The 568,046-nt window shown below is 46.7% G+C and overlaps 17 protein-coding genes, 1 long non-coding RNA gene, 1 other non-coding gene and 1 pseudogene across 32 annotated transcripts; 10 read left to right on the forward strand and 10 right to left on the reverse strand.

Moving 5' to 3' along the window:
* The first annotated feature begins 35,239 nt into the window (after window positions 1-35,239).
* On the forward strand, window positions 35,240-38,435 carry LOC128402649 (uncharacterized). Its single transcript, XR_008327758.1, has 4 exons — window positions 35,240-35,710; window positions 35,799-36,110; window positions 36,431-36,535; window positions 37,215-38,435. It is a non-coding gene; the product is annotated as an uncharacterized LOC128402649 (long non-coding RNA).
* A 2,485-nt stretch (window positions 38,436-40,920) lies between these two features.
* MDH2 (malate dehydrogenase 2) lies at window positions 40,921-56,808 on the reverse strand. Its single transcript, XM_053366946.1, has 9 exons — window positions 56,632-56,808; window positions 51,507-51,675; window positions 48,897-48,980; window positions 46,960-47,069; window positions 46,670-46,795; window positions 44,351-44,428; window positions 43,239-43,338; window positions 41,837-41,988; window positions 40,921-41,239 (listed from the first exon to the last, which is right to left on the reverse strand). The coding sequence occupies exons 1-9, from the start codon at window positions 56,695-56,697 to the stop codon at window positions 41,108-41,110; spliced, it is 1,017 nt and encodes a 338-aa protein (XP_053222921.1). The 5' UTR covers window positions 56,698-56,808; the 3' UTR covers window positions 40,921-41,107.
* Window positions 56,809-57,866: 1,058 nt separating this feature from the next.
* On the forward strand, window positions 57,867-69,810 carry STYXL1 (serine/threonine/tyrosine interacting like 1). Of its 2 annotated transcripts, XM_053366947.1 has the most exons (10): window positions 57,870-58,219; window positions 59,323-59,619; window positions 60,600-60,661; window positions 62,252-62,396; window positions 62,562-62,618; window positions 64,077-64,222; window positions 65,724-65,869; window positions 67,386-67,483; window positions 69,035-69,144; window positions 69,562-69,810. In XM_053366947.1, the coding sequence occupies exons 2-10, from the start codon at window positions 59,517-59,519 to the stop codon at window positions 69,691-69,693; spliced, it is 999 nt and encodes a 332-aa protein (XP_053222922.1). In that variant the 5' UTR covers window positions 57,870-58,219; window positions 59,323-59,516; the 3' UTR covers window positions 69,694-69,810. The 2 variants fall into 2 exon arrangements, with proteins under 2 accessions (XP_053222923.1, XP_053222922.1); XM_053366948.1 differs by lacking the exon at window positions 67,386-67,483 and having other exon boundaries at window positions 57,867-58,219.
* A 1,696-nt stretch (window positions 69,811-71,506) lies between these two features.
* Window positions 71,507-95,903, forward strand: TMEM120A (transmembrane protein 120A). 2 transcript variants are annotated; one of them, XM_053366944.1, is made up of 12 exons: window positions 71,507-71,613; window positions 75,749-75,867; window positions 77,364-77,492; window positions 78,540-78,599; window positions 79,862-79,957; window positions 80,597-80,686; window positions 81,693-81,758; window positions 83,650-83,711; window positions 84,621-84,713; window positions 85,234-85,298; window positions 94,540-94,608; window positions 95,740-95,903. In XM_053366944.1, exons 1-12 carry the CDS (start codon window positions 71,539-71,541, stop codon window positions 95,842-95,844), a joined length of 1,029 nt encoding a protein of 342 aa, XP_053222919.1. In that variant the 5' UTR covers window positions 71,507-71,538; the 3' UTR covers window positions 95,845-95,903. The 2 variants fall into 2 exon arrangements, with proteins under 2 accessions (XP_053222919.1, XP_053222920.1); XM_053366945.1 differs by lacking the exon at window positions 78,540-78,599.
* Window positions 95,904-98,835: 2,932 nt separating this feature from the next.
* Window positions 98,836-147,848, reverse strand: LOC128402651 (NADPH--cytochrome P450 reductase). The gene is given in 17 exon segments (XM_053366937.1): window positions 98,836-100,397; window positions 102,044-102,129; window positions 103,363-103,508; window positions 104,258-104,525; window positions 105,660-105,809; window positions 107,337-107,518; window positions 110,725-110,843; window positions 112,213-112,329; window positions 113,393-113,491; window positions 114,833-114,922; window positions 116,169-116,293; window positions 118,060-118,209; window positions 118,576-118,704; window positions 119,626-119,674; window positions 129,349-129,543; window positions 147,635-147,746; window positions 147,749-147,848. Coding segments are annotated over 17 exon segments (2,247 nt in total). The 5' UTR covers window positions 147,834-147,848; the 3' UTR covers window positions 98,836-100,252.
* A 9,125-nt stretch (window positions 147,849-156,973) lies between these two features.
* LOC128403128 (serine proteinase stubble-like) lies at window positions 156,974-195,343 on the forward strand (annotated as a pseudogene).
* A 1,697-nt stretch (window positions 195,344-197,040) lies between these two features.
* Window positions 197,041-200,237, reverse strand: RHBDD2 (rhomboid domain containing 2). Its single transcript, XM_053366942.1, has 4 exons — window positions 199,929-200,237; window positions 198,745-199,146; window positions 198,078-198,228; window positions 197,041-197,675 (listed from the first exon to the last, which is right to left on the reverse strand). Exons 1-4 carry the CDS (start codon window positions 200,065-200,067, stop codon window positions 197,336-197,338), a joined length of 1,032 nt encoding a protein of 343 aa, XP_053222917.1. The 5' UTR covers window positions 200,068-200,237; the 3' UTR covers window positions 197,041-197,335.
* Window positions 200,238-203,012: 2,775 nt separating this feature from the next.
* On the reverse strand, window positions 203,013-207,832 carry LOC128402659 (ribonuclease pancreatic-like). Its single transcript, XM_053366949.1, has 2 exons — window positions 206,829-207,832; window positions 203,013-203,674 (listed from the first exon to the last, which is right to left on the reverse strand). Exon 2 carries the CDS (start codon window positions 203,657-203,659, stop codon window positions 203,048-203,050), a length of 612 nt encoding a protein of 203 aa, XP_053222924.1. The 5' UTR covers window positions 203,660-203,674; window positions 206,829-207,832; the 3' UTR covers window positions 203,013-203,047.
* A 1,151-nt stretch (window positions 207,833-208,983) lies between these two features.
* Window positions 208,984-228,527, forward strand: LOC128402652 (TATA-binding protein-associated factor 2N-like). Of its 3 annotated transcripts, XM_053366938.1 has the most exons (16): window positions 208,986-209,160; window positions 211,844-211,883; window positions 214,042-214,093; window positions 215,574-215,664; window positions 215,751-215,862; window positions 216,652-217,010; window positions 217,246-217,357; window positions 222,586-222,620; window positions 223,282-223,314; window positions 224,282-224,391; window positions 225,386-225,515; window positions 226,081-226,179; window positions 226,392-226,479; window positions 226,973-227,061; window positions 227,184-227,268; window positions 228,075-228,527. In XM_053366938.1, the coding sequence occupies exons 1-16, from the start codon at window positions 209,151-209,153 to the stop codon at window positions 228,112-228,114; spliced, it is 1,485 nt and encodes a 494-aa protein (XP_053222913.1). In that variant the 5' UTR covers window positions 208,986-209,150; the 3' UTR covers window positions 228,115-228,527. The 3 variants fall into 3 exon arrangements, with proteins under 3 accessions (XP_053222914.1, XP_053222915.1, XP_053222913.1); XM_053366939.1 differs by lacking the exon at window positions 215,574-215,664 and having other exon boundaries at window positions 208,984-209,160; window positions 213,995-214,093; window positions 215,710-215,862; XM_053366940.1 differs by lacking the exon at window positions 215,574-215,664 and having other exon boundaries at window positions 208,985-209,160; window positions 215,710-215,862.
* A 2,434-nt stretch (window positions 228,528-230,961) lies between these two features.
* Window positions 230,962-231,058, forward strand: LOC128403270 (Z30 small nucleolar RNA). The gene has a single exon (XR_008327916.1). It is a non-coding gene; the product is annotated as a Z30 small nucleolar RNA (small nucleolar RNA).
* A 3,273-nt stretch (window positions 231,059-234,331) lies between these two features.
* Window positions 234,332-237,974, reverse strand: PEX12 (peroxisomal biogenesis factor 12). Its single transcript, XM_053366941.1, has 4 exons — window positions 237,878-237,974; window positions 237,181-237,346; window positions 235,935-236,497; window positions 234,332-234,789 (listed from the first exon to the last, which is right to left on the reverse strand). Exons 2-4 carry the CDS (start codon window positions 237,304-237,306, stop codon window positions 234,390-234,392), a joined length of 1,089 nt encoding a protein of 362 aa, XP_053222916.1. The 5' UTR covers window positions 237,307-237,346; window positions 237,878-237,974; the 3' UTR covers window positions 234,332-234,389.
* Window positions 236,103-293,329, forward strand: AP2B1 (adaptor related protein complex 2 subunit beta 1). Of its 2 annotated transcripts, none has more exons than XM_053366936.1 (22): window positions 236,103-236,125; window positions 242,652-242,709; window positions 243,695-243,800; window positions 245,301-245,436; window positions 246,759-247,004; window positions 253,257-253,447; window positions 254,526-254,747; window positions 256,604-256,724; window positions 257,791-257,886; window positions 258,129-258,244; window positions 259,020-259,185; window positions 261,150-261,248; window positions 263,208-263,467; window positions 264,512-264,704; window positions 272,151-272,192; window positions 273,226-273,372; window positions 274,472-274,617; window positions 276,073-276,202; window positions 282,879-282,963; window positions 284,642-284,728; window positions 291,939-292,093; window positions 292,908-293,329. In XM_053366936.1, exons 2-22 carry the CDS (start codon window positions 242,673-242,675, stop codon window positions 292,980-292,982), a joined length of 2,856 nt encoding a protein of 951 aa, XP_053222911.1. In that variant the 5' UTR covers window positions 236,103-236,125; window positions 242,652-242,672; the 3' UTR covers window positions 292,983-293,329. The 2 variants fall into 2 exon arrangements, with proteins under 2 accessions (XP_053222911.1, XP_053222910.1); XM_053366935.1 differs by lacking the exon at window positions 236,103-236,125 and adding an exon at window positions 238,293-238,658.
* Window positions 293,330-301,375: 8,046 nt separating this feature from the next.
* On the forward strand, window positions 301,376-325,931 carry RASL10B (RAS like family 10 member B). Its single transcript, XM_053367468.1, has 4 exons — window positions 301,376-301,866; window positions 312,180-312,554; window positions 322,918-323,042; window positions 324,902-325,931. Exons 2-4 carry the CDS (start codon window positions 312,339-312,341, stop codon window positions 325,170-325,172), a joined length of 612 nt encoding a protein of 203 aa, XP_053223443.1. The 5' UTR covers window positions 301,376-301,866; window positions 312,180-312,338; the 3' UTR covers window positions 325,173-325,931.
* Window positions 325,932-336,573: 10,642 nt separating this feature from the next.
* GAS2L2 (growth arrest specific 2 like 2) lies at window positions 336,574-347,787 on the reverse strand. The gene is made up of 6 exons (XM_053367469.1): window positions 346,490-347,787; window positions 345,463-345,701; window positions 344,476-344,583; window positions 342,301-342,397; window positions 339,229-339,538; window positions 336,574-338,549 (listed from the first exon to the last, which is right to left on the reverse strand). Exons 1-6 carry the CDS (start codon window positions 346,845-346,847, stop codon window positions 336,710-336,712), a joined length of 2,952 nt encoding a protein of 983 aa, XP_053223444.1. The 5' UTR covers window positions 346,848-347,787; the 3' UTR covers window positions 336,574-336,709.
* Window positions 347,788-360,461: 12,674 nt separating this feature from the next.
* MMP28 (matrix metallopeptidase 28) lies at window positions 360,462-384,803 on the reverse strand. 4 transcript variants are annotated; one of them, XM_053367455.1, is made up of 8 exons: window positions 384,519-384,802; window positions 376,874-376,950; window positions 374,447-374,634; window positions 369,881-370,102; window positions 368,005-368,250; window positions 366,348-366,497; window positions 364,403-364,570; window positions 360,462-361,046 (listed from the first exon to the last, which is right to left on the reverse strand). In XM_053367455.1, exons 1-8 carry the CDS (start codon window positions 384,624-384,626, stop codon window positions 360,649-360,651), a joined length of 1,557 nt encoding a protein of 518 aa, XP_053223430.1. In that variant the 5' UTR covers window positions 384,627-384,802; the 3' UTR covers window positions 360,462-360,648. The 4 variants fall into 4 exon arrangements, with proteins under 4 accessions (XP_053223430.1, XP_053223431.1, XP_053223433.1 ...); XM_053367456.1 differs by lacking the exon at window positions 384,519-384,802 and adding an exon at window positions 377,827-378,017; XM_053367458.1 differs by lacking the exon at window positions 384,519-384,802 and adding an exon at window positions 376,599-376,746 and having other exon boundaries at window positions 376,874-376,949.
* Window positions 384,804-398,406: 13,603 nt separating this feature from the next.
* Window positions 398,407-413,265, reverse strand: LOC128402969 (uridine phosphorylase 1-like). Of its 3 annotated transcripts, none has more exons than XM_053367464.1 (8): window positions 412,791-413,265; window positions 411,524-411,589; window positions 411,224-411,341; window positions 410,699-410,857; window positions 409,508-409,622; window positions 408,431-408,640; window positions 399,791-399,937; window positions 398,407-398,602 (listed from the first exon to the last, which is right to left on the reverse strand). In XM_053367464.1, the coding sequence occupies exons 2-8, from the start codon at window positions 411,571-411,573 to the stop codon at window positions 398,463-398,465; spliced, it is 939 nt and encodes a 312-aa protein (XP_053223439.1). In that variant the 5' UTR covers window positions 411,574-411,589; window positions 412,791-413,265; the 3' UTR covers window positions 398,407-398,462. The 3 variants fall into 3 exon arrangements, with proteins under 3 accessions (XP_053223439.1, XP_053223442.1, XP_053223441.1); XM_053367467.1 differs by having other exon boundaries at window positions 411,224-411,376; window positions 412,791-412,808; XM_053367466.1 differs by lacking the exon at window positions 412,791-413,265 and having other exon boundaries at window positions 411,224-411,376; window positions 411,524-411,627.
* An 870-nt stretch (window positions 413,266-414,135) lies between these two features.
* Window positions 414,136-432,135, reverse strand: UNC45B (unc-45 myosin chaperone B). Its single transcript, XM_053367454.1, has 20 exons — window positions 431,983-432,135; window positions 430,847-431,008; window positions 430,331-430,367; window positions 429,877-430,052; window positions 428,152-428,241; window positions 426,926-427,093; window positions 425,329-425,497; window positions 424,818-424,988; window positions 423,692-423,863; window positions 422,448-422,748; window positions 421,365-421,459; window positions 420,258-420,399; window positions 419,752-419,892; window positions 418,695-418,822; window positions 418,211-418,277; window positions 417,887-418,000; window positions 417,417-417,532; window positions 416,416-416,533; window positions 416,100-416,255; window positions 414,136-414,877 (listed from the first exon to the last, which is right to left on the reverse strand). Exons 2-20 carry the CDS (start codon window positions 431,006-431,008, stop codon window positions 414,611-414,613), a joined length of 2,790 nt encoding a protein of 929 aa, XP_053223429.1. The 5' UTR covers window positions 431,983-432,135; the 3' UTR covers window positions 414,136-414,610.
* A 2,518-nt stretch (window positions 432,136-434,653) lies between these two features.
* On the forward strand, window positions 434,654-445,003 carry RAD51D (RAD51 paralog D). 2 transcript variants are annotated; one of them, XM_053367462.1, is made up of 11 exons: window positions 434,654-434,763; window positions 436,265-436,358; window positions 437,539-437,600; window positions 438,860-438,978; window positions 440,050-440,131; window positions 440,535-440,669; window positions 441,543-441,638; window positions 442,695-442,785; window positions 443,279-443,349; window positions 443,964-444,131; window positions 444,643-445,003. In XM_053367462.1, exons 1-11 carry the CDS (start codon window positions 434,755-434,757, stop codon window positions 444,703-444,705), a joined length of 990 nt encoding a protein of 329 aa, XP_053223437.1. In that variant the 5' UTR covers window positions 434,654-434,754; the 3' UTR covers window positions 444,706-445,003. The 2 variants fall into 2 exon arrangements, with proteins under 2 accessions (XP_053223437.1, XP_053223438.1); XM_053367463.1 differs by lacking the exon at window positions 440,535-440,669.
* A 1,632-nt stretch (window positions 445,004-446,635) lies between these two features.
* RFFL (ring finger and FYVE like domain containing E3 ubiquitin protein ligase) lies at window positions 446,636-487,123 on the forward strand. 3 transcript variants are annotated; one of them, XM_053367459.1, is made up of 7 exons: window positions 446,636-446,751; window positions 474,228-474,428; window positions 478,469-478,858; window positions 481,538-481,621; window positions 483,282-483,489; window positions 484,982-485,005; window positions 486,539-487,123. In XM_053367459.1, the coding sequence occupies exons 2-7, from the start codon at window positions 474,243-474,245 to the stop codon at window positions 486,727-486,729; spliced, it is 1,083 nt and encodes a 360-aa protein (XP_053223434.1). In that variant the 5' UTR covers window positions 446,636-446,751; window positions 474,228-474,242; the 3' UTR covers window positions 486,730-487,123. The 3 variants fall into 3 exon arrangements, with proteins under 3 accessions (XP_053223434.1, XP_053223435.1, XP_053223436.1); XM_053367460.1 differs by having other exon boundaries at window positions 446,694-446,781; XM_053367461.1 differs by lacking the exon at window positions 446,636-446,751 and adding an exon at window positions 448,892-448,965.
* Window positions 487,124-491,249: 4,126 nt separating this feature from the next.
* On the reverse strand, window positions 491,250-518,358 carry LIG3 (DNA ligase 3). The gene is made up of 20 exons (XM_053367453.1): window positions 518,236-518,358; window positions 511,010-511,589; window positions 509,421-509,564; window positions 507,746-507,943; window positions 506,894-507,045; window positions 505,697-505,863; window positions 504,522-504,599; window positions 502,282-502,450; window positions 500,958-501,113; window positions 499,964-500,095; window positions 498,799-498,878; window positions 498,229-498,316; window positions 497,771-497,848; window positions 496,961-497,084; window positions 496,639-496,781; window positions 495,700-495,774; window positions 494,208-494,354; window positions 493,234-493,408; window positions 491,964-492,058; window positions 491,250-491,653 (listed from the first exon to the last, which is right to left on the reverse strand). The coding sequence occupies exons 2-20, from the start codon at window positions 511,560-511,562 to the stop codon at window positions 491,420-491,422; spliced, it is 2,988 nt and encodes a 995-aa protein (XP_053223428.1). The 5' UTR covers window positions 511,563-511,589; window positions 518,236-518,358; the 3' UTR covers window positions 491,250-491,419.
* Between the last annotated feature and the right edge of the window lie 49,688 nt (window positions 518,359-568,046).

Here is a 568,046-nt window from a genome sequence, read left to right on the forward strand (position 1 = left end):
CATTTATTTGTTGCACTTCTAAATCAAGGTCTCCCAAACTTAGGTCGCCAGCTGTTTTGGGACTACAATTCCCATCATCCCTGACCACTGGTCCTGTTAGCTAGGGATGGTGGGAGTTGTAGTCCAAAAACAGCTGGCGACCCAAGTTTGGGAAACCCTGTTCTAAACTGTCTTTTAGTACACACTGGGGCACCAAGTCTGGTTTTACTGCTGGAAGCAATGCAGTAAGGGCTGTCCTGCCCTGCTGCCATCCACTCCTTGCCCCTGCCAAAGCACCCTTTACCTAGGTTATGTGGCAGCAGGGCAAAGTGTGATGGTGGCAGTAGCAGGTTCTGCCAACATCTCACCCGAAACTGGCAATGATGCCTGTGGCGTTTCTCCACCAACAGTGGAGGTGGCAGTGTAGATGCCACCTCAGGGGTTTCTGCCACCTGAGACAGTTGCTTCACCCCGGCTCATGGGTGGGCCAGTCCTGAGTGCACAACTCCCAGGATCCCTTGTTGCTTGTTAATACAGTAAAGCCCATTTGATATTGTTAGAGCTTAGTAACAAAGAAGCAGGTCTCTGGTCCAAGGAGCTTAAGTTTTTAAACTAGAGTACAGTGATACCTCGGGTTAAGAACTTAATTTGTTCCGGAGGTCCGTTCTTAACCTGAAACTGTTCTTAACCTGAGGTACCACTTTAACTAATGGGGCCTCCCGCTGCCGCTGCACGATTTCTGTTCTCATCCTGAAGTAAAGTTCTTAACCCGAGGTACTGTTTCTGGGCTAGCGGAGTCTGTAACCTGAAATGTCTGTAACCTGAAGCGTATGTAACCTGAGGTACCACAGTAGTTGCCAACCATTGTTCTAGATCAGGCTTCCCTGCACCAGCTATGGCTGATAGGTCTTGTAGTCCACAACATCTGGACTGAGGCAGATGGGAGCTGTGGTTGAAAACATCTGGGTTTGGGGCTGGTGGACATTACAGTCCAAAATATCTGGGCTGAGGCAGGTGGCAGTTGTGGTCAGAAACATTTGGCCAGGATCTGTTGCAAGTTGTGGTGTGAATCATCTTTGCTGGGGGCTGATGGGGGCTATAATCTAAAACTTTTGGTTTGGGGCTGAAAGGAACTGTGGTCCTAAACATATGGCCAGGTTGAGAAAGGCTGTTCTAGAGTTCTCCACTCCTCCACAGCAGAGATGTTTTTGGTGGGTTGTGTGTGTGTGAAACCTTGTCTCGTTTTTATCAATTTATTTTCCCAGGCGCTTCTTTAATTTGAAGCAACTTCTGGGATCTGTTGTGCAGCTCTCCTCACATTAGCAGAACGCTGAAACTGTAGCAGAGCAAAGCTTGGCGTGTTGCTGCTGCTGCTGTGCGGTGCGGTAAATCACAGCCAGAGAAATTAAAATCCCTAAATAAACCGGTAAATGGCAATCATAAAACCTGCAAACACCCTGCATAAATCAGGAAGGGAAGCCTTTCTTTATATATATAGTAGAGTCGAGGAGGGGGTTGGGTGAGAGCAAATGCTTGAGGATACTTTGGGTAGAAGAGAGAAGACTGAAACGGGGAAGGAAGGTGACTGTGGGGTGGGTGGATCCCTGTGGGGCAGGGGAGAAAGAAAGTTGTGGGTCGGAGCACAAAAGGAAGGTTGCAGGCCATGATCAGGTACACAGCTGGAATCAGGAAGGCTGCAGCATTCCTTAAGGGAGCTCCATGGTGGAGCATCTATTTTGCATGCAGAAGGTAAGAACATAAGAAGAATCTGATGGATCAGGCCAATGGCACATCTGGTCCAGCATCTTCTTCTCACAGTGGCCAGCCAGAGGCCTCCTTTTGGGAAGCCCACAGGCAGGACCTGAGCACAAGAGCCCTCTCTCCTCCTGTGGTTTCAGCAGCTGGTATCCTGAAGCATTTGCTGCCTCCAAGTGTGGAGACAGAGCAGAGCTATCATGGCCAGTAGCCATTGATAGCCCTCTCCTCCTCCATGAATTTGTCCAGGCCTCTTTTAAAGCCTTCTAGGTTGGTGGCCATCACTGCCTCCTGTGGGGGGGAGTTCCACAGTTTAACTGTGCACTGAGTGAAGAAGAACTCTTTTACCTGTTCTGAATGTTCCAACATTCGGCTTCATTGGATGTCCGCATGTTCTAGTGTTGCGAGAAAAGAAGAAATACTTTCCTCCACCCACTTTCCCCATGCCATGCATAATTTTATGACCTTCTAATGTCACCTCTTGCTCACTGTCTCTCTCTTGGTATGCCCTGCAGAGGACCTTAAGGTACACAAATGACAACATTTTGGAGGTCTCAAGTCGCAAGGTGGTTAGATTGGTCTCAACTAGGGCCTGGGCCTTTTCAGTACTGGCCCCAACTTGGCGGAACGCTCTGTCACAAGAGACTAGGGACCTGCAGGACTTGACATCTTTCCGCAGGGCCTGCAAGACAGAGCTATTCCACCTGGCCTTTGGTTTGGACTCAGTCTGACCCTTATGTTTCCCTCCCCTTGTGGTTTTGATCTATGGGCTACTATTAAAATGAGGCTGCATTTTAAATTATATTTAACCTGTATTTTAAATTGTTGTTTTTTCCTATTATGTTTTTACTGTAATTTTACTGGTGTTAGCCGCCCTGAGCCTGGCTCTGGCAAGGGAGGGCAGGGTATAAATTATTATTATTATTATTATTATTATTATTATTATTATTAAACCAGTGTTTTTCAAGCAGTGTGCCATGGCACCCTGGGGTGCCTTGAATGATAACCAGGGGTGCTGTAGGTAACACTGGCCTCTGCCCCTCTTTCCTTCCCTGCCTCCTCTGATGCCCTCTCGCATCTCTGCCTCCCAAAGGCTTGCACGGCTGTTTGTTGCAGCAGCCCTGGCTACAAGCTCCCCAGGTGAATGGTGCCTCTGGGGTTGGCAAGGGGGTGCTTCCCAGGCCCCTGTGGGGCAGTGTGAGGAGGAGGCACCTGTCTTTGGGACAGAGGGGGCAACTCAAAGACCAGGAGTAGCAGCTGCAGCTGCCTGGAGGACTCCCAAGGAGAGGGGAGAGGAGGCTGAGGGAGAACTCCCCAAGGGAGGGTGTTCAAAAAGGGGCGAGGGGCTGCCAGCTCTGCAGGCAAGGGGTGACAAAACTGGGTTTCTGAACCCCACGGGGTGCTGCAGAAAGAATGCAGTTGGTCAAGGGAGCTGGTTGAAAACCTCTGCTCTAAACTAAAAAAAAATCCCAAATGCTGCAGCCTTCTTCACAGGGGAGTTGCTCCACCCCCTTGATCATTTTGGTCTCCCTTTGGACACAGGTGCAATCCCTGGCAAGCTCCAGGTGTGGCTGAGAGAGACGCCTGTTGCCGATACTCAACTGGATGGACAAATGGCCAGTATAAGGCAGTTTCCTATGCTCCTCCTTAAGGCAGCCCTTTATTCAGAATAATGGCCAGAATCTTGCTTTGGCAGCAGATCCCAGATTCAATCCCAAATAGCATCTCCAGGCAGGGCTGGGAGAAGCTGCTTGCCTGAAACCTCTAAGATCTGCTGCCAGTCAGCACTGGACAAGGAAAACAAAGGTGTCTCAAAGGTGCCTTACTGCAGATAGACCCAATGTGTTTCAGGACAGTTACCTTTCTTGGGAGCTCAGTTCCTTACTGCTTTGAGAACTTGATCAAGGTTTTTAGCTGGGGCAATCAGAATAAGGTCCACTATTTGACTGCTGATTCAGGACCCTAAACTGTGTTTTATATAACCGGCTTTTTAATTTGTTCTGTGTATATCGCAACGTCTTTTGTTGCTATGGCCGACAGCTGATGCAAATAAAGTTCCATTCATTCATTCATTCATTCATTCATTCATTCATTCATTTGAGAACTTGATCAAGAAACCTCTCTTAAAGAAACTTGCATTGCAAAAGACCTTTTTAAAAAAAACTGTGGACTTTGCAGAAAACTACAGCTAGCAGCTGGATGCTTGCAGGACTTAGGAAGTGAAGTAGTGACAGGCTGTAGCTCAGTGGTAGAGCACATGGTCATAGCCGGGGAGGGCAGGAGGGCAGCTGCCCCCCTAGATCCACAAAAATTATTGAAAAGCATTGAAAATGCTCAATTAACTGAGATTCTCTTCTCCCAGCAGTTGCCTTCCCCTCTGGTATTTTTGTCTGTGATTTCCCCACAGAAAGCTCAACCATTTTGGTGGGCGATCCCCTAAAAAAAACCTCATGCAGTCCAAGGTTGGAGGATCTATGATCCTCCAGATATTTATGGACTCCAACCCATTGACAACTGGCGATGCTGGCCGAGTTGATATCTTCTGGCTTCTTAAATAACAATTTTGATGTTGTTGTTTAGTTGTTTAGTCGTGTCCGATCTTCGTGGCCCCATGGACCAGAGCACGCCAGGCCCTCCTGTCTTCCACTGCCTCCCGCAGTTTGGTCAAACTCATGCTGGTAGCTTCGAGAACATTGTCTAACCATCTCGTCCTCTGTTGTCCCCTTCTCCTTGTGCCCTCCATCTTTCCCAACATCAGGGTCTTTTCCAGGGAGTCTTCTCTTCTAATGAGGTGGCCAAAGTATTGGAGCCTCAGCTTCAGGATCTGTCCTTCCAGTGAGCACTCAGGGCTGATTTCCTTAAGAATTGATAGGTTTGATCTTCTTGCAGTCCATGGGACTCTCAAGAGTCTCCTCCAGCACCATAATTCAAAAGCATCAATTCTTCGGCGATCGGCCTTCTTTATGGTCCAGCTCTCACTTCCATACATCACTACTGGGAAAACCATAGCTTTCACTATACGAACGCTTGTTGGCAAGGTGATGTCTCTGCTTTTTAAGATGCTGTCTAGGTTTGTAAATAACAATAGGCATTGCATATCTGGCTTTCAAGCACGAGGACTAGGAACTTGACATTTTCTTTTTAAAAGCAAGGATGAGGAAGCTGTGGCCTTTCAGGTATAGTTGGATTCCGACTCTCATCCCCCCTGATGATTGGCCATGTTTGCTGAGGCTGATGGGAGTTGGAATCCTCTGGCTTCTGAAATAAAAATAGCCATTGTGTACCTACTTTCAAGCTTAAGGACTAGAAACCTGACCATTTTCTTTTTAAAAGCAGGGGTGGGGAAGTTGTGGTCTTCCCGATACTTGCTGGACATCAACTCCCATCATCCCTGACCATTGAACATTATGGCAGAGGCTCATGGGAGTTGGAGTCCAACACCATTTTAAAGGCCATGGGTCTCCACTGTGTCACAGCAGTCATTCAAATCTGCCATCGGCGGTAGAGCTGGAACAATCTGGCCCTCAAATATTTGTGCTAAGATGATGCTAGTTTTGCAAAAAATCTCTCCACCCCACCTTCCACAACACACACACACACACACACACTGCTACACATGTCAGCTCTAACGATGCATTTCTGAGATTTCCCCCTGGAGCTGCCAGGAGAGATGTCTGCCCATGACACTAACAGAAACCAAAAATAAGCATCTGTGTGCCCAAAAGGTATCTGTGTTCTTCCTGGATAGGAGTGGGGATGATGTGTGTTGAAAGAAAAGGAAGAGATATACACACAGGGAGGTAGGAAATTGTGTGTGTGCTGTGTGGCACCTTGAAGACAAATACATTTATTGTGGCATACGAGGACTTGGAAGTTTCCTGTTGCTAACCACCAAAGAAATGTACAGTGGTACCTTGGGTTACATACGCTTCAGGTTACAAACTCCGCTAACCCAGAAATAGTGCTTCAGGTTAAGAACTTTGCTTCAGGATAAGAACAGAAATCGGGCTCCAGCAACGTGGCAGCAGCAGGAGGCCCCATTAGCTAAAGTGGTGCTTCAGGTTAAGAACAGTTTCAGGTTAAGAACGGACCTCCGGAATGAAATAAGTACTTAACCTGAGGTACCACTGTATTTTTATAGGATGATTCAGAAAGATTCAGCCCAAGACAAGAGACAGACAGAGAAGTTGGAGAGGGGAGTGAAACTGGCAAGGAGAGGGAAAGTATTCATTGCATTTATGGTTTTTCCACCATGCTGTTTTAAGCTCACAACAACCCTGTGAGGTAGGTTGGGCCGAGAGGCAGCGACTGGCTTCAGGTCACTCAGTGAGCTTTCTGGCTGTGTGGGGATTTGAACCCTTAGTCCAAAACTCTACCAGCTGCACCACACTGTCTTTTTTTGACAAGGGGCCTATGCTGTTCTACTACGGTGGGGGGGGGTAACCAATGCTGTGCCTTCCAGATGTTGTCAGGCTCCAAGTCCTACTGGCCCTGGCAGCTGGGAACCAGGCAAAGCTGGAGACTTCAGGCAAGACCTGGAGGTCTGGCAATCCTTGTGCTGTCGCAGCAGCCGTGCAAGATAACAGTGTGAGGCCCACCTAGCCAATTTCAGCTGCCCTTTCTTTCCCCTGACAATGAAAAATTCATGAGCCTCCTCTGAGCTTTAGCTTCTCTCTCTCTTTCTCTCTCTCTCCCCCCTCTTTTTTTAATGGCTTGCATATTTGAGAGCTTGCATGCAATTTGAAAGGGAATGATGCAAGCACTTCAAATTTGGAAATGTCTGTACGGTGGTACCTCTGGTTAAGTACTTAATTCGGTCCGGAGGTCTGTTCTTAATCTGAAACTGTTCTTAACCTGAAGCACCACTTTAACTAATGGGGCCTCCTGCTGCCGCCGCGCCGCCAGAGCACGATTTCTGTTCTCATCCTGAAGCAAAGTTCTTAACCTGAAGCACTATTTCTGGGTTAGCAGAGTCTGTAACCTGAAGCATATGTAACCTGAAGCGTATGTAACCTGAGGTACCACTGTATTGTGGGAGGGTCATTGGTTTGGTTTTACTCCCCAGGAAATTCAGCCACTAAATTTATGCACAAAAACATTCACGGGACAGGTGAATGTCTTCACAGGGCAGGTGAATGTCACTGGCCACTGGCTTCTTCCTCTCTTTTAAGTGGTTGCAAGGTCCGAGGTCATAATGCTTCCTTTAGTTACAGTCTTAGATGCACAGCTTTAAGCCAGGACATGGCCAAAGAGGGGGGGAACTCCTGATATGGATTTACGCCTTACTCCTCACACCGGTGCATGTTTGGTTCTATTTTTGAACCCACAGTGTCAGCGTCTTTGGAAGGAAAGGCGGGATGGGAATGTAATCAATCTGATCAATCATTCAATCAATATTTAGAGAGGAGGAATCCACAGAGTAAGCGTCTGTTCTTCTTTACCACTGGAAATTTAAAAACAAAAAAATAAAGATTGAGGTGTGGTTTTAGCACCAGTCAATATTAAATTTATAAATCTGCCCATCAATAAATATTCCCTGGGTGATTTACATGAAAAACTAAAATTGCAAAGTATCATTGTTAAAATAAACATCAACAACATAGTTTTTGGTTTTTTAAAAGTTTTTTTTAAGCACAGACTGCATAAACAGCCTGGAACTGAAATATAATTAGGAAACCCGGGTGAATTAAAAGGTCCTTGCCTGGTGATGAAAATACCATAGTCCTTAGTCTCAATGTTGCCCTTGTATAACTGAGGAGGCGAAGGACGAAACTAGAATTAGTTGCCTCTAGCTCCCCCTACTGTTGGTCTCCCTTCCTTCTACCCTACCAAACCCAATGGGCACCAGCCGCCTTGGAGCCCACGTGGTTCCAAATTCTACTCCAATGATTCCGAACTGATGTGAGACAATTTGGTGGAGTGGTTAGACTTTTGGACTAGGACCTGGGAGACCCGTGTTTAAATCCTCACTGGCTGACCCTGGGGGCTGTCACTGCCTCTCAGCATGCGGTCATTGGACTAGGGGGACTAGATTAGTTGCCTAAATGTTTCCCTGTCATCTCCTTCCCAAAGCCTGGGAAGCTTCTGCCCTGCTTAGGAAGGGAGGTGCAATGCTCTGACGGTTCCCAGAGCCCTCCTACCATCTTCCCAAAGCCCACCTAGCTTTAGGATGGAGACCGCAGGGTCCAGCATCCTCTCAGAGGCCTGCTGTGTCCTTCCCAAAGCCCGGGAAGCTTCTGCTCGGCTTAGGGAGGAAGGCATGATGCTCACGGGCGCAACATCACACACACAACCCAATCGCGCTTACAAGCTGGTGCCTCTAGCCCTAACTGTTCCCCTATGAAAAGTTTCAGAGCACACCACTGCAGCCTAACCTGCCCCACAGGGCTGTTGAGGGGATTAAATGAGGAGTGGGAAACCCATATACGCCACTTTGAGCTTCTTGGAGAAAAAGGCGGGATATAAATGCAATAAATCAAATCAACCACAGCAAAAGCATAGCTTGGAGGCCCTGCATTTTTCCTGAATGATGGTTACCCACCTCCACCATATTAAATCTCGCAAGCGATGGGGAAGGTGGCATTTAGTAAACAGGACTTTGTCCCGTATGATTCACACGGGTTTTGGATCCTTGCCTCTCCTCTCCTTGCCAGCTCCTTCTGCGCTAAAACTTCCATCACCACCTTGGCGTCCGTTTCCAAGCGCCTGGATGGTGTTGTTTTGGAGGGCTACCCGTAAACACATTGTGTGGCGAAAACAAGGAGCTGGATCCAAATGCTAACAGCCAGTAATTAATTTTCCTTTCCTTTCCTGGAGAGAGGGAAGCCAAGAGCTGTGGCGTCTTGCCCACCTCTCTGCAATTCACATCCAGGTGGGGCGTCACTCAAACGGGGAACCAGCAAACAAAGTTACCCAGAAAGGGGCAATGACCTGTGTGATAGAGAAGGTGGATCATGCAGAAGCTCAATCTTTTCGTGTGGCAGCACCAACACTTTAGGGACGCAGGTGGCGCTGTGGGTTAAACCACAGAGCCTAGGACTTGCCGATCAGAAGGTCGGCGGTTCGAATCCCCGCGACGGGGTGAGCTCCCGTTGCTCGGTCCCTGCTCCTGCCAACCTAGCAGTTCAAAAGCACGTCAAAGTGCAAGTAGATAAATAGGTACCACTTTGGCGGGAAGGTAAACGGCGTTTCCGTGCGCTGCTCTGGTTCGCCAGAAGCGGCTCAGTCATGCTGGCCACATGACCCAGAAGCTGTACGCCGGCTCCCTCAGCCAGTAAAGCAAGATGAGCGCCGCAACCCCAGAGTCAGCCACAACTGGACCTAATGGTCAGGGGTCCCTTTACCTTTACCTTTTACTGACACTTTGGAACTCCCTGCCTATTGATATCACACAGGATCCTTCACTGTCCTTTTGTCAGTGCCTGCTGAGAACATTTCTGTTTAGGCAAGCCTGTCCAAATGGTTGGTGCGAGTTTTAATTTGTTTTTAGTCTGTTGTTATTTTAAATCTTTCATAAGCCTTAAATGATTGTTGTTAATTTTTCTTTGTGGGTGTTTTATTGTGTTAGCTTTTCCACAAACCACTTTGAGGGTCTTTCCCCCCAAACAACTGGTGTATAAATTTTATGAAATATATATATGACACAAGTCTTCCTGCGTCAGCTGTGGAATCACAGAGTGGGATCTCAGATATCATCTAGTTTAACTCCCTGCTAAATAAAGGATCTGCAGTGCAGGATGCAACCACACCAAAATATTTAAGCCCATGAGCTGATTGGCAAACTGGATAAACTGTTGTGGGCCACCAACACAGACATTTATCCCACTCCATGCCCCCTGCCAGCAATTCAGCAGCAACAAAAAATGTTCTTGCTTTTTCAATGTTTAACTTTTTTAAAAAAACATCTTCCTGGAGATATGCAGGAGGGGAGGCAAGAGGCTTCCCTTCAGGAAGATACATTCCCCAAAATGAACAATTAAGCTTGAAAAAGGCCTTCTACAGTATTTGTCCTATTAAAGGGCTTTCCCCCCAGCCTAAATGTGGCAAGGGGGTTATGTTTATAGAGGGAACAACAGAGGCAGGTGGGAAAGGGTCATTGTTCTGCTCCCCAGCTGCAACCTCCTGTTGTGCTCGCCCCCCAACTGGAGACTTAGGGGAGCAAGAATCCCCACCCCACCCCACACATCGCCAGCCCTTAGAATCCAGGGAGAGCCTCTCCAAGCAGTGCTGGATTATACCCCAAGAGAAAGGCTAAAAAGAGAGAGGGTTTTATGACAGGAAGGAAGGAAGGAAGGAAGGAAGGAAGGAAGGAAGGAAAAGAAAGGAAAGGATTTGATATTTCAAAAAGAACATTGGTGGAGTGGTGGAATCAGGACTTTCTTAGACTTCCTTGCCCTCCACACTCATCCCCCTGTTTCTGGTCTCTTTTCGTTACTCATCCCCACCTGAATTGGCACGGTGTGACTGTCCTATTAATGCAAATCAAAATAATGCAATGGAATCAGATCCTGCATGTGTGGCAATAAATCCATGTTTCATTATTCTGAATTATGAGTTCTGGATTTGATTTCTATATATTATATTATATTATATTATATTATATTATATTATATTATATTATAAGAAGAAGAAGAGTTTGGATTTGATATCCCGCTTTATCACTACCCGAAGGAGTCTCAAAGCGGCTAACATTCTCCTTTCCCTTCCTCCCGCACAACAAAGTCTGTGAGGTGAGTGAGGCTAAGAGACTTCAGAGAAGTGTGACTGGCCCACGGTCACCCAGCAGCTGCAGGTGGAGGAGCGGGGAAGCGAACCCGGTTCACCAGATTACAAGTCTACCACTCTCAACCACTACACCACACTATTTTAATACATAAAACGAGTGTGTACTTTGTTATTTTCCAGTTGTTTTTATTCAGAATTACATGTGGAGGCCTTAGGGCCTCTAAAGACCTTAATCTGTCTCTGTCTCCAGGGGCCCTCAAAGTGGGTTCCTTGAGTCCAGGTACCAGTGGATGAGCCCCAAGTATAATCACAAGAACATAAAAAGGGCCTGCTGGATCAGGCCAGCAGCCCCTGTAGTCCAGCATCCTCTTCTCACAGTGGCCAACCAGATGCCCATTATGGGAAAACCTGCAAACAGGATTCGAACCCAAGACCGTGGTATTCAGAAACATTGCTACCTCCAACGGAGGAGGCAGAGCATAACTGTTATGGCTAGTAGCTTCTCCTCCATGAATTTGTTTATTCCTCTTTTGAAGTCAATGTCTGGAGAGCACCATGTTATACTGGGTGGGGTTGATGGGAGTTGTAGTACAGCAATGTCCGGAGGGCACCAGGTTGAGCTGACTTGGGGTTGGGGAGGGCGCCAAGTTGGCAAAGCCCACCCCAGCAAAACTCGGCAGCACCCGGCTAGCAGCATTGCCATTCCAGAAGTGTCGAGTGAACTAGTTAGGACTGTTAGAAATTGATGGAGCCATCCGTTATGTTCCCGGCGGCATCTATCTCCAAGACGCCAGCCCATTAAAATGTTCGGCTCTCCGCGGCAATCAGGAGCCAGAACAGAAGGTCAACTCTGCTTGAAAACAACCTCTGGTGCACGCTTTTTAATCTTGCAGATCGGAGGAGGAGAGGGAGGGGGAGAGGGGGTGAATCAAGTGCTTTTAAATGAGACCGCTCCTCCCTGTGGGGGTGCTGCCAGAGTGAGGAAGGAGGGTGCTGAATGATAGCTAGAGTCGGCCCAGGTTGAAGCCGGCCCAACCTGCCTCCGAGAGCAAAGGCCAAGGGCTGTAGGGCTTTGGAGATTAAATACGATGTACCCCAAGTTCCTCTGTTTATCGGGGGCGATCCTTATAATGTCTGGTCCTTGTCCCGGATAAATCAACAAACAGGGTCTTGTAGTGCCTTAAAGATGAACACATCTACAGTGGTACCTCGGGTTATATACGCTTCAGGTTACATACGCTTCAGGTTACAGACTCTGCTAACCCAGAAATAGTACCTCAGGTTAAGAACTTTGCTTCAGGATGAGAACAGAAATCGTGCTCCGGCAGCACGGCAGCAGCGGGAGGCCCCATTAGCTAAAGTGGTACCTCAGGTTAAGAACAGTTTCAGGTTAAGAACGGACCTCCGGAACGAATTAAGTACTTAACCTGAGGTACCACTGTATTATGATGCTAGATAACTACAGTGGTACCTCTGGTTGCGAACGGGATCCGATACGGAGGCCCGTTCGCAACCCGAAAAGAGCGCAACCTGAAGCGCCGTATCTGCGCAGGTGCGCGGGGCGATTTGGTGCTTGTGCGTTATTTAGCGCTTCTGCACATGCGCGAGCAGCGAAACCCGGAAGTAACCCTTTCTGGTACTTCCAGGTCTCCACGGGATGCAACCTGAAAAGACGTAACCTGAAGCATCCGTAACATGAGGTATAACTGTACATTTATCTAGTTGAGGGTAGAACTCGGTGACATGCGACGAAGCTGAATGTTGGAAGATTCAGGGTAGATGAAAGAAAGTTTCACATGGTTAAACTATGGAACTCCCTCCCGCAGGAAGCAGCGATGGCCACCAAACTGGCTTTATAAAAGGACTGGACAAATACATGGAGGGAAGGCTATCAATGGTTGCTGTTCCACCTTCATGGTCAGAGGCAGTAATGCTTCTGAATACCAATTGCTGGAAACCACAGGAGCGAAGAGGGCTGCTCTTGTGCCCGGATCCTGCTTGTGGGTTTTCCATCATGGACATCTGGTTGGTCACTGTGGGAACAGGATGCTGGACCAGTTTGGCCACTGGCCTGATCCATCAGGCTGCTCTGGTCTCCCAGGTCCTAGTCCAACACTCTAACCACTATACCACACTACCTTTTGTTTTAGTAGTGGACGCTTGGGTTGCGAATGTGATCCATGCGGGAAGCATGTTCGCAACCCGCAGCGTCCGCAACCTGCAGCATCCGCAACCTGCAGCACTGTGTCTGCGCATGCGCAGGTCACGATTCGGCGCTTCTGCGCAAAGTGTGATTTAGCGCTTTTGCACATGCGCAAGCGGCAAAACCTGGAAGTAAACCGTTCCAGTACTTCCGGGTTTGGCGCTGTGCACAACCCGAAATCGCACAACCCGAAGCATCTGTAACCCGAGGTATGACTGTATTTGCACGGTTGCTGTCCTGGGCTCATTTGGAAGGGCAGGATATAAACTGGAAAAAAATTCAATCATTAATAAACATAAAAGCCAGGGGAAAGGCACAGTGTGGCAGAGGAGGGGTAGGAAGAGGGGTGTGATAGGGGCAGATAGGGAGTGGGGGCAGGGAGCACATTTGGCCCCTCCAGGCCTGAGGTTCCTCACTACAGGCTACACTAATCTGGCAAAGTCTGCCCATTCAGGGCTTGCTTATATATTTGCACATTGTTGTCGTCGTCGTTTCGTTATATCCTTATGTCCCACCTTCCTTCCAAGGAACTCAAAGTGGGGCACTAGTTTTCCCCACCTTCATCTTCACAACAACTCTGCAAAGTAGGTTTAGGCTGAGGGACCATGACTACCCCAGTGAGCTGTATGCTCGAGAGGGGATTTGAACCTGGGTAGCTCAGTTGGTTAGAGTGTGGTGCTGATAATGCCAAGGTTGCAGGTTCAATCCCCATATGGGACATCTGCATATTCCTGCATTGCAGGGGGTTGGACTAGATGATCATTGGGGATCTTTCCAACTCTACAATTCTATGATACTATGAACCCTGGTCTCATGTCCTAGTCCAGCATTCTGACCCCTATGCCACGCTGGCTTTCAACAGATCTCACAAAATCACCAGCTGAGCCTTGTCAAAATTGTGGCTTAACATACAGAATAAGAGAACAAGATGAACATATGTTTAAAGAAGATCAGAAAATGTTTATTGAATATGTGGGAAATAATTACGGTACGTACAGCTGAAAACACAGGCAGCATTAAGATCAATTCAACAGCGTAAATAAGTTTTGATGGATGTAATAATGGAAAACTGATTGGTATAGTTTTTGTAAAATATGCAGGGATATAAGATATGTAAAATGAACCATGGAAAGAGAAGGGAGTATGTAAAAAAATATATTGAGTATGTAAAATATCTTGAGTATGTAAAATTATCTTGAGTATGTAAAACAGAAAATTTAATAAAAATCATATTTAAAAACAAACAAGGTGCGGCTTCAGCAGGGGAGGGGTAGCTTTTTCAGCCAGAGGGCCGAATTCCTTCCTGAGTAACCTTCTCGGGGCCACATCATCCCAGTGGTGGGTGTGGCAAAATGGGGTGTGGCCAGACACACCTCACTCTCCATCTTCCATTCAGGTATTGTCACAGTTCAAGGACATGTTCCTGGTTAAATCACGAGTGAGAGGCATGGCCCAGGAGCTATGCCAGGGGCCTGATAGAGCAGCCTAAGGGGCCACATCTAGCCCCTAGGCCTGAGGTGCCCCCCCCCGACCTGGAGCCAGAGATTGACCCTAGAACTTCCTACCATCCAGAGGCCCCGAACAGAATATTTCTCCCAGATTATTTGCAAGAGACCAAAGAGGGAAATGGTTGAGGAGAGATAAGGAGACCCGGCTGTCTGCAGAATGAGTGAGAAAGAGATCGGATGGGAAGGAAGGAGACTGAGGCAGCGGGAAATGAAAACGCAGCCAGCTATCTTTGCAGCAGACGCGTCTCTGTCCTCTCGTGTTCCCGGAGGAGGCTGGTTTTGTAAAGCCGAGAGGAATCCCATTTCCATCGCGCGTCTCATCGCAGAGCAAAGGAGACAATCGCCTCTCTGCCTCTCGGTTTGCTGGTGCCTCACAAAAAGCCTCTTCAGCAGAAGCTGGTAAAGTGAGGATTCCCCAGCGACAGGGAGGAGCAGCGGCATGACCTTGAAATGCCATTTTAAGTCGAATTTTATTTTTCTAATAAGAGGAGTGTGAAAATGCGTAAGGAGATAGAAAGGGGAGTCCTTCTGCAGCAGACAAAGGCTACATTTGCACAGCATGTGAACCCTTAAAAGTTGGCTTTATTAAAACCTGACTGAGCATAAGCTCAGCCTTCCTACTGCACACTTTCCACAGGATGTTTCGCCTGAACAAACCATTGTTACTGAGGCAACAATAAACCGTGGTTTAAATAAATGGAGCAAGATGGAGAATACATCTATTTGGACAAAAGAAATCACATGGGGAAGAGGAAACCAAACAGTGGAAATAAAGAAAACAAAACCATCATGGGCGGCCTTTGGAAAACTCAGCTTTACAATGAAAAATGAAAATATTTCTTTAGACTTGAAAGCTAAAGTATTCAGTATATGCATATTACCTTTAGTGGAGAACTGGAGACACACCAACAGCTTAAGAATAACACAACATGCCATGGAACATGTGATGTTAGGAATAGCGTTAAAAGATAGAAAAACTAAAAATTGGATACGACAAAGATCAAAAGTCAGGGATGTAGTGGAAAAGGCTGAGAAGTTTGAGTAGCCATATGAGATGTCTAATTTGACCGCAATGAAGCACACCTTAGGTACATCCATTTGGATTAGTGAGATGCAGTCCTACATGATGGGGCTGCCTTTGAAAAATGGTCAGAAACTTCGACTGGCTCAGAGAGCAGCAGCCAGATTGGATAGATGGATGGATGGATATAGGTAAATACTTATCCAAAGTTATGCAAAAGTTCATACAAAGTATACAAAGTATATTTTTTATCATACACCCAAAAAAAGAAATGTTTCTAAAATCTTACCTAAAAAGGAATGGAAGAGAAGAGAAGGAAAAGGGAAAAAGAGGAAAGGAAGGAAAGAAATGAAAAGAGAGAGGAGGGGAAGAAAAGAAAAAAATACTTCTGTTTCTCTTTCCTGCAGCTAAATGTAGCATTCACTCATTAAAATCCAGCTATTCAATAAGCCAATATTTTTTTCCAATCTCCAAATCCTGATATTACAAGTTCATATTCTCTTTCAAGTCCGTAAGAAGATGCCAATCCTTGATAAATGTCAGTAATGATTTTTCTCTAATTAAGCATGTTAACTTGGCCATCTTAGCTGAGTCTGATAATTTTATCAACCATTCCTTCTTGGCAGGTAGGACTGTATCTTTCCATCTTTGTGCATATCTCACCACTGTAATCATATAGGAATAATATTCCATAGTCCTTTTCCAGTTGTGCATCCATTAACCCTAAAAGAAAGAGTTTGGGCTTCAGTTGAATAACTGCAGCCGGATTATTGACCAGGGCCGGTTATAAGGAGCAGACAACAGCTCCTCTGGCTACTGGTCTGTTTCCAGGCACAATTCCAAGTGCTGGTTATGACTGATAAAGCCCTACATGGTTTAGGTCCAAGCTAACTGAAGATATTGTTGTGAATTGGGGGCGGGCAGCCTCCCCATAATCCTTCCATTCAGTGAAGGGTCAGAGTTTGAGCAAACACATGGATTCCTGGACTTAACAAAGGCTGGGAATAGCACCAGCTAATTCCCTCAGGAGGCCAGCCTGGGGATGGTGGGTCCTTGAAGAAACAATGGAGCCGATGGCCATCCCATTGGTCCCTCAGTGGAAGTCATCAACCAGGCACAAGAGGGAGGTTGCCAGGGTAATGGGGGACAGTGTGATGTCACTGCAGGAAAAGAGGGTGTCCTTTTCCACAGAGGGTTTTTTTGGCAAGGCATTCTGGGAACAAGGAGGAGGAAGTTGGCACAAATCCATGCAGCGCTGGCTGGAGGAGGCTCACTGAAGGTTTCAGGTGTAAATATGCGGGAGTACTAGGAAATAATTCATAATGAACTGGGAACAAATGTTTAAAAGCACCCCCCCCTCAAAAAAAAAAAAAACAACCAACAACACCAGAGTCCTTTTTGTTGGGGATAATTCAGACGAAAATTCCCAAGTGTCAAAAAAGGTTATTTATGTATGCCACTACTGTGGCCCGTGTTTCGTTAGCCCAAAAATGGAAGACGAGCGAGGTCCCAACCAAAGAAGAATGGCAACTTGAACTGATGGAATATGTCAAAACAAAAAAAATTTTTCCTTCCAGTAGCACCTTAAAGACCAACTAAGTTAGTTCTTGGTATGAGCTTTCGTGTGCATGCACACTTCTTCAGATACACTGAAACAGAAGTTGCCAGATCCTTCTATATAGTGAGAAGGTGGGGAGGGGTATTACTCAGAAGGGTAGTGGGAATGGGTGATTGGCAGATAGCTGTGATGAGCCTGTTGACGACTCTTAACGACTGCAATAGGTCTTACAGGAAAAAGCAAGGGGTGAGAAGGTTCCTGTAAGACCTATTGCAGTCGTTAAGAGTCGTCAACAGGCTCATCACAGCTATCTGCCAATCACCCATTCCCACCACCCTTCTGAGTAATACCCCTCCCCACCTTCTCACTATATAGAAGGATCTGGCAACTTCTGTTTCAGTGTATCTGAAGAAGTGTGCATGCACACGAAAGCTCATACCAAGAACTAACTTAGTTGGTCTTTAAGGTGCTACTGGAAGGGAAAAAAAAATTTGTTTTGACTATGGCAGACCAACACAGCTACCTATCTGTGATGGAATATGCACAGCTTGCGGACCTAACGTATAGAATAAGAGAACAAGAAGAACAAACGTTTAAAGAAGATTGGAACATGTTTATTGAATATATGGGGGTGGGGTTGTGTATATTTGAAAACATTGACAGCATTAAGATAAATTCAGTGTAAATAAGTTCTGGTGGATGTAATAGTGGAATACTGAATGGTTTAGTTTATGTAAAATATGCAGGGATTTGTGTTATGCAAAACAAACCATGGAAAGAGAAGAAGGGAAATCATTGATATTTTAAGGTTGTTTAAATGAATACTCTAAATTGTAAAATGGAAAATTTAATGGGGGGGGGGAACGGAGCTGGGACAGAGCAACAGGAGCTCACCCCTCGCTGACCTTCTGATCGGCATGCTCAAGAGGCTCAGGGGTTTAGACCACAGCTCCACCCGTGTCCCATGCAGATAGAAAGACAGACAGAGATAGTTTTAATTCTATCAATGTTTTATTGTTTTTTTAATTATAATTCTCTTTCCCCCCCCCCCCCAATGTTTTAGCTGTTCTAATGTTTATCTGTAAGCTGCTTTGAGTCTCTGTCAGGGGAAAAGACAGAGTATAAATATAGAAGAGGAGGAGGAGGAGAAAGAGAAAAAAAAAGAACAAGAAGAGACAACTCAGGCCAATGGAATAAAGCAGTGTTAGTATGGAGACCCTACAATTTTGAAAGACCAAGAGGATGACCAGGGTTGGCCCAGGATGTTTTGCCACTTGAGCCAAAACAGAAGAAGAGGAGGAGGAGGAGGAGGGCAACAAGCTCAGAAGACAGTGAGCAGTACACTCCTCGGGGCAAGGATCTGTCGCTCTTCCCAGCTGTCCCTCAGCCTGCCGCCTGAGGCAACAGCCTCACCTCATGGGTAGGCCCAGCCCTGGAGAGCACCACCCATATATTGCATGGACATGCTAAGCAGAGAACAATGGAGAGAACTTGAAGAGATGTATATCCAAAGATGGATGCAAGTCAGATGCTGCAAAAGAAGGAGATACAGATTACCAAATCCATGGGCAGCAGAGCAGGGGGAGCTGTTGCTAACTCAAAATCTGCTGCCGCCTGGCACATGGATTGGATTGATATTGGCACAATTTGTGTATATATAATCGCCTAAAAATCACATTGTCTCAGAATGTGAGACCCAAGTTTATTCATATTGACTCCAGGTGTGTCCAGTTCTGGCTGTGCTTGCCCAATTTGTTTTGTGAGGCTGTTCCGTTTTCCTTTGAGACCCCCGCTCTTCCTCTGCCGTCTCCCCATCTCCCGCCATTCCAGGCTCTTTCATCCTGTTCGGCGCTGATGGATCACCGAGTTGCCTTCATCTCCGCAGCCCTTTGGAGTCCCAAGGAGACCCGCCAACACAGCGATGGTCCCTCTGCGCTTGTGACACATCAAAGGAACTCCAGTTCAAAGGCTGCTGCACAAACACAGATCCGTTTTTCCCCCCTTTAACAAAATCACTTACCGTTCGCTTAAATGATTTCGGGGAAAGGGGAGAGTGTTCAATTGCCTTTTAAACCATCTGCTGTGCAGCAGCGACCAAAGGAGGAACTGGAAAAGGAAGTGGGGGTGAATTCTATTTCATTTTTTTCCACGCAGGCATTAATTAGGAAATGAAGGTACAAGAAGCTAATAGCCTTTTAAATGGAGAAAGAAATTCTCCTGGGGCTACCGTTTGTTCATTAGTTCATTACATTTCATTTCCTTTCATTTCTATGCTGCCTTTCCTTCAAGGAACTTGGTGTGGTGCACCCCATTTTATCCTCAAAACAACCCTGTGAGGTTGGTTAGCTGGGGGTGGTCCCACAATCTTTCTTTTTCCTTAACTGCCGCTTGGAAGCAGCCACTCCAGCAAGCTGCCTCAGTGGAAGAGATTGGAACACCAGTTCATTCAGTCTCCTCCATTGGGCTCTTCCTGTCCCTGAACTGGTGCCCCAACAGCTGGTCATTATGAGGACTGCTATTTAAGAACTGCTGCCTGAGTTTGCTTTTCTTTTCCTCTGCCCTCCCCATCCCTTTTTCCTTTTATGCTGTGCCTTTTAGACTGGTTGCAAAGTACCTGCTTTATCTTCTTCCTCCGTTTGAGCCTGCCAGTCCAAGCCCAATTGTAACGGTGTTGTGGGGCTCACTGCATGTCCAGGATCTAACACTACCAGAGCTACAATTTGCAGAATGGCTTGCCAATCAGAAGGTCGGCGGTTCAAATCCCCGTGACGGAGTGAGCTCCCGTTGCTCGGTCCCTGCTCCTGCCCACCTAGCAGTTCAAAAGCACGTCAAAGTGCAAGTAGATAAATAGGTACTGCTCCGGCAGGAAGGTAAACGCCGTTTCCGTGCGCTGCTCTGCTTCTCCAGAAGCAGCTTAGTCTTGCTGGGCACATGACCTGGAAAAACTGTCTGCGGACAAATGCCGGCTCCTTCAGCCTATAGAGCAAGATGAGCACGCAACCCCAGAGTTGTCCACGACTGAACCTAATGGCCAGGGGTACCTTTACCTTTACCGAGTGGGAAAGTGGTCACCTGACAATTCTCAGCACCCTTAAGAAACTACACTTCCCAGGATGCTTTGGGGGGAAGCAATGGTTGTTTAAAGTGGTATGGTACTTTTTTTAAAATGCATAGTGCGGATGGGGCCTTAATCATTCTCAGAGCAGATCTACTGAAATTAATGGATGCAAGTAACAGGTACATTAATTTCTATCAGTCTGAAACTTAGTTTGACACAATCCTAGGCTTCTAAGTGGCCAACAAAGTATAAAAACCAGTTATGCATGCATTGAAATATAAGCATCCATAATTAAAATCTAAAATAAAGCAATCCTATTAAAGCAACAACAGAATGGCTGGAGGACTGGAGCAACTCTCTTATGAGGAAAGGTTGCAGCATTTGGGACCTTTTTCATTTAGAGAAAAGGTGACTAAGAGGTGGCTTGATAGAAGTTTATAAAATTACTCATGGCATAGGGAAAGCTTATAGAGAAACAGTTTTCTCCCTATCTTATAACACTAGAATTCATGGGCATCCAATGAAACTGAGTGTTGGGAGATTCAGGACAGAACGTCCTTCTTCATGCAGTGCATAACTAAACCGTGGAACTCCCTGCCACTGGAGGTGATGATGGCCAACTTGGATGGCTTTAAAAAGAGGATGTGATAAATTCATGTAGAGCAAGGCTATCAAGGGCTACTAGCCATGATGGCTCTGCTCTGCCTCCATGGTCAGAGACAATAATGCTTCTGAATACCAGTTGCCAGAAACCTCAGGAGGGGAGAGAGCTCTTGTGCTCTGGTCCTGCTTGTGGTTTCCCACTGGGGCATTTGCTTTGGCCCCTGTGAGAACAGGATGCTGGACTCCATAGGCCAGTGGCCTGATCCAGCTGGCTCTTCTTATGCTCTTGTGTTCAACACAGCAATTAAAACCGGAGATTCGGGTCAGGTCGAGAGACTACACAGGGAACATTGTTTACATCTATGGTGCCCTCCGCAGACCAACAACAGCCACTTCTCTTAATTTTCAGGAAACAGAAAAGATCGACCAATTAGTGAGGGGACGAAAACAGCTTCCAGATCTGTGCTAGGCTTCTCTTCCATTCCTCCAGTTGACTGAATCGCTATATCATTCCCCTGACAGGTGAGCTGACCGTTCTTGGTCAGTGATTAAGACATCCGTCATCTGGCCCCGAAGGAGCTGTCAGTTCTCTGCCGTCTCTGAATATCTGCAAATCGGATGCCACGGGACACGTAGAAACGCCTTGCAGATATTTCCTGTAAATGGAGGTGGTAGCTTCAGGAAGAACCTCAGGAGCAGGAGCCATTCAGCCCCAAGGGCTGGATCCTGCCACGCAGAGGGGCTTACGTTTACCAGGGGCTGAGTCTTTAGCACAGCAGGCCTGTGGGATACCTTGACAATAGGAATTTGGAAGGGCCACCCCCACTTGTTTTAAGACATCTTCTGAAACTTGTATTGTTCAGACAGAGGTTTTTCGAACCTGAGAGCCTTTGTCCACCAGCATACCCACTGGGCGGCTTCCAACAGATATAAAAACATAATTGAACATTAAACATTAAAAAATATTCCCTATACAGGGCTGTCTTCTGATGTCTCATAAAGGTTGCATAGTTACTTATCTCCTTGGCTCAGGGATCACAAAACTCCATACCCTCCAACATTTTTCTGATGAAAATAGGGGCATCCTAAGGAAAAGTGAAGGGATGCGGGTGGCGCTGTGCGTTAAACCACAGAGCCTAGGACTTGCCGATCAGAAGGTCAGTGGTTCGTATCCCCACGATGGGGTGAGCTCCCGTTGCTCGGTCCCTGCTCCTGCCAACCTAGCAGTTCGAAAGCACACCAGAAACGGTGCTCTGGTTCGCCAGAAGCGGCTTAGTCATGCTGGCCACATGACTTTGTACGCCGGCTCCAACAAAGCGAGATGAGCGCCGCAATCCCAGAGTCAGCCATGACTGGACCTAATGGTCAGGGGTCCCTTTACCTTTAAGGAAACATGGGACATTCCAGGATCAGACCAGATACTGGGACTGTCCCTGGAAAATAGGGACACTTGGAGGGTCTGTACCAGTTTCTACTGATGTTTTTCCTTGTTTTTATTCCAGTGCTTTTGGGCTGTACATCACCTGGGGATATTTCATATGACCGCGTGTTAAATCACTAAAAAAATCTGTTTTCTTCTATGTCTCAGCCCGTCAAGGCATTTGAAGAAACTTCTCTTATCCAGGCTCCTTTCCTCCTAGGACTTGTTTTCCATCTTTCCTGCCCTCCCCTCAACCTGTCCAAATGTGTCTACATCCTTATTTAAATGTGACGCTCAGAATTGGACTCAGTCCTCCTGGTGGCTAGTGAAGAATAAAGAGGAGCAATGATATCCCAGGACTTGGAAACTATGGTTCTGTTAATGAGATTGTGTAAGCCTTTTTTGCTGCCTCATCACAATAATGGCTCGTGCTCAGATCGTAATTGATTGGGATCCCAAGTTCTTCCTCAAATGGCTCTTTCTACAAACACAAACAGGTGCATGTAGAGAGAGAGAGAAGCTAAGGGGGGCACATTTTAGGATATGGAGGGGATCCCTGGCCCCCACCCCACCCATCATCACCTCCTCAGTTTGGCCGTTGTCTAGAACCAGCTGCTGACAAGGACTAACAATCCCTCCTCAGCACTCTTTTGGTATTCAGGAAGCATTTATCTTATCTATTTCCAGCATTTCTAATAAATATTCAGGGCGACTTCCAAAAATGAAAGGAATAGAGTATCACTGCAATACAGCTTCTGGAGAAAAGATTAAGGGGAGTCCTGATAGCCATTCTCAAATATCCATCATGCATAACCGTCTGCTCCAGAGGGCAGCAGTGGAGGCAGCAGGTGGATATGGCAAGGAAGCCATTTTGAGAAGCTTCCGGAAGGTAAGAGCTGTTGGGAAGTGGGGTTTCTCCAGCAAAGGAGAGCCGACCATCTCCTGAGGCAGTCTGTTCCACTGTCAAACACCTCTTACCTTTATGAAGCTGTTCCTAATGTGGAGGCCAGATGGCTCCTGGTCACTGCTTTCAGAGAAATTCACACTATAATGCTGGCCAATTTTCAGGAGGGTTAAAAACTGCAAATTGCCACTGTGTAGGTGGTGGTGGTGGTTTGTTAGGCCAGAGCTCCACTCCAGAACATCAGATGTTCAGAGGATAAGTCTTGTTGGCCTCCGTTGCTTTTCTCTCTACATGTATTTGCTTGCCTTTGCAGAAACGAACTCTTGAAGTAGAACTTGGGACCCCAAAATTACAATCAATTTCCATGTTCTGTTCAGACTTTTTATTCTGCCTGCATCTCTCTCTCTGCTTCCCTTCCGCCTTTGTGTCTGCTCCACTGCTGCTTCCCTCACAGGTTGAGGCAGCTGAGACACTCCATAATCCCCATTTCTTTTTATATAAAAAAAATAGGGCACACCTATGTAAAAAAGGTAAAAGGCAAAAGACCCCTGGATGGTTAAGTTCAGTCAAAGGTGACTATGAGGTTGTGGTGCTCATCTCACTTTCACGCCGAGGGAGCCAGCATTTGTCCACAGACAGCTTTCCAGAACACCATGGTGGAAACCAGAGCACATGGAAACATTGTTTACCTTCCCGCCGCAGTGGTACCTATTTATCTACTTGCACTGGTGTGTTTTCGAACTGCTAGGTTGACAGGAGCTGGGAAAGAGCAATGGGAGCTCACCCCATTGCAGGGATTCAAACCACCGACCTTCTGATTGGCAAGCCCAAGAGGCTCAGTGGTTTAAACCACAGTGCTACCCGCATCCCCCCTCCAAAAAAATAGGGCACACCTATGTATCACTCCCCAGATACACACCAGCACACATGACCCACACCAACATTCCCTAATGATAGGGTAAGCTCAAGCCTTCAAACAGAAAAATTCTACAGGAGTCTTGGAGAGCTCTGTAAATGAGATAGTAATACAGATTCCTCTTTCACGGAGGAGAAAACTTTGCAAAGTTATGAGACAGGTTCGGCATCACACACACACACACACACACGGCTTGTGCCTAATCACTCGCCACAGCACTCCCTTCCTCCTCGCAAGGAATCCATCCATCTTGTAATTGAATTGTGTGACATCACTAGCCCAGGAGCCCGGCAGGTCAAATTGAGATAAATTGCTCCAATCCAAGTCCCGGTGGGGACGTGCCGGAGGGAATGAAAGATTCTTTTGCTGGGGGGAAACGCGGCACTGCTGTTTAGATGAGGATGAGGATGATAAATAATAATATACCTAAGATCAGTAGGTGTTGGAGAGAGAGGCAAGGAATAATCTGGGTCGCGCCAGGCACGCAGGAGAAGAAATAAAGAAATAATAAAAAATTAATAATAATAATAGCAAAAGAAATAAGCAACATCGTTAATAATAATAGAAGGAAATGAGGATAAACTGAAAGTGACTATATGGCTATAGATTTAGGAAGGCAGTAAATGATTGCACAGGAAAAAGCCATTCAATAGATGGTTAACTCATTTGACCATGAAGAAGGTTCAGAATCCCCGGAGTGAAATATGGTCAAGGTTCCACTGGCCGATGATGGCAGGGGGTGTGGGGGCACCAGTGAGGTCATCCACACAGAGACAGAGAGAATGCTTGGCACCAACAGACCTGGCCTGCGAGAGCCCAATTCCCCTGGCACATCCCAGGAACAAGTTTTCTGTCAGTTTTGGTTTCTCTCAGGTCACAGTCACAACATTTATTTATTTATTTATTTAATAATATTTTGATTAATTTTCACAAAAACATTAACATTACTTTTAAGGGAAAAAAGCCAAAAAAAGAAAACATTTAAAACAACTATATACACACACACACACACACACACACACACACACACACACAATCCATATTGAATCCACAGTATGGGATTACTTGAATCACCTGACTTCCCTCCACCTCCTCCCTTGGTTCCTTTATAATATTCTCATTCATGCATGTCAATAAAATCGTTATCTCTGATTTACTCCCGATTTTTGTACATGGTGTCTATAATATTACAAGTGGGTTTTTTTTAAAAAAAATCCTGCTAATGTATTAATTTGTGTACATTGCTTTTGTAAAAGCACAACGTACATTTAAAATGCCATGTTAACAATTTGAACAGTCGTGGCTTCCTGCAAAGGGCTGTGGGAACTGTAGTCTTTTAAGGATGCTGAGAGTCGCCAGGAGGATCCTATTCCCCTCACAGAATTACACTTTTCAGAGCGTTTAGCAACCAATCCTCCTTCAGAGGGGGGTCAGTTTATATGGCTGCCATGGTCCTTATGTATCTGTGTCTTTTGATGAACTGAGTGGAAGACTATGAGTCGTGGGGGTGGCGAGAGAAAGAGAGTGTGTGAATTCAACAGTGCTTAGCTTCATTTTGGTTGTTGGTTTGTTAATGTTGTTCATACTGTTTTGTGGGTTATGAGTGCTGTAACGCTTTGTGAATTTTATAATATGACTTTCCTTGTGGTTTTGCTGTTTTTGAGCACATTTTTAAGTTGTTTTGTTAATAGTGGTTTATAGAAGGTGGTTGTTTTAACTGATGGTTTGTAATTGTTTAACTGTGTATTTGTTCATTATTTTATACGGTTTGTGTTGTAATCGTGATGTCCTTGTTATTTATTGGGTGCACACGGCTTTGCGACTCATGCGGGTAAAACATGGCATAGAAATATAATAAATGAAATGAATGAAAATAAGAACACCAGAAAAGCCTGCCTGCTGGATCAGACCACTGGGGGCCCATCCAGTCCATTCTCACAACAGCCAACCAGATCTTCATGGGAATCCCCTAAGCAAAATCTGAGCGAAAGATCACTCTCTCCGTTAGTAACTCATGTTGAGACGCAGACTCGCCATGTGGATGTTTAATTGTGATTGATTCTGCCTATTTTACAACGAATTCAAAACGTTTGCGCTACCCAAAGCGAGGTGTGTAGCTGGATTTGTCACATTACGCTTTGAAGTGAATTGATATTGGATCATCTTCCATAATGATGAGGCGTTTGTATTCTTTCCCTCCAGTGCTGTGTGGGTCGATTTAGGGGCATTTATCTGGCACGGCGGCTTACAAATGAAACTAACCAACGAATTCTAACGGGATAAACTAATCTTAAACATAGCTGTAAAATGATAGTAATGAAAAATAAAATCCTGTTCTCTTGAAAGAACGCAATTTATAATTCCAGATGTAAAGCGTTTCAACCAATGTAAAACTACACAATTTGAATCCTGTTTAGTAGCTTCTTGCAGCTAAAGTCTTTTAAGAGCTCCCTTCTGGGGCAACAGCTGTTGAGCTTTTTTTAGGATTTGACCCCAAAAAATAAACTGCCCGGTCCGGGAATCAGCATGTTTTTACATGAGTAGAATGTGCCCTTTTATTTAAAATGCATCTCTGGGTTATTTGTGGGGCACAGGAATTCATTCATTCCCCCCCCAAAAAAAATATAGTCCGGCCCCCCACAAGGTCTGAGGGACAGTGGACGGGCCCCTGCTGAAAAACTTTGCTGACCCCTGGTTTAGACATACTGCCCCATGCTCCACTGGCTCCCTGTGGAGCTTCCCTTTTGCAAATGAATCTTATTAGTTTTCCAATATTCCCCCAATAATAGCCAAATTATAACAATATCAATTAATTCCTATGGAGCTTCTCCCCAGATGCCTTTGGAGGAGTCTCGCAACCTTATGTGGAGGCTCTTCCAGCACAAATGAGGCTCTTCTCTGTTGGCCCTTATGTACAACCTCTGTGGCAAAACTCTTTTTCATTGCAAGGGGTTGGACTAGATGACCCTTTGAGTCCCTTCCAACTCTACAATTCTATGGATTGCATGTAAAAAATGAGGACCCTGTCCTTTTACAACACTTGGCAACCATTTCTATGTTGGTATTTTTAGGTTAATGTTTGCTATTGGTTTAAAAGAATAAAAGAAGAATTCCCTGGACGCCTATATCCAGATATGAGGCAAATACTTTTTTGGCAAGAGAGCCCCAGCAGAGATTTAAAATGACAAAACATGCAGCAAAGTAAAGCATGGAAATAAAGGCTGTTAGACCTGTAAAATATCCCTAAGTTTCTTTCCAAAGTTAAAATTGGTTTACTTACTAACTCTTCAAAGGTCAGATTCATATGCTTTTTCCTACAGCAGCAAGAAAACACAGGCAGTACAACTTAGCTGATGTTGCGTGGCCCCAGCCCCCTCAATCACGGGGGCAAGGCTGTGTACTTGCGAAGATTTATCTCAATACTACCATATTAAACAGTTTAAAGATGAAAATGAATAAAAACCAGGTTGCCAAAAATAGAAGTTTCCCTGATTCAATTCCCAGCACCTCCAGGTAGGCGAGGGAATGTCCCCTGGCTGAAACTCTGGAGAGTCATTGTTGCCAAGGGAGTGTAGACAATACTGGGCCAAATGGACCATCACCCTGAATTCCCAGGGTAGGTTACAGAAATTGAAATGTGATATTAAAAACAGTTTGAAGCAACTTAGCAGAAATAAGGTGGGTTCTAAAAATATATGCTTTCAGGTATTTGGGACCTAAGTCATTTAGGGTTTCATACAATAATACGAACACCTTGAAATGGAGCTGAAAATGAACTGGCACCCTATGAAGCTCATTTAGAAAAGGGGTTATTCGAGATCTAAATGGAACCCCAGCCAGTAATCTGGCTGCTGCATCTTGGACCAATTGAAGTTTCCCAGTTATTTTGAAGATAAATGATGTATAATTTCCCCGGTTTGCATCATGTATACAGGTCACCAGTTCCTGTTTCTCTGGGTGCAGGTTTATTTATTTATTTTTTGTTTCATTTTTCACATCTAATCTATTTTTAGCATGTATATTGTGTGTATGGAGGATAGTTCATTTCTATTCTTTATGTAGGGCTTTCCAATCTCTACAGTGCTCCTCCATCAAGGACGTAGCTTCCCAGCATACCCGCTGAGATTTGCGTGCTTTGGCTTTGCTGGTGAAGGCTATTTTCCCTTTGTTTGCCCTTATGAAAGGAACAGAGTCCTCCTCTAGGGCTGAGGGCGCTGGTGGGAACTTTGAGCCAACACGTCTTGGTACATGTGACACAGCTTGTGAAACAAGGCAACACTCTTGAATAAAGCTGAATGGCCAAGTATTGTGAGTGGGAAAGAATAAATGAAATGTTGGCCTTGAAAGAGGGGTGTTTGTGTGGGTGTGTTTGAATATGAGTTTAAAACCGATTGATTGTGTGACTGCAGTACATTATTGCTTCAGTTTATGGATCAATGGTCTCAATAGATAGATAGGTTGTTTTTAAAAGTCTGGAACGGATTAATCCATTTTGCATTACTTTCTATGGGAAAACGTGTCTTGGTTTTGTAACGCTTTGGTTTTGGAACAGACTTCCGGAACAGATTAAGTTTGAGACCTAATAATAATAATAATAATAATAATAATAATAATTTATTATTTATACCCCACCCATCTGGCTGGGTTTCCCCAGCTGCTCTGGGCGGCTTCCAACAAAGTATTAAAATACAGCGGTCTGTTAAACATTAAAAGCTTCCCTAAACATGGCTGCCTATAGATGTCTTCTAAAAGTCTGGTAGTTGTTCTTCTCTTTGACATCTGGTGGGTGATACCACTGTTCTGTCTTCTTCTTCTTCCTCCTCCCTGGAAGGGTCAGGATAGGGAGACGGACTCCACCATTTCTCCTCTGCCCAGTCCCTGGCACTATGCTCTGGTTGTACATGTGTGTAAATAAAAATATCTTAAAGGCACCACCGTCTCCATTGACCTTCATGCCAAAGAAACCAAAGTGCAGGCAACCTTGGAGTCTTTTGCCACTCAGAGGTTGGAGGTGCACATAACAGTCTATAATCCACCACCCAGAATTCAGCCCCAACCACCTCAGGCTCCTCTTGGCTTCAGCCAGGAACGCTGCAACTTTCTGAGATTCCGAGCAAGGCGATGGAGACGTATTGCTTGTGGCCTGGCGACATGCTGCTGGCATGATTCCCACAGACTCTGGCATTGGTTGTAGCAGAAATTAGCTATTAATCTCCACAACCGCTTTACCTTGCGACCTTCATTCTGAGAAGGGAAATCTAGCAATAAAGAAATAAAGCGAGTGAGTTCTGTGGTGAAACACTGGGCGAGGAGCCAGGGCATTTAGAGGAAATGAGGCGATGGGCCAAAGCATCGACTAGACCCTCGGTTCTGATTTTGGATCGCTCCCTGAGCGATGACAGACTCTAGGAGTTCCAGTGTTTAGCCAGGGTTTGGTTTCCTTGCAAAACTGATGCAGGAATGTGGAGAACTGAACTTAAGGGGGGGGGGGATGAGAAACTGGAGAGAGAGAAAATGAAATTAACAGATTTCTCTACTGTAGCATGAAGAGAAGTGGCACATTATTCTGATCAAAAATCAGTCAGAGTGGCTTCAGACCAGAAGTCTGGAGGATGGAATTCCTAGTGAATGGCCCTGTTTCCCGTAGTGCCCTTTCAGCCACCATTTTTCCTGGACCTAGCAAGTGTCAGGACTTGGAATCATAGAATTATAGAGTTGGACTTATTTAGGAGTTGAAAATGGACTGCCCATTTGACTCCCCTATTGTTAAGTTGTGGGTGAGCGTATCAGACGACACAGCGATTCTTCAAACAGCTCTTGTTTATTCACAGGTCAGAAAAGAACTGAACTGAAGGGTTCAGCCAGCCTGCTTATATAGAGCTCCACTAGAATGCAACAGTAACCATTTTCTGTAACTATCCAATCACTGAACGTCACTTTCAATCCCTTATTTGCATATGTGGACCTGAGTGAAGACTACCTACAGTAACCCCCTGCTGGCCCAGGGTGAGAACTTCAGTACATAACACCTATGGTCAACTCCCCTATGAAGAAAGGTTGTAGGTTTTTGGACCATTTCATTTAGAGAAAAGGTAAGAGGCGACAAGACAAAGGATTATAAAATTAGGCATGGCATGGAGAAAGTGGATAGAGAATTTTTTCCACTCCCTCTCTTCTAACTAGAACTCACGGATATCCCAGGAAGCTGAATGTTGGAAGACTCGTGACATATAAGAGAAAGTCCTTCTTCACGCAGCACAGAGTTAAATGCTAGAATTCCCTCCCAAAGGAGACAGGGATAGGCACCAACTTGGATGGCTTTAAAATAGGTTTAGGAAATTAATGGAGGAGAAAGCTCTCAATGGCCACTAACCACAATGGCTATGCTCTTCCTCCATGGCGATGGTGATGCTTCTGAATTCCATTTGCTGGAAACACAGGAGGAGAGAGGGCTCTTGTGCTTGGGTCTTGCTTGAAGGTTTCCCACAGGCATCTGGTTGGCCAATGTGAGAATAGGATGCTGAATTAGATGGACACTGGCCTGATCCAGGAGGTGGTTCTTCTGTTCTTACACCCACTGCTTGTCTTGTCTTCAGGGTAAATGACTTAAGAGGAATATTCATAGGAAACTGCCCTTGTTGGACATTGACCCATCTATCTCAGCATCATCTACACTGACCAGCAGCAGCTCTCCAGGGTTTCAGAGATGTCATCCAGTATTATCTATGAGGATGAGGATGTTGATGCACGCAAAGCAGATTGTCTAATCCTGTGCTATGGACACCCCTAGACTTGGGAATCTTCTACTGCATTTAAAGGGACTTTGAGATTGTCTCCTTTTGGAAATGTGGTTGATCTGATATAACAACATGAACAGAAGTTTCAGCAAACCTGCAGACGGAACAGCAGGTGCTTTAAAGTTCTGAAGAAACATCAGGAGGGGCAAGATTGGCCCAGGGTCAATGTGGGTGGGTTGCCGCGGTAACAATGACTTGCCCTCCTTTGTGAAATCTCTTGCTTCTCACTTAAAAGTCACCAGCTATAGGTGTCCATTGTGGGTTAGTGAGGAGAGATCAGGAGAGATAGAGGTGTGGATGCGGTTGGCAGAAGGAGATTTAGGAGAGGCTGTGGATTTGGATTTTCTCATTTTGACTTTTATTTGATTTATTTGATTTTTTAAATCTGATTTTAATTGTTTTAATTTTTAGTTTAATTTTAATTGTTTCTATTTTTTATTTTAATATTTTTAAACTTTTGTTCTTTATTTTAATACTTTATTTTAATTTTATACACACACACTCTTTTGTTCTTTATTTTAATTTTTTAATTTTTATTTTAATATTTTGTATTTTCCATTTTTATTTTAGTGCACACCTGTGTATATTATATTCATTTTGTATATAGAGGGATAGGTAGAGTTAGTTGGGTAGTGTAGACAGGAGGGAGGGACTTTTTCTGGACACCATGTTCAGACTGTAAGTAGGATTTCTTCCCCTTCTCTTTGTCTCCTGGGGTGGGGCCCTGGGGTCCCCTCCACAGCCTCAGCCCCCTGAAATCGTCTTGGCCAGTAGCTCCCGTCCCGAAGAGCTCAGCTCCTCCACACTCTTTCCCATTTCCTCTCTTCTCCCATCTCATCAATTACATTCATTATTTACATTCATAGGCCAGCTATCCTCCAAGGAGCTCAAGATGGCATACATGGTTCTCCCCACCACCAGTTTTTACCCTCACATGAATCCTGCGAAGTAGGCTAGGCTGAGGGAAAGAAGACTGGCGAAGGTCAATCAGTGAGCTTCATGGGGATTTGAACCCTGGCCTTCCAGGTCCTCCTAGTCCAGCACTCTAACCGCTACATGTCTCCCCGCCTCCATCTTCCATCTCTCCAACGATCAAGCCTAATAGGCATTCTCCCCCCTTTCTGTGGGTCCCTCTGTCTCTAAGCAAGACTCTACCACCTTCTTCTCTCAGCTGCCCAACACTCTTCTGCTCATCTTCTTGAACCCATCTAGCGGACTCCTCCCTCTCTGGGCAGGGCTGTCCTCAAAAAACTAGGCAGAGGCACCCTTTAAATGCTGGCAATGCTTCTCTCTTTTTTTTAAAGATGTTTATTAAAATTTTCAAAGTTAATACAATAAAGATATAAAAAATCAAAAAGAAAAAGGGAAAAAATACGAAAAAACAGAACAAAAAAAGATACATAAAAATTAAAAACACATTAAGTTCACAATAATTTACTTTCATTGACATATTTTCCCGACCTCCTCATACCTCCCCTTTTTGTATTCCAATTCAAATTATTGAATATTTCTGTAGATAATCCTTAAATTTCTTCCAATCTTCTTCTGCCGACTCTTCTCCCTGGTCACAGATTCTGCCAGTCATTTCTGCCAATCCCATGTAATCGATCATCTTCAACTGCCGTTCTTCCAGAGTGGGCAAATCCTGTGTCTTCCAGTACTTTGCAATAAGTATTCTTGCTGCTGTTGTGGCATACATAAAAAAAGTTCTATCCTTCTTTGGCACCTGTTGGCCGACTATGCCTAGAAGAAAGGCCTCTGGTTTCTTCAGGAAGGTATATTTAAATACCTTTTTTAGTTCATTATAAATCATTTCCCAGAAAGCCTTAATCCTTGGGCACGTCCACCAAAGGTGAAAGAATGTACCTTCACTTTCCTTACATTTCCAGCATTTATTATCGGGCAAGTGATAAATTTTTGCCAGCTTGACTGGGGTCATGTACCACCTGTATATCATTTTCCTTTGGGGTGGAGTGTTGCAATCCCTCACGGGATATAGCATAGCAGGAAAAGGAGAACAAAGGCCTGTTTAGTCTAGTGGCCAACCAGATGTCTCCAGGAAGCCCACAAGGAATAGCCCAATCCTGTTGGTTGTCCTCTAAAAGGTGGCTTCAGTGGTACCTCCTCCAGACCTGGAAGTTCTACATACTGTAGCTATTTCAGATCATAACCGTAAATACTCTCCTCTTCCTCCATGAATAGGTGTGACCCCCTCTTTCCAACCTTGCAAGCCAGTTGTCCTTTGCACATCTTTCGGCTGCCAATTTCACAAACCAATTAAGTGTTATGTGAAGAAGTGCCCATCAATGTTAATGAATGACCCAAAGCTCTGCTATTCGATGGGGCAAAAACCTCCCCCGTCTCCCTATTTGTTTTATTTGTTTGTTTTGTAAAATTTATATACCACTTTATTGTATATATATGAAAAACAAAAACCTCTGAGCAGTTTACAAGAAGGTAAAACAATGTAGGTGTTATATGTCAACAAGACCTTCCTCCTGTCAGCAATCACATTGCAGCATCCTGCACTAACTGCAGCTTTCATTCAATGGCAGAAAGATGGAAGGAATTGGTAGAGATGTGCAGGCAGTTCTCTTTTTAAATAATAATAATAATAATAATTTTTATTGATTTTTGCACAAATTTTCCAATGTAACAACTCCAAAACCACATAACAAATCTTTGGCTATCACAGGCTAAGACTTCCTTCAACCCCTTCTAATGGTTTTCTAAATTTCTTTCTAATTTTGCATTTTATTACCATGCTTATTGCTGTAAATCCAATCTTACATCAGTTAATCTTAGTCCTTTTCACACTAATTTATATAGTCCTCCTTATAAAACTTCCTGTAATCCTACAAGCGGTGTTAGGTAATTACAGTTATCTTTCAAATACAACTGCCAACCTAGCAGTTCGAAAGCACGTCAAAGTGCAAGTAGATAAATAGGTACCGCTCCAGCGGGAAGGTAAACGGCGTTTCCGTGCACTGCTCTGGTTCGCCAGAAGCGGCTTAGTCATGCTGGCCACATGACCCAGAAGCTGTACGCCGGCTCCCTCGGCCAATAAAGCGAGAGGAGCGCCATAACCACAGAGTCGGCCACGAATGGACCTAATGGCCAGGGGTCCCTTTACCTTTTACTTCAAATGCAACATAAATTTCTTCCAGTCCTTTAGGAAAGTCTGGTCATGCTGGTTTCGAATTTTTCCTGTTAGTCGTGCCAGCAATTCTCTGTTAGGCTAAACGTATTTCTGTCCTGCATCATCTCTTCTAGGCTCAGGCAACTGAGAAATTTTATGAACATCAAGAGGAGCAACAAAGTGGCACCACTCCAGCGCCAGGTGAGCAAGTGCCCTGCCATGCACCGCCGCCATTTTTGGGAAGGGAAGGGCAGGAATACGCTAGGGAGGCAGCTCAGGGTATAGGATTTGTGGGGGAGGGGAAGCTAGTAAAAAAATAAGAGCTAGACTGCTGGATCCGACCCAAGGCTTATCTGGTCCAGCATCTGGAAACCCACTCCAGTGGCCAGCCAGCTTTGTGGGGTCTGATGAAGATGCTATTGACTGAGAAAGGAAAAAATGCATTTCCAGTGGAAGCAGGAGGCAGAGGCAGCTGATTGGACAGGGCTGGGTGACAGTTGTCAGTTGGAGGGCCACATTCGCTTGTGAGCCACATTCTGGGGGCTGCAGGCCAAGACTAGCCCCCAAGGCCTGGGGTTTGCCAGCCCTGTAGTAGGAGTGTAGAAGCAGGGAAATCAAGAAGATTCTTGGAATAATCTTGGAAGCTGCTGAAGGACAAACTAACTTGTCCCCATGTCCTTCTCTTGTTGCAGTTGTGCCAAAGCTCTTCCAAGGCTTTTCCAGAGCCTGAGATTAGTACTGGGGGAAACAAAAGAGTAGGGACTGGATCCCTCAGACCCTCTGCCCACTGACTGTGGTCTTTGCCCCCAATTCTGCAGTCTCTGAAGTGGAAAAGCCCTCACCTATGAACTAAGAGCCTGACTTTTGCCATTTTAGCCACTGGACCTTGAAAAGCTGTTTCTTTTAATGGATAAGGGTTGTGGTGGTAGTGTAGCCTTTTTAGGCCTTTTTCACGGGTAGGAAGAGCATTGCGCCCGGGGAAGGGAAGAAGGAGTCAACAGAGACACCAAAGGGTTAAACCAGAGAAAGAGCTGTTTATTCTACCTTCCGGGCTGGTAGAAGGATCATTCACAGCAAGCACAAACCGAAAACATTTTACAAGCAGGTTTTATCCATTTTTTTCAAATCCCCCTTCTCTCCCAATCTCCTGAATTTGCATAGAATTGTTTCTCTCTCTTGTTCTACTGGCGCAGTTCCTGGATAAAGTTGCAACAAGCTATGTGCGGCCGGCAAGGTCAAAGGCCTGGGAAGCACATTGTTCTTCTCAACTACCTTTGTTACAGCAGAGCAAAATGCTTAGCTAATGCTTTTAACTACTGAGAAAGTAATTTTGAAACATCTTGAGGCTTGAGGCCTGGTTTGAGGCTTGAGGCCTGGTTGGGGGGGTGACTACACAGGCTTAGGTGGGGTCACCCATCCTCACCTCCTTCAGTAGCGCAGAGCTCTGGGATAAGCTTGGTGTGGGGAACAGCGGTCGCCAATGATAAGAAGCTGAGGGAACTGGCTGCCAGCAGCATATCTTCGCTGCTGGCTTATGCCAAAAGGTTCCCTGACCTCAAAGTAAGCAGCTCACTTTTGTTTACTCATTTCTTTGAATACTTCTACCCCCGCCCTCCAAGAGGCTCCCAAAGCAACTAATGCAAATAATGTGTGCCCCTGGAGTGTCAGGATGATGCCAGAGGCATGTCCGGCCCTCTTCCCTGGTGCTGCCCTTCCACCTCTGCCCAGGAGGCTGCAGGGCCCATGGAGGTCCTCTGGGGCAAGGGATTGGGCCCAAGCCTGAGGGAGACCAGTCTTTCCTGGCTTGGGCCTGCTTGTGGGCCCTCTTGCACCTTTTAATGGTGGGTTTTGTAGTGTCACAAAAGGCGTCTCATCCAGCTTTCTCTTTCCTCTGCAGAAGACAATAGCCCGACACAGGTCCCGTGTTCAGCCAGCACCTGAGGAAGGTAAACGAATCTCCACACCTTGAGTATGCAGAGTGTGTCCACGGAGCTGACATTTCACTTATTAGCTTCATTGTTTGTGCCGAAAAAGACATCCCAGGCCTTCTTGCTGTGTTTGCTGTGCCTTGCAGGCCTTTTCCACTTGGCCTGAAAAGGCAGGGCCCTGACTGACGCCAGCTGAGGTGACTGAACCCTTGGGTTTGGGTATTGTTTAGTGGGTTTTGTTGAGAGGGCTGCTAATTCAAATCTCTCTTTTTCATTCTCTTCCAGATGACATAATTATTGAAGATCTGTAGGGTTTCCGGTTCTGGTCTCTGCCATGGTAACGTCTCCCCATTCTGGGACCAGACTCAGACAGAGGGGAGGGGGGTTACCTGAGGCTGTAAAACCCTCCGAAAACCCCTAAAGCCAGTTGGGGGACAAGGGCACCTGTGGATGTCTTTGTGCCTGTTCCTGCTGCTGAAGAAGCAAGGGGGTTAAGATGCTGTGTCTCAAGCCCTCCGCCGCTGAGGCAGTCTCCAAGTCCGCCATTGCAAGAGGCAGAGCTCCTTCACAATTTGGAATATTGGATCAAAATTAAAGGTGCCTCCAGAGATGTGGACAGTGAGCTGTAATCTGAATGAGACTATCGAGATTGAGGGATGAAATGTGAGGGTCCTGCCTTGATTAAAACTGGAGAGAAGAGAGGAGAACTTTTTATTATTAATTTTATTATTATTATTTAAAGTCAGTGAGGCCCTGTATGATGGCAGTCTGGTGCTGCTACTGAATGTTTAAGTGTCCTGATGGCCTCAGGGGTTGTTAAGGACTTCAAGAAACTCCATTGGGGCAGGCAGGGGGGCAGTGCTTGGCATCTTTGGCTCAAACTGGCCCCCTGACTGAGGTGCTCTTTCCTCCCGCAGGACCTCAGACGTTACGCAGCCGCCAATGGTAAGAAGCTGAGGGAACTGGCGGCCAGCAGCGTATCTTCGCTGCTGGCCTATGCCAAAAGGTTCCCCAACCTCAAAGTAAGTAGCTCACTTTTGTTTACTTGTTTCTTTGAATACTTCCACTGGCGCTCTGCTCCAATGTCCTAACCCCCTCAGGTAGAAAGGAATGCAAAGAGATAACGCGCAGCGGTGTGTTGCTTAGAAAGAGTCCTTTGTTTTGAGACTAATGAATGGGTAATGAAGGAAATACCATACATGGTATAATTAGTATTATGTTGTAACTTCAGTTTGGAGGAACTTTATGCATATGTATTGCTTTAACAGATAACAGCTACGTATATTAAGGAGGCCCCACCCTTTTGGGGCTTGCTCAGCTTTTGGAGAGTAACCCACTGAGCCTTTATCACTAGCAATAAACACCCTTTGCTTTCTCACTGCTGCGTGGAGATTTCCTTTAGCCTCAAACGTTGATTTTTGCAACACCACCTCCACCCTCCAGGAGGCTCCCAAAGCAACTGATGCAAATAATGTGGCGTGTGTCCCTGGGGTGTCAGGATGATGCCAGAGGCATGTAGTGCTGCCCTTCCACCTCTGCCCAGGAGGCTGCAGGGCCTCTGGGGCAAGGGATTGGGCCCAAGCCTGAGGGAGGCCAGTCTTTCCTGGCTTGGGCCTGCTTGTGGGCCCTCTTGCACCTGTTAATGGTGGGTTTTGTAGTGTCACAAAAGACATCTGATCCAGCTTTCTCTTTCCTCTGCAGAAGGCAATAGTCCAATGACAGCTGTCATGTATGTGGCCAGCACCCGAAGAAGGTAACCGAGTCTCCACACCTTGGGGATGCAGAGTGTGTCCACGGAGCTGACTTTTCACTTATTAGCTTTATTGTTCGACATCCCAGGCCTTCTTGCAGTGTTTTCTGTGCCTTGCAGGCCTTTTCCACTTGGCCTGAGAAGGCAGGGCCCTGACTGACTCCAGCTACAAAAATGGGGTCTCTCCCATTCTGGGACCAGACTCAGACGGAGGGGAGGGGGTTAACTGAGGCTGTAAAACCCTCCGAAAACCCATGAATGCAGTTGGGTGACAAGGGCACCTGTGAATGTCTTTGTGCCTGTTCCTGCTGCTGAAGAAGCAAGGAGGTTAAGATGCTGTGTCTCAAGCCCTTCGCCGCTGAGGCAGTCTCCAAGTCCGCCATTGCAAGACACAGAGCTCCTTCACAATTAGGAATATTGGATCAAAATTAAAGGTGCCTCCAGAGATGTGGACAGGGAGGTGTAATCTGAATGAGACTATCGAGATTGAGGGATGAAATTTGAGGGTCCTACCTTGATTAAAAATGGAGAATTATTAATTTTATTATTATTATTTAAAGTCTGCAAGGGCTTAACACCTACCCCATCTGGATTAAAGAAATGGAAGTATCACAAGTGAGGTCTGTTAAAGGACAGCTGGAAGTTTGTGAAATGCTTGAAATTCCTTTTCTAAAATGGATTGCAGACTAAGAGAGGACCGGACATAAATTTCCATCTTAGTGAACTGTGCTGATATCAGACTATAGACATTACAATAGACTATAAGTGATGAGAGGGGAACCGTTATCTGGAAAATAAAGAAAATTGTACAGGAAGATTTTTGGATAAATGGATCTGGTATGCTAGCAGGTTTTAAGGTTAACTGTCAGGAAAACAAAGCGAGAGCCAAAGACTGATGGAGAAAACTGGATTTAAAAGTAAAAAAAAAAAGTATTTAAGTTTTATTGTATGAACTGTATGTTATTTCAAAATCATTTTGTTAAGACATGGATGGAAATCCAAAAGGATATGTTATGATGGGAAAACTAAAACTGTCCTTGCTGGGTAGAATTTCTATGATAAAGATTATACTTTCTCCCTCCCGGTTATTAAGGAAATTCAGGCAACTGTTCCCAGAGTGGTTTAATTATCAATCCCTCCTCCCAGGGAATTGTAGCTCTGTGTGGAGAGTATAAGGTAAAGGTAAAGGTACCCCTGCCCGTACGGGCCAGTCTTGCCAGACTCTAGGGTTGTGCGCCCATCTCACTCTATAGGCCGGAGGGCCAGCGCTGTCCGCAGACACTTCCGGGTCACGTGGCCAGCGTGACAAGCTGCATCTGGCGAGCCAGCGCAGCACACGGAACGCTGTTTACCTTCCCGCTAGTAAGCGGTCCCTATTTATCTACTTGCACCTGGGGGTGCTTTCGAACTGCTAGGTTGGCAGGCGCTAGGACCGAGCAGCGGGAGCGCACCCCGCCACGGGGATTCGAACCGCCGACCTTTCGATCGGCAAGTCCTAGGCGCTGAGGCTTTAACCCACAGCGCCACCCGCGTGGAGAGTATAGGGTTCTCCTAACAACTCTTGGCACCCTTAACAAACTACAGGTCCCAGAATTATTTGCGTGGAGCGGTGACTGTTGAAAGTGGTATCCTGGAGCTTTAAATGCAGGGTGTGAATGAGGCCTCAGAATCTGTACACTCTAGTAACTGCCAAACCGATTTCAGTGTTTTAGAAAGCCCCTGTTCCCCTTTATCTCCGCCTTTTCTTCTTGGTGCTTCCCAAATAGACGTTATTAAGCAGATACAAGTCTCATGCTTCTCCAGTCTGTTACAGGTTTATGATTTTGTCTCAGCCTCCTCTGGGGGACTGCTTCTTGCCAGCCAAAGGGACTCTGATTGATGGCAGTCGAGAATATTTTATGCTTGGTGAATGGCAGGGAAGGCTGCTGTAGAGTTGGGCATCTTCCCACCTGCCCTGCCCTGCATCACTGACACCAACCAGGAAGAAATGGAGAAAAAGCGAGATTGTCCTTCCTCGGTGACTTCTCTCCTGCTGAGTTAGGCACGAGGGCATGGCAAACATCTGAGAGGCTGGCACACAGAAAACGGAGGCTTCTGAGGCTGGTGTCAGGGTTGGGCATCTGCTGAAGTGTGGGTCTCCGTAGGCCGACTCCTGCAGCATCTACTTCTCATCCTTGTTGTTCCTGCCTGTCTACTGTGTCCAGGAACACATTAAGAGCCTGCCTGCTGAATCAGACCAATCCCCCATCTCTGGTCCAGCATCCTGCTCTCTCTGTGTTAACTGATATGTCTACCCTGGTAAGGAGACTGAGAGGAGGTATGAGAGCCATCTTCAAATATCGTAAGGGCCATCACATGGAAGATATAGCAAGCTTGTTTTCTCCTGCTCCGGAGGGTAGGACCTGAACCAATGGCTTCAAGCTACAGAGAGATTCCAACCATCAGGAAGAGCTTTCTGACAGCAGAACAGACTCTCCTTCCTTGGAGGTTTTTAAGCAGAGGTTGGATGGCCATCTCACATGTATGATCTAGTTGAGATTCCTGCACTGGAGGTTGGACTAGATGACCCTCAGGGTCTCCTTCCAACTCTACAATTCTATAAACCTCAGAATGTATTATAAATTGGTATCGCAGTGGCTTTATGAAGTGACGAAGGTCTTAGTATCTCACTGCCGAATTTCAACCACCATATAAAACAAGCAGGGAAAGAATCTGCATTCCAGGGACAGCATGACACCTACAGGCAGAACCAACAGATTCAGGGTGCTGGAGGAAGTATTTGCAGACTAGTCCCCTCCAAGCTGCTGGTGGTCACAACTTTACAGACCCTGCCCCCTCCAGTAAAACTCCTTGAATATACATGAGCCCAGAAGGGAAAGTGTTTTGCTATCTTGTCAGACATGTTCCATGTGTTAAGTATTCAAACATCCAGCCTTTCTACCTTTACCCTGTACAACAAACTGCCAGACCCTCCAAGTGTCCCTATTTTCCAGGGATGTCCATAATTTTGAGAAGACATCCCAGTTTCTGATTTGTTCCCGGAATGTCCCACTTTTCCTTAGAATGTCCCTATTTTCATTGGAGAAATGTTGGAGGCTATGGAGTTTTCTGACCCTCGAGCCGTCTGAAGACAATTCTGTTTAAGGAAGTTTTTTTAATGTTTAATGTTTTATTATTGTTTTTATACATGTTGGAATCTGCCCAGAGTGGCTGGGGCAACCTAGTAAGGTATGTGAGGTATAAATAGTAAGATTATCGTTATTGAATGTGACGTCTCTATTTTCATTAGAGAAATGTTGGTGGAGGCTATGTACTGCTCTATCAGGCACGGGGAACCTGATTCCCATCAAGAGGAGTATGGGCAGAAACATCAGATGGGCCATATGTCTCCACCACAGGGCTGAAAGCATAACAATCTGCTTACACAAAAACAAACCCACCAACCACCTCAACATCTGCCCAAAGAGGTATGTGGGGATAACCCTACTACGACCCCAAAACTTCCTTGTGGAAAAGCTCTCGAGTCTCAAAGCACTGATCTTGGAGTGCCTCTTTTAGGGAACAGGCCCAGATAGACACAAACACATGCATGTGAACACATGCACACACACACACTCAGATCACCACACACTGGTTACACCCAGGGAACACATTGGGGAAAAATAAACAGGTTGTTTTTTAATTGTGGAACGGAATTCCAATCAACAGATTTATAGGGCAGGGCTAACATCAAGGCCTGGAAGCAGAACTCAATGCTTTGCTCCGGGTGCCTTTAAAGTGACATGATGCACCTTAAAATAAATTAAGGGGGCTGCAGTTCTCTTCTTTTGTCATCAACAGATCTTCACTTCATGCTCTTGGCAAATTCTTCCCCTTTCTTGATGGAAGCTTTCAGCTCCGAAACCGCCTCTGCCACCATCTTCTCTTCAAAAGGAGAAATCTTGCCAATGCCTAGGTTCTTCTCAATGCCGTTTTTCTAAAAGGGAAGGAAGGGGGAAGTGAGGGGTGGGGAGATTAGCACAATGAAGCAGACGCTAGAGAAACAAATGTTGCTTTAGCTGGAAAAGTCTCTGTTACAAAGGCCACATTCACACCACGTTTAAAACACTATGATGACAACTCCCATCAGCCCTAGCAAGAAAAACACATGGAGGTTGGAGAAGGCTTCCCTAAACTACGTAGGGCCGGGTAATGCTGAAGAACTCCTTTGCAAAATCTGCCTGGCATAAAACCCTTGCCATGAACTCTGCTCTCTCTGTCCAAGCAAGGTCACCCAGCCTGGCCCCAGAGGGATTTCAATGCCTGTTCACAACCCACTGCTTCCTTCTGGCATTGTCAAAGTTATTTCCCTCCTCTACCCTTTTTCCTTCCACTCCCCCTTCCTCCAGTTTGGGTATCTTGTCTTTTTAGGTTTATGAGCCTGAGACGAAGGCTTCTCCAATGCAATGCCAGTGACAGGCATATGCCTGAAAAAAATGGGTGAAAAAGATGAGGCAGAATTCGAGAATCAAGTGGTTGGAAGGTGGTCTACACATATATGCAAATAGACACAAGTGTCACCACAGCTCCGTACCCCAAACAGCAGTGGCGTGGAGAAATATGGGCACTCGGTTTCCTCTGACCGGACGAAAGAGCACTCGATGACCCCCTCCTTCCCATTCATCGCATCCAGGACGGAGAAAACAAACCGGGCACCAGCATAAGCCATAGAGAGCGTGGCTGATCCTGTTGGGGGAAATGGGAAAAGATTCAACAGCGTGGAGGAACACAGACAAGGGGTCTACCTACCTAACGTGCCAGCACAATTCTGAAGCCATCATCCGGAGTGATGTGGGAAATGTTCCAGTGGTGAATCCTGCCCCCCACAGGCCAACTGTTTCCCCAAAAGGAATACAGCAAAAGCTTCCCAGCACACAGCATGCCTCAAAAGATGTATGCTGGTGCAGCCTACTAGCTAACAACATGAGCTAATAATCAAGGGGTCCTGCATTTGAATCTCACTTTTGCTATGGACCAGCTATTCTCTCTCAGCCTCAGCTGCCCATCTGTAACAGCTGACATGGTGCCCTCTAGATATCATTTTTTTACTCCTAATGCCTACCAGCCCCAACCACTGACCGCATTGGGTGGGGTTGATGGGAGTTGAGAGTCTAACAACATCTGGACGGCACCACATTGGGTACCCCGGTCTGCAATACAAGGACAGTAATACTCCCTCACGTAACAGGGTTGCTTTAAGAGAAAGCAGAAAAACATCTGTGGCCCTTGTCTAGATGTGGCTGGACTCCCAACTCCCAGCAGTATGGTCAATAGCCACGGATTATTTTTTTGGGGGGGGGTGTTACAGTCTGATAACACCTGGAGGACCACAGGTTACCCACCCCCGCTTTAAAGATTGCAAAATAATGAATTCATCTGCAGCAATGGGAGATGAACTCATCAGCTGAACAACATAGGTAAAGGTAAAGGTACCCCTGCCCGTACGGGCCAGTCTTGACAGACTCTGGGGTTGTGCGCCCATCTCACTTAAGAGGCCAGGGGCCAGCGCTGTCCGCAGACACTTCCGGGTCACTGCACCACTTTGTCTCTCAGGAAGAATATGAAGGCGGCTGGTGGGGCGGACCAGCCTAAACTCTATCCACTGGTCAGAGAAAGAAACTGTAGGGACCTTGCTCCCACTGGCCCCGCCACAAAGAACACTCCCAGCTGCCAGCTATTCTGGGAATGCAGAGCTGAAGGGAAGCTCAACACTCTCGCCTCAGCTGGAGCATTTTCACCTGCTTCCTTTGTGGTTGCTGGGCTGGGAGAGAGGTCAGTCCAACTGGACAAGAAGCGCCGGCAAAACACCTGGTGAGGAAGGGGCACAAGGGGGAAGTCTGCAGCAGATAACTCACTAAGCTCCGCTGGTAACACTGCCCCACTTAAGGATACTACATGGGAATCCAGAGGTGGAACGTTCCCATGAGTCAACCTACCTGCACCTGCTTTTGCCTTGACAACCTCAGTCCCAGCCTCCTGAATCCTTCCAGTAAGGGCTGTCAACTGGTCCTGAGGGAAATCTACTTTGGGCGTACACTGTAAGAGGGGGAGGAATAGATTTATGATTCAGCCATGTATGAGTCATATATTAAGTTTTGTTTATTTTATTAAAATTATTTTAACGAGTGTTACATGTACCCTGCTGAAGCACTTATAAGATTAAGGGTTGTATCCAACATGTGTCACATTCAGAGGAGACCCACTGAAATTAAATAACATAACTCAGGTTTGCCGGTATCAATGGGTTGACTCCCAAGTTGGCTGGATACAACAACATGGGTGGGGAATTTTTAGCCTGCAGGTTGAATGAGGCTTGACAGAGATTCCTATCTGGCCCACAAGGGTGTTTCCTCCAAATCACACTCACTTGTCCCCATGGGGAAATCAGTAGCACACCCAACCCTTGCAGGAAGTAGAGCCTGAAGGAAGTGCCTATCAGCTGACAGCCACTGACTTCAAGCTTCTGGCATCAACTGCGTCACTGAACTCCCCACACAGAATTTTGTCATCAGTCGATCAGGAGAATTTTAAAGTGCAAGAACAAAAGAGCCTGCTGGAGCACACCAAAGGTCCAGCTAGTCTAGCACCCTGTTCTCAGTGTGGCCAAACAGCTGGGAAACCAGCAAGCAGGATCCAAGCGCAAGAGCACTCTCCCCTTCCTGTGGTTTCCAGAAACTGCTATTCAGAAGCATGGCGGCCTCCAACTGTGGAGGCAAAGCATAGTCATCAAGGCTAGTAGCCATCAATAGCCCTCTCCTCCATGAATTTATCCAATTCTCTTTTAAAGCCATCCAAGTAGCCATCACTGCCTCCTGTGCAAGCCCCCTCTGAACTCACTATCGCATGCTCTAAGATGAGACTGTAGGGCTTTCAGTCTCTCTTTCCAATTAGTCACATAAGCCTTTCTCTTCCCATTCATAGCCAAACTCTCCTGGAAGGCTCTGCAAATATACTTCCGATAACAGACACTTTCCTCACATATACACACACAGGCAACTTTTCCAGAGCTATCATGAAACTCTGGAACAGTTAGGACTCTAACACAGACCTGAGAAATCAGAGGGATGATAGTCTTTCCTGCATGGCCGCCGATCACAGGAACGTTTACACGAGCTGGATCCAAGCCCTGTGGAAGAAAGGCAGGTTTCAGCAAGAATCTGTAGTCAACATCTGCAGCAAGCTGGATGGGCTCATTGAGAAGAAGGAATTGGCACACTGTCTCTGCTACAATTAGCAGCAATCATATGAACTTAAAAGGCCAGCAGACCCAACCATATTGCAAGTACACCAGCCCTTTAAACTTGTGCCTACCGATGGGCTGGTAGCCAGACAGGCTGGTATCAGTTTAAGGACTGATAAAGGCCACGATAACACCATACATTTAAAGCACTATGACCACCATGGCTTCCCTCAAAGATTTCTGGGAGCTGTAGGGCTTTTTTGAGGTTGACGAGAATTGTTATGGAAACTCCTATTCCCCTCACAGAGCTAAACTTCCCAGTGGTTTAAAAGCCCGTCCTCTTCCAATGGAACTCTGGGAATTGTAGTCTGAGAAGAGAAATAGGGAGCCTCCTAACAACAGTCAGCACCATTAAAAAACTACATCTGTCAGGATTCCTTGGGGGAGGTCATGCTGGCTTAAAGTGGTATCACGGTGCTTTACATATATGGTGTGAACACAACCAAAGATTGGTACATCTACTTCCAATCTGGAAATGATCTGATGCATGTTGTTGTTGTTATTATTAAAGTGTAAAACTGAACTGTTGAATTGAAAGGAAGGTTCTGGGCACCAATCCCCAAAATAAATGTATTATGTACTTTTGCATGATGGAACTTACTTTTCTTTTAAAAAAAATTTTTTTTAAAGATATGTGCATGCTCTTTGCACCTGCAGATGGATTGCGATGATACCGAACCAATATTCCCAAGATCCCAACTTTCATTTTATGATTGGGGGGTTGGGGTGGGGTGGAGGAGTTAAATTAGTGGGAAATGTCCAGTTAAGACTTGGGGCCTTCCAGGGTGTGATAAGAAGTGAGACTCTAGCACCTCTGCCATTCTGTCTCTCCTAATTCCCATGCCTATCTTCCCTTTCCAAAAAGAAGTGGTAAAAGGTAAAAACCTTTGTAAGGTATAGAGATATTCAATTTAATTTGCAAAATGCAAATGAACTGCAGGTGGGGGCAGAACGGAAACATCAAGGTAACCCAACACTGCAACCTTGAGAAAAAGCAGGTATTTAAAGTGCCCTGGCTGCAAAAGAGCAATGAGCACAGATTTGAGAGGCCTGATTTCTGGAAATACAGCTGAGCACTTGAACCCACAATCTGTGCAACTGAACTGCGCTCAGAGGTTCTTCGGCCACCGCTTCTTCCCAACCCCAAGAGCGGGCTAATAATATGCGGAAGATAGATCTGGAAATGTTTTGGCCTGCAGCCGAAGTGCAAAGGAGTAGATTAAAACCACATCATGGGATTTCTATTTATTATCCCTGCAACCTTATGCCAAGGTGAAGGGAGGACATGCTGTTCTGTTTCAGTGGACAGCAGCTGGCCAGAGATCAGTTTTTCTTTGGCCAAGTACAATAGGCCTTCCATGTCTTTCACAAAGTGTGCCTAGCTGGCAAAGAGATCACAGGGTGTTGAAACGTCAAGCTGCCTTCTGCTTTGTGACTGGACAGGCAGAGAACAGGACCCACAGAGTCTACGGAGGTTAGGGCGTTGATCATCCTGGCAGACCTTGAGGCAGCAACCAGGCTGTTGAACACCAAGCCACCCAAGTAACAGCTAATGTGTCACCCACGGCAGGGTGTCTGCCACCCAGTCAACAGACTGCTGCGTATGGCAGCTTGTAATTTTTATAGGTTTGATTCAGCCCTCTGTAGTTGCAGAGGAAAGATTAAAGGGCACAAGGAATCCAGCTGTTGTTCAACAATATCCAGAGGGCACCACATTGGCTGCCCCTGCTTAGGTGCAATATGATTTGCCCTCTCGACTGGCTACTTCCTCCTGCAGCTGCTACTTTCTGAACCAGGATTCTGTTCACAGTCCCTTGTTTAGATTATCAACATGCTGGAAGACAAGTCCCAAATCTGCACTCAGTTTGTAGCATTAAACACTGGCTTAAGAAAATTAAAATCCAGGTACCTTTTCTACAGTAGAGCCATTTCTGGCCGGGGTGGAGGCAGCTCAAGGACTTGGGCTTATGAAAGGACAGAGCCAAAAATTCATTTTCTAACTGGGCCTGTACCACAGACAGGAATCTGGGGAAGTCCCATCACCACAAATCCTTATGCTACAGTGAGACCTAAGGACATTAATGGAGTCCTGAATGCCAAATGTGAGCCCAGACTGCAACAACATACCTTCAGTTCAGCCACAAAAGTGTTTGCTCGGACAATGTCCAGTGTTGTGACGCCGAAAATTTTGTTGGGGTTGTATACCCCATGCTTCTTAAAGACCTCAGAAGTAATTGGGATGGTAGAATTGACCTGAAAGCAAAAAGAAAAATTCTTTGCCCCTTCAAATGCACAAAAGCTCCCTCTATATCAGGGGAGAAGGGAGAAAAAGGCACACACCTGTTTCCCAATCCGGCTACTGTCAGACACACTACACTCCTTTACTCACAGGCAAAGGGAGGCTGGAATTTGCTTACCGGATTTGCGATCACACAGATCATGGCTTCAGGGCAGTGCTGGGCACAAGCAGCTGCCAGGTTAGCAACAATGGTGGCATTCGTGTTGAAAAGGTCATCGCGGGTCATGCCTACAGAGCACAGTGGAGAAACTTATTAGCTGCATTCCAGTATCTATCTAACCCCCACTCAGATGAAGAGAAATCACATCATAGGTACACTCATAGGTAAGTCCCCAGCTGGGCACTACACACCAGAGGCAGAGGACCTGGGGGTCTTTGGGATGAATGCGGCCCTCCATATCTCTCTGGGCCTCAGGGCACTCCCTAGGCCATGCCTCTCTGCCCCTGCTACACACCCACCATGAGTGCCTTTGAACTGTGCTAATGCCTCTTACTTGCCTAGAAGGGCAATGGAGAGATGTGGAGACTTTTGCTTGGCTGGAATGTAGTCTACCACACCAAAGCAAGAGTTGTATATCCATTGCCCTGCCCATCACTGACTGGCAGAAGGCTGCCCATGAGGGAATGCAGTCCCTGGGCTGAAAAAGAGGCTCCACCTGTGCTGTCGACATACATGCCCCAGGAAAAGGCAGGTGCCTCCCTTGTCTGCAACCCCACTGCACTTCAACCATCTCTGGTTGCCAGCATGGAACAGAGTAGGCTGAAGCACCCCCTCTGGCAGCAGCAGGCAGCGAAAATTTCGGCTCTTCCTGATCCCCTCCAGAGTGGAGGGAGGAATAACGCCCCTGGTGGCAACCTCACACTGAGTGCTCCAAGTACCTCTGAGGCCCAGTGTAATTGTGCAAGCTGAGTTGAATTTCAGGATTCAGCTGCATTGCACTGAACCACTTTGAATGCCAAACAAAGAATGCCTCCCCCAAAGCTGACAAAAGAGCAGGGTCTCTCCCCAAGGCCTCACGCTGATTTCGCCCTCTGGTTTAAGAAGAGGGCAGGAGCTCTTGACAAATTTAAATTAAAAGGCATGGTTGCCAGAAGTTGGCAAGTGTGTCTGTGGATGCCTGCAGCACTGGGTAGCCCATGAGCCAAGTTCTCAAGTGTCAGATGGAGACAGTGGCAGGAGGCACAACCAGTGGGTATTTCAAGAAAAAACGGACTTTGCACTGCCTAAAAGGGCTCCAGCCTACCTCTCTCCTCCCCCCAAACATTCTTGGACTGTGGGGATTAGAAGCACTGAAGGTCTGCAGGAAGGAATTCAAGTCAGCAAATGTTGGACAAGGCAGCAAATTATGGGGACATAGGAAACTGCCTTACACAGAGAGCTGAACCAAAGGTCAGTCTAGCTCAGTGTTATCTACACCTTGACTAGTGGTTTCTAGAGTTTCAGGCATCGATCTCTCCTAGTCCTAGATATGCCAAGGATTGAACAATGGCCCTTCTGCAGTCAAAGTAGGTGCTCTACCACTGAGCTATGGGCCTTCCTATGGCAAGAAGCCTGGAGAATAGAGAGGGAGTAAAATATTACAAGTTATTTTAAGTTTGCTGAGCTTTCTCCTCAGGCCATTCTGCTGCCAACTGCCCTGTGGGAAGACTCCCAGTTACGGTCTATGCATGCTGACATTGTTTACTGTGGTTTCTAAAAATGCAGTTTAATGTTTCCCGTAAGCTGCCTCAGAAAGCAGGATATAAATAATAGTACACAATAAATAAAAATAAAATACAAGGTGTCAAGCGCTTTATTCCAGCTTCACTGAAGAGCCACCAAGAGAAGACTTATGCACAGCCCTTTGAGTCTAATAGAAGCTCAAGCATGAACTGTTTTGATCATTGGCCTACAAGGGGAGGCAGAGGTACGAGTTGTCCCGGAATACTATACCTATTTCTCAGGCACAAAGTTGAGTGCCTCAACAGGGGCACCGGGAGATGCCAGGTGCGCTCACCCAACAATCCCACATGACTTGGCATTCCTTTAGAATTTCCGTAGATTAAAAGACTTACCCGGCTTTCTAGGAACACCAGCTGGAATAACAACAACTTCGCAGCCCTTCAGAGACTCTGGCAACTGCTCAGGTCCTAGGTAACCTGAAGTGGAAAAAAAAAGATAGAGCTGCATTTACACTTTTCTATTGGCAGATCATTCATCCAGATGAACTCAACATGCTGAATTATGTGTGTGTGCAGGAACTGAAGGCACATTTAGACCACGACATGAGCGGTGCTTAGGAATTTGCTGTTGGTGAACCTAATTTTTTCTATTGTATATTTTAAAAGTAGCATCCTGAAGCACTATTCCATTGCATCAAGATGCAGCACCTTGCAGCTTCCAGTTAATACTTACCACATTTCTATACCACCCTTCATCTAAACAGATTTTGCCAATATAGACAATACATTAACTAAAACCCAACACATCATTTATAATTAAAACTTAAGACAACGCACACTAACATCAGGAATCAACATTGAAATATTCACCCTGAAGATTACACAAATTAAAATATCTGGATAAATAAAAATGTCTTAACCTTCATCTTAAGACACGGGCAGGCCAAGATGCCTCTTCAGGTAAGTGGGTTCCAAACCGTTTATGGCTTTATTAACAGCACTATGCACTGATCCTCAATGGGGCACAAATATAGGCAGATTAAGAGCTTCATGGAGCAGGAGCAGCAGATAGCATGTCAAGCAAACTAGCTAGCCAAGCTCACTTACTCAAATTGGGAAGGCATATTCAAACGGGGGTGGGGGGGGGAATCTACACACAGAGCTCTGAGCTGAGCAAGCTCAAGCACCAACCAATAGAAGCGTCTCAATAAGCTTTATATTATTTTTAATTAAACCTGCAGTTGAGTGTGACTGAAGCTTTGTCCTTCTCAACACAGAGATAGGGTTACTGTGGAGGACAAACAAAGGGCCACCCTTTGCTGCTTGCTCAATTCACAGTGTGGGATACTGCAAATGGGAATGTGTTTCTCTCTAGGCAACTTTCCAACAGCGAAAGAGGAACTCATGAAGAGATTCATAGCCACTGCAGCCGCACACACACAAACTTGCATTTCTTACAATGTCCTCCAGTAATAAGAGGGCAGAGGTAGATCAGGAGAGATAGATAAGTAGAGATTCTCTGTCACTGTAGTTCCACCTCCCACCAACGATCACGGTGGGAAATGGAAGGATGAGGCCAAAGCTTCAACTCTGCTAACAGCCACAACACAAAAAAGGAACCACCCTGCTCTCCCTTGTTCTACACTCCAGAGCATTCATGGGTTTGCACTTTAGCACACAGATATGCCTTTGCAATAAACACAAATCACACTGATGCCACATCACCAGCCTGAATACCCTTTGTCCAACCGCAATTATGACAAGCATCTCCACCTTTTCCAAAGCAGAGAAGAACAGGAACTTTTCCAAGACCTCACACACACTTTTCCACTGGGCAAGTACATTTATAGGAAGCCTGTAGTGGTAGGTAGCCCAAGACTTTTCTAGTTTTTTCAGCACAGCAACCAGCCCATTCTGCAAACAATTTGACTCTGTGTGCAAAGCTCTGAAAAACCTTGTGGGGATAGATTAGATCTACCACATTTGTCTGCCTTTGGATGACACAATAAGCAGCAAGATGACACAACCCAAAACAGAAGCAAATGCTTCTTAATCCCTTTCTACAGCCACACCAGAGAAGTGCCCAAGCCAATGGCTCACTGCAGCTCATTCTTGCAATGCTAAACTATGGTTTAGTGTAGGGGTGGGGAACATTTCTCAGTCTAAAGTCCATATTTGGTCCCACCTGGCTGTGCTCACCTGGGTACTGGGTGCAGCACCAGGGCAGACTTGAGGGTTGGAGAAGGGGAGTTTCTGTATATAGAAATTCTCTCCCCCTCCAGGCTCTCTGTCCAGTTTTGCTGGGTGGTGAGAATCTAAAGTGTGTATTCCTTGCATTGGGCAATACGCTGATGACACACAGCTCTACGTCTCCTTTATATCAGCAGGTGTGGCGGTGGATGTGCTAGACTGTTGTCTTGCTTCAGTAATGGACTGGATGAAAGCCAACAAACTGAAGCTCAATCCAGATAAGACTGAGGCACAGTTAGTGGGCGGTTCCCTAGACCGGATGGATGGGAGGTTGGCTATGAATCAGAGGTGGGAACCCAGGATCCTCTAGTTGCTGCTGTACTACAAAGTCCCATCAATTTCTGACCACTAGCCATAGTGGCTATGGCACTGGGAGTTCAAGTTAATCCACATCTGGTGGGCCACAGGTTCCCTGCTCCTGTTATGAATATTACAATCATTTAGAGAAAGCAATGGACTGGATAACCTGAAGCTGATTCCAGATAAGAATGAAACACGGTTAGTGGGTGGTTCCCTGGAACGGATGTACCCGCATAGGGGTACTTCTGAATCCATCAATGTTGCTTGAGGCTCAGGTGGCACGAAGCGCCTTGTCAGCTTCGGCTAGTGGCCCAGCTCACTCTAGTTCTGGGGAACACATATCCATTATGGGTTCTTACAACCAACTACATCTATAAATGTCGTGGATTAGGAGCACACAAATTATATATGAACACAAAGCACTAGGCCAGAAGTTTAACCGGCAACTCATACCTTTCACTTCAGCTCTCGTTTCGATGTGGCTGAGGTCAGCTGCTACACCAGGAGTGTGAGCAATATCATAGAGGTTGAGACGACTGATTAAGGGGCTGTTCTTCAGTAGGAGAGAGAGAGGTTGGCCAATCCCACCAGAAGCACCAAGCACGGCCACCTTAGCATTGTTCTAAGAGCAAGCAAAGAGAAGAAAATGATTTAAAATGGAATATTCTTAGGCACTAACCAGAAGTGGTCAAGTGATGCTCTTGTGCAGAGCTTCCCAAAGCTTTACATGGTCACATCACATCCTTCATCATAACATGAAGAACATCTGAAGTTTGCATGACAGCCTGGATGCCCTGCGCTGGCTGTAGTGCAAACCTTCTGGAGGGTACCAGCTTGGCAAACGCTGCCATATAGCATAAGTCCAAATCTTGCTTCATCACCCAACAGTTCCTGTCTCACTTCTGGAAACACAAAACAGTACCCCGGTTGCCCCAAACACCAGAGGTCTAAGTATTTTCCCCATCCAAGGAAGAGTTTTTGAACATGCACCAGAGATCAGTATACAAATTACTTTATATGTTTATGGCAATAGCCAAAGAAATTGGTATTCTCTGGTTAGAATTTGTAACCTTCCTGGAACTAAAGATCTCAAATTTGAAAGAGCACCCTATATCCTATACAGGAGTTTCTGTAAAAAAAATTCTGCAGCTTACTAAATCACACTAAATCAAATCCTTCCTTAAGCCCCACTTTTTCAGGACAGACTCTGGCTTGGCTGGAAAGTGAGCACCAAACCCTTCTCCTTCATTTCTTTAAGAATTCCCCACTATATATTAGCAGTAATTGATTAGGGACCATAGGAGACTTGTAAATAGCTTTGCTGATAGCCAAGAGAGACTTCTGTCCTTTGGCCAAGGAGAAGTTAAGCCACTGCCAAGTTCTCCAATTACTTCCATGGCAGACTGATGCCGCTGACAGTGCAGTTTTGAAAGAAGGGAACTGCCAAGACTACTGAACCAAGCAAAGGTGATCCCAATGCCTGCATTACAGGTGGCTAATAGCCCAAGGAGGAAGAAAAGGAAAAACATTGATAATATTGGATGAACTGCTCCCCCTGCCTTTGGAGGCACTCTGACTTTGACCTCAGGGCTTTGAGACTCAAAATGGAGGATTTTTCAAGGTCAACAGGGACAAGAGGATTCACAGGCCAGATTAAAAAACTGGATAACTTTCTCAGGGCTTGTATTAACAATTGACAAGAAACAGAATAAAGCTGCCTGCCAAGTCACACATTTTATTCCTTAGGTGGAATGGTCTGGTGAACAGAAAGCCCTGTCTCATCAAGCCAGCTCACTGCACCCACAAAAGCTCTTGTCACAATAAGCTAGTTAGAGCAAGGATGGGCAACCTGCACCCCTGGCGTCTGTGTGTGTATGTGTGCGCAGGCAAGGAAGGAAAAATGAAGGGGAGAGAAAGCAGAGAGCAATAGAAAGAAGGGTTGGCACACAGTCCTTCCCCAATAGGTTGTCCCGTGGGAATGTAGCCTCTCCCCTGCCCAAAGTAAATGCTTAAAGAGACACAGTCATTGCTTTTCACCTCCAAAGATCTGCACATACTTTAACCCCCCCATTCTCCACTATTACTTCTAGAGTCCAGAAGACAGGAGGGGGGAATTTCAGTTTGAGCAAGGCAACCAGACACATAAAGCTGATGTGTATTTTAATCCATAATTTTAGCTTAGAATACAATTTTAAACTGTTGATATTATTCATTTTGCTTTTTATAAACTTGTATTTTAAATATTTTGGTTGACAATTTTAATGTGCATTTTATATTGTTTGCAAACCACCGAGAGATTTAATTTTCAGTTAAGCAGTATACAATTTTTGTTAAATAATTCAAAAAAGTGGCTCCAGGTTTTTAGAATATTTGGGTTTGCCCAGAAATGAAGCTTAGGCCCTCACTGGCGCAGATCAGACTGACTGGATGGACGACGAGTTTAGACTAGCATTTCAAATAGAGGACACTTAAGATACTAATATTTTACAGTGTCCCATTTACTGTTAAAATACGCTGAGGAAGCCTCCCCCTCTAATGAGCTTGAGCCCCATGCCACATTCTCAGCCAAACCAGGATAGCTTCCTGCTTATGTATCTTGATAAATGCAGCTGTGCAAAACTATTAGAATCATATAATTGTAGAGTTGGAAGGGACCCTGAGGATCTTCTAATCCAGCAATGCGGGAATCTCAACTAAAGCATCCATGACAGATGGTCAACCAACCTCTGCTTAAAAAACCTTCAATGAAGGAGAGCCACCGTCTTCATAGGAAGTCCATTCTCTTGTCAAACAGCTTTGAGTTCAAAGAGTTGCTAGACTTTTCCACAGCTCTAGCCACTGACCCATCCACAGGGGTAAAATATAGCCAGCTGCAACACAGCTCTTTGCTACATAGAACTGCCTTCATCCACAGCAGTTCCACCAGGCTACATCTGTGGGAAGCAAGGCAGCAATCCCACCACCACGACATGTGCCTGGAACCAGCTGCAATCTGGCTCCTGCCTCTCCTAGACCTGTATCATGCCATGTCTGGGGCTGACGGGGAGTTTTAGTCCAAAACACCTGGACAGAAGTAGGTTGGAGAAAGAAGACTCCCCTAAAGACACAAGCAGGGCAGCACAACAATAACGTTCCACCAATTGGCCAAAACATTCAAGGAAGCACTCCTGTGCAGTTTTTTTAGTACCGGTTCCACTGAAAATTCTGGACATCTCTAGTATTTGTGCTTCTTTGTTTTTTACTGGTTTATTGCGCTGATTTTATCCTATTAACTGTCTTGCTATTTTATAATGAAAGTCTGGCTACAAATCTTTGAATAAATAGAATTAAGCAGAGCAAATAGGGGAAAGTTGACAAAAAGCTACAGGCACGAGCAAAAGCCCTGCAAGTTGAAGGCCAGCAGTGAACTGAAGAGTAACAGATTGTATCTCCCACCTCCCTCCCTCTGCAAAGCACAGGAATTTAATGTAATCAGAGGCCACTGATATTGCAAAGCTTTCTGCAGCGAACACAGATGATTCAGAAGGGAGTGTTCTTGCCCCAGTGGGAAGTAGCGTCAATTGTGCAAGAACAGGAGAGCCCCAACCCTGAAAAGAAATGAGCAGAAATGTTACCGTTAATAGGTGGGAGTTGCAAAAGGCCCTGACTAGGAAGGGTAAAAGGTCTGTAAAGTAGCCAGGATGAAGGATGTCGCAAGACATTTGTACAAATTAAATGCGAGGCTTGAACTTGTTAATGAAGTGCTTTCCTGGCAAACAACCAAGAAGCAGAGCACTAATGAGGAACAAAGCCTAAAAAAAGTAATAGGATGAGAGTCCTTGTGTTATTCTGAGAGGCGCATCAAGCTAAAAGGAACTGGTCAGACAATGCCATGAAACTTTATTTATTGACCACAAGGTCATTTGCCATCAGGAACCTGCGCCTCCATCAACACACACCTCCAAGTCTTGCTGCTTCCATCCTGTACCCCCAAGAATGTGAGACTCATTTCCTCAGCAAACCTTCCAACCATGCTAGCCTGACTTGTGCTCCTCCATCACTAGTTTGAGTCTTCCCATGCCATTCTGGCACTGCCAATACAAGTTCCTCCACATCTCTTTTTCAATCTAGCCTCTGCTCAGTCATCTGCAAAAGGGTCATGCCATTCCTACCATCTGAATGGGATTTAAAATACAGTATTAGCCCAAATCTTTATCTGAACTGGCTTTTCACACCTTCCTGGGCTAATAGGCAGCTAGTCACACTAAGCAATTTACTGAAGATCCTTCCAGTGGACTTTTAACAAGCAGTTCTTTTCCCCCACTCCAAAAGCACATTCCTCAATTCCCCATAGAATTTACTCACAAAGACTTCTAGAGCCTTAGTCAAGAGACTGGACAGATCAGTTAAAAAACATTTTGGTCAACAAACAATGTTTGTCAGAGACCATAGATTCCTTCTGGAAGTAAAATTTATTTATTGCATTTATATCCCACCTTTTTTCTCCTAGGAGCTTGAGGTGTCATATATTGTTCTCCCTTTCTCAATTTAATTCCCACAAGAAGTCTGTAAGGTAGGTTAAGCCGAGAGGCAGTGACTGGCCCAAGGTCATGGCTGTGGAGATTTTAACCCCGGTCTCTCCCAGGTCCTGGTCTGACACTCTAACCACTACACCACACCGGCTCTTGGTGTGAATAAATAAAATAAATTATTTTAAAATGAATAAAGAAGACTACCACATTTATCAAGGAGATGACCAAAATAAGAAAAAATGTTTTAATTATAATGGTCTCATCCAGGACACACAGCTGTTTTTTATGCAACTTTTCTCCTTGCGGAGAGACACAATCAAGTAATAGCAAAGACTGCAAAATTCCCAGCAGCTGCTATTTAAAATAAGGAGCACCCATGGTGCTCTCTGAATCTTACCTTTGTATAATTCTTAATCTGAAAGCGTTACCTGCTCAGTTGTGTTTGTATATGCCAAATGCATTTTGCATATAAGCTGCAATGACTGTGAGATGCAGCAAATAAATGCCTATTAAGGCAAAATGCATCAGCTGCATATGCAGATGAATGGATTACACCTCCACTCAACATTAGGAAGTTTCTCTCTCATCTGCAAGTGTATGTGACTGAATGAATGAACCAACCCAGAGGGGAAAGATGAAGTCAGCTATAACCTCCAACGCTGAGCCAGTGTGGTGTTAAAGACCTGGGGGAGTCCAGTCCCTGCAGGAAGCTCTCTGGGTGACCTTGAAGGCCAGTCACTGCCTCCAAGCCTAACCTACCTCACAAGGTTGTTGTGAGGATGAAATGGAGAGGGAGGAGAACCATGTGCACCACCTCGAGCTCCTTGGCTTAAAATGCAGCAGAGTGATAATAAAAATAATCAAGTGGTAACAGCCGACCAGCCCTTGTAACCACGCGGGGTGCAGCGCCACCGAAACCTGGCTGCCTTGCACAGCGCCGAGCACAGAACACACGCATGCGCACTATCTCATTCAAGCAGGCCCAAGCCACGGCTACTCTCTGCCGCCGCTGCCTCGCCCCGTCAGGTAACCCTCGCGGGCCCCCGTCGCCTCCCCGCTTCAACTACCTGGGAGGAGGTGGCGAACCCTCTGCGGAGCGCGGCGGAGGCGGGCCGGGTAAGGCGGGAGAACATGGTCGTCGGCTGCGAACGGCGTGGGAAGAGTCGGCGGCTTCTTTCTCCTTCGGGAACGACCTCCAGGCAGCGAGGGCACCGCGAGACTTCGCCGTCGTTGTCTCGCGAGAGCTCGGTCTCTTGCCTCTTTGGCCTTTACGTTTCCACGCTCGCCGCGCCCACCCCGTTTAAGCCCCTCTCGCGTTTTCTCGCGATGCTTAACACACTGCCTCGCAAGCTATGTACCTATCTGGGAATTTGATTCATTTTTATATATTTTTTTAAAAAAACTATTTTTACACATTTTATATATGTGTTAATATAGTAATCAAAAATACATTTTGGCGTTGGTGGAAGAATCTTACACACATCCACACACACCTACCTACAGTGAGTTGCAAACTCAGAGTAAATACATTTAAATTAATGGATGCAATTCTAACCCCATTTTCATGGAAGTTACGCCCCACTGAATTCAGTGGGACTCATTTCTGCATATACATTGATTGGGAATGCGCTGTAAATTCATGTCCCTTAATTTGGATTGGTTTAAGTCTGACTCTGGCGAGCACTGGATACACAAAGGCTTTATTTCAAAGACCTGTAACTTCCAAATTTTCATTTATCCTTTTAAAAGAGCGATTGGCCGACTTTTTAAACGTTAATGCTGATTTAAACCCTGGGTGTCATTTACACAAAGACAGAAAACTTCGTGTTAATAATAACCTGTAAACACTAAAAATTATTTAAATTATTCCGTGAAGTTGCACAGTAGCAGAAAGGGGGGGGGGAAATAACCCTAATAAAGTACAATTGAAGTTTGAGACCTTATATTATTTTTTCTGTGCAGATACAGCGAAGGGGCATAAAGCCAATATACAGAATACATATCAGTTCTTGAGAATGTCAGTTTATTTTTCCTTGGCCTTTAAACTATCCTGAGAGTAGAGCAATGGTGAAGGGGATGAATGGAGATGAAGCTAATTTTTTTTTTTTAAAAAAAACCCTAATCCTTTTGACATTTTAAACCGATAAAATTTACTTTTGATGTCCTACGAATACAACAGAGCAAGGAATATGGGGGTTTTTTTGCAACTCTCGCGAGAATCTGTTGCGTCTAGGACCCTGTGTCCTATCGGCAGACGTTGCGCCGAAGTATCGCGATAATCAGCGAGCGTGAGAAGACGGCAATGGCGTCAGGCCTAGGGTACCGTGAAGCCTCGCTCCACAGCAACAGCAAGAGCGAGACGATGGGCCTAACGAGAGTGAGGGAAGGACGTGGGGCGGTGAGCCGAGCCGATAACGAAGAGATAGAGCCTGGTGTCCCGCTCGCACGTCGATGGGTTCCTATAGCGCCCGCTGTGAGACGCACTATCTGTCCAGTCACTACGAAAGGTGGGCGTGGCCTCCGTGACTATGACGTCGCAGCCGCCGGCATTGTGGAATACAAGGTACCATAGTTACCGTGGCAACAGTTGACAAACGCACCATGGCAACGGGAGCCACAGAGGTGTCATAGCAACGGGAACCTGAGGCCACGCAGGTTGGTGGGCTTCCATCATACATCATCATGCTGTGATGATGATAATAATCCAGTCATCAGCAATAACAATTATTAGTATCATTATTTGTTTTCATGAATTGGATTGATTGATATTTGAGGGACATTTCCTTGTTTCACTTTTTAAATAATTGCAGCAGTTTGTGATGCAAGATGGAGTATATGTTTCTTACGCAAAGCGACTAAATGGTCACAATCTGCCTGTTGTGGTCTGGTCTCGCCTTATTTTTCAGAAGCATACAGTTAAAATCTTGCTGTTGCAGTGATAACCCATCTTTCCTTAAAGGGTGATTTGCAGGCTTCATCCCATTGCACCCTTGCGTCACTCCTGCAGTGGAGAGGTCCAATGGGCATGATTATTTTATTTTTTTCATTGCATTTGTATCGCAGCTTTTTCTCCCCAAACTGCTCAAGTTGGCATACATAGTTTCTTCCCCCCATTTTATCTTCACAACAATGATGTGAGCTGGGTTAGGCTGTGTGAGGCAGTGACTGGCCCAAAGTCATGGCTGATTGAGGATTTGAACCCTGTTACTGCAAGTCCTAGCCTGACACTGTAACCGCTACACTACACTGACTCAATTGATTTCAGTGAGTATATTCTTAACTAGATACAACCATGAACCTCCAGAGACAGAGAGCGAGTCACCCTCTCCTGCAGTTTCCAACAACTGGTATTCAGAAGCGTTACCACCTCTGACTGTGGAGGCAGAACATAGGCATTGTGGCTAGTAGCCATTGATAGTCTACTCCATGAATTGGTTCAATCCTTTTTTAAAGCCATCCAAGTTGGGGGCCATCACTGCTTCCTGTGGAAATGAGTGCCAAAGTTTAACTAGGAACTGCATATCTCTATATGCATCTGTATTACCGGTATTCATTTTATATCGTTGTTGGCATCCCTCTGTCTTCAGTGACAACGGAGGATAAGATGACTAGATGAACTAGACTAGATGAGCCATTTTCATGATCCAGCATGATCCAGCAGGCTCTTCTTATGTTTTTAATCCATTAAAGGTGGTGTGATTTCTATACCTAGATGGAACCCCTGGTTAACAGTCCACATTTTCCCTTTGCTTTTTCAGTCAAACAGTATCCAGACACCCAGATTCCTGCACAGAACAAACTACCTGGATTTCCAGACTGCAAGCTGAGATATGAAGAGGCCTTTTTCTGTTTGTGGATGAACTACCTGAATGTGAAGTAGCCTACTTACAGGAGTTCAGTTTTTTGAAAATACAGTTGTGTCCTCAGTGTTGAATCATTCTTGTCTAGCACCATGGCTGGGGTGGCATTGTGTGAACCAACAGAACTGTATAATATGTTGAACCAGTCCACAAAAATCTCTAGACTAGCAGAACCAAACTATCTCTGTTTAATGGGTAAGTTATGTTCTTTCGTACTGACTGACTACGTCTTCTATTTCTGTTCATTGAACATTTATGTGACTTCTATTATTTGTGACTCTGATATATTTTCTGTCTATGTATTTTGTATAAATACTTGTTAGCACATTATTAGCTGTGTGTTGCTTGTGGTTGTTCAGAGTTTACCTCTCCCATTGGCATCAGTTGGACTTCCTGTCACATCATCATTAACGACCCTGTAGCTTGAAAATGACATTGTACATACACTTAATCCTTATAGCAAGGTAACATTAATAACAAGCCCATTGACCTGCACCTGTTTCCTCAGCTGCAAACTGAGTATTTTTCTCCACCCTACAGAAGCATGTCAAGGGTTTCTTGACTTCCTCCTGTTTCCAAATGGTGGGAAATGAAATTGCTTAAAAAATTGAAGGCTGCCCTGAGGCCCAGGAATGCATTCTCACTGTCCGGTGCATGCCTCCTTGATTTTCACTTTTGTGACTCTGCTCCTACTTCCATCAGGCCTCTGCTAGCATTGGGTGTAAGAATATAAGGAGGGCTTCACTGGATTAGATGCAAGTTCCATCTAGTCTGCAGTGACCAAAAAGATTGACCTGCCATAGAATGTGAAGGTGCTACATAGCCATCAAAACCACCAGCCTTGTAAAGGCTTGAACCCCATATTCTATGGGGCTTTGTCATTCTGCTGCCTGTGCATCAGGTGTCCCTTCCAATTGCAGACCTGCAGCAGGATTACTTGCCCCAGCTAAGGCCAGAGTAGTGACTCAGGCAGAAACACAGGGCAAGGGGGAATTCTTACCCTTTCACAGAAGTAAATCACATTGTTTTAAAGATAAACAGTTCCTGTAGAGTAGAAATGAAGAGAATGCAGAAGTGTTTGAAAAAAATAGCAAAGGCGGAATCAAATTTCTCATTGTTTTCAGTTCAGTCATTTGCTTTCCTTGTGTCTTTCTTTTCTGTTGCATTGTTTTCAGATGCTCGTACGAGGAGGGAGTACAATGAAAGCCACTTGATGACAGCGATACGAGTCAGAAAGGCGAGTGACATTTTGGGGTGTCTTGGTTGTTTGTTGCAGCCACCTCCTGTTGTTGGACAGACCCTAGGTGAAGCATTAGATTCTCCCCTGCCGGAGCCCTTTCACTGTGGGGCAAAGGTTGGCGGAAGCAATTAAACCATTAAAATAAAATAAAGCCATGTTATATATGTTGGTGCAATAGATCATTGGATTCTGAGATCCAAATTTCTTTTTGGTGAGAGAACCCCTGCAGAGATTTAACATCACAAAATATGTAGTAAAGTATGGAAATGCAGACTGTAAAACCTTTAAAATATGCTATTTCAAGTGAGTTCCAAAATGTCCCCTGAAAATATTTTTTTCCAAAGGTTCCCTCTTCCCCCAGCATGAGAAAAGACCCCAAATGGTTTATGTTCATGTGCTTCAGAGAAGTTGCACAGGCAGTAAAACTTAGGTTAGTTACAAAGTTGTCAAAGTTCCTAGATTATTAGTATACAAACTCAAGAATGACTGGTGAGAGCCATGCGCTTGAGCTGGAGCAGCCAGCTCAAACCTCTTCACACACTGAGCTTCCCAGATGGACTAGAGGCGAACAAAGACTTGACTACCTAATTTCTCCCAAGGTGAAGGGAATGGACATAGCTAAGTCTGGTAGAACATCTTGCTGCATGGTATTATTCCTGTCATGCATTAATTGGACTTAAGAATGTTGGTTATAAGAGGCTGGTTATTTCACAATACAAGTAGTAGATTAAAAATCCAACTAAAGCTTTAATTATGAGTAAATATGCATTCGATTGTGCTGTTTCACTGTACCATGAGGCTTGCCTGGTGCTCACATCAATATCTGTTCAGGGCCAGGTTAAGACATGCCTCAGAGTTAAGAGAAATAACCTTTTTCAGGCCAATAGCCACATTGCTTTCTGAGCAAACTCCCAGAGGCCACATGCCAGCAGGAAACGGAACCAGAGAGGAAAGTGGATGGAGATGTAAATTTTACCTTTATGCAATCAGTTTGACTCTTGTGTGCTGCCCCTCCATTCTCCAACCAGGCAAGCAAGAAGCATTGTCAGATTCCAGCCAGGCAAAAACACTCAAGGAGAGTACAAAGTAGGGCTGGTGTGGAGCATGGCCTGGAGAAAAGTGAGGAGGAGTTTTAGCCTGCGGAGAGTCCCAAGGGCCAATTAGAAAGGTCTAATTCTGAGGTTCCCTCCCCTCACATACCTCTTTTACCAGGCTTTTGAGACAATTGGGCGTAATGCATTATTTGTTTAAGGCAGGGGACGGATATTTGTTTTAGCGTTAAACTTGCTGGCTGTTTTCTTTAATTATTTATGTAAAGTTGGTCGCTGAGAGACTTTTGGAGCAGGCGACATATTGAACAAAGAATGCTAATGGTAAAAAAACAACAGAAAGGTAATTGAAAGGGTCTCTGTGCCTACACTTCCGTTGATGCGAAAGGTACAAGATTTGACCTGGGCCTAAGAGGTAACAGGGCTCCAAGCACACACGTCTTTCAGAATGCAGGTATCTTTCATGCAACACAGTAAGAAGTATATTCCTTTTCACAAAGTCATTAATCCAGCCTCCCACCCTTCTTTCTTTCTAAAGAATGCATTGGGCAAATTCATCGTTCCTCCGTCCGTCAATCTGGAGTGCGTTCGATACTGCGTGGTATACGATGGCAAATCTACCTCGGTGGATGCTGCTTACGACATAGATTATGATTTGTATGAAGTGGATAAAGAACTAACCCGTAAGTCTTCCTCTTTCTGCTGCAGATTGCGCAGCCTCACTGTTTTGATCTCATATTCCTAGCTCACGCAAGAGCGAAGCTTAAAAAGGGCTGGGACACATCTTGAAGTAAAAGCTCTTAATAATCTGTTACAAAATTTCTCCTTTTTTTTTCTTCTCCACCCAGCATATGACATGGGAGAGGACATCAACAAATTAAGAACCAAGCCATCTTCTGAGGAGAGTAAGTTCTATCTGTAATCACGATGGTGGCAGTCTAGAGGTTGTTAGGACAAGCCAGGGAGCTACAAGCAAAACAGGCAGACACTGTGTCGAGCCAAAGGGTCTGGTTTTGAAGTGTCCTCCTCACTGCACTTGGTGTGAACAAAACACATTATTGAGATCTGAGGGCAAAAGAAAGTGGCTCTTCAGGTTTTGATCAAAAAGCCCCCTGTGGATGTCAGCATGGATGGGCGGCTAGTTAGTTGGCAGAGCACCTGATTTGGATCCAGAAGGTCCCAGGTTTGGTTCCAGGCATATCCAGGGTGGGGCTGGGGAAAGACTCCTGCCTGAACTCCTGGCGAGCCACTGCTGGTCATGGTAGACCAGGGTTTCCCAAACCTGGGTCTTCAGCTGCTTTTGGACTACAGTGGTACCTTGGTTCTCAAACACCTTGGTACTCAAATGCCTTGGTTCCCAAACACCGAAAACCCGGAAGTAAGTGTTCTGGTTTTCAAACATTTTTCGGAAGCCAAACGTCCGATGCGGCTGTCGGCTATTGTTTCTAGGGAGCCTGCACCAATCAGAAGCTGTGTCAAACAGACTTCTGGAATGGATTAAGTTTGGCACTTTTGTTTTTGCTGTTTATTTTGTGTTTTTCCTTTTGAGGCTTTTTTGGTTAATCTGTTTTTGTCACTGTGTGGAACCTAGTTCAGCAACTGATGGATGGATGGATGGATGGATGGATGGATTGATTGTGTGACTGTGGAAATAGATAAAAGCCCCCCATCCAAACAATGACTATAATCAGTGCAGGTAAGAAATTATTATTATTTTTTAAATCATCTACAAGACTGTCTTATTTATTTTATAGTGTAGGACATTGATTATTGCTTTCATTTTATGGATCAATGGTCTCGTTAGATAGTAAAATTCATGTTAAATTGCTGTTTTTGGGGTTGTTTTTAAAAGTCTGGAATGGATTAATTCATTTTTCATTATTTTCTATGGGAAAGAACGCCTTGGCTTTGGAACAGACTTCTGGAATGGATTAAGTTTGAGAACCAAGGTACCACTCTACAGTTCCCATCATGACTGACAGTTGGTCCTGCTAGCTAGGGATGATGGGAGTTGTAGTGCAACCACAGCTGGAGACCCAAGTTTGGGAAACCGTGGTGTAGACAGTACTCAGCTAGGTTGACACAGCTTCCTATGTCTCTATGTGATATCACCAGACACACTACAACACTCCAGGGGAGGGAGTATATGGGAAGAGGCATGCCTTCAGAGGCAGGTGGTCTTGAATGGTGGGAGGAAAAGGTAACAGAGATTGGCATCAGACTGTTTTGAACGGTGGGCTAAAAATGTAATGGGAGAAATGCAATCGATAGCAAATCCAATGGTTCCGCTGGTGACAAGGCCAGAAGCGGGTGCCTCTGGAGTGATTTTCTTTTTAAACACATGCCTCTCACAATTTATCTAGATGCCCCAGTGGGATCCGCAGCTCGCTGTGCCAGGATTATGCAGCGGTTCACCAGTTACCCAGTCCTGGTCCTGAGGGGCGGGTACGAATTGTTCACAGCGACTTACCATTACCTGCGGACCCAGAAGATATTCTGGATGCCTCAGGTGAGAGGGAGACTTCAGAGAGCAGGCTTTCAACCTCTTAATGAGGTTGTTGCCATCTCCTCTTCAGGTTGGGCTGCTGCTCTCAGCGTGCATATTTTTGGCAGGGTATGGGGTGTTGGCGTATGTTGTGTGCACCCCCCTTTTGCTTGGACCTTCAGACCAGGGTGGGGGGCCGCATTCCTTAAAGCGCAACCTTCCCTGGGCCATGTGGCAGTAGGCAGGTCCAGAGGCAAGTGTGGGCAGACCAGTGAATGTATAGTTTACCTTTGTGCAGTAGGCTGGTTTCTACATAAGCTCACTCCCCCTCTACCCTCCAGTCATTTGAGGTGTTATCAGAGCTCAGGGATTCCTTCCAGCTGGGCCAAAACACCCAGGTGTGAAGCACCACCAATGAGGATGGCCTGGGGAGAGTTCCAAGTGCCAGATAGAGTAGCTGTCGGGAGCCTGTGAAACACCAGTGTCAGTGAAGTTAACTCTTTATTCAAAGAAACCCAAACAGCACAGGCCTAGTGATCCTAGCAACTCATCCCAGTAGGTCTTGCCCTAATGAGGCGGTTGCAAGGACTAAAGGACCCCTGCTTTCCACTGCTCTCTTAAGATTACTCCTCCAGGTGCATCCCAAGCAACCCTCATGAGGCTCCTTCATCATGTCTCTCTTTGCTTCACCCTCTTCATTCCTCTCTGTGTTATGGGAGACCAGGGGAGAGAGGAGCTTTTTGCAGGAGGAGGGGGGGGGGACGACTCTCTGGATTCTTCAGCAGCCTGCTTCATCTCTGTCTCCTGGCTCCCCCTTCGTCTCCTGCCTCTGATTCTGGAGTGCTCTCTTCCCCAGCCCTTTCCTGCTCACTAAACTCTGTTGTCTGCCTTATAGTCACTTCTTGCTGATCTAGAGTTGCCATATTTTGAAAAGTGAAAATCCGGACAAAAAAGTTGCTGAGCTCTTGCCGACATGGGTTGCCAAACGTCTGGATTTTCCCGGACATGTTGGCAATTTCCACCCGGACACTGTTTCTGGCTTCAGTGTTCCGGCTGTGTCCGGGAAAATCAGGACGTATGGCAACCCTATGCTGATCCCTTAGCCAGGTGCCTGAAGAGGAAACCAGGCTGGCAGTCCCTTGAACTTCTTTGCCTCCAGAGAAGCTCAGGAGACCCATCCTCCCCTGGTCCACTCGTTATTTCTGCATGTTCTAGGCCACTCTCCACAACTCACCTAGGCCTTATTCACAACATTTGGCTTCCCCCAAAGAATCCTGGGAGCTGTAGTATGTTGAGGGTGCTGAGAGTTGTTCGGAGGCCCCTGTTCTCCTCACAGAGCTAAAATTCTCAGAGGGAAGCTTGTTAAACCACTCTAAGAATACTTTCGGGATCAACCCTATTATTGTGGATATAATATGTTTTAACTGTTTTTAAATCTGAACATGCCATGGTCCCGCTGGTGATGGGCAAGTCATAAATATGAAGATGCTGCTGATGATGATTATGATCTTTCCTTCCCTTAAAGGAGCTAGAGGCCTTTAAGCCCTACCCAGTGGAGATCCTGCCTGCTCGCTTGTACATGGGAACTTATGCCCAGGCCTGTGACAGCCAAATACAGAAGGATCTGAAAATCAAAGCCCATCTCAATGTCTGCGAAGAAGCTGGCACATTGTAAGTTCCAGTGACAACCGGCTGAGCACTAGTTGGCTGTCCGTTCTTTTCCAGGCTTGCAAGGAAGGCCACAAAAGTTACGAGCCCATAAATAATATTTAGGCCAGAGTTGTGTTTAAAGGTTAAGGCAGTGTTTCCCACACTTTTTTGGGTCTCCACCCCCTTGGTCTCCAAAACTCATCCCCACTGCTCACTACCCTTAAAAAAGCATTGCAGCGGTTTGCACAACCCACGAAGGAATATTATAAGACAATACAATTCAAAACAGTAATAATTAATTACATATTTATTCAAAATCCAATTAATTTTTGCTTAATTCAACAAAATGGATGAACTTGCCTATGGAGAGTACTAATTAATTAGTGAACCTATTAGGTATGTACCTTAATGTTATACTTTTGGCAGTGCTTTTTTCTTTAAAATGTTTAGGGGTACTCTCATTTACCTACTCATATTTAAATACTACCCCTCAATGAGGCCAAACTTAGATTCACAAAATGTTTAGGGGTATGCATACCCCTTTGTCCCCCCAGAAAAAAAGCACTGCATTTTGTAACTGAGAATCCAATAGCATGTACTACTGAAAAAGGGCAAACTTGATCCAGTGGTGCCAGCTTTTCAAAGCCTGATAGTCATTCGTACCTCCAGCGCCCTCCTGCTGCCCCCTTGCCTAATGACGATGATGATGATTTATTATATCTATGCTGCCCATCTGATTGGGTTGCCCCAGCCGCTCTGGGCAGCTTCCAACAAATTATAAAACCACAGTAAAACATCAAACATTAAAAACTTCCCTATGCAGGATTGCCTTCAGATGTCTTCTGAAAGTCAAATTGTTGTTTAGCTGTTTGACGTCGGCTGGGAGGGCATTCCACAGGGTGGGTACGACTACCCAGAAGGCCCTTTGCCTGCTTCCCTGTAACCTCACTTTGCGCAAAGAGGGAACTGCCAGAAGGCCCTTGGAGGAGGACCTCAGTGTCTGGGCTGAATGAAGCTGGTGGAGACACTGCCTCTTAGTGCCCCCTCCCAGAATCTCACTGTCCCTTGGGATACCACCCGTTTTGGGAGCCGCTGGGTTAGAGTGCTGAGCTGGGATCAAAGGGATCCCAGTTCAAAGCCCCATTCATCCATGAACCTCTTGGGGCTTGTCATTAACAACACTGTCTTTGGTGTCTGATTGTGGGCCCTTGTTCCCCCTTTATTTGTTGCCTTTTTATCCCCTCCCCTTCCCCCAGGGAGCTAACCTTCACAGAGTTTGCTCCACCCCACGAGGTAGGGTATGGTGAGAGAGAATGACTGGCTCAATGCCACCCTTTGGGCTTCAAGGTGGGCTGGGGACTTGAACTAAACACTGGAATCTGTGACATTCCAGATGGTGCTGGACTTCCAGCTCTCATCATTTCTGGCCATTGGGCAAATAGGTTGGTGACTATACCTGCGTCATTTGCCATTTTTTGCTGGGCTGGTAGAGTTTTTTGCAGGTGCCCCAGCAGGTCTTCTCTTTGCTGTTCCTCAGTTTCCTTGAAGACAGTGACAGACTGCTTCATATCCCCATTCCGGATTCTCCAGATGCAGAGATCTTTTCCTACTTTCCCAAGATTTGCCACTTCATTGGTGAGTAGACCAAGGTGGCTTCTCCTCTTACCCCATGCCCTAAACATTGGGAAATGCCAAGGAGGGGCACCAAGCTCTTCAACTGGTAGGACGGGGTGGGGAGCCATTTCATGACTATTATACCCTTTCAGGCCAACTTTAACAGGAGGGTTGGGACAACTCACCTATCAGATGCCCAAATGATAGCTGGATTATCCCACCCGCTTTGTCAAAATCCCTTGTGTAGCGTGTCCAAGAACCCAGAACCCAGCTCATAGTTGGACACTCGGAAAGCACAAGCTAAAGGAGCTTTGCCAGCCCTATGCTTTCTGCAGAATCACCTGTCTGCCTGAGTTCCCCATGGGGAGCTTGGTCATGCAGTTCATCCAGCTGTGTCTCTATATCCAACCCTGTATCTCATGCGTATATGATATCAGGCTGGAGGGCAGGTGGGTGTGGGGGTTTTTTGGGGGGGAGGGGGGGAACAGCCTTCCAGGCCAAATTAAGACCCATGCCAAGCTAAATCTGGCCTGCAGGCCAGAACTTCCCAAGCCCTGTAGAGAAATCTTATACACTTGACTTCCTGGTTGTGGAAATATTAATAATATTTATTAAATTTATTAGTTGCTTGTCACCCAAATGCTCTCCAAGAGACTTATATTAAATATATATCCCTTATACCATAGAAAAGTCAGTGGTGGGGGGGAATTAAGATTCCATATTGGGGAAACAAAAAACAACAACCCCACCAGCTCCTTCCCCCTATAACAGTAACAAAAACATTAGCAGTACACCAACAATAAACCAAACAATACCCGCACCTACCAGCAGATAAACATAAAAATTCAACACGCCAATACTCCTCTCCCCAGTCCAAAAATATACCCATTAACCCAGAATTTTCTTTTTTAATCTCCCCAGCTCACCATGAAGTCCAGTGTCAAAGTCAGTGAGGGTTTATGTGGCTCAGAGAGTTATACATCAGCTACTGCCGGTCTGGTGCCGACCAGATGCAGTGTGTGCTACATTTCCCAACAGCCTGAGACCAAATTCCAGCTATGCAAAAGCCTGAGATTTTTGTACATACAAACACACACACACACACACACACACACACACACACACACACACACACTTTTTCATCAGCACAAGCACGGGGGATTATCACAGTTCAAGGACGCACTGCAGCCAGGCAGGTGCACTTGAGGAAGTGGGGGGACGGGACCACGGTCATTTAGCAATCCAATGGTGCGCTTGCTCCTTTGAAGCTGACTTGACAGCAGACTGGCACTGAAAATTCCTTCCACCCTGATGATGAGGCAATGTCTTCCACCACAACTTTGAGCAGTGGGCCATCTTAGGGGCTGCTGCCTCCCAGAATCTCCTAAGGTGGATGCTTCATTCTGCCTAATGGTAGGGCTGACCACATTTAGCCAGCAAGCCTTACCCAAACCCTACAGCCTCTCCTGGTCACTTTCACCAACTCGACGTCCACAATGAAAGCTGAAAAGAGTCTTTTGCTTAGAATGTTCAGTTACCACACTGGCATTAATTTTTGTTCCTCTTCTCTAGACAGTCACATCCACAAGGAAAGAGTCCTGGTTTTCTCCACCATGGGCATAAGCAGGTGCAGCACAGCCGTCATGGCCTACCTCATGCATTCCTGCAGGCTTTACTTAAAGGTAAGTGGAGGCAGGAGGGGGGCAGGAAGGATTGCTTCCTTACAATCCATATATCCTGCCTTTTACCCCTCCTTGGGGTGTTCATTTGTGGCTGCCCAAATCCAGAAGCACGACAGAAAATGACATTGCCCTCGTTGTTTGTAAAGCTCCATGTACTTAGCAAAGGCAGATATAAATAATCACAACAGTAGTGCCTGTTTTGCACAAAGAATGTCACCAGATAAGGCTGGGCAGAAAGACCAAGTTCTTTGGTAAGGATGTCTTTTCCATCACCAGACTGGAGCTGGAGATTAGTTACCTGGCCAAGATGCTAGGAGGTGGGGTGGAGTGTCCAGATCCCTCCTCTCCCTGTTGTTAGAAGACAGATTCCTCCCCACTCCCCCTGCTACTTCTGCTGTTTGCTTGCTTTTTTTGTAGAAGTCTTGGAGCTACGTTCAGAAATGCAAAATCAACATGCGGCCCAATCGGGGGTTTGTGCGACAGCTGTCAGAATGGGAGACACGCATCTACCTGAGTGACATCACCGATATCTCCGAACCCAATTACTGACCAAGAGCGAGTGACAGAGAAAGTCCCTGAATCACTGCTGGCTTCCTGCAGTGGCATTTCGATGGCTTTCGAGTGGTGGTGATTGAGATAGAACTCTATATTTTTGGAGGTTGATTTTTTTAAAATAATAAATAATAATATTTATTTTCCATTATCATTATCTCTATCCTGCCAAGTTTATGACATATCTCACAGGTTCTCTTTACTCCTGTGTACAGAGCTGAGTGGTGTTAGGAGCTTTTGTGTCCTTTATTCAGAAATAAATACATTCCGCCTCTGTGTATCTGGAACTTGTCTATCAAGATCATCGAGAATTTGCACCGGGGAGCTTTCTGGCCTGTCTTTATTTGTTTATGAACTTGAACGATTTCTGTCCCGCCTCTCAGCAAAAGCTTTTCAAAAGGCACCAAACAATAAAAGAGAAAAATGCAAGTATTAGCATGGAAAACAACAATAATGGGATATTAAAAACTGCAGAAAATTAAAAGGTCGTAAAAACACAGACAGGAATGATAAGAAATCACTGCCCTGTGGAAACCTGGGAAGAATTAGGCCAGCAGGCAAGTAAAGTAGACGATAGCAGAGTATCTCTACAGAGAGCACCCCACAGCCAGGATTCTGCCACCATCACTGAAGATTTCCTGTCTCCAGCCATGGTACAAGGGAAATCACGACCCCATTCTTGACGGCAATATCACACCAAATAATCCAACACATTTCAAAAGGGCATCGGATGTCAGTCAGCCCACCTGAGAGGTGCCAGAACTGAGTTCTGGCTGAAAATCAGTTAAAACAATTTATATTCAGAAGAAAAGCTTGTATCCAGAGAGAGAGAGAGTTCTGTTGTCAAGGGCCAGGATAATAATTAGGTGTGTCAGCATATGATGGAAGTTATACAGTCGTGCCCTAGTTCCTGAACGCCTTGGTACTCCTATGTTTCAGCTCCAGAACGATCGAAACCCGGGAATGAGTGTTCCGGTTTATCAACATTTTTTGGAAGCCGAATGTCCAATGTGGCTTCCGCTATTGTTTCTGGCGCGCCTGCACCAATCGGAAGCCGTGCCTTGGTTTTCAAACATTTCAGAAGTCAAACGGACTTCCAGAACGCATTCTGTTTGGGAACCAAGGTACCACTGTATACTCATGCTAGAGCAGGAATGGAGAGCCTTTGGCCCTCCAGATATTGCTGAGCTACAACTATTGGGCAACTCATTTTGTGGGTGGGTGGATGGAGAAATGGGAGACAGGTTATTCTATGTAACAAACCTTTTCCAACCTAGCAACTTCCAGATGTTTTGAGCTGAGACTCCCATCATCCTTCCCCAAGAAGGAGTTCCACAATTTAACAATGCAGCTGTGTTAAGAAGGACTTTCTTTCATCTCTCCCGAATCTTCCAACAGAAGCCCTGAAATGGCTATTCATGCTTGCATACGCTTCCCAGGGGAAGGCTGTACAACAATTTTATTTTCCTATAAATATGCATACATCTGCATCATGTATGCCTGAATTAATACAATATGATGCCTGGCAAAGTCTCTCCTAGATCAAGCTTCTAGGACAAAAGGAAGCGCCAGAATCCCATAAGCCCCAGAATCCCATAAGCCCCGCCCTCTCCCTCGCCCCGCCCACAGCCCCTCACCTCTCCGTGCCCCCGCGACGACGGTTGCCCCTCGATACGTCCCGCCCCCTACTGCCTAGAGGCGACGTCGATTGGCTGCGCCTACGCAGGGCGAGATATGGGGCTCCGCCGCGGATTGGCTGGAGCTGCTTTCCGGAAATGCCACTCTCTCTTCCTCCCCTTCTTATTCCTCGGCCCCCGCTGAGGGGCTTCTTTCGCCGCTGCCATGAACCGACGGGCCTCGGTCAGCGACTGCCTGCGGGACTGGGAGGAGCTGCAGGACGGCTTCCAGCGCGTGCAGGTGCCGCCCCCCCACCTTCCAGGGGAGGGGAGGGCAGGAGAGGGGTGGTGAGGTGGCGGGAAGTGACATAATGGGGAGGGGCGTGACGTCACTCGTACTGTGGCTGAGGTGGCGGGACCTGAGCCCGGGGACCTGACCCCCGGGTGGGGGTGGGGGTTCTAGCTCGGCATAAAAAAGATAGAGGTATTCTGGGCATGTGCAGAGTACCTCTTTGTGTGGAGAGAAGGTACCCTTGGGCATGTGCAGAGTGCCTCCCCCCTTTCTCTCTGTGTAGCAAGAGTGCCTATGGGGATGTGCTGAGTGCCTCTGGGCATGTGCAGAATGCCTCCCGTGTTTTATGTATATCCGTGGGGCGAGAGCTCTTTGGGCATATGCATAGTCACTGAGTTGACAGAGAGTGCCTCTGGGCATGTCCAGAATGCCTCCCCCTGTGTGTTTATAGCAAAATGTCTCTGAGGGGGTGCTGAGTGACTGTGTGTGATGAGTGCTTCTGGGCATGTACAGAGTGCCTGTCCGGCTTGTCTGAAGCAGCTTTGAGGATATTTGGACTCCTTTGTCTCACTTGGGACTTTAAAAATAAGCATAGGTTTGCATCCTGCTTTTCCTCCAATGAGCTCAGGGTGGCATGTCTTTTGCCCACCCCAGTTTTATCTTCACATCTACCCTGAGGTAGAGTGTGCAGAAGAAGTGTGTTTGATTGGTCCAGGAAAACCAAGTCAGCTTCATGGTCAAGCGGGTCTCCTGAGTCCTTGTCTCAACCTTCTTAACTACTATGCCCATGTGTGCACGTGAATGTGAAGAAAGTGCCCTTCCTTCTTTCTTTCTTTCTTTCCTCCCTCTGTTGAGTGTGAAAAGTAAGCAGCATTTATGAGCATGTGTGGAGCGCTTTCCTATCCCATCCATAACTTTGAAGAGGAGCACATCCTTGGGCACGTGCAGAGTGCTTTCTAATTCTGCTCCCTCTGTGAGATGGAGTGCTTCTGAGCATGTGCACGGTGCATTCCCTGGCAACATGGTTGAAGCTACCAAGGAGCACATACAGAGTATCCTTCCCCAGTATTAAATAAAAACAGTTGAACAATAGGGCTTTTAATCAGTGGCTACTAGTCCTGATGTTGAAATCATATTTCTAGTATCAGAAGCAGCATGACTCTGAACACAAAATTGCTGGGGGGGGGGAAGAGTTCTTGTAAGCTTTTCAGAGGCCTAAGAACCTAAGAAGAGCCTTGTGGCCGGATCAGGCCAATGGCCCACCTAATCCAGCATCCTGGCCAAGCAGTTTTCCCATTGAAAAGCCTGCAAGCAGGAGCACAACAGCCCTCTTCTCACTTGTGATTGCCAGCAACCAGCATTTAGAGGCAAGCTGCCTCAGATGGTGGAGGTAAACCATGGTTGTTGTTGTGGCTAGAAGTCTCAGATAGCCTTTTCCTTCATGAAAATAGAGAGCCACTGTCAAAAACAAGATGATGGTCTTAATAGGCAGACTGTGCTAGACATATTATCCTAATTATTTAGTTCCGTCCCTCTTGGGACCCTTGAAGTAGCCATGCCCTCTTGTAGCTCAGTTGTTTATAATCCGTGCGCACAATCCTGCCTTACAGTGTCCTGCTCAAATGTTTTATACAGCCAAAAAAAATTGTCCTGCAGCAAGAATGGGGACAGAATTTGTAAACGATGCTGTAGTGTATTGCAGCATGATAGCATCTTCTGTGGTTTTTTGGAGATGTACATAAGTTTGCGAAAGAGTGGATCATGCCATTTCTAAGGTAGGGCAATTCAGAACATAAGGGGATAATGGATCTTCTAGATTCCTTCTCTAGAAAGCCAGCAAGAAGGATGTGAGCACAACTGGCATTCGGATACATTACTGCCCCCAGCCATGGCGACAGAGCATAGCCATTGATAACCTTCTCCAATAATTTGTCCTATCCTTTTTAAGAGCCATCTAAGTTGGTGGCCATCCCTGCCTCCTGTGGGAGTGAGTTCCATAGTTGAACCATGTACTGCGTGAAGGAGGACTTTTTTTTTACCTGTCCTGAATCTTCCAATATTCAGCTTCATAGGATGTCCACGAGTTCTAGTGTTAGGACAGGGAGAACAACTTTCCTCTGTCCACTTGCTCCATGTAATGCATAATCATATAAACTTCATGTAGTGTTTAAAGAAACCCTCATTTAAAAACCCTTCAACTTAAAAAAAAAAAATTAGTTCATCCAGCTGGGGCTGATGGGAGTTGTAGTCTGGGTAATACTAGGTCAGGGGAGGCTGCTTTCACGGATCAAAATATTTCCAGATTGCTAACTGGTTGATCGGCTAAACATCACAGCCATAATTGATGTTGTTTTGTTTGCATATGTGATCTCATGGCAGCACTGCCAGGTTATTTATACGCTGTGGACATCTGGCTGGTGGCCATCTTTGTGTGCCCTGTGAGTTAATGACTGAGGAGGGTGGCATTAAAGTCATTTTATGTGCTCACCACAGAGATGCAAGTGATCTCTGGGTCACCCTGGAATCTGGAATAATTAGGAGAAACCTTTTTAATGATCACACTGAAACTTAAATAATGGCAGAGTTCATTGCTCTGTCTCTCTGATGTACATTTGCCTCAGATGAAAGTTTATTCTTCTCTCTTGCAAAATGCAACAAATTAAGCAATGCCTCCCCTTTTCCTTGAACCAAGAGGCTCAGTTGCGACAACTCCCTTTCCCCCTTCCTATGCGTGCAAGAGGAGGCGATTAGAAACTTTTGTTTCATTCTCAAGTAGATGCTTTGCTGCCTTTGGCAACTTTCAGACAGAAAGGGTAGATAGAAAGAAATGTGTTACGTACAACCAACTTTGGATGGGAAAGCAGCAAGCCTGCGTATATAGATTATAAGTGGGTAATACAAGCAAACACCTTTGCAAACACTGCCAAAAATTTCCTGGGAGTAAGCCCACTGCAAATGAGCCCCCCGTCCTTCTTTTTGTCTGTTTAAGGCAGCCTTTGCCAACCAGGCGCCCCCTTCCCCAACCTTTTGGATTCCAACTGTGCCGTTGTTGGGGCTGGGAGCAGCGGTGCCCAAATCCTGACCTAGGATGTCAGCTTTCCAAGCTGGGCTTGGGGATGCCCTTTGAGGGAGGCTGGAACTGGGACAAGAGCTTCAGCTGGAGGTGCTGCTAGGACAGGTGGCTGATCTCCAGGTATTTATACCAGGGCGACTCAGAAGCTTTGTGCTGCTTCCTGATCACAGGGGCCAACACTGTGCAGCCCCTGCTGTGTCCGAGACCCTCACATGGGCCCACACTGTGCTCAATCCCACCATTGGGCTGAGAGAGTCTCCAATGTCAAAGTGTGTGTTCATGTGTTGGCCTGAGTGGTTAACTGGTAATAATAGTAATAATAATAATAATACCCTGCCCATCTGGGCGGGTCCCAGCAGAACAGAAAAAACATGATAAAACACCAAACATTAAAAACTTCCCTAAACAGGTTGTCTCCTAAGTCCTGACTCATTCAAGAGAAGAGAGAGAGCCTGTGTAGTGTAGCGGTTAGAGTTTCGGCACCAGGGTTCAAGTCCCCACTCAGCCACGAAGCTCAATGGGTGACCTTGGGGGGGCCAGTCTCTGCCTCTCAGCCCTAAGTGACCTCACAGGGTTGTTGTGGGGATTAAGTGAGGAGCAGAGAACCATGAACACCACCTCGAGTGCCTGTAATTAAGAAAAGAAAGGTCAAAAATTATATAGAAATTAGGGGAAGGATTTGCTGAATTGAACTAATTAGAGATTGGAATACAGAAAGGGGAGGTATGAGGAGGTCGGGAAAGTAAGTTTTATGAATATAGGGGATTGAAATTATACTTGCTGTTGTATGTGTTTTGTATGTATTTTTGTTGTTTCTGTTTGTTCTTTTGTTTTTTCTATTTTATATAAATCTTTAAAACTTTAATAAATATCTTATAAAAAAAAAAGAGAGAACACCACCTTGAGTGCCTTGGAGGAAAAGGTGGGATGTAAACGCAATAAATGATAAAATACATTGGAATGAGGGTGATGTAATAATGAAACATGTTCTTACCTCCCTTCCCCTTAAAGAGGTTTTAGGCTGCAGCCTCAGTTGACACCCTTCCCCCCCCCTCTCTCCTTCCTGGCTAGGAGACTCACAGGCTGTACAAGCAGAAGCTGGAGGAGCTGACCAAACTCCAAGATGGGATTTCCAGCTCCATCAGCCGGCAGAAGAAGCAGCTGAAGGAGCTCTCTCTGGCCCTCAAAAAGTATGTGGAGGGCAACTGCGGCGGCAGCGCCTGCTTCCCTGGGGGAGGTTGCCGTGGGTCAATTTGTGGCTTGGCTACCGGAGCCATCAGGACCGCTTAAGCGTTGCTGAGTCAAGCCTCGCTTGAGCAATGTGGGTTTAGCAACTGGGTGGGCAGGGACTGTCATCTAGTCCTGCAGCTCGCAACCTTTTGGGTATGTCGACTCACAAGTCCAAATTTATTTGGTATGGTGACCTGTCAGTTATTTATTGCCACGAGTGTCAACAAAGCAAGATTATAGGCCAACGAAACCAAAAGGTGTAGGAGGAGGTATTCATCATACCAGTTAAGGATTGCAAGCAACAATTATATTCTTTTTATAAATGACCATTGCTAACAACCCCACAGTGCAAAAGCAGGGTACAGTATTCTGTCACAGCATATACAAAGCAAGAAAACAATAATAAGAGGAAGAAGTGGTAACATAACAGCAAGAATCAAGGTATCAATTTTTCCTGAACTGGCATGGAGGGTGAATGTTGGGCATCTAAGCCTGAAGCGTAAGAAATAAATTATCACATTCTGAGTTCTCCGTCCCTCTAGCCACATGCGATTTATGTGTTATTTCTTCCACAACAGCCAAAGTCCATAAGTTCTTACACTGCAAAGAAAAATGCCTATTTTTCAAGGTTTTCTCTTTCTGGGCTACCAAAATTGTAGTTAACTGCCCTTCTAGCTCATCATGAGACGGACACGGGGACTTAAATCCACCACAATCACTGAAAATCTTAGCCATCTATTATCCAGTATTTAAGATTTCAACACCACAAGGTCTGGAAGCTTTCATTAACAGAAGAGCAAATTAATCAACTAGGTTAACCTTTCCAAGCAGTTAAGCCATGTGTCATTTACAATATATACAGTTTTAATGCAAGTACAAAGATCTGGAGATCTTAGGAGAGGCCTTCATCCCATGTGTGAGAGAAAGGAAAGTGCTTTTTATACAGTGGTGATTGATGAGACACATGGAGAAATATTCCTTTGAAAAAGCACATGTTTTCAGAACTATTGTGTATTTTTGTATGCAAAAATTTTCCAGGCTTCATGAACGTAGATCAGGGGTGCCCAAACTTTTTTCAGAGAGGGCCAGATTTGATGAAGTGAACATGCATGAGGGCCAACCAAAGTAGATGGATCTCTTTCTTGGTCCACAGCCAAATCCTAAATTAACTATTACAATAAACTATTGTATATTCTGACATTAGAGGGACTGGTAGATGGGGTATTTCATCTCCTTTTCTGCCTGACCCTCTTTAAGTAATAGGATAGCAGCTCCACTTGGCTTCCAGCTACACTGCAAGAACCTTCAAGATGTGGCTGTCCACTCTCCTCAGTGAGGTCCTTGGCACAAGGCGTTTGATGGATGATTATTTTGCTGTTTGTTTGTGGTGTGTTTCTGCTGTTGTTTCATTGGGCTTTGGATGGTTGCATGACTTCTCTTGTGCTGTTTTGCCCAGGTGCAAGTGCTCTCTTGCCGACAACAATGAAGAGGAACCGAAGGAGTCCTTCCAGGAGCTCCAGAGCATGATCAAAGAGCGGCAGGATGTCTTCTTTGAAATGGAGGCCTACTTGCCCAAGAAGAATGGGTAAGGGCCCACACCCTCTATTTATAAGAGCATCAGAACTCTGCTGTTCGACCAATGAACGCTTCCAGAGCAGTTGCATACAATCAAGCTGTAGCACACAAGGAAAAAGGCACAGAGAGGGAAGAGGGGGAAGCAAGACTCAGCTGCCGGTTCTTTCCAAGTTAAATAGTACTTACAATGAACGGAGTTTAGCTCTGGAAGTCCAGCAGCTGGGAGGTTAATGGGACTCTGATGGCTCCCACCCAACACCCTTTTTCTCAAAAGTGGTCCACCAGATGTCTCAGGGAATTCACTTGAAAGTAGCAGCCCTCCCTGGTTGGTTGGCTGGTTCTGAGTTTTTTATATTCTAAGGGAGACTTCCTTTAGAAAGAGAGGCTCCATTTTAGCCATTTGCAGCTGACTGCTGTCAAGAGAACAGGAAGATGTTTCTCCTACTGTGGTCCTACATCAGGGGGTGGGGAACCCTCCAGGTGCTGTTGGACTACAGTTCCCATCAGCCCCAGTGAGTGGTTGGGGACAACGGGGGTCCCAAATCTGGAGGGCCTCCAAATCCCTCAGTCCTGTCCTAATTACCCAGTGTTTGTAATGAGCGCGCACACCCCTTTACAATTCTGCTTTTGACTGTTTTCATAGCTTAACATTTCATACCCTAAACGCAAGCAGGCCTGAGACTTCATGCAGGAGAAGGCTATCAATGGCTCTGCTCTGCCTTCACAGTCAGAGGCGGTAATGCTTCTGAAGACCAGCTGCTGGAAACCACAGGAGGGAGGAGAGTTCTCTTGCGCTTGTATCCTGCTTGCGGGTTTCCTGCAGGCATTTGGTTGGCCACTGTGAGAACAAAATGCTGGGCTAGATGGACCACTGGTCTGATCCAGCGTTGCTCTTCTTAAGCTCTTAGGACTTGCATCTTTCATGTCTCTTTTGCAACACAGCAGGCTGCCCTTCAGTCTGAGATGTTGAGTGCACTTGGCGGGTGGGAGCAGTTTGGCTTGGGGGCGTGTGTTGCAGAGGTGTATTTAATCATCTCCTCTTTCTCTTGTGATCCAGGTTGTACCTGAGTCTCGTGCTGGGGAACGTGAATGTCACTCTGCTCAGCAAGCAGGCAAAGTAAATGCTGATCTCCTAACGCTTTGCTTCATTGCTTGCCTTGTGGTTTGCACTCATATGGGCTATGAACTTGTTTTTTGGGCGGGTTTGTTTGTTTTGTTGAAGGCTGAGGTTCTTGGAATGCCTGGTGCCATGCTCATTACCCAGTGCTGCTTCCTTTCTTCCACCTGACAGTTGGATGGAATTGCAGAATGCTTGCAATCGGGGCTACAGGAAATGTTTGTAGCTGGAGGAGAATTTGGAGACTGGAGTGGGCGGGGGCAGAGAGATGGGACGGTCAGCTAGAATTCTGCACCAGCAGAAGCTGAATTCTGTGGTTTGCATTAATTATGCAAATAAGCAAATGCTTACATGATTTCTCATTTTGCATGCTTCTGTCATATGCTACTATTTTGCATAACTTCTGGTTTTGCTACTTATAAGAGGGCACACACGTTGAAACCCACCATCACTGAAAATCTTAGCCATCCATTATTCAAGATTTAAGATTTCAACAGGCCTTGCTCACCTGCGTTCCAGTGTGTTTTGCCACCGTGAGGACTAAAAGCTTCATTAATATAATAGTTACAATGCTTAGCTGATTAATCAATCAGCATAACTGGGTGATTAAATCAAGAGCACCTTTCCACAGAGTTAGAGAAGGGAAAGTGAGATGGTGATTGATGGAGAAATGTCCTTTTGAAAAAGCACATGTTTTCAGAACTATTGTGTATTGTATGCATAATTTTTCCAGGCTTCATGAACGTAGATGAATCTCATTATTTGTCCACAGCCAAATCCTGAATTCAGTTGCTTGCAAACTCTTGCAACTGATAGAGTTCACTGAGTTCTGAAGCCTGGCAATTTTCCAGCTTCTTCTTCAGATGATCTCTTTCGCTCGAATCCGCAGTGGCAACAGATAGCCTTCAACAATTCTTGCAGTTCCTGAAATCTCCTACCACAACCCAGACAGTCTGCTGTAACCTGAACCCTTTTATACACAAAGTTGTTTGCCAGATCTGCCCAGTAACACAGATAAGTCACAGGATGCCTGCAGGTGCATTGTGGGGACTGAAGCATCTCTACTGACTCATGTAGAATTAACCCAGTAGCTGCATTCCTCAGCGTACCTGGAGAAGGGCATCTTCCATGATCTTAATGCCTAGGCAGGTTCGTTTGGGGGTTGGCCAAGCCTGTGTCCCAAGCCACAAAGAAAAGCTTAGGCTGAGCCCTGGAAGCTGGGTGCTGGGCAAAGTCCATTCACTTCTCCCTCCCTGTTCTAGGTTCAGGTACAAGGATGAGTATGAGAAGTTCAAGTTGTACCTCACCATCATCCTGCTCATAATCTCCTTCACCTGCCGGTTCCTGCTTAACTCCAGGTGAGTCTGTGGCAGCCTTAGATTGGGACCGCACTGCTAAAAGTGAGCCATCATTCCTATCCCTGCTCGCTTGAATGACATCCCTCTGAAGCAGTGGTTTTTCTTTCTTCCTTAGAGCATTTGCACCTTGCTCTTTGGCCCCAAAGGCTTCCGGAGAGCCTTATATACAATCAGTTATAAACAGGAAAGTCCCTGCTTGCAGGCTTACAATCTAGAAACACCACCACCACACAAGGAAAAACAGGGGGGGGGCAGAAATCAAGCTGAGGAACCCATTCTTAGAGAGTTGTTCTCATAAAGACCAGTTCAGGATTGGGAAGTGCCTGATGGAGCTGGTCTTTTGGCAAAGCCGATGGAACGAATCCTGCTACTGCCCATCTCTCCCACTGATGCAGCCTGATGGGCCCCCAGGCACCAGTTGAGGGGAGAAGAGGCCTGATAGGGGTAGCCTGTCACAGCAGAGCCGACGGAGGGAGCTGCCCATCTCTCCACTGAGGACTGTCTGATGGACTGGCTGTAACAACCCGAGGTGGTTAAAGGTTGCAGGGTGCCTTGCAGACAAAAGAAGGAAGACCAGTATGAACCCCTTCTCTTCCACCATGCACAGTAACCCTTTCCCTCTCTCACCGCTTGCCGCAGGGTGACGGATGCAGTCTTCAATTTCCTCTTGGTCTGGTACTACTGCACCCTCACCATCCGTGAGAGTATCCTGATCAACAACGGGTCCAAGTAAGTTGTCCAGACCCACCGAAAGCTCTGGAGGCAGAGCTGATAAGATGATGAGCCAGGGCAGTGTCCTCTGACCAGCTGAGCTTTCCAAGACTTTCTCCAAGTCTTGCTTCTTGAGATCAACCTTAACCAGCAGTGCCAGGAGCGAAAATAAGGACTCTTGTGCTTACAGAGACGGTGGTAGGATAAGAAGCTGCCAGTGGTCCATCTGGCGCAGCTGTGCCTGCTGTGATTGACAGCAGAAGCCATTCCTAGACCTTCCGTCTGACCCCTAACTAGAAGGGCTATAAGATGGAGCCTGGGATCTTTTCCATGGCCTTTCCTCGTACAGCTGTATATTTTGGATAGTTGCTTCTTCGCTATGCATTTGGGCACCTCTTAAGAGATCTTAAGCCCATTCACCATGATAGTTCCTGAGATCAAGGAGAAGATATCCTTCCATGATTGGATGCCATTTTGAATCAAGATAGCAAACTGAAGCTTTCAAAACTGCACTGAGTTTAACCACTGGTTTCAAAACGGCACTGATTTTTTATTTATTTTTGTCACTTAGCATGCACAAACAATGCCTGGCTGTTAGCATTAACATAAATGTTAACAGCCTGGTTGTTTGCCTATCTCCCCTAGGACCCTTTGTGACTCACACTGATAGGCATGTTTGGGCAGGCTGACATTTCAAAGACAGCACCTGCACGTTTTGCCCCTTAACTTTTCCTACAAGGCCTGGAGATTTCCTTTTTTTAAAAAAAAAGAAAGAAAGAAAATGAAAGCTGAGAGTCTGGGGCACGGGCACCTGCTTGGTCACCTCTGAGCCAAGGTGTTGCAGGTTGCCACTGGCTGTTGCATCTGGCGGCTTGATAGCCCTCCTTGGAGCCACGTTGCAGCTGCTGTTCCCTCGTCATCTTGAGGAACTCCCAAGCAAGTGTGCTGAACTGCAGGGCTTAAAGTTAACACTCTCTAACAAAAGTCTTTCCCCTCCCCCCCCGCACCCCTTGTGTTTCCCCAGAATTAAAGGCTGGTGGGTTTTCCATCACTACATCTCTACCTTCCTCTCTGGCGTCATGCTGACTTGGTGAGTCCTCAGCTCAGCATCCTCTCTGTTGCCATTATATGATGTCCTGGTGGCCATCAGTGGTCCCCTGTGGCTCAGAGGCCCAGCTCACATTCACCTGGATTTCTGCATTCAGTATTGGGGGCCTAACTCTGCAGAACTCCCTCTTGGCTGAGATCAAGCTGGCTGGCCCCCTTCATTTTATTTGTTGCGCTAATATCCCACCTGTTCCTCCAAAGAGCTCAGGTTGGCATGCATCTTTCGCCCCACCTCAGTTAATCCTCACAACAGCCCTGTGAAGTGGGTTAGGCTGAGAGGTGGAGACTGGCCCAAGGTCACAACTAGTGAGCTTTGCGGCTAAGCAGGGATTTGAACCCTGGTCCAACACTCTAACCACCACAACCCACAGGTTCTCAAGGTGGGTTTTTTCCAATAGTCATTTTAAATAAACATTTTCTGATTTTTGTAGTTAGCTGACTTCATCTTCTGCAAGGTTTCCTGTAACCTCGTGGGATGCTGCTTAGAAACCATGGCATTAAGTAGCGTATAAATTCTCCCAATAAATAACTAATAGCATAGGAAGCCGACTTTTACAGAGTTGGACCCTTGGAGAGTTCGATGATTGAACCTGGGACCTTTTTGTATGCAAAGCACAAGATCTATGACTCAGCTACAAACTTTCCCCTGTGCCGAGAAAATGTAGGTTTGTGCTGGATATTTCAAGACTGTGTGTCTCTGTGAATGTATGGTTACACTGTATGGCTCAGTGCGCTCCCCTAGTTAAAGCCATCACTGGTGGTGGAAATGATCGTATCCTGCTTCAGTGAGTTCCCTCGGTTAAACATATGTATGTAGGAAGTTTGCCTAGCCCAGCACTGTTGGAGGAAGCTCTCTTGAACCTTCTTTGAAGCTTTCATCTGCTGTGCCTGTTCTTCATTTTCCTGTTGACTTGTTTTGCTGCAAGCATTGCCATTAAATGGCGTCAGGGAGCAATTTTGGCCCAGCAGGCCAGAACTTTATCTGAATCACACCACACCAGCCAATTTTTACAAGAGGGTAGGACCGCCCCACCTGCCAGTTGTCTGATGTTAGGACATCAGATGATTGACAGGTGTGTGGTGCCGCCTACCTGTCAAAGTTGCCTGCGGACAGGTGGGGAGATAGCAACCAGGTAGGATTGAACTCTCCATGCATCAGCTCCTGCACTTTGGAACTCTCTGCCTGTTGACACCAGTCAGGCACCTTCCCTGTGCTCTTTTCGGTGCCTGCTAAAAACATTTATGTTCTGGCAAGCCTGTCCAGATATGTAGAATCTTTACATGTGTTTTAATCTGGGGTTTTTTTAGCTCATCACTGATTTTAATTCTTATCTGAATGTTTTGCATAGCTGTTTATTTATTGATTGTTTTTATTCCTTTTTTTTGAAAGTCACTCTGTGGTTTTCTTTAACAATCATAGACTCAGAGAACTGCAGAGCTGGAAGCAACGCACAGGGTAATTTCGTCCAACCCCCTTCAATGGCGTTGAAGCCTTAGATGGAATTTTCCACCCACTTTGGGCCGCATTCCCAAGCAACCCAACTCCGAGAAGACTCTCTACCGGCCTCACAGCGTTCCTTCCAACTCTACGGTTCTATGAGTCTACGATTGTTAGAGAAACCCACAAAGTGATTTTCAAAAAAGGATAAAAACAAACGAACAAAAAACCCATCAAAGTGTTATATAAATTGTATGAAATGAATACCTGCTCCACAATGGGAGCAGGTTGTCACAGTTTGGGGGCCCAATTTGGCGCATTGGATGGAGGGTCCCCACCCTGTGCTAGGAGAATGGGTTATACATTTCTAAATGAGCATACTTTTCCTTTTCTCATTTTCTCTCCCCCCCCCCCCACTTTCCTGGTGTCCTTGCAGGCCAGACGGTCTCATGTACCAGAAGTTCAGAAATCAGTTTCTCACCTTCTCCATGTATCAAAGTAAGTGAAGCTGCCCACAAGGAGGCAGGAAGATCAGCTGAGCACCCTTGAGCCTCAGAACCATGTGGGTGGGGCAGTGTGCTCAATTAGCCAAGCACCTTTTCAGAAGTGGGCTACGTGAACTAATTTCAGTAGTGCTAATTTCAGTAGTTCCATTCTTGAGTAGGATACAGGCCTCCAGTTCCATAACATGAGCTTGTGAGCAGAATTGTCCAGGTGAGACTAGCAAAGCTTTCAGATTTCCTTGTTGAGAAAGAAAGGGGTTTGTTGGATGGAACGGGAAGGCAGGTGTGAAGGAAGCCTTTTATAGCCCTGGTGGGCCAAACTCCATTCTAGGCAGTCTTCTGTCAACGTTTCCCTTTTTTTAAGGGAAATTCCCTTATTCCGAATAGGATTCCTTGCAAGAAAAGGGAAGAGTTGACAGCTATGCTTCTGAGGGCCACCTGACATCTGTGGGCAGGGTCAGAGGAACTGAGCGGAGCAGATGATGTAAATTTTACCTTCCTACATTTGACTGGTTTCTACACACACCTTTCTACCTGTAAGATAGGTTAGGCTGAGAGGCTGAGACCAGCCCAAGGTCGCACCCAGTGAGCTTCACAGCTGATTGGGGATTTGAACCCTGGTCTTTCCTAGGTCCTAGTTCAACACTAACCACTACACCACACTGCCTCTTTACGAGTCAAACTTTTGTCCCATTTCTTAGCAAGCAAAAAAGTCTATTTAAAAAAAACCTCATATTCTCAGGAGCCTCTTGAAAAATAGGGAGTTGGAAGGGACCCACTGGATTATTATTTTTTTAACCTCTGATGCTCTGAAAGCCTTTGCAACGTCTGAGAAGCCAGGTTTTGGAATTGGCCTTCCAAGCCGCCCGCGACAGTGACCTTTCTCCCCACCTCCTTCTGACAGGCTTTGTCCAGTTCCTCCAGTATTATTACCAGAGCGGTTGCCTGTACCGGCTGAGAGCCCTGGGTGAGCGGCACACCATGGACCTCACAGTGGGTAAGTGGCATCTCTTGCTTTGGCCTCCTCTTCTCTTGCTGAGAAGGCAAGCCTCTCCAGGCTTAGGAGAAGCCCAGGCTTAGGAGAGGCAAGCTTGTGACCCTTCAAGCTGTTGGGCTCTGCATTCCCCATCACCACTGCTGGCTGGGGCTGATGGGACCTGCAGTCCAGCTGTGAGATCGTTGCCACTGCTTAAGACTCCTGCCGCAAGGTGTAGTGCAAGAAATGCAAGTACCTTATTTTTTGCTATATAAGACTCACTTTTTCCCTCTTAAAAAGTAAGGGGAAGTGTGTGTACATCTTATGGAGCAAATGCAGGCTGCGCAGCTATCGCTGAAGCCAGAACAGCAAGAGGGATTCCTGCTTTCGCTGTGCAGCAATCCCTCTTGCTGTTCTGGCTGTTTTCCTCCTCCAAAAACTAGGTGTGTCTTATGGTCTGGTGTGTCTTATAGAGCGAAAAATATAGTTGTTTCACTTCTCTGCAACATAACTTTTTTTTCTCTCCTCCCGCCACCCTCAGAGGGCTTCCAGTCCTGGATGTGGAGAGGCCTCACCTTCCTGCTCCCATTCCTTTTCTTTGGCCAGGTAAGTGTGCCATGGCATTTTGGGGGAGGGCATCTAGGAATGGTGGGGTGTCAGGGACTGGACTGAGGGAGATGAGACTGAGGAGGAATGGTGGAGAACGCCCCCCTCCTCCTCATGAACTTCCCAGAGAAGAGGAAGGCAGTACAGTGGTACCTCAGAAGTCGAACGGAATCCGTTCTGGAAGTCTGTTCAACTTCCAAAACGTTCGGAAACCAAAGTGCAGCTTCTGTTTTTTTTTTTTTTAAATGAATATTTATTGAATTTTCCAGTTTTATATAAACACAAAAAGAAAAAGGAAGAGAAAAATATTAAAAACAATTCGGTTTCCATAACAGTTTTTCATTCACATGTTTCTTTGACTTCCTCATACCTCCCCTTCTTGTTCTCTAATTCGATTTATTAATTCAGCAAATCCTAATCTCTTAACATTCCTTTTAAAATAAAACCTTATTTTCCATTCAACTTTTTTAAATTTAATAACATAAACAATTATAATCCCCATTATCTTTATCATAACAGCTAGAGACCACCAAAGTTCAAACCAACATCTTTTCAAAGTTCATTAATTTTATAATATTTCTGTAGATAATCCTTGAATTTCTTCCAATCTTCTTCTGCTGCCTTTTCTCCCTGGTCGCGGATCCTGCCGGTCATTTCTGCCAGTCCCATACAGTCAATCAACTTCATCTGCCATTCTTCCAGAGTGGGTAGATCTTGAGTCTTCCAGTGCTTTGCTATAAGTATTCTTGCTGCTGTTGTAGCATACATAAAAAAAGTTCTGTCCTTCTTTGGCACCAAATGGCCGACTATGCCCAAGAGAAAAGCCTCTGATTTTTTCAGGAAGGTATACTTAAGTACCTTTTTCATTTCATTATAAATCATTTCCCAGAAGGCCTTAATCTTTGGGCACGTCCACCAAAGGTGAAAGAATGTACCTTCAACATCCTTACATTTCCAGCATTTATTATCGGGCAAGTGATATATTTTTGCGAGCTTGACTGGGGTTATGTACCACCTGTATATCATTTTCATAATATTCTCTCTTAAGGCATTACATGCCGTAAATTTCATACCTGTGGTCCATAACTGTTCCCAGTCAGCAAACATGATGTTATGTCCAAGATCTTGTGCCCATTTAATCATAGCTGACTTAACCGTTTCATCCTGTGTATTCCATTTCAGCAGCAAGTTATACATTTTTGACATGATTTTAGTTTTAGGTTCTAGCACTTCTGTTTCTAATTTAGATTTTTCCACCTGGAAGCCAATTTTCCTGTCCAAATTGTATGCCTCCCTTATCTGAAAATAATGTAACCAGTCTCGGACTTTATTTTTTAATTTCTCAAAACTCTGCAGTTTCAGTCTATCTCCTTCTTGCTCCAAAATTTCCCAATATTTTGGCCAACTGGCCTCCATATTGAGTTTTTTCTGAGCTTTCGCTTCCATTGGTGACAACCACCTTGGGGTTTTATTTTCAAGTAAATCCTTGTATCTGATCCAGACATTAAACAAAGATCTCCTGACAATATGATTTTTAAATGCTTTGTGAGCTTTAACCTTGTCATACCACAAATATGCATGCCATCCAAAAACATTGTTAAAACCTTCTAAATCCAAAATGTCCGTGTTTTCAAGAAGCAGCCAATCTTTCAGCCAGCAGAATGCTGCTGACTCATAGTACAGTCTGAAGTCTGGCAGGGCAAAGCCACCCCTTTCTTTTGCATCAGTTAAAATCTTATATTTTATCCTGGGCTTCTTGCCCTGCCAGATAAATTTAGAGATATCTTTCTGCCACTTCTTAAAACAGTCCATCTTGTCCACAATTTGTAGTGTTTGGAACAGAAACAACATTTTAGGCAATACATTCATCTTAATAGCTGCTATTCGACCCATCAAGGAAAGCTTCAGATTTGACCATATTTCGAGATCTTTTTTCACTTCTGACCAGCATTTCTCATAATTATTTTTAAATAAATTCCCATTTTTAGATGTCATATTAATCCCCAGATATTTCACCTTCCTCACCACAGACAGACCTGTTTCATTCTGGAATTTCTCTTTTTCAAACAATGTCATATTTTTCTCTAAAACCTTGGTTTTGGTCTTATTCAATTTAAATCCTGCCACCTGACCAAATTCTTGGATTAATTCTAAAACTCTTTTTGTACTAGATTCTGGCTCCTGTAATGTCAAAACTAGATCATCTGCAAATGCTCTCAATTTATATTGTTTGGCTCCGACCTGTATACCTTTAACCAACCGTTCCCTTCTAATCATGTTCAGCAAGACCTCCAGGACCGATATAAAAAGTAAAGGGGAAATTGGGCATCCTTGTCGTGTCCCTTTTTCAATCTTAAATTGTTCCGTAACCACATTATTTACAATTAATTTAGCCTTTTGTTCGGAATATATTGCACCTATACCATTTTCAAACCCTTGGCCTACCCCCATACCCTGTAGGTTCTTTTTCATAAAACTCCAAGAAATGTTATCAAAGGCTTTCTCCGCATCCACAAATATCAGAACAGCTTTAGTATTTATATCCACATCTAGCTTTTCCAAGATGTCAATTACGTTCCTCAAATTGTCAGATATATGTCTTCCCGGCAGAAAGCCCGCCTGGTCCTTATGTATCTCTTCAATCAATACTCTTTTCAATCTCTTAGCCAAAATGTCAGCAAAAATTTTGTAATCCACATTTAATAAGGATATGGGACGGTAGTTTTTAAGTTGGGTCTTTTCAGTCTCTGTTTTCGGTATAAGTGTAATATAAGCCTCTTTCCACGATTCTGGTGCCTTTTTCCCTTCCAAAATCTCGTTACAGACTTCCTTCAGAGGTTGTACTATCCAATCCTTCAAGGATCTATAATATCTGGAAGTCAGTCCATCCGGTCCCGGAGATTTGCCCAATTGCATATTTAAGATGGCACCTTCTATCTCCTGATCTGTTATTTTACAGTTCAACAATGCTTTACTTTCCTGTGAGATTTTTTGTAATCCATTTGTTTTCAAAAATCCATCAATGTCCCTTTCATTCTGTGGCCCTTGTGCGTATAATTGCTTAAAATACTTCTGAAAACAATTTCTTATCTCATTTGGGTTATTTATGTCTTTTCCCTCTACTTCCAGATTTGTGATTGTATTTAGTTTTTGTCTTTTTTTCAGTTGCCATGCCAGTAATTTCCCACATTTATCCGCCGATTCAAATGTCTTCTGTCTCATTTGTTTAATTTTCCATTCTATTTCCTGGTTCATCAGTTCCATATATTGTGTTTGGTAGATCTTTATTTCTCTCAAAATCTCTTGTGACTTCGGCTTGGCTCTCAGTTTTTTCTCACCTTCTTTAATTTTCTCCAAAATTTTATCTTTTTTCTCATTTTGCCTTCTCTTTTTTAATGCATTCTGTTGTATCAAAAACCCTCTCATCACGGCTTTACTTGCATCCCAGATTACTCTTTTCTCCACATTTGTTGGCAAGTTTAATTCAAAATAGTCTTTTAAAGTCTTTTGGGCCTTGTTGTATACTTCTTCATCTCTAAATAGGGTGTCATTCATCCTCCATCTAAAGGTACCGGTTGTTGTTGACTTCATCTCCATCTTTACAGCGTTATGGTCGGAGCATGTTTTAGGGCAGATTTCCACTTTTTTTATCTTTGGAGCCATTCCTCTAGTAATCCAAATTTGGTCAATTCTGGTCCATGTCATCTTGGCTTCAGAGAAGAATGTTCCTTCTCTCTCCAAGGGGTTCTTAGTTCTCCAAATATCAATCAAGTCCATGTTATCAGTCATTTCAAAAAAAGTTTTTGGTAGTCTACCATCTTTGGTAACTACCTGTTTTTGGGCCTTGTCCATATTAGTTGATACCACTCCATTCATGTCCCCCATCAAGATTATGTTGTAGTCCATAAAGTCCATCAAAGTCTCATGCAGCTTCTTGAAAAATTCCGACTTCCCCTCATTTGGTGCATACACACCTACTATCAAAAATTTTTCCCCTTGAAACTGAATTTCAATAGCCAAATATCTTCCTTGTTCATCTTTGAGGATGAATTTCGGTGAAAATTTCTCCTTAGCGTAAATCACCACTCCTCTTTTTTTGACTTTGTCAGACGAAATAAATTCTTGCCCTAATCTTTTATTTACCAATATTTTCCTGTGTAGCCTCATAACATGAGTCTCTTGTAAGCACAAAGTGCAGCTTCTGATTGGCTGCAGGAAGCTCCTGCTTTTGCCTTTTTTAAAAAAAACTCTGTACAGAGGAACCTGCCATTTACAGAGTCTTTTTTTTAAAAAAAAATATTTTTATTCAAGAATTTTTCCATATAAATATAACATACATAAACATACAAAGACAAAAACAAAACAAAAAACATGTACCATTTCATATCCTGATTTCTTATACCTTCCTTCCCCGACTTCCTCATGCCTCCCTTTTCTGTATTCCAAATTCTTATCAATTACTCAGCAAATCTTCCCTTATTTTAATTTAAGTTTAAGCTAATCTTCCTTATTCTCCTTGTCTTGACCATTACTAATAGTAACCGTTTACTTTCCAATCCATCATCATTCTAACTTTCATTAACTTTGTGATATTTCTTTAAATAGTCCTTAAATTTTTTCCATTCTTCTTGCGCTGTTTCTCTTCCCAGGTTTCGGATTCTGCTCGTCATTTCTGCCAAGCCCATGTAGTCAATCACCTTCATCTGCCATTCTTCCAGTGTGGGTAGATCTTGCGTCTTCCAGTACTTCGCAATGAGTATTCTAGCTGCTGTTGTAGCATACATGAAAAAAGTTATGTCTGTCTTTAACACCCCTTGGCCGACAATACCCAAGAGAAAGGCCTCTGGTTTCTTGGTGAAAGTATATTTAAATACCTTTTTGAGTTCATTATAGATCATTTCCCAGAATGCCTTAATCTTCGGGCACGTCCACCAAAGGTGGAAAAATGTACCTTCCTTTTCTTTACATTTCCAACATTTATTGTCGGGCAAATGGTAAATCTTTGCAAGCTTGACCGGGGTTATGTACCACCTATAGATCATTTTCATAATATTTTCTCTTAGGGCATTACATGCCGTAAATTTCATCCCGGTGGTCCACAACTTTTCCCAATCAGCAAACAAAATATTATGACCAATGTCCTGAGCCCATTTAATCATAGCTGATTTAACCGTTTCATCTTGTGTATTCCATTTCAGCAGCAAATTATACATTTTTGACAAATTCTTAGTACTGGATTCTAACAATTCAGTCTCCAATTTGGATTTTTCCACCTGGAAGCCAACTTTACTGTCCAGTTTAAACACTTCATTTATTTGGTGATAATGCAACCAATCTCTCACCTTCCCTTTTAGTTTCTCAAAACTCTGCAATCTCAGTTTGTCCCCTTCCTTTTCCAAAATTTCCCAGTATCTTGGCCACTTAGACTCCATATTTAACTTTTTAACTGCCTTAGCTTCCATTGGCGACAACCACATTGGAGTTTTGTTTTCCAGCAAATCTTTATATCTAACCCAAACATTTAATAATGCTTTTCTGACAATATGGTTTTTAAAACTTTTATGTGCTTTAACCTTGTCATACCACAGATATGCATGCCACCCAAAAATATTGTTAAAACCTTCCAAGTCCAAAATGTCTGTGTTTTCAAGAAGCAGCCATTCTTTCAGCCAGCAGAAAGCTGCCGCTTCATAGTACAGTTTGAAGTCAGGCAGGGCAAACCCCCCTCTTTCCTTTGAATCCGTTAATATCTTAAATTTAATTCTGGGCTTTTTGCCCTGCCAGACAAATTTAGATATGTCTTTTTGCCACCTCTTGAAACAGTCCATTTTGTCCATTATTTGCAGTGCTTGAAACAAAAACAGCATTCTTGGCAATACATTCATCTTTATAACTGCAATTCGACCTAACAAGGAAAGCTTTAAATTTGACCAAATCTCCAAGTCTTTTTTCACTTCTGTCCAAGTTTTTTCATAATTATCTTTAAATAAATTCACATTCTTAGCTGTCATGTTTATACCCAAATATTTCACTTTTTTAACCACAGTCAACCCTGTCTCATTCTGAAACCTTTCTTTTTCAACCTGTGTTAGATTTTTCTCCAATACCTTTGTTTTTAACTTATTCAATTTAAATCCTGCCAATTGACCAAACTCTTGGATTATTTCCAAAACTCTTTTCGTACTAGCTTCTGGCTCTTGCAATGTAAGTACTAGGTCATCTGCAAATGCTCTCAGTTTATATTGTTTAACTCCGACCTGAATCCCTTTAACCAACTGGTCCCTCCTAATCATATTAAGCAAAACCTCCAGGACCGATATAAAAAGTAATGGGGAGATAGGGCACCCCTGTCGTGTCCCTTTTTCAATCTTAAACTCTTCTGTAACCACATTATTTACAATTAATTTTGCTTTCTGTTCGGAATAAATTGCACCTATACCATTCTCAAACCCTTGGCCTACCCCCATCCCCCGGAGGTTCTTCAACATAAAGCTCCAAGAAATGTTGTCAAAGGCTTTCTCGGCATCCACAAATATCAAAACAGCCTTAGTGTTTATGTTCACTTCCAACTTTTCCAAAATGTCAATTATGTTCCTTACATTATCCGACAAATGCCTTTTCGGGAGAAAGCCTGCTTGGTCCCCATGAATCTCCTCCATCAAAACTCTTTTCAGTCTCTTTGCTAAAATGTCAGCAAAGATTTTGTAATCCACATTCAATAACGAGATGGGTCGGTAGTTTTTAAGTTGGGTCTTTTCAGTCTCTGTCTTTGGTATAAGTGTAATATAGGCCTCTCTCCACGTATCGGGTGCCCTTTTCCCCTCCATAATCTCGTTACAGACTTCCTTCAAAGGTTGTATCAACCCTTCCTTCAGTACTTTATAATATTTGGAAGTCAGTCCATCCGGTCCTGGGGATTTGCCCAACGCCATACCTTGAATGGCATCTTCTATTTCTTGTGCTGATATCTCCTGGTTCAAAATGGTCTTACTTTCCTGCGAGACCTTTTTCAGCCCATTTTCCTCGAGGAATTGTTGTATGTCCATTTCCTTCTGCGGCCCTTGTGTGTAAAGTTGTCTAAAGTAGTTCTGAAAACAGTTCCTAATTTCAGCTGGGTTGCTTATATTCTTTCCTTCCACTTCTATATTTGTTACCGTGTTCAGTTTTTGTCTCTTCTTTATTTGCCAAGCCAATAACTTGCCACATTTGTCAGCAGATTCAAAGGTCTTTTGTCTCATTTGCTTAATTTTCCACTCTAATTCTTGATTCGTCAGTTCCATATATTGTGTTTGATAAAATTTGATTTCTCTTAAAATCTCTTGTGATTTTGGCTTCAATCTTAATTTCTTTTCCCCTTCTTTTATCTTTTCCAGAATTTTTTCCTTCCTCTCATTTTGTTTTCTTTTCTTTAATGTGTTTTGTTGTATCAAAAACCCTCTCATCACGGCTTTGCTTGCGTCCCATACTATTCTTTTTTCTACTTTAGTCCTTAAATTGATTTCAAAATAATCTTTCAGAGTCTTTTGGGCCTTCTTGCAAATCTCCTCATCTCTAAGTAAAGTGTCATTCATTCTCCATCTAAAGGAGCCAGTTGTTGTTTGTCTCATCACCATCTTTACTGCATTGTGGTCGGAGAAAGTTTTTGGGCAGATTTCCACTCTCTTTATGTTCTGCGCCATACTGCTAGTCACCCAGATTTGGTCGATCCTTGTCCATGTCATTTTGGCTTCAGAGAAGAAGGTTCCCTCTCTTTCTAGTGGGTGTTTTGTTCTCCAAATATCTATCAAGTCCATATTGTCAGTCATTTCGAAAAAGGTCTTTGGTAGTCTTCCATCTTTTGTTACTACCTGTCTTTGTGCTTTGTCCATATTTGTTGAAACTACTCCATTCATGTCTCCCATCATAATTAGATTATAATCCATATAGTCCATCAAAGTCTCATGCAACTTCTTGAAAAATTCAGCTTTCCCTTCATTTGGCGCATAGACTCCCACTATCAGATACTTTTCTCCTTGAGATTGGATTTCAATTGCCAAATATCTTCCTTGGTCGTCTTTAAAGATTTGTTTCGGTTGCAGCTTTTCCTTTGCATAAATCACTACTCCTCTCTTTTTTACTGCCATTTACAGAGTCAGACCATTGGTTCAGCCAGCCCAGGATTGTCAACACTGGCTAGCAGTCGGTCTCCAGGGTTTGGGGCAGGAGTTTCCCCCCAGTTCTACATGGAGATTGAAGTAGGAGCTCTGACACTGAACTACAGCCCTCCCTCACTGGTTAGGAAAAACAATGATCCTGCCTTTTTGGGCCACTAGGTGGAACAAAAAGGACATATAAATAGTAATCTGAAGGGTAGATTTGGGATTCATTCAGTCACTGTCCTCCAGTCATACACACACCAGTTTGCACTGGGCTTTATAGAGAAAGAGAAGGTTTGCGGGGAAAAGGTCTGAGGAAAGCACCCAGCTAGCAGCCGGCAAGGAGTGTGTTTCTCTAATCAGAAGCTGTGACTGTGGTTTCCGGTCTTGGGAGTAGGGGCCCCTGAACACTGAGATGCTCCTATGCTGCCTTTGCAGGGCAGTGGGTGGGTAGGCGAAGAAGATGGGCTTTGTTCTTATTTATTAAATTTATATGCCACCCTTCGTCAGAAGCCCACAAATAATGCCGCAAATAACATAATGTCATATTGATTCAACATAAAATAAAATAAAAACAGTTATTATAAGGAGTGCATAGTATGATGCAGATACTCCTAACAGCATAAAAAGGAGAGAAAACCAGCAACACAGGATCTCAACTGCAAAGGCAGCACACAAATACAGAAGCTTCTCTGAAAGAAAGCTACCCATATCTCCCCTTTTCCTTTCCCTGTCTCTCACCCTGGGAGATCTTCAATCCCCTGCCTCTCACTCAGCGTCCTTCCACCAACCACCTGTCACTTCCATGTGGCATGGAAACTGGGGGGGGGGGGGAATTATTTATTTATTTGCTATGTTACACCTCCCCCCCCGTGAGCTTAAGGTGGTGGTGCACGTGGGTCTCCTCCCTCTCCATTTCATCCTAACCTGTGAGGTAGGTTAGGCTGAGAGAGGCAGCGACTGGCCCAAAGCCACCCAGTTGGGATTTGAACCCTGGTCTCCCCATCCCTAAAGTCCAGCACTCTTAACCACTGGTCCACACTGGCTTGTGTAACATGTTGCAAATAAAATGTCTGTGCTCCCTTCTCTTCCCCCGACACCTCTAGTTCTGGCAGCTTTACAATGCCCTCACCCTCTTCCAACTGGCCAGGCACCCAGAATGCAAAGAGTGGCAGGTAAGAGCTCCTTGGGGCAGAGAGCTACTTTTCCTTCTTTTGTTTTAACCCTGTAAAACCTTCAGAGGAAGCTTTCATATATGCAGCATCAGGCTATTGGCGCAACTAGGCTAGCTAGGATTGTCAGCACCGACCCTCCTGAGGACAGAAAGCCCTTCTCTTTTCTATCTCAAGGCCTGGTCCCCATTTTGAAGGCTGCTTCAGGGGGAAGGGCTGGGGAACCTCTGGGTGGAGCCGTCATTTCCAACACCAGCCTCCCATAACTCCTTTCCCCCTTCCGTGCGAGGGGCAGGGTGTGTGATTCTGGTTGCCGCTGTGTGAACCAACCGTGGGCTTCTCTGCAGGCCCGGTGCAACTTATAGATCCAATTCAAAAAGAAAACTAGCAAATAGGAAGTGGGAACTTTCTTACTACAACAGACTTTTGGGAACTGATGGCTTTTTATGAAAGGGCTGGTGCTGTGCTGTTTTTATTGTAATTTTGTATATGGTTTTCAATAGATCTTAAAGTTTTGAATTCTATTAGTGTTTTTTTTTAAAACTATTTTTAAAAACATCTTTAGCTGTTCTTATTTTATCTGTAAGCTGCCTTGCATCCCTGTCAAGGAAAAAGGCAGGATATAAATCATTTTATGATAGGATAGATGGTAATGCAGTTTGGCTAAATTAAACTTTAGCTGTGATTCCTGCATTGCAGAGGGTTGAACTACATGACCACTGCCGTCCCTTCCAACTCTGCAGTTCTATGATTCTATAAATGTCCTGCTTTCACGGGGGGGGGGGGGGCAGACCTTGAGCCAAAAGGCAAGTAAGACGGGGGGGGGGGGGAATACACAACTTGCTGGAACTCTGGAAACAGCATGTAAAATGAGGGGGGAAATAGAGGTTCTTTTGAACAGCTCTTGGAACAAGTTCAAACAAATGAGATTCATCGTGCCACACTCTGGTCCTTGACCGCAGTAAATCGATTCATTCATCGTGTTGGGTCTGTGACAGCTTCTTTCTTTGGCTGGGGACAGGATGTCCACTCATCTCCAAGAACTACCACCTGGGAGAACTGCTGGGGTGACCCCCTGCAGTCTCCCCCAGGGAGCAGGGCAAAGTCTCACCAAGTCTTAAATTCCTCCTGCAGGTGCTGATGTGCGGCCTCCCCTTCTTCGTCCTCTTCACCGGCAACTTCTTCACCACCCTGCGTGTTGTTCACCAGAAATTCCAGGACAAGGCCAAGGTGGAGTAAAGGGGGCGGGGCTTGCGGGGCCTGTCCCACCCCCACTCTCCTTGTCCTCTCCCCCCACCTTCACCCCCGCCAACAAAACTGTCTTTGCCATCTGGTGTTCTGCCGTTTTTTCGCCTGGCTGGAAGCAGCGCTGGTCCTGCTCCAGCTGGTCTTGAATGGACAATCCGCTCAGCGCTGGGCGCAACTCTCCCGGAGTCCACCGACTTTGAGCCAGTGCTTCAAACAAAGCAGCACGTGAATGGGCAAACTCCTGCGCCCTCGTCCTCAACGGTGGGAGGAGATTCTCCAGGATCATAGCAGTGTGCTGGAGGCCTAGAGCAACCCACTTGGACATGACTCTCTATGGTACCCTTGGGCCCAGCCCTCCTACAAGAGCAGGCGACGGATTGCCAACAGCCGCCATGCTCTTTTCTAGCAGACTTTTAACAAGAAAGCAGGTTCAACTGAGGCCACGGTATGTATAAGTAGTGAGGATGTTGTGCAGGGCCTCCCCTGCCTCATTTTGAACCGCCTTGCAAGAGAAAGAAGTCTTTGCCTTTGCCATACAGAGCATCACTTCCTGCCTCGGAGTGCTGCTCTGCTCCTCAGAAGAGACCCTCGTCCTGCACCCTTGTCTGCTTTCTTACATCCTGAGGCCAGGGTGCATGGGTGGCAGAAGGGAGGCTTGCCCCAGCCTTGCACACAAGAAACCTTCCCCCTCCTATGACCCAGGAATGGTTCTTGGCGGTTGGCTGGCAGTGAGAAGTGGACGGCACGCCTCCGCTGCCGAGGGTCCGGCGCTGCCGTTGTTCAGAAGCCTCCAAAGGCTTTCAGGAAAGGGGGGATTAGGAAACAGCATGGTCTGAATTTGCTACGTGATGGTGTAGTAGGAGGACAGTGTCTTGTTCAAGCTTTGTGGTGTCTTTTGTGTGTTTGTGTGCATATCGATGTCTTCAGGAAGCTGGGAGGAGCTGGTCTGTGTCACAATCGTCTTAAAGAATGTACGCATGTCGTATTAAAAAAAGGGGGGAAACTATTGGAATAAAAGGAAAAAAGGGAAATGCTTTTGGTGCCTCTCCTGCCTTTCAACCAGCAGGGGAGAGGAGGAATGGGTCAGGGTTTTGCACAATCTCCATTGCAATTGCCAGCACCGTTGGCTATTAATGGGTCCAGCTGAACAGGAAGGCACATTTTGGGCCATTGCATAGTAATGAGAGACAAGAGATGGGACATTGGGTGGCTTTTTACAGCAAGGTAACTGGGCAGCAAGAGAAAAGGATAGCTTCCTTTGCATGCCTTTGCATTTGGAAAGAACTCTTTCCTCTCTCCCTGCCTTCCTGTGATGGGAATGTGTCCTTGAAGTGTGATAATGCCTCTTGCTTGTGTAAGCATTTTTAAAAAACCACCCTGATTTTGGGGGAGGGCAGTACAGTCTACTAGGCTGTTCTGCTCGTACCCACTTGAAAAGATTGCCCGAAGCAAATGCAGTCCTCAGGCTGAAAGAGATTCCTGTATTAACGAGGAGTCTTGTGCAAGTGCCAAGGCACCTCTGAGCAGGAGCTTCTGGGAGAGCGTCAAACATCTGAGGGATTTAGAGTTCAGCTTTCATTCATTCTTTTGAAGCAGCGCCTCCATTTCGCAGGATAGCAGGTATTGCCCATCTGCTGCAGTCCTAAAGCAGCCAGCGAGGTGGCTGTGTTGAATTTCTGCTTTATCCTTGCTCCTCCCATGAAAGCAGCATATGTGAAATAGTAAAAAGAGAGAGAGAGAAAATGCAAGTGTTGTTCAGGTTCTGCAATTTTCGCATTGGAATGCAGTGTTTTGTACAGGACACAGAGAGGTGTTAGGTGTGCTTTGCCTGGAGAAGGGAAGACTAAGAGGGTGACCTTAATAGTCATCTTCAACTATCTAAAGGGCTGTCCCATGGAAGGTGGAGCAAGCTGGCAGGACCTGGGCCAATAGATTCAAATGACAAGGTGATTCTTCCTTGCAGGTTTTTCAGCAGAGCTTAGAGTGGCTGTCAGTCATGGATTCTTGAGTTGTGTTTACTGCAGTGCAGGGAGTTGACCCCCCCACCCCCAAGGAGGGGATCTCTCCCAAGTCTACAGTTCTGATCCCATGAGCTCTTCACTTATGGGCTTTGTTAAACTGTAAGCCTTTTGATGAAGTAATGATGGCCACCAATGTGACTGGCTTTAAAACGTTATCGGCAAATGCATGGAGGATGAGGGCAAGCAATGGCTGTGAAGCATCTCCACTATTGGAGGAAGTAGGTTTCTGATGGCCTGATCCAGCAGGCTCTTATGTGGATGGCAAAAGATGCTTGGTTGGCCCCTATGAGCTTAGGGGGCTTTGAAAAGGAGAAGCAGACCACCTTCCCCTCACCATGACAGTAACAGTGGTTCCCACACTTCACAAACACACCCTGACCACTTGAAAGTTGAAGATCCTTGCAGACCTGTTCAGGATCCCCCCCCCCCCCGTCTGCTGTAGCCGTTGTAATGCACCGTGCCAGATGCCATCTGGCTTTGTGGCTTCCTAAGCACATGATAGAGCATGGTTGTCAAGGTTGCAGGTTCGAGCACCATATGGGACAGCTGCATAATTCTGCATTGCAGAGGGTTGAACTAGAATGGTCCTCAGGGTCCCTTCCAACTCTACAATTCTGTGATTCCTTCCTTATGTTTCACACAATTCAAATGGTCACCCAGTGTAAGAAATAATGCATTGGCTGTGCTGCCTCCCATCTCCAACCCCAAATCTACAGACCACGTTGTGGACTCCAAGTGGACCTCAGCTTGGGAAACCCTGTAGTAAAAGCTCTCTCCCATCGGCAGTCTGTAAAGATTAGCAGCATTGGCAAGTGGGTTGCTGCCCACTACATGGGCCTTGATAACGTATCAACGAATGGTTTGGTGCATCCGTGGAAGGTCTGGTTGGAAGCATCACTCCAGTTCCAGCTTAGCTCCACAAGCCCCCACCCCACACAAGGCCTAAGAAGGAGGCAGAGCAAAAGAATCAGGCCATATTTTATTTCAAGAGCAGTGTCTCCTTACAGTTATGTACATTCAGTGGACAAGCTGCTCACCCCAGCACTCAATCCAAACGTACATCCTTGGGCACACACTGGCAGCTTCAACACGAACCGTTAAGTTGCATGGCTGGGGAGGCAAGCCACACCGGGACTGAAAAGCGCCATGGCTGGGCTCGGCCATGGCACACACATTTCTCATGCCAGGGGCAGCACCCCATCGGTCTCAGCAAGGGGGAAGTGACAGGCGGGCCTAGGAACTGGCCGGAGGGGGCCACCATGTCCGGAATGGGCTTCCCCACTGTTTGGGGGGGGGGAGAGGGAGGGAAATTAAGTGCCAACGAAAGAGGACTGGACAGCCAGGTACTGTCCTTCAGCCCAGACTGAACTGTGTCACCCTGATCCACTGCCACCCTCCACGGCTGTCTGCTGACACAGCAGAGAAGGGGAGAGTTTCATCCAATGAGGCTGTTAACAGGAGGGGACGCAGGCAAAAGAGGCAGCACTGCCATCCCCAGTCAGGTGAGCCTGAGACATGCCAGCATGCAGCACCAATCTGCCTTCGGCACAGGTATCAGATCAGGACAGCCGCCAACCCAAATGCACACCTCCTGCGTTTGATCCAATTTCACACAGATTGTATAAGGTCTCCAAGCTTGTTCTAGGCACAGTAAGAAGTGAAGGGGGTGGGGAGAAGAGAGCCCCCCTCCGCTCACACTGTTGACTTCTTAAATATGTCATTTTGCTCTCCACTTGACCCCCACCCTGTTATCCTACTGAGGACCCCCCCAACAGCACAGGTCACTGGTCACTAAAACCCAAAGCAATGCCATCTCTGGCTGCAGCAGGAGCACCTTCCCCAGCAGCTTGGGAAAGGGCGGGGGGAGCGGGTCCGGGGGGGCCTAATCGTTTCCCGCAGGCTAAATGAAAGCTACGCATCTTCCGAGGAGTTAAGGGGAGGAGATCAGCACCTGAGCCCCGCTTTTGCAGCTTCTCCTGATGCAGAGATGCCCGCCAGATGGGACTGGAGCGAAGTTCCGTTTCCCAAAAAAATGAAAGTAAGTTTTGACATGTAGAGAAAGGAGGATGAAAAACGCTGCGCACCCAGAAGTCCTCTGAAGAGCAGCAGCAGCAACCGCCGAGAGAGAGAGAGAGCGTGACTGGTGATTCTGGCCTGAGGTGGCCTAACCCACCCCCTGGAAAACCCTCCAAGTCGCCCTGCGGCACACTCTTAACATGGAATGAATGGGAGGGAGCGAGGAGGGAGCCAGGTGTGCACACCTGAGCACAGTCCCACAGGGGGGCAGGATGCGCAGCCAAGTGAGAAAGTCCCTTCCCTGCCCCTCCTGCAGCCCCCCACTGAGAACCGCCCCACCCACCCAGCAAGCACCGCCCACCCTAACTCCAGACGTCCAGGGAATAGCGCCCCTTGGTCATCAGCTTCTTGACGTAATCCACAGCCTGCTGCTGGTTCATCTTCCCGTATTCAGCCACAATCTCGTAGAAGGCGTTTTGCACGTCGCGGGCCATGTTCCGGGCGTCGCTGCAAAGAGGAAGGCCCCCACAGAGAAGGGGAGGTCATGTTAGGCCAAGTGCAGCCCTTATTTATTGCATTCATAACCCAACCGGGTCTCTCACTAGTTTGACAATCGAACCACACGGAGGTCTCTTCAGATTTGACTCAAGGGCAGGTTTTAGGATGCAGGTGGGCAGGGTAGGGAAACACACAGAGGGGTGAAATTTCAGTAGGCAGCTTCAGGTTAAAAAGGTAAAGGTAAAGGGACTCCTGACCATTAGGTCCAGTCGTGACCGACTCTGGGGTTGCGGCGCTCATCTCGCTTTATTGGCCGAGGGAGCCAGCGTACAGCTTCCGGGTCATGTGGCCAGCATGACTAAGCTGCTTCTGGCGAACCAGAGCAGCGCACGGAAGCGCCGTTTACCTTCCTGCCAGAGTGGTACCTATTTATCTACTTGCACTTTGACGTGCTTTCGAACTGCTAGGTTGGCAGGAGCAGGGACCGAGCAATGGGAGCTCACCCCGTCGCGGGGATTCGAACTGCCGACCTTCTGATCGGCAAGTCCTAGGCTCTGTGGTTTAACCCACAGCGCCACCCGCGTCCCTAAGCTTCAGGTTAGGCTGAAGCAAACTGTGAAAGGAGTTTTATGCAACTTAATGCAGCCTCATGGGAAAACATTTTTTTTGGAAAATGAGCGGAGGACTCATTGCATCCAAAGAGCAAGCCCTTGATTGAAACATCAGGAAGAACTTTCTGATAATAAGAGCTGTTCAACAGTGGAACAGACTCACTCAGGAGGTTGTGGACTCTCCTTCACTGGAGGTTTTTAAGCAGAGGTTGGGTGGCCGTCTGTCATGGGTGCTTTGGTTGAGATTTCTGCATTGCGGGGGGTTGGACTAGATAACCCGTGGGCTCCCTTCCAACTCTAAAATTCTACAATTCAAATCCTATGTCTTAATTTTTAATGGCTCACAGCTCAGTGAGAGAGCAGAAGGCACCAGGTTCTGGGAGGAAACCCTGCTCAACAAATGGAACTCATGTTGGTTTTGAAGACAGATTCCCCATCGTTTTGGGAGACAGGCATCATTTTCTTTCAACTGAAATTCGGCTCTTGAGATACACAGCCTTTTGGTGGAGAAGTTCAGCGGGACTGTCTCCTCTTACAGATATAACTGGAGATTGGAAAAGACCTTAGCCCAGTTGCAGAGCACCTGCTTTGCATGCCGTAGGTCTCAGGTTCAATCCACAATGGCATATCTAGGTAAGGCCAGGGAGCCACTTCCAGGAGTGTAGAGTAGCCTCACTTCTGGGCTGAATTGAAGACCTGGAAGTTGCCTTAAGAGTCACCCAGGCCAACTCCTCTGCTCAAGGCAGGCTCTTCAAGGCAGGACAGACACAGCAACCGTCTGCTTGCATACCTCCTCACTAAAGGAGAGTCCACCTCCTCCTGAGTCAGCTCATTCCGGTCTCGGAGCAGCTGAGGAAATTAGGAAATTTCTCCCAAGCATTTAGCCAAAAATTCTGCTCCTCTGCAGTTCCCAGCTGCCAGTTCCGGGTCTCGGCCTCCTTTTCCTGCCTGCTCCATCTTCTGCAGCTCAGAGAGGCAAAGGGACTGCAGCAGCAGCAGCCTCAAGAGAGGGCTCTGCACACCCACAACCAAGCCCCCACTCACCCGCACACGTAGATGTGCCCATTTCCTTCGTGGATCAGCTTCCAGACATTCTCCTTGTTCTTCTTCAACAGGTGCTGGACGTAAATCTAGAGAAGCAAAAGCAGGTTGAGGGGGTGGGATGGGGAATAGAAGCTGTTCAAGCTTGTGAAGTCTCCCAACTGTATCCTCTGCAGTCGTATCATAAGAAGCACAAAGCAACTTCCCACCTACCCAAACTCACTCACTCTCAAAACACACATAGGCAAACTTGGCCCTCCAGGTGTTTGGGGACTACAACTCCCATCATCCCTGAACACTGGTCCTGTTAGCTAGGGATGATGGGAGTCGTAGTCCCAAAACATCTGGAGGGCAGAGTTTGCCTATGCCTGCCTTAAACGCTTTAGTTCGGCCCTTTCCAAGTTTGCTGGGGCTGATGGGAGTTGTAGTCAAAACATCTGGAAGGTGCCGAGTTGGCATACCGTGTGGCATCCACTAGGAGCAGCCAACATGGTAACTTCCAGGTGTTGATGGACTCTAGCCCCCATCAGTCCCCCAGGAAGCACAGGCAATGGCCAGGGATTATGGGAGTTGTATTCCAGCAACACCCGGAAGGCATTACAGAATCTTATCCTCTGCTTCATTAAAACACACACACACACACACACACACACGGAAAAGATTCTAGTCCTTATGATTGCAAAGGTGACTTGGCACATTTAAACGGAGAGGAGCTAAGGAAGACAACTCCGCAGAAGGGCCTAGGTGGACAACTGCAGTGGCCCTACCACACACTCGATCAGGATCATATATATTGGCCAGGCAAGAGTTCTTTGCCATGATGCCATGTTTCTCAGCTGCATGGGGGGGGGGAGAGACAAGGGGGCGCCCCTCCTCTCCCATCAGTGCAACCCCCTTCCCCACCCCCTGAAGGGGCCTGTCATCCCTTAGAAGTGATTTGTGTGCTGCCTTCACTTTTCAGATGCCCCACTGCTGATCTCTTCCTCCTTTTTATGCTGATGCTCTTATGACAATTTGCATTTCATCCTGCATTCCTTATTGGAGTTGCAATTATATAACTGTGTTGATCCTTACGCCAGACAGATAGGACGTTGTGAAATTTATGTTGCATGCGGTGAACCGCCACGTGGCCTTCGGATGAAGGATGGTACATCAATTTAATTAAGAGGAGGAAGACAAGAATGAAAAGGAGGAGGGCGATGGCCTCACTGCAGTGTCAGAATTACACTTGACAGATAAAGCCCTGCAAAAATCAAGGGAGGTGTACAGAATCACAGAGTTGGAGGAAGCCCAGAGGATCATCTAGTCCAACGCAGGAATACCTTCTGAGGTTGGTCCCTGGAGAAAGCGACGTTGAGCTGAGTGAGGGCCCCTTCCTTGAGAAGCTTGGCCAGCTCCTCCTTGTAGAGGTAGTCCTCGTTCTCGTGCCGACAACCGTAATAAAGCACCGTCTCGCCCACATCCTTGCCTGAAATGGAAAAAAAAACCCGTCCTTCACTCTGGTGCAACTTATTGACAGGGCTTGCGATGGAGGCTGCCTACTGCACCTCTGCGTGAAACCCTGCTCTGAACTGGCCTCCCAATTGCAAGACTCATTTTATTTTATTTTATTAAACTTGTATCGTGCCCTTACAAAGGAGCTCAGAGAGAAAGAAGTAGGTTGTGGGGTGCCATCTAGTTTTCCCTCCCAAGGTGCCAGAGCCAAGACAGGGAGGAGTGCCCTCATTCTGATTTGGTTTCAGGCAACGCCAACATTGCCTGGCAGCGTTGACATCCATTGCATCAGGAAGTCAGTTCAGAGCAAGGGCAACGCTTCACGCCCTTGCTCTGATTGGACTTCACAACATTACTATGTCGCCTGGCAGCACTGGCCTACAAAGCACTGTTAAGTCAAATCAGAGCTAGACAGTGCTTTAGGCTCCCACCCCAGCATTTTACAGGGAAAAAGAACTGCAGAAGCCATGGAGAAGCCAGAGGTTTCTACAGAGATACTTCTCCATCTAAGTCATGCAAGGACAAATTTCAGGCAGGCAAGAGCAGTTGCAGCAGGCACAGAGCACAGCCAATGAGCGGCCAGAGTCCCACAGCACTCTAGGCCTTGAGATCCCTCACCCCTAGTGCAGATTGTGGAATTCAACAACAAGCCATCCCATTTGCCACTGGCATGGCCAATCAGAGCCCAGTAAAGGGGGTGGGCTTGTTTGGGACGGCACCCACCTTGCTGCTTGAGCCAGCCCCGCTCCTGGATGAAGCCCATGAAGGGGGCAATGCCAGTGCCAGGCCCGATCATCAGGACGGGAGTGCTAGGCTTGAACGGCAGGCGGAACTGGGACTTCCGGACATACATGGGCACTGTGGACTTGTGACCGTTCTCGTTGGGCTGCTTGTTCTTCAGCCAGCTAGTGGCCACCCCTTTGTTGATGCGGTCCGTCTTGGTCTTGTACTCCACCAGCACAGCGCAGATGTGGATGGAGTTGGGTTGCACCTGGGAAGAGAGGGAGAAGGCTGATGGCAGGGTTGGTGGAGGAGCTTCAAGTCACAGGCCTGGGCCAATGACACTGGAGGAACAACCAGCGACGGTCCTGCAGATGATCCCAGTGACCAAGCCGGGATAGAACGGCTCAGCAAGCCCTGTCTTCCTCTCCCCCACCCTTCGCCCCCAAAGGTATCCAGGCTGCTGCATTAAAATGAAACACCATGAAGGGCCAGGCACGGAATGCCAACTGTCAGTGCAGCTGGCGTGAGGGAAGTAGGAGGTCAGTTTGACCAGTCCTGGGGGAGGAATCCTCACTAAAAAAAAAAAAGGACCCCTGGACGGTTAAGTCCAGTCAAAGGCGACTACAGGGTTGCAGCGCTCACCTCGCTTTCAGGCCAAGGGAGTCGGCATTTGCCCACAGACAGCTTTCCGGGTTATGTGGCCAGCATGACTAAACCATTTCTGGCGCAACGAAAACCAGAGCGCATGGAAACGCCGTTTACCTTCCTGCCTCAGCAGTACCTATTTGAGTACTAGAACTGGCATGCTTTGGAGCTGCTAGGTTGGCAGGAGGGACGCGGGTGGTGCTGTGGGTTAAACCACAGAGCCTAGGACTTGCCGATCAGAAGGTCGGCGGTTCAAATCCCGTTGCTCGGTCCCTGCTCCTGCCAACCTAGCAGTTCGAAAGTACGTCAATGTGCAAGTAGATAAATGGGTACCGCTCCGGCGGGAAGGTAAACAGCGTTTCCGTGCGCTGCTCTGGTTTGCCAGAAGCGGCTTAGTCATGCTGGCCACATGACCCGGAAGCTGTGCGCCGGCTCCCTTGGCCAATAAAGCGAGATGAGCGCCACAACCCCAGAGTCTGTCACGACTGGACCTAATGGTCAGGGGTCCCTTTGCCTTTACCTTTAGGTTGGCAGGAGCAACAGAGATTTGAACCACCAACCTTCTGATCAACAAGCCCAAGAGGCTCAGTGGTTTAGACCCCCCCCACGTCCCTAACCTCCACTAAAGGCTAGCGCTGGCAGATGGAAAGAACTGAATGCCACACATTAACCAGCAGACAAGGCCTGGTAGGGTGAGAACCTGAGGAAGCCCTGGAACACCTCCCTCCCCCCCCTCTCTGCGCCTCCCAGTGCTCACCTTGGACGTCGAAGCGATGGAATAGTAGCGAGCCTGCAGGCGGGGCAGCAGCTCGCAGAGGTGGTCAATGGGGGGCCGGAGGGAGGGCGTGTCCTGCAAGATGGCCAGGATGTTCCTCCGGGCTTCAACGACCCAGCTGAGGTACAGCGACTGCGTGGATCAAGGAAAGAAAAGACGCCCTCCAGTGAGCCACATATTATGCTGGGCAGGCCCACAAAGAGATGCACTTGCTCGTCAGTGGTTCCTAAAGGCAGAAGTAGCACCCCCTGGGGGCAGGGGCGGTGGGAGGACCTGGGGGTGGGATGCTAAAAGGCAAGGAGGGCTGTTGGGGGGGTGATCCCGGAGGTGTACATTTTGCTATGCATTTTGTGGTTTTTATATTGTAATTTTATGTTGTGAACTGCCCCAAGCTCTACAAGCGTAGGGCAGTATACAAATAATAAATAATAATAATAATAATGATGATAATAATAATGATGATGATGATGTAGCTAAAAGCTGGTATCACTGGATCAAGTTCATCCATTTTGTTGAATTAAACTAAATAGTTTTAATGGGATTAATTAATTAAATGTGTCATTTGTTGCTTCTGTTTTAAATTTTATTCTGTTAGTGGGCTGTGCAATCCACTCTTCTGAATAATGCTTTTTGGAGGGGAGGGGGTGAGTTCATGGAACTCAAAGGGGACAGCGGCCCAAAAAAGATTTGGGAATTACTGAGCTACAGGCCGTCCCCAGAAGAGGTGCGCCTCCCTGCCCTCACTTGTTAGAATAACCCACAATGATGCGTGCAGACACAGAGAACTAAGAGGAGATTTCAGTGCAAAAGGACTGTAAGGTCAGTTCTATTGCAGAAGACAAATACTTAAGGCTGAACAGACTTGAGCATGTGCTCAGATTAAGAATTTGTTTTCAGCACCATGAAGGATCCAAGCTGGTAGGGATGAGGAGACAAAGGGGATTCTCTCTCTGATCAGAGCCCTGGAAAGTCACTGCTGGTTTGCAAGGAAAATCCTAGCGGGAGGAGACCACTTGTTGCTCCCTGTCCTACCCAGCTAAGTGTGAGCTGGTCACCTGAGCTCACCTCCCTCCTGTCAGCTCAGTCAAGGGTCTTGTAAACAAACGCAGGGGTGAAAGATCATTTGAGCGCAGATCATCTCTATGCTTACGTGAGCTGAAAAAGCAAGTCCTTCTGGGGCGAAAAATCAGGGCAAACCTCCAGCTATTTAAATTTCGAGAACTGCCGTTCTGGAAACTGGACGGTTCATCGGCTTGACGTAACAAAAGGGAATCAATTGGAAGGGCTCCTGGGTTAGGGGATGGGGGGAGAATACGAGTTTTTGCCTCTCAGCAATCAAAGCAGGAATCAGACATTCACTGAGGTGAAGCCACAGACAGGGAGTATGTGATTCACCTCTCTTCAACCACCAGATGCTGTTTCCTGCTGGACCACTGAACAAGACTCCTCTAACTCTTGATAGGGAAAGGGTTAAGCAGGCACAGGCACGCACATGCACACACTTGGCTGAAAAGCAGCCCCTGCCCCACTCAGCGTACCCACCACGCCCGACACACAACGACCAGCTCTGGAATTGCAGAACCCTAATCAACGTTTTCCGAGACATCGCCTCCACGCCACTAGGGGGAGCTAGCTGCAGAGGGTGTGGCCGGGACCTACCTTGCCTTCGGTGTGGGAGGAGGCCATCTTGCGCAGGTGCTCCTGCTGGGTGGCGTCCGTGGCGTACTGCGCCAGCTCGTAGAGGACGTTGGTGCGGGGCGGGTTCGTGATGTCCAAGTAGTAGGTCAGGGCTGTGCGGTAGGTCGTGGGGCAAGGGAACGGGTGCTTCTTGTTGGACTCCTCTGCAGGAAGGAGGCGGAGAGGGGAGAGTTGGGGAGCTGCGCTGCCACAAAGTACAGCTGCGGGGGTCTTTTTCTGAAAGTCCAAGCAGCTCCCCAACCCTTTGGTGGGCTTGCATGGGCTACGATTATCAAAGCAGTTTGATGCTGCTGTTCGTGGTCTCAATTTGGAAATGGGGTTTCCCCTATATAGAGCCCCAAGAAACCTGGGGATGCCCTGTGAGTGGTTCCATCAGCTATGGAAGTCCACGTGACTGGGGCTCAGAATAATAATAATAATAATAATAATAATAATAATGATAATAATAATAATAATAAAATTTATTTATACCCCGCCCATCTGGCTGGGCTTCCCCAGCCACTCTGGGTGGCTTCCAACAAAATATTAAAATACAGTAATGCATCAAACATTAAAAGCTTCCCTAAACAGGGCTGCCTTCAGCAGTGGTCTCTCCCACTCTGCAATTTTCCCATTTTCTCTCTCTTGAGATTAAGGCAGACCCCCACTCTCACTGAGTTTTGGTGGCAGAAGCGACTCCCCTGTGAAAAAAAGGCTGCAGCTCTTGGGACTTTTTAGCTTAGAGAAAAGGCAAGTGAGAGATGACAGGATAGAAGTTTTCCAGAGATGGAGAGAAGATAAAGTTTCAACCAGAGAAGAATGGCGGACTAAATAGATGGATTATGCCGAACTGGCAAAAATGACCGGAAGAATCAGAAATCAGGAAGACCAAAATTTCAATAAGGAATGGGGAAAGTTTATAACTTATCTTAAAAACCATTGTAAACAGTTAAAACCGTTAGTAGGACTGGAACACCACTTGTAGTTTAATGGTGAATTCTGGACATAATGGAGATGTAAAAGATTTTGATTATCATAAAAGATGCAGGAGGAAATGATTAACAATAGGACCCACAAAGGGAGGAGGGAACTCCAGAAGATTCTTTGGAATCTTGTTTTTATGTTGTATATTGGATATGTGATTGTAAGTGGATAGAGAAAAATGGTTCCCTCCCTCTCATGGCAGTAGAACTCATGGGGCATCCCATTTAACTGAATGTTGGAAGTTTGGGGACAGACAGAAAAAAGTCCTTCTTCACTCAGTTAAACTATGGAACTCCCTCCCACAGGAGGCTGTGATGGCCACCAACTTGGATGGCTTTAAAATGTTATCAAGGGCTAATAGCCACAATGGCTATGCTCTGCCTTTGCAGCTGGAGGCATAGATGCTTCTGAATACCAGTGGCTGGAAACCTCAGGAGAGCAGGGGGCTCTTGGGCTTTCTTGTGGGTTTCCCACAGGCATCTTGGTGGCCACTGTGAGAAGAGGATGCTGGACTAGATAGGCCACTGGCCTGATCCAGCACGGCTCTTCTCAAGTTCTTTTGAAGGGAACTCGTGCAAGCCCATTCACGCTTAAAATCAGAGAGGCTCAACTGAAGAAAGATAACAGCAAATGAATGGGACAAGCAAGAAGAAATGAGCGTTACGAGAACCGACACCCTGAACGGCCTCAATTGGCCACCGGGCAAGGAGCCTGCCTGAGGGAAAGCCAAACTCCTCAAAGATTCTGGGCAAATGGAAAGAAACTGCAGATGACAGAGTTATTCAAGGCACTCCTGGGTCTCCACCACCACTTAACTGTGAACTCAATGGGGTGAAAAAGCAGAAAATGCATGGGCGATCTCAGGTTCATCAAGAGCATGGGAAAAGGTTCTGGAAGGCAGGCTAGACTTCAAGCCAAGGAACCAGATTGGACAGCTGGGCGCCAAACAGCTTTAGATCCAGAACCTCATGGGAAGAGAAACTGGTTCTGCCAGAAAGCTCATTCCAACTTGGATAGCTGTTTTGTTTTTCTTATTTTACAAAAAGCTTCTTTGCACCAACATGGAATTAGATTGTGCAAGCAGAAGCAAGTGTTGTACAGCAAGTGCAACTCTGCGCGATGCCATAAGAGCGTTCAGATTTGGAAATGCCTATGTGAGTAGACAATTTCATCAGATTCTTGGAGAGTTACGCCTACTGCGCTGTAGAAGGCGGGTGGACCTCTTGTTTGGTACGCAAAGGAGCACCAAGGAGGGGAGAAGATTAAGGGCGCATTTTATAATCATAGAATTGTTGAATTGGAAGGGGTCCCGAGGGTTATCTAGTCCAACCCCCCGCAATGAAGGATTCTGGGAAATGCAGCTAGTTGAGGGTGCTGAGAGTTGCTGGCAGGCCCCCATTCCCCTCAGGCAGTTACAATTACACTGAGAGCCAGTGTGGTGTAGTGGTTAAGAGCGGTAGTCACGTAATCTGGTGAACCGGGTTCGCTTCCCCGCTCCTCCACATGCAGCTGCTGGGTGACCTTGGGCCAGTCACACTTCTGTGAAGTCTCTCAGCCCCACTCACCTCACAGAGTGTTTGTTGTGGGGAAGGAAGGGAAAGGAGATTGTGAGCCGCTTTGAGACTCCTGAAGGGGAGTGAAAGGCGGGATATCAAATCCAAACTCTTCTTCTTCTTCTTCTTCCTAGCGTAGTTAAGCAATCAAACCCTCCTCACAAAGAACTATGGGAAATTTTAGCTCTGGGAGCTGAATAGGGGACTCCTAGAGACCCAGCACCCAAAACAAACTCCAGCTCCCAGACTTCTCTGAAGGAAGCCAGGATTCCTTATAGTGGTACCAGAGTGCTTTGAATGTATTGTGTGAATGTGGCCATAGTGTGCTGTAAGGCGTTAAATGATAATAATGAAGGAGGTTTGGGTAAGGGTTGCCATATTTCAGAAATATGGCAAAGTTGTTGAGGGTTTATTTTGTTTTGGCCAAAGTTGCTGAGCTGCTTAATTTTTTTGCAAAATCTCAAAAAAAAAAGTAGTTTTTGAGCTATTTTTAAGGAAATTCACCAAAATCTAGACTTCCGGCCGGGCTTGCCATACATCCCAGACACTTCAGCGATTTCTGCCCAGACACTGCTCTCAGAGGAGGGTGCCTGTCTTATCTCCTAGTGAGCTGGTGACCTGAACTCACCTCCCTCCACTCAGCTAGGTCAAGGGTCTTGTAAACAAATGCAGGGGTGAAAGATCATTTGAGCGCAGATCATCTCTACGCTTACATGAGCTATTTACATTTTGAGAACTGCCGTTCTGGGGACTGGACGGTTCATCAGCTTGACAAAATGAAAGGGAATAAATTGGAAGGACTGCTTTTCTGGGGCGGGGGAGAGAATACTCACCATCTAGATTGTTCAGGGAAATAACCATATCTAAATCTGCACCAAGGATTTCCCCAAGCTGGTTGACCAGCGAAGTGTCGTTGGCTGGGTACACAGCGACGTGGTCCCCAGATTCGTATCTGGCAAAGAGATGAAGAGAGAGGCCTTGTCTCAGCTGGTCCGTCTTTCAGAGCAGAGCCCCACAACACACGCCATGAGCAAAACTCTCCCAGGCTGCATGGAATTGGGGTCAAGGAGACCAGATGGCATCTCTAGGTAGGGCTGGGGGAGACCAGAAACCCTGCCTGAAACCCTGGTGAGCCACTGCCAGTTAGTGTAGACAATACTGAGTTAGATGGACTGTGGGTCTGACTATATTCCACTTAAAACGCAATTGAAGAAATACAGTGGGATAAATGCATCTGATCAGGTCTCAGCATGTGATTGTATAAGAGAGTGATTATTGCGCAAGGCTGGGATCTAGATTCTGTGTAGTGATCCGTGAAAATAATTCCGATCGGATCTTCTTGGACATCTCTAGGGTTGCCATATTTCAAAAGCTGATTCCAGAAGTATGGTGGCCCTATTCTGCATTCATGCACTTCGCTTCCTGGAAGTACGATTTCGAAACACCTGGGCTGTCAACACCTCATTGTCTAAATAGCAGCATCAACTTAAGGAAGACATCGCATTGCTCGCTGTGAAATCCTGCACATTTATAGTTGGAACTGAAGTCCCATTGAGTTCAGCGGAGCTTACTCCCAAGGAAGAGAATACAGGATGACAGCCTAAGGGAGAGTTTCCAATATGCTGTATTAATTAGGCTAGAGACTGAGATCTGTGGCCCTTCAGATATCCTTGGACTCCCATCATCCATGACCATCACACATCCTTGGCATTTTCTCCCTCCCCACCCCCCACCCCCCGCAAAAAAATCCATTTTAATAGAGGCCTCCCTAGTTCCAATCTTCCTTTATGCAAAATCATAAGCAAGGCATGGGGAAAGGATTGAAATACCAGAGAAAAACAGGCCCACTTTTAATTTAGGAGAATTTACACAAATTGTATTGGGGGTGGGGGGTGGGTAAGCAGAGTATTTGTACACTTCAGGGATCAGTTATGCCCTCAGAAAATGCAAGATGGTTAACATGCCTGGAAGTACAAAGCAAAATGTTGTGTCGATTAAACACCAGGCAGGCAAGAGGTTCACGAAAGGCAAGAGGAAGTGTTTTTCTCCAGGCAACGTAAAACAAATGGAACTGCCATTTTCAGGGGGAGTCTATCTATGAACATCACTTGCTGGCAGGGAGGACAGGAGAGAGACTATTATCATGTTCTGCAGATGGGATCCCTGGAAGAGACATCTGTCTACTGTGAGAATCAAGGGACAGCCCCAGACAGGTTCTGTTTTCTCCTGCTCCAGGAGAGCTCTTCAGATTTCAAGTCATGCAACAAACTCAAGGAAGATGGGGTATGCAGGTGAATCAAATCCATTCTTAGCCATTTTACCTGATTTTTGAGCCTGTAATATCCAGTTCCAGGTGCATGAGGTACCTGTCCCCGCCTTGGTTCAGCTTCCGGTTCACAGAAACAGGCGCCAAGAAGGGGTTCTTGGCATCGAACGGCCTGGAATGAACCAAGAAGACCCATTAGACTTATTGCCCCACGTACCTGAAGTCATCGATTGCACTGCAGTGGGGACACGGGGTTTGACACTTCCAAGGATTGCCCCCAAATGAATGTGTTCTCCCACCCCAGTAATAGTAACACCTTCACCCCAAGTTGAACTTCTCATTATTGGGAAGGATACCGGTAATCAAAATGAAGGTATTGCCAAAAATGTTATTTTTATTACAATCAAAAGCAATGCAGTTTTTCTTTTAGGCATTCTATGTGCCAAAAGACCAGAAAAGACTATTTATGTATGTGGCCACTGCTGCTCGGATGTTAATGGCCCAGAGATGGAAAGAAGACAAAGTCCCTGCCAGAGAAGAATGGCAGATTAAGTTGGTGGATTATGCCAAAATGGCAAAAATGACCAAAGGAATCAGAAGCCAGAAAGACCAAAATTTTAATAAGGAATGGGGGAAATACATAACTTGCCTGAAAAACCATTGCAAACAACTAAAAACATTAGGACTGGAATAGCACTCGTATTTTAATGTTGAATTTTGGGTATAATCAAGATGCGAAAGATTTGGATTAATATAAGAGATGCAGGAGGAAAAGGTTAATACCCACAAAGGGGAGGAGGGAAGTTCAGGAGATTCTTTGGAACCTTGTTTTTATGCTGGTTGTTGGATAATTGTAAAATTTTAAAAGCTGAAAAACTAAATAATAATAGTAGTAGCAGTAGTAGTAGTAGTAGTAGTAGAGAAGGTGTTACTATTAGCATATAAAGCCCTTAACAATTTGGGACCAGTTTACCTCTGAGATTGTCTTAACCCGATATACACACACTAGACTTCTTTGATCTATGGAACTAGTGCTGTTAGCAGTGCCATATAATACCTGTTCCACATGTGTAAGAGATTATGGAAGCACCTAAATTTTGGCTGCAGTAGACTATGGCTCTGGTAACCTGCAGGTCAATTACTGCAATGCTATTTGAGGCCCAAACTTACAACGACCCTTGGGGGGGGGGCAGTCCTGATACCAACCCTGCTGCTCCCACAAATGTGGCACTTACGGTTTTTGGTTCTCGTAGCTCTTGAGGCGGCCCATTTCACCCGTGTAAACCTTGTCGGGGCTGATGTCCGTGTGGACCACCAGCTCGTACTGCCGTATGCTGGAGAAGGAGAAGAAGGAGAAGTCAGAGGCAAGGACAAAATGGCCAGCTTCTCAGCTCTCCAGAGGACAACAGAGGAGAGCCAAGCAGATGGTACTGCCCAGTTCCTAGGCTTGGGACTGTTCCGGAAACATCGACAGGGGCCTGTGTGCGTGACCTGTGGCGTGACAGGGCCTTTTCAGGGGTGGTCCCCTGGGCAAAATTCAAGACAAGGGTCCTAGCATATAAAACCCTACACGGCTTGGGAGCCTAGTAGCTAAAAGAGTGCCTTCTGCGATACCAACCAAATTTGACCCTGCGATCAGCAGGTGAGGCCTTGTTGGTGCTGCTGCCACTGGGGGCTGCCTAGATGGTGCTGACTCATGATGGGGCCTTTTCAGTGGTGGTTCCCCAATTTTGGAAGGCCTTCCCTAGTGAGGTGAACCTGCAGCAGGCATTTGAAATGCAATTCCTGTGGACTCCGGCGCATTGCTGGCTAAAGACTACTGTTCCAAGCAAGCCCACGGGATCACCAGAAGAAATCATGTGTTTAACTTTTTAAACTGCTATTTAAAAAACTGAGCTGTGTTTTAGGTGTTTGTTGTTTTAAATGTGTCTAGAGTGTTCTAATCTGCTTTAAAATGTTGTTTTGCTTTTGTTTTAAACAGTACGCTGTTTGCTGCCTTGAGGAGGAAGGGTGGGATATATTTTCAAGAAATAAAATTAATCATCATTAGACAGGACCAGGTTCAAAAGAGTTTACTGTTCCCATGTGGCAGTCTTGAGACAGAGACAATGGGTTGCATCAGACATAAAGGTAAAGGTAAAGGGACCCCTGACCAATAAGTCCACTCATGGCCGACTCTGGGGTTGCGGCGCTCATCTCGCTTTACTGGCCGAGGGACCCGGTGTACAGCTTCCGGGTCATGTGGCCAGCGAACCAGAGCAGCACACGGAAACGCCATTTACCTTCCCGCCAGAGCGGTACCTATTTATCTACTCGCACTTTGACGTGCTTTCAGACTGCTAGGTTGGCAGGAGCTAGGTGAGCAACGGAAGCTCACCCCGTTGCGGGGATTCAAACTGCCAACCTTCTGATTGGCAAGTCCTAGGCTCTGTGGTTTAACCCACAGCACCACCCGCGTCCCTTGCATCAGACATACTCAAAAGTAAAACCTTTGAAAACAATGGGCAAGGTCCATTAACTTCATTCAGAGTGAAAGGTAGATGCATACACTCCAGAGGGGCCCAGCTGTGGCCACGCGGCAAGCCAACAGCAGAGCCCCATCTCCCACACTCAAACTGATGCTCCATCTGCAGCAGTTCTCAATCCCACTACTGCCACCATCTCTTGGGACTGACCTTGTTTCGTCTCCTGTGGCTTCCACACCAAAATGTTCACAGACTGCCGGCCAGAACTGCTCACGCCACGTGATAAAATCTTCTTCCAGGCTGTCGAGAGAAGTGATGGCAGGGTAGGGGGTGGGAAGCAAAGTTGTCATTTAGAACAAAATAGCAGCAAGCTGAATGCCAGTGCACCGCCCTGAAGGAGGGGAGAGGTGCCAGACCATCCTGGGAGGGCACTGGACCAACCCACCAATCAATCAATCAATCAATCAATCAATCAATCATAATAATAATGCCACTCTGGGCGGCATACATAAAAGGTAAAGGTAAAGGTACCCCTGCCCATACGGGCCAGTCTTGACAGACTCTAGGGTTGTGCGCCCATCTCACTCTAGAGGCGGGGGCCAGCGCTGTCCGGAGACACTTCCGGGTCACGTGGCCAGCGTGACAAAGCTGCATCTGGCGAGCCAGCGCAGCACACGGAAACACCGTTTGCCTTCCCGCCAGTAAGCGGTCCCTATTTATCTACTTGCACCCAGAGGTGCTTTCGAACTGCTAGGTTGGCAGGCGCTGGGACCAAGCAGCGGGAGCTCACCCCGCCGCGGGGATTCGAACCGCCGACCTTTTGATCAGCAAGCCCTAGGCGCTGAGGCTTTTACCCACAGCGCCACCCGCGTCCCTTGGGCGGCATACATAAAAAATGGCAAAAAATTAGACATTAAAAACTTCCCTTAACAGAGTTGTCTTCAGATGTCTTCTAAAAGTCAGACAGTTGTTTATTTCATCATCACCATCATCATTATTATTACTACTATTATTATATGCCTAGCGTCTCAAGCCTTGTTTCAGGGTCATGGATTAAAAGCTTCTTGCATGCACAGGTTAGGGAGAAGGTTCATTCCAACCCACCCCCCACCCCCGACTTCTTTTGCTTCTCTCACGCTCAGCCCTCTCTACAATCACAGAAATGCCTCTTTAAAGTCAGAGAGCCGCTTCTCTCAAAGCAGAACCTGCCACTCAAACTCTTCCGGCTGGGTTAAATCCATTTGCTCTTAGCCACTTTCACAAATGCTCAACTTCATGGCTGCTGCATTTCAAGTCTTCTCAGCAGTTTCAGCAGAATTAATTTTTTAAAAAAGCATTCAGAATAGCATTTTTTAAGGGGTGAGAAGAGAAGGACAAATTTGGCACTTGAAGTCCTAAAATCACAGAATCGTAGAGTTGAAAGGGTCCCAAAGAAGTCATCTAGTCCAACCCCCTGCAATGAAGGAATATGCGGCTGTCCCATACGGGGATTTGAACCTGCAACCCACGCCAACTGAGCTATCCAGGCTGACCAAGGCTCACTTACTTCCCGTCGTCGTCTCCCAGCCCAAGTTCAAAGATCCGCTGGGCTCCAAGCTCTTCCAGCCTCTTGTCCACGTATTTCCCCATGGCGTTGAAATGCTCATAGGTCTTGTTCCCCAAGCCAAACACCTAAGAAGGCAACAACAACCGGAATCAGCTTGTTGGCCTTTCCTGAACCACTGGAAAAGGCGCATCTCTCTAGAGTTGGTAAAGATTCAAAGGATTTGGCTTTGTTTAGCAAAGAAAAACAACACCGCGAGAGGCGTTTTCTAAAAGTTGTGCGCAGGGTGGAGAAAGGAACTAGAGCCACAGGTCTACAGGCAGTCGGTCTGGACCCACAGGTAGGTCCATGAGGATACCCTGGGGGAGGTTGCGTCAAAATCGTTGCCACCATGTTGAGCTCCAGCAACTCTTCCCTGTAGGTCTTGCCCCAATGAGGCAGTTGGAGGGACTGAAGGTCCCCTGCCTCCCCACAGCTGCTTATGCCCCCTTCTCTCCTGGGTTTTTGGCAGGTGATCAGAGACTGCGCCTGTGCACAACCAATCTCTCCTCTGCTCTATTCATTCCTCTGCGTGTTTGGGGAGACCAGGTAGGAGGTGAGCGGGTCACAGCAGGAGGGGGAGACGCCCTGGATTCTGCGGCAGCTTGCCTCATCTCTGTCTCCTGGTCCCCCTCCTCTCCTGCCTCTGAGTCTGAACCGCTCTCTGCCACATTCTCTTCTTGCTCACTAAACCCTGTTGCCTCTTCTGCTTCTGACCCCTCCTCCTCCCAGTCTCCTTCTCCTTCTCCCTCTGACCACTCATCGTCATCCCGCCACCAATCCCCAGGCTCTGACCCTTCTTCCCCTGGGGATTCCCTGGGGGTCCCCCAGCTGCTGCCTCCCCCACTCCTCTGAATCTAGCCAGTCCATGACATCCACATTCTTCTGATGAGATGCTCATTTCGTTAGTTTCCATGAGAGCCACAATATGGCAAGAGCAGGGGGCGGGGAGCCTCTAAAAGGTTTAACAGGGCTGGGTATGTTTCAATTCTAAAATCACTGAGGTTATTTGCCACTCAGAATTCAGACTCACTGGGAGAAGCTGTTGAATGGTTTATTTAAATATTGAGGTTCATTATTGTTTCACAAGATGTGGATCTCTTTAAAGGCCAGAGTAAATATCATGATCTAGTTTTACAGCTGTGAAGCAGTATAGCAGGTGCTGTTAAGTTGTGTTAATTAAGCTGTGTCAGCAATTGGGTATAGTATATAAAGCGCGTACCTCTCTCAGTACCCTGGTGAATGGGTCAGATTTAACGTAAGAGGAGTTTTTGTTTTTGTAATTAAAGCCAAGCAAAAGATATTTCTGCATTTCTTCATTGTTTCCTGAACATGTGGTCTCCCCAGCATACTTTCTGCAGCGCAATAAATCTGCTAAATAGGAATCAACCCCACGAAAGATTTCAAAAAGACTGGAGCAAATTTATATATTATTTGAAAGAAAATTGTAAACACATGAAAACGTTTGGTAATGTGGAAAGAAGGAGCTAATTTACAAATGAGAGGGTGACTTTTAAAAGATCGTATAAGGTAAAGAAGTGATTACAGAAATGCGATAAATATGTTAAAGTTATAGGAAAGTCAGAAAGAGGGAGGGAAGGAGGTCGATGTTCTTTTTGAGTAATAATGTAAGCTTTGGATATGTACAATGAAATGAAATATGGAAAACTCAATAAAAATCATGATTAAAAAAATAATAATCTGCTAAATACGCAACAGATGCAACTAGATTTTGAGGCAAAGAGCCTGAAATAGCCCCAATGCAGCTTCTTTTACACAAACACACATACCACTTACATATGTCAAACCTGAGCCCCGGAAAAAGAATGGCAGAGGGAGAAATAAAAATGCTCACTGCAAATTTGAGGCCGGAGAGGTCAGCGTCCGTTTCCTGCAGCCAATCGTAGAAATCCTGGGCGTTGTCTGTGGGATCCCCTTCTCCGTAAGTGGCCATACAGAAGACTGCTAGCGACTTATCGATCTCAGAGAGGCGGCTCAAGTCAGCCTGGGAATGAGAGTGGGGCAGCACGTAAGGAGACAGCTCCTGAGAATGTCAAGAGTTCCCCAGAAGAATCCCAAACACCCCTGGGCATGTGACCTTAAGCAACTATCTTCCTTTGGTTGGAAACGTTCTTTGGGACGAGCCAAGTATTTGTGTGCAAGGCAGATGTTGAAAGCACATTATGTCACCCACTCATCCAACGTCTCCAATGTGAAGGGGAGGACAATGCTTAGGTTGCAAGAAGGCAAAGTTACACAAAGGAAGTACTGAAGGAATTCAGGGAAGGCCTTGCTTGTGGGAAAAGCAGAGCAGGGCTTGTCCCTCATCACGTCAAGGACCCAAAAGGGCTGGATTTTGCAGAGAACATACCAGGTCGTACTCCTCTGGGTCGGCAGACATGCCCCGCATCCCATAACGATGGGCGTCTTTAGCAAGGCGGTTGGCAAATTCTTCACCAGTTCCCGTCTGAGATCCATAGAACACCACTATGTTTCTGCCCTGAGAAGGAAAGACAACTCAAGTCGGTTCAAAAACTCTGGGATCACTCATCACCAAAGGCCTGGTCCCAACCTCCGCCCCTTAAGTGTTTCTGAATTGGTCTATGCAAACTTGCTCTGCTCCACACTGGGGCAGCAGGAGAAATTGGTAAAACCCTCCCTGAACGGCACCCATTTCAGACAGCAGGAAGGTACGGGGGAGAGTTTTGTGGGGGTTTGACGCAAATCGAGCCAAATTTGCACTTCCTGACCCAGTACACAGATTGGACCACAGTTCCACATGCTCCTCTGAGTTTTGCAAGCTGGTCCTCAATTCAAGAAATGCATATTTTCAGAGTTTATTTGGGGGGGTGAGTGCAAAAATATTAGTATTTTAGGGAGAAATGCATGCAGTATAAATTCTGGTGGGTTTTTTTTTATTAAACAACATTTATATACCACTTGATTGGCAGAGAGGTGCCATAGCTCAGAGGCAGAGTATCAGCTTTGCATGCAGAAAATCCTAGGTTCAATCCCTCCAGGTAAGGATGGGAAATATTCCCTGCTTGAAACCCCGGTGTTGTTGCCAGCCAGTGCAGGCAATACTGACCTAGACAGGCCAATGATCTGACTCTGTATAAGGCAGCTATCTTCCCATTCCAGCCCCTTCCTAAGAACCACAAGGAGTAGAATCATCCTTAGGAACAGCTGGGGAAAGACTTCTGTCTGAAATCCTGGAGAGCAGCTGCTGCCACCCAGGAGCTAGACAGATCAATGGTCTGACTTGGGACAAAGCTACTTCCTGCATTCCTAACCAGTATCACCATTCAGCTGGCTCAGCCACTCCATAGCAGAGGATCAAGGCTTGTGGACAATGTCTTAGGCAGCTTCCATTTCTAGCCCACTAGCTTAAAAGTATGACCATAATAAAAGCTGAACATACCGTCTTTTTCATTTTCTCAATGAAGCTGCCCTCATTTGTTGTCTTCTCTCTGGAGGAAAGAGAAATAGTGTTATTTTTAATATACATACATACATATATATACATATATATTTCTGATTTTCAGTTATATACATTTCAATAGTTTCACAGTAATTTTAACATTTCAAAACTCGACTTCCTTCCTCCTCTTTCTGCGGCTCCTTAAATTCATTTTTATCATCAGCCCTCTGCTTCTGGAGTCACACTCTCTCAGGCTTCAACATCAGCAATGAAGGGGCAGCAATTCTGGCCTACCTTGCAGGGTCACTCTTAAGGATTACAAGAAAACAATACGCAAGGGCAGTTCCGACACCATCAGCAGCGGTGACATTATTGCAGCTTTTGAATCCCCACTCCTTTTCCTCCAATGACCACCCTTTGAGGTGAGCTATGACTATTTAACTCAGAGGATTTGCATACCACAATTTAAAATCCCCCACCAGACACTGTCTGGGGCAGGAGGAGCTCAGGAGGGCACAATGAAACAGGATCAGCAAGAAGCAATAGACAACACAATGGCATAGCTAAGAGAGTAGACGAAGAGGATCATGTGGAATGGGTAGAATATAAAAGTCAGAAATAAATCAAGTCCTAAGGTTATGCTGAGTGATAATGACTATGCAAAGGACACCCAGAAAACCTTCATGGCCAAACAGGCATTTGAAGCAAAGTGTCACTGTTTAGCTCTTGACCCAGTCTCCTACTATATCATTCCTGCTCACACAAAGAGCTATGCTTATAGGGTTCACAGTGGATTTCTTCCTGTTCAGAAAAGGACAACTGAAATGATCAAGAGGATGACTCCCTTATGAGAAGTTGCAGCATTTGGGAGTAAGAGGTGACATGACAGACGTCTGTAAAATGATGCACAACTGGGAGAAAGGGGATAGGAAGAGGTTTGTCTCCCTCTCTCATAAAACTAGAACTCTTTGGCCATTCAATGAAGCTGAACATGGAAGATTCAGGACGGATAACAGAAAGTCCTTCTTTGCGCACCGAAGTGTTAATCTATGGAACTCACTTCCACAGGAAGGTATCAGTTTGGATGGCTTTAAAAGAGGATTGGACCAACTCACAGAGCAGGAGGCGGCTATCAGTGGCTACTGGCCATGCTGGTTCTGCTCAGCCTTCACAGTCGGAGGCAGCAATAACAACAATAATAATTTATTATCTTTATCCTGCCCATCTGGCTGGGTTTCCCCAGCCACTCTGGGCAGCTCCCAATCAAATATTAAAAAAACAATACAGCATTAAACATTAAAAACGTCCCTAAAGAGGGCTGCCTTCAGATGTCTTTTAGAAGTAGGATAGTTGTTTATCTCTTTGACATCTGATGGGAGGGCATTCCACAGGGCGGGTGCCACTACCGAGAAGGCTCTCCTCCTGGTTCCCTGTAGCTTTGCTTTTTGCAGTGAGGGAACCGCCAGAAGGCCCTCGGCGCTGGACCTCAGTGTCCGGGCTGAATGATGGGGGTGGAGACGCTCCTTCAGGTATACTGGACCGAGGCAATGCTTCTGAATACAAGTTGCTGGAAGCCACAGGAGGGGAGAGGGCTCGTCTGCTCGAATTCTGCTTGCGGGTTTCCCCAATTGCATCTGGTTGGCCACTGTCAGAACAGGATGCCAGACTAGGTGGGCCACTGGCCCGATTCGGCAGCCTGTTCTCGTGTTCCCTGTTGCTCCAGAGGGCAGGAACAGGACCCACGGGGAACCCATTGCAAGGGAGCAAGTTTTGGGTGAGCGTTCGGAAACACTTTGCAAGGGCGAAAGGCTTTTTGACAGTGGAACAGGCTGCTTTTCCTTTGCTGGAGAGACCGGGCTGCTACCTGCATTGCTTCTGGGGGTCCCACCAAACTCTGCAATTCTATGATTCTAGGGGGGGCTGTGTTGCAACCAGCACTGCAGATCGTGCACCCTGAGCAGGGGCTGGCTGGCCGGTCTCCAATGGCCCCCCCCCTTTCAATTCTGATGCCCCGCAGACGGGACTGTTGCGACAACAGACCTTGCCCTGGGGGGGGAGGCTGCCTCGCCAAGGCCTTTTAGCACAGCAGCCTTGGAGAGAGAGGCCAGGCTGTCTGGAGGGGGAAGAGGCAGACGTCCCCCTCCCCCCCCCAAAAAAAGGAAGAAGAAGAAGAAGAAGGGGAGTAGAGAGCCAAGCTCATTAGGCAGGCAAGCAAACAAGAGCTTCAAAAGAGTCCAGGAGGGTCCAAGGCCTGTGCTAGAGGAGGCTTTTGCAAGCAGCGCTTCCGGCGGTGAGCAACAAGGACAGCTCATCCGAGAGGGACGTCCAAATTGGCCTGAACGAAGCACACATCTGGATGTGGGAGGCGTGGGCCTCAAGAGGCGAAAGAGATGGAGATGTTTTTATTTTGCATGGGGGAGACACAGTGAGAGAGAGAGAGAGACAGGAGGAGGAGGAGCGAGTGAGAGGCCTAATTGGATCCCACAGGAGGCGAGGGTGCTTTTCAAAGGAGGAGGAGGAGAGGGGCTGGCTGTCTGCCTGCTCCTAACAGCAGCCAAGAGCAGAGACATGGAATTGGTTCCTATTCCTGTTTCACAATAGGAGAAGAATGTGAGGCAGGCGGGGAAAGGAAAAGGGGGGGGGCGGAATCAGCGTGGTTTGCCAGCTTTGGATTTCAAGCACAGCACAACACGCAAAGAGGCATTGCAGGGGGTTGGACTAGATGACCCTGGGCTCCCTTCTGATTCTATTGTCCTTTGATTCTATGACACACACACACACACAGTCACTTTCTGCAGGGTCAGAGCTGGAGTGGGTGGGGCCAGGGGTGAGGGCGAAGCTTGGAGGGGATTTCAAAGGGGAGGGGAAGAGTCAGCGAGGGCCACACAGTGGCCGAGGCAAGCCAGTCAGATGGGCGGGGTACAAGTAATGAATTATTATTATTATTATTATTAATTAAAACTGGCAACAGGCAGATGGGCAAGGCAGATAGACCAGAGCTTCATCTCAGGAGAGCCAGTGGGGGTGGAGTGTTTAAGAGTGCCAGACTAGGACTTGGGAGAGACCAGGGTTCGAATCTCCACTCAGCCACGAAAGTCACCTTGGCAGCCAGTCACTGAGTCCCAGCCTAACCTACCTCATAGGGAGGAAAAGCCATGTGTGCGCCCTTCGGAGAAAAGGGTGAGATATAAACACAATAAATGAATAAAAGCAAAAATAAATGGGAGCTGTAGTAAAAAGAAGAAGGATAAGACAGGATATTAACCCTGCAGATTCAGGGTAGATACAGATATAGATATAAAGCTACTCTTGAGGTACATTTCTCTCCTCCCATTTTACAGGAGGAGATCTGCTGTTGCCAACAGTATAGCCATGGCCAGAGAATCTGTAAGCTGAAACCGTCAACAACACACCCCTTGTCTTTGCTGGTCCATCGTGGATCAGCATTTCACAGCACTCACATCAGAGAGCATGTGACCCCTTTGCCCTGGCATGCAAAGAAGACAGGACTGATTTATTCAGAACAGACAAACAACAGTGGAACTCCCTCCCACAGGAGAGAAGTGATGGCCACCAACGTGGGTGGCTTTAAAAGAGGACAAGACAAATTCGTGGAGGAGAGGGCCATCCAAGTCAACTAGCCATCAGTAGAGTCTCATGCTCTACTGACCAAGCTAGATTTTCTTGCTGCAGATTTAAAATCACCTTGATGTAAAATAAAAAAATCAAAAATATGTATCAGCCCACCCTGCCAGCCACCGCCAAAAGATTAAAAAAGAAAAGAGAACACTGCAAAATGTAATTTTTAAAAAGGAACTTTAGAAGCAGGTAAAGGGATTCCTTTGGAAACCCCAGGTAAACACTCTTACTTGGGATAGCTATTCCTCTTAAATTTAATGGGTCCTTTTTCTAAGCAGGAAGTGCAGAGTTACACCAGAAATTGAATCTGCAGGCTCCTTGCACGGAAACTTTCTAAAACAGATTAAAACAGTCTTGCTAGTGAAGTCCACAGGAGACCCATGTAGCCACATACTCTCATAATTCATGACTCGTACAATACTGACAGCTTTGGCTCAACTCTTCTGGTTTACAAAAACCGCCCTGGCTAGTTGTTCGGAAGAGACTATGACTTGCCCTCAAGCCCAATGGGTATCTGCAAGCATGAATCGGAAAAGAGATTCTCCTCTCGCCTTTGCCATCCTAACTGTGACAGCGGCTGCATAGCTGAATGCTTTTAAAAACTATCCGAGAATCCCTGCTGAATCAGATCCAGGGGCCCCTCTGGTCCAATATCCTGTTTCCCACACTATCCGGCCAAGACGCCTCTTCTGGGAATCGAACAGGCAGAGGCGGCAGTAGATCCCCGTTACATCTGGTCGTCAACGATAGACTGGTTTTGTAAATGGAGGTTCCACTCCTCTCGTGACTAATGATGACATTAAAGGATGAGACTATGGGTCCATCCAGATTTAGCCAATCAGGAAGCTCCCAAGCAGGGCAGAAGCCTCTCCCCATCTTGGTGCTCCCAAGAAACTGACAGATATACTGCCTCCCAACCTGGAGGCTTGATACGAGCCGGCATGGTAAATAATCTATTAAGGGAAGCTAACTATTCCAAACAAATAAACCAATGCTGAATATCGAGAACCATGAATGAGTAAAAATGAGCAAAATAAGGGTTGGGTGGGGAAACACGATACTGACCCACCTTACAAGGCTGATGTCAGTGAACCTGCACAAAGAACAATTATTTTTAATATAATTTCCTTAAATGTATATACCCTGCCTTTCCTCTGTTGCAGAACGCAGAGTGGCATATACAGGATTCCCAGATTTGGTGGCTAGTGGCCTCATGTGCCTCCAGACCTACAGATTTATTATTAGTCTGGAAAAGAGACTTATGGAGCCAGGTCAGAGCAATGGACCATCCAGCTTAGCCTGGACTTACTCTGACTGGCAGCAGCTCTCCAGGATCTTTTAACTGGGGGTGCAGGGTGAGGCGTGTGTTGAACCAGGAGCCAGCATCCTGCCATGCACTGAGCCACAGGACCCCTCCTCCTAATTTTGACACCTGGGCCTTCGAGAAAGAGCAGGCTAGCCCCTATGAAGTTTTGGGTGCTTTGGCAAACTGGAACACAAATCCTGGTGGTGTTGGACCTTGGGCCCATCTAGCTCAGTACTGCCTACACAGACTGGCAGCAAAGGATTCAGGCGAGGAACTCTTCCAGGCCTCCCCGGAGACGCCACTGAGGTTTCGACCTGGGACCTCCTGCATGCAAAGCAGAGGCTCTTTTCTGCCCTTCCCCAAAACGATGGGGGAAAGAAGAGAGAAAAAGGAAGAGGATTGAGCCATTCTTGCAACGCACCAGCCTCGCATGGCAGCATCCCTGCGAACTGCAGTGTGCGTTTCTCTCCACGGAGCTCCCCTCCGCCAGCCTCCAGGCAAGTTTTTGCATCCAAAACGGTTGGCTCAAGCAAGCTCGAGAAGAGCCAGCCTTGCATCCGAGGCGCAGAGCCACAAAACCTCCCGAAAGGGCACATCCGCTCACTTACCTCCCCGGAGGACCCTCCTCGGGTGGAGACGAGTATGTGCAGCCCATGGCGGGTTCCGACCCTGTACTTTCATGCCAGCTGCAGGGAGCCAGGAGGGCTGAGCCGCGCTCCGCCGCGAGACAGGCACACACGCGAGGGGTCCCTCGCCCCCCTGAGCCCTCTCCCGGAGCTTAAAAAGCCAGTGGCCACAGCCCCCCTTTTGTTTAAGAGCGGAGCAGAGCTCTGCATACCAAGTCCCTGCAAAGAGACTGGCTCGATCCCACTGGGATTCGTGCCGGCTGCCTTTGCGAAAGTTACCCGGAGGGTCCGGCACGAACCCAACTATACTCCCAACATCTGGCGGGAGCAGAAAGGAATGAGTGGCGGCGGGGGGGGGGAGAGAAACTCAAGAATGAAAACTCCCAGGGTCCCTTGCAACACTCCCCATCTCTCTAACCATTCAAGGGTTGAAGGGGGGGAGAGAGAGAGAGACGTCTCACGGAGTGAAACGCCCGTTGCCCTAACAACAGGTTTACATCACAGCGCTATTTCTTAATTAAATAATTAAAAGCATCTCTGTCACTTCCCCAGAGTTCTTGTCCCTGCAGGACCTTTTTCAGAACAAGACTCAAGGGGTGCGTGCAGAAGAAGCGAAGGGAGGGGAAAGTGTCCTAAAAGGTTAATCCTCTACCCCAAAACTTTCTTTAATAAAAAAAGTTGTTCCCCACGGCCAGCCTGCCCCATGGGCCTCGCTGTGGGGGAAATGCAGCACGCAGAAGCCACAGAATTAACACGCAGCGTATCTTGGCACAAGCTGGTTTGTATTATCCTGCTTTTGCACTGAAGGCAAGCTGCAGAGTCTGCGACAGAAGGAATGGCTGAACGCAGGGCTTCCAGACTAAGCAGCATCAACAAATGATTTTAAAGAGTCACGGTTTCCCCCAAAGAATCCTGGCAGCCGCAGTTAACATAAGGACATAAGAAAAGTGTAGTGCTGATTAACGCCAAGGCTGCAGGTTGGATTCTCTTACGAGACAGCTGCTTATTCCTGCATTTCAGGGGGTTGGACTAGATGCTCCCCAGGAACCCCTCCAACTCTTATGATTCTATGACTTGAGCAATTGTTTGGGGAGTGGCGTGGGTCTAGTTTGCAAGGCAACCCCCGCCAGCCTAGGGCTCTCCAAATGTTTTGGGACTCTCGACTCCCACCATGCTGCTGTTGGAGAAACCATTGCTTCAGTTCTTGGACAGGCCTGGCCACCTGAGAAGCGATCGGTGAGGAAGGGAAGCCAGCGATCAGGGGCCAAGATTAGTGGCAGAAAAGAGATATTATTCACAGTCAAATGGAAGCAGGAATAAGTGAAATGACAGCAGACTTGGCTATGGTCAAACGAAGCAAAAGATGCATTTTCAACAAACTCCTTTAAACTCCCCAAAAGGTCATGCCTGGTCAGACCTCTGCCTGGGGGGAAAAGGGGGGCAAACTGTAAGTGTGAATAAACGCTTCCTCTGTTCCATTTATTAAGAGAAGTTAATGCATTTTCCTCTAGTGAGGAGGAAGAAGAAAAGACAGCTGTTGATGTATAGAGAGCATCTGGAAAGGAGAGACTGAGGCCAACAGGCTGTGAGATAGAATTACAGAATCAGAGAGCTGAAAGGGGGCCGCCAAGGGGCATCTAGTCCAACTCCTTGCAATGCAGGAATCGCAGCTAAAAAATCCCTGGCAGATGGCCATCCAGCCTCCGCTCAAAAAACGTGGAATGAAGAGAGTCCACCACCTTCTGAGGAATTCCATTCCACTGTCAAACAGCTCTTGCAGTCAGACTATCGAGTCAGAATCTCCTTTCATGTCATTTGAATGCATTGGTTTGGGTCCTCTCCTCCAGAGCAGGAGAAAACAAGCTTGCTCCATCTTCCATGAGACAGCCCTTCAGGTATTGGAAAGTGGCTCTCATGTCGCCTCTCAGTCTCCTCTTTCCCAGGCTAAACATGCCCAATTCCTTCAAGCGTTCCTCATAAGGCTTCGTTTCCAGATCCTTAATCCTCTTTCTTGCCCTTCTCCGCACACGTTCCGGATAGACAGCAACAGGGGACAAAATGTCTGTAAAGTGGGGGGATCCATCACCCTGCAAGGTCACGAAGCGAGATGGGAGCATCACCCCACAGGAACAGCCAGCCAGCCCCATGGCAAAATGAGGAGATTGCCTGGGAGGAAAGGACTGCAGTGTTGGTTCCCCTTTCGGGTAACACCTTTTGCATTCTGGAGAATACCCTCTTTTATCATTAGAATGGTAAAAGGCTCATCTAGTCCAGTATTCCTCTTCTCACAGCGGCCAGCCAGATGCCTGTGGAAAAGGAGGATCCCGCTCCCCTCCTGTGGTTTCCAGCAACTGGTTTCCAGAAGCATTCCTGACCACAGCAACTGTGGGGGCAGAGCAGAGCCAAGGTGGCTAGTAGCCAACGACAGCCCTCTGCTACATGAATTTGCCCTATCCCTTTTCAAGCTATCTAGGTTAGCGCCCATCGTTGCCTCCTGTGGGAGTGAGTTCCACAGGACCTTTCTTTTGCGAACTGGGACCGTGGCATTCCACCTCTCGCAGGTGCATTAACCAAACCACAGATTCCTTCCCCTGCTCCCCAGGGTATTTTGTAAACAAAATCCAATCCCTCGAGGAAGGCCCAATTGCTGACCCCAGCTGGGGGAAATGATAGCATTCTCACACAAAGAGCCCTGGGTGGGGCAACCTCTAGGCCCCCTCCACACCATAAAGAAAAGTGGTATGGTTAAGAGGTTGAGACTTTGAACTGGTGGCACCACCCCAGAAAACATGCTCCACGCGATCTCTGCTGCAATCCTTTGGTATCTAGATGTACTCCTTTCTCACACAGCTTTGCCCCTCTGAGCTAATTTTGGAGGTGATGGTGGTTAACAAGCAATTCTCCTCAAATACTCCCCTGGGCTTAGGAAGGCCCCTTCAGTGTTTTGCAAGTGCTGTACGATAGCTTTAAAACCATGACAAAGCACTTGTGAAGCATTTGCAAAACACTGTTAAATCGCTCCGCACAGTAAGCACCCAACAGCCCCGCAGGAGTTGCAACGTCCCTAAACAGAGTCATTCTTCCCATTCTATAGATGGGGGAAACTGAGGCTGAGACAGCGGCTCGCTTAAGGTTACCTCGTATGTTTGCTGCAGAGTTGAGACTTTGAACTGGCGACCTGCTAACACACCTTCCCATCAGTCAGGTGGGAGGCAGAGGCCAGGATCCAGCAACCCTGGATTCAAGGCGGCTTGCCGCATTTTAAAAGCAAACATGATAGAATGCATCATAAAACAAAGGATCCAAAAACAGTACAGTCATACCTCAGGTTACAGACACTTCAGGTTGCATGTTTTCAGGTTACGGACGTGCCGAAACCCGGAAGTACCAGACCGAGTTACTTCCGGGTTTCGGTGCTCACACATGTGCAGAATAACTAAATTGCACTTTGCACATGTGAGGAGCACCAAATCGCAATCTGAGCGTGCACAGACACAGTGCTGCGGGTTGCGGACGCTGCAGGTTGCGAATGTGCCTCCCGCACAGATCACGTTCGCAACCCGAGTGTCCACTGTAGTCAAAATACAATAAAAGCACATTTAGAACTGGGAACTAAAACTCATTAAAGCCCAGAGATTTGCATTGCCTGCACATGAGTTTCTAAAGGACTGCCTGGAGAGGAAGGTCTTAGCCTGCTGGTGGAAGGATAACAGGAAAGGAGGGAGTCAGACCTCTCCTGGGAGGGGATCTCACAATCTGGGAGCAGCCACAGAAAAGGCTCTGTCTTGGGTCACCACCAGCTATGCCTCTGGTGCTGATGGGGTCAAGAGAAGGGGCTCACCAGGCAGGTTCATGTAGGGAGACACAATCTTTCAGGTAGCCTGCGCCCAAGACACCTAGGGCTTTGCAGGACATAATCGTCAGTTTGGACTGTGCCTGGAAACAGACTGCTAGCCATTGAATTTGTCTTAACGTGCTTCCTGTACCTGGGCCCAGACACCAGTCTGGCCACAGGATTTGGGGCCAGCCGAAGCTCCCAAACCGTTTCCAAAGGCTACATGTGCAACATGACTCCAGCACTCGCCTCTCTGAAGCTGTTGGGTGTATGTCACCCTGGGTGAAACCCATGTACCTCACCACCAACCCACTCACCCCGTTGGCGGCTGGATTTTCGTAAAGTCAGGGACCTCCTCTTTCTTCTTGCGGAAGAAAAACCAGTACGTCAGCAGGCCAATGATGATGGAGAAGAGAAAGACGTCCGTCATGCTGAAGGGGACCGAAGCCTCCGGGGTCTTTGCAGAGGGAGAGTCATCCTTGGATGATGCTGTCCCCATGGCAACGGGAAAACTAAAGCGAGGAAGAGAAAGAGATAGCCGTCACATGTCACATATCGGTTTCAGGTCTTGGCAAGAAAGCAGAACTTCTGGAACCAAAGCATCCTCCCTGCTGCGGGGAGATGAGCAGGGATCAGGTGAGAAGCAACCTCAGAATATTGTGAAATAATAATAAAGAGCACCTCTGAGCATAGCCAGAGTTTCTTAAACAGAGTAGCTGCAGCCACCTACAGAGAGGAGCAAGGTAGTGTGATGTATATGCTACAACTTTCGAAGATTTGACTTGAGGTAAGAGTTTGACAGCACGCTGTCAGCACTGCCACACCTTATAAAATTTCGCAAGGCATGTGGGGGGATCACGAGTGCGTCAGTGAGTCTACTCCACAAGAGAGGGCAAATACTCCTTTTCTCTCACAACGGCACAAGCTTTATCTGGCCTTTCTAGATGTCAACTTCAAGGCAGCTCGTGTTATTCTTTGCTACGAAAGAGAGCATGGTGTGACAGGTGAAAGACACACAATCCAAACCAGCAGCACCGAAGAACAACTTCATAAAGAAGGCCTTATAGTGAGTCAGACCACTGGCCCATTTATCCGAGTACTGTCTGCACTGACTGGCAGCAGATCTCCAAGGTCTCTCTCAAACCTAGGCAGGGATTGAACCTGGGACCTTTGGCCTGCAAAGCAGGTGCTCTAACCACTGAGACACAGCCTTTCCTTGTTATTCTGCATGTGGATTGTGTTTGGCTTTCACTGGGCCACAGCAGAAAGACAGGAAATGAAAGCGGCACCCACTCCAGAATTTGTTTTATTCTGGACTGCTTCATCTGATGTTTTAATGTGTTACAAACCGCTCTGAGGTCTCTTCTTTAAAATATAAAGTGGTATAGAAATGAAATTAGTAACAATGAAGCACGCGGGCTTTTCCTCTGTGTTTTAGCTGGGGGTTGAATGTGATAAAGACACAGCTTGACTGCAGAGAATAAAATGATTTGTTGCCTGCGTGCAAAGCCATCGCCCCTCCTCTCCGTCACTGAAGTTTCCACAGCCCCTTCGCTCGCTCTCCTTCCCACCCAACACACCCTCTCTCACATCCTAAAATAAATAAAACTTCTAGCACATATGTGTCATGGACTGTCTGGATGCAGAGGAGTTGTGAGAGGCAGCGGCTGGGGAACCCGCTGGGGAACCCGCAGAAGGCGGCTCAGAGCCAGAGGACTGGTGGTGAGATGGGCAATGAGTAGTCAGAGGGAGAAGAGGGAGCAGACTGGGAGGAAGAGAGAAGGTGAAGAGGCAACAGGGTTTAGTGAGCAGGAAGAGGCTGTGGCAGAGAGCGGTTCAGACTCCAAGGCTGAAGCAGAGGCTGGAGAGGAGTGGGGTCCAAGAGGCAGCTGAAGAATCCAGGAAGTCTCCCCCTCCTGCTGCAACCAGCTCCCCTCCCCGCTGGTCTCCCAGGACACACAGAGGAATGAAAAGAGCAGAGCAAAGATTTGTTGTGTGCAGACTGCATGGGGGGGGGGAAGCCTGGAGAGGAGGAGTCAGAGAGGGATCCTTGCAACTGCATCATCGGGGCAAGATCTGCTAGGAAGAGCTGTGGAGGCTTGAGCTCTGTGGTTCGTATCCTTGAGTAAAGATTTAACTTCACTGACCTGGGGTGATGTTTGTTGCTGACCTATGCCTGAAGCAAGCCCTGATAATATGCAAAGCTAAGCAGGGTCTGATTATGGCTGTTTCCTATATCTCAACTTTCAGAAAGGCTCCAAGAAAGCTGGGACTCTGGAATCGAGGGCGTGGGAAGAGCCAACAAGTTGTGTAAGAGGGAAAACCCCACTTTCCATGGCTCATCAGTGCGCACCTTTCCTGCTTGAGCTGTGGGAGGGGGGCGGCGGGGGAAGAGGCTCAAAGACCCAAAAATGTCCTTAGGTTATATAAAAGGCACAACCCTTTACTGAGTGCATTTTTGACCTTCTGCCTCCTGAAAAGAGCTTTCCCTGAGAGGAAGAGAAGTGGGCAGGGAATTCATAGAGCATGGCGGTTAGCAGTTAAACAGGCCAGGCAGCATTGGTGACCTGACAGGTGTGTTTATAACAGTAAACGCAGAGTACACACTCTGTTCTGCATTGATTCATCTGCATTTCAAGCCAACCTTTGCCAATTTCAGCGGACTGGGGCTGATGGGAGTTGTGACCCCAAATTACTCAGCCCCAGCCCGCTGTAATCCAAAACATCTGGAGGTGGTAAAAATAAATAAATGGTGGCAGCCTCTGATGTCTTAAGAGGGACTGGGCCATGCAAAGGATGCTCTGATGTCACAGCATTCCAGCCAATGGCGAGCCTGAGAGGCAGGAAAGGCAAAGGGTGGGGTCCAAAAGAGTGAGAGGAAAATGAAATGGCAAAGAGGAGGGAGAAAAAGAGGCAGGTCAAAGAACAAGGTGTGAATATATAAGTAAGAAAGGATTTGAAGCGGGAGTGGCTCAGAGGAATGAGCAGAATGCTGGAGGAGTTTGGTGAAGAGAGAAAGGAGGCAGAGTTCAAGAGAGGACAACATTTGTATTCCAATCTGGTGCGAGAATGCAGTTGGATTAGATGAGGTGGTCGTGCTTCTCTGCCTTGAAAGCAAAGAATCCTTGTGGACAAGAGCCCCAATTTATATCAGGCTAGAAGCTCACCCAGTCCAGCACCCTTTAGGAAAGGCCGTAGCGGAGTGGAAGAGTGCCTGCCTTGCATGCAGAAGGCCCCAAATTCAATCCCCAATTGGCATCTCCAGGTAGGGATGGAATATCCTGTGCCTGAAACCCTAGAGGGTGCCTGAGCTAGAGGAACCAATAGTTTAGTTGTGTATAAAGCAGGTTAGGAAGTGCCATAGCTCAGGGGTAGAGCAGGTGCTTTGCATGCAGAAGGTCCCAAGTTCCATCACCATCTCCAAGTAGGGCTGGGAGGGTTCCCTGTCTGGAACCCTGGAGTGCTGCTGCCAGTCAGTGTAGACAATACTGGATGAGATGGACCAATGTTCTGACTCGAGAGCCGCTAGTGGTGTAGTGGTTAAGAGTGTCAGATTAGGACCTTGGGAGACCAGGGTCCAGCTCTCCACTTGACCACGAAATTCCCTGGGTGACTTTGGGCCAGTCACTGCCTCTTAGCATAAACTATAGTGGAACCTTTGTTCCCGAGTGGCTTAGTTGCCAAATAAATTGGCTCCTGAACGTGGCAAACCTGGAAGTAAATGTTCCGGTTTGCAAACGTTTTTCGGAAGCCAAACGTCCGACGCAGCTACCGCTTGAGTGCAGGAAGCTCCTGCAGCCAATCGGAAGCCGTGCCTTGGTTTTCGAATGGTATTGGGAGTCGAACAGGCTCCCGGAACAGATTATGTTCGAGAACCAAGGTACCACTGTACCTCAAAGGGTCATTGTGAGGATAAAATGGGGAGGGGGAGTATGTAGAGCACTTTGAGCTCCTTGGAGAAGAAGGGGATGGGATATAAATGCAATAAATAACTGGAATCAAATGGAATGGGGCCGTGTTAGAAACTCAGATATTTAAGCTAATTGCCAAATAGCACCTTAAAGCTCAGTTATGGTATGTCTAGGTGCCATTCTTTCCACCAGTGGGGCTTGTGGTTCTTGATGTCCATTTCTACGCCATTTTATATTTTAAAGGGGGGGAAATCTTCCAGCTAAGGATTGCCACTTTGACATCTCCCAAACTGTCCAGATCAGTGCTGTAAATTGAACTCCCACTTCTCCCTGCTGGCCTGGCCTCTCAGATAAAACACCTGGATTTCTCCCTGCCATTCTTATTGCTGAGCATGGGCCCGGGGCCAAGAGTTCCCTACAAAGCTGTGATTTTTTTGGTAGCGTGTCAACAACAAGGCCTGAGTGTGCCGTGTGGGCAAAAGTCTTCCTCAGTCGTGCAGAAACCAGGTAGCATCGGAGAGCTGCAGGAAGAGAAGTGGTTTGCCGTCATCTCATCCACCAGCACCCCTGTTTTGGGCCGGCAACCCGGTGCTTTCCCCTATTCCAGGCCAGTTGGTAAACTTGACATCGAAACGCGGGTGAGGAAAGAGGCTGGCGTGGCAACTTTTCCCGGCACAACGGCCCACACACAACCACCACAGAACGGAACTGCCTCCTGCGGGGCGCTGAGCCCAGCCTCCCACACACATTGTGCCAGCTCTCTGCGCTCCAAAGTCACGTTGTGCAAGAAGGGTTGATGCAACCATGGAGCAACACAATGAAGGCTTATCCGCCTGTGGCTGGGAAGGGCAGCTGAGAGTCACGTTCCTCAGGAGCCAGGTGATCAGCTGAGAGCGCAGAAGAGGGACAAAGGACTCCAGGGGAAAAGCCTCCCCTGAACAGTGCCTAGCACTACGGACAGAGGTTGGGTGGCCACCTGTCAGGAATTCTTTGGCTGTGAGCCATGCACTGCAGCGGGGGTCAGACTAGATGACCCCTGGTGCCCCTCCCAACTCTGTGATGTTATTATTGTTTTGCTGCCTGTCACAGATGCCAGTCTGAAAGGGCGGTAGGCTCAGTGGTCTGCTCTGTATGTAGAAGGTTCAATCGCTGGCATGTCTACGGAGGGTTGCAAATATCCCCTGAAGAGCCACTGCCAGCCAAGGTGGACACTACTGAGCCAAATGGACCCAGTGGCTTAACTCAGTTTAAAGCAGCATCATCATGTTCCTGTTTTAATTCAGTCATTTGTCCAGAGGCATGAGGACTAGAACCTTAGCTTGCTTTTAGGTGACGGGCAACAGCTCAGTGACAGAGCATCTGCTTTGGAGGCAGAAGCTCCCAGTTTCAATCCCCAATTGCATCTTCCAGGTAGGACTAGGAATGTCCCCCCTGGAGAGCAGCTGCCAGTCTGTGTAGACAACACTGGGACTGGTTGACTCAGATCAAACTTACTGTGTCAAAAAGCGCATTAACTGTCTCTACAAAGTTTTTATCATCCAACCAAAAGGAATTAAATTAAGTGCATGACTTTTGGCCCAATGGTACCCAACCTTTCTGGCATGGTGACCCCCAAGTCCCAATCTGTTTGGTACAGTGGACGCTCGGGTTGCGAACGTGATCCAGTGTGAGAGCCAGTGTGGTGTAGTGGTTAAGAGCGGTGGACTCATAATCTGGGAAACCGGGTTCGCTTCCCCGCTCCTCCACATGCAGCTGCTGGGTGACCTTGGGCTAGTCACACTTCTCTGAAGCCTCTCAGCCCCACTCACCTCAGAGTGTTTGTTGTGGGGGAGGAAGGGAAAGGAGAATGTTAGCCGCTTTGAGACTCCTTTGGGTAGTGATAAAGCGGGATATCAAATCCAAACTCTTCATCCATGCGGGATGCATGTTCACAACCCGCAGCATTCGCAAGCCGTGTCTGCGCACGCGCGGGTTGCAATTTAGCGCTTCTGCGCATGCACAACCGCCGAAACCCGGAAGCAACCCGTTCCAGTACTTCTGGGGTTTGGCAGTCCGCAACCCGAAAAAACACAACCTGAAGTGGCTGTAACCCGAGATATGACTGTATATAACAACCCATTGATTTATTGCCACAGACCTGCCTGGAAATGCAATTGATACCAGGGACCTTCTGCATGCAGAGCATTCTACCACTGGGCCACAGGACCTCTTAGAAGAGGGATGTTCTCTTGTGACAGTAACCTCTGCTATGGCTGCCTTTGCCATCCACATCTGAAGGAAGCATTTTGGAAAATACCATGTCCTGTCCCCCCCCCCGCCAGATACTTTTAATCGGAGGCATCCGGGATTGAACCTGGTCCCTTCTGTATGGGAGGTGGGTGCTTTACCCCTGAGCAGTGTGGCAATTCCTACATCTCACCTATATAGAAGCAAAGATAAACCACTTACCCACCAGGTAGACGAGTGCATAGAGTTGTGTACGTGTGGAATGGGACACCTGCAACTGTTGAAAGGGCAGGGAACTAACTTACTCAAGATGCAGTGGGAGGAGGAGGAGGCTGGCACGCGAACGCCTAGGATTTCACATGTAACTCTCGCCTCCCACCCAGCTCTGGGTGCGAGTTCCACCCAGTGGGACATGTGCTGTAACCCCAGGACACAACAGAAGCCTTTGACTCTTCCCAAACTGATCAGCATCATCATCATCATCATCATCATTATTATTATTATTATTATTATTATTATTATTATTATTATTAATTTGTATCCCGTCCATCTGGCTGGGCGGCTTCCAACAAAGATTAAAAATACATTAAAATGTCACACATTAAAAACTTCCCTGAATGGGGCCCGCCTTCAGATGTCTTCTAAATGTCAGGTAGTAGTTTATCTCTTTGACATTAATGCAGAGGGAATTATTATTATTTTAAAAATTAAGAATGTCAGGCCAGTAACAGGCTAGTACCAGGAAGTGTGTAATGTCTGACGTTTTACTATGTTTTTATATGTGTTGTTGTTGTTGTTAGTCTTTTCAGACTGTAAGCCTCCTGACAGAGACAGCCCAACACCTGAAGAACCACATATTCCCCATCCCTGGGCCAGACAATACAAGCTGGATAGACCAGTGGCTTGAGTTCATAGAAGTTGCTTCCTATGTTCATTACTTAAGACTCCAGCTAAATCTGAGCCCTCATCTTTTCCTCCCCACCCGCTCCAAATTTAGAGCTGCATGGTCCTTGGGGCAGGGACCCATTTGCTTATCCAGCTACCCTTGATGACGCAGAAACTTCAACTGGTCCGAAATGCAGCAGCCATACTGGCTGCATGGATTTGAGAGTCCATTTTCAGGCACAATTCAAGGTGCTCATATTAGCATTTTAAGGCCTCAGGCTCCAAATGCTTGAAAGACTGCTTCTTTCCCTACAGACCCTTCCCTTGGGGGGTTGGTATCAGCAGAGGGGGTCCTCTTGACTGTTCCTCTATCCTCAGAGGGGTTGGGAGATGGCCTTCTCTGTGGTAGCCCCCTAAGCTGTGAACTCGCAAATGCTGAGGACGCGCCTTTTTACCCTGGCTTTTGACACCTGAGGTCAGGTGTACACTTCTTGGGTCCACCCTATTTCCGCAATTGGAAGTTGCTTTAAACAGTTTTTAATATCATGTTTTAATTGCTGCAGCCTGCCCTGGCACCATAGGGCGAAGGTCCATCTAGCTTAGCATTGTCTACACAGGCTGGCAGCAACAGCTCTCCATAGTTTCAGGCCAGGGACATTCTCAGCCCTACCAAAAGACGCCATTGGGGATTCAACCTGCATACACAGCAGATGCTCTACCACCAAACCTGGCTGATTAAAAGTAATACCAGTCAGGTGCATCTGAAAGAGGGAAGCACCATCTGAAAAGGGCAAGGCAAGGCTTTAAAAAACACATGCCACCAAAACACTGAAAGCCACGATGTTGTCTCTGCTCACGTTGCAGGGTTGGCCACCGCAAAACCCAAACCTCTCAGGTGTTGATCCATTTTGAAGAGCACACTTTGTCTGAGAGCATGCATGGAAGCCGCCCAGCTATAATGTTTTGTGCAAAGATTAGCTGTAGAGTTAGGGTCAAGTTACATTCTCTGCCCCACGTGTCTTACATAAGAGCCATTAAACACAGGGCTCTTTTGGTATCTTGCAGCAGGCGTGGGACATGTAATACACACGTACACACACAAGCGCAGAAATATTATCTGAGCAAATTTGCTTTTTGAGAGCTGCTCCTCCTAATCTGCCCACTACAGGTAATTTGGGTTTTATTCAGACAAGAGGCTATAGAAAGAAAAATGGGACTGAAAGAACTTCCTGAGTGTACATAATTTGGTGCAATTCACAGAATTTCATATTTGGGGTAGTTGCAGTGACCTCAGATGGGGTCGATCTGACATTTAAGCACTCAGCCTGAGATAGGAAAACAGCCTCTTTTGGAACAATACTGAATTAGTTTTTGGAGATCCTCCCCAGCTCTTTCGCCAAGAAGATTTTTTAAGTCAAAATTCAAGAAAAGCGATCCTGCTTTCTGAATTCCTTTTCTAGAGAAGATGTGGGCAACCTATTCCTCTGGACCAGAAGACACAGCTAACCAGCACGATCCCCTACCTCCTGCTCTAAACTGTATGCAAATACACACAAAGAACCATTAAAGTGTGCTTTAATCTATGGCCTTCCAGATGTTGCTGCACTACAACTCCCATCATCCCAGGCTTTTGGCCGTGCTAGCTGGGGCTGATGGGAGTTGGGAGTCCAGCAACAGTTCAGAGGACCTCGTGGTCCCCATGCCTGATTTAGAGGGAAGCGTTGTATCTCCCTGGGAGAGCACCTGCTTTTGTAAAAGATTCCAGGTTCCATCCCCCAGCATGGGGCTGGAAGAAACCCCTGCCCGAAAGCCTGAAGGGCTGCTGCCAGTCAATGTAGATGGTGCTCAGCTAGATGGACCAATTGTAGTGATCAGGTGGGATTGCTAAGAGGAATTATAACAAATATAGAGTAAGCCATCTGTGCCAGCAATGAAAGCATTGCGTTGACTGGGTTTAAACTATTTTGATATGATTTTTGATCAATCCACACCTCTGCATCCCTGTTCCATTTCTCTTTCTTCACAAGTCACGTACACACTTAAGACAGGCAGGCTCCTGGGTCATCAAAGACAGTGGGCGGTTTCTTTGAAATAGCCTTTCTGATATGTTAATCCCAGGATGTTAATCTCAGGGCCAGGAAACAGATCTCGCCTGAAGGTGATAATGATCCTGTCCTCCTGGCCATCCTTCTTATCATGTATATTGCTTGTTTATGAGCCAAATGCTCTCCTTTGTAGTTCTGTTTTATTTACCCCATGCTTAATTAGTTTTGGTAGTTTAACTTTGTTCCCACATGGGATTTGTTGAAATGCTCAGAAGAAATCTGATTGGTTCTTAAGAACACTCTGTAAAAGTTCTTTTGTGAATAAAACGACCTGGGCCGAGGAGTGCCTCTGGGCCGAGGAGTGGAGGCACGCACAGAGAGAGATTATTATACACACCCTTCCCAGAGTCTTGCTGGTTCAAGTCTCTGTGTGTATTCTTATTAATCAGAGTTCAATCCTTCCTTTACTTTGTGAACGCCTCACCAATGGTCCAACTCTGTCAAAGGCAGTGTTTGTATGGAATGAAACAGTCCACTAATCAGGGGTCTAGATCAGGGATTCCTAAACAGGGGTCCATGGATCCCAGGAGGTCAATGGATGGGCTTCAGGGGGTCTGTGAACCAGATTCCCACCCCCCAGTGCAATAAAATAATTTGCATGCAACATTTTGTGTTTGTATGAATTTTTCTGGCAAATAGCTTTCATCAGATTCTCAAAGGGATCTGCGGTCCCAAAAAGGTTAAGAGCCACTGTTCAATTCTATCAGTTGACAATAGGTTAAATAGAGGAGCCTGCTTTTGGACAAGCCATACCATGATGTCTAGCTCCACACATTTTAAGAGTCTGACAAAGGGTCTTGCACTGGCAATTTGTCACCAGCCAATTGGACCCCTTAAACCAAAAATGTTATCTCACAGAATGATACTGTTGGAAGGGACCCTGAGGATCATCAAGTCCAACCCCCTCTAATGCAGGAATATGCAGCTGTCCCATACGGGGATCAAACCTACAAACCTTGGCGTTGTCAGCACCACTCTCTAACCAAATGAGCTATCCAACTGGTTATCCAAGTTAACAGATGAGGACACAACCATATGCTTAGCTGTTAATACAATAACAGTGTTAGCCCCCACACTGTGGTGTCGCAACGGGGGGTGGGGGGCGCCCCGGATGTCATGTCTGGGGGGGTGATGAGAAGGCACCCCGCGGGGGCTCGCCATGCCGCAGCGGCACAAACAGCCATCATACCGCAGCAGCCGCATGTGGAGGATCCCGGCGCTGGTGGCAAACCACTATGTACAGTTCATGTGTGGCATCACACACATGCACTGTATGAAACACCGCCGCACATGCACCGTACATAGCGGTTTGCCACAGGCGCCGCTCAAGCGCCGTACAGACGGCGGTGGGATCCCTCCATTGCCGCTATAGCCGCATGTAGACGATCCTCCGTTCGCGGCTGCAGCAGTGAGCAGAGGATCCCGGCACCGTCCATATGGCACAAGAGCGCCGGTAAACAACTATGTGCAGCACATGTGCAGCGTCGCTACGTACGGCGCATGCAAATCTGCTGTGTTTTTTGCAAAATCTCCCCCCAAAATGTATTTTTAAAGCTATTTTTAAAGAAATTTGACCCCCAAAATTCAACACTTTTGACATGGGTTGCCATATGTCCGGGTTTTCCTGGACGCTGTTTTCAACAGACAAATCCCATATATGGATGGCAGCCCTATAAAAGTGTAAAAAGAAATGAAGTTGTAGCTTCCCAGGCTGTCCCTACAAGGCAATTTCCACTTTCAGAAGCAATTTGAGTGGGATTATGGGAAGACTGCATGGAATTATGGGAACATGCAAGGCAAAACCCAAGGATTGTCACGGTAGTGGTGCCCAGTGCCAGTGAGGTGGGCATGGTCTGTATATTCCACCCATCGAACCTCAGGCAGACGAAGATGCCCCACCAAACCTGGGTAAATAACACTTCACATGTCCCCAGAACGGCTCCAGTACAGCTTTAAGAACAACATCCAGCCGCAAGCAACAGGGCAGTTATATAATACCAAAGGAGGCATTATGCATTCATAATGCCAGTTAGCAACACAATCTCAATAGCAGGGTGGGGATGAAAGTCTCTTTATTCAAACAGAGTCTCAGGGAGATCAGTTACAGCTCAGCCACTCAACACAACCCTCTCCAAAATGGCTTGCAAAAGCAGCTCAGAGAAAGACTTGTCCCCAAGACTGCAAGTTTTCCTTAAGGTAGCCTTTCCCAAGGGACTCTTCAGCTGTGATTCCTGCATTCTAGAGGGGTGGATTTGATTACCCTTTTGAGGTTCAGTGATAGAAACATAGATATATGAGCCAATTGCCAAATGGCACCTTAAACCTAGGTTACGGTCACCACAACAGAATGTCTAGGTTCCATCTTTCCCCCTGTGGGGATTAATAAATAATAATGTACTAATTATTATAATTATATAATTATATTAATTATAATAATGAACATTTTGGAAGTTGAACAGACTTCTGAGGTACGACTGTATACTTATTATTATAATTATAATAATTATATAGTCGTACCTCAGAAGTCTGTTCGACTTCCAAAACGTTCAGGAACCAAGGCGCAGCTTCCAATTGGCTGCAGGAAGCCATGGAAGCCGCAACGGATGTTCGGGTTCCAAAGAAGGTTCGCAAACCGGAACCATCACTTCAAGGTTTGCGGCATTCGGGAGCCAAAACGTTCGTCTCGCAAAGCATTTGACTTCCGAGTTACGAATGTAATATCATTTCTATATTGCTTTATATTTTAAAGAAGAAATCTCTAAGTGGTTTATATCACATCAAAACATCAAATAAAACAATCCAGAATAAAACAAATGCAAGCTTCAAGGAAAATATTTCGGATCCTTCTCTAAGTGACATTTTGTTTTCCTCATATTTATTTACCTACTTAATTTATAGAGCTGCCCCATAGCAAGCCAGTGGGGTGTAGTGGTTCAACTGCCAGACTAGGACCTGGGAGATCAGGGTTCGAATCCCCACTCAGTCAGGAAGCTCACTGGGTGACCCTGAAGTCAGTCACAGCCTCCTAACCTACCTCAAAGGGTCATTGTAGGATTAGCGAAGGGGGACAATGAACCATGTACTCCTTGGAGAAAAAGGTGGGATATAAATGCAATAAATAAGCTCTTCTGTTTACCTGTTTAAGAAAGCTGGAGAGGCCAGCCAGATGGAGAGATGTCAGTCACCAACCTGCCACCCAGAGATCTCCATGTGGTTGCAACTGGACCCACACCAATCACAAAATGTGCCCATTGCCTAGGGCATTTTGAATGCTGTTACAACCCTATAGTCCACGGTCTCCTGATATTTTTGTCCACAATTTGCCTTCAGCACCCAGCAAGTAAAAGTTATGCTGTACAGTTGATTATTTATCAAATGCTTGAGGAACTTGGTCTCCAATATATCTAAGGGCTGATTACTGAATTTCTTAGATATCCAAATAATTTGACTATCCCCACATACCGTATTTTTCGCCCTATAAGACGCACTTTTTCCCCTCCAAAAATGAAGGGAAAATGTGTGTGCATCTTATGGGGCGAATGCAGGCTCCTTGGCTTCAGCGATAGCAACGCGAAGCCTCCGAAGCCTGCGCTCCGTAGGCTTTGCGTTGCTTCCGCTGAAGCCAGGAGAGTCTGCTCTTTGAGGCTGGCGGTGGGGGAAAGCAGCGCCTCCTCCATCGCCAGCCCCAGAGGATGGGGGGCAGCGGGAAGGCGCGCGACGCCTTCCGGCTACTTTCCAACCCGGCTTTGAGGCTGGCGGTGGGGAAAGCAGCGCTTCCCCCATCGCCAGCCCCAGAGATTGGGGGGGCAGCGGGAAGGCGAGCGACGCCTTCCCGCTACCCTCCAACCCGGGTTGGAGGCTGGCGGTGGGGAAAGCATCGCCAGCCCCCGAGATTGGGGGGCAGCGGGAAGGCATGCGATGCCTTCCCGCTACTCTCCAACCCTCCTGTGGGCTTTTGCGGGAGATGGGGGAATTCCCCCACCTCCCGCAAAAGCCGCGCGCTCTTTAAAGGGGCTCCGCGGCTTCTGCTGGCTTTTCTAGGAGGTGGGGGAATTCCCCCACCTCGTAGAAAAGCCCGTAGGAGCCGCGCAGCCTTTAAAGAGCGTACCGCTCTTGGGGGCTTTTCCCCGAGGACGGAGAAGGGACTGACTGGCCGAGTCCGTCCCTTCTCCCTCCTGTGGGCTTTTGCGGGAGATGGGGGAATTCCCCCGCCTCCCGCAAAAGCCGCGCGCTCTTTAAAGGGGCTCCACAGCATCTGCTGGCTTTTCTAGGAGGTGGGGGAATTCCCTCACCTCGTAGAAAAGCCCGCAGGAGCCGCGCACCCTTTGAAGAGCGCGCCGCTCTTGGGGGCTTTTCCCCGAGGAGGGAGAAGAGACTGACTGGCCGTTTCAGTCCCTTCTCCCTCCTGGTCGAAAAGCCCGTAGGAGTCGCGCACGGCTCCTGTGGGCTTTTGCGGGAGGTGGGGGAATTCCGCCACCTCCCGCAAAAGCAGGGAGGTGGTCTTGGAGTAGCGCACAGGCTGCGTGCAGCCTGTCCGCTGCTCCCAGAGCTGCGGGGGGGGGATCATATTTTTTTCCTTGATTTCCCCCCCGAAAACTAGGTGCGTCCTATGGGCCGGTGCGTCCAATAGGGCAAAAAATACGGTACTGCCAGGATGGCCCCTGACATCTTCACCATTTGGTGGAACATGCCTGGGGATCCTCGGATCTTTACTGTTTTTCACACACCAGCAACACATCCTGTAGAATTCTACCTGTTAAATTTTATCTGCACAATCAGAATGAAATTCAGGAACCAAAAAATCGTATTGAAAAATACAGCTTTTGAGGCATCTGGCCCAAAAATGGCAACTAGGCATTCTGTTTTGGTGACTGTTGCCCAGCTTATATATCTGAGTGTCTAACACATGGTTTGTGCATGGCTAAAGTGGGGCCACTCTTTAAACCAGGTGGTGGGTATTTTCATGCAAATGCTCCCAGCGCCCTTAAACTACAGCTCCGAAAATTTGCGGGGAGGGGAGCCATAACTGCTTAAAGTGGCATCAAAGCACTGTGAATGCATGGAGTGACTGTGGCCTTAACCAAGCATAGGCAAACTTGGCCCTCCAGATGTTTTGGGACTACAACTCCCATCATCCCTAGCTAACAGGACCAGTTGTCAGGGATGATGGGAGTTGTAGTCCCAAAACATCTGGAGGGCCAAGTTTGCTTATGCCTGCCCTAAACCTTCTCCATTGGAAGAACTTCATGGCAGGGAAATAGAAATATTATGCAATGCAAAAGTTTCATGAGACAAATTGGTTGGAGTGTGGGAGGGAGATTCTCAAAGCACCTGACCAACAAGAGACCAGGAACGAACCCAATTCCAGGGCCAGGTTCAGCGCATTCTGGGGCACATGCCAAGCTTGGCTTGCGCAGAGAGAAGACACCACCCTGCCAAGTCATGGCAAAGGTTATCCCAAAGGCCAGTGCCAGACCAGGACTGCCCAAACAGCTTAGGCTTCTTGGGAGGCCTTGTCCTAATGGAAGCAATGATGCCCAGGAGCCAACAGGTGGCGCCATCCCTTTAAATCCAACAGCCTGGCAAGGAGCCAGATCCTAAGCAAAAACCTGAGGTTGTTGCTTCCTCAAGTGTTGGAAAGGAACAAGCAAAGTCGAGGGCCTTATGCAACGAGAGAGAAATAATTTCCAAGAATCACAGGGAGGAACATGCAGCTTTAACAAACAAATGTGCTCAGGAAGCTTGGACCCAAAGCAGGTCTGCGCAACCAAGGCTGGAAAACAGAACATTCTGAACAACAACAAGCAACACGCCGGCCAATAATCTACTGGCAATGTTTTTATAACACTACACTGTTTCAAAATTCATAAACAGAAGACATATAATATGTGTGTGGAGTCACAAACTTATAATTATCAAATAAATGTTCCATGAACAGGAATGGTAAGAGTGGTAAGCCACTGTCAAAGATCACTGAAATGGAGGCAGATGTTGGGTGTTCATCAGCTTACTACACTTTTAAGCAGGCTTCCTCAGACTCAGCCCTCCAGATTTTTTGGCCTACAACTCCCATGATCCCTAGCAAGCAGGACAAGTGGTCAGGGATGATGGGAATTGTAGTCTCAAAACATCTGGAGGGCCGAGTCTGAGGAAGTCTGCTTTTAAGTGATCGCTGATCCATGGTCATTTGATGTACCTTTGGGGACAATTAATTTCTTCATTATCAGACAAAACTGTTCTGTCTGCTGCTGTGCCTGGAGCACCCTATTGCGACGTTTGGAGCACCCACCATCTCATGTTTGTTGGATATTGACTGTGGAAAGGCATTCTGCCTCCATTTCAGACCAGGGCTGGCAGGTCAACACTAACCTAGAACTGACTACAGTCATACCTCGGGATAAATACGCTTCAGGATAAGCATTTTTGGATTGCGCTCCACGGCGACCCAGAAGTAACGGAGCACGTTACTTCCAGGTTTCGCCGCTCGCGCATGCGCAGACGGTCAAAATGACGTCACGCGCATGCACGGAAGCGGCAAAACGCGACCCACGCATGCACTGTCGCGTCTTACGTTCTGTTCAGGATGCGAACAGGGCTCTGGAACAGATCTCATTTGCATCCTGAGGTACCACTGTACCTCACATTGGGGATGGCGGGGAGGCCAAGGCTTTTGATGCCCTTTGAAAACTCAATCCTCCCAGAATGGGGGTTGTCATGGGGATCCAGATCGTAGAGGAACTCTGGTCATGTCAAGAGTCTCATCCGACCACTTTTAACAAACCAGACCCAACACATCCAAGAGCACATATACTAGTTGCTGGAAACTATTGGAAGTCCAAGGGTGCTTTTGTGCTTGGGTCCTGCATGTACAAGATGCTGCACTAGATAGGCCATAGGCCTGATCGAGCAAAGTGATTATGTTAAACTAATCCAGGGGGCTCATTCCCTTTTTTTGTGACTATCCTCCTTCAGTGCTATAGAGAAGAGAGAACTAAAATTATGGAAAGGGCTTGTGACTTTAATTATCCACCACCCCAATCTTTTACTGGTTTTAAACAGGCATGGGGAAGGAAATGGGTACTTGTGGGTTTCATTAAGCTACCCACATACACACCCTTTGGCTAGTTTTGCCCTAGCCAGCACTGTTTTTCGCATCTTGATTTCTTAGAAAATATTGGTTGCATTTCATAGTTTCTTGTTTTTAACTACTTCACAAATTAGCTGGAGGCCTTGACTGATGGGCGGTGCAAAAGTGGCCTAATAAAACAATCTCCTATAATCAGAGTCACTATAATCTGCTACTAACATCTGAAGTCACGCCTAGCATTGAAGAGTCACATGACCTAAGACGTGCCTGGTTGCTGAATCAGGCCAAAGGGATTGTGGGGGGTTATAGTTCAGCAACCTGTTCTCACAGTGGCTAACCAGATCCGTTGGACCTGAACACAACAGTGCTCAAGATCCCCAGCATACTGCCTCCGATACCATGGGACAGCATATAGTTCTCAGTCCACCTATAAAACGTGCTTTGAAAGGCAAGGAGAGGAAAAGCTATCTGCCAGGACTCCCAAATAAAACCAGGTGAAAGACGTCTGAGTTTGCTTGGGGAAGAGCTGTTGATGCCCATGCTGCAGAAAAGACTGGAGTCCAGGGGGCCATGATAGTCAAAACATTCCTTGCTGTCACATCTAATCCCAAAGAAGTTGGTTCTTATTATCCACGGTCCAGAAAACTGAACAAGTGCTCCTGGCTCACAAACACTGTGCTTATTCAGGAGGTCCTTGGTGTCCACATTGCATAACCCCCACAGCAAGCAACGCTTCAGAATCTGGCTTCCATTCAAAGCATTGTAGAGTTGGAAGGGACCCGATGGTCATCTAGTCCAACCCCCTGCAATATTTCGCCCAGCATGGGGATTGAACCCACAACCATGAGATTAAGAGTCTCATGGTCTACCAACTGAACTGTCATCATCATCCCCATCATTATTATTACATATTTATCTATCCCCTGCCCTTTTCCCCTGTAGCTTCTTTCCAGAACACAAGCTCTCTCTGATAGACAGTTTTGGTGAAGTATACATGTTGCCAGGATCAAAGTGCCTGCAAGGATTTGAAAGCCCCAGGGTCCCGAAGGAAGGAGCCCACCCTCAACAACTATGTTTTTTGGACTTGGGCTCCCAGCAGCCCCAGCTACCATGGCTAATGGACAGGGATGATGGGAGCTGCAGTACAGCAACATTCAGAGCTGCACAGGTGGTCCCCAACCCTGAGACACATCTATTTACAGTGGTACCTCTGGTTAAGAACTTAATTCGTTCTGGAGGTCCGTTCTTAACCTGAAACCGTTCTTAACCTGAGGTACCACTTTAGCTAGTGGGGCCTCCCGCTGCCGCCACACGATTTCTGTTCTCATCCTGAAGTAAAGTTCTTAACCCAAGGTACTACTTCTGGGTTAGTGGAGTCTGTAACCCGAAGCGTTTGTAACCCGAGATACTACTGTATTGTCTTTATATCCCATCTTTTCCCTCAAAGGACACATACAAGGTTCTCCCAGCTATCCACATTTCATCCCCACAACAACAGTAAAAATCTGTGTGCGTGATTGCTGTTTTTAAAAGGCTTTGATTTTTATCTGTTATGCTGGGGAACTCTGGCTCTTCGAAACATACTCCTTGTTCCTCAAAGAAGACGGAAGCAGCAGCTCTAAAGCAACTCAGAAGTCGCAGACTTAGCAAAGAGATAACATATATTTTAAGACCTTAAAAGAAAGACTTCCGAGGTCTGAGTTCACTTCATTCCTCCGCGTCCCAAGTGAACCCAGGAGTCCAGCACTATTCGCATTTAACTACCAGAGAAACCCTATGACTCCTGGTTCTGTAAGACACCCTTGAAACGCCCCCTTGAAAAGGGGGTCCCCGATTTATTTAGCTGTTTGCTGCCTTCAGCCCCTTCGCCCCTCCTCACGTCCTTGCGGAACAAGCACAGGACGCTTTTCCCTACTCGACCTGCAGGAATCTGAACTTTCCTCTACTTCTTACTTAAAGGGACCCAGGCGTCCGGCCTCCGCTCACATCTTCCTTTTCAAAGCAAAATGGACCCAGGAGTCCGGGTGCTAACTCTCTTCCTCGTTTACAAATTAAAGGGACCCAGGCGTCCGGCTTCTACTCTACCCATCCTTTTTATAGAGACCCAGGCGTCCGACTCTGTACTCCCCCCCCACACACCTTTTCATTAAAGGGACCCAGGAGACCGACCTCTACTCTCCCTCCTTCTTTCAAAAGCAAAAGGGACCCAGGCGTCCAGCAGATTCTACTCTCCGCTTTCCCCCCACCCAGTTTCTAAAAGGGACCCAGGCGTCCGGCCTCAGCTCTCAGCCTCTTTAAAACAAGAGCGACCCAGGCGTCCTGCTCTTCTTCCTCCCCCCCGCCCACCGCCAAGAACCCAGGCGTCCGGGCCCCTTCCCCCGCCACTCACCGAGGAGCCCCCTCTAGAAAGCGGCGCTGGGAAGTGCAAGCCGGCAGCAGCAGCAGAACCGAGCAGGGCCTTCCCTTCGCGCAGGGAGAGAGAAAGAGAAAGGGAGGGGAGAAGGGGGCGGAGCTAGAGGAGGGAGGAATCTACCACTGAGAGACGCGGGGGAGTAGCAAACGGCATCCCCTCCATCGTCCCCGTTCATGGCAAGGCGGGCGCCCCCAACGCGCCTCTCAATCTTCCTCTCCCCCTCTATATGCGCGCGTAATGGTACATCCCGTCCTGCTCGGAGGCGAAGGGAGGCAGACTTTAAAGGGACGGCGCATGCGCAGGTGGGGAGGAGTGGATTCTCAGAAGGCCAATTAGTCGGACCTTTTGCAAGGGGAACCAGAATGCAAGTTTTGTTTTAGGTTAAAGCATTGATGACGCCTTCTTTTTGGAACAGAAGCAGCAGGAAAATATGCATTTAAAAAAAAGCAGCAAGGGTGCCAAACTGACCAGCCTGACTGGTCCAAAAGTCCCTTCTGAAGGCTTAATAATAATAATAATAATAATATCATCACTGACTCACTAGGGGTGGAGTTTACTTTCAGGAGAATGCAAAACCCATTTCTTTGTCTCTAATGGAGGTTAGCCTCACCGTGAAACAGGCGAAGCCCCCAGGGAGAGGGCTGCTGACATTTCCTCACATTTCCAGAGCTTCAATCAGCAGGAGAATTTATTAAGGTTATGGGGTTGCTTTTATATAAGTAATTATATAAAATTCTATGCTAATAATATGTAACATTACTCATCGTAATCTTGATTATTTTAATCATATGGTGGCACCATTGTGTGCAGTGTTTTACAGCCTGATGCGCTCTTGAACCAAGCTCATCCAGGGCCAGCTGAAGCAGCCCTGCACACACACACGGAAGTTGTCTTTACTGTGACTCTCCCAGGAAGCGAGTCCTCACACTCAAGGTGGCTTCTAGCGTACCTCTGAAGTAACTTTTCCCCTTTAATCCTGTTCCAAGAATATAAGAAGAGCCCAACTGGATCAAGCCAATGGCCCATCTAGTCCAGCATCCTGTTCTCACAGATGCTCTAAAGTGCTAACTAATAGTTCAGTAGGTAGAACCCCACAAGCAGGACCTGAGTGCAAGAGCCCTCTCCCTTCCCGCAGCTTCCAGCAACTGGAATCCAGAAGCATTTCTGCCTCCTGTGTGGAGGCGATCTGTAGCCATCATGGCTTGTAGAAGAAGAAGAAGAAGAGTTTGGATTTGATATCCCGCTTTATCACTACCCGAAGGAGTCTCAAAGCGGCTAACATTCTCCTTTCCCTTCCTCCCACACAACAAACACTCTGTGAGGTGAGTAGGGCTGAGAGACTTCAGAGAAGTTTGACTAGCCCAAGGTCACCCAACAGCTGCATGTGGAGGAGCGGGGAAGCGAACCCGGTTCACCAGATTACGAGTCTACTGCTCTTAACCATTACACCACACTAGCTCTCTCTTGTAGCCGTGGATAGCCTCCCCCTCCACAAATTTGTCCAATCTTCCTTTGAAGCAATCTAGATTGGTTGCACCATATTTTATTGCTGTTGTTTGATACTGATTAATCAATCAATCAAGCTCTCCCCTCCCTCCTCTTTTTTCAGGTATCCTGTTGGAGCGTAGAAGAGACAGCAACGCTAGTCTGCCCAGAATTAGATGTTTTGCCTCATTACAAATCAAACCCAGTGTGTCAAATTTTGAACCTGGCATAAATACATCTAAATGTACGTGGGTGGCTATGGCAAATGTGTCTGTGGGTGTCATCATTCACCAGGGCCAACCTTACCCTTGTTCTTACAGTAGCCAGCCAAATGATTGTGGGAAATCACCAAGCAGGACTTTTGCAAGAGCACTCTCCTCTTCCTGTGGTTTTTAGTAACAGAAGCATTTGATGCCTCCCACAATGGAGCCAAAACATAGCCATTATTGTGTCTAGGAGCTAATTGATAGCCTTACCCTCCAAGGCCATTGGCCATGCTGGTTAGCAATGATGGGAGTTGGAGTCGAGTAATATCTGGCTGGCCTCAGGTTCCCCACCTCTGGTCTACATTGATGGGCAGCAGCTCTCAGGGTTTCAGGCAGGAATCTTTACCAGCCCTACCTGGAGATGCCATTAGGAATTGAACATGGGATCTTCCGTTTGCAAGACAGATACGGTACTTAACCAATCAGTTGATGTCCTTCTGTTCAAATCTAAACCACACTCAGCAGCTATTCCCACGGAAAAGCATTTCTTCTAAGCAAAGGATTCTGCTGCTTCCGTTTTCAGCCCACTTCCATAAAATAAAAAAAAAAAGACCCCCGGAAATCCATGGGACTTGCTGTCAAATAATCACGTTTGGGAGTGAGAGGGGGATACATTTTTGTCGCTAGAGGCTCAACTGTCTTCTGTGGCCAGAAGAGCCTTTCGCCAGCTTTGTGTTGTTCACCAGCTGCAGCCATTCCTGGGCAGGGATAGCCTGACCACTGTAGTCCATGCGTGGATAACCTCGAGACTGGATTACTGTAATGCACTCTGTGTGAGGTTCACCTTGGGCCTGGTTCAAAAGCTCCTGCTGGTGCAGAATGTGGCGGCCAGCTGGCTAACAGCATGCAACGCCTTTGTTAAAACAGCTGCATTGGCTGCTCATTTACCACTGATCCAAGTTCAAGGCCATTGTCTTGCAGTCCACTCTTGGCTTACACTGGGGTTATGTTTCGGGGATAGAGCCTGAAGCTAGAATCAGAAACAGTGGTACCTCGGGTTACATACGCTTCAGGTTACATACGCTTCAGGTTACAGACTCCACTAACCCAGAAATAGTACCTCGGGTTAAGAACTTTGCTTCAGGATGAGAACAGAAATCGTGCTCCAGTGGCACGGCGGCAGCAGGAGGCCCCATTAGCTAAAGTGGTGCTTCAGGTTAAGAACAGTTTCAGGTTAAAAACAGACCTCCAGAACGAATTAAGTACTTAACCCGAGGTACCACTGTGTAGTCAAAACAACCCATAAAAACCATAAGAAGCACAGCACTTAACTTACCACACTCCCCCAGGTGAGTGCGATATAGTGGGTGAGATTACTGACAGTCCCCCCCCCCAGCACGTAAAGCTGTAATTGCACAAGTTAAATGCATGTAAATTGTGAGTCGGCTGTAATTTACAGAGCCCTGAACTACTTGGGTCCAGGGAACAAGGGACTGCATGAACCCTTATATCACAGCTCGATCGCTGAGATCATCTCTAAGAGCACCACTGGTCATTCCCTGGGCTGGCGAGACTCATTTGACAACAACAAGGAGCTGAGCCTTTAGCGTCATCAGCCCAGTCTTGCGGAATGCTCTGCCACTAGAGATTTAGTAAGTGGCTTCTGTGCCAACTTTTAAACACCTGCTGAAACCTTTTCTAACCTGTCAGGCTTATGACAGGCAATTGTCGACACATCTTTCCACAAAAGCCAGCTGATTTCTGATTTCAGCTTTCCGATACGGTTTTTCTGGTGTGGTTCCATGCCCAGTTGTTGTATACAGTGGTACCTCGGGTTAAGTACTTAATTCGTTCCGGAGGTCCGTTCTTCACCTGAAACTGTTCTTAACCTCAAGTACCACTTTAGCTAATGGGGCCTCCTGCTGCTGCCACTCCGCTGGAACCCGCTGTACAGCAGTACCACTGTACTGCTCTGATTTTGGTGAGGGTTGAGAACCACTAACCTGTTCTGAAGTTGGATATGAAAGTTCTTTCAAGAAATCCCAGTGATAGTTCTTTCTTGCGCAACCCAGCTGACGTAAACGTTGTAAAGTCCACACAGAAAAAGTGCCTCTGGATGAATGATGAACTTGATGTCTCCAAGCTGGCTTTGCCCCTTGCTCTGGATCTCAATACACAGCTTTGCCTTGGAGTTTCTTATTTATCCTAAGCCTCTTCCTGCTAGATTCAGCCTGTGCCAGAGGTCAGTTGCGGAAATGGGTGGAGGGATGGAGGAGGAGGGTGGAGACTGATTGGCTGGCACAGCTGGCTTCGTCCCAATGGGGAAGGCTCTCCAAAATTGGAAAGGTGGCAAACTTTTCAGTGAACCATACCGCAGGCAACAGTGTGCAACCCTTTGCTGGTGGAATGTGGTAATTCATGCCTATTTGCTTCTGGGCCTGATTGCCCTGTTGCCACAGAGTCATGTTGCAAGAGACATCACTTTGTAATATAGAATAACAATGGCCAGAGTTTTGTTTGTAAGTTTAGGCTGATTATGGAAGCTGGAGACACATAGGAATGTCTTGCTCTGAGCTAGACCCAAAGCTGACTGTGGGGCTTCCCCAGAAACCTTAAAGGGAGGCTAGATCTTTCAGGGTGTTAATGCTGTGAGCCCATCCATCCTATGCTCAGGTGGTATAGATGTGTAAATAAAACCATATATCCAAAAGACACCACAGTCTCCATTGACCTTCATTCCAAGGAAGCCAAGCTCAAGGACCCCAGAGTCTCTCACCAGGTGCAGGCACTTGAGAAAAGTGCTCCAGATATCAGGGAGAGGTGTGTGAGTGATGTTACAGGCCCTAGCCAGTAGGTCCCTATCACAGCCAACTTTTCCTAGTGTTCAGTGTGGAGACTTGTAGGGTCAGTTTTTTCAGAGTTCACCCTGGGAGAGAAAAAAGGTGCATTTTCTCCAAACCAGCTCCACTATGCTAAAAAAGAAAAAGTGACATTTGTCTTCATTGAGATCACATGGCTTTCAAACTTCCGATCTTTATGGGGCACTAGCGGGGAGAGATGTAGGGCTGTGTAGATGTAGGGCTGTGTAGAAACCAAAAAAGATTGTGATTTTAAAATGGATAGTGCAATTTGTGAGTTTGGACCTGTCACATCAAAACTGGACAAAGTCACTCCAAAGTTATATTTCAGCCTGCCAGCTTGATTCATCATCATTATCATCATCATCATCATCATCATCATAATTTTATTATTTATACCCCGCTCATCTGGCTGGGTTTCCTCAGTCATTCAAAATGGCTCCTGGTATCCAAACATCAATGAACATGGCTAGACCACTTCAGGAACCCTCGTGCTGAGTTTGATGATAATATATCGTGAGGCAGCCAAACCTATGCCAAAAAAGTCACAGCCAAGCCGCACTAGAGTCCGCCATTTTGATTCAAAATACTGCCTGGCATCCAAAAAATTGTGCCAAAGTGACGTTTTGGTTTGCTAACTTGATTCAAAATGGCGGCTGGTGGCCAAACATCAACAACAACTGCTGCCCCCACCTTGGGAACTCCATACCCTCCAACATTCTTCAGATGAAAATAGGGGCATTGTTCAGTCCCCCCACTCCAACTGATCCCCTCATCCTCCCCTCCAGCATTTCCTATCCAAAGAAATGTGAATGTCACCACCATTCCACCAACAGAACGCAGCATGCATGCCCTCCACCGTCCTGTAAAAAAACCTTAAACCCTATTTTATTTTATTCTTTGGTAGACTTGCAAAACACACACACACCAATAAATAAATTTTAGAAAGGGGCAAGATTACATGTGGATGCATAAATAGATTTTTTTAATAAGAAAAAGTCAAGACATTTTGCGCTCCAGTCCGCTCCCCCTTTCTTCCCACCCAGGGTGACCCTGCCCTCTGCCCACCTGTCACACAGGGTTGGGTCTTAGCGGCCGCAGCCTCCTCTCCTCCTCCTCCTCCTCACTCGCTCTCCAGGAGCAGCTATAAGTCAGCAGCAGTGCCCATGGGAGGCCACAGGATGCTCCCTCGCTGCTGCCACCACTGCTCAGGACAAATGCCAGCTCATCCTCCTCTCCAAGCTTGGCAGTGGCAGCACTGGCGGGGAAAACAGGGAGGTTCTGGGATCAAATCAGAAGGCAGGATGGCTTTGGTAATTCCAGAACTGTCCCTGGAAAGGTATGGAGGGTATGGAACCCTTGTGCCGAGTTTGATGACAATATTTTGAGATGGACAGATAGATAGACAAACCCCTTTCCAAAATTTGTTGCTCTTAATTACGCCACCCAACCCAACTATTTGATGCAAAAATATTCTGGTGCTTATTTTGGAATGACTATTCCCAAATTTTGTGCTGGAGGACATCAGTGTCACAAGAGGTGCCCTTTCCAAGCATGTAAGAAAGCAAGCTGACTCACATTCTGTAAATAAACCTGCCAGCTTGCTTGCATAGTAAAAGCATAGCGTGCTTTGCTTGTTTGTTTTCATTTATTTGGCTTGCACATAGAGTCTCTCTCTCTCTCTCTCTCTCACACACACACACACACAACACAAAATCAACCCACACAGTATTCCGGCCTGATTAATCCACTGCTGCAGAAGGTTAAAGGTAAAGGAACCCCTGACCATTAGGTCCAGTCGCGGACGACTCTAGGGTTGCGGCGCTCATCTCGCTTTACTGGCCGATGGAGCCGGTGTACAGCTTCCGGGTCAGGTGGCCAGCATGATTGAGCCGCTTCTGGCGAACCAGAGCAGCACACAGAAACGCCATTTACCTTCCCACCAGACCGGTACCTATTTATCTACTTGCACTTTGACGTGCTTTCAAACTGCTAGGTTGGCAGGAGCTGAAACAGAGCAACGGGAGCTCACCCTGTCGCGGGGATTCGAACCGCCGACCTTCTGATCGGCAAGCCCTAGGCTCAGTGGTTTAACCTAACCACTATTAAATGTGATGAACTATTTGTAGGAACATAAAACTCAGAGGGACCGAAAGTCTGTTGCATCCATCCAAGCATAGGATTTTGTGCCAAGGCTAGACATAACCTACTCCAGCTTACCAGATGTGGCAGCTGACACCACATAAAAGCCCCAGCGAGCCTATCTTGCTTTGAGGAGCTTCCCGTCTCCTTTCCCTGCATTGCCTGAAGTATCAAGGATGCACCTATTACTCGCTTTGGCCACTTTCCCACAAGCGTTGATCTGTATATTTAGGCAACAGCCTCTTGTTTGGTCATTCGGTGTCTCTCTCTCTTTCTCTCTCAACGTTTAACAAAATGTACATATGTATTACCAGACCTATATTTTAGACATCCTAAGATGCTCATCAAAAATACAGGAAAAAAACAAGTGACTTTTTTTAAAAAATTATAATATGAAATAAAACCAGTAATTATAAAACACTAAAATAATGGATTGAGGCTGCAGGCTAAAATTACATGCCTGCATAGGCATTCTGGAGCAAAATATCTGGAACAAATTAGGTGCCTGCCTAACATCAATGAGCAAGGAGTTCCAAAGTGTAGCTGCCACTGCCCTGAATCACTGATTTATTGCAAGTGCAGAATGACTATTATTTGGCACTTGTAAAAGACACAAAGGGCTCTCTAAACCCTTAGCTCCAAATGAGGAGAACAGCAAGAGGCTTTGGAGAATCCACCCTTGGCCACTGACCCCAGGCAAAAAAGGTAAAGGGACCCCTGACCATTAGGTCCAGTCATGGCCAACTCTGGGGTTGCGGCGCTCATCTCGCTTTATTGGCCGAGGGAGCCGGCATACAGCTTCTGGGTCATGTGGCCAGCATGACTAAGCCACTTCTGGTGAACCAGAGCAGCACACGGAAACGCCATTTACCTTCCCGCTGGAGCGGTACCTATTTATCTACTTGCACTTTGAAGTTCTTTCAAACTGCTAGGTTGGCAGGAGCAGGGACCAAGCAACGGGAGCTCACCCCGTCGCGAGGATTCGAACCGCTGACCTTCTGATCGGCAAGTCCTAGGCTCTGTGGTTTAACCCACAGCACCACCCGCGTCCCTGACCCCAGGCAAAGGGCTCCTTAAATCCCTAGTTTTAAGTGAGGACATCAAGAGGCTTTGGCAGAACCACCCTCCAGCACTGATTCTGAGACTTGGGCAAAGGGCTCCTTAAACCCTGAGCTCCAAGGGAGGAGGACGGCAAGACTTTGACTGCTTCCACCCATGAAGAGGTGAGATGTTTGTGAGAGAGTTGCGCAAAAGATAGTGGTCCCTTCCAACTCTACAATTCTATGATTCTATGTTTCTAGTAGGCTCCTTCCAAAGTGGGAGGTCAAAGAGACATTAGCATTTCAGGGGCAAGTAAGAGGGGTCAGTTGTGCCTTTTGCTCTTGCTCTATTCAAAATACAGTCCTCCTTTAACGAATTAAGTTGTTGATGCTTGTGTACTTGCAAGTGCATCCTTGAAAAGTGCACCACCCTTCCAGAGAAGGTTACTCAATGAAATATAGGCTATGCTGCAATCGTAAGAAGGCAGAGGAAACACGGCATTGTAATTAGCCAATGGGAGCTGTGCCCAGATTTCGAAGTCCCCATGGGACTCGTGGCATACATGGCTAATTGGGGGTTTAAACCATATGATTAAAATATTTTTAAAACACTTGGCAGATCGATACAAATGGCGGAAAAAGGAAGAAAACTCAGGGCGCAAGACTCTAGGGCTTTCTTGAGTTGAGAGGCTTTTAGCGCAAACTACGCTGTGTTGCTGCCTGCTGCTGCTGCTGTTATTATTTTAGGAATATGCCGCCTATCTGACTGGGTTTCCTCAGCCACTCTGGGTGGCTTCCAATAAAATTAAAAACACAATAAAACATCAGCCATTAAAAACTTCCCTGAACATAAACAGCTTGTTCGAGCTAGACAGCAGGTAATTGATTTTATCAATGTCACTGAAGGGGGTTTCTTTAAATATTTCGCCCTCAGAATTTCATATAGCTTACAGTACAACATACAATGAATGGGGTCCTCAATTGGCTGACATCCACAGCTGCACAGGCATGTTCTTTGGGAATGTTTTTATATCGCCCTTCCAGGAAGTTGCTTTTCATTGTCTGGATATTTCACTGGCATAGATCTTTCTCAGTTCCAAACTTGTTCTTTTTGACAGGATAGGTTGTGGAGAATCTAGATACCATCACTGTTTCCGTATCCCATTTAGCCAATAGATCCTGAAAATAAACCTTCAGCTAGAATGCACATTAGATGACAGGAATGTCAGTGGATCAAAACATAATTTTTGAAGCAATTTATTACAACTTTCTATCCAAGAAGCCTTAGAGAGCGATTGCAGTTGCTCTGCCACACATAGCTTGACACATCTGGGATCTTTCCTTTTTTCTCTCATCCTGGCAGACCAACATTTCCCTACTTCCCACCCAGGGTGCCCCCCATCAAATTACAGTTTCCAGGAGTCGGGGTGGGAAGCCATGACCATTTCAAGTGGTATGATACTGTCTTAAATGTATAGCACAGGTGGCCCCTCAGTTTGGGTGCTTCCTTGCCAGTGTGTACACTGACCCATTATTGTGTTATTATTTACTCAACCTTGGGATGCACCTGTTCCCAGGTGAATAATGGAGCTGAAAGCACAGGTGCATTTGCAACAATACACTGAGCTGCCAGTGGGGCTGCCAGTTGCTGATTGGTATCTCATTCAAAGCAGGGACCTTCTGAACCATTATCCTGGGGAGTTTTTCCAGCTGAGGGGGGCTGTTGTTCTCAACGGACCAAGCAGCAATTTTACCACTTCATCTTGCAGGACATTCAATAGATCTTTGGTGACTGCCGCACCTCCCAACCTGGTCTGGAAGGTAAGACATTTGCTCCAGGGGTCTCTGCTTAACAAGGGCACTTCTGATTTCCTGGAACCTACCTGTGATAAATCACTGGGATTTGTCCCTAGCAGGGAGTGTGTTTTTTAAATGTTTGGAGGGGCTGATTTCTGCAGTGTCCGCCCTTCCAGTTTCAGACTTGCCTCCCCACCTCCCAAAGTTTTTAAGCAGAGGTCGGATGGCCATCTGTCAGGGATGCTTTAATTCAGATTTCTGCATTGCAGGTTGTTCGACTAGATGTCTCTTGGAGTCCCTTCCGACTCTATAATTCTGTGACCTTTTTTTAGCCATCTACTATTTATTGTTGCTTGTATTTTTATTTTTATTTTTTTGGTAACATTGTGATTTGTAAAAATAATTTTTATTATAATTTGGAGAAAGGAATACAAATATCATTATCAAATATCTTTTTGATCAAAACTAAAGTGTTAATTTAAATAAAAACACAAACCAAAAAGAGAAGAAAGAAAAGAAAGAGAAATAGAGAGACAGAGAGCAAGAGCAGGGATAAAGGGGAAAAGGGAAGAGAAAGAGAGTGAGGAAATACTGTAATTTAAAAGAGAAAGAGAAGAGAAAGAGAAAAGGGGGGAAGTTAAAGTTGTTTTTCATGTTGCTGTATTATTTTTTTTACAAACGTGGGCTCTGTAGATAGATTAAATATTGAATTAAATGAAATGTTTCATTTAGATTGTAAATTAAATTAAATATTTGCTAAATTAATTAAATGAATATGGGCATCATGAGACCTGGCAACCTTGGCCGACAAACAGGAAATGGCTTTGAGTATCAGGAAATGCGTAAGTAAGATTAGCAAACAGGCTCTGCATCGGGTGCTAATTGTTAAGAATTAATCGATAACTCTGCACGTGTAGCTATAAAGCTGCAGGCACAATAAGCCCCAGAGCAAAACGCAAAGCGCGCAATCCAGCCCAGGGCTGTAATCATATTTTGCCTGTCCTGATTAGAAGAAGAAGAAGAAGAGTTTGGATTTGATATCCCGCCTTTCACTCCCTTTAAGGAGTCTCAAAGCGGCTAACATTCTCCTTTCCCTTCCTCCCCCACAACAAACACTCTGTGAGGTAAGTGGGGCTGAGAGACTTCAAAGAAGTGTGACTGGCCCAAGGTCACCCAGCAGCTGCATGTGGAGGAGCGGGGAAGCGAACCCAGTTCCCCAGATTACGAGACTACCGCTCTTAACCACTACACCACCACTATGTTCACACTCCCAGATCATTCAAGTGTCCCTATTTTCCAGGGACATCCCTGATTTAGAGAAGCCGTTTGATCTGATCCCGGAATGTCCCACTTTTCCTTGTTGTTGTTTAGTCATGTCCGACTCTTTGTGACCCCATGGACCAGAGCACGCCAGGCACTTCTGTCATCCACTGCCTCCCGCAGTTTGGTCAAACTCATGCTGGTAGCTTCAAGAACACTGTCCAACCATCTCGTCCTTTGTCGTCCCCTTCTCCTTGTGCCCTCCATCTTTCCCAACATCAGTGTCTTCTCCAGGGAGTCTTCTCTTCTCATGAGGTGGCCAAAGTATTGGAGCCTCAGCTTCACGATCTGTCCTTCCAGTGAGCACTCAGGGCTGATTTCCTTAAGAATGGATAGGTTTGATCTTCTTGCAGTCCATGGGACTCTCAAGAGTCTCCTCCAGCACCATAATTCAAAAGCATCAATTCTTTGGAGATCAGCCTTCTTTATGGTCCAGCTCTCACTTCCATACATCACTACTGGGAAAACCATAGCTTTAACTATACGTACCTTTGTTGGCAAGGTGATGTCTCTACTTTTTAAGATGCTGTCTAGGTTTGTCATTGCTTTTCTCCCAAAAAGCAGGCGTCTTTTAATTTCGTGGCTGCTGCCACCATCAGTTAGGATATCCTTATTTTCATTAGAGAAACGTTGGTGGGTATGATAAAGGTAAAGGTACCCCTGCCCGTACGGGCCAGTCTTGACAGACTCTGGGGTTGTGCGCCCATCTCACTCAAGAGGCCGGGGTCCAGCGCTGTCCCGAGACACTTCCGGGTAACGTGGCCAGCGTGACAAGCTGCATCTGGCGAGCCAGTGCAGCACACGGAAACGCCGTTTACCTTCCCGCTAGTAAGCGGTCCCTATTTATCTACTTGCACCCGGGAGTGCTTTCGAACTGCTAGGTTGGCAGGCGCTGGGACTGAGCAACAGGAGCGCACCCCGCCGCGGGGATTCGAACCGCCGACCATGCGATCGGCAAGTCCTAGGCACTGAGGTTTTACCCACAGCGCCACCCGCGTCCCAGCTGGGTATGGTAGGACGTGCCTATTTTCAAGCTACAGGATTGCCTTCAGATGGCTCGGGGGAGCCGGATAGCTCCATACCATCCAACATTTCTCCAATGAAAAAAGGAAAATAGGGACACTTGGAGGGTCTGCAAGAGCCTCTCCTCTTCTGTGGCTTCTGGCAACTGGGATTCAAAAGCACTGCTGCTTCTGACCGTGAAGGCAGAGCACAACCACCAAGGCTCATCTCCATCGATAGCCTTCTCCATGAATTTGGTCCAATCCTATTCATTCATTCATAAAAATATTCAGTGCTTTTTTTTCCTTTAAAAAATGTTTAGGTGCACTCTCATTTTTACTCAAGAAAACCACCATTTTATAGTACAAATCGGGGAAATAAATACAGTAAATGGATAAAAGTACAAAGATTTGCAAAATGTTTAGGGGTATACGTACCCCTGCGTACCCCCAGAAAAAATGCCCTGAAAATATTTATGTACTGCTGTATCATAAATATACTGTTTATCACAGCAGTTTACAACAATATAAAAGAATAACATCACAAAATGTTAAAAACTAGTGAAAAGCAAGAAGAAATCAGAAGCAAACACCCATAGACCATTGTGTGAAGTGTACTCTTAATAGCCTGCATTTTTAATGCCATTCTGCGGGAGGGAGTTCCAGAGTTTAACTACTTGCTGGGTGAAGAAGGATTTCCTTTCTTTTGCTGCTGTTTGATGCCTGGTTTCTCAAAACCAGCACACTGACGGGAGTCCTGAAGCCTTTGCACAGGGCAAAGACATCGAACCCTCCCCCCAACCCTATGTTTACATAGACAGAAACCAATCTGGCACTAATGAAGCTGCGCAGATGCAACTTCGCCGTGCTCTAAAGAGACAGCGTGAACACACCCTAAACCAGGCATAGGCAAACTTGGCCCTCCAGATGTTTTGGTACTACAACTCCCATCATCCCTAGCTAACAGGACCAGTGGTCAGGGATGAAGGGAATTGTAGTCCCAAACATCTGGAGGGCCAAATTTGCCTATGCCTGCCCTAAATGTACACTGTGCTTCTTTCATTCCTGTTCCAAGGCAACAACTGCTCCCCAAACCTCCCAGTCCTTCCTTCCTTTTGTCTGGTTTAACTATATTGTTATGCAAAACCTTAATCTTCCAGCATTGAGAGACCCCAGGGATTCCAAGTGGTTTCCCAGAGTTCATTTTCCTTGGAATGAAGGTCAATGGAGACCTTGCCAGCAGATATTGCCCCAAGTTCCTAATATAATGCAATTATTTTTATACTATTTTCACTAATAGATGCATCTTGGTGAGGTTGTTTCCCCTCATGGATGCTTCTGGTACATTTCCCTTCCCTTTCCGGGAACTCTAGCTGGGAAGTGTGGATTTTTAAGGGTTCCTGTGTTCTGGTTCATGTACAAATGATTCATTCATTCATTCCATTTATAGCACACCTATTTTCTCCAAGGAGCTCAAGGTGGTATATATGGTTCTCCCCCTCAGCATTCCTGCATTGCAGGGGGTTGAATTAGATGACCCTGGGATCTCTTCCAGCTCTACAATTCTATGATTCTATAATTTAATCCCCACAACAACCTTGTGAGGAAGATTTGGCTGAGAGGCAGTGACTGGCCCCTAGGTTCATGGCCAAGTGGGTATTTGAACTCTGGGCTTTCTCGGGTCCCATTCTGACCCCTCTGGTTACCCTCCAAGGGCTGTTTAGCTCAAACTACTTTGAGATTGCAAACGTTTTAATGATTTGAGTAATACTCCAAGGGCCTCTAATACTTCCCTGTGCATCCAAAGCCACCCAACAAAATTTGCCACCAAGACTTAATGTTTTAAGACTGGGTACATATCTATTTACTGCATTTCAGGTGGGTTTACCTCAGTCAGCAACGTGACTACTCTGCAAGACGTCGGAATGGTGCAGTTCCATTACCAAAAGGTAACTTCAGTGTGTGGGTATGTCCCCTCACCATTTTAGACTCACAACAACCCTGTGAAGGAGGTTAGGCTGAGAGATGGTGACAGGCCCAAGGTCACCCGGTGAGCTTAATGGCCAAGTTGAGATTTGAACCTTGATCTCCCAGGCCCCATTCTGACACTCTAACCACACACTATGACTTTAGTCTTGTTTTAAATGCATTTGGTTTTGGGTATGTGCATGTGTGTTTAATTATATCATATGTAAATTGCCTTGAGACAGTGGTTTAGAAGGTGATCCATGAAATCATCATCATCATCATCATCATCATCGGGATCAGTTGAAGTCCCGTTCTCCACACTACATTTTAAGAAGGGTCTTGATAAACTAGAATGTGCCTTCTCTCCTTTCTTTTGGTTTCTGTCCCCTATTGGAGGCAGTGTGCCGGAACAGATGGACCCTTGATCTGATTCCAGCGCAGGCAGTTATTACGTGCCAGAGTCAAATGGCTATTTCTGGATCCTCTTTCCGCAGCGCAAGAGGAAGGTGCAACGCTGCTGCATTTGCTTCGTGGAAGTCCTCAGCGGATTCCTCCTCTTGTTGCTGGTAGCGACTGTCTTCACTCTCCTGCGCTGTTTTCTAGGTAAGGCCCTTTCCTTTATCTGTGCCTGCTTTGAATTAGAGCGTAACATTAATTTACTTGTATGCTGCCTTTCCATAACTGGGAAGGGAGGGAGCCTAAACTGGTTTGGTTAATAATGTGGACATGTCCCCACCCCAACAGAGTTCTCCGATCTTACATTAGCAAACAGTGGGAGTAAGGCAGAGCTATTGAGGAATTCAACCACACCTACAAAAGGCCTTGCGTTTCTCAGGACTGTTCCTCACACCTCAGCCATGAATGAGATCATTTCTCAGCAGCCCACAGTACCCCTGAAGTTGGTGTCACCTCGGGCCTCATCTCAGAGCAAGATGGGTTCTTCTCCATCAACCACTGAAAATTTCAATCCAGAGACTTCATTGCCACCATTAATTTCAGTGACGCAAAGTAGTTCGCCACAGCAGCCCGCCTTAAGCACGAAACTGAGGTCCACTCAGCTGGACCTGCACATACAATGGATGCCTTCACAGCAGCTTACCTTGGCTGCAGAACCATTGCCTCCACCAACCACAACTACAAAACTGGAATCTCCTCACCAGCTAACTTCAGATGTGAAGCTGGTGATGCCTCAACATAGCCCCTTAGCAATGGAGGAGTCTTCTGGACAACCAATAACCCCAACCACCAAGTGGCCTTCTCCTACCCAGCTAAGTTCAGCCACAAAACAGAAGTTTGTAACTCTTCCAATTGCAACTGTGCAGCCGATGCCATGGCACCTAACCAAAACTGCAACCTCAGCTTCTCTGCTGTGGTTAGCTGCTACCACAAAGCTGAGATCTCCTCAGATCTCCTCAGCCATGCCATCTTCACCACAGCTAACCCAATTCACCAGTCTGCCACCTCTACAGCAGCTGACCACAACCATGAAAGGAGTAACTTCCACCACAAAATCCATTTTTTTACTTCAGTTGATGACAAGCTACAGAGTCTCGACTTTGGAAAGTTCCAGCAGTGAGGCCACAAAGCTGGACTATATGGTAAGCATAATGTTTCACTATCCGTTGCGTGTACTAAATGTGAAATGATATCTATGCAACCATGCCAAATGCAGCAACGTTTTAGCCTGTTGTTCAAACATTGGGTGTCAGGTTTTTTTTCCAAATCTGAAATAGAATTTGTGAACGGGCGCTGTGGGTTAAACCACAGAGCCTAGGACTTGCTGATCAGAAGGTCGGCGGTTCGAATCCCTGTGACGGGGTGAGCTCCTGTTACTTGGTCCCTGCTCCTGCCAACCTAGCAGTTCAAAAGCACATCAAAGTGCAAGTAGATAAATAGGTACCGCTCCGGCGGGAAGGTAAACGGCGTTTCCATGCGCTCCTCTGGTTCTCCAGAAGCAGCTTAGTCATGCTGGCCACATGACCCGGAAGCTGTACGCCGGCTCCCTCAGCCAATAAAGCGAGATGAGCACCACAACCCCAGAGTCGGTCACAACTGGACCTAATGGTCAGGAGTCCCTTTACCTTTACCTTTAACCCTAAAGATAACCAAAAACTTGATTTTCGGAGGTATTGACAACTGTCAAGAGTCAGTGACAAGGAAATCTCAGGTTGTCAATTTCAGCGTATTTTGATGTCAGACTAGTCAAGAAATATCCACATATTCAGATACGTCCAGTATCATTGGATGCCAAAGACCAGCGTCAAATGTTTCGTGATTGTTTGGGAAATGCACAAATATTCAGGGGCTTTCAATATAGTATTGTGGCTATTCAGGAAATATCCAAATATTCAGGGGATGTCTGGTGAATATCCTAGACTGAAATTGACAGGGGAGAAGGGCAAGGAACATTGGGAGCAAATTCTTTCAGTCCCAGAGTATGGCCACTATCCTAATGAATCATTGATAAGTTTCTCCCCTCATCTCATGGTGTATCAGTGTATCATAAAAGCTTCTGCTTCCTCCCTTGTTGTATGTGTGGCTTGACTGGCTGGCTTGAATCAGCTTGACCCGTTTGTGCTGGCAAATGTGCTCCCTGTTTACACTTACAATGACAGCATGCAGAGCAGCCTCACAAGTCTGCTTGCTCATCCACCTGGTTCAGGATTTCCCACTCTGAGACTGACACCGGTCCCACAGGAAGAAAACAGCCTTTCTTCATCACCTGCTTTGAAACTGAGATATATTAACCAGGGGTCTCCAACCATTGTTGGACTAGTGGGCACATTTCAAATGTTGAGAGTGTGCTGGGGACGCACGTCACAAAATGGCTGCCAGGGAGGGGGCATGGCATAACACAAAATGGCTGCCATGGGGAGCATGGTGTTAGAGAGATAACCACTCCAGTGACCTCATGTTGACCATAGGAAGTAGCTATGTCCTGCTCGTCTTGGTTATGGAGAACACACACACACACACACACACACACACACACACACACTGTTGTGATGCTGCTGCTTTCTAATAACAACAGAGAGCATTTCTCAGTACCAGGAAAAATATACGAGGTAGCCACACCACTCTTGTTTGGGAGGAATAACTTAAAAGGTACCTGTACATTTTGCCCCATAACTATCTTTCTAGGAGGGCTACTGACTTACTGTTTACAGAAAGCTTAGAGTCTGGGGTACCTACCCAGGGGCACCACTAAATGGCTTCACAGCCACCATAACACCCATAGACACCCCCTGCTTTTAGCTGATACCAGGGATTGAATGAGGGACTGGCTGCCTGGTAAACTGAACTTTGGCCTCTCCCTGACATGGCTTGATCTGTAGATTGAGTTGATATGCAGATGGATTATGCCTCCAGTTCAAACCATTATCAGCTTCTGCTGATTTCCCAAGCTTCTCTGCCTATCCAGGATTTCCTGTATTCATTCCATACGCATGCCACATTAGTTGGATAACTAAGCCTTTAATTTAGGCTAATAGATCTCATCGGAATTTGAACCCATAACTTGGACCAACAGAGATGCTTCAAAGGTTCTAAATCAAGGCATGAGAACCTCTTCCAAGTGGGTCAGTTGGCAAAGCAAGCAGGGTGGGCACCTGCAGCTCCTGTGGGACAAAGGGATGTATCTAGCATGTGCACAAGCTAGCAGGGCTGATCATAAGAGCGTAAGAAGACCTTTCTGGATTGGACCAATGGCCCGTCCAAGTCAGTTTCCTGTACTCCTTTTAGAATACATCCGAAGGCAGCCCTGTATTGGGAAGCTTTTAATGTCTGGTGTTTGATTATGTTTTTATATGTGCTGGAAGCCACCCAGAGTGGCTGGGGCAACACAGCCAGATGGGTGGGGTATAAATAATAAAATTATTATTATTATTATTATTATTATTATTATTATTATCATCATTATCATCATCATCATCATTATCATTATTAGTTGCCTGGTGATTCAGGGCAGCCCTGAACAAATTCCGGTTTGACAACAGCTGCGTTCACCGCCAGTGGTGCTAAAAACTAGCTATCTCCCTAGCAGGTTTGGGGATCACCCCTGATTGGGGTGCAGGTCAAATAAATGTGCCCCTACCTCCCTTGTTCTCTTAGATTGAGGCAGATGGCTGGGGCAGCTTAGAAGAGCCCTCGTCCAAATGCACGTGTGTGCAATAGTAGAGACCTGGCTGGAAAGCTGAAAGCCTCTGCCACTACATGGGTGACGGATTGAAGAAGAGGAAATGCGAATTGGCCCTGCCCTGTAGCTTGACCAATCGCGGCTAGGAGCTAGGTGGAGTCATAGTTCTTAAAAAAAGTACAGTGGTACCTCGGGTTACATACGCTTCAGGTTACAGACTCCGCTAACCCAGAAATAGTACCTCGGGTTAAGAACTTTGCTTTAGGATGAGAACAGAAATCGTGCTCCGGCAGTGCGGCAGCAGCGGGAGGCCCCATTAGCTAAAGTGGTGCTTCAGGTTAAGAACAGACCTCTGGAACGAATTAAGTACGTAACCAGAGGTACCACAGTATAGACTTGCACACACCGGCCAGCTTCCATTTTGACTTGAAATGTTCATTTTGGGCTTCTCAGAAATACACAAAGGCAAGAAGCAGGTGAAGGGGGGGAGCATTGGCCCGCAGTGGCACCCACCTGAGAGGCACCGGAACTATGCTCCTGTGTGCTCTAGCTGAAAAAAGCACTGACGGTATGCAGTATTCTAAACATGGTTGCACCAAAGTTTAGTATACCAGCACTGTGCGTTCAGCAGTTTTATTTTCCATTCCTTTACTAATGATCCCTAGCAGGGAATTTGCGTTTTCAAAATCTGACCCGCACAGGGTCAATATCTTCGTTGAGCCATCACCATGACCCCAAGGTCTTCTTCCTTGTCCGTCACCCCTTGACCAGCTGTGTGAAATTATGTTACATCACTTTACTGCCTCCAGAAGATGTCCCTGCCATAGCTGTCAACTTTCAGATTTGAAAATAAGGGATCAGCAGCCTCACCTGTCCCAGGGACAGTCTACGGGATATCTAACAATCCGGAATAGCAGCGGGAAGCAGCGGGAAATGGTGCTGGAATAAGGGAATTTCCCGCAAAAAAAGGGAAGATTGACAGCTGTGGTCCCTGCCACCTCCATTTTCAACTGGGAGAGACCCCTGGAGAGACGCTGCCAGTCAGAGAAGACAGCACTGAGCTAGACGGGCCAGTAGTCTGACTAAGGCCGGTTCCTGTTTTGCACGCTTTACATCATTTATGCAAGTTTTGATGCCTGAAGAGCCTTGTGGCTCACAGCAGAATGGCATGTTTCACCAGTGGCGTAGCGTGGGTTGTCAGCACCCGGGGCAAGGCAAGTAATTTGCGTCCCCTAACCCGTGGATTTGCGCCCCCTAACCCATGGATTTGCGCCCCCTAACCCATGGATTTGTGCCCCCTAACCCTAACCCCCAGATGTTGCGCCCGGTGCGGCCGGCCCCCCCTGCACCCCCCACGCTACGCCACTGTGTTTCACAGCCAGTGCATGGCCACCCATAAAAGCAACAGCCCAGTCATTTTTCCTCCCATCCCTGTTCCCCCTCCCAGCTATTTTGTGAAACACCTGGTGTTATGTCAATGAGTCACCAGTGTCATTGTATCCCATTACCATTCATGGAGGAGAGGGCTATTAATGGCTGCTAGCCACAATGGCTATGCTCTGCTATAGTCAGAGGCAGAAATGCTTCAGAGTACCACTTGCTGGAAGGGACGTGGGTGGCGCTGTGGGTTAAACCATAGAGCCTAGGACTTGCCGATCAGAAGGTCGGCGGTTCGAATCCCCGCGATGGGGTGAGCTCCCGTTGCTCGGTCCCCCCTCCTGCCAACCTAGCAGTTTGAAAGCAAGTCAAAGTGCAAGTAGATAAATAGGTACTGCTCCGGCGGGAAGGTAAACAGCGTTTCTGTGCGCTGCTCTGGTTCACCAGAAGCGTCTTAGTCATGCTGGCCACATGACCCAGAAGCTGTACGCCGGCTCCCTTGGCCAATAAAGCGAGATGAGCGCCACAACCCCAGAGTCGGCCACGACTGGACCTAATGGTCAGGGGTCCCTTTACGGCCACTTGCTGGAAACCACAGGAGGGGAGAGAGCTCTTGTGCTCAGGTCCTGCTCATGGGTTTCCCAGCAGAGGCATCTGGTCAGCCACTGTGAGAACAGGATGCTGGACCAGATGGGTCTTTGGCCTTGATCCAGCACTCAGGTTCCCAGGCCCTCCAAATATCCCTATTTTCCAGCAACAGTCCTGGATTTACAGAAGCCGCCCCAGTTTCTGATTTGATCCTAGAACATCCCGCTTTTCTTTAGGACGTCTCTGTTTTCATTGCAGAAATGTTGGGGGGGCATGGAGTTAAGTGATCCCTGAGCCAAGAAGATGAGTAACTAGAAGACATCTGAAGTTTTTTTTTTAATGTTTAATGTTTTATTATGTTTTTATATATGTTAGAAGCTGCCCAGAGTGTCTGGGGCAATTCAGTCAGATGGGTAATAATTATATAATAATTATAATTGTTATTATGGAAGAGGACGTCCCTATTTTCATTGGAGAAATGTTGGTGGGCATGGGTCCTCTTATGTTCTGTATCAGGCACCCCCAAACTTGGCCCTCCAGCTATTTTGGGACTACAGCTCCCATCATCCCTAGCTAACAGGACCAGGGATGATGGGAATTGTAGTCCCAAAACAGCTGGAGGGCCAAGTTTGGGGGTGCCTGTTCTAGGTCCTTTGTGGGAGGCAGAAGATGCCTCTCAATAATTGCTGGTTAATCACATGCAATTGCACTCAGGCACTGCTTACAGGTTTCGCATTGATACATCTGGTTGGCCCCCATGAGAACAGGATGCAGAACTAGAAGGGCCATTGGCCTGATCCAGCTGGCTCTTCTTATGCCCCTAGCAGCTGTTGGAAGTGGACTGGGGAAAATGCAGTGACATCACAGCACTCGTTTGCATTGCCCCATGTGACGGGGCAGAGCAGAGGTGATGAGCACTCTCCATTTCCTCCTGCACAAACAGAAAATTAAATTAAAATGAGAGCTTTCCTTGTTGCCAAGAGAGCTCCTGCTTTTCTCCTTGGCCAGGTCCTATGACCGCATCTCTGATGCATTGCTAACCACGCTCATGTTTCAGCTGACATACCAGCAGAACAACAAGGCAAGATAGTAATCTCATCCTTGAAGACTTTTGCTTATTAGCAGCTTGTTGACCAGGAAGGAATTTTATCTCTTGATGTGATGCACCTTCCTGAGGGATGGAGCGGATGCGGGGCATTGATAGAATCATTTGGAGAAATGTGACCTCCACAACCCTTGGCTGTGGGTGCACAACATCCTTTTACAACAGGCTGCAATGTTACCAGCAGCACCGTTCTGCTTCCTGCTGTTGGTTGGGCAGCAGATAGGACTGGGGAAAGCTTCCAGCCCCCAACGCTTGAGAGCCACTGCCAGGCAGTGCAAACATTACTGAGCAAAAGAGGTTGGTGGTCTGACTTGGGTTCTAGTCACCTCACCTCAAAAATGGATATTGAAGACATGAAGAATGGTTCAGAAAAGGGCACCCAAAAGGATCAGGGAGAGAGAATGACTCCCTTGTGATGAGGAAAGGTTGCAGCAATTGGGACTTTTTAGTTCAGGGGAAAAGTGAGTAAAAAGTGACATGATAGAAGTTTATAAAATTATGCAAGGCATGGAGAAAGTGGGCAGAGAGAATGTTTTCTTCTTCTCGCCTAACTCTAGAACTTGTGGAAATCCAATGAAGCTGAAGGTTAGGAGATTCGGGACAGAAAAAATTAATTCCTTCATGCATCACAGAATTAGACTGCGGAACTCTCCCACAGGAGGCAGCGATGGCCACCAACTTGGTCGACTTTAAAGGTGCATTAGTCAAATTCCTGGAGGAGAGCTCTATTGATGGCTACTAGTCGTGATGGCTATGCTCTGCCTCCTCTACAGCTGCAGGAAGCAATGCTTCTGAATACAGTGGCACCTGAGGTTAAGTACTTAATTTGTTCCGGAGGTCCGTTCTTAGCCTGAAACTGTTCTTAACCTGAAGCACCACTTTAGCTAATGGGGCCTCCTGCTGCCGCTGCGCCGCCACTGCACGATTTCTGTTCTCATCCTGAAGCAAAGTTCTTAACCCGAGGTACTATTTCTGGGTTAGCGGAGTCTGTAACCTGAAGCGTATGTAACCCGAGGTACCACTGTACCAGTTGCTGGAAGCCACAGGAGGAGAGAGGGCTCTTGTGCTCAGGGTCCTGCTTGTGGGTTTCCCAGAAGAGGCATCTGGTTGGCCACTGTGAGAACAGGATGTTCTGTGAGCCGCCCTGAGACCTCTGGGTATAGGGCAGAATATAGATTCAATAAATGAATGAATGAATGAATGTTGGACTAGATATGCAATTGACCTGACCCAACAGGCTCTTCTTATGCCCCTTGCCTGCAATCAAAACTACAAATTGTTTTAGTCACTTTGTTATTAACTTTGGAGGCAGCTGTATTAAGAGCACAAGAACATCCTTATTTTCATTGATGAACTGACAAGGGTTGTCAGGTGCCACTCCACAACCTTTCAAATTAAAGGTTAGGCAGCCTCTGCATGGCACAGATCACAGAGATCTAACAACATCATTTTAATGATGGCCTCTTCATCATTGCAAATTGGTCACTAATGCTGCATGGCTCTCTGTGAACCTTGTTACCCCATCCAGCATTTTCCAGGGAAGCGATGACAAGATTGTTATCAGAACAACATGTAATTATATTTTCTTTTAAATATATTTGCTCTTTTCTGACTCAGCTTTAACAACAGATCCAGGGCTTTTTTCCCTGGGGGTGCCCAAGGGTTTGCAGTGCCAGAACCATTTTTTCTAGAAGAAAAGCACTGAACAGATCCACCTTTTTGAAGCGGAAGGTTTTAGCACTCGTGATAGTGCCTTTGCCGCCAATGTGGACAAACTCCTTTGGTTTTCTGCTTATACTGGGATGGTTCAACAAATTCCCGATCACAACTGCTGGTGGCGCCCCCTTACACTCAGAGCCTAGCTCAGTCCATCTAGCTCAGTATTGTCTACACTGACTGGCAGCAAGGGCTTTCCGGAGTTTCAGAGAGGAAGTCTCTCCCAGGTGCCACTGGGGATCAAAGCTGGGTCCTTCTGCATGCAAAGCAGGAGCTCTGCTATTGAGCTACAGCATCTTGTATAAATATAAGCTAAGATTCCAGTCCTCATGGTTCTTAAGAATGGGCTGATTTAAATAGAAGCGGAGGAATCTGCCTGATGCCAAGTCAGACCATTAATGCATCTCAGTCAGTAGATACCAGATCCTTACTATTTAGCCACCCTAGAGAGGCCATTGGGACGCGGGTGGCGCTGTGGGTTAAACCACAGAGCCTAGGACTTGCCAATCAGAAGATCGGCAGTTCGAATCCCCGCGACGGGGTGAGCTCCCGTTGCTCGGTCCCTGCTCCTGCCAACCTAGCAGTTTGAAAGCACGTCAAAGTGCAAGTAGATAAATAGGTACTGCTCTGGCGGGAAGGCAAACGGAGTTTCTGTGCGCTGCTCTGGTTCGTCAGAAGCGGCTTAGTCATGCTGGCCACATGACTTAGAAGCTGTACGCCGGCTCCCTCGGCCAGTAAAGCGAGATGAGCGCCACAACCCCAGAGTCGGCCATGACTGGACCTAATGGTCAGGGGTCCCTTTACCTTTAGAGAGGCCATTGGGTGTACAAAGAGGAGGCCATGAGACCAGCTTGGAGCAAGTAAGGAGCTGGGAACCAGCACTGAGCACCAAAGAGCAATCGGAATCAGAGCACACACCAAAAGGCAGGACTGAGAACGAGCCGAGAGTCTGGACCAACCAGTAAAACTAGAAACACAACACACGTTGGGTCACATTACCCAAGCAAAGCTTCACTGATGACAGGAAACCCACATTTAATCCTTCAAGCTTCTGTGGGTGGAGCCAACCACTAGCCTGGGCGGAGTCAATCTGGAGGGGTGGGGTTCTTCACTAAGAAGCCGCAGTGATACAACTGACCACATGGGGTAGCAGTCAGCCAGCCTTGGAGTCATAGGCTCTGATCTGACCTGGTGGGTTGAGCAATTTGCGAAAGGCACTCTGCACATGCTCACAGATCTCATCTTTCATCTTACTTCACAATCTTCAGACGGCAGGCCCAAGAACATTTGTGGCCCCTGATTCCAAAGCAGCATCACTCATGTTTCACTCCAAACCAGAAACTGATGGTGGGGCAGTAAAAATTTCACTGAGGCTGAGTTGCAAGCATTTGTTCTATTCCACTGCAAAGATCTGCAGTCTGCAGAACTCCTTCTTGAAAAACAGGCGTGTGTGCAGCCTTGTGCTATGCTTTGGGAAGTTTGCATATTTATATTTATTTATTATTTAGTTTAAAAAGAGCCTTTGTATCCAGCTCTTCAACCAAGAAGGCTCCTGGAGCAGCTTACATACAATAAATTAAAGCAAGATGAGGGCTGATGATAAATGTGGGCCAACAACATCAGGAGAGCACTAACTTGGCAAAGGCTGGCTGAGGGCCTAGGCTAATCTGCCAGAAAGAAATTTGAAAGGCTTGTTATTGCCAGAGCAAAGGGAGTCTGTCAATTCCATGTGTGTTCTGACAGATGATGTCCCTGTTGCTGCTCTGTAGAGCTCTGCTATTCCCCCTGTGACATCATTGCCTCAGGCAAAATTACTTGCGGTGCCTGTTCTGTTTCATGAATTGACACGCTTTTAATGTTGCAACGAACTGTTCTGCTAATTCACTGCAGTGGCCACCCGATCCTAACTCATGATGATGCTAAATTGAGATTTCCATTTCCTATTATTAGGCTACAGGTGAGCTCTTCTCTAGGGAGAAGGAAGGGGAATGCAAACAGCCTAACCCAATTTTCAGGTCCAAAATGCCTTGAGCAGGCAAGGTATGTAAGACAGCAAAAGCGGAAGGTGAAAGGCAGAGGCCAAATGAGGATGTTTGGTTTATGCAAGTGTTACATACAGTGTATGTGACTGAATGCACATGTGTGTGTGTGTGTGTGTGTGTGTGTGTGTGTGCCCCTCACCTGTAGTTATACACACACTACCAAGAGGTTTGGGATCTTTTGCTAGAAATATGACGTGCGCTCGTTATGAATATGTGTCTGCCCTGAACCTTATGCCCACAAAATTCTCACACAAAATAAATAAAGAAAGATTGCTTTATTACATGAAATGAAAGTGATGGAGTATATAAATGCTGCTTCGGATAGCCAAATTACAATTTAAGCAGGCAGCAAATACTACAGTACATAAACACCTTGCTCTGAAGAGTAACAGAATCCCTGTTCTCTAAAGCCTAAAGAAAGTGAGTGTGACAGTTTTGCCACAGGACCCACACTAATGTCAAGGGAAGAAATGCTTCACTGCATTCTAATGGAGAAGGGAGGAGGACTCTGAAATGAGCAATTCTTCTAATTCCAGTATTTATATTGTTCTATTGTCTCTTCTTTGAATTTGCTGCCTATTTCCCATTTTGTTTATTTTGCTTAACTGAATGTTGAAAGAATATAACCATAGCGAGCAATGACTAAAGTAGATTTCCTTGTTTGTTTCCTGTCTTAAAGTTATTTTAGCATTATCTAGGTGGGAACCATTCTTTTACAGGAGGTGTAGATTAAACTTTGCTGGTCACCAGGTTACATATGCTGATCTTTACATAAGGTATTATGAGCTCAGGGCATGCTGGAGATAAGACTGGTACCAGGGTCAAAAAAGTTCATAATGGGAATCTTTACTCATATTAAGTTATGCCAACCTTAATGTGTGTCATGATCCACAGTAGCAAAGAACAGAAAAAGCTCATATTTACAATAGGGCTGCCATATGTCCAGATTTCAAAGGTGGAATTGAAGTCCAGGGGAGATTTTTTCAAAAGGCAGCGCTTTGTCCTGGATCTTAGGCAAGTCAATAGAAAAATCGCATTTCTTTGGCAAACCTCAACAACTTGGGGGTTTGTCTATGAAAGGCTCAACAACTTCCGGGGTGCCCTGGTTTTTTACTTTTTGAAATATGGCAACCATACACTAGGATTACTAGGATTACAAAAGCCATATTAGAGTGGCACACTGCACCAGGGCCTTTGTGTGCTTGTTTTCTGCTGCTCCAGAGGGTAGAACCCAAACCAATGGCTTCAAGTGAGAAGAAAGGAGATTCCAACTAAACATTTGGAAGAACTTTCTGGTGGTAAGAGCTGTTTGACAGTGGAACACTACCTCACTGAAGGTTCTTAAACAGAGATTGGATGGCCACCTGTCAGAGATTCTTGAGCTCCAATTCCTGCATTGCAGAGGGTTGGACTAGATGACCCTCGGGGTCCCTTCCGGCTCTGCAATTCTATGATTCTATAAGCCAGACCAGCCGCTTCATGGATGAGCATGGCCTTATGAACCGATCTGGTATTCAGCAACAGCACTACCAAACCGGAGGGCTTGGCAGATAAGCTCCCAGTACCTTCTCAAGGAGTAGGAGGGCTGGAACAAGACACAGAGACCAAATATGTATGCCTCTACTGCAGATGCAGGAAAGTCTTGCATAATCGTGCATGCAGGAGGCAGCCTCCCCCCACCCCTCAATTGGTCATGCCTGAGATACAGCCTTCTACAGAAACTGGCAGGCTTATAATTAATTTGGATTATTTTGCTCCTGACCACGAAATGCCGTCTTTACACATGTAATACCTTATATAAAGACTGAGCACAGGTGCTTTAATTCCACTGTGATTTCCTTTTCTTTCTTTAGAGCCCAAAGAAAGGAGTAAGAGGATAAGATACCATCTCATTATTATAATTTTTTAAAAGGAAATAAATAGCTTGCTTTGTAAAGGGACAGATGTGAGCAGGAATTAGTATCCTTGTGGGACCTGATGGACTAGAACAATAACTAGTTTGTTTTCGGAATGAACTTCATCATCCCCTTGACCACCGGCATTCCTGGCACTGGGGCCGATGGGAGTTGCAAGCCAAAGGTTCTGTACCTCTGCTCTAACCACTACACCACATAGGTGAGGGTGGGCTGATGGGAGAGAAGGTACCTCCCCAAGTTTGCTGGTCTAGAGAGGATAAGATGCAGTGCCCCTGAGCATATGTGGAGTGCCCTTTTCCTCAACGGAGAGTAATTGCAGCCACTGCCCCTCCCTTTAATGTACAGGACAAGAAGGGTAAGGCCTTATTATCTTGGTGTTTCTGCCACCTTAGCCACTGTCCATTGATGAGCTTGCCATATGCCAAGGATGGCAGAGCTCTTCTGCCTTTGATGGTTGTGTGGAAGAGGATTCCAAGAGCAAGAGAACAATAACTTCCACTGACATTAGCCGTAACTTTAAGAACTTATTTTGCGCTTGCTTTCCTCCTTCGCCCTCCTGTTCCTTTTTTCCTCACGTGCCCTGCCTTTTTCAGATTGTGAACCTGCGGGCAGGGACTGCCAGACCTTTTCAATTTAATGGGTGGGGCACAAACGCTGTCAATAGATTGTCCTTTATTTCCTAGGATTTATGAAATCGGTATGTAAAAACCTCAATGCGATTTGCAAAAAAGAATAAATAAATAAAATTACTAATAAAAAACCAAAACATTCAGAAAACTAAAACCAGTAATAGACTAAGAACATGTTGGCATTCTAGATAAAGTGGTACCTCAGGTTAAGAACTTAATTCGTTCCGGAGGTCCATTCTTAACCGGAAACTGTTCTTAACCTGAAGCACCACTTTAGCTAATAGAGCCTCCCGCTGCTGCCGCGCCGCTGGAGCACGATTTCTGTTCTCATCCTGAAGCAAAGTTCTTAACCTGAGGTACTATTTCTGGGTTAGCGGAGTCTGCAGCCTGAAGCGTCTGTAGCCTGAAGCGTATGTAACCCGAGGTACCACTGTATCTGGGTAGGCCTGCCTAAACAAAACAGGCACCGAAATGAGTACAGCGAAGGATCCGTCTGCCTGGGGTCAAGAGGCAGGGAGTTCCAAAGTTCAGGTGCCGCCACACTTAAAGATTGACAAATGTGGAACAGGTATTATGTGGCACTTGTAATAGAGCCAGTTCTGCATATCGGAACTGAACCAGATAAGGGATGCACGCGAGCCTCAGAGGTCTCCTCGCTCCAAGCAGAAGTACAGGAGCTGCCCATTCTCTTTGGCTTGTGGTCATGCTCCCAGCTGGCTGCCATGGCGATGAGGCTCCTGGCCTGCATTTTCAGCTGCTCTTTCACAACATGAAAACCCATCGCAGGGGTGTCTGTATGAAAGTTTGCCTCCTTTGCTGCTCTTTCTCCCCTAGCATTGCAAACTCCTCTGACACGCTCACCTAAATCAGGAACAGCCTTGGGGAGGGTCCAAAGGTCCCTGTTTGGAACAGGTTAGGCGAGAGCAGAGGTTTGCGTGCCAAGGGGTGGCGGTCACCCGAGTTTGCCAGGGTTCAAAACCCCTGCTCTCTGGCAGGCCGCCTCTTCCAAAACATTCAGTGCGCAATCCCAGGCCCTGCCTGAAAACAAGAGACAGGGTAGGCCCCAGGAAGTCAAAGGGAGGAGCTGCTGCTCAACAGGGCCGCCTGACTGGGCCTCGTGAAGGAGTTATCAGACCGCAGCAGCCCAGAAGGGCCGTCCCACCTTTTGAACTAGCGGTGGGGAACTTTGATTTCCTACCCCAAGTTGAGGACAGCATGGTAAGCTGTCAAGGGCTGCATGCTGGCCATGGGTCTAGCCCGGGGGGGGGGGGGCAAGGAGGCAGCTGCACTCCTCCATCAAGTAAATAAATAAAAATACTTAACCAATCACATCTCACATAGCTCGGTTCTGCCCCCCTAACATAAGTCCTACCCCCCCACATAAATCCTGGCTACGCCCATGATGGTGGCAGTGGCTCAGAGACAAAGCCTGGGCACCCCTTCTCTCTCTTTCTCTTTCCCTCCCTCATTCTGACACCCCTTTCTCTCTTGCCCTTTCTGAGACACCTTTTCTCTAACACCCCTTTTTCTCTGTGTATAATTCTTTCTGATCCCCCTTCTCTCCCTCTCTGACACCCCCTTTTCTCTCTACATAACTGTCTCCCTCCATCTGACACCCCTTTCACTCTTTCTCTTTCTGTGACCCCTTCTGTCACCCTTTTTTCTCTTTCTGTCGGAGATGGTTTTAGACTTTTCTTGCTGCTTCCCCTTCATCCCATCCAATAGGCGGAGCGAGGAGGTTGCCTCAGGTGGTAGATGCTGAGGGGTGGCAGTTCAGCTTTGGATGACAGAACGGTGTGCGAATTTACGCACCCTGTTCTACATTCCCTTAAATTAGCCTTCTGCTCTCAAGGTGTGATGGAGGATGCTGGGCCCATCGCCAGCACTGAGATCCAACAGCCTGTTTGTTCAACTTCCATCCATGCCATATGCCTTGTCCTTCAGACAACAAAGCTATGTGTTTTGTGGAACGTTTTGAACAGAATCAATCATATCTGGAGGCTTTTTTCATTTATCACCAAACTAGTGGGTATTTTCTAGCCTCACTATGAATACTCAGTAGAAGGTCAGCTGAAAACAGTATTTCTCTCAGGGACCCAGACGTTGCTCACATGTAAACTTGGAAAATACTGCATGTACCTGGAAAGGACTTTAACTGGATTTGTGTTGTTTAGTACATAAAATAGTTTTAAACGAGGTTCTCATCCCCACATCTCTCTTTCTTTCAGATCAACAACTCGTTTGCTAAAGGTGTGTTAAACCTGCAATATCGAAGGTCATCCACCCTGGAATTGAAGTAGGTTAAGCTGCTTCTCCTGCAGTTCACTGTTAATTAAGTAAAATAAATGTGTCTATATTTGTCCTTGAAATCCGATGAATGCAGAGTTTAGGATCTTCCTATATTTGTCTCTAACAAACCTGACCTTACTAGACTGCCAGATACACAAGATGGCCCTAGTGTTTCTGCTTATTAGGGTTGCCAACTTAGTAAAATCCATCTTTAAAGATACAAGATGCATTTAATCAACCCAGGGTGACTGGTGCATCAGCTGAATCTGAGTCTGTCTGGAGCTGGATAAAATAAGCAGTCAAATAAGCAGACTTGGATTCTAAAGCTGCCAACCAAGGAGGGAAAAAGCACTATCAGTTTGCTGTTGTGCAAGTTGAAAGAGAGAAAGGACTGGGGATGACTGAGTCAAAAGGAAGGATGACGGGGAAATTTGGTTCCGTTTACGCTTAAAGGTGAATCTGCTGAACCCAGACTTCCTGACATGTGATGGGAACACAAATGCAATCACCCTTTGAAATTTGCATGTCTCAAAATTTTGCAACCCAGTTTGCAAAGCAAGTAAATGTGTGCCAAAAAAAGAAGCATGTATTAGTGAAAGTGACAAACGAAAGTGCATATGGGGAAATGGCTTTGTTTTTCACTAAAAGTGAGACACTCCATAAAGTTCTGATTTAGGACATGCCATAGATGGAACCTGGAACCTTCTGCATCCAGAGTAAAAACTCTACCACAAAGCTACAACAATGTGCATAAGTTTCGAGGGCAGGCCAGCAGGGATTAGGCAGGAAAACCTCTTTGCAGGGCAGCCATCTCCTGATTTATTTTTCCAGGGCTGGCCCAAAATCCAGAACCTCAGAGCCGCCAAGTTTTCGCAGAAGCACCCAAGCGTCAAAACTGAGCCCCAGCAATGTGACCCAGGAAATGAAGCGTGGCTACCGAGAAACTCACAATGAAACCGGAGTCCTGGTAGATGCAGAGAACATACATATTGAAGGTGAGCTGTGCCACTAAAGTACAGTACACTATTTATTTATTCGATTTAAATAATTTTTATCCCGCTCTCAAACAAAGAAAGAAAGACTTCTTGAGGTTTTTACAGTTCACTGAAAAGAAAACAAGGCAGCATTAAATGTTGAAGGCGAGAGCTTAGTATGCCACCTTGAGCTCTTTGGAGAAAAAGTGGGATATAAATGTCATAAAAATAAAAAAAATTCTCCTTAATTTCTTCAGGCTGCATTTCTAAAGAGATCGTGCACTTCACCAGAGAATGATCCCCTTGTAGAGAGCCAGACTGAATTAATTCCTTCCTTCCTTCCTTCCTTCCTTCCTTCCTTCCTTCTGTGATTTTCTCAACTTATTTAACAAGCATTGCTTATTCTGCTCCAACCCACTAGCAGATTTAATCCGTCAGATACACACAGATTTCTTTTCTGTACATGACACCAGAATTATGGAATTATGGAATTATGGAATTCAGTTACGAGGTACTACAGGGTCCTAGCATGACATGCAAACACTGCCAATATATTTACCAAGGAGGGAGGCAATAGATTCTGACGTAGTCTGCCAAAGGCCAGAAATGTAGATGGACCTACTTGACTAGGAGGGGCCAGATCCTCTCCCCACAATCCTCTGAGCTGTTCTGTTAAAAACTTCCATGCCTGTCTGTGTTCCGCAGCCCCACAACACCACAGAATCACCCCTTTCATTTTTTTAAACCTACACATGCATCTCTCAAGCATCTAGTCCTCAGGGCTGCGTCATGTACTATATTAGGCGAGGAAGGTGGGAGTTGGCAGGCTCACCAGGGGGGGGGGCTTCAGCACCCTGGACAGCTGATTTCCCCTCTTCCCTGATTACCAGATATAAACAGTGCTGAGGTTCCGTTTCTGACACCTCCAGTGTGTAAACATTAGTATTGTTTATTGTTTTTATTGTTTTTATTATGCTTTGATAATTTTTATTTTTATTACATTTTTATTATTTTTATTACATATTTTGTTTTTTGTTTTTTTTATAAAAATTTTTATTAGTTTTTCAACATATAATATAAGACAATACAAACAACAAACTCTGACAAACAAACATAAAACATGTATAATTTCAAAAAAAAATTTTCCATATACCCAATTTCAACGACTTCCCCATGCCTCCCTTTTCTGCATCCCTGTTTTAAACTTTTTTTCAGCAACCCCTGGTCCGAATTACTTATAAATTCCTTTCTATAACCCTTTTCTTTCCTCTTATCCAATCATATCTCTGCAAATCTGCTAAACTTTACCCATGACATTTTAACACTCAATAATTTTACAAGAATTTTTAAGATAAAATTTAAATTTCTTCCAGTCTTCCTCCACTGTCTCTTTCCCTTGGTCACGGATTCTGCTCGTCATCTCTGCTAGTCCCATATATTCAATCACCTTCGTCTGCCACTCTTCCAGCGTGGGTAGTTCTTGTGTCTTCCAATACTTTGCTAGTAGAACTCTTGCTGCTGTTGTAGCATACATAAAGAACGTCCTGTCTTTCTTTGACACCAATTGGCCTACTATGCCCAGGAGAAAAGCCTCTGGTTTTTTATGAAAGGTACACTTAAGCACCTTCTTAATTTCATTATATATTGTTTCCCAAAAGACCTTAATCCTTGGGCACGTCCACCAAAGGTGGTAGAAAGTACCTTCAGTTTCATTACATTTCCAACATTTGTTATTGGGCAAATGATAAATTTTTGCAAGCTTGACTGGGGTCATGTACCACCTATAAATCATTTTCATAATATTCTCTCTTAAGGCATTACACGCCGTAAATTTTATACCGGTGGTCCATAACTGTTCCCAGTCAGCAAACATAATGTCATGACCAATGTCCTGTGCCCATTTAATCATAACTGATTTAACCGTTTCATCCAATGTATTCCATTTCAGCAGCAAATTGTACATTCTAGACAGATTCTTAGTATTGGGTTCTAACAATTCTGTTTCTAGCTTTGACTTCTCCACCTGGAATCCGATTTTCCTGTCCTGTTTAAAAACTTCATTTATCTGGTAATAATGAAGCCAATCTCTTACTTTAGACTTCAGTTTCTCATAACTCTGTAATTTCACATTTCCACCTTCTTGTTCTATAATTTCCCAATATTTTGGCCATTTAGATTCCATATTAAGTTTTTTCACTTCCTTAGCCTCCATTGGTGACAACCACCTAGGGGTTTTATTTTCCAGCAGATCTTTATAACGAATCCAAACATTGTATAATGCTTTCCTGACAATATGGTTTTTGAAACTTTTATGAGTTTTTACCTTGTCATACCATATATATGCATGCCAACCAAACCTATTATTGAACCCTTCTAAGTCCAAAATGTCTGTGTTCTCAAGAAGTAGCCAGTCTTTCAGCCAGCAAAAAGCTGCTGCTTCATAGTACAGTTTTAAGTCCGGCAGGGCAAACCCCCCTCTTTCTTTTGCATCAGTTAATATCTTAAATTTTATTCTGGGCTTTTTGCCCTGCCAGACAAATCTCGATATGTCTTTCTGCCACTTCTTGAAACAGTCCATTCTGTCCACAATCTGCAATGTTTGAAACAAAAACAGCATTCTTGGCAAAACATTCATCTTAATAACAGCAATTCGGCCTAACAAGGAAAGTCTCAAATTCGACCATATTTCCAAATCTTTCTTAATTTCTGTCCAACATCTCTCATAGTTGTCTTTAAATAAGTTCACATTCTTAGTTGTTAAATTAACCCCTAGATATTTCACTTTGTTTGCTACCATTAATCCAGTTTCACTCTGAAACTTCTCTCTTTCCTCCACTGTTAAATTTTCCCCCAGTACCTTTGTTTTTTGTTTATTTAGCTTAAAACCTGCTACTCGACCAGAAACTTGTATTGTCTCCAAAACTCTTTTAGTACTAGTGTCTGGCTCTTGCAAAGTTAGTACTAAATCATCTGCAAACGCTCTCAACTTATATTGTTTAGCTCCGACCTGAATCCCTTTTGCCAGCTGGTCCCCTCTGATCATATTTAATAACACCTCCAGAACAGTTATGAAAAGTAATGGGGATATTGGGCACCCCTGTCGTGTCCCTTTTTCAATAGCAATTTCCTCAGTGACCACATTGTTCACAATTAGTTTTGCTTTTTGTTCAGAATAAATTGCACCTATACCATTCTCAAAGCCCTGGCCTACCCCCATTCCTTTGAGATTCTTTTTCATAAAACTCCAAGAGATATTGTCAAAGGCTTTCTCGGCGTCCACAAATATTAATGCTGCCTTCGTATTAATATTGTTTTCAAGCAACTCCATAATGTCTATTATATTTCTCACATTATCAGATAAGTGTCTTCCCGGGAGAAAGCCAGCCTGGTCCTTATGAATCTCACCCACCAAAACCCTCTTCAGTCTTTTTGCCAAAATGTCTGCAAAAATTTTGTAATCCACATTAAGCAATGATATAGGGCGGTAGTTCTTAATCTGGTTCTTATCAGTCCCAGATTTGGGTATAAGTGTAATGTATGCTTCTTTCCACGATTCAGGTGCCTTCTTCCCCTCTAAGATTTCATTGCAGACTTCCTTAAACGGTTGAATCAGCCAATCTTTCAAAACTTTGTAGTATCTGGAAGTCAAACCATCTGGTCCTGGAGATTTTCCCAATTTCATATTTTGAATGGCTCCCTCTATCTCTTGCTCAGTTATTTTCTGGTTCAAAGTCACTTTACTTTGTTCAGATATCTTTTGTAATCCATATTTTTAAAGAAATTCTTCTATCTCTTTTTCGTCCACCGGCCCTTGTGCATAAAGTTTTCTGAAATAACTCTGAAAGCAGTTTCTAATCTCGTTTGGCCTGAATATTTTTATTACATATTTTGTGCTTTGTATATTGTACCTTTGTATTGTGGACTGCCCTGAGACCTACAAGTATAGGGCGGTATACAAATGTAATAAATAAAATAATAAAATAAATGAAAAATGGATCTAGGAGGTAGGTTTGGCAGGGAAAGAGACCTCTTTCTGGCTGAGACCCTGAAGACTCTAAATAAGGGCCCCCTCCACCCAGAACTCTTCCATTGTCCATGGGCCACCTGTCAATCACTTGCCATCATATGGCATTGATTCATATTTGATCCCGCAGTTTGCAACTGTGGAATTGGAAGCCCACTATAAGTATGCTCCTCAAAAAAATTCAAGTCACCTCTGCAAGTGTCCACACCAATACTCCATATTGGGGGAATAATAATAATAATAATAATAATAATAATAATAATAATTTATTATTTATACCCCGCCCATCTGGCTGGGCCTCCCCAGCCACTCTGGGCGGCTTCCATAAAAACCAAAAATACAGTAAAATATCACACGTTAAAAACTTCCCTGAACAGGGCTGCCTTAAGATGTCTTCTGAATGTCAAGTAGTTGTTTATCTCTTTGACATCTGCTGGAAGGGCATTCCACAGGGCGGGCGCCACTACTGAGAAGGCCCTCTGCCTGGTTCCCTGTAGCTTTGCTTCTCGCAATGAGGGAACCGCCAGAAGGCCCTCGGCGCTAGACCTCAGCGTCCGGGCAGAATGATGGGGGTGGAGACGCTCCTTCAGGTATACTGGACCGAGGCCGTTTAGGGCTTTAAAGGTCAGCACCAACACTTTGAATTGTGCTCGGAAACGTACTGGGAGCCAATGTAGGTCTTTCAAGACCGGTGTTATATGGTCTCGGCAGCCGCTCCCAGTCACCAGTCTAGCTGCTGCATTCTGGATTAGTTGTAGTTTCCGAGTCACCTTCAAAGGTAGCCCCACGTAGAGCGCATTGCAGTAATCCAAGCGGGAGATAACCAGAGCATGCACCACTCTGGCGAGACAGTCCGCAGGCAGATAGGGTCTCAGCCTACGTACCAGATGGAGCTGGTAAACAGCTGCCCTGGACACAGATTTGACCTGTGCCTCCATGGACAGCTGTGAGTCCAAAATGACTCCCAGGCTGCGCACCTGGTCCTTCAGGGGCACAGTTACCCCATTCAGGACCAGGGAATCCTCCACACCTGCCCGCCTCCTGTCCCCCAAAAACAGTACTTCTGTCTTGTCAGGATTCAACCTCAATCTGTTAGCCGCCATCCATCCTCCAACCGCCTCCAGACACTCACACAGGACCTTCACCGCCCTCACTGGTTCTGATTTAAAAGAGAGGTAGAGCTGGGTATCATCCGCATACTGATGAACACCCAGCCCAAACCTCCTGATGATCTCTCCCAGCGGCTGCATGTAAATGTTGAAAAGCATGGGGGAGAGGACAGAACCCTGAGGCACCCCACAAGTGAGAGCCCAGGGGTCTGAACACTCATCCCCCACCACCACTTTCTGAACACGGCCCAGGAGGAAGGAGCGGAACCACTGTATGACAGTGCCCCCAGCTCCCAGCCCCTCAAGACGGTCCAGAAGGATGTTATGGTCGATGGTATCAAACGCCGCTGAGAGATCCAGCAGAACTAGGAAACAGCTCTCACCTTTGTCTCTAGCCCGCCGGAGATCATCAACCAGTGCGACCAAGGCAGTTTCAGTCCCATGATGAGGCCTGAATCCCGACTGGAAGGGATCCAAATGGTCCGCTTCTTCCAGGCGTGCCTGGAGTTGTTTGGCAACCGCTCGCTCAATCACCTTGCCCAAGAATGGAAGATTTGAGACTGGGCGATAGTTGGCCATCGTGGCCGCATCTAAAGATGGTTTTTTAAGAAGTGGTTTAATAACCGCCTCTTTCAGCGGGTCTGGGAAGGCTCCCTCACGGAGGGAAGCATTCACCACCCCACGAAGCCCATCGCCCAGTCCTTCCCGGCTAGCTTTTATAAGCCAGGATGGGCAAGGATCCAGGAGACAGGTGGTTGGTCTCACTCGTCCAAGCAGCCTGTCCACATCCTCGGAGGTAACAGATTGGAATTGATCCCACTCAACTTGACTAGACAGAACTCTAGCACTCTCCCGCCCCGGCCCTGCTCCCACGGTGGAGTCTACTTCTTCCCGAATCTGAGCGATTTTATCTGCAAAAAACTTTGCAAAATCATTGCAGGAGAACATGTGGCCCATACTGGAAGCCAATATGGCATCCTCCAGATGTTACTGGACTACAACTCCCATCATCCCTTGCTGTTGACCCATGTTGGCAGGCCTGATGGGAACTGGAGTCCAACAACATCTGGAGGCCACCACCATACTGGCTTGATGGGCTTTACTCAGCCTAAGGCATCTTCATATGTACTTTTGCCTACTTATTTTCAATATTTAGAATTCAAGTTGTTGGGTTTTTTAAAGGATCAGAATACAGTATGCAGAATATGAAGAACGCCAGTTGTTTGTGAACCCAAAGAAACTCTGATACAAACCTGTTCTCACCCCCACATTTAGATTCCAGCGGATTCTGTTTGTTGAAACCGTCGTTTCTGTCCGTTAACGGTGTGGGTGACAACGCAGGCACCCAGAAGGATCACAAAAGCAACTGGGGTGGCAAAGATCTGCAAAAGAATGGGAAATGGCCTTGGGTAGCCACTGTCCTGAAGGGCGGAGATCCCATTTGTGCAGGAAGCCTGATTGCAGAAAACTGGGTGCTGAGCGCCAGGAGCTGTGTAGAATCTGGGTGAGTTTCCTGTCAATCTTACCATTTTGCCCTATTCCATCAGTTTGGTCTGCCACTCTTCTCTGGTCGGTACTTTTTCTTCTTTCCATCTTTGGGCTAAGAGCATCCTTGCTGCTGTCATTGCATACATAAACAGTCTTTTCTTTTGGTAGTTCCGCACCTATGATTCCTAACAAAAAAGCCTCGGGGAAATATATAGATATATAAGGTAAAGGTAAAGGGACCCCTGACCATTAGGTCCATTCGTGGCTGACTCTGGGGTTGCGGCACTCATCTCGCTTTATTGGCCGAGGGAGCCGGCGTACAGTTTCTGGATCATGTGGCCAGCATGACTAAGCCGCTTCTGGCGAAGCAGAGCAGCGCACGGAAACGCTGTTTATCTTCCCACCAAAGTGGTACCTATTTATCTACTTGCACTTTAATTGATTAATTAATTATTTAAACTCTAATAGAATTAAAACAATTTAAAAACAAATCTATTAAAACACACATAATAAAAACAGCACAGCACTATTTAAAAGCCCTTTCCAGGAAAAACAGTCATTTCCCAAAGGTCTGTTGGAAGAAAACAGTCTTCACCTGCCAGCAGAAGGACAGCAAGGAGGGGACCAGTCTGGCCTCTCTAGGGAGGAGTTCCAAAGCCTGGGAGGTGCCACCAAGAAGGCCTTCTCCTGCATCTTCACCAAGCATGCCTGTGAGGTGGTGGGATTAAGAGAAGGGCCTCCTCTGAAGATCTCAGAGCCCAGGCAGGTTCATATGGAAAATACAGTCCTTCAGATAGCCTGAACCTCAGTTTGCCCTGTTCAGACTATGCCACTGGCAATTTGATTCATCTTTTGGCTGTTTCAAGTTACCATTCTCAAAAAAGTACCGCATGAAATACTTGAGTAAGCTTAGCAGTCGTGGGATAAGAGGCAGGGTCATCTTGTGCATCAGGAACTGGTAAAGACACATGAAATATACTCGGAATCGAGAGTGGATTTCATGCTCTTCAGCTCATAGTGGTGAGGAGGAATGGAAGTTCCCCCCAAATGTCTGCTTTATATACATTATTTACACAATGGGCCCCACATGATTGGCTAATTCTGGGATTCACCTGTAGGCCAATCTGGTTGCGGATTCACTTCCACCTGGAGCTGGATTGGGTGGCTCCTGTGGACCAATCAGGCTGCTGCATTCTGGACCCTATTGTTCTAGGACCAATCAGACTGCGGCATTCTGAATCCTATTAGGACCAATCAGACTGCTGCATTCTGAATCCTATTGTTCTAGGACCAATCAGACTGCTGCATTTTGAATCCTATTCAACTCAGTACATAACAACACAGAAAGCAGAGAGTAGGAATAAATGGGTAGTTCTCCCAATGGAGGGATGCAGAAAGTGGAGTCCCACAAGGATCCATATTGGGACTCACACTTTATAAGACATTCTAGAGTTAGGGATGAGCAGTGATGTGGCCCAGTTTGCTGATAAGACCAAATTGTTTGGGGTGGTTAAAACAAACTGAGTGAAAGGGCAGTAAAATGGCAAAAGCAGTTCACTGTAAGCAAGTGTAAACTGATGCATACCACGGCAAAAAAATATACCGTATATATCTTAATTTTGCATAGACGCTTATGGGGTCTGAACTGGCAGAGACTGACTAGGAATGAGACTTTGGGTTCATAGTGGATATATCCATTGAAGACATTGACCCAATGTGCAGCAACTGTGAAAAAGGCAAATTCAATTTTGGGGGTCATTAGAAAAAGGATTTCTGAGAATCACAAGCAGGGAGAGTCCTGTTGCATTCAGGTCCTACCTGGGATCTTCCCACTGGGGCATCTGGTTGGTCCCTTGAGAGAACAGGATGCTAAACTAGTTTGGCCTGACCTCTGCTTATGCCCTTAAACTGTTTTAATGACTTTATTGCTTTATTCCTAGAATCATAGAACTGTAGAGTTGGCTGGGACCCAAAGTTCAAGGTTTATTATTGTTTGGAGCCAATTATCATTACAGTATTATGTTTTTAGATACCGGGTATGCTGTAAGCCACCCAGTGGGATGTGGGTGGCGCTGTGGGTTAAACCACAGAGCCTAGGACTTGCCGATCAGAAGGTCGGCGGTTCGAATCCCCGCGACGGGGTGAGCTCCCTGCTCCTGCCAACCTAGCAGTTTGAAAGCATGTCAAAGTGCAACTAGATAAATAGGTACTGCTCTGGCGGGAAGGTAAACGGCGTTTCCGTGCGCTGCTCTGGTTCGCCAGAAGCAGCTTAGTCATGCTGGCCACATGACCCAGAAGCTGTACGCCGGCTCCCTCGGCCAATAAAGCAAGATGAACGCCATAACCCCAGAGTTGGACCTAATGGTCAGGGGTCCCTTTACCTTTTTAAGCCGCCCAGAGTGGCTGGGGAAACTCGTTCAGATGAGTTCAACAACAACAACAACAACAACAACAACGTGCTGTCACAAGAGACTAGGGCCCTGCGGGACTTGACATCTTTCTGCCAGGCCTTTGGTCGGGGTTCAGTCTGACTCCCTCTCCCCTTTCATAAGAACTTGCATGAAAGTGGCCTCCCAATTTTTCTCACAGGCCCATATAAGTTCAGCACAAACAGTTGGGCCTGGTGAGCATTTAAGGTCCCCAACCCTAATCTGCGGGTTGCCATCTGATTGGATTTTATTCTGATCCTGATCTGATTTGAGGATGTATTTTAATTGATTGTCTGATTTTATGTTAATGTGTTATACATTTGATGTTAGCCACTCTGAGCCCGGCTTCGGCTGGGGAGGGCAGGATATAAATAATTTTTTTTATTATTATTATTAACAACAACAGCTCCTACTACATTAAATGCAGTGTAAGCCAGGGACAAACTCTGAAAACACAAACAAACATGATTTAAAACATTCATTTCATTTAAAGTTTCCCTTAACAGTTTTTTGTCCCCATGGCATCTGGTATTAGAGGTATATTTCCCTCACATGGAAGATCCATTTGGCAAATGGCTGCCTAATCTAGGCCAGTGGCCATCTTGGAGCAGAGAGTTCCACAGAAGTTATTCAGTACCTAAGCATAGTACAGAGTTCTTCTGACCAATCAATCAATAATCTTGCTATAAGGAAAATGAGATAGAAGCAGCATCAGGAATGGTTTAAAAACAATTGCTGTGTTTTCTTCGTAGAATTGTAAGAATGAGCTCCAGTTTATGATGCCTATTAATCGTTTATCCTATAAAGTTTCTCAACCCACCAAATTAACCTCAGCACACGGCTTGCTCAACTGCAAATCTGGCTCCTCCTGTCTATCTCAAATTTATCTGGCTTTGTCAATAACTGAAATCTGAGTTTGGCTGTCTGCTGATGAAATTAACAGTGCAAGCCCCTACATGTCCACATCAAAATAAGTCTCAATGAATTCAATGGGGCTTATTACCAGGTAAGCATGTACACAATGGTAACTTAAGCCACTTAGCTGGTTTGAAGTAATGACTCTGGTAGTGCTGGTTACAGCTATATTTCAGTTTTATTGCATTAGCCAGTAGGCATAACACATAATCAAAACTTGGGAATGTTAGATTTTCTGCAGCACAGTTTAAGAACCTAAGAAGAGCATGCTGGATCAGGCCAAAGGCCCATCAAGTCCAACATCCTCATCTCACAGTGGCCAACCAGATGCCCCATAGGGAAACCAGCAAGCAGGATTTGAGCATAGGAACACTGTCCCCTCCTGCAGTTTCCAGCAACTGGCATTCAGAAGCATTGCTGCCTCCAACCACAGAGGCAGAGCATAGCCATCAAGGCTAATATATATTGATAGCCCCCTCCTCTGTGAATTTGTCCTATCCTTTTTAAAGCCATCGGGGCTGGTGGCCATCACTGCCTCCTGTTGAGGTGAGTTCCGTAGTTTAACTATGTACTGTGTGAAGAAGTCCTTTCTTTGGTCTGTTCTGACTCTTACAACCTTCAGCTTCATGGGATGTTCGCTAGCTCTAGTGTTATGATAAAGGGAGAAAAACTTTGCTTTGCCCACTTTCTTCATACCATGCATAATTTTGTAAACATTCTTTATGACACAATGGTGAACGAGTTCAGCACAGGATCTGGCTAAAGGCAAAAGGAATTGACCCATTTCCTTGATGAAGTGACTTTGATGTTACTAGTAATATTTTTAAAAAGAGAGATAATAGTAACAATAATAATAATAATAATAATAATAATAATAATAATAATAATAGCTATCACAATGGCTATGTTCTGCCTGCTGGAAATCACAGGGTGGGGGGTGCCCTTGTGCCTGAATCCTGCTTGCAGGTTTCCCACCACCACCACCATTGAGCATCTGGTTGGCCACTGTGAGGTCAGGATGCTGGAATAGATGGGCCACTGGTCTGATCCAGAAGGCTCTTATGTTATACAGTCGTACCTTGGTTGTCGAACGGAATCTGTTCCAGAAGTCCGTTTGACTTCCGAAAACGTTAGAAAACCAAGGTGCAGCTTCCGATTAGTTGCAGGAGCTTCCTGCACTCAATTGATAGCCGTGTAAACCGCATCAGACGTTCGGGTTCCAAAGAACGTTTGCAAACCGGAACACTCACTTCCAGGTTTGCGGCGTTCAGGAGCCAAAACGTTTGAGTCACAAGGCATTCAATAACCAAGGTACGACTGTATTCTTTTCTAATGTTCCCCTGAGTGGGACATGGTTTGGTTAAATGTGTGTGTGTGTGTGTGTGTGTGTGTGTGAGAGAGAGAGAGAGAGAGAGAGAGAGAGAGAGAGAGAGAGCGAGAGAAGGCTTTTAGATTAGAAGACATCTGAAGGCAGCCTTGTTTAGGGAAGCTTTTAATGTTTAATAGACTATTGTATTTTAATATTTTGTTGGAAGCCGCCCAGAGTGGCTGGGGAAACCCAGCCAGATGGGCGGGGTATAAATAACAAATTTATTACTACTACTGCTACTACTACTACTACTACTACTATCACACACCCCAACACAATCTGAGCATTTTTGTAACCCTTACCAGAATTCCATATGCAGATTGCACATTCTAGAAGCAGACGCACTGCCCCAACAAACTCACTGAGTTGTGCATTGAGAAAGTTGCCCCATTCCCAAGCACATCTCCTCAGCCCCGAGGGCTAGAAACTTGCATTGCAAAATTCTGCAGTGTGAAAAAGCAATGGGGGCCTGGTGCTCGCAATCCAACCTTGTATCTTGTGCACTAAGTACAGAGACACTTAGTGCAAGCTAAAAGCTGGTGACACCCAGCTTTCAGTGTCCCAAGGAAGGGCAAACCACCCGCTCACCCACCTCCTCACAATTCAGCCTACTATACAGCCCATGTTAGGTCACAAGCAGGAATGTTGAGGCTTGTAATCCTCCAATAAAACTTCATCCTGTTAAGTAAAGGCAGAAGACGGGTTTTGTGGCTGAGAAGCCGATCAGTTCCAGCTAATGCAGCAGCACCTTACACTTTGGAACTCCCTACCTTTTGACAAAAGAACCCCCAAAGAGCCTGGCTGTTGGATTAAGCCCAGGCCCATCTGTTCTGTTCTCCATGTGGCCAATGAAATACGCTAATGGGAAGCTGGCAAGTAGGACTTCGGCACAGTAGTGCTCTTCCCCCATAGGAGAGCAGCTCCATCCCCTCGATCAGTTTGGCTGCCATTTTCTGATGCTTTTCCAACTCTACAGTACCCTTCGTAGGTTAAGGTCCAATTGCATGGGCAGGGGAAAGCCTGAGAAAAAAGATAAAAAGTCTTCACAAGACAACTGATGCTCCGTATCTGGCAGAGGGAAGGGCATTCTCACATGAACAGGAGCAGCAGCAGAAAATGCCCATTTTCGGGAAACTGCCATGTGATATTCTGAAAGGTGCAGTGAAAGAAGAAAGAGTTTGGATTTGATATCCCGCTTTATCACTACCCGAAAGAGTCTCAAAGCGGCTCACAATCTCCTTTCCCTTCCTCTCCCACAACAAACACTCTGTGAGGTGAGTGGGGCTGAGAGACTTCAGAGAAGTGTGACTAGCCCAAGGTCACCCAGCAGCTGCATGTGGAGGAGCCGGGAATTGAACCCGGTTCACCAGATTACGAGTCCACCGCTCTTAACCGCTACACCACACTGGCTCTGCAGCAAGTAGAATTTCCTTGATAATCTTTAGAAGAGGCTTTGAAAGAGGATGGGACAAATTCACGGAGAAGAGGGCTATTGATGGCTATTAGCCATTATGGTTGTGCTCTGCCTCAACAGCAGTCATGCTTCTGGGTTTCCCTTTGGAGCCTCTGGGTGGCCACCATGAGAACAGCATGCTGGACTAGATAGGCCCCCATTGGCCTGACCAAGCAGGCTCTTCTAATTTGTTTCTTCTGTACCAGCAGCAAGCTACAGGTGTTTATTAGTTATTTATTTACTATATTCATGTGCCATCTTTATCTTCCAAGGAGCTCAAGGTGGTGTAACTGGTTTTCCTCCTCTCCATTTCACCCTCACAACAACCCTCTGAGGTAGGTTAGATGGTGACTTGCCCCAGGTCACCCAATGAGCTTTGTATAACCCTCCCGCTTTCCTATACAAGCCTGATGACTCTGTTGCGACGCCATCCTCTCCCCCTTGCCCCCCATCACATGTAACTTCCAGCCCATCTTTTTGCTTTGCAGAAACATCTCCTTGTACTCTGTAAAGCTCACTTCTTCAGATGAGCTATATCCAGTTGCCAAGATCACCCCTCGCTCGTCAGGTGCCCAGGATGATGTCGCATTAGTCCAGCTGGCAAAACTGGCACCTATCACATCGACCACCCGTCCCATTTGCCTTCCTGACCCGCTCTACGTTGTACCACCTGGGACTGGGTGCTGGGCGATAGGATCAAAGGAACGTGGTGGTAAGCCACAGGTATTTCTGTCTCTGGAGGCTGGGAGTGTCTCATGGGGATGGGGCAAAATTTAATTCTGTTCTCACTTAAAATCATATATCTATCTACCTAATTTGCAGTTTCTGAAACAATATGGAAACCGAAATGCAGCCATCCCTTGAAATGTACACTTCTCCAAATTTTGTGGTGCAGTTCTCAAGCAAAATAATGTGTACAAAAAGGCATAGACTATAGTGACATACCATTCTAATCATTCTGTTTATGGAAGAGTTAAAAAAGGCAAAGGTAAATGTCAGGGAACTGCCATTGGAGCTAGAGGCGGAGGGAAGGCTCCAGAGGGATGCCGGAGAGGGTCCCAGTAGGGAGAGAGGCAGCCCATCTGCTGGGGAAGGAAATCAGCGTAACACCAGTGGAGAAGGGGGGCAGATGGGGGAATCAGAGAGGAGGCTCCAGGACTCTTCACCGGAGACCACCGGGGAGAGCACGGGTACGCCGCTGCCCACGCCCTCCCTGCGCAGAAGACTTCCGCGCAGGGAGAGTAGGAGGAGACTTGGCGTCAAAGAACTTCTTTGCTGGAAGAGGTTCAAGAAATGCCCACTGACGGATTCTGCCAGCGACTGAGACAGTCACGAAGTGAAGGGCTGTCCAGACAGAAAGGGTTCAACCAGGTAACCTAGCCAGGAGTGGCGGCAACTTACGCACGAGCAACCCCTAGAACCATTACAGTAAAGGACCCTGACAGTTAAGTCCAGTCATGCACGACTCTGGGGTTGCGGCGCTCATCTTGCTTTACTGGCCGAGGGAGCCAATGTTTGTCCACAGAAAGTTTTTTCCAGGTCACGTGGCCAGCATGACTAAGCCGCTTCTGGCAAACCAGAGCAGCGCACGGAAATGCCGTTTACCTTCCCGCTGGAGTGGTACCTATTTATCTACTTGCACTGTGACGTGCTTTCGAACTGCTAAGTTGGCAGGAGCAGGGACCGAGCAACGGGAGCTCACCCCATTGTGGGGATTCGAACTGCCGATCTTCCGATCAGCAAGCCCTAGGCTCAGTGGTTTAGACCACAGCGGCACAGTTGATAATTAATAGTTTGTGACTCCCTGCACTGTTTATGGATTTTGAAACAGTTTGATAGTGTTATATAAATATTGTCAATATATTATTAGCCTACATGTTGCTTGATGTGGTTCAGGAATGCTGTACAGCTGAAAATCTGTAGGAAAATAGGAAGCTGCCTTATCCAGACAATGGACCCATATATCGCTCAGTATTGTCTACACTGACAGGTAGCAACTGACAGGGTTTCAGGCAGCATACGTTCCCAGTCCTTACCTGGGATTTTTATATTTTGGTAAAAGATTTTTAAATTTAATTTCATGATGTTATATAAAACAAAAACAACAGTTGTAACAAAAGACGAAAATTAAAAGATGAAAAGCAAAACTACAAAATAGGCGCATAGAATGAGTACAGTTGCACATGGGTTAAGTCCAAGTAAGGACCAATGCAGTTGCTGTAGCACCTCTTCAGGAGGTCCTCTGGAAACCCTGTGAATTATAGCAAAATCACCCTATAGGTTTATTTAGGGCATTTCTAACTCATTGGCTCCCACAAGAGGCTTGTTTGTATACTGCACTTTCACATTAGAAAATACTGACCCTCTGGTTTGTCTTCAGAACCTTACAAATAAGAGAGGTCTTATAAAAGGCACTGGTTGTTTGCTGATCTGGTTTATCCTTGTCATCAAAAAGTATAAACATAAATACTTCTGAAACAAGAATGGCTGGGGAAATCGTGGGGTACTATTTCTCTCTTGCAAACTGTCTTGAAGAGATAAAACGAGGAATGTGTAAAAGCATTGCAGGGATCTTGGGTAAAGTTTGACAATAGAAAAGCGTAGCCCGTGAGTTAGGAAAAGCAGATTTCACATTGCTCCACAGACAGGGAGCCCCGTGCGTCCGAATTTGAATTGTAATGAGAGCTATTTATGGGAGACTTTTGAGCAGCCAAGGTTGATGGGCTTGGAGGAGAAAAGATCACGAGCCACGGGGAGAAAGAGCAAAGAGGGCAGGCAGATCCTTAGAGGCTTGTGGCGTTCCTTTCCATCAGCTCACCCTGACATCCTTCAGTGGACCGTGACCTTGCTGGACAGCTGCGTCCCCACCTCTTCCTTGGTCTCCACCTGTGCACAGCCATCCAACCTCAAAAAGGACCCCCAGGTAATTACCCTGTTGCTTTGAATTTCATGGATGATGGCTATGCTCTGCCTCCAGGGTCAGAGGCAGTGATGCTTCTGAATATGGCTGCTAGCTTTCCAGTTGCAATCTGGCAGCTCATCTTCACATTTTGGTTTTCTCTCTCTTGATAGCTGAGTACAGGAGGGCTTTTTGTCTGCCCAGGAGAGGACGGGCAGCTTTACCTGGAGGGAATCTTTACATCTTCAGTGGAAAGTCAAAGCAAAGGAAAGGAGACCAGCCAATCAGCCACCTTTGTGCGTGTCGCCCCTTTAGTTCCATGGATCAGCTCTCAACTGCTCCCGAGAAGGGGCATGGGAATCCTCGGCCAGCTAAAGCAGGACCCTCTGGGCTCCTTGTGATTGGGGTTTGTCGAGGACCACGTGTGTATTCACAGAAGTAGAGTTGGAAAGGACCCCAAGTCATCTAGCCCAAACCCCTGCAATGCAGGAAACACAACTAAAGCATCCCTGACAGATGGCTATCCAACCTTTGCTTAAAAACCTCCAAGGAAGGAGAGTCCACCACCTTCGAAGGAAGTGCATTCCACTGTCAAACAGTTCTTACTGTCAGAAAGTTCTTTCAGATGTTTAGTCAGAATCTCCTTTCTTCTCACTTGAAACCATTGGTTCAGGTCCTCCCCTTGGGAGCAGGAGAAAACAAGCTTGCTCTCTCTTCCATGTGACGGCTCTGTAGATATCTGAAGCTGGCTATCATATCTCCTCTTAGTCTCCTCTTTTGCAGGCTAAACATTCAAAGCTAGCTCCATACAGCCAGCAAGATTTTGTTCAATGGGAGACTGTGGGGTGGGCTTCCTAATTTTTAGTCCAGCTTCCCCCAAACCTGGTAGCTTTCCAGACGTTGTTGGACTACAACTTCCATCCTCCCTCCCCGGTGACTATGTCAGGTGAGGCTGATGGGCATTGGGGGAGTCCATCATCATCTGGAGGGCTGCAGGCAATCCCCATCCCTTCTGTACAGTGTCTGCCCAGAGGCCCAGTTTCTGGGGAACATGGGGCAAGGGCTACTGGACTCGGGTCCTGCTTGTAGGATCCCCAGAATCACCTTGCTGGGCAGAGTGAGCAGCAGGATGAACCTTTTGCCTGATCTTTTATGTAGGCATTTGATCCTAGCCTTTGAAAGCATTTCTTATACAGATTGCATTTTATTAAGTCTATAGATTTCCATATCCTCTCTCATGTGAGTTTAGATAGTTCTTCTGCAGAACCAGCTACTTTGCATGGCTAGACTTTTATTTTATCTTTTACCGTGGTGGGTTTTCCATTTCTCTGATAGTTGTTCATAAAGCCACTTGAAAGGTCTTTTGGCAGAAAAAGTGGCCTATAAATAAAGTAAGGCGACTTCTTCAATGGTTTTGTGCATGCTCTCTCTCTTTCCGCCCCCCCCCCCAAACAAGGGTGGTTTGGACCTCCAAGTGTGGTTGGACTACAGTTGCTGGCTGGGGCTGATGGGAAGGAGTTTTAACATGGGGGCAGACATAGCCTTCCCCACACCTACCCCTATCACACACCAATGCCTCATTAAAGCACCTGAAAAAAACCATCTACACGCAGCATTATGGCCAGGAGGAATAGTGGTGTTTTGTGGGCAAACAGGGAGGCTCATCCAGATGTTACAAGTTGTTTATATTCCAGATCAAACTGCATGCAGGCTGTCCATTTTTTAAAGATTTATTATGTCTTGTCATAACCTCTGTTGACTGGAGGAAATGTCAGTCCTGGGGAAAACCAATCAGTTGTCCAAAGCGTTCAAAAGAAAGGATGGGATAATGCCTCATTCTCCCCATCTCTGCGACATCAGGCGTTGAATCTGGGGACTGAAAATGTCCAGCACAGCTGATGGCTGAAGTACAGCTCAGAATGAAGGACCTATGTCCTCATATGGTCAGACAGCACATAGCCAGCTCCCCCTGCAGTGCTCCTCCCATCCAGCAACCAGCCCCCACACCATCATACTAAAGAGCCAGCTAGCTTGAGAGGTTTCTACACAAAAATTGGAGGAGACATCCATAAACCACAGTATGGCAATCACTTTATTTGGACCAGCCGAAGTGTCAGAAAGTCAAATCCCAAGCTTGGAAGGGACCTTGCGGGTCATCTAGTCCATCCCCCTGCTACAGCACCGATAGATGGTAACCTCTCCAGCTAGGCGCAAGGAAGCATTCAACACCTCCAGAACTGCTCATCAGGCTGGATTTTAAATGAAACAAGGGAGAGGATTTTGATATTTGCAATTTGCAACTCTCATGGGATGCAGATCTGAATGGCTTGTGCAGCTTAGCCTCTGCCAAGGCCTCCTGGGACATAGAAGATATAATGACTGTTCTCCCACTGGCTTAAAAATATAAAATAAAATTGGTTGCGTCGCTGGCACTGAGCAGGGCACATAGGTCCCCTTGTGAGGCACAGGGTGATTGGAAACAGCCACAGTGGTCTTTGTAGAAGATATATTTGGTTTATGTATGTTTTGGGATAAGACTGAAGTCTCCTCTCTCCCCTTTCCTCACTTCATGGAACTTAGGAAGCTGCATTCTAGCAGGGTCAGAGTATTTGTCTGCCTGACCACATCTACTCTGACTAGATGAGGCTCTCCATCACCTGCGACCCAGTCTTTTTTAAGATACCAGAGATTGAATATTGAACCTTTTTTGAACAAAGCGGGAGCTCTGCCACTGAGCTATAGCCCTTCCCAGAACTGTAAGCAAACTAGCATTATTTCATACAAAGTCACAATGATTTTCATCAGTAGCAACATAACCCCCAAACCCAAATGAACATACCTGTAAAAAATAAATCAGAGCTGTAGGCTACAGTCCCTGATTTGGGGTGTCTGTGGTTGCAGACCCAAGTCCTGTAGAAAGCTCACCTGAAGACACCATGCTTTCAAGCAGGTACTAGCTGCCACCTTTCCATACCCTTATGAAATCACATGTGTAGGATGCCCCATCCAAGGGTTCAGGGTTCATAATGATTCAAGGCCAACACACACATATACAGAAAAGGCACAGTAGAAATTTACCAGTTCTGGCCCAGCCAGACCCTGTCAAAAGATAAACCACATGAAATCATTTTGTAAGATTGTTCAAGCTTAGGTATAACAAGGAGATGGAGCCCTGAACTTGTGGAGCTCTCTGTGTTACACTGATGATCGAGTAGAGAGAATACCATCATCTGATTCTAAGGGGATGTCACAAGACATGGAGAGAAGGTGGTTTCTTTGGTACATTGAATTGAAGCTGTTTAGAACTTTAAAAATCCTTCATCCACCTGGAGGAGACTCCCATCTTGGAGGGAAAACCTTTGCCGATCCTCACATGAATTGCAGGCAGTAGAAAACAGGAATTTCACCCTACGTGAACTCGGCAAAGCTCTGATTCTGATGCTGCTCCAGCAGCTGGAAATCCAGGTGCATGGGGGACACTGGAGCAATCTGTCCTCTTGGGTCCCCCCGAGTCAGACCCACTGAAATGCTGCGAGATGGATCCTGGCGGAGATTGGAAATGGTGCTGGATGCATGACCCTCCAAGGGAACCAGTGCACTGATTCAGCACAGGAGCGGGTATGCACTGTGGCTGAGATCCAGGAGGGCATGTACTGGGGTGTTGCATATGAACAGCAAGCAAGGAGGGAGGAGAGGAACTGTGATAGCTCTGAGTGGGGTAAGAACCGGGTGGTGGGTTTAGCCTGAAGAGAAGAGAGAGGCATCATTCCAGATAAAATAAATGACTTCATCACACAGCACATAGTTAAACAATGGCAACTTGCTCCTATAGAAAGAAGTAATGGCCAGCAAGATGGATTTAATAGACAACTTGATGGAGGAGAGGTCTATCAATATATATTAACCTTGATGGCTATGCTCTGCCTCTGCAGTTGGAAGCAGCAATGCTTTTGAATACCAGTTGCTGGAAACCCCAGGAGGGGAGAGGGCTCTAATGCTTGGGTACTGCTTGAGGGTTTCCCATTGGGGCATCTGGCTAGACTAGATAGGCCACTAGCCTGATCCAGCAGGGGTATTCATGTTTTTATGTTCTTATCTAAAGCCAATCGAGCACATGACTCCCTTACTGGGACTGGCATACTTACTTCCTGCTCTGAGAAGCCCTTCTCTCTGCTACAGACCCTGGAACATACTTCATTCCTGGTATTCTCTTCAGCAAACGGAAAGGGAACTTTTTATCCAGACGGGAGACTGTTGATTCTGGGAGATCTGCACCGAAGCAGTAGCCGTAACCATCTGAGTTTGGCAAGTAGCTAAGGAAGAGCTAGAAATAGAACCTAGGCTGTCTCCCTATGGTGCATTATTTTATAATCCTCTAGCTCAGCCTCCCCATAGGCACTCTTTCTGTTCTAAAATAAAGAGGCACTGACACTGTAGCCTTTTCTCATAATGAGAGTGCTCCAGATGTCCTGATTATTTGGGTTGGCCTTTTGTTTATTTATTTTTACATTTCTAACCTACTATTCCTCGAAAGAGCCCAAGGTGGTATACGTGGTTCTTCCTTGCTTTCCCTTTAATCCTTACAGTGACCCTGGGAGGTTGGACAGACTGAGAGACTGACTGGCCCAAGATCAGGAGCCAGATTCACAGCAGAGTCAGGAATTTAAATCCTGGTCTCCCCAAGGTCCTAGTTCACAATAACCAAATTCAATTTTGACCAGGAGAGGGTCCTAAAGGCCAGATAAAGAGGTTTGAAGGGCCCCATTCAGCATTTGCCCAAACTGGCTTACGGGAATCTATTCAAAAGGATACAGATGTCTCCAATTAAGAGGCCGCAGATATTCCCTAGGAGAGAGGAGCTTAGAATAAGCCAAGCCACGCAAATCAGGACCCACGGTACCAGTGTCACATGGATGTTGACTCCAAACAGCAGTGTCCTCCTCATCTGGGAGCGGGCAACGGATGCAGCCAGCATGGCAAAAGCCACAGGCACAAAGCCTTTGGCATCTGCCACTTCCCAGAGCCTGGAAAGGGCGGCCCAGAGCATCAGGTAGAGCAGAGCTAAGGAAACGGCAAAGGCCACAGTGAGGAAGCAGTGTCTCACAGTGCCCACAGTCTTCTCAAAGCTGCCAGCGAAGTACCAAATGATGATGGCGCCACATACCAAGGAGATCACATCCTCATATACACAGATGTAGGTCACCAGCCTATAAACTGAGATGGGAGGAAAATGTCATGTTGGTAAAATATATCCTGTTCCTACACAAGAAGCAACACAGTAATCTGACTTACACTGAGTAAGTCCATTGAGCTCAGTGTTGCCCACACTGACTGGCAGTGGTTCTCCAGGGTTTCAAATTGGCGGATGCTTGCAGCCCTATCTGGAGATGTCATTGGGGGCTGAACCTGGGACCTCTGCATGCACAGCAGGTGCTCGTCCTCTGAGCTTTTACTTAAAAGCAAAGGAATGCTCCAGTCCACGTTATTCTAAACTATGGGCTGGTTTAAAGAGGAACATAGGAAGCTGCCTTATGCGGACTATTGGTCCACCTAGCTCAATCTTGTGTAGCTCTCCAGGGTTTCAGACCATGCTCTCTTTTCCCCAGCCTTCACTGGACATATGGTTGGGTACTGAACCTGAGACATGCAAAACGGATGCTCTAACCCCTTGGTTCCCAACGTGGGGCACACGCCCCAAAGGTGGGGTAATTTGATTTCTAAGGGGAGCAATTCGAGAATGAGTTATTAACAGTGAATGGCCTTTTAGGCTTCCTCCGCGTGAATAGGAGCATCAGGATTTGAGAGATACTTAGGTGGGGCATGGCCAAAAAAAATGTTGGGAAACACTACTCTAACCACTGAGGTTCAGCCCTTAGCGTAGGAGTCCCCAGTTTCTCCTCCCTTGACTCAGGACCCCCAAAGACCCTACCCCCCATTTTGGCAATAACTCCCCCACCCGTCGAAAAGAGAGGGGGGTCGGTGTCCCACCGCCTCACCCTGCCCCTCCAGCACCGCCTCGGGGCGCAGCGAAAAGGCGGAAGAAAGGTCTCCCGGCAGGCCCCGCAGCAGGCTCGGCCCAGAGGCCAGGAAGGAGAGCAGCACCGTCAGAAAAGTCGCCACCGGCAGCCGCTCCATCCTCCTGTTTCCCTCAGAATCCAACTGCCGGGATCAGAAGTACTTCCGCCTTCCCCTGGTTTTGCTTCCGGGTCCTTGGTGGTTGCGTCCGTTGCCAAGGAGCCTGCAGGCCGTCTCTCTCGCTGAGGGAGGGCGGGGCGCCGTGGCGCCTGCTTCCGATAGGATGGCGCCTTTTACAGCCACGCCCACCGCCTCCCCAGGTCCTCGCGGAGGGAGACTCTCTCGCTCCCGGCTGTCTGACGTGATTGGTGGGAGGTGACGTTAATCCCTGTAGTAGTTAAAGGGGAGGGACGTGGCTGAGGGAGAGACGGGTTCCTTTGGGGCGTGGTTAAGGGAGAGGCGTGATCAGTGAAGGACAGCAGTTAAAGGAGAGGCGAGGCCACTGAGGGCGTGGCTGACCGGATTTGCTTCCCAAGGGGCATGGCTGAATGAGAGAAATTCATGGAGGCGTGGTTAAATGAGAGCCAATATCCATGATGGGCGTGGCTACAGTAGAGGCGAACACTGAGATGTCACTTGCAACACTATTATTTTCGGCATGTGTTGTGTATTGAGTCAAAGGATTTTATATCTGTATTATTATTGTCTGTATTTGCATTAGGGTAAAGTAACTGCCTTTTGGTTCCAGAGGGTACAGCTACTATTGGTTCATTTAAGCTGCTGTATTTGGATCCTCTGTCTTATTGGTTTCCTCCAAAAGGCAAGACTGTGATTGCCTGATATTGTTCCCTCCAAAATGTATCCTTTCTAGCTAGTTCCCTGTCCCTATAAATGTAGCTCTCCCCTCCTCAGTTCTCAGTCTTGTTTGCTTTAATAAAGAAGTGTTACTACAGAACTGTCTCCAGCATATTATGTCAAGAGAGCTGAAATCACAAACCCCACGTCACAACAGCATGTATTACATTTTGCCTTCTGCTTGGCTTACATCCATTTACTTTGTTAACAGTGTCAGCCTTTTTAACTCATAGAGGTGATTTAAATCGTCCCCATGTAGGTGGCCTTTGCAAGGACAAATATCCCAAGGAAGAGGCTCAACAATCACCACCCATTGCTCGGTGAGCAAAGGCAGCGACATACATTTCATTGCAGATCGTGGGCTAAGTTCTTCCTCCTACATTCGGGCAACCTTTTAAGTTACATCCAGGCAAGTTCAAAAGTTCACTTTTCTCCTCAGGTGTATTGGATGTGAAGAGACGGCCCCAATTTTCCAGAGGTGGATCCCACTCTACTTCCCTCTTTGAATAATGTTGGGGGCATCTCTCAGTCTTCAGAAAGGCTGGCCTGATACCATAAATGAAATGCATAGAATCACAAAAAATGTGCCAGTTTAGAATTTATTTTATTGAGTTATGCAGTAAATGTAATTTGAAAAGATCAGGAACTATTTTCTTCAATAGTTCTTGCAGCAAGAGCTAAATACCGGAGATAAGAAAAATTGCCCATATTGAAAGGATATACCCTCCCAGTCCACCAACGTGCTATTTTGGCCAAATATATGCACTATTTAAGTATTAAAAGAAGGAAGGCAGTGTTCTCTTCTGCAGAAAATATCCTCAGGCCTAACCCCTAAACATCTGTGTTGCCACCAGGGCCCCACAAAGGGTTGGAAGGTATTAGCTCAGTGATGGCCAATCTTGGCCTTCCAGCTGTTTTGGGACTAAAACTCCCATCATCCCTAGCTAACAGGACCAGTGGTCAGGGATGATGGGAATTGTAGTCCCAAAACAGCTGGATCAAACGTCCAGCTGCCAGGACCCTGCCCCTCTCCAGCGTGTGGGGAAATACGGATATCATAATGGTGTTATAAAAATCAATGTTGCAGCTGCATTTGGAATACTGTGCACAGTTCTGGTTACAAAGGGTTTTGTAAAATTTGAAAAGGTTCAGAAAGAGCAAAAGAAGTCCATAGTCGGAGGCAGCAATGCTGGGAGCCACGGGAGGGGGAAGGGCTCCCATGCTCAGGTCCTGCTTGTGGGTTTCCCTTTGGGGCATCTGCTTGGCCACCATGATAATACGATGCTGATAAAGGAACATAGATGGGGGGGGGGGAAAGGGTTTGAAAGATAAGGTAATGTTATAAGCTGTAATGCTTTAAATGAAGGATTTGCTGAACAAATAACCTTAATTGGGATACAAGGAGGAGAAGTATGAGGAGGTCTGAGAAATTTGTTATTTAAAAGTATGATTTATGAACTTTATGTCTTTTTTAATGTTTTTGTTTGTTCTGTTTTTGTTTGTTTAAAAAATTGGAAAATCTAATAAATATTCTTTAAAAAAAAAAGATAATACGATGCTGAAACACTGTAAAATTAATGAATGTTAAAATGATGTTGGATTGAAAATAAGTGGCATTAGCAACAAAGTTAATAAGAATATGTAAAAATGGATTGATAATGGATGAAAATATAGAGTTATAATATGTTAAGATATAGAGTTAAGATAAATGAAAGAGGGTAAGGGTTTGTTGATTTAATTATGTAAATGGGAACACAAAAAGGGGAGGTGTGAGGAGGTCAAGGAAACAAGCTAATGAGTTTAAAGATACAAAAAAATGGATTTGTTTTTAATTCTCATTTATTCGTTTTTTTGCATTTTGCATTTTTATTTTTTCTACTTTATGTATTTTTGTATGTTTTTTATTTCTTTCTTTTTATATGTTTTCTTTTTATTCTGTAAACCTTTGTTTTTTGTAAAATCCCAATAAATATTTTATAAAAAAAAAAAAGATAATACGATGCTGAACCAGGTGAGCCATTGGCCTGACCAGCAAGTTCTTCGTATGTGAATATCTGGCTGGCCATTAGTTGGTTGGAGGATGCTGGTCTAGATATACCTTGGTCTGATCCTGCGGAGCTCCTTGGGTCTTCTCAGAAGAAGACGCTCACTGTGCAAGTGTGGCAACAGGAATTGTGGGGCTCCCTGGCTTTCACCATTTCACCAAATGCAGCAGGGACAAGCTTGTCTTCAAATGATTTCCTTCTTAAAGGCACCAGAAGAGGACAAGGGAAAGAAACAGCAGCACTCCCCCCAAACGCCTCATGCACCAACTTCCCTGCCCTCGAACCCAATGGGCGCTTATTACACTTGCAGAATTAGACGGTTTCTTGGTTGGGTTCAAACTCGGCTGCTTGTCGTCTGGCTTTCCGGCAGCTGCATCGGTGAGCGTCCTCTCCAGATGGACCGGCCGGCCGTTTTGGTCGCAAGCCACAACAATGTATCTCAAGCTGCTGGCTTCCGCCACGTATTCGCAGTCGTCCCCGTGTCCCTGAGAGAGCCTGCAGTTTGTGATGCGGAACTTTTTGGGGCTCTTTTTGTATTCCTTGTTCCGGATCACGTATGGCTCCCCCGCTGTGCACGCTTGGTCGACAACTTGCTCAGGAGCATGGATGAAAGTGTTGAGATGCTTGCACCCGCTCTCTGTCTGAGAGATCCGCTTGTTCCGCATCTCACTGTTGCATTGGTTGTGGTCTATGTGATCCAGGAACGTGACGTGCTTCCGCTGGAAGGCCTTTGAGCTTTGAGCGTGGGAGACGCTGGTGGTGGAGATGGCGAGGAGGAACAGGCCCAGCAGAGGCGCCATCCTTGAAGCCATGCTGTCCGGCTGCACCTGCAGGGTTTGTATATGTACATCTTTAATAAAACTGTGATGAAACACAGGGCAAATCTGCAGCTTTAACAATCTTTCAGTGGGATGTGTCCAGCAATAGTCTTACAGGGCAGAGACTGCTGGAACTATCACAACACAAGTATCTCCACATGCTTTGCCCAATTCCCCTGCCTGGGACACTTACAGGAACATGGGAAGCTACCTTATACAGAGTCAAACAATTGGTCCATCTAGCTCAGTACAGTGCTACCTCGGGTTAAGAACTTAATTCGTTCTGGAGGTCTGTTCTTAACCTGAAACTGTTCTTAATCTGAAGCACCACTTTAGCTAATGTGGCCTCCTGCTGCCGCTGCACGATTTCTGTTCTCATCCTGAAGCAAAGTTCTTAACCCGAGGTAATATTTCTGGGTTAGCGGAGTCTGTAACCTGAAGCGTATGTAACCTGAAGCGTATGTAACCTGAAGCGTATGTAACCCGAGGTACCACTGTACTGCCTACATTGACTGGCAGCAGCTCTCCAGAATTTCAGGCAAGAATCTATCCCATCCCTACCAGGAGATGCCAGCAGGGATTGAAACTGGGATTGAACCCCCGAGCTAGGGCTTTTCTCATAAGGAAGAACTGATGCTTAAGCATTCTGCTCTTTTCCTCTCTTGATGCTTTTGTAGAGAATGCTCTTTGCCTTTTTGGCAGGACCATGGACATTTTAAATACTTTTGAAATATTAGGGTTTTTGTTTTCGAATTTGTGTTCTTCTGTATCTATTTATTATTTGTAAGCCGCCTGGGGGGGCCTTTCCCTTCAGTCAAAAAATGGTATATAAAGAAACAAAACACTGCAAAGTAGACCCGTTGAAAGTAAATGGATATGACTAACTTGGTTCGCTTAGTTTCAATGGGTCTGCTTTAAGAAAATTCATTTCACAAAATTCATACACAGCTCAATTGTAATAAAACAGGGTTGCTGTTGTTAATGGAGAAATCCGAGGGCTCCCTTGGACAAAAAACAAGGACACCAGCCAGGAATACCAGAGCAAAACAGCAGCCAGTAGGCTTGGTCTTTATTGAAGACTGTCGCGACAGGACTCCCACCTGCCACCAGCTGAAACAAAATGGAAGCCCCGAACAAAAGAAGACCCCAACTTTTATTAGTTACTAATCCCCCAAGCTACACTCCTAGAACTACATCACAACTACATCATGACTACATCATTGACACATCACAAAAAGGAGGGGTTGAGGGAGGAGTTGTGGAGGTAACCTGAGTATCTTGTCACCTCGCTGGTTCCTCCTTTCCCCTTCCCCATGAGTCATTTCCAGAGGACAAAGGGGAGTTGGCAGTTTCCTGCCCCCAGAGGGAAGATCTGATCATTGTCCTTTGTTTCAATCCGTGTTGAATCCATTCCCATATGCAAGTCCTTTGTGACCTTGATGGTCTTCTGTCTGGGACCATCAAGGTTGTCATGCCAACTGGGTAGGGCTCCTGAATACGTGATGGTACGCTTAAGGGATTATGGTCATCCTGTATCAAACAGTCCCCCTTTGATAGTCCTTCCTTCATGGAGCAAAATAAAAGTGGACTGGTGTAAATCTGATGTACGGTTGATTTACTATGAATTTATAACACCGTATTTCAAGAGGTATCAATCCGGACATTTCTTGAGCATTTTTGGGGCAATCGCCAAAAAAGTTGTTGAGATTTGGGGGGGCAGAGTTGTTGAGCTCACCCCCCAGCTATTCACCACCACCAAGCCACCCACGCCAAACCCAGAGCCATAGCCTGAACCGGAGCCATCAGCACACAACACCCCCCCCAAACCCCAGACATTAAAAATTCCCCTAGATAGGCATGTAGGCCCCCCCAAAAGAGACCATGTCAGGGATTTCCCAGACATGTGGCAACTCTAAATAAAATCTCCAAGAGGTTTACGAAAAGAATAAAACAGCGAAATGATCAGTTAAAAAGAACTACTAAAACATTCAAAAATAATTAAAACCAGCTATACGCTAAACATTATACATGGCTGGAGAGGCAAAATGTTTTTAAGAGGCACTGAAGAGAGTACAGCAAAGGCACGGCTGCCTGATGTCAATAGGCAGGAAGTTCCACAATATAGATGCTTCCACACTAACAGAGCAACGTCTTACAAGTGCAGAATGATTATTGTTATTCCCTCTAATAGAAAACTCAAGTGGCCAAGTGTTGACTGGACTGGAATCTAAATGTGGTCTACAGAGAAACCAGTGGGCTGCATCAGAATATATTTGCAGGAATGTGGAGCTTTCCAGCAACACAAAAATAAAATAAAATTATGGAAAACAAATGAAAAAGCCAGCCCCACCCCTTCTCAGAAGCCCAACCCAATGAGGACTATGCCTATCCAGCAGCCATGGAATGCTGTGTGTCAGCTGGAAAAGGAAAAGACAGGGAATGGTCTGCTGAAGGGGAGCCTGACTAGCTGGCTGGCACATTGAACAGGAGCACTCCTGTAGGGAGTGCCGATAATGCTGCAACATTTTGTTGCAAGAGGCACTTTTGCTCAGTGCCAAGGTCCCTTGCAAAAGAAAAGAAAGCAGAAAATAACATTCAGGGGGCAGCCGGGGAGGGGGAGATTAATGGAATCATGGAATTGTAGAATTGGAGAAGACCCTGCAGAAATACACAGGAGACCGAAACAGGGATCAAACCTGCAACCTTGGCATTATCAGCATCACACTCTAACCAACTGAGCTATCTAGTAAAGCGAAAGAGAGAAGAAGGCAAAGCACACAGCATGTTCTTGTCCCAGCAGACTGGATAAAATACATTGCAAATACAGTGGTACCTCGGGTTACAGACGCTTCAGGTTACAGACTCCGCTAACCCAGAAATAGTACCTCAGGTTAAGAACTTTGCTTCAGATGAGAACAGAAATTGCGCGGCGGCAGCTGGAGGCCCCATTAGCTAAAGTGGTCCCTCAGGTTAAGAAAGGTTTCAGGTTAAGAACGGACCTCCGGAACGAATTAAGTTCTTAACCCGAGGGACCACTGTAGCTTAATTCCTTCCAGATTTGTTGCTACTGCCCTCCCGGCGAGAGAGAAGCCATCTTTGTTCACATCAGCAATGATGGGAAAAGACCTCTGTTTTCTTAAAACAGGGAGAGAGTGTTACTCACAATTTCCCCTGGCAGCCAGACCGGAAACAGACCCTCCTCTTCACCGAACCTACAAAGGAGCTGTTCTGCTTAGTCCCTCCGGTCTTCTGATCCAGTAGGAAGTTAGATTCAGGAGGAAAGTGAGCCTGTGGATTCTCCCATCTCTCAGCTAGCAGTTTGCTTGCTGGAACTTGACTCCCTTCCACTCCCTCTAAACTTTGTGGCTGATGAGTCATTTCTTTGCATGTCTGCACTTCGTTAGGATGGTTTATGCCCTGCCCCTCAGGCATCCACTCAAATAGGTTACAAAAGGCTTAAGACAGCATTTGTTTGTTTATTTATTGCACTTCTGTTCCACTATCTTTCTCCAAGGAGCTCAAGGTGGCTTACATGGTTCTCCTCCTCACCATTTTATCCTCACACAACCCTGCAAAGTAGGTGAGGCTGAGAGAGTGAGACTGGCTCCCAAGGTTACCCAGTAAGCTTCATGTGGCCAAGTGGGGATTTGAACCCTGGTCTCCCATGTCCTAGACCGACACTCCAGCCATGCTATGGCATGCTGGCTCAACTACAATTGGCGCTAAAACAGAATAAAATGACTCAATGTGATTCAGCCCCTCCCTCTAATCCCCTTATACTGACTTTCATGGGAATAAGTCCCCTTGAACTCTGTTTTCAGCAGAGTTCTATTCTATCAATAATGCCACATGTATCTCCACAAAGATAGCATTTCAGAGGTGTGGAACCACCACTGAGAGGTCCCTGCCCACCACTACCAGCCAGCCTCATGGTTCTTGCAGCCAGGGCAAAGAGCAGGACCTCTCCTGATCTTACAGTATTGCCAGATCCATACAGGTGCACAGAGTCCTTCAGATCACAAGGTCCCAAATCATCCAGGGCTCTAAAGACTCAACACAGCACCTTTAAATTGAGCCTGGAAAGGTAAGGCCACCAATGTAACCAATACATTTTGCCCTCCATGCCTCTCTGGGTGGCCCTCAGAACTCTTCTCCAGTTTTACTGGCTCAATTTTCTGCGGTAGATTAGGTTAAGAGGCATTGACTGTGATGCAGCTGTTAAAAGTACAGAAACTAGATTTGTACAGTACTATTAATTTATGGCATGGTGATGGCCAAGAAAGCTACACCTTTAGAATTTCTATCTGTTGTATAGCAGCTAAAGGCCCCAATAACCATGCCTGTGGGGGAAAAGAGGTGACAGCTCTCCTGAGACATGAACCCTTATTACTAGGATGTGTGAGGGAATTGCTCTGATTACACAGCCAAATGCACTCTGCACGCTATCAGAGACATTTTATCTACTACAGTTTGGAAAGTTGTTTGTTGGTCCTCTATTTATTTGGACACTTCATAAGATATCATCACTAAATTTTGCTTGATGGCTCCTGAGGTTAAGGAGGCAACTTTTGTCCGTGTTTGGATATAATTGGGTGTAATTTTGAATCAAGATAGCAAACTGAACCTTTCATGGCTGCACTGATTTCAACAGCTGATCTCAACATTGTATGGATTTTTGGGTTTCTTGCCATTTCCAAAGGAACGCCTGGTATAAAGCTGCTATTTTCACAGGTTCCCTATCATTCAAATCTAAGCAAGCTAAAATGGTGTGTATATCACACACTGCGTTTAATATCACAGTTTTGCCTCTTCACTAATTACGGGGACCCACTGTGTGGCGGTTACAGTGTTTGGACTGGATCCAAGTTCAAATTCTCGCTGCCATAAAGATATTAGGCAGAACACTATCTCAATCTAACCTACCTCACAGGGTTGTTGTGAGAAAAAAATAAAAAGGCGGGGGACAGACTATATATGCTGCCTTGAGCTCCTTGGCTGAAAGCTGGGATATTAATGCATTAGTACATTTTCCCTTCGCTTTAAAGAGCCCCAAAAGCTATTATTTCACTGAAGCCACAGTGGTACGTTCCATTCAGTCCCTTCCTCTCCTCCTCTGTACGCCAAGGTGGTACAGCCCGCTTTGGAACACGGACGGAACCTCCCCGCCCGTCATCGATTGGAGCAATAGTATTCTTGCTCTCTCTTCTCTCTCGCACACACCCTTGCAGGGTGTCAATAGGTATGTTCCAACACGCCTATTTATCTCTTTCCCCCCCCATTCTTGCGCGCGCTGTTCAGTTGGTAGGCGCCGCCCGCTCTGATTGGCTGTGCCGCCCCGCAGCCGAAGCGACGGCGGCGTCGACAACGCTGCTGTTGCTGCCGCTGCTGGCAGAGTCAGTCAGCGAGTGGCCGACGGAGCGGGTTGTCCGGGGTCCCGCGTCTTTCCCCCGCCTCACCTCTTTCCCCGCCGGGGTTGCTGACCGGGATGGCGTCGGGTAGGTGGCCGCCTCCCTCGCTGGGGGAAACCGGGGCTTGAGGCTGTCACTGAAGGGGAGGCGGGAGGGGGCGTGGCCTCTGGGAGGAGGGAAGGACCCCAGCGGGTCTGGCAGTTGCCATATTTGAGAGGGTTGCGCCTGCGCAATGACTCCTCCCACAAGTTTCAGGCCCTTTTGCAAAGGTTGCGCTCGACTGATCCGCGAGTGCGCCTGCGCGCTCGCCCCACAGCTGACTCTTTTCACGTGCTCAAGGCCCCTTGGGACTATTCTTGGCCAGTCGAGGCGTGAGTGGCGCCTCAGTTTGTGGTTTATTTATTTATTTTTAAACTGGAATCCTTGAAGAAGGATATATAATAGCAATATTATTTTATTTTTAAAAATGTTGTTGGCAATAGTTGAGTGTTTTACAGCTTTATAGTAATATATCGAAGTTTTTATGTTTTTGTAATTTGGGAAAGGCAATACAGTAGTCTTCAGTTAGTGGGTCGGGATCAACTACTGGGTCATGTCTGATACAAGGTGGGTCACAGCAGGAGCACCACCGGCATGCAGATATATTTGAATTAAAGGTGGGTCCTGGATCTGAAAAGATTGAATATAATAATATTATTATGGTAGGGTTGGGAAACTTCAGGCAAATTTGCCCCCTGGGTTTCCTTATTTGGCCCTTGGTGCTGTCCCCAGGCTGCAACCTTCGTTGGCAGTTTCACACCTTCCTTGAGTGTTTTTGCGTGGCTGGAATATGAACAGTTCCCTCTACTCCTCTCTCAGCCTCAGCCCGTCAACTACAATATAGTCCTATCTCCTTCCACAAGCCAGGGTCCTCCAGATGCTTGCTGGACTGCAGGTCCCAACATCCTTGACCACTGGCTACGTTTGTTGGGGCTGATTTAGTCCAAAACATCAGGAGAGCATCAGGTTTGAGAAGGCTGCTCTTAAGCGTTAAGGATGATGCTGGCTACTAATGGGGGACGCTTATGAGGCATATGTGCTCTTGCTGTTTGTGTGGAATGTTTGGCGGTGGTCAGAGCATAGCCCTTTCCAAGCGGCTGTTGCAGTCTTAGAGTTCTTTCGCAGTGGGAGTTCAAGTTGGAAATAGGCTTCTTGTAACTGAAGGGAGGAGAGAAGCAAAACAGTTTTTGGAAACACATTGCAAACTTCTGCTGGGCACAAGCATCTTTGAGAGGGTTCTGTGGCTGTTCACCATGGCTAGCCATGCACCTATATTAAATAGCAAATGATATCCAAGACGAGTTATTTATAGTTGTAGATACTGCACACCTCATTCACCGTGTCTGAAATCATGCTCAGCACAAGTACCCACCTGTCTTCTCAATTGTTCATCTCCAGTTGATGACATCTCTAACAGAGGATCGAAAAAACAAATACTTAAGGCAATGATTGTCAAGCACTGTGAACTTTGGCCCCACATCTGAACTTCCTCTGTCTTGTGTCCCCCACCCTTTGAACCCCAGCACCAGCAATCTTTTCCACAGATGAACATGCTGGGATTTTCATCTTCTGTTCTGTGCAGGACTGCAGCTACATGTGAGGGTCTGTGGCCTGGGATATTTATCTAAGACTGGCTTTAAAGGAGGGTCTCTCCTAGTCTCTCTTAAAAACACGTACAGGGAACTATTCTTGCAATAAGGCTGGGCCTCTTTTAGACTTTCTTCACATTATCAGGTTGGAATGGAGCAGGGAACAGAGTTACTGTCACTCCTACAAATCTAATATGAATCCATGATGGTCCTTTGCCAGTGGGCATTCAGCCATCCACACCCCTCTTTCCATTCTTGGCAGAAGGAATTTGAGATCTGGTCATTCCCTGCTACTTTTTGCTTTGAGATCCAGTCATTCCCTGCTACTTTTTGCTTCCCCTTCACACGTTCTCCCACCTCTTGCAAAGTTTTGGAGACTATTGCCATGTGTTCGCCTCTACATAGTTCCATCCTTATTTCAGACATTGTGATATATTGTGATGTTTAGCTGCTGATATATTGCGATATTGAAAACCAGATGTTAACCAGCTCTACCGTGTACTTTTTATATGTGAAAAAAGGGTAGTGGTGGAGCAGACAGAAAGCTAGAGGCCAAAACCTTCACTCAGCTGTGTGGAATAGTTCTCGTACTCAGAACAATTCCCTAGACTCCGGATTCTTTAATTCTACATGTTTGTTTTTTACACTTGACTCTATATGGTGGCCTTTGGGGTTCTAGGAGAATATCCCATCAAGCCTGAATGTTAATTTTCATTTGCATGTAACTCGGGCAGTTTTTCCTGGCATTGGCAGCCTTGCTCTGATACGATTTAGAAGTCCCTAGTCACAGTTAAAACACATGGCTTCCCCCATAGAATCCTGGGAACTGTAGTTCAAAGGCACTGGGAATTGTAGCTCTGTGGGGGTAGTTTACACATGTTGAGGAACACAGTGTGCTTTAAATGTATGGTATGGATGTGATGCCCTGCTTCTCAAAGCAGACGAGCAGCATTGTAACACACATGCCTTGCTGCAAGAGAGCCTGAAATCATCTGAACAGAGGTTGTGCCAGCTTTCGTTATGAAAAATAAACTATTGAGCTCCTCATCACAAATAACCAATTCATCATAATTTTTGGCTGAAAAGTTCATTTCTTATATAAGTGCCTATTTGGAATTTATTTTTGTTTTTGTTCCTTTAAGATTCTGGAAGTTTCAGCCATTCTGGAGATCAGCAACAAAGGTATGCAAATCTAATGATGATACCGTGTAGGGCTTAAACCTGTGGAGAAAAACACAAGAACCCCCATGTTGTGGTGTAATATGTTGCTATCTTCTTGAGACTTTTTGGAAGGTTGGTAGTGACCATTCTGCCTCTCTCTTTTGGAATCGTTTTCCTCCATTCAAATTCCCACATGCAGAGTTACAGTTTATGTCCAAGCCATTTCTGCCACCCTCCCTTTTGCTCAGTGTTACCATTTAGCCTCCCTGTCCTGCTCTCCCAACCAGGTAAAAAGAACAGCTTGTGTTCTTCCTCACAGGGAAACAAGTACAAATACCTGTCCCTTATATCCCTTTCTCTCCTGCCCAATGCTGTATTATTTTACAGTACTTTATTTAACAACATTTAGATATCACTTAATCAGAAAAACCTCTAAGCGGTTTACATAAAAACAGTATAAAACATTCATAAGAAAATATTGGTAAAATCAAACTTTAAAAACAAGTGGACATAATAACTTTTATCAAGTACTGTATAGATAAAACCAACAGTTTAGAAACAAAAATATGTCATAAAATTGCTCACCTGGATAGGTTTGCCTAAACAAAAAAAGAGTTTAGCAGGCTTCAAAAGCAGTACAGTGGTACCTCGGTTTACAAACTTAATCCGTTCCTGAAGTCTGTTCTTAAACCAAATCTGTTCTTCAACTGAGATGTGCTTTCCCTAAAGAGGCCTCTCGCCACCGGTGCCCTTCCACCGTTCCGGTTCCGTTTGTAGACGAGGTAGAGTTCGCAAATCGGAACACTACTTCCAGTTTTGTGGAGCTTGTAAACCGAATTGTTCGTAAACAGGACTGTTCTTAAACCAAGGTTCCACTGTACAGCAATGATGCCTATCTAATAACAAGAGGCTCAAAGTTTCAGAGAGTAGGTGTCATGCTAAAAGGATAGATTCCTTGCAAGTGTGTAACGAACATTATGTGGAATTTGTGAAAGTGCCATTTCACATTTTGAAGCAGTTGAACAGGCACAATTGGGGTAAGGCAGTCTTTCAAGTAAGCCGGTTCCAAGCTGTTAAGGGTTTTATATACTAACAGTACTGTATTGATTAAAATGACTGGATGGCCCCCCAAATTCAAACTTTTCATTTGGATGACACAGTTAAAGTGGTGATCTATAAAGTAGCCTCAACTGCTGTGGGTAAAATTCAGATCTAGTCACAAAGTGTGTGCGTATATGTCTAAACAAGGTTTGTTTTATTGCAACATAGGAAGCTGCCAAACTGAGCCATACCATTGGTCCATCTACTTCTGCATTATCTACATTGATTCGCAGTGGCTCTCCTGGGTTTCAGGCAGGAATATTTCCCACGCCTACCTGGAGATGCTGGGGAGTAAACTTAGGACCTCCCGCATTCAAAGCAAACGTTCTACCACTGAGCTACGGACCTTCCTTAATGTGAAAAAAAGTCTACATATAGTGCAGATTGAATTGCAAAAATAAGCCAGACCGCTGGTCTGGTTTCAAATGCCTAAAACTGTACAACTTGGAGAGATAAGTCTGTGCTGAAGTGATGTCTTAAGTGAAGGCGTTCTTTGCAAATTACTTCTGATGCGAAGTTGGTCCAGTGGGAAATTACCACTTATTGACGTGCTATAAAAGGAACTCAGTAATTCCTCTAGAGCTTTCTCCTTCCCCTGGTGCCCTTCAGATGTTTTGGATTACAACCCCCATCTGCCACAGCATGATACAGCTTTGGTGACTGGAGATCATGGGGGTTGCAGCCAAAAACATACGGAGGCACTAAGTTGGAGAAGGCTGCTCTAAAGAGCCCAGGTGCATATGTTTTTTCCAAAGAGAACAAAGTGCCAGACCGTGTGCCACGTCTGGCTAGAAGGCGTCACTAGGGATTTCCAGAGTCACTGGTTTTTATACTTTCTGCTGGTCAACAAGAACACAGTTATGTCTCTGCAAGAACAGTTTGTGCCCTTCCCTAAACTTCAGGTTCTGTTCATAATGTTTGTGTGCCAGAAGTTGGCTTCAGTTCACAAAAGCTTAAGCTGCAACAAAGAACTGCTCTTTAAGATGCTGCAGGATGCTCAGATAGATGTGAATTCTTCTTTTTGCCCCTAGGGAGGTGCTGTGTGGAAATAACACTTATCTGCCACCTTCTCTTCCAGCTACACAGGATATAGCAATCAAGGAAATCAAAGCTATGGACAGGCACCACAGGTGAGCCAAATGACCACTTTTGTGCTGCTTTAAAAAATAAATAAATCACAGCATCAGTTTTTTTATGACAGGATCATGGTGTAATCAATGTCTTTCTTGATCCTCTTGAGAGAGATAGACAGCTGGTATTTGAGTGAACTTTGTGGGAAGAACGATCAAGTGTGACTAATGAGATACAAAAGGAGCCCATTTGAGATTTAGACTGCAGAAATTATACATGTGGATTGATAGAGTGCTTGCCATTAAAAGCAAGCATGATCTCACTCTATCATGAGTTATTCCTCATGTTATAGTAGAGTGGTAATGGTAGAGTGGAGAGATGCGGGTGGCGCTGAGGTCTAAACCACTGAGCCTCTTGGGCTTGCCGATCGTAAAGTTGGCAGTTCAAATCCATGCAATGGGGTGAGCTCCTGTTGCTCTGTTCCAATTCCTGCCAACCTAGAAGTTTGAAAGCATACCAGTGCAAGTAGATAAATAGGTACCACTGCGGTGGGGAGGTAAACGGTGTTTCCGTGTGCTCTGGCACTCGTCATGGTGTTCCGTGCACCAGAAGTGGTTTAGTCATGCTGGCCACATGGCCCAGAAAAGCTCTGCGGACAAACGATCTTGACCTGAAAGTGGAGTTGAGCGCTGCACCCCATAGTTGAATTCGACTGGACTTAACCATCCAGGGGTTCTTTACCTTTACATTTTGTAGAGTGGAAAGTCCTTCCAGGCCAGAGTTGAATCTGTATCAGTGTACTATAAGGCTGATTCTCCTGATGTATGATTTACCCAGGCAACTAAGCTGCTATGCACCTCATATCACATGCAATGTCAGGTATAGGGCATATGGGCATGGCTTGGCCAGAACAGCCTGTGGAGGCCTGGGAGAGGTCCTGAAGGTTCTCTGCTCCTGTGACAACTGGTTGGCGGATTGGTGCTGCCAGCTACTCCAGACTTCAGAGGGTTCTTTTTCTTGAGCCACATGAACAGAGGTAGTCTATAGCTTGCCCTGTTCAGCCTCCTTAACCTGGGACTGATTGATGTCACAATCATATTTATATCCCACACCCCAGCCCTTCTGCCAAAATGGCATGAAGAAGATTTGTACCTTGCAATATAATAAAGCAAACAGCAAACAAAATGGTAAAGCCAGTGAGTGAGGGGTAAGTGAGATACAATTATTTGGAAAATATAAAGCCTTAAAAAAACATAAAGTGGGATACCCATTTAATCCTCACAGCTGCTTAGAAGCCTATTTTGGCTTCTAAGATATGTAAAACTTAATAAATAACAACAACCCCGTATGGTAGGTTAGGCAGGGAGCCTGTGACTAGCCCAAGGCCACCCACTGTGCCTTGTGGCTAATCAGGGGATTCAAACCCAGGTTTCCCTGCCCAAAGCATACCGTTGTAGTGGCTGTCTTGGTTTAGTTCCCTGGTCTCCACAAATGCCTGTGGCCTGACTTCTCTTTTGCCCTCTTCCTGTTCGATTTCAGGGCTATCCTGGCTATGAGCAGAGTGGGGAGAGCTCCTCTTATGGGCAAAGTTATGGAGGCTATCAAGGAAACTATGGACAGACCCAGACAGGTTTGGCTGAGCATGCTGACATTTTTGTACGTGTGCACTGTTCAGGGGCAACCGTTTACCTAAAGCGTTCCCTGTTGGATCTTCAGGTTACGGGCAGAGCGGCCAGCAAGGATATGGGGGATATGAAAATCAGAACCAGAGCTCTTACAGCCAGGAGTCTTACGGCAGTCAGGGACAGCAGAAAGAGCCATCAGGCAGGTAAGGAGACTGACTTGTTTTGCCTGAACCTGATAAAAGTATGTCACTAATTTAACTACTAACATTCTCCAGCTACAACTGCTGTAAAGTTCTCTGTGTTGTGAAGCAGTGAAAACTTGTAGAAAGATTGCATTGGCATTCTGATTGGGGGGGAAAGGGGGGATTCAGATTAATTCTGGCTTTCTTAGGCTTTTGCTGGGCCAATTTATATGCCTGCAATGAAATCTCCATTGTTCTCTGCCAGTTTTGGGGGGCGAAGATTGCTGGTGTAGATTATTGGCTGGGTGAGTTAAGCTGGGATTCTGCTTGTCGTTAGGATATAAGCAGAGGTGATTGTGGCCGTCCAGGAATTAGTCGTGATGGGGTTGGTTGAAATTGGGCTGATAGAAATTGGAGATTTTTAAGCAGAGGTTGGATGATCATCTGACAATGATTCTTCAGCAGTGGTTCCTACATTGTAGTTCAGTGACAGGGCATCTGTTTTATGTGCAGAATGTCCCAGGTTCAATCCCCAGCATCTGTAGGTAGGGTTGCGAAAGACTCTCTGTCTCAAGCCCTGAAGAGTGGCTGCATTTCATGGTATATAGCAGTGGGCTAGATGAGCCAGTGCTATGACTGTATTGAGCAGCTTCCTGTGCTCCAGATGCCAAAAAAGCGTGCTATCATGATCTGAGTTGCCGTTGACTTGACTGCCTTGGAACTCTGTCCTGTATATGCATTGTCAATAAACCGACGAAACTTCTGCACATTTCGGTCATGCTTCTTCATCAGTTTTCTCCTCTGCTTCAGCAATAGGACTTCCTATGACCAGAAGTCCAATTATGGACAGCAGCCAGGTTCATATAACCAGCCCTCAGGTTACAGTCAGCCACCAGGCTCCTATGACCAACTGTCGGGTTACAGCCAGCAGCCGAAGCAGTTTGACCAGCCGTCGGGCTACAGCCAGCAAGGACAGCAGCAAAGCTCGTATGACCAGCAGTCAGGTTACAGCCAAAACCGAGGCTCCTACGACCAGCAGCACGATTTGGGTCCACAGCAAGGCTCCTACAACCAGAAGTCCAATTATGGGCAGCCACCAGGATCGTACGGCCAGAACCAGCCGTCCTACCAATCCCAGCAGAAGGAAAGCTATGGCCAGAACATGCAAGGTAAGCCTTGCACAGGCTACCCAGAAATGTTTAACGAAAGCAGCATCACACGCTTTGGTAGCTTATAATCCTCCAGGGTCACTTAGGCCACATTTACACCATACATTTAAAGCACTATGATACCATCATGGCTTCCCCCAAAGAATTCTGGGAGCTGTAGTTCATTAAGGGTGCCTAGTTGTTAGGAGACGCCTCTTGTCTATCAGTCCACAGTAACTGCTTTGTAATTCTTCAGATGATCGTCGTGAGAAGAGTAGGTATGGCGAAGACAACAGAGGCTATGGTGGGCCCCGAGGAGGTGGAAGCAGGTTCGATTCTGACAGCAGAGGTCCGATGTTGGGCTTAAGGTAAAGGATTTTTACACTAGTAGCTGCAGAGGTTGTATGTGGCTGCCTCTCCCACTGTTTTTCAGGCTTGCTTGGGTGGATGCTCGTGCAAAAACATGTGAGCCTTTCAGATTTGAAGGCAGTGGATTTTTTTCTTCTTCAAGCACTCTGTGATGGGTACTGCCTGAAAACTGGACAGAATTGGTGGGAATAGCATACAAACCAAGATTCTCCAATGTATAAATGGAATCTCTTTCTGCAAGATAAAATAACTGGGTATCATGGGACACCTCCAGTGCCTGTTGACCAGTAGGATCCAGCCATACTTTCAGCAAAGAATTCGGCTACACTAGTTGGTTCATTTTAACAAGTGAGGTGGGCAATGATTCTTCTCAGCTGACAGGTCCTTCACCTTTTAACAGCACCTTGGCCTGATTGTACCATGAGAAAACCAAGTCAAACAGCTGTTATAAGCCCTGTTCAGGCATTTTTTACTTAAATGACTCTAGTCAGGGTCCCTGGCCTTACCCTGCCATTCTTCCTTGCCAGCCCCACTGCCCACAGTATTTGTGGGTCCGCAATCTAAAGTGTGACCTTGATCGTGCCAGGTTTTAAGTCACATGGGGAACCTACGTCCGCCCCCGCCCCCATACATGGACAGTGAGCGCTCTGGGGTGAAGTCAGTAAGCATTGCCCCAGAGTTGGAATTGTGCAAGTCCTGAAAACCCCAGCAAGGCTACGGCCACCAGAACAAGTTGAGCTAGGTTTTTTTCTGTTCAGTTGGCAACCCTGGTGGGCATTGAGCTGAGGCACCCATAAGCTTGGGCCTAAGCTGGGATTGGGTGCCTGGTTTTCCCCAGGCCCAGTTCATAAAGTCATGCCAGCTTTTCTCCCCGTTTTACACCTCAGCAAGCCAACTGGATGAACACTCTTCCTTAGGGTAATGATTTAAAGTTGAGCATACAAGCTCTGGCTGCTGTGTTCCTAAGGCTATATCAGCATGATTTAGTCAAGCAATTCTGACTATTAAAGACAGCGTGATGTCAAGCGATACTGAAAATATAATTGATAGTTTACTATTGTTCATGATTAGCAAGCATTCCCTTAAATTATGTTACCAGCTAAGATTCTCAAACCCAACTTAGGATGGTTGATTTCCAGCTTGATGAAGCTCTGTAAGCTCTGTGGAGTGTTTATGGCAAGCAGGGATATACTGGATTTGCTGCCCAGACAGAAGGAATTCTCTGCTTGTGTGGCTGGCTATCTGTGGCCAGTTTCTTACCAGAGCAGTCTAGTAAAAGCAGGTTTGTCACACGGCAACTTCAAGACAGTGCAGGCTATATCTGCAGTGCTGGAAGCTGCCTCATAAAGCAGTCTGTGTGAAGCCAGTGGTGGGCAATAAATGTTTCCACATTGCTAAACAAGATTTGCAGTGGTGGCTGCTCTTCCAAAGAGATTGGAATAGATGTGGGGAAACCTGAGGTCTCTCGGTAGCCCCACTCCATACACACCTCTGATTCTTTCCCTTGGCTGGAATGTGTCCTTTAAATTGTAGTGATTATTCATGCTTGGGTGGAGGATGAAGAGAGGTTTGTGTGTGTAGAAATGTCTGGCTTTAATGTGGCTGGAAGGTACCCTATTTCCCAGAGGTCCATAGCATTCCTGGTCCCATTCTCTTTCACGGCTGCTTATTCACGTGCTTGCTACCATTGGCATGTGGCCCCTAGGATGTTGTCCATGAAGGGGTGCAGCTTTCTGGCTGAGAAGGGTTCCCTGCCCCTGGAATGCAGCTTGCATCTAGACAGGCAATGCTGGAGAGAGGTAGCATACCTGTTGAGATGTGCCAGGCCAAAGCTCAGGTTGCCCATTGATGCTTGTGTAGGAAATAGGGAGAGGGGGCAGAAGCTTGGCGGAGGACTACTTGCCATATTGCACCTCTGCAGGTTCTCAAAAACAAGGTATAAAATAGAACCAGATTTATTAAGGTGAGGCAAAGCTGCGTATATGTTTCCTACCCTGGTCAGGGGAGGGGGCCAAATGCAGCCTTCTGGGTTCCTGTATCTGGTTCACAGGACTCTTTCCAAAACACATCCTTTCCCTCAGCCAAACCCCATCTTCCCCCCTTCACCAGCCCTGCATCATACTCTCCTTGAATGTTTTTGCCTGACTGGAATGTGTCCCTGAACTCTTGCTTGCCTGGGTGGGGGATAGAGAGGGGTCTTGGTGTCGAAAGGTACCACCCAAAGGTAAAATGTACGCCTGTTGCTTCACTCACTTTTGCCTTTGCCCTGCCCACTGCTGCCATTTTGCTCCTAGAGGGGATGTGGCCCTTGGGCAGAACCAGTTTCTTCACCCTGGCCTTTGGTGTTCCACCTGCCTTCTCTGCAGCTGAATCTGCTGGCCACCAGGGTCAGAGAACCTGGGGCTTTGCAGATGTTCCTGGACTGCAGCTCCCATCATCCCTGACCATTGTTCATGCTAGCAGTGGCAGGCTCTTCCCCCCTCCACACACCTTGCTTTAAATTATGCACTGATGAATCCCTTTACCTGCAAATTCTGGAGTTAAGTACTGGCTTCCAGTTTAAGTTTAAATAACAATAAATAGTGTGCCACTTGGTGAAATAGGTCCCTACCAGTCAGGAGTTAAGGAACGTTGGTTGTGCTTTGCGGCCACATGGGACTGCCACTGGTTGGAGTCTTGTTTGGGTGGAAGGTGAGAAGGCACTGGCCCCACTTAAGCTGATGATGGAAGAGGGCCTTGCCTTCTCGCTCCCTCTTGTGCCTCAGGTTAAAGCGTTTGACAAGCCCTTGTGGGAGCTTAAGCTACGAAGTGCGGCTGGACAGAAACCAGGCGCTGCTACTTGAGGGCAGAGGAAGAGTGTGTTTTGCTGACACAGAAAGGAAAGGGCAGTGGTTCAGAAGCGCTTGGTTGTAGCTTGCTCAGGTTCAGAGTGGAGGAGTTGGGTGGGTGGGTGGCATAGTTGAGTGTGGTAGGTCACAACTATTAAAATAACCGTCTATAACCGGATACAATTTCTGTTGTGTGTCAGTATCTCTAAATATAAACCTTCTCTGATGTCCAGCAAACCTAACTGGCGTTATAGACTTTACAGCCACATTCACACCATGCATTTAAAGCTCTATGAGACATGTGTTTAAACAGTCCTGGATTCCCCCAAAGAATTCTGGGAGCTGGAATTTCTTAAGGGGGCTGAGAGTTGTTAGGAGGTCAGTATTCCCCTCCCACAGCTCCCTGTGAAAAGAGAGAATTGTAGCTCTCAGAGGGGAATAGGGGTCTCTTAATAACATGCAGCCCCCATGGCAAACCACAGCTCCCATAATTATTTTGGGGAAGTTGCAGCGCTTTAAATGTATGATGTGAATGTAGCCAATCTTTATTTTCTCTTACTGAGAACAATTTTTTTTTTCATTTACTTAGATCTGGATATACTTGTATTTCTTTAGCACTTTGAAAATCTGAATCCTCCTTTTTAAAAAGCAAAAGAAAGCCTCCAGAACTCGGAGAGGGGCAGCCATGACATTCCCAAACCGATATGACAGCCCTGTGTTTGGTTCCAAATGTGACCTCTCTGTTTATAAGACTTGGAGTCACTCTTGCAATGCAGGGAGGCTTGAATGAGAGCAAAGGTTGGCATTCTGAAGCTTGTTCCCTTGTTCCCTTCGCATATGTAAAATAATTCCCAAATAAGGAATGAGTCTGCTCATGACTGTAGGTCAGTCCTTTTTTGAGTGTGAAGCATCTCCTGGATTGGAGTTTAAAAACTGGATGTATTTTTGGGCCTAAGTTTTAGGACCAAAATTATTTATTTATTTGCATTGTTTTATCCCACCCTTCCAATGCGCTGTGGGTGGTTTACAAGCTTCCCCTCCCTCCTTTTTTTTATCCTCGCAGCAGCCTTATGAGTTACGATAGGCTGACAAATAGTGACCAGCCTTAGCCTGAGAGAGAATGACTGACCCATGTTCACGGAGTGAACTTCATAGGCTGCTGGGGCTTTGAACCTATATATCAAACTTAACCCACATGCTTTGCTGCACAGCTAAGAACGCAGATTTTATTGGAAGCCAGAGGGTGGCATTTCTCCAAACTCATGAAAGGCTGTCCTTTAAAAAAACGAGCCAGAGTATATTTTACCCCACCCTTCCTGCCATGAGTTCAGGATGGCACATAGAACTTCCTCCTCTTGTATCCTCACAACAATCTTGTGAAGAAGGTTAGGTTGAGAGGGAGGCTTGGCCAGAGTATATTTTACCCCACCCTTCCTGCCATGAGTTCAGGATGGCACATAGAACTTCCTCCTCTTTTATCCTCACAACCTTGTGAAGAAGGTTAGGTTGAGAGGGAGGCTTGGCCAAAAGTGAACTTCATGACTGATGCAGATCTTCCTTGTCAAACACTGTGGCTGCTAGTCCAGACTGACTGTAGTTAGCCTAGAAACAGTCTCCCTCCCCCCCCCCCCCGCTCATGCATATGCACACCCACACATCTTTTGCAAGTACTCAAATGGGTAGGAAAGCAAGCAATGATTGAGTGTGAAAAAAGGAAACCCACACTGTTTGGAACTTCAGCTGTGTGTAAAGGGAATTCTGTGGTAAGCAATTTTTAAGCATTCACTGTAGGATGTTTGCTGGTGGCAAGCATTCTCTCTGGCTTGTGCCCTTGTGAATAGAAAACTGCATTATTCTTTATTTCTTTATCATGCACCTGCTGTCTATATAGTGTGCATAAACTTCTGCAAAGGACAGATCAGACCTTTCCCCTCGAGTGTGTGCACAGTTAAAAATAAACACACCCTCCCCCAAAACAAAACCCCATGATCAACCAGTCACAGCAGATAAACTCCTTGGTCTGAACAGAACTCATGGTTTGTTTAGGACAGAGCTCAAGAAGCAAACCCAGTGGGATGGTGGCTGCAACATGCACACCTGTTGAGCGCATCCCAGGTGTAAATGGCATCTTACAAATTACTACTGGGATTTGGGGCTACAGAAGTGGGCCTGGGAACACCTGCATACCTACCCTCTTCTCTTAATCAATGAGACTAACAAGAGCTCCAGAGCAGGAGCTGAGCACGTGTTACTTATTGCTGAAGGAGTGTGTGCCAATTCTTAGGGGACGCATTCAGCAGCTGCACGGTAACCTTCAGTAAGTGTGGCTTTTGAGCCCTTGGGCTCAGGGTGTAGAGACTTTAAAAGAAGGAATCACTTCTTCAATTTTTCCTCTACAGTGGTGGTGACCGAGGTGGCTTCAAAAATTTTGGTGGTAAGTGCTGAGCATCGGAAATAAAACATTTCAGTGGAAATTCCACATTAAAAGGCCAATAAATAAATAAGTAACAGTCTTTAAAAGCCACCAAATACCATGTTCCATTAGAAGCATTTTATTATTATTTTTTGTTCTCTTTGTTTTCCCTCTTTGAGCTGAGGCTGGTGTGTACGTGTGCTTTAAAAGAAAAAGAAAATAAGGTGCTCGTAATAATAAAGTTAAAAACCAGGATTCCGGTTTCTTTTCTCTTCCTTTTGTCCATTTGCATGAAAGGATTTTTGTTGTTGTTCCTTTCCTTGCCACTTAGTGGCGCGTAATGCAAAGTTCTGCTAAGCAAAACCTACCAGTGAGAGAACAATCGCGGCACACAACTTGAGAATGGCCAGCCAGGACCCACAAGATGACCCCCCACCCCATAAACCTGGGTGGCAGATGCCACAACCTTCGGTTTTTAAAAAAAGACTGTGACCAGTTTTCTTCTTGGATGCACCTTCCTTCATTTTTAATCATCTCTTCTGAATCTTGTCTCGGCTTAAGGGTTGTTGCATATACCTTTTCATTAATTCAGAATTCATTTACGTCGTCAGTTTGTGTATCGTCAGGTGGTGGTGTTTTTTGGCTAAAATACCCTTTGGTTTTTCTCTCAACCATTTCTCAGGTCAGAGGGATTATGGGCAGAAGCCAGACACAGGTAAGCACATCAGCATATAGCTCCACAGCCTTCTATTATTTCCTTCACTTTCAATGGCGGCACACAGCAGTCTTCCTCTTCAATGGGGAGGTGCACCAATCTTCTTAGGTGCTTTATGTTCAGCCTGGCCAAGAGAAGGCTTGAGAGCTGATGTAAGAGGGCTGTCACATGGAAGATGGAGTGATCCTGTTTTCTGCTGCTCTAGAGGGTAGGAAATGAAATATCCTTCATTAGGCATAGCAAATCACACATTATCAAACAAACACCGTATAAAAATTGTGTAAATACCAACGCAGCATAACAAAGTTTGTCCCAGTCAGATCTTTAACTCCAGATAAAATCAATTTGCATAAATAATGCAATACAACACTACCACCTCACCAATCAATTAAGAACCACTAAATCTCTTTATAATGGCCCAGTCTTTCTACATGGACAGCACTCAAAAATTCAGCCACTATTAAAGTAATTTGAACATTCCTGTCCGAGAGCAGGTCCCGAATCGTTAGAGGGTAGGATCTGAACCAACTGATTCAAATGACAGGAGTGTCTGACTAAACATTAGGAAGAACTTTCTTAGGGTAAGAGCTGTTTGACAGTGGAATGGGCTCCCTCCGAGGGTGGTGGACTCTCCTTCATTGGAAGCTTTGAAACAGATTTTGTATGGGCACCTGACAGTGATTCTTCATCTGGGGTTCATGCATTGAATGGGGTTAGACTAGACGACCCTTGGGTTCCCTTCCGACTCTACAGTTCTATTATTCTATTTCCTAAACTTAAAATGATTAAGTTCTCTGACACAACTTCCCCATATACATGCAGAGCTTTCCATAAGATAGCGATGAGCCTTGCAGATGCAATGGTGACTGTTCTGACTTGAGTAGCCTTGGAAATCTGTTCCTTCTAGCTTGGCCCCTGCAGAAGTTATTTCAGGTTCTAAAATAACTCTGGCTCCTCTGTGATGTAGATTCGGAGTCTGACAACTCTGATAACAACACCATCTTTGTACAAGGACTGGGAGATGACGTTTCAACAGATCAAGTTGCGGAGTATTTCAAGCAAATAGGTGTCATTAAGGTGGGTGAAGTAGTAAAACTACTTACAGAGAAACCTGGTAAGATTGTGGGGACGATGCCGTTGAGGCAGGTGATAGTTCATAACAAAATCCTCAAATGGATAAAAGCAAGGTATGTCTCCTAAATTGGATGACCAATCAGAAAACTGAGGCATTTCAGGTTTCTGATTGGAGCATACTTAAGGTTGGACTTGGTGGGTGTCCATAATTGTAGGGCAGGCATCAGACTTATTCTTTACACACAACACCCTGGTGTCGGTGCCTTAGCTGTCTGAATTTGGTCTCTGACAATCTCAGGAAGTCACTGGCATGGTGGGTGTAGGAAAGCAGCTGGCTTTTCTGTCTTGAGTCCAAGAAGTTAATTATACCTTCCCTAACTGTCATGGATTCAGCTAGAAGTTACTCTTGTTCCTGTAGGACTTGGTGGTGATGAACTCTTGTTAACCAACTCCCAAAATCTGTCTGGGTTTTCCCCCTTCACTGTCACCTGGCCTCTGTTTTTGATGATGCAATTTCTTGCCGGATCTCTACCAGTGGAAGTTCTTAGAGTGAAAAGACCAAAAGATTAGTGATCCAACTTCCTGTCCATATGGAGACCCGTCACCTATTAGCCTCCGCTCAAAATTTTCGCTTGTACCAATGTGCACATCCATTGCAAAAACATAGCTGTTACATGTTTCCAGATATATATTTGAGGTGTGGGTGGGGATTCACCCCTCTGGCACCCAACAGCCTTTCTCTAGTTGCTGGTGCCCCAGAGCAGGAGGTGCCAGCCTTCTTAGGTCAGTGGCACTTTTTGGAAATTTGAGAGAGTGCCATGGGCACCAGTCACGCAGTTTGTGGCTTAATCTGCCATGTCTAGAAGATCAGAGAAAGCCAGAACCATAACACTGTGTGGTCCTGCCCCACATTAGTCCCCCACCACCAATGCCAGACACAGCAGTTCTGTGTTATATGGAGGGTGACGACAGGCCTTTCTCTCTTTTTTCTTCCCAGACTAACAAGAAAACTGGCAAACTCATGATTAACCTCTATACAGACAAGGATACTGGGAAGCCAAAGGGCGAAGCGACAGTGTCTTTTGATGACCCACCGTCTGCTAAGGCAGCCATCGACTGGTTTGATGGTAAGACTGGCCTCCTTCATCTCGGTAGCCAGTACATGATTCCCCTCCTCCTTTTTATGCAGCAGTCTTAAAACAACTAAGATCAAGAGTGATGGTGAACTGGAGGCTTCTTTCACAACAGGATCTGGAGAACTCATGGCTTGCTAATTTGCCCTGCTTTCTCTCTCTCCCTTCTGCTGGCTCAATTAAAGGTTCTTGTAGGCACCAACTAGCTTTACTTTATAACATATAGTCCTTGAGATGCAAGATGTTGTAGTACAACATCTCACATCATCCACAGCCAGCACGGCCCATGTTTGAAGGGTGGTGGGATTTGTAGTTCAATGGCATCTGGGAACCAAAGGTTAAGGAAAGCTGCCTCAGATTTTTGGAGCTGGTTTTTTTTGGGGGGGGGGGGTGAGAGCACAGGGAGTACATATCCTCAGTCAAGTAACCTAGCTTTTAGCCATCTCTTCTAGGATCTGTGATGGAAGGTTTCTTTTTCATTGTGCCTGAGCAGCTGTGGATTTTTCTTTCCTTCCTTTTAATTAAAAAAACCAAGAATAATAATTATTATTTTTTTCAGGAAAGGAATTCAACGGCAGTGTTATCAGGGTTTCCTTTGCAACCAGACGGCCTGAATTCCTGCGAGGAGGCAATGGAGGTGGTGGTGGTGGTCGTCGAGGTAGGAACAGGACCACCTCCCCGGTCTCCTTTGCATATGATCCAGAGGTGCTGTTATTTTGAGACTGAGTGTGGGAGCAACTTTCTCCCCTGAATCTCTTTTTGGCTGTCCCTCTCTCCGAAGCAGGGAGCAGAGGCCATTCTGATGCTTTTCAGCTAAGTCCTACCCACATGTGTTTCTTTGGTTTAACTGCAATGTATTTGTGACGGCAGGTTCCCGAGGAGGGGGCTTCGGAAGAGGCGGCGGCTTCCAGGGCCGAGGCGGAGAACCCAAAAGTGGCGACTGGGTTTGTCCCAACCCGTAAGTTCCTATCCTTAGGCCTGTATCTGAATAAGGGCTTCATCATCTTCCATGTTGGAACATAGGAAGCTGCAATGCAAGCTGAGCAGCGTAGGGTATCTGTGGCCCTCCAGATGTTGTTGAACTTGAGAGTTGCACCATCCCTAACCACTGGCTGGGCGCTGAGTCCAGGTTAGGTTGAGAGCGAGCGACTGGTCCAAGGTCACCCGATGGGTCTAATGGCCGAGTTTCAACCCTGGTCTCCCACGTCCTAGCCCAGCCAGGACTCTAACCACTACACCACACTGGCTATTATTTTTATTGCATTCTGTTTTATTGATGGTATTTGTAGTCTGCTCCTCATATGTTTTCAGTCACAGGGCTGGAAACAAAAGTAATAAAAATAAACGCCATATACAAAAATTGCAACAACACAATTTAGCATTTCCAAGTGTCCCCCCCCCTAAAAAATCCAGAGCACTTTCTAAAACGCGTGTTTCCTTGTTTCCTTCAGGAGCTGCGGCAATATGAATTTTGCCCGTCGGAATTCCTGCAATCAGTGCGATGAGCCCAGGCCGGATGATGGGCATCCATCAGGAGGAGGTGTGTAAAAAAACCAACCCCAAAGCAAACCATAACCCCAGAAATGGGGTGGGGGGCAGGATGCCACAGCTTGGAGAAAGCCTTCCCTTGTGTTGCTCATCTTGCTTCCCCCCCCCCACCAGACTTCCGCAGCCGGGGAGGCTTTGGAGGTGACCGAGGATTCAGAGGCCGCAGAGGTGGTGGCTTTGGCGGAAAAATGGGAGGCCGGTCAGTGCTGAATTTATTTACTTATTGGAATGGCCAAAGGGCATGTTAGATCTGGGATTTACCCAAATCAGTATTCCCCATCATTGCGTCTTCGGCCACTTTCACACCCTACATTTAAAGCGCTACGATACCACTTTAAACTGCCAGGGCTTCCCCCTCCCAAAGAATCCTGGGAGCTGTAGTCTCTGAAAGGTGTTGAGAGCTGTTAGGAGGCCCCTGGTTCCCCCTTACATGGCTCCAGTTTCCCATAGTTCCCTGAGACGAGGGATTGATTGTAAAACCAACCAACCCCCAAAATGCAAGTGTTTTTCATAGAATAATTTAAAATATTCAGAAGAAGGAACTGATAAAAATGAACAAGCTTTAAAAAGAAGTAGACACAGTACAATGAACACTTTTAAAACCAAAAGTGTTATGTCTAGATAGGCCACAGGTCAGGAGATGCTGATGATCGTGATGATTTGTTACGTGCCCTTCACCAGCAGGTCCCGGAGCGGGTTGCAACTGTTTTAAAATTCAGAGTTAAAAGCAGTTAAAACATACTGCATCCACAAGCATAGGTTGGGTCCTGGAAATGCACATCTCAGGAGTCAAAGGCTGGAGGAAGGAGATGAGAAATGGGAAGTTCTTTGGAAAGGTCAGGCTTGGCTTAGGGTGCCTTGTCCACAAATTTACACCTGGCCAGACCTTTACTGCTTGCAAGGGTGCCAGCCAGGTCCAGAGTCCAGGTGGCTGGTTTTAGGGTGCAGTCACTGGACATGAAGGTATTCGGGTTAAAAAAACAACCTCCTTTCTTTCTCTTCCAGAAATGACTTCAGAAGCGATCAACGCAACCGACCCTACTAAGAACAGCTGTGAAGGTCCCCCCTCCCTACCCCATCTTTCTGACGGCTTTTCACAGCAAACTTTGCTGAGTTTCGCCTGCTGCTTTATACCCCACATGCCCTCTTTTGGATAGTGGAATTAAATGTGAAATTGGATTTTTTTTTTCATTTGGCGGGAGGGAACTTGGGTCAGATTCCTCCCCCTCCTTTTTTATTTTACTTTTAAAGCAAGTCCATCAAAATTTTCATCTTCTAATTTCCATCATTCCCCCCCTCCCACCACCCCCAACTCTCCATCACCTAAAAAAAAGAAAAGAAGGCTCTCTCTTCCACGGGCTGTTGAAAAAAAAAAGAAGGAATGAAATTGTAAAATATTTGCCAAAAATCTGACATGTTTTATAATTCAAACAATAAAAGCTGATTGTTTATTTGTGACATTTTGCCTGTTTTCCCCGCCCTTATCCGGGTACCCCCAGCAACCCCTGTGTGTTTAGGAAGGAAGTGTTGAACTGCATGGATACTTGGGACCCTTTGCAGAATCTGTGCTGCAGAAAAATATGGAGTGGGAATAGCTGTATTTGGCAGTTCATCTAAATTTGGCAAAGCGGCATATATTACTGTAGCTTTTTTAAATTTACAAGTGGGAGAGCGGGAGAGGCATTAAGCTGTAAGGGCCCTCGCCTCTAGAAATTTTACTAGACATTGTCCACATACAAGTGTATATTTTCACTCAAAGAGAACAAGAAACTCCTGAGGGTGGGGGAGAGAGAACAAAAAGCCAAGATTTCTTGGGATACTAACTGTTGCAGGCAGTACCAAATTTACGCAGCTTCTCTGTATGTGGTGGAATGTATCCAACCATTATCATTATCACAATTGCACTTATTAGTCACTTTTTTCACAAAATATCAACTCAAAGCAACTTGCAGTATCATGCAAAAATAAAAATCTTCCCAGAGCTGAAATGAAATGAAAGCTAAAAACATTGATGCGCATGAAAAGCTGCATTAACAAATCCACCCCACTTAGAGGCCACAATGTCAAGCAGGTTAAAAATTTGGCTCAAAAGTGTTTTGTTGCCTGGCACCTACATTTAGTCAGTGATGGCTCCAAGCATACCAGTGAAAAGACCCATTCTCATGTTGCTACCATCCAGATCTCACTGAGGGCCCTTTGAGGATGCATGCAGGTTCTGGGTAGGTATATATGGAGAGAGGCAGTCCTTGAGGCATTGAGGACCTGAACTCAGCAGCAGTAGCCCCGTGAGGTCCTAATTGAACTCTATCCACCACTCCATACCTGGTCTCTTACTTTATTAAATCTTACCATCCCTGGCTACTAGCCTTACTGGCTGGGGCGAATGGGATTAGGAGTCCATCAACATCTGGCGAGCCACATACGGCCCCCACCATTATGAATCATAGAGCGAATGGGGAGGGCTCTCATTTTGCAGAGTGTCTTTGTGCTGCGTTTGGCAGCCTTCGCATGGGAGCCCGAAGTGCGGCATGCGCGCCTATCCCGCTCGTTCCCTCCTTCCTCTACAGCTGTGGGCGTGACCGGCGGGGATCCGAGTGGATGCTTTTGCCGCGAGTGTCACCTGAGCTGTCGGGGAGCTGCCATTGGCTGAGAGGAGAATGGAAGGCTGAAGCCGCGGAAGCCACCTTTAGTTTGGGAGCAAGATGGCGGCGAGGAAACTGAGCGGGAAGTAAGTGTTGCTTTAAACGTGCATTTAAACGGCTTAACTCGCACCCCAAAGTTCCACCCTTATTCCTGCATGTTGTTAACCGGTTGCATGGCAATCCTGTGCTTTTCCACCTAGAAGTAAGCCTCGTTTGGTTTAATGGTTGCTTTCTCCTAAGTAAGGGAGGCTAAAATTTGCCTGTCTCCTCGGAAGTAAGCCCGTTGAATGCATTAGGACCTACTCCCAGGCAAGGAAGTGTCGGATTTTAGCCTGTGAAAGCCCCACTAAATTCAGTCTCCCCATTGCATTGCAGCGGGTTGGACTGGATGGTTCTTAAGAGATCCCTTCCAACTCTGCAATCTATATTTCAGTAGCGTGGTCAGAGAAAAGTCCAACGGCTTATTTCGTTTTATTGCTCTGCTGCAGCTTCGTTTCAGATACGTTGCTTTAGAATGATAGTTTTCATTACGCCTTTGGGACTGGTTGCATTTTCATTCCTACTTAATTATCCTAGGGGTCCCGTGGGTGGAAGAGAGAGAGCGCAAATGGAAGGAGAAAGAAGATGTTCTGTGGTAGACTTAGCTGAGTGTAGGTCAGTTCCAGTTGCACTGCAAATCCTATGAAGGTGTATGCAATTTAAATCTGTGCATTTTTCACTGCAAAAGGTTGCGAGGCACTGATTGGGGGTGTGCTATTTATGGCCTAAGGCACTGTGGGAACAGGATGCTGGACTAGAAGGGCTCCGTTTTAGCCTGATCAGCTACCGGGCTCTTCTTTTGTTCTTATAATTGTCTAGCCATAGCATTTAACCTTTCTGGGGGAAATCCAGCAAGTTGTTTTTTTAAAAACAACAAACCAACCCTCTTTTACAGTATCTCAGCAATGCATGTACAGTGTGGAGCAGCCTGAGAGTCAGCCCTGTTTCAGAGCCAAGCTGAGGAACCCTGCAGACACTTCTTAAGACCTGCAGACACTTCTTAAGTTATTAAGGCCCTGATTTAACTAGGAATGTAGAATGCTGCTTCATTGTGAACCAGACCATGTGGCAGTTGCTGTCCAGGATTTTAAGCAGGGTTCTCTCTTGTCCTGATCTGGAGATGCTGGGGATTGAACCTGAAACCTCCTGCACGCAAAGCATATGCCCTGCCACTGAGCCACAGCCCCGGGGGTGCCTGTAAGATATGCCAGAGGCAATGATGAGTGAAGTATAGTCTGACCTGGTATTGCCACAACTTCTGGTTTGGCTCTGACCAGGACATGATCACGTAATCTTCTCTCTGAGCAGATTTTGGCTGTCTGCATGCAGGTGATCTCCTCTCCTTGGGGTGGTTGGGATCTTATCGATCTCTTAAGATTAACCCCATCAGTACTAACTTGGAGTTGTGATAAGAGTTCTGTTAAATTACTGCTGGAAACGGTAAACTAGGACTGGGCAGAAGGTGGATTGGAATCCACCTTGGATGCCCCTTTGAAGCAAGATGGAGGACTGAACCTTTAAAAACTACTTTTAACCACTGATTTCAAAGCTGCACTGATTTATTTTGGCTTCTAAGAATTCCTGAGCAATGTTGGGTATGAGGCTGCTAACAAATAAATAATACGTGTGTTCAGGATTACAACTTTCCAGGTGTGTAAACTGTTCAAAGTGGCTTTTGCAAATGCAAAAATCCCACTGCTCAATGTGGCTTTTCTAATGGAGGTTGCTGATATCAAAACAAAACACCTTAATGTTTTCTGGGAGTTAAGTTCAATTGAATTTAGTGGGCCTTACTCCAGTGTAGCTATACAATCTGGAGAATTAGCATGTGGAGCGGGGAGGGCAGAAAGTTTTGAATTAAAATGTCCAATGTCCCACATGATCTGGTGTGGTTTTTTCCATGTCTAACCAAAAAAAAAAAAAATCTACTGGCAATCCTAAACATGCATCTTTACTTCAAACTAAATCATGGGGCCTGCTGAATGTGAGTGCATACTGCTGTAAGTGCACACTGAATGTGAATTAAATGTTATAAGTAAAAAAAAATAATCAGAAGTTTTATTGGAAATTATTTTTATTGTAATTCTTAGTAAATAAGAAATTCTAAGTAAATTTTATTGGAATTCTAAGAAAATATTTTAAGGAATCTAAATATGTTAAGAACCTGCAGTTGTGAATATGGTGTTTTCAAGGTCAAGGAATCTGAAAAACCAGGGTGATTTATACATTTTTGTATATAAAAAACAGAGTCTGTGACCTAGGAGAGACCAGGGTTCAAATCCCTGCTCAGCCATGAAGCTCACTGGTCGACCTTGGGCCAGTGCTTCCCTCTCAGCCTAACCTACCTCACAGGGTTGTTATAGGGCTTCAGGAAGGGGAGACCCATGTATACGACCTTAGTTCCGTGGAGAAATGCAATGAATAAACACAGTGCATAACTTTATCTCAACATAGCTCAACCACCATTTTGTTAGCGTTTGATTCTCATCCCTGCCCCTGTGACAGCTAAACTTTTATTTGGAAATTGTCGTATCCAGCCTTTCCTGTAACCTGATACCCTCCAAACGATTTGGACTACAATTCCCATGAGCCGGAAGGGTAAGGCTGGGGTTCAGGAAGAGTCCCAAATGGCGGTGGCGGCTTGGGATGATGGGAATTGTAGTTTAAAACATTATTTGTCCTATATGTTTTTTGGATCGCATTCGCTTGAACGTTTTAACAGGGACCTCTGTTTCCATATCTTGCAGGTAATGGTCTTCTGCTCCTGTTGACGCATAGAAGAGGAGGTAGTGATGATGATGTGGGAGGTGCATCCACCAAGTGCCATGCTCCTGACGAAGAGGCCTTGGAGGAGAATCCCTCCTAGCAGAGTCCTGCTCTGACCCCCGCCCTCCCTCACCAGATATTAAGAGCATCTCCTGGAATCGGACACAAAAGCGTCGTTTGCCATAGTTTATGGTGGGGCTGACCAACAAGGTGCTTCCATGGTATTGCTGGGTTACTTGCCACACTTGCTGGGGCCGAGGGGAGCTGCAGTCAACAGTTGGCGGGCTCTGGTCCATGGGGTCATGAAGAGTCGGACACGACAAAACGACTAAACAACAAGACAGGCATGGCCAAACTTGGCCCTCCAGCTGTTTTTGGCCTACAACTCCCATCATCCCTAGCTAACAGGCCCAGTGGTCAGGGATGATGGGAATTGTAGTCCTCAAACAGCTGGAGGGCCAAGTTTGGCCATGGCTGCCCTAAGAACTCTCTGCACCCTTGCTCCAGCATCTAGAGGGCCACAGGTTGTGTGCTCCTCTAGTGCTCACCAGAGCCAGGCCCTGACTTCTGAGAGTTCTCTAGTTGGGGCTTCTCCAGCTCCTTGGCTAAAAGAGCAGTTTCACCATGCAGCTCTCCACCAATTCTCATCTGCAGCACATGTTCCATCAGGCTGCTGGGGATGGATGGGAATAAAGGAGCTCTACATCCAACTACTGAAAGCTCCCCTTCCCATTGAAAGCTTTCTGTTCCAGCTGATCATGGTGAGAAACCTGCGACTAAGACAAGTGTGCTTTCCCACCCTATTCCCTCCTAAACCCCTTTCCTTTTGTGTCATGTCTTTTATATTACAAATCAGCAGGCAGGGAACTGTCTTACCAGTAAACTTTGCTGGGAGCCTTTTTTTTTTTTTGGCTAAAGAGCAGAATATATATATATATGTGTGTGTGTGTGTGTGTGTGTGTGTGTGTGTGTGTGTGTACCTAAAACAATAAATAAATTGTTCTCTTTCATGACCAAATTGGATGTTGTGAACCTAACTTAGCACTTTTTTTTTAATGTAAATAGCAACTGGAGGAAGCCAAAGCAGCCTCAGGAACACAGCAGATGGTGATAGGGAGGAAAGGGTTAATGCCCCGTAAACACTGCCCCTGGGAAGCTGTAAACAGATTTCCTTGAAATGCAAATACAGTGGTACCTTGGTGGTCAAACAATGCCGCAAACCTGGAAGTGAGTGTTCCAGTTTGCGAACATTTTTCCAGAAGCTGAATGTTCAACGCAGCTTCCGATTGAGTGCAGGAAGCTCCTGCAGCCAATCAAAAGCCGCGCCTTGGTTTCCGAACTGTTTTGGGAGACGAGCAGACTCCCGGAATGGATTAAAATCGAGAACCAAGATACTACTGTAGCAGTTTTGGATTACATTCATCAGGACTCTGGAAGGGACACATGCATTGATACCCACCACAGCCTAATTTGTTACAGGGGGAAATTAGCTGAGCAAAATAGCTGGTAAGAAAATTGAGGCACACCACTCTGTGCACAGGGAGCCTTCTGGATTCTCATATATGGGAGCCTGCAATGGAGGTGTGCCTTCATGTACTGAAAGGAAGAAGGCAAAGCAGGCTTATCTCTCTAGTTCTCTCACTCAGCTAATCCTCAGCTTCTAGGAGAAATAAGTTGAGCGAGATAACCAGAGAGTTCTCAACGGTCAGAGCCTGCCTGCCTTTCATACAGTAGCCAAGCTCACAGAGACCACCAATAAAACATCACAGGATGCCTGCATAGCAGATAATTTTCATGTGTGTACAAGAGAAACATAATCAAGTATCCCATCCAGCCACGTGGTGCCTGAGACAGAGGGTTTGGGCCACCTCCATCAGTTTTCAGGGGTGTACAGTTTGACAAGGTGCTGGAGTTCTGTGGCGTAGCCTGTGATAGGACACCGCTGGTGCTGCTTCACGTAGTTGTAGGCGCAGCGGTAGCAGAAGACGAAGCCGGAGGTGGAGAGGGCTGTGTCGTTGGCGCGGATTTTGCGGCACAGTGGGCAGATGGTCTTGAGCTTCGGCAAGAGTGGGGAGCCTGCCCTGCAGTCCAGGTGGACAGGCGGCGGAGGAGTAGGCAGAGCTGTCAGGGACTTGATGGACTCCTGGTTCTCAGACGAGTACCACCATTCCAAGAACTGGAGAAAGAAGACGCCCACAGAGAGCCCGGTGGAGAGGGAGAAAGCCAGGCCACCCAAGGCTTTTTTTGCGGCAGACTGTACCTGCCGTTTCAAGCTATGAGACACAAGACAGATAAAAAAGAGCACTGAGTGAAGGCATCTTCTCTGCTGCCAGCTGATCACTGTAGTCAGTATCTTGGGGCTGGATTAATGTAATGCAGTCTTTGTGGGGCTGCCCTGAGGCCTGGATTGGAGGCTCCAGCTGGTGCTCAATGCAGAGGCCAGACTGCTGATGAGGACATCTGGCTGAAAAAAATTGACACTACTGCTAACTGTCTACTGGCTGCCCATCTGCTACGAAGCCAGTCTCAAGGTTCTTCTCTTAATTTGCAGAGCCCTGAACCACTCAGGGATTGCCTGAACCCTTATATTCCAGCTCGATCACTGAGCTCATCTGCAGGAGCAGAGTGGGTTCCTCGAGTTAGAATCATCGAATTGTAGAGTTGGAAGGGACCCTAAGGATCATCTGGTCCAACCCCCTGCAATGCAGGAATATGCAGCTGCTCCATACAGGGATCGATCCTGCAAGCTTGGCATTATCAGCACCACCCTCTAACCAACTGAGCTATCTGGGTTGGTGAGGCTTATTTGACAGCAGGAAGAAACCGAGTCTTTAGTGTCATCGGCCCAAAACTGGGGAATCGTCTACCATTGGAGATTCAGCACACACCTGTGCAAGCTTTTAAACTGCCTGCTGAAAACTTTTCTATTCTTATATATAGGCAATTAATGATAGAACAGTTACCTGATTTCCGATTCTAAAATCTGGAATTTATCGTACTGTGTTATGCACGATTAGTCTTACGATCTTAGAATTGTAGAGTTGGAACAGACAACAAGGGTCAGCTACCCCAACCTCCTGCAATGCAGGAATCTCTTGCCCAATTGCTGTAGACTGCTCCAATATTTTGGTGTGAGGCTCTGGCAGGGTCCTAAAGCCCTCCCACTTTCTTTCCAAAGCTGGAACACTAGGCTTTGGGAAAGAGGTGGGATCTGGCCAGAGCCATCACACCTCCTTCCCAAAACCCAGCACCTTGTTTACCTGGCTTTGGGAAGGCAGCACAAGGGTTGCGGGTGTTAAATGTTGCTGAGGGCTGCCAAAATAGGCCGCATGCGTGCTGGACTGCCCTGGTCCAGACAGATGGTTTGGCTGTCCTTATGTCCCTTTCAGAACTTGCCCGTTTCCCCATTTCAGCTCACCTTCCTGCTGGCTGTGGGCTCCTGCTCACAGCCGCTGCTGCCTTCTCTAAGGCTCGCACATCTTCCGCCGTGAGCCTGACCAGCTGGACGCCAGCCAACATCAGCATGGGCGAGTGGTGCCGGGACTTCCCCAGGACGTAGCAGAGCTGCTGGACCAGGAACCAGCCCTCCCAAGCCAAGTTCACAAAGGGGTAAGCGGCCAGGAAGGCCCTGTAGAACCGCTTCCAGGCCGACGATGGCGGGTGGATAGAGTACTCGTCCTCCTCCCGGAGACGGGAAACCAACGCCTCCAGTTTTGTCCTCAGGTAGGGAACGAGGACCAGCAGGCAGAGGGATTTCCAGTGAGGCCTACGTGGCAACCCGGCAGTGACTGAGCGCCTCTGCCTGGGCTTGCTGCCCCCGTAACTCATCACCACTCTCTTCAAGCTGTAGAAGTTCTCAGCGAAAGAGGCACTGCACCTTGAGAGGAAGTGATGCTGGAGGTGCAGATCCAGGAGGGCATAGATTTCGTCAAACCAGCGCCACAGGAAGCCGTACCGGCCAGGGTTGGATTCAGACAGCACCTGGCGCAAGAGAAAGCAAGGCCTAAGTAAGGGGTAGGAAGTCTCTCCCCTCCCTACCCCTGATAAGAGCTGCATTTTCTCAGGGGTAATTCTCAGCCCCAGCCAGCATGGCAGGCGCTCTTTTGGGGAAGGTTGCTGTAGACAATCCTGAGCTAGATGGAACAACGGTATAAGAATTAAGAGCCCTTCTGGACCAGGTCAAAGGGCCATCAAGTCCAGTAGCCTCCCAGTGGCCAAACAGATGCCCCTTTGCAAAAACATGCAAGGTAAAACACAGCTTCCTAGGTTCTCCTGAGCTTCCGGGCTGCTTACTGAGTTATTTTTATATATTGTTTGATAGAAGCTGTTTATCAAAATATAAAGCATTAGAATTACTGACAAGCAGGTATATAAAAATATTCAATGGATGATTGAAATCAGCAGTAGCTATAGGTCGAATCTAGACATATAAAAAAATGTGACAATGCTTTTTTAAAAAAAGTTTTGAAAAATATATTGATTTTGCCATAGCTCGCCATCGCCATCTAGTGTCACATTTGTATAATGCACTTTACAATACACTTAAAATGTTTTATTTGCAGCCATCTTGGGCTGGTCCCACAAGCACAGAGAAGTAGCAGTGGGCCATCCTGCTGAATACCACTCAGCAGGGTGGAATGCCGCCCACGGGGAATTTTTGTTACCTTGGCCACATGTTGCAGTGCGGGTCTCACGGCTGACATCAAGCTGTCTTGGGCAACGACTTCAAAGATGGATGGCCTGTCCTCATAGATGGAGGCCGCAGTGAGGTGAGCCCCATGCTCTGCCATGGCGTCTTCTGGAATGGAAAATCCGGATTGCTGGTGAAATCTTACGGAAAGAACAAAAATGGTTACCGCAGGCTGCTGTTAATAGGGTGCACAAAGTTCTGGATTTGGAGGAGCGTTAGGGGCATTCGCCTTTCGGTGCACAATCTGGCGCCCTACTGCTTTGGACTCAGTGAAGCTTCACAAGCCTCTAGCCTTCGGAAAAATTGAAGGCTGGGAAATTACAGCACCTGCACTTGGGAGGAGGGAGGGTGGCGTGAGGACGGTCTCAAGTTGAAGCTCCAGTGGCATCTCCACATAGGAAGGGGGGGAGACTCTGGCTTGAGACCCTGGAGAGCTGTTGCTGCCAGTCAGTGTGGGTAATACTGAGCTATGCAGAGCAATGGACGGACTCTGCATGAGGCTGCTTCCTGTGTCTGTGCCTCGCCCCTCGGGAGAAGGAAAGGCAAAGTGGCTGGGGCTACTCAGCCAGATGGGCGGGGGACACATGATATTATTATTATTAAAGGAAGGAGCAGGGGTGGGCTGGGGTCTCCCTTTCCTCCCCTTCCCCGCGCTTCCCTCTTAGCACAACCTCAGATCCTCCTGCACTCCATGGGTCTCCTTGTCTCCTGGTCCAAATGTGAGACCGGAAGTAGCTCAGGGGAAGCCTATTGTTCTAGCCTTTCTTCCTCATCTCTATGGTAAGGTAGAGTTAGGAAGGGGCTAAGGCATGAGGCATCTTATTTTGTTTCATATTAATATATTGTATAAATAATGTATAACATAGCAAGCAATATAAATATATTATATAATATTTTTTTACTAAATATAAAAAATGCGTATTGACATACACGCACAGATATATGCAATAATGAAGATTTTATTCATATATAAAATTGAACATTTTCCAGGAAGTAGTAGTATGATAAGGAGGGTGGAACTTCCTGCAGTGGCCGGAAACCCGCTATTGCCGGTGGAGGAAAGTAAAGCGTCTCCTCCCTAGCCTTCGTCATCTCTGTGGTTCAAAAAACCCTGTATTTATATCTTCTTTGAGAGTATAATGAGCGGCATTTAAAAACAAAAAAACAGAAACGCACAAGTGCGGTGTCAGGTGTGTACACGGGCCACTCACTCCTTTCTATATCTATGTCCCCCCGGCCGGAAGTGAGCGTGGGCCGACCTAGGCCCCTCAAGTTCTGTGGCCGCGGGACGCTCTAGGCGAGAAGGCGTGGCGCGGACGGGTGGTTGGTCCTCCGAGACATCCCGGTTTCCGGCCGCCTCCCCAGCCGAGCTGCTTGTGGCTCTCCGCGGCCGTTACTGCCCCCCCTCCCGCCGGCCAAAGAGGCTCTCGAGGACCCGCCACCCCCTTGCAGGTGAGTCGGGGGGAGGGGCCCTTCGGGGTGGCCCCGCCCCTCGGGGGGAATTGGTGGGAGGGGGGCGACGGATACCTCTGTTTTGGGCTGGGCTAGAAGAAATAGGGGAGGGGCACATCCCTTCTCCGTTCCGAAAAAAGGGGGCAGCATCCATTGGGGGGAGGGCTGCTAGGCTTGGGGGAGCCCTCTGTTGTTTGTTGAGGGGGGAGGGCAGGAATTGGGGTTCCCTCCAAGGAGGGGCTTGAGATGGGGTGCGGGAGGGGCATGCCTTTCAGGAGGGCTGGGGGGGGGATGCGTGCCCCTCCCCCAGACTAGAAGGATTCTTTATTTTCCCCCTACCCCAAGGTTGTGCTTGGGGGGGGCCTGGACTTGGCAGTAATATTATTATTGCCATTATTGCTTTTACCATTATTATTATTATTATTATGGAGCAAGGTGAAGGGCCTTGGCAGTGTTATTAATATTAATAGCAACAATGTAATTTGTTTAATCATTTGTTAATCTGAGTCTTTATTTAGATTATTTGTACCCAGCCCAAAAGGCACCCAGAGTGGCTTACCTACAGTCTGTATGATGTGTACATTAATGCAAGGGTAGAGTTGTCCCTGCAGTGGGGCAGCATGTGGGGGGGGGCAAGCGTGGAGCACCCCAGTGAATGAAGAAAGGCATTCGGAGTTGGTTGTGGGGGGAGGCTGGAGAAAATGAAAGATGGGCTTGTTTGGAGTGAAGGAATGGGAGGACCTGGGGTTTGGGGGGGGACTCCAGTGGGGTTTCTACAGTGGGGGTAGCTTGATAAATAGGTACCCTTTCCCTTTTCACTGGTGCAGGTGGAGAGAGGGAAAGTGGGAACTGGCCCTGGTCTTATGAATGGAGGCAGGGCTGGGTCAGGTCAGAGACAGTCTTCTGGGGGTGGAGGAGTGTCTTGCAGGTTTGGTATAAATGGACTGAACATAAAATGGAATATTGGAGAGGATTGAAATTGGTCGAGATTCTGGCATGGGATGGAGGCAGATTCTGTCCTCTTTCTATCTCCTCTCCGAAACCTGCCTCTTCCTCTCCTCACTGCTGCCTTTTTAGGGTTTGGAAACTGGGGTGGGGTAGTGCCCCCTCAGTGCAAAGTCAAGTTGAAACCTTCACTCTTCCTTGTTGGGTCTCTCATCCCAAATCTTTGTAACTGGATTCAGATTTCCAGGTTGGAAGGGGTGTTCAGAGTCTGAGAGAGAGCGCATACCAGATCATCCTTGTATCATTTAATTTGAGCAGGTCCCAAACTAAACCAAAGTGGAAAGGCTTAGAGCAGACTCAGATGTTTTTCGGAGGAGAGCTTCTACTCCCCCCCCCCCCCCAGTTTAGCCAGAAGGGCTGGAGAAGCTCAATTTTTGGAGTGGTGACCTGGATTTTTAACCTGGGCCAGAAATAAGACTTTTTGCCCTGGAAATCCCTCCTTTTTTGATTCTGGAAATACAGGGTGAGTCTTTTAAAAGAGTCCCCGTGGAACATGCGTAGCCCTGTATATGCAGAGGGAAATGCACTTTGCAGTTTCTCAGAGGGCAGTCTGTCCCTTTATACAGGCTAGGACTAGGATCTGATGAAGCCTTGGGAAGTCTATTCTGCATCCTTTATATCAACATTTCTGAACCTTACACAAATAAAGATTTGTCCTGTTACAACATGGATTTGTATCCAGGACTCCTTGGAACCTGCCCCCCCCCTTAAATTTGAATGCATCAGTGACAAAATTCTGCATCAGTGTCAGATTGCAATTTTGACCCCTGGCCTTGTATCATACCTAGAGAAATAGATCAGATTTCTTCATGCTGTTATCAGAATCTTAATTTCTGGTCTTTTCTGTGCCAGGTTCACTCACCCTGTTCATTCACTCAGGCATTTTACCGGTAATTCTGCTTTAAATCCAGGTTCCTTTAAGTCTTGTAATTTTTATTAGTATTTACCTCCTTCTATTGCTTTTTGATTATTCAAATCATGGTATATATTGTACTTTTTAGCACTGTTTGTTTCTTTGTAAGCAGCCCAGGTAATATTTATATAAATTCAATTTATATAAATACAATGAACAAAAATAAATTTCCAGTAAAGGATCTGTATCTACCTCCCCTCCTCACAGTTCCCAGGAATTTGGTTTGTTGCGGTAGGTCGTTAGATGCTCCCCGCCTGCCAAAATCACCTTTTGGTCTATCAGATCTTGGTTCCTAGAAAAATATACTGGCACCGGTGAGGCACCCCTCCTGCTTAGACTGCTGTGGGATGGCTAGATGACTCTATGAGAGGTTTTTCATCTGTTCCTGGTTTTAAAAACTTGCTCAGGCATCCCTCCCTACTAATTTTACCCAGGGATGGGAAAACATCTGCAATCTCAAAATGCCAGCATCCTGCATTATTGTTATCAATTAGATTTCTATCTAGTTTCTATCTATCTAAATTTCCCAACCCTTTCTCCCAAAGGAGCCCAGGGCGGCAGACAGCAAAACAATGCCATTAAATTAAAATCCCATTTCAAAATGCTAATAACCCCTAAACGCACTTTAAGAAATAATTACATAGCTTCACTTTGAATAATTTCAGGTTGCCTGGAACAGTATATTTTGGCCATCAAAGGCCTGGGTTCATAGGAGTGTTTTAAGATCCCCCATGAGTGTTAATAACGAGGGAAACAAATGCACCTCGCTAGAGAGGGCATTGCGCAGCTGGGGAAACCACCACTGAAAAGGCCCTTTTATAGGTTAGCAGCAGCCGGGCAGTGCCCCCACATCACCCTCTGGCCTCACCTACTCATCAGAAATAGAAAATAGTTCTACAAATAAATGAATTACATGAATACTTCTAGGGATACAGGATAGCCTCATCCAGAAGTCAGAGATTCAGCAGGCATCCTTGCTCTTAACTCTCATGAGTTTCTCTGAAAGGTGTTTTTTTCCCCCTTTTTGTGCCAATAGGCTATGCAGTTGTTTAAAATACTTTTTATTCAGCCAGTCGTTTTAATTATTGTTTAATTATTGTTTTGTACTACTTTGGATGATTTTTTTATTAAAAAAAGTTCCTCTCCCTACAAAATTTATACATACCGCTTGATTGTAGTAAAACTTCTAAGCGGTTTACAAACAATATTGCCAAAAAACAACAATAGGTAAAATTGTTTAAAAATAATTAAAATTAGTGGTGAAAGAGTTTAAAACACATCTCTTATGTGTCTGGAAAGACTTACCTCAACAATTTCATTTTAAACAGGCAGCCTACCTCATGTCAATAGACAGGAAGCTCTGAAGATCGATTTCTTACTATTTTTAAAATCATTTTTATTTAATACAAATTTTATATTGCTCTATGCCACCCTGATTTTTTATGAGAGAGGGTGGTGTGTGTGTGTCTGTATATGTGTTTTTATATATATATATATATATATTTATATATGTGTATATATATATATATATATATATATATATATATATATATATATATATGTATATATATATAGGGCAGGATTTGAATACAAAAGAATGAATGAATAGCATGACAGTGCCCAATCTTATGGAAAGACTGGGCAAAAAGGTGATGGATTATGGATATGGGTGGATTTCTATGTGACGTTAGATTGACCCTTTGTGAATATAGGATTAAAAATGGAGAAACAGGATACCTCTCTCTGACAGGTGCTAGAAAAAAGCAGGAGATGTCTGTGAGAGCCGCCCGAGATCTTCCAGTGGATTTCTGTTGATAAAAGTGCTCTTAGATGGACTTTTGGTCTGACCCAGGAGAGTTTTTCTTTGATGCTTCAAATTGATAAAGTTCCCTCTTACCTAATTCTCAGAGCATCCGGAAGAGTATAAAGCCTAATTCTTAAATGTATTTTGATAATTGTATTATGTCTGCTCTTCTCTAAAGAACTATTTTGTACCATTTTATGTAAATGTCATAGGGTATTATTATTATTATTATTATTAAGCATTAAAATGTTGCTGTATTGTTTGTTTCCAGGTGTGATAAGAACTTGAAATCATGACGGACTCCAAATATTTCACCACCAATAAAAAAGGTTAGATTCCACTCTTTAATGTGATATTGAAGCTTGTTTCTAGAGACACCTGGGTTGGGGGAGGATTTGGGAATGATGCAGATGTGGTTCAAAAGCCTAGGCAGCATGCTAGATCACATGGAGGCTCTTCCTTCCATGCCACCTCTCTTTCCACTGGGTTTGAGGAAACGCTTTGGCAGCCATCCTATAAAACCATTGCCGAGTCCAGTGTCTGCAGAATATTAGGTTTTGCTGAATCAGTCTCTGTTTCAGATCTTGGGAAATGTTCTAGATGGATTCTAAAGCAATTTTCCTGCTGTTTAGGTTGAATATAACAACAACAACAACAACGGCAACACATTTATACCCCATCCATCTGGCTGGGTTTCCCCAGAGTGGCTGGGCAGCTTCCAACAAATGATTAAAAATACATTAAAACATCAGTCGTTAAAAACTTCCCTATACAGGGCTGCCATCAGATGTCTTCTACACGTCAGATACAGTAGTTGTTAATTTCTTTGACATCTGATGGGAGGGATTTCCACAGGGCAGGCGCCACTACCAAGAAGGCCCTCTGCCTGGTTCCCTATAACTTCGCTTCTCTCAGGGAGGGAACTGCCAAAAGGCCCTCGGAGCTGGACCTCAGTGTCCGGGCTGAACAGTGGGGGTGGAGACGCTCCTTCAGGTATACTGGGTATACTGCATGATACCTGAGCGGTGGGGAATTCCTTTTCCTGGAAGAGGGGGCTATTGGGGGCATTAGCCACAATGGCTATTCTCTGCCGCCACAGTTGGAGGCAGCAATGCTTTCTGAAATACCAGTTGGTGGAAGCTGCAGGAGGGCAAAATGCTGTTGTGCTTGGATCCTTGTACATTTCCCACAGGCGTCTGGTTGGCTGCTTTGAGAAGAGGGTCCTTGATTGGCCCGAACCAGCAGGAGTCATCATTATGCCGTATTATTTCTGTACACTGTGGCTCTCTCTCACGGCCTCACGTTTCATTTCAGGGGAGATCTTTGAACTGAAAGCGGAGCTCAACAATGAGAAGAAGGAGAAGAGGAAAGAAGCTGTGAAGAAGGTCATTGCTGCCATGACCGTGGGGAAGGATGTCAGGTAACACTCCTATATAAATATATGGTTTTTATTAAATTTTCTGTTTTACAATTTAAAGTACTCATTTTTACATCATTACGATATCAGTGACTTCGCTCCTTCTATTTCCATGGTTCATTTTACATATCATAAATCCCTGCATATTTTACAAAAACCATACCATTCAGTATTCCGTTGTTACATCTATCAAAGCTTACTTACACTGTTGAATTTATCTTAATGCTGCCAGCGTTTTCAGCTGCACACAATTATTTCCCATATATTCAATAAACGTTTGCCAGTCTTCTTTAAACGTATGTTCTTCTTGTTCTTTTATTCTATATGTTAAGTCTGCAAGATGCACATATTCTTCCAACTTAAGTTGCCATTCTTCTTTGGATGGGACCTCGCTCGTTTTCCATTTATGGGCTAACAAAATACGGACCACAGTAGTGGCATACATAAATAACCTTTTTGGAGGCTTGGGAATTTCAGTCTGAGTTATCCCCAACAGAAAGGACTCTGGTTTTTTTGGTTTTTCGGAAAGTACATTTGAACATTTTTTTCAGTTCATTATGTATCATTTTCCAATATGCTTTTACCCTTCAGGTAACACTCCTTTTCCTCTCTTTCTGTCTCCGCAGTGCTGGAGCCCTCTAGCAGGGATGCAGGAAGCTGCATCTCTCCTCCAGCCATTGCTGTAGTCCAGCTCCCATCAGCCCCAGTGCACCTGCCCAGTCACTAGGGGTGAGGGGAGTTTTAGTCCAGCAACACTGGGAGAGCGGCAGGCTCCCCACCCCCGGTCCATGTATCTGGGACTCTTTGCTGCCATGGAGGAAGCAATCTCTGGGCATACTCAAGGGAAAATGTTCCTCCTCTAAATATTGTTGAGATTCCAGCTCCCATCAGCCCCAACACATCATGGGCAGTCCAGCAAAAACAGGAGGGTCATACTATCCCCTATTGCCAAATTCTGTAGGGCAGGTGGTAGTGGTGGTGAACCTCCAGACCATGGACTGAATCAGGCCTGCCAGGCCATTTTGGCCCAGCCACACCAACCAGCTTGCAAGTCTGACCTGAGACCCCAAGTCGGGTTTCCACACTTCAGTTTTTCCTCCGTTGGGGCCGGCCCTACCGTTAGGCAATGCAGATCTGTTTTATGTTTGACTGCCTTTGGTAATGTTTTCTTTCGAATTGTTTAAGGTCATTTTATTTGTTAAATGTGTATTCTGTAGTTGATCTCTTCTGCAGTGTTTTGTTTTGAAATCTTTAAGATAGTATTTAACTTTCCTGTTAATTACATTGCTTTGAATGTATACTTCAGCAATGTTTAATTAGATGTTTCAGTGTGTCGTTAAACTGCTTTGAGATTTATTCCTTTAAAATATAAATAAATATTCCTAATAATAATAATAATAATAATAATAATCTGCTTGGAATGTTGGAGGTCTGCTTCCAGTTTCAGGGTTCCTGCTTCAACTCAACATTCTCATTCCCTCCATCTCTCTGTCTATCATCTAGCTCCCTTTTCCCAGATGTAGTGAACTGTATGCAGACCGACAACCTGGAGCTGAAGAAGCTGGTCTACTTGTACTTGATGAACTATGCCAAAAGCCAGCCGGATATGGCCATCATGGCAGTCAACAGTTTTGTGAAGGTAATGGGGGCAGCTGGGAAATTATGGGTGCTTTAATTTTACTACATGCCAGCAAAGTGCCAGTTGTCACGATGGCCGGGTTGCATGCAGAAGGAACCCCTCCCCCCTATGTTATGATGACATCCTTATATGCAGCATGTCCTCTGAAAGAGCATTTCTCAGTGAAAGAGCATCCCAAGTTCAAGCCTCAGTATCTTCAGGCAGGGCTGCGCATCTTTAGGAGAATGGCTTTATTTAATAAAATCTATATACTGCTTGATTTAAGCCAAAAAAGACCTCAAAGCGGTTTACGAAAAGAATAAAGCAGTAAAATACGAACAATTAAAAAGGCCTATTTGAAACATTCAAAGAATAATTAAAAATCAAAGGTTGAATCAAGGCAGGTTACAACACATGTCAACGTTCTGCAAATCTGGGTAGGGTCATCTAGGCAAGATTGTTTTAGTAAAGGTAAAGGGACCCTGACCGTTAGGTCCAGTCATGGCCGACTCTGGGGTTGCGGCAATGTCTCGCTTTATTGGCCGAGGAAGCTGGCGTTTGTCCGCAGACAGCTTCCGGGTCACGTGGCCAGCATGACTAAGCCACTTGTGGCGAACCAGAGCGGTGCATGGAAACGCCGTTTACCTTCCCGCCAGAGAGGTACCTATTTATCTACTTGCACTGGCGTACTTTCAAACTGCTAGGTTAGCAGGAGCAGGGACTGAGCAACGGGAGCTCAACCCATCGCGGAGATTCGAACCGCCGACCTTCTGATCGGCAAGTCCTAGGCTCTGGTTTAACCCATGGCGCCACCCGTGTCCCAAGATTGTTTTAGCAGGTGTTAAAAAGAGTACAGTAAAGGTGCCTGCCTGGTGTCAATAGGCACGGAGTTCTAGAGTGTCCGTGTGGCCACACTAAAGGTGCGGAACAGTTATTACATGCCAGCTCTGCAGATTGAAGCGGTTGAGTGGGCATATACAGGGTAAGGCAATCTCACACGTAAAATGATCCCAAGTTCCTAAGGGCTTGATATACCAATAGTAACACCTTGAACTTGCCCAGGTAGCAAACTGGCAGCCAGTGCCGTTCTCTGAGCAGAGGCGTTGCTTGTTGACATGGCCTCACTCCTGCCAGCAGTCGTGCCACAGCATCCCGCCCTCACTGCAGCTTCCAGGCCAAGCGCAAGGGAAGCCCCAGATAGACCACATTGCAGCAATCCAGCCCTGAAGCAACTTGATTGCGTCCCAGGAAGTGGCGGGACTCAAACTCTCTCCCTCTGGGGGAGTGAAACTGCACGGAACACCTTTGTGACGACCTGCTTCTCTTCCCCCCCCCACCCCCAGGACTGCGAAGACCCCAACCCTCTCATCCGTGCGCTGGCGGTGCGCACCATGGGCTGCATCCGCGTGGACAAAATTACCGAGTACCTGTGTGAGCCGCTCCGCAAGTGCCTGAAGGACGAGGACCCCTACGTGCGGAAGACGGCGGCCGTCTGCGTGGCCAAGCTGCACGACATCAACGCCCAGATGGTGGAGGACCAGGGCTTCCTGGACTCCCTTCGCGACCTCATTGCAGACTCCAATCCCATGGTAAAGTACCCCTCCCGCAGGGGACGCTTCCTTGATGCTTGGCCCAATGTTTCTCAGCTAACGCAAGTGTGTATGTGCGCAGGATTGTGGCGCTGTGTAGCTCAGCGCCAGAACACCTGCATTCCGTGCAGAAGGCCTCAGGATCGGTCCCCAGCGGCATCTCCAAGTGGGGATGTCTGAAACCCTGTCGGTCATTGTGGCCAGTGCTGAGCTAGATGGACCACTGGTCTGACTCAGCACAAGGCAGCTTTCTATGTTCCTGTTTCAAGTCTTTGCTCAGAACAATGAGAACTAGAATCATGCTTGGGTACAGGTTTGAAAAGAGTTGTGTCTGTAATCCTGGACAGCCACTGTTGGTCAGTGTAGGCCAGGGTTTCCCAAACGTGGGTCTTCAGCTGTTTTTGGACTACAATTCCCATCACCACCTGACTACTCGTCCTGCCAGCTAGGGATGATGGGAGTTGTAGTCCAACAACAGCTGGAGAACCATTTTACATTATGGTTCCTGAGACCAAGGAGGAGGTTTTTGACTATTTGCGTACAGGCAGAGGCCATTTTGAATTAAGATGATTTTTAACCACTGGTTTTGAAACTGCACAGGTTTCCTTGCGCCTTAGAATTCACTAGTGAGGTCTGATGCGTGGCTGCTGGTTATCAGTAAAACAATTCCATGTGAAATATTAGAATGTAAACACCCATAATGAAAAGATGCGATAGAAACGGTTGTATTAAAGCAATATGGCAGACACAGGTTGAAAGATCAGGGGGCCTACCTGTCTGAACAGGTGTGTTTTCAAAAGGTATGAGGATGTCTCTACAGGGGTGCCTTCTGTATTTCATCGAGGACGGCAGCTGCCAGCTCTTCTGGGTTAGGGTCAGGGAGAAGTTCTCTTCTTCCAGTAGGGTCAAGCAGATTGCCCCCCCCATAGGGATTTGGGGAGTCGGTGATGGCATTGGTTGGCCATGAGCTCATCTACCATGGGGTGCTGAGGCAGATGCCTGCCCACCCCTGCTGGCAAACAGAATTAATCCCCCAACACCAGGGAACTTTACATTTGGGCGTTTGGTGGTGGTGGTGGTGGGGCCTTTTGTCAACCCCTTAATCTCCAAATCTTGATGCGTGTACACAGGTCATATTTGGTCTGTGTGCAGAGTCCCTACTTACAGACTGCCATATTTTTGGGATCATCTCCAATTTACCAGACTCTCATGTGTTCATTTGAGTAATCATCTGTGGCAGGAAGCAAGCCTTTGAGATGACCAGCAGGTGAGCAGAGAGCACCCTTTCCCAGGCAGGTTATATCCAGATTGGCGAGGGGGGTGGTTTGTAGTCTAAAACATCTGCAGGGAAGGCTGGTCTGGATTATCTAAAGGCCTAGCCTCTAAGGTCTCCCCAAAGGGCTGAATGCAGCTGCTGTGGGCAGACTTTTCTAATGCCCTGCCTTGAAGGCTCCTGATAACTCACCATGTTAAGTTACCAGCTTCAAATACATCCAGTTCTGACCAGGCCAGTCAAAGCAAGTTAGGGCCAGAATTGCCATCGAGAACAGATTCCCAAACCTCCTCTCCCTTTCTTGTTGTGCGTAGTTGGTGGTGGTGGAGGTGACATCTGGTTGCAGCCCGTTCATCCTGGGGTGTTTGTGCCATTGTCCGGGTTTCCCACTTTCTGGGCCCGTGATGGAACAAATGGACCGGAATGCCAATCCCGCCGGCTTGAGCCTCTCTTGGTAGTGATGTATTTGCTGGCCAAGTGCCAGAGTCCCTTCCACAAACAAGGAACTTCAGGACGATCTGTTCTGAATTTGATCTTCTGGCTTTTCCTGAGACAATGGCTCCGAAAGTGTCTGACTTTGCTGCCCTCACATTTTGCTGGAAGCTGCTGCTTCTCTCCCCCCGGCCAGCCCTTTGCTAGGAAATTAGATGCCTTTCTGGCTTTTGAAAGGCAGCATTCCAAGCTGGTTCTGTTCAGACTTCCTCCCATGAATATTGATAGTTTCTCAGAGACGCAGTGTTCTCGCCAAAGCAACTGTCTCCTTATGTTGGGGAGTGTAAAAAGAATGCCTTTTCTATGTCTTAAGTCTTTATTTAACTGTCACCAGGTTAAAATAGCCTTATTTATATACAACCCCCGAAATGCCAAGACAAAAATCCTACAGCAGAAAGGTGAAAATCTGGGTTGTGGTCCTGTGGGGAAACAAATTTGGGGCATTGCGAAAGACGGAAGCATCCTATTAAAGCTGAGAACGTGGACGTTTTGCAGGTTGAGTGCAGGGGATCCAGTCATTTTGCTGAAAGCAGCAGTGTGCTATAGCGGTTAGAGTGATGGAATCAGAAGAGGCCCAAATTTTCTCTCAGCTTTAAAGTTTACGAGGTAACCTTAGGTCTGTCTGTCTCTGTCTGCCTATCTTAGCCTTGCCTACCTCACAAGAGTGTTCTGAGGGAAATTAATTTAATGAATAACAACAGCAACAATAATATACCAGCACCTTGAAAAGGTGAAGCTTGTGAAGTAAGCACAGATTGACTGTTAAAACCTGGGGATTTGTGTCTCCCCATTGGCTGAACTGCAGTGATGTCACAGAAGCCCCAGGGGAATGAGAGCTGGCCAGAGAGAGGCGAGAGTGTTCTTTATCTAGGGTTTTCGAGCATCCAAAGCCTATTGCAACCTCATCCTATTGGAATCCCTGAAACGGCCTTGTGAATTGGGCCAGTATTATTATTTCCCATGTTGTGCGTGAGAAATGACACAGTTTGCCAGAAGCGAAATGTGCTTTAGGGGAGGGCGTGTGTGTTCTGATTGGTAGCCCATTCTGCTATCCGCTGTGCCACACCAGCTTCCAAGAGAAAAAGGAGAAGGCCTCGGGTTGCACCCCTCATGCGGAGAACAAACGACATAGCAGCAGGAAGGCTGGGAAGCCCCAGGGGGTCGGTGGAGGCCCCTGGTCCTGTGGCCGATGGGCTGTGATATAACCCAAGTCTTCCTTGTCAGAGTCTGCAACTGGTTCCCAAAAGCCGGATGCACCTTGGGCTGTTTCTCCTGTAGCTGTGGAAGATGAGCCACAAGGGGGCAGCACTGGACTGCTCCCACAAGGCAGGAGATGCAGTTTTGTTTTAGCTGGAGGGGGCCTTAAGGGGGGGCCAGCAGTGCAATTCCAGGGACTTCCTTGTTTGACTTTCTTTGATGATGGGCCAGTTCCCCTTGCACTTCCAGTTTAAAGGATTAGACAGAAAAAATAAAACGGCTAGCACATTTGCAGAGCTAAGCAGGGTCCGATAATAGTTTCAGATTGGATGGGGGACTGCATGCTGAGATTTCTGCATTGTGGGGGGCTGCCCTTGATAACCCTCGGGGTCCCTTCCAGCTCTACAGCTCTGTGACTCTTTGATGGTTGGCTGCTGGCTACGATGGCAGCACTCTGCCTAAACAGTTTGAGGAAGCCATGCTTCAGAATACCAGTTGCTGGAAAACGCAGGAGGGGAGAGGGCTGCCGCGCTCAGGTCTTGCTTGCTACTGTGAGAACAGGATGCTGGACTAGGTGGGCCATTGGCCTCATCCAGCAGGCTCTTCCTATGTCCTTATCTCTCTGCCCGAGATCCTGAATTGTTGCCGGTCAGAGTGATCATGCTGGACCAAGCAGACCAGAAGGCCTGGCTTGTTTCAAAACAGATTCCTAGGTCCTACCGGAAATAGATCACTTGTGGCTATTCCTCCCACTTTGGGTGTGGGCATGTTCTGAAATCTGAGGAAATGGAGATGGCTGCCTGGTCGGGGAGGGGAGTTATACCTGACCTCCTCTCCCCTCTGGTACAAAGACGCAGTGTGGTGAGTCCCTAGGTAGCCGTGGGCAGGCTGTTGAACCCGCCCCGTCCCTGTTCCCCCACCTGCAGATCTGCTGCAGAACAAAACAGTCAAACGCACTCCCTTAACCTTTCACTTCTGCCGCTCTTATTTTTAACACCAAATGAAAGCAGCTCTATGCAAGGGGTCCATTGTCTGGCATGTTCTGTTCTTCTTGCTGCTGTGATCTTTTCTCTCTCCCCCCCCCCCTTTCCCAGAATCATTTCGACATTCTTTGTTGACTGCCACATTATTATTTTTTTAAGTGAAAACCTTTACATTTCCACCCTCCTGCTTTTCTTTTCCTTCCCTGCTCTAAAAAAAAGAAGCAAAACTGATGCCAAAAAACAGCATGGCTCCAAATCCAGAAGAGCTAGTGTGGGCCTCTTTCCAGATATTGTTGGATTCCAGATCCCATCCATTCTGGCAAGCATCAGGGCGCAGCGATGGCACCAGCAGGTTCTGAACAAAAGCATTTTCTGAGATCTCATTGGAAAAGGATTCACTCCCCCCTTCCCTGGCTTGCCTCTTCTGAATTTGTAGATTCGGATGGAGATCTGGTCTGGCATCTTTTGACTGCTCCCTGGGCCGCAATCGCTAAGCTTTGGAAGACTTTTGAGCTCAAATAATCTGGGCTATTTTAGTATCCTAAGACTTGGCACATCTCGAAAAAGAACTTCACATGAGCGAAAACATTTTGTGGGCCAAAGAGCTTGAGATGACTTCTTTGCCACTTGGCCTCATTTCATTTCATCTGCAAATATAGCGGAGAGCTGCTGCCAGTCAGTGTAGACAGCGCTGCGCTAGATGGAGCCCATGGTCTGACTTGGTACGAGGCAGCTTCCTACGTTCCCATTATGCAGAAACATGAGGACTAGCGTCACACTTCATTTTCAGAGGAAGGACCATAGCTCAGGGGCTTTGCAGGCCCTGGGGTCCAGTCCCTGGTGGCATCTGCAGAGAGGCTGGGAAAGACTCCCTCCCTGGCACCCTGGAGAAGGGCTGCCTGGCAGCATAGATGCTGAGATGGACAGGCTCTGTCTAAGGCAGCAGAAGGGTGATTATGTGCTGCTCAGCACCGGAGAGCCAACCTCACCTTTATTTGCCACCCTCTCCCTAACCATCTTTCCTCCTCCACCTCCTGGTGCTGCCTCCATCCACCTCCTTCCCTTCCTGGCACTTAACAGGCTGCTGAGTCTAAGATTCAGGGCCTCTAAATGGCAGGCGCATTCCCCTCCATTAGCCACATTCCACACTTGGTTTAATTTCCAATTAGCCTTGGATAATAACAAAAGTAATCTAATTGCTCTTCCTCCTGGTGTCCCGGATCCCCTCCTGCTTTCCCCGTCTATCACATTTTCCCCTTCTCTGCTTGATGGAGAGAGACAGGCTTCTTTCTCCCTCCTCTCCCTTCCACCCCCCACCCCCTTGTTCATTAAGTCATTTTATTCACTGCTGAATTGGCAGTGAAGGATCGTTCACGTCCCCAGTTTCTCTCTCACTCACAAACCCACGTCGCTCTGAGCTGGCACTCTTTGGAATTAAAAAATGACAATGCTTCGGGAGCCAAGAATGCTGCTCCTTCCACATGTTTGGGGCTAATTTTTATTTTTATTTTTAAAGAAAGGTTCTGGGGCTCAAGCCCACTTTTTTTTGGCCAAGATTTTTTTTAATTGTATTTTATGTTATAATGCATATAAAACAGACAGGACTGTTATATAGCAACAGAAGAAAATTAACAGATAAAAAAATGAAACCGTAAAGGGGGCATGTAGAATAAGCACAGTTCCATATGGGTTAAGTAACAAAGCCCAAATAGTGAAAGGAAAAAAATGGAGAACAAATGTTGCCTTTGCATAAAGGAAGAATATTTGTGTTATTTGAACATTGAGGATTGTTCCAGATTTGCCAGGCTTGCAGCGAGGCTTGTATTGAAAACGTTGGTCCTTACAGCACCCCTGTGAGAGAGGTTTGGTCTGAGAGAGGCAGGGACTGGCCCAGCTCACCTAGTGAGTTGCATGGCGAGTGGGGATTTGAACCCTGGTCTCCCAGGTCCTGGTCTGACACTCTTTAACCATTACAGCGCCCTGAGTGGAACCACCTCTCTCTCTCTCTCTCTCTCTCTCTCTCTCTCTCTCTCTCTCTGCCACCCACATGAAATTAGGTTGAGGATCCTGTGAGATCATGTCGAGGGTCACAAATGGTCAGCCCCAATTCTACTCCCAGATAACTGTGGACTGGTTTTACTTGGAGTTTTGCTGGTGTGCATAATTGCTTTGTATATGCTCAGAGACTATCTTGCTTCTTTATATAATTCCAAGCTTAGCCCTTTGGTTCTGCATTAAAACGCCCCCACAAAATCTCAGCCAAGATTTCGAAAGCCTGGATTGTTCCTTTCTCCTTCCCTCTTGCAGGTGGTGGCCAACGCTGTAGCTGCATTGTCCGAAATCAGTGAATCTCACCCGAACAGCAACCTGCTGGACCTGAACCCCCAGAACATCAATAAGCTGCTCACTGCTCTGAACGAGTGCACTGAGTGGGGACAGATCTTCATCTTGGACTGCCTCTCCAACTACAACCCAAAGGATGACCGCGAAGCCCAGAGGTAGGTGGGCCTCGGGTTGCAGACCCCTGTTCCTGGGCTCCACTTGCTTCCTCCTGGCTCAGCGGCTTCACATCTGTGGGCAGAGGCATGTGACGCCTCTAGAGTAATATGCATCTGACATGTGGAGCCCCTTGCTGCAGGATTCTTGTAACAGACACTGGGGAAAGCATGGAAATAGCCATGGGGGATGTCAGCAGCTGAAACGCAGTCTCTCACTTCATATGGCTTGCCTTTTAAAAGAAGAAAAGCAAAATAAAAATAAGATAATTAGCTTAAAGAAAGGAGAGGGAACCTCAGCAAATAAGGCTGCCAACATATTAAGGGGGTTCAAGTTCAGATTTCAAATCACCGTAAAAATTGTCCTGTCTACATCAATTTCACATTTTTGTTGGTGGTATCTGCTATAAATAATAATGGGATGTGAAACCTCTATAGCTCTGTAAACTTACAGGTTTCTTTTTTACAGTCTTTTTTATTGATTTTCAAAAATATAAACATACAACATAAAACAATTCCAAATCCAAATCTCAAGGTTACTCTGAATCTCCTGACTTACCCCCATCCCTTCCATGGGTCCTTTAGATTCTGTTTTCAACTGCATATCAATACCTCTCCATTTTTTTTCATCTTCCTAGGTTATCTATACATTCTTGTTACAAGTGTATTTAAAACCCTGCTAGTGTTTCGACCAGCTTACAACGATTTTGTATAGACATTATGAACATTTCCCCTTCTTTTTAAAATTTCCCGTCTTCTTGATTCCCGAGCTTCCCAGTTAATTTTGCCATTTCGGCATAGTCCATCAACTTGGTTTGCCAAACTTGCAGGCTTCGAAATGCAACTGTTGGTGTGCATTAAGGCAGGCTGCTAGAGGAGGCTGGCTGTGCAACAGGAAATGTCAGGGCTGTTGGTGCAACCCGGCACAAGAACCTTGCTGAATTCCTGCCTCTCCTCTTGCTGTCCCGCTAGCCCGACTTGTACACCCTTCAGGAACTTAACTTAGCACTATGTTGAGTTACTCCCAGCGTTTTCCGGGTGCATCCTGAATCTCGGCCCCCTTCCTGTCTCCCCCTGACAGCATCTGCGAGCGAGTCACTCCCCGCCTCTCTCATGCCAACTCCGCGGTGGTGCTGTCGGCCGTCAAGGTGCTGATGAAGTTCCTGGAGCTCCTCCCCAAGGATTCGGACTACTACAACATGCTGCTGAAGAAGCTGGCCCCGCCGCTGGTCACCCTGCTGTCCGGGGAGCCCGAGGTCCAGTATGTCGCCCTGAGGAACATCAACCTGATCGTGCAGAAAAGGTCAGAGGGGCAGCTTGGGGGAACTCTTCCACCTGGACGGCTGCCTCCCTTCTTTGTGGCCAATCAGTTACCGTATTTTTCGCTCTATAAGATGCACTTTTTTCCTCCTAAAAAGTAAGGGGAAATGTGAGTGCGTCTTATGGAGCAAATGGCGCTGCGCAGAGAGAGAGAGCTGCACAGTGCCCCTTCAGCGAAGTGGGAGGAGGAACGGAGCCCCTTCTGTTCCTCCTCCCGCTTGGCTGAAGGGGCGCTGCACAGAGAGGGAGAACTGCGCAGCGCCCCTTCAGCATAGCACCTCTCCTGGCTTCTGCCTTAGCCATGCACAGCCTCTTCAGGCAGGGGGAGCCTTCATCTCGCTGACCAGGAGAGGCTTGGATCGGCTATCCCAGAAGCCAGAACAGCCAGAGGCTATCCCAGAAGCCAGATCCCTCTTGCTGTTCTGGCTTCTGGGATTCAGAATTTTTTTCCTCGTTTTCCTCCTCCCAAAACTAGGTGCGCCTTATGGTCTGGTGCGTCTTATGGTGCAAAAAATACGGTAATTGCATTTCTAGCCCGCCTTATTACCCAAGGAGCTCTAGGTAGATCCATGGTTCTTTTTCCTCTCCTCCCAACAACCCTGTGAGGAAGGCTAGGCTGAGAAGCAGTGACTGACACCCTGCCCCTCCAAGGTCACACCCAGTGATCTTCATGTCCGAGTGGGGATTTAAATCATTTATCTTTCTCAAATAAAGCCTGATGGAGTGGCTCCCTCTTGATGACAGAGACATGCACGCATCCCAGCTTTTGGCAGTGGCTTTGCCTCTTTACGAGGAGTCGCTAAGCGGGTGGGGGCGGCTGTTCACACAGCCTGACGTCATCCCTGTTTAAAGCACCCGCTGCGTGTGAGATGTGTATTTTTAGGAGCCACCCTGTTTTTGTGATTGTAAGTTGTTTGAAATATATTATTTAAATGTTAGTATTTTTATTGAAAAAAATTCAATCACAAAGGAAAAAAGGGGGAAGGGGGGGAGAACAAAGAAAGAGAAATATATATATATATACAAAAATGCAACATAATATACTACCATACAGTCTTATATAGATTGATAAAGTGTTATTATCCTATTAGGTATGTGGATGTTAATAGCCTTCTGCATTCTGTATAAGCTCATTTCAAATGTTGTCATGTTGATCCAAACAAAGTCTACATCTGTAAGCAGTCCGTTCGTAAGTTGCAGGTGTTGTCATATTGTCAGTCCATTGATTAAAGGGTATCATATCTTTATTCTTTCAGTTCTTCAGTATCAGTCTCTTGGCCACCATTAGTGCACGAAGAATCCATTTTCATTGTCCCCTTGTTAATTTCCATACAATAGCTATACAGTTCACATGTAAAACATTGTGTTTTAAACAGTTGTAACCCATCCTGGGATAGGGACGTGGGTGGCGCTGTGGTCTAAACCGCTGAGCCTCGGGCTTGCCGATTGGAAGGTTGGCGGTTCAAATCCTCACAGCGGGGTGAGCTCCCGTTGCTCTGCCCCAGCTCCTGCCAACCTAGCAGTTTGAAAGCACATCAGTGCAAGTAGATAAACAGGTACCGCTGCGGCGGGAAGGCGTTTCTGTGCGCTTTAACACTTGTCTGGTGTCCAGGTATGCCAGAAGCAGTTTATTCATTCTGGCCACATGACCTGGAAAGCTGTCTGCGGACGGATCCCTTGGCCTGAAAAGTGAGATGAACACCACACCCCATAGTCGCCTTTGACTGGAATTAACTGTCCAGGGGTCCTTTACCTAACCCACCCTGGGACCTTGAGGTGAAGGGCAGGTGATAAGTTAATAACAACAATAATAAATTGTGCATGCATTCTCTTCCCCAGACCTGAAATCCTGAAGCAGGAGATCAAGGTGTTCTTTGTGAAGTACAACGACCCCATCTATGTCAAGCTCGAGAAACTGGACATCATGATCCGCCTGGCATCGCAGGCCAACATTGCTCAGGTCAGCTCTGGGGGGCCAGGGGACACCAGACTTGGTGTGTGTTTGTGTGTGTGTGTTCTACAGAATAGCAAACATGGGAAGCTGCAGTCTGCAATCAATATCATTACAAGATTGCTTCTCCACTAACCTTGCTAGGAACTACAGGCTTGCAACGTAAAACAACACAGCACACAAGGAAAAGGGACAGGGAGGGAAGAAGAAAAATCAACACTGGGCACCAATTCTTAAAAGGTGGTTCTTATGAGCGGGTGGCACAGTTCAGCGTAAGAGATGCCTGATGGAGCTGGGCTTTCGGCAAAGCTGATGGAGTGAGCCTTCTGTCTTTTGGAGTCTGAGGCAGTCTGGGTGCCCCCAGGTGACAAATGAGGAAGCGGAGTCCTGATGGATCTGGCCTGTCTTCCGCAGCCTTTGGCTTCTGCAAGGCCAGGGAGGCAGAGGCACTGCAGGGGACTCCTCCTCTGAGTCAGAGGATGGCGGCAGGGCTGCATCCTCTGACAGGGTGGGCTTGGAATGAGGTACCGGCAGAGCTGCCCATCCCAAGGAAGTAGCCTGAACAGAGTCTTCATAAAAGCCAGAGGCGGATTTAGGGCAGCGTGACTGGTTCCACCGCACTGGGCGCCAAGCCTAGGGGACGCCACAGAGCGTCATAACTATGATTAAGTGATCATTATCTACAGGGACACTGGTGGTGCTGTGGGTTAAACCACAGAGCCTAGGACTTGCTGATCAGAAGGTTGGGGGTTCGAATCCCCGCGACGGGGTGAGCTCCTGTTGCTCGGTCCCTGCTCCTGCCAACCTAGCAGTTCGAAAGCATGTCAAAGTGCAAGTAGATAGATACCGCTCCGGCGGAAAGGTAAACGGCGTTTCCGTGCGCTGCTCTGGTTCGCCAGAAGCGGCTTAGTCATGCCGGCCACATGACCCGGAAGCTGTACGCCGGCTCCCTGGGCCAATAAAGCGAGATGAGCGCCGCAACCCCAGAGTCGGCCGCGACTGGACCTAATGGTCAGGGGTCCCTTTACCTTTACCTTTTTATCATTACTACATCATCGTTGTCTGATTCCAACAGGTTCTGGCAGAGCTCAAGGAGTACGCCACAGAGGTGGATGTTGATTTCGTCCGCAAAGCAGTGCGGGCCATTGGACGCTGCGCTATCAAGGTGGAGGCAAGTGAACTGACCTCCCCCCTGTTTCTGCTTTGGTGTATAATGGGGACCTTCTGCATGCAGAGCAGGTGCTCTGCCACTGAACTATGACCTCTCCCCTGCGGAGAATCCCGTTCTGATTTCTATAATACCAGGCGGTGGGTGAGCTGCAGAGTTGTGGGTTGGATCCTGGCCAGCATTTGCACTGGGGCCTGGCCTCTGCTAGACCCTGACCTCCTCCTCTGTCCTGTCCCTCTTTGCAGCAATCGGCTGAGCGCTGCGTCAGCACCCTCCTGGACCTCATCCAGACCAAGGTCAACTACGTCGTCCAGGAAGCCATCGTGGTGATCCGGGACATCTTCCGCAAGTACCCCAATAAGTAAGCATGGCTCCCCACAGTCTACACCACTGCAGCAAAAAGCCCTGGGGCAGCTGATGCCGTTATTGATGTCCTAGCCGTGCTTAGGCGTGGGGGGGCTTCTAGGCTTCTCCCCCTCTCCTGGCAGAAATTCCCCTCTTCCGCTTTTGAAACAAACCCAATTGCTTATTACCGTTGAATTTAAAGCTGATTTTAGACACCTGGTTTAAATTGAGCCATGGTTAAGTGTTCTGTTTTTCTTTACTCAGTTTTTACCCTCCTTTTGAATTATGTGATTTTCTAGGTGATTTACAAGTTTTTAAAGACCTTAAGTACAACTTCTGGATGCTGAAAATAACTCTTAGTGGTTTGACAGCAGCAGTGAGGTTCAATCCTTGTTTTCAGAGTATGATCAGGACCACACAAAAAATGTTTTTACCTGCTTTAAAAAGGAGACAAATGGTGGGTCCAAGCAGACCTTCTGAGGAGGGGATGAGTGGCTGGGATCTCCGAAAAGACCCATCTCTTAGTGGATGGAAATCTTGCATCCTACATATGTTCACTTGAGCTGGGATTCACTCCCATATTTTAAAGCTATGCTGGTTGAAGATTCCTCCCAAATGGAGGAATGGGGACAGCTGACAGCGGGTGGCAGAGAAGAGGCAAGAGCGAGAGTTCTTAAATTTGAGGACTAGGAGCTTGAAAAGGTTGAGCCAGAGAATCGAAAATTTAGGATGCCACAGGAGTTGGCAACCGTAGAGAAAGCAAAGCGCTTAACTTTGCCTTGGTGAACCAGATACGAGAGCATCATTGCCACCCTGTGCGAGAACCTGGACTCTCTGGACGAGCCGGATGCCCGCGCGGCCATGATTTGGATCGTGGGCGAATATGCGGAGAGGATTGACAATGCGGACGAGCTCCTGGAGAGCTTTCTGGAGGGCTTCCATGATGAAAGCACCCAGGTAATATTTCCCTCTCCAGTCCTATGGTATCCTTTTTTGGGGGGAAAGGAAACTGTGTTAGAATGAAACGGACCATTTGTCTCTCTAGCTCTCTGATGCCTCTGCACTGTTTGGCATCAGCTGCCTGCTGGCCATAGTGGCTTTGCTCTGCCTCCACAGTCAGAGGCACCAGTGCCTCTAAATTCCAGTTGCAGAAGGGGAGAGGGCTCTTGTTCCGAGGTTTCCCAACAGTATGTTTCAGAACAGATGCTGGACTAGGTGTTCCTTTGATCCAGTAGGCTATTAGGATGTTTCCAGGGCTTCAGGTGGAATACATTCCCAGCCTTACATGGAGAAGCTGAGAATAGGACCTAAGACCTTCTGTATGCGGGTTAGGCACTCTAGGACTGAGCTGTGGACCCTCCTTTAAGCTGCCTTAGACCGAATCAGACCCTTGGTCCATCAGTGTTGTCTACACTGACTGGCAGTGGCTCTCCAGGGTTTCAGACAGGGAATCTTTCCCAGCCCTCCCTGGTGATGCCATGGGGGATCGAAAATGGGATCTTCTGCATTCAAGGCATCTGCCACTGAACTGTGTCCCCTCTCCAAAGCATGCTGCTTCGAAGGAGCAAACGGGGCCCTTGCATTTTAGTAACTGGGTGCAGCCCAAAGACTTGCCCACATTTCCATGTTTAAAAAAGGAATTTACTCTAACCAGCACCCACCTGAAGGCTCTCTAGAGCCATATTTAACAACTAATGAGTTTGGGATAATTACTCCAGGTCAAAAATTATTTTTAGATCAACTAAGTTGATGGGAAATAACTCAAGACACTATTTAGGAATTATTGAGCCATAGATCTACAGGACCAGATGAGTTCTGTGTGGATTATTGAAAGCACTTTTCAGAAAATCTTATTGCACACATACTGGATCTATTTAAGAATGTTTTTGCCTCTGGACAGATCCCAGAAAACCTGGAGGCAATCTAAAGTAATACTCATTCCTAAAAACCAAGCAAATACATTTAGCAGCTTGATTCCCATAGGGCAGTCACATTGCTTCGTGTAGATCACACTTTTTAAAAAAAACTACAGTTCTAGCAAATAGCCTCTAGATATTTATAGCACATTACATTGACCCAGACCAGTTCATTTTTCTGATGCAAAGGTTCATAGCAGACCTCATCAGAGAGTTACTTAATGCTATTCATTATTCCAGGTAAAATTAATCTGAATTAGATTCCTTTAAAGCCTTTGCTTGTATAGAAAATACATTTCTTTTGCAAGTAATTTTAACTCATGCCATTACACTTATTTAGAAGCCCTCTGCAGCTAAGATTAGGATAAATGGCTGATTCCAAATGTGCAAAATTGTCCAACAGGTACTAAACAGGGACTCAGTTTCTCCTCTTCACTTATTTGCTCTCACTTTGGAAAGTTTGGCAGTGATGCTGTGAGCTACTGTTGATATCAAAGGACTTACCGGAAAAAGGAAGGATCATTTAATTTAATTTTTGGGGTGATAAGTTATTTATGCTCTCTTACCCATTAGTTGCAGATCCTTATTTATAAAAAGAATTGCAAAAAATGGCAAAATGTTGCTGTGGGTCCTCACCTCTTAATAGCCACTTTCCTGTTCAGAGCTCAGCCTGCCAGTCTCATTCCTTCTCCCCCAGGAGGTTGTGGGCTGTAAGGAACAGACCTAGAAATGGTAGGGAGCAGGAGAAGCAGGCAGGGGAGTTTTCCGGCTCTGACCTGGGGAGATAGGGGGCTGGGAAGGAGGATAGTGAGGATTAGGGCAATACGGGTTAGGGTGGGGGAAAAGCAAGCAGAATGTTTGCTGAAAAAGGGAGCAGTCCAAGCCTCTTGGGTGCACCCTGGGAGGTGGGGAGAGGAAGGGGCTCCTTCTGGATCCATATAGCCATTTTTCGCCCAAGGAAGTCAGTGGGCTGCCTCTTAATTGCATTATCCTTCTTCGCTACAGGTGCAGCTCACCTTGCTGACTGCCATCGTCAAACTGTTTCTGAAGAAGCCGTCTGAGACTCAGGAGCTGGTCCAGCAGGTGTTGAGCCTGGCTACGCAGGTAAGCCTCTCGCTTGGGCATGTGTGGGACTCCATTTCCTACACGGGAAGAACAAAGAACTGCAGGGTTATTGAGTCAGGCTCAGGTGCAAAGAGGCCAAACAGTGGCTGGGATTCTTGTCAATGGTGATGCATCTAAGGGCCTACGAAACTCACACCTGGTTGCGTATGTTTTCCTGTGTTGTGTGGGCACAGGGCCTCCTGCCTTTGGATTTTGGTGTGTTGAGTCTGCACAGCAGGTTTTTATTTGAGATCACTTCCCATTCCTTCCAGACTCAGGGCTTTCTTGCCAAGAGTTTATAGATCGCTTGCACCGCTCAGCAAACGCCCGGTGTTACAAAGCCCACTCAGCTGAGTCACACAGTGTTTTAATAGCATCCTTGGATTGGCGTTGGCTTCTTGGTGTGTCTCGGGACTTGGATTCCGATCCGTGGTGGTGGTGGGAAAGTGAAACCAAATCAAAACAGGACTCTTTGGATGTGTTATTGTTCCTGCTGATTCATTGGGAAGTAGAGAAATACTTCATTTCTCTCCCTCTGCTTTTAAACAGAGGTTGGGGGGGGGCATCTGTCAGGGACTCTTTAGCAGGGGTTGGGCTAGAATGACTCTTGGTGGGGGGTGCCTTCCTACTCCACAAGTCTTTGATTTTAGTAACTGGGTGCCCAACCAGTCATTACCATTTTGCTGCTGAGCTGTGGCCCTTCTAGGAGTAAAGTAAGATTCTGTTCCTCATAAGTGGGATAGCTCAGCTAGTAGACCATGAGACTCTTAATTTCAGGGTTGTGGGTTCGAGCCCCTCGTTGGGCAAAGAGATCCCTGTACTGCAGGGGGTTGGATTAGGTGACCCTCGTGGTCCCTTCCAACTCTACCATTCTATGATTCTAGTTGTGAAGGAAGGGCTGATTTAAATAGGAACGTAGGGCTGTAGACAACTATTTTCTGCTCTGAGTAGACCTCTTTAAAATGGTGGACCTAAATTAGTCATGCCCTCATAGTAATGTCCTGTCTGATTCCCACACCCAGAGTTTTTCAATAAATATATTTTTTTTAAGTTCAGCCCTCCCAGGAAATAGGTGGTGTTGCATACTCCTTTCATCCTCCTGCCCAGTGTTAGAAACTGAGTTACAAAAGCTGGGAACTAAAATGGCTCCTTAAACCTAGGTTATGGGCACCGCAATGGAGTGTCTAGGTGTGCTTTTTTATAGCAAGAATCCAAAGCTGAAAATGAATGAGCTGCAGCTAAAATATTCTGTTCATTTTTCATAGTCCTTCCCCTGCCTGTGGTTGGCCCTGGGTTTCCACAACCACATTTGAATATGTATCTGTATATGAGAAGAAACATTCAGCTTGGCTGGATTTTACTGTTTCAGCCATGTCAAAAATGTACGAGCGTCAAATGTTCTGAGCAAAATCTTGATAGCACAAATGTGTAAAAAGAATGAATGAAAGAAAAACCGCACCAAACGCTCTCTCACTTTCCCGAGAATAGTAATAAAATCTAAACTTTAAATCAAAATGAAAACACTTAAAACATCATTATTTATGTACATTGATTTATTTTTTGGAGTTAAGAATAGGACTGGGATAAATTGTGTTCGCTGAGCCCGTATTTTATACAGTCTGTATATGATGTTTGTTTGTTAATGTGAGGTGTGATATGCCTAATAAAGGATTTTGAATGACACTTAAAACATCCATATAGTGAAATCCAGGAGCTGCTCAGAGCTGAGAGGCCAGGGAGATGCTCTATGCATGCAGGAGAATGGGGTGGAGTCCTGAGATGGTAGGTGAACTGTACCACTCCATGCAAAACAAAACAAAAACCAGAAGTAGAAAGCTATTTTATCAGGGAGAAGGGGGTGATATCAGTCAGGAGTGCAAAAGGACAGATACCTATAAGCTAAAATTTGTCATGAGGCTGGTGCCATGTGAATAAATGTGTGCTGTGCTCTTGCGTTAGGATTCCGACAACCCGGACCTGCGTGATCGCGGCTACATCTACTGGCGCCTCCTTTCCACGGACCCCGTCACCGCCAAGGAGGTGGTCTTGTCAGAGAAGCCCCTGATCTCGGAAGAGACCGACCTGATTGAGCCCACTCTGCTGGACGAGCTCATCTGCCACATCGGTTCTCTGGCCTCCGTGTACCACAAGCCGCCCAACGCCTTCGTGGAAGGCAGCCACGGGATCCACCGCAAGCACTTGCCCATCCACCACGGAAGGTAGGGATTTGGGGAGCTGCTTTGTGCGGAGCCAGGCCAGTGCTCTGTCTTACTTACCTTACATGGATCGGAGGCAGCTCTCCTAAGGGCTCAGGCAGTCGGAATGCAATCGCCCAGATCCCTCACAGCCACATTCATCCTATGTGAAGTTAATCCTATGTGAACCTAAGCTGAGTCCAGCACACACACCCCACGCCCCGTGTGTAGCAGTTGTTTGCCATCATCCTAGTGAGTTCCTGGGCAGGATTTGCTTCTGTATACCGTATTGGCCCGAATATAAGCTGCACCCACAAATAAGCTACACCTTTAAAATTCAAGGGGGGGAAAAGAAAAGAAGACAATACCCGAATATAAGCCACTCCCTTAAAATTGTGTCTTATGGTGGTGCTGGTGGTCCCAAGAGCTACGCGCTGCCATGGCACCCGCCATCTTGCCTCACTGGAAGTCCCATGCAAGCTAGTTTCAATTTTTCACAGTTGGAATTTAGAAAAAAAGCGTGGCTTATATTCAGGCCAATATGTGTCGCTGTGGGTTAAACCACAGAGCCTAGGACTTGCCGATCAGAAGGTCGGCGGTTCAAATCCCCACGACGGGGTGAGCTCCCGTTGCTCGGTCGCTGCTCCTGCCAACCTAGCAGTTCGAAAACACGTCAAAATGCAAATAGATAAATAGGTACCACTCCGGCAGGAAGGTAAACAGCGTTTCCGTGCACTGCTCTGGTTCGCCAGAAGCGGCTTAGTCATGCTGGCCACATGACTCGGAAGCTGTACGCCGGCTCCCTCGGCCAATAAAGCGAGATGAGCGCTGCAACTCCAGAGTCGGCCACGACTGGACCCTTTACCTTTACCTATAGTAATAAGCAAGTGAATAAAAATAAGCTGGGACATTGCAGCACTTACCTTTCCCCTGTTTTCCCCCTGCAAGGCTAATGAGGCATTGCAAAGCTAATTTAGACATCTTGCAGTAGAAGTTCCTATGCCCCATGTCATCCTTTTCTAAAAAGGCTCTAAACTAATACCTCCCTTTACCGCCTTTCCTGTGCAGCACTGATGCAGGCGACAGCCCGATGGGGACCACGACCACCACCAACCTGGAGCAGCCTCAGGTGATCCCTTCCCAAGGCGACCTCCTGGGTGACCTCTTGAACCTTGACCTCGGCCCACCAGTGAATGTGCCCCAGGTGTCTTCCATGCAGATGGGGGCTGTGGATCTTCTCGGAGGAGGGCTGGATAGTCTGGTGAGCGGAACGCTTTTGAACTTTATTTTGCTGGAGGTCAAGTTGCTTTGTCCCTGGAGTCCCCAAGCTCTCAGTCTCTAGGCTGGCTGCATAACTAAAAAATCCAGACTGCTATCTGCTTCCTTTTGTGCTAAGTAGCAGGAAGCAGGGGAAGGAGGAGGGGTCCAGGCAGCCGCCACAGAAAGTGAGAGCCACAGGGATCTTCTTCGCCCCATTTCAGATTTCCCCATTTCAGCAAGAACAAAGCTGCCACCTCTCTCTATCCCTGCCCTCCATTTGTGGTGGGGGAGCAGTATCCAGGGTGGACAGCTGCTTAGAGTGGAACTAAATATCACAGCGGTCGTGGGGAACCTGTGGCCCTCCCAGATGTTGCTGGGACCTTGCTTGGCTGGGGCAGGTGGGAGCTGCAGTGTCCTATCCTGGTCTCGTGCAGGAGCCCACAGGGTAAAGGCAGGTCAGCTGCCTCAGCACCACGGAGAGCTCCTCCTGAGCAACTTGCTCCAACAAGGGCCCCTGTTTTCTGGAACAAGAATCTCTTAGGGCAGATTCCCGCCATTCATTTAAAGTGCTATAATACTGCTCCAAACAGTCCTGGCTTCCTCCAGAGAATACTGGGAACTGTTGCTTGAATGAACTTGAATAAATGGGGAATCCTCTGGATGTTGCCAGACTTAAACTCCCATCATCTCCTGCCTGTTGGCCGTGTTGACTGGGGCCAAGAGGAGCCAGAGTCCAAATGCATCTGGAGGGCCACAGATTCCCTGGTTCTGAAAAGAATATAATTTTCTGTCTTGCTGGGACCTGAGCTGCCAAAGGTTGTATTCACACTATACTTTTAGAGTACTGCGTTACCACTTTTAAGAAGTCACGGCTTCCCCCAAAGAATCCTGGGAGTTGTAGTTGGTTCAGGGTGCTGAGAGTTGTTGGGACGCTCCTTTTTCCCACCACAGAGCTACAGTTCCTAGAGTGGCTTAACAATCCTCTTCCCAGGGAGCTCTGGGAGGGCAACAGGGGTCTCCTAGCAACTCCCAGCCCCCTAAACAGACTCCCCATAAATGTTTAAAGTGGTATCAGACCCATGAGGGTCCTGGCTAGACCCTGGAGCTGAGTAAAAGGTGTGGAAGATGGAGCATGAGGATATCATGTCCTGCATCTGACTTTTGGACGAGATGTTCTTAGAGAGGAGGAGGAAGAGGAGGAGGGAAACACAGCTCCTGGTTATCTGTATCCATCTTGCCTTCTTTGTAGCTGTGCAAACTTCAGCCTTGCAGGTTCTACTTCGGTGTGTTGCGTTTGGTTTTTACTAGAACCCCAAGATCCTCCAATTGCAGCCAGGTACAAAATGCTGGAGGTGGCGGTGGTGTAACATACCCTTGGATTTAAGGAACAGGGTGCCTTACTTGAGTGCATGCTCAGTAAAGGGTTTGTTTTCAACACCCAAACTGGGCTCTTGGTTCCCCCCTCAAGCTTTATTCATTTCAACTGCATAATTTAGAAAGCAGAGGGGGGCGGTGGAGGGGCAGAGCCTTGTTGTTGTTGCTATTTTTAAACAACGGGGAGTCAGAATCTACCGCAGATCTACAGCAAATCGCTCTGAGATCTGCTTTCCAGCCCAGCCCCAGTACTAGCATATTCAGTGCTGTTCTCAGAGACAAGGGTGCTGTGACATAATTATATATATATATATTGCATTGATAGCACCACCTTTTTCTCCATGGAGTCCAAGGTGTGGTGTACATGGTTCTCCCCCTCCTCACGTAATCTCCACAGCAGTACTTTGAGGTAGGCCAGGCTGAGAAGCAGTGAGTGGCCCAAGGTCACCCAGGCTTTCGAACTCTGTAGTGCCAGGAGCCCTTTCCTCCTCCGCTGTTTTGCCAAGGGACCTTATGTGCTCTAGCAGAGGGTTCTGGGAGATACTTGTAGGAGACACGGTCTTCTTGCTGTTGATATTTTATTTCCCCTGCCCCGCCCTTCCTCTCACAAGCGCAGTAAGAAAGGCACAAGGTAAAAACAAAGTGGGAAAGTGCAATCCAAAACACAGCGGGCCAGTCTTTTCCCAGAGGCTGTTGACCAAGCGCCTGAGAGCATCCCCAAAGCTCTCTCTGGCTGGCTGTAGGAGGGAAGGCAAGATCAGCAGCAGAGAGCGAGCCATCCTTCAGGGAAGCTCATCCGCTCTGATGGAGCTCCTCTTGGAGGAGATGGGGGGGGGTCCCCTGGGAAACAGCGGCCAGACAGGCTTAGAAGGAACTGGAGTCTAATCCAGAGTCTAATCCAGAGTGGCAGTTCTCCTAAAAATCATTAAAATTCTGCGCCAGGAGAAGGAGTTCTGTGACCATGTGTCAGTTATGCAGATTGGGGAAACTTTTTTTTGCATAATTTTGCGTTTGCATCTTTTATTCAGGAACGCACACTGCCTTGCACTGCCTTTGGTTTATGCTAACTTTTGAGAAGGTCGCAGAGCTAGACGGGGCTCAGTTTCCTTCTCCTCCTCCCACCAGGGTGTTTTGCCATATGTCAAAAAGCTTCCTGCTTAGGCAGGTATTCGGTGTTTAGCCAATGCACCTTGTTTTTATTATGCTGTGGTTTATTTTTTGCAAGGAGAGGGGGGCATTGCATTTTATGGTTGGTTTAGTTCAGTGCTTCTCAAAGCAGACAAAGCAGACAGTGCTGGCTCCCAAGGGTGGGGTGTACGGGGGGCGGGCTGGAAGTGCAAGTGACTATCAGACTTTGAAAAGCCGGCATCCCTGGATCAAGTTCATCCATTTTGTTGAATGGATTAAACTAAATAGTTTTAATCGGATTTTGAATAAATATGCAATTAATTGTCCCTGCTCTGAATTTTATTGTGTTTATCATCTTCCCTAGTGGGCTGTGCAAATCTCCATTCTGAATAATGTTTTTAACATGGTAGGGTTTGGGCCAGGAGAGGCAGGTTTATGTAACCAAGGCAGCAGTGGCCCCCCAAATTTTGGGAACAACTGCTTTAGTTGGTCTGATAAAAATCTACATCTAATAAATCAGCAAAGTAAGAAGTAAATAAGCAAAATGAAAACCCTTCTGTTCCTTCAAACACTGAAAATCACATTCTGTCCCAGCTCCTTCCAGTTTCTAATACTTATGGAAATGCTGCCAACACATTTTAATGCATATTTTTGCAGCCTTGAGGGCTAGAAACTTGTGCGTTAAATGCTTTGTCAGATTTGTTATTGATTTAGTTTCATGATTTTATTAGGATCTTTGTTGGTTTTGATTGTGATTATTATCGAAACCCGCTCTAGGACGATCTTGGGGAGGGGGAGGAAGGGGATTGTAAATACAACTAATAAGTAAGTGAAAGCCAGTGGCGCTTTCCAGGGTGCTAAAGTTTTAGCGCCCTGTTCCACAATGCACTTTCCCTGCAGAGCCGCAATGTGTGCAGAGCCCTGTTTTCGTTCTGAGCTGCGGCCTGGTTGCCCCCCAGCCTGGACTCTGCTCAGGAAATGATTTGTTGCCTCCTGCCACACGGACTCCGCTTTAAGCTCCGTGGAGAGGAGACGCTCTGAGGCTTCCTGTCAGCTCTCTTGGCTGCCAATGTGCTGCTTGCGAGCAGATGTGCTGCCCTGTCACTCATTAGCCCTTCCATTAAGGGCTCTGCGTCTTCCGGCTGCCCTGGCCCTCGCCGATGGCTGAGCCTTTGAACGGCAGGTCTCCCCGGCGCTTCTCTCTGTTATTAGCTCCACCTTGCTTCTCATCCCGGCTGGGACTTAGAGGCGCCACGTCCCTCACGTAACATTGCAGGATCTTGGCAGCGACTCAGCAGAAGAGTGCTTGCCTTCTTGTTTGCCTGCCTGCCTGCCTCACACATGGCTCTTAGATAGGAATCCGGAGAAGGCAGATGCCCAGAGTAAAACTGCATTAGCATGGAGGAGAATTTTGCTGGAACGAGTTCCTGGGGCAGCCTGTCTTGTGGGAACGGAGCCGAGAAATGTCCCCTGCTGACTCAAGCACCTGCCATCATTTCTTTTTGTTGGCATCTGTCTGTCTCAGGAGACAATAGAGAAGTGGATGTGAAGTCAAACTTGTTGGCAGTTTGCAGCGCCTGCTTTGGCTGTAGAGACTGATAAGGGAGAGGCATGTTTTGTTGCAGCTGGGGCAGACAAAGGTGTCCGGTTGTACTGCTGCAGATGCACTTTGGTGTTTCTTCTCTCTGCGCTCCTCCCAGCGGTCATTCGTCCTCTGCTCACTGCTGTGGATGCATGACCTGACTGCCTGTCTCCAGGCACATCATTTATTTATTTAGAAAGCTATTATAAATCGCTTCACGTTTTTAAAATCTCTTAAGCAGTGTGCAGTCTTCAAAACAGATGATATTATTAGGGCAGTAAACCAACAGTATGAAATCATTAGAAACAAATGAAAAAGCAGAACGGAACATGTTACCATATGTGGTGGACATGCAGCTGTGGTTATTAGAATAGCAGAAATACTGAGACATGAAGTTCCCTTAGATCCAGCATTGATATTGCTCCACTATATGTCATTTATCGTCCAGAAAGAACATAAGGAATTTGCATCCTTTTTGTTAGCAGCTGCAAGAATGTTCATAACTCAGAACTGGGAAGTTACACGACTCCCTTTTGGGGAAGGATGGCTTTAAAAAGTTTGGGATTTACCTAAGAGCGAGAATTGCAAGTGGCTGTAGAAATAAATTCTGGGGAAACAAGTCGTTTAGCAATGCCTCTTCCCAGGAAATTCTGGGGCTGACAACTCTCGGCACCCTGAACAAACTATACTGTTCATGATTCTTTGGGGGAAGACATGACTTTTGCAAGTGGCATAATGGTGCTTTAAGACAGGGTGTGATTGTCACCAAAGGAAACTGCTCAACAAGATTCCCAGCCACTTCAGCACCATGGACAGCACTTTGCTGTCTTGTAGTCAGACCATTCTGGCCCATAATCAGTCAGCTTCCCCCTAGCCTGCTGCCCTCGAGGTGTTTGGAGCTACAGCTCCCATCTGTGGGACTCTGAATATTTTTGGTGGGCTGGACCAATCCAGAAGTCTTAACGCTGCCTGCCAGTCACACAGGGCTGACATTTCTGCCCTCTGGGACTCAAAGAGGACTCTGAAGCTCAAAAACACACACGGAGTCCCAAGAAGCTCACTAGGCCAATGTCCTGTTTAGATGCCATAAGGCTACCTTTCTTGTGGGGAAACTTGGGTCTCCAGGAATCGCCCTTCCCCTATTTCAGCCAGATCTACAAAGCTTGGGGAAGAGGTGTGTGTGTGTGTGTGTGTGTGTGTGTGTGTGTGTGTGTAAAAATCATAATTATTATGTGAATGAACGAGAAGCTGTGATTGTCTCTTTCAAAGTCGGCTTCCCAGCCCCGTGGCTCTTTTTGAGATAATCTTGGCGCAGGAACCGATGAAAGGCAGATAAAAACATCTGGTGCTATTATGCAGAATTATTCACAAGCTGTTTTGACACTGCTTTTATGTAAGAGGCTTGCTGATAAGAAGCTTGCTTGCTGTTTCCACCCTCCCCCTTCCTCGTTTCACAAGGGAACACTCCTGAAGGCCCCTGGGGGGGGCACCTCTGACTCCTCCATGGCTGGGAATGAATCTGCCGGGGGCTCCTCTCTTTCCCTTACGAGGGCTGCCTTCTCCGCACAAGGCAAGCCTTCCATTCTGCCTGCAAATGCGGCAATAAATTGAAACGAGGCAATAGCCCCACACGGTTACGACTGCAAGAGGGAGTCGTAAATGCATAAGTGCTCAGATATTTTCCCCCTCTGGAAATACGGCGCTCGGCTGGCTGTAATGAAGGACTGTAGCTCAGTCGCAGAGCAAATACCTTGCATGAAGCTGGTGGGCCCAGGTTCATTCCAGGAAATTCCCCCTGCCAGAAACAGTGACTCCTGTTGGTGCAGTCAGGGCAGGGAACCCCTTTGGCTCACTGGGCGGCTTTCAGGGAGGTGCAAGGTAATAGTGGGTGGAGCCAGATGCAGAAGTGGGCGGAGCAGCCCATGTGGCCCTTAATCTGCACTCCAGCCACACAAAAGCAAGGGATTTTTACACACATGAAACATCTCAAGCAAGAGACGGGACTATAGTTCACTTTCTAGCCAATCAAAAGCACTTGAGAAGGGGGCAGAGCAAGGGTGGAGAGAAGGGGTGGCCTGGGGAGAGCCCCGAGGGCCAGATAGAGGAGACCAGAGGGCCTGAGGTTCTCTGGCCTTTGCTGTATACTGTACTTTGAGGTAGAAGGAGCAGTGGCACCTGACTTAGTACCGTATTGGCTCGAATATAACCCCCACTTTTTTTTTCAAATTCCGTCCGTGAAAAGTTAAAGTGCGGCTTAAATTTGCAACCTTACAAAAATTGGCTTTTACGATATTGCTGTAGGATTTTCTTCTACATTTGCCATTTAAGGGTGTGAGTGCATGCTGAATTTTAAGGTAGTGGCTTATATTCGGGTATTTTCTCCCCACTCCCCTTGAATTTTAAAGGTGCGGCTTATTTGTGGTGGGGCTTATATTCAGGCCAATACGGTATAAGGCAACTCTGCTCCCCATCAGCCAGGCCTGACCATTTGCTAGGAACTCTGCAACACACATTTCAGTAGAACAGCATAAGAAGAACCTGTCGCCTGGATCAGGCCGGGGGGGGGGGGGCACGGCATCTAGCCAAGCACCCTGTTCTGACAGTGGCTAACCAGGTAGAACCATAGAATTGTAAAGTTGGAAGGGACTCCAAGTCTCATCTAGTCCAACCTCTTGCAGTGCAGGAATGTCACTTGGAAGCGTGGAAGTGGGACCTGAGCACAAGGGCACTCTCCCCTCCTGTGGCTTCCAGCAGCTGGTGTTCAGAAGGGACCACGCTGCCCTCATGCCTAGGAGCAATTGCAACCCATACCTTCCATGAATTTAGTAAAATTGCTAACTGCGCTCGAGAGCATCGCAGGGAGTTTCTTGTGTTGGTCACCTAGCCTTAATTGTTATTTTTGGTAACTTCAGTTGTACTCTATAAAGTCATAACTGGGGGTGTGTGTCATCTCTGCTGGAGGAATACAAATTCTAGGGGTTCGGATGCAGGTGGTCATCTAGGAACAACTTGGACAAATATGGTGATGCTTCTTTAAAAAGTTGTAGCTTTGGTACTGCAGATCTCCTGGTTGTCTGATCTTTGTGGCCAGTGCCCACGATTTGCCTTTTTCTTGCTTTTGCCTGGATTCAGCTTTTACTCCCTGCGGACTTTTTGGGGTTTCAGGCTCGTGGCTGTCCTCGCCTTTGCTATATTGATGCTCCTGCTGGGCGACTAGTCTGCTCACGGTGAAAGGGACGGGGCGTGTGGTGTTGCAGCACTTCTTGGGGTCCTTTGTTTTTCTGGCACCTGACAACCTCGCTGAAATGAACTCTCCCCCCCTTTCTCTTTCCCCCCTTCTCCCTGATTCTTTCTCTCTTGCAGCTTGGCAGTGACCTTGGCGGGGGAATTGGAGGCAGCCCAGCAGTAAGTCTCCCCCATTCATTTTACCCCCTTGGAACACAATGCTCTGTTCTCTTTTCCTCTCCATCCCCTTCCCACAGGCCCTTTCCAACACACGCACCAGAGGTGCCCTAAATACTCAGAGGAAGGGCCGTTGCTCGGTGGTGGAGCCTCGCTTTGCATTGCAGGATATCCCAGCTTCAGTCCTCAGCTGCAAGCCCAAGTAGTCTGGGGGAAAAGACCCATCGCCATTTTATCCTCTGAGGTAGGCTAGACTGAGAGGCAGTTTCCCTCCCAGGTCACCCAGTGAGTTTCATGGCTGAGTGGGGATTTAAACACTGGTCCTAGTCTGACACTCTAACCCAGCCTTTCTCACCCTTGGGTCCCTGGATGCTGTTGGACTACAACTCCCATCATTCCTAGCCAACATGGCCGGTGGTCAGGGATGATGGGAGTTGTAGTTCAAGAACTTCTGGGGGCCCAAGGTTGAGAAAGGCTGCTCTAACCACCACACTATGCTGGCTCTTCATGGGTTTATACAGGGCCAGTTGTTTCTTTCTGAGTTTTGTACCCCGCCCCCTTTGCCCTCGGCTTCCTGAATTCTTACAAACTCCTGATCATTTTAATGTCCTGGGTGCCTTTTTTTTTTGCAAGTGCTTGAGAATGCAGGAATGGAAATGAGAGCTGATTAGTACCACCTGGGCTAAAGAGCTCCCCTGAGTGTCCCTCGCTCGCCCTCCGCCCTCGGCACCCCCGCGGCCCTCCCCACCCTCCAAAGCCTTTTGAGAAGAAGGGAGGACTCTTAGGCAGGCGGTTTTCAAAGGACGCTCACCCTGCGAAGGTGATGGGGGAGATGATTGCGGGGATTAAATTTGCAGAGCGCATTGGTATGCAAATCCATTATTTGGCACTCTTGATAATTCAACGAGATTCCGGTAAAGAGCTTTGAAATATTCAGGATATAACCCGAGTTTGTGGTTTATTTAATAAAGGCATCCACTGTGTGCAAAACGCTGAGATGCCATCGTCCCTTTCCTCCTCCGTTTCCTGCTTCCAGGTGGGGCAGACCTTCATTCCATCATCGGTTCCAGCAACCTTCGCCCCGTCTCCGACGCCGGCCGTGGTCAGCAGCGGACTCAACGACCTCTTTGAGCTCTCTTCCGGCATTGGGATGGCGCCCGGAGGATACATGGCACCCAAATCGGTACTTGCAGAGAGAGAGTGGCTGCAGCATTACACCTTTCCCAGTACAATTTGTCTGGCGGTTTCACTTTAGGCTACAATAAACTGTTTTTGTTTTCTACTCCCCCTCCCCATTGTTCCACATTTAGTTATTTGGAATCATTTATATACCGCTCACTGTGGAAAATCCCGAAGCATAATACATTAAATCTATACCTACATCACAAATTGTCATTAGAGGGGAAAACAGGACAACCCAGTCTAGAGCAAATGATCAGGGAAAGCCTGAGCAAAAAGGGATTTATTTTTTTTAAACATGGCAGCCCTCTAATCACGCTTCCCTTGTCTGCCAGTTTGGTTCCAAGCTAGATGGTTTAAGCATTAAAATCATAGAAATTGTAGTGTTGGATGATCTGGTGGTCATCTAGCCTATCTAGCCTGACCCCCTGCTCAGTGAAGGATCTACAACAGCTACAGCATCCCTGATAGCTCCAGGGAAGGCCATAGCACCACCACCCAAGACAGCCTATTCAATTGCCCAACAGCCCTCACTGTTAGGAAGCTTCCCAGTATGTGTTGCCAAAATCTACTTCCCTGCCATTTCCAGCCACTGCTTCTAATCCTGCCCTCTGGAGCAACAAGAGAGCGAGTCTGCTCCATCTTCTGCACTCTTGATGGCCTCCTCTTGTGCCATCCTTCCCCATTTGCTCAGGTCAGCACGGGAGGAACCCCCCCCCCCGGCAATGCATCCCCCCCCCACTGTCTTAAGGCACCTTGAAAGAGCCTTCTCTGTTGCAACACCCAGGCTGTGGAACTCCCTGCCCCAGGAAATTCACCCAGCAATTCGTATTGGTGCTTTGGCACCTCTCTTAACAATCTTCCTGTTAATGGCAGGAAGTCCTCGGGTTTGAACTCTCTATGCTGGGCTGTCCCATGAAAGTTGGTTTAAAAAAACCTGATTCTCTCAACCATCCAAAAATGATTTCATCAGCCATCAGGACCTGATTACTTTTCAATTGCTGAGGCTAGCCGCCTTTGAAATGGAGAAGGCAGGACGTAAGCATCTCGCCAGGCCCAGCCCCATTTGACTCTTGACCACGGTTTCCCCAATAACCTTTCAGGTGTGGCTGCCGGCCGTGAAAGCCAAAGGCCTGGAGATCTCCGGCACCTTCAGTCACCGGCAAGGGCACATCTACATGGACATGAGCTTCACCAACAAAGCTTTGCAGCACATGACGGACTTTGCCATTCAGTTTAACAAGAACAGGTAAGGCCGCTGAGTGACAGGGGTGGTTGCCTGGAGTCTGTTTGCCTGATTCTGCTGGAGGGCATTCCTGATAAGGATGACGTCTCCTCCTGGAAGAATCAGACAGGTCCTCTGAAGCCTTTTGCCTCTTCTCCAGGGGTGGCAGGAGTCATCCCTCTCTCCAGGCTGTACCCTGCCGGCATTTGGTGATGGTTGAGTCTTCCCCCACCCCTGAGAAAACTAGTATTTCTCATGTTTGGTTTGTGCCGCTCCATCTGTTTGGTGATCTTTAAGACTCCAGCCAAATGGGTGGGGTAGAAATAGCAACATTATTAAAATTATTAATACAGGGCAAAACTAATCAACACACGCAGTGGGCATGTGGGAAAGCGGCTTGGTTCTGGGAGGAAGTCCGGGACTCAGGGCAGATTACATAGATAAAATAGAACAAGCTAGCATAGAAAGGACAATGTAATTAAACACTAACAGAATTAAAAGGGTATAAAAAGAGATATTAAAAACACAGACAACAACAGTAAAAACAAGAATAAAAGCAATTACTGGACTAAATGTCTCTAAGCATCCGGAGCTGGCTCTCCTCAGTCTTTTCACGGGAGACAATATTAACTTACAGTTTAAACCTCTAGAAAGTTCTCTTCTGCTAGCAAAGAGGCTCCCCATAACAAGATACAGGAAGAACTCAGAGGGTGCTACAAATTTGTACAACAAACTATGGCAAAGAGCTCTTATGGGACAATTCAATAATAAAATAAAATGGGCACGAGGCTTGAAGCACAACTGATTGGCACAGTTTTATTATGTACATGGCTAAAAGTGAAAATTACATTTTGATTAACATAAATTATATTTTGATATATTTTATATTTTGATGAACATAAAAAATACAGCTACCCCAAATATGCAGTTTTATCTAACTAAACTAATTCAGCCTGTCCTTTGACTTCCTATGCCCAATGAGGGAAAAAGTTAGTCCAGAAATATATGAGACCTTACTGGATAAACCAGTTCTGATTGCCAGTCTTTGATCTGGATTACCTGGCAAGAGGGGGAGTCAGAGGAGGGTAAATTTCTCTTTCCAGATCAGAATAGAAATTGCAGTGCATGTGCCATAGATTCGGGGACTTCTACCTGATGTGGGACCATGTTGTATAGCTATTTGTGAAACATTAAATCTTGCAAGTGGAACGCTCTGCAAGCTTGTTTGTTCTTAATGGGATGACGTGTTTCTCTGTCCGTGTCTCTGGCCCTTCCTGTGAGCTTTCCAGAGGCATCTGGCTGGCCGGTGGTTGTTGTTGATGATGATTTATTATATTTGTTCAACAATGAATGCTAGACTAGCAGACCACCCCAACCACCCTCATCCAGAAAAGCAGTTCTTTCAGTGTCTTCGCCCCACCTCAAAAAGAGAGAGATCCTCTGCCTTCTTTCTCTGAGCCTTTCATCTTCTTTCCCCAGTTTTGGGGTCATCCCCAGCACCCCACTGGCCATCCACACCCCTCTGATGCCAAACCAGAGCATTGATGTGTCTCTTCCTCTCAACACCCTGGGACCAGTCATGAAGATGGAGCCTCTCAACAACCTCCAGGTGTGGAGCGGGGCTGGGGTGGAGGAGAATTGGGGAAGGGGCATTGGCGGGGGGAGAAGAGCCTGGGATGTCTGGGGTTTGCAGAGGGGGAATCGTAACAGAATCTTTAAGCTTTTTGAAGCTCCGTCTGGGGAACAAGGCAAGCTTTCTCTCCTTCCCACTCTGGTCAAACTAGAATAGGGTTGACAACATGCTCACTACACGTTGACGGAACTCCCATCAGCCCCTGCCAAGCATGGCCATTGGTTCTGATGGGCATCCACCAATACCTAGCAAGCACTGCATTGGCTCTCCTTGACCTGGAACCTGGGGTTATCCAGTGACTTTGTTTGGTGGTGCTTGGCACAGGCAGAAGGAAGGACTTCACTTGATGGTCTTGCTCTTGTTTTGAAAAGATACCTATTCATAGTCGGCAAATACAGTGGTACCTCAGGTTACAGATGCTTCAGGTTACAGACTCCGCTAACCCAGAAATAGTACCTCAGATTAAGAACTTTGCTTCAGGATGAGAACAGAAATCGTGCAGTGGCGGCAGCGGGAGGCCCCATTAGCTAAAGTGGTGCTTCAGGTTAAGAACAGTTTCAGGTTAAGAACGGACCTCCAGAACGAATTAAGTTCTTAACCTGAGGTACCACTGTAAAGCAATTTTTTTTTTTACTAAACTATACTAGACTCAAATGTTTAAATGTTTCATTGATTGTCCTTGAATCTTCTTGCCACACCTGCATGCCACTGCTTTAAATAGTTGTTTCCAACTTTGGATTCCCCTCCCCCCGGACGTTTCTTTTGTTTCGTTCTTTCTGTTACCATTGAGCAGTATATAAACATGGTGAAGTAAATAAATCAAATTAAATTTAAATGTGAGACGCAGTAGCAACCAAAGCGCATCTCTGGGTTTGGGGGCTGCAACTCGCCTGTCTAGTCAGATCCAGCTCTCTGTTTGGTTGTGTGACTTGATTGGGGCCAGTGCAGAGGCACCAGATACCTGTGGAGGTTTCGCCCGGCGACAAAATTCAAGGTTAATTAACTGCTTAAGGTGCCGGCTTCTCCTTTCAGCTGTTCTCTCTGGTGCCTTCATGGTTTATTAATGAACCTTCAGGCAGGTGGCTCGAAATAGCAGCCTCGGCGCTTGGAGGCTGTTGCTTTGGTGCCAAGAGGTGCGGCTGTAGCAGTTTCTGCATGTATGTCTTTGGGGAAGATGGGGAAAGGGTGGAGCTGAAAACATCCTGAGAGGCCCCAAATACACCTGCGACGAACCTCAAGGTTCAGGCTGCCTATCTCTGAATCCTAGTTGCCTAGAGTTTTGCAGACATTGTGGGCAAATTTTAGCAGACTGCAGGCAAGGCCTCTGAATTTTGGTTCTCCTTTGGGAAGAAACAGGATCCGTGATGTGGGTTGTCTCCGCCCATCACATCACTGGCAGGTAGTTAAACTTTTGAGGAATGCATCAGAGGCAGGTCAACCCCCTAATTCCATATTTACTTCCTGCCTTCACTACTGGTAGGAGGTTTCTTGCCTGCACGGCAAAGGAAAAGGTGGGAACGCCATCTCAGAAGGGATTTTTCCTTTGTTTCTTCCTGGATCATCTCCTTGCAGGGCTTTGAAGTGGCCCTTCAAGGTAGATTAGGCCTGATAACTAAAGATTAATGGAGTTTGAACCCACATAATGGAACAGGACGCTGGACTTAAATGGATGCACTCTGATAGCATCCCTGCTAAGGGGACCATCCAGCCGCTCCTTTAAAACCCCTAACAAAGGAGGATCCAAACTTTTTATGAGGCTCCCTGTTCTGCTGTCGGCAGCTCAAAGCGTGAGAAACATCTTCTTAACGTTTAATCAGAAATGAACAACTGATTTGCTCCTTCACCTTCGGGGCAGCCCTTTGAAACACCTGGAAGCCACAGAACTCGAGAAGCATTTTGAGGAAAACCACCGACAGGAATGGTTCTGAAAAGCATTTTGCAATCCAAGCACATATCCCACCTGCCTGCCTCCTCTAGAAAGGCTGCTTCACTGTTGACTTACTCAAGAAGGACTCTTAGAAACCTGACATGATAAAAGTTTATAATCTTATGCATGGCGTGGCTAGATAGGTGGAGAAATACTTTTATCTATCATAGCACTACAACTTGTGGACATCCAATGAAGCTGAATGCTGGAAGATTCAAAACAGATACAATAAAGTCCTCCCATCATGCAGGGCATAGTTAAACTATGGAACTCCCTCCCACAGGAGGCAGGGCTGGCCATGAACCTAGATGGCTTTAAAATGTTTAGCCTGGAAAAGAAGAGCCCGAGAGGGCATATGAAAGCCACCTTCCAATATCTCAAGGCCTGTCCCATAGAAGAGGGAACAAGCTTGTTTTCTCCTCCTCTGGAAGGTAGGACTCAAACCAATGGCTTCAAGTTAAAAGAAAGGAAATTCTGAGAACATCAGGAAGAGCATTTTGACAGAGGAATGGTCTCCTTTGTGACGTTGTGGCCTCTTCTTCCTTGGAGGTTTTTAAGCAGAGGTTGGATGGCCATCTGCCATGAATAATAAAAATAAAAAATAAGAATAAAATTTTATTTGTATCCCGCCTTCCCCGGCCAAAGCCAGGCTCAGAGCAGCTAACAAGTGAAAATACCACAGTGTACATAAAATCACACAGTCAATTAATTAAAATGCATTCTAAAATCAATTCAGAATCAAATTAATGGCAACCAGTGGGTTAGAGTTCTATGAGGATTACAGAAGGAGAGAGGGGGTCAGACTGTGCCTTGGCCAAAGGCCCGGTGGAACAGCTCCGTCTTGCAGGCTCTGTAAAGATGTCAAGTCCCACAGGGCCCTAGTCTCTTGTGACAGAGTGTTCCACCAGATCGGGGCCACGGCAGAAAAAGCCCTGGCTCTGGTCTGTTTTAGCTGAGATTCCTGCATTGCAGGGGGGTTGGACTAGATGGCCCTTGGGGTCCCTTCCAAATCTACAGTTCCATAAAAAAAGGCTGGGACAAATTCATGGAGGAGAAGGCTATCAGCCAGGCTACTAGCCTGGATGGCTATGGAGGCAGTGACACTTCTGAATACCAGTTGCAGAAGGAGAGAGGGCTCTTGTGCTCAGACCCTGCTTTCTGGTTTCCCTTTAGGGCATCTGCTTGGTCACTCTGGGGAACAGGATGCTGGACTAGATGGGTAACTGGCCTGGTGCCACAGGGCTCTCTATTTACGTTCTTACGCCCTGTTGCTCAATTTATGTCCCTGTTTCAGAGAACGGCCTTTGGGACCCAGATCTTTTCTCGAGAGCTCTTTCCAGGGAGGCAGGCCACCCTTCTGACTCAGCTTGTGCCTGTTGTATTGACGTTTGTCGGTGGAATGTTCGAATTTGGAACATTTTCTTCGCTTGACATGCTTAGCTGCTTCTTGAGCCACCTGGCACTTGGCACGCTCTTAAAACACAAGTGCAGCTCACAAGAGCGTTCTGCTTTCTGGCTGGCGCCCCTCCTCCAGGGGGTGGCAGTAGCACGTGTCAGTTTTACTTGGTGCAGAAATTCAGCATTCCAAAATCCCGGAGCTAGTTTTTTGGGCCAAGAGAGAAACTCCAGGAGGGGGTGCGATTTATTTTTATTATGGTAAAATCTATTAATCACCTTCTAAACTGCCACCTCAAGGTGATTTGCACATAAGGAAAAACAGTTTTAAAACATTCAACGCTTTTAAAACAAGACTAACATGTCAACAAGTGGGGACTTGTAGCAAAGTCGCCTTTAACCAGCTGGGAAAGCCTATCGGAACCAAAATGGCTTCAAATATTTCTGGAAAGTACAGAGTGGGCACCTGTTGTATCTTAACAGGGATGCTGTTCCACAAAGCAGGGGCAGCCACACTGAAGGTCCTGCTCAGAGATACTGCTTCCAAGATTTCTGGAACCTCCTGGATAAGGCTCAACTAGCCTGGTTCTGAGCTGTATAAGGCCTTATATGCTAGTACCAACACCTTGAGCATGGTCTGGTAACAGATTGGCAGCCAGAGCAAATCCTGCAAGCAAAGTGTCCTACGCTGGCAGGAGTTTGCCACCACAAACAGCCTATCTGCCACATTCTGCACTAGCTGCAGCCCCTGGACCAACCCAAGGGTAGCCCCGACATAGAGGGCATCACAGTATTCCAACCAGTGCACAGTTGGCAGTAGAGAGCTGCCAGAAGTAGGAATAATGGGGAGTGGATTAGAGCAGGGTTTCCCAAACTCGGGTCTCCATCTGTTTTTGGACTACAACTCCCATCATCCCTAGCTGGCAGGACCAGTGGTCAGGGATGATGGCAATTGTAGTCCAAAAACAGCTGGAGACCCAAGTTTGGCAAACCCTGGTTTAGAGCATCATTAGGGCTGCGTTGACCAAGTCCGATAAAGTGTGGAAGCCGTGATCCTCTGGGTCAGCCTTTCTCAACCTGTGGGTCCCCAGATGTTGTTGAACTACAACTCCCATCACCCCTAGCTAGCAAGACCAGAGCTCAGGAATGATGGGAGTTGTAGTCCAACAACATCTGGGGACCCACAGGTTGAGAACCGCTGCTCTGGATGTTGCTGGGCTCTCATCTCCCATCATCCCCTGCCATTAGCCATGGGCAGAGACTGCCTTGCTTTAAAGGATTGTATGCAAGCTGCTCTGGGAACCTTTTTGGCTGATGCGTGGAGTAAAAATGCTCTAATAGAGGGCAGCTCCCTGTTCGTTTGGAGACACTCCCATAATGGGGATAAAACCTATTCCTCACCCCAGAGAGGGGGGACAGTTAGTCTCCACTGAGAAAGAGAAACCGTAAGGGGGTTGCAAGAGGTTGTGATCACCAGCAACACTCAGATGCAGATCTCTCCCCAACATATACACGGCTATATTCCCTAATAGCTGGTGTTCCTGACACTAACGGTAGCCACTGAAGCTCGCCTTTCCTTCTCTGGCATCTCGCTTCTGTCTACTGAGAGCCGTCGGCATCGAGCAAAATAGCAGACTGGCTTGCTGGGCTGGGGGGGGGGGGAAGGAAGACTGGACAGCTGAGGCCCCTGATGGCTACAGCTGCTGCCGCAGTTGCCAGGGAGCCCCAATCTCAAGGCAGTGGCATATCTGTGATGCGCTTGGGTTTGGCCATGCCTCGCTGCAGAGCGGAATCGATCCACAAACATAGCATGCGGCCATTTGGATAGAGTGTTTATGTACTTTAGGATGAAATGGTTCAAAGCAAAACACCGTGAGCTGTGAGCCCCTGGCAGAATTCAGCCATGGCTGGAACCCAGTTTTTCAAATTTAACTAGAAGTTGTTTCACATGTATTTTGTCAGGGATGTCACGCAGGCTTATTGGGCAGTGCTTTTAAGGATCCCTCCAGTCCCCTTTCTTACGTGTCGGAACTGCGATAACTCAAAGGTAGTATCCCCATGGAGTTAATTGTTGCCCATTGGCTCCCGCCATGTTGGATCTGTGCAAAAACTTTCCAGTGGCAACATATCCTCATAACAGGTCTTTCCCTAGGGAGGGTTTTCCAGTGAGACTTCTTGTTTCTGCTTCCGTATCAGGGAAGGCAAATAGGTAACTCCATCAGAGTTGAGTTTATCCATTGTTTCCCACTGCTCTGCTTGTCCCTGTGTTTTATGTTTATATTGCAATGGCCATTGGCCACAAACAATAATTGAACTTCAACACTGCCCTCCACAAGGCAGGGGGTCTGGAGGGTGGGCAGGATTGCTTTGACTACGGGCACCGAGGGCAGCTGCACGGGAAAGCTTCCTTGTACAGTGGTACCTCGGGTTAAGTACTTAATTCGTTCCGGAGGTCCATTCTTAACCTGAAACTGTTCTTAACCTGAAGCACCACTTTAGCTAATGGGGCCTCTTGCTGCCGCCGTGCTGCCGGAGCACGATTTCTGTTCGCATCCTGAAGCAAAGTTCTTAACCCAAGGTACTGTTTCTGGGTTAGCGGAGTCTGTAACCTGAAGCGTATGTAACCCGAGGTACCACTGTATTGAGTCAGACTCTTGGCCTGGTACTTAGTTCAGTACTGCTCACTACTCACTAGTGACTGGTCCCTTCTGCATGCCAAGCAGGCGCTCTTGTCACCCAGCTATTTCCTTTTCCATGGAAACAGAAAGCCCAACTGAACTGCTCTCCTTCGCTGGAGGTTTTTAAACAGAGGCTGGATGGTCATCTGTCAGGGATTCTTCAGCTGTGATTCCTGCATTGTAGGGGGTTGGTTTGGATGACCCCTGGAGTCCCTTCCTGTCCTACAGCCCTATGATTGTTTAGGATTTATTTCAGAGTGGCAGTGGAGGATGCAGAGACACATTAAGTGAAAAGAGCAGTGCTTTTTTTCTTAAAAAATGTTTAGGGGTACTCTCATTTTCCTACTCATATTGAAATACTGCCCCTCAATGAGGCCAAACTCAGATTCACAAAATGTTTAGGGGCATGTGTACCCCTGCGTCCCCCCAGGGAAAAAAGCAGTGGAAAAGGGGTTGCAGCGTTAAGACCAAAGGGGTTGCTCAGTGCTAAAAATGAGATTGGTGGGGGAATTCTCATTTCCTAGACCACCTTCTGATTCAGTTTTCCCCCCCTAGGAAACCCCATCTCTTCCCCCCGCCCCTTGGTGACCCTTAATTGGAGAAGCGGGATGCCAATCACTTTCTCCCTCTTTCTTCTTTCTCTTCCTGGCAGGTGGCTGTCAAGAACAACATTGATGTCTTCTACTTCAGCTGCCTTATTCCCCTCAACGTGCTTTTCGTCGAGGATGGCAAAATGGGTAAGTGGGGCCTCTTCCGTCGCTTGACCTCAGGCGGAGGGCAAAGTGAGATGTCGAGGAAGGGGGCCAGTCTCTTCTGCTTCCGCCAGATCCAGATCCGTCTGGGAACAAGAGTGGCAGAGGGGAGATGGGATGGGTAAAGAGGAAGGATGCCCTTCAAGGCCAAAAAGGATGCGATCGACATTTATTTATTGACATTTATTTATTGAGCAATTTTTAGTCTGCTTTGTACTTTAAAGCAATCCCTAAGCGGTTTACGGTATCCTAAGCATATCACAAAGAAATACAATGCGATTTCACGTTTTTTTAAAAAGCAGCACAGGATACTATATCATCATAAACACGAGTATAAACTCAAACGACTAATGTTTGGAAGACACACCTCTTTACCTGGCCCCAGTGACACTTGAGAGATTTAGGACACACCCTGTTCTTGTAACTGTAATTTGTTTCAAACTGTTCTTAATATTTTGTTTTTGAATTGCTATAACCCATTCTGAGACCTTCTAGTGAAGGGGTGGGTAAGAAATTGAATCATCATCATTATCATTATTGCTGCTGCTATTATTATTATTATTATTATTATTATTATCGTTATCATCATCATTATCGTTATCATCAACATCTACTAGCAAAAAATCAGTACCAGAAATGCATTAGCAGCCAGTGGAAGTCAGAGATAATAGCTGTAATAACCTCGTGCCTGGATTACTGCCGTGCATCCTATGTGGGGCAGCCCTTGAAGACTGTTTGGAATCTGCAGTAGGTGCAGAATGATGTCACCTGGTTGCTGAGTTACACACCATTTCAGCGTCAGATTATGCCTCTTTATCGTGATCTGCATTGGCTGGCTAGTCATGTCCAAGTCCGTTTTAAGGCGTTGTCATTGACTTCCAAAGCCTTAAATGGCTCAGGGCCTAAACACTTGGCAAAACCCATGTTCCAGTTATGGGCAGCTCAGTCATTGACATCCTTGGAGGGGAGCCTTCTTGGGGTGCCTCCTGCGAGGGAGGACCTGAGGGTGGTGATACAGTCAAGGACCTTCTCGGTTGTTTCACCCTCCCTGTGGCACTCCCTGCCACTGGAGGCCTGTCGGTCATAATCTTTACTCCAGTTTCACTGGGTGTAAAAAGGCACACCTGTTCTCTCATGCTTTCTTGAGGTTATTGCCAGTTAGGACTCGGGGGAAATTTCATCATGGAACCATCTATAGGATTGCTGCTGTTTTAGAAAATGGTTTTATAGTTTTAATTTACTCTGTTGGTGTTTGACAGTGTGATTTGTGAACCATTAAGGATTTTTAAATTAAGAGCGAAAGAAAACAGCACGACTCTGGATTGACGTGTGGCTTAGTGCCCTGGCGGCAGCGTTCTGCAGCAACTGTAGCTTCAGAGCAGTCTTCAGCTGAGATTCCTGGATTGCTGGGGGTTGGACTAGATGACCCTTGGGTCCCTTCCAACTCTAAGATTCTATGATTCAGTGGTAGCCCCACATTATGGTAGTCTAGCTTAAGAGTGCTTTTCATCTGCTTCTTGCATCTTTCCCTCTGGGTGTTGGGTTTCAGAAACTGCGCTGCCTGAAATATGGCCCAATGACTGGGGGAAAAACTAGTCTGGATGGAGAGATGTAAGGATGTCTCAAACAACTCTTGCGTTTCTTCTCTCCCACCCACTAACAGAGCGTCAAGTTTTCCTCGCCACATGGAAAGACATTCCAAATGAAAACGAGCTCCAGTTCCAGATTAAAGAGTGCCACCTGAATGCTGGTAAGTGATATTTTTTTAAAATAAACAGTCCTGCATGTGGGGATCTTTGTTAAGTTTTGATTCAATGCACTAAAAAGGTAAAGAGACCCCTGACCATCAGGTCCAGTTGTGGCCGACTCTGGGATTGCGGCGCTCATCTCGCTTTATTGGCCGAGGGAGCCGGTGTACAGCTTCCGGATCATGTGGCCAGCATGACTAAGCCACTTCTGGCGAACCAGAGCAGCGCACGGAAACGCCCTTTACCTTCCTGCCAGAGTGATACCTATTTATCTACTTGCACTTTGACGTGCTTTCGAACTGCTAGGTTGGCAGGAGCAGGGACCAAGCAACGGGAGCTCACCCCGTCGCGGGGATTTGAACCGCCGACCTTCTGATCGGCAAGTCCTAGGCTCTGTGGTTTAACCCACAGCGTCACCCGCGTCCCCTAAATGCACTATAGTACCACTTTAAACAGCCATGGCTCCCCCCCCAAAGGATTCTGGGAGCTGTAGCTTGTTAAGGGTGTGAAGAGTTGTTAGGAGACCCCTATTCGCCTCCCAGAGCTACAAGGGATAGCTCAGTGGTCAGGTATGAGATGCTTAATCTCACAGTTGTGGGCAAGCCCCACCTCGAGCAGAAGATTCCTGCGTTGCAGGGGTTGGACTAGATGACCCTCATGGTCCCTTCCAACAATTCTACAAATTCTCAAGCGTTACCTACGATTGAATTTTATACTACTATGGGCTTCCCATGGGGGCATCTCTTTGGCCACTGTGACAACAGAATGCTGGACCAGATGGGCCCTTGGCCTGATCCAGCAGCCTCTTCTGATGTTCTTATGCTTCATTAAAGGGTTTTTAAAAAATGGTTTCACAACCTTGGGGTTTTGCTAAGTCGGCTGATTGTCTCCCTCCTGTGTTGATGGTGGGGGTTTGACTACATGCAGATGGGTTTTTGGAGAATGGAGACGGCAGGGAGCCTCCTGTGGCAGGCACAGTCTATCTAGAACAGTCTCAACCTCTCCCCTGTCTCCCCCTCGAGGATGCTTCCCATTGTGGGCTCCTCCACAAGGTGTGCCTCCTTTAGGGAAGGTTCTCCTCAGCCTCCCTTAGCCAGTCCCTTTGCCATCGCTGGCAGGTCTTAGGAAGATGTATTACAGGGAACCCCCCATTTATGCGGTGGTTATGTTCCAGGGCACCACGCGTCCAAGGGAGATTGCGTACATCTGAAACACCATTTTAAAAGCCTGCAAATGCCCTGTTCTGTCCCTTTTTGTGACGTTTTGGGTCATTTCCGGGTTTGACGTGTGCGCGTGGTTGTGCACACATTGAACACACCTGTATATCAAGTCAGACCATTGGTCCACCCAGCTCAGTACTGTCTACACTGGCAGCAGCTCTCCAAAGTTTCAGAGACAAGTCTTTCCCCAACCCTATTTGGAGATGCCCAAAATTGGGACCTTCTGCATAGAAAGTATGGCCTGTTCCTTAAAACCTTGTCCTTATCCTAAAAATAAAGCAGGATTCCATCCTTCATGGTTCAGAACAAAGGTCTAGTTTAACTAGGAATATAGGAAGCAATCTTATACAGAGTCAGACCCTTGGTTCATTTAGTTCTGTATTGTCTACACTGACTGGCAGCAGCTTTCCAAGGTTTCAGGTGCGGGTCTCTCCTAACCTACCCAGAGAAGCCACAGATGGCCTGGGATTTTCTGCATGACCTACATCCCTTCCCTAATCTGCCTTTTATGGAGTCTGCACTCAATTGTCTGCATTGACTGGCACCTGCTCCCCAGGGCTTCAGGGAAGAGTTATTCCCAGCCCTACTTGGATATGCACCGGGGAATGAACCACGCGAAGAACACGGCCCTCCGCCGATCTTTGCCTCTTCCCCTTGTTGGAGATACTGCCGTCTCCAGCGAGCTCAGCAGCCTGATCTCAAAGCACAGAGTAAGCGGAGAGGAGGAGCAGGCCGGGAAGCCGTCCTCTGTAATTGCTACAGGGGCAAGGCATTAGCTTCCAAGATAGGGGAAGCCAGCCAGAACTGATAAGAAGAAACCAAAATCATGTTTATCAGGCATGACCCACTTTTCAGGCTCTCCACAAGCAGAGGGAGACTGGCAGATTCTCTTGCATGCTACTGCTTCCCCAGCGACAGCTTCATCTCAGAGATGCCTCATCTCTCTGCCACGGTTTTCTGGGGTGTGGGGGAGAGGCAGGCATGGTCTCCCTTCTCCCTGATCTGGGGAGGTGGCTGCGGAGAGCTTTGAAGCACGGAAAGTTTACTGACCATGTTACCAAAGCAGGATCAGAGCGATCCACACTTCAAAAGTCGCTGCTCTTTTCTCAAGTCCCAAGCAAGACAGAGAGCTGAAAAGCTCTGTTTGCACCAGGTGAGCTGGCCTTGCCCAACAAGCAAGGCCTGGAGCTTAAAGCTATTTTCATGCAGGGTAACCCCAAGCAGATCTGGGGCAAAAGGAGCTTTTTAAAGCTCGGCTTTGCTAGCTAGGCAAGGCCTGCTTGGTGCTCCAGCTCTGGGAGGCTAGGGATTCTCGTGTGAGATTTCTTCCCACTCACCTGCTAGCCACAAGGCAGCTCCAAGGGTTAGGCTATATGCAATTTTCACGTATACATGTAATCCTTGGAACTGAACCCCTGCATAATACGAGGGATTACAGTGTATGCGGTATATAAATGTGGATGAGAGTATACGCAAGCACACAAAAATCTAGTTATCTAGCTTTGTATATATGCATTACACACCCATGCCACGATTTCCAGCTTGGCAAAATTTGTGCCACAGATTATTCCATTTGCATTCCTAGGAAGAAAATTAAGATCCTGTTAGTTAGCTAGTTTTCTAAATGGCTTCAGTTGCCTTATAATGAAGGCGAAATGTTCTTTTTCCGTGGATTGGGGTTTTTCCTCTCTTTCCCATTCTCCTCCTGACAGCTGCTGCCTCCCAACCACTTCCCTTGACTTATTTTTTTTTAATAAAAAAGAGAGAATAATAAAGAGTGTTCCAAGGCGCAATTATCATCACGCAGGAGAACAAAAGGCAGCCTGCGGTTTCCGAAGTAGGAAGGTCACACAATAGCAGGCGCCTGGGAGGGGTCTTGAAGTCAATGGATGCTCAACACACACACACACCCATTTCCCTGCCTTTGGAGCTGTTTTGAGCAATCAATAGCAAGTTGTTGGTTTTTTCCTTGTTCCTGGGCTGCCCCCTCCCGCCCCGTGCGAGAGCCACCCCCTTCGGCAACGACAAGGTCACCCTCTGCGGATGACTAAGCCCTTGAAACATGTCAGCAAAGCCATACACATTACAATTAAGTAAACAGCGGCAGCGCTGCCCTCCTTTGTGTTGCTATCAGCCGGGGGTTTCGTTTTCCACATGTCAAAGTAACTTCACTGAGCGGCAACCGGGGCGGGCAAGAGGCTCTATTTAAAGCCCTGTCGTTGCTTGCAAGAGAGCGGAGGATGGAAGCAGGCGGGGAGGGGGTTTTCACCCCCCCCATTGTGTTCTCTTGGAAGCTTCAGAACGGCCTCCTTTGAGAAGGGTGTCAGCACCCGCTCATGATCCGGCGAGGGCCATTCACTCACGGCTCCATGCCTGGAAGGAGTGCAGAGAGGCACAGTGGGGAGAAGTGGGAGGCCGGTCACCTCCCCTCGAGAAAAAGGATCTGGTGGAGTTGAGGAAGAGAAAGGGAGCCAAAATTATCAAGGAGCAGCGTATGGTACCTTTTGGTTTAGAGCAGGGGTGGCCAAGTCCCAAGAGACTGCGATCTGCTCACAGAGTTAAAAACTGGCAGTGATCTACCCGCTTTTTCGGGGGTTCGGGTCAAAGTTGTTGAGTTTTTTCAGGGAGGAGGTAAAGTGTTGAGCTTTTTCTAGGGGAGCCACAGTTGTTCAGCTTCTTGGGGGAGCCAGTGATCTACCACTGATCTACCACAGATGTCCAGTGATCCACCGGTAGATCACGACCTACCTGTTGGACATGCCTGGTTTAGAGAAAAGGCGAGGAGGAGGTGGCACAATAGCAGCTTGTAATGTTATATCTGGCATGGAAAAAGTGGAGACAGAATAGTCCCTCCCCACTTTCCTAACGCTAGAACTCGGGACAGAGAAAAGAAAGGACTTCTTCACGGAGCGCAGAGTTAAACTCTGGAACTCCCTCCCACAGGAGGCTGCGATGGCAACCGACTTGGGTGGCTTTAAAAGAAGATTGGACAGATTTGTGGAGGAGAAGCAGTCAAGGCTTCCCCCTAAGGCTTCTGGGAGCTGTAGTTTTTGTTAAGAGCACTGAAGGTTGTTAGGAGACCCCTATTCCCTTTCCAGAGCTACAATTCCCAGAGTTCCCTGTGGGGAGGTATTGATCATTCAGGCGCTTTGAGAATTGTAGCTCTGGGAGGGGGGCAGAGGTCTCCTAACACCCCTCACCATCCTTAACAAACTACAGCTCCCAGAACTCTTCTGGGGAAGACTGTTTCAACTTGCATCGCAGTGCTTTAAATGTGCCAAGTGAGTCTGGCACCAGTCACAGAATATTAATTGCATGTTTGAAATAGTGGGCTGGACTGCTTTTCTAGAATTGGTAAGGTATGGCCTTGTGGTGCCTGTTGCTTTAAGGAATTGGCTTTCTCGTACGCTGCTTTGACAGGCTCTGTGTCTGAGAAGCGGCTTACAAATCCATTAGACGAATGGACCTTCCCGTTTGCCAGGCCATGCACTCCCCCCCCCCCACTCCAGGCCTGCGAAAGAGCCTGAGGGGTCTCTAATGCTGTTTGTGCAGATTTGGGCAGTGGAGAAAGGAGCCGGCGTCAGATCGGCAACTCTTTGGTCCCCTGCCCTGTTTGCCGAGGGCTCAGCACCACTTGGAGCAGGTGCCTGCTTCTGAAGACAGCGGGGCCCCTCTGCCACCGGTCACGTGGGCCCGAGCCGTTTTGCCTTGTGTGTCAGGCACTGCCGGGCAGCGTTGCCTAGCAACGCTTCCTCGTTCCCTCCGAAGCTGACATCAGCCTTGGCATGACAGTGCCGGGAAGCGGAGGTTGGGGCGGTGGGGGGAGCTGGCATTGCTACCTGTGAATGAAAGGGAAGAACTCCGAATCTCCCAGCGCACGCCCTTCGTAGTATTTTTCAATGGCTACTCGCCGCAAAGGCTAATGCTCCACAGTCAGAGGCAGGGGTGCTTCTGGAAACCGCAGGAGGGGAAGATGCTCTTGCGCTCATGTCCTGCTTGCGAGATTCCCTTTGGGGCATCTGCTTGGCCCCTGTGAGAACAGGATGCTGGGCTAGATGGACCATTGGCCTGATCCTGCAGGCTGTTCTTCACTCGAGCTGCTGACTCTGCTAGGTGCTGCTGGACAGGATGTGAAACTGCCCCATGGAGCTTGCAGGCGCTCCCAATTTTGGATCACCCTCCCTGGAACCTGCCTAAACAATATTTTTCTTTGGCACTCTGGGCATCAGAAGTGCTGACATTGGCTTGCAGTTTTCTTCCAGCGTCCATAGTTTTAAAAAATATTTTGTTTTGTCATGGTTGCTTTGCACCATTCCGAGATCCATCTGTGTGAAAGGGAGCATAGAAATCAGTAAAAGAAATGGAATGATAAATACAGCCGAGGCAAAGCCAGCGTCGCAGGCTCCGAACCAACTGCGGTGTTTTAGGAGACGGGGGGGTGGTCGGCTTTTTTCAAACTGCCCTTCTCGGTTTGGCCCATTTCAGACAGTGGGCAAGTTCAAATGCATGTATTGATTTTTTTTTAAAAAACCAAATATATTCCCAAAACTAATCCTTTTTGAGGCCTTTCCGTGCCTCTCACTCACAATTCTGGTGACCTCATAAGGTCAGTTGCTATGAAGGCTGGCAGGCTCAGCCATTTAAATGGGTGGAGATCAGTCAATGGAAACTTCAGTTGCTCGGCAAAGGAATTAAGATGTGAAGCAGCAGGGCAGAGAAATGACCCTGACCGCCCTACCTGTTTCTTTTTTGAAACTCCTCTCTTGTTTCTGGTTTGGCCAGGGGAGAAAAAAATATCGAACTTTAAAATGGCTTTTCCTTCCTACTGGAGCAGAGGTGGATGACCCCCAAGGTCCAGGTTCTCTCATTTGCAGGCTTCTGGGGGCCACGTGGTGGCAGTGTGCAGGGCCAGAGGGAAAAGTCGGTGGAGCACTGGAAGCAACTCTTACTGTTTTGTAGTAGGCTGTCTTCCAGCCTCTCCAAACTCAGAAGTCTTGGTAGTGTAGTCTGCATGAGTGTGTGTGTCTGTGTGTGTGTGTGTTGGTTGCAAAGTAAGGGGTGTTTTTTTGCAAAATTGGAAGTGTTTGCCACACCACCATCCTATAAACTGAGGATTCTGGTTTAGATTTGGGGAGTTGGCTTTTGCAAGGCGCTAGTCCCCTCGCAGGGTAGGATGAGGTGGGCTTGGCGAGTTTCCCACCCTGCTCCCAAAGCCCCATGATTGCAGCCTGCTGTGTCACCAGCTGTTTTGCAGCTGCATTTTTAGGTGGGCTGTGCGGGTGTCATTTCCCTGGATAAAGTTGTATGGAGGGAAGGGGGCTTTAGCCCTAGGAAGGGATAGGCACTTGTGTTGTGTCTCTGTTTCCACAGCGACCAAAGACAGGGAAGCCCATCAGATTGTGAACATGGTGTGTGTGTGTGTGTGTGTGTGTGTGTGTGTGTGTGTAGATAGATGAGTGAGTGAACCTTGTGTGACCCCCTGCAACCAGCCATTCCAGAGTCTAGCTGGGTGTGAGGCATTGATCTGGCCCACCCGGCCGTGCCTTCCACATTCTGCACCTGGGGAAGCCCAGCTCCCGTGCTGAGAAGGCGTGCATAGCCAGCATTTTGTGGAGAGGATGCTGTGTCACGAAATGTGGAGTTTCCTGGCAGTTAATGAGAGAGTTGCACGTTAAGCAGAGCTCTGGGGAAGTGAGGCTAGTCAATGGTGTGCGGATGTTTCTCGACGGCACTGCAACTGAGCAGCACTCGAATGTTTCTGGGGGTGAGCTCTTTATGTCTCTCCTCTGTGCACACCCACTCATGCACACATCCGGCCTCTGGAGAGTGTGTCAGGAGCAATGCACAGAAGAAGAGTCTGCTGGACGAGGTCAGGGGCCAGGCTAGCCCTTGTATTCACAGTGGCACCCCCACCCTGGTGAAGCACATTACTGGCTTGGATCCTTTGTGTGATCTAATGAGGTTTTTCTTCCTTGTTTGCCCTTCCGCCCAGACACCGTTTCCAGCAAGCTCCAGAACAACAACGTCTACACCATCGCCAAGAGGAACGTGGAAGGACAGGACATGCTGTACCAATCCCTGAAGCTCACCAATGGCATTTGGATCTTGGCTGAGCTGCGCATTCAGCCAGGGAACCCCAACTACACGGTAAGACCCCCACTGGCAGGGCTGGCCTGGGAGTATTGGGGAGAACATGCATCAAATGCTGGTGCGGCCTCCAGAGCCTCACTGTCCTCCCTTTCTCATCTGCCGCCCAAGGCAGCCTAATGTTGGGACCAGCCCTGTGTCTGGGGGAAGAAAAGGCACAATAAATTTCTGCCTTCAGATTTATTTGTTCATTGTAGAAGACCTCAATGCGGTTTACAAAAAGAAAAATCTGTAAAAGCAATTAAAAAGAACAATTCAGATCATTTAAGAAAATTGAGACCCGTTCTAAACTAAAAAAAAATCAACATTTGGCATGTCTGGGGAGGCATTTCTCAACAGAAATGTTTTCAGCAGGTGCCGAGAATTGAACAGCGAAGACACCTGGCTGGTGCCAGTCGGTCAAGAGTTCCAAAGTTTAGGTGCTGCGGTGCCGAAAATTTCATTTTGTACAACTGCAGAACGAATATGATGTGCCCCTGTAACAGTGCCAGTTCCGCAGATAGAAGCTGTCGAGTGGCAAGGCGATCTTGCAGGCAAACTGGTCCCAAGTTGTTTAGGGTTTTACATACTGATAGTAACACCATCAGCATGGCCCAGCCGCCAGCAGGTCTTGGGGCAGAAGTGTTAAGGGCTGACAGGGTCTTGCTTGAGTCAGCAATAATTTGTAAACCTCAGTTTGGGGAGTGAGGAGGGAGGAAAAAGAAGGCATTTGAAACCTGTCTCAGCAACTTTATGCCTCCCCGCCCCACCTCCCAGGTGCCTTCAAATAAACCATCCCCCTTTCCTTCTTCTCATGCCTCTTTTTCTCCCACAGCTCTCTCTGAAATGCCGAGCTCCCGAAGTCTCCCAATACGTCTACCAGGTCTACGACGCCATTTTGAAAAACTAAGCCCGTCGAAGGCGCCGCCGCTGCTGACGGCCGGCCTCACCGCGCAGGGAAATCGGGACGGGGCTGACTCCAGACACTCTGCCGCCCCCATTTTGCCGGTGCAGGCCCAGAACCCTCTTGGCGTGGGGGGAGGGGGAAAAAAAGCTCTGTGTTGTTGTCTAAGATCTCGGTGCGACGCGCTGAGGCAAATCCAAGGTAGCGAGTAGTGTCCACGTTGCTGGTAACTGTAGGGGGGATGTCGTCCCATTTGATACTTTTAGCATCTGTGAGGAGTTTGTAACCACTTTTTTTGCGCCACCCGTTGTTTTTCTTTTTTCTTTTTGTAATATAATTTCATTTTAACGCCAGTCCCGTTGCCACGTCTTGTCTCGCTCATCTGTTCCCCGTGCAGCTTCTTCATCTTGTGCCAACGCTTTGCGTTTTCTTGAACCACTGTAGGCCTCTAGTTGACACTTCAGAACATGCAGTCTCATTTTAAACACTCGAGAGAGACACGCACACACACACACACACACACACACACACACACACACACACACCATCTCTGCCCAGCCTGAGAAAAACCATTCGCATCGCACTTTATTCTTTTACATTTGTGTACTTATGATGATGATGATGACGACGGTGATATTATTATTTTTCTGCAATTAAACCAGCTGTCTCAAGCAGGCGAGGCTGAAGGAAAGGGCATCTGAAAGAGAACAGCCTTGTAAGAAACAACACCGAGTATTGGTCAATTTGGTCTTTAGGAACTGGCACGTCTCCCCGCCCTTAAATTTGAAGTGTGCTCTCTTCCCACCCTGGTTGAAAATCCTGCCTGCTGCAAACATGGCAGTCTTTCCTGACCCATGGAGCTTTTCAGCATGAGCAAAGGACCACCCAGAGCTGTGTCTTACAGCTGGGAAGAGACTCCATTTCTAGGGAACCTCAGGAGGTGTGAAAGGTCAGAGAACCAGCTCCAATATGCGCCTGCATGCATCTCACAAAAGCTGCTTTCTGGGGCTGCATTTAATGCGGCTGCCTTTCCTGATGGTATGGCGCATGTATGGCATTATTAAGGAAGTGTGGGGCCCTCTCCACATAGGGGCCAAGTCCTTCCTCAAGGCCGAGTAGGGTGCAGTCGAAGAGGCACCCAGTTCAAACTGCTGGCTAGCATCTGTTATCGAGGGTGGTGGGGCGTCTGTGGCCCCTCCAGAAAGTGTCGCTGGGTTCCGACTCCTATCAGCCCTTGCAGGCAGGATGGCTGATGGTCAGGGAAGGTGGGAAGCTGGAGTCCAGCAATATCCGGGGAGGGAGAGCGCACATTTTGCCAACCCTAAACTTAAATGTGCCCCATTGCTGAGGAAAGGTTAAGATGATCCTCCCTTTCTTGCCCTCTTTCCTACTGCCACCTCCTCGCTTCACCTTAGGGAGCAGATCCTCGATATCCAAGGGCCCTCTGTGCATGTACAGTTTTTGGAGCAGCGCCTGCTTCATTCACACCCCCACCCTCCCGTTAGCTTTCGGCAGAAGATGGAGGCACCTTCCTTCTTCTGCAAGAAGGAGAAGAAAAGAAGAAACAGGAGAAGAAACAAGGGATGGCATTAAGCACTGAGGGAAAAGGGGGAAGGGGTTGATCCATTCGGCCTCTTGCTGCTTCATTGGCCCCCGAATCCATGACATGGATCCAGTCAAATCCAGTGGAACTGACAGGAAAGCTTATTCACCAGAACCGAGCTGGGCAAGGGGGACAGACAAGACTGTTGGTTGCCAGCACTTAAAAACAAAAAAAGACCCTGTCAGGGGGAACGGGACATTTAGAGGGCAAAAAATGTGCCAGGCGACTTCCTTTACTGCCGCTTAGAACTACACAGGAGCTTAGCTCCCCCTAGCAAGAATCATTGACATGTAAGGAATCCCATAAGAATAATTTTCACGGTGATGGCTTCGTGGCTGCTGTCTCCCCGGGATCTTTGGGAAGCGTCAGCCAAGGAGCTGGTCTTCTTTCTGAGGCTCTGAAGGCCCCAAGATGGCTATCCAATGGGCTCCCTCAAGCAAGCCATGGGGCAGCAGCCTTATACAGGAGCCCCACCCCCACCCCAGGGGCTCAGTAACCTCACTTTTGCCACCTGCCTCTGATTGCCCAAGCTGTGCTATTGAGCACCAGTGCATGGAGAGGGGGCTGTAGTCTGTGGCGGACTATCTCCCTTCAGGCCTGTTCTTGTGGGAAAAAGGTCAATGTGGCTGCCGCTTGGGTCGCTGCTGCTGCTGCTGAGCTGCTCCAAGAAACAAAATGGGATCTCACAGCAGTTGCAGTTTGGGGCAGGAGATTTGGGGAGCTTAGCTCAAGCGTCTTAAGGGTTGAGAAGGCCAACAGTGCCTCTGAAATGTTGTCGTTTGGGGCCAAGATATCTGCAGTAGTGAAAGGTCTGAACTTGGAGGCCAAGGAGAACATTTGGGCCTGATCCCCTCTTTACTCTCTTTTTTGAGCACAAGGCTGCAATTATTCAGCCTTATTGAGGTGTCTCAAAGGGGCTGCGTGAAGCCCCCTCTGGATCGAAGTTTGAAGCACCCTGTGGCCCAACTCTCTTTTTTTGAAAAAAAGGAGAGACATTGCACACACCAAATGACTTTTCCTCCCTGCTGTGTTCTTCAGGAGGTAAAGAATTTAGTGCGTCCCAAAAAACCACTTCCATAGCAGTTTCAAGAATGGGGGTGTGTGAAGTTCTTGTGGGAGAAATGGGCTGGCAGCGATAAGCTTTGGGTAACTCTTCTGACTCAGTGTTGAGCCACATTCACATTTCAAAAGCGTTATGATGCCAGTTTAAACAGCCGTGGCTTCCCCAAAAGAATCCTACCGTTTGTTAAGGGTGCTGTGCGTTTTTGGGGGGGACTCCCCTATTCCCCTCCCATAATTCTGTGTGAAGAGACGATGGACTATTAAACCACTCCAGGAATTGTAGTTTTGAGGGGTGGTGTCTCCTAACAACTCTCGGCACCCTCAACATACTACGGTTCCCAGAATCCTTTGAGGGAAGCCATGGCTGCTCAAAGCGGCATCAAGGTGCTTTAAATGTATGTTGTGATTGTGGCCTCAGTGGTGCCCAGCAACACCACGCCCAGGGAAAATGGAGCTGCTGAAGATGGAAACAAAATGGCGGGTGCAAGCCCAGGACCTTCCAGAAATGCACCATGCCCCTGTTCACTCTGTCTCTCTGCTGGGCCTCCTGCTGTGTTTCTTTTTGTCTGCATGCTGTGAAGTGTGGGGTGGAGGGTACTTTTTGTTTTTGCTCAAAATTGCTGCATTCTGAGGTATTTGACTGCGGGGGGTGGGGTGGGGTGGAATGAAGCTTTGCCTTGTATCATCAATAAATGTCATTTACACAGATCTGGCTGCCTGGTGGTGGTGCTTTTGTTCAGGAGGAGGGTGGGACAATGCCTTAGACTTGCCAGAACAGGGGACTGAGGAGCAAATGCAGCCGGAACCCTGCCTAATTAGCCCATGTCTAATGGCAGCGGCCTGATTTAAAGACAGGCGTTTCCGCAATTTGACGTTCCATGTTTCAAGCGTGAAGAATTGCCAGCCCAGGCTCTGTACCTGCATTCCGAGGGCAAAAGCAGAATCAAAATATCACGTTAACGTCGAAGGTGGAATTTCTCTTGAATGTCAGGCTAGAAGGGCAACTGGTATGCATGTTATGGGTAGCGTTCTGCGTTGCAAGTTAAAAGCCAGCCTGTCCCACCTGCATGCATGCCTATTTGCAAGGGACCAGGCGAGCTGTAAAATGTGCTGCAAGGTGATGCCTGATGTTCAAGATATTCTAATGGAATGTGGATATTTGCAGTGCAGTTCTCATCTTTGTCATGTGGACATCCAGATCTATCCTCGCATCCATTTTGCAGAGTTCCAGTGATTGCAGAACAGGGAGGGGGGAGATGTAAAACAGCAAGACAGTTCTCAAAAGTTTAAGCGGGATCAGAATTGGTTTATCCCATGTAGGAAGTAGCAATGTGAAGGTCAAGAAGAAGAAGAGTTTGGATTTGATATCCCGCTTTATCACTACCCTAAGGAAGTCTCAAAGTGGCTAATAGTCTCCTTTCCCCTCCTCCCTCACAACAAATACTCTGTGAGGTGAGTGAGGCTGAGAGACTTCAGAGAAGTGTGACTGGCCCAAGGTCACCCAGCAGCTGCATGTGGAGGAGCGGGGAAGCGAACCCGGTTCACCAGATTACAAGTGTACTGCTCTTAACCACTACACCAAGGGGGGGGAAATGGAGGGTGGGTCACAATCCCCCTGGCTTTTGGTGGTTCTGAGATCTCTGCTCCCTATATTCCTTTTCTTTTTCCTGTTCAGGAACTCGGGGGGGGGGGTGGTTTAGGAGAGTGTCAGAGGAAGAACTTCCTGCCCTCAGTGAGCTGGCAATTAGATCAGAGACTGGTGCAGGGAAGTAACGGTGAGCCTCCTCTGAAGTCTGGAAATCCCGCTTTGTTTCTTGTTAGGCAGCGAATGAATTACCCAGCCACACACTGCAATGACCCCCCCTCCCATGGAAGCTGATTGGCAGGAAGCACAGAGTAGACCGGTGGATCCTGCAGAGATGCAGCAGGGAGGCCCCTCACAGTGGGTGGGTTCTGTGGAACCAAAGCTGTTTTGTTTGGCACACTGCGTGCTTTGGAAATGGTTAGCCCGGGGTAAAGGGGGCCTGTTCTGCACCTTGAGCCCCCGAACCTCTTTGACACCCTCCGCTCTTCACGCCCTGCCCTGTTGAGATGAAAGCTCCCACTACAGGGAAGGGAAGGGCTTTTTATTATTATAGCTATAAAAGCCAGGCTCCCAGGTATTGTTGCAAAAGAATCCCTGTGGCTGTCTGTCTCCCTCTGCTTTGTTCCTGCTTGTGAATACAAGCAAGTGTCTTCACTCCCTTAAAGGCTTCCGCTCAGGGATTTGGCTGCACTTTCTTCCTCGCCTCAGATCGTCTTGTGATCTCAGCCTCTGCCTTGTTGCTACTGCTGCTGTTGAATCCTGATCATTCTGCAGGCGTCCAGAGTCCACTGAGGTGCCCAGCTGCTGTGAAGAAGAGTTTTCCTCCTCGCGTGTTTTCTCTCTGTGTGTTGACAGGAGCATGCAGAATGCAGATGAGAATTCAACTCCATGAGAATCTCTCCCCACCCTTTTTTAAAATCAAGTTTCTAGTCCATATTGCTGAAGTTTGAAGTCAGGCGTGTGTGTATTCTGCCCTTCAGAAAATCCTCCCACGGTAGAATACAACAGAACAAAGATGCGCATTTATAAAAATTACATTGCTCGTTTCTGTTTTGTATTGGCATGTATTTGTGTTGGGATCTATTTTAATGTGGTACTCTGCCTGGAAATCTGACTGATTGGTATATATTTACAATAAATACAATTCACACTAAAACCACAAAATACAAAGAATAAAATGTAGTGGTAAACTGTATCAGAACCTAAAGCCACAATGATTAAGATGATGATGATGGTTCAAATTAATCAAGTCTGATCCAAGTGGAATGTATTCCAGAGTGTAATAAACTGTGTTTTTTTGGGTGGGGTGGGGTGGTTGAGGACAGATAAAACACTAAAACACCAGAACTAGAAAAGTAGAAGATTCTCTACCTTTGCTTTGTTGATATGTGCACAGTTTTGATTCCTTTCGTTTAAATTTTGTTCAGAATGGGCTGGTTTGGTTTTTTTCTGTGTGAAACCTCTGCTGATGTCCCATTCAGGTCTGGTGCCAGATTCCCCAGGGCAAGTCAGGTCAGGAATTTCAGGACCATGGGTAGTTTCAGCGTCACAGATAGGTCCAAGGGGCTGAGAACAAACAAAGTCTTTTTAGGCCTCTTCTCTCCGCCCACATTGCCTCTTATTTAGAAATTAAGGCATACCACACAATGTAAGTTTTTGAATTAATACAAATTTGAATTAATATATTAATTGCACCATTGCCAAAAAATATGCACAAATGCAAAAAAAAAAACTTTAAAATACCAAGAACACTTATTTCTGACTGTAATCAGGTTCCCCACCCCCCACCCAAATTTTAATTTTCATCAGCCAAAATTCTATCTTTTCTCTTAAAGAACCAAATAGTCTACCTAAAAGACACGACAGTTTCACATGAGCCAGACCACATTAGGGCATAATTTGCAATTCACAGCTCAGTCCTGAATATGTGAAGTAATAGTATCTGTTCATGTGCAGAGTGCGTCCCACCTGTGAGTAATCGTAATCAGCCTCTTATGTATGAAATTAAGAAGAATATCTTCCAGGTCTGAGGAAGGATGAGGAGTCCCTCGCTGTGATATCCAAATAGGCTCAGAGGCCAAACTTCATTTTAAAAATTTGCTAAGCAACTCAGAAAAAAAGAAAGAAACGATGGCACCAGCTTTTTTCCTCCTTTCAGCATTCAAGATATTCTGAACTTAAACCAGGAAGGGGTGGGGGCTTCTTTGAAGCAAATCCACAAACCTTTTCAGGAAATAATGTGGAATTCCACGTTCCTCTGATTTACCTGCAGTGGCAGCTTTTAATGAGTGAATGCAGGGAAATAGTAGCACAAGGTTGTGGTATATGCTCCCTGCTGAAATCAAGGAACTCCCATCAGTGTTGGCATTCCACCAGCTTCTGAAGACAAAATTTAACTTTTTATTTTATCGCTTTAAGTGAGGGGTGCTTCAGATGTTACACTTTTTAATTGTTTGTTTTACTGTATATTTTAATTAAGGATTTTTTTTTGCCTTAATGGATTTGTTTATTGTGTATTTTAATTATGTATTGATTTTGTAGTTCCAAACCACTTAGAATACATTTTTGCATGTAAGTGATATAATACAGTAGTCATCGTCGTATACAGACCGTTCTCCTAAGACTCAAGTAAGGTTCCAGTCCTCATGGAAGGGCTGATTTAAACAGGGCATAGGAAGCTCCCTTATCCCCCGAGTCAGCCCTAACTTGAAGATGTCTGGGGGTGAACCTGAGACCTTCTGCATGCAAAGCAGACGCTCTCTCACTCTAGAATTCCAGTTCTGTGGTTCTGAAGAGAGGGCAGATAGAAATAGGTTCACAGGCCTTCTACTGAATCAGTCTCTTGGCCCACTAGCGCAATATTGGCTGCACTGACTGGGGGCAGCTCTCCAGGGTTTTAGGCAAGGTGATATTTCCCAGCCTTACTTGGAGATGCCAGGACTTGAACCTGGGACCTTGTGCATGCACATCTAGTGCTCTACCACTCAGGAAAGGTCCTTCCCAAAACAGAGCAGGCTTGGAAAGCGACAGGCTTAAAAAGCACATGCAGCAAATTTCATTAACTGGGCAATGATTTGAATCCAGGTCTTGTCGGTCCACTCTGCCACACCTGTTCTCCTGACATGCCCATTTAAATAGATTGGCTTCTCTCCCCACCCCACCCCCACCCCGAATCAATGGCATAACCAAGGTATGGATTGAATGCTGGAGGGAAGCAGGTCTAGGCCCAGGCAATTCCTGGATGGGTGACAAGCTCAGAAGCCCCATGATGGATGAAAGGCAGGGCAGAAATTAAAAAAACAACACACCACCACCACCAACAACAACAACAATAAAGAGAGAAAATGTAACACAATTCCTGGAAGCAGGAAAGGTGGGTCATGTATAAAATTATGCATGGAATATAAAATTTTGCATGGCTTTGCAAAAGCAGATACGGAAGTTTTCCTACCCCTCTAACAACACCAGAGGTTGTGGACATCCCGGGAAGCTGAATGTTTGAAGATTGAGGACTGATCAAGGAAAGGACTTCTTCATGCAGCGCACTGTTAATTTGTGGAACTCCCTCCCGCAGGAGGCAGTAATGGCTGCCAACATGGATGGGTGGCTTTGAAAGCGGATGAAACAAATTCGTGGAGGAGAAGGCGGTCCTTGGCTACTAGCCACAATGGCTATGCCCTGCCTCCAGGATCGGAGGCAGCAATGTGTCTGAATACCAGGTGCTGGAAACCACAGGAGGGGAGAGGGCACCTGGTTGGCCACTGTGAGAACAGGATTCTTGGCAGGATCTTCTTATGCTCACCTTCCTAAATACCCAGTGGCCGAAACACTCCCTCTGACCCGGCTGATGGCTGGGAACGCATGGAAAGCTCTCTTCCGACAGCATCATCCAGCGACCCTATAGGCACCCTATAGCACCCACAGCTGGTCTGACGTCCTTCTGAGCTTTATGGCCCCAATCCACACCTGCTGCTAAAGAGAAACTCACAGGGGTGAAACTGTGAAGCCTTTAGCTGTTTTCTCTCTCTCTCTCTCTCTCTCTCTCTCTCTCTCTCTCTCTCTCTCTCTCTCGACAGAACATGTCAGGCTTTGTGACCCTGTGGATCTCCTGCAATCAGTAGCAGGAGATTTCCAACCCCCCCTTCTCTCTATCCTCACACATACACGCACACAGAGGCTGTTCTCTCCATCCAAGCTGACTTCCCTGCATTGCAAGAAAATATAGGAAGGGGGGGTGGGGAGGAGAAGAATCTATTTCTCATTTTTGTTGGAGGGGGGGAGGAAAATAAAAAAAAACAACCCAGATCAGATGAGAGAGAAATTGTTTCAATTGTAGAACCAGCCTCCTTCCCTTTACCATCGCAGGTTTCGTTTTACCAGATTATTATTTTTTGCCTCCAAGTAAGCGCTGCAGCCCCCAGTTCTCTGCAATATATATATATATATTACACACCGATCCGAGCTGCCCCTCCCCCAACAACTCCAAAACCTTCCAAGATCTGCGTGAGGATACTGAATGGAATATCTTTCCTTCTCTGCAACCAGCAGGCACCCCCCGTTTTTTCAAGGATTTGGGACCCATCACTGGAGACACCGCCTGGGGGGGCGAGTGTCCTTGGCCTCCTCGTCATCTCTGCAAGGTAAAGGGTGGGTTGGGGTGGGTGGGAGGAAGGCGGTGAGGGGGAGGAGGAGGGCTCCCCCTTCCCGAGGGGCGCCCATCTATGGGGAGGTGGAGCAAAGGGCGCTGCACAGGTGAGATGCACCAGATGCACCTGTCCTCTGGACTCAGCGCAGCAGTGACGGGTGGGAGGATTCTAGCTGATGCTCAAAGTTAAAACCGTGCACCTGGAAGGAGTTGATGGGGAGGGGTTGTTATTACTCTCTCCTCAGGATGTGTGTTAGGGCCAAGGACCTAGTTTTGGGTCCCCTACCCAGAAGCCAAACCGGGGGTGCATTTGAAAGTCCTGTGACTGTGACTGTGGCTACCTGTTCAGCCAAGGAAACTCATACCTGTTTCCACAGATGCTGCACCTCCCTGGTTTCTCCAAAACCATCACTTTCTTCAAAGGGGGTCTTGTGCCCCCAGCTGTAGCGTGGTGGTACAGTTACTCTGGCATCACAGAAGGGGTCTGTGTGGAAGTCAAGTGGTGGGTCTTGTGTGGATTTTGGGCTGCTCAGTTTCCCTGCAAGCATAGAGAAGACCGACTTGAAGCAAGAGAGGCCTTCACTCCTGGCACATGAAGCCCCATACCTTAAATTCCACTGTGATGCTCGCCAGCTCAGCCCTTAAACTGCAAGCGGGTGATCACACGAGGCCTGCTGAGTCTCCCCGACCTCTGGAGCTGGCGCATGGCACATCTTGAATTCCCTTCCTGGGTTGCCAGAGTGGCACCCCCGACAAACACACACTCCCCCCTCCCTGCGCATGGTGTGATGGGCCACATGGTAGCTTGCGTGTGGACAATATGCTCGGCACACTGTGCATGGAGGTGCGTGTGGGTGGGCATTCACCGCCCACATGTTGGGTCCGAGATGTTGTGTGTGGGGAGGTATAATATGCTGCCACAATAACACACATGTAGATGAGTTTGCTCTTCGGGGTGAGGGTTTGTCTGAGATTGTCAGGTGCATTCAGTTTGCCCCCCCAAAAAAGAACAACTTTGGGCCCTTGGCACCTATGTGACAGGTAGGGCCATAGCACCTGGTTTGCAGGCATCCCAGACATCTCTAGGTAGGGCTGGGTGGGACCCCTGTATGAAATCCTGGGGAGTGGCTGCCAGTCAGTGTAGACAATATTGAGCTGCGTGGTCCAATGCGCAGATACAAGGCAGTCTCCTATGTAAGTGCTGTTCTGAACTCTTATACTGAGTCAGAGCGCTGCTCCATTAGCTCTTTAAATTCCTGCACTCTCAAGTCTCTCAACGTAAGGGCACCCCAAGAGCCTGGCTGCTGGATCAACCCCATGTGGGCCCATGGAGCCTAGCACCCTGTTCTCACAGTGGCCAACAAAATGCCTCCTTTGGGAAGCCCACAAGAGCAACAGCACCCTCTCTCTAGTCTGGGATAGCTCAGTCGGTAGAGCATGCGACTCTTAATCTCAGGGTTGTGAGTTCGAGTCCCGCGTTGGGGAAAAGATTCCTGCATTGCAGGCGGCTGGACTAGTTGACCCACGTGGTCCCTTCCAATTCCATGATTCTATGATTATGACCTGCTCTGCACTTATAAGAAATCAACCTGTTAGTGTGGCAGCACCCACATTTTGGAACTGCCTGCCTGTTGACATCAGACAGCGGCTTTTCCTGCACTCCGTTTGGTGCCTGCAAATACATTTTTATTTAGGCAAGCCAAAAACAGCATAGAAATGTTTTCTGGGCAAACCAGGGGTGTACATTTAAAACCACAATTCCTTCTCCTCACCCTCAACTTCACAATGCTCTGGACATGATGCATGATGCACTATGTCTATGTGTGTGTGTCTCTGTGTATCTGTTTACCAGGCCGCGCATGCTGCCTTCACACACTGCTGCCACAGATCAGCTGACAAAATGTGGCAGCCTCCGTTTGTGAGGATCCATGTGCTCCGGAGGCTGCGCATGGATGGGCTGCCAGGACGGGCGTGTGCTTGTCTTGTCATCCCTGCATATGCACACCTAGCTGTTCTCTGGCATGCAGGTGTGGGCCTCCTAAACTTTGGTGCTGTTCTACACACACACACACACACACACACACACACACACACACACCCTGGAGCCGACTTTCAGGTCCAGGTTCTCGATGTGGAGAGGCTGACTAACTCCAAAGCAGCTCACTCCAGAGTCCAAAATGCAGGTCATAAACCCAGGGTGGGATCAAGTCCTTTAGAGACCCTAAACACTGGAAATATTAGGCATTCCAGTTTCTGGAAACTGCAGGAGGGGAGAGGGCTGCTCTTGTACTCAGGCCCGGCTTGCCGATTTTCCAGAGGCATCTTGATTGGCCCGTGTGAGAACAGGATGCTGGCCTAGAGGGGCCACTGGCCTGATCCTGCAGGCAGGCTTTTATCTTCTCATGTTATGAAAAAATGCAGTCAAGCTTTTGAGTTTAAGAGGGAAAGGAGAATTAAGGGGCACACCACAGAGGTTTCTAAAAGTGCGTATGGTGTGAGAGAGATTGAGGAGGGAGAACAGACTTTTCCTCCTTCCCTCCATCCTGCTGCAACTTGGCTGGCTGCAGACTCAGGATGAAATAACTTATTCAGCAGCAAACAATTGCTCTGTGGAATTTGCCATCAGGAGCTGTGGTGAGGGCCTTCAGCTTGTATAGATGCATTCTGTTTGTTTTCATTAACCGTTTCTGCACCGCTTTGGGAGGCAGTAACACTTCTGTGAGTACAGTGGGTACCTCAGGTTACAGGCGCCTCAGGTTACAGACGCTTCAGGTTGCAGACTCCGCTAACGCGGAAGTAGTACCTCAGGTTAAGAATGTTACCTCAGGATGAGAACAGAAATCATGCAGCGGCAGCGGGAGGCCCCATTAGCTAAAGTGGTACCTCAGGTTAAGAACAGTTTCAGGTTAAGAACAGACCTCTGGAACTAATTAAGTTCTTAACCCAAGGGACCACTGTATCCGTGGCTAGAAGCTGCAGGAGGGGAGAGTTCTCTCCTGCTCGAATCCTGCTTACGGGTTTCCCAGCAGAGGCATCTGATTGGCCACTGTGAGAACAGGATACTGCACCAGGTGGGTCGTTGGCTCTTGTTACATTCTTAAGTGGGTAGACACCCCCCCCCCAGTGGTTTATACAAATGTCGAAACAGTGTAGTAGTGATGGTGGCAGCAAGCGGGACAACAACAAAAGTTGCTTGGTCTGAGGCAAATTCATAGGGAAGGATAGGCCTACCATCCACACCTGTTTGCTTTGATTGCTGGTATCCAGAGACAGGCTGCAATCTGCCTCTGGTTCCCAGCTGCCAGGTGACAGACAATAAAGAAGGCCTCTTGCCTTTGCACCCTGTTTTATGGGCTCCCAACAAACCTCTGATTGGTCACTGTGAGCAACAGGATGCTCAGAAATCTGGACCTTCTGTTTGATCCAGCGGGGCTGTTCTTAGCTTGGGCCGAGGTCTCTCTTCTTTCCAGATGCTCGCCATCTTCCCACAAACTTCCAAAAATATCCCCCACCCCTGTATCTGCCAGGTGGGCCTTCCCTCTTCCCTTGAGGTACCTGCTTATTCTCCTGTTACGGTGGGAGTTTGGTGGAGTCTGGCAGAATCCCAGGTGCCCTTGGAATCTTTGAATTCCCCCTGGGCATAAGGCTTCTGCTAGGATGCCAGATACCAGCCTTGGCAGCGGAGAGTCAATGCAGACTTTAAAAGTTGGAGGGGGTGCGAGGAGCACCGAAGGTATTTCGGGAGATCTGTTGCTGGGTTGTCCAAAAAGCCCCATCGCAAAGCCGGAGTTAGCTTGGCAATCTAGTTTTTGTCAAAAGAAAAAAAGAGGTCGTTCATCCCTTGGAAAAGAGGGGGAAAGGAGGACACAGGTTTACATAAGATTTGCATGTGCTGATTTATATGCATAGATGCAAAATTAGAAAGCAGGGCTGTGATTTGAATAGGAACACAAGCCGTCTCACCCTAGTGGGGAAGGCTGTGGGCAGGTGGCCTGCGGGTGCCTCCTTACTTTGTGGTATAGGTGCTCACTGTGGGTGGGAAAATGAAAGCCTCTGCACCACCAACCCCCACCCTTGGCGCTTCTCCCTCCTTAGGGTTCTTTCTCTTTAAACTGGACTCAGAGCAAGCGCCCCTTCAAACACAGGGCCCCTTCAAACAGAGGACGGGGAGCGGGGCAGTCCAGTGTGACCTGGATTCTTTGGCAGAAGGAAATTCCATTTATGTTTGCAGACTAGAAGAAAATGTAAACATGTGCACATATATGTATATTTAGGTAAAGGAGCCTTGGACGGTTACGTCCAGTCAAACTTGACTATGGGGTGCGGCGCTCATCTCGCATCAGATATGTCTGTCGATAGATAGATAGATAGATAGATGATAGATCGATCGATCGATCGATCAATCAATCAATCAATCAATCAATTGCACACTTGTAATCAACACGTGCAGCATTTCAAAAGTCCAGGGGGACAGGTTTGTGCCCTGAGCAGCTTGGAGTCTAAACCGGCCTTTGCTTCCCTGTTGACCTCCAAAATGTTTTGGACTACAACTTCCATCGGCTCCCGATGGGAGTCATAGTTCAGAACATCTAGAGGACATCACAGAGGCTGCCTGATATTGCATTGGCCCATTGGCCCATCTGGGACACTGCCTGCCACTGATTTTCTCTCTCTCACTTTCCCTTCAACTATTCTACTCATCCCAGAATTACAGATGCCACCCCGGCTTCTGATTGGGTCCCGGGATGTCTCATTTTGGCTCCCGCGATAGGGTGGCTCCAATAGGCGCCCATTTTGGGGGGCCATGCTCTCTCGCCGGTCACCTGGCTCCCATGAAAGTGTGGCCCTCAAAATCACCCATTTTGGGGAGTGTGGCCCTGAAAGGAATGTTATGATTTTCCTCTGCAACATGTTGGAGGGAATGCTCTCATAAGAAGGTAGGAAGGACTAGCAGCTGGATCAGGCCCAAGGCCCATCTTCTTGAGTCCAAATGCCAGTGATGAGTGTAACTAGAGACACAAACAGGTGGAGCATCAAATGTGAAATTTATTATTATTATTATTATTATTATTATTATTATTATTATTATTATTATACCGCCCTATACCTGCAGGTCTTATGGTGCTTACAACATAAACTCACAATATAAAAACACAAATCCATAATAAATTTTACCTTTCTGCAGCCTGTTTGTTTCAGAACATATTCACCACAACTCCTGCCCTCTATCCAGACAGATAAGAGGCATTATCGGAGTTCAAGGACACTAAGGGAGGGTTTTTTTTTGGCAGGGTCAGTAAGGGGTGTGGCTGGGGAGGGGTTCGGCTTGTAAGGAGGTGTCCCAAGGGCCAGATAGAGTGGCCTGGGGGGCCACATTTGGCCTGCAATTCCCCATCTCTGACCTATAGCAAGGTCAGGGACCCCGTGGCCTTCCAGACTCCAATTCCCATCATCCCTGACCATTGGCCATAGTGGCTGGGGCTGATGGGAGTTGGAGTCCAAGGGCATCCGCTGTGCCTCAGATGTTCCCCACTTCTGAGCTATGGCAAGGGCAAAGAGGCGTGTGGGAAATATTTGAACTGCATGACGGGAGTAGTTAAAGGGAACTGAAAGTGAGCGGCTACCCATTCAGAAATCCCAGCCCTTAGACTCCACTGTGGAAAGGGAGATTCTTGGAACTGTAGAGTTTTATGGATTTATAGAGAGCAGGTGAGAGCAGTTCATTCCAGCGGCCTCCTAAATTAACACGTCGCTGACTTGATTGCATCAGAAAGATCTGTACAAGCAGATTACATTAAGCACAGAGGCAGCAGTGATAACACCAGGAGTTTAATTAACTTCAGCCGGGCTTGTATTTTTTGAAATAAATATCAGGCATTGCCAGGTGTGGCAGAGTCAAGAGGGTGGGAGCAGGGTTGCCACCTTTTCCTCCGCTGGTGCTCTTGTGCAGTTATTCCACAGGTGAAGTTTGCCCTACAGATGCAGAGGTGTTACCAATTTTACTTTTGCCTGCCTGGTAGGTGTCACTGAGGGAGTGTCCATTTCTTGGCTTCTTCCAAAGTTTGATTAGGAAACTTTTATTCATTTGAGATGGGGGTAGAGAATCTGTAGTCCTCGCACTGTAAGACTACAACTTCCATCAGCCCCAACCAGCATGGCCCATGGTCAGGGATGATGGGAGCTGTAGTCCTTCCACATCTGGAGGGGCACAGGTCCCCCACTCCTGATTTCATATATTTGTATCCCACTTCTGAGGAGACATATGGGGAACCTTTGGCTCTCCTTATGTCACCGAGTTGTAGTTCAGAATCTCCTCACAAAGCAGCAAACATTAGTGGACAGTAGCCAGACCAAAACCTCTTTAATTATAGAAATTTAACAAACAAACAAACAAACAAACAAACAAACAAACAAATAAATAAATAAATAAAGGTCTTCAGCCTTTTAAATCATGCCGAAAGCATTGGAATTAGTCAGCGTGTTAAAAAAACACAGTCTACCTGGCACAGATGATAAGCAGAATAAAACAGCACCACTGTGTCAGCAGCCCACCTGAAAACCTCCCCACATCCCACCAATGCGGGGCCACCCCCAGGCAGTCTCTGTCCGATTGGGTCACTTTGCACATGGACAGGGCCTCAAATACAAATCCTCCAGATAATGCAGCCCCATACAATTTAGGGGAGGTGTGGGGAACCACACACCCAGAGGCCAAATGCGGCCCTCCAGGTCTTTCTGCTTGGCCCTCGGTACTTCCTCCCCGGCGCTGCATCTCATCTTGAGCGTTCTTGCCTGGCTGACATGTGCCTATTGCTTACGCAAGACCAGTTGCAGTGTTGTTTGTTTCTTGTTTTTCACTGCCCACCTTTCATCCAAGGTCCCAGGGAGCGTTACAGCAGTCAAAACACAATATTAAAAAGGGTTTCACACAACTTATAATCACAGAAATAAGGTGGCTCCTAAAAATATACACCTCAGGTTCAAAAGGCCCAGGCCAAAATCCTCAGGAAACTGTACAGATGCACCTCTGTGGAGAGGGAATTCTACAGCTTAGAAGTCACCCCAGAGAAGGCCCTCTCTCCCAAGCCTCTGAGGGCAGAGGAGCTACCAAAAAGGCCCTGCCTTTGCCAATCTCAGCATCGGAAAGGGTCTGTGAGGAAAGGAGAGGTCTTTCAGTTATTGAGAAGGTGTTTTTTTTTTAAAGATTTTTATTAAAATTTCAAAAATTTATATAAAATAAAACAAAACAAAAATACAAAAATACAAACAGACAAGAGTAAAAAACAAGTATACTTTCAATCCCTTATTTTCTTGTAACTTACTTCCCCGACTTCCTCATACCTCCCCTTTCTGTATTCCAATTTCTAATTTATTGGTTCAGCAAATCCTTTCTCTTAATTTTCATTTAATTTTTGACCTTTCTTTTCTTTTTACTTATCCATTACCGCTAGAAACCACGTAAATTCTAAACCAGTGTCATACTAACATTCATTAATTTTGCAATGTTTCTTAAGATAGTCCTTAAATTTCTTCCAATCTTCTTCCGCTGTCTCTCTCCCCTGGTCTCGGATTCTGCCAGTCATTTCTGCCAGTCCCATGTAGTCAGTTATTGAGAAGGTGTTGGGCTGGTTCCTGTCTCAGCACTCCCCATGGGGTGCCACGCTCTCGAAGACCCTCCACTCTTTTTTTTTTAATTACTATATTTGTATACCACCCTTCTTCCGAAGGTCACAGGGCGGTTCACAACATAAAACTACAAAACAAGAACCGGAAATGCAAGAACACAACCAAAAGCAGACCAATAACACACACAGACACACCCGTCCCACACCCGACTACAACTCCTCACCCACAATAATACAATAACCAGACTTAACATGGACACTGGTACCAGAGCCTGCAATAAACCCAGATTGCTGCCACATACACCCGGACAACACCATTACTGGCCCCAACAACATCAAACATACCATCTCAGGACTATTTAATTGCTCATCTTCTAACATTGTGTATGCCATCAAATGCCAACAGTGCCCTTCAGCTCCCTATATTGGACAAATAGGTCAAACCCTACACCAAAGGATAAATGGACATAAAACTGATATCAGGAATCGCAAGACAGAGAAACCAGTAGGAGAACACTTCAATCTCCCAGGACATTCTATACAAGATCTCAGAGTAGCTGTCTTATTACAAAAGAATTTCAGAAATAGACTGGAAAGAGAAGTTGCTGAATTGCAACTTATTACCAAACTTAAAACCAGGGAGATACCTGGTCTCAATAGAGACACTGGATTCTTATCTCATTATACATGATATAGCTATTTTTAGCCATCTCACCCCTTGCTTTTTCCTGTAAGACCAATTGCAGTCTTTAACAGTCGTCAACAGGTTTACCACACCTATCAGCCAATCACCCATCTCCCACCACCCTTCTGAGTAATACCCCTTCCCACCCTCTCACTATATATAAGGATCTGGTGACTTCTGTTTCAGTGTATCTGAAGAAGTGTGCATGCACATGAAAGCTCATACCAAGAACAAACTTAGTTGGTCTCTAAGGTGCTACTGGAAGGATTTTTTTTATTTTGTTTTGACTACGGCAGACCAGCACAGCTACCTACTTGCAACCCGTCCCACAAACACATTTAAAAGGACATAATAGAGTGTCTGTTTTTCTGTTCTTGTTGAAATGCATTTTATTTATTCAAGGTATTTTCAGCTGCTTTTAAGAGCAGAACGCCCTCAGAAAGTGACACGCAAGGGAGGGGAAGATGGAGTACGAGAGGGAAAATAGCCCCAGCAGAACAGAAGCAGAAGCTGCTCTGGGAGATGGAGCTATTTATGACTCCTGTGAGATGGGTGTTTGTCTGTGATGCGGGTGAGGCTGTGGGTTGGCTGCCACGCCTGCTTTTCAGGGATGCCCTCCACGTGTATCCAGTCCCCGCCCCCAAGAGGTTGCCATGGAGCCCCTGTTGGGACCCAGAAAGCTTAGCCAGCCCTGCATTTGTTGCAGCTGCATAGAGGAAGGTCTTCTAACAGGGCCGGCCCTCCCATGAGGCAAAGCAAAACAGTTGCCTCAGGCGGCAGATTCTGAGGGGCGGTGACTAGACGGAGCAAGGTTATGGCTGGCCTGCGCCTTTCCTTCTAGTGGAAGATGTTGAGGTGAGATCCCACTGCTACTCTGGTCAGCATGGCAGCAAAATGTGCTGGTGTCAGCCTAAGACCTGCCTAAATGTTGGAGCAGAAGGGGCAAAGTCCATTGGAAGGTTGTTTAGGGGCCATCACGGATAAGGCCCTGCATTTTGTGTGTGCCAACCCAGCTGATTATACAGTGACCATTCAAGAAGAGTCGGGGGGGAGTTGTAGTGCAGTGGTTAGAGTATCTGCTTTGCATGAGGAAAATCCCAGGTTCAATTCCCAGCATATCCAGGCAGGGATGAAAACAACCCCTGTCTGGGACCTTGGAGATCTTCTGTCAGTCACTGCAGAAAATACTGAGCTAGATGGAGCAACTGTCTGATTCAGTATAAGTCTGCCACAGGTCCAGGATTTCCTGGACGTTACCAGGATTTCAAAGTTGGAAGTGACGTCCGGAGGGAGGGGGATTTCTGGAAGGCGGCGGTTTGTCCTGAATCTTCAGCAAGTAAATCGAAAAATCATGTTTTGGGGGTTCAACAGCTTTCATGGTGTCCTTGTATTTCCTTTTTGAAATATGGCAAGCCTAATAAGGCACCTTTCTGTGTTCCTAGATCACAGCATGTGAGCAGGATTATATGGGTATATATATCTTAGCAGTGCTTTTTTCCTAGGGGGGGACGCAGGGGTATGTATACCCCTAAACATTTTGTGAATTAAGTTTGGCCTCACCGAGGGGCAGTATTTCAATATGAGTAGGAAAATGAGAGTACCCCTAAATATTTTTTTAGAAAAAAAAGCAGTGTCTGTCAGTCACTTTACCCTGCCCAGGGCAGCCCAAAGGGGCTTACAACCAACTGAATGCACAGTAAACCTCACACAGATACATTAAACCAAGAGGAAAGATAAAAACATCCCATCCACTTCTGAAAGGAAATTAAATGAGGATGGGGAGAAGAACCCTGTACGCCATCTTGAGCTCCTTGGGGGAAAAGGTTGTATATAGAACCTGCATGTGCAGGAGGCAGTATACCTCCCATTGTCCTATATCTAAAGGCACACAGTGAGGGAGAGAGAGAGCTAGCGCTGGACCTGGCAGACTCCTGGTCTGGCCCTGCGTGCCCTTGTCTCCTGTTCCTCCGCCTGACGTGGTTTCTCCTGGTCTTCCAGTGACGGGCCAAGCCGGAGAGGACATGGTTGCTGACTGTGGCTGACATCGCAGCTGCCGGAATATGCAGCCCGGGGGCCTTCCTGGCAGCGCAAAGGCAGCGGACTGCGCTGAGGAGCCGATCGCCACGTCGCGCAGGAGGGCCACCGCGGCCGGGAGGCATGGTGACAACGTTCAAGGTGGCAGTGCTGGGAGCTCAAGGGGTCGGGAAGAGCGCCATTGTCCGCCAGTTCCTCTACAACGAGTTCAGCGAGGTCTGTGTCCCCACCAAGACCCGACGCGTCTACCTGCCTGCTGTGGTCATGAACGGCCACGTCCACGACCTGCAGATCATGGACTTTCCCCCAATCACGGCGTTCCCAGTAAACACCTTGCAGGTAGGTCTCCCTCGCCTGCTCAGGCCTGCAGAGGACGGCTCTGCCAGGAGGGGGCAGCAGAGGACGGCCCATTGTCTGCCATCACCATCTCCTGTGGGAGCCAGACCAGATCCATAGTTTTCCATCTCTCTTCACAGGGGACTCTGGAAATTGTAGCTCTGGAAGAGTAACAGGCTTCCAAACAACCCTCAACAACTTTCAACCATTCTTTGAGGGAAACCATTTGTACTGAAAGAGGCGTGGCAGTGCTTTAAATGTATGGCATGAGTCTGTCTGGAGTTTCAATGTCCAAATGCGTCTTCATGCACACAGAGAAACAGCTATGCCAGGAACAAGGTTAATTCTGAATCCTTCTCCCAGACACGCTAGCTTTCTACATGCAAGGAGTGATACGAATCTCCACTTGCCCGCAGCATGTCCGTTCCTGGCCACATGCACAGCGTACATTTAGAGAACTAGGATGCCAGTTTAAACAGTTGTGGCTTCCCCCAAAGAATCATGGGAGCTGTAGTTTCTTAAGGGTGCCGAGAGTGGTTAGGAGGCCCTGATCCCCCTTTATATAGCTACTATTTCCCAGAGTTCCTTGAGAAGAGGGATTAATTGTTAAACCACTCTATATTAGGGGAAAGTACTCATAGAAATCCCATTCGTAATAATAGTACCAGGCCTGGTCCACTGATGAGGCAGAGTAAGATGCTCACCTGAACTGCGGAAGCCAAGATGCAACACCCGCCTTGCCTCCGCCACCTGCCCCGCCAACTCTGCCACCAGCATTGGTTTCTAGCAAGATCTCACCGAAACCTTGTGAGATCTCACAGAGCACATGAGGGCTCACAAGACTTCAGCAAGATCTCACAAAATCTCACCAGACGTCGGTGTTGCTGCCGGCGCTTTGTGGGCATGCAGCGCAGGTAAAAGAGGTGTGAGGCAGGTGGTGAGGTGCAGGGGCACAGCATGGGGTGGGAGCAGGAAAGCCGTTGCCCCAGGGGCAGGATTTTGAGGGGGCACAAACCAGGCGCCCCTATGCGGGGATCCCTGTCCTGCCCTGCCTGCCGCTCGGAGTCCCTGGGTTCTTGAGCCCAGCCAGCCTTGCTGCTGTGGCCCCAGCCCCCCTCACACCTGGCCAGTATTAAGTAAATGTAAAGGGACCCCTGACCATTAGGTCCAGTCGTGACCGACTCTAGGGTTGCGGTGCTCATCTCGCTTTATTGGCCGAGGGCAGTATTAGGGGGGTGCACCTGCCAAGGGCCGCATCGGCCAGCTGGGCTCCCCGCTGCACTTGCAGGCAATGCAGCATGGCCCCAGGAACCTTCCATGCCCCACTCCTGCCGGTAGGGAGTGCCTTGTTTTGATTTCATGTAAGCATCTCTCGCAGCCTTTTGGGCTGAAAAAGGGGCCACAAATGCTCTAAATATAGAAATAATAGATAAATAGACGTGGCATGGCTGACTGGTAAGAACCCTGATCAGGAACACACACACCCGACGCAACCTTTGGTTTTAGGTCCCCCATATAATAAAGTAATAACTATGTTGTCAGTTGCCAAAGATCTGGTAAACTGCCCTTTTATCCATGCCCATTTTCAGAGCAAGATTAATTCTACAGCTTCAGCCTGAGAACATAACTTCAAAAGCCTCGTCTTTACCTTTCCTTTCTTAAAATGATGGTCCCTCGTTTATAGAGTCACAATGGAGAGAGATAAATCTCTGGGTAGCCTTTCTAAGGCTTGACACCCACAGTCTCCAATTTCCTAGCAGGGGTTTGGAAGACTCATTGCCTACCTATTTATTTAAAACAGGAAGTCTTAGTTTGCCTTCGTGCATTGACAGTGGGCTTCTCAGTGACACCTGCGCGGAGCTGGAAACTGGACCAGGTAGATCTGTCGGAGAGCTCTTAGGTTTTTGTTGATCTTGATGGCTAGGAATGAAACCTCCATGTTCAGAGGCAGTCTACCACCCATGGGTAAACTGTGGGAGAGGACGATTGTCTTCAAGCCTTGTGGGAGGAGGCACCAAATGGGCCACTATCTAGAAAGTCTGATGATGATGATGATGATTTTCTTCTCATTATCTTCTTATTATTTGAAAGCCTCATGCCAGGGGCCAAATGTGGCCCTCGGAACTCTCTCTCAGGCCACGCCCCTCCCTGCCTCTTCTTCACACCCCACATGCTTTTGTCAGGCTGGGATGGGTCCTTGAACTCTGACGAAGCCTCTTGCTCGCTGGCCTGGATGGATGGATGATAGAGAAGGGTGTGCGCTAAAGGGGAAATAAATGCTCCACCCCTTTTGCCTCTGGCCCTGCAAGTGCTGTCTGGGGCTGATGGGACCTGCAGTCCAACCACATCTGCAGGGCGCCAGATTGGCCAAGGCTGTTTTGCAGCAATATACAGTGGTACCTCAGTTTTTGAATGTCTCCATTGGTGAACAATTCAGTTTTCAAACGCCATAACCCCGGAAGTAAATGCTTTGGTTTTCAAACTTGCCTCGGAAGTCCAACATGCCACATGGCTTCTGTATTGAGTTTTTCGTATTGATGCTTCCGTACTGAGTTTTTGGTTTTCAAACATTTCGGAACGCGGATGGTCTTCCAGAACAGATTACATTCGAAAACTGAGGTGCAACTCTACAGTGCTACCTCGGTTTACGAACTTAATCCATTCCAGAAGCCCGTTCTTAAACCAAATCCGTTCTTAAACTGAGGCGTGTTTTCCCCTCATCAGGCCTCCTGCCGTTGGTTGATGCCCTTCCACTGTTCGGCTTCCGTTCATAGACCAAGGTAAAGTTTGCTAACCGGAACACCTACTTCCGGTTTTGTGGAGTTCATAAACCGAATAGTTTGTTAACAGGGCTGTTCGTAAACCGAGGTACCGCTGTACATGTTAAGCTGTAATTTGCAGTTCGCAAGAGAAACCGTAAGCTGGCATTGAACGGTTCAGCCTGACTCTCCAGGTGGCTGCAAGGAACCTGCCACTATAGAGGCAGCATCTCTCATCCCAGGCAGTGGCGTAGCGTGGGTGGCTGGTGCCCAGGGCGGGGCAAGTGTTGTGCTGCCCTGGTGAACCAAGCAGCGGTCAGTCCCTTTGCTGGCCAGAATCTAATGAAGGATTGTCTCTCCTTGCAAACTAACCCCACCCTGGGAGCCTGTATAAAGAAGCTGTGTCGACTCGCCCTCCTGTCCTTGCCTCAAGGCGCTCTGGGCAATGCAAGTGGCTCCAGCAGTGCTTTTCCACCTTTCTCTTCCTCCCTTCTTCCTCGGTGGGCGCTGGCACCCCCCCTTCCTCCCTCTCAGCTGACCCAGGGGCGGCCATGTTTGGGCCTCTTTTCAATGGCCACAAGGAGGAGATGCTGCTCCGCCTGGCTTGGTCATGGCTAGCCTCCCCGTGGCTCTGGCCTTGATGAGGGAGCCTGTCAAGGGGGCAGCTAGTTGCTCCTCCCTGAGAAATTTGCACCCAGGGCCACAACCCACGCTATGCCAATGACCTCCCAGCCAGGTTCCGGGATGCAGGATGACGCCTCTCATTCTCCTCTCCTGCCCTGGAAAGGGTGCGTCTTCCTGGGGGGAGTGCGGAGGAGCAGGTGACGAGGAAGATTTGCGTGCGGGAAGAAGGAAAGGTCACCGAATGAGGCAATCGGAAATAGCACAGGATAAATGATCAACAGAGGCATATGGCGGGGACAAACTGGATTGGGCCCATGCCTTGGAATGCAAATGGGTGGGTGGGTGTGATGCAGGAGCAGATGGAGGCTTGTGGGGGGGGGGCAGGAGGAGAAGCTTTGCTGGAGATGGTGACATTGTTGGGCAGGACCCAGAAGGAGGCCGCCTGTCAGAGAGGAGGGGAAGGAATCTTGTTTTCTGCCACATTGAGAAAGGGGGAAAGGGGGGGATTTGCATCCATCGCTCCACCCACTTTCATCTCTGGCCCTGCCCACCACTGATGAGTGGCCCCCGGGAGTTCACACACAAAGGAATGCGGCCCTCTAGCTGGACAGTCCTTCCCTCCCCTGGCCTTATACATTGGGTTACATATGCTTCAGGTTACAGACACTTCAGGTTACAGATTCTGCTAACCCAGAAATAGTACCTCGGGTTAAGAACTTTGCATCAGGATGAGAACAGAAATTGTGCGGTGGCAGCACAACGGCAGAGGGAGGCCCCATTAGCTAAAGTGGTACCTCAGGTTAAGAACAGTTTCAGGTTAAGATGGACCTCTGGAACGAATTAAGTACTTAACCTGAGGCATCACTGTAGAGTTATACTTTGCTTATCGAACTTCATCCATTCTGGGAGTCTGTTTGACTCCCGAAACCATTCAAAAACCAAGGCGTGGCTTTCGATTGGCTGCAGGAGCTTCCTGCGCTCAATCAGAAGCCGCGTCGGAAGTTTGGCTTCCAAGAAACGTTCACAAACCAGAACCCTGACTTCCGGGTTTGCGGCGTTTTGTTCGACGACTAAGCCGTTCGAGAACCAAGGTACGGCTGTAGATCAAAGTAGCACTGGGAATCAGGCTTTGAGAAGAAGAACCAAAGAAGAGCCCAGCTTCATCAGGCGAGTGGCCCATCTGGTCATGGAATCCTTGAAACATAGAATTGTGGCATTTGAAGGGATCCCGATGGCCATCTAGTCCAACCCCCTGCCTTGTTCCATCGTCCTCTTCTCACAGTGGCCAAATAGATGTCTGTTTTCTGGGAGGCCTGCAAGCAGGACCAGAGCACAAGAGCCCTCTCCCCTCCTGTGGTTCCTGGCAACTGGTATTCACAAGTATTGCTGCCTCCGGCTGTGGAGGCAGGACAGAGCCATCGTGGCCAAGCAGTAGCAGCCCTCTCCTCCTCCATGAATTTGCCCAACCTTTTCCCAAAGCCATCTAGGTTGATGACCATCCTAGCCTCATGTGGAAGGGAGTTCCCCAGTTTAACTACACTATGTGCTGCTAGTAGCCATCGACGGCTTTCTCCTCCTTTTTATGGCCTTCTCCATAAATGGCCGTATAATAATAATAATAATAATAATAATAATAATAATAATAATAATTTATTATTTATATCCCGCCCATCTGGCTGGGTTTCCCCAGCCACTCTGGGCAGCTTCCTACAAAATATTAAAATATAGTAATGCATCAAACATTAAAAGCTTCCCTAACAGGGCTGCCTTGAGATGTCTTCTAAAAGTTTGGTAGTTGTTCTCTTTGACATCTGGTGGGAGGGCATTCCACAGGGCGGGTGACACTACCGAGAAGGCCCTCTGCCTGGTTCCCTGTAACTTGGCTTCTCACAGTGAGGGAACCACCAGAAGGCCCTCGGCGCTGGTCCTCAGTGTTCAGGCTGAACGGTGGGGGTGGAGACTTGGCTTCTCGCAGTGAGGGAACCACCAGAAGGCCCTCGGCGCTGGTCCTCAGTGTCCAGGCTGAACGATGGGGGTGGATACGCTCCTTCAGGTATACAGGACCCAGGCCGTTTAGGGCTTTAAAGGTCAGCACCAACACTTTGAATTGTGCTTGGAAACGTACTCAAACGTATAGACTGGTTTGAAAGCCTGTGTACAATACCAGCCAAAATTTCAGAATCCAGAGAGTGAAAGCAAATATCCTATTATTATTATTATTATTATTATTATTATTATTATTATTATTAATAGGAAGCTGCCTTTAACCAGGCTAATCCATTGGCCCACCCAACCTAGTATTTTTTACTCTTATTGGCAGCAGCTCCCCAGGATCTCCAGGCCCAGAAAAGTTTTTCTTAGGAACTTGATCTATTTCCTTTCAGTGGATCATGCCGCCAGGGTTTGAACACAGCTCTTTCTGTGTGCAAGGCAGGAGAGGGGTTTCTGCTGCTGAAGGATAAGCCCACCCTGCGGAGCTCCTGCCATGAGCCGAATGGATTCTGCAAAATGAGAGAGGGGTCTCTCCCCTCCCCCATTCTCCTCTCCACCTTTCTTTTCCATTTGCACTATTTTTAACATGGCTCAGGATTCCAGGTTTCTGGTTTCTCGGGTATTGTTGTTTTTTACAACCTGAAATTCAGTTTTCTACGTTTTGCAGCAATCTGCAATTATCAGCGTTTTAGTGCAAATTTCTCCTGATTAATGCAGGTTTGACTGACGTATACATGTTTATAAGCATTTCCCCAAATATGACGTATGTTATTTCCCCCCATAATGCATTTTTGGAAACCTAGTTTGGTTGGAGAAACACATTGCAAATTTCGGTTGCATATGAATTTCAAAAGATTGCTGTGTTTTGGTTCCTCTGCTGCGTCAGAAAGTACAAATTGGATAGATTTGGCTTTAAATGAATACTGAATTGGAAACCTCATCCATCCTTACTTTTTGCAAGATTTGGATTGCTTGGGTACAAAGCACTATCATCACCACCATTAAAAAAAACAGAATTCACAGGAAAACAGCATGCTGACCCTCCCTTGGAGTTTAGTGACAAAAAGGAATTTGAGATAAGTGTTAAAACATCCTTGGACTACAGTGGAGCCACAGTCACAGATTTTGAACCTACTGACGCTACCAAAGCTTAGAAGACTGGCTTAGTGGTTAGAGTGTCCGACTACGACCGTCTGGGAGAGAGACCAGGGTTCAAATCCCCCTCTCAGCCAAGAAGCCTGCTGGGTGACTGTGGGCTGGGCCCTGTCTCTCAGCTTAACCTACCTCACAGGGTTGTTGTGAGGTTGAAAATGTGGAAGTGGGAACCATGTGACCACCTTGAACTCCTTGCAGGAAAGGTGGGAAGGAAATGTAATGATAAATAAAAACACATTTCATCTAAATATATGGGACTTCTGACATGGGGGGCAACAGTGGCCTTCCAAGCCTCTCTGTCCGGCCCTCAGAACTCTCTCCAGGCCACACCCCTCTCCTTAGACCACAGCCCTCACCAGCGATTCGCTGCTTCTGCGCATGTGCATGATGTCATTTTGAGCATCTGCGCATGCGTGAGCGGCAAAACCCAGAAGTAGCGCGTTCTGTTACTTCTGGGTCGCTGTGGAGTACAACCCGAAAATGCTCAACCCGAAGCATATTTAACCTGAGGTATGACTGTATTTGAATAAAAAGCAGCATAGAAATAGAATCAATCAGTCAGTCAATCAGTCAGTCAGTCAGTCAGTCAGTCAGTCAATCAGTCAGTCAGTCAGTCAGTCAGTCAGTCAGTCAGTCAGTCAGTCAGTCAGTCAGAGAAGCGTGCGTGTCTAGAAGCTAGAGTTAAAGGTAAAATTTGCATTTCTTGCTCCACCTCGTTTCTGCCTTTAGCCCCACCCAGCATTGGGAGGTTGCTCAGAAGGCAATGTAGCTTTTGGGCTGAAAAATTGTCTCCCACCTGAGATAGATGATAGAATTGTAGAGTTGGGAGGTACTCCGGGGGTCCAACGCCCTGCAGGACTTCTTCTTCTTTTTCTGGAGGGGGGTCATCACAAGAAGTTGAAGCAGCAGTGGACCTGCATTTTAGATTGTTGGGATGGGGTTGCTGTGACTATCTCAGCCTACTTTGGCAGCAGCAATGAAGCTTGTCTCTCCAGCTAAAAGCAAACAAAGGCTGATGCTTTTCCATGAACTACTCATGGACGCAGCAGACACAGGCTAATGGCTGGTGCCTCCGTACAACAGATCATCTCCCGGAAATAAATGGAATTCATGCTTTTTGGAAAGAGCCTGCAAGGAGCGCGGGTTGGCTCCAGGGCATCTTTTTTCATTGATGGCACAGATGTACTATACGTGCATGTACAGTAAGCCCACATTTAGCTTTATGCACATGGCAAAAAAATGCAAACATAAATAGAAATGGGGTGAAGTTCCAGGAAAAACAACTTTGGCAATCCCATCCACCATTGCACTCAATGGGTATTGACTATACACAATTCAGCTTCAGGCATGATCCCCGGAACATGACCCCCACGTAAGTTGCAAGCTTGCTGTAATTGTTTCCATTCCCATTTTCCTTTAAAATATATGGGGAAATATGTGGCTCAGTGGTAGAGAATCTGCTTGGCATGCAGAATGTCCCAGGTTTTCACTACCAGAATGAGCATCGCGGGCTCCGACTAGAGGCTCTGAGAGTGCAGTGATTCTGCCTTTGGGCTTGCTGTAAGACGCTAGCGAGTCCTCCCATAGTGATAGGCTTTTTTGACACCATGTTGAGTTCCAGCACCTCACACTGCCATTGCCTGAGCTTCTCGGATGTCACAGATGGGTCAGAGTGGTGGCCTAGGGTGAGCTGGAAGAAGCAGGATCTGCAAGCCCCAGGTGTAGCCCTAACATCCCGTTGGGCTGGACTTTCACAATTTCATTCGCTGGGCTTTTGGTGCCAAGGGCAGAGAGAGGGAGGAGAGTGGTATCACATGGAATCCAGGCTGTTCTGCTGTTTCCCAAATGTTCTTTCTGCAAAGGGAAAATGAAATGGATGCTTATAAAACTGGAACAGCGTGACTCTGCGACGGAGGGATTGGGGGCTTTCTAGAGTTGGCACAGTTGGCCACTGAGGGAAGCACTCAAAGAGCGAAAGCAGCTGTGGAGTCAGGAGAGAGCTATCCAGCCTGTGGCTCCAATACTTTGGCCACCTCATGAGAAGAGAAGACTCCCTGGAAAAGACCCTGATGCTGGGAAAGATGGGGGGCACAAGGAGAAGGGGACGACAGAGGACGAGATGGTTGGACAGTGTTCTCGAAGCTACAAACATGAGTCTGACCAAACTGCGGGAGGTAGTGGAAAATAGGAGTGCCTGGCGTGCTCTGGTCCAGGGGGTCTCGAAGAGTCGGACACGACTAAACGACTAAACAACAACAACATCCAGCCTGTGACTCAGTGACTCCAGCAAAGGAGAGTCCACCACATCCGAAGGCAGTCTCTTCCGCCCTCAAACAGCTCTGACGCTTCCAAACTGGGATCCTTCTCCTGACAAGAACATATGGAGAGTCTGGCTGCTGGATCAGGACAAAAAAGGGCCCATCTGGTCCAGCACCCTGGAGCATAGCATCATTCCAGGGCATTGTTGGAGGTGGTGGGAACAAAAAAATGGCTGCCATTCTCCAAATTGTGGCTGTAGAATATTTAAAGAACATCCCACAAAGGCGCTTTCATTGTGTGGGCGGCAGGAGGTGGTTGAGCATTTTCCCCAGAACGAAGTACTTTAAGACAATTCAATTCCACTCACGTTCTGGCATCCACCACCCACCTCAGTAGGCTGCACCCACTTCAGAGGCCTTCCCTTGCGGCCTCCCCCCTCCCACCACAGGTTTCTTACTACAGTGGTACCTTGGTTCTCAAACACTGCAAACCTGGAAGTAAGTGTTCTGGTTTGTGAACTTTGTTTGGCAGCAGAATGTGCTCTCTTTTGAGTGTTTCGCTTCCAATTTGAGTGCCACACTTCCGTTTTGAGTGCTACGCTGAGGTCTATCTGGTTTTGCTATTTATTTTGCGTTTTTGTAGCTCATTTGTTTTTGTTTTTGTGACCGTGTGGAACCCAGTTCAGCTACTGATTGATTGATTGTTTGACTGCAGTACAGTGGTACCTCAGTTTATGAACTTAATCCATTCCTGAAGTCCGCTCTTAAACCAAATCCATTCTTAAACTGAGGTGCGCTTTTCCTAATGAGGCCTCCTGCCACCGGTGCCCTTCCACTGTTCAGCTTCCATTCATAGACCGACGTAAAGTTCACAAACCAGAACACTACTTCTGGTTTTGCGGAGTTCATAAACTGAATACAGTGGTACCTCTGGTTGTGAACGGGATCTGTTCCGGAGCCCCGTTCACAACATGAGCAAAATGCAACCCATGTCTCCGCGTCTGTGCGTGCGCGAGTCGCGATTCGCCACTTCTGCGCATGCGCGAGTGGTGAAACCCGGAAGTAACCCTTTCCAGTACTTCCAAGTCACCGCGGGATGCAACCTGAAAATGCGCAACCTGATGCAAATGTAACAAGAGGTATGACTGTAGTTTGTAAACAGGACTGTTCGTAAACCACTGTACATTGTTTCTTGCTTTCGTTTTATGGATCAATGGTCTCCTTAGATAGTGAAATTCATGTTAAATTGCTGTTTTAGGGGTTGTTTTTAAAAGTCTGGAACGGATTAATCCATTCTGCATTACTTTCTATGGGAAAGCGCGCCTTAGTTTTGGAACAGATTCGGGAACAGTTTAAGTTTGAGAACCAAGGTACCACTGTACTTAAAGAGAAATTGGAGAGCTGAGCTGTCCCTGAGCTGGGCATTGCTTCCACAATTGAGCTGAAGACTGGGAGTGAACCCTTCCTCCTTGGATTAAGCGGGGGGGGGGGACTGCTGGTGGTGTTACGGTCACGCCCATGGCTCTCTCTGTGTTGTACATTCCCTGATCCGTCCCTCTCTCCCTCTCTGTCTTGCAGGAGTGGGCGGACGTGTGCTGCAGAGGCCTCCGGAGCGTTCATGCCTACATCTTGGTCTATGACATCTGTTGTTTTGACAGCTTTGAGTATGTCAAGACCATTAGGCAGCAGATCCTGGAAACAAGGTAAAAATATGCCTCTGCTCAACCTCACCTGGGATCTGACTGGAAAAAAGGGGTGGTGGCTGTGGAGCCAGATGTTAATTCAGGGAGACTCAAAATGATGGGTTGTCCCAGTGTGTGGCAGCTGTGAGAAAGGCACATTTCAGTCCTAGGGAATCATTGAAAATAAAACTGCCAATATTGTAAATGCCATTCTGCAAATCCTATGGTTGCAGCCACATTTGGAATATCCCATACTCAACGGGAGGAGAAACTGGGGATATCCAATGAGTTGCAAAATCCTGGGAGCCTAGACCAGCATCCGTCTTCCCTCCGGCCAATCCCTTCTACTTTATACAGAGTGATTTCCTGCCCCAGGTTTCTCGCCGAGAACAGGGCAAATTCCTGGCTTTATAAACTCTGGTCTTAGATTTCCCATGGCATGGAACCCAAGTGATCTAGGCACTTGGAGTTTCTCAAATCCTGAGAATGGCAAACACAGTCGTATACGCAGCTATACGCGCTTAACTTTCTTAAGAGAATAGAAGGAGAAGGGCAGTTGGAGCCAACAAGAAATAAATGTTCTCAAGTTCTCCAAAGAACCAGGTGTTCTTTGCTGGATCACTATTGCAAGGGACCTGCTGTAACCTAAGTTGTAAGAAGGGAAGAAGAGTGTGCTGGATCAGGCCAATGGCTCATCTGGTACAGCACCCTGTTCTCAGATGCCCCATATGGGAAACCCACAAGCAGAACCCGAACACAACAGCACTGTACCGAACTGCAGTTCTCAGCAACTTGTTGGCAAGGTAGCTAAATTGCAGCTAGGAAGCCAAATCAGGTGCAATACCGACTCTTCTCTTGAAATTAAAACAAATACTTGTTAAAATATTTAAAAAGCTTTTACTTGCAGAACATATAGCCAAAGAAGAATATATGCAAAGTATTTACATTCACATGTTCATCCATGCACGGGCTTTTTTTTTCTTAGTTGAAGATTGCAGTTTCTTCGCTAAACATTCGAACAAACTGTGTCTTTCTCTCTTTCCAGTACTTGTACTCAGTCGTCTGTACATGGCCCAGGTGGGCCATGCAGTTCCTTCTGAGAGGTTTCCCTTTTCTCCTTCAGAACTTCACCTTACTGCTTCTTTGAGAGAACATCAACTTCTGTACTTCTTTCCACCACATGCATCCACACAGAAATATTAGCACTCCTCTCCTCTATTGTGTTTAGAGAGAGAGTTATCTAACACTGTCTCTTTTTCAATGTTCATGGAGATGCAGCCATTGTCGTCAAGTTACTCACACACAAAAAAGAATGGAAAATGTATTAAGGTACCTATCATGTGACCAGTGTTAACCAATCACACAAGAGTTACAGGGGAACATTTGAGAATTAAACACACAGCAATGCATTTAAGCATTCCCAACTTCAGTAAATTAAATCACTATACAGCTGTACCTTGGATCTCAAACGCCTTAGCTCCCAAACAAATTGGCTCCCGAACGATCGAAACCCGGAAGTGAGTGTTCCGGTTTTTGAAGGTTCTTTTGGAAGCTGAATGTCCGATGGGGCTTCTGTGGCTTCTGATTGGCTGCAGGAGTTTCCTGCAGCCAATCAGAAGCCACGCTTGGGTTTTTGAACGTTTTGGGAAGTCAAACGGACTTCCGGAACGGATTCCATTCGACTTCCAAGGTACGACTATACTTAATACATACGGCCAAAGTTGTTGAGCTGTTTTTCTTTTCTATTTTGGCACAAAATCTACACTTCCCGGCCACATCCGGGAAATTCCAGATGTATGGCAGCCCTAGATGTAGCAGCCTCTGGGCCTGGCCTCTCTCATTCTCCAACCATTTAGGCTTCTCTTTCCTTCTCTTGGCAGGGTCATTGGCACCTCGGACACACCCATCATTATCGTGGGGAACAAGAGGGACCTCCAGAAAGGGCGGGTCATCCCCCGCTGGAACGTCTCCAACCTGGTGAAGAAGACCTGGAAGTGCGGCTACATCGAGTGCTCGGCCAAGTACAACTGGCACATCCTCCTGCTCTTCAGCGAACTCCTCAAGAGCGTGGGATGCGCCCGGTGCAAGCATGTCCACACCACCATCCGCTTCCAGGGCGCCCTGCGGAGGAACCGGTGTGCCATTATGTGAGACCTTTGAGGACGGGCACCCCCTTCCGTCGCTGCCCTCCATCTCCAGAGGCGTTGCCAACACCACTCACCCTCGTGCCATGTGTACAGGAGCCCTTCTTTCCACCTGGAGCGGGTGGTGGGAGCAGGAGGTCTCGAGCGACTCTGTTTTACAACGAAGCCTCTCCACCCGCAACCCCCTGGGGTGTGATCTAGCTTTGGCTGGGGGTTTTTTTTGCCATTGCTGCATCCCCTGGAGCAGCGGATTCGCAGAGGAGACCCGGTCCCTTCAAATGCAAGAGGCCTTTCCCTCGCTTCGGATCACGAACCCGGAATATGAGCGTTCCCAGCAGAGGGGACAGAAGCTGCTGGGTGTCATCTGAGATCAAGCCTTTAAGGGGGCTCCCGGTTGCCTCGTGCGACTCCTTGGGTCCTGGATTTCCTGAGTGGATGTTTCTACGGAAAGTGGGAGGGTGTTGGCAGCAGGGCATGTTCTCTCGGTGCAAAGAAAGGAAATCCTGCCTGATCAAAATCTCCCCACAGGAGGGAGGTACCTGCAAGGGACAGGATAATGGGGAGTTAAGGTGACCTTGGATGGAAATGGTTGGGTCTAAGTAACAGGGGCAAAGCAGAGGCAAGGAAGGTGGGGGCAGCTCAGGTCACATCAGCACAGAGATTTGCAAGAGAATCCTTTACTGCGTGGGCTGTTTCAACCATGACTTGGTTTGCCACTGACCTCTAAGCAAAACAGGGAACCACAGCCAGTTCCTGGGGTACGGTATGTCCAGAGGCATCCACACATTCTATATTCAGGTCCATGCAATTCATCTTTGGGATACATCTAAAAACCACCAGGAATGGAGTGGCTATGATAACAGCGCATGCATCCTGGTCCTGCTAGGGATCAGCACTAGACATATAGGGCTTGCCCCACTTGTCTGAGTGGTTTTCTGCTTGTTTTCCAGGCGTGGGTCTGAGTGTTTTTGCCTTCGACCAGTCACTTTCCCCCAGAAAACCTGCTCTTTAGTGTTAACTCGGAACCAATGGGAATCTGCATTAAACCCCATTGCCATTTGTTCTGATTCTGCGCTAAACTGTGGGTTTCCCATGGAAAGTGTGGCTGAGCCCATAGTTTAAATGCCAGCTTGAACGTCGGAAGCTGCCTTCTAGCTGACTCAAACCCATTGGTCCACCTCGCTCAGTACTGTCTATACCAGTGTTTCTCAAACTTGGGTCTCCAGCTGTTTTTGGACTACAACTCCCATTATCCCTAGCTAGTAAGAGCAGTGGTCAGGGATGATGGGAATTGTAGTCACAAAGTAGCTGGAGACCCAAGGTTTGGAAACACTGGTCTACACTGACTGGGAGCTGCTCTCCAGGATTTTAGACAGGGTTCTCTCCCAGCCCTACCTGGCGTGGCCAGGGACCTTTTGCAGGTGCTGTGCCACAGAGCTACAGTCTCGCCACAAGAATATTTTTGCTGTTGGAGGGACAACACCTTTTTTTAAAATGACCTATATTTTCATACAATTTCCAACCTGCCTAGTTATGGATTCCTTTTATTTACCATATAGCTCACCCTCTCCCAAGGGCTCAGAGTGAGTAATGATACTATATTAACGACAAGAGCTTCACTTTTAAATTATGTCATCTTCAGATCTGCCTCTCCACCTCCCTCCTTAGCTTGCAAAAGCAACCTTCGCCAATTACACCTCTCCAGGTGTTGCTGGTCTACAGCTCCAATCTTCTCAGACCGTCAGGTGGTGTTTTTTTTTCAGGGGCAAGGGAGTTGGAGACCAGCAACATCTGGAGAATGGTATCCCATGCCTGACTCTTTCAGTGGCTCAGGAGTTGTTGGGTCTTCATGGGAGAGGAGAAAACTCCAGAGTTGAAGGACTGTCAATGAGGAGCTCTCTCTAAGCACATCTGGTCCTCAGTTGGTGCAATGGGACGCTAAGCTTAAGAGCCCCTTATGCATAGAAAACTAGGGTGCCAGGGAGAAGACCAGCCTTCTGTATGCTGCCATAGTGGATCTCCTGCAGTGGCCAAGGGTGAGAATGGATTACCTTTGGTGTGCCTTCCAACTCAGTGTTCTCCCTGACACGCTAACTTTCTATGTGCAAGGTTTTGGGTTTGTTTGTTTTTTTAATTAAAGTGGAATCCTTCAGTCATTTGAATCATCGGGTATCATATTTTTGGGTGATAGCTATGCCCCCCCCCGGGTTTGAGTCTCAGTTACTCAGCTTGGGGGGCACTGCAAAACTTAGGCACTTGAGGGGCCTCAAGAGAGTGGGGTTTGTAATGCTCAGCAGTTATAAGCCCCTCCACGTTTAAAACAAAATTATGCAATAGACATAAATTCACGCAGCATCATTCAGTTCAGAGTGCAGGTCTGTGCATTTTTACTGGGGGGGTGTAAGTCCCACTGAGATCAGTGGGGCTCACTCCCAAGTAAATCTGTGTCAGCATTGCAAAAGTTGGCATTGTTTGTGTGGTGTAGGCTTCTTCTTGGGTCAGACCAGAGCATGCCCCAAGTTGACTATAATTCTCTGGTTATGCGATTTATCAGTGATTGTGCAATATTACACTTTTTCTCTGAAAGGCTGAGAGTGGCTGTCATGCTGATGAGCTGTATTTTAGGGATGGGGCAGGTGTGGCCCTCCAGGTGTGTCTAGACTCCAATTCCCATCATCTCTGATCGTTCACTGGAGATGCTGTGAGCCAGGGTCCAGCAACACTGGGGGTGGGGTTGGGCCACAGCTTGAATTGCAATGCTTCATTGATGAATTTGTTTCATGGATCAGTTAAAAGCCTTCTTCCTGACATCCTTTCCCTGGTGGGTGGAAGATAAGCTGGGGAGAGTTTTGAATTAAAACAAAATATCGGAAGACATTTAACAGGTTAAGCACGATCTCCTTGCCCACTACCCCAAGCCAAAAAGATTCTCAACTGATGCATGGGGTGTGCAATCCTGCTTTGGGAAAAACCCACAGAAAGCAGGATTAAACCCTCATTAGAATTCAATCCTGCTGGGTTTGGCTGTGCCAGAACTGGCTGGCATGCCCCAGTTCTTGTGTGTGCCCCCCCCCATGAGGACCAACTTTGACAGGTGAGTGGGGCAGCCCACCTGTCAATCACCTGCTGTCCATATGGCCTGCCTGGAAGCTGGAAAATAAAGATCTGGCCCACCAGGCCATAAACGTTTCCTCACCTCCCTCAGTTAAAGGGCTGCAATTGTTTTTGCAACAAATCTTTTAAGCCATCCTGTCCAAGCAGCCCTTTTATTTTCTCAGCTTTTTTCAAAAATGATTTCTTTATTCTTTGAAAAGCCAAAGGACCCATCAATTTATGTGTTTTGGGCATTAACTATGAGACTCCATATGCAATAAACTTAAGAGTTTGGGAAATGAAAGTGGTTTTAAAACATGAGATTTAGCGTGGGATTTTGGCCAAGCAAAGTCCAGACAGGGTACGATTTGAGGCATTTGCCATAACCCTGAGGTCCCCAATATGGTGCCCTCAGACACCCCCCCAAAGCCCCCTGCCCCTCCCAGTTATTTATTTGTGAGAGGGTTGCCTATGGGGGGTGTTGACTGCTTTCTAATTTGTATTTTATTTGTTTTGTGATCTTGTAGATGCTTTCCCTGGTGTTTTTTTGAGGGGGTGTGTGATTAGTTTTTTTCTGTGAAATGGGTATTTTGTGGTGCCCATGACACTTCTCTTGGTCTCCAAAGACACTGCTGGGCCCCAAAAAGGTTGGATACCATCCAACAATGTAACTAGTGAGAAAGAAAGCTCTCTTTTGGAGTTTTGACCAACTTTCCAAATGCATTTTATATTTCCCAATTCCTTTCTTTTAATCCATTATAACTAAAAACAAAGGGCAGGTCAGCATATAGCAAGTCCTCAGTTTCTGTTACCACCACAGACGCAAATTATAGGGAATGTTTTTGATGTCTGCCTTTCAGTACAGAAGCAGTTATTAAATGAGACTTTTTTTCTAATCTAGGGGAATGAATCCATTGGGAGGAAGTCATCAGCCTTTTTAACCTTTTCTTCATCTTACTTTACCAAGGCACAGTCTTGGCTCTCTCTTTTAAAATTACTGTACAAGCTAAATTTTTGCTGAGATTAATGGGGGTGGTGGAAGGATTCTTACTAAACAAACAAATTTTCAATTAAATTCCTGCCTACCAGCCCTCCTCTTGACCTCCTTCCTGGGTTTAGAGAGATGGAAGGGCTGGGAATTTAGATAGCTCCATCATCATCATCATCATTATTATTCCAAATTCCTTAAATACTACACAGGAATTAATCGCTGCTGTTAATGCCATGTGTTTTTAAGGCCCATCTGCACTATACATTTAAAGCAGAATCATTCCACTTTAACATCAAGGCTTCCCCCAAAGAACCCTGGGATCCGATTCACAGAATCAAGGGCCATCTAGTCCAATCCTCTGTAATGCAGGAATCACAGCTAAAGAATCATTGACAGATGGCCATCCAACCTCTGTTTAAAAACCTCCGAGGAAGGAGAACCCACCAGCTTCTAAGGAAGTCCATTCCACACTTGAACAGCTCTTGCCATCAGAAATGTTTCTTCCTCATGTTTAACTGGAATCTCCTTCCTTGTCATCTGAATCCACTCATTTGGGTCCTACCCCTCTGGAGGAGCAGAAAACAAGCTTGCTCTGTCTTCCATGGGGCGGCCCTTCAGAAAGTTGAAGATGGCTATCAAGTCACCTCTCAGTCTTTTCTTCCCTGGGCTAAACATCCCTCATAAAGTTTGGTTTCCAGATCCTTCATCATCTTGGGTGTCCTCCTCTGTCCACCTTCCAGCTTTCCAATATCCTTTTACAACTGTGATGCCCAGAACTGGACACAGTTTTCCAGGTGGGATCTGACCCAGAATAGAGTGGAACTATTATTTCTCTTGATTTGGACATTAGACTTCTGTGTTTTCAGACAGGGACATCAGGGAGGCAGCTGGAGGGTTTTCCTTTAGAGCTTTCTGCAGACAGGTAGATTCTACAAATTGTCCTTGTCCTAACAGAGGAAATGTCCACACGAATCTCTGTGCTGCAGTGACCATTTTCCAGGGAACATATGGGGGCAAGAGCAAACAATTTATTTTGGGGAAAGGTATGTCCTGGCAGGATGCTTTTGTTCAGTTTCCAAAGAACCTGATGATTTGGAAACAGGGTTAATTTTATTTTTTTTTAAAGATTTATAGTGCCATTCCTATACAGTTTTCTGAAAAGTAAGTCCCATGGAGTTCAATGAGGCTTATTTCCAGGTAAGCGAGTATCGGATTGGGGACTCGATGCTTCCTCACCCTTCTGGGTTCCCTGCTGGGAGATCTTTCAGGTGACCGTAAAACTTGTAAAACAGCCCTTGTTATGAGATGGAGATCAAATTAAAAGGAAAAATCAGGTATGTTTCCTCTTTGTTCTGTAGACCAGCCACTGTGTCTGTCTCTCTGCCCTTTTGGAGAGCCCAGCTCAGTGTCTCTGAGCAAGGAACGTCTCTGAGGGGTCTTGATATCACCACAGCAAACTGCAATCTCTAATCTCAGGGATTGTTGACAAGGATAATCTGTCAGCTGCTTCATTCACCTCAAAATCATCTTTTTTGCTCAAGCTCTGGCTATTTCATGTGCAAGGGTATGGGGAGAAAGGCCGCCATTTTGTTTTTCATGGAAAGCCCTGTTTCAAGGTGGAATGGGGGAATTCAAAATAGCCTCTGTCATGTCAAGAAAATGGCCACGTCCTTTGTCACTCACCTGGGTCACTGCTATAGTGGCTCATACAAAACACTGGATATACAGAAAACACACGCACTTTTACGGTGTGGCTGGATCGTTCCTCCAGCATCTCTTTTTGTTTGAGGAGTACTGTGTTATTATAAACTTCCAAAAAAGGGGCATCAATTGAAGCAGGCCTGTTAAGAATTGAAAGCCAGGGTGTGCCATTTCACGCAATCCTATTCTTAAAGCTAAAATATATGGAGAAACTTATGTGTATGTTTGGATTTAAAAAGAAAAAAAACACACCTTACAAAATACAAAAGGATTTTTAAAATTATTCAAATGAAGTCCTAAAGTAGGGGAGGCCCATCCGGTTGTGAATTGCCCCCCCCACCCCCAGAATGCCCTGACTCTTGCCAAACTCAGCAGGAGATGTCCCTGTTTTCATCGGAGAAATGTTGGTGGGGATGGAAGCCGGGGTGTTCTGCATGGCGTTGCTGCTTGTCTTCTGTGCTTCAGGGGCAGAGAAGATGAGCAGCAACTCTGAAGATCCCTTCTAGCCCTGTTCCCACAGTTTCCAACTAGATTCCCCATTGGGCCACCTCTGTGACTGCATCAGACCACTTCTTGCAAGCACCTGCTTAGGATTGGGCCTAATGACCTATGACTTTTGTTGGAGGTTTCAGGACAGATAAAAGGAAGTCCTTCTCCATAGCTAAACAATGGCTCTTTCTCCTCCGCAGGAGGTAGCTGAGGGCCACCAACTTGGGTGGCTTTGAAAGGAGGTTGGACAAATTCATGGAGGAGGAGGAGGCTAGCTGTGGCTCCTAACTAGGATGGCTATGTCCTGCCTTCATGGTCAAAAGCAGTAAATGTTTCAGATTACCAGGTGCTGGGAGCTACGGAAGGGGAGAGGGCTCTTGTGTTGGGTTCCTGCCTTGGAGCTTCCCACAGGCATCTGCTTGGCCACTGTGAAAACAGGATGCTGAACTGCATTGGCCTGGTCCAGGAGACTCTTCTTATGTTCTGTTTTCTTTTTTTAAAAAAAGCCCAGATAATCACATGCAAAATTAAACGCAAAATATTTCCAAAACAAACAAAAAACCATATACAACTCAGTACTATATTCCTACAGGATAATTTTATATGTACTAACACATAAGTATTTTATCCAGTTATATGCATCCTTCTATGAATAGGGACGTGGGTGGCGCTGTGGGTTAAACCACAGAGCCTAGGACTTGCTGATCGGAAGGTCGGCAGTTCGAATCCCCGCGACGGGGTGAGGTCCCGTTGCTTGGTCCCTGCTCCTGCCAACCTAGCAGTTCGAAAGCACGTCAGAGTGCAAGTAAATAAATAGTTACCGCTCTGGCGGGAAGGTAAACAGTGTTTCCATGTGCTGCTCTGGTTCGCCAGAAGCAGCTTAGTCATGCTGGCCACATGACCCGGAAGCTGTACGCCGGCTCCCTCGGCCAGTAAAGTGAGATGAGCGCCGCAACCCCAGAGTCGGTCACGACTGGACCTGATAGTCAGGGGTCCCTTTACCCTTTACCTATGCAGCTCTTATGTTCTGGCTGCTTTAGAAACTGGGAGTGTATATGCATATAATATGAATACTATATTATATGTATAAAAATGGCTATAACACATACAATATGCCAGAACTGTTTGTGTTTTAAGCTGAAACTCGTTGTTCGCCAAGATCAAGGAACAAGAGGGAAATATGACAAATCCACACAGATAAACTTGGCATCCAGATTTTCGGGGGGGGGGGGACCACATCCCTGCTTTGTTCTGACCCAACAGAGCTCTTCTGTTGAGTCTTGTGTTGTTCTTGAGAGTTTGAGATGACGTCTGCTATTAAAATCTCACATCTGCGCCTGACTCAGCCGCTTCTCCTTCTCCTTCCATCATCACCCAGAGCGGCTCCATCCCTTTGCACTTGGGAACAATCAGTAAATTGTAGCTTAAAAAGTCCACCCTGTTGAGAGCGGTTTACACTATCATTCCTGGAGGAGGAGAGAGCAGGCTTTGCAGCAGGAGAATGAGTGGCGATGACTCACGGAGGAGAATCAGAACCACGGCTTTCAAAGTTACCCGTTTCAAGATCAAGTCGCATTTTGGCAGAGATTGTACCAAGGCAATCAGAGCAGGCAGTTGGAACTGAAGGCAGAGCGAAAATCTCTAGATCCTGCATCGGAAAACCAAAACCAAAAAAAAGGTATTCCTTCTCCCTTTGCTGTTCCTTGTCCCAAAAACAGACTTCCCATGGGCATGGCCAGGATTTGTGTCAGGCTAGGGACATATGCCATCACCCTCTGCCTGGCAGATTCGGAATGAAAAGTCTCAACAACAGTTGTTTTCAATTATTGTATTTTGACCCCAAGTGCTCAGAAAAATCTGTCAAAATCTTCAGTCCTTTGGAAATTAGGAAGTTAAATAAAAACATCAGGGAGTACCTTTCATGTGGTTACCAAGTATATTTTGCAAAATTACAAAGAACGTGCCTTTTTTCATCTTATTTTAAGAAAATCTAAACTGAGACAAGTTTTCTTGGATTTGATGAAAACATTTTCAGCACTTCCTTCTCAAATTCCTCTTTTCCAATGCAGTTTTTTTCCAGTGCACATTCAGTAAGTCCAGCCCATTGAGATGCTTCCCTATCATTGTCAACCTTAGCCAGGTCTTTACTTGATTTGGGGGGTGGGATCTTCCCCCCAACCCCCAGCTGTGCCCATGAGACTTCCCCAACCTGGTGCTCTCTAGATGCCAATTCCCATCGGCCTCTGCTGACACTGGTGGGCATTAGGTTGGGGGAGGCCACCCAAGAGCCATTGTTCTCTCTCTTGTTTTCAAATCCCATCCTCAAAACTCCTTTAGTTGCAGGAGGTTGGGCTAGATGACTCTCAGAATTATAGGGTTGGGGGGGATTCCATGATTCTAACTCTGTCCTAAAAGATGGCTGGCTAGCCTGTGGGTCTCGACCCATTGCATGGCCAATGGCCAGGGATGATGAGAGTTCGAAAGCCAGCAACCTATGGAGGGCACCACCTTGTCTACCCTGGAGAACTCCACTGATTTCTAAATGGGGTGAACCAGCCAGGGTTCTCTTGGGGCCCCTCCTGCTCCTTCTGCTGAAGGAGACTCTGGACCTGTGGCCAAGAGTCCTGCCTTGGAGGCACCACTGACTGCCCTCCACACTTCTGCCAAAGAGATGACCAGCATCTCTAGATTCCAGATGGAGGCTGGTCCCTAAGGCAAAGCGAGGGAGGGCGTTGCCAACTTCAGCCTATCCTCGCCTGCCTTCTTTCTTACATACATCCAGTCCAGGGGTGGCCCCGCCCCCATCAGCTTCCCCCTGCTCAGTCTCTTTAGCACCACCTACTGTTGGAATGTAGGGATGCGGGTGGCGCTGTGGGTTAAACCACAGAGCCTAGGACTTGCTGATCAGAAGGTTGGCGGTTCGAATCCCCGCAACGGGATGAGCTCCCATTGCTCAGTCCCTTCTCCTGCCCACCTAGCAGTTCGAAAGCACGTCAAAATGCAAGTAGATAAATAGGTACCGCTCCGGCGGGAAGGTAAACGGCATTTGCGTGCGCTGCTCTGGTTTGCCAGAACCGGTTTAGTCATGCTGGCCACATGACCTGGAAGCTGTACGTCGGCTCCCTCGGCCAATTAAGCAAGATAGCGCCGCAACCCCAGAGTCGGCCACGACTGGACCTAATGGTCAGGGGTCCCTTTACCTTTACCTTTACCTTTTACTGTTGGAATGAGTTGCCTCTAGCGCCACCTACTGTTGGGTGTTCTGCCTTCTGCCCTACCAGCCACCTCTGGAGAAATGTATTATTATTATTTATTATTTATTTTATTTATATACTGCCCTTTATCAAAAGATCCCAGTGCGGCATACAGCATTAAGAACACATTTTATGGAGCATAATAATAAAAAGTGTAATAATAAAATAATCATAATAACAGTGTGTCCCCCCCCCAGCTTTTACAGGCCATTAAACACATACATACATGTATGGAGGTGTGCACCAAATTTCACAGGAGTTTCTTCCTGCGAGATCAAGCGCATGGGAGTTGTAGAACATAGCACTGAAGGAAGAAGCAGATGCAATGATGGAAGCAAACCTTTGCAACTTGCAGGGCCCCAGAAGATCGGAGGCAAGTAGAATCACAGGTCTGGGATAGATCCATCAGTAGAGCAGTAGATTCTTAAACTCAGAGTCGTGGGTTCAAGCCCCATGTTGGGCAAAAGATTCCTGCACTGCAAGGGGTTAGAGTAGATGACCTTCATGGTCAATTCTAACTCTGTGATTCTATAGAATTGTAGAGCTGGAAGGAACCCCAAGGGTCTTCTAGTCTAACCCCTGCAAGGCAGCAAGAATCAGGGTTCTAGCCAAGGTCAGGGCTGCAAAGGCGTTGTTAAGGGATGGCTTGCAGGGCAAGGGGAGCTCTGTGCCTTTAAACTACACATGGGGTCTCCTGCTCTTTCTGCTTCTTTTAAACTTTTTAAAATAATAATAATAATAGAATACGGGGCTGCTCATCTTCTGAAAGCTGCCCTATATTTGTGCATACACATTTTATGTAAATGTAAATTAGGGCCCCAAGTATTTCATGGACCTAGCAATCCCCCCTTGGAGATATTCCAGGTCCCTCTCTGAATTAAAATTTTATATATATAGTTAAGTTTCTAACGCTTTTACGCACGGAGATAAAGCAGAGAGGGAGTGCTCCAGCTAATTGCTCATTAAGAATTAAACATGCTCCCTCCTCCTGATGCTCTCCTGGCGAATAAGTGCAAGGGGATTTGGGTAACTGACAAGTGCAATGGTCCCTTTAAAAAAATATTCAAACTTTATTGCATTAATATTTAATCAAATGCAATCCTATTAAACATACCAGGAGGCCTGTGTGTTCTCTCTGTTCTGAGCTGATTCTGCACGTTCTTAGTTGTCCCCTGTCCCCCAACCTACACGGAATTTGGAGAGTCTGAACTTCCGTTATTGAAAGAGTCAGAAGGCTCTAGTTCTCATGGACGCAAACAATGCATCCAAAATCAGCTCCTGCTGTTTTAAACCCTGGAGCAGGATTCAATTCTTCATGGTGGAGAATTGGTGGCCCTCCTGGTATCGTTGCCCTCCAGCTGCCATCATCCCCATCACTCATTGGCCATGGTGACTGAGAGTCCCAAACCAGCCAGAGAACCACAGGTTCCTCATCTTTGGGCTTGTGTGACAACCAAGAAGAAGCCTGATAGATGTTGGGGACAGGTGCATGACAGAATCTGTCACTATCTATAGCACAACCAGGAAATCAGACCTTAGCAAATGAGCTATATTCTACCTTTGTTTTGTGAACTGCAGAGACACAGTTGATACTCAACTAAATGCCCCCCACCAGCACCTGTATTCATCCAAGTTTATTTCCAGAAAGTCAAAGAACAAAGATAATGATCCATAGAACATACAACTCCCCACTGGCAACCTTTTGTTTCCCTGTGGGATCAACACACCCACAGAGGTACAGCTGCAAGCTTCTAGCTTTCAGGGTTACAAGCTAAGACCTGCACTTGGTGTCTGCTAACTGTTTAGGCAGCTGAGGGAGTGGGAGAGAGGGGTCCCCACCGCACCCCTGGTTCAACACACTGCATAGTTAGCACATGCATATGGTACAAATCTCATTAATTCACTTTTCTGGCCCAAAACTGAGACCACCCGATACAAAGCTTGGCGATGGGGGTTAGGCACAAGAAAAGACCGCAATTGCAATTCCGAGACTGCAATCGCATCTTTAAGGAAATGTCACACCCAGGATTCCTCCACACCTGACGCCTCCGTTTCCCCCTCTGTCACACTTGTTTTCCTCCCGGGACCCCCGTCTTGTGTGGCGGAAAGGCTGTAGTCAGAAAGTGCAGCCTGGTCTTTGGACTCAGTGTCCCCCGAGCCATTTTGCCTCACGCCAGCCTGGCCACTCCAGATTTGGGATTTGACGCTGTGGGCCTTCTTCGCCTGGGCCTTGACGCTGGATCCTCTTTGGGCATGCCTGTATGTGATTGGAGTGGGGATCCTTGAAGGCCTCTTTTCGGGCCTGTTGTCTCTGCGTGGCCGGATTTTGGGGCGCAGCTTCAGCTTATAAATGGAGGGCACCCGCTCCGGTTTCTTCAGAGATCGCCTCGGCTTACTCTGAGGTAGTTTTGTGTCCTCGGGAGCTGGAGGGTGCTCTGGAGAATCAGGAGGTCTGCTTGGCATCGCTTGAGAGGCTCTGGCGTTTCCGTCGACTTCCACACGAGCTGTGTGGTATGGTTCTCTACCTTCTGCTTCAGGGGCCACACAGTTCTCCTCAGGAACAGCACCTTCTCTGTCTAGGAACGTTTTTCCAGCCTGGTTTCCATTCACCAGAGATGGACTTGACTGGGGGGGACTTCCCTCAGTCCCTGTGTGCTCCCGGTGCAGTGTCTTGGAGAGCTCTTGAATAACGCTGTCGTAATGTAGTCCTGCGGGGTGCCACCTTATCTCCCTCTCAGGGACATAGACGCCGCTCCGAGGCACACTTCCCTCAGAGACTGAGGTTCTCGGGGTGATAGGCAAAGAGGACCAGGTGGGTGTGGAGACCCTCGGCCCATTACAGGTCAAGGCCATGGCGTCTCTTCCTTGGCAACAGTCCACTCCAAACCCTCCTAGCCGACTCCCTCGAGAAATGGGGTTGCCTTCAGAGACTTCCTCCAGCTCCTTGATGTTGGCCAAAATCTCATCCTCTAGGCTCCTGTACAGAGCTTGTTCTTCCACCGGGTCAATAGGCAGTGGTGTGTAAACACATTCTGTTCCCCTGCCCACTTCCTTGGTATCTCCTTGACTCATCTGGCCATCTTTACAAGGTCTTCCTGGGACACTTTCTTGCCCAGCTAAGGTCCCACCATCCTTCATTTTCTGACCAATTCCACCCCCTGAGCTGTTGGAGAACCTGCTGGCTGATGCTTCCAGGCTGACAGCCTTGCCCTGTTCTCTCAGAAGAGGGGTCCTGCCCTTGCAAAGCTCTTTCCTGGGCAGGTTGCCTTGGTTTTTGCCCAGGGTGTTACCCCCATTTCTGAAACAGAACGCCTCTTGGTAGCTGCTACCAATTGTTGGCAGCCTGTATGATGTTGGGCCAACTCTTCCGGAGGTCTTGGCACTGCTGTCTTCTTTCTGAGTCACACCTGCGTGTTTTACTGAGGAGGGTGATCGCCACGCTATTGAGTCCTTACTCCAGCTGTGTACGGTGACTCCACCTTGCAGCCTTGCAGGGCTTTCCACTGGGGCCTGGAAGTGCTTGGCTGGACTGGAAGAGCGGGTCTGCGGGCCGTTCATTTCAGGCTGGGACCTTCCTGGAGGCCGGGTCACTGGAGCCCTCGGTGCAGCCACTCTGGACGACGCTGGCCTCTCTGGTTTCTCTTTGTAAGGTGTTGGCGTTGGGATTCTGGCAGGAGATCTTCCGCGATGTGCCTCTGAGACAGATTTCCGAACGGGCGAGGTGTTCTCTGTGCTTCCGTTCAGCTGGGACAGGACAGGGCATGCCTCTCTTCTGCTCCACATAGAGAGAGTTGGCTTAGATGCGGGTCTCTCTTCGGGGGCCGGCAGCCTCCGGGTTGGAGTCACTGACCTTGCCCTGAAAGAGGAGAACACAATAATATAAGCTCAACACCTAGTGGTGCATGCACTAGTTATCTCCCGCTTGGATTACTCTACGTGGGGCTACCTTTGAAGGTGACCCGGAAACCACAACTAATCCAGAGTGTGGCGGCTAAACTGGTGACTGGGAGTGGCCACTGAGACCATATAACACTGGTCCTGAAAGACCTGCGTTGGCTTCCAGTACGTTTCTGAGCAATTCAAAGTGTTGGTGCTGACCTTTAAAGCCCTAAATGGCCTCAGCCCAGTATACCTGAAGGAGCGTCTCTGCCCCCATTGTTCAGCCCGGACACTGAGGTCCAGCTCTGAGGGCCTTCTGGTGATTCCCTCCCTGCAAGAAGGCAGAGGGCCTTCTCGGTAGTGGTGCCCACCCTGTGGAACGCCCTCCCATCAGATGTCAAGGAAATAAACAACTATCTGACTTTTAGAAGACATCTGAAGGCAGCAACTGGAATTCAGAAGCAACTGCGAATTCCTTGTAGGAACAATGTAGGTCCAATGGAGATATATATAATCTAGTCTGTAGCTCAAATTCTTTACCATAACATTGTTCCAGTTCCTCTGGGCCATAAATCTAGTTTGGTCAGAAGTGAAAACTTTGAGCTCTTGGCAGAAAACAAATCCTTCCTATCTCCCCACACATTATCTGTCATCACCTGACGGAAGGGACTCTCCGATGTTCTGAGACCTCCGGGGAGATAAGCAAAGCTGTGGTTTTCCTACTGCTGCTGACACCTCCACCACCGTTGCTCGGAGGTGACCGCTGCAGAGTCTTCCACCCAGGGCTGTTAGGAGTATAGGTCCTCCACTCCACTGGGGGCAGCGGGCTTTGGGATCGGGAGACAATCAATGCAGGCTGGGGCTTGGGGTTGTCTTTCCTGGGCGTTAAGCGGGCTGTGATTTCGTGTTGGACCGGCGTGGCTTGCATCTTCTGCGGGCTGCCTGCCCTCAAGGCTTGTTTGTGAGCTGCAGAAAGGGTTGGGGAAATCAACAAGAGAGAATCCTGCAGCACCTCAACTTCTAACACAGTTATCACAGTATATGCTTTCAAGGTCTAGAATCTTATTTTGTCAGAGATGTGCAATAGCTGAGTAGCTCACAGATCTGGCTTGGCCTCTCCTGGGCACATTCATCCCCCAGGCCTGAGGTTCCTAGAAGGACTAAAGGATAGGTTACTTCTGTGTTGATTCTGCAAGGAAAATTATACCAGTGTTGCAAAAGCAAGCCCAGAAGTCTAGAACGGTTAATATTCCAAAAATCCTCTGCAATGCATCCTGGATCCCACGGACATTTCCTGCTCATCTGATCAGTTCGCTGCCACCCCAATAATTCATTGCTCACATAACATGAAAGGAGATTCCGACTAAACATTAATTAGCAGGAACCTTCTGGCAGCAGGAGCTGTTCGAAAGTGGAATGGGCTCCCTCAGAAGGTTGTGGGCTCTCCTTCATTAGAAGTGTGAACCACCCTGAGATCTTATGGTAAAGGGCAGTATATAAATCTTATAGAAATAAATAAAAAATAACTTTTAAAACAGGTTGGATGGCCCTCTGTCATGGATGCTTTAGTTGAGATTGCTGCATTACAGGGAGTTGGACTAGATGACCCTCAGGGTCCCTTCCAATGCTACAATTCTATGATTTTATGAAGGACATTTTCTTCCCCAAATTTAGGGAGGTTCCATCAATTTGCTTGGGTTAAGTGCAGGTCTAAGGACTGTATTTGTTATCTGCAGCACTGGCCTGCCCTCTAGTGGACATCAGTGTCATTACAAAAGTCATGGCAATGGCTTTTACACAAGCTGCAGATGCCCTGCTCTCTTTCGTAGCACAGAGGGCAGGAACCTCAGGCCCAGGAGAAGAATGCAGCCCTGCCAGCCCCTGGGACTCTCCCCAGGCTACAATCTTCCTCAGCTGCATCCTCTACTGGTCCTGCTTCACATCCTGGTTTTGCCTGGGTAATGCTTCTGGGTTGCCTGGATCGAGGACAGAGAGGTATGTATGTGTGTATAAACTAGCCTGCTGTACAAAGGTAAAATTTATCTTTGCTGCTCCGCCAACTTTTGCCTCTGGCCTCGCCCACCCCTGCCATGTACCTCCTGGAAGGATACTTATGGGAGAATGCAGACCTAGGGCTAGAAAATTGTTCCCCATCCCTGTTATTAGCATGTACAGTGGTACCTCGGGTTAAGTACTTAATTCGTTCCGGAGGTCCGTTCTTAACCTGAAACTGTTCTTAACCTGAAGCACCACTTTAGCTAATGGGGCCTCCTGCTGCTGCCGCGCCGCTGGAGCACAATTTCTGTTCTCATCCTGTAGCAAAGTTCTTAACCTGAAGCACTATTTCTGGGTTAGCGGAGTCTGTAACCTGAAGCGTATGTAACCTGAAGCATATGTAACCCGAGGTACCACTGTACAGTGGTACCATCAGGTCAGGGCTTTAGGACAGACGTGAAGGGCCCAACTCAGCAGAAGGAATATAATAATAATAATAATAATAATAATAATAATAATAATAATAATAATTGTCAGAGGCTCAGGAGCAGAAGCACAGGGGAGAGAGCAAATAGAGAGCGGAGGAGAGGAATCCGAGGGGAGCGTAGGGGAATATGACAGTGACCCGAGAGATTCCATGAGCTTCTCCAGCGAATCAGAAGATTCCCAGAAGGGGGCGCCTATGGTAAGGGCAAGGGGGGTCCCAGGGGGGACGCTCCAGAAACAAGGGGCCAGAGGGGACTCCCAAGGGAGCAGCGGAGGATCAGGACCAGTTCCCCCACCAGAGCACAGTGGGGGGGAAGAGTCACATGAGTCAGGACCAGCCTCTCCTCCAGCGGGGAGAGAAGATGAGTCAGGGATAACCACGCCCCCATCGGAAAGTGGGGAAACGGAGGGAAGGTCAGGTCCAGCTAGCCTCCCCGAAGGAGGGAGCAGTGACACAAGTGTAACGGTCAGAAGGAAAGTGGGAGGCTGCGCGCACGCGCCAAGTTCAAATGTGCAGGAGCGCGGGACAGCAGAAAACCCGGATTGGGAGCCAGGTCCGAAAGCCCGAAGGAGGGAGGGGGAAGAGTCAGGGGACTCAGCGTCAGAGGAGTCTAGGAAGGGTGAGACCCCGACTAGCAGGCGGACCCAGAGAAGGAAGGAACAGAGGAAGAGGTGGAGTAAGGCTAGAATCTTAAACTGGTGTCAGGGGGGAGGAGATTCAGATGGAGCTTCGACGGTCTAAGGTACAGATGTAGCGTTGCACGCTGCGCGTGTGGAAGTGAAACTGAACTTCAATAAAGACTTTTATACTAGAGAAAGAAGCAGCGTTGGTCTTGTGTGAGCTGGGACCTTGGGCAGCGCTGACAATAATATATCTTAGTTATATGCCATCCATCTGACTGGGTTGCCCCAGCCACTTTGGGAGGCTTCCAACAAATATTAATCCCTCTTCAAAGGGAACCCCAGGAATTGTAGCTCTGTAGGGGTCTCTCCTAGCAACTCTCAGCCCCCTTAACAAACTACAGCCCCCAGAATTCTCTGGGGGAAGCCATGAGTGTTTAAAGCAGCATCATAGCACTTTAAAGATACGGTTTGAATGTGGCCTGGGTCAAAGCCCTGGCATACAACAGCAGTCAGTTTCGAGATCTGCTGGACTAATTAAGCAAAAACACAGGAATGAAACACTTAGAGCGATGGGCACAGAGATGGCCTTCTCTTTACATCCAAGAAGAGCACGGGGGACTTACAGAGCGAGGTGCACCGGCAGGGGTCATGCTTGTCCAGGTAGTGCTCTAGGGTGTCCCAGCCACCGCCCACTCGGACCATCACGTGATTCCGCAGGATCTGGAGCAAAACAGAGCGCAGGTGAGCACCACATGCCCTTTCCTGACCGTGAGCCACAACAATACGTGCAGTCCTGGGGAATGCTGTCCCAAGTGACGCCTGCCTGGCAATGACACAGCTTTAAAACCTGGAGACAGTCCTGTGCTAGGTGACTAAAAGATTGATAAAGGTAAAGGTAAAGGGCCCCATCCTGACCCTTAAGTCCAGTCGCGGACGACTCTGGGGTTGCGGCACTCATCCCGCTTTACTGGCCGAGGGAGCAAACCAGAGCAGCACACGGAAACGCCGTTTACCTTCCAGCCAGAGCAGTACCTATTTATCTACTTGCACTTTGACGTGCTTTCGAACTGCTAGGTTGGCAGGAGCAGGGACCGAGCAACGGGAGCTCACCCCGTCGCGGGGATTCGAACCGCCGACCTTCTGATCGGCAAGTCCTAGGCTCTGTGGTTTAACCCACAGTGCCACCCGCGTCCCAAGAGATTGATAGATAACACTAATTGTTTCACAAGTCTGTTTATGTGCCACAGGCAGACACACACAGAAAGTTAGACCAGGGGTTCCCAAACCTTTGGAGGGCCCTGCCCCCTTGGCGCCATAAATTCATCCCCATTGATCCTTTCCCTTATTCAGAACAGTGGTTTGCATAACCCACTGGGTAAGATAAAAACACAATAAAACTCTAAACAGTAACGATTAATTGCACATTTATGCAAAATCCAATTGAAACTATTTGGTTTCATTGATTCAACAATGGACTTGATCCCATAAACCAGCTTCATAGTCTTTTATGCCTCCACCGCCTGCTTGCCTCTTGCTCCCATAGGTAATTCCACCCCCTGCCCCTAGGGGCAGCACTGCCCACTTTGGGAACCACTGTGTTAGATGCACATGATATTCCTTGCTACACTATGTCCTACCTACAGGTAACTCTCTCTTCTCTGTAGGCTACCTGCTTCTGGCATGAGCTGGATCCTTATACCTGGTAGGGCTGGGAGAGACCCTCCTTTGACATTCTGGAAATCTGCTGTCAGTTGTTGAAGAAAAGAGGTGAGAAACCTTGGGTCCGTGGCCAGAATGTGGCCCTAAGGCTCCTCTATCTGGCCCTTTCGACTCTTCCAAGGCCACCCCCCCTCTCCCCAGGCCACCCCCCTTGCTTCTTGCCCTCCTTGTGTGCTTTTGCTTGGCTGAGATATGTCTTCGACCTCTGATCATACTTCCTGCTTTCCTGGATGTAAGAGGGAGCGTGATCGTGACTCTGAATGTGTGTGTGTGTGTGTGTGTGTGTGTGTGTGTGTGTGTGTGTGTGAAGGATGTGGGAGAAATCTGTTCCTGTTCAAATGTGAACTTATTGAATTTGAACATTCTAAAACAGTATGAGAACCAGAGAGACAGCCATCCTTCAAATGCACTCATCTGAATTTTGCAATCCAGTTCGCCCACCAATCAGTCTTTGCAAAAATCCATATATTAGCAGGGAGCGTGCATGAAAACGAGCATGTTAGTAAAAATAACTTACAAAAACACATTATATTAGGGAAATCTGAGGTGCAGAAATGTGTATATTAGTCCAAACTGTATACAAAAATTTGTGCGTTGGGAGAGATTTGCCTTAAGATGCTGAAGAATTGTCATTAGAATTTTTAAATGGCAGAGATGTTGGGGAAAATAGGAAAGTGAGAAAACTGAAATTGACAGGTCCTTCCATCCCTACGATTGGGGGGCCTGTGTCCCCTCCACCAACAAACCCAACATGGCAACATTCCAACTGCCATCATCCCAATTCCGGCTGCCATTAGCTATTCTAGTAGTCAAAAGTCCTGACAAAAAATAGTGCATTAGGAAAAATTCGCAGCAAAACGCTGATGAATTTTTCAAGACGATTTAAAAACCTGGCCCCAAAGTGGAGAGCTGAATTTCAGGATGGAAAAAATTGGAACTGAGAGGACAGAAATGGACAGCTTCCTCCAGCCCAAGTGTGTGAGCGTGCTCAGCAACCAGTTTACTATACAAAAGTAAAATCCACATCCATTGCTCCGCCGACTTTTGCCTCTGGCCCCGCCCACCACAGGCCAACTCACCCTGACGAAGATCAGCAAGTTTGAATCGCCCACGCGGTATTTCCCTTCCGAGACTTTGATCATGGAGAACTGGACCGGGCAGGTGCAACGGCTGACGAGACACTGGACCTTTGCAGAAAGCAGGGGGATAAGAATAGTAATGAGTTCGGCAACAACAACCTGAATATGAGTGAGAGGAAGTGTGGAGTAGTGGTTAGGGAGCTGTGAGATCAGGGTTTGCCTTCCCCACTTGGCCCTGATGCTCACTGGGTGACTGTGAGACCGACCACCAATCGCCCGTAGGCCTGGCCAACCTCACAGGGTCGTTGTGAGTATGAAACTGGGGAGAACAGTATTCATGAGCTTCTTGGAGTGAATGTGAGATGCAGATGTATAAATGAATAGCACATTGGAACTCCCTGCCTATTGACATCTTCGCTGTTTGCTTTTCAGCACCTGCTAAAAACATTTTTGTTTAGACAAGCCTGCCCAGATATTTAGAAGGTTGGTGTGAGTTTCCAATTCTTTGTAGTTTATTGTTATTTTTACTTTTTGAAAGTCTTAAGTTATTGTAATTTTTCCTTGTTGATAATCTTATTGTTCTATCTTTTTTGCTTTGAGGTTCTTTTTTTTTAACAATCAAGCAGTATATAAATTTTATGAGGGGGATGAAGACGATAACGATGACAGGTGGCCCTCTAGGATTCTTGATGTGGACCTCCAGAGTTGCCCCCAAGCCACACCCCTCACCAGCCCTGCCCTATCCCCTTCCTTTGCTGCTTTTGCCAGACACAAATGTGTCATAGAATCATAGACGTGTAGAGCTGGAGGGCATCCCTAAGGGTCATCTAGTCCAACCCCGTTCAATGCAAGAATCACAGCTACAGAATCCCTGGTAGATGGCCACCCAGCCTCTGCTTAAAAACCTCCAGTGAAGGAGAGCCCTTGACCTGCGCAGCTTAGGGACCCTGTGTTTGCCCTGGAGCGCGAATCTGCCTGCTCAAATACCATCTGGTCGAGGTTCTTGAAATTGGCCGGCTTCCTCTGGGCCCTTGGGAGGGGGGTCTCTTCCGGCGGCAGGTTCAGGTCCTCGCGGATCTCCTCCTCGATCTCCTCCTCCATCTGGATGAGGGTGGGGGCACTCATGCCAAAGCGGGTGGCTCGGCGGGCCACCTCCAGGAGACAGAGGACAAAGTTCTTCTCATTCTTGCGCAAGACCAGGTCTTCCGTCTCAAACATCAGGACTTCTGGAACAAAGCAGGTGGGGTGAAAGTAGGGGACCGCTAGGCAGTGTGGACTGAGGGGCGATTGGTGGGGAAACACCACAGAGAAACCAAGTCAGGGTTATCAGCTAGTGCTGTTTCGAACTTTTCTCCTCTGTTTGGTTTTCACTGTTCTCCATCAATCAAAAAGCGATTGCATTGGAGAAGTCCCCCAAAATCAAGAGTTTTCACTCCCATCTCTCATCCAAGGCAAGGCAAACATCCTGATCCCATCTCTCATCTTGGGGGATTATGCCTTTCCCCACCAACAGACTCTTTCCCTGTGGGGAGTTGGACATAGCCAACAACATGCTTGGTGCTGACCACCCACAGGAGCATAAAGTAGCTTCCTGGATCAGGCCATTGGCCTATCTAGCCCAGCATCCTGTTCTCATAGTGGCCAACCAGATGCCGGTGGCACCTGAGCACAAGAACCCTCTCCCCTCCTGCGGTTTCCAGCAACTGGTATTCACAAATATTGCTGTCTCCAGCTATGGAGGCAGAGCACAGCGGCCATCAGTAGCCCTCTCCTCCTCCATGAATTTGTCCAACCTTCTTTCAAAGCCATCTAGGTTGGTGGCCATCCCAGCCTCCTGCAGAAGGGAGTTCCACGGTTTAACTATATGCTGCTACTTTTTGCCCTAACGGAGAACAAATCTGGTCCATCTTCTGCATGATGGAGCCCTCCCAATCTTGTTCTTTGCCACTCCAGAGGGCAGAACTGGAGGACCAAGATTTGGCAACCCTTCCTCACCCAGTTCTGAGCTGCGTACCTTTAATGCCCATCTCCTTCCGGCACCACTGGATGAAGTTGGACACGTTGTCCCTGGCTTGGAAGGTCCCTGGCTGAGCAAAGTCGTTGCAAGTCACTTCGCAGGTGGGCAGCTGCAGCTTGTGGCTCAGACCCGGGTACCTCTGCTCAAAGTCCCAAGCCACTTGGGTGATGCTGTTGGCATGGTGACAGAGCAAGACCCCTGTCTCCAGGGCTTCCAAGAAGAACTCCACGTTGATGTCCACATCATAGAGTTCCTTCAGCCACTCGGCCAAGTCCTCTTTCATGGCATAAAGGTATTGCTCCCCAGTCTTGTATGGGCGGATGCTCCTCATACGAGCCTCCTGGATTCTGGACATCTTCAAGCGCTGGTGGTGGTGGGGACTCAGTACAAAATCTGCTCAGCAACCTTAAAAACTCTCTCCTTGCCATTCATCAACCCATCCCTTGAACCACTCCCAACCACCTGTGACATCAAAACAAATCCACCTCAAAGTTATATTTTCAAGGCAGACTTTGGCTCCATCCTCCATCAGTTCTCACAGAAACCAGAGATACATTTGATCCCCTACAGCAGCATGGCTGGATCGTCTTGTCAAAATGTTGGTGAGGCGGGAGCTTCTCCTGAAATGACTTCCTAAGATCTCCCATCTCATGACCTCATGTTCCTCACCATTAATGGTGGCCCATCATCAGCTTGTCCTTGTTTCAAAACTCGTTTCTGGCAAGAGCAGAGCGTCCCTCGTTGGTCCACCACTGCTCCACGAGGCAACTATTGGATTCCCCTTACACCACGAGCATCTGATATCCTCCTATCTTACGCCCTCGAACATATTCACACACACACACATCCTTCGGGGATTTGCAGAACTTCTGGTGCAAGATCCGTAAAAAGAGGGAGAATCTCTTTCGCAGGGCCAGGTCTCTGGTCTGTTGTGCTTCCTTCTTCCAAGTCCTGTTCTCTTCTCCTTGGTGACAGACAACTCTCGACAAAACACTCCCCTCTCGCCCTGCTAGATCGGATGTCGCTTTGCCTCAGCTGGAGCAAACAACCCTCGCTCCTTTTCGCAACACTGATCCACCCAAGCAGATGAGATACTGCGAGCACAAAGCTTGACGGGGGGCGGGTGGGGGGTGGCAAGACAGATGTCCACTCACTGGAAACCATGGAGAAAGGACAGGTTAGTTGGTGCAAGAGCTTGGATGTAGCCAGGGTTTTTGTTAGCGGGGGCAGAACCTCAGTTTGCTATGCATTTTTTTAATTGATTGAGGGGGCAGCTGCCCCTCCCTGCCGCCCTTGGCTACACCCATGTGTAAGAGTCAGAAGTGACGTAATAGAAGTTTATAAAATTATGCACAGTGTGGCGAAAGCCGACAGCAAAAAGGTTTTCTCCCTCTCATAACACTAGAATTCAAGGACATCAAGGAAGCTGAATGTTGGGAGATTCAGGACAGAGAAAATAAAGGACTTTTTCACTCAGTGCATAGTTGAACTGTGGAACTCGCTTCCACAGGAAGCAGTGATGGCCACCAACCTAGACTAATAGAAGATTGGACAAATTCAGGAAGAGGACTATTGATGGCTACTAGCCATGATGGCTATTGCTCTGCCTCCAGAATCAGATGGGCTCTCCCTGTGCAACTGCTCCAACTGGTGGCTGGTGTGCATTTGGGACCAGTAGGACAGAAGCCAGGGTGTCCAACAGTAGGTGGCACCAGAGCCAAAGACAGGAGGAGCCTGCAAATTGTACAGTGGTACCTCGGTTTACGAACTTAATCCGTTCCGGAAGTCTGTTCTTAAACCAAATCCGTTCTTAAACCGAGGCGCGCTTTCCCTAATGAGGCCTCCTCCCCTTCTACCGTTCGGCTTCCGTTCGTAGACCGAGGTAAAGTTCACAAACCGGGACACTACTTCTGGTTTTGTGGTGTTCGTAAACTGAATAGTTTGTAAACAGGACTGTTCATAAACTGAGGTACCACTGTACTTTTGTCTCCCACCTCCTCCCTGCTGAGTTCTACAAGGGGCAACACTGAGAGGAGAAGGAAGCTGACAGACAGGGCCATCCCTTGGGCTGGTTGTCAGTAAGATGGCGGGTGGAGGGGAGGGCTGGCTGAGGGCAAACTAAGGTTGGTGAGGCAGTGCGCCAGTTGCCCTAACGGACCAGCCTCCACTGCACTCTTGACATTCCTGCCGCTTGGTCCCATCCCCTCTACTTCCCAGTAAGAAGCAGCTATGCAACCTGCCAGAGATGAAATGATGCCAACCTACCCCTGACTGGGGGCACCATTTTGTGTTTTGCCCCAAGGAAAAAAAAGTATCTTGGGCCCATGATCCTGCTTCCAACTGAGAGACCTGGAACTGCCTATTGTAATAAAGTGTGCCACTGGGCTTGTGCAAAGTGCAATTCAAGGCCGCTGGATAACCATGTGTGTGTGTGTGTGTGTGTGTGTGTGTGTGTGTGTATCTGAAACTCAGGCAAGGGGCTGCTGGGACAGAGGAGGTCTGAGTGACACACACTTCCCTTCAGAAACACAGCACTATTACCTGAGAGTAGGGATGTAGGGAGAGTATCTTCCATTGGGGCCCTACAGTTGCTACATGCAACACTGAATCTTTTCTGCTGCAATTCGTCTTCGGAAATGGTGAAATTACATGACTGCAAATGTCATTATGTCAATTTTGAATGCAAAGGGGATGCACAAACGGAGGAAAGTGTTTGCAGACTGAAAGCTACACCACTAGCGAATATCCATTGCATTTTTAATGGCTCTCAATATGATTTCACTATGCTGAAAACTCTGACCCATTGTTCTGTATTTATTTCCTAATACTGAAGATGTCATAAACAAGCTCTGCGTTTCACTCAGTCACAGTTACTGTTTCCCCCCCTTTAATTGATCTGTGCAGCCTATTGACTTTTTACAGCTGTGTTTTCAAAAACCAATAAGCATATTGTTGCAAGCCACCCCAATCTCAGAGTGGTGAGAGATTCCAGGGGTTCCAGGTGCTCACCCGGGGTTTGTGTTTCCTTTGGAACGAGGGACAGCAGAGACTGTGGTGTCTTTATGGCATATGGTTTATTTACACATATATACAACCTGAGGCTACGATGGAGGGGATGACAGCATCAATACCCCAAAAGGGTCTTGCTTCTTCCATAGCCACAGCCTTGGATTCAAGCAGAAACCAAACATCACCCTCTCTGACTTTCCAGCCTGTTGATTTTCCACTTCTAGCTTCTAGCTCACATAACTCAACTCTCCACTCTGCCCTTTTGTATTTCTAACTAAAAGCCAGTTGAAGGAGGGGCCCCACCCATTTTTATCTTGCACAGAGCCACTTCCTTTGTTCCCTTAATGACCCATGTAATGGTTATGGGGTTGCTCGTGCGTAAGTTGCCGCCACTCCTGGGTAGGTGGCCTGGTTAAACCTTTCCTGGCTGGACAGTCCCTCACTTCGTGGCTGCTCAGTCGCTGGCAGAATCCGACAGTGGGCGTTTCTTCAACCTTTTCCAACATAAAAGTTGTTTGACGCCCAGTCTCCTCCTAGCCTCCCTGTGCGGAAGCCTTCTGCGCAGGGTGGGCGTGGGTAGCGGAGGACCTGTGCTCTCTCCGCTGGTGTCCAGTGAAGAGTCTCTGAGCCTGCTCTCCGCTTCCCCCATTGGCCCCCCTCCATCCCTGGTGTCGCGCTGAATTTCTTCCCCAACAGGAGACCTGCCTCTCTCCCTACTTGGCCCCTCTCCAGCTTCATTGTGGAGCCTCTCCTCCTCCTCTCGTTCCGATGGCAGGTCCCTGACAACCCATTATCTCGGATATCGCCTCTCCAGGAAACTATCCTGGCTATCCCAAGAATTAGAAGGGGGCCCAAGCATTCAGCCCAGCCCTCCCTGCAAAAAAACTCATGACAACATATATTGATTCTGTTTGCTGGATTGATTTCTGTTCTGGACATTGGACAAGTGAGCGAACATTGACTGCTTCTCACGCCTTCCTCACTCCCCAGGGAAGTGAAGAACCTTAACCTCGTATCTGCCGGACAGAACAGCCTCTCTAGAACTTGCCCAGAGAAGCTATGTGATGTCATAATGGACTGAGGTCACCTTGCCATGACACAGGCCTCTCGAAGGGGTGGCGTCTGGGAGAGAACAGCCAACAGGTTCAGCGGATCATTCAGTAAAACTCACCACTTCCCTCGTCTTTTTCACTGGTAGGTGTTAGACAAAAATGTCTGAGGGCTGGGACATGTCTTTCCCCACCTAAGACTGGAGACATTCGCAAGAGAATCCTAACTTTGAAGGCAGGAGTGGAAAACCTCAGGCTGAATTCAGCCTTGCTGGGCTCTTGATCTGCACCCCACACCCCTTAAATTCTCTCCTGGCCACACAGGATGTTTCACTGCCTGCTTTTACCTGACTGCATCCTTGAACTGTGATCTTCCTTGCCTGGAGGGAGGACAGAGAGGGGCGTGTGAGTGTCTGTATGTGGAATAGGTAAAACGTAAAAAGGTAAAGGACCCCTGGACGGTTAAGTCCAGTCAAAGGTGATTATGGGGTTGTGGCGCTCATCTCGCTTTCAGGCTGAGGGAGCCGGCGTTTGTTCACAGACAGCTTTCCGGGTCATGTGGCCAGCATGACTAAACCGCTTCTGGTGCAACGGGACACCATGATGAGTGCCAGAGCGCACAGAAATGCCGTTTACCTTCCCACCACAGCAGTACCTATTTATCTACTTGCACTGGTGTGCTTTCGAAATGCTAGGTTGGCAGGAGCTGGGAGAGAGCAACAGGAGCTCGCCCCATCACGGGGATTCCAACCGCTGACCTTCTGATTGGCAAGCCCAAGAGGCTCAGTGGTTTGGACCACAGTTCCACCCACCTCCCTTTCGCTTGTAGGAAAACTTCCAGAGGCAAAAGTGGGGGGGGGGAATGTGACATCAGCACTGCATGTGTCAGAGGTTTCTATAAAGACACACCTCCCTCCAGACCAGCAAAGGGGGTTGCATCCAACTAAGATTTCCTCAAGAGACTAGACCTATTTAAAGGAATGGAGCCAATATAGCTGGGCCCATTATCTTCAATCTTTCATGGGCACAGAGCGGTGCCAGTGAGGGGTGTGGCCTGGAAGAGTGGGAGTAGCTTAAGGCAAGTCTCAAGGGCTGGGTTTATCCTGAGGTTCCCCTGCTATGCACCATCTCTAGGGTTGCCATATGTCCGGAATTTCCCACACATATCCAGAATACTGTAGTTGGAAGCAGTGTCCGGGTGGAAATTGATGGAACGTCCAGGAAAATCCAGACATATGGCAACTCGTGTCAACGTTGTCATTTTTGGCAATTTCCCTTAAAAACAGCTCAAAAACTTCAAATTCTCACTGTTTGAAATATGGCAACCCTAACCATCTCGTTCTAAATCCTTACGACGACCTTGAGAGGTAGATCAGGGTTGTCCTCATATTTTGCAGATAGGCTTGCTTGGTGTTGAGATGCGAGATGGGATCTGAAATGGGCATAACATAACTGAAGTCTCCAACCCTTACTGTTATCTCTGTGCTCTCGCTCTCTCTCTCTTAATCCAGGTTTAAAATCGGATGTCCCAAACCAGACCAGAAGAGGAAGAGAGCGAATCAGAGGAGAGATGCCACCAGGAACCAGAAGCAGAAGATAATGTGCCAGACCTCGATGCAGAAGGATCCAGCTCTAGTGCTCTTGTGGATTCTCCTCAGGCTCCCAGCACGGAGCAGCTGCCAAAACAGGAAAATTGGCTGTGGAGCTGGTTTTCTTTCCCCCTTCTCTCCGGTCTCACCTGGCTGGGAGACAGGTAGCAGCTCAGAGGCCTTCCTCAAAAACAAACATCTCCTCTCCGTAGTGGTGAAAGAGTTGCATTGCATTCTCCCCATTTTAGAGATAGGAAAACCGAGTCTGTATGTGTGTAAAGTTGAAATGGAATGTTTTTCCAATTAGAGGCGCGGGGGGCAGAATGGGGTGGGGTTAGAACTCAGATGAAAAGGTCAATGCCACCCCAAATTTCTCATTGGCTGTTGACTGTTTTAAGCTTTTGTTCTTGGGTTCTAGGGACGCGGGTGGCGCTGTGGGTTAAACCTCAGCGCCTAGGACTTGCCGATTGTCAGGTCGGCGGTTCGAATCCCCGCGGCGGGGTGCGCTCCCGTTGCTCGGTCCCAGCACCTGCCAACCTAGCAGTTCGAAAGCACCCCCAGGTGCAAGTAGATAAATAGGGACCGCTTACTAGCGGGAAGGTAAACGGCGTTTCCGTGTGCTGCGCTGGCTCGCCAGATGCAGCTTGTCACGCTGGCCACGTGACCTGGAAGTGTCTGCGGACAGCGCTGGCCCCCGGCCTCTTAAGCGAGATGGGCGCACAACCCCAGATTCGGACACGACTGGCCCGTACGGGCAGGGGTACCTTTACCTTTACTTTACCTTTTCTTGGGTCCTACTTGTAGGCTTTCCATTGGAGCATCTGGTTGGTCACTGTGAGGATGCTGGACTAGATGGGCCATGGGCCTGATCCAGCTGCAGGGCTCCTCATGTTTTTATGACAGATTTGCACACCCTTTTAAAGGCCCAGCGTGCTCTAGCCTTTCTTTTTAAGGAGCCTTTCGAGTTATTTTAATTGCAAACCTTCCTTTGCCTCTTAGGAACAAGCCCCTGCAGGAGCCTGTCTGCAGTCAGCTGGAGAGGAACAGATCCTCCGGCAAGATGTGCCCAGAGTGCGAGATTCTGTTTTGCAAAAAGTGTGAGACATTACATTACAGCCGGGCTTTCATTGAACATGGACTGCTGGGCCACAGCACAGAAAACCTACCGGAGGATTTGAGCCCAGCACTGAGTACAGGCAAGACGCAATGAGGACTAGTATGCTGCAGAGTCTAAATGCTATCTTTCCCAACGGGTGAATTAGTGATGGTCCCAGGTCAAAGCTGCTACCCTGTTTTCCTAATAGAGGCCCAGTGTCTTTAATGGCTGTGCAATGGGTAGAAATATAACAGCCCACAACATTCTCACAACCAGGGGAGAAATTCAATTCAGTTCACATTTAAAGCAGACTCTCTCAAATTCGTACGAGAAGTGAAATGTGGCCATCCTTCAAAATCCACATGTATCCAAATTTTGCAATGATCCTCCAAAACGAAGGAGAATGCAAGTAATAGGGAAACGTGTGCATAATAATGAATATATTGGTGAAAATAACATACAAAATGCAGAAATTACTTGCAAAAATGTAATGTCACGCAAGAAGCTTTAGAAGAAATATGCACTGAAATGCTGTAGGTTTTTTGAGGTATTTTTTAAAGAAAAATTTACAAATTGCTGCAGAAACAACTGAATTTAAGATTGGAAAAATCAGGAAATGGTGAGAAATGAAATGGACTCATAATACTGTGTTCATCACTGTGTTCAGAGATGTTACTGACTCAGTTCCCACTGCTTAAACATAGGACTTCAACCTGTGGCTTGGAACACCCAGGTGGGTCACAAGGCTATCCCAGATGACCAAACCAAAGGAGCACTACCTGTAGTGTCCGAGCTAGAAAACGTTCTCATTTTACCAATTTCTATGACTGCTACAAAGCAGCAGCAGAAGGGCAAGAGCCTTTTTCCAAGAGGATATTTCTGGCCAATTGTATGCCCCACCTTCCTTCACCCCTAGTGAGGGAGCTCTCTATGGACATATTCTGTTCACTTTCTAGTCTTTTTCTGCAGCTTTCCAGACTTCTCCCAGGATGGAAGTCTGATGGGGGCTAGAATGCAGATGGGGCCACTGCAGCGGGTAGCTCAGTTGCCCAGCGGTTGCCATCATAGCAGCAGCTGGGGGCCCCAGAAGTGATGGCAAATGTCTGGCCACAGGAGGTGACAGTTAAAAGGAGCAGGGACATCATCACCCTCATTCCACTCCCTGCAACCTGAAATAAGTCTGGGTCAGGGGGAAAAGTGCTGCTTTTTGTTTCATAGAACGCTACGGGTCCCTTCCAACTCTACAATTCTCCAATCCTATGAAAGTAGAACACAAGGTCACTTGAGTTGCAAGCTGGTTGTCATACAGCATGTCCTCCTTTTTCCAGACTCTATAGACCTGGCTGTCGCTCCGGAGGAGTCAGAAGAGGAAATAAAGAGGCAGTGAGAGGGGTAATGGATTAATTTCTTGGTAGTCCGCAAGCGATGCTGGCCAACTTGTCTGCTGGTCCTAGAGGTGAGTCCAGCAGGATTGAAGTCTGTGCAAGCTCACTCTGGCTGCTGACTAAATGTTCTCTCTGTGTGCATGTATGTGTGTGTGTGTTCTACCTCATATGGTGGTTGTTTTAACACAGCTGTGTTTTTAAAAGGTGGGGGGGGAGAGATCTTGGATGCTTTGGATTAAATCCTTCAACACCACTGCTTCTTAGTGGCTTGTTTTGGCTTCTAGGGGATTGTTGTTAAATGAATGAGAGAGTAAAGGCAAAGCTTTGGAGGATATACAAGATGCTGGAAAGATCCAGAAGATAATAATCAAGACAAGTCATATGCAAGCTAATTGAGAGTCCTGCATTGCAGGGGGTTGGACTAGATGACCGTTGGGATCCCTTCCAACTCTACAATTCTGACACCAATCACAGGAGTCCCATTGTCCTATGAGATGCGCCATCAACTGGGCAGTCTACCAACTCCCCACTTGAATCTAGAGATTTCCCAAACATGACCCCCTCTTCCTGAAGCCATACTTTTCTCGATAGCAGAGCTGAGGAATCTTTTTCAGGCTGTGGGGATACATTACTTCCTGGGGAAATTCCTGCGGGCTGAATGCCAGTGGTGGGTGTGGTGATGTGGTCCAACATACACACCGCTCTCCATCTCCCATCTAGCCATGCGATCACAGATGGAGGCAAATTCTGGCTCAGCGAGGGTGCAAAGCAGGGTGTGGATGAGGGTTGCAGCCTGGGAAGCACCCTGAGGGCTAGCTAGAAGTCCCTGGAAGGCCACATTCAGCCTCCAGGCCTGATGTTCCTCAGCCCTGCTCTATAGGTGTAAGCTGTAGTGGCCAGCACAGCAGTCCTGCGGCTGCATAAATCAAATGTTGTGGCCAGGGAGAAACCGGTTTCTGAGTCCCTTGCAAAACTGCTTGGTATGCGCTTGGCTGGCAGAGAAATTTCCGGTCCGAGGAAGCAGGTTGCTGCAGAGCGACCAGCTTGTCAATAGGGGGTCAAGGAGGGTCAACAAACTGGCATGTTGCAACATGATGGAGGACAAAGGATGGCAAACAGCCCTTTCCATTTCTTTGGCAGAAGCAGAACCGGCAACGGCAAGGAGGGCTCCTTGCAAGTCAGGCCTCAACCGAGAAACAGAAAGCACAGCAGGAACACTGTGTGGTTGGTTGTGGTGATGGTTAGGGAACCCCTGGAGCCCACCACTTCAGGAGCATGAAATATTATCATCCTAAAATGAGGGGCGGGATGCGGGTGGTGCTGTGGTCTAAACCACAGAGCCTAGGACTTGCCGATCAGAAGGTTGGCGGTTCAAATCCCCGCGACGGGGTGAGCTCCCATTGTTTGGTCCCTGCTTCTGCCAACCTAGCAATTCGAAAGCACGTAGATAAATAGATAAATAGGTACCGCTCCGGCGGGAAGGTAAATGGCATTTCTGTGTGCTGCTCTGGTTCGCCAGAAGCGGCTTAGTCATGCTGGCCACATGACCCGGAAGCTGTCTGCAGACAAACACCGGGTCCCTCGGCCTATAGAGCGAGATGAGCGCGCAACCCCAGAGTCGGTCACGACTGGACCTAATGGTCCGGGGTCCCTTTACCTTTTTTAAGATGAGGGATGAAGGTGCTTGCTGCAGCCACCACCATTAATGCAGCAATGGCAAGGCCTCCAATCAGGTGTGGGGAACTGTGGGCTCTCTAGATGTTGCTGAACTGCATCTCCCATCAGCCCCTGCAAGCAAGGATAGTGGGTGCTGCTGTTTGGGAACATCTAGAAGACCACAGATCCTCCCCACACCTGCATTAGGTTCATGGGTAAATAAAACACAAGAATGGGGAGAGGAAGGATTGGGTATGCTAGTCCTCTCCACTATCACCAAAGGTGCAGCAATCTGGGCTGGCAGGGGGCTGAAGACCCTTTAGTATTTCTCCAGCATCACAGAGGCACCCAATCAGCAAGGAAGGGAACCTTCTTGACCACTGAGAAGTTTTCTCACCCTTTGTGCTGATGGGAGCCAATCAGGGTGGAAGGAGGTGCGTCAGTCACAGAGGACGAGTTCCTGGGGTCACTCTGGACAATGTGTGAGGGGAAAACACCGAGCTGTTTGCTCCAAAGCTAAGCATTTAGGAATCCTGAAAACACAAGGGGTGTTTCAGTTTCAATGGAATCGGGTGCAAATTATGTTACGTACAATGGAACTTCAAGGAGAAGTCACTCTGAAAGACAGTATTGGAGCACCCAAAGCATTTGCCCAGGTCCATGCACAGAAAATAGTAAAGGGTAAAGGGACCCCTGACCATTAGGTCCAGTCGTGGCTGACTCTGGGGTTGCGGCGCTCATCTCGCTTTATTGGCCAAGGGAGCCGGCGTACAGCTTCCGGGTCATGTGGCCAGCATGATTAAGCCGCTTCTGGCGAACCAGAGCAGTGCACGGAAACGCTGTTTACCTTCCCGCCGGAGCGGTACCTATTTATCTACTTGCACTTTGGCATGCTTTCAAACTGCTAGGTTGGCAGGAGCAGGGACCGAGCAACAGGAGCTCACCTCGTCACGGGGATTCGAACCGCCGACCTTCTGATCGGCAAGTCCTAGGCTCTGTGGGTTAACCCACAGCGCCACCCGCGTCCCTTTACAAAAAATATAGACCTAGCTAAAAGGTAATATGCGGAGATCTGCATTGATTGTTGCTATTTTTGCAGAATTATAGGATTATTGCATAATCTTAGAGGGTTGTATCATCTTAGAAGTGGGTGTGACTGTGACTATCATGGACATTATATTCTTAATTCACCACTACACCGTGCTTATCATTGCAGCCCTCTGGGAGTTGGAGGGCAAATTTCTACCCTACATGGATATGGCAGGCTCTCTGCGGCAGATGGCTGCCCTCTAACTCACAGGGGGCTGATGGGAGCTGGGAGGGGGCCGAGCTGCTGCGCTCATCCCCATTCTCCCTGCTTGCATGCTCTACTTACTCATGAGTAGGGCTTGTGGCAGGGATGAGGGGAAACCGTGGCCCTACATAATTGCTGTATGTCACCCCTGACCATTGGTGCTGCTGGCTGGAGTCAGTGGGAGTTGAGACTCCGAAACATCTGGAGGGCCACAGATGTTTCTCATTCCCTTTTTATAAGTGTCACAGGCCTCTGTGTGTACTTTTCAGCCACAGACCAAGACCACTGTCCAACTTGGGTTTCAGGATGAAGGTATTATTTGTATATTTATTTCCCATCCTTCACCCTGATGTCCCAGGACAGGTTACAGCAATAAAACACAGTATTAAAAACAATTTTAAAAACTTACAACCATAAAATGAGTCGTAAAAATAGACATCTCAAGTGTCAAAAGCCAGAGTAAAGAGCTATATCTTCAGCATCCTCAGAAAGCTGTATAATGAAGGCATAAAGTTCACCACAGCTTAGGGGCCACCACAGAGAAGGCCCTCTTCCCCCCTAGAGCCTCTGAGGGTGCAGGAATCACCAAGAGGGCCCCCTCTGCCAATCTCAGCACACATGTTGAAAACTGAGGCACCTGCAGAAGTCTTGCTGTGATGGAACTGCCAAAGGCAGCAAAGTGCTAGAAAGCCCATGAGGTACTGGGTAGAAAACAGTTTTGTGTCAGGGTGGTACTAGGCAACGAAGGTTGAGCGTTCATGTGAAGCTTCAGAATCAATGCTGCGTTCAGCTGTGACGCTTCTGCTGGGCCCTTTCCCTCACCCATTTGTTGCAAGGCTGCAGCAGGACTGTGACTTCCTTTGCACATGGAAACACATTACAGCAATGCCAACCGGAATAATGCCAAGGTTCTGCAATAGGTGGGAGGTCAAGGAGATGTGATCACCCACAAAAGAGGCACTGCCAACAGGCAAGGAGAGGTAAGAGATGAACAGCTCCTGAAGATGTAGTAGCCAATGCACAGTAGCTCAAGATCCTGAGGGAGAAGATTTATGTTGATGGTCAGTCCGCACTAACTCCTCAAAGGCTCAGCTGTGGAGGAGAAATGACCTCTGGAGAGGACTGTGAGGTGGGTGCCTCAACTCAAAAAGTGCTCTTGTGATTGGGTCCTGCTTGTGGGCTTCCCATTGGTCCATCTGGTTGGCCAATGTGGTAACAGGATGCTGGACTGATGCACGATGCTCTTCTTAGGTTCTGTCAGGAATTGGACTCCAGAGGATGAGATGGAGTAGGAGGAGTACAGTGGTACCTCGGGTTACGTACTTAATTCGTTCCAGAGGTCCGTTCTTAACCTGAAACTGTTCATAACCTGAAGCACCACTTTAGCTAATGGTGCCTCCTGCTGCCGCTGCACTGCCACTGCACGATTTCTGTTCTCATCCTGAAGCAAAGTTCTTAACCCGAGGTGATATTTCTGGGTTAGCAGAGTCTGTAACCTGAAGCGTATGTAACCTGAAGCATCTGTAACCCGAGGTACCACTGTAGTGGAGATCACACCCCCCCCAATTCTCCTGACACTGCAGGAGAGGGGGAAGGCAGCATTGAATTACAGCAGGGCTTTGAGGAGTTTGAGGGAGGTCACAGCTCAGAGATGGACGGAGTTGGGCAGTGTTGGAAGAAGTGGGGGGGGGCTGCAGAGGAGCAGCCAAATGACATGTTGTCACTGGAGAGTATTTCTTATCCCCCTTCTGCCAGAACGTGACGTTCGTTGAGAGCGCAAGAACAACGGAATCAGAGACATTTGACCACCGTATGGGAAGGTGCTGTTGCTAAGGAGGAGGGAGGAGGAGCCCAGTTTGGAGAAACGCCATTGTTAAGGCTCATTGCGATCATTTGTCTCTCGCTATTGGATTGAATTCGAACCGCCGACCTTTCGATCGGCAAGTCCTAGGCGCTGAGGCTTTAACCCACAGCGCCACCCGCATCCCCGCGGCGGGGTGCGCTCCCATTGCTCGGTCCCAGCGCCTGCCAACCTAGCAGTTCGAAAGCACCCCCGGGTGCAAGTAGATAAATAGGGACCGCTTACTAGCGGGAAGGTAAACGGCGTTCCGTGTGCTGCGTTGGCTCGCCAGATGCAGCTTGTCACGCTGGCCACGTGACCCGGAAGTGTCTGCGGACAGCGCTGGCCCCCGGCCTATAGAGTGAGATGGGCGCACAACCCTAGAGTCTGTCAAGACTGGTCCGTACGGGCAGGGGTACCTTTACCTTTTATTGGATTGAATAAAACTCATTAAAAAGAACTCTACCTTGTTTTCTCTGCTCTTGCTGCAACTGGGGGAGGAATAGCTTTCCCAAAGCCTTGGCAGAGCCTTGACAGGTTCTTAAGAGAAGTTCCCCCTGTTTTTGTCCACTCCACAGTAACCAGCTTTGGGACAAAGATGGAAGACAGAAGAACAGACGGCTTGAAGTTGAATAGGGTTTGGGCAGCTGTTAAAGGAAGCTTGGCCTCCGTACGGCAGAGCTTTCCAGACTTTTCGTGTTGGTGACACACTTTTTAGACATGCATCATTTCGCGATGCAGTAATTCTGTTTTACTAGCAAGCCAGAGGTTAAACTAACCCTTTTGCAGCCCCGGGAGGAGCGTGGGGAGTGTTCACACTACACACCCACACACTGCAGCCGACACACTAACATGTCAAGGCACACAGTTTGGAAAGCTCTGCCATAAGGTTTAGTCAGTTACCAGAGGCAATGGAAGTGCCCACCGCCCCTCCCCTATAATGCTTCTCGATTGGCTAGAATGCCAGCCCGTCCTCTTCCAATCAACGTGGCGCAAGAAGCTGTATCACCCGCCCACTCCGTGTCATGATTTGTCAGGCACCTGATATTCTTCTTCTTTTGCATGAAGAGGTATTCTCTTAGGCTTCACTTACTCCTTTAAAAAAGAAACAAAAGTCCGCTTGCGACAAAATGAAAGGTCAACTTCCAACACCGTCAAGCATCTGACCCACAAACGCTGATCCGAGTTCTGGACTTTGGGAAGTTTGTTATGAAAGCCGTTGAAATTTCTGCAGAAGCTCAGACCACCGCCTGGTTGAGGGCCGCATCCTGGCAACCGAGCCACCCTAGCTGGGAGGCCCATTTCCCACTTTCCACCACCCTCAGCGTATCGGGGTTGAATTTCCAGAACTGGTCGTTTCGGAAGAAGTAAACGAAGCCGTCAGGACGTGTGAGAGCGCCGTTCGCCATGGCAGGCACTCCTCCCCAGTCTTTCAGGCTCCTGGGGTAGTACGGCTCCACTTGGAGGGACTCTCCGCTCACCATGTAGTATTTGGGACCTTTGAAAAGAACCAGATGGTGGAGGGGCTGGAAATAGAGCGCTGTGTCGGGGTGTCGGGGGAGGTCCCCCGTGCTGCTGCACTTCTGGGGGAAGCCGGCGTTCAGGGAAGAGCCTTTGTAGCGCCAGCATCGGCCACCTGCAGGGGGAGACAGAGAGCAGGATGAGGCAAGGCAGATCTTCCTGGCGGTAAGAAAAGTTCAGCAGTGGAACGGAAGGTGGTGGCCTATCCTTCATGGGAGAGGTACTCAAACACAGTTTGGATAGCCATCTGTCAAGGATTCTTTAGCTGAGATTCCTGCAATTCCCTTGGGGTCCCTTCCACCTCTATAATTCTATGGTTCTTTTAAATTAGGCAGGACTGGGTTCTAGCTGTGGCCCTCCAGACATGGTGCTGGACTCCAGGTCCCATCAGCCCCAACAGCCAGCATGGCCAATGGTAGCTGGAGTCCAAGAAGCTAGAATCATAGAATTGTGGAGTTGGAAGGAGGGGTCATCTAGTCCAGCCGCCTGCAATGCAGGGATCTTTTGCCTAATGTGGGGCTCAAACCCACAACCCTGAGATCGAGAGTCTAATGCTCTACCACCTGAGCTATGCTGTTGTGCTGAAGTATAAAGACATACTTTTGGAGACTAAGAAAATGTCTAAACACACACACACACACACACACACAAACACAGTGTGGAAGGTTTAATTTATGTTCCCCAAGACTTATGATCTTTAAGTTTAAAGAGTCCAAAGAGTCTAGAGTAGTGGTTCTCAACCTTTTTTGGGTCACTGCCCCCTCGGTTCCATAAACTCTCACCTCCCGGGTGCCCCACCCTACAGTATAATAAGCATTATTCCAAATAGCAGTTTGCATGACCCACTAAGGAAGACCATAACACAATAAATTTCAAAAGAGTAACCATTAATTGCACATTGATTCAAAATCCAATTGCCTTTTAGCCCCCTCTGGGGAATCCCACCGCTGCCCCGGGGCAATGCCACATACTTTAGGAGCCACTGGCCTAGAGATGAGAGAGAGAGAGAGAGAGAGAGAGAGAGAGAGAGAGAGAGAGAATGAACTTGAAGATGAACTGAAAATCATTCAAAGTTCTGCCCCAAAATGAACTTAATTCACTATCAGTTCACCTGGCAATTCTGGGAACTGAATTCAGGGAAGGTCAGAGGTCTTTGGGCTATTCTGGATAACTTTGTTCAGCTGAACTTGTTCGTTCCATGCGCTGTGACGGGGAGAGCAGGAAACTGATCCAGTGTCAACATCAAGCCCGGCAAGTACTGACACCGTTTACTACACCCCACTTTCTTTCAGATTTCAATAAAAGCATTTCCTAGTTAGCAATGGCTGGCCAGGTATGTACAAGGTTACAGGTGCTGCTTTTATTCTTTTGACTTAAAAAAAAAGGACATCTCTTTCCACAACAGAAAGGGACATTTCCAAGTGTGCTTATGCCATCAGGGCAGCATGAAGCAAAGCCTGCTTTTATTTCTGTAGACATAAAATGTGAAACTGCACATGCTCAGAGGACTTATCCTCCCCCCCCCTGTTTTTTGCCAAGGTTGACAAATTGAGGTTTTTTTTAAAAAAAAAGATTTGGTTTAGCAGGAATGTAGAAGTATGGAATGCAGGTAATGTGTGTGTGTGTGTGTGTGTGTGTGTGAGAGAGAGAGAGAGAGAGAGAGAGAGAGAGAGAGAGAGAGAGATGTTAATTGTATGCTTCACAAATGACATAATACACATGGCTATCTCATGGGTGTAGGAAAGGGGTGGCAGGGGAGCGGTCTGTCCCAGGTGCCATCATGGAGGGGGGTGACAAATTATCAAGGAACAATGACTGCCCTACTAGGGCGGTTCATAAAAATCTTTTTTTTTTTTAAATGCCTGCTCCAAAGGTCTTATCTAACTACACTAGGGATTATATAGCTATATATGAAATTTCATGCCTATCAGTTAATATCTTGACCCTCCGCCATGAAAATAGCTGTTTAACTGGCTGTTTTCTTATGTCGTGAAGGCTGAAATTTCAATTCAGTGGAGCAGGCATTTTCGAAAAAAAGTTCACTTTGCAGGTTTTTTAAAATAAATTTTATTAAATAAATAAACAATAAATATAAATAAAATAACACAAGCCAAAACACAATCCATCCTGTAGATTTAAGTATCTGTCCATAGTCGCCTACTTGTTATCAGAGGCCCAGAATCCACATTCCTTTGTAAGAAAATATAAAATAACGTAAAACCATTTTTGCAGGGGGGGGGGACGGAATTAATGTGGGGGTGAGAAGAATTTTCCGTACCGGGTACCACCTGACCTTCCTACACTTCTGGGCTATCTAAGCCGCACTCCCCATAAAAGTTCATTGTCCTGGATAGTAGAATTCCAGACTGCACCTCAGCTAACAGCCAGGAGATGGCAGCAGGGTTTGTCTTATGATCTTAACAACGCAAATCTAAAACACATTTGATTTAATGGGAAGCCAATTCTCGGGCATTCAAAGAGAATTTGATTTTGAGTAAGCAGGTGTATAACTAGAGTCTTGGAGCAGGTGCCAAGACTGAACAACAGGGCTCCCAGCTTAAATCCATATAGCCCAGTGGGGTAAGATGACTGAGCTTGGAAACAGAAGTCCTTGGTTTGAATCTCAGCTGTGAGCTCTCTAGATCTGTGGTTCCCAACCTGTGGTCTGTGGACTCTGGGGGGGTCTACATAACTCACCCAGAGGGTCTGTGGTACCATTCACATAACAAAAACTACCAGAGAGATATCAAAATTGTCAAAAGTAGGGGGTCCATGGCTTGGCTTTTGAAAAAGTACACAGTTACAGTAGTACCTCGGGTTACATACTCTTCAGGTTACATATGCTTCAGGTTACAGACTCCGCTAACCCAGAAATAATACCTTGGGTTAAGAACTTTGCTTCAGGATGAGAACAGAAATCGTGCTCTAGTGGTGTGGCAGCAGCGAGAGGCCCCATTAGCTAAAGTGGTGCTTCAGGTTAAGAACAGTTTCAGGTTAAGTACGGACCTCTGGAACGAATCAAGTACGTAACCAGAGGTATCACTGTACTAAGCTAATTGGGAACCACTGCTCTAGATTCTCCTCTCAGCCTCAATCTTCCCAATAAAAAAATGGGTGTGATAAATACTGGTCAACCACTACAGCAGGGATGGTGGACCTTGGGCTCAGAGGCCAAATGTGTAACTCTAGGCCTTTCTATCTGGCCCTCAGGACTCTCCAGAGGCCACACCTTCACCAACCCTACTTTGCCCCTCCTCAACCCTGAGTGCCTCTTGCCCTCCTGGTAACTTCTCTGGTATCTCGATGATCATTAGCATGTTCTGGAAAGGCAGGGCACTGCTTTTACGTCCAAATCACAGATGGGAAGGTGGAGGCTTACAAAGAGAGGAGCTTTCCTAAGGTCATTGGGAAGTGCCAGGATGATGTAAAGATCTGTACTCCCCACCTCACAGACAACTCCAGTCAAGCTACCTTTGAAGAAATAGAACTTCCCGTCTTCCTCAGAGAAAGCCGCAGCATCAATGGTGGACGGGAGCCCCGGCCACATGGATCGGAGCAAGTCTGGACCAGTAGCATTGCCTCCTTTGGATACAATCCAGTAATGGCCACCTTTGAATATATAGAGATTGTCTTCCAGATCTGTTCAAAAATAAAGAGAAGGTGCGTGAGAGGGTCTTGTGTCTGAGCGAGAGATCAGAAACCCAGGTACTTAGGGTTCCTGCAGGAATATATCAACATAAGAAGAGCCAGCTGGATCAGGCCATTGGCTCATCTAGTCCAGCATCTTCTTCTTACAGTCGCCAACCAGATAGTTATGGGAAGCCATCAAGCAGGACCTGAGCCCAAGAGCCCTCTCCCCTCCTGTGGTTTCCAACAACTGGTATTCAGAAGCACTGCTGCCTCTGGCTGTGGGGTCAAGAGCATAGGCATCTTGGCTAATAGCTGCCCATAGATTTATCCTCCATGCCTTTGTTCAACCATCTTTTTAAAACCATCACTGCCCCCCTGAGGGAGGGAGTTCCATAGTTTAATTATGAAGAAGGACTTCCTTTTATCTGTCCTGAATCTTCCAGCATTCAGCTTCGTGGGGTGTCCACAACTTTTCATACTTGGACAGAGGGAGGAAAACGTTTCTCTGTCCACCTTCTCACAATTGTATGAACTTCTATTGTTCTCTTACTCACATTTTCTCTAAACTAAAAAAATTCCAAATGCTGTAACCTTTCTTCACATGGGAGTCGTGACATTCCCTTGATCAGTTCGGTTGCCCTTTTCTGAACCTTTAAATATCCTTTTTGAGATGAGGTAACCAGAACTACACAACTCTGATAGGGGATTGAGGAATTTACTTGGGCTGACTCGGGGGGGGGGAGCTGTCTGGAATTCTGAAAATACCCCCCACCGCACCCCCAGAATCTGCCCCAGTGGATCATGTCGTGAGAGTAGAATCTACCCCAAGTGCACTTTCAATTGCAGATTTTACCCAGAAGTAAACATAATCCTTCCTGGATATTGCCACCTGCATGGTAGCAAACATGCTTGTTATCCATTATAGGTTGGGTCTGTTGTTTTCTAGGTAGAAAAAGATTATGAAATGTGTGGAAGAAACTCCAACACAAATGGATCCTGGGATGAAGACTGAAGTGGTTATAGTGCTCTCTTTCTAAAAACAGAACAGGGCATAAATTATCCTCCAGAAATTCCCAACAGAGTCCTCTGTTTGGGGAATGTTTTCATCCCAACCAATAGAAAATACTGGGATAAAAAAAAAATCCCACACTTCCCATGCAGTTTTCCACAGAAAAACTGATGCAGGGAAACAAAATTTAAAGTGCCCTTCTCCTGACACAACATACATACAACTTTGTTTAGGGATAATTTGTGTAGCCCGAGATCCATTGGAGTTTGGCTTCCCTTAGGAAAATGCCCCAGAAAGCAGTCTGTGCACAGTCCTAACCATGTTTACCCCGAAATATGCCCTATTGAATATATGGGGCTTACTCCCTGGTAAGTGGGGTTAGGATCAGGGTCTGCTGAAGAACCTGTTAAGGAGCTTTATTCATTTACACTTTTTTATCTAAGCATTTAAAAACCATCTTTCTTAGACAGCAGGGTGGGGTACAAAATAAGACACCCAGAGTGGCTGGGGAAATCCAGCCAGATGGGCAGGCTATAAATAATAAATTGTGATGGTGATGATGATGATGATGATGATGATGACACACAAACTCCAGAAAGGTCATTCTACCATAGGAGAAAAGAAATGAAAAATCAAAGTATTTAATCCAATCAAAACAACTCTGAAAGGCTGTGCCTAATGCAATAGGACAGCCTCCACAGGAATTTTACTGTCCAAGTTTGGCCTTTGGCCACCATCCTGCACCCATTCTCCAGTTGATGCACTATCTCTTCTTACCCATGGTTATGGCATCAAAGAATGACCAGCAGTAATGAGAACTGTGGTCACTGCCCTGGTGCTCAGTGCCTTCAAGATCCTGGCTCCAGTCCTGGAAGTGAGCAAATAATTTTCCTGGGAGCTGGACCACAGACCCCCGGGGAGGCTTGCCTGCCAAAAAGAAATCACAAGCTTCCATCAAAACAGTCACTGGGCTTTAGTGTCTATTCTTGGAAAGTGCTCATGGGCACTGCCTATGTCGAACTTCCATGTTCAGAAGCAGTGTACTGCCAGGCTAGAAATAAAATTTAAAAATCTGGGTCCATGCAAATATGTGGTATTTAGCTGTGCAACCTGTCCCAGACTTCAGGCTCAGGGTGGGTCAGGGTTGAAGCAGAAGGCGAAGGGCACACTTTGTGTATATATCAGGTAAAGTTGCATAAGAAACATAGTCATTCTTCATAATCCACACTCTTCTGAATTCTGCAATGCAGTTTCTCAGCTAAGCTGCTGTGATTCCTGCATTGCAGGGGTTTGCGATAGATGACCCTTGGGGTCCCTTCAAATTCCACAGTTCATTGATTCTATGATTCTTAGTAATATATACAAAAATGTATATATTAAAGCAACATAAAAATGCACTATATTAGGCAAAATTGCATACAAGAATGTGAGTGTTAGCAGAAATTTTGCACTAAAATGCTGGTGCTTTTTCATGAGGACTTTAAAAGAAAATCTGCAAAATGTTGTGGAAATGAACATAAGAATGGAAAAATTAGAAACTGAGGACACCCCCCCCACCGTACGTTTACAGCACTACAGTATCACATGGGTTTTCCCCAAGAATCATGAGAAGTTTGCTAAGGGTGCTGAGAGTTATTTGGCTGCCCCTTTTCCTCTCGCCCCGCTACAACTCCCAGGGTGGTTTAATTTTTCACAGGGTACTCTGGGAATTGTAGCTCTGGGAGGGGAATAATGGAGTCCCCTAACAACTCTCAACACCCTGAAGAAACTACAGCTCCCAGAATTCTTTAGTAGAAGCCATGACTGTTTAAAGTGGTTTCATGGTGCTATAAATGTATGGGACGAAGGTGGCCTGAGAGAGACAAAAACTGCCAGATTCAAGCATCCCTAGTTCCCATCCCCATTCATATGATTCACACGGTTGGAAAGGACCTCAAAGCTCATCCTTTCCAACCACCTGAAATCTATTTGCCGCAATTTCCCTCCTAGGTGATCCAGCCTCTGCTTAAAAACCCCTAACAAAGGTGTGGAATATGATATACGTATATCCATACAGTTTTGTGCTGAGAACCCACCACCGTCAAGGGCAATTGGTGCGACTGTTAAGCAATCCCTAGTTTACAGCAGTTCAGCATCATCCCACTTGAGAAACCATGGATCTGTGTTCCTCCTCCTTAAGAAAACAGGCACAGGATGTGGTAGAGGTGAGAGCCAGTGGGGTGTAGTGGTTAGTATGTGAGACTAGGACCTGGGAGAGACCAGGATTCCAATCCCTCATTTGACCATGAAGGCTGTGACCTGGTCGACCTCTCAGGCTTGTCGTGGGGATTAAATGAGGCGAGAGAATTATGTACGCCACCTTGAGCTCCTTGGATGAAGAGGTGAGATTTAAAGACAATAAAATAACAATAAATCACAAGCGAACCACGTTTACCGTATAAGTTCTGGACGGACAGGATGTCATCCCAGTTCAGGACAAAATCCTTGCCCAGTTTCTTGTAGTAAGGGGACATGAGGGCACTGCGCACAGGGGAGTGCTCCAGGCCCAGAGTGTGGCCGATCTCATGCGCCACCACCACAAAGAGGTTGCGCCCCTTCCTGCTGTCCAGCGACCACCTCTCGTCGTTGTCGAAGTGAGCCTCGCCCCGGCGGGGGAAGAAGGCATGTGCCAGGGCGCCCCCTGGGGGTGAGAGAGGAGATGCCATTAGACTTCCCAAGAGCAGCGGTCTCATCCACACATTAAAAGGCAGGAGTCCTCTTTTCTGCAACCCGTCTTCGTGGAGACCGAATGATTCCTTCTGTTTATCAAAAATACTCGTAAACCACCCTTCATTTTCCACAGAGACCATGCAAGGCATAGATTAAGCTAATCATGCAAAAAATCATGTTTAAAAAGTGAAGCAATCTCGAACCCTGGACCCTGTGGTAGTTCTCCTGGCCAATGAAATCGACTCAAATCCTGCCATTCCTCACAAGAAGCTGCAGTCATACTCAAAATTGCTAAACACAGGAAGTTTGCATTGGGTACCTCTAGGCATGGGTGGCTTGGGAGGGTGTGGGGGATTGCTTTGCCTGAGCATTTAATGGGATCACAGAATTTTAGGATCAGAAGGAATCCCAAGGGTCATCTAGTCCAACCCCCTGCAATGCAGGAATCACAGCTGAAGAATCCCCGATATATGGCCATACAACCTCTGCTCAAAAACTTCCAGTGAAGGGGAGTCCACCACAGAGGATTCTAACAGAGATTTCAAAACAAGACCATGTTGATGTTGTATGATCTCCACCAATATGCTTTGTAAATAAAACTAGCACACTGCACTTCACATGCCTCTCTGTGGCGAGGCTACCTTATCAACCTGTGAATCTTACATCCAAAACATCCCTTATAGGAATCTATTTTATTATGATCCCTGTAAAAGTGAATCGAGCTTTCTGTTTCTTTTATTCATTCATGCACAGTTCATTTCTTTGTTGTCTTGTTTCTGCGGTTTTGTTTTTGAACACTCAATCAGCACAACTGTAAAAGAAATGATCAGGAGTCCCTAACCTTTTTTTGGGGGGGGGGGGAATCCAGAGGCATATTTGGAAATCTGGTTAACTGTCATAGACACTGTAAAATACCCATTTCACCAAAGCCCCAAACCAAACCTTCCTGCTGAGGAACAGCAAAACACTTGGAAGTACAGTCGTGCCTTGGAAGTCAAACGGAATCCATTCCGGAAGTCCGTTCGCCTTCCAAAACGTTCGAAAACCAGAATGCGGCTTCTGATTGGCTGCAGAAAACTCCTGCAGCCAATCGGAAGCCGCAGAAGCCCCAACGGACGTTCAGCTTCCAAAAATAGTTCGCAAACTGGAACAGTCACTTCCGGGTTTGCGATGTTCAGGAGCTAAAATGTTTGGAAACTAAGCTGTTTGACTTCCAAGGTACAAGTGTACCTGGAGATGCTATCAGGGAATGAACCTGGAACTATTCCACTATTGGGCCATTGCCCTTCCACAAGGCATGGGTGGGAGACTTGCAGCTCTCTGGGTGTTGTGGGACTCCCAACTCCTACCAGTGGCGTAGCGTGGGTTGTCAGCACCCGGGGCAAGGCAAGTAATTTGCGCCCCCTAACCCGTGGATTTGCACCCCCTAACCCTAACCCCCAGATGTTGCGCCCGGTGCAGCCGGCCCCCCCTGCACCCCCCACGCTACGCCACTGACTCCTACCAGCATCAGCCAGCCTGGCCAGCAACAAAGGGTTATGGGGGTTAGGAACCCAGCAACATCTGGCAAGCCAGGGCTTACAAAGGAAGGACACGAGTACCTGGTCCATCAAAGGCGTTGTCCACACCATCGTTGTGGTCCCCGTGGAAGAAGGTCAGGCGGATGTCGGCGGGATCCCCCGCAGCCTCCCAGAAAACCAAAGAGGAGACATTGCTCCAGAGCTCAAAGGCTGCTTTCACTGCCTGGCGCACCTGATGCTCAGGTAAGTACCGGGGCCAGTTCACCACCCGGTAAGTCAGGTGTCGCTTGTACCATTTGCCACCTATGAAAAGGAAGAGACAGAATCATAGATCGGAGGAGTCGGAAGGTACTCAAAGGGTCATCTCATCCATCCTCCTGCAATGCAGGAATCACAGCTCAAGAATGCCTGACACGTGGCCATCCAACCTCTGCTTTAAAATCTCCTACGAAGGAGAGTTCCGCTCCACTGTCAAACAGCTCTTAGTGTCACAAAGTTCTTCCTAAAGCTCATTTGAAGTCCTTATGAAAATCCACCAGCATTTTAGTGCCAATTCCTATAATATACACAAGTTTGTATTCAATGTATCCTAACACACACATTTCTGCAAGGCAATTTTGTCTGATCTAATGAATTTTTGAGCATTGCTTTCACTAATATCTACATTTTTATGCACCTTGTACCCTAAGATCTGCATTTCCCCCTACCCATTACTCAGTTGGAGAACTGCACTGCAAAATTTGGAGGAGTGTGCACGGCTGTGTTTCAGTTTGCGTGTTGTTTTGGAAATGGCAAAATCAGGTAGGTTCCCTTTTAAACGTGAACTGAACAAGACTTCTCTCCCCTCCCAACTCCAGACAAAGAGACAAGAAAATATTCTTTTAGCTTGAAAACCTCTTACAAAAATGTTTCCTCTCTGTTGGGGGGAGGGCTGGCTTCCTGCTAGGACACAGGATAAACAATGAGCTCACAAGAACTATTGAGGCAGATGTCAAGGGAGCCTAGAATACCTCCGATTGGGGCTGGGAGGGAATTAAATAATATTATCATTATCATTTATCTGTTTATGTGCTGGTTACAGTGCACATGCATATAATAATATGCAAAGATTGCTTGTCTTTTTAACAGAACCAGTAAACAAATAATTCTCTCTTCTTACTGAGAATCATAGAATTTTACTTTCTGGGAAGGAATAAAAACTCCATGCTGATAAACTTAATATCAAGAGTTTCAGAATGTTCCCTTGGACACAGTGCCTGTCAAAAGCCTGATTCTTGTCAAGACATGTAATCAGGCACTCTCCTGCGGCGATTAAAAAATGTCTCTAGGTGACTGGGCTGGAAGACTTATAAAATGGTAAACATAAACTTGTCCTCACCGCCCCCCCAACCTCAAATGACTAATGCAGGCTAGCAAACAATTGTTGTGGCCTCCTGACTTTCTGTGTGCCCCACCCCCCAATCTCCCATCTCCCACTGCAACCCGCAGCAGGGCTGAAAAGTCACACCTAACCCTGGGCGTGGTGCAAATCTGTTTTAACTCCCCCCAAAGCAATTGCAGTGATTAAATTCCGTTCTTGAAACATGACTCAAACATCTGAGCGCTGCCCTCGAGGATCCCTGGAATGGATTCAAGCTGTAGTCATGTTCCCAGAGGGAAGATACACATATTTCTAAATGCCAATCCAATCCCAGGTGTGTTTCTTTGCAGGAGCGAGTTGGAGGGCAGTGGAGAAGAAGTTAAGATGGAGCTAAGATGGGTCTGGTCCAGAGGGTCCTTCTGGTGCAAAACTCTTCTGTTTGTCCTGTGATTTCTAGGTGAGGATCCAAGATGTTTTTCTTGTGTCCTCCCTGGAAAACCTGCTGTTTACTCCTGAATCAAAACAAACATCCATCAGACTCTCCCTGCCCATTGGGGCACCCGGCTGACCACCGGGAGACCAGGGTGCTAGACTTTTGGTCTGATCCAACTGCAGGGGTCTTCTTACATCCTTTTGCATGAAGTGCCAAGCTGTCAGTCACCCAAGTTGTTGCTACATTATACAGCGCTGTCCCGCCAACATATAGTTAGGCTTAATTGCTGAAGGGCGCGAGAATGCGGGAGTCGTGCCAACAGAGTGGTCTGCTTCATGTCAGAAAGGACAGACATGTGAAAACAACACAGAGGCAAATTGGGGCGCAGAGTCCTGGCTTTTTCTTCCCCCGCCGTCGGGAACAGATGCTGCCTTGTCAGGCACAGTTTGAGGCCTCCTAGAGCAATTGCCTAATCTCCCCATTTTACATTTCCCACGGCTGGCCTAAAGCACAGCTGCTCATTCGGCTGTCTAGGAAAGATCTCCAGGCAGGGGATCTGGTCAACAGAGAAAGTCCAGTCCCAGCACCTGGATTTTCCCAATGCACAAGAATATTGTTCAGAGCTTACGTTAACTGCTCCTAAAAACAAGACCCTGCCTGCAGCTTTCATGGTGCAAAGTGCTGGCTGTGAACTATAACATCCTAAATGGTTCAGGAGAACCAGAACGCCCAGAAGACTGATGAACCTGCCTGGTCTTTAAGATGGTCTTCCCAGGCCATTCTTTCCCACCTGCCCAGCTTAGCAGGGATTAGCATGGCAAGATGTCCTGCTTGACAACAGGGATGGCCATATCTGCTTTTCAACAGCATGATATATCAGCAGCTAACTATTGCAATATACTGATATATCACGAAGGCTGGAATGTATCTTGGCTACTTCTTCCTTCCCACCTTAGGGGAGAAAGAAGCAGGCAAGAGACATTGCCCAGCCCTCCAGCTGAGGAAGCCCCCACACCACTCTGGCTCACATGAGCTGGAGGGGCAGGGAGGCTTCCTTAAACTGCTCAGCTGGGGGGCAGGAAGCTCCAGGAGTGACCAAGGGAGAGTATCCAGGGCCTTGAAATCACCCATCAGCGGTGCCTGGACAGCAAACTGTGCAGACACACAGCTTTCCTGGTCACTATCTTCCACTGTTATGAAATGTATTTCTATTTAAATGATAGTCATCACTTCTAATCCTGCATCTGTTAAAATAAAGGTAAAGGGACCACTGACCATTAGGTCCACTTGTGGCCAACTCTGGGGTTGCGGCGCTCATCTCGCTTTATTGGCCGAGGGAGCTGGCGTACAGCTTCTGGGTCATGTGGCCAGCATGACTAAGCCGCTTCTGGTGAACCGGAGCAGCGCACGGAAACGCCGTTTACCTTCCCGCCAGAGCAGTACCTATTTATCTACTTTCACTTTGACGTGCTTTCGAACTGCTAGGTTGGCAGGAGCAGGGACCGAGCAACGGGAGCTCACCCCATCCCGGGGATTCGAACCACCGACCTTCTGATTAGCAAGTCCTAGGCTCTGTGGTTTAACCCACAGCGCCACCCACGTCCCTTCTGCATCTGTTAGTACTATTTAAAAATCTAGCAATATGTGATACAAACCTGGTTGACTTCTTTCTGGGAGTGATGCAGTTCTTAATTTTTGGCTGTGGGTAAGCAGCTACTCTAATTGAGAGTCTGTAGAGAGCACAGAAAGTTGCCTTAGAGCCGTGGTTCCCCACAGGGGGGCAATTTGATTTTTAAGGGGGGCAATTTGGAAGCTTGTTTAGACCAGTCAATGGCTTTTTAGGCTTTCTAAACCACTGGACCTAGGGCTTGCCAAACGGAAGGTCAGTGGTTCAAATCCCCGTGTCGGAGTGAACTCCTGTTGCTCGGTCCCAGCTCCTGCCAACCTAGCAGTTCAAAAGCACGTCAAAGTGCAAGTAGATAAATAGATACCGCTCCGGCAGGAAGGTAAACGGCGTTTCCGTGCACTGCTCTGGTTTCACCAGAAGTGGCTCAGTCATGCTGGCCACATGACCCGAAAAAATTGTCTGCAGACAAACGCCGGCTCCCTCGGCCAGTAAAGCGAGATGAGCACCACAACCCCAGAGTCATTTGCGACTGGACTTAACTGTCAGGGGTCCTTTACCTTTTACCACGTGAATAGGAGTTCACTTTTTGAATAATAAGAATTATATGTCACGGGGATGGGGGCATCAGGATTTAAGAGATGCTTAGGTGGGGCATGGCCAAAAAAAGGTTGGGAATCACTGCCTTAGAGTGAATCAGACTATTGGTCCATCAAGCTCAGCATTGTCTGCACTGACTGGTTGCAGACCGCCAGGTTTCTCACACACAAAATCATCCCAGCCCTGCTTGGAGATGCTGTCCGGAACTGAACCTTCTGCATGAAAAGCAGATGTCCTTCACTGAGTCACAGCCCTTCCCCAGAGGGCGGCAATGGCTCTGACCCTGCAGCCTAACACAGTCAAGCACACTCAGCCACTGAATACTCCTGGTCCCATAGGAGGAACAGTGAAATCCGATGACACTGGCCACTGGTGGGACAGTTTCACTATCTGTCTTCCTATGTACATATGAACGTAAGGCTGTCATCACGCAGCCCCGCCATTGGAAGATTTGTAGTGCTGCATCACAATCCTGGATTTGCATGAAGTCGGGGTGGGATAGGGGAGCAAAAGAGAAGGCAGGCTGCACCACACCAGAGGCTGTGGCACGGGGCACAGAAAAGAGGGGCACTGAGAGGGGGAAAGTGCTGCTTTAAAACAACAGCAGAGGAAAACCCCAGAAAGACTTACTCTGATGAGAGAACCGTTTCCGGCGCCTCCTCCTGACCGCCCTTCCCGAAAGCATCGAATCCACCCTGTCCTTCCATGCGGATCGGCTGTCTAGGTCATTCACGCCGCATCGGGGGAGGCTCATGTGGCGGATGGTGGAGGCGTCGAGGGCACCGCTGAGGGGCAGGTGGTACACCCACTGGAATTCCCTGCAAGAGAGGAGGACTTGGTTGGCCGATGATGCTTGTTGGTCTAGGTCTCTAGGTTGAGATCCGCATCACATACTTAAAGCACATGGCTTCCTCAGGAGAGTCTGGGCACAGTAGCTTTCTCCTCACCAAACTACAATCCCAGCAGTCATCACAAACTACAGTTCCCAAGATTCTTTGGGGGAAGAAGCTATGTGCTTTAAATGTATGGGTTGTGTGTGGCCTATGTCTGATTCTCACCTGGGATGCAAGAGGCCATAAATTCCCCTGAGGAACCGAGGGCTGTACCTTGAAGGATGGGCCGTGGCTCAGCAGTAGAGCATCTCCTTTGCATGCAGACGGCACCGGGTTCAATCCCCAATGGTGTTTCCAGGGAGGGCTGGGAGGGACTCATGTCTGAACTCCTGGTGGGCAGCTGGCCAGTCAGTGTGGACAATCCTGAACTAGATGGACCTGTGGTCTGACTCTGGATAAGACAGCTTCCCATGTTCCCATTTAAACTAGCCCTTTATCCAGATCCACGAGGACTAGAATATTGCCTAATTTTTTGGGGAAGAGTTGTAGCAACAGAGGCGACTCTCTGAATGCAAAAGGTCCCAGGTTCTTGGCTGCTTGGCAGCCCGGGTGAAAAATTTATTTATTACATTTATATCACACCTTTTCTTCCAAGCAGCTCAAGGTGGTGTGCACATGTTTCTCCCTTTCCCCAATTCACACTCACAACAACCCTGTGAGGTAGGTTAGGATGAGAGGCAGGGCCTGGCCCCCAGGGTCACCCAGCTGAGCTGCATGGCTGAACCAGGACTGGAACCCTGGTCTGCCCCCCCAAGACCCTAGTCCAGTGCTCTAACCACTACACCTCACTGTCCCCTTCACCCTGCCATAAAGCAGTGGCGTCATATGATTGAAACACTCAGTGTAACTTTGTTTTTTGAACAGGGAAGTACTTTCAATAGTGGGCTTTGGCAGCGACAGTGGGATAAGGGCAGAGGGAGAAAATTTAAATAATAATAATAATAATAAATTCTCAGAAGGAGTGTTTGAAGATGGCTGGAGTCCAGAATGCAGCAATGGCATTTCTGGAATCTTCCAGCCGGGCCCGAATTGCAACATTTGTACAGATCTTGTCCTCCACAGGAGGCTAGGCCCATACAAGGGAAAACGACAGAGCAGAGGCCTCACTCTGTGCTTTGAGTAAGAGAGAGAGCAGCAAGACTGAGCAGAACGGGATGGGTTTTACGGGCCAGGCTTCAGAGTTGGGGGAGCTGCAATTCCAATGCAGCTGTCTTAAAGCAGAATGTCTTAAAGCAGCTGAAGTAATATTAACATGCAGGCCTTCAGAATCTGCCTGGCGCTGTCCTCCTGAGGCAGCCCACTCACTCCGCATCATAAGAGAGAGCAAGCAGGGAGACAACGCTTTAATAAAATGCGCACGTGTTTATTTATGGACCCCTCCAGACAGGCGTTTTATTGTGGGCATGTTCTGCAACAAGGCCTTGACGCAATAATAATGCCCTAGCGGTGGGTTTACAGTCATACCTCATGTTACGTCCGCTTCATGTTACGTTCTTTCAGGATACGCCCCGCAGTGACCCAGAAGTACCGGAAAGGGTTACTTCCGGGTTTCGCCGCTCGCGCATGCTCAGACGCGCAAAATGACATCACACGCATGCGCAGAAGCAGCGAATCGCAACCCGCGCGTGCACAGACGCGCCACTGCGGGTTGTGCTCTTTTCATGTTGCGAACCGGCCTCTGGAACGGATCCTGTTCGCAACCAGAGGTACCACTGTATTTTGCTTTATGGGTTATTCAGCAATGCTCCCTCACTGATGACACATGAATGCTAATGCATCCCAATAGCTAGACAAGTACAAAACTCCAGAATGCTCATGGGGAAAAGCTCCTCTCCCTCTCTCATAACACTAGCAGTCATGGGCGAGGTGGTGCCCTCGTGCCCTCAGACCTTGCAACATCATTGGGTGCCGCACTGCAGGAACCTGTAGGCCTCCTAATGTTGTTCGACTCCCATCAGCCCCAGTCAGCATGGTCAATGGCCAGGGACAATGGGCCTTGTAGTCCACAACTTCTGGTGGGCACCTCGTTGGCTAGCCCTGGACATATAAGTAAAATGGAAGAAGGAGGAATGGTCTGTCTCTGCATGCTCCATTCCACATTGACAAACTTGGGACAAGGCCAGATTGACAATGGTGGCAGCCACAGGACAGCCATCACACTTACCTAATGGCCTCTGAGAATTCAGCTGGATCCAACCCTCGGTGCATGGACCCAAAGTAGCCATATTTTCTAAGGAACTTCTAAAATCAAAAGAAGAGGGGGATTAAAAATTAGATCAAGATTGTCAGAAAATGTTGATCTTTTATGCACAGAGGATCCTACTGCCCAGATTATGCAGTAAATGTTATTTATATTATATTATATTAGGGTTAGGGTTATATTATATTATATTATATTATTACATTACATTACATTACATTACATTACATTACATTACATTACAGTGGTACCTCAGTTTTCGAACGTAATCCATTTTGGAAGACCGTTTGAGTTCCGAAATGTTCAAAAACTGAAAACTCAAAATGGAAGCCTCAGACTGGAAAGCTCAATACTGTACAGAAAACTCAACACAGAAGCCGCATGGTATGTTCGACTTCTAAGGCACGTTCAAAAACTGAAACGTTTGTCAGTGGAGACATTCGAAAACCGAGATACCATTATATTATATTATATTATAATATTATATTATAAGGCTTCCTCAACCTCAGCCCTCTAGATGTTTTTGGCCTACAACTCCCATGATCCCTAGCTAGCAGGACCAGTGGTCAGGGATGATGAGAATTGTAGTCTCAAAATATCTGGAGGGCCAAGGTTGAGGAAGCCTGTATTATGATTATATTATATTATTATATTTTCATACACTGCTTGATTGTAAGAAACCTCAAAGTGATTTACAAATAGAAGAAAACAAGGACATTTTTAGAAAAAAAACAAATTAAAACATTCAGAAAAATTAAACCAGCAACAAGCTGGTTTTCACAGGGGAGTAACATGCTCCCTGTAAGTGGACCCAGTCAGCAGCCTGGACGCAGCATTCAGGAACAGCTAAAGCTTCCAAGCACTTTTCGGGGGCATGGTGGTGTATCTTTATGTCACTTCAATTTCTTTTTGTGCACCTTTTACTCCTGCCAAGAAGCGGCTCCCCTTCCGAACTGCAAAAAAACCTCGAGCTTTTGTTCACAGTCCATTCAGTCTGGCTGAGCCTAGCCTCTTCATTCCAGAGTGAGTTTGTGTGCCGGCTCTGTTCTCCCTTCCCCTTATCAGCCCAGATTCCGGACATAAACACCACCCCATGGAACAAAAAAGCAGAAGCCATAAATTTTTCCATTTCTCTGGAGAGCCAGCCAGTCATCAGAGACCCTCCACCCCGAGGCCTGCTAGATGTGAGATGCCACATACCTGGGACAGCAGACCTGGGGCGAGGGGGATGGAGAGGAGACAGGAGGGTCTTTGTTTTATTTTCCCTTTTTTTGCTGCTGTTCCTCTGTCCTTGCAGCAAAAGGGAAATACAGGCAAAATGAGGGGGCAGGAATTATTGTTGTTTGGTTTTAATTTATTACCTGCCCTTCACCCTAAAGTGCCAGGATGGGTTACAATCTAAGACACAATATTAAAAACAATTTTAAAAGTTTACAATTACAAAAAATACAATCACAAAAAATCTAATAAAAAGTAACAAAATTTCATACGATTGTTTAACATTAGACTTAGATTTTCAGTCTTTCTGCATTAGAAATCTTCAAGGCTAGCTTCTAAAAAGAGATTAATAGAGAGAGAAACGGTTTAATATCCAAAAGTTTATAATCCTGCACATTTCAGCGCTATCTGGTCCTTCATCAGGTAAAGTGGAGATGGCATAACAAAATCCTAAGTATCTGTATCTTTAAATCCCCTGGTGAAGGAACTGGAAGCTTTAATCATATTGTGTGGATCAGTCCTCTCTCTCTCTTCCTGTATAGGAGTGTATGGTAAGATTTTTCCTCGCTTTCCACAACAGAGAATATCTCCAAGACATCAGGTCTTCCCACTGCCCAACCCTCCAATTTTCACCTTTTGTGAAACAGTCAACATTGGGGAGAAACCTTGCCAACATACATACCCCTCAACCGGCCCATTTTAAGCGGGACATCCCGAAAATTACAGAAGCCATCTTGGCTTTTGATGGGCTCCTGGAATGTCCTGCTTGGCTCCTGCGAGATCGTGGCCCTGAAAGATGCAAGCTTTTGGGCGCCGTGCTCTCATCCAAGTCACATGATTTGCCTGGGAGTGTGGCCCCAAAAGACTCATATCCCTGTTTTCCTCCCAGGCATGTTGGAGTGTATGTGTCAATTTCACTAATGCTGGACCACTCAGAAATACTTAAATGAGCCTTTCCCAGGCAGGGCCCCAACCTCTAGCTGTTATGGACTACAAATCCCATCAACCCCAGCTGGGGCTGGTGGGAGTTGGAGTCCAAAACCTCTGGAAGGTGCTGGCTAGGGAAGCCTGACTTAAACCCACCAAAGAGACAAAGGTGAGACTGACATGCCTTTCCCCTGTTTCAGCAGTGCTAGGGACATTGATGAAACTCCTCTTTGTTAGACTCTACTTGGTGCTTATTTTACTCTTTTTGTTTGCAAAAGCGCCAAATCAACCTTGGGCCCCTCACGAATGGCAAGTTTTTGCATGTAAGAACTTAAGGCGATCCTGCTGGATCAAGTCTAGCATCTTGTTCTCACAGTGGGCACCAGGTCCCTATGGGAAGCCCACCACCTTTCGTGGTTGCCAGCAACTGGTATTCAGGAGTATTGCTGCCTCCAACTGTGGAGACAGAACATAGTCTTCTCCTCCATGAATTTGCCTAATTCTCCGTTAAAGTCATCCAAGTGGGTGGACATCACTGGCTGCCGCAGGAGTGAGTTCCATAGTTTAACGTGAAGAAGCACTTTTATCTGTCCTGAATCTTCCAACTTTCAGCTTCATTGGCTGCCCATGATTTCCAGCATAGTAAGAGAGGGTATTTGCTGCGTATACAGTGGTACCTCAGGTTAATAACTTAATTCGTTCCAGAGGTCCATTCTTAACCTGAAACTGTTCTTAACCTGAGGTACCACTTTAGCTAATGGGGCCTCCTGCTGCCACTGCACCGCTGCCACACGATTTCTGTTCTCATCCTGAAGTAAAGTTCTTAACCCGAGGTACTACTTCCGGGTTAGCAGAGTCTGTAACCTGAAGTGCTTGTAACCCGAAGCGTTTGTAACCCGAGGTACCACTGTATTCTGGATATATTCTGCTTCAGCTTGTTCTGCAATGCTTCCCCAACGCTACCACATTGGTGCTGTCCAGAAGGGTTATAGTGAAACAAAAGCAGGACAAAAATTAACCAGTACATTTGTAATATGAAAGACTTACGGGATTTCAGCAGGAAGTTACTGTGTTTGCACTGACTGGAAATGAAACCTTTGCAGTAACAAACAGTACTGAAAGCAGAATCGTGTGTGGCTGCCCCAAAAGCACCATAAGAACAAATCATCATGAATGTGTGATTAAAAAAAAGTCTGAATTTAATTGGAGAATCTGAATTTGCCAGCATGTGAATGAGAGTCAGTGTGGTGTAGTGGTTAGAGTGTCACACTAGGACCTGGGAGAGATCAGGGTTCAAATTCCCACACAGTCACATGGAAGCTCACTGGGTGACCTTGAGCCAGTCCCTGCCTCTCAGTCTAAATTATTTCACAGGGTTGTTGTTGTGGGAATGGTGCATCCGAAATGTTGTGCAAAGGGTTAATGCTATAGCATAGAATCTTGTGATGTCATATATACTGAGGCATTTCACCCCAAGTTCAGTTATCAACTGTGTGAGAGTTTCAACAGTGAAAGCAGCAAGTGTGTTGTGTACGCTGCTACCTGTCCTCAGAGTCAGTCTGTAAATATCAGTCAGTCTCAGATACAAATTTGTGTAAAATATGTTTCAGTAACACAAGTATTAGCTACCTCTCTTGTACATTCAATCTGACCAGAGCAAGTACAGCAGGTACAAGTCATATGTTGTTTTTAAACTTTGAAAAGCAAGTGTTGCCAGGTTTTTCTAGGAGAAAAGAGAACTATTAAAAACGGGTCAAACCACCCAGGCCAACTTCTGCACAACTCTGTAAAGTACAATTACCACAGTTGTGGGGCTCGAATGTGAAGAGAGGAGAAACATGTACGCTACCTTGAGCTCCTTGGAGAAAATATGGGATATAAATGCCGTGCAGCGCAACTGAATCCCACCCCAAAATGGCAAAATCTGGAAGCAGCCTGTCTAATCACAGCAGGGCACTCTGTATGAGCTCCTAAACTAAGCAGGTCAGGAAAAATCTTCTCCCAAAATAGCTGGAGGTGACATGATGATGATGATGATGAAGAAGAAGAAGAAGAAGAAAAGCATAACCGGTGGACTGCAGTGATGTTTGTCATTAAAGTGCTTGAAAAGGAACGTGAGATTTCTACCTTTGCATGCTAAAAGCATACAGCTTGTTTCAGGTGTGACAGTGAAGTTGTGCCCCCAATTTTAATTCAGGGGTCAGGTGGGATGTACTTCAGCGATCATGAAATTTGGGGGACACTGGGGGGAAATGCATTCAGTATGCTAAGAAAAGCAAGCATAAAATAAACCCAAAGTGGTATGCACTGTCCCTCTGCCCCCATTTTGTTCTCACAGCGACACTATGATGTAGGTTTTTCTTTTCCTTTTTGCACACCAGTGCTGAGTTAGAAGACATTTGTTCACCTCCTCCTCCTCCCCCAGGCAGAGCCTAATTCTGGTTACAAGCTCTCCAGATAACAGCAGCGCAACCTTAACTGATTAGATGAAGGCATCCAGCTTAGAGATAGATATATTAAAATTGATAGATCAGATAGATGACAGCTTTCAAGGCTCTGCTGTCGATCCTGAGGCCATAGTAAACAGCCTCTCTTAAGACTCCAAGCCTCTCTTAAGATTCCAAGCAGCTTCTCTTCCCCCACCCTGTTCTCCCTCCAAGCCTGCAAAGGAGGAAATGCCCTTTTCTATAGAATATTCCATAAGGCAGGAAACAAACAGGAGACCTTTCCATAGCCCTCTGCCTCTCAGATCCTTGTTTAGCATAATGGAGGATGGGTTGAATACAGACAAAAGAAAGCTCTCCAGATGGTGTGGGCCAGAGGCTGTGCTCAGAAAGCCACAGGCCAGGAAGGCATGTAAAGAAAGAGATGTATTGAGCGCATATGTATTGTGTGCTTTTTAGCATGTTTATAAGGGATCTACTGTAGAGTTAGGAGTGAGCAGTGAAGTGGCCACGTTTGCTGATGATGCTAAATTGTTTGGGAGTAAGCAATCGTAATTTCACATATAGACTCACGGGGTATGAACTGGAGGTGACGGACCAGGAATGAGATCTTGGGATTGTAGTGGATAGCTCAATGGAGATGTCAACGCAATGTGCGGTTGCTACGAAAAAGGCAAACTCCATGCAAGGGATCATTAGGAAATGAAATGAAAATCATATAGGACTGTAGAGCTGGAAGGGGCCAAATAAAACTGCCAATACAGTGGTACCTCGGGTTACAGATGCTTCAGGTTACAGATACTTCAGGTTACAGACTCCACTAACCCAGAAATAGTACCTCAGGTTAAGAACTTTGCTTCAGGATGAGAACAGAAATTTTGTGGCAGCGGGAGGCCCCATTAGCTAAAATGGTACCTCAGATTAAGAACAGTTTCAGGTTAAGAACAGACCTCCGGAACGAATTAAGTTCTTAACCCAAGGTACCACTGTATCATAATACCATTATACAAATCTATGGTGAGACTGCATTTGGACACTGGTCGTCTCACCTCAAAAAGGATGTTGTTGATGAAGGAGGGTGGAGTGACTCCCCTATGGTGAAAGGTTTGGGACTTCTTAGTCCAGAGAATAGATGAGTAAGAGATGGCACAAAAGAAGTTTATAAAATGATATATGGTCACGGAGAAAGTGGACAGAGAAAAAATTTCCTCCCTCTCATAACACCAGAACTCATGGGCATCCAGTGAAGTTGGAAGTTTCGGAACAGATAAAAGGAAGGACTTCTTCACACAGTTGAGAAACTATGGAACTCACTCTCACAGGAGAAATGCACCAGGCCGGGCCCATTCGTGGTACAGCTTCTGGAGAATGCTGAATAGAACGCCTTTTTACCCTGTCTTTTGATACTTGAGGGGTATATTTTTAGAGCCCTGCTTATTTCTGTACAGTGGTACTTCGGGTTAAGTACTTAATTCGTTCTGGAGCTCTGTTCTTAACCTGGAACTGTTCTTAACCTCAAACACCACTTTAGCTAATGGGGCCTCCCGCTGCCGCCGTGCCGCCGGAGCACGATTTCTGTTCTCATCCTGAAGCAAAGTTCTTAACCTGAAGCACTATTTCTGGGTTAGCAGAGTCTGTAACTTGAAGCGTATGTAACCTGAAGCGTATGTAACCCGAGGTACCACTGTAATTGTAAATTGCTTTAAACAGTTTTTTAAAAAATAAATAAATTGTGTTTTAATTTGTTGCCCTGGAACATTAGGGAAAAGGGCAGGTAATTAAGAACAGACACACATCCCTTTGAATTCTAGGAACATAGGAGACCGAGTCAGATCATTGATTCATCTAGCTCAGTACTGTCTATATTGAGTGGCAGAGGCTCTCTGGGATTTTAGGCTGGGGGTCTCTTCCAGCCTAGGTGGAGATGCCAGGGATTGAATTTGGAGCCTTCTGCAAGCAAGGCAGGTGCTCTAGCACTGAGCTACCGACCTTCACCTAAAAATAAAAAAAGAATCCAGTCCTCATGCCTCTGGTTAATGGCACAATTAAATAGGAACATGGGCAGTTGCTTCAAACTAAGTTAGACCATTGGGTCTATCTGGCTCAGTACAGTGGTACCTCAGGTTACATATGCTTCAGGTTACATACGCTTCAGGTTACAGACTCCGCTAACCCAGAAATAGTGCTTCAGGTTAAGAACTTTGCATCAGGATGAGAACAGAAATCGGGCTCCGGTGGCGCGGCAGCAGCAGGAGGCCCCATTAGCTAAAGTGGTGCTTCAGGTTAAGAACAGTTTCAGGTTAAGAACAGGCCTCCGGAACGATTTAAGTACTTAACCCGAGGTAGCACTGTATTCCCTATACTGACTGGCAGCAGCTCCCCAAGATTTCAGGCAGGGCTCTCTCTCAGCCCTACCTGGAGATGCCAGGAATTGAATTTGGGACCTTCTCAATGCAAGACAGATGCTCTGACCACTGAGCTATGGTGCCTTCTCTGCTGTTCGTGTCTGCAGATTTTGGGAGCCGTCACTCAGCTTCCTTTCCCATCAGGGCATAACTCATCGCTCCCTGCTGGAGTCTTGTAACTTTCTGCCACACATTTACTCCTCTGATTTATGTTCCAGACAGCAATAGCATGATAGCATTGGGGACGCATCTTGGCACAAGCTAAATCAGAAAAAACCTACCAATGATGCCCTGCTGTTGTGCCATAATTATTGCAGGAAACACCCACATTAAAATAGAATAAAAACCCACCAGTCTGAAGGTGCCCAGGAAGGTAATATTTCTCCACATGCTGGTGTTTCTGAAAGTTGGAGAGGGCTCTTTCTCTCTCTCTCTCTCTCTCTCTCTCTCTCTCTCTCTCTCTCTCTCTCTCTCTCTCACACACACACACACACAATTGAGTTTAAAAACAGAAACTCATTTGCATCCAGTTAGCCAGAAGAGTTCATGAGCACCTCTTTCTTGGGAAGAAATCTGGGCATTAACCCCTCCCTTCCCTGCTCTTGGGAGCCTCACCTCCGCCTCCTGCCGGCTCTCAGCCCCCGCCCGGCCGAGCCCCGCGGTGTCTCCTCGGGAGTAGAGCCGCGACAGAAGCAGGAGACCCAGGATCGGGGCTGCGGCCATCGCCCAGCCGGATGAGAGCTGCTCTCCGGAGCCCTGCTCAGCCTCCTTCTCTCCCTCCCATCCGGCGGCGCCGGCTGAGCACGCCCAGAGGAGACGGCAGGAAGGCAGGCAGGCAGGCAGGCAGGCAGGCAGCTGGCGGGCTGAGCAGCTCCAGCCCTCGCGCAGACACACAAACGCAACCTCGACGAGGCTTTCCCCTTTTCCTTAGGCTGGACAGCTTGAAGGGGCCACTCCCCTTCCCCACTCGGCGTCTTTTTGCGCGGCAGGCAGAAATCCAACAGGGGTAGCCAACGCCCGTGCGTTGTGAGTCTAATGAAACACCTCGAAGTGTGCTAGCGATAAAAAAGGACAACGATCAAAACGATATTAACATATATTTTCTCTTTCTCGCTCTAATATATATTAATGATTAACGGTATTAACAATATTAACATATTAATAAGTATTAAGCCATTTCATGTATACGGTATACTGTGCGCCCACGTATAAATGATTTCATATAACAAAACAAAACCATTTCTCATACACACACACACAACCCCATACAGATGCAGAGTGAAATTTCACAAAAGTCCCCTTAAAAGGCTTGTTGAAAAAGGAAAGTCTTTTGTAGGAGTCAAAAGACAATGGAATCATAGGATTGTAGAGCTTGAAGGATCATCTAGTCCAACCCCTTGCAATGCAGCATCCGTGACAGATGGCCATCCAGCCTCTGCTTAAAACCTCCGGAGGGAGCCCATAGAGACAGCACCTTTCGGATATGTAAGGGCAGGGAGTTCCGAAGGCAATTTCAATTACATTTATATACAGTGGTACCTCGGGTTACATACACTTCAGGTTACAGACTCCGCTGACCCAGAAATAGTACCTCAGGTTAAGAGCTTTGCTTCAGGATGAGAACAGAAATCATGCTGTGGCAGCGGGAGGCCCCATTAGCTAAAGTGGTACCTCAGGTTAAGAACAGTTTCAGGTTAAGAACGGACCTCTGGAAAGAATTAAGTACTTAACCTGAGGTACCACTGTAGTTTCCAGCAACTGGTATTCTGAAGCATTGCTTCCTCCAGCTGTGGAGGCAGAGAAGAACCATTGTGGCTAGTAGCCATTGAAATATTTTGATGCTTTTTGTTTCTTTTGACCTCTTCCGTATCTTATTTGAATTGAAATAAACATAGTGTAAATAATAATAATAATGATAAATGTCAGTGGATGGGTAATTTGAGTATGCACTTTTTTACTTTAAGTTTTTTTTAAGGTGTTTAAAATTATTATTATTATTATTATTATTACACCACAAAAGAGAAAGTCTTGTGGAACAGCAATCCATGCCACTGCGGTTTTGCAGGTGTGAAACCATCCAGATTGTTGTTTGTTTGCTCTGGTTACATGACTGCCAACAACCCCTGTTGATGTCAAAACCGTCCTGGCAGCATCTCGGAGCAGGAATTCCTTTGGAAACAACAATAAGTCCTGCTCCCGATGCATCTGTGTTGTTGCGAGATGTTTCTAGGAAGTAAGGAGAGCCAACTGTTATTCCACTTAAGAACATGTGTTTGGACGGCAGTTGGCCACATTCCACATAGGTAACGGTAGGGAACTAACTGTATGGCTTGACAGCAGTGAAAAGGACCTAGCGGTCATAGCAGACCACAAGCTTAACATCAATCAATTGTGTGATGATGATGATGATGCAGCAGCAGCAGCAGCAGCAAGAAGGAGTTGGGGGTGTTGAGCCTGGAAAAGAGGCTCATATAAGCATATATAAGGTATCAGGGATCTAAAATCAAAGGTTGGAATGGTTATGTGTGTGTGTTTTGCAGTCATTGAGAAGTTAACAATTTATTTAACAATATTTAGCATTTCCAGGTGTTCAAAGTTCTTTATGCACCTTATTGAACTATAATCTTCACAACCATCCAGTGGGCTGAATCTGGTGTTACTGATACTCAGAGTAAGATCCGTGGAAATGAATGGACACGACAAACATAAACTGACTGATTTTTAAAATGGTTGTCTTCAGCTAAGTTCTGAGCAGAGTAAACCCTGTTGAAATTAATAGACTTGGCTTAATCATCTCCTTTAACTTCAATGGGTTTACTCTGAGTAAAACTGCAACCCATTAATTTACAATCTGCGGACACATGCCGGCTCCCTCGGCCTGTAAAGCCTGTAAACCTCAGAGTCGTCTGTGACTGGACTTAACTGTCAGGGGCCCTTTACCTTTACCTTTTTTTGCAGACTAACCAAGTTCTTTGCGTTTTCTCTGTTTGCTTGTTTTTCAGCCCCCACCCAATGGCAAGCAAGAATGAAAACACATTCCTGGATCTTTATCATATTTAAGTACAAAAATCTTGAGAGATTAAGACTGCTGCCGTAGGAGGCTATTTAAAGAATGAGGTGTGGCAGTAGACTAGCCAAGCAGTGAGTGACACACCGTCTGGACCCAGGTGAAGGGGGTGCATTCAGTCATTCCTAAACCTGTGGCATTACTCATTCCAGGCAAGGCACCTTAAAGCTTTTGCATGAGATGGAACACTCCTAAAGTGCCATTACACCCTCCACCACTATATTTTCAAATTCTGGATGCTTTAAAAATCCCATATTGTGGAATTCCTGCCTGAGAGAGGTCAGACTGGCTCCCTCTCTCTTTTCTTTCTGCCGGCAGGCTAAGATCTTCCTGTTCAGACAGGCCTTTGGAAACTAAGTGCAGGCGATGCTGGCCACAGGGCAAAATAGATTTTTAATTGCTGGTTCTAAACATTTTCTGGTGTATTTTAACTATTGTTTTTAACCACTTTTGTTTTTAATTACTTTGCATTTTCTAATGTTGTTTTTAAATTTTAGAAGCCACCTCAAATCCCAACTTGGGAGAAAGGTGGGACATACGTAAATCCATTCAATAAATCCTACGTACCTGGCACAAAAACAAAAGGCTTGTGGGGCTGTTGGCACCTACTGCCACCCTATGGTGCTTTTTCACCCACGTTAATGCTTCCTGCTGGCAGGTTTTGACAGAGATTAGGATCATCTTGGATCGTCCTTTGAACTTAGGCCCTAAACTCTGCCTCCTCTCCATTTTCACAGGGAGTTACATTGATCCCCTTCTCTTTGTAAACCCCTATTGGTTTTCTCCTGGATGCTGCTAGCCTTGTCACTACTCAGGGATGGAAAAACGTCACAGTCCTTACATTAAATACATGGTACCAAAGAATAAAAAAGCAGCGTCCAAAACTCACACATCCTCTTAAGGAACTTAGATGGACTTTGCCGCCACCTGGTGGACATTTATTATACACATAAATAAGCAACACTTGAGAGCCATTCTTCCTGTTGATTTATGGTATTTTTTGGAAATACTTGTAAAATCTTAATAATGCTGGACCTCTTGGACTCTCTCTCTGGGCCTGGGCTCTTCGTGTCTTTTTGGTTCTTGGGATTTATACTCTTCTACCTTTTTTGTTTTTTAACCTACCACCCATTCACTTGTTGTTTTTGATAAGGAAAAATTCTGGGGTCAGAGACTACTCAACAGCCCAGCTCATCGGGGTCCAAGTCCCCTGTGGGTCAATGCAGTCAGTAAAAGAAGGAAGTTCCAGCCAAGTAATTTGGAGCAAAACAGCAGTCAGTAGACTTAGATCTTTTATTTGTTGTGCAATAGGTAGTAAGAACAGCAATAAGAACCGCGAGCATGGGGCGACACTGACTTTTAAAACTTCCCACTGTTGCAGGAATTTATGTATAGGTTGCGGGAGGGTTGCCCCTCCAGCAGAAAATGAAATAAATAAATAATTGCTTCCCCATGGGGTCCTTGCCTCGTAAGGAGGACCGGGACCTCGGAAGGAGCGTGGTTGTAGAGGCTCTGTACAGATCGGGAAATGACAGAGACCACACCAGGATTGGCGAAAAGCAAAGTCTGATCTTTATTGAAAGAACAGGAAAAACAAAAACTGTTGCAACAGGGTCCTCCCTCACGTAACAAGAACGGAGTGAGAACAACCGAACCAAAGAGCTGGCTTGACTCTTATACCTTTTGACCGGAAGCTGTACGCTGGCTCCCTCGGCCAATAAAGCGAGATGGAGTCAGCCACGACTGGACCTAATGGTCAGGGGTCCCTTTACCTTTACCTTTAAGGAGGATGTTGTAAGATCTTGGGAGGTGTCAATTTTGCTGGAGGGCTGGAATAATATGTGTTGAGCTTCTTCTCATTTATCCTGGATCTGGTTAATGGCTTTTTTCCTTTATCTACAGGAAAAACCTCCATAGCTGCTGATAATCAGTATGCAGATCGTGAGGCTGGATGTTCAGGAAATGGCTTCAATGTAAATATGAGATCCTCTTCTGCATTACTATCAATTCGGGTGTGATAGTCTCATGTTTGCATACTTATTGGAAAATAAAACTACTTTGTTTTTGAGCTGGTATTTGTGTGTATTGTGTGTATTATTTGCAGACCCAGTAGATGGCAGTGTGGGGAGTGTTTTTAGCAGCTTTCGAATACATTTGAGTCAAATACAAGTGATTGTTACATTTAAGGAACATTCTTCAAAAATACATTTGGATACATTCAGAAAGTATAGCATAGTACAGCATATTGAGGAAAAATACATTTCAGTAAAGATACATTCATGGAAAATTACATTTCAGTAAGGATACATTCAGATACATTTTTTTAAAGTCAATGGAAAAGACACACATTCTTAAAGTGAATGAAAAAGACACAGCAAAATAAGTAAAATGATACATGAGACTGCAAAAATGATACATTCTCAAATGAAGCATTCTCCAAGGCACAGTTTATTTCTTGTAGGGTTTTTAAGGCAGAATTCTATACTTTTGATATTGGTAGGGTCATTTTCCTTTATTCCCTTCAATTCCCCTCTCTGACCCTGACCCTCTTACAACAATATCATGCACATGCACCCCAATACTGAAATCAGCACAATCACTTTTGTGATTTGTCCCCACAAAACACTTCATCACAGTTTCTTCCTATCTATTCAAAGGGCCTCTGCTGCACATTACCAAATGTAACAATTCACTGATAAATGTATCTATGTACTGGCTCACTGGGAAAACTTCAGAAATTCATATAGACATGTGAGCTCAGCTACTCAGCAGCCCCTCTGCCTAAGTGATAATCCCTGGCATCCTGATACCTGAGTGCCAGACAGGTAGCCATTCCAGAAATAACCCAGATGAAGACAAAAGGGTGTGATTAACCTGACTGGGAAACAGGGAAATGTAAATATCTCTTTTGTTTCACTTGATGGGTGTTTGGTGGAGGGCAAGGGGAGGCATGTGGCAGGGTCCAGGATGCTCAGATTACTGCCACCAGACCTCCCCTTTCATGATGTAACCATGATGTATTAGTGATGCAGTTTTTTGGGGGGGTGTAACATGGGGATTAGGCAATGGTAAAGGGATCCCGGACCATTAGGTCCATTCATGTCCGACTCTGGGGGTTGTGGCGCTCATCTCGCTTTATTGGCTGAGGGAGCCGGCATACAGCTTCTGGGTCATGTGGCCAGCATGATTAAGCATTGTTGTAAACAAAAATTGCCCTTTTCCCTTATAGGGTATCCAAGAGCCCATATAGAGTCCTTACATAGGTTCCCTATTGGTAGGAGAAGATAACAGAGGCCAACCAGAGAATATTGAGAAGCAAAGCAGCTAGTAAGCTTGATCTTTATTGAACTGTTGCAACAGGGTGCTCCCCTCACCCGCAGGAGAGGAGGAGGAACCAGGAAAAATGGCGCGCAAGGCCTTATAAAGACTTTTGAAATTGCCACACTGTAGATCAAGACCACCCCCAGAAACATACATACATCACAGAAGGGGTGTAACCCAGGACCACCCCTGAGTTACATCATACCTACATCACAAAAAAGGCGGTCTAAAACAGAACTTGGAATGTTGTTTTTCCTGTTTGCCATGTTATCTGATTGTCTTTCCTGATAGTCTGTCACCCATTATCTGCTTGCCTTTCCTGATAGTCTGTCACCCATTAAAATGCTGATTACTCAATTCCTGAGACAATGGGAAGGCTCCCTGACCCCCCCCCCACGCATTGCAGGGAAAATATTTGGTCAGTTTAGGAATCAAAATGGTTCCAGTTTGGTCTTCCTGTGCTGATCTATGTATGTGCTTGGTTGGTAACTTATGAACATTACCATATATAAATTTTTTTTCCTTCCAGTAGCACCTTAAAGACTAACTACGGTAAGTTAGTTCTTGGTATGAGCTTTCGTGTGCATGCACACTGAAGAAGTGTGCATGCACACGAAAGCTCATACCAAGAACTAACTTAGTTGGTCTTTAAGGTGCTACTGGAAGGAAAAAAATTTTTTGTTTTGACTATGGCAGACCAACACGGCTACCTTTCTGTAACATTACCATATATCTAAGACCTCAAAATTCCTATCACAGTGGTACATATGGAAGGGATTGAGCTGAACCCAAAGCTGTGACTTGGAGCATCCCTGGAACCCTATTGGGGAAACAAGATCTGTTAATGCCTTGAGCCCCTCCAGCCTATCCTCAGGCTGTACATATGTGGAAATAAAACCGCATACCCTAAAGGCACCACAGTCTCCGTTGACCTTCATTACAAGGAAACCAAACCCTGGGAAAGTGCAGCCCCATCTCCCCAGAGTGTGTGTATCCTCTCCTTCATGTATCTCCCCTAGTGGTTCATGTTTCTCTCTGAGTTTTTACTATAAACAAAAAGCTTTAGAGAAAAAAGAGAAAAAGGAAGGAGAGCTCTTCCCAACAGGATTTTGTGATGGACAAGCCCTGGGCCTGCCTCCTGGTGACCTGACAGCCAGTGAGAGTTGCTTGGGCTATCAGCCAATCTGGGGAGAGAGAGAGGGCAGTTTAAATTTGAAACTGGCAGTTTAACTGCCAGATCAGGAGTTGACTCTCAGGGGACAGGGATTAACTGCCAGTGTGGGCAGTTGGGGCTTGGACTATCTGACAGGGCAACTCAGTTTTGATTCCCTGAGGTAGAAGTAAAATTCTAGAAGGGACTGAGTGGAAGTTCCTGTTTAGGAACACTGATGGCTGTTCTGGGTGGGGGAAATCTACCTGAGCAGAGCTTTGGAATATAGTGCTGTTTAAAATCCTCTGTAAAGAGTGTGTGTCTGGAAACCAGGTCTTCTGCCTCACGTTTTACTCTAGTGGTTCCCAAACTTTTCCGTGCCACTGCCCCTTTGATCCCATAAACTCATCTCCAGTGCCTACTACCCTACAAAAAGCATTTTTCAGAATAGAGGTTTCCACAACCCACTAAGGAAGATTATGACACAATAAAATTTAAAACAGGGGCAGACAAAATTATTAGAATACACAGAATTAGCAAGGATGACAGGAAGAATGAGAGATAATACAGATCAATCGTTCACTAGAGTGGGATATTTACAGAAAATATCTTAAAGAGCCTTGTAAAAATATGAATTCTCTGGCTGGCCTAGAATGACTCCCATATAGGGATTGTGGGAAAAGACCTGCCAAAGAAATATTTTTATGTGAGCAACAACGGCAGCAAGAGTCTTAATAGCACAAGGATGGAAGAATGAGGAAATCCCAACGAAAGAACTGTGGCAAGAAAAACTGATGGACTATGCGGAATTGGCAAAACTAACACACAAACTACATGACAAGGATAACTGTGATTTTAAAGATGAATGGGAACCTTTTACAAAATTATTAAAGAAGCAACAAAATGAATTGGACTCTTTGGCAGGTTTTGAATAAACATTCACAAACTCTTTATTGATAAACATTGATAGATAATTTGAGGATCTTTACAATTTTACAATATGCAGACAGGAAGATGTGTTGAGAAACTAGAGAAAGGAGCTGAGGGAAGTCCGGGGGGCGGGGGGGGGGCAGGTTTGGCTTTTCTGTTTAGGGGGGAGGGGGAAAATGGAGGTGGGGAAACAATGTGCATGATGTATGAATGAATGAATGAACTTTATTACGGTCACAGACCAGGATAAAAAACAAAACAAAAAAACAAAACAAAACATATAAATAAAATAGCAGGATTTTTTTTAACTGATAAATGTTGGAGCAGCATAGGATAAAACATCTGATTAAAATACAAGATTAAGCACAGATAATGGATGGATAAAAACTGATAATGTAATGGATGATGTATTTTTGTTAAAATTATTGTGTTGAAATATCTAATAAAAAATTAAAAAATAGAATGACTCCCATAGAAAACCTTATTAAAACAAAAATGTGGGAGAAGATTGGAGTGAGAATGAAAAGTGCTACTCAAAAGAAACCTCGAACTCTTGATGGGGTGACTGGAAGCCATAATAGAAGTTGTATTGTAAGAAGTTAATTTAATTTTTTGTAATTTGTATCATCCTTTGATTTTTTCCTTTGTTGACTGCTTTTTTCTTTTTTTATATTCAATAAAGCAATTTTCAAAAATTCAAAACAGGAACAATTAATGAGACATTTATTTAAAATCCAGTTAAAACTATGTAGCTTAATTCGACAACATGGATGAACTTGATTCAGTGATGCCAACTTTTAAAAGTCTCATAGCCATTCACACCTCCAGCACCCTCCTGCCAACACCTTGGCTCTTAGATGGGGAATCCCACTGCCTCCCAGGGGGCAGTACCACCCAATTTGGGAACCACGGCTTTAAATCCCCCAAAAGTGTAGTTAAACATTTAGTTTTGTTCCAGAAGTGTCTCCTCAGACTTCGAACCTCTGGATGTGGAATGAGTAGTCACTGGGCAGCCTTCACGGAAACTTGATACCTTGCTGCAGATTAAACATAAGCACTTCCACAAAGCATTTTCCAGGCCTCTCCTGGGTTAGTAATGGAGAATTTAATCTATTAGTGGGTAGCATCTGTCTATTTTGGGAGACGAAGGAGAAGTGCATCTTTGGAGGTGAAGTCAAACTGTTGGAAGGTTACAGCGCCTGCTGTGGCTATAGAGACACAATTTGTCTATTATCTATTAACACACCTATAAAATCAGTCACGTTACTCAACATCGGCCTTCAGTGAGGGTGTCTGTTGCACCCCTTTACTACCTTTTTCTTGATCATCCTGCTTCCAGGATTGGAGATAAATATGCAACAATACCAGAGGTGAAGGGAAAATGGCTTATGTAAAATTAGAGACTTGATGGATGGAGCGGGGCCTGTATAAGCCAAGACTTTAGATGACAAGCACTGAATGTCATAATAAATAACAAGATGGAATATTTTTTTAAAAAATTATTATTTAAAGATGATCCAAACAAGAACTCCCTTAAGAGAATCAAGTCTTTTCGTCTTAAGACAGTCTTTAAAAAAAAACTTTCAAAACATTTTTTGTTTAAATAATTCCAGTAGCACCTTAAGGACCAACTAAGTATAAGCTTTCTAGGTATGAACTTTCGTGTGTATACACACTTCTTCAGATACTCTGAAGCAGAGGTTGCTACAACCTTACAACTGTTGATGACTATTAATGATGGCAGCTGGTTCCACAGCACTGAATGTGTAGGCTTATATCTAAAGACAATGGACAGAGCACCATCATTGTACTGCTGGATAAATGTCTAATGGTTCTTGTTTTTCTATTTGTTTCAAAACCAATTAAAATCATTTAAAATAATAATATATAAAACAGTTTAAAAAACAACAGTTACAAAACCAGTTAATAAAAACATCACATCACAATCAACAACCAAACAAATATAGTCCCTCCACCATAACGGCTGCATAACATTTTTATCCAGTCTGGGGAGTTTGTATCTCATCCTCCTTTGTAACCACGTTTTTGCACCATTGCGGCCCCAGGCAACAGTGGGGGCGTGGTTTTTTTGGTGCAAGCTGTAGCCATGGACATGCTATGAGATTTGATGGTTAATTTGGGGTGATGTTGCCCAGGATTAGTTGTTGTTGTTATTATTATTTATAATCTGCATGCAAAGCAGATTGTCTAATCTCTGGCAGAGGAAGGGGGTGCAGGGGTGCGAGGAGGGAAAAGAGAAGAGATTTTGAGTCATGGGTCTTGAAGTGTGTGAAGAAGAAAGAGCCTTGTAAAGAGAAGTCAAGACTAATGACATACCTCCTTGTCTTCCTTGCTCTCTTCTTCCGTGATTGCCTGAAAAGTTAATGGATGATGGTGCGAATGTCCTGAAAGCGAGCAAGGGAGAAAACTCAGGTCCCTCTGTGGGCATCTGGAGGATGGCTCCAACCCAAAACTCCATGCTTTGCTTTCTGCAGGAAAGGAAAACTCCATGCTCTATGCCTGCACGGTCCTCCTCTCAGGCAGATCCACAACACGTCCCCCAAATCCCATCCCAGGCCCTCCCACTGTAAGGGTAATGTTATGTATTGGGTTTAACACATTTTATGTTACAAGGCACGTTCTTAGTTGGCTGAGGCGTGAGGTGTCTTGTCATAGAATGTGTCAGCTTATCGAAAGTGCATGCCTCTATGTCCCTGGGTGCCATCAGACCTTCCAGTAAAATGATGGCGGAGCTTCCCGGCACCAACAGTAGCACATCCACCTTGTCTGCCTCCCTAGTGAAGCCTTGTAGTTGGACATAGCTCCTTATTTGGCGGAGCCACTGCGGCCATTCTGCAGGATGGCTCATATCGATGTCCAGTGGTGGTCGACTATGACTGGTAGCCATCCTTGGACCTGGAGCAGTTGCTTGTGCAATTGTGGGTGGTTGTGAAGACGCAGCAGGCACGGTCTCATTTCCAGGACTATTTGCTGTCCAATGTGGCGCTGAGGTTGCGCTTACTGCAAGGCGGCAGGAGGTAGTGCTGCAGTGCGGTCTTGGGCCTCTGGCAGCCGGTTGGAGCTCATCAATCCCATCCTCGTCGCCAATGTTAAATGTTCGGAAAAAGTCAGAAGCCCAAGATAGTATAAGTTCCTCAACTAAGTTTATTCAACATTTGTCAGTGACAACAGCTCACTCACTCACAAGAACCAAACTGACTGGACAACATAATAATAAACCGAGCATGAACTGACCGTTGAAAGTTGACAGTTGAAAGTGCATGCGCTTACTTGCCATTAGAACATACGTCTATCAACGCTTATATGATTGGTTAGAACGCACCTTGTAACATAAAATGTGTTAAACCTAATACATAACAGGTAACTTACGCACTCACTAAAATTCCTTCAGCAGCCAGATGTTTGGGGAGCTCAATGCTTTGGGAAGCATCTCTGTGTGGCCTCCATACAAGTCCCGATTAGCTGCACCAAGAACAGCTTTTCAAGGTCCAATGGCTAAAATGGCAAAAGTCAGGCTGTCAGTTTATTGTGAGGTGAGGGCTTTTCCACTTCAGAGACTGCAGAATTGGGGGGAAAGACCACAGTCAGTGGGCAGAGGGTCTGGGGGATCCAGTCCCTACTCTTTTGTTTTCCCCAGTACTAACCTCAGGCTCTGGAAAAGCCTTGAAGAGCTGTGGCACAACTGCAACAAGAGAAGGACATGGGGACAAGTTAGTTCATTCCTTAGCAGCTTCCAAGATTATTCCAAAAGTCTTCTCCTTAATTTCCCTGCTTCTACTTTTACGAAAGTCCTACTACAGGGGTGGCACAGCCCAGGCCTTGGGGTCCAGTCTTGGCCTGCAGCTCCCAGAATGTGGCTCACAAGAGAATGTGGCCCTCTAACTGACAACTGTTGCCCAGCCCTATCCTATCAGCTGCCTCTGCCACCTGCTTCCTCCAGAAATGCCTTTTCTCTTTTCTCAGTCAATAGCATCTTCATCAGACCCCACAAAACTGGCTGGCCACTGGGGTAGGTTTCCAGATGCTGGACCAGATGAGCCTTGGGTCGGAAACAGCAGTCTGGCTCTTTTGATTTTTTTACTAGCTTCCCCTCCCCAACAAATCCCTATACCCTGAGCTGCCACCCTAGCCTATTCCTGCCCTTTCCTTCTAAAAAAATGGTGGCAGTGGGCGGTGGGGTACTTACTCACTTAGTATCACAGGCTGCTCCTGGCATTGGAGCGGGGCCACTTCATTGCTCCTCTTGTTCATAAAATTTCTCAGTCGCCTGAGCCTAGAAGATATGAGGTGAGGGCTTCTCCTCATCAGAGACTGCAGAATTGGGGGCAAAGACCACGGGCATAGGGGTTGGGTGGGTTTCTGAGGGGTCCAGTTCCTATTCTTTTGCTTTCTCCAAATACAGCTATGGCACCAGGCAGAATATACCTATAAGGGCTTTGCCAATTGCTCAATGATTACCACTCTTAGCCAGGTGCATTTGTGTTCTGTATTGTTTCTTTTAAATGCAGTAGAAAAATCCCAAGTCTGGGGAGCCCATGAAGAAAGGATCACACGCAGAATGCTGTTCCAGCACCCAGAATGGCACACATGCTGTGCACCGGGGTGGGGCAAGCCACCCACAGGGGCAGCACGGTGAGCACGGGGGTGCTGCCACCTGCAGCGAGCATCAGGGGCAGCAGCGATGTCACCCCCCCGGGATGACACCTGGAGCGGGCCATAACCCCCTTCCTCTGCCAGTGATTAGACAATCTACTTTGCATGCAGATTATAAATAACAACAACAACAACAACTAATCCTGAGCAACATCTCCTGATAGGGCTGCGAATGTCACCAATCCAAAATGCTGGTGAGCTGCTGCCAGTCAGTGTAGACAATGGATGGATTGATGTTCTGACACTGTCTAAGGCAGCTTCCTATAAGTACGGTAATTTATCTGAAGATGAGCAAGCTAACTTCTCCACAAGAAACAATCATCTTTTCCTTTAAGAGACTTTTTAAAAGCTTTTTAAAAATGTTGCAAGTACAAAAATCCTGAATATGAGAGGAAGCAAAATTCCTGCCTCTGCAATAAAGCCATTGGCACTGCAAGGTGCCCCAACCAAATGCCAACCCTCCAAAATGTCAAAGGTGTAATTTTGAGGTGTGGAACACAGCTGGGCCTTCTTCTGAGCTAATGTGCAACAAAGAGGCACTTGCAATAAAGGTTATAGGCCCTCTTCAGGACTGGCACCAGGACTTGGCATTTTAGGGCACCTGACAAAACCCATGCTCCAATATTTATTGCCAATTGTTGTGAAGCACCCTGGAACTTTGAATGAAGGGTGGTAGAGACCAATAAGTGCAAATCTTAAAAAATCGTAAAAAGGCGGGGGAGAAACCTTCATCAGAGGGAGCTACTTTTATTATAAATATTATTATATGTCTTTTTCCCTGCTGGGACTCAAGGCAACTTACAGATAAAAACACAGAAAGATGCACTCTTAATTGCCTGCATAGGCCTGGCGGAATAGAAAAGTTTGCAGCAGGTGTTTAAGAGTTAAAACAGAAAATGCCTGTTACATCTCTATTGGAAGAGCATTCTGCAAAACTGGACCTATAACACTGAAGGCTCAGATTCATGTTGACCTCAGATGAGCCTCATCAGTTCAGGAAACAACTAACAACAGATGACCTCAGTGGTCGAGCTGGGAAATAAGGGTTTGGGTGGTCCCTGAGGTACCATGGAGCTAAGTAGTTCAGGACATGGTAAAACAATACAAGGACTTCCATGGTAGATGGGGAGCCAGTAAGGCTATTTAACAATGGTGTCACATGTCTGCTAGATGCCTCTACCAGCAGTCTGGCCACCGCATTCTGCACCTGCTGAATCTTCCAAACCAGACCCAAGGTTTATTGTGTGTTCGTCATGCTTTGCTCTCGTTTCCAATTATAATGATAACGTGAATGAGGAATATGGATAATATGAAGCATGAACTGTAGTGCAATTGGGTGTGGAAGAAATGGCATAAATGAGTTTGTGAAGGAACACGGGATTTTAATGAAAATGAGAAGTTTAAAGAAGCAGACATGTCACTTCCCCCCAAGATGCTTCTTAATAAACTGCCCCACCAACTTCTGGGGTCTCTCTTCGTATTCAACCAGGACTTCATGAGAGCTGGTGATCTGGTCCCCTTGAAGTCGATTCAGGAGTGTGACACAGACCACAGCACCTAGAGGTCGGTGAAAGAAAACAGGAGAGGACCCAAAATGTGGCTTCAGGGAACACAAGAGAATGAAGAAGCCAGAAGCCAACTTCTCTTGCCTGCCTAATGCTGCTGTGATAGTCATTTAACACTCCCCCCTTCCCTTCTTCTTCTTCTTCTTCTTCTTCTTCTTCTTCTTCTTCTTCTTCTTCTTCTTCTTCTGTATAGTGCCCTTCATCCATATATCTCACAGCGGTTCACAGCATAAAAATACAAGATAAAAAAAACCAAGATACATAATAAAAGCAAGAACAAAAATAAATCAATAAGCCCATTCCTACCCACTACACATTTAAAACCATTTAAGTCTTGAAGATATGCAAAAGGCCAAATTCTGTTTTCATGCTAGCCAAGATTATTATTATTAGTAGTAGTAATATAATTAGTATTAATACCAGTTCTGGTCACTTGACTTCAAAAAGGATATTGTACAATTGGAAAAGGTTCAGAAAAGGGCAACCGAAATGATCAATGGGTGGAGCAAATCCCCTATAAGGAAAGGCTGCAGTGTTTGAGACTTTTTAGTTTAGAGAAAAAGCAAGTAAGAGGTGGCATGATAGAAAAGACTTCGATGCAGATTTAGGAAGGGGGCTGTTCCCTTCCAAGAGGGCTTACATTCAACACTTTAGATTTGGCACCTAATGCAAGGTCCACTGCTTTCTGGAGGGCTCAGAACCACCGGACATCATATGACATCACCTATCAAAAGTGGCCCAAGAAGGCTGACTACTTTTTGTTCTGGCCTGCTGGACAAAAGTGGCTAACCGTCCCTGGCTTAAACAAACCACAGTTTAGCACTATGTGTAAAGTAGGCCACCGTCCTCTTCCCAGGATGATTTGATGCAATCTGATACCTTCATGTAAAGACCCTCATTTGAATGTCTCCTCCCACATTCTCCTTTAAAACTCGCCAGATATATCTGATACACTCTTGGTATCACCATCAACAAATTTTGTCCACCATCAACCCTGATGAAGAACTATGGAGAACTCAAAAGCATGCACACTATTTTGAGAAATTTTGGTTTGCCGGATCAAAGTATCACCTTAATAGGAATTGAGCATTAGATAGCAGCTACCTGAGAGGCTGAAATTCATAGGTCAAAGTTTGACCATTTCTACAGCAGATGCATCAAGACTGGCTGCATGAGTTACCTTTGATACCACTAAGATTGCACATTGCTGCAACAATGGCAGATTCCATCTCGATATTTCTTACTCCAGCCTCGTGAGCTGCCTTTAAATATTTCATTTTGTCTTCTTCCGTGTAGGAACAGATAGCGCCATCAAGGCGAGCTTGACCTAAAAATATCACATCATATATTATTATTATTTTTTATAAATATTTATTGAAATTTTCAAAAAATAAAGAAAAAACAAAAAACAATTAAAAACACATAAAATTTACATTCCTTACTATCAATAACCAATTTCCTTGACTTCCCCACACCTCCCCTTGTATTCCAGTTCCAATTTTTAGCTCAGCAAGTTCTTGTCCCCGAACTTTACCTTATTTTCTTTAATTCATTTTAGTTAACCAATTTTAACTTATAAACCTCAGTCTTTATACATCAGTACTTATTCTTAAAAATCTTTTTCTAAGGTTGACCCCAATTCCCTTCCACAAATTCCCCATTTTTATATTAGTAGCAAAACAAAATTAAAAGAAACAGAATATAATTGTACACCCTTTGAATTCCCAAAGCCCCACCCCCCCTTTCCCGGTTTCTAACCCCAGCAAATGTCCATCAGTCTATCTGCTGTCAGCCTGGCGACCTCACGTCCAAGGCTCTTAATTCTCTCTCAATTCCTCTCTGCCGGTTTTTTTGATAGTCCTTTATATTGAACACCAAATCTCGAAGAAGCTCTGTCCCAATAAGGTCCATGTTTCTTCCAGCCAGGCCTCCATATTTAAAAGTGGAGCCAAAATCTTGTTTCTTACTTCTCTTAAGTCCAAATGTCCCAAAAGCTCCAGTTTCCACTTTAGCCAGGTTTGTAATCCATAGGTCTTCAGATCTCCACATAAGGAGATCTCTCCATTCTCCATTCTTCAATTCAAACCAAATTTTCATCATCCTGAACTTATTTTCCTTTGTATCCATCTTAACCGGCCTCTGGCTCTCCTTAATCATCTGTGGCATTATAGCTCCTCCTTCCTTTTCCTTCAAATCAACATGTATCTCTTTCCTCACATTCTCAAATTTCTCAGATTTCTTTTCTTGTTCAGCTGCAGAGATTTTTAGTTCAGCTGCAAAAACTTTTTATTCAGCTGCAAAGACTTGAGTCAAGTCCCTTCCAGGCTCAGTAGTTTTATTTACTGCTCCATTCAATATTGTAACACTTGTAGCCAAAACATCACTTTGTTCTTGTAACTTTCCCAAGAGAAAAAAAGTCCTCTCCAGTTCAGCCAGTGTTTTTCCACTTACAGCCATTCTTGTAATGTCCTGAACCCCCTCTAGAGGGGTTCTGGTTTCTTAGTATCTTCCAGTTCCAACCCAAAAGTCAAATTAGCCTTTTCTTCTTTATTTTTAACAATTTATTACCAAATTGTAACAAATATAACCAGCAAAGACAACAGAAACAAAGTTCTCCTTTTCCCCCAACTTTGACAGCTAGTTTGACAGCTGTCAAAGTCTTCTATATCTCTTCAGCAGGCTCTCTCACCGATCACTCCCGGGTCTTGGGGGAGGGGTGACAATTCCGCTCTCATTATTAGCTCTTATCCTCCAGCACAATCACTTATATTGCCAAAACGTGGAGTTAATTGCTTTTATCCACTAAAGAGAAAGGTGTTCTCTCAACCTTAGTTATAAAATCCTTGCTTTAAGATGTTTACAAGGCGGGTAGGTGGACTTCCTCTTTGCACCTTACCCGGTCGTGCCTAATTCCCAAGAAAAATTTCCCTTTTTAAGTCCAATTTCCGTATTACTCACGGGTTGTTACTTTTAGTCCAAATGTTCAGAGAAAGAAGTCAGCGCTCTCCGTCCATGGCATGCGGCTTCACTCAGTAGGGGAAGCAGTCGACTCTCAGCACCACACCGCTCTCCATTCCCCGTTCCGAAGCCTTTAAAAAGGCTCCTTCGCGGGTCGGGGGGGCGGAAATGGTGCCCGCCGAGTCACTGGGTCCACAGGCTTCAGCGCCTGTGGTTTCTGAGGGTCCCCGCGTCGAAAATATCACATCATATATTATTGACACACCTTGCACACAGAGAAAAATCACATTTAACAATACCTCAACCTCAGATTTTGATAGTGTTATGAGTTTGGGGGGGGTCAGTCTAGATGACACCTGTGGTTCATTTCCTAATCTTTAATCCTATGTATAGGAAGCTCACTTAACCAGTCAGGCCAGATCCTTTGTCAAGGTTATGACCTTAATTGCTTAGCCTTTTGCATCTTAAAGGAGTGAACTCTGGGAATTGTAGCTCTGGGAAGGGGATAGTGTCGGAATTCAAGCCAGCAGAGCTTAGCTTAGTCCAGAGGTATTTGGCCACCCTCCAGGTGCCCGGCTTGAATCCTTATGACCTCCTGTCTGCGACTCCCGGCAAGATCAAGGGAGGTCTCCAATCGGCGATTCTCCTCAACGTGAAGAAGAACACACCACTCCTCCCCCTCCTCCATTCCCAGGGGGGGGGGAAGAGACAGACAGAAATGTATCTACATGTCTTTATTTCTGTCTTTCAGCAGTACAGAGAAACACGTCTGTACACTCTGATTCCAACTGCAGAGAGAGAATAACTCCACCCATGTACTTCCTGTACAGGGTCATGTGCTGCTCTGAGGTAACATCCGGCTCTCAGAGCACTTTACAGACTGTCCCTGGTTCCCACGGTACAATCCAATAACATCCATATCTTGTTTACCATTCCAGCCACCTGGTGCTTGCTTCTGCATTGCTCCTTTTTCGTAACATCCTCCCCCAAAAGAATCAATGCGTGTTGCAGCAAGCAAAGCATGATCCAGAGAAGAAAACAAACAGTTGTTATACACTTAACACTCCCCTGTTGTTTCAGTTCCACCCTTGGAACTCCCCGCCACTGGTTTCCCCAGTGTACCTCTCTGGTTGTCTGGTTTCCAAGGAATGAGTGCATCTGCATTACCTTGGCTAGCAACTCTCTGTTGTGTCTTTGTCTCTGACTTAGACACAGCTCCAACCTGTCCTCGGTTGTTTACAACAGCAACACATGCAACAGCTAAGTTAGCAAACTCCTTTGAGTACCTCTTGGGTGGTTGACCCTTTGTAACTCTCTCAGACCTACGTATGAGGTGCTGATCCTCTCTGCTCACTGGTCCAGTCTCAGGACTCTTTGGAGAACCAGTTCCAATGGTAAACAGTGGTTCATCCTTCAGTTGTGAAGGCCTATCCATTGTGTGAGACTTCCTCTCAATGACTGTGACAACCGAGCTCTCCGAGCTATCAGTGTCATCACTTTCATTACAGCTGTAATCAGTAAAATCATCATCATCTGAATCGTCCTCAGTGGGAAATGTGTGTACTATCACTCTCTCCTGTTCAGGAGCACTCTCTAGAAATTTTGTGAGAATCACCTGACCAGATTCAGACAAAATTACTCTGTAGAGACCCTTTTCATACCCCACAAAAATGCCTCTGGCATTCTTTACTCCACCTGGAGCTTCTGTTCTCACATGAGACCCAAAAACCTTGAAATGGGCAACAGAAGGTTTTCTGTGGAACAGTTTCTCAAAAGGAGAACTTCCCAACTCTTTTGAAACCTTTCTCACTTTCGTATAACAGAACGACATCAGAGACTCGGCCCAGTACTCATGTGGCAGATGTGAACTTAGCAATTGCGCTTCCATCCCCTTTTGCAATTCTCTGTTCACCCGTACACAGACACCCCTGTTCCACGCTTCCGCTGAAACAGCAATCCTGTGTCTGATCCCCTTCTTCTGCAGGAACCTTTGGAAATCCTGTAAAAGAAAAATCTGCTTCTCATCTGTGAATAGACAATCAATGTTAGCATCATGCATACTCTTAACTTTGTCACAAAACTCCTGAAACCTCTCCAAGGCTTCCTGTGGCTTTCTCAACACATAAACCCAGACATAGTTAGAGAAATGATCCACACACACAAGATAATATCTTGCATTGCCTCTAGATGGTTCTAGAGGACCAATCACATCAGCATACACCCGCTGAAATGCTCTGTTGACTCCGGTCTTCTTGCTCACACCTGCAAGAGAAACTAGGTTAGACACAGATGAATTACATTCCATATAATCACTTTGTGCAAAAGTCAACAAATATAGTCCATCCTTCTCTCTGGCCGAAAGAAATAATTCTCCATCTTTGTAGATCTTGCAGCTCTCAGCATCGTAGGACAGTTTCAGTCCTCTCTTTGCAATCTGCGAAACACTTAGCAGATTGATCTTCAATTCAGGAACCAAGTAAACATTGTTTATTGTCAAGTTCAGACTCTTAAGATAGACAGTCCCTTTTCCGGTCGCTTCCAGCTCCTGACCGTTGGCCTGTGTCACAGTGAAGCTTTGCTTCTTAAACGTTGAAAAGAGTCCTCTGTGTGGGGACATATGAACCGTCGCTGCAGTGTCGATAATAAACGCGTTCCCAACATCTGGCGTGGTTCCTTTCGCCATCAAAGCCTTTGCAGGTTCCACCATAGGCTTGGTATGACCTTTGCCTGACGCCTCAGGCTTTGCTGAGCGGCCCTTCGCTCCTTTTGGCTGACGTGGCTTCTTGCAGTTCCGCTGAAGATGCCCAGCCTGTCCACAACTGTAACACTGGACAACGTTCAAAGCTACAGCTTCCACTCCAGTAGCTTCATCGGTGGGGGAATTAGAACTCCGTTCCTCCCTCCCCCTGTCCTTTACTTCCAGTGCAGCATGCCGGCTGTGTTCATCCTGAACCACGGCACTCAGGGGCACTCCCCCCTTTTTGGCATCCATGCTGAATCCAAGGGTCAGCTTTACACTCTCAAGCCTGCTTTCTTTTTCACGCCAGTAAACTCCAAAAATCACTCGGCTGTTTACTGCTTTTTACAGGCAGGCAAACTTTTTGCTGTTTTTCTGCTTTCTCAGGCAGGCAATCTGCACGCTGTTTTCCACAGCTGCAAAAGGTAGTCAAAACATTCTTTGACGTCTCACTCTCTTTCTGAGCCAATCCCATTTGTCAGTAACTTTCTAAGCCCTGATGGTCATTGCCCAGCAACCTTCCCCGGGACGGGAATCCTTATCTCACCACAGGAATTCCTGGTATGCAAGCTTGCTCTCAGAGCTTGTTTTTCAAACGCAGCTATTGTGAACCAGAAATTAAGCCTTTCTGCGTTCATTCTCTCTAGCCCGAAATGCAGCATACCTTTTGAGGCTCCGTTGCCTTGAAACACACTCCTCTCGGTGTCCAGCTGTCTGTTCTGTTTAGCCTCTGGCTGCAGGCAGACGCATTTCTTTATCTCCTTAGGTGCAGAGGATGGCAACGATTCATCGACCTCTCACCTCTCATGCAGATTCTCATAGATCAGATATCCATCGGTCTGCTACCAGATGTCGGAATTCAAGCCAGCAGAGCTTAGCTTAGTCCAGAGGTATTTGGCCACCCTCCAGGTGCCCGGCTTGAATCCTTATGACCTCCTGTCTGCGACTCCCGGCAAGATCAAGGGAGGTCTCCAATCGGCGATTCTCCTCAACGTGAAGAAGAACACACCACTCCTCCCCCTCCTCCATTCCCGGGGGGGGGGGAAGAGACAGACAGAAATGTATCTACATGTCTTTATTTCTGTCTTTCAGCAGTACAGAGAAACACGTCTGTACACTCTGATTCCAACTGCAGAGAGAGAATAACTCCACCCATGTACTTCCTGTACAGGGTCATGTGCTGCTCTGAGGTAACATCCGGCTCTCAGAGCACTTTACAGACTGTCCCTGGTTCCCACGGTACAATCCAATAACATCCATATCTTGTTTACCATTCCAGCCACCTGGTGCTTGCTTCTGCATTGCTCCTTTTTCGTAAGAGGCTTCCTATCAATTCTTAGCACCCTTAACAAACTATAATCCCCAGAGTTCTATGGGGGAAAACATGACTGTTTTAGTATTCAGTAGATTTCAGTGGATTTCTGACCACCCTGGTTAAGGCATTCATCTTCACTTCCAATTTCCAGACTTAGAATCACAGAATCAGTCTGTTGGAAGGGACCCTGTGGGATATCTAGCCTTTGTCAGGGAAATATACCTGTTGTGATTTCCCACTAAACCCCTAAGCTTCACCACTTCCTTGTGCTCTTTCTTCTCCCTTAAAACCTAAGCTTTTAGGAATGTCAAGTTCTTTATTTAAATATTTTTTGCCCGACTGGTGTTTTACACCAAAGGATCACAGAGCAGTTTACAGATGATTTTTTTTTAAAAAATAGACAATCTCACATCAAACAGAAGTGCCTTTTACCAGCTGCAACTATTCCTGGATTCGGCCATTCCTGGACTGGGAAAGCCTGGCCACAGTAGTTTGTGTGCTGGTTACTTCAAGACTGGATACTGCAATGTGCTCTGTGTGGGGCTTTCCTCATGCTTGATACGGAAGCTGCAGCTAGTGCAGGATGCTGCTGCAGAATTGCTGACAGGAGTGTGGCCTTGCCAGCATCAACACCTGTGCTCAGAGTTTGAAAGAGTTTGGCAAGAATGGTTGGCAGAGTTTGTTGTACTTCTGTTCTACTTTCAAAATTTCCTCACTGGCTTGTTCATTCAGTCTGTCTATTTCATTCTGTACGTCATCAATCTTTCTTCTTCTTCTTCTTTGGTGATCACTTGTAGCTGAGTAAGATTGTTTTCCATAAACATGGTCTTAAAAGTGAGTCTGTGACTGTGGAGGCTAATTCTGGATCCACACGTCATTCCACAGTTGGGACATAGGTTTTCGGGTGGGAGTTGATCATGGTGAGGGTTTGCCAAGTGTGCCAAGTGCACTTCTCCCTTTCATCCTGAGTTCGAGCGCCTTCAAAGTCCATGACACCTTTGGTAAAGGCTGTTCTCCAATTGGAGTGCTCGCAGGCCAGTGTTTCCCAGTTGTCGGTGTTTATACTACATTTTTTAAGAATTGCCTTGAGAGAGTCTTGAACCTCTTTTGTTGACCACCAGCATTACGCTTTCTATTTTAAGCTTGGAATAGAGTACAGTGGTACCTTGGTTTAAGAACAGTCCTGTTTACGAACGATTTGGTTTACGAACTCCACAAAACTGGAAGTAGTGTCCTGGTTTGTGAAGTTTACCTTGGTCTAAGAATGGAATCCAAATGGTGGAAGGGCACCGGTTGTGGGAGGCCTCATTAGGGAAAGCGTGCCTCAGTTGAAGACCGGTTTCGGTTTAAAAGCAGACTTCCGGAACGGATTAAGTTCGTAAACCGAGGTACCACTGTAGTTGCTTTGTAAGACAATAATCAGGCATCAGCATAACACGACCAGTCCAACGAAGTTGATGTTGACACTGGTGATCTTTGCTTCTTCCAGTACACTAGCATTAGTTCGCCTGTCTTCCCAGGTGATGTGTAAAAGTTTTAGGAAACACCATTGATGGAATCATTTGAGGAGTTGGAGATGGCGTTTATAAGTGGTCCATGTTTCACAAGCACACAGTAAGGTTGGTAGTACCATAGCTTTGTAAACAAGCATGTGCAATTGCTTCCTGCTGCTCTTTGTCTGAGATCTCATCAGCCCCATTGTGGTTGGAGTTGAGCTCCTTCTTGCTGACTTTGGCCACCAGCGCCCACATCTTGGGAGCAAGAAGAGGTGGCGGAAGCAAGCGAGAGAGAAAGGCAGGCAGGGACTGAAAGAGTGGAAGATCCACCGAGCCTCGTCTCAGACCCGGCTTAGCTGGAGCCACTGCTTCTCCTCCAGCTCCTCCTCTCAGCTCTTTCTCTCACCTATAAATAGTTTTAACAATAACCAATGGAACATAGTGTATATTTCTAGAAAAAGAGGTGCTGGAACTCACCATGAAACCTCCCTCATTTTCTTAGAATGGCAATGGCATCCTGAGAGGTGCCGGAACTGAGTTCCAGTGAGTTCCCCCTGAAAAAAGCCCTGGGAACAGATCAATCTCTGCTGAGCTGCACCCACAATTGTGAGGCCTGAAGAGGTTATGATGATGCCGCCCCAGCTGTTGCCATTGGCTGAGGATGCTCTGTGATGTCATAAAAGCAAATGGTGGCTAGCTGAGTGGATATAAAGGTGGTCCTTTGCCTCTTCCCCAACAGGACACAGCAGGCAACATTACAGTCGCTTGGCTCCAGCTTGCTTCATTCAGTCACTGTGTCTGTGTTTCTGCTCCAGCCTCAGAGGAGGAGGCGTTGGGGGCGGGGAGCACATGGATGTAAAATAGAATGTCCCTATTTTCACCTGAGGAATGTTGGAGGGTCTGTCTCTGTTGCACAAGGATGCTCCACTCATGTGATGTAGAATCCAAAGTCATCCTTGGAATAGGAAGTAACTAAGATAAGAACCTTTTCTTCATTACTAATGGGACCTCTGTGTAAATGAACATAGCCGGGGGGGGGGAGGGACAGCTGCCCCCCAACAATAAAGATCAATAAAAATACATAGCTAATTGAGGTTCTGCCCCCCCTAACAAAAGACCTGCCTCCTTAACAAAAATCCTGGCTAAGCCCATGTCTGTATGTTTTATTTTACCTTTTAAGCAATGCTAGCAATGCGTGAATGAGACAGAACAGGGTCATAGTACTGAGCAACTTCAAACTGAATCACATTTCTCCCCCATTTCTGCCTGAGACACAGTATTCAGACCAACGGGGCTGCATTGCAGAAGTCTTACCTTCATAGAAATCCAAGGTGCACATTGTGTTCCCAATGACCGTGTTGAACTGATGCAGTTCCTTGCCACATTCCAGCAGTTCCTCAGCCAACTTCTCATCGAGGTCTGTGTTGCGAAGTACAGACTTCCCTAGGACCATCTGTTCTAACTGAGGCTTGAAAGAGGCATTGACAGCCTGTTTGGTGATCACCACAGATCCTGGCTCCAAACCTGTATATGTGTACATATATATATATATATATATAGAGAGAGAGAGAGAGAGAGAGAGAGAGAGTGGTACCTCGGGTTACAGACGCTTCAGGTTACAGACTCCACTAACCCAGAAATAGTACCTCGGGTTAAGAACTTTGCTTCAGGATGAGAACAGAGATTGTGCTCCAACAGCATGGTGGCAGCGGGAGACCCCATTAGCTAAAGTGGTGCTTCAGGTTAAGAACGGACCTCCAGAACAAATTAAGTTCTTAACCCAAGGTACCACTGTATATATATGTATATATGCATACTTTCTCTCTCTCTCTCTCTCTCTCTCTGTGACATTTTCCATTTGATGGATATCCACTTGATGCAAAAGAGCACAAAATTTAGATTCATGGATGAAACAACCTTTTTACCAGTCATCTGAGATTGGTGTCTGATAGGATTCATTGCATTTTGGGATTTTGTAAACGTATTCATGTTGTTTATCTTTTATTAGTAATATAACATAGACATTATTTGTATTTATATTGGGTCTCCTTTTTTTAATTATACCGAGAAGCATCTGATCTGAAAACAAAACTGAGCCTTCAATTTCTGGAAATGCCTTTTAATCCATGTATTTCTCTAATGCTCTTTTTTAAAGCCTTCCAAGTCCACGGGTGCATATTGCCACCTGTGAAACTACTCCTTTCATTTTAGCTGGCACCGACTTAAAAGGGACCCCCCCCCAGTTTTCACCAGTCTGTATTATCAACTTCACAGTATAGATCCAGTTCCCATAGTGATTTTAGAGAGCCTGGTTCGATCTAAGCACCACAGCCATCAACCGCAAAAACACTTATTTAGAAGGGGGAGGGGGGAAAGACTAAGAGGAAATACCTATTCCGCCAGATGTGCCAATGCGAATAATGATGACGTTGGAGCATTTAGCATGATGCAGAAGTTTGATGAGCTCATGCAACATAGTTGCAATGGAAGACATCCCTATCCCATGCTGAAAAGGAACAACAAACAAACGCCCCCTTCTATCATCATCATCAGAGTTTCCCACTGAAGATAAATATACCAAATAGCTCGGGTCCCCCCCCCCATCAGGAACAGAGATATAATTGCTTTTAAAGTATCTGTGCTCCCAAGAAAGCTAGCATGATGTAGTGGTCAGAGTGTGGAATTAAAACCTGGGAGAGGCCAGGGTTCGAATCCCCACCCAGCTACAAAGCTCACAGTGATCTTGGGTCAGTCCCTCACTCTCAACCTGACCTCCCTCACATGGTGGTTGTGAGGATGAAATGAGGAAGAGGAAACCTACAGACACCACCTTGAGCTCCTTGGAGCCCATATTTTTCCGTCTATAAGACGCCCCCGTGTATAAGACACTCTCTACTTTGGGGGACTCCGATTTAAGAAAATGGGGGGGGGAGATGTATATGTGTATAAGATGCCCCCAAATTTTGATACTTTTTTAAAGGAAAAAAAACCTAGTCTTATACACAGAAAAATATGGTAAATATAATAAACAGACCTGGCTGAACTCTTTAATATTTATTTATTTCCATCCTTCCCTTCGAAAAAGTTTTTCGAAGCAGATCTGCCATTCATGAAGTACAGCAACGTCAATGGCAGAATGGAAATGAAAGCTAAAGAGTAGCAGAACTTCGGGGCCAGTCAGCATCTTTCAGCCTAGCCTACCTCATGGGGTTGTTGTGAGGATGTGACTGGGAGAGCCAGTGTGGTGTAGTGGTTAAGAGCGGTAGTCTCGTAATCTGGGGAACCGGGTTTGCGTCTCCGCTCCTCCACATGCAGCTGCTGGGTGACCTTGGGCCAGTCACACTTCTGTGAAGTCTCTCAGCCCCACTCAGCTCACAGAGTGTTTGTTGTGGGGGAGGAAGGGAAAGGAGAATGTTAGCCGCTTTGAGACTCCTTAAAGGGAGTGAAAGGCGGGATATCAAATCCAAACTCTTCTTCTTCTTCTTCTTCTGGGAGTGTGTACACCACCCTGAGATCCTCAGAGGAAAGGTGAGAGTTAAACTCAATGCAGTAAATAAGTAAGATAACGGCTTGTGTACTTACGCTAAGTGCTAGCACAGGGCCAGCTTTGTACATGGCATACCGATCTGTCGCAGCACAGATGTTGGGCAAGTCGCAGGCCGGGCTCCCGATGGCCAGCTCCTTAGCAATAGATGTGATGAAAGCTTTCATCCGCAAAGGGCTTCCACCAGTGCATACAAACTAGACCCAATGGCGTTTCAAAGAAAGAAAAAGGAAGATTTTTTATAACATTACTCAGTCTGCTAAATGTAGATAGATCTAGCTATTCTGTAAAATGCTACTGGTGTTATATATTAGACGGGAGAAATCAATTCAGTTCACACTGAAAGGTGAACCGACCAAATTCACACCTTCTGAAACAATAGAAGTGAAACACAGCTCGCTATTAAAATTCACACTAATCCAGAAGTAGCTCTCCAGCCAAACAGTGTAATTCCATCCTTAGGTCATCAGGTGTCCCTTAAGTACTTCTCCCAAATCCAATTTTCAATCATCAGAGACAGAGTTTAATGATTCAGTGTTCTGACACAACGTTTATTTTCTTACCTTCACGTCTCCAAACAAGGCAGGTAAATTGTGGGTCCCAGTTCCAAGAGCTAAATGATACAGGACGTCCTCTTTCATCTTCTGAAGGTGGGGGTTGGGGACATGAATGGCAGTTTCTCTATCAATGCAGAGTAGATGGGCATGAGATCATAGCTATGGCACAAAAACAAGTAACATCTAAGGAAACAGCAAGATGAGTGCCATGACTTCTTAATTATAGCCTTGATCCAAGCCTGGTATTCTAAAGCCAACCGATCATCTCAGTTAATCCAACTGGATCATAACACTTTTTACACTTACTTTGATGGCTGTTCTCCTTCTGCCTTCTTAGCTGTGCCTGTAGAAGCCATTCTGTGTGGCCAGAGGCTGAAGAAGAAAAATATTGGAGATAAACCAGCATCTTTAGAGACCTACTATTATCCTGTTATGCACACCCCAGGTTCTGAGTGGTGAGAGACTCCAAGGATGCTTGCACTTTCCCATGGTTTGGTTGTGATGTCCTTAGGATATATGATTTTATTCATTTACACATATAAACAACAAGAGCATAAGATGGAGGTGCCTTTGTCATTAGCACCATGGCAGATTTTGCTACCCCATTAAGGTTTCTAGGAAGGCCTTCAAAGTTATAGCTTTGGTTCGAACAGAAGAGAGCAAGTCAAGCTTCTCAGTTCCAGACCAGACTAAGAAAAAAGCTGTCCCCTACTTCTAGGAAAACTGCCAGCCAGGTGAGGTGAGGGGCCTATTCCCACTTCTGGAGGTATCACTAGCTAGCTGTTTCTATGGCAACACATCTGTACTTGACCAATTATTTAGATGTGCAAAAAGGATGCTTAATGGACTGGGCAAGGACTGTTAACTTAGCAAAGAAACTTCACAAAGATGGGGCATTCAACTGAACTAACCCTACAATCTGCATATGGTCAAGAGTTAAAGGCACACATCACTTTGTGCAGAAATTGTGGTGGGTTAGGAAGAAGTTCATCCAATCTTGGGGTTGGATCTGTTCAGTATAGGATCTGTATGTAATGCAGGAGTCAGTTACAGAATCTCTGGCAGATAGTGATGCAGGTTCTGCTTTAAAGACCAGCCAAGAAGAAGTCTAAACTTCCTACGACACTCTGTCCCATTGTCAAATAACTCCAACTTTCTTTAAAACAAACAATTGTTTTAATTGCTTTAAACTGCAAAACTATGCCTTAATTTACCTGTTGACCTACCTGCTCATTTCTGATGATCTACAGGATTTTGTACAGTAGTATTAAACCATATTAAACCATAGATCTATGCAGGCTGTAGTTAGGTTTTCAATCTTACGGGAGGGTTTGAAGGAGGAGAATCTCCCCTGCCCCAGGATAACCTCTGTTTCAATTACACTTAGGAACTGTAGTTCTCTGTCTATGGATGACAGTATGATCAGCAACTTCACCTGACCAGAACTCCTAAAATTCTTTGAGAAAAAGCCTTGACAATTAACCCGGATGAGAAGCATCAATGGACCAAGAAAATCTCAACTCTCTAACAGACTCATGTGAACTATTTTTGTGCCATAAAAAATAGTATTTACCTTTTTGTCTAAGAGCCCCTTTGCTCTCTGAAAGTAATTCTCCAACCTGCATCCTCTGAAACAATGGCTGACCTGGTGTCATTTATCTTTCTGCAACGGAAGATCTGATTGGCCATCCGACTCATTACATCATAATATCACAGAAATTGTTCCCTCTCAGAATACCTGAATTTGAAGGAGTCCACCAGAGTAGATTGGCAGTGGGTTCCAAAGAGACCAAAGAAACTCTCTCCACTGGGATGAGTGTAAAATGGGATTCAGTTCACATTTAAAGGCAAATCTAGCCAATACAAAACACAACCATCCTTTGGAATTTGCATTTCTCTGAATTTTGCAGTGTACTTCTCCAACCAAATAATGCTTACAAAAATGAAGATACTAAGGGAAAATGTGCATCAACATTAATATATCAGTAAAAATAACAAAAGTGAGTTATTTGCCTGCAAAAATGTGTGTTTTAGTCAAAACTGCATACAAAAAATGTGTTTCTTGTGGGGGTATATATATATATATATATATATATATATATATATATATATGTAATTGCAGATGGCCACAGGAACGTGGAAAACTGAATTTCAGATTGGAGAAACTGAGTGTGAACTGAAATGCTGGGCTCCTTCCATTCCTACACTTGGCTAACCACTGCTCACTGGCGGAGAAAGGGGTGTGTGGTGGGGCGGTTCGCTCCGGGTGTCATCCCTGAGGGGGGTGACATCACCACAGGCAATCACACATCAATTGGACATGCCTAAAATGGTTGTTGCCTGTACTGCTGTTTACCACCCCCCAGTGGTTTGTAACAACCATACTGTTGCATGCCACCCTAATCTCTTGAGTGATGAGAGATTCCAGGGGTACCCAGGGTTCGTGTTTCCTTCAAAATGAGGTACAGCAGAGACTATGGTGCCTTTATGATAGATGGTTTATTTACACACACATATACAGGGTGAGTTTTTTTTAAAGAGGCCCCGTGAAACGTGTACTCTGTATCCACAGCTTATATTCGGAACCAAACACTGCGCACTTGCCTCCCGGTACTACTGCTTCCTGGCACTCCTGGCACTACCTCCCCAAGCTGGCACAAGCCGCTCCTGTTCCCCGTTCAGAGCGGTAGTGCCAGGATGCTGGCCATACCCGCAAGTAAGCCTTGAATTTTAGAGGTGCGGCTTATTTCTGGATGCGGCTTATATTTGGGCCAATACGGTATTCCAAGGTCACGAAACCATGAGTAAGGGCCTGGAACCTCTTAACAGTTTGGAGATTGGTGTGGCATGTCACAATATTACCCAAACCATTCACTATTATGCTATTTGTCATTTTAAGGAAGCTGCACAATGTGCAATTTTTCTGCACCAACTATTTTATTAGTGAATCACCACATTATAACAAAAACCATCACATGAATTTCTCTAGCGAGGAGTCTATGTTAAAAGTTGTTAGAGTTTCCAACAAGTCAAATCATTCAAAAGACAGTGAGCATAATATAATTATAAAAACTACACCAGGAACCTCTGAAAGAAAAGGGTGGTGGTTTTTTTTTGTTTTTTGTTATTTCAAACATTGCAGGTTGTTTTCTGACGCTCCAAAACTCTAATAGGAAGTTGCTTTGGAAAGGAGGTTTGCTAGCCAGAAACAAATTGTGATTCCCCTTGAAGAAACAAATCTGAGGGCTATTTCTGTGGGCAAAAACATTTGCATTGTGTCAGAGCTTTGGAAATAATGCTCCAGTTTTCCAATGTAAGTTCTTTACATGTCGAATCACTTCCATGCCACTCCTCTAGTCCTCATTCTTTTTAGATCTTAGATTTCCTCTGCCCTTATGATGGAGACATAGGTTTGATCATTCCATAGTCCATGAACTTCACAAGGCATTCCCGAGCCACCTTTAGGACATGCTGCTTCTGGGGGTCATCAGCCTGCTTCCCAACAATGGTCAGGATTTCTAGCATCTCACTTTCCACTAGTTTCTTAGCCAGCTCTTGGTCTGCGTGGATTAAGTTGTAAACAATCACGAGCCCACGGTGCTGTACGTTGAGCTTGTCGTGGAGGCAGAGCCTCTGCAGAATCTCCAGCCACTGGGTTGTCTGCAGGAATAAGATTTGCTACGTTACTTGCACATCTTTGAAATGTGTAACTGCACAGAACTGTTCAAGGTGCTAGTCCACACCATACAAGTAAAACACCCTTATACCACTTTAACAAGCATGACTTCCTCCCAAGTATCTTGGGTATTGTAGTTTGTTAAGGCTGCTGAGAGTTGTTAGGAGGCACCAAGTTTTTTTCTCTAATTGCTTCCTTTTCAGGGCTAAATTAGTGGTGAATTACCGTATTTTTCGCTTTATAACACGCACCCAACCATAACACGCACGTAGTTTTTAGAGGAGGAAAATCCGTAGGCATGCCACCCGTAGGCATTCGCTCCATAACACGCACAGACATTTCCCCTTACTTTCTAGGAGGAAAAAAGTGAGTGTTATGGTGCAAAAAATACAGTATTTCTGAATTAACTCAGGCATTTCCTGCACGATGAGAGGGCTTTTGTTACTAATTTCTTCATATTACTATTATTTTTAAAAAATCAAAGAATAGAAAAGGAAGAAAAGAAAATGAGAAAACTGCTGAAGAAAGCTCCCCAGAAGCCCAGCAGTGGTGAACATCAACTATTGACAATTTATAGACACTAAAGGGGACAGAATTAGAGAGAGAAGCTACCAAGAGGAAGCTTCAAATTAAAGGCACAGGAGCTCCAAAAACCCTCAAGGTTCTATTTTAGCCATCATAAAACCAAGAGCCTGCTGGATCAGGCCAGTGGCCCATCTAGTCGAGCATCCTGTTCTCACAGAGGACAACCAGAAGCCCTCTCTCCTCTTGCAGTTTCCAGCAACTGACATTCTGAAGCATAGGTGCCTCTGACTGTTGTGACAGAGCTGAGCCATCAATAGCCCTCTCCTCCATGAATTTGTCCAGTCCTCTTTTAAAGCCATCCAAGTTGGTGGCCATCACTGCCTCTCGCAGGAGGGAGTTCCATAGTTTCTCCAATGCATGACAAACTACTTTATTTTATCTGTCCTGAATCTTCCCACAATCAGCTTCATTGGTTGCGCATGAGTTCTAGTGTTATAAGAGAGGGAGAAAAAAAATTCTCTATTCAATTTCTCCATGCCATGAATTGTTTTATAAACGTATATCATGTTACCTCTTACTCGCCTCTTCTCTATATTACAAGGTACCCAGCACTGCAAACTTTTCTCATACAAATGCAACTTTCAACACACGCTTAATGTTCCAGGGCAATGAGACCCTTACCACTTCGGTCAGCTTATGGCAGAGTCTCTTGTGGGCAGCCGTGAGCATCGCTAGGGCTCCTGCTGCAGCGTTCTGGACTTTGTCGTCGTCCTCGCCACACAGCAACACGAGCAATTTGAGTCGGTCATTCCCATCTGCTATGAATCTCTCTTGAACCTGGTGCAGGGGGCAGAGGTGGGGGAAAATGCAAGAGATCTGGATTAATTCATGCCCTAACCACAAGAAAAAGGGACAGTGTTGTGGGCCAAATTGGAACCCATGGCAGGCCAAACTGGAGTACAGGTTGCCCTCCGTTGAGTAACAAGGGCTATTTTACCTCTTTGTTCACCACGAGGTTGCACATGCACTCTGTGGCCGCCTGCCGAAGCTGATCGTGGTTTTCAAACATGTAGTTCTCAATGTCAGGCAGGGCTTTCTCTTTGATGATCTTTTGTCTGAAAGAAGCAACGTGTGCATGTGAAATTGCAGAGCACACACCAGCATGTGAATTGCAAGATGTAGTAAAATTCTGCACCCCTCAGGGTGGAATCCTGCAGGCAACCTTGGGGCAGGGAGTCTGGGTGAAATTTGGTCTCCACTTTAGGAGCCAACTCCGAGGGGCAATGGGGGTTTCGCCCCCCACAATAAACTATTTGAGGGGGCTGGGCCCCCACAAAGTTGATGGGCATTCCCATTCAAGTGGTGTGTGTGCAATGCATCATGTGATTAGTTATGCGGGGCAGGACTTACCTGGGCCCCCACAATATCTTATTCAAGTTAGCATCCCTGGTCTCCACCTAACAGGCAGGCCACTCTCAGGCCTGGTTGTGGTCTGCAGCTTATGAAGCACCAGGAGGAATCCCATTGGCTTCTTTGTGACATTTGATTCCAGCTGACCTGCAACATCGCTTCTGCCCACATGACTCCTCATACCTTCCAATATGAAGAGGCCCAAAACCAGGGCGCCATCTTGAGGAGCCACACTCCCACACCAGTCATGTGACCTGCGTGAGATTGCAGCCCCCTAAAATGTGGGGGGCATAGCGCAAAAAAAGCATGTTTGGGGCACCATGCCCCCCAAAAGCGCAGCGCGAGATTGCGACGAGCATCTTGGCTGCTGTCGTCTCGTGAAAGAAAAAAGGGATGTCCCGTTTTTTCTGGGGCCATTGATGGGCGTGTCTCCCGTAGGAGTGAGTTTCATAGTTTAACAATGCGCTGTGGGAATAAGTCCTTTCTTACATGAGAAACACAGATCCCTATCTTGGCCACATCAGGCTGTCTACCAATAGCAGGAGGCCATGAATCCCCCAGGGGAACAAAATGGCTGCTGTAAATCACCTGAGCTTGTCGCTCCTCCCTGAAAAGTTGGTGAGACCCAGAAGAGCCTCGTAGTTCTGTAGCCCATCCCGCTCGGTGTTCAGCAAACTGACCAGAGGACGCACGACTTCATACACCTGTGGGAGAGGCGGGCAAATGGATGTCACCCTGGGGCACCCTGGAGCCCTGTGGCCATTCAGACCCTGCCACACCCAGCAACAGAGCAGATGCCTCCCTGAAGAAAAGGCCTCCTGCACAAAGGGAAAATGTGCAGTCCTTGCTCTGCTCACTTTTGCCTCCAGCCCCCAACCACCACTGGCATTCGGCCCCGAGAAGGTTGTCCAGAAAGGGAATGTTGCTTTTGGGCTGATAAAAGTTGCCCTCTGCTTGTTTTAAAGTAATAAATGTGCTCCTTGTGCTCTCCAGCTGCTGGACTCTGCTCTGTTCACACAAACATAACCATGTTCTAAATATGCCATGGATTGACTCACCCTCTCCCCAGGGAACGCAATGTCTGGATTGGAGATGGCTGCGATCTTGGCCAGGGCGTGTGACGCTTTGATTTTGCCAACTTCTGTGCCTTCCAAAGCCAATGGGATCAGGGCCTAAGAACAACAAATTAGGTGATGGCGCCAGGTAGGCTCACAGTTGAATGTCCCTGTTGGCTGAGTGTTCTACCCTAAATTCTTATTTGCACATTATGCAAAAAAAAAAGGGGGGGAGAAAAAAGCCCCACCACCCACCCACGTCCCCAGATTAATTGCACAAAGTATTCCTAAATAGGAGCATCTGAAATAGGAAGCTGAAAGAATTACCTTTCCACCCCCTTGAGCAACGATGGTACCACGGTCCTTGGCATCTTCACACAAAGCAAGAAAAACTCTGTTGGAAGAGAAACATACGTTTGGGAGAAGTGTCCCCTGTTGTTGTTGATTACGTCCCAAAAGCAATGGTCTGTCTCTGTGCTGGCAGGGGCTGATTGTTTGTCTGAAACATTCCGGGGGATTCCTGGGTGGTGCCATTTTGGCCATATAATGAATGGCACCCCCCCCAACCCTCGCTATTAACAGGAACATCTTCAGCTTTCACCCTGAAGTACCGATTCAGCGTGTGAACATCATTCAGGGCAGAAACAGACACAAGACTTTGTTGGACGCTTCTCTGGAATCTAGAGTCTGTGAGGGTACACTGCTCACCCTTGTATCCTGCACTGGCATTTCAGGCTTTCCTAAAATGACTTTCCTGTTGCATCCTGCTATTGCCTGAGAATTCTGAAAAGGCAGAAGCGAGGCAGCTTACCTGGCTAAGAGCTCTTTGGTCTGATCGGTCAAAATGGCGCTATCTGCTTTCACCATGCAGACCAGGGAGGAGGTGACTCCGGCAGCAACCAACCGTTTGACCCGCTTTGAGACAAAATCCTTCTTGTCCTGCAGGAGAGTAAGGAGTCGTGGTGAAGCCCAACTTTAATCTTGGTCCCTGCCACTCTGTGGGGATGGGTGGATCTGTCAATTTCTGGTGTGGTATTGTGGTTAGCATGTTGCACTAGGGCCTTGGGAGAACCAGGGTTCAAATCCTCACTCACACTGGGTATGACCTTAAAGGCGAGTCGTCTCTCAGCCCAACCTACCTCACAGGGTTGTTGTGAGGATAAAATAGTGAGGAGGAAAACCACGTACACTTCGCTGAGTGCCTTGGTGGAAAAGGTGGTATATAAATGTAATAAATAAATATATTTCAGTTTTCCCACTCTTCAGTTCCTGATATTTCTACATCAGGTTGCGATTTTTTTTTTTTAACAAGCCCTCATGAAAATTAATCAGGATTTTAATGCGAGTTTCTCCATTTGTCTGCACTTTTGCCTAATATCTATATCCATAATGCACACATTTTTGCAAAGCTTTCCCCCTAATATAATGCTTTTCCAAACCAGGTTCAATATTTATTATTATGGTCAGTAAACAGCATTAAAGATCCCAGGTAAGAAGCACAGAGAACACATTAGCCAGATGTTTATAATGAGGTAAAAAAGAATGAAATTACATACATTCATTTTGTATGTTATTTTCACTAATAGGTTTTTAATATATTCGTTTTTGTGCTTTCAACTGTTTTAAATTTTATGTTAACTGCCTTTTCGTACATAATACTTTATTGGAGAACTGCAATGGAAAAAGGTAGTGTGAATTTTGGAGCACGGCTTTGTTTCAGTTCTGGTACTGTTTTGTAAAGTGTGAAATAGGTAGGTTTGCTTTTCCAGTGCAAACCGAATAAAAATTCTCTCCCATTGCTAGGGCAGAGTTCTTTCCTGCTAGTTATTAACAGCATTTGGTGTTGCCAAGGATGACCGGCCGGCTACCTTTGGGTGTTCCTCAGGAACATGCTGCTTGGAAAACTTGGCCAATTGCACGAGTTCCGGGATAATTTCCTTGACATCGTAGCTGTTGGTGCAGTTCACCAAGACGGTGGCCACTGAGTACAAAATGGTTTTGTCGCTTGTCTGTAAAACGCAAAATCAAAGTTTTTTTTTAAAAAAAGAAGATAAAATCAGGTATTTAAAGTGAGAGAGACTTTGAAAGCAAGGGAGACCTTTGTCCAGTCCAAGGGTTGCATATCTAAAAGATTGAGTTTTTACAAATGTGGAAAGGGTTTATGTGGCACCTATTAACAGTGCCAGTTCTGCATATCAAAGAATTGTGATTATGTCTATTTCCATTATGCTTATGATTTATATTTGTTCAGTTGAGCCACCTGGGACATTATTTTGTGAAAATAATGGTGGAAAACTACAGCAGTGGGCAATTAGGGCCGCAACGATCTGCATGTATGTGGCATTCACGCAAGCGCATGTGTGATACAGCCTACCTTGGCTAATTCAAACATGGCTTGCATGGCTGGCTCATCCTCCACAAAGTCATCCTTCACGTCGGCATCCAGGGTCAAGTAAGCAAGACCTTCTATAGCCCACTTCCTTGTGCGGGTGTCAATGGCGGGGTTGCACAGCCATCTGAAGGAATGAGGCAAGGAAGATGAGGCTCAGTAAGGCAAATGTTGGAGAAGATATTGGAGGAGAACAGATTTTAAGCTGATGTCCTTGGACTCTTAAAATATCCAGATTACCGGTATTTGCGAAACAGTATTATTATTGTCATTCTCTCTCTCTCTCTCTCTCTCTCTCTCTCTCTCTCTCTCTCTCTCTCTCTCTCTCATCCTAGGGCGGGTTACAGCATTAAAATACAATATTAAAAACAATTTAAAACAACCTGCGATCATTAAAATAAGGTGGGTCCTAAAACCATACACCTCAGTGCCAAAGGCCAGGGTAAAGAGGTGCACATTCAGCATTCTCCAGAAGCTGTGCAATGAAGGTGCCAAATGCATCTCTGTGAGGAGGGAGTTCCATAGCTTAGGGGCCACCACAGAGAAGGCTCTCTCCCAGGCCAGCCCCCACAGCTCTCTAAGGGTGGAGGAACTACCAAGAGGGCCTACTTTGCTGATCTCAGCACCTGAGAGGGTCTGTAGGAAAGAATGTGGTCTTTCAGACATTTGGGGCCTGAGTCATTTAGGGCTTTAAACACCAATACCATTGCAGCTGTTTCAAAACAGGGTTTATATCAGATTTAAATGGAACCCCAGCCAGTAATCTGGCAGCTGTATTTTGGACCGAGTGAAGTTTCCGAATAATCTTCAAGGGCAGCCCCATGTGGAACGCACTGCAGCAATCCAATCTGGAAGTTACCAGAGAATGGAAGACGTGATTTTGTTACAAAAATGCTAGGATATTAAACACCACATGGACCTAAGAGTCTTGCTGGGATGTTTGAAGAATATGCTTCCAGAAAGTGACTGGGAGGAGCTAGCAATTAGGCTGGCATGCAAACTTTAGAGACCGAGAGAGGCAGCATCTGTTGTGGAATCTGCTCTCCCAACTCCTCCACCCCTCGTCCCTGAAGTCGGTTTTCTGCCACTCACTTCCGGCACTGCCTGGCCAGCTTCTCTGTTGACCCTTCGGCAAACTGTCGCAGGCCGTAGTCTGTGCCCCCGGCGGAGCCCAGCTTGCAAAGGCCCTGGGAAGAGAATCAAGGAGGTGTTGGTGGGCTCAGTATTGCACTGGCATAGCCCCACCCACCCACCCCCCTTTTAAAAATGAAACTCTGCTGTGCATGTACTTCAAAATGTAGGTCTCCACCTACAGCTCAAATCGTTCGGCTTTACGTTTTGAAGGCTTCCTGACTGCAAGGTTGGAGGGTTGGTACAGATCCTACACACCTTCCCCCCAAAAAGGGGGGATAATGCCCATCATTATCTCTTCGTTTTTAGTCAACATTCTGTAACTATTTTATAACGATTGACAACAACATTAGCACACCTTAATACAACTAAAACACAGAATTACAATCCTAAATAGGATGTTGTTGTTGTACCACTCTTCATCCAAAGATCACAGGGTGGTTTGCAACATAAACCGACAGAAATCATGTGGTCTAAATCACAAGTGGTACTAGGATAGTTCAATTGGTAGAGCATGAGAATCTTAATCTTAGGATCGTGGGTTTGAGCCCTATGTTGGGCAAAAGGATTTCTACATTGCAGGAAGTTGGACCAGATGACCCTCATGGTCCCTTCCAGCTCTACAATTCTACGAAGGCCATATTAAAAAATGTTGCCATTTGCTCTGTGATTGGTTTATGGGAACCTATAGCAAAGTGATCATAAGAGCGGCCAGGGAGGGGCTGCATAATGGGGTGTATTAAGTCTTTCCTAGTCCCTTGATTGAAACTGCATCAGGGAAGGACATACATGATGGACTTCACCTCAGCATTGCTACAAGGGCAGCAACTGCCGTTCATTGGGGTTTTGTTGTATCTGTCATCTAATAACATTAGAAGGGAGAACATTAAACCTTGCCATAGGAAAAGCCTTCCTGCACTGAGGATAATCAACCATCTCACGCATGGCATTCCATCTTTGCAGGAGAGGCAAGGTTGCCCCAGTGACTGAGGGGAACAGGGTTCCCCACTGTTCCCCACCCACCCCTGAGCCAGGAGAACTGACCACCAGAGCTCTGATCTTGATCTTCTCATTCTGGGTCTTCTTGTAGATTTCCTTCAGCAGGCTGATCCCGTTGGTGATGATGAAGGTGGCCCGGCTCAACTTGGTCGAAGCGTGGATCAGGGCTTCCACGGCCACCAGCTGATCGATCTCTCGCTCGGAGCCACAGAGAGCCACCATCATCTCCATGACCCCTTTCATGCCCAGCAGTTTGTTCCCCAAATCAAAAGGCCCCTGCAGGACCCCAGACACTGTCTGGATGGCATGTAGAGTCTTGTCCATGTCCTGGGGGTCAATTTTGCTCCTAGAAACATGGAAAAGCAGAGGAAGGAAGGAAGCAGAAGGCATGGTGTCCTTATCTACCCATCAAAATGGCCCATTGGGGTTTGGGGAAACTCAGGATATCCACCCATGATTTAATTAGAAATACAATCGATTTCACCGGTACTTTTTTTTCCTAGAAAAAGAGGTGCCAGAGCTCACCATGAACACCTCCCTTGTTCTCTTAGAATGGCAAGGGCACCCACCTGCCTGAGAGGGGCTGGAGCTGAGCTCCAGTGAGCTCTGGCTGAAAAAAAGCCCTGCATCTCACCTTGGTGGAGGGCGACTATAAAATGGCATGTGGCATGGAGAAGTTATTCTCCCTCTCTTAATGGTAGACCTCACGGTCATCCAATGAAGTGGAATGTTGGCATTTTTGGGGACAGGTAAAATGAATGACTTCTCCACACAGTGCATAGTTAAACTATGGAACTCCCTGCCACAGGAGACAAGAATGGACACCAACCTGGATGGTTTTAAAAGGGGATTGGGCAAACTTGTGGAGGAGAGGGCTATCAATGGCTATTAGCCACAATGGCTATGCTCTGCCCCCACAGTTGGAGGCAGCAATGTTTCTGAATACCAGTCCCTGGAGACTACAGGAGGAAAGAGTGCTCTTATTCTCAGGTCCTGCTTGTGGGTTTCCCTTTCGTTGGCCACTCTGAGAACAAGATGCTGGACTGGATGGGCCATTGGCCTGATCCAGCAGGCCCTTCTTATGTTCTTACATTCTTCCTGTGACCAGGTGGGTCTGTGTAGGTGCTCACTGTGGTTGGTCGACTTCAAGCCTCCCTCCTCCCCAGCTGAACTGCCCTCCCTTCTTGGAGTTCTCTTTAAACCAGGCTTGAAATGGGCAGCTCTTCAAAGGCCTTCAAGTAGAGAAGTCCTGTCCTTTGTAAAGCAGGACACACAGCTCCCTTACTCACTGGATGTACTCTTCGCAGAGCAGCCTGAAGTTATCCCTCTCTGGGTCACACCGCAAATCATCATACAGCTTGTTCAGGAGCACCGAAGCTGTCAGCTGGGTGTTCTCAGTCAAAGGGAGGCAGTTTGGCATGTCAGGGATCTGGCCAGCAACTTTCAGGATCTTCTTGAGACCTGGGAGCAGAGCAGGGGGGAGGGAGCGAACACAGGGTCAGTTTACACTCAAATGCAGAGATGCAACCTTGGACAGGGCTCAGCGATTGAGTACGTGCTCTGCATACAGAAGGCCCTAGGTTCAATCCCCAATAACATCTCCAAGCAGAGCTGAGAATTCCCCTGCCTGAACCCCTCAGGAGCTTCTGCCAGCCTGTGTAGACAACACTGGGCTAGAGGGAGCAATGGTCTGATTCTCTATAAGGAGCTTTGTATCTTCCTCTGGAGTTGGCATCTAAGAGTGTCCCCTTATGGGAAGCAGACATAGCTCTGTGGCTTCTAGTTCTAAACAACAACAACAACAATTTATTATTTATACCCTTTTCATCTGGCTGGGTTTCCCCAGCCACACTGGGCGGCTCCCAACAGAATATTAAAAACACAATAAAACATCAAACACTAAAAACTTTCCTAAACAGGGCTGCCTTCAGATGTCTTCTAAAAGTCAGAGGGTTGTTTATTTCCTTGACATCTGGCTGGAGGGCATTCTACAGTGTGGGTGCCACTACCGAGAAGGCCCTCTGCCAGGTTCCCTGTAACCTCACTTCTCGCAGTGAGGGAACTGCCAGAAGTCCCTTGGCGCTGGACCTCAGTGTCTGGGCTGAACGATGGGGGTGAAGACACCCCTTCAGGTATATTGGGCCGAAGCCTCCTTTCTTCCAAGGAGCTCAAGGTGGTGTCTGTGGTTCTCCTTCTTCCTATTTAATCCCCACAACAACTCTGTGGGATAGTGAGGTTGAGAGACAGTGAGTGACTGGCCCTAGGTTCCCCAGGGAGCTTCCTGGCTGAGTGGGGATTCAGACCCTGGTCTCCCAGGTCATAGTCCAACACTCTAACTATTGTGCCACACTGCCTCTCTCTACCTGTTGTCAGATCTGGACCAGCAGGAAAAGATTATATTGGCGCTGGGCTTACCATTGTCAATGACAAACAGGGTTCTGCTGTTGTCATGGATTCTCAGGTCCTTCCTCGGTATGTTCTTATTGAGCAAATTGAGAGCACGGTCTCGGCCTTGTCCAGACACCTTTTTATTGGGGAGCATGTCCAGGAGGCGCATTGTGACTGCCTTCAGGTCCTTCTTTGTGTCTGTGCAAAAAAAAAAGAAAGTTGGGCAAAGCACGGTCATTTCTGGAAAGTGATTGGGGTAGCTGTTAATATCCACCCATTTCTGAACAGGGACAGCCTGGCCACTGTAGTCCATGTGTTGGTAACCTCAAGGCTGTAAACCTCTTTGATTATTTTAATGACATAAATATTTTTGTAAATAAATAATATGCACAGGGACTAACTTTCATTCATATCAGCCTTCCTGACACCCTCCAGATGGATGAAGAACTCGAACTCAGAGCATGGTTTCCCGCCAAAATCTTTAACGCTCAGATCAGCACTTATCAATGCATCTTTTAGCAAAGTTGCCAATAATTACCCAGCACCAAGGCATCCTCTTTTCCATGCTCTTCCTTCTTGCCTTCCCCGGTTAACGAGTCAATGATGGCCTGCAGGAGGTTGGAGACAGCCAGCGAGATCTCTTCATGGTTTGTGGACATCCACAGGCAGATATTGTCAATTCCCAGCATGTGAAGGATGGCCGTTGCCTGTCCAGAGAACGAGAGATTGATTTTGTCTGATTTACCTGCCCGTGTTTTCTCATGCTGATGCAGCGCTAAAACAATGAAACTCGTTCCCACAGGAGGTAGTGGCAGCCACTAACTTGGGTGGCTTAAAAAGAGGACAAATTCACAGGAACACGGGGGCTCAGGAAGATGCTTTGCATCAAGACAGACCGTTGGTCCATCCTGTGGGAAGGTGGGGAAAGGTAAAGGTAAAGGACCCCTGGATGGTTAAGTCCAGTCAAAGGCGACTATGGGGTTGCGGTGCTCATCTCGCTTTCAGGCTGAGGGAGCCGGTGTTTGTCCATAGACAGCTTTCCAGATCATGTGGCCAGCATGACTAAACCGCTTCTGGTGCAACGGAACACCATGACGGAAACCAGAGCGCAGGGAAACCCCGCTTACCTTCCCGCCACAGTGGTACCTATTTATCTACTTGCACTGGCGTGCTTTCAAACTGCTGGGTTGGCAAGAGCTGGGACAGAACAACGGGAGCTCACCCCGTTGCGGGAATTCGAACCATCAACCTTCTGATCGGCAAGCCCAAGAGGCTCAGTGGTTTAGACCACAGCGCCACCCATGTCCCTTGGGAAGGTGGGGAAGGAGAAGGCCTTTCCTGTGGCTGCTCCCAGATTGTGGAGCTCTCTTCCATGGGAGGCTTGCCTGGACCCCTCTATGATCCCCGCCCCCCGTTCCAACAGCGCATTTGCCACTCACTGACTGTTCTGATAGTGTCTTCTGAGTGTTGTACTTTTCTATTTGTCCTTTTAAATGTTTTTAAGTGTCCTCTATGCCGTTTTAATATGGTTACTTATTTAATTGCTTAAAACTATAAAAAGGTAAAGGTAAAGGTACCCCTGCCCATACGGGCCAGTCTTGCCAGACTCTAGGGTTGTGCACCCATCTCACTCAAGAGGCCGGGGGCCAGCGCTGTCCGGAGACACTTCCGGGTCACGTGGCCAGCGTGACATCGCTGCTCTGGCGAGCCAGAGCCGCACACAGAAACGCCGTTTACCTTCCCGCTGGTAAGCGGTCCCTATTTATCTACTTGCACCCGGGGGTGCTTTCGAACTGCTAGGTTGGCAGGCGCTGGGACCGAACAACGGGAGCGCACCCCACCGCGGGGATTCGAACCGCCGACCTTTCGATCGGCAAGCCCTAGGCGCTGAGGCTTTTACCCACAGCGCCACCCGCGTCCCTTGCTTAAAACACATATATATACCATATATATATACCACACGCATATATGTATTGTGTACTTTAGTTGTATCTGCCTTAATTTATGCCTGTGCTGAGAGAAAGGCATGATACAAACAACATAATGTAAAGTTAGGATTTGGTCACCAGTGGGTCTGGGACCAGGGAGGAGGGTGTAGAGCAGAGGGTGATGTGTGAACCTCAGAGAACACTTACCCTTGCCTTATGGTCTATGCACATCCCTGAAAGGGTCCTTATCGCTGCAAGGACTAGCTCTGGGTTTTTTGTGTCTATCAGTCTCAGTAGCAGGTTCAGGCCATTGTTCTGGAATATCCTCTCTGCACCCGCTTCCTCCCGGCCAAGGACAATGAGATTGTTTGCAGCCTGGTTTTTAAAAAGAAATGGCAATTGACATAATTGAATGGCTATATAAACTCCGAAAGATATATATTTGTTTAGGCAAACCTACCCAGATATTTAGAAAATTGATGCGGGTTTTAATCTGCTTTTAGTTTATTGTTAATTTACCGTATTTTTCGCCCTATAGGACACACTTTTTTCCCTCCAAAAATGAAGGGGAAATGTGTGTGCATCCTATGGGGTGAATCCAGGCTTCAGGAACCTATCCGCAAGCCTTGGGAGCCCGCGGGAGTTCCTGCCGGGCTCCCTAGGCTTGCGGATAGCAGCCTGCATCCTGAAGCCTTCCCGCCGGGCTCCCTAGGCTTGCGGATTGCAGCCTGTTCTGGGGGCTGGGGTCAGGGGAAGCTCGGGCTTCCCCCACCCCAGCCCCGTGCCTGGGGGGGAAATAAATTTTTCCCCCTTTATTTCCCCCCCAAAAAACCTAGGTGCGCCCTATGGGCCGGTGCGCCCTATGGTACGAAAAATACGGTAACTTTTTGAAGATTTTAAATTGTTGCTAATTCTTCTTATTGGTTATTTTTTATCTTTAAAAAAAACTGCTTTGAGGGCTTTTTTTTTTTTTGGGGCAATGAAGCAGTGTATAAATTTTATGAAATAAGTAATAGGTTTGACCAGTGTTTCTGCATACATATCACACAGATTTAAGCATGAAAGCCTTTGGGAAGAATCCTCTTCGGAGTTCTTGTTCTTCAATAACTGGAAGCCAGGACAGAAATCTTACTTATTATAAAGGAATTTATGGACTTTGGCTATTGCAAGGGGGCGGGGAAGTCACACATAAGCTGTATTTTCCAGGGTGGTGGAGGATCTGGAACACTGGTGGGATTTTTATTTCCTTTGCTTTAGACATAGATGCTGAACATTCATCATTCATGCCCGCTTGGGAAATATGGATGGCTTGCTTTTTATATTGGCGTATCACCATTTCTTTCTCTTGTTGTCTACTGTTTGTTTGCTTTTTATATGGTACGATGCAATACCCTGCTGCCACACTTTTGGGTTGTTAATCAATCAATCCTCACCTTCTCTCGCTTCTCTTTCTCACTCTTCTCATCTAGCAGGATCTCAAACATTTGCTGGACCCTGGCGTCGGTAGAGAACTGGACACGCAGCTGCACCAGGTCAGTTGGGAAACAAGATATGAGTTAGACTAGAGCAAGTAGTGAGCAACCTCAGGCCCAAGGGTGAAATGTGGCCCTCTGGCCTTCTTTCTTTGGCCCTTGGGACTCCCCACCCTCCCTAGCCATACCCCCAATACCCACTGTCAGAGGCCACATTCACACCATTCATTGAAAACGCTATGATACCACTTGGGGGAGTATCTCCCCCAAAGTATCCTGGAAACTGTAGTATGTTAAGGGTGCTGTGAGTTGCTAGGAAACCTCCCTAGTCCCCCTCCCAGTGCTATAGTTCCCAGGGAAGTTAACAATCTATCCCTCTTTACAGGGAACTCTGGAAATTGTAGCTGTGAGAGAGGACACTTCAGCACCAACAAAATATGGCAGATCAGGAATTCAGGACCATGGAGAGCTCTAAGTGAGCAACTTGATTCAGCAGAACTGAACTATATAGTTAATGTGGCATCATTCTACTTTAAACAGACATGGCTTCCCCCAAAGCAACCTGGGAAATGTAGTTCATTAAGGGTGCTGAGAGCCGTTAACAGACCACCTGTTCCGCTCCCAGAGCTACAGTTCCCAGAGTTACTCATGAAGTGGGATTGACTGTTAAAGCACTCTGGGAGTTGTAGCTCTGGGAGAGGAATAACAACTCTCTAGCACCCCTTAACAAACTACAGTTCCCAGAATTCTTTGAGGGAGGCCGTGACTATGCAAAGTGCTATTATGGTGCTTTATATGTATGGTGTGAATTTGGTCACAGTTTTCACTGACGAGGAGCATCAGAAACTCAAGGTAGAAAAAGAATGATGCTGTTCTCTTCTTGTATCTGCACAATATTGCAAATGACACTCCACATTCTAGAGCCAGGGGCCCAGGAAATAATAAATGCTATCATTGTGACTTTTTCTTCTTCTTAAAAAACTTAGCTGCCATCCATATAGTGGCATTCTTGGAACATTTTACATTAGCTGACCATGGTCAAAAAACAGGCAGTTGGAAAAGATGTTAGATTGCTTTTGTATGCCACAACTGCAGCTAGAATTTTGCTGGCCAAAAATTGGAAATTACAAGAAGTACCAACAGTGGAGGAATGGCAGATGAAGATGATGGAATTTTCAGAGCTAGCCGACCTGACCTGAAAAGTCCATGACCAGAGGGAGGAGGAGCACCAAGAGGAGTGGAAGAAATTCAAAGATTATTTAGCTAAATATCTTAAGATAATATAATTAGAATTACTTGCGAGTACCAAATAGGCCTAGGATTTGAAAATGTGATGTGTAAAATATAATGTTAAAGTTAAAAATGAAAAGAAAGTAAGATGTTAATTGACCAAGTAAGTTTTATGGGAAAATAGTTTTGGAAAACTGTTACAATGATTTATATGGAAACTCAGCCAGGGGGATTCGAGGAAGTCACTTAACAATGTTAACAAAAGTGGAATTATTATAATCAGGATAAATGTTTGTTGGTTTGTTGGTTTGTTTTTTGATTTTCTTTTTCCTATCTGTTTGTTATAAATTTGGAAAATTAATTAAAAAACTTGAAAAAACAAAAAACAAAACAAGCAGTGGGTGACAGTCTCTGACCAGTCAATTGACCAGTGTGCCAACCTTACTCTGTGCTTACCTTCTCCTGGATAGAGGCTCCTAGACGCCGGAGGGTCTCTTGGAAGTTTTTATTCCGGGGCTCAATAGTGGCACACCTCTGGATATCTTTGAAGGCCTGATCCAGCTTGCCCAGTTTCTCCAGAGCTTGGCTACGTCGGTATAAGGCCTTAATATCAGAAGCATTGATGTCGATAGCTAGTGGGGAATTAGCAAATGACAACTGTCACCTTGCAGCAGCTATTCCATCTGGCTGAAGCATTTGGTAGCCACTCCATGTGGCTCTGCTGAAAGACCAGCTCCTTTGGGCTGCTGAAGTTCGCTTGTTTTTTCTCTTTCTCATCCCTTTTTCCTTTTATGCCATGTCATTCAGATTGCAAGTAAGCGAACAGGGACTGTCCCGTCTGTGTACTTTTTAAAAAAGGTTTGGGTTTGTGGAGCTTAATCTGAAATGACAGAGCCATTGTTTGACTTACCTCTAGATGCGTCTGACGCCGCCTGGGCATAGTTCTCCTAAGAATTTGGGAAGAAAAATGGCTGGAATCAGTTACTGAGATGGCTGGCTTTGATCTCAGCCAAATTCTCTTCCCCACCCCCTGCCACAACACCTTTTCAAGGTTGACTACTGCAAAAGCAAGTCAACTTCTTCAATAATCAGTATCTACACAACTCACTCACAACTTCATAAAACGACTTCCCATTGACATCTGAAGTTCAACAATAGTTGGACTACTGCACTGATGCATAACAATATCTCTATTTTCTTGTATTAGATTTGAATGCCTATCCTAATTGATTCCCATTTTATGGGGAATTTCCTCATCAAGAATCCTAGAACTGTAGAGTTGGATGGGACTACATGGTCATCAACTCCAACCCCTTGCAATGCAGGAATCTTTTTCCCAATGTGGGGCTTGAACCCATGACCTTGAGATTAAGAGTCTCATGCTCTACCCGTTAACATACCTGGCATTTAATCTCATTGGCTTTACCTTTTTCAGGAAACAAGCTGCCCGGTTTCGGAACAACACCGCCTGAAGCGATTTATCTTTGGCGACCTTGAGGGCTTTGGTGTAGCTTTTGATAGCATTATCATAATCATTGCCTTGGAAATACTTATTTCCCTCTTCTTTCAGCTGTGAAGCGTTATCCATCTAGGAAAAGAAACCAACAGTATCTGTCTAGGACAGGAATGTAGGACTGGATAGGCCCTCGAGACCTCTCTGCCTGGCCCTCTCCATCAACAGGAGGGTGCATTCCTTTCTGGGCAAACTCCTGGGTGGGTGGAGCCAGAGGCAAAAGTGGGAGGAGCAAGAGGTGGGAATTTAACCTTTGTGCAGTAGGCTAATTGCAACACCCCCCCCCCCCACTGCTCCTGATCGTCTATTTATGTAGAGGTGAGAAAGGGAGAAAAACATTTCTATATCCATTTTCATAAGTTTGTAATTTTGTAGTCCATCATGTCACTTCTTTCTCAGCTTTTCTCTAAACTAAAACATTGCAAACACTGCAGCCTTTCCTCACAGAAGAGTCATTCCATCCCCTTGACCATTTGGGTCATCCTCCACTTTCTCCCCACACTGCATAATTTTATATACTTCTGTTGAGCCCCTTCTTCCTTGCCTTCCCCCCCGAGGCATCACATGTGGCTGATGTACTTCACTCAATCAAAGTTATGATGATTACAGGTATGGTTTTGTAAATTTTCTTTTGCTTGATTATTTTGCTTGATCATTATTTTGCTTGATTTTTAATATTTCTTTTGCTTGACTTTTTACATCTACGGTCTCAAAAGCCAATCAATCAATCAATCAACGGTATATGTGTACGTGTGTTTGTGTGTATTATGTGTATGTGTAGGCTTTAAGTCTCTGAAAGCTGTTGCCAAGAAAATTTGCTTGCTCCTTTTTCATTGCCTTCCATCTCCTTTCCCACAGCAGACTCTCCCGTAAGCAGCTATATTTGGCCAGCCACAATATGCCTCTGGGATATGTCACTATCGCCTGACACAATCTCACATTCCATCCCCAACGAAAACAAAACCCAAGGTTGATTTTCAACACAACCACCAGCATCAATGTGCTATTTGATTTCAGTTCCTACCTGCTTAATACCCAGATTTCCATACCTTCTGAAGTTTCCAAACTCTGAGATTACTCACCAATATTGGCTGTTTTCCCTTCGATCAATGAACTGCAAGCACTTCTCTCTTTGTGTACGTAGACTGAAATGCCTGCCTGGGCTTCAGATAGATAGGTATATATATATAGCTCAATGAAATGGTCACAGATCCAGGACTGTAGCACAGTGCGAAAGACCTCAGGGGTGAAGGTCTAACTTCCTGAATAACGATTGGCTTTAAACTGAGCACAATGGACAGGTCTGAACAATTTGCTGAAATGTGTGTCCAGAATGTGCACCGATCTTGGGCAAGACTGAAGGTGGGCCTTTTAAATAGCGAAAAAGAAATGCAAATAGCCCCCCTGGATTCCCCCCACCCCACCCCATGAAATGTACTCTCCTCCTTCCCATTCTATTTAAGGAAGTGTCAGACATTTGAAACTCTGGGACAAATGGCTTTTACTCCAGAGTCCTAGAAGAGTTTCAGGAGCAGCTGCAACTTGCGGGATGCCTCCAGTACCTTCGAGAACTGCCCCCACCCCACCGCCGGCAGAGATTACATTCAGAAATCATGTTCCTTCTCCTAGGGCTTGGAGAAATTCCAAACAATGGAAATAGCTTGGTGAAAACTCCAGATACACTGGCCAAAAAGCAAAAGAATTGACTGGGCTGATTAATTGTAAACAGGACATTCTTTATGGATTCTGTACATGCAGCCATATAATTGTGTTTTAAAACATTATGATCAAATATTGATTGTTTAATATGTTTAGTGTTTTTTTTTATAAAAACAACAAGTGAAATTTGGAGAACCAAATAAATTCCTGCAGAATGACAGAATTGATTGGTGGCTAAAGGATGGATGAGCTACAATGATTTCAGAGTTAATGCTGGAAACTGAAACTGTTGGCTGTCTGAAACCCTGCAGCCGTCTTCCCCAACCAGGTGCCCTCTAGCTGTTTTGCTCTACCACTCCCATCATGGCTGAGGCTGATGGGAGTTGTATAGTTCAAAACAGCTGGAGGCGACTCTAAAGTCATGTCTCAATTACGTTTTACTGCTTCTCTTAGAAGTGGAGCTGGCTTCTTGACTATAGTCTGAAGGCAGGTGTAGCCAGCAATGGTGCCCTCTAACACCCCTGACCACTGGTCATGCTGGCTGATGGGAGTTGGAGTCCAACAACATCTCAAAGGCACCACCTCGGATGCTCATGCTTTAAGGCTACTGAAAGCAAAGGAGAAGGCTTTGTTTTACCTTTAATAGGTGGGTGGATGGGTGGACTTTGGTAGGCGTAGCTTGTCATGATGTGATGGGAGAACATGCACAGGCCAAAATTCTCTCCTGTGTTCAGCCATCAGAGTCTTGTTCTCCTTTTCCTCTGCTCATCTACCCAGTATCACATGAACAAAATATTCTGCTTCTACTGGTCCTTCCCCAGGTGTAAATCTATTGTTATGGGGCTGAGGCTGAGCTGGATGTCCTATTTTATTTTATTTTATTCAGAAATCTTTGAAATGCTTGATGCCATTGCCTGACTGAGAGGACCTTTTATACGCAACAAAGAAAGGGGGAAAAAGAAAGAAAACTCAAGAAAGAAATGGTATATTGTAGGTTCCATTTAATTCATAAAATCCTAGAGTTGGAAGGGATCCCCAATGCAGGAATCGCTGCTAAATAATCCCTGACATACGGCCACCCAGCCTCTGTTTGAAAACCCCCAGCAAAGGACAGTCCAGCACCTTCCGAAGTAGTTCCGCTGGGCTCATTCCCCAGCAGCTTATTAAGAGTCTAATATAAATAGGCAAAACAAAATTTTAAAAATCCTTCCAGTAGCACCTTGTTGTTGTTTAGTTGTTTAGTTGTGTCTGACTCTTCGTGACCCCATGGACCAGAGCATGCCAGGCACTCCTGTCTTCCACTGCCTCCCGCAGTTTGGTCAAACTCATGCTGGTAGCTTCGAGAACACTGTCCAACCATCTCGTCCTCTGCCGTCCCCTTCTCCTTGTGCCCGCCATCTTTCCCAGCATAAGGGTTTTTTCCAGGGAGTCTTCTCTTCTCATGAGGTGGCCAAAGTATTGGAGCCTCAGCTTCAGGATCTGTCCTTCCAGTGAGCACTCAGGGCTGATTTCCTTAAGAATGGAGAGGTTTGATCTTCTTGCAGTCCATGGGACTCTCAAGAGTCTCCTCCAGCACCATAATTCAAAAGCATCAATTCTTCGGCGATCAGCCTTCTTTATGGTCCAGCTCTCACTTCCATACATCACTACTGGGAAAACCATAGCTTTAACTATACGGACCTTTGTTGGCAAGGTCTCTGCTTTTTATGATGCTGTCTAGGTTTGTCATTGCTCTTCTCCCAAGAAGCAGGTGTCTTTTAATTTCGTGACTGCTGTCACCATCTGCAGTGATCATGGAGCCCAAGAAAGTAAAATCTCTCACTGCCTCCGTTTCTTCCCCTTCTATTTGCCAGGAGGTGATGGGATCAGTGGCCATGATCTTCGTTTTTTTGATGTTGAGCTTCAGACCATATTTTGCATTCTCCTCTTTCACCCTCATTAAAAGGTTCTTTAATTCCTCCTCACTTTCTGCCATCAAGGTTGTGTCATCTGCATACTACTTACCTGTAACTATAAATAGGCAAGAAAGCATTGTGCTGTCACTTCCACGACAAGCCGGCAGGTGGGGCTAAAGCGCAATACTTGGTGGTCTTGAAGGAGAAAGAACTGGCCGCTCTAGGAATAAAGCAGGAAATAGAGCTGCAAGAAGGCGCTCAGTTTGCATGCATGGGGTAAGTGAGAGCCGAAGTTTTTGGAGATGCAGGAAGGGAAGGTCTTTTTCTGGGGCTCCGGCTTTACAGGCAGTTGCAGCTTTGCACGTCATCCTGCCAGCTGCATGCCAGCAACTTTCAAAAATTTTCAGGCAGGGGTCTCTCCCAGCCGTACCTGGGATGCTGGGGACTTGAACCTGCGACCTTCCCAAGTCAAATGCCTTGCTACTGAGTTAAGAGACCAGTCCTCATTGTTCCAAGTCAAGGGCTGATTTAAATAGGAGCATGGAAAGCTACCTTATAGCATGTCAGGCCATTGGTCCATCTAGCTCAGCATTGTCTACACTGACTGGCAGCATCTCCCAGGGAATTCAGGTAGCGGTTCTCACACAGCTTTGTGCTGGCGATTGAACCTGCAACCTTCGCAAAAGCACGATTTAAAACACACCAGGGCACGCGTTAAGCCTATGTGCTAAAGTAGTAGAGATACAGTAATGCTGCCAAGTTGTTAATGCTGCAAGTTGTTTTAAATTGCTTTTAATGCTACAACCCACTCTGGGACTTTAAGATGAAAGGTGGGCAATAAATAACACACACACACACAAACAAACACAACATCAGCGTAAGGCACAAGTCAACATCCGCAGGAAAAAAGCAGTGGTCTCATTCTGTATAAAGCAGCTTCTCGTAGTAGGTTGCTGAGGATTTGTCCTTGCTTGTGGCTCCATAATAATAATAATAATAATAATTTATACCCCGCCCATCTGGCTGGGTTTCCCCAGCCACTCTGGGCGGCTCCCAACAGAACATTAAGGTAAAGGTACCCCTGCCCGTACCGGCCAGTCGTGTCCGACTCTAGGGTTGTGTGCCCATCTCACTTAAGAGGCCGGGGGCCAGCGCTGTCCGAAGACACTTCCGGGTCACGTGGCCAGCATGACAAGCTGCATCTGGCGAGCCAGCGCAACACACGGAAACGCCGTTTACCTTCCCGCTAGTAAGCGGTCCCTATTTATCTACTTGCACCCGGGGGTGCTTTCAAACTGCTAGGTTGGCAGGCGCTGGGACCGAACGACGGGAGCGCACCCCGCCGCGGGGATTCGAACCGCCGATCTGACGATCGGCAAGTCCTAGGCACTGAGGTTTTACCCACAGCGCCACCTGCGTCCCTTAACAGAACATTAAAAACACGATAAAAGATCAAACATTAAAAGCTTCACTAAACAGGGCTGCTTTCAGATGTCTTCTAAAAGTCAGATAGTTGTTTTTCCTTGACATCTGATGGGAGAGCGTTCCACAAGATGGGTGCCACTACCAAGAAGGCCCTCTGCCTGGTTCGTAGAAGAATCATGGAAACATAGAGGTGGAAGGAACCACGAGGATCATCTAGTCCAACCCCCTGCAGTGCAGGAATCTTTTTGCCCAATGTGGGATTTGAACCCATCACTCCGAGATTAAGAGTCTCATGTTCTACTGACTGAGCTTTCTCTCCAGATAATCAGGCTCTTGCTGTTCCCCCACCTAGGATTTCACAACAGCCATGATCCTCCGTGTGGGGCTGTGTCCTGGGCTCACGCCTGAGATGCTCCAACATCTGAAGACCAGCGGCATCAAAACAGGTCAAGACTAGACTTCCTTTAGCTGGTTTGGGGTGGGTGCGTGGGAATGAGAAGGGTCTCTGTTCCATATCTTGGGGGTGGGGATGGAGGAGGCCTTTGAAGTTTCTGGGCAGTTATTACCATGATTTGTGTCTTGTCTTTGCAGATGTTGTTGGACTCCAACTCCCATCAGCCAGTATGGCCAGGAACCTGTGATGGGAGTTGGGTGTCCAATGACATCTGGAGGGCCACAGGTTCCCTGTTTCTGATTCGTTCAGGAAAGAGTGTGGCTTTTGGAGAAAGCACAATGACTAAATCTGATAGCTCCCTGCCTGAAAAAGCTTCCAATATGATTTAAAAAATAAATTTAAAAAAATTACAGTGCAGTTGGTGAAGGGCGGGGGTTGGAAAAGGAGAAGGACATAAGAGGAATCCTGATAAATTGGACCAAAGACGTCAGTACCCAGCTGGATCCTCTAGGAAGCCCATGAGCATGTTATGGTGGCAATAGCCATCTCCCGTGGTTTGCTTTTCGAAAGTAATGGTATACAATTCCCAGAGTGGTTTCACAATCCATCCCTCTTCACAGGGTTCTTTGGGAAATTGTTGCTATAGGAATACTGGTTTCATGACAACCCTTTTAGCACCATTCACGAACTACAGCTCTCAGGATCCTCTAGGGAAAAGCCATGACTGTTAAAAGTGGTATCACAGTGCTTTAAAAGTATGGGGTGAATGTGGCCTAAGTACAACACACACTGTTTTGGGGTGGGGCATGGCAGCCCCTGGAACACTACTGGCTCTTCTTATTCAAATCATAAATAGCACCATAAAGTGCTATTATACCACTTTAAGCAAGCATGGCTTCCCCCACTGAATCATGGCAGCTGTCGTTTGCTGAGGGCTCTGAGAGTTGTTAAAAGTTGTTCCCCTCAAAGAGCGCCAAATTCTCAGAGCTCCCTGTGAAGAAAGATTGACTGTTAAACACTCTGATGAAGTCTCAGTACCTGTAAGAAACTACAGTTCCCAGAATCCTTTGAGGCAAGCCATGGCTGTTTGAAGTGGTGTCGTAGCACTTTAAATGTACAGTGCAAATGTGGCCTAAAGTGTTTGCACTATATTTTTTGTTTGGGACTGTTAGGGTCTGGTTTCCAGCTGCTGACTATTTCTGTGTCCTGCCCCCCCTCCCAACATTTTGCAGTGGAAGATCTTGTTTCATCAGATCTGGAGGAAATTGCCCAGAAGTGTTCGTTGTCGTACAAGGTGAGTATATAAGAAGCTGCCTTATCCTGAATTAGGCCATTGCTCCACCTCACTCTATACTGCTGGCATCGACTGGCGGCAGCTTTCCAAGATTTCAGGGGACACCCCAGCCCTACCTGGAGATGCTGGGGTCCGAGTCTGGAACCTTCTGCATGCAAAGCAGGTGTTCTGTCACTGAGTTAAGAGTCTAGTCTTCATGGTTCCAAGTCAAGGGCTCAGTTGAATAAGAACATCGGAAGAAGAAGAAGAAGAGTTTGGATTTGATATCCCGCCTTTCACTCCCTTTAAGGAGTCTCAAAGCGGCTAACAGTCTCCTTTCCCTTCCTCCCCCACAACAAACACTCTGTGAGGTGAGTGGGGCTGAGAGACTTCAAAGAAGTGTGACTGGCCCAAGGTCACCCAGCAGCTGCATGTGGAGGAGCGGAGACGCGAACCCGGTTCCCCAGATTACGAGGCTACTGCTCTTAACCACTACACCACACTGGCTCTTGGAAGCTACCTTGAAGTGATTCCTACCCTTGGGTCCATCTAGCTCAGTACTGACTGGCACTCACTGCACTGACTGGCAGCAATGGCTCTCCCAGGATTTCAGGCAGGAAGTCTCTCCTAACCCCACCTGGTGATGCTATTGGGATTGAACCTGCAACTTTCTGCATGAAAGGCAGGTGCTATATCACTTATCTATAACCCTTCACCAGGTCTTTTGAGATGGTTTTGACCATGTTTTATTGCTCAGTACACACAAAACAGGTAGCAATTCTTCTCTTGCTTCCCAACAAAGCAAGACTTGAACGAAGATCTCTCTGCAAAGGCTAGAGATATTCTTATTCTTATTATTATTACCATTGTTTATTATCACCACCACACCTTTTTCTGTGCTGCTTTTCAGGTGGCTTATGTAGGGGAAAGTAAATAGCGAAAAGTTTTTTTCTCCCTCTCTCAAAACACTGAAACTCTTGGACACCAAATGTAGTTGAATGTTGGAGGATTCAGGGCAGATAAAGTCCTTCTCCGTGAAGTGCATAGTTACACTACAGAGCTCCCTCCCACATGAGACAGGGATGGCAACTGAAAGAGGGTCGGACAAATTAAGGCTACCAATGTCTACTTGCCACAATGTTTATGCTGTACCTCCACTGTCAGGCGTTGTTTGCCACGGGGTATAAATACAATAAATAGAGTAAATAAATATAAATAAATGATGGTGTTGGAGGGTTAGTTTCCAGACTTGGCCTTGACTTATTCTGCTTTCTCCTCAGGCCTTAGCTGCAGTAAGGCGTATCTTGCTGGCCCAGTTTGCCTCATTCCCTGTCAATGGGGCAGACCTCTATGAAGAGCTCAAAAACACCACCGCCATCTTGTCTACCGGGAGCAAAAGGCAAGAGCAGACCCCGTTAACTCCTTTATTGGATCTTTCCCTCTAATGTCCAATAGTAAAATAGACAGGGCTTTCACCACAGAGATGTCAAGGGATAGAGTGGGGCAACTCTCTATCTACTGAGAATTGTGCCTCATGGCATATTTCCTTTTTCCAAACACACACCAGGATTTGAGGCTCTTTGGCATGGGGATGCTGTGGTCTAAACCACTGAGCCTCTTGGGCTTGCTGATCAAAAGGTTGGCAGTTCGAATCCCTGCAACGGGGTGAGCTCCCATTGCTCTGTCCCAGCTTCTGCCAACCCAGCAGTTTGAAAGCACACCAGTGCAAGTAGCTAAATAGGTACCGTTGCGGCGGGAAGGTAAACGGCATTTCCGTGTGCTCTGGCTTCCATCAACGGTATCCCGTTGCACCAGAAGCAGTTTAGTCATGCTGGCCACATGACCCGGAAAGCTGTCTGTGGACAAACACCAGCTCCCTTGGCCTGAAAAGCGAGATGAGCTCCGCAACCCTATAGTCACCTTTGACTGGACTTAACCGTCCAGGGGTCCTTTACCTTTACCTGTGCCATGGGGGCCCAGGCCTAACTTCCTGCGGACCTTGGGAGATGGTGATCTGCTCTTGTTTTCTGGACCACCTCTCTGGGACTCCCTTCCTCTTCTGTCTTGTCTGTGAGAGAGGCATGCCAAGGCCTTCATTTCTCTTCCTGAGGGCGAGATAGTGAGACCTGGTGGGATGTTCATGGCCCATGAGTCTGAGATTCCTGGCCCATGTGTGAGTCGATTTGCAATGGGGCCACGCTCAAGGTGTCACTATTATTGAGGAGATTCTGACTAAACATTAGGAATAACTTTCTGAGGGCAAGAGCTGTTTGACAGTGGAACAGACTAACTGAGAAGGTGGCAGGCTCTCTTTCGTTAAACAGAAACTGGGTGGCCATCTCTCAGGGATTCTTTCGCTGTGGTTCTTGTGTTGCAGAGGCCTGGACTGGATGATCCTTGTTCTGCCTTCTACGGTTCTATTTCCCTGTTCTGATTATTTTTTCTTTTTCGTTTCCCATCTCTGTTCAAGCTTGGACAAGCTCCTGGACTCTGGCTTGTACACTGGGGAGGTGACCGAGCTTGTGGGGGCTCCTGGAGCTGGCAAAACTCAGGTGAGTGGGGGGAATCCAGCAACTGAGGTCACCGGAGTCACTGTGGCTGTTCTGGTTGAAAATAGCTCTCAAAGCAGTTTAAAAGAATAAAACGATCAAAGAGAAGAATGGTCAACAATCATGGAAGACCTTCGAAAAGTTGAAATAGCAATAGGCCAAGCTTGCCTAAACAAAAATGTGTTTAGAAAGTGTAATATCAATAGACAGGGATTTCCATGATGATGAAGGATGTTGGCTGGGGCTGGTGGGGGATGGAGTTCAACTCACACCTGGAGCTTTTCCAGTTTTGGAAATGACATTTGTGTTGATTGTGCTTCATAGAATCATCACATGGGGAGGCATCTCAAAAGGTCCTCTAGCCCAGCTCAGCTTCTGTGCGCTCTCTGTCTCTCCATATTTCTAGGTGTGTCTCAACATAGCTGCAAGTGTCTCCCACAGCCTCAAGCAGAACCTTCTGTACATTGATTCCACAGGGGGCTTCACAGCCACCCGTTTGCTGCAGCTCCTTCAACTGAGGACCGAGGATGAGCAGGAGCAGGTCAGTGTGAGCCAAAGAGGACAAAGGGGCTCTTGTGGCCTCTTTATATTACTGCATTTAGTTATATTTTGTTTTTTAAATTCCTCTTAACGTAATAAAAATTAGATAGAAACAAAATGAGGGGTTGGCATCCATCTAAGTTTTACATAGAGTAGACCCACTGAAATTAATAGATCTCAGCCATATTCATTTCAGTGGGGCTACTCTCAAAACCAAGATGTGCTCTCCCAAGCCCACATCTGCAGCACATTGGCACTCCTGTCTCAGCGACGTCTGTGCTGGCTTGGAAGAGGGCATGATCCCCAAGGACGTGATCTATGGGAAACTGACTTCAGGCATCAGGCCTGTTGGCAGACCAACTCTGCGTTACAAAGATGTCTGCAAATGTGACATGAAGGCTGGCAACATCAGCCCCTGCTGTGTGGGAATCCCTTGCAAACCACCACAATGCCTGGAGACATAGAGTTGGGTCATACATCCAGAGGGGGAATGACCACTGGGGGAGCACAGAGAGAAGAAACGCCGTGGTGCATCTGCAGCAGCCCAGCCGGACTCCCTCCTCTGCCCCAGCTGCAACAAAACATGTCTCTCCCTATTGGTCTCTGCAACCACAGCAGTCACTGCAACCATCCAATGGTTTGACTTCACCCCCCAAGACACACTCCTCCATGGTCTCGCAAGACAGACGGCTGCCAACAACTCTGAGCCGGACTAATGTTGGGTACAGCCCTGTACGTTTTTTGTAAACCTCTTTGAGTTTGTGGTTCCCCTCCCAATCTAGTGGTATTTATAAATTTGTTACAAGTAATGCAGAGAATGAGACACATTCTTGGCTGTGTCTGCCTTAACAGCTTTTCCTCCCTGCACCCATAGGCAGAGGCTTTGCAGAGGGTCCAGGTCATCCGTGTCTTTAACGCCTATAAAATGCTGGACGCATTGCAAGAGTTCCGCAGCAGTGCAGCCCACCAGGTGAGATTTTTCCAGTGCTCCCCTGCTTGCAAGATGCTCCATTGCTTTCCATCTCTAGAGCTCAAGCTGTTGCATCATATTACTCTGGAAATCCCCAACGTGTTGCAGTGTGTATGAATGAGTGGCTTTCTGCACATGGTCAGCTATACCCTTCCCTGTTCTCAACTTGCATTTTCTGGGGCGGGGGAAGCCCTGGTACAGAGAGCATACATTGCAGAGCGGTGTCGTCAATCTTAATTTAAGCTGTGCATCCCCCCCCCCCACATCCTGTTACCACCTCTTTTCTCCTGTCCTTTGGGTTCTGCTATCCAGGACTATTGCAGTGGCTAATTTGCTGAATGCAAAATTAATTTCTGTGCCAGAAAAAAAATGATTTCCCTGCAGTTTTCTGAGCTCTGAGATTTTCCGGGAGCAGAAGTCCTGGATTTCCTTGGTGGGGAGCCATGAGGGTAATCCCTTGTGGGATGTGCGCAGAGGAAGGCAACCAAGATGATGAAGGGTCTGGAAACCAAGCCTTGTGAGGAACTTTTGAGAGAGTTGGGCATATTTAGCCTGGACAAGAGAAGACTGAGTGGTAATATGATAGCCATCTTCAAATATCTGAAGGGCTGTTGCATGGAAGATGGAGCAAGCTTGTTTTCTGCTGCTCCAGAGGGGAGGATTTGAACCAATGGATTCAGGTAGTAAGAAAGCAGATTCCAACTAAACTTCAGGAAGAATTTTCTGGCAGGAAGAGCTGTTCAGCAGTGGAACAGATTACCTTGGAGGGTGGTGGACTCTCTTTATTAGAGGTTTTAAAACCAAAGTGGGATGTCTGTCTGTCAGGGATTAATTAGCTGGATTTCCTGCATTGCGTGTGTGTGTGTGTGTGTGTATGTGTGTGTGTGTGGTTGGACTAGATGACATTGAGGTTCCTTTGGGCTCTGCAATTCTATGATTCTACAACTGTGGCCTACTGTTAATTTGCCCTGCTTCATCATTGGTGCCTCGGCTGCGGAGGGCGGGATACAAATAAAAAAATATTATTATTATTATTCTCTGCGCATTCTCCCTCAGGTTGTCAGTGCATCTGGGCCAGTGAAAGTTCTAGTGATTGATTCCATCTCCGCTGTTGTTTACCCTCTTTTGGGAAGTCGGCAGCCTGACGGTAAGCAGCAAGCCCACCCCTGTCTCTCAGCAGGCACTCGCCTGTTCTAGGTTAAGGGGTTCCACAGAGGACAGCCCCCCCGATCTTGCTGTTGGGTTTGTCTTATATACCAGAGACGGGGAGCCTGTGGCACTCCAGCTATTCTTGAGAGGTTTCACAATCAATCCCTCTTCCCAGGGAACTCTGGGAGCTGTACCCCTGTGAGGAGAATAAGGGGTCTCCTAAAAACTCTCAGCACCTTTGACAAACTCCGTTCCCAGAATTCTTTGGGGGAAGCTGTGACTGTTTTACAGTATTGTAACGCTTTAAACGTGTGGTGTGATTGTGGCCTGAAATATTCCTGCCACTGCTGCGTGTGGTGGGGCTGCGTTGGGGGTGGGGAGGAGCTCCAAAAGCTGATGAGCACATTTCTCCTGATTGGCTGAAAAACCCCTTGCTCCCACGGAGAAACAGCAGTTAATGGCAAGGACCACGTCTTGTGTCTTTCCTGCAGGCATGGCCCTCATGATGCATTTGGCGTGGGAGGTGAAAACGCTCGCCAGAGAGCTTGGAATGGCTGTCGTGGTAAGTGGTTGAGAGCAGCCACTAGACACCCGCCTTTTTAAAAACTTTGTCCCTGATGATTGCATAGGAGAAGAAGGGGGTTACATCAGTGGTTCACTAATCTTTCTGGGCCACCGCCTCCTTGGTTCCCCATAAACTCATCTCCGGTGCTCCCTAGCCAGGGTTGTATAGTTAGAGTGTCAGACTAGGACCTGGAAGGCTGGGGTTCAAATTCTGACACAAGCAGGAAGCCCTGCCCCCAAATCATTCAGGTTTGTGGCTGAGGGGGAATTTTTCATTATTCTAGAATGGGGGGGGCCTTGTACAGCAGACCCAAAAAGGGTTTGTGCAGCTAACTACAGTGGTACCTTGGGTTACATACGCTTCAGGTTACAGACTCCGCTAACCCAGAAATAGTACCTCGGGTTAAGAACTTTGCTTCAGGATGAAAACAGAAATCGTGCTCTGGTGGTGCGGTGGCAGCAGGAGGCCCCATTAGCTAAAGTGGTGCTTCAGGTTAAGAACAGTTTCAGTTAAGAATGGACCTCCGGAAAGAATTAAGTGCTTAACCTGAGGTACCACTGTACTCTGAAAGGCAAATGAAAGAGGACTAAAACTTGCCACTCTGTTTTCAGCTGACAAATCACGTGACCAGAGACAGTGGCAATGGCCATCTCAAACCAGCACTGGGTCGCTCGTGGAGTTTCGTGCCCAGCACCCGGGTGCTGTTGGAGGACAGCAAGGAATCTTGCGGGGGAACTGGCACCTCCCGAATTGCGTCCTTGACAAAATGTCCTCGGCAGGTGAGAACTTGGGGAGGACATGCATGCCCCTGTATCCCTAGATTAAGGTAATGTGGAATCATGGGGTAGGCAATTTCAGATGATCTAGCAATTGCAATTGTAGATGACCTAGCACTGTTCTTGAGAGTGGTCTGGGCTTTTAAAGGGCGTTTTAGAGCATCTGTATCTGGATTTTCAGCCAAAAAGAAGCTCCCAGAGTGGCTTACATACAAACAATTGAAAATAAGGCAATTCCTGCCTGCAGGCTGACTATCCGAAAGACAGTCTGGAAGGAGGAGGAAAAAAGGAAACTTGGGTGCCAGTTCTAAAAGAATAGCTGGAATGGAAGTAGTTCAGGGGCAGGAGGCACAACCTGATAGAGCTGCCTTTTCAGCAGACCTGATGGGATTTAGGAGGAAGCTAGGCCCTGCAGCTTCCCCTCCAGGAACCTTGCAGTCCTTCATTAGCACATTCCTCAGCTCTGCATAAAATAAGAGACTGATCCTTATATTCTGTCCTTTGTCTTTTGCAGCCTGTTGGGATTCAGGTAGATCTGGATCTGGGGAACTGGGAGCTGACGGAAGGTGCAGCATGATGTCAACTGGAGAGGGACCCTGATGGAAGATGCTAACAGAGGGGGCCCTGCCTCTTCAGCACAGCTAGCTCCCTTGCAGGATGAGGACCCCCTAGGTGGAGAGAGCAGCTTCAGGAGATGTCCTTCCTTGTTTTTCTATGTACCGACATTCTCCTGATTACTTGTGGAATAGCAATAGGTGGCTACGTTGCCATGCCATGGTTCCACTTGGCTGTAACTTAATGTGGATAAATTTCTGGTTTGAGAGGAATAAAAAGAAAAAAGAAATAGGATGACCATTGTTGTTACTTCCAGGAAATGAGTCTCTGTGTCCTTATTCTTTGTTTTGCTGTGATATTGTTGCGTGGGCCCCAGTCTCTGAGTGGCGAAAGACCAGTTTGGTTTCCTTAGAATTAAGGTCAGTGGAGACTGTGGTGTCTTTAGAATACATGGTTTTATTTACACGTAACATATAACCTGAGCATAGGATGGAGGGGCTCACAGCATTAACACCCCAGCATATCTTTTTCCCCCATTAGGTTTCCGGGGAAGCCCCAAGTCACAGCCTTGGTGGTGCAGCGATAAAACTGGTAGCACATTTGCAAAGCTAAGCAGGGTCTGGTATGGTATCAAATTGGATGGGGAACTGCATTTTGAGATTCCTGCATTGCAGGGAGTTTGACTAGAAGACCCTTGGAGTCCCTTCCAAATCTACAATTCTGTGATCCTATTTCCTTCATATATTAATTAGTTCTCAGGGTCACATGTATTTCTGAGCCACTGAACTCAAGACAGAACATGTGTCTCTCTGGCTTCCAGCACCACCATCCATGTCCTGCCCCCGCTGCTCACCCCATTATTGTTCGCCATCTTAGGATGAAGTGGCTTCCAACCATGTCAGGTGAGAAAAGGCCCGCCCATTTCTCACTGTGGCAACAGAGTTCACTGTTTGGCCATGTTAATAGCAGTACTTAAATGGTCATCTGAGGCAATCGCCATAAGAAATGAACTAGTCTGACTGGTTCATCAGATTCATTCTTCTACAGTCTATCCTCACAGATACAGGTATGCAGGTTTTGTAGGGGACCAGGGGCATCATCTAGACGGGACGCCCACGATACTCATCACACTATTCTGAAATCCTGTTATTGATCAGTGTGGTTAGGTTCCTATGACCTCCTCTTTAGATAGTAATGTGTGCTCATGTATAGTGCATTAAGTTTGTATAAAAACAATGAATAGCTTTTTAAATTTGTTGCGCTAGGCTGTAGCAGCACAGAACAGGATAACGAAACTTAAGCCACATAGTATGATGTACATAAATTCACATAGAAAAAATATATCACTACGGTTTGCAATTAGTAAAATTAGCAATAAGCAATAATAAAATTAAAACATTCAAAGTGCAAAACATATAGACACGTATTCTTAAAATAAAACATGATATTTATTTAGTACAAAATGTAATACATGACATTAAAAGTGTTTGTGTGGGGTGGGGGAATGATCTCAAAAACGAACACCCTTTGGTTAATTTTTTAGTGGATACTTACAGAGGACAATAAGAGAGGTGGACAAGTGATAGTTAACAATTTTTTATTTTAAATTTTAAAAAAATGCTAGCTACCATTAAAAAAAAAATTCTGAAAAGGAATTTTTATATCCCGCCCCACCGCCCAAAGCGAAATTCGAAAACGTGGTTTGTCCTTGTTTCGTGGCGACTTTCGGCCTCCGCTCCGCTAGGGAGCGGCGAGGCGCACGCAGGCGTCCGCTTGTCGGTCTCTCTAGCCCCCAGACAGTGTGGCTCACTGCTTGGCCGCCTTCTCTCATCTCAACCATAGAGAGAGGGGGCGCGCGGAGGCGGAAGCCCGACGGGGCTTTCCGCTCTTCCCCAACGCGGCCCCGCCTCCCTCTCTCCCCACCCGTTGCCATGGGAGCGAGCGGCGCTGCCCAGGGAGGCCAGGCGGCGGCCGGAGGGGGCGGAGCCGTCCCGGCGGCCCGCCCACTTCTCCATCTGGCTCAGTCAGTCGCAGCCCGGCCTTCGGCGAAGGAGGAAGCGCCGTGGAGGTAAGCAGGGGCCCCTCCCTTGGCCCGAAGGTAGAAGGAGGGGGGGCAACGGAAAGCGTGGCGGGGGGAGGAGGAGATTGTATGGGGGGGCAGCTACGGGGCTGGAGTGTGGGAAGAAATAAGGGGGTGTGGCTTCTTTTGTGGGGGTCTGTTAGTGGCAGAAGTTTAATGGGGAGAGCCTTTTCCTTAATGACACCCAGTACTGGTGGTGGTGAGGAAATGTGGACATTATAGGGTAATAATATAGGGGGTGGGGCTCCTGCTTCTTAATGAGAGCAAGTTAAGTTGGTTGAGGGGGCAGAGACTCCTGAGGTGAGAGAGGCTTATTATTACTACTAATACTACTATTATTATCATCATCATCATTACATTTATATACCATATTTTCTTCCAAGGCACTTGAAGGTTGTGGGCACAGTTCTCCCCCTCCTCATTTTATCATCACAACAACCCTGTGAGGTAGCTTAGGCTAAGAGATGCTGACCCAGTGAGCCTCGTGGCCAAGTGGGAGGATTTGAAGCCTGGCCTCTGGGTAGTTCTAGTCCAGCACTCTAACCATTACACCATACTTCTTTTTAAAGAGAGATCCAGTTTGTCTGGTGGTGAGAGGAAGTGTGGAATCGATGGGGTTGCAAAGTAGATAGCTCAGAAGGTAGAGCATGAGAGGGCTGGGTGTGTGTTTGTTGTTGAGCACTGGCTCTTGTTTTGAAAGAGGGTCTGGGTGTTTATGGAGCAGGGAAAGCAGAGGGGAGGCAGTTGAGTAGATTCTATGGGTGCAGCAAAGTTGGGGCTGGGGACGGAGATTGGTGTCTAGCTTTTGCTTTCAAAGATATTTTGCTGGGAGGAGGGGCATCAGAGTTCACAGGGCTGGGTGCCTGTGCATGGGATGACAGTAGGAAGCAACTGATAGAGGAGTACAGTCTAGTCCAGCATCCTGTTCAGTGTAGGGCTGTATCTCAGTGGTAGAACACCTGCTTTGCATGCAGAATGTCCCAGGTTCAGTCTCCGTTGGCATCTTCAGGTAGGGCTGGGGAAAGAATCCTGCCTGCCAGTCAGTGTAGACAGCATCTTCCTCTGATTTTCAGTGACCTTATACCAAGTCAGACCCTTTTGTCTATCTAGCTCAGTATTGTTGACACTGACTGGCAGCAGCTCTCCAGGTTTTCAGGCAGAGGGGAATCTAAGTGTTACCTGGAGATGCCACTGGGCATTGAACATGGGGTCTTTCTGCATGCAGAGCAGGTGCTCTGCTACTGAGTTATATCCCTTCCTAGGAACATAGGAAGATGTCTTCTACTGAGTCAGACTGTTGGTCCATCTCCCTCAGTATTGTCCGTGCAGGCTGGCAGCAGTTCTGCAGGGTTTCAGGCAGCGGACTGTTTCCCAGCCCTACTGGGAGATGTTGAGGAATGAACCTGGGGCCTCTGCAAGCCAAGCAGGTACTCTCCCATGGAGCTACTGTTCTTATAATATAGCGTACTACAGCTTCATGGAGTGGCGTCCAACCTCTGATGAAACGCCTCCAGAGAAGTATAGCCACCCCCCACCTTCTGAGGTAGCCTGTTCCACTAATGTTTAGCTGAAATAAGTCCCTACCGTTTCAATGTGGATATTCCAGCTCTGCCCCTTGGAACAACTGAGTAAGTGCTTGCTTTGCCTTCTGCTCAGCAGCACCTCAGATATCTGAAGATAGCTAATTGTGTGTGTGTGTGTGTCTGTCCCTCTCTGGTGGTTGGAGAGATGGTCAGAGAGGCCTAAAAAGGTAAAGGGACCCCTGACCATTAGGTCCAGTCGTGACCGACTCTGGGGTTGCGGCGCTCATCTCGCTTTATTGGCCGAGGGAGCTGGCGCAGTGGCGTAGCGTGGGGGGTGCAGGGGGGCCGGCCGCACCCGGCGCAACATCTGGGGTTAGGGCAAATCCACGGGTTAGGGGGCGCAAATCCACGGGTTGGGGGCGCAAATTACTTGCCTTGCCCCGGGTGCTGACAACCCACGCTACGCCACTGAGCTGGCGTACAGCTTCCGGGTCATGTGGCCTAGCGGTTAGCAATTCCAGAGAGGCGGCGAACTGGATTCATATCCCCCTCAATCTGTCACAAAGCTCACTGGGTCACTTGGGGCTGGTTGATGTCTCCTATAGGCTAACCTACCTCACAGGAGCGTTGTGAGGATAAAATGGGGAGCAGGAAGAGCCATGTGCTGCCTGGAGGACAGGTGAGATATAAATGATAAAAAACGGGGGATAATAATAATACTTCCACTTTGGAGATACCATGGTTTGGGGGCAGTTGGGGAAGAGAGCAGAATTTGTAGGGCTGGGATTTTGGGTGTGGCAATGAGGAGGTTGTTAGTAGGGCAGGGAGGTTAATTGGAGCAGCAGCAAGAAGTTGAAGGGAGGTGGCTGTTGCTTCTTTAGAGAGGTGATTTTTTTTAGGTTGGCAGGTGGCCGTGGAGAATCTTTGGGGCAGAGTTGCAGCTATAGGAGAGGGATGGAGAGTCTCACACATAGGACTCTCTGGGCCTTGCTGTCTGGTCCTTGGAACTCTCCCAAAGCTCTGCCCCCTCTTCCCAGGCCCCACCCCTCACTGGCCCTGCCTTGCACCCTCCTCCAGTGTTTTTTCCTGTCTGGAATGCTTCCTTGAACTCTGATCTAGTGCAACTCCCTGCAATGCTGGAATCACAGCTTAAGAATCCCTGACGGATGACTACCCAAACTCTTTTTAAAATCCTGTAGTGAAGGAGAGCCATAGACTCATAGAATTGTAAAGTTGGAAGGGACTGTGAGGGTCATCTAGATCAACGCCCTGCAATGCAGGAATCTTCTGCCTGATGTGGGGTTTGGCCCTTGATAAAGAGGATCATGCTCTACCAACTGAGCTATTCACCTTGGTATAATCATAGAATTGTAGAGTTGAAAGGGACCCCAAGGGTCATCTAGTTCAATCCCTATAATACAGGAATCACAGCTAAGGAATCCTTGACAGCCATCCAGTCTCTGTTTAAGAATTTGAATGGGTTTGGTTGGGAATATTTGTTGGGGGTCACTTAACACTGGGGCTGGATTGTGGATGGTTTTGAGAGTGTTTTGTCTGGGTGGCAGAGCAGGGAAAACTGATTGTAGAAGTACAGATACCACGAATGTAATCACACCCCAATTCCTCTTGTGGGTTTGTCCAGTGCTTTGCTGTAGTATTGGCCAACTCTTCTTAAAAACAGGCCATGGATAGGATTTGGTATGTTATGGGAAATCCTTACCTTGGCTATTAATGCGAGATGAAATCACATGATCCTACAAACATCATCAGTGTAAATGTCCTCTCCTGCCACCATAATGTTCTTCTGTACTGTCCTCATTACCTATCCCATTAACTCTCAGGGCCAGTACTATCATTATACTGACTGAGGCAATTGCCTCAGGCGGTGGGTACTGGAGAGGGGCTGCTGCCATTCCTCTTTGTTCCTCTGCCCATTCTTCTTTGTTGGAAATCAAAGCTGGGTGTGCCACAGGCCTGTTTTACATCTTCCCCATGCCAAGTTGCTCCCCTTGGGTGCCCTGGATGAGACTTCCCCTTTGCCGGCATTTGGTTGACGGCCCTCCATCTTGTCCTCAGACGCTTGTGGCAAAATGTCCTATTTTGGGGGCAGTGCTTAAGTACAGGAGCCAAGACAGCTGAAATAAAGTCCGGGTGTGAACGCACTTTAAGTTGAGTTGGTGCCAACACCTTTCGTTGCACACTTCTTCAGAGGAAATTGCACTTTCCGTTTTGGGAGCAGATTGAGAACGAAAATGCGTGCTCTACTTTCAGTTTTTAGTAGTAATGCGCAGTGGCAGCTCAGAGAAGTGTGTGCCCTATGAGTCAGCAGAGAGTGGTAAATATTGTTTGCTGTGAGTGCTGGAACTCTGTGTGTGGCAATGTAGACTGGAAATGTAGGCTGCTGTCTGCGGCTGATAAGAGTTGTAGTCTCAAAACATATGGAAGGCGTGAGTATGTTGGAAATAAAGGATATCCATGTGAGTTGGGTAAGTCATGTGGAAGGGAATTTACACTGTTCTTTGATGATCAGTGGGAACTTCTGTGAGATCCCATATAAGCAGGCACGCTTTGGAACTCCTTGCCTCTTGACACCAGGCAGGCATCTTCACTATTTGGCACCTCCTAAAAACAAGCCTGCCTAGATATGTAGAATATTGACATGTTTTTTTAATCTGTTTTAGCATCGATTTTATTTTTAAAGTTATAGGTAGTTGTGTTTTCCTGATAGTTTTATTGTTTTACTCTTTTTTTTTGTATACTGCTTTGAGCTTTTTTCTTTTTTTCACAATCAAGCAGGATAAAAATTCTATTAAAGTCTTGCTTCTGTTCATCATGGTATAAATCAAGGCGTAGACCTTCCTTACTCTAATCAGTTGCCCGCTGTTGCAGGCTGTGAAGAGGAAATGTTTAGAGGGACTTTGGACAATGGGGCTGACTCTTGAAAAAAAGAATTTAAAAAAATTGCTTGCTAACTTGCGAGTCAGGTGTGAAATGGCTTTATCTCTCCTGCCACTATCAAAACCTCATGGTTGAATTTGTTCACTGCCCTGCTATAAGTTGCTGCGCACTTTATTCCTTATGGTGTACTCGCCCATCTGTTGAAGCAGCATTGAGGCAAGTTCTCCACCATTAAGCTGGTGTGCAGCAGCTTTTTATCGGGAACCAAACACACATCTGTAATTTGCTGTAAAACTGAACATGTTTACATGTAGAAGTGCATGCTTTGGTGTGGTGTTTTGGCGTGGGCTTTGCCCTGGGGACCGTTTAATGCACACACTGCGCCGTTGTCCTTTCTCCTGTTCCTGCTGAACATAAATAAGGAACAAGAGGAAATGGCGTTTGGGTTTCAGCAGTCTCTCTCGCTGGGCTTTGGATTGAAAAATACGGTGTTTGTTTACTTGAAGTTATCTTCAACCGCCCAGAAGACGGTGGCATGTTGCCAGGCTCCAGCTAAGGTCAGCATTCAGCCTCTGGCTCAGTCTTGCTTGTTCATTTTAATGGGTAAAGCAGGGGATCCTAAAGGTAAGAGCATCTACTGTACATGTAGACAGTCCCAGGTTCAGTCCCTAGTGGCATCTTCAGGTAGGGCTGAGATTCTCCCTTGCCTGAAACCCTGGAGAGCTGCTGCCAGTCAGTGTAGACAGAAACAGCCTGACTCTGAATAAGACAGCTTCCTACATAGCTTCGGTGGGGCAAAAGGAAGAGCAGGAAGCACAGGAATCAACATGGCTTGGACCCTCCTCTTGATAACAATGGGAACATAATGGCTATGTGGGCCGATGTAGCACTGACAGTGAATAATGACTTAATTGCTCTGGAGAAACAGGCTCAGAAGCCTTGTTGTGTCTGTAATTGCTGTGCTGCGTACGTGTTGGCTACCTCTGGGGCTGGAACATGGCAATCCCATACAATTTAATGGGTTTCTGAAAGGTAAAGGGGCTTGCGGCAGCAGGGAGCAGGCTGTACACTTCCTCTTTTCTTGTTGCTGCTTGTTGTTGATGGGTCTTCTCTAAAACTTAAATAGCTTCCTTATTATGGAAGGCTGCCATTCATTCTCTCCATCTCAGAGCTTTGCTGGAGGCCCAGCTCCATTTGGCACCACCTTGTTTAGAAATTGGTGCCTGAGTTGTGATTTTTATTTTCTTCTTCCCTCCCTCACCTTTTCCCCTTGTGTGTCATGTTTATTTTTAGATTGTAAGCCTGTGGGTAGGCCTGTTTTGATTGTATATAAGCCTCTCTGGGAGCCTTTTTGGCTGAAGAGTGGAGTACTAATTTTTTTTTGGTAACAGTTGCTTACAGCTTGCATTGAATCAGATCTATGTGATGCCAACCTTTTAGGTATTGCATGTGTGCTCTCCACACACATACAATTTTATTTACCCAGGCAATTTATTTTGGGACAGACCGGTAGTTCAGGGACAGAGCACCTGCTGTGAATGCAGAAGGAGAAAGGTTTGATTCCTGGCACCACTTTTTATTGATTTCATACCCCACCTTTCCTCCCAAGGAGCTTGAGGTGGCATACATAGTTCTCCTTGCCACCTCATTTAATCTCCTCAACAACCCTGAGAGGTAGGTTAGGCTGAGAGGCAGTGACTGACCCCCAAAGTTGCCCAGTGAGCTTCATGACCAGGTGGTGGCTTTGAACCCTGGTCTCCCAAGTCCTAGCCCAACACTCTAACCATCACACCACCACTGACTCTCTTCAGGTAGGGCTGGGAAACCCTGGAGAGCTGCTGCCAGTCAGTGTGAGTGATACTAAAGTAGATGTAGCAGCAGCTTCTCCTGTGCCCTTTTTGAAATGGGGTGCTTGCTCAAAGCATATGGTCTCAACAAGCAAAAAAAAAAAAAAAAGAGTGAACAAGGAATTTATGGGAAGTGGAAGAAATTTAGAAAACCTCCAAAATTAGGGTCCTCCCCTTCTGATTTCATCCCACCCGTTCTGCCGCTTCCATCTGCCTGACTGACCTCACTCACCTGAGCTATAAACTGGGCAGATCCTTGCAAGTGACAAGTGAAAATGACAAGTGTCATGCCCTTGTGGTAATGTCCTGGGGGGGGGGAAGCTTTGTGTACATGGTCAATTTACTTGGAGCTCATGGGAGCGCCTTAATTATTATAAGCTCTGACTTGTTTAAAAGTTTTTTTAGAATGGGTGGGGAATCGGACTGAAATGAGTTGAAATTGAAGTAGGGTAGGGGGCTTGAGAGGATTAACATCCCTAAGTGTGTTTTCTTGGAGTGGACTTTACTCTTCTAATGGGTGTAGGATTGCATCTCAAATGATCATAAAACGAGGCTGCTGGATCAGGTCAATGCATCCTGTTCTCATTGTGGCCAACCAGATGCTGTGGGAAATAGGCAGGCAGGATTTGAGTGCAAGAGCCCTCTCCCCTCCTGTGGTTTCCAGCAACTGGAATTCAGAAGCATTAATGTGGAGGTGTAGAGTCCACAGTGTAGAGTTGTCCATGTTTACCACATTTTATAACCCGCCCCATTCCCGCACTTATTTAGTTATTACATTTTTATACAACATTTTCTTCCAAGGAGCTCAAGGTGGTGTACATGGTCCCCCTGCCCCACCATTTCCTCCTCCCAAAAACCCTGTGAGGCTGAGAGAGGATGACTTGCCAAGGTCACCCAGTGAGCTTTGTGGCTAAGTGATGATTTGAACCCTGGCTTCCCAGGTCATAGTCCAACGCCCTAACACTGCACTGGCTCTCATTTTTATAACCAAACCTTGGCATCTGTTGTTTCAGTACACAGAAGCATTGGAATCTTAGCTTTGGCTTGTCTGGAAAGAATCTGTGATGTGCCCTGCTTATGAAACAGCAAGAGGTCATTTTCCTGGAGTCAAATCTGATGATACGGTCACTTTCAAGTGTGACATCCTTTGCTGATCTGAACCTTGCTAGCCTCATCTGAATTGCACTGGAATCAAAGAGCAGGTCTTGATGCTTGTGTCTGAACCTGCCATCCCATCCAGTTGTATATTTTCCAATTGTTTTTACATGCACATGCTTGTATCATAATTTAGATATTGTTATGGGTTTTTTGGGGGGGCAGATCCCCCCTAAATTGCTGGATGCCAGATCCTCCCCATAATTCCTGGATTTAGTAAGAGTCAGATCTGATTAAACTTTACCAAGCACTGAAACCCCCTAGATTTAGTTATGCAAGTCAGCTCTGCAGAGCTAGCTGATGGGCCATTAGCAGGGGACAAAAGCCGCTGATGGCCCATCCAGGAAACCATCAGAGGGAAGACTGTCAGGCAAGGGGAGCGGGGCTCCTTTGCTGGGTGCTAGTAGGCTGGGGGGAGGTCCTTAGCAGTAAGAAGGAGAGGGAGGGGCAGAACTCTATGTGAGCTGGGCATGACATGCTGGAACTAAGAGACACAGAAGATGGCTTTTTGCTGTCTGTTGAATCCAGTGCTGTCCTTAAGACCCTAATAGGATGTCAGTGCTCTACAATTGCTCCATCTGGACTGAGGTTGTATATATGTGTAAATAAAACCGTATATCGTAAAGACACCACAATCCCTGACGTGCCTAATTTCTGAAAGAAACGCAAACCATGGCTAAGCACCTGGAACTCCTGGAATCTCACATGGCTTGGAGATTGGGATGGCGTGCAACAATATTTTAAGATTATCTCATACTTAAGATGAGTATCATGTTGCTTTGAACACATCAAGCTGCTTTATTCCAAATAAGCCCTGATTCAGTAGCTGTTGCTGGCCTTATCTCTCATTAATTAGCCTAATCCCCTTCTAAAGCCCTCCAAGTTGGAAGTTGTTAGTGCGTTCATTTCTACAAGGTAGCCCAAGATGGCTCTCTGAGGCCTGTGGGCAGAGAGAGAGAACAAAGGAACACAGGAAGCTTCCTTATCCGAAGTCAGACCATTGTTCCATCTAGGTCAGTATATTGTCTGCAGTTCAGTATAGCCTCTACATTGACCGGCAGTGGCTCCTCAGTTTCGGACTGGAATCTTCCTAGCTGGAGATGCTGGTGGGGATTGAACCTGGGCATGCAAGGCAGACACTCTACCACTGAGCTATAGTCCTTCCCCAAGAAAGAGAAAGAGATGTGTTTCAATCCTTGCCATCATTTAACTGAATATACCAAGGCTTATACCCCACAATAACATATGAGGTAGGTTAGGCTGAGAGGCAGCTACTGGCCCAAGGGGCACCTAGTGAGCTTCAGGTGAGGATTTGAACCCTGATCTCCCAGGTCCTAGTCTGACACTCTAATACAGGGGTCAGCAAACTTTTTCAGCAGGGGGCCAGTCCACTGTCCCTCACACCTTGTGTGGGGCTGGACTATATTGGGGGGGGGGGGAGAAAAAAGAACAAATTCCTATGCCCCACAAATAACCCAGAGATGCATTTTAAATAAAAGGGCACATTTCACTCATGAAAAAACATGCTGATTTCAGGACCGTCCGTGGGCCGGATTTAGAAGGTGATTGGGCCAGATCCGGCCCCCGGGCCTTAGTTTGCCTACCCATGCTCTAACAGCTACTTCACACTAAGAATTAGAATCCAGTCTTGCTACCTGACATAATTATTTTTCAACAAGTGCAGCCAGAGATTGAACCCTGGTCTGTTTCTGTGTGCAAAGCATGAGTGTGCTGGATCCGAACTGGGGTCCTTGTCACTGAGCCACAGCCCCCTAGAAGCAATCACTCATTAGCATTTCCTATACAGAGTTGCCCTTATCAACTGTTGCTTCTTGCTTGTCCCCTGTCCACCCCCCCCCCAGCCCTGTTCCCAGGATGGGTCTTGTATCATGCATATTACCTTGAGCCCTTTTCTTCTTCATTTCTGTGTCTTGGGCAACCTGCTGAGCACTTGAATTCCTAGAGTGGGAGAGGTGGTTGTGGGTAGTGTTAACTGCTTCTGATGCCAGGCAAACCCAGTTGCATCTGTGTTAAAAATCCTGGGTTGCACAGCATATTTCTGCTGGGCATATTAGACTCCGACATGGCAAGTGAAAATAAGAGAGTATTCCTGTATGCAACATCGGAAGCGAGAATCTTAATTGCAAAAAATTGGAAAAAAGAGATAGTACCAACAAAAAGGAGTTGCAAGATAAATTAGGTATTTGATTACCTTGAATTGGCCAAAATGATGGATACAATTAGGGGACAATCTAAACAAACATTCCAAAAAGAATGGGGAAAATATAGAGATTATCTAAAAAAGCAGTGTCCTAAAATCAATACCTGGACTTGCTTTGAGTAATTTTTGCAAAACAAAATATGGTGTAAACATATAAAATATAGAGAAAAGTAGGAAAAAGGAAATGAGAAAGAAACAGTTTGCCAAATATGAAATTAGACCTGCGTTGAGGACGAAGGAAGTCAATTAGAAAAGAATAAGAATTGAAATACGGATAGACGCTTATTCTTTGTTTTGTATCTATTTGTATTTTTTTTTTATTTAACAGAATTGATGAACTTGATCCAATGATATGAGCTATTCAAGACCTTATAGCCATTTACATCTCCAGCGCCCCCTGGTGCCCTCTTGCTCCTTAGCAACCCCCAGGAGATGGTACTGCCATGGGCGTAGCCAAAGTCAAATAAAACAATAGAAATACTTAACCAACTGACCAATCACGCCGGTTCTGCCCCCCCAACAAAAGTCCTGCCCCCCTCAACCAAGTTCTGCCTCCGTAACAAAAATTCTGGCTTTGCCCATGAGTACTGCCCACTTTTGGAACCACTGATCTATTCCTTGGACTTTGGCCCTCGCCCAGCAAGCTTTTCTCACGATGGCCAGCGATGTCTCTGGGAAGCCTGCAAGGAAGAGCAGTGTGCGACAGCACGTGCAATTCATAACAACTGATATTCAGAGGGATGCTGCCTCCTACCTTCACACTGCTGGTTTTCACCCTCTCTGATAGAGTCCCACCCTCCTACTTCAGGGAAGGTGGGAGATGGATGGAAGAAAAGGTCCCCCCCATGTCTGGCCTCTCTGGAGTTTCCAGGAATTTTGGTCCTTTTGCCTGCAAAGCCAGGGACGCTCTGTCCCTGAGCTATGCCCCTATTTCTGTGCAAAGTCGTTCTGCTGTCACTGTATTGCATAAGATGCACCTCAGCAGGTTTCTAGCTTTGAGAACGAGGAGCGCCTGAAACCCCAAGAGCGGTTGATAAAGTCGACTCTTCTTAATTTGTAGGGTGGGTGTGATGACCAAAATGATGCTTAGCTGCAGAGAGGCTTTTCATGAGAGCTTGTTTCGGTTAATAAGAAAGCAGCGGGTGGGTGGCTCTGCATGCGTGCCTGGAGGGTTTCTTGCCTGTGTTCCAGCTGTTCTCAGTTGTGGAATATTCTGAAAGGAGCCCTCTATGACCACTCAAGCCATCGGGACTGTTTATCTTAAGGCAAAAGGCACAAACTGTCTGCAGACAGTTTGCCAGTATGATGTTTTGAATTGTCGTGGCTTTCAAAACTGACCAGTGCTGAGGTTTTGTGGGAAGTGAGGGTGGCCTAGGGTTGTTTGCAAAATGCTTGGATCCCATCACCACTTTTCACGCTGGATAAACATGGGTGTGCCAGTGGGACTGTTTTGCAGTTTAGCAAGTCTGAGGTGTGCAAGTGAGTTTTTTAATGGGTGTACCCAGTATGGAGCACATGATGAAAAATGTTTCCTTTTGGCATCTGGAGGCTGAAAGATGAATGCTGTCAGTTGTGAGGAGATCCTGTTTGTTTCTAATTTGTTTTAAAGTTGTTGTTGGTTTTTTTTACTGCCCTGGGCAAATCCAATAAATATAATGTGTATTATACATTGGAGAGCCTTAGTGTATCAGGCAGATGGACCCCCTAGTTCATCAACGTGCTTTTTGTGATTGCCCACCAGACACTTCTGGGAAGCCTGCCATTAAAGCATGAAGGTAACCCTCATCTGTATATCCTCAAAGTCCAATAGTGAGATCGACTGCCTCTGAATTTGAAGGCTCCTTTCCTGGGTCCTTGTGCTTAATAGCTGCTGATAGGCATATGTCCTGCAAATTATCTAATTAATCCTAGCTGGATCAGACCAAAGGCCGATCTCAGCTTTGCTCAACCTAGTGCCTTCTTAACCCAATTGCCTTCTAAATCCAGCCCGCGACGGTCCGGGAATCAGTGTGTTTTTACATGAGTAGAATGTGCCCTTTTATTTAAATGCATCTCTGTGGGGCATAGGAATTCGTTCATTTTTTCCTTCAAAATATAGTCTGTCCCCCCACAAGTTTGAGGGACAGTGGACCGGCCCCCTGCTGAAAAAGTTTGCTGACCCTTGCTTTGGAGCCTGAAATTCCAAAGGTTCTTATGTGCTACTCCTACTATACTGCTGTTAGTGGCTGCCAACCAGGGGAAAATAAAAAATCGTTGGGGAGAAATCTGCATGGAGTGGGGAGCCGAGGGTTCAGCATTCTCCTCCCTGCTGCCCCTGCCTTGATAGGCAGTTGGGGGCTCCCTAGTTTTGACAGGCTACTTCTGCTTCTGTGTCTAGCTTGGCCTTTAGCATTGCACGCTGCATGTTCTTTAAAATTATTTTTTAAATAAACAAGTGCACAGGTTGCAGCTCATAAAATCTACAACAAAGGATCGTTGTGCTTTATAATTTAGTTTATAATTTTTTTATTATGCTTTGTAATATTTTTTTTTTTTTTTATAATATTTTTTATTACGTTTCTTTCCAGATTTTATACATTACAAACAAATAAGGAGTTTACAAGAAACCATTTTTTTTTTTTTTAACAAAAATCCCAACTTGGACTTCCCCACCCCTTCCGATTCTGCGTTCTTTATATTAACAATGTCAGCAATTTGTTACCTTATGTCATACCTTATTGTAACTTTTACATGTTATGTATCTATATTCAATGTATTATGTCACAATTTTTATACCTTTAAAATAAACATAACATGTTCAATTTCATATTATCTCCTTTTCTCTTTTATCACTTAGTTTACTATTTACTTAATCATAATTGCTAAAGCGTATCATTTCCAAATCATGCACCGTCTTAAGATTCATACAGTTTGTAATACTTTTGCAAGTAGTCTTTAAACTTTTTCCAGTCCACCTCAATTGTTTCTACATCCAAATCTCGGATTCTGCCGGTCAGTTCAGCTATCTCCATGTAGTCCATCAACTGCATCTGCCATTCCTCCAGCGTGGGTAAATCTTGTGTCTTCCAGTTCTTTGCGATGAGTATTCTTGCTGCTGTACTAGCATACATAAACAAAGTTCTGTCCTTCTTTAACACTTTCTGGTCTACCATGCCCAACAGGAAGGCCTCTGGTTTCTTGGGAAAGGTATACCTAAATACCTTTTTCAGCTCATTGTAAATCATTTCCCAGAAAGCCTTAACCTTTGGGCATGTCCACCAGAGGTGAAAGAAAGTCCCCTCTGCTTCCTTGCACTTCCAACATTTATTGTCAGACAGGTGATGTATCTTAGCTAACTTGACTGGGGTCATGTACCACCGGTATATCATTTTCATAATGTTTTCCTTCAAGGCCGTACTGGCCGTGAATTTCATTCCGGTGTTCCATAACCTTTCCCAGTCTTCAAACATAATGTTGTGTCCAACATCCTGTGCCCATTTAATCATAGCAGATTTAACTGTCTCATCCTGTAAATTCCACATAAGCAGCAAGTTATACATTCTAGATAACAGCTTTGTCTTTGGTTCTAACAGTTCTGTCTCTAGTTTCGACTTTTCCACCTGGAAACCAACTTTTTTGTCCATTTTGAACACCTCTTGAATTTGAGCATAATGTAGCCAATCTCGCACCTTATTTTTTAGTTTGTCCTGGCTCTGCAACTTCCAATTGTCTCCAATTTTTTCAGTCAATTCCCAATATTTCGGCCAATAGGCCTCCATATAGACTTCCGGAGGCGGCGCAAAACCGTGATGGCGGACCTCTTCGAGCTCTGAAGAGGGGCACCGCAGAAAAGGGTTGCTCGCGACGGCGCAGCGGCAACCCATCAAGATAAACCACGGGCAGAGTGAGTCCGTGGCCGTGGGACCCGGCGGGCACCTGGAGCGACCCCGAAATCACAAAAGGAACCCCGTAAGGGGCTCCGGAGTGAAGGAGGGGGAGCGGTGCTGTGGGTTCATCGCTCTTTCTGCGGAGGCGAAGCTGCGCGGCTGTCACGGATGAGCGCTGACCTTTCTTCCAAGAAACATCGGGCTGAAACATCAAACCCGTGAGTAAGGACCTAAGATTTTACAAATTAAATCGGAAAATTTGGCTAAAAACGGGAGACGAGAAAGAGGAAGTCCGTCTTCCGACACTGCTTTCAAGATCAAAGCAGACGGTCTAAAGAGCGGAAAGCGCTGTGAACAGGGAAGCTTTGAAGCTTTAAATCGGGACTTTCGTGCACATTTGAATTTTACTTTTAAAGAATAAATACAGCATAAAATTGACCTGGAGCGGACACCCCAAGGGCAAGGGAAGACTCTAACCCCAAATTCCCGGGTGGCCGGGTAAAGTTGTTTAAACTGCGGAACTGTTGCAAGCTTCCAGATACTTTTGTAACTTTTGAGCTTATCTAGCTGAAGTGGATACAATTGCAGGCACCTTGCTGGAACTTTGTTACATGTTGAAAAGGGCTCTGCAGGACTTTTCTTTTAGCGTGCTGGAACTAATTTGCTTTTAAAATTGTTTTTAAAGTTGGAACAAAGAGACTTTAATTGTGGAAAGTTACCTTCTTCTTACTAAAACTTTGGTGGCACTCCCCCTAGAGGACATTGGGAATACAGAGGCCTGGGAAAGTTTTTTTTTTGTTTACCTTCTCTCAATAGACTGTTTTTAATTCTGGACTTGCCTTTCCCATGGGATTACAACACTTGACCTTGAACGTTGACTGATGAGTGGCACAGGAAAGACAAGAGCAGCCAAAGCTAAGGAAGCTAAGGAGAAAGAGAAAGCAAAAAAGCAAGCACAGCTTTTGCAAACAACTTTAACTCAGGGACGTAGATTATCAGTTCCAGCTGTGCTTGCGACACAAAAAGTAGAAACCGAAAAGCCTGAAAAATCTGAAGAGGAAGATATGGCAGCAGGAGGAGCTGAGGCAGTACTGAAACAAGTTTTGGAACAACTGTCAGCAATAAATCAAAAAATTGATAACCAATCAACAAAAATTGACCAAGCAACATCCTCGATTCAGAAATTGACAGATCAGGTTTCCCAACATACTCAAGCAATTGAAAAATTGCAAGGAGCAACAGAAGAGAATCGTAAACTGGCAGGGGAAGCCGTTCAAATTGCAACATCAGCTAAAAAAGAAGTCGAGGAAGTTAAAGCGGAAGTCAAGCCTCTTCATAAACAGATAGGGGACCAACAAACCTATCTCTCGTTGGTGGAATTGAAAAATCGCGAGACCAATCTTAGACTAAGGGCAGTCCCAGAAATTGAACAAGAAGATTTGAAAGGACTTTTGACAACAGAGTTTACAAAGTTCTGGGATTTAAAAGAAGAAATTGATTTTAAAATTGTATCGGCTTTTCGGTTGGGAAGATTAGTAAGAAAAGATAGATCTAGAGACTGCTTAATAGCTTTGAGATCAAGGGAGGAGAGAGACAAAATACTAGGCCTACACTTCAAAAACTCAATTGTGATACAAGAGAAAAGGGTGGAAATTTATCGAGATATTCCTAAACAGTTATTGGACTTGAGAGCCACCTACTCAGATTTGGCTAAATTACTGAGACTCAACACAATTCCTTATAGGTGGGAGTTCCCACAAGGGCTATCATTCACTTACAAACAGAAGAAGGTTAAAATAAGATCACCAGAGGACTTACAAAAGTTCCAGCACGACCACGGAGAAGACCTCCAAAAAGAAGCAGCAGCTAATTGGCCTATACCCAACCCAGGTGGAGCAATACCTGCACCTTCGGAACCAGAGGAGAAAGAAGATACACCGCTCTAGGTGTAGCAGAATAGTTCAGGATGTCTCTGCGGCTACTCAGTTGGAATATAAATGGCGGAAATTCCCCGGAGAAAAGAAGGAGGTTATTTCACATATTGAAGAAAGAACAATTGGATATTATTTGCCTACAAGAAACCCATGTGACCAGGCTCCACAGGAAGGTTTTGGTAAATAAAAGATTAGGTCAAGAATTTATTTCGTCTGACAAAGTAAAGAAAAGAGGAGTGGTGATCTATGCTAAGGAGAGCCTGATACCCAAATTTCTATTTAAGGATGAACAAGGAAGAATTTTGGCAATTGAAATTCAAACCCAAGGAGAAAAAATATTGATATTAGGAATTTATGCCCCAAATGACGGGAAATCAGAATTTTTCAAGAAGCTGCATGAGACGTTGCTGGACTATCTGGACTATGCTAACATCATAATGATGGGAGATATGAATGGAGTGGTGTCTACACATATGGATAAGTCTCACAACCAAAACTTAACATCTGATGGCAGACTGCCCAAAACTTTTTTCGAACTGACTGACAATCTGGATTTGATCGACATATGGAGGACAAAGAACCCCCTAGGTAAAGAAGGAACTTTTTTCTCTGAGGCCCACCTGTCTTGGTCAAGGATCGACCAAATCTGGACCTCCAGGGGGCTGGCACCCAAGACTAAAAAGGTGGAAATCTGCCCAAAAACATGCTCCGACCACAACGCCTTGAAAATAGAACTTAGATTAACTCAACCCGGTTCCTTCAGATGGAGAATGAATGACACACTACTAAGAGATCAAGAGATTGTGAAAAAGGCCCAAAAAACATTAAAGGACTATTTTGAGATAAATCTGAATACTACAGTTGAAAAAAGAACGATCTGGGACGCAAGTAAAGCTGTTATGAGAGGGTTTCTGATACAACAGAATTCAATCAAGAAAAAACTCTGGAACGGAAAGAAGGACAAAATATTGGAGAAAATACACCAAGGAGAAAAAAAACTGAGAACCAAACCAAAGTCCAAGGAGGTGCTGAGAGAAATTAAATTCCACCAAGCAGAATACTCAAAATTGATCAATCAGGAGATTGAATGGAAAATAAAACAGATGAAGCAAAGATCTTTTGAAACAGCAAATAAATGTGGAAAGCTGCTAGCTTGGCAGCTGAAAAAAAGACAAAAGCTAAACACGATAACAAATCTAGAGATTGATGGAAGGACCGTACAGAAACCAGAAGAAATTAGGAGGTGCTTCCACAGATATTTCAAAGAACTGTATGCACAGGGGCCCCAGAAAGAATCAGAGATAGATCAATTTTTAAAGATAAATGGACTATCAAAAATAACTCAAGATAAAAGATCAATCTTGAACTCTATAATAACCACACAGGAAATTGAAGGTGCCATTCAGAATATGCAACTAGGCAAATCTCCAGGCCCGGATGGACTTACCTCCAAATATTACAAGGTTCTGAAGGACTATTTGATACAACCTTTGTTGGAGGTATGTAACCAGATTATGGATGGGAAGAGGGCACCAGAAACGTGGAAAGAAGCCTTCATCACATTGATACCTAAGTCAGAATCTGAAAAGACTCAGCTTAAAAACTACCGTCCCATCTCACTCCTAAATGTGGATTACAAAATATTTGCAGACATTTTGGCAAATAGACTTAAAAAAGTCTTAAATGAAGTAATTCATAAAGACCAAGCTGGCTTTCTCCCTGGTAGACATTTATATGAGAACACTAGAAACATCATTGACATTTTAGAACTTTTGCAGACTAACAGGAACACAAGGGCGGTGTTAATCTTTATTGATGCGGAGAAAGCATTTGACAATATATCTTGGATGTTTATGAAGAAGAACTTGGAGGGGATGGGAGTGGGACGGGGGTTTGAGAATGGATTACATGCAATCTATTCAGAACAAAAAGCTAAATTAATAGTGAACAATGTGGTGACGGAGGAATTTAAAATTGAAAAAGGGACACGACAAGGGTGCCCTCTATCCCCTCTGTTATTTATTTCAGTCCTGGAGGTGCTATTGAATATGATCAGAGAGGACCGGTTGGTACAAGGGATAGAGGTCGGAGTGAAACAATATAAACTGAAAGCTTTTGCAGATGACCTAGTTTTGACACTGCAGGAGCCAGAATCCAGTACAAAAAGAGTTCTCGAACTTATATCTGAATTTGGTCGGGTGGCGGGATTTAGGTTGAATAAACAAAAAACTAAGGTTCTGACCAAAAATTTAACAATTACAGAAACAGAGGGGTTTCAGAGAGAAACAGAACTGAATGTGGTTAAAAAAGTGAAATACCTTGGGATCTATTTGTCCTCCAAGAATTTGAATTTATTTAAGGATAATTATGAGAAATGTTGGTTGGAAGTTAAAAAGGATTTAGAAATTTGGTCAAGATTGAAACTTTCCTTGTTGGGAAGAATTGCAGCTATAAAAATGAATGTGTTGCCGAAAATGTTATTTTTGTTTCAAACCTTACAGATCGTGGACAGAGTGGATTGCTTTGGAAAATGGCAGAAGGATTTATCTAGATTTATCTGGCAGGGCAAAAAGCCCCGAATAAAGTTTAAAATATTAACAGATTCGAAAGAAAGAGGGGGGTTTGCCCTGCCGGACTTGAGGTTGTATTATGAAGCTGCAGCCTTCTGCTGGCTGAAAGATTGGTTTTTGTTGGAAAACACCGATGTCCTAGATCTGGAAGGTTTTAATAATGCTTTTGGATGGCACGCATACCTATGGTACGACAAGGTTAAAGCACATAAATTGTTTAAAAGCCACATTGTCAGAAAAGCAATTTTTGCAGTCTGGATGAAATATAAAGACTTACTAGAGAGTAAAACTCCGAGGTGGCTATCACCAGTGGAGGCCAAGGCCCGAAAAAGACCCAATTTTTTTATTATGCTTTGGAAACTTGTTTCATGGTTTTCCTTAATTTTTATGTATGCTTGCTCTTCACTTAGATTTTCTTATATCTATCTATCTATCTATCTATCTATCTATCTATCTATCTATCTATCATCTATCTCTGTTATATATGGTCTAGCCTGGATGAACACCTCTTTTCATTGGAAAGAGACTGGTGTGTGGGAATTAGCAGACCTGAGTCTCAACCATTTGTGTAAAATAAGCAGTGAAGCATAATATTCTTCCCCACCCCGAATGCTCCCTTTTATGGCCGTCCGTCCTTCTGTTCTCCTGGGTTGTTTCATGCCCACTTGCGTAAACCGGGACCTTTGTCTCAGGACAATATGTTCTGGTTGGCAAAGAATTCTCATAAAGAGTCTGCTTTGGTGGAAGAAAGCATACAAGGAGCAGATGCAGGCATTTATGTATGCGGATAATAAGCAGATCTGCATTTATGGGAACAGTAAGCATGGTGTTCTACAGAGTTGATCTGTGCTGAGTTGTGCTCCGTTTAACTTGCGATCTCCTCCTCTGGCTTGCTTTCGCTTGCCAAAGAACTTAAGAGCTTGCTGCATCAGGCCAACGGCCCACCCAGTCCAGTACCCTGTTCTCACAGTGGCCAGCCAGATGCCTGTGGGAAACCTCTCACGAATGCATCCTCAACAGTCTTCCGCATACAAACCTCGCTCTCCAGCATTCCTACCAACCACACAGATAATGCAACTAACCCCCAACCAGCAATTAGTTGCAAAAAAATTCCGGCCCAGATCGGTGCCACCCCACTCCAGCTCTGACCCTGTGGGGTTGCTCAGTAGTGTTGTAAACAAAAATTGCCCTTTCCCCTTATGGGGTATCCAAGAGCCCATATAGAGTCCTTACGTAGGTTCCTTATTGGTAGGAGAAAATAACCAGAGGCCAACATATTGAGAAGCAAAGCAGCTAGTAAGCTTGATCTTTATTGATCTGTTGCAACAGGGTGCTCCCCTCACCCACAGGAGAGGAGGAGGAACCCAGAACAATGGTGCACAAGGTCTTATAAAGACTTTTAAAATTGCCACCCTGTAGATCAAGACCACCCCCAGAAACATCATACATACATCACAGAAGGGGTGTAACCTAAGACCACCCTCCAGATACATCATACCTACATCACAAAAAAGTCTAAAACAGAAATTTGAATGTTGTTTTTCTCCTGTCATTGTTTATCTCCTGTCTCCTGGCAGGTTACTTGATTGGATTGCCTGGGGAGCCTGGCCATTCTTTTGTAGTGATAAATACTTAGTTCCTGGGCCAGATCACAGCCTCACACCCTATTCATATCTTAAATGTGCCCTTAAGACAGGATTTGTGAGGAAAGAGACAATGGGGAGGTTTCCTACTTTGACCTTGCAGAGAAAACATTTACTCAGTTTAGGAATCAAAATGGTTCCAGGTTGGTCTTCCTGTGCTGGTCTATGTACGTGCTTGGTTGGTACACCTATGAACATTACCATGTATCTAAGACCTCAAAATTCCTATCACAGTAGCAACAGATATCCTATTCCTCCCCTCTTCCCCTCTCTGCCTTCTCACCACCTGTGTAGGTGTCACATAGGGAAAGGGATGCAGGATTTCCACAGCACAAAATATCTGGCTAGTGCTGTCCTACCTCACAGAGTTGTTGGTTCGCTGTGCCTTTGGACACTGCTTAAGATATCGTAACCCTGACATTGTCAGTGGCGCCTGACATTAAGGAGCAGGTTTTCCTCTGTGTTTGGATACGACTGGGCACTATTTTGAATTAAGACGGTGAACTTTCAAAACAGCTTTGTGTTCAAGCGCTGATTTCGGAGCTGCACTGAGCTTTTGGCTTCTTAGAATGTTTAAGGAGAGCTTGCTGGATCAGGCCAGTGGCCCATCTAGCCCAGCATCTTGCTCTCACAGTGGCCAAGCAAATGAGGATTTGAACACAAGAGCTGTCTCCCCTCCTGTGGCTTCTAGCAACAGAAGCATTGCTGCCTCCAGCTGTGGAGGCAAAGCATAGCCATTGTGGCGAGTCGCCTTTGATAGCCCTCTGCACCATGCGCTTGCCTGATCCTTGCTCTTTTACGAACCTTTCCCGACTCTACAATAACCTTTTTGAGGTGAGGTGACCAGACCTGCACACAGAATTCCCAAGGCACCCCAGGTGTGAGTCTGCTTTTGTGTATAGAAAAAGTACTTGTAGCAGCTGTTGTAAATAAAAATATGCCCTTTTCCCTTATGGGGTATCCAAGAGCCCATATAGAGTCCTTACATAGGTTCCCTATTGGTAGGAGAAAATAACAGAGGCCAACCAGAGAATATTGAGAAGCAAAGCAGCTAGTAAGCTTGATCTTTATTGATCTGTTGCAACATGGTGCTCCCCTCACTCGCAGGAAAGTAGGAGGACCCAGAACCAAGGTGTGCAAGACCTTATAAAGACTTTTGAAATTGCCACCCTGTAGATCAAGACCACCCCCAGAAACATTACACATACATCACAGAAGGGGTGTAACCTAAGACCACCCCTCAGATACATCCCACCTACATCACAGAAATTTAAATGTTGTTTTTCTCCTGTCACAGTTTATCTCCTGTCTGGCAAGTTACTTGATTGGATTGCCTGGGGAGCCTGGCCATTCTTTTGTAGTGGTAAAATACTTATTTCCTGGGCCAGGTCACAGGCTCACACCTTATTCAAACAGACATATCCTTGAGACAGGATTTGTGAGGAAAGAGACAATGGGGAGGCTTTTCCAGTTTAACCTTGCAGAGAAAGGATTTGGTCAGTTTAGGAATCAAAATGGTTCCAGGTTGGTCTTCCTGTGTTGATCTATGTATGTGCAGTTATGAACATTACCATATATCTAAGACCATAAAATTCCTATCACACAGCCAGCCTGCAAAAGGACTGTGCCGGATGGGAATATTTTTAAGTGGCAGAGTGATTCATATTCTAAAAAAATAGAAGTTTCGTTTTATATGGAGGATGTGTTGAAAGGGGCTTTCCCGTGGGGTGTGTGTGTGAGAATTAAGGAGGTGTCTTACAGCAATTTGTCGGGCTTCCTCTGACCTGGTTAAGAGATACCTTTTCCTTGTTAATTTGTAACTCACACTGTCCCTGCAATGCTGAGTCACTCTAATTCCAGCGGGGAAAACCTGCTTGTGATCAAACTCCACGTGGATACAGCAAATGCTCATGAACAGTGCGAGGACAGCAAAGCAGTCTTGGGTCCAGGCAGACGCAGTAGATGAGGAAGCAGCAATGCCAAACAATGTTTATCTCTTTGCTGGTGATATAATTCTGCAGGTGAATGCTAACTAGTGTTGTAAATAAAAATTTGCCCTTTTCCCTTATGGGGTATCCAAGAGCCCATATAGAGTCCTTACACAGGTTCCCTATTGGTAGGAGAAGATAACAGAGGCCAACCAGAGAATATCGAGAAGCAAAGCAGCTAGTAAGCTTGATCTTTATTGATCTGTTGCAACAGGGTGCTCCCCTCACCCGCAGGAGAGGAGGAGGAACCCAGAACAATGGTGCACAAGGTCTTATAAAGACTTTTGAAATTGCCACCCTGTAGATCAAGACCACCCCTAGAAACATCATACATACATCACAGAAGGGGTGTAACCTAAGACCACCCCTCAGATACATCATACCTACATCACAAAAAAGTCTAAAACAGAAATTTGAATGTTGTTTTTCTCCTGTTGTTGTTTATCTCCTGTCTGGCAGGTTACTTGACTGGATTGCCTGGGGAGCCTGGCCATTCTTTTGTAGTGATAAATACTTAGTTCCTGGGCCAGGTCACAGGCTCACACCCTATTCATATCTTAAATGTGCCCTTAAGACAGGAATTGTGATGAAAGAGACAATGGGGAGGTTTCCCACTTTGACCTTGTAGAGAAAACATTTACTCAGTTTAGGAATCAAAATGGTTCCAGGTTGGTCTTCCTGTGCTGGTCTATGTATGTGCTTGATTCGTACACTTATGAACATTTAACATATATCTAAGACCTCAAAATTCCTATCACATTAGCAGCAACATGGGTTCTATTCGTTTATCTGCACTTTTTCTTCCTGACCTTGCCTCAATGGTGCAAAAGCTGCCCAGAAAAAATTGCTTTATGCATTTAAAGGGTAGTAGGTCATGCAGACTGAGCAGGGCAGCAAAAGGCGGTTCTCAGAGAACTGGGGAGGGAGACCTCAGCAGAGTAGTCTAGGCCAACCTTTCCCAACCAGGTGCTCTCCAGGTGTTTTGGACTACAACTCCCATCAACCCCAGCCAGCTTGGCCTGGGTTCTCAGCATCGTCTGTCCATCTGATGGGAGTTGTGCTAGATTGGAGAAGGCTGGTCCAGGCTGTGGATAGGTTTATTTCTGACCTCCTTAAGCTCTGGGTCTCTGGGTCTTGTTACCGTTTTTTGCCCAAATTCTTAGCTTCCTGTGCTGTGCTGGGTGAGTCATCTGACCTTTTGTATATTTGGTCTTCCCCGACAAAAAAAGAAAAGAAAAAACTATTTCCTTGCTGTAACTTTCACTACTGACTCAATGCTTTGAGAACTGGACCACTGTGGAACATTATCCCTTTAAAAAAAGCAAAAAAACCCTAACTTTGAAAGAAGAGTTTCTCTAAATAACCCTGCCAGGATTTTTCCAAGTTTCAGGAAATGAATATTAGGTTGGGAGAGTGTGGCTGTCTGCTGGCAGAAAACAAACTTGGTACAAGGTACAAAACACACACACACTACTTCTTCTTTGGCAATCACTCATAGCAGAGTAAGATTGTCTTCCATGAACATGGTCTAAGCAGTGAGCCTGTAAGTGACTGTGGAGGCCAATTCTGGATCTACACATCCTTCCACAGTGGGGACATAGGTTTCCGGGCGGAAGTTGATCATAGTGAGGGTTTACCAAACATCCCTTCCTCTTCGTTTCTCCCTTTCGTCCTGAGTTGAGCATCTTCAAAGTCCATGACATTGTGCTGCACCAACAAGCACAAAACAGCCCCTCTGCAGCACCACAAATCCAACTCAATGGTGTAACGTTGAAAAGTGTCAATCACTTCTACGTGGGCATCCAGTGTTGATGCATAAGCGCTTAGAATAGTAGCCTGTTGGTTTTTGGTGAGTTTTATGTGAAGGGTTGAAAGTTGCTCATTAATGTTGGTAGGGACTTCTAACAAGAGCTTCGCAAGATCGTTTTTGATAGCGAAGCCTACTCCCATGTATTCAATGTTCTTGTTAAAAAAAAAAAACTTTTCCAGTAGAACGTGTAGCCTCCTTTTTCTTCCATCTGTTGTCCCTCTCCTGCTTTCTTGAAGTGCTGCAACATCAATGTTAAAACGTCACAGCTCTCTTGCAATGATGGCAATTCTGTGTTTGGGACGCTCATTATCTGTGTTATCCAACAAAGTCCATATGTTCCATGTTCAAAAGTTCAATTGTATTTTACGACTGCTGGATAGTGACCCCAGTGGGTGCGGTAATTCAGTTAGGGCAGGCATAGGCAAACTCCGCCCTCCAGCTGTTTTGGGACTACAATTCCCATCATCCCTGACCACTGGTCCTGTTAGCTAGGGGTGATGGGAGTTGTAGTCCCAAAACATCTGGAGGGCCGAGTTTGCCTATGCCTGAGTTAGGGGAAAAGGGAGGCAGAGTGTGTTTAGGGCACCTTTTCTAGCCCCTCCCCCTTTCCAGGGGTTCATGACTAGGGGCTTCCATGTTTCACGTTCCTGCCCCTGTTACTATTTGCCGATCGCCATGGGACTTTTGGGTTTTGGAAGAGGCCTGTGTGTGAATTTGTTTTATGTGTGTAGATCAGTGCACACTGACCCAACACAGAATCTTTGCAGTAAGGCTCTTATTTTGGTGGCATGGGTATCACGATGACTGGTAGATTCTTATCTGCTGCAGCCTTCACCCGTGTTGTAACATGCCACTTGTTATCTTCTTCCTGTTCTGCCGGTGAGGACTTCTTGGATCATTCATGGTTAGCTCCTCCCCTTTGACCTTAGCGCCTTGGATCACCCTGCTGGGAGTATGAGACTCCCGATGGCTTCGGTCACAAGGGTCATGGTCACAAGGGTCATAGGATTGTGCAAGCCCACTCACCCTGACAAGGCGATGATCCAGCGAGTGAGGCAAAACACACACACACACACACACACACACACACACACACACACACACAGAGGTTGCTAGGTTTTAATTTCTGCTGTCTTCTAAAGTGGTTAATGTTAAGTTTGTATGCCACCTTTGAGGCACAGAAGACACCCCAAGGCAGCTCATAAGCAATGCAAATACAACACAGCATAATTAGACTAAATCTTAAAATACATCCCTTTTCCTGCCGAAAAAGCAACAGATTATTCCCCTGAGAAATTCTCTCCCTCATTCTTGGTGTCTTTTTTCTTTTTCATCTCTCCAGTGGCAATTTAAGAATTTTGGGACAGCCCTTTAATTATATGTATTGTCATTAAATGCCTTGTTTACACCAACTTCAGCCCAGCCTAGGTGCCCTCCAGATATTTTGGGGATACAGTTCCCATTGTCCCCAGTCAGCATCACTCAATGATGCTGAGTTTGCTGGGATCATGGCTGTGATAGCTGGGGGTGACCGGAGATGTACCCCCAAAACATCTGGAAGGCGCATAGGTTGACAAAGGCCTTTATAGCAGCTTAGAATAATAGAATTGTAGAGTTGGAAGGGACTCCAGGGGCCATCCAGTCTAACTCCCTGCAATGCAGGAGTTGCAGTTAAAGAATCCCTGACAGATGGCCACCCAACCTCTGTTCAAAAACCTCCAGTGAAGGAGAGCCCACCACCTTCCAGGGGAGTCAGTTCCACTGTCAAACAACTCTATAAGTTCTTCTATGTTTAGTCAGAATCTTCTTCCTTGTCATTTGAAGCTATGAGCTTGGTTCCTACCCTCTGGCGCAGCAGAAAACAAGCTTGCTCCACACCCTGGAACATCCTAGTGTCAACTGTGAGCACCCCTAACACTGACCAGTTTTGCAATTCTGAACATCTGCCCACCAATTGTGTGTATAGTATAGCTGCTGAAGCTCCCCACTTCTTTGAGTCCTCCTAGTGGGATTTACTGAGCTCTGTGAACTTTGGTTCAGCCATCAGTTCGGAAGTAACCTTCCCTTTTTTTGGCAGTGGCGCCTGCCAGACCTGTCATCGTGTCTTGCCAGCTTATCCCTCATTAGCAAACGGTTTTGGGCAGCTTCCCAAGCGCTTGATGTTTCCTATTGGAATTGTTGCTGAAGGAATGGCAGTGTCTGAGGGGGGCGGGCAGGCTTCTCTGTGGCTGGCGGGAGTTTCCTTGCTTTTCCTGAGCCCGAATGAAAGAGGGACTTTGCCAAATCATTCCCTGAACGACCAGTTGGAGCACTTTTTCTTCTGATTTTGCTAGCTTTACTAGCAATCCAAAAGTGCAGTGTCAGGGAATTACGTCATACCATATACAAAGCAATCAATCAATCAATCAATCAATCAATCAATCAATAAAATAAGAGCAATAAACGGGGACACACAAATACGAATTGAGGCATCCATATTTCCTGAGCAGTGTGGCTGGTGAATGTGGAACATCTAAGTCTGAACCATAGGAAATAAAATCCCACCAGAGGACATAATAGCATCCTCCATTCCTTTTCTGCAGTGGCTCCCCGTCTGGAATGCTCTCCCCAGGGAGGCTCGCCTGATGCCGTCATTATACACCTTTAAGCGCCAGGCAATAACGTTCCTCTTTAACCAGGCTTTTGGTTGATTTGATTGATATCCTATGCCCTTTTAAAATGTATTGGGGCGGTGGCTATTTGGTTGTTGTTGTTTTTATTTTGATTATGTATTTTCTGGTTTTATATAGGGTGGTGGTATTATTATTATTATTATTATTATTATTATTATTATTATTATTATATCCCCTTGGAACATGCAGTTTCAGTGTGACTTTTTTTATGCAACAGCCGAAGTCCCATCAGTTCTTAAACTGCAAAGGCAAATGTAGATTTTTCAAGGGTTATTTAAATCCAACTGCAACTAACATCCATGTCAAAAGCTCTTTAGTATATTCAGCTATGACACTGGAGTACAGTGGTACCTTGGGTTACAAACACCTCGGGTTACAAACACTTCGGGTTACAGACTCCACTAACCTGGAAGTAGTACCTCGGGTTAAGAACTTTACCTCCGGATGAGAACAGAAATCACATGGCGGCAGCGGGAGGCCCCATTAGCTAAAGTGGTACCTCAGGTTAAGAAAGGTTCCAGGTTAAGAACGGACCTCCGGAATGAATTAAGTTTGTAACCAGAGGTACCACTGTACTTAAGAAGAATCTGGCCAATGGCCAATGGTCTGTCTAGGGCAGCATCCTGTTCACATAGTAGCCAACTAGATTCCCAGGGGAAACCCACAAGCAGAACCTAACCGCAAGAACACTGTCCAGCAACTGGTATTCAGAAGCATTACTGCCCCTTGACCGAGCATAAACATTATGGCTAGTAGCCATTGGTAGCCCTCTCCTACATGAATTTGTCCTCAAGCCATCCATGTTGGTGAGACAGAGTTCCGCCATTTAATCATGTGCCCTGTGAGTAAGTGCTTTCTTTCAAAGGGAAGTGCATGCTGCCATAGAAGGAACACTTTAAAAAGTGTTCTGCTGTTGCAGAACAGATGTCAGCTGGGATATGCTCCTGTTTCTCTTTGGATAAATCCTGACAAAAAACAAATCAAGATTCCTTGCATGTAGAAAATTAGCATTTTGGAGGAGGGAAGGGGTTTTCCTGGCATGCTCTGCACATGTGTTTCCATCTGTCTGTGCAGTGAAGTAACATTCTGTCTCGTAAGCCTTCCTCCGCCTTGCGATCTGAACTGGTCCCATCCAGAAACGGGCTCACCTCTCCTGCTTTTGTGAGAGCGAGGGCATTCTTATCTCCCTGCAAAGCAAAAAACGATTGGCTGCCCTCTGAAATGTGCATTGTACCACCCTCCTTTCTACTCCCCAGGCTTTTTTTGATTGAAGAAACCGGCTTTCTTAGCTCAGTTGACTGATCTTGGCTTTCGTTTCCCACCCACCCCCTCTCCAGTTCTAACCATTTATCATGTGGGCGACATGCTGCAACTGGTTTTGCCTGAACGGGCAGCCCGAGGACATCCAGCACCGCCCACAGCAGGGGACCCGCGCGCAAGCCTACGCCAACGCCGGCTACAGCTCCTTCCCTTCGCCCACCGGCCCCGAGCAGGGCTGCAAAGGCTGCGGGGCCCGTTTCAGCAACACCTCCCTTAAGGTGAGTGGGGTGTCGTGCTCCACATTGGGAGGCCATGGTGGGAACCTGCTCTAGTGATCTTACTGTGTTTCATGGGAATTGTGACGGGGTTTTGCATATTAAGCGGTATATAAATATTATTTGTGATGAGGACGAGCGGCCACGTCGGCTCACAGTGCTGCGCTTAGAGGGCAGAGTGGACTTAGGTGTGCAATGAGCTGGAACACAACCCCCTCGCATATGGGGAGTTGCCTGTATATATAATTTCTTGTGATTGATTGCATTTTTTGTAATTGTAAGAAAAAATGTTTTGCATTGCATATTTTACATGGTTATAACCCAACCTGGGACCTTAGGATGATGGGAAAGTAATTATTTTTATTATTAATAATAATATTGATGAGAAGTTGAATGGACACTTATGAGAGAGCGAGCGAGAGCGCACACATCTACTTCCAACAGAGCTTAACTTGTGAATCTTGGCTTATTAGGTTGTTGCTTTTATTTTTATATGTACTTTATGGTTTTATATTCTGATTTTTATCCTGTGAACTGCCCTGACCCCTGCAGGTATAGGGCTGCATATAAATTCAATTAACAACAACAGCAACAGCTTACTGTGACAAGCTGAGGTGGTGGCCCCTGTCTGCTGAGATGGCTTTTTAAAAGGTTGGGTGCAGGAGGGATTGGACAAATTCAGGAAAGAGGTTTAGCTCCGCTAGGAAAGTGGAGCCTCCACATTTAAGGACATTGCACCTCTGAATACTGGAGAGCAGCAGCAGGGGTCTGCCAGCAGACTTCAATGAAAGTCACCAGTTGGCCTGTCTAGAAAACTGGGGTTCTAGAAGGATCCCAGCAGGTGGCTCTCATAGGCATAATTTTCTTTGAAGTCACTGTGGGGCTGATTCAGGGTCAGCCCAGGGCTGGCTATAGCCATTTGCATAAGCCAGAGTTGGAAAAAAATAAATCAAAGCCTGCCATTCCTGTTCTGGTGGGAGTTGTAGTCCAAAGCATATGGAGTGAACACCAGGTTAGGGGAGGCTGTTTTAAAACAGCAGGTTCAAGAGCCCCCTTATTCTCTCCTGTCCCCAAACTTGTTCCAGACTTGCACATTTTGTGCCAAACATGCACATTTGTGTTGCACAGAAATGCCTGCGGTGGAAGCGAATGTTTCCCTGCACAGTCTGGTTTTTCCTTGTATTGCAGCCTTAAGTTCTGGCACGCTTGAGTCACCCTGGGGGCGGGTACGGAGGAGGAAAGGCATTTCCTCACTCGGAGAAGTCCATTTAAATGAGGAGGGGTTTTCTTCTCCTGGGAAGTCTTCCGTTTGGGTGGCAGGAGGCCAACCTTTCAGAGTCTCGGAAAGCATCTGACCTCCTGCACGTTCTTGGATGGAAAAATGGCAAGGGAAAGGGAGGCGGATGTGGAGCCCTTCTATGGAATGTGTGTGCACTTGTGTGCTTGTGTACACACGCACAACTCCTTTACACAGAGAGCTTCTCAACCATCCTGAGTTGGTTTCCAACAGCTCACCAGGGTTAACCCTTGGTTTGCCTAACTGCCACCATAGCAATGCCCCCCTTGCTCCCCAAAGACCTTGCCATGCTTTTGTGATATTTTTCTTGGGCCCCAATAAATAATATTGCCCGACTTTTGACTCTGGACTTATTTCCCTGAAAGTTAATTGCTTGAACTTTTATAAACACACTGGCCACACCTTCCAATATAGGACCTTTTTTTCTTATATCTTACTATTTCTTCTTTTTAATGGCATTTAGTTTAATTTTAATCCTCTGCTTAGTCCTAGGAGAGAAGAGCAGAATACTCAGTTCCCCCCACTCCCGCCCCAGCTTTTACTTTTTGAATAACCCTGCGAGGTAGATCTGGCTGCGTCTGTGATGTCGTAGGAAAATATACATGGTTCCTCCACCCTCATTTCATTCCCACAAAAACCCTGTGAGGTAGACCAGGCTGAGAGGCGGTGACTGCCCTGGTCCCCTCGTGAGCTACGGCCCCTCCCCTACATGTAAACACTTCCTGGGTTGGGGTACTAGACGCAGAGCTGACTTGGGACAGACAGGACTTCTGGAATGTGGGAAGTCTGAGGAGGTTGATCAGGTGAATTTCACTGCTGGGCTGGGATTTGAATCCAAGGCTAAAATGCCAGCTACCACAAATGCTACCCCAGCACAACACAAGGGACTGCTGGCTTTCTCCTAAGAAATGAGAGCCTGCTTGGAAGCTCTCTGGAACTGCTGTGGTGGCTGAGTGTCCCAAGATCCTCACCATTCCAGTTTTGCTTCTACTGAACACTTTTTAAGTCAGCCAGATTGGTTTGTTTACAGCCAAAGGTCACCACAGAACAAGATTCCATTCAGACTCAAGGCAAGGGAGCAGCATTCTGCATCATGCATGCAAGCATTCATTTTGCTGCTGTCAGTAAATGGAGGGAGCATCATATGATCATGGAGAGCAGGATGCTCACTGAGCTTCTCAGCACTTTATATTGAATAACACGAGGGGCACCTGTAATTTCTCCTCTCCCCACCCCCCCACCCTCTCCACTGTAAAAATGTGATTAAAAAAAAACAACGGATAAAAATTTTGGGCAGTGCCTTATACTGAGTCAGACATACCATCACATATGTGTAAGGTGAGCATTTAAGTACAGACTCCTGGATCAGGCCAGTGGTCCATCTAGTCTAGCATCCTGCTCTTGCAGGGGCCAACCAGATGCCTGTGGGAAACCCTCAAGCAGGACCCCAGCACAAGAGCAGCCCTCTCCCCTCCTTGGCTTTCCAGCAACTGCTGCTTCCAGCCGTGGAGGCTGAGCAATAGCCATCGTGGCTAGTAGTTACTGATAACCCTCTCCTCCATGAATGTGTCTAATCCTCTCTTAAAACCATCCAAGTTGGTGGCCATCACTGCCTCATGTGGGAGGGAGTTCCACAGTTTAACTCTGCGCTGCGTGAAGAAGGAATTTGTGTTACGAGTCCTGAATCTTCTAGTATTCAGCCTTGTGGGATGTCCAACAGTTCTAGTGTTATGAAAGAAGGAGGAAAACTTTTCTCTTCCCACTTTCTCCATGCCATGCATAATTTTATAAACTTGACTATCACGTCACACTTCCCTCCCCTCTAAACTAAGAAGTCCCAAACGTTGCGATCATTCCTCATAGGAGAGTTGCTCCAACTCCTTGATCATTTTGGTACTTGATCATTTGCTACTGAGCACTTTAGCAAAGGGCTTTCTCTATCCGTTGCATTGATCCTAAGCAGAAGCAGGCATTAAATACCGTTGCAACAATGGCTTATGTTGAGATTTTTATGCTATGAGTGAAGATTCTTTCCTTGAATTCCGAATCCTAAGCAGTCTCAAATCTGGGATAGCAAAACACCATTCCTTTCCCTACCTTGGCTGGGCTACCAACTCTTTTTATTTAAATCCATCAGCAACTTCTAATTTTCTTGGTTAACAAGCCATTAATTTCCTTATGTGTATTAAACTATCGTAAAATATACACAGGTACAACAAAGACATGAAATACCTTGAAAACCAAACCAGTACAAAACAATCATATGAACGGTTGGCTCAGCTTGATTTATCGGTGACTTGTTATCCAGGATCCTACAGTGCCAGAAGCTCTTGTTTCTTTTTTTGAGACCCAGCTCAAAATACAGGGGTCTGTCTTATCTCAGAGGCTCCCAAACATTTCTGATCCACTGTCCCACCCCGGTTCAACAAACACATCTCCAGTGCCCCCTTACCCTATAAAAAGCATTATTCTGATTCTCTGATATTCTGTAAGGAAGATAAGAGCACGATAACATTCAAAACAGTGCCAGTTAATTGCACATTTATTAAAAATGCAATTACAACTATTTAGTTTAATTAATTCAACAGAACTGATGAGCTTGGTCCAGTGATACCCGTCCAATGAGTCATTTAACTCCACCTCTCCCCCAGGGGGTACCACTGACCACTTTGGGAAGCACTTGCCTGTGTCTTCCTCTGCCCCAGCTGCCTCCGCCTAACATTCCTCTCTTCCCTTTTCCGGACAGCACACCTGCCTGGACTGCAAAAAGAACTTCTGCCTGGCCTGCTCGCACCAGCCGGAGAGCGGCCCCTGCCTCTGCCACCTCTGCGAGCGGTTCCGGGCCACAGCCTTCCAGCGGGAGGAGCTGATCAAAATGAAGGTGAAAGACCTGCGGGACTACCTGGAGCTGCGGGAGATCTCCACTGAAATGTGCCGCGAGAAGGACGAGCTGGTGTGTCTGATCATCGGACAGCAGCCCGCTGTGGGTCCCCAGGGAGACAGGACTGCCCGGGTTCCTCCGGTGACAATCGTCTCCCCTGTCCAGGAGCAAGAGGCCCCTGCACCTACCTCACCGGACTGCCCTCCTGAGTGGGCCACGACAGACCCTGCCTTGCAGACTGAGGAGCAGCCACAGGTACTGCCCGGCCGAGTGTTAATCCCCTGTCGAAACACCTGTGTGGTCATTTGCCCTCACTCATGGGCGGCTTCGTAAGGTTCTTGGCTTGCTTTTCAAGGGTTCATAGCTGCATACGTAGACTTTATTTATCAGTCTTGGCATTTCTATATTGCCCAGCCTACCATGTCCTATGTGTGCCCCAGTGCTAAGGTGGGCAGGGCTGGACTTTGGTCTTTCCAATTTCAGCGGTGCCCTGTGTGAGGCCAAGATTTGGCGCTTCTTGCCTTCTGTTCTGCTCAATTCACAACTACGTCATAGTTGTGACACGCTGCAGTGACCCCAAGACTCTGTGCCCAGTGCAGTGGAAGCATTTGCGCTTCCCTAAATCCACCTCTGAGCTTGGTGTAAAACCAGCCTGAAAGCGTTGCAAAGCACCGTCAGCGCTGTAAAAATAATGTGAAAGCTCCAGAAAAGGCCTGAAAGAATATAGGAACATAGGAAGCTGCTTTTTTGTTCCTTCTAGCTTAGAAGTGGCTACAAATGTCTGGAAGCGGCTCTTTGGGGCTTCAGACAGTCCATGCTCTACCTGAAGATGCCTGAATTTGAACCCAGCACCTTCTGCATGCAAAGCAGATGCTCTTGCACTGCACTTTCCAAGATATAGGTCCTAAGAAAATCCTGATGTAGGTGCTAAGTGAGCCTTTCTGATGAGAGCCTTGTGTAACTGGGGTGCCGCTACCAACAAAGCCCCCTCCCTAGTTTTGAGTTGAATGCCGTGGGTGCCTTCCCTTCTGCCTCTTCTCCCCCCCCACATGCATTAATAAAGAGATAGGGTGTTCACCCACCCACCTTTACTTTTTGAAGTGTTCCAGGTAAAAATGAACTCCAGCAGAATTAACCTGACCCTTGGAAAACCCATAGAGCTGAAAGAGGAAGTGGGAAAGAGTGGCACTCTCCCCCGCTTCCTCTGACAGCTCTGTGTCTTTTTCAAGGGAGGAGAAGGAAACCAGCCTCATCACCGAGGGGTCAGTGAGCATGGGCAGACAGGGGAGGGCTCTTAAGAGCACCACTAAGCCCTTGGGTGACCACTGATCTTTACCAACCTCATGCAGCTCCCTGGCAGCCTCTCACCGTTCTGCTGCGTGCTGCCTTGGCTCAACGCTTTAGCCCACAGGCTAGCCGGAGGAGACCATAGAGCCCTTTTTGCCCACCCACCCCTCCACAAGACATGGGTTGGGCAGCACCCAGAGATTGGAGTGCCCTTGGCCCTGCAGCGCTGTGTCACAAAGAGCCAGGCTGCCTTGCATTCTCCATGATGTCAGCCCCGCGTCACAATGGAAGGCAGCAGGGCAGAGCCAGGCTTTCCCAGCATGGGCTCCTGGTGCCTCTCTGCAGCTCAATCATGACTGACCCGGGCCTTGGGGACACCACCCCAGGGTTTCCCTACTCAAGCCTAGGCGGTCTTAACGGGGCTTAGTCAACATTAAGGTAAAGGGGCCCAGCAGACGTCGTTTCCCAACCGGGAGCAATTTCAGCATCCAGCTTGGGTGTGTTCGGGATCGCCTGAGTTTCCTCTTGGTTCCCCCCACCCCATTATTTTTGTTTTTCTTTATTTGCAAGATATATATATTGTAAAGAGTGATTCATGCGCAGGTGATATTTTTGTTCTTACAAATCAGCACCGCACAGAAGCACCACACGCCTATTTATTTGCATTTCATGTCATAGAATCATATAGTTGGAAGGGACCTTTAGGGTCATCTAGTCCAGCCCCTGCAATGCAGGAACATGCAGCTGTCAAACCTGCAACCTTGGTGTTGTCAGCACCATGCTCTGACCGACTGAGATACCCAGTGACTGAAATCCAGTGATTTCAGTTTTTATACAAAGGTATCATTCCACAAGCTGCCATGTGTTCTCAGAAGCCTATAACCGTGTTCCATTGATGCTGCATATGCAATAAAATTATGCCAGGCTGATGGAAAAGTAGTGATTTTCTTGCCTGTTTGACTCACTTGGACAGGAGTTGTCAGTTTGGCCATTGATATTTAGTCCCAGAGTTGTGAGAGCCAGATTGCAAACAGGTCTGCATTTAGCGTCTTCCTCTTGTGATTCCTTGTGCATCCTTCTAGAGTTCAAGAAGGACCAAGGAGAGTTTCTGTTTATTATTAATTGATTGCTTATACAGTATAATTAAACTTACTGTCACCCAGAGTCTCTAAGTGACTGATGTTAAAGAAAAATAGATGCACATATGTAATAATATAGGGAAAATATAGGGAAAAGAGGGGAGGGGATCATATAATACATTACCATTTCATGTAATAATATACAACTTATGGAAAAACAACATAGCAACAATAGCAAGTGCATTGGTAGTGGTAGTAGTAGTAGTAGTATTAATACTACTACTACTACCCACCACATGCAAATGGTAAACAAAGAAATGCTTCCACCAAAACCTCAACCTCCTCCCTAGTCCAGAAACTCTTCACATTGAACCAAGAATTTTTCTTCCTCGTTGTCCCTCCCTCCGCACCCCATCCCACCTTGCATCAGGCCAGCAGCAGTAAATCAGCTTTGGGTGGGTCCAGGGTCCTCCAGGGATGGTCCAGCATCTTTTCTAGACTCTTCTGTCTCTCCATGGTGGGTTTTCTAGGGAGTTCAGTCTTTCAGCAGCATCTGTTTTCCTCCTAGGCAAATGGGCATGTCTTACCGAGCCAGGGAGACATGGCGGAAGTCGAGAATGCAGTGGAAGCACTGACCGAGGAGGAGACGCAGGTAGGCGAGGGCCAATGATGCAGCCAGAACGGAGAGGCTGTGTGGGGGTGGGCCAGGGGTTGTAATGAGTGCTCTAGATACTGAAAAAGATTATGGGGATCCTTGGTGGTATATTGGATGGACTTCAAGGTAGGTTCAAGCCCCCCTTTTACCCGTAAAATCATTTACGTGTGGCCCTATGGAATCTTCGTCCACTTACCTCTGCTTCTGCAGCCCCACAGCTTGAATTTCACAGTGTGATGTCCCCTCGCTGGTGGACCGGTCTCTGTCCTCTGCTACCCACCAGCTGATTGTATGGAGCTTGAAACCTGTTTCGCGTTCCTCTGGTTCCGAAATGCCAAGGGGTGTGTGTACTCACACACATTCAAGGAAGGCAAAAAAGCCAATGCGGTTTTGAAATTGGTGGCTAAAATCTGTGCAGTTCTGAAAGGTTCAGTCTGCCCTCTGGGTTCAAAAAGGAATCCAGTTGTATCTAAACATAGACGAAAACCTGCTCCTCAGTCTCAGGAACCATCATGCAAAATTGGATGCCGATAGCGTAAAAGGTGTCTGAATGCCCAGCAAACAGGCAAACAACTTTCCGAAATACATAGTAGATCTGTTTGTATGAGAGATGTGTATATTTCTATCTGTGCGGTATATTATTTATGCCATACGTCTTCGCCAATATTGGCTCCAAAAGTGAGCCACAGCCAATCATGATAGAATATTAGGGGATTTTGTGTTGTGTGTAAGATGTCAGGATAGGAATTTGTTCAGTCCACATTTTTAAACAAACTGACCTAGTTTGCAACTGCCAGGCAAATACAGATCGGAAATATGATAGCCCTTTGGGTTTTGTGCTTCTCCAAATTTTGTGATTCCAGTTCTTGGCCCAGAAAAATGTACTGCAAAGCATGCAAATGCATTAGGATAAAAATATTATTTAGAAATGCATTGAATTTGTATTTGAATATGGTTTTTCTTTTCTTTTAAAAAATCAAAAATTAATGAAGAAATGGGATGGGCTGGAGTTACACTTAGAGGAAGTACACTGATCAGTCAAGGAGGAGAGATGACTGAAGCTTGCTGTTGTAGCCCCTCTCTCTCCCTGCCCTCTAGTTTCCATCTCTTCTTGCCACAGCCCAGTCTACCCCAGCCTGGTGCCCTGTGCAAGTTTTGGAGGATGCCTCCCACTATCCCTGAGTATTGGCCATGCTGGCTGGGGCTGATGGAACTTGCAGTCCAAAATATCTGGAAGGCAGTCGGTTTGAGAAGTCTTTCGGTTTCTACCACCCGTGTGTTTTTATTAAAGCTAAACACATTTGTGCCACTATCTTCACCCTGATGCACCCTGATAAATATTGCCCTCATTCATGGGTCCAGGTTAGAAAGGCACTGCAGGCAAAGAAATCTGGTTTCTAGCACCGGGTGCTCAGATATCCTTACACCCTCATGTGCTTGGTGAAACATTTATGTGTGTGATTTCCACGTAGCAGAGCAGTGACTGCACCTGAAGACCTATCTTGTAAAGTCTATGCCTTCATGCCTAAACCCCGGCATGTGTTGGAGAGACAGCTGATTTTGGCTGGCTAGCAGATAGAGAGGACCCCCCCTTTTTGCTGCAGCAGAGCCAAGCTGAAGCCTTGCAGCCTTACCCACAAACCACTTTGTATTTCAGTCCACCGACTCTGAGGATAACCTAGTTCCGGGACGGAGGGCGTCCCTCTCTGATCTGACAAGTGTGAGAGACATTGATGCCCTCTCTGTAAGGCAGCTGAAGGAGATCCTCGCTCGGAACTTTGTCAACTACAAGGGCTGTTGTGAGAAATGGGAGCTGATGGAGAGAGTGACCCGCCTGTACAAAGAGAAGGACCTTCAGCAGCTGGGTAAGGATTCTTTTTTTTGGGGGGGATACACACCCACACTGTATTTTTCAGTGTATAACACGCCCCTGTGTATAAGAGGCCCCCTATTTTTGGGGACTCAAAATTAAGAAAATGGGGGAGATTGCTCCCGTGTATAAGACCACCCCCCCTTTTAACATTATTTTTAGTAAAAAAGTCCTAGTCTTATACAAGGAAAAGTACGGTATATATCAAGGTCCACAAACTTTTTCATCAGGGGGCTGTCCACTGTCCCTCAGACCTTGTCTGGACTATATATATATATATATATATATATATATATATATATATATATATATATATATTTATTTATATTTTTTGGGGGGAAATGAACAAATTCCTATGCCCCACAAATAACCCAGAGATTCATTTAAAACAAAAGCACACATTCTACTCATGTAAAAACATGCTGATTTCCGGACCGTCTACGGGCCGGATTTAGGAGGAGATTGGGCCGGATCTGGCCCCCAGGCCTTAGTTTGTGTACCCATGGTATATGTATTTCATATGCACATATCTTTGTATATCTGTGGGAATGAGAGGGCATTTTTAGTTTAGAGAAAAGTTAAGTAAGAGGCGGCATCCCACAAGTTTGTGAAATGCTGCGCAGCATGGAGAAAGTGGATAAAGGTTTTTCCTCCCTCTCCCTGCACTTCACATCCCATGAAGTTGAATGTTGGGAGATTTAGGATAAAGGAAATTCCCTCTTCATGCAGCACATGGTTACCGTATTTTTTGCTCTATAAGACTCACTTTTTCCCTCCTAAAAAGTAAGGGGAAATGTGTGAGCGTCTTATGGAGCGAATGCAGGCTGCGCAGCTATCCCAGAAGCCAGAACAGCAAGAGGGATCGCTGCTTTCACTGTGCAGCGATCCCTCTTGCTGTACAGGCTTCTGAGATTCAGAATTTTTTTTTTCTTGTTTTCCTCCTCCAAGAACTAGATGCGTCTTGTGGTCTGGGGCGTCTTATAGAGTGAAAAATACGGTAATCTATGGAACTCACACCCTTAGGAAGAGCCAAGTTGAACGGCTTTCAAAGATTAGACAAATTTGTGAAAGAGAAAGCTAACGATGGCCACCAGCCATGAGGGTTCTGCTCTGCCTCCACATTTGAGGCAGCAATGTTTCTGAATACCAGTTGCTGGAAACCAAAGGAAAGGAGGGGGCTCTTGCACTTGGGTCCCCTAACAAGCATCTGGTTGGCCATGGTGAGAACTGGATTCTGGACTAGATGAGCCATGGGCCTGATGCAGCTGCAGGGTCTCATGAAATTGGCATAAAAAGTGGAAGAGCCTCTGGCCCACCATAGGATCTCCCATTCCCAGAGCTTTGTTCCTTTTTCTCCTAAGTAATTTTTCCAGCCCCCACTCCCTTCTTCCCAGAAGGCAGGAGCAAGGGAATGGCACATCTTGTTTATTTATATTGAGCACTGTTGCAACAGGATTTCATCAAACTTCTCCTTTTTCTGTTTTCAGTTTCTGATACGGATGATCAAGCTGGTAAGCAGCCCTTGTTTCTCCTTTCAAAATAGTTGCTCAGTGGGAAGGACAGGCATTTATTTTGTGCAGGGGGTTGGGACTTTGTCTCTCTCATTTATGGACAGCAAGCAATCATATATGAATGTGTATACACCTTGATGATAGGATAAGAATCTTAAAATGGCAAAGCCCAGAGTTGATGATAAGTTTTGGAAAGCGGCTCTCGCTCAGAGATGGGCCCCGTCCCCCCAGTGTGCTCCATGTGGGGCTTCCCTTGTTCCAGATTTGGAAGCTGTAGCACAATTGCTGAGCAGAGAACGTCTCTGCTCAGAAATCTTCACTAGTTGCTGATTTGCTGTCCGGCTAAGTTCAAGGTGTTACTATTAGTATATGAAGGCCTTAACAACTTGGGACCAGTTTACCTGCAAGATCACCTTACCTCATATGTGCCCACTTGACTGATCCAAACAGTTACAGGTGCCACAAAACACTCATTCCACGTTTGTAAGAACTTGATCTTTTAGTGTGGCAGAACCCACTCTGTGGAACTCCCTACCTATTGATATCAGGAAAGCACCTTCACTGTACTTCTTTTTTAATGCTTGCTAAAAACATTCTTGTTTAGGCAAGCCTATTATCATTATCATTATCATTATTATTATTATTATTATTATTTACCAACCCTTCACCCTAAGCTCCCAGAGCGGGTTACAACAAAGAAAAACCAGCATTAATGTTAAAACACTAGTACAGTCGTACCTTGGAAGTTGAATGGAATCTGTTCTGGAAGTCTGTTCGACTTAAAACGTTCAAAAACCAAATCGCGGCTTCTGATTAGCTGTAGGAATCTCCTGTAGCGGAAGCCCTGTCAAATGTTTGGGTTCCAAGAGAACGTTTGCAAACAGGAACACTCACTTCCGGGTTTGTGGCATTGGGGAGCCAAAACGTCCGAGTTCCAGGGTGTTCGGGATCCAAGGTACGACGGTACAGCATATTAAAGGTAAAGGGACCCCTGACCATTAGGTCCAGTCGTGGCCGACTCTGGGGTTGCGGCGCTCATCTCGCTTTATTGGCTGAGGGAGCCGGTGTACAGCTTCCGGGTCATGTGGCCAGCATGACTAAGCCGCTTCTGGCGAACCAGAGCAGCGCACGGAAATGCCGTTTACCTTCCCGCCGGAGCGGTACCTTGCACTTTGACGTGCTTTCGAACTGCTGGGTTGGCAGGAGAAGGGACTGAGCAACGGGAGCTCACCCCGTCGCGGGGATTCGAACCACCGACCTTCTGATCAGCAAGTCCTAGGCTCTGTGGGTTAACCCACAGCACCACCCGCGTCCCGTACAGCATATTAAAAGCAGTTTAAAACAACTATATATCCAGACATGTAGAATGTTCAACGAGAGTCTTAATCTATGTTTAGCTTATTATTGATTTTAATTATTTTTCTGAACGTTTTAAATAACTTTTTATTGATAGTCTTATTGCTTTTTTCCTGTTTGTAAACTGCTTTGAGGCTTTCTTTTTCTTACAATTAAGTCCCCCCTTTGCCGTTCCAGCTCCATCCGGCAATGCCACTCTCCCTGGCTCAGAGGACAACCTCTGCAAGATCTGCATGGACTCCGTCATCGACTGCGTCCTCCTGGAGTGCGGCCACATGGTCACCTGCACCAAGTGTGGGAAGCGCATGAACGAGTGCCCCATCTGCCGGCAGTACGTGATCAGAGCTGTCCATGTCTTCAGGTCTTAAGGGCTTTGTCCGAAGCAGGGCGGAATATCGTCTTAGAAGACTCACCCCACTGTGACGGAGAGCTGATGGGTCCCAGCTATCCAGCCCCTCCTCCATTCCTAAGGCGCCCCCTTACAGGTGATGGGTGAGGCAAGGGATGGAGGAACTGCAAAAAGACTCAAGAGCTGTGATAGGCTGGGCTCCCCCCTCCCCACACACGTACGATACTGTACATTATACCGCAGTGCCTGGAGAGCTGGAAATCCTCAACAGATCTCGAAAGTGATGCGCCGTTCCTCCCTCTCTCTGTTTGCTTGCGACAGGGCATCAACGAAAGGCGTAGCTTTCCCCCAGACGTTGAGGTCCTTCCACTCTGGAGTGAATAAAACAAGGTGGTCTAAAGAGGAAGAGATAACTCACTGCTCTCAGTTCTCTCCTCTTTTCTCTAAAGAGGCCATTTACAGGGACATCAGCGTTTTCATTTCTGGGACTTGTTCCTCTTTTCAAAGCGTTTTTACATTTTTTGGGTGAAACAAAACACAAGGACCTCTTCGGTTTGTTCGCTAGCCTTGCAGGTCAGGCTAAATGCTGCCTTGGATGCATAATCCAAGCAAATGCGTGGCTTCCTGGTGGCCATGGTGAGGAATGTCCCTCCCGTTCATGCAAGGTGGGACTGGAAGCGGATTTGCAACTGTGAAGGAGACATTTTAGTCCAGTTTCTTGGCACATGTGTCTTTGGGGCTACTTCCTTACTTTTCATAATTTTATGTTTACCGCCTCCTTCCTGTGAGCAAGCGCAGTGGTCTTTGCAGAGCCCTGGGTTTACTTGTAGAATTAGTTATGTCTTCTGTTCTGTGTAGGAAAGGAGGGCCATAGCCTTAGGAATGGACCTTGGCCAGAGCAGTTTCATTTTGGGGGGCGGTAAAACCAGTCACCTCGTTCTGATGTGTCTCTGAACTCCCTCAAGGGCCTTGTGCGCTGATAAATCATGATATTAGTGTGAGTAGACAGTTTTGAGATTATTTTGTTGGGTCTCTGGCGACTCTCTGCTATGAAACTGGAATGGACAAATTTCTCATCAGCTTACTTCAGGAGGCTGAAGACTGCGTGCTAGTTGGCTTTTTATTTTTTTAAATGCTTGTTTTGCCTTATGGATGCCAAACCATGGCATCTCAGTTGCCTGTTTTGAGAAGGCAAGCCCATTAGCCATCTGCTGGAGTGCTGGCTCAATTTGGAAGAGAGGACTTTGCCAATGGCAGGGGAGATTCCTGCAGGTAAGGGCCCCTGCCCCTTTACCCTGAAATCAGCTCTCGAGTGCCGCTTCATACATCGCCCAGACGGCAGCCTCTGGTTTGTCAATTCCCCTGAACATGGACATTTATTTTTTTACAAGCAGTTGCCTGGAGGAGACAGAACAATATCCCCGTCTTAAGGAGAGCCCATCTTCTTTCTGTTAACGGTGGAGCCTCTCATCAGTAACTCTCAGACATGGGTTTGGAAATATCCAGGGAGAGCAGCTCTGTTTACACACATTCTCTGCCTTTCTCTCCCCTGTGGTTCGAAAGCCTTAAACAACAATGGTACTTTTTCTTCTGCTTGTTCTTTCCTTCAGCAGTGTCTTAACTCTCAAGTGGACCCAGTGGCCTTTCTGGACCAAACTCCAGGTATTTTAAGTGCCTCGCAGAGATGAAGGGTTGCGGGGTGGGGGTTGAATAACAGAAACTTGCCTTAAACTTCTTGAGTCTTGCGTGGTTACAGAAAGGGGCTTGCGGGAAAAGTGTTGGGCGTAAAATGTGTATGCAGAGTGGTTGAGTGGGGCTGTAGGCAGCGTATTGCTGCTGGTCTTTGCTTGCCTGTGGGTAGACATGTCCATTGTGGAAAAAGGCAGGCTACATCCTTCCTTGTGGCAGCAAGGCTCACTCTCTCTCCCCTCCCTGAATGCTTTAATCTTCATGGCAGTATAGCTTTCTGAGGCACCAGACAGTCTTTCCAGAAAAAAACATGTGCATGCACCATGTTTGATATGCACTATGATGCCCCATTCTTTCCAAAGATCTGGCTTCTGAAGTGGACCGTTTGTACCTGAATTGTGGGCCTGCAAAGTGATGGGACCCTCACCCCTTGCTCCTGGGTAGCACCTGCTGCTGGACAGATATGCTGTCTGCATATGCCTCTATAAATTTTGCTGCCAGCTTAGCCAGTATGGACAGTGAAGGGGAAAAAAGTTCTGCCTGGGAGCGATTAAACCAAAGAACAACTTTAATTGGCTGCTGCTTTATTTACTCAAGGACTGGAAGATTTTTATAACTCACACACCTGTGCCTAGGGGGAGAAGAGCTAATCTTGCTTGTTTACTTGCCTCAGCAATGGAGCTGTACCAAAACAGCACACCAACAGACTACAGATGTGCAGAAAAGCCTGAGCATTCCGTTATTTCCAATTTTCACAGCTAGCGGTGGAAACCCTATGTGAGCCATTTTCCCTTTTGATCTTCCAAATTTCTTTTCCTTTTGTAGGAAAAGCCTTTGCCAATTTTTCTGATCTTCACTTCACTCTCCAAGCTTTGGATGGGCTGACAAGGTCTGGGGATGGAGTTTATAGGGGGTTAATGTTGCAGGAAAGCCCGTATCCGAGAATGATACTACTTTGTATGCACAATTCTTCCTGCTCCCACCCTCAAACTTTGGTGAAGTTCTTATGTGGTTGCAGTTTTGAGGAACGATTTAAAAAAGATGAAGGGGATGAATTTTGATCATAAGGGAGAGCTATCAGTAAGGAATAAATTTGGGGTAGACGGGGAGGCAGGAAAGAGGCAGCTCACTAAATGAGGAAAATACATTGGTCTACACACATGGGTAAATTAAGTGCATTATTAGATTTAACAGGGAACTATTTGTGTCTAGCAGCTAACTCTGGAAAGCAGAGCTAGATACAGGAAGAGTGTGTGGTTGGAGATTGGAATTTCCCCACCCATTCAACTTGCTTATGTTTGTCTCGGTAACAAGTGCACAAGTTGGTCTTAACTGATCGCCCCTCCTTCCTTTGCTGCAAAGCTGGCTATGCTTCCTGGGCTGTGATCTGGTGAAAGTGATGCTGGTTTGTGACTTGGCAGGAAGCTGCTGCCCTAAAGCTGTGGAAAATAAAATTCGTCTGAAAAGTTTTTGGTTTTTTTTAATACAGCAAATGTATGCTTTGTTTGACCAGCGTGAAAGTTAAGTCTATTAATTGAGGCCTGTTGAACCACACACAGTTTCTTACAGATGGTGGAACTGAATCCTGCCTTATAATTTTATAATAAAATGGAAATGCCTTATAAAAAAGTGACTTCTGTCATCTTTTCAACAGCAGATACACTCCTTTGCCTCCCTGCTCCAAGTAGGTTTTCGGTAGCAATGTGCTCTGATGCTCTTAGAAAACGTGCATCATTTGAGGCTGGTATTCAACCAGTGGAAATCCGTTCTGTTACCCAAGTAAAGTGTGCATTGTCAGGCTTGCTCTCTAGAACTGGTAGCACCTGGAGTCAGTGCTATTATTCTAGAAAAAGAGGTACTAGAACTCACCATGAACACCTCCCTTACTCTCTTAGAATGGCAATGGCACCCAGCAGAGAGGTGCCAGAACTGAGTTCCTGTGAGTTGCCCCTGAAAAAAAGCCCAGCCTGGAGTCATTCCTCCCTGACTGCATTCCCTTGCCACCAGCAAAGCCTTGCCACCTCTCTTAATATTTGTATACTGCTGTGTCATTAGAAACATATCAAAGGAGTTTACAGCAACAAAGTTAAAAAACAGACATCAATTAACCATTAAGGAAGGCTGTATTCTTAATTGCCTTCATAGGCTTGGTGGAACAGAAAAGCTCTTGGCAGACGTTTAATAGTTGGCACAGAAGGTGCCTGCTGAATCTAGTGGCAGTGTGTTCCACAGGACTGGACTGATGACACTAAAGGCTCGATTCCTCGCTTTGTCAAATGAGCCTCACCTACTTGGGGAATGACCAATAACACTCCTGCAGATGATCTTTGTGACTGAACTGGGATATAAGGGTTCAGGTAGTTCCTGAGATACTCAGGACCTAAGTTGTTCAGGCCTTTGTAAATTAATACAGGGACCTTGAACCTGGCTCAGTAACAGATGGGCGGCCAGTGCAGCTGTTTTATCTTGGGTGTCATGTGTTAAAGTTCCCATCAGCAGTCTGGTCACTTCACAACACATGAACTACAGTGGTCCGGCTAATGGTCAAGTGTGAAGCCATGGAAATTGGAATGACAGCCTCTTCCCAAGCCAGGCAACATGTTCCCACTGGGACATGGGGAGGAGGTAGGAGAAGATTCTCTTTTAAGAAAGGGGAGTAAAAAGCAGAAACCTTCAGACTTGGCTGAGGAGTTTGCGTGGCAGTGACAGCTCTGCTGCATTTGTGGGTCTTGAGCCTATAGTAGGAGACTTACTCCTAGACTTAAATACCACCCTTTTCATTTTGCGGGGGATGGGACGGGATGACAACTATACCCCTTCATTCTTAGAAATAAGAACAGACCCATGAGGTGATATTTAATTTGATTTCCATAATGTCAGTTTATCAGAGCTGAAAATTTCATCCCAAAAGGTGTTACACCTTTTCTTTAAAAATGTAGTTAAGGCATCCTTAAAAGCCACCTTGCTCCCCTCACCTGTCCCTGTGGCTGCTGCGGCCTTGGCATGGGCCAAAGACCAGCTTAGCAAGGGGCTACCAGCCTCCTTTTCCGTATGCACTCCCAGATCCAGTCCGGGGAGACGTGCTTGGCAGATGGATTCTCTTCCACGTCCCCCATAACGTGTGTCGCTGAGGAGGTGTCGAATTCGCGGACCAGGTCTCCGTCGTAGGCGACAAAATACCGCCTAATTTTGCTGAAGCCTTCCACGGAAGGAGGCATGTACAGCTTCACCCCAGTGAAGATATCCAGCAGCATCTGCGGATGGAGAAATGGGAAGACACGCACAACAGGATGGTGAGTGAGGAAGGACTCAGCTTGCTATATGGTGGGTTGGGAACTGGCGGCCCACAGGCCTAGTCGGGCCCACAGGACTTCTCCACTTGGCCCACGAGGTTGCTTCAACCGAGCCATGCCGAGTCCGCAATCGGGGTGAGTACACTCCCCCCAGGAGCTGGTATTCAGAGGCAAGCTGTCTCCAACAGTGTAGGCAGATTATAGGCATCCTGGCTAGTAGCCACTGATATCCATATCCCAGGAGAGGGATGAGGAGGTCAGATCCTCTTACCTTCCCCTTCTCTCCTTCCAGCTCAGAGGCTTTCCTCTTTTCTCCTCGCTTCTCCGTTGCCTTCTTCAGTGGGGACTTTTCTACAGGTTTGCTGGCTAAAAAGAAAGAAGACAACAAAACATTCTACATCAGTGAGTTAGGGTGCCTTGCCAGGAGAAGGGAGAGGGCAGTGTAGAAGGGTTAACGGCGGGCATCTGGTGGCGCTGTGTCCTTCCCACTCAAGAGGTTATGCAATGCTACTTTAAAAACTATCTCTCACTAAAAAATGTACTGGTCTTCTAGCCCACCTCACCCCATAAACTGTGGAGTGGGAAACTGATCATTTAAAATAAATATCTGCACCAGTTAAAGCCACAGAAGAAAGGCCTGCTAGAATAGGCCAATGGCCCATCTAGTCCAGCATCCTGTTCTCAAATAAACATAGGAAGCTGTTATACAGAGTGATATTATTGGTCCATTTAGCTCAGTACTGTCTACACTGACCGGCAGCAGCTCTCTCCAGCATTTCATGCAGGAGTCTCTCCCACTTGGTGACTGAATCTGGGACTTTCTGGGTGCCAAGCGAGTGCTCCACCAACTGAAATACAGTCTCTCCCTTTCTCACAGTGGCCGATCATCACCCTATTCCTGGCTACTGACAGGCAACTTAATTGCAACAGCCTGTCTTTATACTAGGGTTTGGATGGGCTTTAGGGTGGCCCTGAGAGGGTTTTGGAAAGCATGTGGCAGGGATTGGCACCGAACAAGCTTCCAGAACAAAAAAATAACTATTATAATTAGAGACATGGAGAAACCTAAAGCATGAATTACAAAAATGGATCAGCATCACTGATGAACTGACAGATTCATCAGTGCACAATGCCCACTGCAGGGATGGAGGAACCTGTGGTTTGCTAGACGTCCAACTCCCATCAGCGCCTGCCAATGGCCAAGGAGGATGCTGGGAGTTATAGTCCCTGGGAGTTATAGTCCAGCAACATCTGGAGGGCCAGAAGCTTCCCTCCATCTCTGACCCCAATCCCCATAAGAAAAAAGGTGCACCTTGCAGTCCCTTAAAAAGAGAGTGAAGAACTGTGGCTTTGGGCTGCCGTGGGGCCATGACCATAAAGGCCCTGCTTCTACAGCTGCACCTCGCCATGTGTTGTCAAAAGACAAAGCAGGAACCCAGCTGGGTGTGTCTCTATTTGGGGCAGGGTTTGATGCCCAAGGGAACTTTCAACGGCCCTCTCCAGCCCCTCTCCCACAGCAACAAACATCCCAGCCCCCACACCTTCAGGCTTCTTAGCTTTTGCCGGGGACTTGCTGGAGGGCTGCTTTGGAGCCTTGCGGGGAGTGGAAGACCTCGACTGCCCATCTGTCTCTCCGCTGCTGCCAGCTGTGGAGTTCTCCTCCTCCATGGCGACCACAGTGAAGTCAGACTTCTCCTTGGACAACTGGTATAGCTCCTGCCCCCCGCCAGAGTATAGGGTAGGGATTTGCCATTAGAAAACAGGAAAGAAACCCTCAGCCAAGGAACAAAGGAAGGTGCCTCTGGTCCATCTAGCTCAGTATTGTCTACACCGACTGGCAGCAGCTCCCCTGGGTTTCAGCCAGGAAAAACCTTGCCAACCCAACCTGGGGATACCGTTGGGGACTGAACCTTGGATCTCCTGCATGCAGAACAGACACCCCACCAATGAGCTGTAGCTCTTCCCCTTGAAATGAAAAAGATTATAATTTTAAAAGATCTATCAATCTATTTACAAACACACATGTACAAATAAAGCTGAGCCAGACCCTTGGTCCATCTCACTCAGCACTGCCTAGACTGATAGCGGCTCTCCAGGATTTCAGACATACCCTTCAGGATTTGCCAGCCATACCTAAGCATGATTCTAGTCCTCTTGGTTCTGACTACAGGGTTGGGGGTTAGACTAGATTACCCTTGAGGTCCCTTCCAACTCTACAATTCTATGAATCAGAGGAAGCTGCCTCATACTGAGTCAGACCACAGGTTCACCTAGCTCAGCACTGTCCACACTGACTGGCAGCAGCTTTCCTGGATTCCAGGCAGGATAAACCTTCCCAATCTAGCCCAATGATTCCAGACAGGAGAAACCTGGTGACGTCATTGGGGATTTAACCTGGGATCTTCTAAATGCAGAACAGATGCTCAACCACTAAGCTACAGCTGCTTCCCCTAAGAATCAAGTGAAGTTCCACTCCTGGTTTTGAAGGAATGAGAAGAAGTAGTGGGTGACTCACCCGGAGTTGTGGTAGGGAGGTGGCCGTGGCCCAGTCTTTGTCGTCTCGGATCCGCGTGCAGCGTGGAAAGCGGATGGAGATCCCATCGGCGGTGTGGGCCTCTGCTTTGGAGAACTCAGCCCCCGTGATCTCCCAGACTGGCGCTTCCTAAGGCAGAAGGCAACGATCTGAGCTGACCCAACCTTCCTTGGCCAACCCTCTCTCTGCTGCCCAATGCAGTTCACCAGTAAAGGACAGCAGTTTGTGAGGGAGAACTCTGCTGGAGAACAGCCAGAATTCTGTGCGAGTTCTGCACAAGACTGGAACAGAATTCAGCACCCCAAGAATCTCAGCTTGGGTTCTGAAAATTCTAAAGGAAACTACTAGCCCCCATGGCCAGAGAGGCAGTCTTGGGAGTACTGGGTGAAGAATTGTAGTGTATTAAGCATATACACAGCTTGGATTATGCTCCCTCTTCCTTGTTTTCAAGACGTCTGAGAAACATTCATCTGCTTCCACTATACTTGAACAGGATTCTTTTTTCAACATGGTCAGGAGATCTGAGAGAAGTGGTTGAGGCAACATGGTGTGTGCTCTGAGTTCATAGGAAAACCCACTTTGGGTCTTTGATCCAGTGAAGAGGTAGGGCACCAAATGAACAGATATGATTAAAAGGGACTTTTGACACACACACAAACACAAGCTGATCGCATCCTGTGCTCATTTAACTCATGTGATTTCAACCATACTTGGCTGAAGACAGGATGGTTCAAATTGTGCAAGTTAAATCCAAGCAAGCCAGAGTTCTTTTTGAGCCGGATCTGCTTGGGGTTATCTATTGTGAAAAGAGCTTTTAAGTTCTCCACTTCGACTGCCAGACAAGGCCCGATTGGCACACAGGCACCGGAAGTACAGAGGATTCTCTTGGTCTCCCCTACCCACTACCCATGGGGCAGATCCAAGGGTTTAGGAATGTGCAATTTTTTGTATACAGTCATACCTTGGATCTCAAACGCCTTGGCTCCCGAACAAATCGGCTCCCGAACAATCAAAACCCGGAGGAGTGTGTTCCAGTTTTTGAATGATTTTTGGAAGCTGAACACCCAGTGTGGCTTCTAATTGGCTGCAGGATGCTCCTGCAGCCAATCGGAAGCCGCACCTTGGTTTTTGAACAGTTCTGGGAGTCGAATGGACTCCTGGAATGGGTTCTGTTTGAGTACCAAGGTACAATTGTATGCAGAATTTTTAAAACTGAACTACCCCCCCCCCAACACACAAAGCTCTCATATGGAACAGTGGTTTCTCAACCAAGGATCTAACTGGGTTCATATCTGCTTAGCTTCACCTATCTAGCCACACCAGACACTAACAATTCATTTACAGAACGCCCCCTGCCCACAACCTCTAAAAAAAGGTCCACATTGAAAATCAGAGCCCATTGTTACTTTTGCACAGGGACAATCCTATTCCTCTCCCCCTGCAGCTCCTGCCCCTCCCTCTCAGGCTGTTTTACCTTCGGATCTGGAACAATGAAGTCTGGGTAATAATTCTTATTTATTTTCAGCCAGCTTGGAATCTTACTGGGATCCTAGGAAGGAGAGAAAAAGACACAGGAAGTCACCTTCAAAATAATCCCATTCCTTGAGCCTACCACCTTGGAAGATCTTTGAAGAGGAGCCTGGCTGCTGTATCAGGGCCCATAGAGGTCCAGCATGCCCAGCATGCTCTTCTCACAGTAGCCAATCACAGATAACTGTTCTGGGAAGCCCACAAAACAAGACTGGAGTGCAACAGCGCTGAAAGGACCATTGGAAGCAGCCATAGGCTGAGTCAGGCCATTATTCCATCTAGCTCAGTGTTGTCAAAATGATCAAGGGAATGGAGTGACCCCCCTGAGGAAAAACTGCAGCATCTGGGACTTCTGAGCTTAGAGAAAAGGCAAGCAAGACGTGACACGAGAGAAGTTAAAAACATTATGCAGGGCATGGAGAAACACTAGAACTTGTGGGCATCCAATGAAGCTGAATGTTGGAAAATGCAGAAGGGATAAAAGAAAGGACTTATTCATGCAGTGCCTAGTTAAACTATGGAACTTGCTCCTGGGCCACCAGATGGATGGCTTTAACAGACAATTGGACAAATTTGTGAAGGAGACGGCTATTGATGGCTACTACTAGTCATGATGGCTATGCTCTGCCTCCATGGTCAGAGGCAGTGATGCTTCTGAATGCCAGTTGCTGTAAAACTGCAGGAAGGGGAGAGCACTCTTGTGCTCAGGTCCTGGCTTGTGGGTTTCCTGCTGAGACATCTGGCTGGCCACTGTGAGAACAGGATGCTGGCCTAATGGGCCATTGGACCTGTTCTCATGTATGCCAACTTGACAGCAGCTCTCAAAGGTTTGAGAATCCCTGCAACCGACACGCGAGGGCTGTGACATCTCTGGGCTGCAAACCTTGCTGATCTTCACCATGTCCAGCTCCTTTTGCAGCCGGGCCAGCGTGGCGTCATCATGGCCGCCGGCGCATTTGGTCACCGTGCACCACTTCTGGCTGTCGGGATCGTAGCAGCCCATGAGGAAGATGGACATCATCCCACCTGTGGCAGAGAGCGGGAGGGAAACGCGGTCCCTGCTTTAGAGCAGCTCAACTGGAAACACAGACTTTATGTCCCATGGACCGCCACCAACTAGATTGGTTGCAGTGATGGGGGGGGGAGGGAGGGAATTTCCCAGGCCTCTTAAGTGTTCCTCTGTGGCTGGTTTCTAAGACACCCACCTTTGCTCCCTTGGCCGTAGAAGGCACCCAAGACCACCAGGTCTGCCGTGTCAGCCATTGCCCCTTCGTTGAGGTAGTCCTTCTTCACCTTGAGCCAGTGGCGTTTTCCTGGCTCATAGAGGCTCTGCACAGGCCAAAGCAAGAAAGAAGGGGCGGTTGGCCAGAGCTCTCTAAAGTGTATCATATCCAGGGCTGTGTGTCATGTTTAAAAACAAAAAGCAACCTCCTAGTCCTTATGCTTGCAAAAATAGGCATTGAAGCTCTAGGACAATGCCAGCAGATAGCTGTGAAGTTGGAAGAGGCAGGGGGAAGAGAGAGACAATTTCTAGATGGAGATCTTCAGTTTAACCAACATTTGCACCTCACTTTTCTGTCTAAAAAGTAATCAAAATGTGCCCCGTTTGCTTCAATCTGTGGAGCTGTCACTTTTACAAGTGCAGCATAATGTCTGTTGCACACTTGAGAGAAACTGATAGTTTAGTGTGATGCCCCTAGTCTCTGGAACTTCCTGCCTCTTGATATTAGGCAGGCACTTACCGGTACGTTGTGCAGTTTGATACCTATTAAAACCTTTTTGCTTAGCCAAGCCTATCTTGACAGGTAATTTTATGTTTGTTTCTTTGTTTTTTTAAAAAGGCTGATTTTATCTATGATCATTTTCTTATGTTTACGGGTTTTATTGCCAATTTTAATGAATATTTTGTACCATTTTATGTAAACCACTTATTTATTTTTTAAAAATAAACCAAGCTGATGGACTAAGTAAAATAAATTGTCTGGTGTGTGCATCAAAAACACAAGGCTACATGCCTTCACGTCTTTCAGCACCAAACCCTCCAGCCCCTCACGGATGACCCGGTTGATCATATCAGCAAGGTCTGAAGCTTTCTGAAAGAGAAAAAGCCAAGTTAAAAAGGATTACCAGAGGGGGAGTGACTGGCTGTGTTAGTTTCTTGCAGGAATAAGAGTAAGAATCAGAAGGAACAAAATGCAGAACTGTAAAACTTTTTCTATCAAGAACGGAATGTAAGAAATTCACTCTTTCCCCATCCTACCTAGGCTGTGCTCATTTTCTACTTCAGTCAAATCTGGACAAAACAGAAAAGAACTGTCTGGATTCCAGAACACTGTGGACATTATTAGGCTAATGCTGGTAGGCTCCTCAGAATACTGAGCTCATTTTTGTTGGTGGCGATTTGAGAGTCTTCAATATTCCCCGCGGGGACATTTCCAAGCGTTTCCAGCTCACAGTATGGAATGGCACCCACCGTGACATGCTTCATCTCCGAGAAGAGGATTCGGTTGGGGATTTCCACCATGTTATCGTAGAGAAACTTGCGGCGCTCACGGAGCGGCCTGGAGAAAACAGGGCAGAGATGGCGAGGGATGATGAGAAAAACAGGTTTCAGGACAAAATGGGCCTAACTTTATTTAATTTTCATTTATTTCATGAAATGTAGACATTAAAATAATAAAACAGTGAAATAGCCAATAAAAACAGTAAAAAAGCAGCTATTTAAAACATTCAAAGAATAATGAAAATCAAAGTTATGCTAACAACCAGATTAGAACACAGATCAACCTTCTACATATCTGGGTAGGCTTGCCTAATCAAAAGTGTTTTTCACAGGTGTGAAAAAGAGGACTGTAAAGGTGCCTCCCTGATGTCAATAGGCAGGGAGTTCCAAAGTGTGGTTGCCGCTGCGCTAAAAGATTCAATTTCTTACAAGTGCTTAATGAGTATTATATGGCACCTGTAGCAAGGCCAGTTCTGCAGATCTAAGGGGATAAATAGGAACAGATATGGTCTCGAGTTATACCGAGAGAATGAGACCCACCTGTCCATCAGACTGACGTCGTTGAAGTAGATACAGTCAAACACAAAGAGGCAGACGTTGGCGTCCTGGAAAGCTGCTTTCTGCAGAGAGACAGTGATATGTTAGAACACAGATTATATTTGGGGTTGGAGAAAAAAATCCGGTAGAGCTAGGCTGAAGCTCTTCCATCTGGCAAGGCCCACAGTCTTCCCTGGGTCTCCTTGCTGCCTCTCCTCCTCGGCCCGCCTTTCTCCACAGCCTCTTTCTCTGTGCCAGGGCTGGGGAACCTGGTGTCCTCCAGACCTTGCTGGACTGCAGGTCCCCTTATCCCTGATGCTGGCTGGGGCTGATGGGAGTTGGAGTCCACTTTGTGCAGCTCACAAACAGGGCTTCAGATCCGCCCATGACTGCTCCCTGCCCCCCTCTCAGAACTTCACAGAATCAAAGAGTTGGAAGGCACACAAAGGGTCACCTAGCCCAACTCTGTGCAATGCAGGAATCAGTTTTGTCTTGGAAACGGATCTCTGTCAGACCAAAGACAGTTCAACCCAGTGAGCTGTTCCACAGCTGATCAAACCAACTGTGGCTCAATGCTTCAAACTTTGCTGGCAAAGTGCCCTTCTAGCTTGAAGAGTGTCTGGGGGTGAGGTAGTCAGACAACCCCCAGTTAAGGAAGCAGGCTGGGTTTGCATGTTAAAATGAGATGCCAGTAAAAAACACAGCTTCTGATTGTGGTTTTTTGGCAGTAAACAAACCACAGTTAAAACACTGGACAGGATTTGCACGTAACATTAAACCAAGGTTTAATAAACCATAGTTGAAGTAAATCTTGGCCTCTCTGCAGGCGAGATGTCCCTAAATTCTGCCTTTCTGAAGTTCTCCCCATCTTTCCTGAATCTCTAAGCTGTCAATTTCAGTGGTCGATTCCATGAGTTGCATGAAAGCGGGGAGAAGGAAAATTCTGGTCTTTCTACGTATGATACCCAATGCTATAACCCACCAGCGTGTCTTGCCACTGTCTGCCCCACAACCTAAGCTTAGCATCCCCCAAACTGGTGCCCCTAGGTGTTTTCAACTACAACTCCCATCTGCTGTTACTTGCTGTGTTTTAATAAAATCAACCTGCTTTGCAATGAGTTGGGTCATTTTGTCCATTTCTGGGCAGGGAGAGATTAAAACCATGCACCTTGTGCACTCCAAGTGTCCCAAAGGGAAGGGGCTTGGCTGTCTTGTTGTCTATTAGAAGAACTTCTGCATCCAGGATCATGCTGTGTCCCCCTGGGAAAGCCTTGGGGATGAAGTCCTTGAAATGGGCCACCTGGTTTAAACATAAGCACATCATGAGATCAGGGTTTCTTGCCAGGGTCACTCCTTCTGTTAGGGAGAGTCAGATGATCACGTCAGGCAGCAGAACCCTGCTGGAGAAAGCAGGGGCACTTAGTTCCCCAATACTAGCGGAACATGCCAGGCATGTGATTTCGGTAAGAAGCCAGCCATTCGTTTCCACAGGAAGCGACCCAAAGAGTGTTAGAAGTTTGAGCACAACTCACATTGCAGAAAGGGGTTTAAGCAGACAGAGTAAGGGACTTCTAGATTCCCAAATTATTCCCGCACCTTTAAACTCTGTGCCAATCTATCCTTTAAAGTTTAGAATGATACGTCTTAGGTTGCAACCTGTTTACAATTTTCTGCTCCTCCTCCTCCTCCCTCTCTGGACCTCGAGGCGAGAGGTCATCTCGGATGCATGTCCTGAGATCAAAGGGGCAAGCCTGGCTTCTTGGCTTCTCCAACACGTTAGCCAGCACAGCAGAACTCTTTCCTATACTCTCAGTCTGAATACCTTCCAATAAAAGGTATCCTCCAAGCAAGGATTCATTACACTAAGTTAACCTTCTGCTGCTGCTTATAAACTCCAAACACTGGAGTGGTGTAAAGACAGTGTGGTACAGTGGTTAGTGTCAGACTAGGACCTGGGAGATCAAGGTTCAATTCCCGCCCCCCCCATTGGCCATGAAGCTGAGTGATTTTGGGCCAGACATTGGTTCTCAGCCTAACCTACCTCACAGGGTTGTTGTGAGGAGGAAATGGGGGAAGGGACCATATAAACCACCTTGAGCTCCTTGTAGAAAAAGGTGGGATAGAAATGCAATCATAATAAAGTAACAGAAGGTTCCACTGACCTTGTGTGGAAGGACAGGTTTCAAGCTGCGACTGAAGTAGCTGAAGTGGTCGCCTTTCTTGTGCACCTGGACGCGCTCCCCGTCGTACTTGATCTCAGAGTACATCCCGTTGGGGCATTTCTTCATGGCGTACTCGATGGACTTACAGGCCTCAGCCTTGTGGGAGAAAGGAGGAGAAGAAAAATCCCACCTTATGACTTTTAATTGCATTCAGATCTACAACACAGGAAGCTGCTTTGTATTGTGCCAGAACATGGGTCCACCTATCTCTGTACTGTCTACACTGACTGGCAGCAGCTCTCCAGGATTTCAGGTAGGAGTCTCTCCCAACCCTACTGGGAGTTGAACCTGAGACCTTCTGCCTACAAGGCAGATTCTCTCGTCCTGATCTATGTCCCTTCTCCTTGTACAAGCTAGGCACAAGTTGTCTTCTACTATGCAGACCAACACCCCATGTAAAACAGTACCGTCTATGCCAAAATCCAACAACAATCCTCCAGCTGCTGAGGCCGAGATCTTCGCCAATCCTCTCCCCTCCACCCAAGGTGTTGAGGTGTGATCCTGGAACCTTCTGCAACAACCTGGTGTCTTCTGAAGGTCTCATACTACAACTCCAATCAGCCCAGCCAGCGTGGCTGAAAGGACTGCACAATATCTGGTTTCCAACATCGTGATATACCAATATATCACAATATCTGAAATAAGGTGGAGCTATGTAGAGGCATTCGCTGGCTTCACGTTTTCCCCCACATTGTGATTTTTGCATAGTGTGTGGGTGATGATTCACATTCTGTTGCCAGGTCAAAAATTATGAAACTAATCTCACGATATGGACTTCAGACTGGTTTTGGACGATACACTGATACATTGGCCAGCCCTAGTGACTGATGTGAACTGTAGTTGGAGACATCCAGAAAGCACCAGGTTGGGGATAGCTGCTCTCCCTCTGAAAAAGGGATTCTCAGCACTTTAGAAGACCCGCCTGCAGATCACAAGACTTCACCCTCTTAGAAGCAGCTCTGGAATGATTTATACACCTGTCCTACTCTTCCCCATCTTCTGGCATCCAGTTGGGCTCTGTGAGAACAGAATGCTAGGCTGGATGGACCCCCCTTTGGTAGCAGCCCGGCTCTTACATTGCAGAATGGACTGTGATCCACACAAGCTCATCCCACAAAAAGTGCCACTAGATTCTTCCTTGCTTTAGCCTTCATTAAAAGCCAAACAGTTGACAGAGATGGGGACAGGAAGGCCTCTAAAGGGAGCTCCACGGGCTGGATGAGGAGACCACTAGGTCACAGGGTTTGGGGTTGTTTCTTTTTACCAGCATGGGTTGAACGGGGGTCATCAGCGTGGCCTGGACGCTGAGAGTCCTCTTTAGGCCTGGCACCTTCTGGGACTCCTGCTGGTTCCTCAGCACCCTTTCGACCACGTCGTGGAGGTTGCGCGAGGCTTTGAAAGCCTCATAAGCATTTGGGTCCAAGGCATCCAACCTGAAAGGAAAGGAGGCAGGGAGAAAGATTGTGGGAGGTAACAGTCTCATATATTATTTTCCTTTAAAATTAGATGAAGTCATAGAGGAGAGGGGCTATCGATGGCTACCAGCCACAATGGTTCTGCTCTGCCTTTACTATTGGAGGCAGCAATGAGTTGCTGGAAGTCACAGGATGAGAGGGCTCTTCTGCTTGGGATGTGCTTGAGGGTGGACTGTTAGCCTGAACCAGCAATTGTATTCTTGTCAATTGAGATAGAAGAGGGGAGAAAGGAGCTGAAGAGTGCTGTGTGAGGAATAAGACCACAGAATAAAGGTAAAGGTAAAGGTACCCCTGCCCGTACGGGCCAGTCGTGACCGACTCTGGGGTTGCGTGCTCATCTCGCTTAAGAGGCCGGGAGCCAGCGCTGTCCGAGGACACTTCTGGGTCACGTGGCCAGCGTGACGGAGCTGCTCTGGCGAGCCAGCACCAGCGCTGCACATGGAAACGCCGTTTACCTTCCCGCTATAAAGCGGTACCTATTTATCTACTTGCACTTAGGGGTGCTTTCGAACTGCTAGGTGGGCAGGAGCTGGGACCGAACGACGGGAGCTCACCCCGCCGCGGGGATTCGAACCGCCGACCATACGATCAGCAAGTCCTAGGCACTGAGGTTTTACCCACAGCGCCACCCGCGTCCCTAAGACCACAGAATAGCTGAGGGAAAACTGAGGCCTGAATTTTTAAAGGTCAGTGCATTATTTATCACCTTGCTGTTTGTGGAATTCTCTCACCAGGGAGGCCTGCCTGGTGTCATCGTTGCACAGCTTTATGTGCCAGGCAAAAAAAATCTCTTTTTCAATCAGGCCTTTCTCTCTTCATTATCTCTGGCCTTCTTGAGTGGGTGGTATGTTTTAATACTGCTTTTTCAAAAATAGGATTGCCTTTTAGATACAGTCATACCTTGGTTCTCAAACAGAATCTGTTTGACTTCCGAAAACATTTAAAAACCAAGGCACGGCTTCTGATTGGCTGCAGGAGCTTCCTGGGCTCAATCGGAAGCTGCAGAAGCCGCATTGGACGTTCAAAAATGTTCGAGTCACAAGGCATTCAAGAACCAAGGTACGACTGTACATTGTTGCCAGAGTCAACATATGTGTTTGTTTATATACTGCAAGTTGCTTTGAATTAGCTTGGCAAAGAAGTGATCAATAACTATAATTAACAGCAATAGTAATAAATTTCTACATACAGTCGTACCTTGGATTCCAAATACCTTGGTACTTGGATGTTTTCACTCCCAAACGCCGCAAACCTGGAAGTGAGTGTTCTGATTTGCAAACATTCTTTGGAACTGAATGTCCGATGGGGCTTTCATGGCTTCCAATTGGCTGCAGGAGCTTCCTGCAGCTAATCAGAAGCCACGCTTTGGTTTCCAAACATTTTGGAAGTCGAATGGACTTCTGGAATGGATTTCGGTCAACTTCCAAGGTACAACTGTATTTATTTAAAAATTGTACACCACTGAATCATAAAAGAAATTCAAAGTGGTTTAGTGTAACAAAACCATAATTGTTATACCATTAACCACTGCGGAATGATGTATTCTTCATTGGCTGCATAGGCCTTGCAGAATAGAAACATTTTCAACAGGCATTGCAAAAGCTGGTGCAGAAGGCGCTTGCTGAATCCCACTGCACAATACTGGGCTGATGACGCTATATGTATTTATATTTAATGCAGTTATATCCCACTTTTTTCTCCAAGGGGCTCAGGGTAGTATACATGGTTCCCCAAACCTTTCTCCTTTAATCCTCACATCAGCCCTGTGAGGTAGGTTAGGTTGGGAGACAGTGAATGTCATGGCTGAGTGAGATTTGACTCCTGGTCTCCCAGGTCCTAGTCCAGCACTCTAACTGCTATGCCACACTAAAATCTTGGTTGCTGGGGCTATTGAGAGTTGGGAGAGCAGCAGGTTCTCTAGCTCCATTTCAAAATGAGCCCAAGCAGTCTTTTTCTATGTCTCCATCACATTCCATTTTTAGACTTCTGCATTATTTCTGGAAACGACATATACACAGAGAGAGCTTACACATGTTTGGCTCCAGCATTCATTTTCAAGTCATGCTTTATCAACCGGATGATGCACTTCAGGTCATTGGCCGTGCACCTGAAAATTATAAAAACAATAAAAAACAATCATAAAACAATATCATGAAGCATAACAATTAATCATTGGATAATTTATCAGCTGCAAACTGGCCACTTGTTTATTAAAAAAACCTTAATGGTAAGGAACATGCAGCTTGCAGTGCTGAAGATCAAAATAGATGCAACAGCAGCCTACCAAGTCAGCCTGTAAAGGAAGGGGCAGCAGGGGAAATGCTGAGCCCCCCCCCCACTTCTACGCAGATTATTTCTCCCCAGTGATTTTTTTTCTTGTTGGATCAGTCCAGTGGCTGATCTAGTCCAGCAACCTGCTCTCACAGGAGTCAGCCAGATGCCCCAAAGAGAAGCATGCAAGCAGGAGCGAAGCACAGCAGCACTTTCCCCTTCCTGTGGTTTCCAGGCAGAGCATAGCCATCACAGCTAGTAGCCATCAATAGCTCTCTCTCCTCCATGAATTTTTCTACTTCTCTTTTAAAGCCATCCAGGTCAGTGGCCATCACTGCCTCCTGTGGGGGAGGATTCCATAGTTTAACTATGTGCTGAGTGAAGAAGGACTTTCTTTTATCTGTCCTGAATCTCCCAACACTCAGCTTCATCGGATGACCACAAATTCTAATGTTATGTGACAGGGAGAAAAACTTTCCTCTGTCCACTTTCTCCACGCCATGCATAGTTTCACAAACTTCCTTCTTTTACCTTTTCTCTAAAGTAAAAAGTCCCAAATGCTGCAATCTTTCCCCATAGGGGATTTGCTCCATTCCCTTGATTGTTTTGTTGCTATCACTGCACAAGCAGGATTAGAAAAGCACCAAAACAGTCTTCCATTCACACATGTAAGCAGATCCCTGCTTCTGCAAAAGCAAGCTGGCAACTTGTGCTGCCGCTTCAGAATCTGTCCTTTGAGCAGAACCTGTCGTGGTCTTCCTCTAATCTGCTGCCCTCCAGACGTTGTCAGACTACAACTCCCATCAATCCCAGCTGTCAGCTAAACTGATGGTAAGGAATTATGGGAGCCCCAATAACACACTGGAGACATGGGGAAGTTCCTCCCCTCTAGCTTGATCTCCCTAGCCAGGAATCTCAAATCTCTTACTGTACCTGTTTGCAACATCCTGCAGCAAGCTTTGCTGGTCGTCCTCTTTGGAAAGCTTAGAGAGCTGTGTCAGGAAGTCATCAACCTCTTGGATCGTCAAGAGGCTCTTGGCAGCGGGGGGGCAGGATTTGCTCTGCTCAAAGAAGATGCGCACGGTCTCAGACACGTCACCCTGTTTAAAATAAAATCATAGACTAAATCACATAGGGAGGGGAGTCTTTTCACAAAATAATAGAAATGTAGGATTTGAAGGGACCCTGAGAATAATCTAGTTATCTAATCCATTCCTCTGTAGTGCAGAAAACAGCTAGAGAATTCCTGGTAGATAGTCATCCAACTTCAGTTGAAAAACCTCCAGTGAAGGGGAATCCACCACTTCCCAAGGTAGTCTATTCCATTTTAGAACAGCTCTTACTGTCAGAAAGCTATTCCTGATATTTAGTTGGAATCTCCTTTCTTGTCATCTGAATACAGTGATTCAGGTTGTCCCCCCTGGAGCAGCAGAAAACAAGCTTGCTCCGTCTTCCATGTAACAGCACTTCTGTCCTCCAGGCTGAACATCCCAGCTCCCTCAACATTTCCTCAAAAGGCTTGGTTTCCAAACCCTTGATCATCTTAGTCTCCCTCCTTTGCACACCTTCCAGCTTGTCAATATCCTTCTTAAAATGTAGTGCCCAGAACTGGACACAGGACTCCACGTGGGGTCTGACCAAGGCAGAATAGTTCTATTGCTTTCCTCAATCTGGACACTAGACTTCCATTGATGCAGCCTGGATTAACATTTTTGTTGTTGTTGTTGCTGCATCGTTCTGTTGACTCATATTAAGTTTGTGATCTACTAAACCAGTGGATCCTTTCCCCATGTACTGCTGCCAAGCCAGGTGTCCCCCATCCTAAATGTGTGCATCTGATTATTCCTGCCTAAGTGCAGAACCTTACATTTGTCTATATTGAAATTTATTTTGTTAGTTTGGGGCCAGTTCTGCATCTTGAATCCTGGTTCTATACCAACACCTCTCTCTGTCCCCCATCCAGGCAAGCAAGAGCCATGAGCAGAGTTCAATGACCCATCCCAGCCAGGCCAAAACACTCAAGGATGGCTAATGGGGTGTGTGTGTGTCTTGGGGAGTGTCCTGAGGGCTTGACGGACAGGCCTGGAGGCCCAAGATTCAAGACCATTACACAGCAAACTCATTCCTCACTTGTTCAAGGTCTCGGACCATGTCCTCCTGGTTGCAGCCAAATATCCTGCTGAAGAGCTTTACGATCTGCTTGTCATTCAGGTTGTAAACACTCTTTATGACCCCCGGCAACAGCAGCTTGACTGTCAGGTAGAGATCCCCACGGAAGCCATCTGGGTACAAGGAAAGAGGTGAGAATGGACAGCCTGGCCTCTGTGGACCACATTTGCCCATAATGAAGAGGTCTCTGGAAAACCCACATCCCTAATCACAGCAACCCAAGCTTATCACAGATGAATATTTAATCTTTATTGCTGATTTTACATCTGACTTCAATGTCTTTGTTATTTCTATTTTCATCATCAAAGTCACTTTGAGTGCAAAACAGTAACTAATTAATTGTTACCCTTTTGAATGTTATTGTGCTATGATCCTCCTTAGTGGGTTGTGCAAACTGCTATTCAGAAAAATGCTTTTTGTAGGGTTGGAGGCACTGGGAATGAGCTTATGGAACAAAGGGGAAGTGGCCTGAAAGCGCTTGGTGACCACTGACATATAGCATTCATATATTATACATTATGTCACCAGGATGAAGAAACAAACTGTGTTCCACCTGTCCCATTTGGCAAATCACTCATATTTAATAAATAATAATATGGGGGGGGGCGTTTACTGGTTTTTTAAAAATTAGGTATTTTGTGTTTTTCTTTTTGTATTTTTCTGTTATGAACCACCCTGTGATCTTAAGATGAAGGGTGGTATACAAATTTAATAAATAATAATAAATAACTGTTCATATATTTGAGCCTGCCCTCTACATCAATACAAACGCTCCCATTTTTTAAAAAAAGAGAAAGGGAGAAGAAATTGTACCTCCACTGGTTCCCTTCTGCAGGAAGTCCTGGATGATCTGGGTCTTGACGTTGTAGCTAGGTTTGTCAGCTACCATAGCGCAAAGCTTCCTGAATTCCCGCAGCAAACAGTCCTTGTGCTTTGGGTCACTCTTCTCTGTGGACAAGCTGGGCTTGCGGGGAGATGCAGAAGCCACTTCATCAGAGCTGCCCGGCTTAGCTGTGCAGAAAAAGGGAACTTCAGGGGAAGATACCATGGACTGGCATGACCTGCGATTTCCCACCCACCCCAAAACATTTGTACTTCTGGCCCATCCTATCCTGAGGACCAGGTGCAGGTAACAGCACCTGAGTAGATCCAAGGCAGTGTTTCTCAGATTTGTTGTTTCTGGATTAAAACTGAAGAGGCTGAAGGCTCCAGCTCCCCTCAGCCCTAGCCAGCTTGCCCAACAATTCAGGGATATAGTCCATCAACATCTGGAAGGCACCACGTTGGCTACCTGTGTTTTACCAGGACGTCTGCTGCAGATCACCATCGGCAAATGGTTTGGAATGTCAAATCAGCCAGCCTGATCCTAGGCCTGGGTGATCGGAAGGAAGTCATGCTCAATAGGGATCGCTTCCAGGAGTGTGTATCACAGAGGTGGCTAGCCTGCAGCCCTCCAGATCTTGTTGGATGACAACACCCATCAGCTCCAGCCACAATGGTCAGAGATAATGTGAGTTGCAAGGTGGGCAAGGCTCGGCCAAAACAGCTTCATAGGCCAAATGCGGAAGCCCAGCAGGTCAAAACAAGTTGGCAGGGCAGAGGTTTCCCCATCCCTGTCTGTAGAGAATGTGAACAGAGGTACATTTTTCTACCTCTTTCATACCTTAGGATTGAAGCTGATGGGCAGCAGATTCAGAACAGATGTTAGAAAATGACATTCACTCAGCACACTTAACATATGGAATTTCCTTGTGATGAGATGTGGTGATGCCAGCTGGCTTAGCTAGATTTAGAAAAGGGATTAGACCAGTCCAAACCACTCACCCACTTGCCACAGGCGACAAGGAATTCTTTGTAGGCAGGCAAGCTGGCTGGAGGGAGGGACGGTGTGTTCCATCCTTCCTCCATTGCCAGTGCAGAACAGGTGGGCTGCCAGAGAAAAAAGGCCCTTTCTCTGCACCCAGGTAAGAAATGTAGCAGACCAATGGAGGAGAGACCTGTAAGCCCCACCCCCTCCAGCAGACTGGTATACTTTTGTGGGCTTACTTACAAGGCAGAGTTAGACAAATTCATAGAGATGGTGGAGGAGGAGGATGAGTCTACCAACATATTGGCTACAATAGCTAAATGGAACCTTCATGTTCAGAGGCAGTCTACCTCTGAATACAAGGTGCTGAGATGCAACTGCAAGGGAGGGCTGTAGCCTTTTGTGCTTTGCACTGTGAGGTGCAAGATACAGAAACAGATGGACCCTTTGACTTAATCCAGCAGGGCTCTTCCTGCATCCTTAAGACTCTTGCCAAATCATCAGTTAACGAAGTCTATCAGCAGATGGCATAAATGTTAAAACCCAGCTCATTAGACATGGATTGGCCACATCCAAGAGCACCTGCAGACTTCCCCATAGAACCAAAGCTAAGACTCTGAGCCAGAAATGCTACCAATGAATCACAACCAAAAGAAAGAGGCCCATCCATCTCTTATGCACCTGTAAACCCTGAAAATTTCTTTGGTGATGGATCAGAAGAAGCTGCCGGCATTTTCTTGGGGGAGGTGATTTGACCACTGGCAGAAATCTTCGCCTGGACAGTGGCCTTCTTCTTCGGAGTGTTTGCAGCTTTGGAAGTAAGATCTGTGAAGATATGAGGGGTCAAAGGTTAAAGGCCTCAGGAGCCACAGAATTTATTCTACACCTTTACAGGTCTTGAGTAATACAGTGGTACCTAATTCGTTCCAGAGGTCCGTTCTTAACCTGAAACTGTTCTTAACCTGAAGCACCACTTTGGCTAATGGGGCCTCCTGCTGCTGCTGTGCCGCTGGAGCACAATTTCTGTTCTGATCCTGAAGCAAAGTTCTTAACCCGAGGTACTATTTCTGGGTTAGCGGAGTCTGTAACCTGAAGCGTATGTAACTCGAGGTACCACTGTACATGTTCAGAGAAACATGCCCTCCACTTTTCTAAAAATTTAAGAAACTACTAGCAAAAGTGATTTGACATGTATCTGGCCCTCAACTCAAAATCCAAACGTAACAGGCAACTTGTGACAAATTGGTTAATTATGGGCAGGATCCTATTGGCAAAGTAATGGAAGATGACTGGCAGGTTGTTGTGGGGATTAGAAGACAGGAGGAGGAGAACCCTGTGCGCCACTTTGAGTTCCATGGAAACGTGGGATATAAATGCCATAAAAACATAAAATAAACACAAGGACAGGAAGAAACATCAGGGACAGAATAATTGCCACACACTAGAAGGAGGAGGATATAGTTTGAGTTCCACATTTCTAGTTTTATATATCATTTAATGTGTCAACACAATAAGAAGTTATGAATATAGCAGTTGTTGTATAAGGGATTAATATGATGACTGGAATGTAATGGAAATTAATAAAATTTTGGAATGCAGAAATAAAGCAAATAATCAAACCATCAATTCTAGCACGTGGGGGGCCACCTTATTTTAATTATATAATTTGGTATTTGAACGACTGGTATTAAGAACTGTAGTATAAATTGGTATTGCTATAATAAGGGTCGCAGGTGGCACTGTGGGTTAAACCACAGAACCTAGGGCTTGCCGATCAGAAGGTTGGAGGTTCGAATCCCCGCGACGGGGTGAGCTCCTGTTGCTTGGTCCCAGCTCCTGCCAACCTAGCCGTTCGAAAGCACGTCAAAGTGCAAGTAGATAAATAGGTACCGCTGTGGCGGGATGGTAAATGGCGTTTCCATGCGCTGCTCTGGTTCGCCAGAAGCGGCTTAGTCATGCTGACCACATGACCCGAAAGCTGTACGCCGGCTTCCTCGGCCAATAAAGTGAGATGAGCGCCGCAACCCCAGAGTCGTCCGCGACTGGACCTAATGGTCAGGGGTCCCTTTACCTTTACCTTATTGCTATAATTAGGCCATTATTGAATTGTAATTGAAATCTAATAAACATCATCATCAAAATAAACAAATAAAAAAATAATAATTTGCAACGCTAGTACTAATAATATGCATGAATGTGGCTAACTTTAAGTAGCCAAGGCTCTGAATACTGGGCCACCCTATATAACTGCTCTTACCACCACCACTTACCTGAGATGTGCTGGTTTATCAGCTCCTTCTCACTGTCCTGCAGCTCCTCCCAGCCCTCCAAATCCGTGATGTCCTCAATCTTCTTTGTCGTTGCCCGGGCCCTCTCCAGCTTCTCGAAAATGCACTTGACGTGGTACCACTCCTTCATGTCCCCACCGGACTCTGTGAATGGGTTGGGCACCACCTTCCCGATGCGCACCATCCCCTTGAGGATCTTCTCCTTGCACTTCTTGCAGCCCGCCGTGCCTCGCTTGGCGTAGTCCACGCAGTAGCGCTGCTCTGCCATCTCAGAGACTGTGCACAGGGGCTTTGAGGGCCAAATGGGTAGTGGCAATGGGAAGAGAAAGCCACGGGCAATGCACAGCTGGTACCACCAGCCAGCCGGAGATGGGGTGCTGCTGCTCCACAACCAGGAGCACCTGCGGAAGGCAACGATCTTTTGGAAACTGTGGCCAGCTCGGGTTTGAGCTGTCTGTGCTGAAAGCAAGGTTTTTTCACTTCTGCTAAGGGTTCTTGCTGCCTTTAGGAGATGTACCCTGAGCAGAGAAGGCATGTAGTTTCCTGGGACTCAGCTACACAGCTGCAAATAAAACATTTTAAATGTGTTGTAAAGTGCAAAATACAAATGTGACACTAGATGGCGACAGTGAGCTATGCAAAATTCAATGTATTTTCATAACATTTTTTTTAAAAAAGTAGTTTCACAGCGTTTTTATATGTGTGTAGATTCCACCCTGGTCTCCTTTTCTCTCACTGTGCTGAGCTAAGAGAGAAAAAAGGAGGTGGTGGGGAAAGACATATAGAACTCTGTACAAAAGGGGTCTGGGTAAGAAAAACTGAGGCCACCATCAATTTACTTGCCTTTTTAAGAGACAACCGGGCTCTTGCAGGGGGAGTCACCACTACCCTTGGAGACATCATTCTTCCTCAATGAATGGAGACTTTTACTTGGAATCCATTTATTTAAAATATGTATAAAGCCACCTTTTAAAGGGAAACCCTCTTGATACAGCTCCTAAACAATGGATCATCAAATACACATTTAATTTAAAATAAAAGATAATGTTCAAAACAACACTGAGCCTTGTAAGACCAAAAAACTGCAGTTTTTAAAAAAATGAAACATCAGCAGAAAATACAGGCCTTAACTTCTACTTTTATCAAATTTCATGTACTTCTATATTGTAATGCTTCAAGAAATCCAACCCTCTCCACTTCTGAGAGATTTACATGTATGAGAGGCTGAAATTAGAAAACAGCATTTTAAAACTGTGGTTATTTTTGACAGCTGTGAGGGGAACATTTTTTCCCCCTGGTGTGACAGTATTGTTACAAAACTTTTTCCCAGTCACACAGAAACGTTTGGTCAAGTGACTTTGTGGCGGCTGGTAGGGCAGAGGAAAGGATAGGTGAGTCAGAGCCAAAGACAGGCAGAGCCACTAATTCCACTTTTGTTCCCTTCCTCCTCCCCACAGATGTGTTCTACAAGGGGCAACTAAGGAGGAAGAGGAAACTGGCAGGCAGGCCTGGACTGATTATAAGAAAGAAGGCAAGCAGAAGAAAGAGAGCTTCCATGGGTCTGGCTTCCTTCAAGACTGGGAAGAGTTTTCTTTTTACAAATGGCATTTGAACGAACACTTGCGCTTTAAACTGGCTGTTGTCAAATAACACTTCAGTGCTATTGAAGTGTTATGTACTGAGTTGAATAGGATCCAAACTGCAGCAGTCTGATTGGTCCTAGAACAATAGGATCCAAAAGGCAGCAGTCTGATTGGTCCTAGAACGATAGGATTCAGAATGCAGCAGTCTGATTGGTCCTAGAACAATGCAGCAGCATGATTGGTTGGCAGGAACTACCCAATCATGCTCCAGATAGAAGTGAATCCACAACCTGATTGGCTTACAGTAGAATTCCGGAATTAGCCAATCATGTGCAGCCCATTGTGTAAATAATGTATATAAAGCAGATACTTTGAGGGGACTTTCATTCATTCCTCCTCACCACTATGAGCTGAATAAAGAGCATGAAATCACTTCGCGACTCTGAGTATATTTCACTGGCGACGAAGGTGGGATCCCGCTGAGCTGACTGCCACACACAGCACCGCCACCTGCCGCACCGCTGCCTCGCACCGTGTATCCAGGCTTCAGCTCCGGGACACAAGGAACTCAGAATGGCAACCGACAACAGCTTCTCGCCATTCAACCCAGCATCTGGAGACTGGGAAGCGTACGCCTCCCGTTTCACCTTCCTCCTAGAAGCCAAAGGGGTCACCGACGAAGAAGACGCCAAGAAGAGGGCGATATTCTTCAGCGTCTGTGGAGAGGAGACGTTTGAAATCGCCCGGGCCCTCCTTGCGCCTGAAGACGTCGCTACTGTTCCATACAAAACAATAATGGAACAGCTGAAGGGGCACTTTTCGCCGCAGCCCTCAGTGGTGGCTCGTCGAAATGCCTTCTACGCAAAGCGGCAAGCCCCTGGGGAAACCATAACTGGGTTTGTGACGTCTCTCCGCCAAGCCGCCCGGTTCTGCAACTTCTCAGAGCTGGAGAACATGCTTCGTGACCGCCTCGTCGGTGGCCTGAAGGATGAGAAGCTGCAACGACGCCTCTACGCTAAGAAGGACCTAACGTTCCAGGTCGCTCTGGAGGAGGCCCTGGCAACGGAAGCTGCCGAGAGGTCGACGCAAGAGGCACGGCCGAGCCAGCTGTCCCAACCGAGGGTCCACCACGAAGACCTCACCGACGACTCAGGATCCGACAGGGAGGAGGTGCACCGAGTACAGCAGCGCACTCAAGCAGCCCACATACCACAGCTGCCTCGACGAGAAGGAGGGAGCTGCGCAAGCTGTGGAGAAAGTCACGAGAGGAGGACCTGCCGTTTCCGCAACGCAGAGTGCAGGCAGTGCAGAAAATTGGGACACATCGCCCGGGTGTGTCGGGCTCGGCCCACCCGACGCCAGGCATCAGATGACCAATCCAAGAGCCCCAGGTCCCGGGGCCCAACGCACCAAGGCAACTCGACAGAGCTCACGGAATTCCAGGTATACCAGTTGCCCCACCCCAACGTAGAGAAAATTTATGTTGACGTACAGATAGAGGGGGCCCCATGCCGCATGGAGCTTGACACGGGTTCAACTCTATCCATAATCTCGGCAAGGACCTTAAGGAAACTGTGTCCTACTGGGGGTCCCAAACTCAGGCCGGCCCCATTCACCCTCCGGGACTTCCAAAAACGTAAGGTCCCCACAATGGGGGTGGGGACCTTCAGGGTGCAATACCGAGGGCGGACGCGGCAACTGGACTTGCTTGTGGTCAAGGGCCCCTACATTAGCTTACTGGGATTGGCATGGTTTGGACCACTGGGGCTAGCCGTCACCGGGGTGAACCACACTAGCTTACAAGTGGACGTGGACGCAATATGCAAGGAATTTCCGGGGGTTTTCGATGGGAAATTGGGACAGTATACGGGCCCCCCCATTGCTCTACAGCTTGACCCCGCAGTACGACCGGTCAGGCTCAAGGCCCGCCGGGTCCCGTTCGCCCTGAAACCCCGTATAGACGAGGAATTGGACCGGCTCGTGGAGCAAGGAGTGCTGGAGCCGGTGCCTAATGCCCCCTGGGAAACCCCAATCGTCACGCCCGTCAAGCCTAATGGTTCAGTCCGCATCTGCGCAGACTACAAATGTACCATAAACAAGGCCCTCACGGCCCATGCATACCCAGTGCCAGTGGTCAGCCATGTTCTTGCCACCCTGGCTGGGTCGAAAATTTTTGGCAAGCTGGACTTGGCCCAAGCATATCAACAGCTGCCAGTAGATGAGGCCACAGCAGAGGCACAGACGATTGTGACGCACAGAGGAGCATTCAGGGTAAAGCGGCTGCAATTCGGTGTCAGCGTGGCACCAGGCATATTCCAGAATCTAATGGACTCTCTACTTAAAGGGATTCCTGGCGTCACCCCCTTCTTCGATGATGTGTTGATTGCCGGGCCCACACCAGAGGAGTTTGAGGACCGCCTCCGCACCGTTCTGCACCGTTTCCAGACGGCGGGTCTCAAGGTGAAGCGGGAAAAATGTCTACTAGGAGTGCCTCAGGTGGACTTTCTGGGATTTATGGTGGACGCAGAAGGGGTCCACCCGACTGGGGACAAGGTACGGGCCATTTGTGATGCCCCAGCGCCCAAGAACAAGACTGAACTTCAGGCCTTCTTGGGACTATTGAACTTTTACCATTCCTTCCTTCCCCACAAGGCGGCGGTAGCAGAGCCCCTACACAGACTCCTGGACAAGCGGGCCCCTTGGGTGTGGGGCCAGCGCCAGGAGGCCGCATTCCAGGCAGTCAAGGACTTGCTTGTCTCAAACTCGGTCTTGGCACACTTCGACGAGAGGCTGCCGGTGGTGCTAGCATGCGATGCCTCGCCCTATGGAATTGGCGCTGTCCTGGGACACCAACTCCCAGATGGAAGAGAGGTACCGGTGGCATACTTTTCCCAGACACTCAACGCAACCGAGCGGAACTACTCGCAAATCGACAAGGAGGGTCTGGCAATCGTGAAGGGAGTAAAAAAATTCCATGATTTCTTGTACGGGCGGCCCTTCACCGTGGTGACTGACCACAAGCCGTTGCTTGGCTTATTTGCCCCTGAAAAGCAGACCCCCCAAGTGCTGTCTCCTCGCGTCCTCAGGTGGTCAATTTTCCTTGCCAGCTACCAGTATGCACTGATTCACCGTCCGGGGAAGGCGATGGGCCATGCGGATGCCCTCAGCAGGCTACCACTACCGGAAACAGGCCCCGACCCAGCACCTGCACAAGAGGTTATGAGCCTGGAGCTGCTTCCCGACCGCCCCATTCAGGCACAAGAAGTTGCACACCATTCCAAGAAAGATAGGGTCATCTCCCGGGTCCTGGACTGGGTGTGGAGGGGATGGCCCAGCAGCAGCCCCGGGCCAGAATTCGCCGGCTACACAACCCGCAAACATGAACTGTCGGCCCACAAGGGGTGCCTGTTATGGGGAAGCAGGGTCATTGTTCCCCAGCCCCTCCGCAAAAGGGTCCTCACAGCCCTACACGAGACACACCCAGGGGTAGTAAGAATGAAGGCCCTTGCCAGGAGTTATGTGTGGTGGCCGGGGATCGACGGAGAGATAGAGGCCTGGGTCAAACACTGCCAGGCCTGCCAAGAATCCCGCCCAGATCCCCCAAGGGCCCCAGTCCAGTCCTGGGAGTCCGCCCGAGCACCATGGTCACGCCTGCATGTGGACTTCGCTGGCCCCTTTCAGGGGAAAACATTCTTCATAGTGGTGGACTCCTACACCAAATGGCTGGAAGTCGCACTGGTACCGTCCACTTCTACGTCCGCAGCCATCCGGGTACTACGCAGGCTGTTTGCAACCCACGGGCTCCCTGACACTCTCGTCTCAGACAACGGGACTGCATTTACGTCAGGAGAATTCCAAACCTTCACAGCGCAGAACGCCATCCGCCACATCCGTTCGGCGCCATTCCATCCTGCCACCAATGGCCAAGCAGAACGCATGGTGCGGACCACCAAGGACACCCTTCGCCGCATGACGCAAGGGGATTGGGAGTACCGCCTTGCCACATTCCTTCTAGCACAGCACAGCACCCCCAGCTCAACGACTGGCCGGAGCCCCGCTGAACTACTAATGGGTCGGCGCCTTGCAATCAGATTGGACCGCATTCACCCCGATAGAGCTCAGGATGAAGTAGTGGTGGGGGAAGGCAGGAACCCCCGGACCTTCGAGGCCCAGGACCCAGTGTACGCAAAGAATTTTGGGGCAGGCCCAGCATGGGTACCCGCCACAGTCACCAGGGTCACTGGCCCCGTGTCGTATGAGGTGCTAACAGATGGGGGGCAATGCTGGCGCCGCCACTGCGACCAGATACGGCGACGATTCCCGGGAGAAAACCAGGAGGAGGAAAGGTCAGAGGAGTCCCAAGGGAACAGAGGGGCAGTGAGGCCCATAGAGCACGAGGGGCCAGCAGGAGAGGCAGAATCAGTAAATACAGAGAGGACCTGCGAGGCCGAAAGGACACCGGAACCAGAACCACGACTGAGCGAGCCGGTTGCGCCAGACCAAATAGCCCCATCACAGCCAGCATCCTTGGAACACGAGCCAGAACCTGGACCCCGGACCAGGGAACACCCCAGGCCACAACGCACACGTAGGCCGCCAGCGTACCTCGAGGACTATGAATGCGACCTCCCGGGCAGGACTGGAACTTAGAGGGGAGGGGTGTTATGTACTGAGTTGAATAGGATCCAAACTGCAGCAGTCTGATTGGTCCTAGAACAATAGGATCCAAAAGGCAGCAGTCTGATTGGTCCTAGAACAATAGGATTCAGAATGCAGCAGTCTGATTGGTCCTAGAACAATGCAGCAGCATGATTGGTTGGCAGGAACTACCCAATCATGCTCCAGATAGAAGTGAATCCACAACCTGATTGGCTTACAGTAGAATTCCGGAATTAGCCAATCATGTGCAGCCCATTGTGTAAATAATGTATATAAAGCAGATACTTTGAGGGGACTTTCATTCATTCCTCCTCACCACTATGAGCTGAATAAAGAGCATGAAATCACTTCGCGACTCTGAGTATATTTCATGAAGCTTAATGAAACTGGGTGGGTTTGCAGTTTTTAATCTTTTTATTTAAGTTCTGTTGCAAAAACAAAACACGTGCAATGGCTACAGTCAGTAGGAGAAATATACTACAAGCGACACGCATGCCTAGCAATTTCAGGGTTAAGCCACGTGGAGCAGACACGCTTCTCTATTTAGTACACTCACAACCTAATCCCACCAACCCTGCCCAATGAATATTGGGAGAGCCTCTCCACCACCTCAAGTCTATCTTAGGTCGGAAGAGAAGGGGGAAAAGGAGGCTCCAGGCAGAGAGAGAGAGACCCCTTGACAACAGCTCCTCACCCTCGCCAACCCCGAGTCCCATTTTTCCTCCTCCCTGCTCATCATCACCGTGGCCTCAGGCACCTCGTGGGCTGGGGGATGCTTGGTGGCTACCGCGCACGCGCCATTTTCCCCCCCACAAAGTGACGGTTGGGAGGGGGGAGCGCAAGCCACGCCCCCCTATGGGCGCCCATCACCTCAAGTCTAGGCTCCTTGAAAGAGCGGGGAGCAGGACCCACCGGCGCGTCCCCTCGCCCATTTTCAACCAGGTCCCCTCCTTCGCGGACACCCACCTTCCTTCAATGGGCCCCTTCAGCCTCGGCGAAGACCCCTTTTAAATCCGGGCATCTCCGGCGGCCCCTCTCGCTCGCGCTGCGGGCGCATGCGCACAGAACGTCGCGTCGACCCCCCGCGGCGTGACGTCACCGCTCGTCCTAAGGTTCTTTGGAAGCAGGAAAGGCCGTGTCTCCGCTCCTGACCCGAGCAAGCCACGCCCCTTTTCCTCCTATTAACTCTTCACCTCCCGATTTCAGTGTCCATGCACACGAAAGCTTATACCAAGAACAAACTTAGTTGGTCTCTAAGGTGCGTCTAAGGGACGCGGGTGGCGCTGTGGGTTAAACCACAGAGCCTAGGACTTGCTGATCAGAAGGTTGGCGGTTCGAATCCCCGCAATGGGGGTTGCTCGGTCCCTGCTCCTGCCCACATAGCAGTTCCAAATCACGTCAAAGTGCAAGTAGATAAATAGGTACCGCTCCGGTGGGAAGGTAAACGGCGTTTCCATATGCTGCTCTGGTTTGCCAGAAGTGGCTTAGTCATGCTGCCACATGACCCGGAAGCTGTACGCCGGCTCCCTCGGCCAGGAAAGAAAGATGAGCGCCGCAACCCCAGAGTCGGCCACGACTGGACCTAGTGGTCAGGGGTCCCTTTACCTTTACTTACCACTCAACTCAGTGGTGCTGACTTCTGAATAAGCATGATATGGATCCAGCTGCTAAGAATGTGTTGGAGCAAGCCCCATTGAAATCCACAATGTTCCTTAAGAGACATGCATAAATCCAGGGTTGGCCCACCCATGAGGCAAGGTGAGGCAACAGGTAGAACTGAAGTTTCATGAGCACATAAGCAGAGGCTGATGGTCCATCTTGTCCAGCATCCTATTCTCCCAGTGGCCAACCAGATGCCCCCTATGAGAAGCACAAAAGAAATAATAATAATAATAAAAACCAAACGTAAAATTTGAAATTGGCTATTATGTAGCTTAACAGGGGAAATCATTTCACTTATTTATCGCACTTATCTAGATTGCATCTCTCCTTCTGAAGCTGGCCTGGTTTTAGCAAAGATGTGACGAGAGCTCCCATCATTTTGTCAGCTTCCAAACGTGCCTGCAAAGTTACCTGGAGAGGAAATCTTAAACGCAGGCAATTTTATGTTCGAGATTGACGCTCGGAGGTGTGCTCTCTGATGCCACGTCTAAAGGTTTCTATCCTTTTTTCTGATTTCTATGGAAATGTCACCCAAAAGCTTTCCTCTAATTTTGTTTCTTCCCTGAATTTGAAGCTAATAGAGTCTCATTTTCTTTCTCCCAGAAAGTCATCCAGCATCAATCTGCACAAATAGTGTTGTAATTTGTTATCTGCTGGCTACATTGCAGGAAACAATTTTGGTACTACGATGCAGGCACTGGACACATTGCCAATGGACTTTCAATGTGGATGGTGCTTGACTTTATTATCATGTGGGGGGTGGGGGTGGTACCATAGAAGAGAATGCAGCACGACATTGTGGTGCTTGTGGGTGTGTAGTTAAACCATCCTGTAGGGATGATCGCGGAGTGGGGAGTGGGGTCCGGAGGGAGCACACTCCCCATCCACAGGCAGCCTCAGCCTGCCTGCACGCGTGACTTTGGGGTGCGGAGCACACGTACCCCTCACAGACAAAGCCACGGCTGTCTGAACATCGTTCCCTCTGTCTAACCTTTTGCGGTCTCAGTAGTCTGCGGTGGCCTGTCTGTAACCTTTATCTCTGAGACCTTTTGTCTCCTCCGTCATACACTGTGCAAGGGGAAAAATGACACGGTGGAAACAGGTGCCAAAATAACTTTGTACCAGCCTATGATCTCGGGACCGGAAGATGTGTAAAGGTCACAGCCCAAAATGTATCTGCCTGGTTTGCATATTTGTCTCAATAAAAGGAGGCTCCACAGGGCTGGCCAGCCAGCAGTTTGCATGCAGCTCACCTGTGCGCAGCTCACCTGCATTACCAACTCCTGCCTCATGTCCATCACTTCACATCCAATGTTGGTGTTTTGTTTGTTTGTTTTTTTAAAAAAAACCAATGCCAAAGATCAGAGTTCAAATCAGGGATCATCAAACTTTTTGGGGGCTGGTGGGCACATTTGGGAGCCTGAGAAAGTGTCATGGCCTCCGCTCTGAAAATGGCTGCCATGGTGTAGGTTACATAACAGAAAATGGCAGGTGCATGCCCATTCCAATCAAGCACTGTATAAACTGCATGCAATAAAACAAATAAAAGTATCTCTTGAAATCCATAATCATATATAGACCCTTGGAACAACAGATGCCAATATCTTATGAGAGGCATCTCTGATTTTGTGTGTGTGTGTTTGCTTGCTGTTGGTTTAAGATGCTTCAGCCTGTGTTGTAAACCACTAAGAGTTTTGTTAACATGTAAGCATTGTATAAATTGTCTAAATAAATAAATGAAAAGATTGCCTCTTCCTGAGAGGGTTGAAATGAAAGCAAAAAGGCAACACTGACTCAGTAGGGTGGGTAGTGTTTGTGTGTGTGTGCCTTCCAGCAGTGACAGATACCAATGGGGTCAGATCCTGATCCTCTCTGCACAAAGGAGAGCCACACCCTGAACCAGCCACAAGCAAATGGATTCAAATGGCAAGAAAGGAGATTCCATCTAAACACTAGGGAGAACTTGCTGACAGTAAGAGGTGTTTGACAGCGGAACAGACAACCTCAGAAGGTCATGGACTCTCCTTCATCGGAGAGCTTGGGTGGCCACCTGTCAGGGCTTCTTTTGCTGTGATTCCTGCATTGCAGGGGTTGGACTACATGACCCTTGGTGGTCTCTTCCAACTCTACGATTCTGTGACATGCCATGCAGACTGCTGGTTCCAAAATAATGATATTCCAGGAGTCACTCTGCAAGAAAAGCAGCAGCAGCAGCAAATGTGTTGGATGGCCTTGGGGCTCTGTAAAATCATGAATTATTAAGTTTCTTGTCCGTCATTCCCAAGGGTATCCATTATTAGGGGTATTAAATTTCCCATCCAAGAAGGGGGCGGAAATAACGGAGGGGGACACACACAGGTTCTCGAAGCCATTCTGCAGATCGCTCTGATAGCCTTAATGCAAGAGTTTGCAAATTGATTGTTGGATTAGGGAGCTGCTCGAGAGTTAATTGATTTTAAATTTGGGGAATGCAGCAACGAGCGATGAAATATGGTCACTTTCTTTAAACTCCTGCTATCTTTTTTTCAAGAGAGAGAGGGGGTGAAATGAGAGGCACAAATTACCCCGGGAACGTCACAGAGAGATGATGGATCTGTCTCACATTTTGCATCAAATGAGCAATTAAAATGTAAAATGAGGAAGGGGGGAACATTTGCTTCCCTGCTCTGAATTTACTAGATCATGGATCTCCTTAGTCCAAAGTGACTTCTCGGGAAATTTATTGCTCCCACACTTTGTGCCACAGTTGTCTGGAGACCTCAGTGTCCAAACACTCCTATAAAGAGGGCACAATTAAACTATGGAACTCCCTCCCACAGGAGGCAGTGATGACCACCAACTTGGTTGGCTTTAAAAAAGGATTAGACAAATTCATGGAGGAGGAGGAGGAGGAGGAGCAGGAGAGGAAGAAGAAGAAGAAGAGGAGTTTGGATTTGATATCCCGCTTTATCACTACCCGAAGGAGTCTCAAAGTGGCTAACATTCTCCTTTCCCTTCCTCCCCCACAACAAACACTCTGTGAGGTGAGTAGGGCTGAGAGACTTCAGAGAAGTGTGACTGGCCCAAGGTCACCCTGCAGCTGCATGTGGAGGAGCGGAGACGTGAACCCGGTTCCCCAGATTACGAGACTACCGCTCTTAACCACTACACCACAGAAGGCTATTGATGGCTACTAGCCATGATGGCTATGCTCTGCCTCTACCACCATTCCCCAGGCTCTGATGGGCCCACAGCTTGTTCCTCCCACCATTCCTCTGCACCCAACCAGTCCATGACATTCTGCTATGTGATGAAGTGCTTTCTTTTGCATGTCCAGGATCTGAAGTTTGTGTGGTAATGCAGGGGTTGACAGCAGTAGGATCCTACAGCCCTCCCCTACCCCAAGAGAGGGAGAAAAACAAGCGTATAATTGGCTAACAATAACACGCTTTCTATCCTTGTATATATATCTTCCGTGGTGGTGCGATTGTTCATTGTTAACATTTCCCGTTAAGCAAACCTGAGTTATTTGAAAGCTTTCAGAAGCATTTGTGTAAAACACCCCAGGTTTGTGCTGGGATATGCTAAACGTACAATGGAAGCTTGCCAATTAATTGAGGCGGCGGTGGAGATAATGGGTTTATGGAAATGGAGGATTCCTGCTGGAGGGAGCCGCCAAGCCACAAAAGCATTAAATCTTAATGGGATTTTCTCCTTCCCTTCCCTGTTACTTTGCTTTTGTTGCTGCTTGTAAACTGTTTCATTCTTCCAGGCCTCTCTGTGGCTCCAGAGTGGAGAGAGACTAGAGTAAAAAAAACAACAACGTTTTTAAGAGCAATGATGTTGCTTGGCATGACTCCTGGCTTTCAGGAGGAGCTGACCATACTCAGGTCCAGAGGGTAGGGCCAGTCTTCTGAGTACTGTGGTTTAGAGTCCACAGAACCCAAAGGTGGCACTTCAGGGTCCTTGGAAATTCAGGGCAGTGATCCAGAGCCTGCTGAGCACAAACATGGGAGCCTGACTCACCAGAGGACTTGAGTGCCTTTCAAACAACCCCACCTGAGCAATGGCACAAGGAGCATGTCTAGCAGGAAGCCACAGAAAGGAAAAGGTGCTGCCATCTTCCTGCCAGGGGGTGGGGTGGGGGAACTGTAAGACCCTCAGTCCTAGGGGGTGGAACCTGGTGGAAGCCAGACTGTGGAGAAAGAGACTCAAAAGGCTGCAGTTCACCACCTGCCTTTGCCCACTTGGAGCTCTCCGTGGTGCTGAAACCACCAAGTTGCTTACTTTGAGGTATCCATGGTCTGAAACCACTAAGCTGCCTAGTTGGAGCTATCCATGGCATTTTAATTGCTATCTTGACAACCATGGGTACCTGTTGCCAGGGCTGTGCAACGGAACCAACTGAATCCTTCAGCATCTCCAGGTAGCTGCCAGTATAAGACAGTACTGAGCTAGATGAGCCCATGGCCGGACAGGCTCTGTGTAAAGGCATCTTCCTAAGTTCTTATCACCACCCCTGTTCTCTCCACCACCTGAAAAACTTGCAGTATTGCAAAATGTTCCATACACTTCCATTGCACGTAGACTTTCCCAGACCCTAATCCTGCTTCACTTCACTGAGGTGGGAACATTAGAAGTGTATTAACATCACACCACGTATTTGCAACACATTCTAAGGAGTGAGAGGGTTTAGGAGATGTGAGGTTGCTGCTTTGGGGGTACCCAAACCTCTTACACCATTTAGTGGTACCCCAAAGAGGCAGAGGACCTACTGTACGTCCTTAAGTATTAATAAATTCGGATTGCATGAGCCACTGTTAACTAGGACTAGAAAAGTCGGCAGAAGCAGAGATATTATCAAAATCTTCCATTTGGTATTTTAGCCACCAGAGGCTGCTGCTGTCACATCGCAAAAAAGTTTTCTTTGGGGTCTGAACTGACAGTGACTGAAGAGGAAGGAGACCTTGGATTCGTAGTGGAAAGCTCCATGAAGACGTTGGCCTAGCCATGGGAAAGGTGAAATCTGTAGTAGGGATCATTTGGAAAGGGATTGAAAATTACTGACATTTCATAATATGCAGCTATTATTAATCTTGGCTTTGGCATTCATTTATTATTCCCTTAGAACAGTGGTTTTCAACCAGTGTCCTATGGCACCCTGGGGTGCCTTGAATGATGGTCAGGGGTGCTGTGGGCAACATTGGCCTCTGTCCCTCTTTCCTTCCCTCCCTCCTCAGATGCCCTCTCGCATCTCTGCCTCTCAAAGCCTTGCACATCTTTTTGTTGCAGCAGCCCTGGCTACCAGCTCCGCAGGCGAATGGCACCTCTGGGGTTGGCTAGGGGATGCTGTTTGCCTGGAGTTAGCAAGCCAGTGGGCGAGGGAGCCCAGCCAGCCAGTCCACCAGCCCTTGCTGCTGGGAACGGACAGACAAGTGGGAGGCTGGACAGGCAGGTGCTGTGCTGGCCTTTCTTGTGCCTGCTCTGTGCAAGGCCTGCCTGGGAGCTGAGTGCCCAACACTGAAGGGGAGCCTTTCTGCCATGCAGGTCCGGCAGCATCTGCTGCTGCTGTTGCTGCCACTACTGCCTCCCAAGGTGAATAAGATGCTGGCCTCATGTTCACCAGTCTCCATTGGGCCGCTAAGGCATCCTCTTCCCGGGCCCCGGGGGGGCGGGCGGTGTGAGGAGGCACTTCTCTTTGGGGTGGGGAGGGGATAGCTCAGAGACTAAGGGCGGTGGCAGCAGCTGTCTGGAGGACTCCCAAGGAGAGGGGAGAGGAGCCTGAGGGAAACACTTCATGAGGAAGAGTGAGGGGCTGCCGGCTCTGCAGGCAGGGGGCTTATGAGGCTTGGAGCATGTTTCCTCACAGGGGAGCCACAGAAAGAATGTACAGTGGTATCTTGGGTTAAGGACTTAATTCATTCCAGAGGTCTTAACCTGAAACTGTTCTTAACCTGAAGCACCACTTTAGCTAATGGGGCCTCCCGCTGCCACTGCACCGCCGGAGCACGATTTCTGTTCTCATCCTGAAGCAAAGTTCTTAACCTGAGGTACTATTTCTGGGTTAGTGGAGTCTGTAACCTGAAGCGTCTGTAACCTGAAGCATCTGTAACCTGAAGTATATGTAACCCGAGGTACCACTGTAGTTGTTCAAGGGAGCCATGGACTCGAAGAGCTTGAAAGCCTCTGCCACAGAAGACAGAATCAGGACTTGAAGGGATTGGCAAACTGGGTCAATCTCAATTTCAACAGGGACAAATGTAAGGTTACAAGAAAGAGATTCCAACTAAACATTAGGAAGAACTTTCTGGCTGTATGAGCTGTTGGACAGTGGAATAGACTCTCTCAGAAGGTGGTGGACTGTACTTCACTGGAGGTTTTAAAGCAGAATTTGGATGGCCATCTGCCATGGATGCTTCAGTTGAGTTTCCTGCTTTGCAGGGTGTTGAACTAGACAACCCTCAGGATCGCATCCAACTCTACAATTCCATGATTCTGGGGCATAAGAAGAACCCTGCTAGACCAGGCCACTGGCTAATCTAGGCCAACATCCTGTTCCCACAGTGGCCAACCAGATGCCCTTAATGGGAAGCTCACAAGCAGGATCCGAGCGCAAGAACCCTCTCCCCTCCTGCAGTTTCCAGCAACTGGTATTCAAAAGCATTGCTGCCTCTGACTGTGGAGGCAGAGCAGAGCTATCCTGGTTAGTGGCCATCGATAGCCCAGGATGTTCAGGAGAATTTATGGGTGAACCCAAAGCCACAGGTTCCCTGTTCCTATTACATGGGAACACTCAAGAAAGTCAAGAGGAGGTGGAAAGAATTAAGAGTTTTCACACTCTCCTACTTCTGCATTGGGGGCGGGGGGGGGGCGGACTCATTGAGGATGACTCAGCCCAAGGATCCTCACGTGTATAATAGCAATCCAAAGACTCCAGATGTAAAATGCAGGGGGAAATTATATTTGATCTGCACAATTGAATGGATTAAAAACTCTCCCAGGAGTGTAACTGGCATTTTCCTGGTATCTGTTACATGTGCCCATTACAATATTTTATTTGGGGGGGGGGAGAGAGAGAAGAAGGAAAGAAAAAGAGCAGGTGCCCACAAAACGGTTTCTAAGAGTAATCATTTGACAGAGTTTAGTGTGCTAGGATCTTACCATTATCATAATCTTACAGATAGTCTTCAGTGCTCTCCGGCTGAAAGCACCTTGGCAAGCCTCCAGTTTTCTGCAGCTCAAATTGCTTGCTGCACTGATCCAATTCTGCAGCAATTCCCTATCTTCCTAATAAAAACACATCCCTTGTAAATCCTAATATTAAAAGTCTCGGGTCCAAAGGGACGGAGTATCTTATCATCCTTTCCATAATACTCTCCTGAACCTCTTAATAGCGGGTTTAAGTAACTCTGCATTTCCACGTCTGATGCATGAAGCTGCCGCCTCTGCCGTGAATAGTAAACACACACATACACACATCACTTGATGCCTGCACCATCAGGAAGCACTGCAGGAGGACCAGTCTGGTGTCATGGATAAAGGTGCCAGTCTAGGACTTGGGAGAGACCAGGGTTCAAATCCTCACCTGGCCATGAAGTTCACTGGGTGACTTTGGGCCAGTCGCTGCCTCTTAGCCTAACCTACCTCACAGGGTTGTTGTGGAGGGAAAGACCCATGCAAGACACCTTCCTAGAAGGAGAGGAGAATGTTGAAGCCAAACTATAGTTTGGAATGTCAAAACATTCATTCATTTATTGCATTAATATCCCAACTCTTTCTCCAAGCAGTTCAGGGTGGCACACCTAGTTCTCCTCCACCCCACAATATCCTCACAACAACCTTGCAGTGTAGGTCATTTAGGCTGAGAAGCAGTCAATGGTCCCCAAGGTCGCCCAGTGGGCTTCATGGCTGAGTGGGGATATGAACCCTGGTCTCCCAGGTCCTAGTCCAACATGTTAACCACTACGTGAGCTCTTGGCTGTTTTTCTTGCTGCATATTTATTGAATCTACTGCCCCACCCCTGTCCCGAGGCTGGCAGCTGTGGGTCTGAGTCTCCCAGCTGCCTCCTTGCAAGCGATTTCACATCCTCCTGAAGCAGAGGATCCTGTTTCAACAGCCTGACGTTCCTTGGAACTGTGTGTGTAGTCCTTAGGTTAATCAGCAAATGTTTGCACAGCAATCATCCAATTATCTTACATACCACTTAGCATTGCCTGTGCTGGTTTGTTGATAGTGGTCAGGAAGAGAGGGAGGCTCAGGTAATCAAACACTCTCAGAGAAGATGCTTCTCTCCATTTGGTCACATATGATTTGGGCTTCATCGGCAAAGCCCCTTTCGATTGGTGTTTTGCAACTGGCACCTTGTAGGTGCAGCCTGATGTTAACAGAAGAGAGTAAGAAGAGCCTGCTGGATTCAGCGTCCTGTTCTCCCAGTGAACAACCACATGCCCCATGGAGAAACCCCCAAGCAGGACTCGAGCACAAGAGCCCTCTCTCCTCCTGTGGTTTCCAGCAACTGGTATTCAGAAGCATTGCATGGAGCAGGCCCATTGAAATTAACATACCTAAGTCAGTAAGCCATGTTGATAAATGTCAGTTCATCTACTCAGTGTAGATGTAACATTGCATGTGTTGTTGTTTAGTTGTTTAGTCGTGTCCGACTCTTTGTGACTCCATGGACCAGAGCACGCCAGGCACTTCTGTCTTCCACTGCCTCCCGCAGTTTGGTCAAACTCATGCTGGTAGCTTCGAGAACACTGTCCAGCCATCTCGTCCTCTGTCGTCCCCTTCTCCTTGTGCCCTCCATCTTTCCCAACATCAGGGTCTTTTCCAGGGAGTCTGGCCAAAGTATTGGAGCCTCAGCATCACAATCTGTCCTTCCAGTGAGCACTCAACATTGCATGTAGATCACTATTAAGGATTGATTGATTGATTGATAAGTCTGTTTCTAGTCTGTCAGTTTTGCAGAAGTTCGTTCGTAAGCTTCCTCTGCCCCATTTCCACATTAAACTCAGCACTTTAAAATTCTGTATGAAAATTTGCATGTCACCACAAAATATACGTTTAGAATATGCTTACACACACACACAAAATCTGAAGATAATGAATTTAACACATTTGGGTATTCTTTGGAGTGGGGTATTGTTTGGGGTTTTGTGTTGGGGTCAAGATTTAATTGTGGAGATGTTAAATTTGCTTTTTTTAATACTATTTTTTGTATTTTTATTTTTTTAGATCTCATTATTATTTATGTAGGGATTGCTTAATTTTGCTGTGCACCTTTTGATATGCTTTTATTTATTGCTGATGGCTACTTTTACTACATTTCTGTTATTAGGTTAACATGAGAAGTGATGTTTTCCCCCCTGGGGGTACTCAATAGTACGCAGTACCAGTACCCCTTTTTCCATGTTACAACTGTGGCACTTACTGCAACAATTTCATGGTGAGTACCTACACCTTTTTTTCTTAACAAAACCCCAGTGATTTTCATGCTGTAAGCTGCCTTGAACATGGTTTTAACCTATGGAAAGTCAGCATGCAAATAAACAATGACGTTGGTGATGATTTTCTCTCTCTCTCTCCAAGCAAAGTACTGCAGTGCTAAATCCAGAGACGCGTGAAGGATAATTTACATTCCGATCAGTGGATTGGGACGTGTGAATTAGCTCGCCTCGCTTAAAAACGCAGATGGAACTAAATCCTTGTTGGTTCTTCCAAACTGTATCAACAAGTTACACAGCCTGCGCTGGTCTGAGAGATTCCTCTTCTTACCTGCAGGGGGCAGGCTTCCCCCAGAAAGCAAAACAATGCGGGGTGCGGGGGACTCTGGATAGATTTACTGTATAAACTTTTCTCCAAGCAATGGCTGAAGAGGAGAATTGGGGGTGGGGGCAGGGAGGAGAACAAAGAGGAAACAAATGCAATTTCATTTCCCAGTATTCATCATCCCACCCCCTTCCATTCAGGAGTTAGGAGACAGAGGCCTGGCTGACCCAAGATAAATACTGTAACAAAAATAAAATAAAAGGGGGGGGGGTCGGAGGGATTAGGATATTGGTTTTGATGCCCTGGTGAGCGGAAAAGATGTAGTTTTGCAAACATGATAGTTAATGCTTAATCTGACAAATTGCTTCTTATTGCAGAGCCGCCCATGACACTCTATTAGGTGATAATGGAATTCCACGCGGGAGCCACGGGGGACCCCCGTTCCGTGCAATTAATTTGCAAAAAGTGCTGCAAACCTCTGAAGAGTTTTCCCGTGCATCTGCGGCACCTTCCCCCTCTCTCGTGGGTCTTCTCCGATCTCCACCACCTTATCTTTTTGGGGGGAGTCGGCTGAAGAAAACAGCAGATTGTTTGTGTACGTTTGGAGAAGGCTTTTATTTTTTTATAAAAAATATTTTGCAGCCTGATGCATGCAGGCTAATAGGATTAATATCCCAAGTTGCGTGCCTGGCAAATGGAACATCGTTAAGTGGCCATTATGAAAGGGGAATTATATTTAGGGCGGGAAACAAACATTTCGGAATGGGAGAAGGTGAGGCTGTGTTGATGCAGGAGGTTGATGAGGTGGAGAGGCAGTCTTGTCTAGTGTTTAGAGCAGGGATGGGGAACCACAGACCAGGGGGCCTGATGCGGTTGCTGACCCCTCTTTCTAGCCCTTGGGATACTCCCATTAGCAGCCTTGCCTGGCATCTTCCTTGCTGGCAGTTCCTTTGAGCAGAAAGCTGTTGCTTGATTGCCCCAGAAGTTCGAAAGGGCAAGTTGTGGGGAGGAAATTTAATTTTTGAAACATATTTCTTCAAAAGCGCCAGTCCAAAATCTGGATCCCAGAAGGAGTTTCCATCGTAAGTGGGAAAATGTGCCCCCTGCCAAAGCAACCACATTAACAAAATACCATGGGGGTGTTTGATATCATATGAGCTGCATGGAATGAAAATTTCTTTTTAAAAGTCTGTGGAGGTTAGGTCTAAATAGCTACTAGTCTACCATCCTAGATGGCTTTAAAAGAGGATTAGAACAAAGCTTCTGGGGCAGCTTGCGGACTGATGAAACTATATATATTATTAACAGTTAATTCATTTTAAGAACACACCACCAGCGAAAACAATAAACTAGTGGATGGGGAAACGGTGAGATCAGATCCAGCTTACATAAAATAATGTAATGGTGTTGACGGGGGTTGGGAACTGGATATATTTTGTTCTGTTTAGTGGCGGCTTCTTTAATGTACAAATGAAAAGGGGCTTGCAAAATACATTGTCTGATGCATCATTGCAAATCTGGATGTCATGACCGTGTAGACTTGTGAACACCTGAGTTGGAGAAGATGATCTTGCATCAGAAGGGGGCTGTTGCTGCTGCGCTGCCAGATCATAGAATCACAGAACTGTAGAGTTGAAAGGGACCACACAGATCATCTAGTCCAGCCCCCTGCAATGCCGGAATTTTTCACCCAAGGTGGGGCTCAAACCCACGACCCTGAGATTAAAAGTCTCATGGTCTACCAACTGAGCTATCCCAGCTGTTTGATCTGTCTGGTCTTACAGGGTGTGGCGTTTGCCCTCCTGGGTGTGAGACATCATACTGGGTTCATAAGGATTAACTAATTGTAAAATGACTAACCTATAGGAACCCAAGGGGAGGAGTTAGAGTTAGAGTTGTTAAGTAGTCATACTGGAGTTAGAGAAGAGAGAGGGAGGATAAGTCTGTGGGTTGGGCTAGTCTGATGTGAGAGAGTGAGAGAAACTGTTGAGATAATCAGTCGGAAGGTATTAGGAAGGTACAGGCCGGTAAATAAGGATAAGAAACTGACAAGAAAATTAACTGAGAAACCATACTTGTTAATGCTTACAAAATAAACTTGTTTATTTGATTTAATTTTAACAACTGTCTGGACTCAGTGTGTACCCGAGAGTAACGGGTTGGTGGCAGCGGGGAAGCAGGCACAGTGGTGGCACAGGGATCAATAGATCGCCAAACATCTGGGGACCCTGTGTGATTGCCACACAGGGAGAAGTGAAGCAGCCTGTAGGGATGATCATGGAGTGGGGAGTGGGGTCCGGAGGGAGCACACTCCCCACCAGCAGGCAGCCACAGTCTGCCTGCACGCATGACCTTGGGGTGCGGGGCACCCCCCCAGACAAGCCACGGCTGTCTGAACATCGTTCCCTCTGTCTAACCTTTTGCGGTCTCAGTAGTCTGCGGTGCCCTGTCTGTAACCTTTGTCTCTGAGACCTTTTGTCCTTCGTCATACACTGTGCAAGGGGAAAATGACGAGGTGGAAACAGGTGCCAAAATAACTTTGTACCACCCCACGATCTTGGGACCGGAATATGTGTGATAGTCACAACCCAAAATGTATCTGCTTGGGTTTGCATATTTGTGTCAATAAAAGGAGGCTCCACAGGGCTGGCCGGCAGCTCGCTTTCAGCTCACCTGTGCACAGCTCACCTGCATTATCAAATCCTGCCTCCTGTCCATCACTTCAGCAGCCTGGGACTGGGCCCGTCCTCCTCCTTCCTTGAGATGCCTCAGAGCTTTTTGGACAGGGATGGAAACAGGAAACTGAGGAAGACCTGTTGCTTTTTCTCAAGGCCTGCTGTTCTCTCTCTTACTCTTGACAAATTGCATCCATCCATAACTACGTCTCTCTTTCCCGACGATGATGAATAGAACACTTCAGCTCCTCTGACGCCTGCATTTATTCCTGGATATCTGATTTAACCCCACAGCTGTGTCGTAGTCCCCCACCATTTTTATTTATTTTATTTGCAGAGGGCATCTGATAAGAGAGCAGATAAATACTGTTTTCCTAGAGCCTTGTGGCCTCTTCTTAACCTCCATATTCCTCATGGAAAGTAATTTCCCATGTTGATGCTGGCATTTTCAGGACCAGGAATCGGGTGGGCAGAAGGGGCTGTAATAGATCCTTGGAATATGGGATATGCCTTAGAAGCCACATATTGTGAAGCTAAAATTGGTCTCTAGAGAAAAGGCAAGGAAGAGGGGACACACCAGAACTCTATAGAATGCTGCATGGCATGGAGAAATAGATAGAGCAACGTTCTTCTCCTCTTGTAACACTAGAACTCGTGGACTTCCAGTGAAGTTGGCAGATTGGCGACAGATAAAATAAAGCCCTTCATGCAATGCAAATACAGATAGGTAGCCGTGTTGGTCTGCCATAGTCAAAACAAAAAAATTTTTTCCCTTCCAGTAGCACCTTAAAGACCAACTAAGTTAGTTCTTGGTATGAGCTTTCGTGTGCATGCACACTTCTTCAGATACACTGAAACAGAAGTTGCCAGATCCCTCTATATAGTGAGAAGGTGGGGAGGGGTATTACTCAGAAGGGTGGTGGGAGATGGGTGATTGGCAGATAGCTGTGATGAGCCTGTTGACGACTCTTAACGACTGCAATAGGTCTTACAGGAAAAAGCAAGGGGTGAGAAGGTGAAAAATGGCTTTGTCATGTATAATGAGATAAGAATCCAATGTCTTTGTTCAGATGTCGTTAAGAGTCGTCAACAGGCTCATCACAGCTATCAGCCAATCACCCATCTCCCACCACCCTTCTGAGTAATACCCCTCCCCACCTTCTCACTATATAGAAGGATCTGGCAACTTCTGTTTCAGTGTATCTGAAGAAGTGTGCATGCACACGAAAGCTCATACCAAGAACTAACTTAGTTGGTCTTTAAGGTGCTACTGGAAGGAAAAAAAATTTTTGTTTATGCAATGCAAAGTTCAACGATGGGGCTGCAGGGGGCAGTGATGGCCACCAACTTGGAATGGCTTTAAAAGAGCATTGGGCAAATCACTGGAAGACAAGGCTGGAAGACAAGGCATGGATACTGTCCATGGGGCCTAAGCTCTGCATACAACATGGGAGGCAGTAACGCTTGCTCAAAACCATTGGAGGGTAGAGTGCTCTTATGGGTTCAGGTCTTGCTTGTGGGTTTGCCACTGGGGCATCAGGATGTCCGTTATGAAAACAGCACCCTACGGATGGGGCACCAGCCTGACCCAGCAGTGCTCTTCTCATGTCATTATGTCTTCTTGGGTTTGAATTTAATAGGGAAACATGCCTGGTTTATAACCGCCCTCTCTGTCCTGGCTCCTGCCAGATGTTTTGAACTATAATTTAGCTGTGGTTCTTGCACTGCAGGGGGTTGCACTAGGTGGCCCTTGGGGTCCCTTCCAGCTCTGCAGTTCTGTGATTCTATAGTTCCCATCCATGCTAGCCATTATCTTGTCATACCATAAATACGCATGCCATCCAAATTGATTGTCCAGTCCCTCCAAATCTAAAACATCTTCATTGTCTAATTGAATCCAATCCTTAATTCAACAAAAGGCAGCAGCTTCAAAGTATATCTTCAAGGTTTTTTTCTGATAGAGATTGCCAGTCCGTCACAAGTGCAATGGGCGCAGCGGGGAAGAGAATAACCTCCCATCAGCTTCAACGGGATACTTGTTTTCTTATGCAAATTGCAGGTCAAGGAGGGGACATGGTTGAAAATTGGGACCATAGTGGGGGTTAAAAGACCCTTTTACAAATGTTAGGTTTCTGAGTTGGATCTGATTTGGACCCAGTTTTTTGTTTGTAAAATACCCTGCCATTTTACTGTATGCACACCTGGGTAGGTAATGTTAACCTGTTGTCTGACTCTTCAGAAATCAAGCTGGTGCATTGTCTTAAGAACGTGGGGAACCTCAGGACAAATGTGGCCCTCCACAGCACTCTACTTGACCCAAAGTTCCGTCCCCAGGTCATGCCATCTTTTGCAAAGCTACACAACCCTAACTTTGCATCTTTCTGGGGTGTTTAAGCTTGGCTGTAATCACAGAATAAGGTCCGTATAGTTAAAGCTATGGTTTTCCCAGTAGTGATGTATGGAAGCGAGAGCCGGACCATAAAGAAGGCTGATCGCTGAAGAATTGATGCTTTTGAATTATGGTGCTGGAGGAGACTCTTGAGAGTCCCTTGGACTGCAAGAAGATCAAACCTATCCATTCTGAAGGAAATCAGCCCTGAGAGCTCACTAGAAGGACAGATCCTGAAGCTGAGGCTCCAATACTCTGGCCACCTCATGAGAAGAGAAGACTCCCTGGAAAAGACCCTGATGTTGGGAAAGATGGAAGGCACAAGGAGAAGGGGACGACAGAGGATGAGATGGCTGGACAGTGTTCTCGAAGCTACCAGCATGAGTTTGACCAAACTGCGGGAGGCAGTGGAAGACAGGAGTGCCTGGCGTGCTCTGGTCCATGGGGTCACAAAGAGTTGGACATGACTAAACGACTAAACAACAACAACAACAATCACAGAATCATAGAATTGCAAAGTCAGAAAGATCCCCAAGGACCACCTAGTCCAGTGTTTCCCAAACTTGAGTCTCCAGCTGTTTTTTAGACTACAACTCCCATCATCCCTAGCTAGCAGGGATGATGGGAAAGGTAGTCCAAAAACACTGATCTAGTCCAACCCCCTGCAATGCAGGAAGGTGCGATGTTGGAAGGTGTCCCTGAGATGTGAACTCTGCCTCTTTGCTTGCCTGGGTGGATGGAGGTGTGTGACTGTGTTTCGGAACAAGCCCATTGACAAATTTCACAGGTCTTGCTCTGCACATGTTTGCCTCTGGCCCCACCCACCACCAGCAGGTGACCCTGGAAGGTTGCCCAGGAAGAACTGTGGCCCTAAGATTCAAAAAGCTTCTCCACCTCTGTCTTTGAGCTTAGTGGTGGAGGGGGGAATCCAGGTAAAAGTCTATTTAGCTTCTTTTTTTAAAAAATGAAAATGCATTTCTTTCCTTGTGCTGAGCTGTGATGAAGTTCCCCCAAAACACCCCCATAGGATCCTATTTTAATTATCAACTACAGCCGATTTTTTGCAGAGCAATTTCCGAGCCTCCAGCAGGGCCCTGTGGCAGGTCTTTCATCTCGCTCCAGCTTATTGGGGAAATAAGCTGTATTAAACATCTTTAATCCTGCTTTTGGATGTGCTGCCTTTGATCACCTTCACATTTCACACACCTAGGCAGAACTTGCTATCTCTTTTTCGGCAACTTCATTAAACTCCATCTGTTGACCGGGATGTTATTTCTCTCCCCTACCCAAGTGCCTTATCAACTTCCCCCTACCCACAACGTGGGAGAGTTCTGGAAGTGCAGCGTGAATTAATTCTGATTGCTGCATCCCACGTTTCCAAGAGCTGAAATAGCAGTCCCTCACCCTCTAGGTGAAAAAGAGCACTGAAGTTCACCACTGCGCTCAAAAAACTCCACTTTTTGAATATAGTCAAGAGAAAATTTGCACGTCCGCAGAGGAGTCTGCCCCCTATCTTCCTGCCTGAGTCACTGATCTTAGCTGGATCCATTTCTCCCCCAAACTCAGAACAGAGACTCATGCAGAGTGGCAGTGAGGCAGCCTCCTGCGAGCTGCACCCCCCATATGCTGTTGGACAATGGCTGCTTACTCATAATGACTTTATGCTGCTTTGTGGGGACAGTGCTCTTGTGCTCAGGTCCTGCTTATGGGGTTCTGGGTGGCCACTGTGAGAACAGGATTTTGGACTAGAACCATAGAATCCCAGAACTGTTAAGATGGAAGTGACCCAAGGGCTGTCTAGCTTGCTGCAGTGCAGGAATCACAGTTAAATAATCCCTGACACATGGCCATCCAATTTCTGTTTAAAATACTCCAGGGCACGGAGTCTGTTCCCAGGGAGTCTGTTCCACTGCCAAACAGATATGACCCTCATAAAGCTCTTCTGAAAGTTTAGATGGAATTTCCTTTCTGACAATTTGAATTCATTGGTTCGGGTTCTAGCCCCTGGAGCAGTAATAATAATAATAATAATAATAATAATAATAATAATAATAAGCTTGCTGTATCTTCCTTGTGATAGTCCTTCAGATATTTGAAGATGGCTCTCATATCACCTCTCATTTTCTGCAGGCTAAACATACCCAACTCTCTCAACCGTTCCTCATAAGTCTTGGTTTCCAGACAGTGTTAGGAACTGAGATAGAAAAGCTAGGAACCAAATGACCTATGAAACCTTTAGCTGGCACAAAATAATGCCTAGGTGCCCCACAGATCAATTGATCTGCGCAATGGGGCGGCACCAAATAACACCTTTTTGGTGTTGCACTGCCCCACAGACCAGCTGATTCACTGGGCAGCACAGCACCAAAAGAGACATGTCTTTTGATGCTATGCTGCCCCGCAAGCCAGCTGGTGTGGTATGGTAGCATAGCCAGCCAGCCAGTTGGAGATGTTAGTTGCCAAACCTGGCAACCAGACACCTCCACTTCTTCGCAAAAGGCCAGCTGCCTGTTGAGAAATGTGACTGGCATCCGGTTAGTTTTGAATGCTGTTTCCAGACCCTTGATAATCTTGGTTGCTCTTCCCTGCACACGTTCCACCTTGTCCATATCCTTCTTGCTAGATGAGCCTTTGGCCTGATCCTGCAGTCAGGCTGTTATTATGTTAAGATCAGGAGTGCTTTGATAAAACATTAGCATTAATTTATAAATACAGTTAGAGGCGCTCACAGCCTCCTTCTGTTATTTTTTTTAAAAGAAGAAAGTCTTTACATAAGTCACACTTCTAAAGCCTCCACAACACTTTGTCCTGCCACGACTGTTGGTAGAATTATTGCAAGTTCATTTAACCTTCAAAGGGTGTTGAAATTTAAACCCCCTGACCACCCACCCTGCAACAGATGGTCGGGGAAAGCAATCAAAATTTGATTAATGCACACAGAGAGATGGAAACAAAACATTGGAAGCAACTGATCAATAAATTAATATTTCCAAAAACGGGGGATAAAAGAGTAAGGAGAATTGGAGGTATGTAGCTATTGTGTTCCCTTCCACATCACTTTATTCCCAACTATTAACAAATGTGCCACTCTTCATTTGCCTGCCGCAAAAGTCAGCTCCCTTTTACTCCAAAGCAAATCACCCACCAGATGTGTTTCTATATGCTGAAAAAGGGCACAAATTCCAAAGTAGGAGGTGGGGGAAAGAAAAATCAGAATTGTGATCAACAAACATTTAGAGTTCGATGGGAACCTGTAGGTCATCTATATCAACCCCTTGCTCAGTGTAGGATCTGCAGAATCCCCAAAAGACAACTGTCCAGACTCGCCTTAGATACCAATTCAAGATTTTGCCACAACTGCACAAATAACTTTTGTGCATTTATTCTGATTTACCTTTTATGTGTGTAGATCAGAAGTGCATGTAGATCAGGAATCACTAAACTTTTTTTTTTTAAAAAAGCAGGTCTATATCTAATTAATTTTACAGTAATTCCATTTATAAGTAATTAGATGAGAACACTTATTTAAGATGCTCATTGCCTCCCAGGGCATCCTGCGCCACCGTTGGAATAGTTCCTGCCATCCAGAAATTTCTCCTAAATGTTCAGCTGAAAATCGCTTTGCTCTGATTTCAAACTTCTGGTCCTGATGTTTCCTCTGGAGTGCCAGAGAACCACCCTGCTTCTGGCTGTGGAGGCAGAGCACAGCCATGGTGGGTAGTAGCGATGGAGAACCCTCTCCTCCTTGAATTTATTTGATCCTCTTTTAAAGCCACCCAACTTGGAGGCCATCACTGCATCCGGTAGCAGCGAGTTCCATAGTTCAACTACGGTATGTGCTGCGTGAATGAGGACTTAAAAAATACCAAACCAGTCTTGATAGGTTCCTCATAGGTTTCCAAAAGCTTCATGACACAAAACGCTTCTTTTTTTTCTCCAAGGAGCTCAAGGTGGCATACATGGCTCCAGGGCTGGATTTAGGTTTGATGAGGCCCTAAGCTACTGAAGGTAATGGGGCCCTTTATATGTCTAGCTGTCCTTTATCAACAACAAATTGTAGCTGTTTTTTGTGTGTTGAATACATACTATACATATGCTAATTTATGGACCTAATAGGTATCCAAAGCCATTTGCACATGTTGCCATGCAACCAGTCCATGCAGAATGTAGGCACCCTATATATAGAAATAAACCATTGATATTTTAGGGAGTAGGCTAGGAGGCAGGACCCTGATGTTACGAAAAAGGAGCGATGCAGCAGCGAGCTCCAGATGGCTGGAAAGCCAAACAGGATGTTGATGTTTGGGACTGTTCCGTGGGAAAAAAGGAACAGTCTATTCACTGTACTGAGCACCGGATGTTAGCTCAGAGTGTCATCTGACCTGTACTGGAAGTGCAGGGGAGGAGTTTTCTCTCTCTGCTGTTGGTGTTAAGAGAGTGCAGACACGTTTCTCTGTACTGCTGGAAAGACAGAAATAAAGGCATGTAAATACATTTCTGTCTGTCTCTTTCCCCTCCCTGGGATGGCAGGGGAGGAGTGGTGTGTTCTTCTCACGTTAGAGGAGGATCGCCGATTGAGATCTCGCCTGATCTTGCCGGGAGTCGCAGATGGGGAGGTCAACAAGGAACTCAAGCCGGGTGCCTGGAGAGTGGCCAATTCCTCTGACAAGGCTTGATTCCTACACCTACATCATAGGAGACTACACAACACAAAACACTGTTGCTGTATGTCGGTTTTATTTTATTTGTTTTTTATCTTATATTTTGAAAATGTACATCCAGTTGTTTTCCCTTTAAATTTTTTTGGGCCCCCAAGAGAGTGGGGCCCTAAGCTATAGCTTTTTTAGCTTATACGTAATTCCAGCACTACACGGTTCTTTCCCTTCTCATTCAACACTTACAATGACCCTGTGAGGCAGGTTATTTGCACTAGCATGATTCAGAAATACTTCTTTCATCTCTTTTGGAACCTAGCACGAATATCGCTGACAAACATACTGGTACCTACACTAGACTCCTGCATTGTGCCGGTTTGGTTAAAATAAAAATATTTAGTACAGTATAATAAAAGGGTAATTTCTTGGATGACTAGGCCCAAGTTTGGGGCAAGTACTCTTTGGTGAGAGAGCCCCAGTAGAGTTTTAAAACATGCAGCAAACTATAGCGTGTAAATAAAATGCTGCTGGACCTTTAAAATATCCCCTTCTAAGTTGCTCCCAAAGTTCCCCACTTCCCCTTAACACAAATTTGGTAAGTTAAAAATGGTTTACTTACAAACTCTTCAAAGGTCAAGTTCATGTGTTTTTCCATACAGCAGCAAGAAAAGGCAGGCCGCTTAACTTAGGTTACAAAATGGCAAATGTTTCTAAATTATTTGTATAGAAACACAAAGATGGCTTGCTTAAGCCACGCAGTCTAAGCTTGGAGGACTGGTTTAGATCTCCTTACTGATAGAGTTCACATGGTGGAAGAAAAAAGGGCAAAGAGTTTGGCAACCCGCCCTCCCATGATGATGGGTATGACCTAGCTAATTCTGGCCAGACAGCTTACTCTATGGTCTTAACCCTTCAGGCACTGAGCTAAGCATGTTGGTTATATGAAGCTGGATATATCCCACATATTGCAGGGGGATGAACTGGATGACCCTTTGGGTCCCTTCCAACCCCACAATTCTATGATTTTAAGAAGGAGCACATGTGAAATTGACCTGAACTGGAAAGTGGCTCATCAGCCCATCCCTGCTAAGACACATTTTGGGGCGATAGGTGTCTGTACTCCATCCTGTCTAGAGCCGGCCTCAGACTTAGCTGTATAGATCCATCAATTTGTTCTGCAGGTACCTGCGGAGATTGCAAATTCTGGAGGTTGTACCACCGGGAGAGAGAGAGACCCTTACAAGAAGCATGAAGCCTGGTGCCTCCCGATAGTTCTGCTCCATCGTGCAGTGAGGAATTGTGTGTCCCTGCTTTTGAGGCTGATTATGTCGCAGGAGTCTGCAAACCGCAAGATAAACCTGCGAGGGAACCTGGGGAGGCCTGAGCCCCACCTCCTGCCTCCAGGAGATTCACATTTCTCCCCGGTTGAGGCGGCCTGCTTGCGGCTGAGAGGATGGAAATGCAGCCATCCAAGTGTCGACCCATGAAAATTTAATTCCAAGGACCCTTGATTCACCAAATCGGGCATTCTGGGATCTACCAGCCTGGCGATGAATTATTCAGGAGCAGGTGGGCGGAGGCTACCAAATCCCTCTTTCCCTCTGCAAATATTTTCGTGAAACTTTCAAGGCATCATCGCAATAAATCTGACGGCATCCCACCCAGCCTTCTTGCAGTGGATTCTCGGCGTCCTTGTAATTTTCTCTTGTAATTATTGCAGGGCCGGAATTTGACGTCAAAGAGGGAGATTTTGCTCCCCCCCCCATGCTGAGAGTTTTGAGAGTCGCCTGCAAAATTACAAAGTGTAGGTGAGTCTTCAAAGGACTCCAGCTTTTGTCTAAAATTAGTTCTCTTCCCCCCTCCACCTTTCTCACACAGCAGCAGATGATTAAACGAGGATTCTTTCTGCCGGCTATCTCCCCCCCCTCCTTTTTTTTTTTTTGGATTGATGTTTTCTATTAAAAAATTCATTGCTAAGGGGTTGTGAAATATGGCTGCCGCTTTGGGTCACGTGGCACTTCTTATGCATATCGGTCCTGGAGAGCTGAGAAGTGATCGATGATTTTCATAAACTTCGGGACCGTGACCCAAGCAGTGGGTTCCCCCCTCCCCCCTCTCCTGTTCAAGAAGCCGAGGGGGTCCATTTATCAAGCCCATTGAGACGAGGTGCTTCAGACAGAGTGCATAAAACACACACACCTGTTTTTGGTCTGATACGAAGCCCTGCTTTCAGCCAAATTAGGCCATTCATTGATCTGGCCCAGGGGTGGAGAATCTCAGGTCTACAGGTCAGAGGTGCCCATCCCAGGTCTCTCCACCCAGTGCTTGGGACCTTCTTCCCTAGCCACACCCCCTCTCCCCAAGCCACGCCCCTCATTGGCCTAACCCTCCTTGAGCGATTTTACTTGCTTGGAATGTGACCCTAAACTCTGACCATGCCTCTTCCTTGCCTGGGTGAAAGATAGACAGGGTGTGCGCAGAAACCAGTCTACACTATGAAAATGAATCTTATATCAGTTGCTCTGCTCACTTTTAGCCTCTAGCCCCACCCACCAATGGCAAATACGGCATGAAAAACTGTTTAGAACAACTTACAATCTTGGTTTTGGTTTAGGTGGCTCCTAAAACTATATATCCCAAGTGTTGAAAGGCAGGATCGAAATAGATATCTCGGTTAGTAGAGCATGAGGCTCTTTATTATGTTGGGCAAAAGGATTCCTGCATTGTAGGGGGTTGGACTAGATTACTCTTGTGGCCCCTTCCAGCTCTATGATCCTGCGGTTCTGTGTCTCTGCCTGGTGAACACAGCGCATGAATGTCTCAGGGGCTTGGTTCATTACCTTCTCTCTTGTTCCAAATCTTCAGGAATGGGAATAGCCAGTTTGAAAGGCTTGGGTTGGCCAAATCGGTCCATTTCGGTTTCTCAGCCATCTAATTTGAAGTTCAAGTTCTCCACGTTCCCATGTCTGCTATGATTCTCCTCCCCCACCATGAAAATTCATCAACAGTGCACTGCAATTTTCTCCTAATATAGACCATTTCGCAAAGCAAAGCCTTGCCTAATAGAATGCATTTTTCTTGCGGGTTACTTTCACAAATCTATGCACTTTTAAAAAATGCACTTACTACCCTGATGTATGCATTTCTTTACTCATTACTGGGCTGGAGAACCACACTGCAAAACTCAGAGAGGCGTAAATTTCAAGGCATGGCTGTGTTTCGGTTTATGTATAATAATAATAATAATGATGATGATGATGTAACCTTCATTTCTATCCTCCCTTCTCCCTAGACTGGGACACAAGGTGCCTTACACAAATGAAAAGAACACAGACAAAATGCAGAAAGCCAAAAACATATCAAAGATGATAGTTAAAATAATTAAACTTTAATAGAATTAAAACAATATAAAAAACAAATCTATTAAAATTACAGATGATAATAAAAATGGGACAGCACTATTCACATCCTTTCCCTTAAAAAGCAGTCAGTTCCCAAAGGACTATTGCAAGACTCTTTGTCTGCTGTTGGGAGGATAAGGAAGGAACTAGTCTGGCTTCTCCAGGAAGGTATTTCCAAAACCTGGGAGTAGCCACCAAGAAGGCCCTCTCCTACGTCTCCACGAAGCATGCTTGTGAGGGTGGTGGGACTGAGAGAAGGGCCTCCTCTGAAGATCTCAGAGCCTGGGCAGATTCATAGGGGAGAATACAGTTTACATATTGTTTTGGAAAGCATGAATTGGGTAGGGTTGCCTTTAAATGCAAATTGAATCAACCCACCCTCCCCGTCCCCAACTGAGGCTGCATTCAGCCCCCCCCCATTGTTCATTTGAAATAAAGGAAATAAAGTGGCTTCAGGCTTTCTCTTCATGTCCCTGGGGCACGTTGTACGTTTGAAAACGCAACAGTGTTTGAAACAGGAAGGAGGAAAGGAGCAAGCTTTGAGGTTTAGCTAAACATCCTTTGCAACCATTTTTTAAAAAGAGGGAGAAATTTCGATTGAACTTAGTCTTTTATGGGCTGTTGCTGTTTTTTTAAAGCCTGAAACGCACACACGCAAACATCTGGCAGCCTGTCTTATCTGCCAAATTCCAGCTGCAGCCAAATCAAACATGGCTGTCGACCAACCACGATGGGACTTAACGTCAAGATTTTTAGAAAAGAAATTCAAGCACAATCCACAAGGGCACAAATTAAATTAAATTTCTAGTGCCAGCCTTATCCCCTTCCTCCACCCTGCTATTCCAGCAGATGCTGTTTCTGGTCACTGATGCTGGTCCCTGATAAGCAGTTGTTGCAAGTCCCAGAGGAACATCAGTTCCAAAATTCTTTTAAAAGAGATTCCCAGCGCAGTCTAATGATCTTTAGAAGGCCGGGCCCAAATCTCAGCTTTTGGGCTGGTGTCTAATTTTTGAGAAAAGCTTTCAAGGAAGCTACATTCTCAGACCAGGACTGGGACCACATTGCTACATGCCGCCCCAATCTCTGAGCAAAGAGGGAATTCAGGGGTTCAGGTGAGAGGGTGGAGGAAAGGCCCACCCATTCGCCTGGAGGGCACAGGCACTGAGCTCATTCTTTTGAGATGCTGATGAGGACACTTCAGTGGCCAGCTAAGGTCATTGTTTTGCAAAGAAACTTGTCTGACTAGTTCAGCAACCTCCAACCCTCAGTGGGTGCCAGACCTCAAGAATTGGGAGGGACTCAGGGCATCATCCAGACTAACCCCACAAACCCACAATCATCACAAAGCTGCCTTATTCCAAGTCAGACCATTCGTCCATCTAGCTCAGTATTGTTGAAGTTGACTGACAGTGGCTCTCCAGGGTTTCAGGCATAACCTTTCAGCAACCCCATCTGGGGATTGACCCTAAGACTTTTGGCATGCAAAGCTGAGTGATCTACCACTCAGCTATGGCCCTTCCTATATCTGGTCTGTACCTGAGATACCAACATGCAGAAGTATTTATTATTTGGTACATAACATGTCGTGGTATTTACTGTTCAGTTATAAGCAGATACTAAACACCACTGCGTGTCGATTAAATAGGAAATACCATTGCATGCTATCAACATCCAATGATACTTCATTTTGATGGACTAGGGCATTTCCCAATACAGTACTTTCATGTCATTGCATGTTATCAACATGTTCTGCCTCCGCAGTCAGAGACAGTAATGCTTTTGAGTACAAGTTGCTGGAAGCCACAGAAGGGGAGTGGGCTCTTGTGCTCAGGAGTCCTGTTTGCTGGTTTTGCATGAGCACTTGGTTGGCCAAGCTGGGCTAGATGGACCTCTAGTCTGATCCCTCCACTCTTCCTAGGTTCTTATGATGGGGAACCTGTTGCCCTGCAGATGTTAAAAAGTAAAGGTAAAGGTACCCCTGCCCCTACGGGCCAGTCGTGTCTGACTCTAGGGTTGTGCGCCCATCTCACTAAAGAGGCCAGGGGTCAGCGCTGTCCGGAGACACTTCCGGGTCACGTGGCCAGCGTGACGAAGCTGCTCTGGCGAGCCGGCACCAGCGCAGCACACGGAAACGCTTTTTACCTTCCCGCTATAAAGCAGTACCTATTTATCTACTTGCACTTAGGGGTGCTTTCAAACTGCTAGGTGGGCAGGAGCTGGGACCGAAAGACGGGAGCTCACCCCGCTGCGGGGATTCGAACCGCCGACCATGCGATCGGCAAGCCCTAGGCGCTGAGGTTTTACCCACAGCGCCACCTGCGTCCCACTCCTGCAGATGTTATTGTACTTCAACTCCCATCAACCCCACAAGCAAGGGATGATGGGGATTTTGAGTCAAGCAGCAACTGCAGGGCTGCAGGTCCACACCCCTGGGCTAAGGTCTGTGGGCGACTCCATCACTGTTTGTGGTTAAAGATCCCAGCACCCTCTGGTTGTACAGTGGTACCTCGGGTTAAGTACTTAATTCGTTCCGGAGGTCCGTTCTTAACCTGAAACTGTTCTTAATCTGAGACACCACTTTAGCTAATGGGGCCTCCTGCTGCCACCACACGATTTCTGTTCTCATCCTGAAGCAAAGTTCTTAACCCAAGGTACTATTTATGGGTTAGTGGAGTCTGTAACCTGAAGCGTATGTAACCTGAAGTGTATGTAACCCGAGGTACCACTGTATCAATAATTGCTTTCTTCTGCCTGTCTTGAACCAACTGTAAATCAATGTCACCTGGTGACCCAAAGTCCTCGTATTGCAGGAAAAACTTCCCATTTTAGAAATGAAGCCTTCTGGTTCTCTGGGTTCCTCTGCAGAGCCTCTCTCTGTGCTCCTAAGCTCTACTGCTGCAAATGAAGTCTGACTTCCCTTCCCTTTATAAATAACTTAAACCCACCCCAGCCCCCAAAATTTCCTGGAGATATCTGTATTCCGACTGTGTTGCTACCCACAATTGTTTGATGAATAAATAATACTGTGCATGAATCCACGTTCTGTTTCTTTTTTGTCAAGAAAGAGCAAGGAACAAAATAATCCTATAATGTGCTCTGAGAATCTATATTGATGCTCCTGCTCATTTCTAGAGATGACTGCATGGCTGAAATCTATCCTTTGAAGAAGAACGGGCAGCTGTGTGATGGCAGCAGGTATCGTAAGTGTGTAAGCGGAATAATGGAATCACAGAATTGTAGAGTTGGAGGGGAACCCAAGGGCCATCTAGTTCAACCCCACTGCTGGATTGGACAAAGGCCCATCTGCTCTAATATTCTGTTCCTCAAAGTGGCCAATCGGATGGACCCAGGAAGCAGAATAAGTGGGGGAAGAAAGCAACAGACCTCTCCCATTGCTGCTCCCTGGCAGTTGGGATTCAGAGATACACACTGTCAACCAGAGGCATACCTATACTATATTGGCAAAACCTATTGGTGTTTCGCAACTTCTGACTAGTTGCAGGACCTTAGCCAGACCTAGCAGAGTACACGCAGAATCCACGGAAGCAATTGGCGACTTGGCTGCAGACAGGATAGACGAAGCAGGAACCAGGAACTTGTAGTTAGGTGTTTATTATATACAGTCGACTATTTACAGGAACAGAACACGGATCTTTAGCTAGCTCTCTCTCACACAGCTCTCAACTCCTACACTGACACACAGAACTCTAAACCTCTGAACTCCGAACACTGAACTAACACATTCCAGTTAGTGGGCCATTAATTATCACTCCTTTGAGAGAGCTTGACCAATCAGGGAGCTGTCTCCATGTCTCTGTTATCACCAGGCAGACTTACTCCTTCACATGACATTCTGGCTGTCTGCCAAACCTTAATTGACTCTTTGTGAGTAGCTGCATGTACACAGTTTCCCAACTGGGATCTGAAGAGAGGCATGGCATGGCTTGGGCAACCAGAGAAGCAAATTATTTTAGCAGAGCCTTGGATCATGGTTTCCCAAACTTGGGTCTCTAGCTATTGTTGGACTACAACTCCCATCATCGCTAGCTGGCAGGACCAGCAGTCAGAGATGAAGGGAACTGTAGTCCAAAAACACCTGGAGACCCACGTTTGGGAAACCCTGCCTTGGATGGATCCAGTATGATCTGCTATGGCACAGTAGCAAGAATGTCAGACGACGAAATGGGAGGCCGGGCTTCAAATCCACCACAGAACTTCCTGTGCTCTTCACAGGCTCTCAGCCTAACCTGCCTCTGCAAGCTTGTTGTGAGGATGAAATGGGGAGTGGAAGAACCACACATATCACCTCACACTCCTTGAAGAGGGAAACAACAAAAGCCATGTGATGTACCTGCAACAGCAAGTCAATTAATGACGCAAATAAGTCCCCAGATAAGGTTGAGGCAGGCGATGAACCGAGTGTGATCCTGTTCCAACGGATGGGATTGTGAGGGAAGGCTCAACCTATAAATCTGAGAGTGTATTGCCTGCTGTTTGGAGAGAGAAAATTGGCAGGTCTGATGGGGAAACAGTTTCTACGAAGCCTAATAAACATGGTAAACAGTGTCCCCCCACTGTTTACTTTGAAAGAACAGTTCACGCTTTAGAGCCTGCTGCGTCTTAGTCTGAGTGGCAGAGAGGCCTGGGCGGAATCGTACAAACAAGTTTTAATTATTTATCAGAGGGTTTCTTCCTTTTCTTTTTTCTTCGGTTAAGCAAACACAGTTGATTTTCTCCGGGTATGGTTTTGCCACGTTGCGCTCTGGCAGTAATTCCGTTAATTAGAAAGTGCAGTTGCCGCGATTCTCCTCTTGCCTAATGTTCAGATTAAATTCTCATCAGGTCATCAGAGCTGAAACAGAAAACCAGCAATTGGGGAGGGGGGAACAGACTCATCTTGGCTGGACAGGAAGTGGATGTCTCAGCAGATAGAGGGTGCCATTGGGCAGCTGAGCAGAGGTCAGGTGACACAAAGGGACCAATGGAGTTCCCCTTGGGCTTTTAAAGGTGCGGATTCTGGATGGGCTGGCCCTGGGTCTAAGCAAGTGGGGAGGTGGGTGATGTGTGGTGCGATCTCTTGCCCACTTCTCTTTTCTCTCTCCCACCCTGCTCGCATTTCATAGAATCATGGAATTGTAGAGTTGGAAGGGACCACAAGAGTCATGCAGTCCAACCCCCTTCAATGCAGGAATCACAGCTAAATAGTCCCTGACAGGTGGCTAACAGACCTCTGTTTAAATGCTTTCCATGAAGTCCAACACCTTCTGAGGGAGTCTGTTCCACTGTTGAACACTCTTGCCACCAGAAACTTCTTCCTAATGTGGGTAGCTTTGCTTTCCTGTCAAAGTGGTCTACCAGGGCTGCAGGGAGGCCAGGATTGGGTCCACCAGCAGAAAAAGGTTACTTCAACAACACCTGTTATAAGAATTCTGAAGGTCTCAAATATAAAATAAATGTTCAGAAATGTACACACACACAAGTACAGTGGTACTTTGGTTCATGAACTTAATCCATTCCGGAAGTCCGTTCTTAAACCAAAGCGAGCTTTCCCATAGAAAGTAATGGAAAATGGATTAATCCGTTCCAGACGATGAAAAACAACCCCTAAAACAGAAATTTAACATGAATTTTACTATCTAACGAGACCATTGATCCATAAAATGAAGGCAGTAATCAATGTGCTATACTATAAAATAAATAAGACAGTATTGTAGATGATAAAAATTAAAATTAATTTTTTTCCTTACTAATCTGCTTGGCCTCTGTTGTTTTCTGCTGCTGATAGGGAACCCATTTAAGGACTCTATACGGACTCTTGGATATCCCATAAGAGAAAAGGAGCAGTTTTCCCCCCTTATAACACACCCTTCAGCTAGGGCTAAAACTTCCCCCTGATCTCTCTTCTACTCTCCTTTCTCTATTCCTGCCACTCCATCTCTCCTTTCATCTCCTTACCAGTCTTCCTCCTTTCCACCCACAGGAAATAGGGCAGAGTGTCGCACGAAATTGAGCCAAGGCCTGCCCACACATCACCTTTGCCATAAGTACTAAAGCCAGAAGGAAGACCCTCCTTCTCCTTCTCCCCTCCACCCAAACACCACCAAATAAATGTGATGCACACCGTCCCTCGTCCCCGGACTCCAGACAGCCCAAACCTTTTTCAAATTTCCAGACGGTAATTGTTTAATATCTCCGCCGCTTCCCCATCCTTTTATCTCGGAATCCTTGCCGCAATTCAGTGAAGGAGCCCAGCTTCCCTCTCCCCTCATTCCGCCGCGTGTGTACTTGAAAACGCTTTCATTGTCGGCCGAGATACTTGCCGCTAATTGATGCTTATTATTCCTTTTGAGCCTGTAATTGCTTTTTCCTTTCTGAAACTTAAATTGCCTCATTGTGCCTCCTCTAATCAGCTCAGCTCCATCCTTGGTCTGCGCAGGGACAACCTGAGCTTCAAAACAGCAGGTTCCCCCCCGCCCCCCCCGCTTGGTCAAATAAAGGGCATTCTGGCCAAGCTGAGGTGTTGAAATCCCAAGCCTCATTCCAAGGGGCCATTTCCGAGGTAAGAGGGAAGCGCCATCAGCAAGTGGCTCCCTAGGCTAGATGGATAGGGTTCAATGTGTCCTACAACCGGGGCGGCACTCTCCCCTACATGGGAGCAGGTGAGGGCTGTCCTTGGCCCACTGCTGTCCCTAGATGTGTCATGGATGGGTCGGGTGCAGAGGATGGGTAGGAGGCAGCAGCTGGGGAAACCCCAAAGGAACCCCCACGGGAAGAAGGCTCACATCCAGGAGATTGCCCAACTGCACTGGCTACCAGTAAGCTTCTGGGCTCAAGTCAAAGCACTGATTTTGACGTATTTACAGTGGTACCTCAGGTTAAGAACTTAATTCGTTCTGGAGGTCCATTCTTAACCTGAAACTGTTCTTAACCTGAGGTACCACTTTAGCTAATGGGGCCTCCCGCTGCCGCAGTGCCGCCGCCACCCAATTTCTGTTCTCATCTTGAAGCAAAGTTCTTAACCCGAGGTACTATTTCTGGGTTAGCGGAGTCTGTAACCTGAAGCACATGTAACCTGAAGCGTCTGTAACCTGAGGTACCACTGTATTGCCTTTATATATATTTTTCTCCAAGGAGATCAAGGTGGCTTATATGGTTCTCCTCATTTAATCCCCACAAGTCCATGAAGTAGGTTAGTCTCTCAGGTCCTAGTCAGACACTCAAATGGCAAAGCTGTTGTGGCCCCATGCTGCCAGCCACAGTAGAGCTCAGTGGTGGGAGAAGGCAGCCAGCCAACCAGCCGAGCCTCAGGGGGGTACTAGCCTGGAGGCAGAGTCCGTATGCAAGGTTCAGTCCAGTCCTAAGGTCAGGAGTATGTCAGTTCACATAGACGATCCAGGGGTCAAGAAAGCAGAGGGCCCAAGGTCACGAGAAGCAAGAAGCAGCAATGTCTAGGCCAGGTATGACGAATGTTCAGCAACTGACTGAGGCTGGAAACCCTGCTTAAGAAAGCTGGAGTCAGCTGGGTCTCACCAGAAGCAAGAAGGCTGATAAGCAGCAGGTGGAGTCACTTCGCCTTCTGCTCCTTCAGGCTGGTGCTCAGCAGGTGAAGCCAACTCCTGGCCCATGACAATACCCCGTATGTGTCCTGGAAAAACTGGGACATCCTGTTTTTTACTATGAGAGCATGGCAGCCATTTAGGGTGCCATGATCTTGTGCAACTTTGCATCGAGATTTTGATGAGAGATGAATAAGTGCTTTTTCGGGCTGCACTCTCACATGTTTTGGGGTGGCATGCTCTAGTGTGAGAACACAGCCCTGAGAAAAGCATGTATTTTGGGCTCTGTGATCTCGCGCGAGTGCATGCCGGTAAGATGCGCATCCCAGTTGGAGGGTATGTCATTGTGACACCGCACAATGAAGTTCTATATGGCTCAGGACCGTGAGACCTCAAAGACCACCTCCCCCATATGAAACAACCTACAGTCTTTCTCCATGTGCGCCACCTGATGGAGGGGCAGATGGTGGTTACACAAGACAGGGGCTTTTCAGTGGTGCCCCCTCCATCTGTGGAATGTTCCAGGCTAATGGAGGCTGTGGAGAGAGACAGACCTCTGATTTTAGGTCTGCTTGGAGTTCTTTAAATTTACCGAGAAGATGAACCTATGCTTTGGCAAGCAAATGTTTTATGGAACTGTTTGGATGTATCATTGATTGTTTTTGTACCTGTTATGAAGAAAGTTCTGTTTAGTAAAGCTTTTGAATCATATTATGGGTCTGGACAATTTTTTTTTATTCCAAGAGGAGTCAGTTTTATGCATCCTATTGCTTCAAGCTGTGCAATATTGATAACTACAATAGAAGATCCCAGGTTTCATCACTGCCATCTCCAGGTAGGACTGAGAAAGGCTTCTTACCCGAAACCCTGGCGAGTTGCTGGCAGTCAGAGTGGACAATACTGAGCAGCACAGACGAGGGCTCCAACTCAGTATAAGGAAGTCTCCTGCACTGTGCTTCTAGTGCTATTTTAAGAGACAATTGGAAATTGTTTTATCCGGTGACCCAATTCCCAACTGGATTTTAATTATATTAAAAAAGGGGGCGGAGGGGAGGGAGATAAAATTCAAAGACAAGGGAAATGTGCTTAAGGCTGGACAAGAGCTATCACACAAGGCAAAAGATTTAAGTGGAAAATTACCGAAAAGGAGAGAGGAGGGGAAAGATGAAAAAGGAGAAGTAACAAAAGCAGAGAGCATGGGGAACGTAGCTGGCAAAACATTGCGAAATGGCTGATTTGGCAAAAGAATTAGTTCAGGGGGAAACTAATTCTCCCGTTCTGCCCCCAAACTCAAGTCTTTATGATGAGCACTTTTAGGAATATTCCAGAAACAGTTGGCTTCATTAACCAAAAGTAACTTTTGGAAGGCTGGAGGTTCTGCTCACCATTCCCCACCAGCTATTTACGTGATTCAGCAACAGGCCTCTTTTGCTTTTCTCTTAAAAAACTGAACCACCCAGCCTTGAAGCTCACTAGGGTGACCTTGGGGGCCAGTCACTGTGGCCTAAGCTCCCTCACAGAGTAGTTATGGGGATTTGGGGGGGACAACCATGTATGTGCTATGGACTGGTTGGATGCAGAGGAATGGTGGGAGGCACCAGCTGGGAAGCCCCCAGGGAAAGAAGGCTCAGAGCCCAGGGAGTGGTGGTGGGACGACGATGAGTGGTCAGAGGGAGAAGACTGGGAGGAGGTGTCTGAAGCTGAAGAGCTAACAGGGCTTAGTGAGCAGGGGGAGTCTGTGGCAGAGGGAAGTTCAGAATCAGAGGCAGAAGCTGATGCAGGAGAAGAGGGAGGCCAAGAGGCAGAGAGGAATCCAGCTGGTGAAGTTGCATGGATGTCTCCCAGTCCTGCTGCAATAATCTCCTCTCCCCACTGGTTTCCCAGAATCAGAAGAGACATGAAGCAGGAGGAGCAAAGGCAGGCAGGCAGACCGGTATCAAATTGTTTGGGAAGTCTGGGAGCTGCTGTCTCCACAATGGCTTCATAGGGGCAAGACCTACTGAAGATGAGTTGCTGAGCTCATTAGACCCAATAGATCCTGCATCTTCAAATAAAGAGTTAACTCCACTTCCTTTGTGCAATTTGCTTCTAGCTTTCCCTCCCTTTCCCTCCTGGAGGAAGTATCTCCAGACTTCCTGTTCTAAGGGGGGGTGGGGGCTAAATTTGCCTCCACCAAAAGGGACAGGAATGGCATTGATAGGTGGCAAAAATCCATCATCCCTCTTTGTGGTGAATTCTCATCTTTGACATGCATTGAACAGGTGTTCTTGCCTCCGGGAGTGGAAAGGCATTTATTACCAACAATTAGACAGTGAGAAGACAAAGGAGCAGAGACTCGTTATTATTGCTCACTGATTAGAAACCAATTAACTTGTATTGCCTTTTGAGATCACAAGATACATCGTTTCGCTTGGGTTTCAAGCAAAGTCATGAAGTGTGCGTTTGCTGGAGACAATTAAAACATCAACAGCAATCGGGTATGAATTAATCGGTGTGGCCCTCGTGCTGCTTCCATGAAATTATGGATTACTAACAAGGGAATCTTCCTTCATCTAATGGAGAAGTAATGGGCATTTAATAACAGGAGATACAGGAAACTTCAAAGTTGGGTCTTGTTGAGCACCTTTGAAGGAAGAGCTAAATTTCTTCACTATGAAGATGCACCTCTTCATCCTGACCTTTGACACCTGAGATCTATGTTTTTCGACATTGCCATTCCCACACTTTAGGTAGGGGTGAATTTACCATGTTGCCCCCCCTAAAGAATACTCAAATGGGATTGCCCTGGGGAAGGGCTTGTGAGGTCTTGTGCCATAAGCTAGCCCAATCACAGGGAGGAGTCTTCTTCATCACACCTTATGCAGTAGGGCAGGGGTCAGCAAACGTTTTCAGAAGGGCTGCTCCACTGTCCCTCGGACCTTGGGGGGGGGCAGACTATATTTTGGGGGGGAAATGAACGATTTTTGCCCGCCCGCAAAGAAGCCTGAAGATGCTTTGCTTTACCTGTCCCAGTTGTCGTCCCAATAGCTGCAGTTGGGCTTCTCCAGCTGGTCAGGTGCCGTGGCAGGGTAGAAGGTTGCATTGGCTGGCAAAGACAGAGGCAGCAGCCCTGGCAGAGGAGAAGCGGATGGAGGTAGGGGAACTGGGGTGTTGCCAGAGCTTTTACCCACCACCTGCTGCTGCTTCCTGAGGGGCACCGTGGAGGAAGACAGAGCCGCTCGCCAATCCGCAAGTGGCGGCTGCAGCCACCGCAACAACCCACCTGAATGCCATGGGAGAAATGAAGGAGGGAGGGAGGCAGGCAGGCGGCGGCGGCGAAGAAAGCGCACGAGGAAGCAGCGTAGAAAAGGGGCGCGGAGAAGGAAGGAAGGGCGGACTGAGGGAGAGGGAGGAGGAGCAGGAGGAAAATGCAGCAGCAGTTGGCAGTTGGCATCACATGCCCCCTTCACAGCGCCGCCCTGCTGAGGTGGGCAGGCGGGCGAGCTGACTCCCACCATCGATGGCGCCCGGTGTGGAACACGATTGCTCTGTCCCTGAGGAGAAAAGCACCGCTGTGTGAGGGAGAGGGAAAGAACGCACACGCTGGTGATCCACATGGCGATTCCCGAACCGTCTGTGGGCTGGATCTAGAAGGCAATTGGGCCTGATCTGGCCTGTGGGCCTTAGTTTGCCTGACAATGCAGTAGGGGCTTTGCTGACTGCTGTTAAGGGGCTGCATAGGAATTATTTTGGGGAGCCCTTAATTGGCTGTGAACTCTCATAAGAAGAGGCCTGCCGGATCAGGCCAATGGCCCATCTAGTCCTGCATCCTGTTTGGCACCACAGACTCCGCTGTGCCTCATTCCAAAAGGAAACATGAACCTTGGGTAAGTGTGGAGGTAACGCTCCGCTTTGCGAAGGCAAACCTCGCACCAGACATGCAACAGTATGTCAAGGAGCGTTACACCTGCTTTCCCTGACCTTCTTGGCTAGAAAACGGGGTTTTCCCCCTGACCTTTTGTCCTCTCACAATTTGTTTGTTAGACATATCGCCTGGCTGGAGCATGACTGGGGACACAGATGTAATCAAGTATCGGGGGGAATATTTGAGGAAAGCACCTGTTGACACGTGTATTTGCTAATGCTGGAAATGTGCTTAGTTGGAAATACGTTAAGTTCAGGGTGGTTTCACTACTGTTTCCAATTGTTGACTTCTGCTAATAAAAGGAGCCTCGGCAGAGCTAGCCGGCAGCTTGCTTGGAGCATGCTTGCCAGTGTGCTTCTGCACAGCTCACCTGCATCCAAACCCCTGTCGTCTCTGTTATTCCAACAGGTAAGTGCCTGGAATCTCACACTGCCAGGAGATTTGGGGTGGTGTGCAACAGTATTTTAAATTATTGTGACACCCCCTCCACATACCCCACCCAAGGCAAAGCAGAGGTAATAAATTAAATTAAGGATAACAACTTCTGGACCGTGCAACCAGGCATGTACAGAGTGCACTTCCTTCACTGCTGGCTAACTGCTTGACTTCCAGGCCTTTGTCAGCTTCATGCCCCATTTTTCTGAAACATAACCTCTTCGTACCTCTGGCGTGTGGGTCTCTGAAACGTCGCAAAGACATTGGGTCGCTTTAATCAGACGGACCACACAGTGAGTGTTTTGGTTTTGGGGGGCGAGGCAGGGACGTAGTCTGGGCCGGAGATTTCGGCTGCCGAGAGGCGATCTCACCCGCTGCCTGAAGATGGTTATTAATGCTTCTGTCAAAAGAGGGTCTCCAGAGAAGGAGGTTCTTTGCCTATTTATCTCCTGCAACAGACTCATTCTGAAGGGTTTACAAGGAGAGCCATCAGGTCTCTCCCTGGGGGAGTTTGATGGAGATGCCTTGGAAAGGGCAGGGGTGGCGGCGATGGGGCCAAATATCTATCTGTTCCCGTCTGCATCCATTTCTCTGTTAATTTTTTTACTTAAAATAAACACACTAGACTGCCAAAATTAGGCAGGCGCCCAACTTCATGTTTAGACAAGCTCATAAGAAGAGCCTGTAATTTGAGCTTAGGGTCCCAAATCCTCAAGGAGTGACCTTTGGAGTATTTTTATTTAGTTTTCAGCCTTCTAAACACCTGATTATTCAAACATATTAAAATTAATAATGATAATAGGAAGTCATACGGTCTGATTTGCCCTACATGTAGAAGCTCTTTATTTCTGTGAAAAAACTTTGCACTGCATCTTTAAAGAGGGTCTGCGCTGAAAACAAATTAATAATGTAACATAATAGAATTAGGCAAGCTTTGAGAAATGGGTTTTTATTCATTCCCCCACCTCCATTATTTTGGCATTAATCCAAATTTGCAAACACACAAATCTCTGTTAATTTTTAAATGGAAGCTTTGTTTGGTGGTTTGTTTTCTCTGAGCTTCCAGGTCTTCTGTTTTTAAGTAGCTCTTTGTTTCTTATTTAACATTTCCATTCTTTTATGCCATTATTATTATTATTTTCCACCTTTTCCCCAGGCCAGGAGGTGACTTACACATATTGAAACAACACAAGCAAAAAATAGAAAGTTACAAACATATAAATGATAATTGTTAAAGAGTAATTAAACTCTAATAAAATCAAAATGATATAAAAACAAATCTGTAGAAACATAGACAGTAAACACAGGACCACCCTTTGCTTAAAAAACAGTCCATTCCTAAAGGCCTATTTGAATGAAATAAGTCTTTGCTTGCTGGCAGAAGGACAACAAGGAGGGAGCCAGTCTGGCTTCTCTAGGGAGGGAGATCCAAAGTCTGGGAACAGCCAGGGATCCTCCCCACTCAGCAACTGCAGATCATTAGGAAGGGGTGGGAACCTCCTGAAAGCCTAATCTCTAGATGTTTGAATCCTGCAGTTTGTAATAGAGCTTCAATGTGGACATCACAGCTCTGTGCATGTTTACACAGGTTCCACTGTGTCCTGTGAGCACCTGAATAATAAAGGGACTTGCCAGAAGTTTTACACCAATGTGAGCTGTCTGGGACTGCCGCAAGGTCAGAGTACAGTGGTACCTCGGGTTACAGACGCTTCAGGTTACAGACACTTCAGGTTACAGACTGCGCTAACCCAGAAATAGTACCTCAGGTTAAGAACTTTGCTTCAGGATGAGAACAGAAATCATGCAGCAGCGGGAGGCCCCATTAGCTAAAGTGGTACCTCAGGTTAAGAACAGTTTCAGGTTAAGAACGGACCTCTGGAACAAATTAAGTTCTTAACTCAAGGTACCACTGTATGAGCAAGCAGGGTGCACAGCAGAGGGTCGGGAGGGCAGAGATCGAGATCAGAGTCCAAGAAGGGAGGGGCAGGCGAGGGGCAAAGTCAGAGCAGTCTACGGTCAGGCTTTCCATTGGCAGACAATCCAGCAGCACGCAGAGCTGTTACACCAGGCACAGGCAAATTCGGCCCTCCAGATGTTTTGGGACTACAACTCCCATCATCCCCAGCTAACAGGACCAGTGGTCAGGGATGATGGGAGTTGTAGTCCCAAAACATCTGGAGGGCCGAGTTTGCCTATGCCTGTACTACACAGACATTGCTGCTGTAGCCCTTCCAGTCCATCCCTGGGCTTTCTTAGCAGGAGATACTAGAACCACACCCCAACCTTAGTGGACCCTTATCCTTCTCTCCTGAGATCTCCTTGAGAGGAGGGTCTTACTCGGGGACTTCCGGGTTGGCGCCTCCAGGCAATGGCGGAGTTCCTTCGATCGGAAGGAATTTGCTCCGTGGAAATCAGGGTCTGACCGCCACGGCGAAGGCAGAGACCCACTGAAATCACAGGCAGGAGAAGCTTGTGAACCTGGGATTCGGCTGGCACCTTTTGCACCTCCCCTACTCGCGGGGAAACCCTGATTTGGGGATCCGGAGCGAAGTGGGGTGAGCGGCGCGGTGCTTCGAATTGACTGCTTCTTTCATGGAGTGAAGCCGCATCGCTGTTGCCGGAGAGCGCTGACTTTTTCCTGTGGACAATTTGACTTTAAACAACTACCCGTGAGTAGAACGGAAAATTGGATCTTTAAATTTATTAATTTGGCATCGAAACGGGAAGGTTTTAAACAGGAAGTCCGCCTTCCTCTTTTGTAAATAGATTGAAGCAAAGATGTCGCAAGTTAAAGCCCTGGAAAGTCCTTTGTAAAGGATTAAATCTCCATCGGTTAAACCTATTAAACCCCCCTTGGAAGCAGGAGAAGAGGGGGGAAATTTTGGACCTAGCGAGCCTGCAGGAGAGAGTGAAAAATCAAATTACCACTGCTCTGAACCTGAAAACGGGCTGCCAGTAAGATTGACGTTTTGGGAGAGTTCATTGACTGTGAACAGAAAGTATGTTGACAGATGGCTAAATAAGAGAAATATATTGTTTCCATTGTCCCCTTCTGCGTTTAAAAAGGAGGAAAAGTAACTGAAAATTGAAACTAACTTTATAGTTTAAATTGAGTTTGAAAGGATTGATACAAGTGGAGACTGTTTTCCTCTAGAGGGAGCTTTTGAAACTGTTACAAGAGTGGAGCTGTGGTTTTTCCAGCTGCAAGATAAGAACTGTGAGAATCAGAGATTGACCTTGGATCTTAAGAAAGTTGACAGAAGGAGCCTTAGTGACTGTATTATGTAAGATAAGCTATTCGTTGGAACAGCTCCACAAGAAGACGGACGTTATGAACACTAAACTTGAGAACTTGGGACAAAAAGTGATTAATTTGGGACAAAAAGTGATCACCAATACAGAAACTGTTCAGGATTTGACACAGGAACCTATTTTGACAGGACAAACTGGGGAGAAGACGAAGGAGAAAGTTGTTGTTGTTGAACCTAAAGTAATACAAGTGGGAGCCCCAGCCTTACAGAGGCAAATCGAGGACTGTAAGTGGAGGCCTTTTATGAATGAATATAGAAAAAGTCAGAATTTGAAGATTGGAGCCCTGCTTGGACTGGAGAAGGAAGGTTGGATAGACTCTTTCATGCAGGGATTTGCTGACCTTTGGGTCCTGAATCTGGGTCAGGAGGTGATTGGAGTTGTGGAGGCTTTGGATTTGGAGGAGCTTTGAAACATGATTTGAGATATTGTATGGACCTTGGTTCTAGCTGTGGAGAGTTGGCTGGCCTGTCGAGAGGGAATGGGGGCATGGTTGGGTCGGGGCCCCCCCAAGACCTGCTCTTCAGCATCTTCAGCATCTTCAGCATCAAAGAATATGAAGAAAAACTGCAGAAGGGACTTGGAAAAGATTTAAGAGCCTCGGACAGAAGATCTCCAGGTTGATGAACTATATGGAATGGACGGAAATGACTGGCAGAATCCGAGACCAGGGAGAAGTGATGGTGGAAGAAGATTGGGAAAGTTTAAAGTTTATATATAGAAATATTGTAAAATTAATGAGTGTTAGAAAATTGTTGGAACGAAACTTTATGGCTTTAGCAGAAATGTTATAAGGAGTTAAGTATAAATAAGTACTTTAGTATTAATGGAAAATAAGGCTAAAAATATGTTATGATATTCATAACGATAAAAATAGAGAAAGATGGAAAGGAACTGCTGAAACAAGTAACAGAAGTGGAATACAAAAAGGGAGGTGAGAGGAGGTCGAGGAAATAAGGGGATGAAAGATAGAGTAATGAAATGGTATGGTATATGTTTTTAAATTGTTGTTGTTTTGTTTAGTTTAGTTTAGTGTGTTAAGGTTGTGTTTTGTATTGTTTATATATTGTATTGTATTGTTTCCTGTTTCTTCTTTTTTCTTTTCTGCTCTATTTTGTCTTTTTCTCTTGCTTTTTCCCCTTCTTTTTTCTTTTTTTGTAAGTCTTAAAAGTAATAAAGATTATTTTAAAAAAAGAGAGAGAGAGGAGGGTCTTACTCTTGTGGAGACTTTTATGCCCTGGGCACTTTTCTGAATGTACTGGGTTTCCATCTGGCCCCCTTCAGCTGCTGCTACTGCCACCCCTGGCCCACTTCCTTCATCGACTCTTTGCTGCCACCGCCGTGAGGCCGAGTGCCCCCACCTCCTCTGTGAGGCCCACTGAGGCCCATCTTGGCGTGACCATTTGACATTGCCAAAGCACCTTCCCAGAAGGCTCTCACGCCAGGGTACCAGTCTGGGAAGCGGACATTTTGGGATCCAAACAGAAGCTGGGATTGGCTTCTGTGATCCAGGATGCCCTGCTCAAAATGCGGCAGTTGTAAGGTATGTACCGTATTTTTCGCTCTATAAGACGCACTAGACCACAAGATGCACCTAGTTTTTGGAGGAGGAAAACAAGAAAAAAATATTCTGAAAGTCAGAAGCCAGAACAGCAAGAGGGATCACTGTGCAGTGAAAGCAGCAATCCCTCTTGCTGTTCTGGCTTCTGTGATAGCTGCACAGCCTGCATTTGCTCTATAAGACGCACACACATTTCCCCTTACTTTTTAGGAGAGAAAAAGTGAGTCTTATAGAGCAAAAAATACGGTAAATCCACTGTTTAACTGAAAAATTTTCAAGGCTCTTTTCTTTTTTAACAGCTCATTATTATTATTATTTGCATTTATATTCTACCTTTCCTCCAAGGAGCTCAATATGTATTTCTCCTCCTCCCCATTTTATCCTCGCAACAACCCTGTGAGGTAGGTTAGGCTGAGATTGAGTGATTGATTGACCCAACATCACACCCATTGAACCCTTGTCTTTCCCAGGTCAAAGCCTCTAACAACTATATGACACATTCAGTGGTACCTCACGCTACATACGCTTCAGGTTACATACGCTTCAAGTTACAGACTCCGCTAACCCAGAAATATTACCTCAGGTTAAGAACTTTGCTTCAGGATGAGAACAGAAATCGTGCTCTGGTGGCGTGGCAGCAGCAGAAGGCCCCATTAGCTAAAGTGGTGCTTCAGGTTAAGAACAGTTTCAAGTTAAGAACAGACCTCTGGAATGAATTAAGTACTTAACCCGAGGTACCACTGTACATACATACATACATACATACATACATACGTATATTTTGTTTCACAGTCGTGCAAATTCACACATAGAAATATTCATGCAGCAACAAATATTACAATACGGAATATTAATGATCTAAATACAATACATTCCTTGCAATAAATTATCAATAATTTATAAATTTAACCATCAACAATAAATTACTCTTAATTATCTTACTTTTTAATAAGTAAACAAATAATGAACCTCTGCATCTAATCAGCTCGTTATAAGCTCTCCATGTATTCCTTAATTATTCCATAATTTAAAATTCAATTCATTGGTTTTAAAGCATTTTATTTATTTATATGCGTTGCCCTCAATAATCCTTATTATAAAACTGGGGGTGGGCGGGAGAGCACCTATCTGAAGGATTCAGTTCAGCTCATGCAATCCATGCATCATTTCACACAGCCAAAAGGGTCCCAAAGCGATTTACATGGACAATAACTTGCAAAATATACAATAAAAAGCCTTTTTTAAAGTCCAAAGCAAAATACTGAAAATGCTTATGTACTAAAATCACACAATAGCGTGAAATGACCGGCCCATGAAAGAGCAGCTTACTTTAACCCAGTGTGATTTGGTGCAGGGTAGTGGTTAGAGTCTCAGACAAGGACGCGGGAGAGACCAGGGTTCGAATCCCCACTCAGCCATGAAACTCATTGGGTGACCTTGGGTCAGCCACTTCCCCTCAGCTGGTTAGACAACCGACTGAGGGGAACAACCTCACAGGGTTGTTGTGGGGATTAAATGGGGAAAGGAAAAGCCACAAATGCCACTTAGAATCATAGAATCATAGAATCATAGAGTTGGAAGAGACCACAAGGGCCATCGAGTCCAACCCCCTGCCAAGCAGGAAACACCATCAGAGCACTCCTGACATATGGTTGTCAACCCTCTGCTTAAAGATCTCCAAAGAAGGAGACTCCACCACACTCCTTGGCAGCAAATTCCACTGTCGAACAGCTCTTACTGTCAGGAAGTTCTTCCTAATGTTTAGGTGGAATCTTCTTTCTTGTAGTTTGGAACCATTGCTCCGTGTCCGCTTCTCTGGAGCAGCAGAAAACAACCTTTCTCCCTCCTCTATGTGACATCCTTTTATATATTTGAACATGGCTATCATATCACCCCTTAATCTCCTCTTCTCCAGGCTAAACATGCCCAGCTCCCTTAGCTGTTCCTCATAAGGCATCGTTTCCAGGCCTTTGACCATTTTGGTTGCCCTCCTCTGGACACGTTCCAGTTTGTAAGTGTCTGTCAGTTTGTCAGTGTTTGTCAGCGCTCATTGGAGAAAAAGATGGGATATTAATGCAATAAAAGCAATAAAAATTAAATTAAATTAAATTAAATTAAATTACGGTAAATTAAATTAAATTAAATTAAATTAATACTCTGAGAGGTGTTCAGTATTCTGAGCAAATGTCTCCCCAGCCCCAAACCCTGCTTTGAATAATGGGAAGAAGAGAAAGGGTTCCTTTGCCCATATCCCAGTTGTGAGCTTCCCACAAGTGAAGAGGATGGGCCTTTTTGGTAGCGGCTCCAGCAAAGGCACCTGATGTCCACTGAGACTGGTAGAGTGGAAGGCAGCGAGCCCACCAGTAGGTGGTGCCAGAGCCAATGACAGGTAGAGCCAACAAGGCCTACTTTCGCTGCCCATCTTCCCTCTGGCTGAGTTCTACAAGTGGCCTCACCAAGACTGAGGAGGCGAACGCTGGGGTTAGGGGTGGCTGAGGGGAGACCGAGGCTTGTGGGGCAGTGCCCTCTTTGCCCCAATAGGCCTGCCCCCATGGGCCTGACATAGAGGGAGTTTGAATAAGGCAGAAGTTGCCAGGAATGAACAAAAGCCGCAAGTGAAGCCTGAACGAAATGCAAATCTCCCGCAGTTATCAGCAACACTTCTAACCAGCTTGTCCTACCTCAAAGGAGAGAGGGAAAACTACTGAAATTTGCATATAGATAAGGTCAGATCTGGTTCCTCTGGAGGAATTAGGAAGGCTTTATTAGCTGTATTCATTTTTTTGAAGGAGTCAGCGTCCCCCACTCCTTATATTTACCCCACAGAAGCGAGACCAACCCATATGATCTGCATGCCCTTGATGAACAGTTAAAGATGCTGTGGAACTTTTAATGATATGCCTTCCACCTGCTCCACTCTTGATGTGATCTTCAAAGAGAGGGATTGGGGGGGGGGGAAACAGGGCTTGCTTTTATGGAATGTTTCCATATCTATATAATGCAATTTTTGGCATGTTATTTTAACCAATACATGAATCTTTACGTGCACCCCCCCCCAGCTTTTCTTTTTGCAAAACTGCATTGCAAAATATTAACCACTGATTTCAGACCTGCAGTGATTTGTTGGTTTCTTAGAATTCCCAAAGGGTGCTGCTATAGCTGGGTGTGAGTGCTGCTGCTGCCACCGCTGCCAATAATAATAATAATAATAATAATAATACAATCCTTTGAATGTGTGCATAGGTTCCAAGGTCCTGGCACATGTGAACATGGGCATCTTCCATCCTTCTACTCCTCCCTCCCAAATAGGGACAAATTTAAGTTTCTGCATTTAGGGAGGAATAATCAGATGCACAGATATAGGATGGGGGGGGGGGGCGCCTGACTTGACAAGAACTTTCTGATGGTAAGAGAAGAAGAAGAAGAGTTTGGATTTGATATCCCGCTTTATCACTACCCGAAGGAGTCTCAAAGCAGCTAACATTCTCCTCCACAACAAACACTCTGTGAGGTGAGTGGGGCTGGGAGACTTCAGAGAAGTGTGACTAGCCCAAGGTCACCCAGCAGCTGCATGTGGAGGAGCGGGGAAGCAAACCCGGTTCACCAGATTACAAGTCTAGAAGAAGAAGAGGAGTTTGGATTTGATATCCTGCCTTTTACTTCCTTTAAGGAGTCTCAAAGTGGCTAACGTTCTCCCCCACAACAAACACTCTGTGAGGTGAGTGGGGCTGAGAGACTTCAAAGAAGTGTGACTAGCCCAAGGTCACCCAGCAGCTGCATGTGGAGGAGCAGAGATGCGAACCCGGTTCCCCAGATTACAAGTCTACCGCTCTTAACCACTACACCACACTGGCTCTCTGTTTGACAGTGGAATAGACTCCCTCAGAAGGTGGCAGATTCTCCTTCCTTGGATGTTTTTAAACAGAGGTTGGATGGCCATCTGCCAGGGAGTCTCTAGCTGTGATTCCTGCATTGCAGGAGTTGGACTAGATAACCCTTGGGGATATCTTCTAACTCTTCAATTCTTCAATTTTATGATTCTGTGCGCAATAGCCCTACCTTACATCAGCGGGGCAGATTTTCTCCCCTTCTCCCTTCCCCCGAGCCCTTTCTTTCCTGCAGGAGTCCTCCACAAACTGCAGTTGATTCTCACCTGAGGTTTACGAGACAGAATCGCTTGCAAATATTTTAATAAATAGCAGGCTCGTGTATATCATGTGGCATTGCACCTCATGATAATGTAGCCGTGACAAATGGCACATCTCCTCAGCACCAGGATTAATAGTTGAACGGGAGGATGGCGGGGGATGAGCTCGTGGATTGGGCGGCTGCATTAAAAATCATTTACATTTTACAGGCCCCATAAAAAAGCCTCTTTGTGCCAAGTAATTAATCACACATTATAAATGCAGCTTTTATTAAAAAGCAGCCCCTGCAAAAATATGTCCAATACCCAGCCCTTTAGGCACGGTGAAGGTTTCTTCCTCTTGATGGGATGTTGGATGAAAAGCATAGTTTGCAGATCTGTATTTGCACCGTTAACATGCAGCAGCACTTGATCATTGCCATGCAATGGTATTTAGTGTCAAAGAGCCTCTGGTCAGGCACAGCATAGTTTAGCATTTCAGAATGTGTGCATGCACAGAAATTCTGGAAGGGCTGCAGAATCTTGCCTGGGTATCCAATACTCATTGGATGGGTATCCAGTATGCAGCGTCTAATTCACTTGTATCAGGAATTCAGCAAACATCCAATAGATTGTGGAATGCTTTGGGTTTGGACCCTCTGAATATCCTGCCATCCCAGTTGTGAGATTTCCTGGAACACGCCTGGATGGCCACATGGCTGGAGTCCAAAGAGGACTCCATGGCCAAGTAAGCTGTGATAGCATAGCAATTCATGATGTTATTTACTTATTTCTTTCCATTTAGGAAGCACTTCCTATGAAACATCTCAAAGTGGCAGAACGATAAAAGCATCAACAATAAAAAGAATCTATAAAACAATCTCATCTATGAAAAGCGTGAAAACAATTTCATGTATAAAAACAATTTCAAGCCCAATACGGATGCAGACTAGGGGGTGGGGAAACTCCCTATAAAAGCTTTGTTGGAAAACGAGGGCCCTTAACAGAGACCCATCTGCAACATACATTTAAAGCATTATCGCACCACTTTGTAGCTTCTCCCTTCCCCTGAGGATCCTGGGAACTGTAGCTTGTTAAGGGTGCTGTGAGTTAGGAGACCCTCCCATCCCCTCACAGAACTATACAGTGGTACCTCGGGTTACAGACGCTTCAGGTTACAGACTCCGCTAACCCAGAAATAGTACCTCGGGTTAAGAACTTTGCTTCAGGACGAGAACAGAAATCGTGCTCCGGTGGTGCAGCAGCAGCGGGAGGCCCTGTGGGACATTAGTTAAAGTGGTACCTCAGGTTAAGAACGGTTTCAGGTTAAGAACGGACCTCCGGAACGAATTAAGTTCTTAACCCGAGGTACCACTGTAATTCCCTGAGGGGCTGAACAGTCTTCACAGGGAACTTTGGCAATTGCAGCTCTCTGAGGGGAATAGAAGGGGCATTCTAACAACTCTCAGCAAATTAGGATCATAAGAAAAGTCTGCTGGATCAGGCCAATGGCCTATCTACCATTCTGGTCCTTACAGTGGCCAACTGTGGGAAACCTGCCCTCTCACCTCCTGCGGTTTCCAGCAACAGCTATTCAGAAGCATCGCTGTCTCCAACTGTGGAGGCAGAGCAGAGCCATTGAGGTTAGTTGACATCAATATCCCTCTCCCCCATAAAGCTGTCCAAGTTGGTGGCCAATGTGGTGTAGTGGTTAAGAGCAGTGGACTCGTAATCTAGTGAACTGGGTTCGCTTCTCTGCTCCTCCACATGCAGCTGCTGGGTGACCTTGGGCCAGTCACACTTCTCTGAAGTCTCTCAGCCCCACTCACCTCACAGAGTGTTTGTTGTGGGGGAGGAAGGGAAAGGAGAATGTTAGCCGCTTTGAGGCTCCTTCGGGTAGTGATAAAGCGGGATATCAAATCCAAACTCTTTCCCCCTCAGTTAACTCTTTGCTGCATGGAAAAGGACATTATTTTATCTGTCCCTCCAACATGTTCTGTCACTGGATGTCCATGAGTTCCAGTGTTATGAGAGAGAGAGGGAAAAACCTTTCCATGAGGGAAGCCATGACGGTTTGAAGTGGTACAATGCCGCTTTAAATTTCAGCTTCTGTGGGATCAGGCTTCTCCCTTGGAGTTATCCATGGTCCTGAAGCTCCTGATCTGCCTTGCCCCATGGCTGCTGAGTCTTGTTAGGTGACCCTTATTCCCAGAGCCACACTTCGCAGAGTTCCTTGTGAAAGGGGAATGATTGTTAAGCCACCCTGGGAACTGTAACTCCTTGAGGGGAATAGGGGGCCTGCTTAACAAACTGGAGCTCCCAGGATCCTTTGGGGGAAAGCTCTGGCAGTTTAAAGTGGTGTGAACTACTTTAAACGGAGCTACATCCCAGGGTTGTTGTGAGAATAAAATGGGGAGGAGGAAAAGTCTGTAGGTTACCTTGAACTCCCTGGTGGAAAGATGGAATATCCACGTAAATAATAACAATTACATCATCATCATCATCATCATCATCATCATCATCATCATTATTATTATTATTTAAACTGCTTCAAGGTTTTGTCCTTATAATCAAAATAAATAAATTGCAGAAGGGGCTTCCCTCTGGTATGGTAACCCTTTCCTGAGGAGCCTCGCATTCATTTGGCCAGGGTCGTGGCTGTCCTTTCTCCTTAAACAGATTTCGCCGAGCTGTGTGCGCCTCGCTCCTCATGAGATCCATGTTAAAGAGGAGCCTGGGTGAAGGATTTGCCTCCACCTTTAAATAAATGTTTATTTTAACCCAAACACATTATCCTCAGCCCCCAGAGCTGCTCTCTGGCTAAATGTGTTTTGCTCAGCAGGTCTGGCAAAGCGCTAATTAAGGTTTTGTCAGCTGTTCCATTATACACCTCTTCCTGCCAGCACTTAAGCATTTATCACCCATTTCAAATCTCTGCAGCCGGAGAGTTGGAGGATCACTCTTGGCGGAGGAGGGAGGCGGGGAGGCTGGCATTCCTGCGCAAGGTCTTTGTTTTGCTGAAGGGAGATATTTTTTAAAGCTCGAGAGAAGTCAGGGAAAGGTTGGGCTTTAAACTTTGCCTGATTTACTCAGTAGGGGAGAGATCGGAGGGTTGCTTCGGAGGCTGAGAGGAAGGCCTGTCAAACAGGCCTCCTGAGGATTTCTTGGCGGCACTAGGGCAGACCCAGACTGCACGTTTAAAGCATATTTGGTGGAGATATACTGTAAAGCACATAAGGAGAGCCTGATGGATCAGACCAAAGGGGACTCGTCTAGTCCAGCTTCCTGTTTTCACAGTGGCCAACCAGATGTCTATGAAATTAGGCATGGCATGGAGAAAAAGGGATAGAGAAACGTCTTTATCATTCTCTCATATAACGCTAGAACTTGTGGACATCCAATGAAGCCAAGTGTCGGAAGATTCAGGACAGATAAACCAAGGGGCTTCACAGGAGGCAGTGACGGCTGCCATCTTGGATGGCTTTAAAAGAGGATCAGACAAATTCTTGGAAGAGAAGGTGATCAGTGGCTGCTTGCCATGATGCCAAAGCTCTGCCTCCATGCTTGGGAGCAGCAAACGCTTCAGAATAGCAGTTGCTAGAAACCACAGAAGGGGAGAGGGCTCTTGTGCTCGGGTCCTGCTTGTAGGTTTCCCACAGGCATCTGGTTAGCCACTGGGAGAACAGGATGCTGGACTAGGTGGGCCACTGGCCAGATCCAGCAGGCTCTTCGCATGTTCTCTGTATCCCCAGAGTACAGTGGAACCTCGGGTTAAGAACTTAATTCGTTCTTAAGGTCCGTTCTAAACCTGAAACTGTTCTTAACCTGAGGTACCACTTTAGGTTATGGGGCCTCCCACTGCCACCACACTACAGTGCTACCTTGGGTTATATATGCTTCAGGTTACATACGCTTCAGGTTACAGACTCCGCTAACCCAGAAATAGTGCTTCAGGTTAAGAACTTTGCTTCAGGATGAGAACAGAAATCGTGCTCTGGTGGTGGGGCGGCAGCAGAAGGCCTCATTAGCTAAAGTAGTGCTTCAGGTTAAGAACAGTTTCAGGTTAAGTACAGACCTCCGGAACGAATTAAGTACTTAACCTGAGGTACCACTGTATTTCTGTTATCATCCTGAAGCAAAGTTCTTAACCCAAGGTACTATTTCGGGGTTAGTGGAGTCTGTAACCTAAAGTGTCTGTAACCCGAGGTACTACTGTACTGCCAGAACCCTGCCCTGCCTTACACACAGCCTGAGGCTTGCCTTGCCTTAGCACCCCGCCATGTAACCCCACTTCTCTCCAGGGGGCTGTACCACCTATTTTGGGAACCGCTAGTGTAAATAAACCACAAGAAGTGGGGGTTTTTTGGCCCCTCGTCTTTGAGCCCAACCATTGTGAACTCTCTTTCTCTCTCAGCCCAAGCACTTGGATTAATACAGCGGCCAAAGTGCCACCTCATTCATCAGCTTCCCCTTGACACATGAGAAATGGCTCCCATTCAGCCATAGTGAATTAGCATAATAGGCTCACCAGGAGCGGGCGCACACACCGGTGCCCTTAGAATGCCCTGCTGCCTGCTCAAAACCGGAGGACCTGTGCTTCCCTCTGCCTGTTCTCCCCCTAACCACTGTTATAACCCCCCCTGGCTCAGTGCCGTCCTTTGCAAACAGAGGGAGGAGACCAATAGACGGGAGTTCATTGCAAAGGCTGCAATCCACCAACACCTAGCAAATTCAAGATGGAGGCTGCTGATAGGGTCCCTGTTTTTCATTTGTGTTCTCCAGGAGCAGCTTAGCTTTTCAGTCCAGGGGCTGCATTAACTCACAAAGCTTATGGGGACCGTGCGCCAGCTGTGGAAGAAGGAAAAAAAAGTGGGCAGAGCAGCCAGCTACATTTCTCAAAAAGAATAATTACATAGAATCCTAGAGTTGGAAGGGACCCCAAGACTCATCTAGTCAAACCCTCTGCAATGCAGGAATTACTCCTCCAGTGAAGGAGAGTCTGCTACCTTCTGAGATCGTCAATTCCAGTGCTGAATGGCTTTTCCTAACGTTTAGCTGGAATCTTGTTTCTTTCCATTCGTGTCCATTGGGTCAGGTCCCCCCTTCTGTTGCAGCAGAAAACAAACTGACCCCATCTTTCATGTGGCAAGACTTCAGATATCTGAAGGTAGCTATCATTGTATGTCATTGTCCCATACAGAACAACGAAATTGAAAAAATCTACACCAGACATTCAAAAACCAACAAGCCTGCTATCCCAGCCTGGTTAACCCCCTAAAAACTCTGATACCCCATAATTAAATATTATATACTCACATAGAGACTACCTTACACTGCGTTTAAAACCAAAATTGCA

This window comes from Podarcis raffonei, chromosome 15 (assembly GCF_027172205.1).
Source record: "Podarcis raffonei isolate rPodRaf1 chromosome 15, rPodRaf1.pri, whole genome shotgun sequence".
Taxonomy (NCBI): domain Eukaryota; kingdom Metazoa; phylum Chordata; class Lepidosauria; order Squamata; family Lacertidae; genus Podarcis; species Podarcis raffonei.

Excerpts from the sequence above, each read along its gene's own strand:
- MDH2 (XM_053366946.1), bottom strand. The coding sequence starts at position 56,697 with ATGTTCTCCCGCCTTACCCGGCCCGCCTCCGCCGCGCTCCGCAGAGGG. Across the intron at positions 44,429-46,669 it reads CTTTTGTGGCTGAACTGAAG|GGCTTGGATCCAGCTCGTGT; the intron begins GTATGTTGTTGC and ends TTTCTTCCACAG. Across the intron at positions 43,339-44,350 it reads TCATCCCTCTGATTTCTCAG|TGTACGCCCAAAGTAGATTT; the intron begins GTCTGTGTTAGA and ends CCCCTCTTACAG.
- STYXL1 (XM_053366947.1), top strand. The coding sequence starts at position 59,517 with ATGGCTGGGGTGGCATTGTGTGAACCAACAGAACTGTATAATATGTTG. Across the intron at positions 59,620-60,599 it reads AAACTATCTCTGTTTAATGG|ATGCTCGTACGAGGAGGGAG; the intron begins GTAAGTTATGTT and ends CATTGTTTTCAG. Across the intron at positions 65,870-67,385 it reads TGCGAAGAAGCTGGCACATT|TTTCCTTGAAGACAGTGACA; the intron begins GTAAGTTCCAGT and ends GCTGTTCCTCAG.
- TMEM120A (XM_053366944.1), top strand. The coding sequence starts at position 71,539 with ATGAACCGACGGGCCTCGGTCAGCGACTGCCTGCGGGACTGGGAGGAG. Across the intron at positions 80,687-81,692 it reads CTGATCAACAACGGGTCCAA|AATTAAAGGCTGGTGGGTTT; the intron begins GTAAGTTGTCCA and ends GTGTTTCCCCAG. Across the intron at positions 81,759-83,649 it reads TCTGGCGTCATGCTGACTTG|GCCAGACGGTCTCATGTACC; the intron begins GTGAGTCCTCAG and ends GTGTCCTTGCAG.
- RHBDD2 (XM_053366942.1), bottom strand. The coding sequence starts at position 200,067 with ATGGAGCGGCTGCCGGTGGCGACTTTTCTGACGGTGCTGCTCTCCTTC. Across the intron at positions 199,147-199,928 it reads GGCGGTGCTGGAGGGGCAGG|TTTATAGGCTGGTGACCTAC; the intron begins GTGAGGCGGTGG and ends CTCCCATCTCAG. Across the intron at positions 197,676-198,077 it reads AGGGCTTCTCAGAGCAGGAA|GCTAAACCCACCACCCGGTT; the intron begins GTAAGTATGCCA and ends TCTTCTCTTCAG.
- LOC128402659 (XM_053366949.1), bottom strand. The coding sequence starts at position 203,659 with ATGGCTTCAAGGATGGCGCCTCTGCTGGGCCTGTTCCTCCTCGCCATC.
- LOC128402652 (XM_053366938.1), top strand. Across the intron at positions 223,315-224,281 it reads TGGGCAGAAGCCAGACACAG|ATTCGGAGTCTGACAACTCT; the intron begins GTAAGCACATCA and ends TCTGTGATGTAG. Across the intron at positions 226,180-226,391 it reads TGGTGGTGGTGGTCGTCGAG|GTTCCCGAGGAGGGGGCTTC; the intron begins GTAGGAACAGGA and ends TTGTGACGGCAG.
- PEX12 (XM_053366941.1), bottom strand. The coding sequence starts at position 237,306 with ATGGCAGAGCATGGGGCTCACCTCACTGCGGCCTCCATCTATGAGGAC. Across the intron at positions 236,498-237,180 it reads CACTGCAACATGTGGCCAAG|GTGCTGTCTGAATCCAACCC; the intron begins GTAACAAAAATT and ends CTCTTGCGCCAG. Across the intron at positions 234,790-235,934 it reads AGCCCACAGCCAGCAGGAAG|CTTGAAACGGCAGGTACAGT; the intron begins GTGAGCTGAAAT and ends TGTGTCTCATAG.
- AP2B1 (XM_053366936.1), top strand. The coding sequence starts at position 242,673 with ATGACGGACTCCAAATATTTCACCACCAATAAAAAAG. Across the intron at positions 242,710-243,694 it reads TTTCACCACCAATAAAAAAG|GGGAGATCTTTGAACTGAAA; the intron begins GTTAGATTCCAC and ends GTTTCATTTCAG. Across the intron at positions 259,186-261,149 it reads TCCATGATGAAAGCACCCAG|GTGCAGCTCACCTTGCTGAC; the intron begins GTAATATTTCCC and ends TCTTCGCTACAG.
- RASL10B (XM_053367468.1), top strand. The coding sequence starts at position 312,339 with ATGGTGACAACGTTCAAGGTGGCAGTGCTGGGAGCTCAAGGGGTCGGG. Across the intron at positions 312,555-322,917 it reads TCCCAGTAAACACCTTGCAG|GAGTGGGCGGACGTGTGCTG; the intron begins GTAGGTCTCCCT and ends TCTGTCTTGCAG. Across the intron at positions 323,043-324,901 it reads CAGCAGATCCTGGAAACAAG|GGTCATTGGCACCTCGGACA; the intron begins GTAAAAATATGC and ends TTCTCTTGGCAG.
- GAS2L2 (XM_053367469.1), bottom strand. The coding sequence starts at position 346,847 with ATGTCCAGAATCCAGGAGGCTCGTATGAGGAGCATCCGCCCATACAAG. Across the intron at positions 345,702-346,489 it reads GAAGGAGATGGGCATTAAAG|AAGTCCTGATGTTTGAGACG; the intron begins GTACGCAGCTCA and ends GCTTTGTTCCAG. Across the intron at positions 338,550-339,228 it reads CGGAGAGTCCCTTCCGTCAG|GGCAAGGTCAGTGACTCCAA; the intron begins GTGATGACAGAT and ends CTCCTCTTTCAG.
- MMP28 (XM_053367455.1), bottom strand. The coding sequence starts at position 384,626 with ATGGCCGCAGCCCCGATCCTGGGTCTCCTGCTTCTGTCGCGGCTCTAC. Across the intron at positions 374,635-376,873 it reads GAATTCTCAGAGGCCATTAG|GGAATTCCAGTGGGTGTACC; the intron begins GTAAGTGTGATG and ends CCTCTCTTGCAG. Across the intron at positions 364,571-366,347 it reads CTTTGATGCCATAACCATGG|ATCTGGAAGACAATCTCTAT; the intron begins GTAAGAAGAGAT and ends ATTTTTGAACAG.
- LOC128402969 (XM_053367464.1), bottom strand. The coding sequence starts at position 411,573 with ATGGCTTCTACAGGCACAGCTAAGAAGGCAGAAGGAGAACAGCCATCA. Across the intron at positions 411,342-411,523 it reads GAAGGAGAACAGCCATCAAA|AGAAACTGCCATTCATGTCC; the intron begins GTAAGTGTAAAA and ends CTGCATTGATAG. Across the intron at positions 409,623-410,698 it reads GCCCTGTGCTAGCACTTAGC|CATGGGATAGGGATGTCTTC; the intron begins GTAAGTACACAA and ends GTTCCTTTTCAG.
- UNC45B (XM_053367454.1), bottom strand. The coding sequence starts at position 431,008 with ATGGATAACGCTTCACAGCTGAAAGAAGAGGGAAATAAGTATTTCCAA. Across the intron at positions 417,533-417,886 it reads TTGCGTTCCCTGGGGAGAGG|GTGTATGAAGTCGTGCGTCC; the intron begins GTGAGTCAATCC and ends CCTCTCCCACAG. Across the intron at positions 416,534-417,416 it reads GGGAGGAGCGACAAGCTCAG|ACAAAAGATCATCAAAGAGA; the intron begins GTGATTTACAGC and ends TGCTTCTTTCAG.
- RAD51D (XM_053367462.1), top strand. Across the intron at positions 442,786-443,278 it reads GGGAAGTCGGCAGCCTGACG|GCATGGCCCTCATGATGCAT; the intron begins GTAAGCAGCAAG and ends TCTTTCCTGCAG. Across the intron at positions 443,350-443,963 it reads AGCTTGGAATGGCTGTCGTG|CTGACAAATCACGTGACCAG; the intron begins GTAAGTGGTTGA and ends CTCTGTTTTCAG.
- RFFL (XM_053367459.1), top strand. The coding sequence starts at position 474,243 with ATGTGGGCGACATGCTGCAACTGGTTTTGCCTGAACGGGCAGCCCGAG. Across the intron at positions 474,429-478,468 it reads TCAGCAACACCTCCCTTAAG|CACACCTGCCTGGACTGCAA; the intron begins GTGAGTGGGGTG and ends TTTTCCGGACAG. Across the intron at positions 481,622-483,281 it reads TGACCGAGGAGGAGACGCAG|TCCACCGACTCTGAGGATAA; the intron begins GTAGGCGAGGGC and ends TTTGTATTTCAG.
- LIG3 (XM_053367453.1), bottom strand. The coding sequence starts at position 511,562 with ATGCCTTCTCTGCTCAGGGTACATCTCCTAAAGGCAGCAAGAACCCTT. Across the intron at positions 497,849-498,228 it reads CGGAGATGAAGCATGTCACG|AAAGCTTCAGACCTTGCTGA; the intron begins GTGGGTGCCATT and ends TTTCTCTTTCAG. Across the intron at positions 493,409-494,207 it reads CCTCCCTACCACAACTCCGG|GAGCTATACCAGTTGTCCAA; the intron begins GTGAGTCACCCA and ends GGCGGGGGGCAG.